Source organism: Pseudophryne corroboree, chromosome 2, assembly GCF_028390025.1.
Source record: "Pseudophryne corroboree isolate aPseCor3 chromosome 2, aPseCor3.hap2, whole genome shotgun sequence".
NCBI classification, from domain to species: Eukaryota; Metazoa; Chordata; class Amphibia; order Anura; family Myobatrachidae; genus Pseudophryne; species Pseudophryne corroboree.
This window is the reverse complement of record NC_086445.1, coordinates 1,007,521,857-1,008,089,197: the sequence shown is the minus strand read 5'-3', so window position 1 is coordinate 1,008,089,197 and position 567,341 is coordinate 1,007,521,857. Positions and strand designations below refer to the sequence as shown.

The window sequence follows — 567,341 nt, the reverse complement described above, 5'->3', positions numbered from 1 at the left end:
TTACATATTTCTGATACTACAAGTACCACAAAAAAGGGTATTATGTGGGAGTGAAAAAACTACCTGTAGTTTTTCCTGAATCAGATAAAATAAAATGAAGTGTGTGATAATGCGTGGGTTTACCCCGATAGCAAATATTGGCGTTATACCCTTTCCCGCCAGAAGTTAAGGCGCATTGGGAAACACCCCTTAGGGGTGAATAAGGCGCTCACACGCTTATCAAGTGGCGTTACCGTCTCCAGATACGGCCGCCCTCAAGGAGCCAGCTGATAGGCAGCTGGAAAAATATCCTAAAAAGTATATACACACATAAGGTGGTTATACTGCGACCAGCGATCGCCATCAGCCTGGAGATGCAGTGCTGGGTTGGCTTGGTCGGTTTCCCTGACTGAAAATATCTGATTGATATAGAGCATTTAATGGGATGCATTATATATTTATGTATGCGAGATGCACAGAGGGATATGTGCACTCTGGCATCAAAATAAGTGCGTGGTCCATATCTCCCAGAAGATGTCATGGACACGACAGTGGTCAGGTGATACATATCCCATACGACACATGGAAGTATGGCCGTATAAAGGGAAAGAGTTATTTGGGGTCGGTCCAACGTACCTGGGGGTCTCGGCAACAGCTGGAAATCCAACCTTTTTACCCCAAGTTACATCTCAGCAGAAACAGACACCGTCTTTTCAGCCTCAATCTTTCCGTTCCCATGAGGGCAAGCGGGCAAAAGGCCAGTCATATCTGCCCAGACATAGAGGAAAGGGAAGTAGACTGCAGTAGACAGCCCCTTCCCAGGAAAGGAAGCCCTCCACCGCGTCTGCCAAGTCCCCAGCATGACGCTGGGGCCGTGTAAGCGGACTCAGGTTAGGTGGGGGTGTAGTCTCAAGAGTCTCGACGCGCAGTGGGATCACTCGCAAGTTGACCCCTGGATCGTAATAGTATTATCCCAGGGGTACAGATTGGAGAGTCGAGACATCTTTTCCTCGCAGGTTCCTGAAGTCTGCGTTACCAACGGCTCCCTCCAACAGGGAGGCAGTATTGGGAAAAATTCACAAGCTGTATTTCCAGCAGGTGATAATCAAAGTACCCCTCCTACAACAAGGAAAAGGGTATTAGTCTTCCACACTATATTGTGGTACTGAAGCCAGACGGCTTGGTGAGACATAGTCTAAATCTGAAATCTTTGAACACTTACATAAAGGTTCAAATCAAGATGGAGTCACTCAGAGCAGTGATAGCGAACCGGAAAGAAGGGGACTATATGGTGTCCCTGGACATCAAGGATTACCTCCATGTCCAAATTTGCCCTTCTCAACAAGGGTACATCGGGTTCGTGATACAGAACTGTCAATATCAGTTTCAAAAGTTGCCGTTGAATTATCCACGGCACCCCGGGCCTTTACCAAGGTAATGGCCGAAAAGATGATTCTCTTCAAAGAAAAGGGCATCTTAATTATCCCTTACTTGGACGATATCCTGAAAGGGGCAAGTTCCAGAGAACAGTTGGAGGTCGGAAAAGAACTATCTAAAGTAGTTCTACGATAGCACGAGTGGATTCTAAATATTCCAAAATCGCAGCTGTTTTTCCGATGATACGTCTGCTGTTCCTAGGAATGATTCTGGGCATAGTCCAGAAAAAGGTATTTCTCCTGGAGGGGAAAGCCAGGGAGTTATCCGACCTAGTCAGAAACCTCCTAAAACCAGGCCAAGTATCAGTGCATTAATGCACAGGAGGCCTGGGAAAAATGGTGGCTTCTTACGAAGCGATTCCATTCGGCAGATCTCACGCAAAACATTTTCAGGGAGATTTGCTGGACGAATGGTCCGGATCGCATCTTCAGATGCATCAGCGTATAACCCTGTCTCCAAGGACAAGGGTGTTTTTTCTGTGGGGGCTGCAGAGTGCTCCATCTTCTAGAGGGCAGCACATTCAGCTTTCAGGACTGTGTTCTGGTGACCACAGATGCCAGCCTGAGGGGCTGGGGAGCAGTCACACAGGGAAGAAATTTCCAAGGAGGTGTGGTCAAGTCTGGAGATTTCTCTCCACATGAATATACTGGAGCTAAGGGCAAGTTACACTGCTCTGAGCCTAGGAAGACCTCTGCTTCAAAGTCAACCGGTGCTGATCCAGTAGGACATCATCATGGCAGTCGCCCACGTAAGCAGACGGGGCGGCACAAGAAGCAGGAGGGCAATGACTGCAAGGATTCTTCGCTGGGCGAAAGATCATGTGATAACACTGTCAGCAGTGTTCATTCCGGGAGTGGACGACTGGGAAGATTTCCTCAGCATGAATGAATTCCACCCGGAAAAGTGGGAACTTCATCTGGAAGTTTCCACATGATTGTAAACCATTGGGAAAGACCAAAGGTGGTTATGCTGGCGTCCCACATGAAGCGCCAGGTCTAGAGACCCTCAGGCAATAGCTGGGACGCTCTGGTAACACCGTGGGTGTACCAGTCGGTGTATGTGTTCCCTCCTCTGTTTTTCATACCCAGTGTATGGAAAATGATAGGAAGAAGAGGAGTAAGAACTATACTCGTGGCTCCGGTTTGGCCAAGAAGGACTTGGTACCCGGAACTTCAAGAGATACTAGGAAGGATCTTGATTCAGCAAGAATCATGTCTGTTCCAAGACTTACCGCAGCTGCGTTGACGCCAGGGCGGGGGAACGCCGGATCCTAAGGGAAAAAGGCATTCCGGAAGAGGTCATCCCTACCATGGTCAGAGCCAGGAAGGAGGTGACCGCACAACATTATCACCGCTTAGGTGAAAATATATGTTCCATAGTGTGAGGCCAGGAAGGCTCCACGGAAGAATTTCAACTAGGTTAATTCCTACATTTCCTGCAAACAGGAGTGTCTATGGGCCTAAAATTGGGGTCCATTAAGGTTCAAAATTTCGGCCTGTCGATTTTCTTCCAGAAAGAAAGTGGCTTCAGTTACTGAAGTCCAGAAGTTTGTTAAGGGAGTACTACAACCCCCTTCGATGTCTCCAGTGACACTGGGCGATCTCAATGTAGTTTTGGGATTCCTAAAATCACATTGGTTTAAACAACTCAAATCTGTGGATTTGTTATATCTCACATGGTAAGTGACCATGTTGTTGGTCCTGGCCTCGGCCAGGTGAGTGTCAGAATTGGCGGCTGTGTCTCACAAAGCCATATCTGATTGTCCATTCGGACAGAGCAAAGCTGCGGACTCGTCCCCAGTTTCTCCTGAAGGTGGTGTCAGCGTTTCACCTGAACCAGCTTATTGTGGTACCTGCGGTTACTAGGGACTTGGAGGACTCCAAGTTGCTGGATGTTGTCAGGGCCCTGAAAATATAGTTTCCAGGTCGGCTGGAGTCAGGAAATCTGACTTGCTGTTTATCCTGTATGTACCCAACAAGCTGGGTGCTCCTGCTTCTAAGCAGTCGATTGCTCGTTGGATTTTTAGCACAGTTCAACTTGCACATTCTGTGGCAGGCATGCCACAGCCTAAATCGGTTAAGGCCCATTCCACAAGGAAGGTGGGCTCATCTTGGGCGGCTGCCCGAGGGGTCTCGGCATTACAACTCTGCCGAGCAACTACGTAGTCGGGGGAGAACACGTTTGTAAATATCTACAAATATGATACCCTGGCAAAAGAGGACATGGAATTCTCTCATTCGGTGCTGCAGAGTCATCCGCACTCTCCCGCCCGTTTTGGGAGCTTTGGTATAATCCCCATGGTCCTTTCAGGAACCCCAGCATCCACTAGGACGATAGAGAAAATAAGAATTTACTTACCGATAATTCTATTTCTCGGAGTCCGTAGTGGATGCTGGGCGCCCATCCCAAGTGCGGATTATCTGCAATACTTGTACATAGTTATTGCTAACTAATTCGGGTTACTGTTGTAGTGAGCCATCTTTCAGAGGCTCCTCTGTTATCATACTGTTAACTGGGTTCAGATCACAGGTTGTACAGTGTGATTGGTGTGGCTGGTATGAGTCTTACCAGGGATTCAAAATCCTCCCTTATTGTGTACGCTCGTCCGGGCACAGTACCTAACTGGAGTCTGGAGGAGGGTCATAGGGGGAGGAGCCAGTGCACACCACCTGATCTGGAAAAGCTTTACTTTTTGTGCCCTGTCTCCTGCGGAGCCGCTATTCCCCATGGTCCTTTCAGGAACCCCAGCATCCACTACGGACTCCGAGAAATAGAATTATCGGTAAGTAAATTCTTATTTTCTCTATCGTCCTAAGTGGATGCTGGGGTTCCTGAAAGGACCATGGGGAATAGCGGCTCCGCAGGAGACAGGGCACAAAAGTAAAGCTTTTACAGGTCAGGTGGTGTGTACTGGCTCCTCCCCCTATGACCCTCCTCCAGACTCCAGTTAGATTTTTGTGCCCGGCCGAGAAGGGTGCAATTCTAGGTGGCTCTCATAAAGAGCTGCTTAGAGAGTTTAGCTTAGGTTTTTTATTTTACAGTGATTCCTGCTGGCAACAGGATCACTGCAACGAGGGACAGAGGGGAGAAGAAGTGAACTCACCTGCGTGCAGGATGGATTGGCTTCTTGGCTACTGGACATAAAGCTCCAGAGGGACGATCACAGGTACAGCCTGGATGGTCACCGGAGCCACGCCGCCGGCCCCCTCACAGATGCTGAAGCAAGAAGAGGTCCAGAATCGGCGGCTGAAGACTCCTCAGTCTTCTAAAGGTAGCGCACAGCACTGCAGCTGTGCGCCATTTTCCTCTCAGCACACTTCACACGGCAGTCACTGAGGGTGCAGGGCGCTGGGAGGGGGGCGCCCTGGGAGGCAAATGAAAACCTTTAAAAAGGCTAAAAATACCTCACATATAGCCCCAGAGGCTATATGGAGATATTTACCCCTGCCTAAATGTACTAAATAGCGGGAGACGAGCCCGCCGAAAAAGGGGCGGGGCCTATCTCCTCAGCACACGGCGCCATTTTCTGTCACAGCTCCGCTGGTCAGGAAGGCTCCCAGGTCTCTCCCCTGCACTGCACTACAGAAACAGGGTATAACAGAGAGGGGGGGCAAAATAAATGGCAATATATTAATATAAAAGCAGCTATAAGGGAGCACTTAATCATAAGGCTATCCCTGTCATATATAGCGTTTTTTGGTGTGTGCTGGCAGACTCTCCCTCTGTCTCCCCAAAGGGCTAGTGGGTCCTGTCTTCGTATAGAGCATTCCCTGTGTGTCTGCTGTGTGTCGGTACGTGTGTGTCGACATGTATGAGGACGTTATTGGTGTGGAGGCGGAGCAATTGCCAAATATGAGGATGTCACCTCCTAGGGGGTCGACACCAGAATGGATGCCTTTATTTGTGGAATTACGGGATAGCGTCAACTCGCTTAAGCAGTCGTTTGCCGACATGAGGCGGCCGGACACTCAATTAGTGCCTGTCCAGGCGCCTCAAACACCGTCAGGGGCTGTAAAACGCCCCTTGCCTCAGTCGGTCGACACAGACCCAGACACAGGCACTGATTCCGGTGGTGAAGGTGACGAATCAACCGTATTTTCCAGTAGGGCCACACGTTATATGATTTTGGCAATAAAGGAGATGTTACATTTAGCTGATACTACAGGTACCACTAAACAGGGTATTATGTGGGGTGTGAAAAAACTACCAGTAGTTTTTACCGAATCAGAAGAATTAAATGACGTGTGTGATGAAGCGTGGGGTGCCCCGATAAAAAACTGCTAATTTCAAAGAAGTTATTGGCTTTATACCCTTTCCCGCCAGAGGTTAGGGAGCGCTGGGAAACACCTCCTAGGGTGGACAAAGCGCTAACACGCTTATCAAAACAAGTGGCGTTACCCTCTCCTGAGACGGCCGCACTTAAAGATCCATCAGATAGGAGGATGGAAAATATCCAAAAAGGTATATACACACATGCAGGTGTTATACTACGACCAGCTATTGCGACTGCCTGGATGTGCAGTGCTGGGGTAGTTTGGTCAGAGTCCCTGATCGAAAATATTGATACCCTGGACAGGGACAATATTTTACTGTCGTTAGAACAAATAAAGGATGCATTTCTTTATATGCGTGATGCACAGAGAGATATCTGCACACTGGCATCACGGGTAAGTGCTATGTCCATTTCGGCCAGAAGAGCTTTATGGACACGACAGTGGACAGGCGATGCGTAGAGGAGTTATTTGGGGTCGGTCTATCGGATTTGGTGGCCACGGCTACGGCCGGGAAATCCACCTTTCTACCTCAAGTCACTCCCCAACAGAAAAAGGCACCGACTTTTCAACCGCAGCCCTTTCGTTCCTTTAAAAATAAGAGAGCAAAGGGCTATTCATATCTGCCACGAGGCAGAGGACGAGGGAAGAGACAGCAACAGGCAGCTCCTTCCCAGGAACAGAAGCCCTCCCCGGCTTCTACAAAAGCCTCAGCATGACGCTGGGGCTTCGCAAGCGGACTCGGGGGCGGTAGGCGGTCGTCTCAAGAATTACAGCGCGCAGTGGGCTCACTCGCAGGTAAATCCCTGGATCCTGCAGATAATATCTCAGGGGTACAGGTTGAAATTAGAGACAGAGCCACCTCGCCGTTTCCTGAAGTCTGCTTTACCAACGTCCCCCTCAGAAAGGGAGACGGTTTTGGAAGCCATTCACAAGCTGTATTCTCAGCAGGTGATAGTCAAGGTACCTCTTCTACAACAAGGGAAGGGGTATTATTCCACTCTTTTTGTGGTACCGAAGCCGGATGGCTCGGTAAGGCCTATTCTAAATCTGAAGTCCTTGAACCTGTACATAAAGAAGTTCAAGTTCAAGATGGAGTCACTCAGAGCAGTGATAGCAAACCTGGAAGAAGGGGACTTTATGGTATCCTTGGACATCAAGGATGCGTATCTCCACGTTCCAATTACCCCTCACACCAGGGGTACCTCAGGTTCGTTGTACAAAACTGTCACTATCAGTTTCATACGCTGCCGTTTGGTTTGTCCACGGCACCTCGGGTCTTTACAAAGGTAATGGCCGAGATAATATTTCTTCTTCGAAGAAAAGGCGTATTAATTATCCCATACTTGGACGATCTCCTAATAAGGGCAAGGTCCAGAGAACAGCTAGAGATGGGTTTAGCACTATCTCAAGAGGTGCTAAAGCAGCACGGATGGATTCTGAATATTCCAAAATCCCAATTAATGCCGACAACTCGTCTGCTGTTCCTGGGGATGATTCTGGACACAGTTCAGAAAAAGGTTTTTCTTCCCGAAGAAAAAGCCAAGGAGTTATCTGACCTGGTCAGGAACCTCCTAAAACCAGGAAAGGTGTCTGTACATCAATGCACAAGAGTCCTGGGAAAAAATGGTAGCTTCTTACGAAGCAATCCCTTTCGGCAGATTCCATGCAAAGGGATCTGTTGGACAAATGGTCAGGGTCGCATCTTCAGATGCACCTGCGGATAACCCTGTCGCCGAGGACAAGGGTATCCCTTCTGTGGTGGTTGCAGGAGGCTCATCTATTGGAGGGCCGCAGATTCGGCATGCAGGATTGGATCCTGGTGACCACGGATGCCAGCCTGAGAGGCTGGGGAGCAGTCACACAGGGAAGAAATTTCCAGGGAGTGTGGTCGAGCCTGAAAAAGTCTCTTCACATAAGCATTCTGGAACTAAGAGCAATCTACAATGCTCTAAGCCAGGCGGAACCTCTGCTTCAAGGAAGACCGGTGTTGATCCAGTCGGACAACATCACGGCAGTCGCCCATGTAAACAGACAGGGCGGCACAAGAAGCAGGAGGGCAATGGCAGAAGCTGCCAGGATCCTTCGCTGGGCGGAGAATCACGTGATAGCACTGTCAGCAGTATTCATCCCGGGCGTGGACAACTGGGAAGCAGACTTCCTCAGCAGACACGACCTTCACCCGGGAGAGTGGGTACTTCATCCAGAAGTTTTCCACATGCTATTAAACCGTTGGGTAAAACCAATGGTGGACATGATGGCGTCTCGCCTCAACAAAACACTGGACAGGTATTGCGCCAGGTCAAGAGATCCGCAGGCAATAGCTGTGGACGCGCTGGTAACACCTTGGGTGTACCAGTCGGTATATGTGTTTCCTCCTCTGCCTCTCATACCAAAGGTATTGAGGATTATACGGCAAAGAGGAGTAAGACTAGTGGCTCCGGATTGGCCAAGAAGGACTTGGTACCCGGAACTTCAAGAGATGGTCACGGACGATCCGTGGCCTCTACTTCTGAGAAGGGACCTGCTTCAGCAGGGTCCTTGTCTTTTTCAAGACTTACCGCGGCTGCGTTTGACGGCATGGCGTTTGAATGCCAGATCCTAAAAGGAAAAGGCATTCCAGAAGAAGTCATTCCTACCTTGATAAAGGCAAGGAAGGAAGTCACCGCGAAGCATTATCGCCGTATTTGGCGAAAATATGTTGCGTGGTGCGAGCAGCGGAGTGCTCCGATGGAGGAATTTCAACTGGGTCGTTTTCCTACATTTCCTGCAATCAGGATTGTCTATGGGTCTCAAATTGGGATCTATTAAGGTTCAAATTTCGGCCCTATCAATATTCTTCCAAAAAGAATTGGCCTCAGTCCCTGAGGTCCAGATTTTTATCAAAGGAGTACTGCATATACAGCCTCCTGTGGTGCCTAAGGTGGCACCGTGGGATCTAAATGTAGTTTTAGATTTCCTCAAATCCAATTGGTTTGAACCACTAAAGAATGTGGATTTGAAATATCTCACATGGAAAGTGACTATGTTACTGGCCCTGGCTTCGGCCGGGAGAGTATCTGAACTGGCGGCTTTGTTTTATAAAAGCCCTTATTTAATTTTCCATTCGACATAGGGCAGAGCTGCGGACGCGTCCGCATTTTCTCCCTAAGGTGGTATCAGCGTTTCACCTGAACCAGCCTATTGTAGTGCCTGCGGCTACAGACGACTTGAAGGACTCCAAGTTGTTGGACGTTGTCAGAGCCTTAAAAATATACATTTAAAGGACGGCTGGAGTCAGAAAATCTGACTCGCTGTTTATACTGTATGCACCCAACAAGTTGGGTGCACCTGCTTCTAAGCAGTCGATTGCTCGTTGGATTTGTAACAAAATTCAACTTGTACATTCTGTGGCAGGCCTGCCACAGCCTAAATCTGTTAAGGCCCATTCCGCAAGGAAGGTGGGCTCATCTTGGGCGGCTGCCCGAGGGGTCTCGGCATTACAACTCTGCCGAGCAGCTACGTGGTCAGGGGAGAACACGTTTGTAAATTTTTACAAATTTGATACCCTGGCAAAGGAGGACCTGGAGTTCTCTCATTCGGTGCTGCAGAGTCATCCGCACTCTCCCGCCCGTTTGGGAGCTTTGGTATAATCCCCATGGTCCTTTCAGGAACCCCAGCATCCACTTAGGACGATAGAGAAAATAAGAATTTACTTACCGATAATTCTATTTCTCGGAGTCCGTAGTGGATGCTGGGCGCCCATCCCAAGTGCGGATTATCTGCAATACTTGTACATAGTTATTGTTAACTAATTCGGGTTATTGTTTAGGAAGCCTTCTTTCAGAGGCTCCTCTGTTATCATACTGTTAACTGGGTTTAGATCACAAGTTGTACGGTGTGATTGGTGTGGCTGGTATGAGTCTTACCCGGGATTCAAAATCCTCCCTTATTGTGTACGCTCGTCCGGGCACAGTACCTAACTGGAGTCTGGAGGAGGGTCATAGGGGGAGGAGCCAGTACACACCACCTGACCTGTAAAAGCTTTACTTTTGTGCCCTGTCTCCTGCGGAGCCGCTATTCCCCATGGTCCTTTCAGGAACCCCAGCATCCACTACGGACTCCGAGAAATAGAATTATCGGTAAGTAAATTCTTATTATAAAGATGCTATTAGGGAGAAACACTTATATAAGGTTGTCCCTATATAAAATTATAGCGTTTTTGGTGTGTGCTGGCAAACTCTCCCTCTGTCTCTCCAAAGGGCTAGTGGGTCCTGTCCTCTATCAGAGCATTCCCTGTGTGTGTGCTGTGTGTCGGTACGTGTGTGTCGACATGTAGGAGGACGATGTTGGTGAGGAGGCGGAGCAATTGCCTGTAATGGTGATGTCATTCTCTAGGGAGTCGACAACGGAATGGATGGCTTATTTAGGGAATTACGTGATAATGTCAACACGCTGCAAGGTCGGTTGACGACATGAGACGGCCGACAAACAATTAGTACCGGTCCAGACGTCTCAAAAACACCGTCAGGGGTTTTAAAACGCCCGTTTACTTTAGTCGGTCGACACAGACACAGACAGGGACACTGAATCCAGTGTCGACGGTGAATAAACAAACGTATTCCTTATTAGGGCCACACGTTAAAGGCAATGAAGGAGGTGTTACATATTTCTGATACTACAAGTACCACAAAAGAGGGTATTATGTGGGATGTGAAAAAACTACCATAGTTTTTCCTGAATCAGATAAATTAAATAAAGTGTGTGATGATGCGTGGGTTCCCCCCGATAGAAAATTATGGGCGGTATACCCTTTCCCGCCAGAAGTTAGGGCGCGTTGGAAAACACCCCTTAGGGTGGATAAGGCGCTCACACGCTTATCAAAACAAGTGGCGGTACCGTCTATAGATAGGGCCGTCCTCAAGGACCAGCTGACGGGAGGCTGGAAAATATCATAAAAAGTATATACACACATACTGGTGTTATACTGCGACCAGCGATCGCCTCAGCCTGGATGTGCAGAGCTGGGGTGGCTTGGTCGGATTCCCTGACTAAAAATATTGATACCCTTGACAGGGACAGTATTTTATTGACTATAGAGCATTTAAAGGATGCATTTCTATATATGCGAGATGCACAGAGGGATATTTGCACTCTGGCATCAAGAGTAAGTGCGATGTCCATATCTGCCAGAAGATGTTTATGGACACGACAGTGGTCAGGTGATGCAGATTCCAAACGGCACAAAGGTGTATTGCCGTATAAAGGAGTTATTTGGGGTCGGTCCATCGGACCTGGTGGCCACGGCAACTGCTGGAAAATCCACCGTTTTTACCCTAAGTCACATCTCTGCAGAAAAAGACACCGTCTTTTCAGCCTCAATCCTTTCGTCCCTATAAGATCATATCTGCCCAGGGATAGAGGAAAGGGAAGAAGACTGCAGCAGGCAGCCCATTCCCAGGAACAGAAGCGTTCCACCGCTTCTGACAAGTTCTCAGCATGGCGCTGAGACCGTACAGGACCCCTGGATCCTACAAGTAGTATCCCAGGGGTACAGATTGGAATGTCGAGACGTTTCCCCTTCGCAGGCTCCTGAAGTCTGCTTTACCAAGGTCTCCCTCCGACAAGGAGGCAGTATGGGAAAAAATTCACAAGCTGTATTCCCAGCAGGTGATAATTAAATTACCCCTCCTACTACAAGAAAGGGGTATTATTCCACACTATATTGTGGTACTGAAGCCAGAAGGCTAGGTGAGACTTATTCTAAAAAATTTTTTGAACACTTACAAAGGTTCAAATCAAGATGGAGTCACTCAGAGCAGTGATAACGAACCAGGAAGAAGGGGACTATATAGTGTCCCGGGACATCAGGGATGCTTACCTCTATGTCCCAAATTTGCCCTTCTCACTAAGGGTACCTCAGGTTCGTGGTGCAGAACTGTCACTATCAGTTTCAGACGCTGCCGTTTGGATTGTCCACGGCACCCCGGGTCTTTACCAAGGTAATGGCCGAAATGATGATTCTTCTTCGAAGAAAAGGCGTCTTAATTATCCCTTACTTGGACGATCTCCTGATAAGGGCATAGTCCAGGGAACAGTTGGAGGTCGGAGTAGCACTATCTCGGATACTGCTACAACAGCACGGGTGGATTCTAAATATTCCAAAATCGCAGCTGATCCCGACGACACGTCTGCTGTGCCTAGGGATGATTCTGGACACAGTCCAGAAAAAGGTGTTTCTCCCGGAAGAGAAAGCCAGGGAGTTATCCGAGCTAGTCAGGAACCTCCTAAAAACAGTGCATCATTGCACAAGGGTCCTGGTAAAAATGGTGGCTTCCTACGAAGCAATTCCATTCGACAGATTTCACGCAAGAACTTTTCAGTGGGATCTGCTGGACAAATGGTCCGGATCGCATCTTCAGATGCATCAGCGGATAACCCTATATCCAAGGACAAGGGTGTCTCTCCTGTGGTGGTTATAGAGTGCTCATCTTCTAGAGGGCCGCAGATTCGGCATTCAGGATTGGATGCTGGTGACCACGGAGCCCAGCCCGAGAGGCTGGGGAGCAGTCACACAAGGAAAAAATTTCCAGGGAGTGTGATCAAGTCTGGAGACTTTTCTCCACATAAATATACTGGAGCTAAGGGTAAATTTATAATGCTCTAAGCTTAGCAAGACCTCTGCTTCAAGGTCAGCCGGTATTGATCCAGTGGGAAAAACATCACGGCAGTCGCCCACGTAAACAGACAGGGCGACACAAGAAGCAGGAGGGCAATGGCAAAAACTGCAAGGACTTTTCGCTGGGCGGAAAATCATGTGATAGCACTGTCAGCAGTGTTTCATCCCGGGAATGGAAACTGGGAAGCAGACTTCCTCAGCAGGCACGACCTCCACCCGGGAGAGTGGAAACTTCATCGGGAAGTTTTTTCCACATGATTGTAAACCGTTGGGAAATACCAAAGGTGGACATGATGGCGTCCCGTCTGAACAAAAAACGGGACAGGTATTGCGCCAGGTCAAGAGACCCTCAGGCAATAGCTGTGGACGTTCTGGTAACACCGTGGGTGTACCAGTCGTGTATGTGTTCCCTCCTCTGCTTCTCATACCTAAGGTGCTGAGAATTATAAGACGTAGAGGAGTAAGAACTATACTCATGGCTCCGGATTGGCCAAGAAGGACTTGGTACCCGGAACTTCAAGAGATGCTTACAGAGGTCTTATGGCCTCTGCCGCTAAGAAGGGACTTGCTTCAGCAAGTACCATGTCTGTTCCAAGACTTACCGCAGCTGCGTTTGTCGGCATGGCGGTGGAAAGCCGGATCCTAAGGGAAAAAGGCAGTCCGGAAGAGGTCATTCCTACCCTGGTCAAAGCCAGAAAGGAGGTGACCGCACAACATTATCACCACATGTGGCGAAAATATGGCGTGGTGTGAGGCCAGGAAGGCCCCACAAAGAAATTTCAACTCGGTCGTTTCCTGCATTTCCTGCAAACAGGAGTGTCTATGGGCCTCAAATTGGGGTCCATTAAGGTTCAAATTTCGGCCCTGTCGATTTTCTTCCAGAAAGAATTGGCTTCAGTTCCTGAAGTCCAGAAGTTTGTCAAGGGAGTATTGCATATACAACCCCCTTTTGTGCCTCCAGTGGCACTGAGGGATCTCAACGTAGTTCTGGGATTCCTCAAATCACATTGGTTTAAAACCAGTCAAATCTGTGGATTTGAAGCATCTCACATGAAAAGTGACCATGCTCTTGGCCCTGGCCTGGACCAGGCGAGTGTCAAATTGGTGGTTTTTTCTCAAAAAAGCCCATATCTGTTTGTCCATTCGGACAGGGCAGAGCTGCGGACTCGTCCCCAGTTCTCTCCCTAAGGTGGTGTCAGTGTTTCACCTGAACCAGCTTATTGGGGTGCCTTGCACCTACTAGGGACTTGGAGGACTCCAAGTTGCTGGATGTTGTCAGGGCCCTGAAAATGTGTTCCAGGACGGCTGGAGTCAGGAAAACTGACTTGCTGTTATCCTGTATGCACCCAACAAACTGGGTGCTCTTGCTTCTAAGCAGACTATTGCTAGTTGGATGTGTAATACAATTCAGCTTGCACATTCTGTGGCAGGCCTGCCACAGCCAAAATATGTAAATGCCCATTCCACAAGGAAGGTGGGCTCATCTTGGGCGGCTGCCCGAGGGGTCTCGGCTTTACAACTTTGCCGAGCAGCTACTTGGTCAGGGGCAAACACGTTTGCTAAATTCTACAAATTTGATACCCTGGCTAAGGAGGACCTGGAGTTCTCTCATTCGGTGCTGCAGAGTCATCCGCACTCTCCCGCCCGTTTGGGAGCTTTGGTATAATCCCCATGGTCCTTTCAGGAACCCCAGCATCCACTAGGACGATAGAGAAAATAAGAATTTACTTACCGATAATTCTATTTCTCGGAGTCCGTAGTGGATGCTGGGCGCCCATCCCAAGTGCGGATTATCTGCAATACTTGTACATAGTTACAAAAATCGGGTTATTATTGTTGTGAGCCATCTTTTCAGAGGCTCCGCTGTTATCATACTGTTAACTGGGTTTAGATCACAAGTTGTACGGTGTGATTGGTGTGGCTGGTATGAGTCTTACCCGGGATTCAAAATTCCTCCCTTATTGTGTACGCTCGTCCGGGCACAGTACCTAACTGGCTTGGAGGAGGGTCATAGGGGGAGGAGCCAGTGCACACCACCTGATCGGAAAGCTTTACTTTTGTGCCCTGTCTCCTGCGGAGCCGCTATTCCCCATGGTCCTTTCAGGAACCCCAGCATCCACTACGGACTCCGAGAAATAGAATTATCGGTAAGTAAATTCTTATTATCACTTCCCAGGTCATCCACTACATTCTCTGTGCCACATTTCTTTGTGTCATCCTTGACTCCCCACATCTAGTCCCTCTCTTCCAATCTCTCATCCTGGACTCTTTTGCACTTGCAACCTGGCAAATTCCCGGGTCTAAGCCCTGACCCTCGTAGTAAGCAGGGTCATGGACCCGGGATGTTTGCTTTTACACTGACCTAAATTCTGAGTTAATGCATGTTCACAAGCAAAACCCCAGGATTTTAGCGGTAGTGGAAAAAAAGAGATTTATGGTAAGAACTTATTTATTATTTATTAGCAGTTTCTTATATAGCGCAGCATATTCCGTTGCGCTTTACAATTAGAATAACAGTTATAGAACAAAACTGGGCAAAGACAGACAGACATAGAGGTAGGAAGGCCCTGCTCGCAGGTTACAATCTATGGGGAAATAGGCATTGATACACAAAGATAGATGCTACCTGTTACATAATGGTCCACCAGATTGCTAGGTTCTTAATGGGTTGTATGATATGATCACCCAGCAATGTTGGAAGACAAAATGTGAGGTTATGTGGACTGTACAGAGAGGATGTAACTGGATAGGGAAGCATTGAAGGTTATGTGGGTGGGTCTGGAATTTGGTAGGCTTGTCTGAAGAGATGAGTTTTCAGGGAACGTTTAAAGGTTTGGAGACTAGAGGAGAGTCTTATTGTGCGCGGGAGGGCATTCCACAGCGTGGGTGAAGCCCGGGTAAAGTCCTGTAATTTTGAGTGGGAACAGGTAATACATGTGGATGAGAGACACAGATCTTGTGCATAGCGGAGAGGTCTGGTTGGGAGATATTTTGAGATGAGGGAGGAGATGTATGATGGTGCAGTTTGGTTAATAGCCTTGTATGTAAGTAAAAGTATTTTATATTTAACACAGTAGAATACTGGTAACCAATGGAGGGACTGACAGCGGTCTGCAGACGAAGAACGTCTAGCGAGGAAGATTAGCCTCGCAGCTGCATTTAAAATGGATTGTAGTGGTGAGAGTCTATGTTTGGGAAGACCAGTAAGGAGACTATTACAATAATCAATGTGGGAGATGATGAGTGCATGGATTAGAGTATTGGCAGTGTCTTGTGTAAGATAAGGGCGTATTTTGGATATGTTTTTAAGGTGCATGTAACATGATTTAGAGACAGATTGAATGTGTGGACGAAGGACAGTTCAGAGTCAAGGGTGACACCTAGGCAGTGAGCTTGTTGGGTAGGGTGGATAGTTGCATTGTCAACAGTTATGGAGATATCAGGTTGGTAACTACTCTTGGCTGGTGGGAAAATAATTAAGTTTTGGAAATGTTGAGTTTGAGGTGGCGAGATGACATCCAAGATGAAATGGCAGACAGGCATCCAGTGACACAAGCCAATACAGATGGTGATAAATCTGGGGAGGATAGGTAGATTTGAGTATCATCAGCGTACAAATGATACTGAAATCCGAAGGAGCTGATTAGTTTACCAAGAGAGGAGGTATAGATTGAGAACAGCAGAGGACCTAAGACTGAGCCTTGTGGTACTCCAACTGACAGGTAGAGAAGAGGAGGTAGAATCAGAGAAGTGAACACTGAAAGAGCGATTAGATAGGTAGGATGAGAACCAAGTAAGGGCTGTGTCCTGAAAACCTAGGGATTGTAGTGTTTGTATGAGAAGAGAGTGGTCAACAGTGTCAAAAGCAGCAGAGAGATCTAGAAGAATAAGTAGAGTGTAATGGCCTTTTGATCTAGCAGTGACTAGATCGTTCACTACTTTGGTCAGTGCCGTCTGTGGATTGTTGGGCACGAAAAGCCCGACTGAAGTGGGTCCAATAAGTTGTGGGAGTTAAGAAAGTGTGTAAGGCGAGTGTAGGCAAGTCTCTCAAGTAGCTTGGAGGGACCTGATAGCTGAGAAATGGGATGGTAGTTTAAGAGTGTGTTTGGGTCAGAGTTGTGTTTTTTTAGAATGGGAGTAATTACTGCATGTTTAAACAGAGAGGGAGATTACAGATTTTAGTTAAGGTTGGGATAAGCACAGGAGACAAGGTTTTACTGACCTGTGAGGGTATAGGATCAAGAGGCGATGTAGTGGAGTAGGAGGATGAAAAGAGTGTTGATACTTCATCTTCACTTGTGGGATCAAATAAAGAGAAAGTGCCAGAGGGTTCAGGTAGGGAACTGAGCAGGTCACTGGCTGAGTTAGAGCATACCCTTTCATCTCGGATTTTATCAATCTTATCCTTGAAGTAGGAAGCAAGTTCTTGTGCACTGATAGTAGCTAGTGAGGGAGGGTAAAGAAGTGATTTAAATGTATTAAAAAGTCGCTTGGGGTTGGTGGCATGATAAGAGATGAGAGATTGGAAATATGTTTGTTTGGCAGTGTCCAGGGCCTGACGATAGGAGTGGTAGGTAGTCTTATATGTGAGAAAGTCACTTGGATTCTGAGATTTCCGCCACTGACGTTCTACTTTACGTGACAGTTTTTGCAGGTGTCTTGTTGATTTAGAGTGCCATGGTTGGCATCTAAGCCTACATGGAGTGTGATGGGTAGCTGGAGCCACTTCATCAAGGGCACTCTCTAGGATCTGGTGCAGGTGGGATACAGCAGTGTCAGGTGTGGTAAATGTAGAGATTGGTGAGATAAGTTGTTGCAGAGAAGTGGAAAGTTGTTGAAAATTTATATTGTTAGTATTTTTGCAGGTTAGAGGAGGCTTGCTTGGTTTTAGTGTCATAGAATTTAGAGTAATAGAAGAGATTATGAAGGTGATCAGAGAGAGGGAAAGGAGTGTTAATGAATTCGGAAACAACAGAGCCTGGTGAACACAAGATCAAGGCAGTGTCCCTCCGGTTGAGTAGAGGAGTCGGACCATTGGGCGAGGCCAAGAGAGGAGGTTAGAGAGAGGAGTTTGGAGGCATGAACAGACTGGACTGTCAAGAGCTATATTGAAATCGCCCATAACTTACCTTTGTTAAATCTCTTTCTGCGAAGTACACTGGGTTCCACAGGGAATAACATCAGGGTGAAGAGTTGGATCTTGATCCAAGGCACCAACAGGCTAAAAGCTTTGACTGTTCCCAAGATGCTCAGCGCTGCCTCCTCTATAACCTCACCTCCGTGCACAGGAGCTCAGTTTTGTTAACCTGTCCAATGCAGTAGCAGGTAAAAGAGACGACAACCGTTAGTAGGAACATAAACAACATTCTCACGACAGGAGTAGGTGTCAGTGGCTAATGCCATACAAACCTAAAGAAGCTAAGTGCGTCAGAGTGGACACCCTGTGGAACCCAGTGTACCTCGCAGAAAGAGATTTAACAAAGGTAAGTTCTTACCATAAATCTCCTTTTCTGCAGCGGGGTACACGGGTTCCAAAGGGAATAACATTGGGGATGTCTTAAAGCAGTTCCTCAACTGAGGGGACGCACTGTAGCGGGCACAATAACCCGGCGTCCAGAGGAAGCATCCTGGGAGGCAGAAGTATAGAAGGCATATAACCTTATGAATTTGTGCACATAGGACCACGTAGCCACCTTGCACAAATGCCAAGGGTCGCACCACGGCGGGCCGCCAAAGAAGGTCCAACAGGCCGCTTAGAATGGGATTTGATGGTAGCAGTAGCTTGAAGACCAGCCTGTACATAAGCTTGTGCAATCACCATTCCAATCCATCTGGCCAGGGCCTGCATAGTAGCAGGCCAGCCATGTTTGTGAAAACCTAAAAGTACAAAGAGAGAATCAGACTTCCTAATGAAGGCTGTCCTCTTCACATAGATACGGAGAGCCCGAACCACATTCAAAGACCGCTGTTCGGAGGACAAATCAGGAGAGATAAAGGCCAGAACCACAATCTCTTGGTTAAGGTGGAAAGAAGACACCACCCTAGGTAGATAACCAGGGCGTGTCCGAAGAACCGCCCGGTCACGGTGAAAATCAGAAAAGGTGACAGGATAAGGCACCCAAATCTGAAACCTGTCTAGTAGAGGCAATAACCAGCAGAAACAAAACCTTAAGCGTAAGCCACTTAAGGTCCGCAGACTCAAGCGGTTCAAACAGAGACTCTTGCAAGGCCTCCAGAACCACCGACAAATCCCAAGGAGTCACAGGCGGAACATAGGGAGATTGAATCCGTAAAACACCCTGAGTGAATGTATGAACATCCGGCAGAGTCGCAATTTTTCTCTAAAACCATACCGACAAGGCAGAAATATGAACCTTGATGGAGGCCAGACGAAGGCCTAAGTCAGGCCCCGTTGCAGGAAGGCCAAAAGTTTGGCCGCACTAAACTTGAAAGCGTCATGATTGTTAGATGCGCACCAAGTAAAGTAAGAATTCCAGACCCTATGATAAATCCGAGCAGAAGCCGGCTTAAGGGCCTTCAACATGGTGTGAATGACCGCCTCAGAAAATCCTTTAACCCTCAGAACTGAGGCTTCAAGAGCCACGTCGTCAAAGCCAGCTGGCCTAAATCCTGGAATATACAAGGCCCCGAACAAGGTGGTCTGGGCATTTCAGAAGTAGAAGAGGACGATCTATCGAGAAACCCTGTAGGTCTGAGAACCAATGCCGTCTGGGCCACGCTGGAGCGATCAGAAGTATTATTCCTCCTTCGTGCTTGAACTTCCTTATTACCCTGGGCAGAAGTGACGCCGTAGGGAACATGTTCGGCAGCCGAAAATTCCATGGAATTGCCAGTGCGTCCACGAACGCTGCTTGAGGATCCCTTGTACTTGCTTCCAAAGACCGGACCCTTGTGATTGTGTTGAGACGCCATCAGTCTACATCTGGTAGGCCCCACTTGTCCACTAGGAGTTGAAATACTTCTGGATGGAGGTTCCACTCTCCGGCGTGTACATCCCGACGACTGAGGAAGTCTGCTTCCCAGTTGAGGACCCCCGAAATGAACACTGCCAATAGGGCCGGCAGATGGCATTCCGCCCACTGAAAAATCCTGGACACTTCTATCATTGCCATGCGGCTTCGAGTGCCGCCTTGACGATTTATGTACACCACCGTGGTGGTGTTGTCCATCTGTACTTGAACAGGCCTGTTCTGTATGAGATGCTGGGCCAGGTTTAGAGCATTGAACACTGCCCGCAATTTCAGAAAGTTTATCGGGAGGAGAGAAGGGTCAGTGTAAGCGCCATCTACATCGGATGAGGTATCCGAAACCTGTGTGGATTGTGAGGAAGTAATGGCCTGTTTAGATTACCCCTTGGGCTAAGACGGGCGAGAGTCAAGTTTCTGCTTAGTCAGAGACTGATTTAATTGCTGTAATTGAGAAGACAGAGCATCTGCCCATGGTGGATTAACTGTAGGGACAATATGTGGTTGAAATGGCATGGGAGGTCCCACAGGGGGCGGGAGTCTAGTTACTAGCGTAGTCAGTAAATAAGATAAAGCAGCCCAAGGTGGGCCTTAATTTGCCCCCGTTGCTGCAAACTGACCAGGGAGTATAGAACCCCCAGTACCTTAACCCTCAGCTGCAATGTTTTTCTCCGAATAATCCATGGTATCTGCACTGCATGGTGCAGAATCAGCTATAGATCGACCACCCTGTTTAGCAGACATATATATCCAATTGTAAAGCGCAACGGAATTTGCTGCGCTATATAAGAAACTGTTAATAAATAAATAAATTATATGTAAGCGTAACCTTAGGGTGTAACAGTACAATATAAGCAGACAAATTACCTGACAAAAACCCCCTGTATATTGTGACTGCAAAGCAGAACACAAATAGAGGATTTAAGAGGTATGTGGTGACTGTAAAACAGAGAAAAAATAAGAATTTACTCACCGGTAATTCTATTTCTCGTAGTCCGTAGTGGATGCTGGGAACTCCGAAAGGACCATGGGGAATAGCGGGCTCCGAAGGAGGCTGGGCACTCTAGAAAGATTTATGACTACCTGGTGTGCACTGGCTCCTCCCACTATGACCCTCCTCCAAGCCTCAGTTAGGACACTGTGCCCGGACGAGCGTACACAATAAGGAAGGATTTTGAATCCCGGGTAAGACTCATACCAGCCACACCAATCACACCGTATAACTCGTGATATTATACCCAGTTAACAGTATGAAACAATTGAGCCTCTCAACAGATGGCTCAACAATAACCCGATGTAGTTAACAATAACTATGTACAAGTATTGCAGATAAACCGCACTTGGGATGGGCGCCCAGCATCCACTACGGACTACGAGAAATAGAATTACCGGTGAGTAAATTCTTATTTTCTCTGACGTCCTAGTGGATGCTGGGAACTCCGAAAGGACCATGGGGATTATACCAAAGCTCCCAAACGGGCGGGAGAGTGCGGATGACTCTGCAACACCGAATGAGAGAACTCCAGGTCCTCCTTAGCCAGGGTATCAAATTTGTAGAATTTTGCAAACGTGTTTGCCCCTGACCAAGTAGCAGCTCGGCAAAGTTGTAAAGCCGAGACCCCTCGGGCAGCCGCCCAAGATGAGCCCACTTTCCTTGTGGAATGGGCATTGACAGATTTTAGCTGTGGCAGGCCTGCCACAGAATGTGCAAGCTGAATTGTACTACAAATCCAACGAGCAATAGTCTGCTTAGAAGCAGGAGCACCCAGCTTGTTGGGTGCATATAAAATAAACAGCGAGTCAGATTTTCTGACTCCCGCTGTCCTGGAAACATATATTTTCAGGGCCCTGACAACGTCTAGCAACTTGGAGTCCTCCAAGTCCTTAGTAGCCGCAGGCACCACAATAGGCTGGTTCAGGTGAAACGCTGACACCACCTAGGGAGAAACTGGGGACGAGTCCTCAATTCTGCCCTATCCATATGGAAAATCAGATAAGGGCTTTTACATGATAAAGCCGCCAATTCTGATACTCGCCTGGCCGAAGCCAAGGCCAATAACATGACCACTTTCCACGTGAGATATTTCAGATCCACTGTCTTTAGTGGCTCAAACCAATGTGATTTTAAGAAAACTCAACACCACGTTGAGATCCCAAGGTGCCACAGGAGGCACAAATGGGGGCTGAATATGCAGCACTCCTTTTACAAATGTCTGAACTTCAGGTACTGAAGCTAGTTCTTTTTGAAAGAAAATCGACAGAGCCGAGATCTGTACCTTAATGGAACCTAATTTTAGGCCCATATTCACTCCTGCTTGCAGGAAATGCAGAAATCGACCTAGTTGAAATTCCTCTGTTGGGGCCCTTTCGGCTCACACCATGCAACATATTTCCGCCATATGCGGTGATAATGATTTGCTGTAACCTCTTTCCTGGCTTTAATAAGCGTAGGAATGACTTCTTCCGGAATGCCCTTTTCCTTTAGGATCCGGCGTTCAACCGCCATGTCGTCAAACGCAGCCGCGGTAAGTCTTGGAACAGACAGGGCCCTTGCTGTAGCAGGTCTTGTCTGAGCGGCAGAGGCCACGGGTCCTCTGAGATCATCTCTTGAAGTTCCGGGTACCACGCTCGTCTTGGCCAATCCGGAACCCCGAGAATTGTGTTTACTCCTCGCCTTCTTAATATTCTCAATACCTTTGGTATGAGAGGCAGAGGAGGGAACACATAAACTGACTGATACACCCACGATGTCACTAGAGCGTCTACAGCTATCGCCTGAGGGTCTCTTGACCTGACGCAACACCTCTCTAGTTTTTTGTTTAGGCGGGACGCCCTCATGTCCACCTGTGGACAATCCCACTGATTTACAATCATTTGTGATTTTCCGCCCATCGGAGAATTCTTGTGGCTTCTGCCATTGCCATCCTGCTTCTTGTGCCGCCCTGTCGATTCACATGGGCGACTGCCGTGATGTTGTCTGACTGGATCAGCACCGGCTGGTGTAGGAGCAGGGATTTTGCTTAACTTAGGGCATTGTACATGGCCCTTAGTTCCAGAATATTTATGTGAAGGGAAGTCTCCTGACTTGACTATAGTCCTTGGAAGTTTCTTCCCCTTGTGACTGCCCCCCAGCCTCGAAGGCTGGCATCCGTGGTCACCAGGACCCAGTCCTGTATGCCGAATCTGCGGCCCTCTAGAAGATGAGCACCGTGCAGCCACCACAGAAGAGACACCCTGGTTCTTGGAGACAGGGTTATTAAACGATGCATCTGAATATGCGATTCTGGCATGGAACCTGCCGAATGGAATTGCCTCGTAAGAAGCTACCATCTTTCCCAGGACCCGCGTGCAGTGATGCACCGATACCTGTTTTGGTTTCAGGAGGTCTCTGACTAGAGAAGACAACTCCCTGGCTTTCTCCTCCGGGAGAAACACTTTTTTCTGGACTGTGTCCAGAATCATACCCAGGAACAGTATACGTGTAGTCGGAACCAGCTGTGACTTTGGGATATTCAGAATCCAGCCGTGCTGGCGCAGCACTTCCTGAGATAGTGCTACTCCCACCAACAACTGTTCCTTGGACCGTGCCTTTATTAGGAGATCGTCCAAGTACGGGATTTTTTTAATTAAAACTCCCTTTTTTTGAAGGAGTATCATCATTTCGGCCATTACCTTGGTAAACACCCTCGGTGCCATGTACAGTCCAAACGGCCGTGTCTGGACTTGGTAATGGCAAACCTGTACCACAAATCTGAGGTACTCCTGGCGAGGATGGTAAATGGGGACAAGCAGGTAAGCATCCTTGATGTCCCGGGATACCATGTAATCCCCCTCGTCCAGGCTTGCAATAACCGCCCTGAGCGATTCCATCTTGAACTTGAATTTTTTTATGTATGTGTTCAAGGATTTTAAATATAAAATGGGTCACACCGAACCATGCGGTTTCGGTACCCCAAACCGTGTGGAATAGTAACCCCGTCCTTGTTGAAGTAGGGGCACCTTGAGTATTACCTGCTGGGAATACCGCTTATTAATCGCCTCTAGCACAGCCTCCCTGCCTGAGGGAGTTGTCGGCAAGACATATTTGAGGAAAACGGCGGGGGGGAGACATCTCGAATTCCAGCTTGTACCCCTGAAATACTACTTGAAAGAAACAGGGATCCACGTGTGAGCGAGCCCACTAATTGCTGAAATTTTTGAGACGGCCCCCCACCGTACCTGGCTACACCTGTGGAGCCCCCGCGTCATGCTGTGGACTCACAGGAAGCGGGGGAAGAATTTTGATTCTGGGAACAGGCTGACTGGTGCAGCTTTTTCCCTCTTCCCTTGTCTCTGTACAGAAAGGAAGCGCCATTTGACCCGCTTGCTTTTCTGAAGCCGAAAGGACTGTACCTGATAATACAGTGCTTTCTTAGTCTGTGAGGAAACCTGAGGTAAAAATATTTCTTCCCAGCAGTTGCTGTGGATACGAGGTCCCAGAGACCATCCCCAAATAATTCCTCACCCTTATAAGGCTCTATGCGCCTTTTAAGTCAGCATCACCTGTCCATTGACAGGTCTCTAATACCCTCCTGACAGAATGGACATTACATTCATTTTGGATGCCAGCCGGCAAAATATCCCTCTGTGCATCCCTCATATATAAGACGACGTCTTTAATATGTTCTCATATTAGCAAACTAGTATGCTTGACAGGGTCACCGACCACGCTGCAGCAGCACGATCTGCAGGTCTCAGTCTAGTACCTGAGTGTGTAAATACAGACTTCAGGATAGCCTCCTGCTTTTTATCAACAGGTACCTTCAAAGTGGCCGTTCCTAAAACAGCAGTGCCACCTTTTTTTGACAACCGTGTGAGCGCCTTATCCACCCTAGGGGATATCTCCCAGCGTAACTTATCCTCCTGGCGGGAAAGGGTACGCCATCAGTAACTTTTTAGAAATTACCAGTTTCTTAACGGGGGAACCCACGCTTTTCACACACTTCATTTATTCATCTGATGGGGGAACAAAACACTGCCTGTTTTTTCTCCCCAACCTAAAACCCATTTTTAGAGGTGCTTGGGTTAATGTCAGAAATGTATAACACATTTCTTATTGCCGGGATCAAGTCACGGATGTTCCTAGTGGATTGTGTATATGTCTCAACCTTGTCGACACTGGAGTTAGACTCCTTGTCGACATCTGTGTCTGCCATCTGAGAGAGCGGGCGTTTTTGAGCCCCTGATGGCCTTTGAGACGCCTGGGCAGGCGCGGGCTGAGAAGCCGGCTGTCCCACAGCTGTTACGTCATCCACCCTTTTATGTAAGGAGTTGACACTGTCGGTTAATACCTTTCAGCTATCCATCCACTCTGGTGTCGGCCCCACAGGGGGCGACATCACATATATCGGCCTCTGCTCCGTCACCATATAAGCCTCCTCATTCAACATGTCGACACAGCCGTACCGACACACCGCAGACACACAGGGAATGCTCTAAACGAGGACAGGACCCACAAAAGCCCTTTGGGGGGACAGAGTGAGAGTATGCCAGCACACACCAGAGCGCTATATAATGCAGGGACTAACTGAGTTATGTCCCCTAGAGCTGCTGTTTCTATATAATGTATACTGCGCCTAAATTTAGTGCCCTCCCTCTCTTTTTTAACCCTTTTCTGTAGTGTAGACTGCAGGGGAGAGCTAGGAAGCTTCCTTCCAGCGGAGCTGTGAGGGGAAAATGGCGCCAGTGTGCTGAGGGAGATAGCTCCGCCCCTTTTCCGCGGCCTATTCTCCCGCTTTTTTATGGAATCTGGCAGGGGTATTTACCTCATATATAGCCCCTGGGGCTATATATTGAGGTATTTGTGCCAGCCAAGGTGTTTTTATTGCTGCCTCAGGGCGCCCCCCCCAGCGCCCTGCACCCTCAGTGACCGGAGTGTGAAGTGTGTGAGAGGAGCAATGGCGCACAGCTGCAGTGCTGTGCGCTACCTTGGTGAAGACTGATGTCTTCATGCCGCCGATTTTCCGGACCATCTTCTTGCTTCTGGCTCTGTAAGAGGGACGGCGGCGCGGCTCCGGGACCGAACATCAAGGCTGGGCCTGCGGTCGATCCCTCTGGAGCTAATGGTGTCCAGTAGCCTAAGAAGCCCAATCCGGCTGCAAGCAGGCGAGTTCGCTTCTTCTCCCCTTAGTCCCTCGCTGCAGTGAGCCTGTTGCCAGCAGGTCTCACTGAAAATAAAAAACCTAAGTCTATCTTTCTTTCTAAGAGCTCAGGAGAGCCCCTAGTGTGCATCCAACCTCGGCCGGGCACAAAATCTAACTGAGGCTTGGAGGAGGGTCATAGTGGGAGGAGCCAGTGCACACCAGGTAGTCATAAATCTTTCTAGAGTGCCCAGCCTCCTTCGGAGCCCGCTATTCCCCATGGTCCTTTCGGAGTTCCCAGCATCCACTAGGACGTCAGAGAAATACTATAGTAGTATATCCTGTGAAACACTATATTTATGAGGACCCTGACGCACTTAGCCCCCCTCAGGGTACAGAATATAGGGATAGCAATATGTGTGGGATACACAAAATAGAGATCACACAGCAGCTATTGGCACACACTCAGTCACATATACTATGCAGAAATTATTACCATTAATAAAACTGCGCTGGACTAGCAATACTAAGTACAGTCTGTACCACTAAGTAAAGCTATATAGGCATATAGATATAACAATGCACAGTAAAGACTGGATGTATATCACAGAGTACATGTACTAAATATCCCTATAGTAATGCCATACCCCCAAACTGTCCCGATTTTGGCGGGACAGTCCCATTTTTCACGGTCTGTCCCGCTGTCCCACTCACGGGTCGCAGTGTCCTGCGGGTGGGAGGGGGGGCAGTTGGGAGATCCCCCCCTGTCACTCGCTGCTCTGAGGAGAGCAGCGGTGAACAGATGCTGTGTGCATGCGCACAGCGTATATTCACGGGACAGGGGGCATGACCAGCAGCTCTCACAGTGCTGTTTATGCCCCCATAATGATGAAAATGAGGGCGTGGCTTGAGATTGTGACACTTGCCGTGAGGCCACCCCCCTTTTTCCTTAGACCACACCCCCTAAAACGGGCGCGCGCCTTCGGCGCGTGATGGTGTCCCTCCTTCGCTGGTATCAAAGTTGGGAGGTATGGTAATGCACTTGTTCTTAACACTGTCTAAACTACATGTAGAATACTTAAGTGTCCTGTAAATGCACAGCGCTGATGATGCAGGCGGCTTTACAGAGGAGACATCACCCAGCAGTCCCAGATCAGCGCAGCTGTGTGTGTAATGGCGCCCAAACGCTGACAGGGAGTGAGGGAGACAGAAAGTTGCAGCTCCAGAGCGGGAACATTTACTGTAAATGGCACCCTGGGGCTGGGGGAGGGACTACAGGTCAGAGCCTTATCCTCTTGCTGGACTTCACCACCGGGTACTGTGGGCCTTAGTAAAACGTTTTTTAGTAAAACTGACCTGTGCCCCTGCCCTGGTGGTCTAGTGGGGTCCCTGTACCAACACAGTGCCCATGCCAGCGCGGCCGCCTCCTAATGGCCGTGCCGGATTGCGATTTCCAGCGAGTCCCGCCTGGGGGACCCTCTTACCTCCCTAGATGTGATCACGCGATCCCGGAAAGCTGCAGTGAGTGTGTGTGCCTGATCTGCCGAACCGGAGCCCTCCGCTGTAAGTACCCGGCAAACAGGGCGCGGGAGTATACAGTGCCGCTGGGGGAGGTGATGGAGCTGCAGCAGGAGATATCAGAATGATATCTAGCACTAGAGTGTCTCTGCTGCAGCTCTTGAAGTCTTCTATCTTCACTTTAAAAAGCTCTTTTCAGGGCTTGTTAGCTGCCTGCACTGCAGGCACCAACTTACAAACTGAGCTCCTGTGCACGGAGGCGGGGTTATAGAGAAGGGGCGCTGAGAATCTTGGGAACAGTCAAAGCTTTTAGCCTGTTGGTGCCTCGGATCGAGATCCAACTCTACACCCCGATGTTATTCCCTGTGGAACCCCAGTGTACCCCGCTGCAGAAAGGATTTTAGACTCATCAACTTTTAATTTCTCATTTGAATTATTGCGACTTCTACCTCTCTACAGTTCAATCCATCCTTAACTCTGCTGACCTATAGAATTCTGTTCAAAATCTGAGCTATAAAGCTTTCTGTCACTCCTCCCTACATCTGCAGCAGGGTGTAGTATGGTATGCCGGCGGTCGGGCTCCCGGCGACCAGCATACCGGCGCCGGGAGCCCGACCGCCGGCATACCGACAGCGTGGCGAGCGCAAAGGAGCCTCTTGCGGGCTCGCTACGCTCGCCATGCTGCGGGCACGGTGGCGCGCTGCTATTTGTTCTCCCTCCAGGGGGGGGTCGTTGACCCCCACGAGGGAGAATATCTGTCGGTATGCCGGGTGTCGGGATTCCGGCGCCGGTATACTGTGTGCCGGGATCCCGACATTCGGCATACTGAAGACCACCCCTGCAGCATAATCTCTGGCCATAATCCATCCCGGCTTCTCTGCTTGGCCAACTATCACTGCTTCACCTCATTTTTGATTACCTCTTTGGCCACCGAGACTTCTGCGTTTCTCACCACCGCTGGAGTGTGCACCCAGTCTGCCCATCATTCAGCCTCCACATCTTAAAGTGTGCCCTAAGAACTCTCCTTTTCATTTCCTCCTCTTCCTCTCCCTATACATGTCTAGCAAAGAGACGTCCAAACTTTTCTTGGAGGGCCATATTAAGAAAATCACATTGAACCACGAACCACAAATTTTTTATCCGCTCATAGTTTGCCTCGCAGCAACTTGGCAAGGGTTATTTGCTGATAAAATCTTATGTGCCAGACCAGAGCCCCTACCCCCCTTATGTGCCAGTACGGGTCTGTGCTTATCCTATCTCTGCAGCCTCTGACTCGCTGGGTCCTTGTGCACTCCTCTTCAGTCTGTGTCTGTACTCCGTCACATGCAACTGAGCAAGTGGCCATCGCTGGACTGCACTGCTGAGAAACATCTACACTACCTCCAGATCTCTGGTCACCTTTGTATGGACTCTGGAGGAATCACGAACGCGGCGGTGGGCCACAGTGTGGCTGTAATGTAAAAGTGACAATAAAACTATAGTCCATATGCTTTCTTATTAATGTTTTAGGCTATGTTACAGTATGTTCTAAAATTTGCCAACGTGTGGAGTTTTTCATTTCTAAACTTTTGATTATTTTTTCCAACTATTGTAATTATTTTGAATCAATTAAAAACTGTTAGGTTGAGGAAGGGAGGTAACTCAAGTTCTACTCACGGAGCAGCAAGGAAGCATGTGTGCTAGTGATGCACTGCACCCTTGTTCCCCCAACATAAATGCAATTTTTTTTATTGTACACTCGAACATCACACCAGGTACCCCGGGTGTTGTGTCTGATAGTGCTCATCACTCCTGGTGGAATTTTAACTAAAATGCACACTCAGATATTCCCAAAAAGTGGGGCAATAAAAACATTGAAGAAAAATGTATTAAAATGGATAAGCCCTATACAAACCACAGCTGTTGTATATTGTATAGTAAGGACACTCTTACAAATTGACTGTGTATAACATTACAATGAAAAGGAGCAAATAAATATTCTGCAGTGGATAGAGTTTAAATCAAATAAAGGAAATTATAGAATTACGGAAATTAGATTCCACAACATATTAAACTTCAAATACAATAACACTGTAATAAGCACAATTTTATGTTACAGTAGTTTAAATTTCCAGAATGACATGACATACTAGCTACCAGACTGTCAAAATGTCGGAACAACATAACAGTAATGTCAGTGACTGCGCCCGAACAAAGCAACACTTGAATTGCTCTGTCGGGCGCCATCTATTGGTCTCCAGCCCGCAACCCTTGCATTCCCCAAAGAGGTGAGAGGCAGATAAACCTGTGGCACCAACTATCAGTTATGGAGGAGGAAGTAAGATGGTCTGGGGCTCTTTTGCAGGACCCCGAAACAGTGACTGGAATCCTGAAACCAAAAGGACTACCTCAGCATATTGCAGCACCAAGCAAAATCCTCTAGTCTGTGCCTGTTGGTCAAAGGTTCATCCTACAGCAAGATAATGACTTAATAGCGTATACCTCCAGGCTATGTCAGAACTACTGTACATTCAACAAGGCGGTAGGCTTCATATCATGGAATGGCTGCAGAAGTAATTAATCCCATACTTGAGCTCCCACGGCTGTGTGTCCCTTGCACGTGTTGCGGCACACTGGTGTATGGGTGTAGATAACAGCAAAAACTACAATGGCTTTCTACTCATTTACATAAAATTAATTCCACCAAATATGATTGGACGGCAGCATGAGCTGGCCACCTATATTTCATCACAATGGTTTGTTTGCCCCCAGGTAAACATGTCTGCACAGATGTTATAAGAATTATCACAAATATACAGTATAAACGACAATTTAACACCACGTTTGACAGATTTAAATTAGAAAAAGGATTAGGAGAATGCCACTGTATCATTCAGTGGTGCTAAATCATGGATTATAAATCTTTGAATTAAGATCTTGGGGGATTTCGTAATACCCGCATATGACTTAATTAAAAGGGCATTCAGAGGTGTTACATTTATAACAATCACCAATATCTTCATTAGGGCTTAATCTAATCCACTGAACATTTTGTGAATTTGCTGTCACTCCAGCAGGCTGCATCCTGCATTCAACTCTAGGCACAATCTGGGTCCAGTCACTAAAATGTATCTGGAATATACTGTGTTACATACAAAAATAATAATTTTTAAAAGCTCATAAAAATGTTAATTGATAGACCATCGTCTGCAGCGTAGCCCACTCCTTGTCTGACAAGGAGACCCCACAAACATTTATTGATTTGTTTTTAAATAGACTTTATGAATGTGATGAGGATTAGTATAAGAATAGGAGAGAGGGAACTGGGCACTGGAGACAGATAAAAAAGAGAAAGATGGAAACATTGCAGAGTGAACAAATAATTTGCAAGAGATACAGAGATTGCATTGCAGCGCATGGAAGCAGATTACCATGGGGAAATAATACATTAACTGCAGCTTGCTAAACACAAATACAGAAAGCTCCTATGCCTGGTGCCTACCGTAAATATAGCGGGAATAAAAGATGTTTTATCGACAATTAGTTTCAGAGGGGGTGTTGGGCTGTTGGCTAGTTAGAGCTAGGTCTAATTGTACGAGAATGTCGTGCCAAAAATAAACCACACTGGAGAATCTGCAATCCGATGCTTTGTGTAGGGCAGTGGTTCCAAAACTGTGTGCCTAGGCACCCTGGGGTGCCTCAGGACACTAGCAAGGGTTCCTTGGATTGGTGGTCCAGGACCAATTCAAACTATCTTTGGTCAAAGTAATAGACGAAACCAGTGCTTGTGGCTGCCAATTATAAAATATCAGGACAAACAGAAGCATATATTGTCCCGCACCTCACTAAAGAAACTAAGGATGACACCAGAGGCAGAACTCTGGGAGGCAACGGAGTCACCTGCCGCCGGGCTCCTGCTCTGAAGGGGGGCACCTCTACTCCCATTCTGTGACACCATTGAATTAAGTTAATTGATAGCTGTCGCTGTCTTTTCAGTGGCCGACTTCCTCACTGGTCCCTGCACCTTACAAATCACACCCTCTTTATTATACTGAATATACACATTTTACAAGTGTCACACCCAGGATTAGAACCCACAACCTATTACACTGGAAGCAGACACCTTACTGATGGAGCTATTTGCTCCTGTATAGGAAATATGAGAATTTTAACTATATAAAGATACTTCTCTGACAATTACACGTAACTTCATATAGTTAGAATTCTCATGCTTCCACTACAGGAGAAAATAACTCCATCAGTAAAGTGTCTGCTGTTAGTGTAACAGGTTATGGGTTCTAATCCTGGGTATGACTGCTAAGAAATGTGTGATTTAAAATAAAAGACAATTAAATGTATAAATACAGTATAATTTTTTTTTTCACAACACTCCATATACACACACACACACACACACACACACACACACACACACACACACACATACTATACACGCACACATACATACAAACATATATTTATCTTAATATAGGAAAAAGGGGGGCACCAATATTTATCTTGCCTCCGGGCAACTGTGACGAACTTACGCCACTGGATGACACATAAACATAATTTACTTACTGTTTTCTAAACTTTTGGCCTAAAGGTTATGTGAAGAAATTCTGATACTCTAGGGCGCCATGATTAAAAAAAGTTTGGGAACCACTGGTGTAGGGTATGGTGACAGAGTTTGGCCAGGAGGCTGCATCTGAACAACTTTGGTCTCCTGATGTGTTCTTTTTCAGATTGTGTTCACTGTAACCTTGGCAATTTGCAGTAAATTACTTTAATACAGTGGCAAGTTCAGATATCAGAGTCATAACGAGTTTTATGGTAAGAACTTACCCTTGTTAAAACTCTATCTGCGAGGTACACTGGGCTCCACAAGTCTGGACAATGGGGTGTAGAGTAGGATCTTGATCCGAGGCAACAACAGGCTCAAAGCTTTGACTGTTCCCAGAATGCACAGCGCCGCCTCCTCTATAACCCCGCCTCCCAGCACAGGAGCTCAGTTTAGTTAACCAGCCCAATGCAGTAGCAGGAAAAGAGACGACAACGGTTAGTAGCCACATACACCATACTCTCACGACAAGAGAAGTGTCAGCGGCTAATGCCATATCAACCCAAAGAAGCTAAGTGCGTCAGGGTGGGCGCCTTGTGGAGCCCAGTGTACCTCGCAGAAAGAGTTTTAACAAGGGTAAGTTCTTACCATAAAACTCGTTTTCTGCTGCGGGGTACACTGGGCTCCACAAGTCTGGACAATGGGGATGTCCTAAAGCAGTTCCTTATGGGAGGGGATGCACTGTAGCGGGCACAAGAACCCGGCGTCCAAAGGAAGCATCCTGGGAAGCGGCAGTATCGAAGGCATAGAACCTTATGAACGTGTTCCCGGAGGACCACGTAGCCGCCTTGCACAATTGGTCAAGGGTCGCACCACGTTGGGCCGCCCAAGAAGGTCCAACAGACCGAGTAGAATGGGCCGTAATGTGAACAGGAGCTGACAGACTAGCCTTCACATAAGCATGCGCAATCACCATTCTAATCCACCTGGCCAGGGTCTGCTTGTGAGCAGGCCAGCCACGTTTGTGAAATCCAAACAAAACAAAGAGAGAATCAGACTTTCGAATAGAAGCAGTTCTCTTCACATAGATACGGAGAGCCCGTACCACATCCAAAGACCGCTCTTTGGGAGACAAATCAGGAGAAACAAAAGCTGGAACCACAATCTCCTGATTAAGGTGGAACGAAGAAACCACCTTAGGTAAATATCCGGGACGAGTCCTAAGAACCGCCCGGTCACGGTGAAAAATCAGATATGGGGAACTACAAGACAAGGCACCCAAATCCGACACTCTTCTAGCAGAGGCAATAGCCAGCAAGAACACCACCTAAAGGGAAAGCCACTTAAGGTCAGCTTGAACCAATAGGTTCAAATGGAGGCTCCTGCAACGCCCCCAAAACCACCGACAAGTCCCAAGGAGCCACAGGCGGGACATAGGGAGGTTGGATACGCAACACACCCTGAGTGAAAGTATGAACATCAGGTAAAGTCGCAATTTTTCTCTGAAACCACACCGACAAGGCAGAAATAGGAACCTTGAGGGAGGCCAGACGCAGGCCTAAATCTAGGCCCTGCTGTAGAAAAGCCAAAAGTTTGGCTGTACTAAACTTGGAAGCGTCATAATGGTTAGATGCGCACCAAACAAAGTAGGAATGCCAGACCCGATGGTAAATCGGAGCAGAGCCGGTTTCCGGGCCCGCAACATAGTTTTAATGACCTCTTCAGAAAAACCCTTAGCTCTTAAGACGGAAGCTTCAAGAGCCACGCCATCAAAGACAGCCGGGCTAGGTCCTGTTAGACACAGGGGCCCTGAACAAGGAGGTCTGGGCGTTGTGGAAGTAGAAGTGGACGCTCTGATGATAGGCCTTGCAGGTCTGAGAACCAGTGCCGTCTGGGCCACGCCTGGGCTATGAGAAGCAGATTTCCTTTTTCTTGCTTGAACTTCCGAATTACCCTGGGCAGGAGTGACACCGGAGGGAACACGTACGGCAGCCGATACCTCCACGGCACTGCCAGCGCATCCACGAATGCTGCTTGAGGATCCCTTGTCCTTACTCCGAATACCGGAACCTTGTGATTGTGTCGAGACGCCATCAGATCCACATCTGGAAGACCCCACCTTTCCACGAGGAGTTGAAACACTTCTGGATGGAGGCCCCACTCGTCGGCATGCACGACCTGATGACTGAGAAAGTCTGCTTCCCAATTCAGGACTCCCGGAATGAATATTGCCGGTAGATGGCGTTCTGCCCAACGTAGAATCCGTGAAGCTTCCTTCATTGCCAAACGGCTTCGAGTGCCGCCTTGATGATTTATGTAAGCAACTGTGGTGGCGTTGTCCGACTGTACTTGAACAGGACGGTTCTGAATCAAATGCTGGGCTAGGTTCAACGCATTGAAGACCGCTCGCAATTCTAGAATGTTGATCGAGAGGAGAGATTCCTCCTTGGTCCACCGACCCTGCAAGGAGTGCTGCTCCAGCACCGCGCCCCAACCTCTTAGACTGGCATCTGTAGTCAACAGGACCCAGTTGGATATCCAGAAGGGACGGCCTCGGCACAATTGTCGGTCCAGGAGCCACCAGAGCAGCGACAGACGGACCTCCGGAGTCAAAGAGATCATGTGAGACCTGATCCGGTGAGGCAGGCCGTCCCACTTGGCTAGAATCAGCTTCTGGAGGGGGCGAGAATGGAATTGAGCATACTCCACCATGTCGAATGCTGACACCATGAGGCCCAGCACCTGCATTGCAGAATGTATCAACACTTGCGGACAAGAAAGGAAGCAACGAATCCTGTCCTTAAGTTTCAGGACTTTCTCCTGAGACAAGAACAACCTCTGGTTGTGAGTGTCCAACAGCGCTCCCAGATGCACCATGCTCTGAGCAGGGACCATGGAGGATTTCTTCCAGATGATGAGCCACCCATGGGCTTGTAGAAACCGGACCGTCATATCCAGATAACGCAGGAGAAGATCTGGGGAATTTGCCAGGATTAACAAGTCGTCCAGATACGGCAGTATCCTGACCCCTTGACGGCGGAGTACCACCGTAATCACCGCCATAACTTTGGTGAAGACTCGCGGAGCCGTTGTTACACCAAAAGGTAACGCCCGAAACTGGTAATGGAGGTTGCCAATAGCGAACCTCAGGTATTGTTGATGTGACACTGCTATAGGAATATGCAGGTAAGCATCCTGTATGTCCAGGGAGACCATGTAGTCCCCAGGTTCCAAGGCCAGAACTATAGAGCGAAGGGTTTCCATACGTAACTTGGAAACCTTCACAAATTTGTTCAGTGCCTTGAGGTTGAGAATGGGCCGGGAGGACCCATTCGGTTTCGGGACTAGAAACAGCGGAGAATAGTACCCCCGAACCCTCTGAGCAAGAGGCACCTGTACTACGACTCCTGTATCCAGGAGGGTCTGTACCACCGAATGCAGAGTGTTTGCCTTTGTCTGGTCCGACGGGATGTCTGTCTGGCAAAATCGATGAGGGGGTCGGTTTTTGAAGGCTATGGCGTAACCTGGAGTGACGACTTCCCGTACCCAGGCATCTGAAGTGGTCTTCAACCATTCCTGGGTATACCCTAGAAGCCGGCCCCCCACCCTGGGATCCCCCAGGGGGAGGCCCACCCCATCATGCTGCAGGCTTATCGGTCTTGGCTGCTGGCTGAAGGGCAGCCCAGACTCTTTTGGGCTTCGGCTTACCAGGTTTGAAAGTGCGGGCCTGCTTATGGTACGCCTGACCTTTTGCTTTACCTGAAGGACGAAAGGGGCGAAAGGACGTGTCTTTGGCCTTCGACACAGAAGGAGCGGTATTAGGCAGACAGGCAGTTTTGGCAGTAGCCAAGTCAGCCACTATCTTATTTAAGTCCTCCCAAAACAGAATATCCCCCTTGAAAGGGAGTACCTCCAGGGTTTTTCTAGAGTCCAGATCCACAGACCAGGATCTCAGCCACAATATCCTGCGAGCCAGGACTGACGTAGTAGAGGCCTTGGCTGCTAGGATACCGGCATCAGAAGCCGCCTCTTTAATATAGCGAGAAGCTGTGACAATATATGACAAGCATTGTCTAGCATGGTCAGAGGAGATTTCAGCCTCTAACTCCAAGGCCCATGCTTCAGTAGCCTCTGCAGCCCATGTCGCTGCAATAGTGGGCCTTTGTGCAGCACCCGTGAGGGTGTAAATCGCTTTTAGACAACCCTCAACACGTTTATCCGTAGGCTCTTTTAGAGACGTGACGGTAGTGACAGGTAGAGCTGAGGAAACCACCATCCTAGCCACATGTGAGTCTACTGGAGGAGGCGTTTCCCAATTCTTAGACAGCTCTGGTGCGAGGGGATAGCGAGCCAGCATCTTCTTTTGAAGCACAAACTTCTTACCCGGGCTTTGCCAGGGTTCCTGACGTATATCCACTAGGTGGTCAGAGTGAGGTAAAAATAAGAATTTACTTACCGATAATTCTATTTCTCGTAGTCCGTAGTGGATGCTGGGGACTCCGTAAGGACCATGGGGGATAGCGGCTCCGCAGGAGACAGGGCACAAAAGTAAAAGCTTTAGGATCAGGTGGTGTGCACCGGCTCCTCCCCCTTTGACCCTCCTCCAAGCCTCAGTTAGGATACTGTGCCCGGACGAGCGTACACAATAAGGAAGGATTTTGAATCCCGGGTAAGACTCATACCAGCCACACCAATCACACTGTACAACCTGTGATCTGAACCCAGTTAACAGCATGATAACAGCGGAGCCTCTGAAAAGATGGCTCACAACAATAATAACCCGATTTTTGTAACAATAACTATGTACAAGTATTGCAGACAATCCGCACTTGGGATGGGCGCCCAGCATCCACTACGGACTACGAGAAATAGAATTATCGGTAAGTAAATTCTTATTTTCTCTGACGTCCTAAGTGGATGCTGGGGACTCCGTAAGGACCATGGGGATTATACCAAAGCTCCCAAACGGGCGGGAGAGTGCGGATGACTCTGCAGCACCGAATGAGAGAACTCCAGGTCCTCCTCAGCCAGGGTATCAAATTTGTAGAATTTTTCAAACGTGTTTGCCCCTGACCAAGTAGCAGCTCGGCAAAGTTGTAAAGCCGAGACCCCTCGGGCAGCCGCCCAAGATGAGCCCACCTTCCTTGTGGAATGGGCATTTACATATTTTGGCTGTGGCAGGCCTGCCACAGAATGTGCAAGCTGAATTGTACTACACATCCAACTAGCAATCGTCTGCTTAGAAGCAAGAGCACCCAGTTTGTTGGGTGCATACAGGATAACAGCAAGTCAGTTTTCCTGACTCCAGCCATCCTGGAAATCTATATTTTCAGGGCCCTGACAACATCTAGCAACTTGGAGTCCTCCAAGTCCCTAGTAGCCGCAGGTACCACAATAAGCTGGTTCAGGTGAAACGCTGACACCACCTTAGGGAGAAACTGGGGACGAGTCCGCAGCTCTGCCCTGTCCGAATGGACAATCAGATATGGGCTTTTGTGAGACAAAGCCGCCAATTCTGACACTCGCCTGGCCGAGGCCAGGGCCAACAGCATGGTCACTTTCCATGTGAGATATTTCAAATCCACAGATTTGAGCGGTTTAAACCAATGTGATTTGAGGAATCCCAGAACTACGTTGAGATCCCACAGTGCCACTGGAGGCACAAAAGGGGGTTGTATATGCAGTACTCCCTTGACAAACTTCTGGACTTCAGGAACTGAAGCCAATTCTTTCTGGAAGAAAATCGACAGGGCCGAAATTTGAACCTTAATGGACCCCAATTTGAGGCCCATAGACACTCCTGTTTGTAGGAAATGCAGGAATCGACCGAGTTTAAATTCCTCCGTGGGGGCCTTCCTGGCCTCACACCATGCAACATATTTTCGCCAAATGCGGTGATAATGTTGTGCGGTCACCTCCTTCCTGGCTCTGACCAGGGTAGGGATGACCTCTTCCGGAATGCCTTTTTCCCTTAGGATCCGGCGTTCAACCGCCATGCCGTCAAACGCAGCCGCGGTAAGTCTTGGAACAGACATGATCCTTGCTGAAGCAAGTCCCTTCTTAGTATCTCTAGAAGTTCCGGGTACCAAGTCCTTCTTGGCCAATCCGGAGCCACGAGTATAGTTCTTACTCCTCTCCATCTTATAATTCTCAGTACCTTGGGTATGAGAGGCAGAGGAGGGAACACATACACCGACTGGTACACCCACGGTGTTACCAGAGCGTCCCAGCTATTGCCTGAGGGTCTCTTGACCTGGCGCAATACCTGTCCAGTTTTTTGTTCATACGGGACGCCATCATGTCCACCTTTGGTCTTTCCCAACGGTTCACAATCATGTGGAAGACTTCCAGATGAAGTCCCCACTCTCCCGGGTGGAGGTCGTTCCTGCTGAGGAAGTCTGCTTCCCAGTTGTCCACTCCCGGAATGAACACCGCTGACAGTGTTATCACATGATTTTTCGCCCAGCGAAGAATCCTTGCTGCCATTGCCCTCCTGCTTCTTGTGCCGCCCTGTCTGTTTACGTGGGCGACTGCCGTGATGTTGTCCGACTGGATCAGCACCGGTTGACTTTGAAGCAGAGGTCTTCCTAGGCTCAGAGCATTGTAAATTGCCCTTAGCTCCAGTATATTTATGTGGAGAGAAGTCTCCAGACTTGACCACACTCCTTGGAAATTTCTTCCCTGTGTGACTGCTCCCCAGCCTCTCAGGCTGGCATCCGTGGTCACCAGAACCCAGTCCTGAATGCCGAATGTGCTGCCCTCTAGTAGATGAGCACTCTGCAGCCACCACAGAAGAGACACCCTTGTCCTTGGAGACAGGATTATCCGCTGATGCATCTGAAGATGCGATCCGGACCATTTGTCCAGCAGATCCCACTGAAAAATTCTTGCGTGAAATCTGCCGAATGGAATCGCTTCGTAAGAAGCCACCATTTTTCCCAGGACTCTTGTGCATTGATGCACTGACACTTGGCCTGGTTTTAGGAGGTTTCTGACTAGCTCGGATAACTCCCTGGCTTTCTCCTCCGGGAGAAACACCTTTTTCTGGACTGTGTCCAGAATCATCCCTAGGAACAGCAGACGTGTCGTCGGAATCAGCTGCGATTTTGGAATATTTAGAATCCACCCGTGCTGTCGTAGAACTACTTGAGATAGTGCTACTCCGACCTCCAACTGTTCTCTGGACCTTGCCCTTATCAGGAGATCGTCCAAGTAAGGGATAATTAAGACGCCTTTTCTTTGAAGAAGAATCATCATTTCGGCCATTACCTTGGTAAAGACCCGGGGTGCCGTGGACAATCCAAACGGCAGCGTCTGAAACTGATAGTGACAGTTCTGTACCACGAACCTGAGGTACCCTTGGTGAGAAGGGCAAATTGGGACATGGAGGTAAGCATCCTTGATGTCCAGGGACACCATATAGTCCCCTTCTTCCTGGTTCGCTATCACTGCTCTGAGTGACTCCATCTTAATTTGAACCTTTGTATGTAAGTGTTCAAAGATTTCAGATTTAGAATAGGTCTCACCGAGCCGTCTGGCTTCAGTACCACAAATAGTGTGGAATAATACCCCTTTCCTTGTTGTAGGAGGGGTACTTTGATTATCACCTGCTGGGAATACAGCTTGTGAATTGTTTCCAATACTGCCTCCCTGTCGGAGGGAGACGTTGGTAAAGCAGACTTCAGGAACCTGCGAGGGGGAGACGTCTCGAATTTCCAATCTGTACCCCTGGGATACTACTTGTAGGATCCAGGGGTCCACTTGCGAGTGAGCCCACTGCGCGCTGAAACTCTTGAGACGACCCCCCACCGCACCTGAGTCCGCTTGTACGGCCCCAGCGTCATGCTGAGGACTTGGCAGAAGCGGTGGAGGGCTTCTGTTCCTAGGAAGGGGCTGCCTGCTGCAGTCTTCTTCCCTTTCCTCTACCCCTGGGCAGATATGACTGGCATTTTGCCCGCTTGCCCTTATGGGGACGAAAGGACTGAGGCTGAAAAGACGGTGTCTTTTTCTGCTGAGATGTGACTTGGGGTAAAAAAGGTGGATTTTCCAGCTGTTGCCGTGGCCACCAGGTCCGATGGACCGACCCCAAATAACTCCTCCCCTTTATACGGCAATACTTCCATGTGCCGTTTGGAATCTGCATCACCTGACCACTGTCTTCTGGCAGATATGGACATCGCACTTACTCTTGATGCCAGAGTGCAAATATCCCTCTGTGCATCTCGCATATATAGAAATGCATCCTTTAAATGCTCTATAGTCAATAAAATACTGTCCCTGTCAAGGGTATCAATATTTTCAGTCAGGGAATCCGACCAAGCCACCGCAGCGCTGCACATCCAGGCTGAGGCGATCGCTGGTCGCAGTATAACACCAGTATGTGTGTATATACTTTTTAGGATATTTTCCAGCCTCCTATCAGCTGGCTCCTTGAGGGCGGCCGTATCTGGAGACGGTAACGCCACTTGTTTTGATAAGCATGTGAGCGCCTTATCCACCCTAAGGGGTGTTTCCCAACGCGCCCTAACTTCTGGCGGGAAAGGGTATAACGCCAATAATTTTCTATCGGGGGGAACCCACGCATCATCACACACTTTATTTAATTTATCTGATTCATGAAAAACTACAGGTAGTTTTTTCACACCCCACATAATACCCTTTTTTGTGGTACTTGTAGTATCAGACATATGTAACACCTCCTTCATTGCCCTTAACATGTAACGTGTGGCCCTAATGGAAAATACGTTTGTTTCTTCACCGTCGACACTGGAGTCAGTGTCCGTGTCTGTGTCGACCGACTGAGGTAAATGGGCGTTTTAAAGCCCCTGACGGTGTTTGAGACGCCTGGACAGGTACTAATTTGTTTGCCGGCCGTCTCATGTCGTCAACCGACCTTGCAGCGTGTTGACATTATCACGTAATTCCCTAAATAAGCCATCCATTCCGGTGTCGACTCCCTAGAGAGTGACATCACCATTACAGGCAATTGCTCCGCCTCCTCACCAACATCGTCCTCATACATGTCGACACACACGTACCGACACACAGCACACACACAGGGAATGCTCTGATAGAGGACAGGACCCCACTAGCCCTTTGGGGAGACAGAGGGAGAGTTTGCCAGCACACACCAAAACGCTATAATTATACAGGGACAACCTTATATAAGTGTTTTCCCTTATAGCATCTTAATATATAATAATATCGCCAAATAAGTGCCCCCCCTCTCTGTTTTAACCCTGTTTCTGTAGTGCAGTGCAGGGGAGAGCCTGGGAGCCTTCCTAGCAGCGGAGCTGTGTAGGAAAATGGCGCTGTGTGCTGAGGAGAATAGGCCCCGCCCCCTTTTCGGCGGGCTTCTTCTCCCGTTTTTCTGACAACCTGGCAGGGGTTAAATACATCCATATAGCCCCAGGGGCTATATGTGATGTATTTTTAGCCAGCATAGGTACTTTCATTGCTGCCCAGGGCGCCCCCCCCAGCGCCCTGCACCCTCAGTGACCGTTGGTGTGAAGTGTGCTGAGAGCAATGGCGCACAGCTGCCGTGCTGTGCGCTACCTTAAGAAGACTGGGAAGTCTTCAGCCGCCGATTTCTGGACCTCTTCTCTCTTCAGCATCTGCAAGGGGTCGGCGGCGCGGCTCCGGTGACCCATCCAGGCTGTACCTGTGATCGTCCCTCTGGAGCTAGTGTCCAGTAGCCTAAGAAGCCAATCCATCCTGCACGCAGGTGAGTTCACTTCTTCTCCCCTAAGTCCCTCGTTGCAGTGAGCCTGTTGCCAGCAGGACTCACTGAAAATAAAAAACCTAACAAAACTTTTACTCTAAGCAGCTCTTTAGGAGAGCCACCTAGATTGCACCCTTCTCGGCCGGGCACAAAAACCTAACTGAGGCTTCGAGGAGGGTCATAGGGGGAGGAGCCAGTGCACACCACCTGATCCTAAAGCTTTTACTTTTGTGCCCTGTCTCCTGCGGAGCCGCTATCCCCCATGGTCCTTACGGAGTCCCCAGCATCCACTTAGGACGTCAGAGAAACTTGTTTAATCACCTTCTGACGCTTGAACCTATCTGGTTTCTTAGGAGGAACGGATGGCTCGGGATCATCCGTAATCTGCAGAATTAACTTAATAGCCTCCAAAAGATAAGGGAACATCCACATTTGAACTACCTTCCCCATCAGCCGTATCTGAGTCAGAACCTGTGGGGTCAGTGTATGTGCTGTCTTCATCAGACGACGTGTCAGTGACAGCAGTGGATTGTGAGGAGACGAGCGCTCGCTTAGAGGACCTCTTGGACCTAGGCGAGCGTTGGTCAGACTTTTTAGTAGTCAGGGACTGGTTCAACTTCTTTAATTGAGCAGATAAATCGTCCGCCCACGGCGGGTTAGCTGCAAGGACCACATACGGTTGTACCGGCATTGGGGGTCCCATAGGGGGTGTTAGTTTATGAACTAGCGTATGCAGAAGCGTGGAAAAAGCGGCCCACGGAGGGTCAGTATGTGCCTCCGTTGCCACAGTCCCACTGGGGGGCAAGGAGCCCCCAGAACCAGAGCCCACAGCTGCTATATTCTCCCCATAGATGCCTGTGGCTTCAGCAGTGTGTTCCGCCCCAGGACCGTTACCCTCAGAAGCAGACATGATATAACTTGCAGTATGAGGTAACACAGTACAATTATTAGCAGCACTATATCCCTAAACCCAAACCCCTGCGCAGTGTAGTCAGCACCAGCAGAGATAAAGGAGAGATATAGTGACTAAATCACAGAAAAAAATACGTAATACAGTATATCTTTGTGAAAATCCTATATTAAATAACACCTGACGCACCAAGCACCTTCAGGTTATAGAAAATAGGAATAGCAAGTTGAGTGAAAGACACGAGATGGACACCACTCAGCTATCAATGCACACACAAATAGTCACAGTTTGTACAATGCAGAGGTTATTACAGACAATAATACTGCACTGGACTAGCTTACACAGCTATATAGTCAATAGATATAACACTACACAGTAAGAAACTGGATGTATATCACAGGGTAATTGTACTGTATAAACCACTGACTAAATGCACTCTTTCTTAACTAGCACTGTCTAAAAAGGCAGGTAGAATACTTAAGTGTCATGTAAAGTCACAGCGCTGACAACCAGGCGGCTTTACATAGGAGGATTTGCCCAAGCAGTCCCAGGAACAGTGAGCTGAGGGATAATGGCGCCGCAGACACTGACAGGGAGTGAGGAAAGACAGAGATGTAGCTCCAGGGCGGGAACACTTGCTGGAAATGGCGCCCTGGGGCTGGGGGAGGGGCTTCAGGTCTAAGCCTTATCCCCCTTGCTGGCAAAACCACCGGGTACTGTGGGCGATATTAAAATCGGTTTTAAGAGAAAACCTGACCTGCGCCCATGCCCTGGTGATCTAGTGGGATCGCCTGTATCCACAGTGTCCACCGCCAGCGCGCGCGGCCCGCCTCCCACTGACCGCGCCGGATGGAGATAAAGACCGGGTCCCGCGAGCGGGACCCACTTACCACCTCCCGAAGCGCGGCCACGCGATCCTGGAGAGCCCCAGCCGTGTGTGCCTAACGTGAAGTGTACAGCGCCGCTGGGGAGAGCTGGAGCTGCAGCAGAGAATGTCAGAAGACATTTACCCCTGCTGCTGCCCTTGAAGTCTTCACTTTTTACATCATAAAAAACTTTTCTTAGGGCTGCCTGGAGCAGCCCCTCTGTTAAGTGCCTGCTTACTGCAGCACCAACTGACAAACTGAGCTCCTGTGCTGGGAGGCGGGGTTATAGAGGAGGCGGCGCTGTGCATTCTGGGAACAGTCAAAGCTTTGAGCCTGTTGGTGCCTCGGATCAAGATCCTACTCTACACCCCATTGTCCAGACTTGTGGATCCCAGTGTATCCCGCAGCAGAAAAATCTTTAGCCATTTATCCTACCTTTTATTTTCTTTAGAAACTTAGCATATAATTTCATGTTGTGTGCACTGGTAGGACTAGTTCTAAAAAAAAAAAGATAGGGGGGCGTGGCCTGGCTGACAAACTGGGAAGACGTGCAGCAAACTAGCTCTCCCTAAACGGCGCTCATAAAGCCCTTTTTCCCCCTGCTCCTGTACCCCAATCCAGCCATAAAACACCTCTCAGGCTTGCCTGACCCTACTGCCGATACCTGGGGAGCCCGCGGAGTCGGGGAGCGCTTTTAAGCGCTCCTGCGGATTGCGGCCTACCTCCCCAAACGGAAGCCGGGGCCTGGAGTGGAGCGGAGGCCGGAGGAGCTCGCCCGGCGGCGCGCGCGAGCACCCTGCTGAGACCGGACCCCCTACCTGCATCCATCGGGACCTGCTCATAGGACCTGGAGAGGGACCCTTCCGCAGCGGTGAGTTCGCTCCACAGCCGGAGCCCGTCCCGTGACTGCCGCGCCAGCTACCCACATTGAGCTGCCGCTCCCCGCCCGCGGCCCCGAGACGCGGAGGCTTCACCCGCCCGGACCACCTGGCTGCTGGCTCACCTTGAGGGGGAGACGCGCTGTCCTCTCCCGCCACGCGCTGTGCGGACCTCGGGACCCGCCATACTTCCAGACACCTGTCCTGGCCGGAGAGCACTGCTACGCAGATCAGCAGGGCACACACGCTCTCTCCCTACCTCCGCACTCGTGGCTAATGAAGGGGTTTGGTCACCCCCCTGCATCTGAGGCTGGAGATTGGGACCTGGTCGAGATCCCTGCCGCCTGCCTGCGGGCTGCGGCCTAGCCCCCATCCAGAGTCCAGGGACTCTCTTTAAGCACACTGCCTGGCTGATGACAGGGCCCACCAAACCATAGGCTCCACAGCAAAACCCAAGCCAAGGGCTCCCCCCGGTGGCTAACTTGGGGTAAATTACTGGTGAAAGGGGCTAGCAGAGTGAGAAGAAATAATTCTATGCTGCTCCAGTGGGCACTTTAAAATATATAACCCCACGGATTTTCATCCCCTCCCTGAGAACCCAGGAGCCCCTCTGACACTCTCATAAGCCCCGCTGCAACCACTGAGGGGGACCCGCGGAATCGGGGAGCGCTTTTCTTAGCCCTCCTGCGGGTTGCGGCCTTCCCCTCGGTGTGTAGCCGGGACCACAATTGTGAGCCGCGCTGGGCATCTAAGCTGTGATCAGCTGGGCCCCCACATATGTTGGCCTATTATCCCTCTTCCCTACATTGGCAGTGCACCTCTACATATCAGCCCTCCATGATACTGGTGGCCGGGGGAATGGCTTGCTGAGTGCCTGCGGGTACGACCCTGGGGGTCTTTCTATGTTTATTCTCTATACTCATTTCATGATGGATCACTAACTACTCACGTTATGGCTCGGCTTTGACCTTTGACCCTCTCTATCTTCGGGACTGTCGCACACCATGCCTAAATCTAAATCCAAGTCTAAGAAAGCCACAGCAGCATCGGCGGAAATATCGTCCTTCATTTCCAAAATGAAGTCTAGTGCAGCCAAACTACCTGCCGCCCCCCCCCCCCTGACTTGGCTTCGGAATCGGAGGAAGACTCGTCTGTCCCAGACCCCTCCATGAAAGATTGCTTCGCCTCAATTTTAACGGAAATGAAGTCGCTAAAACAGGCCTTCCATTCCGAGATTCACAAAGCCATCTCCGGTCTCAAGGCGGAGATATCTGATCTCGGGGCCCGCACCAATGATGTTGAACAGAAAATCGATGAGGTCATCACCTTCCAGCAAGAGCTAGAACATTCTGTTCAAGTCATGCAAGAGGATATCTACTTGATCCAGGACCAACAGGAGGACGCTGATAACCGCGCACGACGTAATAACCTGCGCATTAAATATATCCCGGAATCGGTGGAACCAACACAACTGGAGGATTTCCTCCTCCGGTTCTTTCAACACCTCCTGCCAGACATCCCACGTGAACAATTCCTCCTAGATAGGGCTCACCGTTCCCTTCGCCAAAAACCCTCAACCTCGTCCCCTCCTCGCGACGTAGTTCTACGCTGCCACTATTTCAAAACTAAAGATAAAATCCTAATAGCTGCCCGGAACAAGGACGTTTGTCTGTTCGAATCTCACAAGCTCTTGGTGTTCCAGGATTTATCCCCTACTACTCTTAAGAGGCGCTTTGACCTGAAGGAATACACCCAAATCCTCAGGGATAATAACATACGCTACAGATGGGGTTTTCCCTTTGCCCTAATTGTACAGCTTGATGGGAAGAGAATGCTGGCACGATCCAAGGAGGAAGCTCACAGGCTCCTGTTAAGACTGAACTTATCCCCACCGGAGCCCAATAAATCATCCTCCCCACGAGAAGCACCAGATCCCCGACATTCACCGAACTCTCCCCTCCCACAGCGAGCTCCTCGACGCCTTTGGTCGACAGTCCCGGAGAAGATTCCTACAAATCAGGACCCACCATGAAAGCTCCTTTATAGATGCTCTGATGGGTTATTATATGTTCACTGATACTGTTATGCTATCTGATTTGGAGGTTTAAAAGTTCCTCCCTGAGCTGAGCTTATATAATTTAGCTTATGTTTATTCTGTTTATCGGTTCTTAACGGTGGTTCATTATGGTTGGATGTTGTTCCGACCCCCTTGGTCGCCCCCATCAGGTTTAGTTGGTGGGCCCCTTGGTGGTCGGAGCTGCGTCCCCCCGCCGAGCCACTATAGTCAAGTTTGAGCATAGGGGAGTTCCTATCTCCCTTAGATTCCCCATACGGGTGCTCAGACATACGGACCCGTACGCCGTGTACAATGGGTCGTTGGCTCAGTCAAATACACATGTTTATTTTACAGTCTTCTAGATGTTTCTTTTTATTTCTCCTGTCTCTTTCCCCTCTTCCTTCTCTTCCTTTCCCCCTTGTCCCCCTTGTCTCCCCGGGAGATCATCCCTGGACCGTCAGGTTTAATTATGATAAGCTCATACTGGTAACAATATGTCTATTAATGTAATATCCTATAATGTGAAGGGTCTCAATAGTCCCCAAAAGAGGACCAAATTATTTCTGTTCCTGAAACAGGTAAGGGGAGATCTGGTGTTCCTTCAGGAGACGCATTTTAGAGGTGTCTCCCATCCTGAACTACGCTCTAGACGCCACCCTGTCGCCATACACGCCTGCGACCGCACCCAAAAGAAAAGAGGGGTCGCCATTCTGATTCCCGCTCATTTACATTTGGAACCAGACCGAATCATTAAAGACAAACGCGGTAGGTTCCTTATTATAGTAGGCAAACTCAATAATGCTCCCATCACTATGGTCAATATTTACGCTCCCAACGTTAATCAGGCCTCGTTCTTTGCTTCCTTAGACTCTAAAATTGCCCAATGTAGGAAAGGTGACCTCTTAATAGCGGGAGACTTTAATACTATACTACACCATAATCTTGATCGATCCCACCCCCTCCCACCCTCCCAGTCACACTTAAGCGCCCGTAACTCCAGAGCCTTGCACTCGCTACTTAAAAATCATCTACTATTTGACTCCTGGAGGGTTGCCGACCCTTTAATTAAAGATTATACGTTTTTTTCCCCAGTCCACAATTTATATACTAGAATTGACATGATAATGGTCGGAAGAGACCTGACCTCTAAAATACAGAATTGCCGTATTTACCCAATAACGTGGTCCGACCACGCCCCTATTTCTTTGACTTTGTCGGGGTTGGCTCGTTCTTCCTCCCCCCCCTCTTGGTCCCTTAATGATGCCCTTCTTCAACAGCCTGAAGTGCTACAACAAACCACTCAGGCATTGACTGATTATTTCACCGAGAACCAAACACCCGGTATATCTGACATGACCCTGTGGGAGGCACATAAAGCGGTCCTTCGGGGCCACTTCATCCAGACCGCGGCCAGACTCCATAAACAGCGTTCCCAAAAAATTTTAGAGCTATCTAATCAACTTCATCAGTTGGAGGAAACCCATAAGGCCTCCCTAAAATCTGCTGATTTAGAAAAGGTACTTAAAGTCAGGGGCGAACTCAATATGCTTTTATCACACAAAACTGAACAGTGCCTTAGACGTCTTAATCAGTTATATTATGAAAAAGGAGACAAAGCAGATAAACTCCTAGCCAGAAAGTTGAGGGCTCAGATTTCTTCCAAAAATATTTTATCCATTCGCACCAAACAAGGAACTCTGACTCATGACCCTGATCGCATTTTGGATGAATTCGAAGGGTTTTACAAATCATTGTATAACTCGGAGGCGTCCTCCTCCTCATCACAGAGATTTGATGAGGGGATCGACTCCCTCCTAGATAAATGTAATCTACCATCCGTGAGTAGTTCGACAATTTCTCAGTTGAGCTCAGAGATTACTGTCGAGGAATTAGAGAATGCTCTCAAAACTCAGAAACCAGGTAAAGCCCCTGGACCTGATGGGATCTCAATTATGTACTATAAGAAATTTAAGGGGACTTTATTACCCCACCTTTGCAGGCTCTTCAATGGATTTCTAAACGGTAACCCCCTTTCTCCCCGCGCATTGGAGGCACGAATAGTTTTGATCCATAAGCCTGGGAAAGATCCTAACTCCTGTGCTAGCTACCGCCCCATTTCTTTATTAAATAACGATATTAAACTATTTGCTAAAATCCTAGCCCTAAGATTAAACCCAATTCTCCCACATCTAATACACGCTGACCAGGTGGGCTTCATCCCAGGCCGGCAGGCTAGAGACAATACACGGAGAACTATTAATCTGGTCCATCTTATTAACAAAACCAGATTGCCCTCCATCCTTCTCTCGCTTGACGCAGAGAAGGCTTTTGACAAAATACTATGGCCTTTCATGTTCGCCACTCTGCGCAGGTTCGGCCTGGGAGGAAGCCTACTTCAGGGTATTCAGGCACTATATTCCAACCCCTCTGCTAGAGTCCGGGTTAATGGCAAAGACTCTCACCTCTTTCACATCAGTAACGGTACACGCCAGGGGTGCCCCCTGTCACCACTAATTTTTGCCATGACGATCGAACCTCTGGCGTGTATGGTTAGGTCCAACCCCGACATTAAGGGAATCCCTATTGGTGGGGAGGAATTCAAATTGTCATTATTCGCTGACGACGTTCTTTTAACTCTCTCCTCTCCTAATATTTCTATCCCTAATCTATTTAAAACCCTATCATTATATTCTCACTATTCGGGATATCGCATTAATTACTCTAAATCAGAAGCCCTCCCTCTGCATCTTGACGGGAATACCAGATCTCTCCTAGCTGCTAACTTTAACTTTTCCTGGCGCACTAAGAAAATTAAGTATCTAGGCGTGTATATCACTAATTCCTACGACTCTCTATACTCGGAGAACTTCCCAGCTCTGTTTAAGTGTATAGAGTCAGACCTTCGAGCTTGGGATAAACAGATCATAGCCTGGTTCGGACGGATAGTCTCAGTAAAAATGAACATCCTCCCCAGGATTCTGTATCTGATTCAAACAATTCCCGTAAGTATCCCCCCGCGGAGGCCTTACGTCGAATGCAGAAACTCTTCGTAAAATTTATATGGTCTAATAAACCCCCTAGAATCAAGACCTCCACCCTAGTACGTGACCCATTAATGGGGGGTAGGGGATTGCCGGATATCCGTAAATACTATCATGCAACCCACCTGAGTCAGGCTCTAGCATGGTTCTCCCCAACCCCCCGCCTACCCTGGATCCAAATTGAACTCTTTGCGGCCGGGGTCTCCACTTTGGTTTCCCTCCTTACGCCAACTAAGCCACTACGGCCAATGCATACTTGTATCCCTTCAACAAAACTCACCTGCTCCCTGTGGCTTTTCTGCATTCGACATTACGGCCTGTCCACTTTTCCTTCACCCATCACATCTATTTGGGATAACCGGGATTTCCCCCCAGGCTCAACATTGCGATCCCACTCGTGGCTCCATTTGGACCCGCGCCCGGGTCTGGTGTTTGATTTTATAGATGGGTCCTCATGGCGGTCCCTTCAATCGCTGTGTGACAGATATAATATTTCCCAACCTGTGGCATATGAATACTTACAACTCCGCTCCTTTTTAAGCTCCCTTCCCAAATCCCAGGTTTTTCGCCAGCCTACCCCCTTGGAGCGTCTTTGTATTTATTCTCCTATGCGGCAGGGCATTATATCCATACTCTATGGTTTGTTACGTTCCCTGAAGGCTGTTGATCTACTCCCCCATGAAAGTAAGTGGGAACAGGACCTAGGCCCACCTCCCGATGAAGACTCCTGGGAAACCATTAGACAAAAAGTAGCCCAATCTTCAATCTCCTCCTTAGTAAAGGAAAATTCTTATAAAGTCTACACGAGATGGTATCGGGTCCCTGCGACCCTGCACAGGATTTTTCCAGGGTCCTCTCCACTATGTTGGCGTGAATGCGGCCAAACCGGAGATTTCAAACACATATGGTGGTCTTGCCCAAAAATACACATGTTCTGGACTCAGGTGGAAGCTCTCATTAGTTCTATCTTCTGTTCACGAATAACCCTGGGCCCATGGTCAGCCCTGCTGGGCCTTCCCTTACCCAATTTAGATAGCCATGCAAATAGCCTAGTACTTCAAATCTTACATGCAGCCCGCTGTGTTATAGCTAAGAATTGGAAAAAAACCATTACCCCCCGTAGGAGCATGCTAATAGCTAAAATTTGGCATATCTCCACAATGGAGAAAATTACAGCATCCCTACATGACAGATCGGACAAATATAGGAGGATATGGGAACCTTGGTTCATCTTTATTACACCCTCCACCTCAGGGGTGTGATGTAATGTGATGCGGTATGATGCATTAACCTATACCAAAAAGGTCATAATAAATATAAGAGATGCTATGCCGTCCTTGGTTGGACAGTTGACTGGGTCTGTGCCAGGGAGGTTTTGCCCTCCAAGGCACACTCCCACCCTGCTAACTTCTCTGACGATCCACCACTCTCCCATCCCCCCCTCCCTTTCCTTCTCTTTCTCCACTCTTTCTGTCTCCTCCTCAGATTATTCTTTCCTCTTACTACTTCTCCTCTTTATGTTTATCATTGTTTAAACTCAGAAAAACTGTAGTCGATATACACATTTGTCATCATTGACGCACTCCTTTGTTCTTGTTATATTGGGTTACCCCTCCACGGGATAACTTGTATGTGATTCAATATTTACTCGGAGTTGTCATCTCCTGTCTGTATTGTAACAGTTTACTCGACTTAATAAAAATATTAAATAAAAAAAAATAAAAAAAAAAAGATAAATGCCCATAACCTATCATTCTCTCTTTTCTACTGGTAAGAAGTTAGGTGTCTGGTGGAAAAAATAAAAATGTAACTTCAAAATGTAGCCTGCTATCACATCCCCCTGAATTCCTTGCAACTGTTCCATCCTTGTAAAGTATTTCTTGGGTTAAGCCTCATTAATGGCTTGATTTCGCTGCTTGAATTGTACTCTGCTGTATAAAGTGAGTCTGGAAGATGCAAAAAATATATAAGATGACTCTTCGTTGCTAGTACCATTCCAGCGGGATAATATTTTCCCAAATGATGGTAAGAAATATGTATGTATGTATGTACATGTATGTATGTATGAATGTTTATATATATAAAACCAAGGAAGAACAGGCGGCACTCCTGTATATCACACACCGGTGGTTGCAGTGTCGCACAAATGAGTCAGAAATATATATTATTCATTACACACCGGTTTAGCTTCACCGACAGTGTCACACAAATGAGTCAGACATATGTGTTATTATTTTTTATATCACACACCAGCGGTTACAGTGTTGCACAAATGAGTCAGACATATATATATTATTTATTACACACTGCGGTTTAGCTTTACCGACAGTGTCGCACAAATGAGTCAGAAATATATTACACACTGTGGTTTAGCTTCACCAACAGCATTGTACAATTCGTGTATGTGTCAGAAATGATAGTCGAACACTGCAGTTGACCTTCACCAACAACATCGCACAATATGTGTATGAGTAGGAAATAATATACTGCAGCCTGACCGGCAGTGTCACAGTACTGAAAATAAAATAAAAATTGTATAGTACACTGGGGTACAGCACAAAATTATTATTTTTTTTATATAATTATAATTTTAGGGTTTTTGTTTTTAGCTTTTATAATTTTAGTTTTACACTGGGGCGGAGCCCCTGGATGGACGGACAGATCATCCCTTTCAGATACAGCAGACAGGGCACCCCTTTTTCAGAAACAGCAGACAAAGCACCTCTTTTTCAGATACAGCAGACAGAGCACTCCTTTCTAGTAAACTGATGAGCATTTCAAGTTTAGCAGATCACTGAAAAATATCTGTAAAACTGGGCAAACACTACACAATTATCTGTCAGATAATCTGGCACATCGGGCTGATTGGAATGAACATCTGGTCATGGATGAGAGCAAATGACAATTGACCATTTGCTCTCCCAGACACTGGAAAATGGACAAAACTTGCAGTTCAGACAAATTGGTGAAACAAATATTTTACCAATTTGTCTGAACCACGGGCTTTGTCCATTTTCCAGTGTTTGGCAGTAAATGGTCGATTGTCATTTGCTCTTATACATTACCAGATGTTCGTTCCAACCAGCCAGATAACTGTATAGTGTATGGCCAGCTAAATGCATGGGCGCAGAATGGTGGATTGGGGAATCTCGAGGGGAAATCTCAGAATCTGCAAATTTTTTTTTTTTATTGCTGATGTATGGTGGCCTTTGGCTAAACACTCTGCATTGCTATACTGAGGATGCACTCAGCATGGAAGTTTTGCTGCAGTGTGTGCGGCGGGCTTTCCACTACATCATATATATATATATATATATACTAGGTGCTTCATCGCGCCCTACGGGCGCTCTTCACACCGTCGCAAGGGGCTACGCCCCCTTAACCCTTGCATGCCTTTCTGGGGTTTAATATTTGTATTATATGGAGTATTACCTGCATTCCTTTGTTAGTGGTTAAATATTGCACAATGAAAGGGCGTGCGATGGTGAAGGAGGCGCAGCCCCTTGCGACGGCGTGAACAGCACCTGCAGGGCACGATGTACAGAATGTAGCGGGTGCGGGGGGGACTGCGGATGGTGTCTGTAGATGCTGCGGGTGGAGGGGAGGCAGAAGTGGGGGTGGGGCCCGGATGGGGAAGGTTCGGGAGGTGCTGCGCGTGGGGGAGGGGCAGAGGAGTGGGGGATGCAGATGGGGGAGGGGTCCGGAGGCACTGAAGGTGGGGGAGGGGCAGGGATGCCACGGGTGGGAGAGGGGCAGGTGTGGGGATGTTGTGGATGGATGAAGGGGTCCGGAGGTGCTGTGGGATGGGAAGGGACGGGAGTGCCGGGGGTGGGGTAGGGGACCGCAGGCACCATGGGTAGGGTAGGGGCAGGTACGGGTGTTGCGGCGGATGGGAAAGGAGGTCCGGAGGTGCTGCAGGTGGTGGAGGGGCAGGTGCGGGGGTGCCATTGGTGGGGGAGGGGTGGGTGAGGGGGGGACCGCTGATGGAGGAGGGTGTCTGCAGATGCTGCGGGTGGAGGGGGGCAGGTGTGGGGGGAGACATATAAGGGGGGTGAATAGTGGAAGGGGCCTGGAGGTGCTGTGGGTGGTGAAGGGGTGGAGGAGTGGGAGCCACGGGTGGTGTAGGGGGTCTGGAGGCACAGCATGTGGGGGAGGGGTGGAGTGCCGCATGTGGTGGAGGGGAAGGTGCGGAGGTGTGGTGCATTGGGGAGAGGTCTGGAGGCGCTGCGGGTACTGTATATGCCATAAAAGGTAGTTGGAGGGTATGCAGTAACAGGGCCAGGACAGGGGTGACAGGGTCAGTACAGGGTTGACGGGGCCAGGACAGGGGTGACAGGGTCAGAACAGGGGTGACGGTGCCAGGACAGGGGTGACGGGGCCAGGACAGGGGTGACGGGGCCAGGACAGAAATGATAGGGACAGGATAAGGGTGACAGGGCCAGGATAAGGGTGAAAGGGCCAGGATAAGGGTGGCAGGGCAAGGCCAGGGGTGACAGGGACATGACAGAACACAGGGCACGGGAGAGATTGGTATTAGGGACAAAACAGTGGTGACAGACAGATGTGTCTTACCGGAGTCACTGCTGCTGGCTGCTGCTGTTCCACTCCAACCTGTTGGGATCTGCTGCTGCTGGAGACTTGGCATGGCTGACTCTCTCAGGCTGGATTCCTGCTTCCTCTGCCCGTCCGCATCCCTCCCCCCCTCCTCAGTCACACACCGCAGACCTCGCGCAGCTGCCGGGCACTGTGGTAAGGTGAGACTGGAATTGACTGGTTAGCCCCCAGGAGATGCTGCGGCTGGAGGGAGGAGGGGGTCATAGCATGCACGTGGCGCGCACCTCACGGCTTCCGGGCACTGTGGTAAGGGGAGACTGGGAGTGACTGGTTAGCTCCCAGGAGACGCTGCGGCTGGAGGGAGGAGTGGGTCAGAGCCTGCAAGCAGCTCGGATTTCTGTAGCGCTACCCGCCAGCTAAAGTGTGTGAAGGAGCTGGGTGCACCTCACTGCGGGTGGCAGTGCTGCAGCTAGCGGTGGGGTTGCTGGGGCTGGAGATAACAGAGGCAGTACGGAACCTGCACAGCGGCAGGTGCCCCACTAAACTGCAGCTAAGAAGCGTGGAGTGTGCCAGAAAGTGACGCTCCTCCGCACCAGAGAGACCCTGCTGAGTATGCCGATGTGGGGGGTCAAGCACACAGTGAGCCGGTGCCCGTCTGTCTGTATGACATACCCCTCACACACCCCCATACCTCCCAAATGTCACGATTTTCGCGGGACAGTCCCATTTTTTGGGGTCTGTCCCGCTGTCCCACCCGCGGGTCGCAGTGTCCGGCGGTGGGGGGGGGGGGGCAGTTGGAAAGCTCCTGTACTCGCTGTTCTGCTTAGCAGAGCAGCGGTGAATAGTGGAGACAGAGGGAGAGGGGGCATCAGGGGGTACGGATTAATGGGGGGGTTCCAGCAGCAGAGCCGGATTAAGGTGGGGGGGGGGGCAGGGGATACGTACCGTTGGCCCCACAGTTTTAGGGGGCCCCCCGGCTGGAGTAGGTCTGTTCCAGCTCAGAAGCTCCCCCCCCCCCGTCCTGCCAGCAACAGCGGCAGCATTTGTGCTACAGTCAGCACACGCTGCTGCATATTGGCAGGTCTGTGGTGTTGCAGGGAGGCAGCAGCCTCCCTGCTTTCTTCTCCCTGTGCGGGTGTGTAGGGGGGAGCGACCACCTCCTCTGGATTTAGCCCTAGCTGAGGGGCCAAAATCCCATCAAAAAAATAAAAATAAAAATTGAAATTTGCATAAGGGGGCGTGGCCACGCGGGCCGCGATTAGGCCACGCCCCTAACCAACAGCAGGCACAGCAATGAGATAGGGCTCCCCTGTCACAAGTGCCCTGGGTCCCCCGGACTCATAATCAGCCCCTGGGAGCATGCCAGCAGCTCACAGAGCGCTGGGCATGCTCCCTCACTGTCGAAAACGGGGCCCTCCCGTGAAGCCACGCCCCCTTTTCGCCGAGTGTGTTTCCCTCCTTCTGCCTGGATAAAGCTCCTGCAGAAAGCTGGGAGGTCTGCACCCCTGCCTGTGCCATGCCCAATGCCCATGCTATCTGCTTCTGCTCCTAGTCTCCTGTAGATTTGGCCAGATCTCTGTGACTCATTTGACTAACTCCGCCCAGTGTTGTAACTCCGCCCAGCGTTAGCAAATGAATCACAAGGTCACAGAATAGGGCTATTATATAGGAGATATATGTTTAGCAAATGTCAACACTATTTGTAACTCAACAACAATGAAATAAATAAATGAAAACATTTTTACACAAGATTGCTATATACACTGCCTTATTACATTTCTCTGCAAGAATCTGGAATGGAAAGGGTTACACAGGTAAGCTGTACAGAATTAGTTCACCTTACAACCTGTTGAGAAGGATTATATGTTATTTTTGGATAAGCAAAACATATGCTGATTTCTCTCTATCTTATTTTACAATTTTATTTTATTTTTTACCAACAAAAAAACCCACAAAATATTATGTTACTACTTAAAGTATAATTGCACAATCAATTAAAGCACTACAAACCAGGATTACTTCAGATTTAAAAATACAGCTGTCACCAAGAATTACTGCTCTCTGGCTCACTACTGCAAACAAAATGGAGACTGTTCATCAAGCTTCTCATTACTTCCACAAATGAGTTTACTTCAGTTAATTACATAATCTGCCACATCCACCCGCCTTGCTTTCATTGTTCCCTACAGGCAGTGGTTCTGCTCTTAAACCATTTGAATCTGGTGACTATTCTCGCTGGAATCATGCCATCCCATAAATGGCGGGCTGTCAGACTTGGCCTCATGTGTCCGAGTATCCAGGTAACGCACAGGTCATTTGCTGTTGGGATGATCATATCTTCCTTTGTGTACTCAGATTTACCTTTTTTTTTTGTATCATCAATATTTATTTGCAGTCACAATTGTGCATAGGCCAGTGTTTCTCAAACTGTGTGCCTTGACTCCCTGGGGTGCCTTGGGACACTTGCAGGGGTGCCTTGGATTGGTAATCCATGACCAATTCAAATTATTTATGGTTAATGTAGTAGGCAAAACCAGAGCTTGTGTCTGCCAATCATAAAATATGTGGACACACAGTGCAAATTAACCTCACTACATAATTGAACCTAATTTTTTTCTAAATTTCTCAATAAGAAACTTTTGGCCTAGGGGGTGCCGTGAAAGAACTTCTGATACTCTAAAACGCCGTGATTCAAAAAAGTTTGGGAACCACTGGCATAGGCAATAAAAGCATCCTTAAAAGTAATCACAGTGTGAGCGCAATTTTGTACGTGTCAATTAGAAAAGATAAGAACAAAGACACACAAACTAGGTGAAAAGCGAGTAGGGGGGGAGGAGGGGTCAGTCAAAGACCATAAAGGAAAGAACTGAGGGGGGGGGGGGAGGGTCAGATTAAAACAGGCCCATGGTTGGCGCTATTTGCAGCTCTTTCATTGAGATTTATCCATGCATAGGAGCGTGATCTGGGCTGAAAACTTGGAGCCGAAGGCTGGACCAAAATCTTTAAATTGGCACACGCTTATTCTCCAAGCACCTGTGTGTAGAGACGCAGTACAAGTTGATCATGCGTTGGTACCGCTGCCCAGATGTCCTAAGCAAAACGCCCATAGATGTTTCCAGTATTTGCTGGAGAAGCTCATCTGTGGGCTCTCCACTCCACATTTGGTGGGACTGTCCCACACTCCGACCCTACTGGGTCGTAGTGCTTGAGCTCCCATCTGAAATTCTTGGTGAAACAGTACTTTCAGATTCTACCTTCTGGCTTTTCCATCTGTCCTCGTTGCCCATCTCAAGTTATGAAAGGACCCTTTTGAAACATTTGAATAGCACTGCCAAAGCATTATTCCAGTCCAATGGTGATCATCCTCGCCTTCAACCATTTCAGTTTTCTAAGCTCAGTTTCTACATGGATATGGATTACCTATTTTTTTCAATGTCTGATGACTATGTGACTTTTTGAGACACTTGGTTCAGATGGCTCGACTTCGGAATCTACCTATTAAAAGTCCCATTATCCATCTCTGCCCTTACCGCCCTCCTCTCCAGCCCACCATTAGCTCTACTCTGGAAGCCCTGCTTGCTGGCAGTCATTCACTGGTACCGGGACTGAGACCTTGACGGTCACATGACCTTCACTGTTTATTTCTTTTATAGCAATGTACTCTTTTCTACTTCCCAGGACTGGTTGACAAATGTCGCCACCCACCCGGCCCCCAAGCACACATCCTCCCTTGCCTCACATGAGCCCTCTTTCCCATTTACCTCCCTTTCATATAGAAGTATTTTTGTTTCTTTTTTTATGATACTTATACATGCCATTTTCGCTAGTCAATTTATATATTTGTCTTTGTTTATGCCTATTTATGACATGTCTTTGTCTCACGTTCTGTAATATAACAATCAATAAACATTATTTGTAAATAAATAAAATAGGTTCATGGCAATAGTAAGTTTCATATCAGGAGTCAGTAAGAGGGTGTAGAAGCAGTGCAAATGGTCTGCCATAGATTGCTCCACTTCTATAACCAAGTCCGATAATCAGTGGTTTCTTTGTACTCTAACCTGGCAAACCATTCAGCGATGAACTCCTGGTACCTAGCCTGACTAGAAAGTGAACACTCTTCATATCCATGTGCATATCAAGTCTTTGGAACCAAACGGATATCGGAGGAGGGTGTAGGACTTTCCAGTAAACCGGGATCACAGCTTTCACTGCATTGATGTGTTTTGAGCAGAGATTTTTTTATACCTGTAAATGGGCAGGTTTATAAGATTAAGCCAGGAACCAGGTTCAGATGGTGTCCCCTTCCCAACCATAGCCCTTGTGATCCTGACAACCTTATCCCAGAACTCGCGAATCTTGGAGCAAACCCACCAAATATGGAAGCAGGAAACTCCCCACAGAGCCAGCAAGAGTAAGATAGGCCTGGTACCATGTTACTAAGAACACTCGGGCATCTATACCACCGGGGAAGGAATTTAACATGTCAAGTCCCAGTTCCTTCTGCCAGACTGAGTTAAAGGTAGGGAGAGAACAGAATTGTACTTTAGCCATCAGTTTATATGTCAAGGCAGCATTGCAGGAGCGGTGCATAATGTTCAAAAGGAGTGAGGGCCTGGGAGAGCGAGGTCTCTGCAATGTTTTTGTAAAAAAAAATTCACTTGTAAATAAGGCCAGATCTCCTCATCCAGTAGAATCCACTTTGTCTGAAGAATGAGGAAGGGAGACAATGTATCATTCTCCACTAGCTGATTGAGACGAATCTGACTCGAAGTAAGCCTATGTGGACACGAGAGGGGTTGTAGGCCTGGCAAAAAGTCAGGGTTAAAGAAGAGAGGAGTAAGTGGTGTAGACACTGAAGATATATGTGTGAGGGTTCTATATTTTTTTAAGCAGGACAGCGTAAGAGGGATTGTAGGGTGGGTGAGGGATGGAGAAGTCAACACCCAAGTAACAATGTAAATGGGAATAAGTAGATAACGCTCTTCAATAGCAACCCACTGTTTGGAGTCTGTACCTCTTGTCCACTCCACTATATTTCCAACATAAACCATTCCAGGAGGTACAAAATGCTCTGTCCCTGGACTTCCCTCTTAATTTATGATTTGCATCACCTGTGGTGAACTAGCTAATTGATAAGAACGGTGTTTCAACACAGGAGATGACAATCATAAATTAAGATCCAGGAACAGAGCATTTTGTCCCTCCTGGAATGGGTCATGGTGGGAGGTATGCTATACGGCTAAGGAGGATGGCATGATGGTAGGAAGCTAAAGACCACCTTGATGTTAACATCTGTAAAGCACAATGCTTAAATCTTGGTAATTTGTTATCCCAAATAAAATCCTGAACTATTTTGTGAAGGTCTTTAAAAAAGGATGGCGGAATACGTATGGGCAATGTCTGTAATGAATACAGTACCCTGGGATGAATGCTTATTTCAATTATATCAATGCGCCCCAGCCATGAAGCGTGCATAGGACCCCAGGGTCTAGTTTAATCACAGCAAAATGTTATGTACAGTATGTTCAAGGCAGAGCTGTAAAGTTCCAGTGATAACAATCTACTTCACCATTCCACGGAATACCATTCTGTACTGGCGCAGTGCAGTCTTTGCTTAAGTAGCTATGCCCCTGATTAGTAAAATGTAGTACAACCCAATGGTATGCGCTCTGCCTGCATTCTCTTGGGATGTTTGAGCTGGCTAGAGGCTAATGCATGCTTGGATGTTGACACTTGGTAAAGAGTTACAGAAAAACATCACATCACGTGGGCATGCCATCAGTAAATATGTGTATTTATTTGATCCCTTGATTTCCAAAATTGTAGTTTCTCTCTCCTGATCTGTTCAGAAACAAAGGGGCAGCCAGATGTATCCACAAATAATCAATTTTCTAAATTCCTTGAGGATCTCTGAAATGTTACAGCCTCTAATCTTATTAAAAAGACTATTTCAGCCATGCTAATATACTTTATGAATAAGCAAGGTAATATCATAACTTTAAAGACAAGGGCCCTCATTCCGAGTTGATCGGTCGCAAGGCGAATTTAGCAGAGTTACACACGCTAAGCCGCCGCCTACTGGGAGTGAATCTTAGCTTCTTAAAATTGCGACCGATGTATTCGCAATATTGCGATTACTAACTACTTAGCAGTTTCTGAGTAGCTCCAGACTTACTCTGCCTGTGCGATCATTTCAGTGCTTGTCGTTCCTGGTTGACGTCACAAACACACCCAGCGTTCGCCCAGGCACTCCCACCGTTTCCCCGGCCACTCCTGCGTTTTTTCCGGAAACGGTAGCGTTTTCAGCCACACGCCCCTGAAACGCCGTGTTTCCGCCCAGTAACACCCATTTCCTGTCAATCACATTACGATCGCCGGAGCGAAGAAAAAGCCGTGAGTAAAAATACTTTCTTCATAGTAAAGTTACTTGGCGCAGTCGCAGTGCGAACTTTGCGCATGCGTACTAAGCGGATTTTCACTGCGATGCGATGAAAAAGAACGAGCGAACAACTCGGAATGAGGGCCAATGTTATAATGTATTCAGCAGTGCCGTCACTAGACATTTTAGCGCTGTGTGCAAGAAAGAGCATTGCCCCCCCATATAAAAAAACAGGGCCAGTACGCGCCATATGTGCGCAACAAAAAATATGGGGGCGTGGCTTTATGGGGGAGGGTCGTGGCCACATAGCTCCCTTTTACATATTACGGCAGGCAGAGCTCCCTTTTACACATTGCGGCAGGTAGAGTCCCCTTTTACACAGTACGGCAGGTAGAGTCCCCTTTTACACATTAGGCAGAGTCCCCCTTTTTACACATTACGGCAGGCAGAGTCCCCTTTTTACACATTATGGCATCAGAGTCCCCCTGTTTACACATTACGTCAGGCAGAGTCCCCTTTTTACACATAACAGTAGGCACAGTCTCCCCACGTTAGGCAGACAGAATCCTCCTTTTTTTAACCATTACAGCAACAGAGTCCCCCTTTTTACACATTACGTCAGTCAGAGTCCCCCTTTTTACACATAATGGCAGGCAGAGTCCCCCATTTTTACACATTAGGCAGGCAGAATCCCCCATTTTTACACATTACAGCAGCAGAGTCCCCCTTTTTACACATTATGGCAGCAGAGTCCCATTTTTACACATTAAGGCAACAGTCCCCCTTATTACACATTATGGCAGCAAAGTCCCCCTTTTTACACATAACAGTAGGCAGAGTCCCACGTTAGGCAGGCATGGTCTCCTTTTTTTTACACATTACAGCAACAGAGTCCCCCTTTTTACATATTACGTCAGGAAGAGAGAGAGAGAGAGAGAGAGAGAGAGAGAGAAATAATTATACTTACCAGTGAGTCTCACATGCCAGGGGTGCTGACAGGGGTGGAGGGGGGCACAGGCTGTGACCCTTCCCCCTCCACCCCTGTCAGCACCCCAGGCATGTAAGAGACACACAGAGTTAGTGGAGACAGTTACTGGCCTGTCAGCTACAATATCCCGATCACTCCGCCATGGACCTGCCACAGCAAGTATCCCCTCCTCCCAGGTCTGGCTACTGCTGTAAACACCCCTCCGCCCACCCAGCAACTGCTACCGCTAAACACCCCCTCCCCTCAGGACTTGCTTCAGAGCACACACCCATCAACAGTCTAAGCTGCTCTTCTTCGGAGTGCGGGTGGCCATGGCAGCGGCAGGGGAAGTCTCCGTGCGGGTAATGCACATACTTAGCGGCTCCCCACCAGAAGGAGCAAGAGGCGCATCCTGGCTCTGTGTTTTCAGCGCGCTGCTGGAGTCACGGGAGGGGTGGGGGGGGGAGCTCCTTCTCTGCTGTGTCTAATAGAGAAGGAGCTGGGCACAACACTGTTATGATATTAGGTAGTGCTCAGCATTGCTGCTTGCGGTGGCCAAATGTGGTGGATGCTGATGGTGCTCCCACAGCGTAAATGTGCTGTGTGCAACACACCATCTGCCCACACCTAGTTACGGCCCTGGTATTCAGGTCTCCTATTTAATTGTTCATAATGAGACGCTCTATTATTTGAACCTAATATCCTTCTCTGATGGACACGCAGAGATATAAGGAGAGACTTGGAGAGAGATACAGTAGACAGAGATAAAGTTCCAACCAATCGGCTTGTAACTGTAATTTGACAGGCTGTATTTGAAAAATAACAGGAGCTGATTGGTTGGTACTTTATCTCTCTCCAAGGCTTGATACATCTTTCCCATAATGTGTTTGAAGTGTTCCTGGGTCAAGAAGTTATTTTGAACAAAGGGTCACACAAACATATATGCATGTATTTGCACACCAATCCAGCTGCTAATGATGCCCCGGGGTGAGGGTATCCTGACTGCCCAAGGTAGTTCAAGTCATTGGGAGCCAATCTGATATATAAGAATTGTTCCAGAATTCTCCGGACTCCCTGCAAACAGGTACATATACCTTCCAGCTGTCCAGCCTTCCAGCTGTCTCACCCGCGGGCCACAGTGTCCCACGGTGGGGGTGGCAGTTGTGAGGCTCCTGTGCTCATTGCTCTGCCTAGCAGAGCAGCGGTGAATAGATGGAGGGACAGGGGGCATGCCAGCAGCTCAAAGAGCGCTGGCCATGCCCCCATAGTGACGGAAAACGGGGGCGTGGTTCTCGATTGCGGCACTCCTGCGAAGCCACGCCACCCTTTTCTATAGGTCACGCTCCCTTTTCGGTCCCTCTTACACTTCTCTCAATTTTGGGAGGTATGATCATCTAAGTGAACATTCGTTATATCTCTGTTTTGTTTTATACTAAATTATTGCCTAAGAATATCTGTCTTCATAAGATTTATTTTTGTATAACCTTTTAAGAAATGCATTTTTTCATATTAAACTTCATTTAAAAAGCTTGGACTCTGCAATTCTTTTCAAAGCAGCAGCATTAGAACTGCCAGCAGGAGGTGCCTACTACAAGCAGACGCCTCCTGCTGCAGTAGTGATCCGAGCTGCATCCAAGGACGCAGCTTTGGATCACTGGACTCACCATCGGGTGGCTTGAGGCACCCATGGTGCCGTGCAAGCCGCCCATTGCAGAGGCCAGGAAATCTCTGAGCAAACATGGAGATCCCTGGCCTCTTCTCTCCCACTAAATGGTGGCGAAACACCTCCGTTTGGAGTAACGGAGGCCAACTCCACCCCCACCGCACCTCCATACGGTATTAGACTGTCAATTGCTGACAGCCTGATGCCGGACTGTGTCCTGTGTTGCAGGACCCGTTCGTGGGGCCTGTGCATGCGCAAAGCGCACCTCAGTCCACATCTGAATCAGACCCCAAGTTGTTGGTGATCAGACCCCAAGTTGTTGGTGATTATTACTCTATTGTTACTATAGAGGATATATACAGTACAAGGGAGGACAGACAGTCACTGTTACTGTTAATTCAGGAATTTGTTCAACAGTAACAATACACATATAGCAGGCAAAGCTAAAGGTGTTAGGATTCCCTGAGGATTGGACTTAATAAATACTTGTGAAAAACATCATGGATTCCATGTAAAAACTATCCTTACTGCCTGTGGTATATTTCCTTTCGTATCATAGTGATGCAAATATACTGTTGCTATTTAACATAACAGTGAGGTCCCGCCTGCCGCCTCCTCTGCGGTGAGTAATGCGCGACACCCTTCTGTCCGTTACATGGTCACCTGGTGGAGACTTAGCAAAACCTGGAAGGCTTCGCTGAATGTGGAAAGCCTTTTGCTGGCTCCCTATTGTTAGCATTGGGGAATGCACAGCTAACATCTTTAACCTAAGCTTACCGCTGTTTGGGGGTCATTCCGAGTTGTTCGCTCGTTATATTTCTCTGACGTCCTAGTGGATGCTGGGACTCCGTCAGGACCATAGGAATAGCGGCTCCGCAGGAGACAGGGCACAAAATTTAAAAGTTTGACCACTAGGTGGTGTGTACTGGCTCCTCCCCCTATGACCCTCCTCCAAGCCTCAGTTAGGTTTTTGTGCCCGTCCGAGCAGGGTGCAATCTAGGTGGCTCTCCTAAAGAGCTGCTTAGAAAAAGTTTGTTAGGTTTTTTATTTTCAGTGAGTCCTGCTGGCAACAGGCTCACTGCAACGAGGGACTTAGGGGAGAAGAAGTGAACTCACCTGCGTGCAGGATGGATTTGCTTCTTAGGCTACTGGACACTAGCTCCAGAGGGACGATCACAGGTACAGCCTGGATGGGTCACCGGAGCCGCGCCGCCGACCCCCTTGCAGATGCCGAATAGAGAAGAGGTCCAGAAACCGGCGGCAGAAGACGTCTCAGTCTTCATGAGGTAGCGCACAGCACTGCAGCTGTGCGCCATTGCTCTCCGCACACTTCACACCAGCGGTCACTGAGGGTGCAGGGCGCTGGGGGGGGCGCCCTGGGCAGCAATGTAATATACCTATTCTGGCTAAAATATATCACATATAGCCCCTGGGGCTATATGGATGTATTTAACCCCTGCCAGGTTCCAAAAAAAACGGGAGAAGAAGCCCGCCGAAAAGGGGGCGGGGCCTATTCTCCTCAGCACACAGCGCCATTTTCCTGCCCAGCTCCGCTGCGAGGAAGGCTCCCAGGACTCTCCCCTGCACTGCACTACAGAAACAGGGTAAAAACAGAGAGGGGGGGCACTTATTGGCGATATTTATAATATTTGAGCTGCTATAAAGGGAACACACTTATTAAGGTTGTCCCTATATATATATTTATAGCGCTTGGGTGTGTGCTGGCAAACTCTCCCTCTGTCTCCCCAAAGGGCTAGTGGGGTCCTGTCTTCTATCAGAGCATTCCCTGTGTGTCTGCTGTGTGTCGGTACGTGTGTGTCGACATGTATGAGGACGATGTTGGCGTGGAGGCGGAGCAATTGCCTGTAATGGTGATGTCACCCCCTAGGGAGTCGACACCAGAATGGATGGCTTTGTTTATGGAATTACGGGATAGTGTCAGCACGCTACAAAAGTCGGTTGACGACATGAGACAGCCGGCAAACCAGTTAGTACCTGTCCAGGCGTCTCAGACACCGTCAGGGGCTGTAAAACGCCCTTTACCTCAGTCGGTCGACACAGACCCAGACACTGACACTGAATCCAGTGTCGAAGGTGAAGAAACAAACGTATTTTCCAGTAGGGCCACACGTTATATGATCACGGCAATGAAGGAGGCTTTGCATATCTCTGATACTGCAAGTACCACAAAAAGGGGTATTATGTGGGGTGTGAAAAAACTACCGATAGTTTTTCCTGAATCAGAGGAACTGAATGAAGTGTGTGATGAAGCGTGGGTTACCCCAGATAGAAAACTGCTAATTTCAAAGAAGTTATTGGCATTATACCCTTTCCCGCCAGAGGTTAGGGCGCGCTGGGAAACACCTCCTAGGGTGGATAAGGCGCTCACACGCTTATCAAAGCAAGTGGCGTTACCGTCTCCTGATACGGCCGCCCTCAAGGATCCAGCTGATAGGAGGCTGGAGAATACATTAAAAAGTATATACACACATACGGGTGTTATACTGAGACCAGCAATCGCCTCAGCCTGGATGTGCAGTGCTGGCGTGGCTTGGTCGGAGTCACTGTCTGAAAATATTGATACCCTGGATAGGGACAGTATTTTACTGACTATAGAGCAGTTAAAGGATGCATTTCTTTATATGCGAGATGCACAGAGAGATATTTGCACTCTGGCATCAAGAGTAAGTGCGATGTACATATCTGCCAGAAGAAGTTTATGGACGCGCCAGTGGTCAAGTGATGCGGATTCCAAACGACATATGGAAGTATTGCCGTATAAGGGGGAGGAATTATTTGGGGTCGGTCTATCGGATCTGGTGGCCACGGCAACGGCCGGAAAATCCACCTTTTTACCCCAGGTCACCTCCCAGCAGAAAAAGCCGCAGGCTTTTCAGCCGCAGTCCTTTCGTTCCTATAAGAACAAACGAGCAAAAGGACATTCCTATTTGCCCCGAGGCAAAGGAAAGGGTAAGAGACTGCAACAAGCAGCTCCTTCCCAGGAGCAGAAGCCCTCCCCGGCTTCTACAAAGGCGTCAGCATGACGCTGGGACCTTACAAGCAGACTCAGGGGTGGTGGGGGGTCGCCTCAAACATTTCAGCGCACAGTGGGCTCACTCGCAGGTGGACCCCTGGATCCTGCAGGTAGTATCTCAGGGTTACAGGTTGGAATTCGAGAAGTCCCCTCCTCGCCGTTTCCTAAAGTCTGCTTTGCCAACGTCTCCCTCCGACAGGGCGACGGTATTGGAGGCCATTCACAAGCTGTATTCTCAGCAGGTGATAGTCAAGGTACCCCTCCTACAACAGGAGCGAATCTGGAAGAAGGGGATTTTATGGTGTCCTTGGACATCAAGGATGCTTACCTTCATGTTCCAATTTGTCCTTCACACCAAGGGTACCTCAGGTTCGTGGTCCAAAACTGTCATTATCAGTTTCAGACGCTGCTGTTTGGATTGTCCACGGCACCCCGGGTCTTTACCAAGGTAATGGCCGAAATGATGATCCTTCTTCGAAGAGAAGGCGTCTTAATTATCCCTTACTTGGACGATCTCCTGATAAGGGCAAGATCCAGAGAACAGCTGGAGGTCGGAGTAGCACTAACCCAAGTAGTGCTCCAACAACACGGGTGGATTCTGAATTTTCCAAAATCCCAACTGATCCCGACGACACGTCTGTTGTTCCTAGGGATGATTCTGGACACTGTTCAGACAAAGGTATTTCTTCCGGAGGAGAAAGCCAGGGAGTTATCCGATCTAGTCAGGAACCTCCTAAAACCAGGAAAAGTATCTGTGCATCAATGCACAAGAGTCCTGGGAAAAATGGTAGCTTCTTACGAAGCGATTCCATTCGGCAGATTCCATGCACGAACTTTTCAGTGGAATCTGCTGGACAAATGGTCCGGATCGCATCTGCAGATGCATCAGCGGATAAAATTGTCCACAAGGACAAGAGTGTCTCTGCTATGGTGGTTGCAGAGTGCTCATCTGTTAGAGGGCCGCAGATTCGGCATACAGAACTGGGTCCTAGTGACCACGGATGCCAGCCTGAGAGGCTGGGGAGCGGTCACACAGGGAAGAAACTTCCAGGGCGTGTGGTCAAGCCTGGAGACGTCTCTTCACATAAATATACTGGAGCTAAGAGCAATCTACAATGCTCTAAGCCTGGCAAAACCTCTGCTTCAGGGTCAGCCGGTGTTGATTCAGTCGGACAACATCACGGCAGTCGCCCACGTAAACAAACAGGGCGGCACAAGAAGCAGGAGGGCAATGGCAGAAGCTGCAAGGATTCTCCGCTGGGCAGAAAATCATGTGTTAGCACTGTCAGCTGTGTTCATCCCGGGAGTGGACAACTGGGAAGCAGACTTCCTCAGCAGACACGATCTGCACCCGGGAGAGTGGGGACTTCATCTAGAAGTCTTCCACATGATTGTGGTCCATTGGGAAAGACCAATGGTGGACATGATGGCGTCCCGCCTCAACAAAAAACTGGACCGGTATTGCGCCAGGTCAAGAGACCCTCAGGCAATAGCTGTAGACGCTCTGGTAACACCATGGGTGTACCAGTCAGTGTATGTGTTTCCTCCTCTGCCTCTCATACCAAAAGTACTGAGAATTATACGGCAAAGGGGAGTAAGAACGATACTCGTGGCTCCGGATTGGCCAAGAAGAACTTGGTACCCGGAACTTCAGGAGATGCTCACGGAAGATCCGTGGCCTCTACCTATAAGACGGGACCTGCTTCAGCAGGGACCGTGTCTATTCCAAGACTTACCGCGGCTGCGTTTGACGGCATGGCGGTTGAACGCCGAATCCTAAGGGAAAAAGGCATTCCGGAAGAGGTCATCCCTACCCTGGTAAAAGCCAGGAAGGAGGTGACTGCACAACATTATCACCGCATTTGGAGAAAATATGTTGCGTGGTGTGAGGACAGGAAGGCCCCGACGGAGGAATTTCAACTGGGTCGATTCCTACATTTCCTGCAAACAGGATTGTCTATGGGCCTCAAATTAGGGTCCATTAAGGTTCAAATTTCGGCCCTGTCGATTTTCTTCCAGAAAGAATTGGCTTCAGTTCCTGAAGTCCAGACTTTTGTAAAAGGAGTACTACATATACAGCCCCCGGTTGTGCCCCCAGTGGCACCGTGGGATCTTAATGTAGTTTTGGATTTTCTCAAATCCCATTGGTTTGAGCCACTCAAATCGGTGGATTTGAAATATCTTACATGGAAAGTAACCATGCTACTGGCCCTGGCTTCAGCCAGGAGAGTGTCAGAATTGGCGGCTTTATCGTATAAAAGCCCATATCTGATTTTCCATTCGGACAGGGCAGAACTGCGGACGCGTCCTCACTTTCTGCCTAAGGTGGTTTCAGCGTTTCACCTGAACCAGCCTATTGTGGTGCCTGCGGCTACTAGCGATTTGGAGGATTCCAAGTTGCTGGACGTTGTCAGAGCATTGAAAATATATATTTCAAGGACGGCTGGAGTCAGAAAATCTGACTCGCTGTTTATACTGTATGCACCCAACAAGCTGGGTGCTCCTGCTTCTAAGCAGACGATTGCTCGTTGGATTTGTAGCACAATTCAACTTGCACATTCTGTGGCAGGCCTGCCACAGCCTAAATCTGTCAAGGCCCATTCCACAAGGAAGGTGGGCTCATCTTGGGCGGCTGCCCGAGGGGTCTCGGCATTACAACTCTGCCGAGCAGCTACGTGGTCAGGGGAGAACACGTTTGTAAAATTCTACAAATTTGATACCCTGGCTAAGGAGGACCTGGAGTTCTCTCATTCGGTGCTGCAGAGTCATCCGCACTCTCCCGCCCGTTTGGGAGCTTTGGTATAATCCCCATGGTCCTGACGGAGTCCCAGCATCCACTAGGACGTCAGAGAAAATAAGATTTTACTTACCGATAAATCTATTTCTCGTAGTCCGTAGTGGATGCTGGGCGCCCATCCCAAGTGCGGATTGTCTGCAATACTTGTACATAGTTATTGTTACAAAAAAATCGGGTTGTTATTGTTGTGAGCCGTCTGTTCAGAGGCTCCTACGTTTGTCATACTGTTAACTGGGTTCAGATCACAAGTTGTACGGTGTGATTGGTGTGGCTGGTATGAGTCTTACCCGGGATTCAAAATCCTTCCTTATTGTGTACGCTCGTCCGGGCACAGTATCCTAACTGAGGCTTGGAGGAGGGTCATAGGGGGAGGAGCCAGTACACACCACCTAGTGGTCAAACTTTTAAATTTTGTGCCCTGTCTCCTGCGGAGCCGCTATTCCCCATGGTCCTGACGGAGTCCCAGCATCCACTACGGACTACGAGAAATAGATTTATCGGTAAGTAAAATCTTATTTTTTCTCGCAACGGAGCGATTAGTCGCTAATGCGCATGCGCAATATCCGCAGTGCGACTGCGCCAAGTAAATTTGCTATGCAGTTAGGAATGTTACTCACGGCATTACGAGGTTTTTTCTTCGTTCTGGTGATCGTAATGTGATTGACAGGAAGTGGGTGTTTCTGGGCGGAAACTGGCCGTTTTATGGGGGTGTGCGAAAAAACGCTACAGTTTCTGGGAAAAACGCGGGAGTGGCTGGAGAAACGGAGGAGTGTCTGGCCGAACGCTGGGAGTGTTTGTGACGTCAAACCAGAAACGAAACTGACTGAACTGATCGCAGTTGCCGAGTAAGTGTGGAGCTACTCAGAAACTGCTAAGAAGTGTCTATTCGCAATTTTGCTAATCTTTCGTTCGCAATTTTGATAAACTAAGATTCACTCCCAGTAGGCGGCGGCTTAGCGTGTGCAAAGCTGCTAAAAGCAGCTTGCGAGTGAACAACTCGGAATGAGGGCCTTTGTTCAATACAGAGCAGAGCTCATAACCCCTTTAAAGAGCGCTAAAAGGATTATGAATCATTAATAAATAGACCCATATGAATCCGGAGTAATGATGGTAGCTGAAATCATAGTGGATTACTATTGTTTGTAATTTCATAGGGTTTTACATAGGAGGTAATTCTGAGTTGATCGCAGCAGCAAGTTTGTTAGCAATTGGGCAAAACCATGGGGGTAATTCTGAGTTGATCGCAGCAGGATTTTTGTTAGCAGTTGGGCAAAACCATGGGGGTAATTCCAAGTTGATCGCAGCAGGAAATTTTTTAGCAGTTGGGCAAAACCATGTGCACTGCAGGGGAGGCAGATATAACATGTGCAGAGAGAGTTAGATTTGGGTGGGTTATTTTGTTTCTGTGCAGGGTAAATACTGCCTGCTTTATTTTTACACTGCAATTTAGATTGCAGATTGAACACACCACACCCAAATCTAATTCTGTCTGCACATGCTATATCTGCCTACCTTGCAGTGCACATGGGCCCTCATTCTGAGTTGTTCGCTCGCTAGCCGCTTTTCGCAGCAGTGCACACGCTAAGCCGCCGCCCTCTGGGAGTGAATCTTAGCTTAGCAGAATTGCGAACAAAGTATTCGCAATATTGCAAAAAGATTTTTCTTTGCAGTTTCTGAGTAGCTCGAGACTTACTCTTCCAGTGCGATCAGTTCAGTGCTTGTCGTTCCTGGTTTGACGTCACAAACACACCCAGCGTTTGCCCAGACACTCCCCCGTTTCTCCAGCCACTCCCGCGTTTTTCCCAGAAACTGTAGCGTTTTTTCACACACTCCCATAAAACGGCCTGTTTCCGCCCAGAAACACCCACTTCCTGTCAATCACACTACGATCAGCAGAACGCAGAAAAAAAAACCTCGTAATGCCGTGAGTAACATACCAAACTTCTTAGCAAATTTACTTGGCGCAGCCGCAGTGCGAACATTGCGCATGCGCAGTTAGCGGAAAATCGCACCGATGCGAAGGAAAAGAACGAGCGAACAACTCGGAATGAGGGCCATGGTTTTGCCCAACTGCTAACAAAAATCCTGCTGCGATCAACTCAGAATTACCCCCCATGTGCACTGCAGGGAGGGGGGGGGGGGGGTAGATATAACATTTGCAGAGAGAGTTAGATTTAGTTAGGTTATTTTGTTTCTGTCAGCGTCCGGAGTCTTACCGGTATGCTGGGGTCGCGGGGCTGGCTTCTCTGGCGGTGTGCGGCGGAGGTGGGCTGCTGCGCCGGGTCCGTGGGCAGCAGTGGCGGCGGTGAGGGGGTCCGCTCGTGGCAGCGGGACGCCGCTACAGCGGGTCGCTCTTGCTGAGCCGTTGCTAGGGGACCAGAGGCAGTGAGCAACGTGGCTTTGCAGAAAGGTCTGCATTACTGGGCGCCGCCATGTTGGAGACCAAGTTTTAAGCATAGTTCCTGTTTCCTGTTTCTTCCAGCCAATCCAGGGGAAGCTCTCCCTATAAAAGGGGGCTGGTTTAGGACAGGGATGCCAGTGCTTCAAGTTACAATCCTGTTGTAGGTGCTTTAGCCTGTGCTCCCAGGATCCTTGTCGTATTCTGGTTACTCCTGCTCCTGCTTGGTCGGTTCTCTGTTGCTGCTACAGTCCTGCCGTTCCTAACCTGCTACTGCTTGTGGAAGCGCTCCTGGAAAACCCGGTTCAGTAAGACTCTTTGGGCACAGTCGGCCTCGGGTCTTCTGCCTCGTCTTTCAAGCCACACTCCACAGATCTGCTTCACCAGCCACGTCTTTGTACCACCGACCACAACCTGCAGATTGTTATCTTCAATCTCATCCTCCAAACCACAGTCCACAGTCCTTGTCTCCAGCCACGTCTTTTAACCACCATCCACAGTTCCGCAGTTCATTATTCACAACCTCGTCTTTCAAGCCACAACCTGCAGTTCTTTACCCGCAACTACATTCTTTAACCATCGTGCTCCAGCCACAGTTCTCTACCTCAGCCCTGTACATAATAAATACTATTCATTGACTTTCAACCCCACCTACGTTCTTCATTGCTCCATGTCCCATGTGAAGGAACTATATCCAACCCCCTCATCTTGTTCACCCACAGCCATCTACCTCATCGGGCAAGTCTCAGCTGCCGGATCCTCAAACTTTGCTAGGCGTGACAGTTTCTGTGCAGGGTAAATACTGGCTGCTTTATTTTTACACTGCAATGTAGATTTCAGTTTGAATACACCCCACCCAAATCTAACTCTCTCTGCACATGTTACATCTGTCCCCCCTGCAGTGCACATGGGCCCTCATTCCGAGTCGTTCGCTCGGTATATTTCATCGCATCGCAGTGAAATTCCGCTTAGTACGCATGCGCATTATTCGCACTGCGACTGCGCCAAGTAATTTAACAATGAAGATAGTATTTTTACTCACGGCTTTTTCTTCGCTCCGGCGATCGTAATGTGATTGACAGGAAATGGGTGTTACTGGGCGGAAACACGGCGTTTCATGGGCGTGTGGTTAAAAACGCTACCGTTTCCGGAAAAAACGCAGGAGTGGCCGGAGAAACGGAGGAGTGTCTGGGCGAACGCTGGGTGTGTTTATGACGTCAAACCAGGAACGACAAGCACTGAACTGATCGCAGATGCCGAGTAAGTCTGAAGCTACTCTGAAACTGCTAAGTAGTTTGTAATCGCAATATTGCGAATACATCGGTCGCAATTTTAAGAAGCTAAGATTCACTCCCAGTAGGCGGCGGCTTAGCGTGTGTAACTCTGCTAAAATCGCCTTGCGAGCGATCAACTCGGAATGAGGGCCATGGTCTTGCCCAACTGCTAACAAATTTGCTGCTGCGATCAACTCAGAATTAGGCCCATAGTTAGTACATGAGGGCGAGGGAGGGACTGGGAGCTTTTCTCTGCAGTGTAACCAACAGGTCAGATAAGTCTTCTGCGGAGGGCTGGGGCAACAAATGTGTGTTTTCTTTTTATTTACTGTGGGGGCCAATGCATTTATTTTTTTCCTGTGGGTGCCATTGTGTTTTACATTTTTACTGTGGAGGCTAGTGTGTTTTATTTTGTTACTATGGGGGTCAGCGTGTTTGGGGTATTTTTTTCCTGTGGGGCCAGTGTGTTTGTTTGTTTTTCCTCTGGGGGCCAATGTATTTTATGTTTTCCTTCCAGGACCAATGTGTTTTCTTTTTCCAATCGGGCCAATGTGTTTTTTTTTCTGTGGTGGCCAATATGTGGAGTTGCAGGATGCAAAACTGGGATGTAAGGTAGTCTTGTCCTTTGAGGACACGCCTCTTACCACAAGGTACGTCCCCTTTTTTGGTGCACCACTATGCTTCTGAAAACCTGAGAGGTAGTATACATTTTTAGATATCCAGTGAGTGGGGTGCGGGGGGCTGGGTCGCATTTTGATTGTTTGCCCATTGGATCCATATTGAAACTGCGGTCATTGATATTCCTGTTTGATTCCCAGACGCTGTGGCTCATTTATCAACAAATATATATGGATATTTAAAAAAAAATAAAAATAAAAATCGTTTTTGGGGGTTGACCGCAAATATTAAGAATCACCAGAATATATGAAGGAGGGATCGCAGCAGATACTCCATTCCCTCTGGCAGCCGCATGCCCCATAGGTTTCTATAGGGATGCGATGCTGCCAGATGTATCAATATTCGTAATGCAAAGTATTCTCAATATTGTCCCTCGCAGCTACAGCCATCTTATGATACCGGTAGCCCGTTGTAGCTACAGATCGGGGCTGTAGTTCCGGCAGGGTTCCCAGGAGCCCTCCACCAGAAATAACCGCTGTGCATGGTAGTCATCATGACCGCGCATATGTAGCAGCCCCGACACCACACTTGATGCATCCAGAGATGGGCTCTTGTCCCTGCCTGTGCTGGATGATACATACACCCGATGTGATCACATTCTGCAATGCGATCCTTGGCGCTAATATTACGCCCAGATGGCACTGCAAATAATAAATGGACCCCAATATCTCCTATGACACGTCTAGAATTTATGAATGCTTATTCTCAAAGTATTCTTTTGTACAGGTCCTTCCTCGCCTGTTATATTTGAGTGATATTGTAATGTAGAGAACTCTCTGTTTCTGGAACCTCTAAACTGGCCATTGGAGTGACAGAGAAAAAAGCTGGATGAATTCCATACACATGAACAAAAGGGGAGGTTCTATGGGGGTCATTCAGAGTTGATCGCTAGCTGCCGTTGTTCGCAGCGCAGCGATCAGGCTGAAAAATGGCATTTATGCGCATGCACGACGTACGGGTATAAAGCCCATTGTTGTTTTGCACAGGTTCTAGCAAAATTTTCAGTCGCACTGACGGCCGCAAGAAGATTGACAGGAAGGGGGCATTTCTGGGTATCAACTGACCGTTTTCAGGGACTGTTTGCAAAAACGCAGGCATGTCTGAAAAAACGCAGGCGTGGCTGGGCGGGTGTATGACGTCAAATCCGGACACGAATAGGCTAAAGTGATCGCAAGCGCTGAGTAGGTTCAGAGCTACTCAGAAACTGCACAAACTGTTTTTGCAGAGCTCAGCTGCACAAGCGTTCGCACTTCTGCAAAGCTAAAATACACTCCCCTAGCACCAGGACTTATTTGTATCAATAGTAGGTATACCCCTATAATGAAATTATGTTGCCGGTAACATGAATCAAAGGGGGTGCTGCCTCAGACTGATAATCACAATGTAGCAACAAAGAAAAGGAAAGTGTCTGAATCTGGCACATAAAAGAAACACAATTCTTAAAATGTACCTTTTATTATTTCATATTAAATAAAAAGAAAATTTTAAGAACTGTGTTTCTGTTGTGCGCCAGAATCAGACAATTTCCTTTTCTTTGTTGCTACATTGTAAATTCCATACACAACAGTAAACATTCCATGCAGAGAATTGTTACAAGCAGATTATTATTATTATTGTTGATGTGTAAGTTACCACTGCGCTCTGCAGCCACTGACAATAGGTGAAAACAGGACATACATAAAACATACAATGTAGATGGAGACATGAACATAGGGTCATGAGAGAGCTTAAGACCCCCATACATCAGCAATTAATTGGGACAATTTGGCGTTTTGCTGTGTAAATAAATATGCAATGTATTGTGTTCACAGATCGCCGATTCAGACCAAAAATCGATTATGATTGTTAAATCAGGTTTTCCAAAATGTTTGATTTCATAGACCAGTTGGGTCTGTAGATTGCTAGTGTATGGGTAACAATCAGCAGATTTGCAGACCGTTTCTAATAAACCGATGAGCCTTGCAAGATTTGCAGATCTGTATTTGCTGAAAAGGATCTGCAAATCAATGAGACATATCTGTAATGTATGAGCGCAGATTGGTGCATTGGGGAATCTTTAAATCTACGAAAAAAATAAGATTTTAAAACTACCGGTGAATCTATTTCTCGTAGTCCGTAGAGCAGTGTTTCCCAACCACGGTCCTCAAGGCACACTAACAGTCCTGGTTTTAGTGATATCCAGGCTTGAACACAGGTGACTTCATTAGTACCTCAGTTATTTTGATTTAACCATCTGTGCTGAAGCCTGGATATCACTAAAACCTGCACTGTTGGTGTGCCTTGAGGACTGTGGTTGGGAATGCCTGCAGTAGAGGATGCTGGGACTCCGTAAGGACCATGGGGGGATAGACGGGCTCCACAGGAGACATGGGCACTTTAAGAAAGAACTTGACTCTGGGTGTGCACTGGCTCCTCCCTCTATGCCCCTCCTCCAGACCTCAGTTAGAGAAACTGTGCCCAGAGGAGATGGACAGTACGAGGAAAGGATTTTTGTTAATCCAAGGGCAAGATTCATACCAGCCACACCAATCACACCGTATAACTCGTGATAAACTACCCAGTTAACACTATGAAAACAACCACATAGCATCAGTCCAAGACCGATGAGCTATAACATAACCCTTATGTAAGCAATAACTATATACAAGTCTTGCAGAAGTAGTCCAGTAGTCCAGTAGTCCAGTAGTCCACCCAGCATCCTCTACGGACTACGAGAAATAGATTTACCGGTAGGTTTAAAATCTTATTTTCTCTAACGTCCTAGAGGATGCTGGGACTCTGTAAGGACCATGGGGATTATACCAACGCTCCCAAACGGGCGGATGACTCTGCAGCACCGATTGAGCAAACAGGAGGTCCTCCTCAGCCAGAGTATCAAACTTATAGAATTTTGCAAAGGTGTTTGAACCCGACCAAGTAGCAGCTCGGCACAGCTGTAGTGCCGAGACCCCTCGGGCAGCTGCCCAAGAAGAGCCCACCTTCCTAGTGGAAGGGGCCTTAACCAATTTTTGTAACGGCAATCCTGCCGTAGAATGCGCCTGCTGAATCGTGTTACAGATCCAGCGAGCAATAGTCTGCTTTGAAGCAGGGCCGCCAACTTTGTTGGCTGCATACAGGCCGACCAGTGCTTCTGTTTTACTGATCCTAGCCGTTCGGGCCACGTAAATTTTCAAAGCCCTGACCACATCAAGGGACTCGGAATCCTCCAAGTCACGTGTAGCCACCGGCACGACAATAGTTTGGTTCATATGAAAGGATGAGACCACCTTAGGCAGGAATTGAGGACGGGTCCACAATTCCGCTCTATCCATATGGAAAACCAGATAGGGGCTTTTATGTGATAAAGCAGCCAATTCCGAAACCTAGCCGAAGCCAAGGCTAACAACATGACCACCTTCCAGGTGAGATATTTCAACTCCACTGTCTTAAGTGGTTCAAACCAATGTGACTTAAGGAAACTTAACTGCACGTTAAGGTCCCAAGGCGCCACCGGAGGTACAAAAGGAGGTTGAATATTCAGCACTCCCTTCACAAAAGTCTGTACTTCAGGTAATGAGGCCAATTGCTTTTGAAAGAAAATGGATAAGGCCGAAATCTGAACTTTAATGGAGCCTAATTTTAGGTCCAAATTCACTCCAGTTTGTAGGAAGTGAAGAAAACGGCCCAGGTGGAATTCTTCCATAGGAGCATTCCTGGCCTCACACCAAGAAACATATTTTCTCCATATTCGGTGATAATGTTTAGATGTCACGTCCTTCCTAGCCTTTATTAGCGTAGGAATGACTTCATCCGGAATACCTTTTTCCGCTAGGATCCGGCGTTCAACCGTCATGCCGTCAAACGCAGCTTCGGTAAGTCTTGGAACAAACAGGGACCTTGTTGTAACAAGTCCTGCCTTAGAGGAAGAGGCCACTGATCTTCTGTGAGCATATCTTGCAGATCCGGATACCAGGTCCTTCGTGGCCAATCTGGAACAATGAGAATTGTTCTCACTCCTCTTTTTCTTATTATCCTCCACACCTTGGGCATGAGAGGAGGAGGAGGAAACACATATACCGACTGGAACACCCACGGTGTCACTAGGGCGTCCACAGCTACCGCCTGAGGGTCTCTTGACCTGGCGCAATACCTTTGTAGCTTTCTGTACAGACGGGATGCCATCATGTCTATTTGGGGTAGTCCCCACAGACTTGCAAACTGCGCGAAGACTTCCTGATGAAGTGCCCACTCTCCCGAATGCAGAGCGTGTCTGCTGAGGAAGTCTGCTTCCCAGTTGTCCATTCCCGGAATGAACACTGCTGACAGAGCGCTTACATGATTCTCCGCCCAGCGAAGAACTCTGGTGGCTCCCGCCATTGCCACTCTGCTCCTTGTGCCGCCTTGGTGGTTTACATGAGCTACTGTGGTGATGTTGTCTGACTGGATCAGAACTGGTCGATTGCGAAGTAAGATCTCCGCTTGACGTAGGGCGTTGTATATGGCCCTTAGTTCCAGGATGTTGAAGTGAAGACAAGTCCTCTTGACTTGACCAAAGTCCTTGGAAATTTCTTCCCTGTGCGACCGCTCCCCAACCTCGGAGGCTCGCGTCCGTGGTCACCAGGATCCAGTCCTGAATGCCGAACATGCGGCCCTCTAGAAGGTGAGCACTGTTTAGCCACCACAGGAGAGATACTCTGGCCCTGGGGGACAGGGTGATCCGGTGACGCAATTGCAGATACGACCAGGACCATTTGTCCCATAGGTCCCATTGGAAGGCCCTTGCCGTATGGAATGGCTTCGTATGTTGCCACCATCTTTCCCAGAACTTGAGTGCAATGATGTACTGACACTTGTTTTGGTTTCAACAAGTTCATGACTAGAGTCATGAGTTCCTGCGCTTTTCCCTTCGGAAGAAAAACCCTTTTCTGGTCTGTGTCCAGAATCATGCCCAAGAAGGGCAGACGAGTTGTAGGATTCAGCTGCGACTTTGGAATATTGAGAATCCAGCCGTGTCGTGTAACACATTCAGTGAAAGTGATACGCTGCTCAGCAACTTCTCCCGTGATCTCGCTTTTATGAGGAGATCGTCCAAGTACGGGATAATTGTGACACCCTGCTTGTGCAGTAGCACCATCATTTCCGCCATTACCTTGGTGAAAATTCTCGGGCCGTGGAAAGCCCAAACGGCAACGTCTGAAATTGGTAATGACAATCCTGTACCGCAAATCTCAGGTATGCCTGATGAGGAGGATATATGGGGACACGCAGGTATGCATCCTTTATGTCCAGAGATACCAAAAAAACTCCGCCTTCTAGGCTGGCGATGACCGCCCTGAGTGATTCCATCTTGAACTTGAACTGTTTTAAGTAAAGGTTCAGGGGTTTTAAATTTAAAATGGTCTGACCGAACCGTCCGGTTTCGGAACCACAACCCGAGTTGAGTAGTACCCCTGCCCTCTTTGGAGCAGGGGAAACCCTACCACCACTTGTTGCAGACACAATTTTTGAATCGCATGTAACACTATCTCCCTTTCCAGAGGTTGTTTTGGTAGGGACGATTTAAAAAACCGGCGAGGAGGCACTTCTTCGAATTTCAGCTTGTAACCCTGGGAAACAATTTCTATTGCCCATGGATCCATCTGTGAGTGGACCCAGACGTGGCTGAACAGTCGAAGACGTGCCCCCACAGGAGCCGACTCCCTCAGGGGAGCCCCAGCGTCATGCGGTGGATTTAGCAGAGGCCGGGGAGGACTTCTGTTCCTGGGAACTAGCTGTGTTGTGCAGCTTTTTCCCTCTGCCCTTACCTCTGGCAAGAAAGGACGAACCACGTGCTCTCTTGTTTTTATTGGAACGAAAGGACTGCATTTGATAATGAGGCGCTGTCTTAGATTGTGAGGGAATACCTTCCGTAGCCGTGGAGACGAGATCCGATAGGCCCTCTCCGAACAATTCCTCACCCTTGTAAGGCAACAACTCCATATGCCTCCTTTAGTCGGCATCACCTGTCCATTGCGTGTGCCACAGGACACGACTAGCAGAAATCGACATAGCGTTGACTCTAGAACCCAGTAGACTAACATCTCTTTGGGCATGTCTTGAGATATATATATATATATATATATATATATAGGCATACCAAAGAACCCGGCACTCACTGTGGGGAATTCCAATTGCGGGCTGCGGTGCCTTCCATAAGCCTTGAGCAGACCCAATGTAGAAATAGCAGAAATGGCGGCACTCCACAGACTTCAAGTAGATTAAAACAGCTTTTACTTTATTGCGTCCTACGCCGTTTCGGGTAACAACCCGTCTTCAGGGACAATCATATACAAATGACAGACATTTACAAACAATATATACCCCCCAAAAAACAATCAATCCATCATTTCACATCACCTGTCCACCAGTGCCGCTGACGCCCAACCCTCGTCTCCACACTATAGACGCAGGATAAAGACGTCAGGCTTAGGAGCCGAGGACAGGTGAATCAATTAAGGAGATGCTTCAATCAAGGAAAACATGAAAAACATACATATGTGTCAAACAAAAAACCTCCTACCATGTATAAAAATAAAAAATAAAGAACATATATACCTGGATTATTACAGATACCTGTATAACATTATATATCAACAATCATATTAATGAGCAGCACGGAAAAGCCCCACAGCAATATCAAATATCTAAAAACATTCATGTAAGTTATAAGAAACACTGGAGCCCCAGTGTTTCATTAAGTCCCTTGGGTGCTAAGGTGTTTAAGATGAAAATCCATCTACTCTCTCGCTGCAATAGAATTTTGTTGCGGTCTCCCCCCCTATGGGACTGTGGGACATGATCAATGATTATGGCACGTAAACTGGAAACATTATGTTTCGCCGCTAGACAATGCCGTGCTAGTGATTGGTCACTGGTTTTTTTCTCATACGCTTGCTTAATGGCACTACGATGTAGTGCCATTCTTTCACGAAATTGTCTCTGGGTCTTGCCTACATAGGCAAGACCACAGGGACACTTTAACATGTAAACCACATGTGTAGTGGTGCATGTTACACGATGCCTGATGGTGTAAGATTTGCCAGTGTGTGGATGTGAAAACACCGGACCAGTTAGCAGTGTGTTACACGTTGAACACCCAAGACAGCGGTAACAGCCCAATCTGGGTCTTAAAAAATGTGTTTGTTGTTTTTTGGTTAAAGGATATACATCAAGTTTAACGATCCTGTCAGAAATGCTTTTCCCTCTCGTATAACAAGGGAGCAGTCGAGTATCCTTTAAATTAGGCAAATCACTGTCAGTATTTACTATGGGCCACAGACTCTTAGCTCGTTTTGTGATGGAATCTGATGTAGTTGTATAGCGATTAACCCATGGAATGCAAGGGGCTGAGTTTTTAACATTACTGACTGTGGAGACTGATGGTGTCAATAAGGAGTCCCTTGACTTCTGTAATACCTTTTGTTTACTCATCATTAGTTCTTTCTTGGGATATCCCCTTTGTATAAACTTATCTATCATACAATCAAGTGCTGGTTCCACCTCCTCCTCATTGGACGTGATCCTTTTGACCCGCAAAAACTGCGAGTACGGAAGACCCCTCCTCAGAGGCAGAGGGTGGAAACTGTCATGACACAGTACTGAATTTCTGTCTGTCGGTTTGACAAAAAGTGTGGTTTTTAAATTACCATCAGAAATTGATATATCCACATCCAAAAAGTGAACCGACAATTCATCCATCACATAAGTGAATTTAATTACACTATTGGTGTCATTATGTGTGTCAATCAATTGTTGTAATGATTGGGGAGAGCCTTGCCAAAAGATCAAGAGATCGTCGATGTACCTTTTGTAAAAAAACAAAGAGGTACCTTTATGACAATCAAACAAATCACCTTCAATTAAGGACATAAATGCATTAGCGTACGATGGGGCCACCGGGGACCCCATCGCACAGCCAGCTAGCTGTAAATACAGAGAACCATTAAAGGAAAAATAATTGCGTGTAAGAACAAGCCTTAACAACTGTACAAAAAAGTCTATCGCCGGACCATGGTAGAGCGGATTATTAGTTATTAGTTCTCTAACAGCCTCTACACCTGCATCATGTGGGATACAGGTGTAGAGGCTGGTTACATCAGCACTGCACATCACTAGCCCAGTAGGAATATTTGTCAATTGACCCAAATCATTAAGTAATGCTGTAGTATCCCGTAAATGTGAAGACAAACCCTGAATGCAGGGATTTAAATAAATGTCAAGGAAGACAGATACGGGGTAGTACAGTGAATTTCTGGCTGACACAATTGGTCGGCCAGGCGGCTGTGACAGGGACTTGTGCACCTTCGGAAGTGTATAAAATAACGGGATCGTGGGACAGTCCACAGTCATAGCCTTCAATTGTGCTTCAGAGATAATACCACTGTTCATAGCTGACAATAATAAACCGTCTAGTTCTAACTTAAATTTAGCAGTTGGATCATACGTTAATGATACATAAGTACTTGCGTCACTGAGTTGTCTTCTGCATTCATTCATATAGTCCGATAGGTCTTGGACCACAATGGCACCACCCTTATCGGCACTGCGGATTATCAAATCAGTCCGTTTAGATAAATCATTCAATGCCATTAATTCAGGGCCAGTCAGATTATTGTGCCGATAAGAAGGGACGGCTGTATGGTAGTTATGTTCCATTAGCCGTGAAAACGTCCGGACCGATGAATTCCTGGTGACTGGATCAAACCTGGAACGTGGGGCCAATTTCCTTAATTTATCAGGTAATTGATTCGTCGTAGATGAATTCTCCTGCATTCCGAAGTATTCTTTCAAATGTAGTGTCCTGTTGAACTTATAGAGTTCCACTTTAGATTGAAAGGGATCTGGTCTTACTGTAGGTACAAAGGTTAACCCCTTCGAAAGGACACTAAGTTCGGAATCGGTAAGCGGTGACGATGATAGGTTGAAAACCAAATCTGTCACCGTCGAGGCTGTCGCCGTCCGTTGTTGCCTTGTATTCTGCCCCGACCTCCTCGTCCGCGGCCGGGTGTTGCATGATGTGGTAGACCGGCAGTTACCCCTAAAGGGTATGATACTGTGGTATTTTTGGCAGAGGAAGACTGATCTGATTCACTAACTGATGAGCTAGACACAGTGTTGTCATGAAATCGTCTACGTGGACGCTGTCTCCTGGCATGCTGGTGGACATCACTACTAGAGTTGGTGTTATTTAGCCATGAATAAACACGTCTTTGTTGATAATCAAGTTGAACCTTGTATAATTTTTCTTTTTTAAACTTAATAAGGTCGCGTTTATATTGGTCCATTTGGACTGTTAATTTATCCAACCAATTAGTACTGGTATCCTGAGATAGTGCAGTACGGTGTAAAGTTTCAAAAGAAATCAATTGTTCTTTAACAAGGTTCAGCTCACGAGTAGACTCCTCCACCACCAAAAGTAGCAAGTCCATAGAACATTTGTTCAGGATCGCAACCCACCGGCGACAGAAAGGTATGCTGTACCTCCCTATCGTCGGCGTGTTGCGAATCCTGAACCCTCGCGGTATTTGGTTGTTCCGATAATAGTCAGAAAGACTAATTCCATGGTAAGTAAAGTCACATTCACGCTGTTTAAGTTTTAACCATTGGCGATACAATTCCTCTGAAGTAGATACAGTTGTGTCGTCATCCAGTTTTCGTGTAATTAATATGGCTTGTGCCTCAGCATCAGAGAAACTGAACCGCTCTCGGGCATCCTGCTGGGCTAACTCCCATGCTGCATCCATATCTGAACCACCTTCAGCCATAGTGGTTAAATATCAAAATGTAGATGTCTGTAAATTCCAGGTATCACCACAGTGGTATAAAATATACGACAAACAAATGAAGAAAGAATGTATTGTCCTGAGGTATAACTTGAACTACTTCCCTAGGTGCCTTGGCTAGAAAGACAGTGTTTCCCCAAAGCAATGGGCGACAACACAAGCTTCCAAATAAGCATACCAAAGAACCCGGCACTCACTGTGGGGAATTCCAATTGCGGGCTGCGGTGCCTTCCATAAGCCTTGAGCAGACCCAATGTAGAAATAGCAGAAATGGCGGCACTCCACAGACTTCAAGTAGATTAAAACAGCATTTACTTTATTGCGTCCTACGCCGTTTCGGGTAACAACCCGTCTTCAGGGACAATCATATACAAATGACAGACATTTACAAACAATATATACCCCCCAAAAAACAATCAATCCATCATTTCACATCACCTGTCCACCAGTGCCGCTGACGCCCAACCCTCGTCTCCACACTATAATCCAGGTATATATGTTCTTTATTTTTTATTTTTATACATGGTAGGAGGTTTTTTGTTTGACACATATGTATGTTTTTCATGTTTTCCTTGATTGAAGCATCTCCTTAATTGATTCACCTGTCCTCGGCTCCTAAGCCTGACGTCTTTATCCTGCGTCTATAGTGTGGAGACGAGGGTTGGGCGTCAGCGGCACTGGTGGACAGGTGATGTGAAATGATGGATTGATTGTTTTTTGGGGGGTATATATTGTTTGTAAATGTCTGTCATTTGTATATGATTGTCCCTGAAGACGGGTTGTTACCCGAAACGGCGTAGGACGCAATAAAGTAAAAGCTGTTTTAATCTACTTGAAGTCTGTGGAGTGCCGCCATTTCTGCTATTTCTACATTGGGTCTGCTCAAGGCTTATGGAAGGCACCGCAGCCCGCAATTGGAATTCCCCACAGTGAGTGCCGGGTTCTTTGGTATGCTTATTTGGAAGCTTGTGTTGTCGCCCATTGCTTTGGGGAAACACTGTCTTTCTAGCCAAGGCACCTAGGGAAGTAGTTCAAGTTATACCTCAGGACAATACATTCTTTCTTCATTTGTTTGTCATATTTTATACCACTGTGGTGATACCTGGAATTTACAGACATCTACATTTTGATATTTAACCACTATGGCTGAAGGTGGTTCAGATATGGATGCAGCATGGGAGTTAGCCCAGCAGGATGCCCGAGAGCGGTTCAGTTTCTCTGATGCTGAGGCACAAGCCATATTAATTACACGAAAACTGGATGACGACACAACTGTATCTACTTCAGAGGAATTGTATCGCCAATGGTTAAAACTTAAACAGCGTGAATGTGACTTTACTTACCATGGAATTAGTCTTTCTGACTATTATCGGAACAACCAAATACCGCGAGGGTTCAGGATTCGCAACACGCCGACGATAGGGAGGTACAGCATACCTTTCTGTCGCCGGTGGGTTGCGATCCTGAACAAATGTTCTATGGACTTGCTACTTTTGGTGGTGGAGGAGTCTACTCGTGAGCTGAACCTTGTTAAAGAACAATTGATTTCTTTTGAAACTTTACACCGTACTGCACTATCTCAGGATACCAGTACTAATTGGTTGGATAAATTAACAGTCCAAATGGACCAATATAAACGCGACCTTATTACGTTTAAAAAAGAAAAATTATACAAGGTTCAACTTGATTATCAACAAAGACGTGTTTATTCATGGCTAAATAACACCAACTCTAGTAGTGATGTCCACCAGCATGCCAGGAGACAGCGTCCACGTAGACGATTTCATGACAACACTGTGTCTAGCTCATCAGTTAGTGAATCAGATCAGTCTTCCTCTGCCAAAAATACCACAGTATCATACCCTTTAGGGGTAACTGCCGGTCTACCACATCATGCAACACCCGGCCGCGGACGAGGAGGTCGGGGCAGAATACAAGGCAACAACGGACGGCGACAGCCTCGACGGTGACAGATTTGGTTTTCAACCTATCATCGTCACCGCTTACCGATTCCGAACTTAGTGTCCTTTCGAAGGGGTTAACCTTTGTACCTACAGTAAGACCAGATCCCTTTCAATCTAAAGTGGAACTCTATAAGTTCAACAGGACACTACATTTGAAAGAATACTTCGGAATGCAGGAGAATTCATCTACGACGAATCAATTACCTGATAAATTAAGGAAATTGGCCCCACGTTCCAGGTTTGATCCAGTCACCAGGAATTCATCGGTCCGGACGTTTTCACGGCTAATGGAACATAACTACCATACAGCCGTCCCTTCTTATCGGCACAATAATCTGACTGGCCCTGAATTAATGGCATTGAATGATTTATCTAAACGGACTGATTTGATAATCCGCAGTGCCGATAAGGGTGGTGCCATTGTGGTCCAAGACCTATCGGACTATATGAATGAATGCAGAAGACAACTCAGTGACGCAAGTACTTATGTATCATTAACGTATGATCCAACTGCTAAATTTAAGTTAGAACTAGACGGTTTATTATTGTCAGCTATGAACAGTGGTATTATCTCTGAAGCACAATTGAAGGCTATGACTGTGGACTGTCCCACGATCCCGTTATTTTATACACTTCCGAAGGTGCACAAGTCCCTGTCACAGCCGCCTGGCCGACCAATTGTGTCAGCCAGAAATTCACTGTACTACCCCGTATCTGTCTTCCTTGACATTTATTTAAATCCCTGCATTCAGGGTTTGTCTTCACATTTACGGGATACTACAGCATTACTTAATGATTTGGGTCAATTGACAAATATTCCTACTGGGCTAGTGATGTGCAGTGCTGATGTAACCAGCCTCTACACCTGTATCCCACATGATGCAGGTGTAGAGGCTGTTAGAGAACTAATAACTAATAATCCGCTCTACCATGGTCCGGCGATAGACTTTTTTGTACAGTTGTTAAGGCTTGTTCTTACACGCAATTATTTTTCCTTTAATGGTTCTCTGTATTTACAGCTAGCTGGCTGTGCAATGGGGTCCCCGGTGGCCCCATCGTACGCTAATGCATTTATGTCCTTAATTGAAGGTGATTTGTTTGATTGTCATAAAGGTACCTCTTTGTTTTTTTACAAAAGGTACATCGACGATCTCTTGATCTTTTGGCAAGGCTCTCCCCAATCATTACAACAATTGATTGACACACATAATGACACCAATAGTGTAATTAAATTCACTTATGTGATGGATGAATTGTCGGTTCACTTTTTGGATGTGGATATATCAATTTCTGATGGTAATTTAAAAACCACACTTTTTGTCAAACCGACAGACAGAAATTCAGTACTGTGTCATGACAGTTTCCACCCTCTGCCTCTGAGGAGGGGTCTTCCGTACTCGCAGTTTTTGCGGGTCAAAAGGATCACGTCCAATGAGGAGGAGGTGGAACCAGCACTTGATTGTATGATAGATAAGTTTATACAAAGGGGATATCCCAAGAAAGAACTAATGATGAGTAAACAAAAGGTATTACAGAAGTCAAGGGACTCCTTATTGACACCATCAGTCTCCACAGTCAGTAATGTTAAAAACTCAGCCCCTTGCATTCCATGGGTTAATCGCTATACAACTACATCAGATTCCATCACAAAACGAGCTAAGAGTCTGTGGCCCATAGTAAATACTGACAGTGATTTGCCTAATTTAAAGGATACTCGACTGCTCCCTTGTTATACGAGAGGGAAAAGCATTTCTGACAGGATCGTTAAACTTGATGTATATCCTTTAACCAAAAAACAACAAACACATTTTTTAAGACCCAGATTGGGCTGTTACCGCTGTCTTGGGTGTTCAACGTGTAACACACTGCTAACTGGTCCGGTGTTTTCACATCCACACACTGGCAAATCTTACACCATCAGGCATCGTGTAACATGCACCACTACACATGTGGTTTACATGTTAAAGTGTCCCTGTGGTCTTGCCTATGTAGGCAAGACCCAGAGACAATTTCGTGAAAGAATGGCACTACATCGTAGTGCCATTAAGCAAGCGTATGAGAAAAAAACCAGTGACCAATCACTAGCACGGCATTGTCTAGCGGCGAAACATAATGTTTCCAGTTTACGTGCCATAATCATTGATCATGTCCCACAGTCCCATAGGGGGGGAGACCGCAACAAAATTCTATTGCAGCGAGAGAGTAGATGGATTTTCATCTTAAACACCTTAGCACCCAAGGGACTTAATGAAACACTGGGGCTCCAGTGTTTCTTATAACTTACATGAATGTTTTTAGATATTTGATATTGCTGTGGGGCTTTTCCGTGCTGCTCATTAATATGATTGTTGATATATAATGTTATACAGGTATCTGTAATAATCCAGGTATATATGTTCTTTATTTTTTATTTTTATACATGGTAGGAGGTTTTTTGTTTGACACATATGTATGTTTTTCATGTTTTCCTTGATTGAAGCATCTCCTTAATTGATTCACCTGTCCTCGGCTCCTAAGCCTGACGTCTTTATCCTGCGTCTATAGTGTGGAGACGAGGGTTGGGCGTCAGCGGCACTGGTGGACAGGTGATGTGAAATGATGGATTGATTGTTTTTTGGGGGGTATATATTGTTTGTAAATGTCTGTCATTTGTATATGATTGTCCCTGAAGACGGGTTGTTACCCGAAACGGCGTAGGACGCAATAAAGTAAAAGCTGTTTTAATCTACTTGAAGTCTGTGGAGTGCCGCCATTTCTGCTATTTCTCTCTCTATATATATATATATATATATATATATATATATATATATATATATATATATATATATATATATATATATATATATATATATATATATATATATATATATCTCTCAACATCTTTTACATACATATATATACATACATACATACATACATACATACATACATACATACATACATACATACTAGGGACAATAACATGGTATCCTTATCTAGGGTTTCAATCTCCGCTGATAAGATATCTGTCTATGCTGCTACAGCGCTATAAACCCATGCCGACACAATCGCCGGTCTGAGTAGTGTACCAGAATGTGTGTAAATGGACTTCAAAGTACTTTTACTGCATGCTATCTGCAGGATCCCTGAGGATAGCTGTAAAGTCAGCGCTACCTTTTTTGGTAAACGTGTCAATGCCTTGTACATCCTAGGGGAAGATTCCCATCGTATCCTGGTCCCATTAGGGAAAGGATACTCCCTGAGAATTCTTTTTGGGAAGCTGCAGCTTCTTGTCTGGAGATTCCCGCTCTTTTTCTTCATGAGAGGAGGGAAATTTACCTCCGCTTTCTTCCCCTTAAACATGTGTACCCTCGTGTCAGGGACAGATGAGTCATCAGTGATAAGCAAAACATCTTTTATTACAATAACCATATATTGAATACTTTTCTGCCAGTTTGGCTGTACTTTGCATTATCGTAGTCGACACAGGAGTCAGACTCCGTGTCGATATCAGTGTCTATGATTTTGGATAGTGAGTGTTGTGAGACTCTGAAAATCTCTGTGACATAGGGACAGACATGGGTAGATTCCCTGTCTGTTCTCTAATCTTTTGTGTAATAATTCATCTTAGCCCTTAATTTCACATATCCAATCAGGCGTCGGCGTTGTCGACGGCGACACCACACACACACACACACATTTGCTCTATCTCCTCCATTGGAGAGCCTTTTACCTCAGACATGTCGACACACACGTACAGACACACCACACACTCAGGGAATGCTCTTCTGAAGACAGCTCCCCCACAAGGCCCTTTGGAGAGACAGAGAGAGAGTATGCCAGCACACACCCCAGTGCAATATGACCCAGGAAAAACACAGCAATTTAATGTTTACCCCGTAGCGCTGTTATTATTATCTGCGCCGAATTATGTGCCCCACCTCTTCTTTAAAACCCTCTCTTCTACCGTGATATAAGCAGGGGAGAGTCCGGGAGCTTCCTCTCAGCGGTGCTGTGGAGAAAATGGCGCTGGTGAGTGCTGAGGGAGAAGCCCCGCCCCCTCGGCGGCGGGCTTCAGTCCCGCTAAAAGTGTAAAATTGGCGGGGGCTCATGCATATATACAGTGTCCAGCTGTATATATGCTCTCTTTTGCCAAATAAGAGGTTTATATTGCTGCCCAGGGCGCCCCCCCCCTGCGCCCTGCACCCTTACAGTGACCGGTGTATGGGAGCAATGGCGCACAGCTGCCGTGCTATGCGTTACCTCAGTGAAGCTCACGAAGTCTTCTGCCGCCTTTTGAAGCCTTCTTTCTTCTCATACTCACCCGGCTTCTTTCTTCTGGCTCTGTGAGGAGGACGGCGGCGCGGCTCTGGGACGAACGTCCAGGGCGAACCTGTGTTCCGACTCCCTCTGGAGCTAATGGTGTCCAGTAGCCTAAGAAGCAGTGCCTTGAAACTCACAGAAGTAGGTCTGCTTCTCTCCCCTCAGTCCCTCGATGCAGGGAGTCTATTGCCAGCAGTGCTCCCTGAAAATAAAAAACCTAACAAATATACTTTCTTAGCAGGAAACTCAGGAGAGCTCCCTGCAGTGCACCCATCTGCCTCTGGGCACAGTCTCAAACTGAGGTCTGGAGGAGGGGCATAGAGGGAGGAGCCAGTGCACGCCCAGAGTCAAGTTCTTTCTTAAAGTGCCCATGTCTCCTGTGGAGCCCGTCTATCCCCCCATGGTCCTTACGGAGTCCCAGCATCCTCTAGGACGTTAGAGAAATCTCATATGCTAATTGATTTTTGAGATTGCTGATGTATGAGGGCCTTTAGGCAGTCTGCTGCGGGTTCCCAGTAGATATGGAACTACAAGTTCCAGCATCACACGTTAGCATCTCCACAACAGGTTGCCTGTAGCCTGTATTAGAAGTGTACGGGTTACGCTTAATCACAAAGCCTGTGACCTGTGTATGAGACGCCACGTGTTTAGATGAGATGCTGCCGAGTTCCCATCTGCTGTTATAGGTGTGATTTCATGTTGCCCACTTAACACAAATGACAAAGTGAAACCTGCTGCCAGAGTATTAGACTACCTTTGCTCCAGCATTCGGCGTGACTGTTATCCAGTGGGGTTATCTGTGTACCTGTACTTCATTTTGACTCCTGATTTTGAGCCTCTGCTTGTAACCCTGACTTCGGATAACTCTGACCAGTCTTTTTCCTACTGATTTTGTACCATATTTGCAAGACCACTTTAGAACCAGACTGCCTGATAATCCTTTATGAGTCGGTGTTATTAGCCTGTCACGCCGGGAACCTGAGCAGGGGGCTATGAATAAGTACAGAGCATACAGGGGCGCCGACAGTTGTGCCGAACACAGGTAACCTGAGAGGCGTGACCAATGCAGGGGGTGTGGTCAGCAAATTTTCAAAAGGGGGGAGGCGCCGGGTGAGCAGCAGTAATAGGAGCGGCTGCTGAGGTAGGTGGCGTATGCGATCGCTAACCTCTGCCCCCCCGCACGTCAAGCAGGGAGATAGGACACACTGGGGTGTGGTATTGAAGGTCGACCGCACTTAGGTCGACGGTGTCTAGGTCGACCACTATTGGTCAACAGTAACTAGGATGATAGGGATTCTAGGTCGACATGGTCTAGTTCGACAGGTCAAAAGGTCGACGTGACTTTTAAAATCTTTTTTGGTGTCGTTCCCCAATTAGTGCACCGCGTCCCCTCGCAAGGTTCGCTTCGCTCGCCATGCTTTGGGCAAGGTTACCGTTCCCAATCGTAGCCCACGTGGATCGGAAAGTATGAAAAAATAAGAATTTACTCACCGGTAATTCTATTTCTCGTAGTCCGTAGTGGATGCTGGGACTCCGTAATGACCATGGGGAATAGCGGCTCCGCAGGAGACTGGGCACAACTATAAAGAAAGCTTTAGGTCTAACTGGTGTGCACTGGCTCCTCCCACTATGACCCTCCTCCAGACTTCAGTTAGGATACTGTGCCCGATTCTGATACACGCCTGGCCGAAGCCAAGGCCAACAACATGACCACTTTCCATGTGAGATATTTCAATTCCACGGTTTTAAGTGGCTCAAACCAATGTGACTTTAGGACATCCAACACCACGTTGAGATCCCAAGGTGCCACTGGAGGCACAAAAGGGGGCTGAATATGCAGCACTCCCTTAACAAAAGTCTGAACTTCAGGTAGTGAAGCCAGTTCTCTCTGGCAGAAAATCGATAGAGCCGAAATCTGGACCTTAATGGAACCCAATTTTAGGCCCATAGTCACCCCTGACTGTAGGAAGTGCAGGAAACGGCCCAGCTGAAATTCCTCCGTTGGGGCCTTCCTGGCCTCACACCACGCAACATATTTTCGCCATATGCGGTGATAATGGTTTCTTTCCTAGCTTTAATCAGCGTAGGAATGACTTCCTCCGGAATGCCCTTTTCCTTCAGGATCCGGTGTTCAACCGCCATGCCGTCAAACGCAGCCGCGGTAAGTCTTGGAACAGACAGGGCCCCTGCTGCAGCAGGTCCTGTCTGAGCGGCAGAGGCCATGGGTCCTCTGACATCATTTCTTGAAGTTCCGGGTACCAAGCTCTTCTTGGCCAATCCGGAACAATGAGTATAGTTCTTACTCCTCTTCTCCTTATTATCCTCAGTACCTTTGGTATGAGAGGAAGAGGAGGGAACACATAAACCGACCGGTACACCCACGGTGTCACTAGAGCGTCCACAGCTATCGCCTGCGGGTATCTTTCTAGCTTTTTGTTTAGGTGGGACGCCATCATGTCCACCTGTGGCCTTTCCCAACGGTTTACAATCAGTTGGAAGACTTCTGGATGAAGTCCCCACTCTCCCGGGTGGAGGTCGTGTCTGCTGAGGAAGTCTGCTTCCCAGTTGTCCACTCCCGGAATGAATCCTTGTGGCTTCTGCCATCGCCGTCCTGCTTCTCGTGCCGCCCTGTCGGTTTACATGGGCGACCGCCGTGATGTTGCCTGACTGGATCAGTACCGGCTGGTTTTGAAGCAGGGGTTTTGCCTGACTTAGGGCATTGTAAATGGCCCTCAGCTCTAGAATATTTATGTGCAGGGAAGTCTCCTGACTTGACCATAGTCCTTGGAAGTTTCTTCCCTGTGTGACTGCCCCCCAGCCTCGAAGGCTGGCATCCGTGGTCACCAGGACCCAGTCCTGTATGCCGAATCTGCGGCCCTCTTGAAGATGAGCACTCTGCAGCCACCACAGCAGAGACACCCTGGTCCTTGGAGACAGGGTTATCAGCCGATGCATCTGAAGATGCGATCCAGACCACTTGTCCAACAGGTCCCACTGAAAGGTTCTTGCATGGAACCTGCCGAATGGAATTGCTTCGTAGGAAGCTACCATCTTTCCCAGGATCCGCGTGCAGTGATGCACCGACACCTGTTTTGGTTTTAGGAGGCCTCTGACTAGAGATGACAGCTCCTTGGCCTTCTCCTCCGGGAGAAACACTTTTTTCTGTTCTGTGTCCAGAACCATCCCCAGGAACAGTAGACGTGTCGTAGGGACCAGCTGTGACTTTGGAATATTTAGAATCCAGCCGTGCTGTTGTAGCACCTCCCGAGATAGTGCTACCCCGACCAACAACTGCTCCCTGGACCTCGCCTTTATCAGGAGATCGTCCAAGTACGGGATAATTAAAACTCCCTTCTTTCGAAGGAGTATCATCATTTCGGCCATTACCTTGGTAAAGACCCTTGGAGCCGTGGATAGACCGAACGGCAACGTCTGGAATTGGTAATGACAATCCTGTACCACAAATCTGAGGTACTCCTGGTGAGGATGGTAAATGGGGACATGCAGGTAAGCATCCTTGATGCCCAGTGATACCATGTAATCCCCCTCGTCCAGGCTTGCAATAACCGCCCTGAGCGATTCCATCTTGAACTTGAATTTTTTTATATACGTGTTCAAGGATTTCAAATTTAAAATGGGTCTCACCGAACCGTCCGGTTTTGGTACCACAAACATTGTGGAATAGTAACCCCGTCCTTGTTGAAGTAGGGGCACCTTTACTATCACCTGCTGGGAATACAGCTTGTGAATTGCCTCTAACATTGCCTCCCTGCCTGAGGGAATTGTTGGCAAGGCAGATTTGAGGAAACGGCGGGGGGGAGACGTCTCTAATTCCAGCTTGTACCCCTGAGATACTACTTGAAAAATCCAGGGATCCACCCGTGAGCGAGCCCACTGATCACTGAAATTTTTGAGACGGGCCCCCACCGTACCCGGCTCCGCCTGTGGAGCCCCAGCGTCATGCTGTGGACTTAGAGGAAGCGGGGGAGGACTTTTGCTCCTGGGAACTGGCTGTATGCTGCAGCTTTTTCCCTCTACCTCTGGGCAGAAAGGACGCGCCTTTAACCCGCTTGCCCTTATTGGGCCGAAAGGACTGTACCTGATAATACGGTGCTTTCTTTGGCTGTGAGGGAACATGGGGTAAAAATGTAGACTTCCCAGCTGTTGCTGTGGAAACGAGGTCCGAGAGACCATCCCCGAACAACTCCTCACCCTTATAAGGCAAAACTTCCATGTGCCTTTTAGAATCTGCATCTCCTGTCCACTGCCGAGTCCATAACCCTCTCCTGGCAGAAATGGACATTGCACTTATTTTAGATGCCAGCCGGCAAATATCCCTCTGTGCATCCCTCATGTATAAGAGTGCGTCTTTAATATGCTCTACGGTTAGCAATATAGTGTCCCTGTCTAGGGTGTCAATATTTTCTGACAGGGAATCTGACCACGCAGCTGCAGCACTGCACATCCATGCTGAAGCAATAGCTGGTCTCAGTATAACACCTGTGTGTGTATATATAGACTTCAGGATAGCCTCCTGCTTTCTATCAGCAGATTCCTTCAGGGCGGCCGTATCCGGAGACGGTAGTGCCACCTTCTTTGACAAGCATGTGAGTGCTTTATCCACCCTAGGGGATGTTTCCCAACGTGACCTATCCTCTGGCGGGAAAGGGTACGCCATTAGTAACCTTTTAGAGATTACCAGTTTCTTATCGGGGGAAGCCCACGCTTCTTCACACACTTAATTTAATTCCTCAGATGGAGGAAAAACTACTGGTAGTTTTTTCTCTCCAAACATAATACCCTTTTTTGTGGTACCTGGGGTAACATCAGAAATATGCAACACATTTTTCATTGCCTCAATCATATAACGTGTGGCCCTATTGGAAGATACATTAGTCTCATCGTCGTCGACACTGGAGTCAGTATCCGTGTCGGCATCTGTGTCTGCCATCTGAGGTAGCGGGCGTTTTAGAGCCCCTGATGGCTTTTGAGACGCCTGGGCAGGCACAGGCTGAGAAGCCGGCTGTCCCATATTTGGTATGTCGTCAAACCTTTTATGCAAGGAGTCGACACTGTCGCGTAATTCCTTCCACAGAACCATCCACTCAGGTGTCGACCCCGCAGGGGGTGACATCACATTTATCGGCATCTGCTCCGCCTCCACATAAGCCTCCTCATCAAACATGTCGACACAGCCGTACCGACACACCGCAAACACACAGGGAATGCTCTGACAGAGGACAGGACCCCACAAAGCCCTTTGGGGAGACAGAGAGAGAGTATGCCAGCACACACCAGAGCGCTATATAACACAGGGATCCCACTATAAATGAGTGTTTTTTCCCTTATAGCTGCTTATATATATATATATATATATATATATATATATATATAATATATATATATACTGCGCCTAAATTTAGTGCCCCCCCTCTCTTTTTTTACCCTTATGTAGCTTGACACTGCAGGGGAGAGCCAGGGAGCGTCCTTCCAGCGGAGCTGTGAGGGAAAAATGGCGCCAGTGTGCTGAGGGAGATGGCCCCGCCCCTTTTCCGGTGGACTTCTCCCGCTTTTTCTGGAATTCTGGCAGGGATATTTTTACACCTATATAGCCTTCCTGACTATATATGGTGTAGATTTGCCAGCCAAGGTGTATTATATTGCCCTCAGGGCGCCCCCCCCCCCCCCAGCGCCCTGCACCCATCAGTGACCGGAGTGTGAGGTGTGCATGAGGAGCAATGGCGCACAGCTGCAGTGCTGTGCGCTACCTTGTTGAAGACAGAAGTCTTCTGCCGCCGATTTTCCGGAACACTTCTTGCTTCTGGCTCTGTAAGGGGGCCGGCGGCGCGGCTCCGGGACCGAACGATCGAGGTCGGGTCCTGTGTTCGATCCCTCTGGAGCTAATGGTGTCCAGTAGCCTAAGAAGCCCAAACTAGCTCCAAGCAGGTAGGTTCGCTTCTTCTCCCCTTAGTCCCTCGCTGCAGTGAGTCTGTTGCCAGCAGATCTCACTGTAAAATAAAAAACCTAAAATATACTTTCTTTCTAGGAGCTCAGGAGAGCCCCTAGTGTGCATCCAGCTCAGCCGGGCACAAGATTCCAACTGATCTCTGGAGGAGGGTCATAGTGGGAGGAGCCAGTGCACACCAGTTAGACCTAAAGCTTTCTTTATAGTTGTGCCCAGTCTCCTGCGGAGCCGCTATTCCCCATGGTCCTTACGGAGTCCCAGCATCCACTTAGGACGTCAGAGAAAGTTAAAAAAAAAAGAAAAAAATATGAGAAAAACTCATGTCGACCTTTTGACCTAGAGACCCTGTTGACCTAGTTACTGTCGACCAATAGTGGTCGACCTAGACACTGTCAACCTATGTTTTGTCGACCTAGAGACCGGATACCACCTGGATGCGACCCAACCGAGACCCTGATCAGACTGGTGCCAGGACCCGGCTTATTTCCGGGTTGGTTCTGTCTGTGGTCACGTGTGCAGTGTCGGCGCTAGCAGATGAGATCATCTCTTAGCGCCAGCTTTCTTATGCTGTAAACGGGTCCTGGGTCGCATCGACCCAGCTTACCTGTTTATACTGCACAACGACCCAGGTTCTTCACAGGACCAACCCTGCAAGCTAGCCGCATTGGATTCCCAGGTCACTGTACCTGACTCTTCGTAAATAAACCCCCCAGACTCTGTCCCAGGTAGAGCCAATCCTAGATAACCGTACAGGATCCCCAATTCCTTGTGTGACTTGACACATAGGGCCCATTTATCATTGGATATTTGCGGGTAACCGCAAATATTTAGTATAGCCCGAATGTATCACAGAGGGACTGCAGCGGATATCTCCAATATCTGCTCCTATCCCTCCATTCCCTGCATCTGCAACCCTCCCCGGCAACGGCCGCCACGCATGCGCATTAGTCCCACTGCCACTCTGTGCACATCGCAGGGACGGGTTCCATATCATACAATCGCGATTCTGGATACTAAGATCAGGCCCCATAACATCAATACTTTGAGGATGAAAATAAGAAGACCAATTGATAAAAAGCTCCCCAACTCTGTATGTAACAATAGTAACAAGTATTTCATGATATTTCACAATCTACTTAATGAGCACAGAAACTAATTCTTTAGCAGGGGGAACTAAAGACCCCCATCCACTAGTGAGACTTATCTGAACTGAAAGTTGGATCTGATTTTCCCTGACCTTCTGGGCAGCTTCCTGGGAGTCCTGCGATTATGATTTGCTAATTGAGTGGGTTTTTTTTTACACCCGATATATCACAACTGATTGGGTACAATGGGGGTAATTCCAAGTTGATCGCAGCAGGAAATTTTTTAGCAGTTGGACAAAACCATGTGCACTGCAGGGGTGGCAGATATAACATGTGCAGAGAGAGTTAGATTTGGGTGGGTTATTTTGTTTCTGTGCAGGGTAAATACTGGCTGCTTTATTTTTACACTGCAATTTAGATTGCAGATTGAACACACCACACCCAAATCTAACTCTCTCTGCACATGTTATATCTGCCTCCCCTGCAGTGCACATGGTTTTGCCCAATTGCTAAAAAAGTTCCTGCTGCGATCAACTCAGAATTACCCCCAATATTTGAAATAGGAATAGCGTGCGCCAAAAATGAAGGGACGTGGCCACAGAATAAATACCAATTCACATTACACTATCATTACTCTATCACTGTTCAGAACTCAACAATCAATCCTACCCCACAAGCTCGCTGCCTAGGTGGCATACTTGACTCAGAACTGTCCTTTGCTCCACACATTCAATCTGTCTCAAGATCATGTTACATGCATCTAAAAAACATATCCAAAATACAGCCATACCTTATACAAGACACTGCTAAAACTCTAATCCACGCTCTCATTACTCCCGCATTGATTATTGCAATAGTCTTCTTACTGGTCTTACCAAAAGAGACTCTCACCACTACAATCCATTCTGAATGCAGCTGCGAGGCTAATCTTCCTCGCTAGACGTTCATCGTCTGCAGATCCACTCTGTCAGTCCCTCCATTGGTTACCGATATTCGACCGTATTCAAAATAAAATACTTTTACTCACACACAAGGCAATTAACCATACTACACCAACGTACATCACTTCGCTTATCTCAAAATATCTCCCCACCAGACCTCTTCGCTCTTCACAAGATCTGCGTCTCTCATCCACACTCATTACTCGCTCCTACTCACGATTGCAGGACTTTCATCGGGCTGCACCCACTCTGTGGAATGCCCTACCACGCACAATAAGACTCTCCCCTAGTCTCCAAACCTTCAATCGTTCCCTGAAAACTCACCTCTTCAGGCTAGCTTATCACATTCCAGAACCGCTCACTCAACCTTCATAAGCTTTCCTATCCGATTATGGGGCAAATTCAGTATGAATCGCAAGTAGCGATTCGTACGGAAGTTTTGCTGATGGGCCGCGGGCGCACGTGCAGCAGGCCCTACTGCGCGTGCACCTGCATTTTTTGCGGGGGGGTGGGTGGCACAGAAAATACGATCGCCTCTGACTGTCAGTCAGGCAGAGGCAACCGCGGGGTGGGAACGCTCCATTTTCTGGATGGAAACGGGGCGTTGCGGGGGCGTGCCAGCCCAAACGGTAGGCTGGTACGCGCGAACGGGGGTGTGCGTGGGTGCAGCGGCTGTGTGATGTCACGTGCGCCGCTGCAACAGCAAAAATGGCGCCGGGACTCCTGCTGCAGCAGCTAAGCTGTGCCGACAGGAGTCATTCTTAATTTCTGCTAACAAGCAGAAATTGCGTGCTGTTCACAATATCTGCTTGAAGCAGGAGGGGAGGTGCCGGTCAGCATGCTGGGCGGCCCCCAGCATGCGTGCTAATGGTTAGCAAATTCTGCTGATTAGCAGAATTTGCTAACCTTACTGAATTGGCCCCTATATTCCCACTGAACAGTCCGCACATATCCTCCACATATTTTCTTTCTTCACTTTCCCTTCTTTCTGACCAGGGTTCATCATTGCTGTGATGTGATATCATGCAACCCACCTAGAACCTTTGCAATCCGGTGGACAAATATGCAATAGATAATGCCTTTCCTTGTGTATCAATGCCTATTTCCCTATAGATTGTAAGCTTGCGGGCAGGGCCTTCCTACCTCTGACTGTTTATTACCCAGTTTTGTTGTATTATTGGGGTCAATTCAATGCACACACAGTTGAATAGCGCCGGGAATTAGCTCCCGGTGCTATTCAATACAGCGCCAAGTGACACTCAATTGTCGGGAAATCTTCTCTCACCCCCGGGGGGATGAGAGATGAAATCCGACAAAAGTGCTGCTGCGTGGCCGGCGCGAGGCTGATTCTGTCGGGAATCAGCATCGCGGCGGGGAGTTAAGTCGGATAATGCCCGTTCTCCCGACAAATCAACCTGTTAAGTCCGGGAGAACGGGCATTCGCAGACTTAACGAACTGAATTGAATAGCGCCGGGAGCTAATTCCCGGCGCTATTCAACTGTCGGTGAATTGAATAGACCCCATTGTGTCCAATTGTAAAGCGTAACGGAATTTGCTGCGCTATATAAGAAACTGTTCATAAATAAATAATAAATAAATTACACTGCATAGTAGTGTCCGTTATTCATATTACACCACACAGTAGTTTCCCTTATGCCACACAGTAGAGCTCCTTACACATTACGCCACAGTAGAGCCCCTTATACATGTTACGCCACACCGTAGAGCCCCTTATACACATTACACAACACAGTAATACCTCTTATACATGTCATGCTACACAATAGAGCACCTTATACACATAACACCACACAGTAGAGCACTTTATACACAGTAAACCCTCATCATTTCTCCTCCTCATTCATCATCATCATTCCTCCTCCACATTCCTGCTTCTCCTCATCATCATTCCCTCTCCTCCCCCCCCAACCAGGGTGCTGAGGTGCTGCTTACCTCTTTCTTTTTCCTCCTCATATCTCCTTCTCCACCCACTGCACTCCAGGGAGCTGTGGTGCTGCTTAGTGCTTACCTTTTTGTTTCACCCAGTCCCAGCCTGGTGGCAGTCACACTGGAGAGTCGTCTCTCTGCCTTCAGACAGAGGGGAGGCGGAGCTCACTGACACAGACGGCGCAATGCACACAGGACCCGGGTGCTGCCACTGAGATGTATAGTAATGTACATCGCAGCAGTCATTCTGAAGATTACGGCAGCCGGGACTGCCTATAGGGCATCTGCGCTCTGTGCCGCAGCACCAGTCACACCACCCTAGTTTCAGCCCTGCATTACCCTTAAAATCTTGCCTAGGGCCCCAAATTAAGGAAGACTAGCCCTGTTGCAATGAGCAACAACTGTACTTTATCTCTAAGGTTTGATATATATACTGTGTGTGTATGTATGTATGTATGTATGTATGTATGTATGTATGTATGTATGTATATATATATATATATATATATATATATATATATATAGAGAGAGAGAGGTAATTGGCTCCTATTGATGTGACTTGGCAGCATACATAGGAGCACTATTACCAATTTACATATTATGCTTCATTTGTTTATCTCTCCTGCCTTCAATCACAGGATTATGTATCACCGCTGACAGTTACAGCTGTTATGCTAAGAATAAGTTTTCCCCATGACTTTAAGATAGTAATATCAAGGGGCAAATTTATCCTGTAATAGGGATGGCCATCGACCATTGATTATCTCTAATCATCGACGGTTTAAGGCCGATGTTGAATGGTTTTTGCCATTGATGGGAGAGAACCAGATGGTATCCCCCCACGGAAGGCTTAGCATAAATGAGTTTTTTTTTTGCAAGGTGCCGGTGTCACGATCCATGCAGTTTCTCCTCCATGCCTGGGGTGGCACTCTCTGCTCTGGTGCTCAGCACTCTGCTCTGTATCTGCAGCTTGGTAATTAGCTGTTACCACAGCTGTGAGCAGCACCTGAACTCACTATATAGGCCAGCCACACAGGATCCCAGTTGCCAGTTCATCGTGTCAAGGTTGTCTCAGTTCCTGTTCTTGGTTATGCTGGTTTCTACTGCTAAAACCATCCATAGTACTACTAGGCTCCAACAGCTATCCTGTGTAGCTACAGTGCAAACCCGTTATCCTGCTACGTTGCATAGTACAGTGCTGTCCTGTGATCCTGCTACAGTGCAATCCTGTTATCCTGGTACGTTGCATACTCTACCACAGTGCTATCCTGTGATCCTGCTACAGTGCTATCCTGTGATCCTGCTACGTTGCATACGCTACCACAGTGCTATCCTGTGATCCTGCTACAGTGCAATCCTGTTAACCTGGTATGTTGCATACTCTACCACAGTGCTATCCTGTGATCCTGCTACAGTGCTATCCTGTGATCCTGCTACGTTGCATACGCTACCACAGTGCTATCCTGTGATCCTGCTACAGTGCAATCCTGTTATCCTGGTACGTTGCATACTCTACCACAGTGCTATCCTGTGATCCTGCTACAGTGCAATCCTGTTATCCTGCTACATATCATGCTCCACTACAGTGCTATCCTGTGATCCTGCTACAGTGCAATCCCGTTATCTTGCTACATTGCATACTCTACTACAGTGCTATCCTGTGATCCTGCTACAGTGCAATCCTGTTATCCTGCTATGTTGCATACTCTACTACAGTGCTATTCTGTGAACCTTCTACAGTTCTATCCTGCAATGCCGCATCCCTGCTCAAGTGCATCCAGCTACGGTGCTAACCTTCTACAGTGCAACCCTGCATTCTCTGCTCAAGTGCATCCAGCTATGGTGCTAACCTTCTACAGTGCAACCCTGCATTCTCTGCACAAGTGCATCCAGCTATGGTGCTAACCTTCTACAGTGCAACCCTGCATTCTCTGCTCAAGTGCATCCTGCTACGGTGCAAATTCTGCTACAGAACAATCCTATTACAGTGTCTGTACAGTCTACAGTGTTACAAGTGCCTTCACAGTCCACAGTGTTTCCTCAGTCCCCAGTATCACAAGTGAGTTTCCAATCCCAGCATCACAAGTGTGTTCTCTAGTATCCAGTACTGTCAAGTACTTCCCAGACTCCCAGCATTGCAAGTGCAGTTCCAGTTCTCCCTTTCCTTTTGTGTTCTCCAATCATTCCTGGTTTATTACTTATTGTTTACAGTTGTACACTGCTTTACCCTGTATAAATAAACCTGCTATTGTACCAAGAACATCAATCCCTGTGAAATATCTTTTTAAAGAGGGAATTCCAAACGGATTCTGACAGCCGGGACATGGAGCCTAGCTCCGCCCCCGCCATCCACAAAGCCCCACCACCGGGTTGTGATTGGCTCGCAAGTTATTCACTGTAATAACAGGATTTTAATACCTACCGGTAAATCCTTTTCTCCTAGTCCGTAGAGGATGCTGGGGTCCACTTCATGACCATGGGGTACAGACGGTTCTGCAGGAGCCATGGGCACTCTAAGACTTTTCAAAGGGTGTGAACTGGCTCCTCCCCCCTATGCCCCTCCTCCAGACCTCAGTTATAGGAACTGTGCCCAGGGAGACGGACATTTCGAGGAAAGGATTTACTTTAATACCAATGGTGAGAAACATACCAGCTCACACCTCAACCATGCCGCAGAACATGGCATTCAACATAACACACGCCAACAGGCATGAACCAATTACAGCAACATGCTGAAAACTAATAAAACACAACTTGTGTAACGCTAATAAACAAAACTGCAGGTAAAGTACGCACTGGGACGGGTGCCCAGCACCCTCTACGGACTAGGAGAAAAGGATTTACCGGTAGGTATTAAAATCCTGTTTTCTCATACGTCCTAGAGGATGCTGGGGTCCACTTCATGACCATGGTGTTATACCAAAGTTCCAGTACGGGCGGGAGAGTGCGGATGACCCTGCAGCACCGATTGACCGAACTTGAGGTCCTCATCGGCCAAGGTGTCAAACTTGTAGAACTTTGCAAATGTGTTTGACCCTGACCAAGTAGCTGCTCGGCAAAGTTGTAATGCCGAGACCCCCTGGGCAGCAGCCCAGGATGAGCCCACCTTCCTAGTAGAATAAGTCTTCACCGACGTCGGTAACGGCAATCCAGCCGTAGAATGAGCCTGCTGAATCGTACCTCTGATCCAGCGTGCAATAGTATGCTTGGAAGCAGGACACCCAATCTTGTTGGGAGCATACAGAACAAACAGAGCCTCTGTTTTCCGTATCCGAGCTGTTCTAGCTACATAAATCTTCAAAGCCCTAACCACATCCAGAGACTTTGACTCAGTGAATGTGTCAGTAGCCACTGGCACCACAATAGGTTGGTTTAAGTGGAAAGACGAAACCACCTTTGGAAGAAAATGTTGGCGAGTTCTCAACTCTGCCCTATCTTCATGGAAGATCAGGTAAGGGCTCTAGTGAGACAAGGCCCCCAACTCCGACATCCGCCTTGCGGATGCCAAGGCCAAAAGCATCACCACTTTCCAAGTGAGAAACTTCAACTCTATCTCCTGTAGAGGTTCAAACCAATGTGATTGAAGGAACTGCAACACCACATTAAGGTCTCATGGTGCCACTGGAGGCACAAATGGAGGCTGGATGTGCAGAACCCCTTTCACGAAGGTCTGAACTTCTGGAAGAGAGGCCAATTGTTTTTGGAAGAAAACCGATAAGGCCGAAATCTGGACCTTGACCGACCCCAATCTAAGGCCCGCATCCACACCAGCCTGCAGAAAATGGAGAAAACGTCCCAACTGAAACTCTTCCGTAGGAGCCTTCTTGGATTCACACCAAGACACATATTTTCTCCAAATACGGTGGTAATGTTCAGACGTTTCTCCTTTCCTGGCCTGAATAAGCGCGGGGATGACTTCCGTGGGAATACCCTTTCGGGCTAGGATCCGGCGCTCAACAGCCATGCCGTCAATCGTAGCCGCGGTAAGTCTTGATACACGCACGGCCCCTGCTGCAGCAGGTCCTCGCGAAGAGGAAGAGGCCGAGGATCTTCTATGAGCAACTCCTGAAGATCTGGGTACCAAGCCCTCCTTGGCTAGTCTGGGGCAATGAAGATTGCTCAAACTCTTGTTCTTCTTATTATCCTGAGAACTTTTGGGATCAGCAGAAGTGGAGGGAAGACACACCGACCGGAATACCCACTGGGCCACCAGTGCATCCACTGCTATTGCTTGAGGGTCTCTCGACCTGGAACAATATCTCTGAAGCTTCTTGTTGAGACGAGATGCCATCGTGTCTACTTGAGGAACTCCCCAGAGACTTGTCACCTCTGCGAAGACTTCTTGGTGGAGGCCCCACTCTCCTGGATGGAGATCGTGTCTGCTGAGGAAGTCTGCTTCCCAGTTGTCTAGTCCCGGAATGAAAATCGCCGACAGAGCCTTTACATGTCTTTCTGCCCAGAGGAGGATCTTTGTCACCTCTGCCATTGCCGCTCTGCTTTTCGTTCCGCCCTGCCTGTTTATGTACGCGACTGCTGTTACATTGTCCGACTGGATCTGCACGGGATGATCTTGAAGATGTACCATTTGTCGAAGGCCGTTGTAAATGGTTCTCAATTCCAGCACGTTTATGTGAAGGCAGGCCTCCTGACTTGACCATTTTCCTTGGAAGCTTTCCCCCTGAGTGACAGCTCCCCAGCCTCGGAGACTTGCATCCGTGGTTACCAGGAGCCAGTCCTGAATCCCGAACCTGCGTCCCTATTGTAGGTGAGAACTGTGTAGCCACCACAGGAGCGAAATCTTGGCTTTGGAGGACAGGATTATCTTTCGGTGCATGTGTAGGTGGGAACCCGACCACTTGTCCAACAGGTCCAACTGAAATACTCTGGCATGGAACCTGCCAAACTGTATGGCCTCATAGGCCGCCACCATTTTCTCCAACAACCGAATGCACTGATCGATCGACACACTTGTTGGCTTTAATATCTGTTTTACCATTTTCTGGATTTCCAGAGCCTTTTCCACCGGAAGAAATACTCTCTGAACTTCTGTGTCCAGGAACCTCCCGAGAAAAGACAATCTTGTCGTCGGTTCCAACTGTGACTTTGGAAAATTTATGATCCAACCGCGTTTTTGGAGTATGGACAGGGAGAGTGTGATGTTCTGTAGCAACTGCTCCCTGGATCTCGCTTTTATCAGGAGATTGTCCAGATAAGGAATTATATTGACTCCTTTTTGACGAAGGAGGACCATCATCTCTGCCATCACCTTGGTGAATACCCTCGGCGCCGTGGAGAGACCGAAAGGCAACGTCTGGAATTGGTAATGGCAATCCTGAACCGCGAATCTCAGATAAGCCTGGTGAGGAGGATAAATGGGAACATGCAGGTATGCATCCTTTATGTCTACTGACACCATATAGTCCCCCTCCTCCAGACTGGAAATCACTGCCCTCAGTGATTCCATTTTGAACTTGAACCGTTTCAAGTAGAGATTCAGATTTTTTAGGTTTAGGATCGGTCTGACCGAGCCGTCCGGCTTCAGAACTACAAAGAGGCTTGAATAGAAACTCTCCCCTTGCTGTGACAAAGGTACCAGGACTATGACCTGACCCCCACATAATTTTTGAATTGCCGCTGTTACTGCCTCTCTTTCTGGAAGAGAAGTTGGCAAGGTCGATTTGAAAAATCGGCATGGGGGAATGTCTTGAAACTCCAGCCTGTACCCCTGGGACACTATTTGTAAGACCCAAGGGTCCAGGCCAGATTGAATCCAACCCTGGCTGAATGGTTTGAGACGTGCCCCCACCCGAGCGGACTCCCGCAAGGGAGCCCCAGCCTCATGCTGTAGATTTGGCAGAAGTAGGGGTTGACTTCTGCTCCTGGGATCCTGAAGCCGCTGTGGACTTCTTTCCCTTTCCCCTTCCCCTACCAGCAAAGAAGGGGGAACCTTTTGCCTTTTTGTATTTATTGGGCCGAAAGGACTGCATGTGGGAGTGATGTCTTTTTTGCCGCTGCAGGAGCAGAAGGCAAAAAAGTCGACTTACCTGCGGTAACCGCCGAGACTAACGCATCCAGCCCATCACCAAATAAGTCTTCACCTTTATATGGAAGAGCCTCCATATTCCTTTTGGAATCTGCATCCGCGTTCCACTGGCGAATCCAGAACGCCCGCCGAGCCGATACTGCCAATGGTAGCGGCTGTTGAACCCAAGAGTCTAATATCTTTCATCGCTTCTCGCATGTATGCGGCAGCGTCTTTGATATTCCCTAACTTAAGGAGTATCTCATCTTTATCAATTATGTCAATTTCTGATGACAAGCTGTCATAATTTTTCAATAGCGAGACTCACCCATGTGCAAGCAATTGTGGGCCTGAGCAGCGTACCATTGGCCACATAAATGGATTTTAACGTAGTCTCCATTTTGCGGTCTGCCGGCTCCTTTAGTGAAGCCGTCCCAGGTGGAGGGAGAATCACCTTCTTTGTCAACCTGGACAGTGCACTATTTAACACTGGGGGTGACTCCCATTTTTTCCTGTCCTCTGCTGGGAAAGGATAAGCAATCTGAATCCTCTTGGGAACACGAAATTTATTTTCGGGATTCACCCACACCCCTTCAAAGAGTATTTAGCTCGTGGGATGGAGGGAAGGTCACCTTAGATTTCTTTTACTTTCTCCAACATTCTGCATGAGATTCAGACTTATCCAACCTCTTATTGATATGATGCATACTATCACGTATTTCTTTCACCCATGCAGGCTCTTGGTGTGCCGGCAGCGCCACCACATTACAACTCTGTGTCCCTAAAATGGTTTCCTCAGGGGAAGAACTCCCTGCCTCAGACATGTCTTACACACGTGCACAACACAGACACTCTGGTCCTTATAGGGGACAGATCCACAGTAAAATCTGTCAGAAGTACACAGTGGAGGAGCAGCCAGTTCACAACACCAGCGCCAGCATATAATGCCTGTGAACACAAAATGCCCACTGAGATGCAGCGTTTATTTTACAATGTAAATACACCTGTAAAGCACCAAATTCGCTTTGGCCCCCCTGTTCTGCACCCTGATACTTGTAGTCAGAAGTGGAGGAAGACCAGCGTTGTCTCTGCAGCTGAGAGAGAAAATGGCGCTGAGCAGTGTGCTGGCTGACTGAGGAGGAAGCTCCGCCCCCCGCAATGGCGCGACTTCTCCTCAGAGATTTTCACATAATATTTATACTGGCGGGGGTAGAGCTGTGCCTGGGCATCTTATGCCCCCTTTTAGCAAGTTTTTAAAGGTATTTTGCTGCCCAGGGCGCCCCTCCCCCCGCGCCCTGCGGTGCCTGTGTGTGTGGGCAGCAATGGCTCGCTGTTCTCCTGCCAGCCGCGCTGTACCTTAGCCCTCACTCTCTTGATTGAAGATCTATCTTCTTACACTCGCCTGTCTTCTGACTTCTGGCTCTGTGAGGGGGATGACGGCATGCTGTGGGAGTGAGCATCTAGACACGGCTAGCGTTCAGTACTCTTCAGGAGCTAATGGTGTCCTGTCAACCAGAAGCAGAGCCATGAAACTCTTTAGGAAGTTGGTTCCTACTTCTGCCCCCTCAGTCCCACGAAGCAGGGAGACTGTTGCCAGCAGTTCTCCCTGAAAATTAAAAACCTAACATAAATCTTTTCAGAGAAACTCAGTAGAGCTCCCCTGGAGTGCATCCAGTCTGCCTGGGCACATTTCTAAAACTGAGGTCTGGAGGAGGGGCATAGGGGGATGAGCAAGTTCACACCCTTTGAATAGTCTTAGGGCTGTAACACACGCGCCGGATTCTCCCGGATGGCAAAAAGCCGTACAAACTTCATCCGGCTTTTGGCCATCCGGGAGAAACCGGCAGAGTCTCTCATACACAACGGCTTTGAGCCGTGTGTGATGCTGTGAGCATGCGCAGCATTAGACACGGCTTGAAAAAAAAAAACGTGTGTGAAAGCTCCCCTTCACGCACACACACGCACACACACGCACCACTGACTGCAAAGACGGCACGGCCCCGACCCGGCAGCCGGACCTTCCAGTGGATAGTTCCGGCAGCCGGGCTGGGGTCGTGCAGTGTGTAAGGACACTACTCCTCACACTGTTCATTACAATGCCGGCAAAGCCGGCAAACGCCGGCTCGTGTGTTTTAGCCCTTAGAGTGCCCATGGCTCCTGCGGAACCGTCTATAACCCATGGTCATGAAGTGGACCCCAGCATCCTCTAGGACGTATGAGAAAACAGGATAACCTTCGAAGGTCACATATAGCATAGTTGGTGACCATCAATGGTCACTCACAGTATCACCATTCATGGCAACCACCCATTTTGAAGGGGTAAATGCAAATATTTGGTATCACCCTCATGTATCAGAGGTACTGCCTCAGATATCTCTGACAGAGCAGAAGTCTTTATAAGGGATGTGCTGCTGTCAGATTTACCAAGCTCCGGAATGCGAAGCATTCTCAAGGTTGGGCCACACAGCTATCACTTACGCCATCCAAAGATTGTGTTAGCCTATTATGGCCTATGGGCTACAGATCACAGAAAAGCACCTGCTTTCCAGAACCGTCTCCGTCAATGGCCACAAGGCATGCGTGGTCAGCAGACCGCCCATGCGCGCCTCAGTAGTTTCGATACAAGAATAAACACATCGTAGGGACGGATTCTTCCCCTCCATGTGTTCATTCATACATGCCGGTGATGTAATTTCATCCTGCAATGTGATTATGGGCGCTAATATCGCGCACAAACCGCATTGCAAATGTGATTATTGATAAATGGGCCGAAATAGAGTAGGGCCCTCTCCACCTCGTTTTTATTTGTATAACGATCCTTTCAATGCCCAGTGCTGTATAAAACGTTGGCGCTTTCTAAATAAAAATTGCTAATAACCACGACTGAGCCTTTTGCAATAGGCTGCAATGTGTAATTCATTGTCACACATATTAGAAACTTACTGGATCTAACAGCATTACAAATAAACATTGTTAGGAGCTATGGACAACTTTAAGGAACATGCAGAACTATAAATCACAGCACATCCTCACATAAGACCTCCAACAAGCTTGCACCAAAGGAATGACTTGGAATATTTTAGCGTGACTATTATTATACAGCGCACACAGCAGCCTCTGCTTTCTTCTGGACCGCGGCGTCACCGTAACCTACAGAAAAAATTAAACTTCACAGTTTCCCAGCCATCTAGGAGAACAATGGGCAAAGAACCTGCTGCAGCAACGCATTCTTTCCATTTTCAACTACAACCCCCAGAATACTCCACGGGACATGCAGGTTAATAATAAATGTATATCTCCCGTGAAGGATTCTGGGGGTTGTAGTTCATACAAGGCGCGAGCCGCTGAGAACCTAGCGAGTTCATCCGCACGTCACAATCCATTGTGTTCTATCACCATGGGGCGATGCGCTTCGCCGCCGCGCACTGATACCAACACCATGTCTCCTCAAGCCGCCTGTCTCTGTGAATAAACCTCCGTGGTCGTTGCGGTAGGCTTTAGAAAACGTCCCACGTCGGCTACAGCTCGTCTTCCGCTGTGCAGCTTGCTGTAGAGCCGTGGTTACTGTCAGGCGGAGCGGGTTTTCTGAGGGACTACTTGGCTGCGCGGAAGTTTCAAGGTGGCGCTGACGTAATAGAACAATTTGGGGGCGGAGTCTCGGGATGAGACCGTGGAACGAGCAACAGTAGAAGCAGGCCTCAAACTCCTGTGCCTGGAGGGCGCTCTCGCCATACTTCCCACACAGCCGGCATGGCCTTGCAGCCGGCACCCAGCTGCTCCAGGCAGGCGGTGGAGTCAGGTAATCCTCCCCAGTCCTGCTCCAAGGCACCCCCGGGCTCATGCAGACCCTTTCCTGGGAATTGCCCCGTATAATAAACCTGGCCGGGAGCTGGCTGACTGCTGTCACTAGTTGTGCTCTCATATATGCAATGGTGACAGCTGAAAAGTTACTGTGTGTCTGTATATGTGCAATATATATATATATATATATATATATATATATATATATATGAGAGAGAGACATATATATATATTTATCTACACACCTTTATATTATGTATATGCAGCAAAAAATGATTCATCCTATTGTGGAACTAAAAGTTCTGACATTTAGCCTCTGGGACTTGTAGTTCAACAGCTGGAGTGCAACAAGTTACCCAAGTCAGTCCCCCCCCCAGAATGCAGCTCACACAAGTTATCTTTCCTTACCTTTGTTATACTTTATTACATTGTCTTTTTGTTTAATTTCTATATGAAGAAGGGTTAATTTCTGGGATAATGTTATTATTTTAGCACTTTTGTCCCAATAGGGCTGTGTTGTACATTTGCGTTTACAGCGCAACATAAGTTTAACAGACAACAGAACTAAGCATATGGGTTGGATTTGTTCGGGAATTAATAATATGCCCCGACGGTAAAGGAGTTGGTTATTATTGCATATTGCTAATAAAAGCATTGCCTTTCTTAAGTATTAAGCTTAAACATGATGGGTAGTTGGCTACCGCTTAGTAAATAGACTCCCATGTCGGTAGGGTTGATAAGTGACTGTGTAATACTATGGGACCACAGAATGTAGACCTCTGAGGTGACTTATGGGGGCATTCAATTGGCGGCGAGGGTGCGAATTGCAGCAGCGTTTAAGCAGAAATTGCACCCTTCGGCCGGCTGAATGCCCGATCTGTTCAAAAGTGCTCGCTCCCTTATTTGGGGTAACAAATACTTTTGTGCTAGAACCAGCTGTTGAAAAACCGCTTCTGGTGCGGCGCAGAATCGGCCAGGTGAAGGATTTGCCTGCATTTGAATCCCCCCACCCCCTCTTACACACTAGACCAGTGGTTCCCAAACTTTTTTAAATCACGGCGCGCCATAGAGTATCAGAGTTTTTCTCTAACGTCCTAGAGGATGCTGGGACTCCGTAAGGACCATGGGGATAGACGGGCTCCGCAGGAAACATGGGCACTTTAAGAAAGACTTTGACTCTGGGTGTGCACTGGCTCCTCCCTCTATGCCCCTCCTCCAGACCTCAGTTTGATACTGTGTCCAGTGGAGACTGGGTGCATTTCAGAAGCTCTCCTGAGTTTCCTGTAAAAAAGCATTTTTGTTAGGTTTTTTATTTTCAGGGAGCCTGCTGGCAACAGACTCCCTGCATCGAGGGACTGAGGAGAGAGAAACAGACCCACTTCTCTGAGTTCAGGGCTCTGTTTCTTAGGCTATTGGACACCATTAGCTCCAGAGGGATCGGTACGCAGGTCTCACCCTCGCCGTCCGTCCCAGAGTCGCGCCGCCGTCCTCCTCGCAGAGCCGGAAGAAAGAAGTCGGGTGAGTATGTGAGGAAAAGACCCATCTGAGGCGGCAGAAGACACTTGGATCTTCACTGAGGTAACGCACAGCACTGCAGCTGTGCGCCATTGCTCCCCTTCACCTCACACACTCCGGTCACTGTAAGGGCGCAGGGGGGGGGGCCCGCCCGCGGCAGCAATATAAACCTCTCTTATGGCACAGATGTATATATACATGTACAGCTGGGCACTGTACATGTATAAAAAGAGACCCCGCCATATATTGAAAAAATTGAGCGGGACAGAAGCCCGCCGCCGAGGGGGCGGGGCTTCTCCCTCAGCACTCACCAGCGCCATTTTTTCTCCACAGCACCGCTGAGAGGAAGCTCCCCGGACTCTCCCCTGCTTGACACACGGTGACAGAGGGTTTTAAAGTAGAGGGGGGGGGCACATAATTGGCGCAGATACATAAAACAGTGCTGCTGGGTAAACATTAATTTACTGTGTTATTCCTGGGTCATAAAGCGCTGGGGTGTGTGCTGGCATACTCTCTCTCTCTGTCTCTCCAAAGGGCCTGGTGGGGAACCTGTCTTCAGAAAAGAGCTTCCCTGTGTATGTGTGGTGTGTCGGTACGTGTGTGTCGACATGGCTGAGGGCTCACCTAAGGAGGAGGGGGAGTTTATGAATGTTAGGTCTCTGCCGGCGGTGCCGACGCCGGACTGGATGGATATGTGGAATGTTTTAAGTGCAAATGTTAATTTATTGCACAAAAGGCTAGACAAAGCCGGAGCTGGGGCACAGTCAGGGAGTCAACCCATGCCTGTCCCTATGTCGCCGGGACCTTCGGGGTCTCAGAAGCGCCCACTATCCCAAATAGTTGACACAGATACCGACACGGATTCAGACTCCAGTGTCGTTTACGATGATACAAAATTACAGCCAAAGGTGGCTAAAGGTATTCGATATGATTATCGCAATAAAAGATGTGTTGCATATCACTGAGGAACCCCCTGTCCCTGACACGAGGGTACACATGTATAAAGGAAAGAAACCTGAGGTCTCCTTTCCCTCCTCACATGAGCTGAACGAAGTATGTGAAAAGCGTGGGAAACTCCAGACAAAAAACTGCAGATTCCCAAAAGGATCCTAACAGCGTATCCTTTTCCCGTCGCAGGACAGGATACTGTGTGAATCCTCCCCTAGGGTGGACAAGGCCTTGACGCGCTTATCAAAAAAAATAGCGCTACCATCCCAAGATACGGCTACCCTCAAGGATCCTGCTGACCGCAAGCAGGAGGTTACCCTGAAGTCCATTTACACACATTCTGGTACGTTACTCAGAACGGCTATTGCGTCGGCCTGGGTTTGTAGTGCTGTAGCAGCATGGACAGATTCCTTATCAACGGATATTGAGACTCTTGATAAGGATACCATTTTATTGACCCTAGGGCATATAAAAGATGCGGTCTTGTATATGAGGGATGCTCAAAGAGACATTAGTTTACTGGGTTCCAGGATAAACGCTATGTCTATTTCTGCTAGGCGTGTCTTATGGACCCGACAGTGGACTGGTGATGCCGACTCCAAGAGACATATTGAGTTGTTGCTTTACAAGGGTGAGGAATTGTTTGGAGAGGGACTCTCGGACCTCGTCTCCACGGCTACGGCAGGTAAATCAAATTTATTGCCTTATATTCTAAGAAAGCGCCTCATTATCAAATGCAGTCCTTTCGTTCCAATAAAAGCAAGAGAGCACGTGGATCGTCCTTTCTTGCCAGAGGTAAGGGCAGAGGGAAAAAGCTGCATAACACAGCTAGTTCCCAGGAACAGAAGTCCTCCCCGGCCTCTGCAAAATCCACCGCATGACGCTGGGGCTCCCCTGATGGAGTCAGCTCCTGTGGGGGCACATCTTCGACTGTTCAGCCACGTCTGGGTCCACTCACAGGTGGATCCATGGGCAATAGAAATATTGCCCATGGCTTGGGTTACAAGCTGAAATAAGAAGTGCCTCCTCGACGTTTTTTCAAATCTGCCCTACCGAAATAACCCCTGGAAAGGGAGATAGTGTTACATGCGATTCACAAATTGTGTCTTCTACAAGTGGTGCTAGATGTTCCCCTGCTTCAAAGAGGGCAGGGGTACTACTCAACTCTGTTTGTTTGTGGTTCCGAAACCGGACGGTTCGGTCAGACCCATTTTAAATTTAAAATCCCTGAACCTTTACTTAAAACGGTTCAAGTTCAGAATGGAATCGCTCAGGGCGGTCATCGCCAGCCTAGAAGGGGGAGATTTTTTGGTATCTCTGGACATAAAGGATGCATACCTGCATGTCCCCATATATCCTCCTCATCAGGCGTACCTGAGATTTGCGGTACAGGATTGTCATTACCAATTTCAGACGTTGCCGTTTGAGCTTTCCACGGCCCCGAGAATTTTCACCAAGGTAATGGCGGAAATGATGGCGCTCCTGCGCAAGCAGGGTGTCACAATTATCCTGTACTTGGACGATCTCCTCATAAAAGCGAGATCACGGGAGAAGTTGCTGAACAGCGTATCACTTTCACTGAATGTGTTACACGACACGGCTGGATTCTCAATATTCCAAAGTCGCAGCTGAATCCTACAACTTGTCTGCCCATCTTGGGCATGATTCTGGACACAGACCAGAAAAGGGTTTCTCTAAACGTCCTAGTGGATGCTGGGGACTCCGTCAGGACCATTGGGATTAGCGGCTCCGCAGGAGACAGGGCACAAAAATAAAGCTTTAGGATCAGGTGGTGTGCACTGGCTCCTCCCCCTATGACCCTCCTCCAAGCCTCAGTTAGGTTTTTGTGCCCGTCCGAGCAGGGTGCAATCTAGGTGGCTCTCTTAAGGAGCTGCTTAGAAAAAGTTTTAGGTTTTTTATTTTCAGTGAGTCCTGCTGGCAACAGGCTCACTGCATCGAGGGACTTAGGGGAGAGAAGTTCAACTCACCTGCGTGCAGGATGGATTGGCTTCTTAGGCTACTGGACACCATTAGCTCCAGAGGGAGTCGGAACACAGGTCTCACCCTGGGGTTCGTCCCGGTGCCGCGCCGCCGACCCCCCTTGCAGATGCTGAAGATTGAAGGTCCAGAAACCGGCGGCAGAAGGCTCTTCAGTCTTCATGAAGGTAGCGCACAGCACTGCAGCTGTGCGCCATTGTTGTCACACACTTCACACCATTAGGTCACGGAGGGTGCAGGGCGCTGCTGGGGGCGCCCTGGGCAGCAATGTATAATACTTTTTATGGCTAAAAAATACATCACATATAGCCCTTGAGGCTATATGGATGTATTTAACCCCTGCCAGATATCTCAAACTCCGGGAGAAAAGCCCGCCGGAATAGGGGGCGGGGCTTATTCTCCTCAGCACACAGCGCCATTTTCCTGCTCAGCTCCGCTGTGAGGAAGGCTCCCAGGACTCTCCCCTGCACTACAGAAACAGGGTAAAACAGAGAGGGGGGGCACTTTTTTTGGCGATATTTTATATATTTAAGCTGCTATAAGGATACAACACTTTTCTCTATCGTCCTAGTGGATGCTGGGGTTCCTGAAAGGACCATGGGGAATAGCGGCTCCGCAGGAGACAGGGCACAAAAAGTAAAGCTTTTCCAGATCAGGTGGTGTGCACTGGCTCCTCCCCCTATGACCCTCCTCCAGACTCCAGTTAGATTTTTGTGCCCGGCCGAGAAGGGTGCAATTCTAGGTGGCTCTCATAAAGAGCTGCTTAGAGAAAGTTTAGCTTAGGTTTTTTATTTTACAGTGATTCCTGCTGGCAACAGGATCACTGCAACAAGGGACAGAGGGGAGAAGAAGTGAACTCACCTGCGTGCAGGATGGATTGGCTTCTTGGCTACTGGACATCAGCTCCAGAGGGACGATCACAGGTACAGCCTGGATGGTCACCGGAGCCGCGCCGCCGGCCCCCTTGCAGATGCTGAAGTAAGAAGAGGTCCAGAATCGGCGGCTGAAGACTCCTGCAGTCTTCTAAAGGTAGCGCACAGCACTGCAGCTGTGCGCCATTTTCCTCTCAGCACACTTCACACGCAGTCACTGAGGGTGCAGGGCGCTGGGGGGGGGCGCCCTGGGAGGCAAATGTAAACCTATATAAAGGCTAAAAATACCTCACATATAGCCCCCAGAGGCTATATGGAGATATTTAACCCCTGCCTGTATTCACAAAACAGCGGGAGACGAGCCCGCCGAAAAAGGGGCGGGGCCTATCTCCTCAGCACACGGCGCCATTTCCTCTCACAGCTCCGCTGGTCAGGACGGCTCCCAGGTCTCTCCCCTGCACTGCACTACAGAAACAGGGTAAAACAGAGAGGGGGGGCAAATTTAATGGCAATATCTTGATATATATATAAAGCAGCTATAAGGGAGCACTTATTATAAGGCTATCCCTGTCATATATAGCGCTTTTTGGTGTGTGCTGGCAGACTCTCCCTCTGTCTCCCCAAAGGGCTAGTGGGTCCTGTCTTCGTTTAGAGCATTCCCTGTGTGTCTGCTGTGTGTCGGTACGTGTGTGTCGACATGTATGAGGACGATATTGGTGTGGAGGCGGAGCAATTGCCAAATATGGGGATGTCACCTCCTAGGGGGTCGACACCAGAATGGATGCCTTTATTTATGGAATTACGGGATAGTGTCAACACGCTAAAGCAGTCGTTTGACGACATGAGGCGGCCGGACAATCAATTAGTGCCTGTCCAGGCGCCTCAAACACCGTCAGGGGCTGTAAAACGCCCTTTGCCTCAGTCGGTCGACACAGACCCAGACACAGGCACTGATTCCAGTGGTGACGGTGACGAATCAACCGTATTTTCCAGTAGGGCCACACGTTATATGATTTTGGCAATGAAGGAGGCGTTACATTTAGCTGATACTACAGGTACCACTAAACAGGGTATTATGTGGGGTGTGAAAAAACTACCTATAGTTTTTCCTGAATCAGAAGAATTAAATGACGTGTGTGATGAAGCGTGGGTTGCCCCTGATAAAAAGCTGATAATTTCAAAGAAATTATTGGCATTATACCCTTTCCCGCCAGAGGTTAGGGAGCGCTGGGAAACACCTCCTAGGGTGGACAAGGCGCTAACACGCTTATCAAAACAAGTGGCGTTACCTTCTCCTGAGACGGCCGCACTTAAAGATCCATCAGATAGGAGGATGGAAAATATCCAAAAAAGTATATACACACATGCAGGTGTTATACTACGACCAGCTATAGCGACTGCCTGGATGTGCAGTGCTGGGGTAGTTTGGTCAGAGTCCCTGATTGAAAATATTGATACCCTGGACAGGGACAATATTTTACTGTCGTTAGAACAAATAAAGGATGCATTTCTTTATATGCGTGATGCACAGAGGGATATCTGCACACTGGCATCACGGGTAAGTGCTATGTCCATTTCGGCCAGAAGAGCTTTATGGACGCGACAGTGGACAGGCGATGCGGATTCAAAACGGCATATGGAAGTTTTGCCGTATAAAGGGGAGGAGTTATTTGGAGTCGGTCTATCAGATTTGGTGGCCACGGCTACAGCCGGGAAATCCACCTTTCTACCTCAAGTCACTCCCCAACAGAAAAAGGCACCGACTTTTCAACCGCAGCCCTTTCGTTCCTTTAAAAATAAGAGAGCAAAGGGCTATTCATATCTGCCACGAGGCAGAGGTCGAGGGAAGAAACAGCAACAGGCAGCTCCTTCCCAGGAACAGAAGCCCTCCCCGGCTTCTACAAAAGCCTCAGCATGACGCTGGGGCTTCTCAAGCGGACTCGGGGACGGTGGGAGGTCGTCTCAAAAATTACAGCGCGCAGTGGGCTCACTCGCAGGTAGATCCCTGGATCCTGCAGATAATATCTCAGGGGTACAGGTTGGAATTAGAGACAGATCCACCTCGACGTTTCCTGAAGTCTGCTTTACCAACGTCCCCTTCCGAAAGGGAGACGGTTTTGGAAGCCATTCACAAGCTGTACTCTCAGCAGGTGATAGTCAAGGTACCTCTTCTACAACAAGGGAAGGGGTATTATTCCACTCTATTTGTGGTACCGAAGCCGGATGGCTCGGTAAGGCCTATTCTAAATCTGAAGTCCTTGAACCTGTACATAAAGAAGTTCAAGTTCAAGATGGAGTCACTCAGAGCAGTGATAGCGAACCTGGAAGAAGGGGACTTTATGGTATCCTTGGACATCAAGGATGCGTATCTCCACGTTCCAATTTACCCCTCACACCAGGGGTACCTCAGGTTCGTTGTACAAAACTGTCACTATCAGTTTCAGACGCTGCCGTTTGGTTTGTCCACGGCACCTCGGGTCTTTACAAAGGTAATGGCCGAGATGATGATTCTTCTTCGAAGAAAAGGCGTATTAATTATCCCATACTTGGACGATCTCCTAATAAGGGCAAGGTCCAGAGAACAGCTAGAGATGGGATTAGCAATATCTCAAGAGGTGCTAAAGCAGCACGGATGGATTCTGAATATTCCAAAATCCCAATTAATGCCGACAACTCGTCTGCTGTTCCTAGGGATGATTCTGGACACGGTTCAGAAAAAGGTTTTTCTTCCCGAGGAAAAAGCCAAGGAGTTATCCGACCTGGTCAGGAATCTCCTAAAACCAGGAAAGGTGTCTGTACATCAATGCACGCATCTTCAGATGCACCTGCGGATAACCCTGTCTCCAAGGACAAGGGTATCTCTTCTGTGGTGGTTGTAGAGGGCTCATCTATTGGAGGGCCGCAGATTCGGCATACAGGATTGGATCCTGGTGACCACGGACCCCAGCCTGAGAGGCTGGGGAGCAGTCACACAAGGAAGAAACTTCCAGGGAGTGTGGTCGAGCCTGGAAAAGTCTCTTCACATAAACATTCTGGAACTAAGAGCAATCTACAATGCTCTAAGCCAGGCGGAACCTCTGCTTCAAGGAAGACCGGTGTTGATCCAGTCGGACAACATCACGGCAGTCGCCCATGTAAACAGACAGGGCGGCACAAGAAGCAGGAGTGCAATGGCAGAAGCTGCCAGGATCCTTCGCTGGGCGGAGAATCACGTGATAGCACTGTCAGCAGTGTTCATCCCGGGAGTGGACAACTGGGAAGCAGACTTCCTCAGCAGACACGATCTTCACCCGGGAGAGTGGGGACTTCATCCAGAAGTTTTCCACATGCTAATAAACCGTTGGGAAAGACCAATGGTGGACATGATGGCGTCTCGCCTCAACAAAAAACTGGACAGGTATTGCGCCAGGTCAAGAGATCCGCAGGCAATAGCTGTGGACGCGCTGGTAACACCTTGGGTGTACCAGTCGGTGTATGTGTTTCCTCCTCTGCCTCTCATACCAAAGGTATTGAGAATCATACGGCAAAGCGGAGTAAGAACGATACTAGTGGCTCCGGATTGGCCAAGAAGGTCTTGGTACCCGGAACTTCAAGAGATGGTCACGGACGATCCGTGGCCTCTACCTCTAAGACAGGACCTGCTTCAGCAGGGACCGTGTCTATTCCAAGACTTACCGCGGCTGCGTTTGACGGCATGGCGGTTGAACGCCAGATCCTAAAAGGAAAAGGCATTCCAGAAGAAGTCATTCCTACCTTGATTAAGGCAAGAAAGGAAGTCACCGCGAAGCATTATCACCGCATTTGGCGGAAATATGTTGCGTGGTGCGAGGATCGGAGTGCTCCGACGGAGGAATTTCAACTGGGTCGTTTCCTACATTTCCTGCAATCAGGATTGTCTATGGGTCTCAAATTGGGATCTATTAAGGTTCAAATTTCGGCCCTGTCAATATTCTTCCAAAAAGAATTGGCCTCAGTTCCTGAGGTCCAGACTTTTGTCAAAGGAGTACTGCATATACAGCCTCCTGTGGTGCCTCCGGTGGCACCGTGGGATCTAAATGTAGTTTTAGATTTCCTCAAATCCCATTGGTTTGAACCACTAAAAAATGTGGATTTGAAATATCTCACATGGAAAGTGACTATGTTACTGGCCCTGGCGTCCGCCAGGAGAGTATCTGAACTGGCGGCCTTATCTTATAAAAGCCCTTATTTAATTTTCCATTCGGATAGGGCAGAGCTGCGGACGCGTCCGCATTTTCTCCCTAAGGTGGTATCAGCGTTTCACCTGAACCAGCCTATTGTAGTGCCTGCGGCTACAAGCGACTTGGAGGACTCCAAGTTGTTGGACGTTGTCAGAGCTTTAAAAATATACATTTCAAGGACGGCTGGAGTCAGAAAATCTGACTCGCTGTTTATACTGTATGCACCCAACAAGTTGGGTGCGCCTGCTTCTAAGCAGTCGATTGCTCGTTGGATTTGTAACACAATTCAACTTGCACATTCTGTGGCAGGCCTGCCACAGCCTAAATCTGTTAAGGCCCATTCCACAAGGAAGGTGGGCTCATCTTGGGCGGCTGCCCGAGGGGTCTCGGCATTACAACTCTGCCGAGCAGCTACGTGGTCAGGGGAGAACACGTTTGTAAAATTCTACAAATTTGATACCCTGGCAAAGGAGGACCTGGAGTTCTCTCATTCGGTGCTGCAGAGTCATCCGCACTCTCCCGCCCGTTTGGGAGCTTTGGTATAATCCCCATGGTCCTTTCAGGAACCCCAGCATCCACTAGGACGATAGAGAAAATAAGAATTTACTTACCGATAATTCTATTTCTCGGAGTCCGTAGTGGATGCTGGGCGCCCATCCCAAGTGCGGATTATCTGCAATACTTGTACATAGTTATTGTTAACTAATTCGGGTTATTGTTTAGGGAGCCATCTTTCAGAGGCTCCTCTGTTATCATACTGTTAACTGGGTTTAGATCACAAGTTGTACGGTGTGATTGGTGTGGCTGGTATGAGTCTTACCCGGGATTCAAAATCCTCCCTTATTGTGTACGCTCGTCCGGGCACAGTACCTAACTGGAGTCTGGAGGAGGGTCATAGGGGGAGGAGCCAGTGCACACCACCTGATCTGGAAAAGCTTTACTTTTTGTGCCCTGTCTCCTGCGGAGCCGCTATTCCCCATGGTCCTTTCAGGAACCCCAGCATCCACTACGGACTCCGAGAAATAGAATTATCGGTAAGTAAATTCTTATTATATAAGGTTGTTCCCATATATATTATAACGCTTGGGTGTGTGCTGGCAAACTCTCCCTCTGTCTCCCCAAAGGGCTAGTGGGGTCCTGTCTTCAATAGAGCATTCCCTGTGTGTCTGCTGTGTGTCGGTACGTGTGTGTCGACATGTATGAGGACGATGTTGGTGTGGAGGCAGAGCAATTGCCGATAATGGTGATGTCACCCCCCAGGGAGTCGACACCGGAATGGATGGTTTTGTTTATGGAATTACGTGATAATGTCAGCACATTACAAAAATCAGTTGACGACATGAGACGGCCGGAAAACCAGTTGGTACCTGCCCAGGCGTCTCAGACACCGTCAGGGGCTGTAAAACGCCCTTTACCTCAGTCGGTCGACACAGACCCAGACACGGACACTGAATCTAGTGTCGACGGTGAAGAAACAAACGTATTTTCAAGTAGGGCCACACGTTATATGATCACGACAATGAAGGAGGCTTTGCATATCTCTGATACTGCAAGTACCACAAAAAGGGGTATTATGTGGGGGGTGAAAAAACTACCTGTATTTTTTCCTGAATCAGAGGAATTGAATGATGTATGTGATGAAGCGTGGGTTAACCCAGATAGAAAAGTGCTAATTTCAAAAAAGTTATTGGCATTATACCCTTTCCCGCCAGAGGTTAGGGCGCGCTGGGAAACACCCCCTAAGGTGGATAAGGCGCTCACACGCTTATCAAAACAAGTGGCGTTACCGTCTCCTGATACGGCCGCCCTCAAGGATCCAGCTGATAGGAGGCTGGAAACTACCCTAAAAAGTATATACACACATACTGGTGTTATACTGCGACCAGCCATCGCCTCAGCCTGGATGTGCAGTGCTGGGGTGGTCTGGTCGGATTCCCTGACTGAAAATATTGATACCCTGGACAGGGACAGTATTTTACAGACTTTAGAGCAATTAAAGGATGCTTTTCTTTATATGCGAGATGCTCAGAGGGATATTTGCACTCTGGCATCGAGAGTAAGTGCGATGTCCATATCTGCCAGAAGAAGTTTATGGACACGACAGTGGTCAGGTGATGCGGATTCCAAACGGCATATGGAAGTATTGCCGTATAAAGGGGAGGAATTATTTGGCGTCGGTCTATCGGATCTGGTGGCCACGGCAACGGCCGGGAAATCCACCTTTTTACCTCAGACCCTCTTCCAACAGAAAAAGACACCGTCTTTTCAGCCGCAGTCCTTTCGGTCCTATAAGAACAAGCGGGCAAAAGGACAGTCATATCTGCCCCGAGGCAGAGGAAAGGGTAAAAGAGGGCAGCAAGCAGCTCCTTCCCAGGAACAGAAGCCCTCCGCGGGTTCTGCAAAGCCCTCAGCATGACGCTGGGGCTTTACAAGCGGACTCAGAAACGGTGGGGGGTCGACTCAAGAATTTCAGCGCGCAGTGGGCTTGCTCACAGGTGGACCCCGGGATCCTGCAGATAATATCTCAGGGTTACAGGTTGGAATTCGAGAAGTCTCCCCCTCGCCGGTTCCTAAAGTCTGCTCTGCCAACGTCTCCCTCAGACAGGGCGACGGTATTGGAAGCCATTCACAAGCTGTATTCTCAGCAGGTGATAGTCAAGGTACCCCTCCTACAACAGGGAAAGGGGTATTATTCCACACTATTTGTGGTACCGAAGCCGGACGGCTCGGTAAGACCTATTCTAAATCTGAAATCTTTGAACCTGTACATACAAAAATTCAAGTTCAAGATGGAGTCACTCAGAGCAGTGATAGCGAATCTGGAAGAAGGGGACTTTATGGTGTCCCTGGACATCAAGGATGCTTACCTGCATGTCCCAATTTGCCCTTCACATCAAGGGTACCTCAGGTTCGTGGTGCAAAACTGTCATTATCAGTTTCAGACGCTGCCGTTTGGATTGTCCACGGCACCTCGGGTCTTTACCAAGGTAATGGCCGAAATGATGTTTCTTCTACGAAGAAAAGGCGTATTAATTATCCCTTACTTGGACGATCTCCTGATAAGGGCAAGGTCCAGAGAACAGCTGGAGGACGGAGTAGCACTAACCCAAGTAGTGCTGCAACAACACGGGTGGATTCTGAATTTCCCAAAATCTCAGTTGACCCCGACAACACGTCTGCTGTTCCTGGGAATGATTCTGGACACGGTTCAGAAAAAGGTGTTTCTTCCGGAGGAGAAAGCCAGGGAGTTATCCGAACTTGTCAGGAACCTCCTAAAACCAGGAAAAGTGTCTGTGCATCAATGCACAAGAGTCCTGGGAAAGATGGTGGCTTCTTACGAAGCAATCCCATTCGGCAGATTCCACGCACGAACTTTTCAGTGGGATCTGCTGGACAAATGGTCCGGATCGCATCTGCAGATGCATCAGCGGATAACCTTATCGCCACGGACAAGGGTGTCTCTTCTGTGGTGGTTACAGAGTGATCATCTGTTAGAAGGCCGTGGTGACCACGGATGCCAGTCTGAGAGGCTGGGGAGCGGTCACACAGGGAAGAAACTTCCAGGGAGTATGGTCAAGCCTGGAGATGTCTCTTCACATAAATATACTGGAGCTAAGAGCGATTTACAATGCTCTAAGCCTGGCAAAACCCCTGCTTCAGGGTCGGCCGGTGTTGATCCAGTCGGACAACATCACGGCAGTCGCCCACGTAAACAGACAGGGCGGCACAAGAAGCAGGAGAGCAATGGCAGAAGCTGCAAGGATTCTTCGCTGGGCAGAAGATCATGTGATAGCACTGTCAGCAGTGTTCATTCCGGGAGTGGACAACTGGGAAGCAGACTTCCTCAGCAGACACGATCTACATTTTGGAGAGTGGGGACTTCATCCAGAAGTCTTCCACATGATTGTGAACCGTTGGGAAAAACCAAAGGTGGATATGATGGCGTCTCGCCTCAACAAAAAACTGGACAGGTATTGCGCCAGGTCAAGAGACCCTCAGGCAATAGCTGTGGACGCTCTGGTAACACCGTGGGTGTTCCAGTCAGTGTATGTGTTTCCTCCTCTGCCTCTCATACCCAAAGTACTGAGAATTATACGGCAAAGGGGAGTAAGAACGATACTCGTGGCTCCGGATTGGCCAAGAAGAACTTGGTACCCGGAACTTCAGGAGATGCTCACGGAAAATCCGTGGCCTCTACCTCTAAGACGGGACCTGATTCAGCAGGGACCGTGTCTATTCCAAGACTTACCGCGGCTGCGTTTGACGGCGTGGCGGTTGAACGCCGAATTCTAAGGGAAAAAGGCATTCCGGAAGAGGTCATCCCTACACTGGTTAAAGCCAGGAAGGAGGTGACTGCACAACATTATCACCGCATTTGGAGAAAATATGTTGCGTGGTGCGAGGCCAGGAAGGCCCCCACGGAGGAATTTCAATTGGGTCGATTCCTACATTTCCTGCAAACAGGATTGTCTATGGGCCTCAAGTTGGGGTCCATTAAGGTTCAAATTTCGGCCCTGTCGATTTTCTTCCAGAAAGAATTGGCTTCAGTTCCTGAAGTCCAGACTTTTGTAAAAGGAGTACTACATATACAGCCCCCGATTGTGCCCCCAGTGGCTCCGTGGGACCTTAATGTAGTTTTGGATTTTCTCAAATCCCATTGGTTTGAGCCACTCAAATCGGCGGATTTGAAATATCTTACATGGAAAGTAACCATGCTACTGGCCCTGGCTTCAGCCAGGAGAGTGTCAGAATTGGCGGCTTTATCGTATAAAAGCCCATATCTGATTTTCCGTTCGGACAGGGCAGAACTGCGGACGCGTCCTCATTTTCTGCCTAAGGTGGTGTCAGCGTTTCACCTGAACCAGCCTATTGTGGTGCCTGCGGCTACTAGCGATTTGGAGGATTCCAAGTTGCTGGACGTTGTCCGGGCATTGAAAATATATATTTCAAGGACGGCTGGAGTCAGAAAATCTGACTCGCTGTTTATACTGTATGCACCCAACAAGCTGGGTGCTCCTGCTTCTAAGCAGACGATTGCTCGTTGGATTTGTAGCACAATTCAACTTGCACATTCTGTGGCAGGCCTGCCACAGCCTAAATCTGTCAAGGCCCATTCCACAAGGAAGGTGGGCTCATCCTGGGCGGCTGCCCGAGGGGTCTCGGCATTACAACTCTGCCGAGCAGCTACGTGGTCGGGGGAGAACACGTTTGTCAAATTCTACAAATTTGATACCCTGGCTAAAGAGGACCTGGAGTTCTCTCATTCGGTGCTGCAGAGTCATCCGCACTCTCCCGCCCGTTTGGGAGCTTTGGTATAATCCCCATGGTCCTGACGGAGTCCCCAGCATCCACTAGGACGTTTAGAGAAAATAAGATTTTACTTACCGATAAATCTATTTCTCGTAGTCCGTAGTGGATGCTGGGCGCCCATCCCAAGTGCGGATTGTCTGCAATACTTGTACATAGTTATTGTTACAAAAAAATCGGGTTGCTCTTGTTGTGAGCCGTCTGTTCAGAGGCTCCTACGTTGTCATACTGTTAACTGGGTTCAGATCACAAGTTGTACGGTGTGATTGGTGTGGCTGGTATGAGTCTTACCCGGGATTCAAAATCCTTCCTTATTGTGTACGCTCGTCCGGGCACAGTATCCTAACTGAGGCTTGGAGGAGGGTCATAGGGGGAGGAGCCAGTGCACACCACCTGATCCTAAAGCTTTATTTTTGTGCCCTGTCTCCTGCGGAGCCGCTAATCCCCATGGTCCTGACGGAGTCCCCAGCATCCACTACGGACTACGAGAAATAGATTTATCGGTAAGTAAAATCTTATTTTTTCTTCCGACGGAAAAAGCGCAGGAACTCATGACTCTAGTCATGAACCTGTTGAAACCAAAACAAGTGTCAGTACATCATTGCACTCAAGTTCTGGGAAAGATGGTGGCAACATACAAAGCCATTCCATACGGCAGATTCCATGGAAGGACTTTCCAATGGGACCTATGGGACAAATGGTCCTGGTCACATCTGCAATTGTATCAGCGGATCACCCTGTCCCCCAGGGCCAGAGTATCTCTCCTGTGGTGGCTAAACAGTGCTCACCTTCTAGAGGGCCGCAGGTTCGGCATTCAGGACTGGATCCTGGTGACCACGGACGCGAGCCTCCGAGGTTGGGGAGCAGTCACACAGGGAAGAAATTTCCAAGGACTTTGGTGAAGTCAAGAGACTTGTCTTCACATCAACATCCTGGAACTAAGGGCCATATACAACTCCCTACGTCAAGCGGAGATCTTACTTCGCAATCGACTAGTTCTGATCCAGTCAGACAACATAACCGCAGTAGCTCATGTAAACCGCCAAGGCGGCACAAGGAGCAGAGTGGCAATGGCGGAAGCCACCAGAATTCTTCGCTGGGCGGAGAATCATGTAAGCGCTCTGTCAGCAGTGTTCATTCCGGGAGTGGACAACTGGGAAGCAGACTTCCTCAGCAGACACGATCTGCATCCGGGAGAGTGGGGACTTCATCAGGAAGTCTTTGCGCAGATTGCAAGTCGGTGGGGACTACCCCAAATAGACATGATGGCATCCCGTCTCAACAAAAAGTTACAAAGGTATTGCGCCAGGTCAAGAGACCCTCAGGCGGTAGCTGTGGACGCCCTAGTGACACCGTGGGTGTTCCAGTCGGTATATGTGTTTCCTCCTCTTCCTCTCATACCCAAGGTGTTGAGGATAATAAGAAAAAGAGGAGTGAGAACAATTCTCATTGTTCCAGATTGGCCACGAAGGACCTGGTATCCGGATCTGCAAGAAATGCTCACAGAAGATCCGTGGCCTCTTCCTCTAAGGTAGGACCTGTTACAACAAGGTCCCTGTCTGTTCCAAGACTTACCGCGGCTGCGTTTGCCGGCATGGCGGTTGAACGCCGGATCCTAGCGGAAAAAGGTATTCCGGATGAGGTCATTCCTACGCTAATAAAGGCTAGGAAGGACGTGACGTCTAAACATTATCACCGAATATGGCGAAAATATGTTTCTTGGTGTGAGGCCAGGAATGCTCCTACGGAAGAATTCCATCTAGGCCGTTTTCTTCACTTCCTACAAACTGGAGTGAATTTGGGCCTAAAATTAGGCTCCATTAAAGTTCAGATTTCGGCCTTATCCATTTTCTTTCAAAAGGAATTGGCCTCTTTACCTGAAGTACAGACTTTTGTGAAGGGAGTACTGCATATTCAGCCTCCTTTTGTACCTCCGGTGGCGCCTTGGGACCTTAACGTGGTGTTAAGTTTCCTTAAGTCACATTGGTTTGAACCACTTAAAACAGTGGAGTTGAAATATCTCACCTGGAAGGTGGTCATGTTGTTAGCCTTGGCTTCGTCTAGGCGAGTTTCGGAATTGGCGGCTTTATCACATAAAAACCCCTATCTGGTTTTCCATATGGATAGAGCGGAGTTGCGGACCCGTCCTCAATTCCTACCTAAGGTGGTCTCATCCTTTCATATGAACCAACCTATTGTCGTGCCTGTGGCTACACATGACTTGGAGGATTCAGAGTCCCTTGATGTGGTCAGGGCTTTGAAAATTTACGTGGCCAGAACGGCTAGGATCAGAAAAACAGAAGCACTGTTTGTCCTGTATGCAGCCAACAAGGTTGGCGGCCCTGCTTCAAAGCAGACTATTGCTCGCTGGATCTGTAACACGATTCAGCAGGCGCATTCTACGGCAGGATTGCCGTTATCAAAATCGGTTAAGGCCCAATCCACTAGGAAGGTGGGCTCGTCTTGGGCGGCTGCCTGAGGGGTCTCGGCACTACAGCTGTGCCGAGCTGCTACTTGGTCGGGGTCAAACACCTTTGCAAAGTTCTATAAGTTCGATACCCTGGCTGAGGAGGACCTCCTGTTGGCTCATTCGGTGCTGCAGAGTCATCCGCACTCTCCCGCCCGTTTGGGAGCTTTGGTATAATCCCCATGGTCCTTACGGAGTCCCAGCATCCTCTAGGACGTTAGAGAAAATAAGATTTTAAACCTACCGGTAAATCTTTTTCTCGTAGTCCGTAGAGGATGCAGGGCGCCCGTCCCAAGTGCCGACTACTTCTGCAAGACTTGTATATAGTTATTGCTTACATAAGGGTTATGTTATAGTTTCATCAGTTTTGGGCCGATGATATGTTGTTCTTCATACTGTTAACTAGATAGTATATCACAAGTTATACGGTGTGATTGGTGTGGCTGGTATGAATCTTGCCCTTGGATTACAAAAATCCTTTTGTTGTACTGTCCGTCTCCTCTGGGCACAGTTTCTCTAACTGAGGTCTGGAGGAGGGGCATAGAGGGAGGAGCCAGTGCACACCCAGAGTCAAAGTCTTTCTTAAAGTGCCCATGTCTCCTGCGGAGCCCGTCTATCCCCATGGTCCTTACGGAATCCCAGCATCCTCTACGGACTACGAGAAAAAGATTTACCGGTAGGTTTAAAATCTTATTTTTTCACGGCACCCATTGGCCAAAAGTTTTTTATTGAGAAATTCAGAAAAAAATATATTAAATTAAGTAAATTGTGTTTATATGTCATCCTTAGGGTCAATTGTGTGGTGAGGGAAAGGATTAACTTCTGCTTGTCCACATATTTCATGACTGGCAGCCACCAGCACTGGTTTTGTCCATTACGCTGACATAAATATTATGAATTGGTACTGGACCACCAACACGAGGCACCCCTGCAAGTGTACTGAGGCACCCCAGGGAGCCATGGCACTAGACGATATGTCGCCCGTACTTGCGGTTCGGAGCAACATAGTGGGTACATCGTCTAGTGTGTACCCATGATATGCGTTCTACTGCAGGTCGAAAGCGACGTCCTCTGGAGTTATTACTAGTGATTACATGTTGCAGATATTATATATACGGTACATGTGTGTTCTATGTGTGGTTTAGTACTGTTGGAGTGTTTGCCTGAAGATGGCTACGTGTCTGTTATGTAAACAAAACAGTCAAAGTTGTTGTTGTTGCATGGCAGATTGCATAGTGTTTCAGTGAAGATGAAAGCCAAGAACCAAAAGCAAAGTTACTTGAACGGCTGCTTTATTTTGTTTCATGGGCCTAGTGTTGTCTGTGCTTATGTCAGATGCACCAGTGTTCAGTCCCATTTAATAGTTTTTTTTTTTTTTGTTTACTGTTAAATCTGTTTTGTGATGTTTTCAGCATATATGTAGAAACTTGCAAAACACTTTACCTATTCATCAAGGCATTTCTTTTTCATAAAATGTTTTGTTTGTATTACAGTTATGTACTCAGGAGCTCATTTAGAGATGGACGCAGAACGCTGCATACGCAGCCAGATCTGCGTCCATCTCCTCATTGCAGATGCATCAGAACTAAGGTTGACCCCTGGCTGCTCAGCCCGGTTGCGCTGTCAGGCGGTCGACCGCCGCTTTTTAAATCGGAGCGGCTGCATGTGACGTCACACAGCAGCCCAGAAAACAGTCCCTCCCTGTCCCCCATCGCCTCGTTTCCGCCCCACGAATTCCCGCCGATGTCAGTCACATTGTGGTCGCATCCATTGGGGATGCGACTGCAGTGTGTGCGGCTGCAGGCCGCATTAGTGGACAACTTAGAATCAGCCCCTAATAGCCTAATGCACAGGTTCTCAAACTCTGTCCTCAGGACCCCACACGGTTCAGGTTTTCCAGGTCACCTGTAGATTTTTAAAATGTGACAGGTGGTGAGTGCAGCTGCTGGGTGACATGGAAAATGTGAACCGTGTGGGGTCCTGAGGGCCGAGTTTGAGAAACACTGGCCTAATGCAAGAGATTTCACAAAAATCTCCTGAAAAAGGCTATCGGTCCAGAACGCAGTCCCCATTATTATCAATGGGGACTACGATCGGACTCCTACGTACCAAACTCCACAAAGCAGAGCTTTTTCGCAGTTTGGACCTGCTGGTTTATGCCGTACTCAGAAGATCCCTCTCCCGCAACATCAGGAAAATAATACTGCGTGCATGCGCAGTGTCCTGTTACTGCGGAGTTCTTCACAATTGTGAAAGACTCCTCCGCTCCTACCAGGAATGTAACTTGCAAGGACAGTGGTTATTGCTACCGATGTTCCTCAAGTTAACTAGTACGTAGTGGGGATTATCGTGTAAAAAATTATCTCCGCTACAGTGTACATTTAAAATAATTGCTGCATTTACAAGGGCTAATAAACGCTGACATAGCTATAGCCCCAATGCCAGCGCTAATCAGGATTTCTCTAACGTCCTAAGTGGATGCTGGGGACTCCGTAAGGATCATGGGGAATAGCGGCTCCGCAGGAGACTGGGCACATCTAAAGAAAGCTTTAGGACTATCTGGTGTGCACTGGCTCCTCCCCCTATGACCCTCCTCCAAGCCTCAGTTAGATTTCTGTGCCCGAACGAGAAGGGTGCACACTAGGGGCTCTCCTGAGCTTCTTAGTGAAAGTTTTAGTTTAGGTTTTTTATTTTCAGTGAGACCTGCTGGCAACAGGCTCACTGCATCGAGGGACTAAGGGGAGAAGAAGCGAACTCACCTGCGTGCAGAGTGGATTGGGCTTCTTAGGCTACTGGACATTAGCTCCAGAGGGACGATCACAGGCCCAGCTTGGATGGGTCCCGGAGCCGCGCCGCCGGCCCCCTTACAGAGCCAGAAGGCAGAAGAGGTCCGGAAAATCGGCGGCAGAAGACGTCCTGTCTTCAACAAGGTAGCGCACAGCACTGCAGCTGTGCGCCATTGCTCTCAGCACACTTCACACTCCGGTCACTGAGGGTGCAGGGCGCTGGGGGGGGGCGCCCTGAGACGCAATAAAAACACCTTGGATGGCAAAAAATGCATCACATATAGCTCCTGGGCTATATGGATGCATTTAACCCCTGCCAAAATACATAAAAAAACGGGAGATAGGCTCCGCCCCCTTATCGGCGGCCTTATCTCCTCAGCACACTGGCGCCATTTTCCCTCACAGCTCCGTTGGAGGGAAGCTCCCTGGCTCTCCCCTGCAGTCACTACAGAAAGGGTTAAAAAAGAGAGGGGGGCACAAATTAGGCACAGTATTAACTATACAGCAGCTATAAGGGGAAAAACACTTATATAAGGTTATCCCTGTATATATATAGCACTCTGGTGTGTGCTGGCAAACTCTCCCTCTGTCTCCCCAAAGGGCTAGTGGGGTCCTGTCCTCTATCAGAGCATTCCCTGTGTGTGTGCTGTATGTCGGTACGTTTGTGTCGACATGTATGAGGAGAAAAATGATGTGGAGACGGAGCAGATTGCCTGTAATAGTGATGTCACCCCCTAGGGGGTCGACACCTGAGTGGATGAACTGTTGGAAGGAATTACGTGACAGTGTCAGCTCTGTATAAAAGACAGTGGTTGACATGAGACAGCCGGCTACTCAGCTTGTGCCTGTCCAGACGTCTCATAGGCCGTCAGGGGCTCTAAAGCGCCCGTTACCTCAGATGGCAGATAAAGACGCCGACACGGATACTGACTCCAGTGTCGACTGTGAAGAGACAAATGTGACTTCCAGTAGGGCCACACGTTACATGATTGAGGCAATGAAAAATGTTTTACACATTTCTGATAATACGAGTACCACCAAAAAGGGGTATTATGTTCGGTGAGGAAAAACTACCTGTAGTTTTCCTGAATCTGAGAAATTAAATGAGGTGTGTGATGATGCGTGGGTTTCCCCCGATAACAACTGATAATTTCTAAAATGTTATTGGCGTTATATCCTTTCCCGCCAGAGGTTAGGGTGCGTTGGGAAACACCCCCTAGGGTGGATAAAGCGCTCACACGCTTGTAAGGGCTCTATCCTCTCCTGAGATGGCCGCCCTTAAGGATCCTGCTGATAGAAAGCAGGAGGGTATCCTAAAATGTATTTACACACATACTGGTGTTATACTGCGACCAGCAATCGCCTCAGCCTGGATGTGCAGTGCTGGGTTGGCGTGGTCGGATTCCCTGACTGAAAATATTGATACCCTAGATAGGGACAGTATATTTTTGCCTATAGAGCATTTGAAAGATGCATTTCTATATATGCGTGATGCACAGCGGAATATTTGCCGACTGGCATCAAGTCTAAGTGCGTTGTCCATTTCTACCAGTAGAGGGTTATGGACACGTCAGTGGTCAGGTGATGCGTATTCCAAACGGCATTTGGAAGTATTGCCTTATTAAGGGGAGGAGTTATTTGGGGTCGGTCTTTCAGACCTGGTGGCCACGGCAACAGCTGGGAAATCCACGTTTGTACCCCAGGTCGCCTCTCAACATGAGAAGACGCCGTATTATCAGGCGCAGTCTTTTCGTGGATAAACGGGCAAAAGGTTCCTCATTTCTGCCCCGTGACAGAGGGAGAGGAAAAAGGCTGCAGAAATCAGCCAGTTCCCAGGAACAGAAACCCTCTCCCGCCTCTGCCAAGCCCTCAGTATACGCTGGGGCTTTACAAGCAGAATCAGGCACGGTGGGGGGCCCGTCTCAATGAATTTCAGCGCGCAGTGGGCTCACTCGCAAGTAGACCCCTGGATCCTTCAGGTGATATCTCAGGGGTACAAATTAGAATTCGAGACGTCTCCCCCTCGCCGTTTCCTAAAGTCTGCTTTACCGATGTCTCCTTCTGACAGGGAGACAGTTTTGGAAGCCATTCACAAGCTGTATTCCCAGCAGGTGATAATCAAGAATACCCCTCCTGCAACAGGGAACGGGGTATTATTCCACACTGTTGTGGTACCGAAGCCAGACGGCTCGGTGAGACCGATTCTAAATCTAAAATCTTTGAACACTTACATACAGAGGTTCAAATTCAAGATTGAGTCACTCAGAGCAGTGATTGCGAACCTGGAAGAAGGGGACTACATGATGTCTCGGGACATCAAGGATGCTTACCTTCATGTCAAAATTTACCCTTCTCACCAAGGGTACCTCAGGTTTATGGTACAGAACTGTCACTATCAGTTCAGACGCTGCCGTATGGATGGTCCACGGCACCCCAGGTCTTTACCAAGGTAATGACCGAAATGATGATATTCCTTCAAAGGAAGGGAATTTTAGTTATCCCTTACTTGGACAATTCCCTGATAAGGGTAAGATCCAGGGAACAGTTGGAGGTCGGTGTAGCACTATCTCAGGTAGTGTTGCTGCAGCACGGTTGGATTCTCAATATTCCAAAATCGCAGCTGGTTCCGACGACTTGTCTTCTGTTCCTAGGGATGATCCTGGACACAGTCCAGAAAAAGGTGTTTCTCCCGGAGGAGAAAGCCAGGGAGTTATCCGAGCTAGTCAGGAACCTCCTAAAACCGAGCCAAGTCTCAGTGCATCAATGCACAAGGGTTCTGGGTAAAATGGTGGCTTCCTACGAAGCAATCCCATTCGGCAGATTCCACGCAAGAACTTTCCAGTGGGACCTGCTGGACAAATGGTCCGGGTCGCATCTTCAGATGCATCAGCGGATAACCCTGTCACCAAGGACAAGGGGTCCCTCCTGTGGTGGTTGCAGAGTGCTCATCTTCTAGAGGGCCGCAGATTCGGCATTCAGGACTGGGTCCTGGTAACCACGGATGCCAGCCTGTGAGGCTGGGGAGCAGTCACACAGGGAAGGAATATCCAGGACTTAAGGTCAAGCCTGGAGACATCACTTCACATAAATATCCTGAAGCTAAGGGACATTTACAATGCTCTAAGCTTAGCAAGACCTCTGCTTCAAGGTCAGCCGGTGTTGATCCAGTCGGACAACATCACGGCAGTCACCCACGTAAACAGACAGGGTGGCACAAGAAGCAGGAGGGCAATGGCAGAAGCTGCAAGGATTCTTCGCTGGGCGGAAAATCATGTGATAGCACTGTCGGCAGTATTCATTCCGGCAGTGGACAACTGGGAAGCAGACTTCCTCAGCACGACCTCCACCCGGGAGAGTGGGGACTTCACCCAGAAGTCTTCCACATGATTATAAACCGTTGGGAAAAACTCGACGACAGGTATTGCGCCAGGTCCAGGGACCCTCAGGCAATAGCTGTAGACGCTCTGTAACACCGTGGGTGTACCAGTCAGGGTATGTGTTCCCTCCTCTGCCTCTCATACCCAAGGTACTGAGATTGATAAGATGGAGAGGAGTAAGCACTATATTCGTGGCTCCGGATTGGCCAAGAAGGACTTGGTAACCGGAACTTCAAGAGATGCTCACGGAGGATCCGTGGCCTCTACCTCTAAGAAGGGACCTGCTCCAGCAAGGACCCTGTCTGTTCCAAGACTTACCGCGGCTGCGTTTGACGGCATGGCGGTTGAACGCCGGATCCTGAAGGAAAAAAAGGCATTCCGGATGAAGTCATCCCTATCCTGATCAAAGCCAGGAAGGATGTAACCGCAAAAACATTATCACCGCAATTGGCGAAAATATGTTGCGTGGTGCGAGGCCAGTAAGGCCCGACGGTGGAAATTCAACTGGGTCGATTCCTACATTTCCTGCAAACAGGAGTGTCTATGGGCCTGAAATTGGGGTCCATTAAGGTTCAAATTTCGGCCCTGTCAATTTTCTTCCAAAAAGAACTAGCTTCAGTCCCTGAAGTTCAGACGTTTGTAAAAGGGGTACTGCATATACAGCCTCCTTTTGTGCCTCCAGTGGCACTTTGGGATCTCAATGTAGATTTGGGTTCCAAAAGTCACATTGGTTTGAACCACTTAAATCTGTGGAGTTAAAATATCTCACATGGAAGGTGGTCATGCTGTTGGCCCTGGCCTGGGCCAGGCGCGTGTCAGAATTGGCGGCTTTATCCTGAAAAAGCCCTTATCTGATGTTCCATTCGGACAGGGCGGAATTGATGACTCGTCCTCAGTTTCTCCCTAAGGTGGTTTTCAGCGTTTCACCTGAACCAACCTATTTGTGGTGCCTGCGGCTACTAGGGACTTGGAGGACTCCAAGTTGCTAGACGTTGTCAGGGCCCTGAAAATATATGTTTCCAGGAGGGCTGGAGTCAGGAAATCTGACTCGCTGTTTATCCTGTATGCACCCAACAAGCTGGGTGCTCCTGCTTCTAAGCAGACTATTGCTCGTTGGATTTGTAGTACAATTCAGCTTGCACATTCTGTGGCAGGCCTGCCACAGCCAAAAATCTGTAAATGCCCACTGCACAAGGAAGGTGGGCTCATCTTGGGCGGCTGCCCGAGGGGTCTCGGCTTTACAACTTTGCCGAGCAGCTACTTGGTCAGGAGCAAATACGTTTGTAAAATTCTACAAAATTGATATCCTGGCTGAGGAGGACCTGGAGTTCTCTCATTTGGTGCTGCAGAGTCATCCGCACTCTCCCGCCCGTTTGGGAGCTTTGGTATAATCCCCATGGTCCTTAAGGAGTCCCCAGCATCCACTTAGGACGTTAGAGAAAATAAGAATTTACTTAGCGATAATTCTATTTCTCATAGTCCGTAGTGGATGCTGGGCGCCCATCCCAAGTGCGGATTGTCTGCAATACTTGTACATAGTTATTGTTACAAAAATCGGGTTATTATTGTTGTGAGCCATCTTTCAGAGGCTCCTCTGTTATCATGCTGTTAACTGGGTTCAGATCACAGGTTATACGGTGTGATTGGTGTGGCTGGTATGAGTCTTACCCGGGATTCAAAATCCTTCCTTATTGTGTACGCTCGTCCTGGCACAGTATCCTAACTGAGGCTTGGAGGAGGGTCATAGGGGGAGGAGCCAGTGCACACCAGATAGTCCTAAAGCTTTCTTTAGATGTGCCCAGTCTCCTGCGGAGCCACTATTCCCCATGGTCCTTACGGAGTCCCCAGCATCCACTACGGACTATGAGAAATAGAATTATCGGTAAGTAAATTCTTATTTTATGGCAGGCGAAACCAAATCCCCAATAAGTTTTTCTCCGCGATAGCTTCCTGGAAAACGTATGTCCGTGGCTTTTTGCTTACCCTATGTGTTTTGCGCAGATAATTGTATATTTTGCTGCAGGAAACAAATGGGCTCATAATTGGATAGCCCGCACTGACCATCAGGCTTTTATCGTGATAAGTTTTTTTTTGTTTGTGTGGCTAAGAGGATACCCCCCTTAGTCTCTGACACAGGTGTGAGTTCAGGTTGTTACGAGCTACTATTTTTCTCTAACGTCCTAGAGGATGCTGGGGACTCCATAAGGACCATGGGGAGAGACGGGCTCCGCAGGACACATGGGCACTTTAAGAAAGAATTTAGTTCCTGGTGTGCACTGGCTCCTCCCTCTCTGCCCCTCCTCCAGACCTCAGTTTGATTCTGTGCCCAGAGGAGCTGGGTGCTTATCAGTGAGCTCTCCTGAGTTTGCTGATAGAAAGTTTTTTGTTAGGTTTTTTATTTTCAGGGAGCTCTGCTGGCAACAGACTCCCTGCATCGTGGGACTGAGGGGAGAGAAGCAGCCCTACTCTCTGAAGCTAGGTCCTGCTACTTAGGCTACTGGACACCATTAGCTCCAGAGGGATCAGTACGCAGGATCTCACCCTCACCGTCCGTCCCAGAGCCGCGCCGCCGTCCCCCTCGCAGAGCCGGAAGACTGAAGCCGGGTGAGTATGAGAAGCAAGAAGACTTCACAGGCGGCAGAAGACTTCGTGATCTTCACTGGAGGTAACGCACAGCACTGCAGCTGTGCGCCATTACTCCACACACCTACACATACTCCGGTCACTGTTAGGGTGCAGGGCGCAGGGGGGGGGGGCGCCCTGGGCAGCATTTGGGACCTCATTCTAGCAAATAAACACATATATACAGCTGGGCACTGTATATATGTAGGAGCCCCCCCAAAGAAATAAAATTTAAGCGGGACAGAAGCCCGCCGCCGAGGGGGCGGGGCTTTTCTTTCAGCACTCACCAGCGCCATTTTTTCTCCACAGCACGCTGAGAGGAAGCTCCCCAGGCTCTCCCCTGCTGATACATGGTAGAAGAGGGTTGAAAAGAGAGGGGGGGCACATAATTAGGCGCAGAAAAGTATATTAACAGCAGCAGAGGGAGGGGCAGAGGAAAGAAGCTGCACAATACAGCTAGTTCCCAGGAACAGAAGTCCTCCCCGGCCTCTGCAAAATCCACCGCATGACGCTGGGGCTCCACTGGCGGAGTCGTTGCCAGTGGGGGCGCGTCTTCAGAATTTCAGCCACATGTGGGTTCACTCCCAGGTGGATCCCTGGGCAATAGAAATTGGGTCTCAGGGTTACAAGCTGGAATTCGAAGAGGTGCCTCCTCGCCGGTTTTTCAAATCGGCCCTACCGTCTTCCCCCCTAGAGAGGGAGATAGTGTTAAATGCAATACAAAAATTGTATCTTCAGCAGGTGGTGGTCGAGGTTCCCCTCCTTCAACAGGGAAGGGGGGTATTATTCGACCATGTTTGTGGTTCCGAAACCGGACGGTTCGGTCAGACCCATATTGAATTTAAAATCTCTGAACCTATACTTGAAGAGGTTCAAGATGGAATCGCTAAGAGCGGTCATCGCCAGCCTGGAAGGGGGGGATTTTATGGTGTCACTGGACATAAAGGATGCGTACCTTCATGTCCCCATTTATCCACCTCATCAGGCGTACCTAAGATTTGCGGTACAGGACTGTTATTACCAATTTCAGACGTTACTGTTTGGTCTCTCAACGGCTCCGAGGATTTTCACCAAGGTAATGGCGGAAATGATGGTGCTCCTGCGCAAGCAGGGTGTCACAATTATCCCGTACTTGGACGATCTCCTCCTAAAAGCGAGATCAAGAGAAAGTGTTACAACAAGGGGTGTGGCTTTGGTGGACATGGAGTAGCACACAGGCTGTGTGTCTCTCCAGCTACAATATTCTGGTATCCCATCCTGTGTCCCACCCTGGGCCTGCAAACCGCCCCAATACCTGCAGGACAGTGTGGAGGTGCCCCTGTGCTGCTCTGGGACCCGTCTGTACTCCATCCGCTGTGGCAGAGCGACTCCAGTGTGCGGGGGTCCGGGGCCTGCTGGACCACGTGAGGCGCCGCCTTCCCCGCGCTGAGCTCCTGCACCCGGCTCCCATCTGAGCGCTGCCTGCGCCGAGGTCCGCGGCTTCCCCTCTGCCGTTGCCGGGGAGATCGCTTCTCCTCCCTTGCTCTTGCCTGTGCTGGGAGCGTCTCCGAGCGGTCCGCGGCGCTGCCACGTGACCCGCTGCCGCTCTCCCCGCTCGCTCCGGCGGCCCCAGCCAGCCTGAGCTCTCCCGCACTGCCTCCTGAACTCTGCTGCTGGGGGAAGAGGTACACGGCACAGCTGTGTGTTTATAAGTGCCTGTGCCCTCCCCACAATATAGTAGCTGTCCTGCCCTGCCCTGTTCTGTTTTATATAGGGACAAAGCAACAAGTAGGCCCTCCAGGGGTTAATACTGCACCTCTCCCAATCCCTATGCGGAGCAGAGCAGGGCAGGGCAGCACTTATATTGTTCCCTACAATATAAGTGCTGCCCTGCCCTGCTCCGCATAGGGATTGGGAGAGGTGCAGTATTAACCCCTGGAGGGCCTACTTGTTGCTTTGCCTCAGCATCCCACAAGGCATATCTGGCCAAGATCCACGCTGCATGTGTCCCTCATGCTAAGGAATATCCTGTTGTGATTTATCATTCTGGGCTAGCAGAGGCGGATTATTCTGATACGCTATATGCTCACTGGACAGTTTTGATATACTACACTTACCCGCAGGCAGCGACTGGGCAATTCTGATATACTGCACTACATTATTCTTTGGCCGCCCCTGGACAGTTTGTGATATACTTTTTACTATACTTTCTTGCCATCTGCCGTCCGCTCGGCTATAATGGTCAAACCGCATCAGTCTGCCGCGGCGAAGTTAGAGAAGTTTGCCAGAAATCCTCCGACACGGTCCCAACAGGGGGGTGAGGTACGGTCGTCCTCGGCACCGCCTTCTCCGTCGGCAAGCTCCTCATTTGTGGAGGCCACCGATACTGCTTTGCAAAAGGTGCTGGATGCGGTCACGGCCAGTGAAGCCCGCTTGGCCGACAGGATCGGTCAGGTCCAGGCGGACTTATCCATTATACACCACGACATCCAGCGGGTGCGGGAGAGGGTTGGTGAAGTGGAGACGCTCATCTCCACGCTGGAAGATACGGTTACGCTTCTCGATAGACGCACTTCTGCTCTGGAGTCTCAGATGACGGAGGTACATAAAAAGATGACGGATATGGAGGGGAGATTGCGACGAAATAATGTCCGTTTCGTCGGACTTCCGGAGAAAGAGGAGGGTGCTTCCCCTGAAAAATTTCTTGAACGTTGGCTGTTGGATGCATTCGGAGCGGAGGAGTTCACCTCACACTTTGCTGTGGAGCGCGCCCATAGGGTCCCGATGCGTCCATTACCTCCAGGGGCACCTCCCCGTACGTTTATTGCCAAACTCCTTCATTATCGGGATAGAGATGTGATTCTTAAACTGGCCCGCACTAAGGGTCCTCTTAAGTGGAACGGTTCCCCAGTTTCAGTTTTTCCGGATTTTGCCGTCGACGTCCAAAAGGAAAGAGCTCAGTTTGTCCCTGTGAAACGCAGGCTGCGTGAACTGAATATCCCCTATGCCATGCTCTTTCCGTCTAAACTGCGGGTAGTTTCAGATGGAGAAACGAAATTCTTGATGACCCCTCGTGAAGCATCAGTGTGGTTGGACAGACGCTTTCCGGCACGGCGGGCGTTAGCCGCTGATTGAACTTATACATTTTGATTTCTATACTTGCAAGTATACGGTTTCTTTTATGCCTGTTATGTTATTGTTGTACTGTCTCGGAAGGGTTGTATAGTTATTTGCTATGTGCTCACGTAGGGGCTCTCTGTGGCTCTTATAGGCCTTCACTGGGAATGGGTAGCTCTGTGGAGACGGGAGACTGTTAGACGCTAATATACACTGTTCTTAGGCCTTATACTCTGTGTTTGTTTTGCCATAAAGTCTTTAAGGGGTAAACGGTTATTTAATTGGGGTGGGTGTAGTGGTTTAGGGGGGGATTGGATTTGAGATTGGGTGGGAGATTCTCCTGTCTCAAGGTCATTATATTCTTGGCCACCCTATTGGATGTAGGAATTTGGCCTTATTTGGTACTGGCGTTGTATGTTAAGGTGTTCTCTGCCTTAGCTGTTACTGTTAGTATTTAGGGTATTTTGTTGTTAGGGAACCGGGTATGCTGCTAGTTTTAGGTGGTATACGGGGTGGGGGTTGTTTTAGACTGTTACTATTGCTGTGTCTTTGTTTTTTGCTGTGCAATGTGCTTATTTCCGCTATGTCTATGTCGCAACTAACTGCGGGCGTATCTTTTTTAGTATTCACTGGGGGTGGCTGGCCGCGGGTACACTGCAATATTACAGTAATGCTTTGCCATGGCTTTGGTTAAGTTTCTGTCATGGAATGTGCGAGGGATCAATGACAAAATTAAGCGCTCCTTAGTGCTTCGACAGATCAAGCTTTATGCCTCGGATATAATTTGCCTGATGGAAACCCACTTACTGGGTACTAAGATTATGTCCCTCAAAAAACCATGGGTGGGCTGGGCTTACCATTCCATGCATACTGCAGCGTCCCGGGGAGTGTCGATCCTCATTAGGAAGTCTGTTCCCTTTGCGCTTGATTCTGTGCAAACGGATAAATGGGGTAGATCTGTATTTCTCAAGTGCAAAATTAACTCTGTCCCCCTACTATTGCTGGCTATGTATGTGCTTCCTCCATACTCGCATGAAGTCCTTAAAAAGGCATCTGCCTTTATGGCTGTATCCCCTGGGGTAGCTGTTATCTGTATGGGGGACTTCAACAACGTTTTGAACCACGAGTTGGATAGGTTGTCCACGGCATCCTCCAACCCACAGCCCAAGCGTTCCCCATTTGCAGACACTGTTTAGGAGTTGGGTCTGGTTGACCCCTGGAGATTGAAGTATCCCGATTTGATACAGTACTCCTGTTTTACAAGCTCTCACTCTTCCTTCTCTAGGATAGATTTGGCTCTTTTGTCCCGGGAGCTTTTGCCCAAGGTTCAAAATGTCAGATATGAGACTAGAGGTATTTCAGATCACTCCCCTATATCGTTACATATTGATTTGAACTGTCAGCGAGGCCAAGCAGTGTGGAAATTTAATCCCTTTTGGCTGACGCATATGGGTGAGGGATCCGACTTGGAGGCAAGCTGGTTAGAATTCTTTGTTATGCATGACGAAACCTCGGATGTGTCTCTGCTGTGGGACACTTTCAAGGCTTTTCTGAGAGGAACATTGATTAAACGGGTAGGGAGTCTTAAATCCTCCTTTAGAAAACGTGAATCTGAATTGGAGGCCCGGGTGGCTGCTTCAGAGACGACGTATGTGCGCGATGGCTTTGGACGCCTCTAGATTGGTGTGGCTCCATGCACAGGGTGAATGGAGGGAATACCTGTGGGGGAAAACCCAGCACAGACTTCTCTTCTCTTCTCGCATGTCCAATATGCTACTGGGGATAGACCAGGTTCTTATTTGGCCACTCTTGCAAGGGGTGACCGCTTCTCTCATACTGTGGTGGAGATTTTGGACTCGGCTGGGTCTGTATTGGACCGTACCCCTCAGATCGTGGCGGAATTTCTCTCATTCTATCAGGCACTCTATAGTTCCAAATTGATCTGTTCCTCACTAGAACTGTGTGACTACTTGGATGGAGTCGACTTGCCCCGTATCTCCAGTGATGCCAGGGCTCTCCTTGATGCTCCTTTGTCGTTGGAGGAGATTGAGATTGCGATCTCTGCCTCCCCCGATGGTAAGGCCCCTGGCCTTGATGGCATCCCACCAGAACTGTATAAGAAGCACACAAATTTTTTTGCCCCTCAATTGCTTGTTATTCAATAAAATTTTTGCCCAGGGCGCGCTTCCCCCGTCTATGGCGGAGGCTTTGATTATAGTGATTCCCAAGCCAGATAAAGACCCCAGGAGGGTTGAATCCTACCGTCCTATTTCCCTGTTGCCCACGGATATTAAAATTTTAGCCAAGGTTCTGTCTTCCAGACTTAGCCGGGTTATTTCCCAAATTATTCACCCTGACCAAACAGGCTTCATGCCTGTCAAATCCACTGCTGTGAATTTGAGGCGCCTGTTTACTCATTTCCAGGTTTCTCGGGGGGGAGGACTGCTCTGCCGTTATAGCCTCCTTAGATGCCGCAAAGGCCTTTGATTCGGTGGAGTGGGCCTTCCTCTGGGAGGCTATGGGTAGGTTTGGCGTGGGCCCCAACTTTATCAGTTATGTTAAATTATTGTATTTTCTGCCCATGGCCAGAGTCTCAGTGAATGGGTTTGTTTCGGACTCCTTCCCCCTATCCAGGGGAACGAGGCAGGGCTGCCCTCTGTCCCCGACTTTGTTTGCCATTGCTATTGAGCCACTGGCATGTTTGATTAGAACAACTCAAGATATTGTGGGTATTAGGGTGGGTGCAAGAGAGGACAGGATAGCGCTATACGCTGATGACCTATTGCTCTTTGTGGATGATTACGTTTCCTCCCTACCTAAACTCCTTGACTTGATAACCGACTACGGTCGCTTCTCCGGGCTCAAAATTAACTGGGATAAATCCACCATTACTCCCCTTAGAGGCCCAGCCTCGGTGGCCCCAGTGTTTCACACCCCCCTTAAATGGGTAGATTCTTTTAAGTACCTGGGTAATATTGGTATCAAATGACCCTTGTACCTATGTTTCCCTTAATGTCTTTCCGCAGATGGTGTATCTTCGTTCGAAGGTCAAGATTTGGGGGACTCTGCCCCTGACTGTTACTGGTAGGGTCAATTTGGTCAAAATGGTATACTTACCTAAACTCCTATATGTCCTCCAGCAATCCCCTATATATATATATTAACTTGTAGACATTTAGACAGATTGACGGTTTGCTCTCTTCTTTAATATGGGCCAGCAGGAGAGCGCGGTTGAGACTTGACGTTCTGTCCAGGCCGAAAGTGTTGGGAGGCTTAGCTCTCCCTATATTTCGATTTTACTATTATGCCGCGCAGTTGGCACATATATGGGAGTGGGTGAATGCCCCAGATGGTCTCACTATACACTCCCAAATGCTTTTACAGGTCTACCCTGACGGCACTCCATTACAGTTGCTTCTCTGTGGGAACCCTAACTTGTCCAAGATCCCTATAATAAAACAGGGTGTCCTTATATGGAAACAGGTACATGTTATCCTATTAGGCCAAGGTATTGACCTGGATACTCCTCTGGACAATGCCTTTGGCTTCCCAGAATTGGCTTTGCTGCAGGTTGGGGCGGTGTGGGGGAGGTGAGGGGTGACATCCCTGGGCCACCTGTATAACGATGGTATACTGAAATCCTTCTTGCTGCTTCAACAGGATTATAGTGTACCACCTTCTCATTTTTACCGATACCTGCAGCTGAGACATGCACTTAATGCACAATTTCCCGAAACTCCTCCAATGATTGCTGACTCCCCGGTCAAGTCTCTCCTGCAGTCCCTGGGAAGTGGACATCTGGTGTCCAACATTTATACAAGCATGCTTCGATCTCACTATTCTGACCCGTTGTCCCTTCTCAGGAACAAGTGGGAATCTGACTTGGGTGCCATCTCTGATGAGATCTGGGAGGGTGCTTTATGTTCTCCACGATTATCCACTACCACCACTAGATATCAACAAATCCAACTGTTTATCATACACAGAGTTTACATGACACCAGTGCGCTTGCGACATATGGGGGGTACCCACTCCTCCAGATGTTCTAAGTGCGATAGTCTGGATGCAGACTTTTGGCACATTATCTGGCTATGCCCCAAGGTAGCCGTATTCTGGTCGGGTGTTATTGACGCCCTGGTGTCAACGGGTATTCCCTTGTCGATATGCTCCCCGACGACATGTGTGTTATCTGCTGTGGAGGAGGATGCCCTGGACCCCCCTGCCAAAAGATATGTAATCAATCTGTGCGGCCTGGCCAAGGTGTGTATTGCCAGGCTTTGGCTAGCCAAAGATGCGCCCACTATGCGATCCTGGGTCTCACTTGTAAATGATACGGCCTCTCATGAGAAATATGTATACTTAGCTAGAAAAGCGGGGAAAAATATCAGGACCTTTGGGGTAGATGGCTTGAGTCTCCGCGCTCTGGGATCCAGAGTGTCTGAGCACCCGCTACTGAGGGCTCCGTGTCTGGCTGAGTGGGAAATGAGACATGCAACGGGGGGTTAGACTGGGTGTGTGGTTCTAGATCTACATCGGGTGAGCTGCCTCTCTTTGTCTATGTAGTCCCCTGGCGCCCGCGGTCGGCCATTCCTTTGCCAGTGTTGCTGCTGTGTGATCTGCTTATTGATTATGTTGTGTTGCCATAGACGACTATGTACAATATACATTGCTCTGTAAGATCCATGCTATCGTGCGATATTAATTCTAATTTATAATCTATGTCTCGGAATTTCAGCCTGCACTTGTTTTACTGTGTTAACTGAACCCTAATTGAACTGGGAGTCTGCGTATTCCCTGGGTCGGGGTTTTGTTTTGTTTGTTTGCTTTTTGTTTTTCTTGTATTTGTGTTTTAGTGAAAATCAATAAAAAAAGTATTGAATTTAAAAAAAAAAAAGAAAGTGTTACAACAACATGGCTGGATTCTCAATATCCCAAAGTCGCAGTTGGTTCCTACGACTCGTCTGCCCTTCTTGGGCATGATTCTGGACACGACCCAGAAAAGGGTTTATCTTCCGATAGAAAAAGCCCAGGAACTTATGACTCTGGTCGGGAACCTTTTGAAAACAAGACAGGTGTCCGTGCATCATTGCACTCGAGTCCTGGGAAAGATGGTGGCCTCATACGAGGCCATTCCCTTTGGCAGGTTCCATGCAAGGACTTTCCAATGGGATCTGTTGGACAAGTGGTCCGGATCACATCTACAGATGCATCGGTTGATCACCCTGTCCCCCAGGGCCAGGGTGTCACTCCTGTGGTGGCTGCAGAGTGCTCACCTTCTCGAGGGCCGCAGATTCGGCATTCAGGATTGGATCCTGGTGACCACGGACGCAAGCCTCCGCGGTTGGGGAGCAGTCACACAGGGAAGAAATTTCCAGGGTCTTTGGTCAAGTCAAGAGACTTGTCTGCACATCAACATCCTGGAACTAAGGGCCATATACAACGCCCTACGTCAAGCGGAGGCCTTACTTCGCGACCAACCAGTTCTGATCCAGTCAGACAACATCACCACAGTGGCTCATGTAAACCGCCAAGGCGGTACAAGGAGCAGAGCGGCAATGGCGGAAGCCACCAGGATTCTTCGCTGGGCGGAGAATCATGTAAGTGCACCGTCGGCAGTGTTCATTCCGGGAGTGGACAACTGGGAAGCAGACTTCCTCAGCAGACACGACCTACACCCGGGAGAGTGGGGACTTCATCCAGAAGTCTTCGCACAGATTGTGAGTCGGTGGGAACTGCCACAGATGGACATGATGGCGTCCCGCCTCAACAAAAAGCTGCAGAGGTATTGCGCCAGGTCAAGAGACCCTCAGGCAGTAGCGGTAGACGCCCTCGTGACACCGTGGGTGTTCTGGTCCGTGTATTTCCTCCTCCTCTCATACCAAAGGTGTTGTGAATAGTAAGAAGAAAAGGAGTGAGAACAATCCTCGTTGTTCCAGATTGGCCACGACGGACCTGGTATCCAGATCTGCAGGAAATGCTCACGGAAGATCCGTGGCCTCTTCCTCTAAGGCAGGACCTTTTGCAACAGGGTCCCTGTCTGTTCCAAGACTTACCGCGGCTGCGTTTGACGGCATGGCGGTTGAAAGCCGGATCCTAGCCGAAAAAGGTATTCCGGTGGAGGTTATCCCTACGCTAATAAAGGCTAGGAAGGAAGTAACAGCAAAACATTATCACCGTATATGGCGAAGATATGTTTCTTGGTGTGAGGCCAGGAATGCTCCTACGGAAGAATTCCATCTGGGCCGTTTCCTTCACTTCCTACAAACTGGAGTGGATTTGGGCCTTAAATTAGGCTAAATTAAGGTCCAGATTTCGGCCCTATCCATTTTCTTTCAAAAAGAATTGGCTTCTCTCCCAGAAGTTCAGACTTTTGTGAAGGGAGTACTGCATATTCAGCCTCTGTTTGTGCCTCCGGTGGCGCCTTGGGACCTTAATGTGGTCTTGGGCTTCCTAAAGTCACACTGGTTTGAACCACTGAAAACGGTGGAATTGAAATATCTCACTTGGAAGGTGGTCATGTTATTAGCCCTGGCTTCGGCTAGGCGAGTGTCGGAATTAGCGGCTTTATCACATAAAAGCCCCTATCTGGTTTTCCATATGGATAGAGCGGAGTTGCGGACACGTCCTCAGTTCCTGCCAAAAGTGGTTTCATCCTTTCATATGAACCAACCTATTGTGGTGCCTGTGGCTACACGGGACTTAGAGGATTCCGAGTCCCTTGATGTGGTCAGGGCTTTGAAAATTTATGTAGCCAGGACGGCTAGAGTCCGAAAAACAGAAGCACTGTTTGTTCTGTATGCAGCCAACAAGCTTGGTGGCCCTGCTTCAAAGCAGACTCTTGCTCGCTGGATCTGTAACACGATTCAGCAGGCGCATTCTACGGCAAGATTGCCGTTACCTAAATCGATCAAGGCCCATTCCACTAGGAAAGTGGGCTCTTCTTGGGCGGCTGCCCGAGGGGTCTCGGCACTACAGCTGCGTCGAACTGCTACTTGGTCGGGTACAAACACCTTTGCAAAATTCTATAAGTTTGATACCCTGGCGGAGGAGGACCTCATGTTTGCGCAATCGGTGCTGCAGAGTCATCCGCACTCTCCCGCCCGTTTGGGAGCTTTGGTATAATCCCCATGGTCCTTACGGAGTCCCCAGCATCCTCTAGGACGTTAGAGAAAATAAGATATTACTTACCGGTAAATCTATTTCTCGTAGTCCGTAGAGGATGCTGGGCGCCCGTCCCAAGTGCGGACTTCTTCTGCAATACTTTTATATAGTTATTGCTTCAATAAGGGTTACGTTATTGTTGCATCGGGCGTGAACTGATGCTATGTTATTGTCATACTGTTTACTGGATTGTTATCACAAGTTATTCGGTGTGATTGGTGTGGCTGATATGAATCTTGCCCTTGGATTAACAAAAATCCTTTCCTCGTACTGTCCATCTCCTCTGGGCACAGTTCTCTAACTGAGGTCTGGAGGAGGGGCAGAGAGGGAGGAGCCAGTGCACACCAGGAACTAAATTCTTTCTTAAAGTGCCCATGTCTCCTGCGGAGCCAGTCTCTCCCCATGGTCCTTACGGAGTCCCCAGCATCCTCTACGGACTACGAGAAATAGATTTACCGGTAAGTAAAATCTTATTTTAGATTACTGGCGGATGCAAATATCGCTGCATTTTTGACTGTCACTGAGTTTGACCCTGTAGTACACAGCTGTTTGCTTCATCTTGTCTTGTTCTCTCTGCAACTTGCATAAATCTTTAAGGGGGTGATTCTGTTGTGCCCGGTGCCCCCTGCTGGGGCTCTTTTCAAATGGGCACCCGACGGAGAAATTCAGTTGTTTCTTTGTTCGGGCACCCGTTATTAGTATATAACGCACCTGAAAACACTGGGTTTAGCCCCACAAAGTGGCTACACCCGTGTAAAGTCCTGGTTTGGGTGCCCAAACTATGGACTATTCACACACTTTTTTTCTTATCTTGCACATCCGGAGGCTGTGAGAAAAAATGTCTGCCGCAGCTGATTGGAATGACCAATCGTTGGATGCCCAACAGGGGGTGCCCATAACACCTGAATCGCCCCCCCCCCCCCCCTCTACGATGGGGAGATTCACTTCTCGGCAATGTGCTGCTGTGTTTGAGTACATCAGTGTACGTTGTGGCTAATTTTCTGTGCTCCACTGCGGGATGTGTAGGAAAACTAGTGATATTACTGGTCACACAGTATCTTTGTCCATTTGATCTGTGTGGCAGGGCCATAATCAGGGCTGTGTGTCCAGTGAGCTGCCAAAGCATCTGTATTTGGCTTGCAGGGTACCCTGAACGTCGGCATGGAGGGCTATTTGGGTTCCTGATGTCAGGCGTTGGCGTTAGAGGCACCAGCCCTGATTGCAGAAGCTCCCTGCTATGGCCTTGCCGGGAGGCCCTGGCAATTGAATCTCTCGTTACTAATAGAAAGTCATTAGAATGTGTGTGAGACTTGTATTAGATAATTAGATTGTACTGGACATAGTTTTGTTTTCGTTTTTTGTAATTTATTTTTCTCTGACGTCCTAGTGGATGCTGGGGACTCCGTCAGGACCATGGGGAATAGCGGCTCCGCAGGAGACAGGGCACAAAATTTAAAAGTTTGACCACTAGGTGGTGTGTACTGGCTCCTCCCCCTATGACCCTCCTCCAAGCCTCAGTTAGGTTTTTGTGCCCGTCCGAGCAGGGTGCAATCTAGGTGGCTCTCATAAAGAGCTGCTTAGAGTAAAAGTTTTGATAGTTTTATTATTTTCAGTGAGTCCTGCTGGCAACAGGCTCACTGCAACGAGGGACCTAGGGGAGAAGAAGTGAACTCACCTGCGTGCAGGATGGATTTGCTTCTTAGGCTACTGGACACTAGCTCCAGAGGGACGATCACAGGTACAGCCTGGATGGGTCACCGGAGCCGCGCCGCCGACCCCCTTGCAGATGCCGAAGTAAGAAGAGGTCCAGAAACCGGCGGCTGAAGGCTTTTCAGTCTTCATGAGGTAGCGCACAGCACTGCAGCTGTGCGCCATTGCGCTCAGGCACACTTCACACCGGCGGTCACTGAGGGTGCAGGGCGCTGGGGGGGGGGCGCCCTGGGCAGCAATGTTAATACCTTTCTGGCTAAAAAGAATACATCACATATAGTCCATGAGGCTATATGGATGTATTTCACCCCTGCCAGGTCTCAGAAAAACCGGGAGAAGAGCCCGCCGGAATAGGGGGCGGGGCCTATCTCCTCAGCACACAGCGCCATTTTCCTACACAGCTCCGCTGCTAGGAAGGCTCCCAGGCTCTCCCCTGCACTGCACTACAGAAACTGGGTAAAAAACAGAGAGGGGGGGCATTTTTTGGCGATATTATATATATTTAAGCAGCTATAAGGAAACAACACTTATATAAGGTTGTTCCTATATAATTATAGCGCTTTGGTGTGTGCTGGCAAACTCTCCCTCTGTCTCCCCAAAGGGCTAGTGGGGTCCTGTCTTCTATCAGAGCATTCCCTGTGTGTCTGCTGTGTGTCGGTACGTGTGTGTCGACATGTATGAGGACGATGTTGGTGTGGAGGCGGAGCAATTGCCGGTAATGGTGATGTCACCCCCTAGGGAGTCGACACCGGAATGGATGGCTTTGTTTATGGAATTACGTGATAATGTCAGCACGCTGCAAAAGTCGGTTGACGACATGAGACGACCGGCAAACCAGTTAGTACCTGTACAGGCGTCTCGAACACCGTCAGGGGCTGTAAAACGCCCTTTGCCTCAGTCGGTCGACACAGACCCAGACACGGACACCGAATCTAGTGTCGACGGTGAAGAAACGAACGTATTTTCCAGTAGGGCCACACGTTATATGATCACGGCAATGAAGGAGGCTTTGCATATCTCTGATACTGCAAGTACCACAAAAAGGGGTATTATGTGGGGTCTGAAAAAACTACCTGTAGTTTTTCCTGAATCAGAGGAATTGAATGACGTGTGTGATGAAGCGTGGGTTACCCCTGATAAAAAACTGCTAATTTCAAAGAAGTTATTGGCGTTATACCCTTTCCCGCCAGAGGTTAGGGCGCGCTGGGAAACACCCCCTAGGGTGGACAAGGCGCTCACACGTTTATCCAAACAAGTGGCGTTACCGTCTCCTGATACGGCCGCCCTCAAGGATCCAGCTGATAGGAGGCTGGAAAATACTCTAAAAAGTATATACACACATACTGGTGTTATACTGCGACCAGCAATCGCCTCAGCCTGGATGTGCAGTGCTGGGGTGGCTTGGTCGGATTCCCTGACTGAAAATATTGATACCCTGGATAGGGACAGTATTTTATTGACTATAGAGCAATTAAAGGATGCATTCCTTTATATGCGAGATGCACAGAGGGATATCTGCACTCTGGCATCAAGAGTAAGTGCGATGTCCATATCTGCCAGGAGAAGTCTATGGACACGACAGTGGTCAGGCGATGCGGATTCCAAACGGCATATGGAAGTATTGCCGTATAAAGGGGAGGAATTATTTGGGGTCGGTCTATCGGATTTGGTAGCCACGGCAACAGCCGGGAAGTCCACCTTTTTACCTCAAGTCCCCTCCCAGCAGAAAAAGACGCAGTCTTTTCAGCCGCAGTCCTTTCGTTCCTATAAGAACAAGCGAGCAAAAGGACATTCATATTTGCCCCGAGGCAAAGGAAAGGGTAAGAGACTGCAGCAAGCAGCCCCTTCCCAGGAGCAGAAGTCCTCCCCGGCTTCTGCAAAGGCCTCAGCATGACGCTGGGACCTTACAAGCGGACTCAGGGGCGGTGGGGGGTCGCCTCAAGAATTTCAGCGCACAGTGGGCTCACTCGCAGGTGGACCCCTGGATCCTGCAGGTAGTATCTCAGGGTTACAGGTTGGAATTCGAGAAGTCTCCCCCTCGCCGGTTCCTAAAATCTGCTTTGCCAACGTCTCCCTCAGACAGGGCGACGGTATTGGAAGCCATTCACAAGCTGTATTCTCAGCAGGTGATAATCAAGGTACCCCTTCTACAACAGGGAAAGGGGTATTACTCCACGCTATTTGTGGTACCGAAGCCGGGCGGCTCGGTAAGACCTATCCTAAATCTGAAATCTCTGAACCTGTACATACAAAAATTCAAGTTCAAGATGGAGTCACTCAGAGCAGTGATAGCGAATCTGGAAGAAGGGGATTTTATGGTGTCCTTGGACATCAAGGATGCTTACCTTCATGTCCCAATTTGCCCTTCACACCAAGGGTACCTCAGGTTCGTGGTACAAAACTGTCATTATCAGTTTCAGACGCTGCCGTTTGGATTGTCCACGGCACCCAGGGTCTTTACCAAGGTAATGGCCGAAATGATGATCCTTCTTCGAAGAGAAGGCGTATTAATTATCCCTTACTTGGACGATCTCCTGATAAGGGCAAGATCCAGAGAACAGCTGGAGGTCGGAGTAGCACTAACTCTAGTGCTCCAACAGCACGGGTGGATGCTGAATTTTCCAAAATCCCAACTGATCCCGACGACACGTCTGCTGTTCCTAGGGATGATTCTGGACACTGTTCAGAAAAAGGTATTTCTTCCGGAGGAGAAAGCCAGGGAGTTATCCGAACTCGTCAGGAACCTCCTAAAACCAGGGACAGTGTCTGTGCATCAATGCACAAGAGTCCTGGGAAAAATGGGGGTCTCTCTGCTATGGTGGTTGCAGAGTGCTCATCTGTTAGAGGGCCGCAGATTCGGCATACAGAACTGGGTCCTAGTGACCACGGATGCCAGCCTGAGAGGCTGGGGAGCGGTCACACAAGGAAGAAACTTCCAGGGCGTGTGGTCAAGCCTGGAAACGTCTCTTCACATAAATATACTGGAACTAAGAGCAATCTACAATGCTCTAAGCCTGGCAAAACCTCTGCTTCAGGGTCAGCCGGTGTTGATCCAGTCGGACAACATCACGGCAGTCGCCCACGTAAACAGACAGGGCGGCACAAGAAGCAGGAGGGCAATGGCAGAAGCTGCAAGGATTCTTCGCTGGGCGGAAAATCATGTGATAGCACTGTCAGCAGTGTTCATCCCGGGAGTGGACAACTGGGAAGCAGACTTCCTCAGCAGACACGATCTTCACCCGGGAGAGTGGGGACTTCATCCAGAAGTCTTCCACATGATTGTAGTCCATTGGGAAAGACCAATGGTGGACATGATGGCGTCCCGCCTCAACAAAAAACTGGACAGGTATTGCGCCAGGTCAAGAGACCCTCAGGCAATAGCTGTGGACGCTCTGGTAACACCATGGGTGTACCAGTCAGTGTATGTGTTCCCTCCTCTGCCTCTCATACCCAAGGTACTGAGAATTATACGGCAAAGGGGAGTAAGAACGATACTAGTGGCTCCGGACTGGCCAAGAAGGACTTGGTACCCGGAACTTCATGAGATGCTCACGGAAGATCCGTGGCCTCTACCTCTAAGAAGGGATCTGCTTCAGCAGGGACCGTGTCTATTCCAAGACTTACAGCGGCTGCGTTTGACGGCATGGCGGTTGAACGCCGGATCCTAAGGGAAAAAGGCATTCCGGAAGAGGTCATCCCTACCCTGGTCAAAGCCAGGAAGGAGGTGACTGCACAACATTATCACCGCATTTGGAGAAAATATGTTGCGTGGTGTGAGGCCAGGAAGGCCCCGACAGAGGAATTTCAACTGGGTCGATTCCTACATTTCCTGCAAACAGGATTATCTATGGGCCTCAAATTAGGGTCCATTAAGGTTCAAATTTCGGCCCTGTCGATTTTCTTCCAGAAAGAATTGGCTTCAGTTCCTGAAGTCCAGACTTTTGTAAAAGGAGTACTACATATACAACCCCCGGTTGTGCCCCCAGTGGCACCGTGGGATCTCAATGTAGTTTTGGATTTTCTCAAATCCCATTGGTTTGAGCCACTCAAATCGGTAGATTTGAAATATCTTACATGGAAAGTAACCATGCTACTGGCCCTGGCTTCAGCCAGGAGAGTGTCGGAATTGGCGGCTTTATCGTATAAAAGCCCATATATCTGATTTTCCATTCGGACAGGGCAGAATTGAGGACGCGTCCTCATTTTCTGCCTAAGGTGGTATCAGCGTTTCACCTGAACCAGCCTATTGTGGTGCCTGCGGTTACTAGCGATTTGGAGGATTCCAAGTTGCTGGACGTTGTCAGAGCATTGAAAATATATATTTCAAGGACGGCTGGAGTCAGAAAATCTGACTCGCTGTTTATACTGTATGCACCCAACAAGCTGGGTGCTCCTGCTTCTAAGCAGACGATTGCTCGTTGGATTTGTAGCACAATTCAACTGGCACATTCTGTGGCAGGCCTGCCACAGCCTAAATCTGTCAATGCCCACTCCACAAGGAAGGTGGGCTCATCTTGGGCGGCTGCCCGAGGGGTCTCGGCATTACAACTCTGCCGAGCAGCTACGTGGTCAGGGGAGAACACGTTTGTAAAATTCTACAAATTTGATACCCTGGCTAAGGAGGACCTGGAGTTCTCTCATTCGGTGCTGCAGAGTCATCCGCACTCTCCCGCCCGTTTGGGAGCTTTGGTATAATCCCCATGGTCCTGACGGAGTCCCCAGCATCCACTAGGACGTCAGAGAAAATAAGAATTTACTCACCGGTAATTCTATTTCTCGTAGTCCGTAGTGGATGCTGGGCGCCCATACCAAGTGCGGATTGTCTGCAATACTTGTACATAGTTATTGTTACAAAAAAATCGGGTTGTTTATTGTTGTGAGCCATCTTTTCAGAGGCTCCTACGTTATCATGCTGTTAACTGGGTTCAGATCACAAGTTGTACGGTGTGATTGGTGTGGCTGGTATGAGTCTTACCCGGGATTCAAAATCCTTCCTTATTGTGTACGCTCGTCCGGGCACAGTATCCTAACTGAGGCTTGGAGGAGGGTCATAGGGGGAGGAGCCAGTACACACCACCTAGTGGTCAAACTTTTAAATTTTGTGCCCTGTCTCCTGCGGAGCCGCTATTCCCCATGGTCCTGACGGAGTCCCCAGTATCCACTACGGACTACGAGAAATAGAATTACCGGTGAGTAAATTCTTATTTTTAATTATATTCATACGGCCAAGCCATGAAAATCTCGGCGTGAGCCACTGTGACATCTCATGCTTAATCTTTCGTAGCAAGTTGTCGTGGTTGAGGATGGTTGTTTGTTGGAGGGAAGAGGGGATTAGTATTCCCAGGTATTTGACATGTGAAGGGTGCCACTAGGAAGGAAGCTTTAAGGGCCTATGTAACCTCTGTCGGGAGGGAGATATTTAGGGCCGTGGACTTGGTAAGATTAATTCTGAAATTAGATAGTTGACTAAATTGATCAAATTCTTTCATAAGATTTGGGAGGGAGGTCGTCTGGTTTGTCAGGATCGCGAGTAGGTCATCCGCAAATAAGGCTAGGCGATGGTCTGTATGTCCGATCTGCATGCCCGAAATGTTGGAATTCTGTCTGACCGACCTTGCTAGGGCTTCCATACCCAGGACAAACAGTAGGGGAGAGAGCGGACAACCTTGACTGGTTGCGTTGGATATTTTTATGGGATCAGACAGGGTCCCATTAACTCTAATCTGTGCTGTTGGAGCCTGATACAGTGCAAGCACTTTTTGTATAAACGTGGCTCCAAGGCCAAGTTTTCGTAATATAACCTCCATAAAGGCCCAGTCCACGCGATCAAATGCCTTTTCGGCGTCAGTAGAGGGAAGCATCATCGCCCATTAGCCTGGGCATGTGCTATTAAGTCAAACACCCTAATGGTGTTGTCTCTTGCTTCTCTATCCGGAACAAAGCCCACCTGGTCAGGGTGAACAATAACCGGCAGGAGTGGGGCCAGACGGTTAGCTAGAAGTTTGGCGTAGAGCTTGACATCTACGTTTAATAATGAGATGGGTCTGTAACTAGATGGTAGGGAGGGATCCTTACCCTCCTTTGGTATCACCGTAATGTGGGCACCAAGGGATTGGCCAGAGAAGGGGTTTTCTTCCGAGACTGCGTTGCAGGCCCTCAAAAGAAGTGGAACAAGTTTCTCCTTGAATGCTTTATAATAAGTTATTGGAAAACAGTCTGGTCCTGTACTCCTGCCAGAGGGGGAGGTCCTTATGGCAGTCATCAGCTCTGTTTCTGTAAAAGGGTCCTGTAAAAATCTCTCTAGCTCTATTTTATGATTTGCGAGATCCGCAGGTGAGCGTTGTATCGTCAGGTTATACAGGTCTGTATAATATTCCTGAAATATGGCAGCTATGTCTTTGTTCTTGGCATGAAGATTCCCAGTCGAGTCCTTCAATTTTGTAAGACCTCTGTGCTCTTAATGCTCTGGCCAGTAACCTCCCTGGTTTATTTCCCCACCTATTTATGACTGCACCATCGAAATGCTTGACGAGTACCATCATCAAGAAGTATATTTAAAGAGGCACGTGCCTTTTGGAGTTCCATTAGTGTATCTTGTGCGAGAGAAGTTTTATGCATTTGTTCCAGTGTTTGTATTTTGGACAGCAGAGCCAAACGGCACTCTGACTTTTTCTTTTTAATGTATGAACCCATCTGAATGCATTTACCCCTTAACACACACTTATGGGCTTCCCAAATGGGTATCGGCGAACAGTCATCTGTAGTATTCAGCGAAATATATTCATCAATGGCTGTCTCTAGTTGGGTGCGACATTCAGGGTCTCTGAGTAACTGCTCATTAAACCGCCACTGCCACTGTGTCGGTGGCGAACTTTTTAAAGATAGCGTAAGCATAATAGGGGAATGATCAGAGCCCACAATTTGTCCAATGGAAGCGTCTAATAACATATCTAAGTGTCTGTGGCTCACGCAGAGATAGTCAATAAGTGAATACGAGTTGTGGGGATTCGAGTAGAAAGTATAATCTCTATCAGCTGGGTGGAGGAGACGCCACGAATCTACTAATTGGAAACCATGTAAGATCGACCGAAAGTGCCTAGCCTGTTTCAGTGAAGTCCTAGAGGTACCAGCTGAGGAATCAATCGCTGGTTCTAGTGTCCAGTTAAAATCCACACCCACTATCAAGCGGTGGTCTTCAGTATGCCGAATGTTGGGATCCCGGCGCACAGTATACCGGCGCCGGAATCCCGACACCCGGCATACCGACAGCTATTCTCCCTCGTGGGGGTCCACGACCCCCCTGGAGGGAGAATAAAATAGTGTGGCTGCAGCGTTGCGAGCGCAGCGTTGCGAGCGCAGCGTTGTGAGCGCAGCGAGCCCGCAAGGGGCTCCTTTGCGCTCGCCGCGCTGTCGGTATGCCGGTGGTCGGGCTCCCGGCGCCGGTATGCTGGTCGCCGGGAGCCCAAGCGCCGGCATACCGTACTACACACCTATCAAGACACCCTCTATAAATTCCTCTATGGATTTCAGACTACGTCTGAAAAACTGTATCTGGTTCTGGTTAGGGAAATAAAGATTTACAAACGTAAACACCTGTTGATCTAGTGTGGCTTTAATCATCAACCCTCTACCATCTCCTATCGTTCTTTCCGTAATATCACTGATCCTTAGATGCTTAGCAAATAAGATAGCTGTCCCTCTTGATTTTGCATTTGAATAGTTATTAAAGAAGCCTACAGGGAAATGACGGGAGCGGAGACCTGGCGAGGACCCTTTCCTGAAATGTTTCGTGTAGAAACACTACATCCGCTCTCTCTGTGTGTAAAGTGTGTAATAATCGCGACCTCTTTTCAGGGATGTTTAAACCTTTTACATTATTAGACAATATTTGTAACTTCGCCATTACTGCATAATGTGAGTGACATCATCATGTAAACATAGTTCCATTCCCCAAACGGACCCACAACTGGTGATAACATCGACAGTACCTGAAAGGAGAAGGTAAAGAAGGGGAAGACAAGGAAAACACAGGAGGAGGGCAAAAATAAGCAAACATAGGTCTGGACATGTGTAAGCGAACAGTGTAATTAGAGTAAATACACAATCCAACCTATTGATATCTTCAGATACATAGTAATAAAACAAATAGAACAACATTGGTAATATAGAACAAAAACACTCTGCATTTAGAGCCGTGGGCATCAAAAAATGACCCACAGACACAAAAATATACAGCAGAGTCGGGGTAAGAGGGGAGTAGTGAGCGTAGCATTGTTACGTAACTTCCCAAGAACTTGGAAAAATAAAAGCGGACTATATTCGAACAGCCATTTCAACAAGCAAAGGAGTACTGGTGTGATGGGGGCTAATGCAACCGAATCAGTACTCGAGACAAGTATCAAAAATATTAGAACGGATTCACAGTAGCCTGCTGTATGGCAACCAGATTCCTCTGTAGTAGTCAAGCCATGAAGGTAAAGGTCAAAAAACAAATCAGTATACAGGTAATCCTCTAAATGGCACAAACGGATATAAACAGGCATTTAAAGAAGGAGTTAGACAAGTCAGGTAACCTCACGTGACATCCCAGTCTGGCTGGATTTGGAACGTCTTCAGGTGAGGCCCGCTTTTTTCCAAGGCGCTCTCTGTGGTTTGGGAGCTGAAGGGGGTGTGAGGGGATCGAGCCAGTTCGATGGTGATCATCGGTAGACCAAGAGTCTTACAGAAGTGAGGAACGTCTTCATATTCCTGTAAGTTGAGGCAGGTACCGTCGTGTGTCACCTGGATTCTTAGTGGGAAGCCCCACCGAAACCTAATCTCCCTTTTCCGGAGGGCATCTGTGAGAGGCTTCAGTAGGCGTCTCTGGTGTAGAGTGTGCCATGATAGGTCTTGAAAAATTTGGACCTGGTGACCATTGAGATCTATGATTGACACCTGTCTAGATCTTTGCAGTATTTCTTCTTTTTCATGAAAGTAGTGTAACCGACAGATGACGTTGCGAGGTCGCTCTGAGGGGGGCCTTTTGGGCGAAGATCCCGGTGGGCCCTGTCAAACAGAATTTTGAAATCTATAGAGGCGCCCAATATTTAATTGAACATCTCTGTTAAAGCAGCTATGATGTCTTTGGGCTGCACATCCTCAGGAATGCCTCTAACTCAGAGATTATTTCGACGACCCCTGTCATCGATATCCGTGAGTGTGCGGGTAGCGTCTGTAAGAGAACGGGAATGACGAGACATCAGATCATGTAGATCAGTAATGCATTCTCTGTATTTTAACGTAGATTTCTCTAACGTCCTAGTGGATGCTGGGGACTCCGTAAGGACCATGGGGAATAGACGGGCTCCGCAGGAGACATGGGCACTTTAAGAAAATTTATATTCTGGTGTGCTCTCGCTCCTCCCTCTATGTCCTTCTCCAGACCTCAGTTTGAATGTGTGCCCGGACGAGCCTGGTGCTGTTCAGTGAGCTCTCCTGAGCTTGCTGTAAGAAAGTATTTTGGTAGGTTTTTTATTTTCAGGGACCCCTGCTGGCAACAGACTCCCTGCATCGTGGGACAGAGGGGAGAGAAGCAACCCTACTCTCTGAAGATAGGTCCTGCTTCTTAGGCTACTGGACACCATTAGCTCCAGAGGGATCGTTCACAGGATCTCACCCTCGTCGTCCGATCCCAGAGCCGCGCCGCCGTCCCCCTCACAGAGCCGGAAGACAGAAGCCGGGTGAGCATAAGAAATAAGAAGACTTCGAAATCGGCGGCAGAAGACTCCAGTCTTCACTGAGGTAGTGCACAGCACTGCAGCTGTGCGCCATTGCTCCCACACACACCTCACATACTCCGGCCACTGTAAGGATGCAGGGCGCAGGGGGGGCGCCCTGGGCAGCAATTGGGACCTCTTTGGCAAAAAGTACACATATATACAGTTGGGCACTGTATATATGTATGAGCCCCCGCCAAAAATTGTACATTGAAGCAGGACAGAAGCCCGCCGCTGAGGGGGTGGGGCTTCTACCTCAGCACTCACCAGCGCCGTTTTTTCTCCACAGCTCCGCTGAGAGGAAGCTCCCCAGGCTCTCCCCTGCAGATACACGGTAGAAGAGGGTAAAAAGAGAGGGGGGGCACATAATTAGGCGCAAAAAATCATATAAACAGCGGCTACTGGGTTAACATTAAGTTACTGTGTTTTCTCTAACGTCCTAGTGGATGCTGGGGACTCCGTCAGGACCATGGGGATTAGCGGCTCCGCAGGAGACAGGGCACAAAAATAAAGCTTTAGGATCAGGTGGTGTGCACTGGCTCCTCCCCCCATGACCCTCCTCCAAGCCTCAGTTAGGTTTTTGTGCCCGTCCGAGCAGGGTGCAATCTAGGTGGTTCTCCTAAAGAGCTGCTTAGAAAAAGTTTTTAGGTTTTTTATTTTCAGTGAGTCCTGCTGGCAACAGGCTCACTGCATCGAGGGACTTAGGGGAGAGAAGTGAACTCACCTGCGTGCAGGATGGATTGGCTTCTTAGGCTACTGGACACCATTAGCTCCAGAGGGAGTCGGAACGCAGGTCTCACCCTGGGGTTCGTCCCGGAGCCGCGCCGCCGACCCCCCTTGCAGATGCCGAAGATGGAAGAGGTCCAGAAGCAGGCGGCAGAAGACTTTTCAGTCTTCCTGAGGTAGCGCACAGCACTGCAGCTGTGCGCCATTGTTGTCAGCACACTTCACACAGCGGTCACGGAGGGTGCAGGGCGCTGGGGGGGCGCCCTGGGCAGCAATGTATAATACCTCTTTTATGGCTAAATATACATCACATATAGCCCCTGGGGGCTATATGGATGTATTTAACCCCTGCCAGGTCTCAGAAAAACGAGAGAAGAAGCCCGCCGAAAAGGGGGCGGGGCCTATTCTCCTCAGCACACAGCGCCATTTTCCCTCACAGAAATGCTGGTGGGAAGGCTCCCAGGCTCTCCCCTGCACTGCACTACAGAAACAGGGTTAAAACAGAGAGGGGGGGCACTGATTTGGCGATATGACTACATATATTAAAATGCTATAAGGGAAAAGCACTTATATAAAGATTGTCCCTGTATAATTATAGCGTTTTTGGTGTGTGCTGGCAAACTCTCCCTCTGTCTCCCCAAAGGGCTAGTGGGTCCTGTCCTCTATCAGAGCATTCCCTGTGTGTGTGCTGTGTGTCGGTACGTGTGTGTCGACATGTATGAGGACGATGTTGGGAGGCGGAGCAAATTGCCTGTAATGGTGATGTCACTCTCTAGGGAGTCGACACCGGAATAGATGGCTTATTTAAGGAATTACGTGATAATGTCAACACGCTGCAAGTCGATTGACGACATGAGACGGCCGGCAAACATATTAGTATCTGTCCAGGCGTCTAAAACACCGTCAGGGACGTTATAATGCCCATTTTACCTCAGTCGGTCGACACAGACACGGACACTGACTCCAGTGTCGACGGTGAAGAAACAAACGTATTTTCCTTTAGGGCCACACGTTACTTGTTAAGGGCAATGAAGGAGGTGTTACATATTTCTGATACTACAAGTACCACAAAAAAGGGTATTATGTGGGGTGTGGAAAAACTACCTATAGTTTTTCCTGAATCAGATAAATTAAATGAAGTGTGTGATGAGGCGCGGGGTTCCCCCGATAGAAAATTATTGGCGGTATACCCTTTCCCGCCAGAAGTTAGGGCGCGTTGGGAAACACCCCTTAGGGTGGATAAGGCGCTCACACGCTTATCAAAACAAGTGGCGGTACCGTCTCCAGATACGGCCGCCCTCAAGGAGCCAGCTGATAGGAGGCTGGAAAATATCCTAAAAAGTATATACACACATACTGGTGTTATACTGCGACCAGCGATCGCCTCAGCCTGGATGTGCAGCGCGGGGGTGGCTTGGTCGGATTCCCTGACTGAAAATATTGATACCCTTGACAGGGACAGTATTTTATTTACTATAGAGCATTTAAAAAATGCATTTCTATATATGCGAGATGCACAGAGGGATATTTGCACTCTGGCATCAAGAGTAAGTGCGATGTCCATATCTGCCAATAAGATGTTTATGGACACGACAGTGGTCAGGTGATGTAGATTCCAAACGGCACAAAGATGTATTGCCGTATAAAGGGGAGGAGTTATTTGGGGTCGGTCCATCGGACCTGGTGGCCACGGCAACTGCTGGGAAATCCACCGTTTTTACCCTAAGTCACATCTATGCAGAAAAAGACACCGTCTTTTCAGCCTCAGTCCTTTCGTCCCCATAAGCATATCTGCCCAGGGATAGAGGAAAGGGAAGAAGACTGCAGCAGGCAGCCCATTCCCAGGAACAGAAGCCTTCCACCGCTTCTGCCAAGTTCTCAGCATGACGCTGGAGCCGTACAGGACCCCTGGATCCTACAAGTAGTATCCCAGGGGTACAGATTGGAAACCCTCGCAGGTTCCTGAAGTCTGCTTTACCAACGTCTCCCTCCGACAGGGAGCCAGTATTGGAAACAATTCACAAGCTGTATTCCCAGCAGGTGATAATCAAAGTACCCCTCCTACAACAAGGAAAGGGGTATTATTCCACACTATATTGTGGTACTGAAACCAGAAGGCTCGGTGAGACCTATTCTAAATCTGAAATATTTGAACACTTACAAAGGTTCAAATCAAGATGGAGTCACTCAGAGCAGTGATAGCGAACCAGGAAGAAGGGGACTATATGGTGTCCCGGGACATCAGGGATGCTTACCTCCATGTCCCAATTTGCCCTTCTCACCAAGGGTATCTCAGGTTCGTGGTACAGAACTGTCACTATCAGTTTCAGACGCTGCCGTTTGGATTGTCCACGGCACTCCGGGTCTTTCCCAAGGTAATGCCCGAAATGATGATTCTTCTTCGAAGAAAATGGACGACCTCCTGATAAGAGCAAGGTCCAGAGAACAGTTGGAGGTCGGAGTAGCACTATCTCAAGTAGTGCTACGACAGCACGGGTGGATTCTAAATATTCCAAAACCGCAGTTGTTTCCGACACGTCTGCTGTTCCTAGGGATGATTCTGGACACAGTCCAGAAAAAGGTGTTTCTCCCGGAGGAGAAAGCCAGGGAGTTATCCGAGCTAGTCAGGAACCTCCTAAAACCAGGAAAAGTGTCAGTGCATCATTGCACAAGAGTCCTGGGAAAAATGGTGGCTTATTACGAAGCGATTCCATTCGGCAGATTCCACGCAAGAACTTTTCAGTGGTATCTGCTGGACAAATGGTCCGGATCGCATCTTCAGATGCATCGGCGGATAACCCTATCTCCAAGGACAAGGGTGTCTCTCCTGTGGTGGTTACAGAGTGCTCATCTTCTAGAGGGCCGCAGATTCGGCATTCAGGATTGGATGCTGGTGACCACGGAGGCCAGCCTGAGAGGCTGGGGAGCAGTCACACAGGGAAAAAATTTCCAGGGAGTGTGATCAAGTCTGGAGACTTTTCTCCACATAAATATACTGGAGCTAAGGGCAATTTATGATGCTCTAAGCTTAGCAAGACCTCTGCTTCAAGGTCAGCCGGTATTGATCCAGTGGGACAACATCACGGCAGTCGCCCACGTAAACAGACAGGGCGGCACAAGAAGCAGGAGGGCAATGGCAAAAACTGCAAGGATTTTTCGCTGGGCGGAAAATCATGTGATAGCACTGTCAGCAGTGTTCATTCCGGGAGTGGACAACTGGGAAGCAGACTTCCTCAGCAGGCACGACCTCCACCCGGGAGAGTGGGGACTTCATCGGGAAGTTTTCCACATGATTGTGAACCGTTGGGAAAGACCAAATGTGTACATGATGGCGTCCAGCCTGAACAAAAAACTGGACAGGTATTGCGCCAGGTCAAGAGACTTTCAGGCAATAGCTGTGGACGTTCTGGTAACACCGTGGGCGTACCAGTCGGTATATGTGTTTCCTCCTCTGCTTCTCATACCCAAGGTATTGAGAATTATAAGACGTAGAGGAGTAAGAACTGTACTCGTGGCTCCGGATTGGCCAAGAAGGACTTGGTACCCGGAACTTCAAGAGATACTCACAGAGGACTCATGACCTCTGCCGCTAAGAAGGGACTTGCTTCAGCACGTACCATGTCTGTTCCAAGACTTACCGCGGCTGCGTTTGACGGCATGGCGGTTGAACGCCGGATCCTAAGGGAAAAAGGCATTCCGGAAGAGGTCTTTCCTACCATGGTCAAAGCCAGGAAGGACGTGACCACACAACATTATCACCACATGTGGCGAAAATATGTTGCGTGGTGTGAGGCCACGAAGGCTCCACGAAGAAATTTCAACTCTGTCGATTCCTGCATTTCCTGAAAACAGGAGTGTCTATGGGCCTCAGATTGGGGTCCATTAAGGTTCAAATTTCGGCCCTGTCGATTTTCTTCCAGAAAGAATTGGCTTCAGTTCCTGAAGTCCAGAAGTTTGTCAAGGGAGTACTGCATATACAACCCCCTTTTGTGCCTCCAGTGGCACTGTGGGATCTCAACGTAGTGCTGGGATTCCTCAAATCACATTGGTTTATACCGCTCAAATCTGTGGATTTGAAATATCTCACATGGAAAGTGACCATGATGTTGGCCCTGGCCTCGGCCAGGCGAGTGTCAGAATTGGCGGCTTTGTCTCACAAAAGCCCATATCTGATTGTCCATTCGGACAGGGCAGAGCTGCGGACTCGTCCCCAGTTTCTCCCTAAGGTGGTGTCAGCGTTTCACCTGAACCAGCTTATTGTGGTACCTGCGGATACTAGGGACTTGGAGGACTCCAAGTTGCTAGATGTTGTCCGGGCCCTGAAAATATCGGTTTCCAGGACGGCTGGAGTCAGGAAAACTGACTTGCTGTTATCTTGTATGCACTCAAAAAACTGGGTGCTCTTGCTTCTAAGCAGACGATTGCTAGTTGGATGTGTAGTACAATTCAGCTTGCACATTATGTGGCAGGCCTGCCACAGCCAAAATATGTAAATGCCCATTCCACAAGGAAGGTGGGCTCATCCTGGGCGGCTGCCCGAGGGGTCTCGGCATTACAACTCTGCCGAGCAACTACGTGGTCGGGGGGAGAACACGTTTGTAAAATTCTACAAATTTGATACCCTGGCTAAAGAGGACCTGGAGTTCTCTCATTCGGTGCTGCAGAGTCATCCGCACTCTCCCGCCCGTTTGGGAGCTTTGGTATAATCCCCATGGTCCTGACTGAGTCCGCAGCATCCACTAGGACGTTAGAGAAAATAAGATTTTACTTACCGATAAATCTATTTCTCGTAGTCCGTAGTGGATGCTGGGCGCCCATCCCAAGTGCGGATTGTCTGCAATACTTGTACATAGTTATTGTTACAAAAAAATCGGGTTGTTATTGTTGTGAGCCGTCTGTTCAGAGGCTCCTACGTTGTCATACTGTTAACTGGGTTCAGATCACAAGTTGTACGGTGTGATTGGTGTGGCTGGTATGAGTCTTACCCGGGATTCAAAATCCTTCCTTATTGTGTACGCTCGTCCGGGCACAGTATCCTAACTGAGGCTTGGAGGAGGGTCATGGGGGGAGGAGCCAGTGCACACCACCTGATCCTAAAGCTTTATTTCTCTATCGTCCTAGTGGATGCTGGGGTTCCTGAAAGGACCATGGGGAATAGCGGCTTCGCAGGAGACAGGGCACAAAAGTAAAGCTTTCCGATCAGGTGGTGTGCACTGGCTCCTCCCCCTATGACCCTCCTCCAAGCCAGTTAGATTTTTGTGCCCGGCCGAGAAGGGTGCAATCTAGGTGGCTCTCCTAAAGAGCTGCTTAGAAAAGTTTAGCTTAGGTTTTTTATTTTACAGTGAGTCCTGCTGGCAACAGGATCACTGCAACGAGGGACTTAGGGGAGAAGAAGTGAACTCACCTGCGTGCAGGATGGATTGGCTTCTTGGCTACTGGACATCAGCTCCAGAGGGACGATCACAGGTACAGCCTGGATGGTCACCGGAGCCTTGCCGCCGGCCCCCTTGCAGATGCTGAAGTAAGAAGAGGTCCAGAATCGGCGGCAGAAGACTCCTCAGTCTTCTAAAGGTAGCGCACAGCACTGCAGCTGTGCGCCATTTTCCTCTCAGCACACTTCACACGGCAGTCACTGAGGGTGCAGGGCGCTGGGAGGGGGGAGCCCTGGGAGGCAAATGAATACCTATTTTGGCTAAAAATACCTCACATATAGCCTCCGGAGGCTATATGGAGATATTTAACCCCTGCCAGAATCCGTTAAGAGCGGGAGACGAGGCCGCCGAAAAAGGGACGGGGCATATCTCCTCAGCACACAGCGCCATTTTCCCTCACAGAAAGGCTGGAGGGAAGGCTCCCAGGCTCTCCCCTGCACTGCACTACAGAAACAGGGTTAAAACAGAGAGGGGGGGCACTAATTTGGCGTTAGAAATATATAAAAAAGATGCTATAAGGGAAAACACTTATATAAGGTTGTCCCTATATAATTATAGCGTTTTTGGTGTGTGCTGGTAAACTCTCCCTCTGTCTCTCCAAAGGGCTAGTGGGTCCTGTCCTCTATCAGAGCATTCCCTGTGTGTGTGCTGTGTGTCGGTACGTGTGTGTCGACATGTATGAGGACGATGTTGGTGAGGAGGCGGAGCAATTGCCTGTAATGGTGATGTCACTCTCTAGGGAGTCGACACCGGAATGGATGGCTTATTTAGGGAATTACGTGATAATGTCAACACGCTGCAAGGTCGGTTGACGACATGAGACGGCCGACAAACAATTAGTACCGGTCCAGACGTCTCAAAAACACCGTCAGGGGTTTTAAAACGCCCGTTTACTTTAGTCGGTCGACACAGACACAGACAGGGACACTGAATCCAGTGTCGACGGTGAATAAACAAACGTATTCCTTATTAGGGCCACACGTTAAAGGCAATGAAGGAGGTGTTACATATTTCTGATACTACAAGTACCACAAAAGAGGGTATTATGTGGGATGTGAAAAAACTACCGTAGTTTTTCCTGAATCAGATAAATTAAATAAAGTGTGTGATGATGCGTGGGTTCCCCCCGATAGAAAATTATGGGCGGTATACCCTTTCCCGCCAGAAGTTAGGGCGCGTTGGAAAACACCCCTTAGGGTGGATAAGGCGCTCACACGCTTATCAAAACAAGTGGCGGTACCGTCTATAGATAGGGCCGTCCTCAAGGACCAGCTGACAGGAGGCTGGAAAATATCATAAAAAGTATATACACACATACTGGTGTTATACTGCGACCAGCGATCGCCTCAGCCTGGATGTGCAGAGCTGGGGTGGCTTGGTCGGATTCCCTGACTAAAAATATTGATACCCTTGACAGGGACAGTATTTTATTGACTATAGAGCATTTAAAGGATGCATTTCTATATATGCGAGATGCACAGAGGGATATTTGCACTCTGGCATCAAGAGTAAATGCGATGTCCATATCTGCCAGAAGATTTTATGGACACGAAAGTGGTCAGGTGATGCAGATTCCAAACGGCACAAAGGTGTATTGCCGTATAAAGGAAGAGGAGTTATTTGGGGTCGGTCCATCGGACCTGGTGGCCACGGCAACTGCTGGAAAATCCGCCGTTTTTACCCTAAGTCACATCTCTGCAGAAAAAGACACCGTCTTTTCAGCCTCAGTCCTTTCGTCCCTATAAGATCATATCTGCCCAGGGATAGAGGAAAGGGAAGAAGACTGCAGCAGGCAGCCCATTCCCAGGAACAGAAGCGTTCCACCGCTTCTGACAAGTTCTCAGCATGGCGCTGAGACCGTACAGGACCCCTGGATCCTACAAGTAGTATCCCAGGGGTACAGATTGGAATGTCGAGACGTTTCCCCTTCGCAGGCTCCTGAAGTCTGTTTTACCAAGGTCTCCCTCCGACAAGGAGGCAGTATGGGAAAAAATTCACAAGCTGTATTCCCAGCAGGTGATAATTAAATTACCCCTCCTACTACAAGAAAAGGGGTATTATTCCACACTATATTGTGGTACTGAAGCCAGAAGGCTAGGTGAGACTTATTCTAAAAATTTTTTTGAACACTTACAAAGGTTCAAATCAAGATGGAGTCACTCAGAGCAGTGATAACGAACCAGGAAGAAGGGGACTATATAGTGTCCCGGGACATCAGGGATGCTTACCTCTATGTCCCAAATTTGCCCTTCTCACTAAGGGTACCTCAGGTTCGTGGTGCAGAACTGTCACTATCAGTTTCAGACGCTGCCGTTTGGATTGTCCACGGCACCCCGGGTCTTTACCAAGGTAATGGCCGAAATGATGATTCTTCTTCGAAGAAAAGGCGTCTTAATTATCCCTTACTTGGACGATCTCCTGATAAGGGCATAGTCCAGGGAACAGTTGGAGGTCGGAGTAGCACTATCTCGGATACTGCTACAACAGCACGGGTGGATTCTAAATATTCCAAAATCGCAGCTGATCCCGACGACACGTCTGCTGTGCCTAGGGATGATTCTGGACACAGTCCAGAAAAAGGTGTTTCTCCCGGAAGAGAAAGCCAGGGAGTTATCCGAGCTAGTCAGGAACCTCCTAAAAACAGTGCATCATTGCACAAGGGTCCTGGTAAAAATGGTGGCTTCCTACGAAGCAATTCCATTCGGCAGATTTCACGCAAGAACTTTTCAGTGGGATCTGCTGGACAAATGGTCCGGATCGCATCTTCAGATGCATCAGCGGATAACCCTATATCCAAGGACAAGGGTGTCTCTCCTGTGGTGGTTATAGAGTGCTCATCTTCTAGAGGGCCGCAGATTCGGCATTCAGGATTGGATGCTGGTGACCACGGAGCCCAGCCCGAGAGGCTGGGGAGCAGTCACACAAGGAAAAAATTTCCAGGGAGTGTGATCAAGTCTGGAGACTTTTCTCCACATAAATATACTGGAGCTAAGGGTAAATTTATAATGCTCTAAGCTTAGCAAGACCTCTGCTTCAAGGTCAGCCGGTATTGATCCAGTGGGAAAAACATCACGGCAGTCGCCCACGTAAACAGACAGGGCGACACAAGAAGCAGGAGGGCAATGGCAAAAACTGCAAGGACTTTTCGCTGGGCGGAAAATCATGTGATAGCACTGTCAGCAGTGTTTCATCCCGGGAATGGAAACTGGGAAGCAGACTTCCTCAGCAGGCACGACCTCCACCCGGGAGAGTGGAAACTTCATCGGGAAGTTTTTTCCACATGATTGTAAACCGTTGGGAAATACCAAAGGTGGACATGATGGCGTCCCGTCTGAACAAAAAACGGGACAGGTATTGCGCCAGGTCAAGAGACCCTCAGGCAATAGCGGTGGACGTTCTGGTAACACCGTGGGTGTACCAGTCGGTGTATGTGTTCCCTCCTCTGCTTCTCATACCTAAGGTGCTGAGAATTATAAGACGTAGAGGAGTAAGAACTATACTCATGGCTCCGGATTGGCCAAGAAGGACTTGGTACCCGGAACTTCAAGAGATGCTTACAGAGGTCTTATGGCCTCTGCCGCTAAGAAGGGACTTGCTTCAGCAAGTACCATGTCTGTTCCAAGACTTACCGCAGCTGCGTTTGTCGGCATGGCGGTGGAAAGCCGGATCCTAAGGGAAAAAGGCATTCCGGAAGAGGTCATTCCTACCCTGGTCAAAGCCAGAAAGGAGGTGACCGCACAACATTATCACCACATGTGGCGAAAATATGTTGCGTGGTGTGAGGCCAGGAAGGCCCCACAAAGAAATTTCAACTCGGTCGTTTCCTGCATTTCCTGCAAACAGGAGTGTCTATGGGCCTCAAATTGGGGTCCATTAAGGTTCAAATTTCGGCCCTGTCGATTTTCTTCCAGAAAAAATTGGCTTCAGTTCCTGAAGTCCAGAAGTTTGTCAAGGGAGTATTGCATATACAACCCCCTTTTGTGCCTCCAGTGGCACTGTGGGATCTCAACGTAGTTCTGGGATTCCTCAAATCACATTGGTTTAAAACCAGTCAAATCTGTGGATTTGAAGCATCTCACATGAAAAGTGACCATGCTCTTGGCCCTGGCCTGGACCAGGCGAGTGTCAAATTGGTGGTTTTTTCTCAAAAAAGCCCATATCTGTTTGTCCATTCGGACAGGGCAGAGCTGCGGACTCGTCCCCAGTTCTCTCCCTAAGGTGGTGTCAGTGTTTCACCTGAACCAGCTTATTGTGGTGCCTTGCACCTACTAGGGACTTGGAGGACTCCAAGTTGCTAGATGTTGTCAGGGCCCTGAAAATATGTTCCAGGACGGCTGGAGTCAGGAAAACGGACTTGCTGTTATCCTGTATGCACCCAACAAACTGGGTGCTCTTGCTTCTAAGCAGACTATTGCTAGTTGGATGTGTAATACAATTCAGCTTGCACATTCTGTGGCAGGCCTGCCACAGCCAAAATATGTAAATGCCCATTCCACAAGGAAGGTGGGCTCATCTTGGGCGGCTGCCCGAGGGGTCTCGGCTTTACAACCTTGCCGAGCAGCTACTTGGTCAGGGGCAAACACGTTTGCTAAATTCTACAAATTTGATACCCTGGCTAAGGAGGACCTGGAGTTCTCTCATTCGGTGCTGCAGAGTCATCCGCACTCTCCCGCCCGTTTGGGAGCTTTGGTATAATCCCCATGGTCCTTTCAGGAACCCCAGCATCCACTAGGACGATAGAGAAAATAAGAATTTACTTACCGATAATTCTATTTCTCGGAGTCCGTAGTGGATGCTGGGCGCCCATCCCAAGTGCGGATTATCTGCAATACTTGTACATAGTTACAAAAATCGGGTTATTATTGTTGTGAGCCATCTTTTCAGAGGCTCCGCTGTTATCATACTGTTAACTGGGTTTAGATCACAAGTTGTACGGTGTGATTGGTGTGGCTGGTATGAGTCTTACCCGGGATTCAAAATTCCTCCCTTATTGTGTACGCTCGTCCGGGCACAGTACCTAACTGGCTTGGAGGAGGGTCATAGGGGGAGGAGCCAGTGCACACCACCTGATCGGAAAGCTTTACTTTTGTGCCCTGTCTCCTGCGGAGCCGCTATTCCCCATGGTCCTTTCAGGAACCCCAGCATCCACTACGGACTCCGAGAAATAGAATTATCGGTAAGTAAATTCTTATTTTTTGTGCCCTGTCTCCTGCGGAGCCGCTAATCCCCATGGTCCTGACGGAGTCCCCAGCATCCACTACGGACTACGAGAAATAGATTTATCGGTAAGTAAAATCTTATTATTCCTGGGTTATATAGCGCTGGGGTGTGTGCTGGCATACGCTCTCTCTGTCTCTCCAAAGGGCCTTGTGGGGGAACTGTCTTCAAAAAGAGCATTCCCTGTGTGTGTGGTGTGTCGGTACGCTTGTGTCGACATGTTTGACGAGGAAGGCTATGTGGAAACAGAGCGGGAGCAAATGAATGTGGTGTCTCCGCCGACGGCACCGACACCTGATTGGATGGATATGTGGAAGGTTTTAAATTATAATGTTAATTCCTTGCATAAAAGGTTGGATAAAGCTGAAGCCTCAGGACAGTCAGGGTCTCAGCCCGTGCCTGATCCTATGTCGCAGAGGCCGTCAGGGTCTCAGAAGCGCCCACTATCCCAAATTGTTGACACAGATACCGACATGGATTCTGACTCCAGTGTCGATTACGATGATGAAAAGTTACAGCCTAAATTGGCTAAATCCATCCGTAATATGATTATAGCAATTAAGGATGTGTTGCACATCACAGAGGAAACCCCAGTCCCTGACAAGAGGGTTCATATGTATGGGGACAAAAGGCAGGTGGTGACCTTTCCCCCTTCACACGAGCTAAATGAGTTATGTGAAAAGGCTTGGGAATCTCCAGATAAAAAACTGCAGATTTCCAAACGGATGCTTATGGCGTACCCTTTCCCGCCAACACGCTTATCCAAGAGGATAGCCCTGCTGTCACAGGATACGGCCACCCTCAAAGATGCTGTGGATAGAAAGCAAGAGGGTACCCTGAAGTCCATTTATACACATTCAGGTACCTTACTGAGGCCAGCGATCGCGTCGGCCTGGGTGTGTAGTGCTGTAGCAGCATGGACAGACACCCTGTCTGAGGATCTGGATACCTTAGACAAAGATACTATATTAATGACCCTGGGGCATATAAAAGACGCTGTCCTATATATGAGAGTTGCTCAAAGAGACATTAGTCTACTGGGTTCTAGAATAAATGCTATGTCGATTTCTGCCAGAAGGGTCCTGTGGACTCGGCAATGGACAGGTGATGCCGACTCAAAAAGGCATATGGAGGTTTTACCTTACAAGGGTGAGGAATTGTTTGGGGAGGGTCTCTCGGACCTGGTCTCCACAGCTACTGCTGGAAAGTCAAATTTTTTGCCATATGTTTCCTCACAACCTAAGAAAGCACCGTATTACCAAATGCAGTCCTTTCGATCGCAAAGAGGCAAGAAAGTCCGAGGTGCGTCCTTTCTTGCCAGGGGCAGAGGAAGGAAGCTGCACAACGCAGCTAGTTCCCAGGAATAGAAGTCCTCACCGGCTTCCACTAAATCCACCGCATGACGCTGGGGCTCCTCAGGCGGAGCTAGGCCCGGTGGGGGCGTGTATCCGAAATTTCAGCCGCAAGTGGGTTCACTCCCAGTTGGACCCCTGGGCAATAGATATTGTGTCTCAGGGATACAAGCTGGAATTCGAAGAGATGTCCCCTCACCGATACCTCAAATCGGCCCTGCCAGCTTCCCCCCTCGAGGGGAAATAGTGTTAACTGCAATTCACAAATTGTATCTTCAGCAGGTGGTGGTCAAGGTTCCCCTCCTTCAACAAGGAAGGGGTTATTATTCGACCATGTTTGTAGTACCGATACCGGACGGTTCGGTCAGACCCATATTGAATTTAAAATCCCTGAACAGATACCTGAAAAGGTTCAAATTCAAGATGGAATCGCTGAGAGCGGTCATCGCGAGCCTGGAAGGGGGGGATTTTATGGTGTCTCTGGACATAAAGGATGCATACCTTCATGTCCCCATTTATCCACCTCATCAGGCGTACCTCAGATTTGTGGTACAGGATTGTCATTACCAATTTCAGACGTTGCCGTTTGGTCTCTCCACGACACTGAGAATATTTACCAAGGTAATGGCGGAAATGATGGTACTCCTGCGGAAGCAAGGGGTCACAATTATCCCATACTTGGACGATCTCCTCATAAAAGCGAGGTCAAGAGAGCAGTTGCTGATTAGCGTAGCACGCTCTCTGGAAGTGTTACGACAACACGGCTGGATTCTAAATATTCCAAAGTCGCAGTTGATTCCTACGACTAGTCTGCCTTTCCTGGGCATGATTCTGGACACAGACCAGAAAAGGGTTTATCTCCTGATGGAGAAGGCTCAGGAACTCATGACACTGGTCAGAAACCTATTAAAACCAAAACAGGTGTCGGTGCATCACGGCACGAGAGTCCTGGGAAAGATGGTGGCATCATACGAGGCCAGTCCCTTCGGCAGGTTCCATGCGAGGACATTTCAATGGGATTTACTGGACAAATGGTCCGGATCACATCTTCAGATGCATCGGTTAGTCACCCTATCCCCCAGGGCCAGGGTGTCTCTCCTGTGGTGGCTGCAGAGTGCTCACCTTCTCGAGGGCCGCAGATTCGGCATTCAGGACTGGGTCCTGGTGACCACGGATGCAAGCCTCCGAGGGTGGGGGGCAGTCACACAGGGAAAAAATTTCCAAGGTCTGTGGTCAAGTCAGGAGACTTGCCTTCACATCAACATCCTGGAACTAAGGGCCATATTCAACGCCCTACGTCAAGCGAAGACCCTGCTTCGCGACCAACCGGTTCTGATTCAGTCAGACAACATCACCGCAGTGGCTCATGTAAACCGCCAAGGCGGCACAAGGAGCAGGGTGGCGATGGTGGAAGCCACCAGAATTCTTCGCTGTGCGGAGAATCACGTAAGCGCACTGTCAGCAGTGTTCATTCCGGGAGTGGACAACTGGGAAGCAGACTTCCTCAGCAGGCACGACGTCCACCCGGGAGAGTGGGGACTTAATCAAGAAGTCTTCACGCAGATTGCAAGTCGGTGGGAACTGCCACAGGTGGACATGATGGCATCCCGCCTCAACAAAAAGCTACAGAGGTATTGCGCCAGGTCAAGAGACCCTCAGGCGATAGCTGTGGACGCACTGGTGACACCGTGGGTGTTCCAGTCGGTCTATGTGTTTCCTCCTCTTCCTCTCATACCCAAGGTGCTGAGAATCATAAGAAGAAGAGGAGTGAGAACAATACTCATTGTTCCGGATTGGCCAAGAAGGACTTTGTATCCAGATCTGCAAGAAATGCTCGCAGAGGACCCGTGGCCTCTGCCTCTAAGACAGGACTTGTTGCGACAAGGGCCCTGTCTGTTCCAAGATTTACCGCGGCTGCGTTTGACGGCATGGCGGTTGAACGCCGGATCCTAGCAGAAAAAAGCATTCCGGATGCGGTTATTCCTACGCTGATAAAGGCTAGGAAGGACGTGACGGCTCAACATTATCACCGTATATGGCGAAAATATGTTGCTTGGTGTGAGGCCAGGAATGCCCTTACGGAGGAATTCCAGCTGGGCCGGTTCCTTCACTTCCTACAGTCGGGAGTGACTTTGGGCCTGAAATTGGGTTCCATTAAGGTCCAGATTTCGGCCCTGTCCATTTTCTTTAAAAAAGAACTGGCTTCTCTGCTTGAAGTTCAGACGTTTGTAAAGGGAGTGCTGCATATTCATCCCCCTTTTGTGCCTCCAGTGGCACCTTGGGATCTTAACGTGGTGTTGAGTTTCCTGAAATCACACTAGTTTGAGCCACTTTAAAACGGTGGAGTTAAAATATCTCACGTGGAAGGTGGTCATGCTTTTAGCCTTGGCTTCGGCTAGGCGTGTGTCAGAATTAGCGGCTTTGTCACATAAATGCCCCTATCTGGTTTTCCATATGGATAGAGCAGAATTGCGGACCCGTCCACAATTTCTGCCAAAAGTGGTGTCATCTTTTCATATGAACCAACCTATTGTGGTGCCTGTGGCTACTCGTAACTTGGAGGATTCCGAGTTACTGGATGTGGTCAGGGCTTTGAAGGTTTATGTAGCCAGAACGGCTAGAGTCAGGAAAACTGAGTCGCTGTTTATCCTGTGTGCATCCAACAAGCTGGGTGCTCCTGCTTTAAAGCAAACTATTGCTCGCTGGATCTGTAACACGATTCAGCAGGCTCATTCTGCGGCTGGATTGCCGCTGCCAAAATCAGTAAAAGCCCATTCCACAAGAAAGGTGGGCTTTTCTTGGGCGGTTGCCCGAGGGGTCTCGGCATTACAGCTTTGCCGAGTGGCTACTTGGTCAGGTTCAAACACTTTTGCAAAGTTCTACAAGTTTGATACCCTGGCTGAGGAGGACCTTGAGTTTGCTCAATCGGTGCTGCAGAGTCATCCGCACTCTCCCGCCCGTTTGGGAGCTTTGGTATAATCCCCATGGTCCTCACGTAGTCCCCAGCATCCACTAGGACGTTAGAGAAAATAAGATTTTACTTACCGGTAAATCTATTTCTCGTAGTCCGTAGTGGATGCTGGGCGCCCGTCCCAAGTGCGGACTTCTTCTGCAATGCTTGTATATAGTTATTGCTTAAATAAGGGTTATGTTATAGTTGCATCAGGGTTGAACTGATGCTCTGTTGTTGTTCATACTGTTAACTGGGTAAAGTTATCACAAGTTATGCGGTGTGATTGGTGTGGCTGGTATGTATCTTGCCCTGGATTATCAAAATCCTTTCCTTGTACTGTCAGCTCTTCCGGGCACAGTTTCTCTAACTGAGGTCTGGAGGAGGGACATAGAGGGAGGAGCCAGAGCACACCAGAATATAAATTCTTTCTTAAAGTGCCCATGTCTCCTGCGGAGCCCGTCTATTCCCCATGGTCCTTATGGAGTCCCCAGCATCCACTACGGATTACGAGAAATAGATTTACCGGTAAGTAAAATCTTATTTTTTGTTGCAGCACTTGAGGCTGCAAAAGTGCAAATCAACCCTCTGGAGTTTAGCATGTGGGGTTCCCAAAGCTATTTTAATCAGGCAGTACATTCAGTTAGCTTGCACCTAATTGAATCTCCCCCCTTAAGCTAGGTACACACTATACAATTATCTGGCAGATTTAGCTGGTTGGAATGAAATTCTGGTAATGGATGAAAGCAAATGTCAATCGACCATTAGCTCCCAAACACTGTAAAATGGACAAAGTCGGTCGTTCATCCAAGTTGGTTAAAATTGTGTTTTAACCAATTTGTATGAACGGCAGGTTTTGTTAGTTTTCCAGTGTTTGGGATCAAATGGTCGATTGTCACTTGCTCTCATCCATTACCAGATCCTCATTCCAACCAGCCAGATCTGGCAGATTATCTGCCATATAATTGTATAGTGTGTACCTAGCATTACACCCTTTCAAACATACAGCACAAAACCTTGTTTTCTCTTACGTCCTAGAGGATACTGGGGTTCAGTTTAGTACCATGGGGTATAGACTGGTCCACTAGGAGCCATGGGCACTTAAAGAATTTGATAGTGCGGGCTGGCTCCTCCCTCTATGCCACTCCTACCAGACTCAATTTAGAAAATGTGTCCGGAGGAGCCGGTCACGCTTATGGAAGGGCAGGACTGGTTGGCACCAGCCTGCCTGCTTCGTGGGATGTAGAGGGGGAACGGCCCAACTTCTTGAAGGGTTAATGGTCCCGTTCCCCGCTGACAGGAAACTGAGCTCCTGAGGGAACTATTCGCAACCCCCTTCACGGCGAGCGTATATTCCCACAGCACGCTGCCACCCCTAACAGAGCCAGAAGAAAGAAGCGGTAAGTACTAAGCCGGCGTCCCGACTAGCGGGTCGCCGGTCATTATGGCGGCATGAGAGTACAGAGACGCACGGCTTCTAACCAGGGCGGAATGCGTCTCCAGACACAGTACACAGTACCCACACTGGCAAAAATACCCTTAAAACTGTTTTCGCTCAATTTTGAGCACCAGATTACCTCAGCCAGTATATAAAAAGCGGGAAGACCGCGCGCCATTGAAGGTGCGGGGGCCTTCACTATGAGAGGATCCAGCAGCTCACCAGCGCCATTTTCCACAGACTCTGACTGACAGGGATGCGCAGCTCCTCCGGAGAGACTCCAGATTGCCTCAGCGGTACCAGGGGGTCATAGCAGGGGGGGAGCGATTCTTCGTGTAATCATTCCCCTATCAGGGTACTTAGTCTGCAACCCGGCTAAGCTTGGCATTAGCGATAAGGGCGCGGTGGGGTCTGGCTCCAAATAACTGTCTCCCTGAAGGGCTCTTTGTGCTTAACCTTTTCCTGTGTGTGTGTGTGTGTGTGTGTGTGTGCTGTCACATTTACATTATGTCCGGCAAAGAGTATGTTTCATGTACAGCGGAGTGTTCTTCTTCACCAGGGGGCTTACTACTGGGTACTCGGGGCAGTGCACCTTCCCAGAATAGCGGGACTGAACTGGATTGGGTTAATTCCATTTAGGGAATGATCTCAAAGATTTCTACAAAGCTATCCCGCAATGAGAAAGAGACGCAATACTTAAGAAATACTGTGGATGAGTTATGAACAGAGACTCAGTCTCCAAACCAGCGTCTCAATCCCCTCCCATTTGTCCGCAAAAATAATCTCTGGCACATATCCTGCAGTCTGACTCTGGGTCAGGCATGGAGGAGGGGGAGGTGGGTTTGGAGGGGAAGGGGGATGCTACTCTGTCACAAGGAATAGAGGCTCTTATAGAGGCTATCAGAGATGTTCTGCAAATTCCTGATAAGGTGACAGAAGTGTGAGGAATCTTTTTTTTTTACATTAAAATAAGAAGTCCACAGTCACTTCCTGCGTCAAAGGAATTGGATACCCTGTTTGATGAACCGTGGGATAATCCTGATAAGAAATTTCAAATCTCTAAAAGGTTGCTGTCATCTTTTCCTTTTCCCCTAGAGCACAGGTTCTCAAACTTGGTCCTCAGGACCCCGCACAGTGCATGTTTTCCAGGTCTCCTCACAGAATCACAAGTGAAATAATTAGCTCCACCTGTAGACCTTTTAAAATGTGTCGGTGAGTAATTAATACACCTGTGCACCTGCTGGGTTACCTGCAAAACATGCACTGTGTTGGGGTCCTGAGGACCGAGTTTGAGAACCCCTGCCCTAGAGGATAGGAAAAAATGGGAAAATCCACTGATAGTGGACGCATCAGTCTCTAGGCTGTCACGTAAAATTGTATTGCCTGTCCCTGGTGCAGCATCCCTAAAAGAGACAACTGATTGTAAAATTGAGACTACACTCAAATCATTGTACACAGCTGCTGGGGTGGCCCAAAGACCCACTGTAGCCTGTGCGTGGCTCACAAAAGCCATTGCTAAATGGTCAGGTAACCTAATTGAGGGGTTAGATTCCTTGTCTAGGGGGGATGTTGTTTTACTCCTGCAGCATATACAGGACTCTGCGAACTTTGTGGTGGAGGCCATAAAAGAGATTGGTTTGCTTAATGCACGCAATACCGCTATGGCAGTGTCGGCACACAGGGGCTTGTGGCTACGCCAGTGGACTGATGATGTGGAAGTCCTACCATTCATAGGAGAGGCCTTGTTTGGAGACGAATTAGACAAATGCATTTCCAAAGCTACTGCGGATAAGTCTATGTATCTTCCTTCCGCAGCTTCCCCTGCCAGGAAAGCTTATTCTTCAAATGTACAGTCCTTTCGGACAGCCAAATTAAAGGGAAAATCCAGAGTTGCTTCTACGTCTTCCAGAGGTGCAAGAGGTAAACCACGCAAACCAGCAACTGCAGGTGCTCAGAAACAGAGCTCAGGCTCTTCTTCCTCAAAGCCTTCAGCATGACGGTGGACTGGGGAGCCTGGAGTGCTGTCAGGTGGGAGCCGACTAAAATTCTTCAGTCACATCTAGTCAAGTTCATGCCGGGATCCCTGGGTCATATATCTTATTTCCCAGGGATACAGACTGGAGTTCCAAGACCTCCCACCTCACAGATTCTTCAAATCAGGCTTACCAGCTTCACAAGAGGCAAGTATAACTTTACAGCAGGCCATCCAAAAACTGGTACAGACTCAAGTCATTGGTCCAGTTCCACCTCATCTGCACAAGGGATACTATTACAACTTGTTTGTAGTACCTTAACCGGACGGTTCGGTACGACCAATTCTGAACCTCAAGTCTTTGAATCCGTTTTTAAAAGTATTCAAGTTCAAGATGGAGTCTCTGAGAGCGGTGATCTCAGGTCTGGAGGAAGGGGAATTCCTTGTGTCTCTGGATATCAAGGATGCTTACCTTCATATTCCAATCTGGCCGCCTCATCAGGCTTATCTACGGTTTGCACTACAGGACTGTCGCTACCAGTTCCAGGCCCTGCCATTTGGTCTCCACGGCACCGAGGGTATTCAACAAGGTGATGGCAGAGATGATGTTTCTCCTTCGCAAGCAGGGAGTGAACATAATTCCGTACCTGGATGATCTTCTGATAAAGGCGCCGTCCAGGGAGAGGTCGCTGGACAGCATTGGCCTCTCAACCAAACTTCTCCGGGATCACGGGTGGATTCTGAACCTTCCGAAATATCACCTACAGCCAACACGGAGGCTCCCATTCCTGGGAATGATAATGGACACGGAGTCGCATAAAGTGTTTCTTCCGTTGGAAAAGGCATTTGTAATCCAGTCGATGGTTTGGGATATCCTGAAGCCAACCCGGATATCGGTGCATCTATGCATTCAACTTCTGGGAAAATGGTGGCCTCTTACGAGGCGCTTCAATACGGAAGGTTTCACGCAAGACGCTTCCAGCTCGATTTGTTGGACAAATGGTCCGGATCGCATCTTCACGTGCACCAGAGGATCCGTCTGTCACCAAAGCCAGGATCTCCGTTCTGTGGTGGCTACAGATTTCTCACCTCATCGAGGATCAGAGGTTCGGAATTCAGGACTGGATCCTGTTAACCACGGACACAAGTCTCAGAGGTTGGGGAGCGGTCACCCAGGGGGGTGCAGTTTCAAGGAAGATGGTCAAGTCAGGAAGTCACCCTTCCAATCAACATTCTGGAACTCGGGGCTATATACAATGCCATTCTGCAGGCCTCTTATCTTCAGGATCGGGCCATTCTGGTCCAGTCGGACAATGTGACGGCAGTGATGTACATAAACCGACAGGGCAGAACAAAAAGCAGAGCAGCGATTTCAGAGGTGTCCGGTATTCTCTTCTGGGCAGAATAAACGCTGTGGCGTTGTCAGTGGTCTTCATTCCGGGAGTAGACAACTGGGAAGAAAACTTCCTCAGAAGACACGACCTTCACCCGGAAGGGTTCAGGTGCTTGACACGTCGATGTGGATATCCACAAACCGACATGATGGCCTCTCATCTCAACAAGAAGCTCAAGTGGTATTGTTCCAGGTCGAGAGACCCACAGGCAGTGGCGGCAGACGCTCTGACGACTCCATGGGTCTATCAGATGGTTTACGTGTTTCCTCCACTTCCTCTGATCCCAAGAATTCTGAAAAGAATAAAAAGGAAAAAGGTTCAAGCAATACTCATTGCTCCGGACTGGCCAAGAAGGGCCTGGTACGCGGACCTTCTGGAGATGCTCCTCGAAGATCCGTGGCCTCTACCTCTAAGCGAGGATCTTCTGCAACAGGGCCCGTTCGTCTATCAGGACTTACCGCGGCTACGTTTGACGGAATGGAAGTTGAATGGCTGATTCTAGCCAGAAGAGCGATCCCTAAAAAAGTTATCCCGACTATGATCAATGCCAGGAAGGGGGTAATGTCTAAGCATTACCACCGTATTTGGGAGAAATACGCCTCTTAGTGTGACAGCAGACAATATTCTGCGGTGGAATTTCACCTGGGACGTTTCCTGCTTTTTCTGCAGGCAAGTGTGGATGTGTGCCTACGTCTGGGATCCGTAAAGGTCCAGATTTCGTCCTCGTCCATTTTCTTTCAGAAACAATTGGCTTCTATCCCTGAAGTCCAGACGTTTTTGAAAGGTGTTCTGCGCATCCAACCTCCCTTTGTGCCTCCCACTGCACCTTGGGATCTCAATTTGGTGCTGAGTTCCTCCAATCGGACTGGTTTGAACCATTGTAGGAGGTGGACGTAAAATATCTTACATGGAAGACCGTCACACTGTTGGCCTTGGCTTCAGCAAAACGTGTGTTAGAGCGTGGGGCTTTGTCTATCAAGAGCCTGTATTTAATTTTCCATGAAGACAGAGCTGAACTCGGAACTCGTCAGCAATTTCTTCCGAAAGTGGTGTCTGCGTTTAACATCAACCTATTGTGGTTACGGTTATCACCGACACTTCCGCTACTTCAAAGTCTTTGGATGTTGTGAGGGCTTTGAAGATAGATAGATAGATATATATATATATAAAAAGGACAGCTCGTCACAGGAAATCCGACTCTCTGTTCGTTCTGTATGATCCCAATAAAACTGTGTCCCCTGCTTCAAAGCAGACAATTGCACACTGGTTCAGCATGCTTATTCCACGGCAGGTTTGCCGGTTCCAAAATCTGTACAGGCCCACTCTACTAGGTCGGTGGGTTTTTCCTGGGTGGCTGCCCGGGGTGTCTCGGCCTTACAGCTCTGCCAAGCAGCTACTTGGTCTGGGTCGAACACGTTTGCTAAGTTCTGCAAGTTCGATACCTTGGCCTCTGAGGACCTTCAGTTTGGTCAATCAGTTCTGCAGGAACCTCCGCACTCTCCCACCCGGTTTGAGAGCTTTGGTACTAAATGGAACTCCAGTATCCTCTAGGACGTAAGAGAAAATAGGATTTGAATTACCTACCGGTAAATCCTTTTCTCGTAGTTCGTAGAGGATACTGGGCGCTCGCCCGGTGCTTCGTTCTTCCTGCACTGTTACTTGGTTAATTATTTTTGGTTCAGCTGTTGCTGTTCCTGTTTCAAGTTGGGTTAGCATAGCTTTCCTCTGTTTTGTGTGTGCTGGTTCGGAATCTTGCCACTATCTTTGTCTATCCTTCTCTCAAAGTATGTCCGTCTCCTCGGACACCGTTTCTAGACTGAGTCTGGTTGGAGGTGCACACAGGGAGGAGCTATCCCACACTATCAAGTTCTTAGTGCCCATGGCTCCTAGTGGACCCGTCTATACCCCATGGTAATAAATGGAACCCCAGAATCCTCTACGGACTACGAGAAAAGGATTTACCAGTAGGTAATTAAAATCCTATTTTTAGCCAGTGAACGTGCATCAACCCGGGATTTTGCTGTGTGTTGAAGTCCCGGTTCCATGACCTGTTCTTGGCAGATCTGAGCCTAAAGGGGGGTACTCACGGAGCGATATTCTAAGCAATCTGACTAGATTGCTTAGAATATCGGCATGATCGCTCCGTGTGTAGCCCCCTCGGCGATAGCGATGCGCGTCCCCGCACATCGCTATCGCTGCTGCTAGGTTGGCCTGCATGCAGGCCAATCTAGCGGGTCGCTCACTTCACCCGCTGGGTGAAATGAGCGGCCCCCCCCGTCTCCCCCCCGCACGCTCAGCACAGATCGTGCTGTGCTTAGCGGCAGGAGAGATGTGTGCTGAGCGGTTCGCTCAGCACACATCTCTCCAGCATCGGCCCGTGGGTACTGGGCTTAAGAAATACTGGCTGATAGCGAGTTGTGGGAGGGGGAATGTGAGTGGGAGCTCCTTTAGTAAGAAAAAATAATTGCCTAATATATTGCAAAACTTTAAAGGAAAATGTATTTAAATAGGAATAAAACACAAATTTGCCATTAACAAATAGCAAAGTCTGAATAATATGTGAAAGTATCACCTTTAAATACACTTCAAATTCCAGAGCAGACCGGGGCTCAGCGTGAGCGTATCCAATCAGGAGGTTTCCCGGATATTTGATGTTAATGGGGGTCTCAAACTGAGACCTGGGAAATTCCTGTGTTAGTAGACCTGGGTTGTACCTGTGTATTTCCCCGGTATGATGTCTGAAAGGGGTATTAGTCTTTTGAGTGACATCTTTATTTGGATTTGCATTTAGTACTGCAAGCTAGCTAGATGGTCATCATGGAGGCTGGCCACGGAAACCATCTGACATGTAGCAATGTGGTTCTCCGAGAAATCGCTGAATCAGAATTCTGTGCTATTCTTGAAAATTGTGAAAAAGTACAGTGTACGATTTATATTTGAAATCATGCCATTTTCTGTTTCTAACCATCTTTTTCTTTATCTTTTTAGAGCTTTATTTCTTAATGGCTCGTTTTCTCTCTAGTGGACCATGCAAAAAATCAGCGGAGGTAAGTGTTGTGTGTGAGATGCAAAATAACACGCCGAGGGGCAGCTTCAGTTAGCCACTGGATTTACTGTGCAGCCACAGCCCTGCCTGCTTTTACCCCGAGGGTGCACTTAATGCTGATATTTCCTGGCAGCGCCTAGAGCTGTAAGGACAATCTACGTTACGTGCACGCTCTGGGGTATACTGTGCTGGCTAGTTCCATAGCTCCGGGTACTTAACCCGGGAGATGTGAGTTAAAGCGCTTTGGCTGTGGGCTTTCTGCGCATGGAAATTGATAAATAATTGAATACCTCTGGGTGTTAATACCTGCAGCATCAGCCACGCAATAAGTCCCACTGCTAATTGAATCTGCCCCTAAATCTATGATTATAAATAGCAGTTATACATAGTTTAAAGTATTAATTTTTAGCTCTTGCCCTCTTACGGATTCCTGGGAACTGTATATGGAGGAGGTTTTTCACATTCTAAAATGTTGCCACTGCACTGTGCTGTGTTTTGTTAAAGCATTTTACCTTTTTCTCTAACGTCCTAGTGGATGCTGGGGACTCCGTAAGGACCATGGGGAATAGACGGGCTCCGCAGGAGACAGGGCACTTTAAGAAAGAAGTAGGACTACTGGTGTGCACTGGCTCCTCCCTCTGTGTCCCTCCTCCAGACCTCAGTTAGAATCTGTGCCCGGTCAGAGCTGGGTGCACTTTAGTGAGCTCTCCTGAGCTTGCTAATAAGAAAGTATTTTATTAGGATTTTTTTTATTTTCAGAGAGATCTGCTGGCAACAGACTCTCTGCTACGTGGGACTGAGGGGAGAGAAGCAGACCTACTAACTGCGGATGGGTCATGCTTCTTAGGCTACTGGACACCATTAGCTCCAGAGGGATCGAACACAGGAACGCACCCTTGGTCGTCCGATCCCGGAGCCGCGCCGCCGTCCCCCTCGCAGAGCCAGAAGCCGGCGTGTGAAGCAAGAAGACGTCAAAAGCGGCGGCAGAAGACTCCAGTCTTCATATGAGGTAGCGCACAGCACTGCAGCTGTGCGCCATTGCTCCCACATCAAACCCACACACTCCGGTCACTGTAGGGTGCAGGGCGCAGGAGGGGGCGCCCTGGGCAGCAATTAAGTACCTCTTGGCATAAAAGGGCATATATACAGTTGGGCACTGTATATATGCATGAGCCCCCGCCATTATTTTACACAAAATCGCGGGACAGAAGCCCGCCGCTGAGGGGGCGGGGTTTCTTCCTCAGCACTCACCAGCGCCATTTTCTCTCCACAGCTCCGCTGAGAGGAAGCTCCCCAGGCTCTCCCCTGCAGATTCACGGTAGAAAGAGGGTGAAAAGAGAGGGGGGGCACATAAATTTAGAGCAATATCAGTATATACAGCAGCTACTGGGTAAACACTAAGTTACTGTGTAATTCCTGGGTCATATAGCGCTGGGGTGTGTGCTGGCATACTCTCTCTCTGTCTCTCCAAAAGGCCTTGTGGGGGTTCTGTCCTCAAATAGAGCATCCCCTGTGTGTGTGGTGTGTCGGTACGCTTGTGTCGACATGTTTGACGAGGAAGGCTATGTGGAAGCAGAGCAGGTGCAGATGAATGTGGTGTCTCCGCCGACGGTGCCGACACCTGATTGGATGGATATGTGGAAGGTGTTAAATGATAATGTAAACTCCTTGCATAAAAGGTTGGATAAAGCTGATGCCTTGGGACAGTCAGGGTCCCAACCCATGCCTGATCCTACAGCGCAGAGGCCGTCAGGGTCTCAGAAGCGCCCACTATCCCAAATTGTTGACTCGGATATCGGCACGGATTCTGACTCCAGTGTCGATGGCGATGATGCAAAGTTGCGGCCTAAAATGGCTAAAGCCATCCGTTACATGATTATAGCAATGAAGGATGTATTGCACATCTCAGAGGAAAACCCTGTCCCTGCCAAGAGGGTTTATATGTTTGGGGAGAAAAGGCAAGAAGTAACTTTTCCCCCTTCACATGAGTTAAATGAGTTATGTGAAAAAGCTTGGGATTCTCCTGATAGGAAAATGCAGATTTCCAAACGGTTACTTATGGCGTATACTTTCCAGCCAACGGACAGGTTACGCTGGGAATCCTCCCCTAGGGTAGACAAAGCTTTGACACGCTTATCTAAGAAGGTAGCCCTGCCGTCACAGGATACGGCCGCCCTAAAAGATCCTGCGGATAGAAAGCAGGAAGGTATCCTGAAGTCCGTTTATACACATTCAGGTACCCTACTAAGGCCGGCAATTGCGTCGGCCTGAATGTGTAGTGCTGTAGCAGCATGGACAGATACTCTGTCTGAGGAGCTTGATACCTTGGACAAGGATACTATATTGCTGACCCTGGGGCATATAAAAGACGCTGTCCTATATATGAGGGATGCCCAGAGAGACATTTGCCTACTGGGCTCTAGAATAAAAGCAATGTCAATTTCTGCCAGAAGGGTCCTGTGGACTCGGCAATGGACAGGTGATGCCGACTCAAAAAAGCACATGGAGGTTTTACCTTATAAGGGTAAGGAATTGTTTGGGGACGGTCTCTCGGACCTAGTTTCCACAGCTACGGCTGTGAAGTCAAATTTTTTGCCATATATTCCCTCACAGCCTAAGAAAGCACCGTATTACCAAATGCAGTCCTTTCGATCACAAAGAGGCAAGAAAGTCAGAGGTGCGTCCTTTCTTGCCAGAGGCAGGGGTAGAGGAAAGAAGCTGCACAATACAGCTAGTTCTTAGGAACAGAAGTCCTCCCTAGCTTCCACTAAATCCACCGCATGACGCTGGGGCTCCACAGGTGGAGCCAGGAGCGGTGGGGGCGCGTCTCCGAATTTTCAGCCACCAGTGGGTTCGCTCACGGGTGGATCCCTGGGCTATACAGATTGTGTCTCAGGGATACAAGCTGGAATTCGAAGTGATGCCCCCTCACCGTTACCTCAAATCGGCCCTGCCAGCTTCCCCCATAGAAAGGGAAGTAGTGTTAGCGGCAATTCACAAATTATATCTCCAGCAGGTGGTGGTAAAGGTTCCCTTCCCTCAACAGGGAAGGGGTTACTATTCCACAATGTTTGTGGTTCCGAAACCGGACGGTTCGGTCAGACCCATATTGAATTTAAAATCCCTGAACATTTACCTGAAAAGGTTCAAGTTCAAGATGGAATCTCTCAGGGCGGTCATTGCAAGCCTGGAAGAGGGGGATTTTATGGTGTCTCTGGACATAAAGGATGCTTACCTGCATGTCCCCATTTATCCACCTCATCAGGAGTACCTCAGATTTGTGGTACAGGACTGTCATTACCAATTCCAGACGTTGCCGTTTGGTCTGTCCACGGCACCGAGAATATTTACCAAGGTAATGGCAGAAATGATGGTGCTTCTGCGAAAGCAAGGAGTTACAATTATCTCATACTTGGATGATCTCCTCATAAAGGCGAGGTCCAGAGAGCAGTTGCTGATCAGCGTAGCACATTCTCGGGAGGTGTTACAACAGCACGGCTGGATTCTGAATATTCCAAAGTCGCAGCTGATTCCTACGACGAGTCTGCCCTTCCTGGGCATGATTCTGGACACAGACCAGAAGAAGGTGTTTCTCCCGGAGGAGAAGTCCCAGGAGCTCGTGACTCTGGTCAGAGACCTCTTAAAACCAAAACAGGTGTCGGTGCATCTATGCACGCGAGTACTGGGAAAGATGGTGGCATCATACGAAGCCATTCCCTTTGGCAGTTTCCATGTGAGGACCTTTCAGTGGGATCTGTTGGACAAGTGGTCCGGATCGCATCTTCAGATGCATCGGCTGATTACCCTATCCCCCAGGGCCAGGGTGTCTCTTCTGTGGTGGCTGCAGAGTGCTCACCTTCTCGAGGGCCGCAGGTTCGGCATACAGGACTGGGTCCTGGTGACCACGGATGCAAGCCTCCAAGGGTGGGGGGCAGTCACTCAGGGAAGAAACTTCCAGGGGCTGTGGTCAAGTCAAGAGACTTGTCTGCACATCAATATCCTGGACCTAAGGGCCATATACAACGCCCTGAGTCAATCGGAGCCTCTGCTTCGCAACCAACCGGTGCTGATTCAGTCAGACAACATCACCGCAGTGGCTCATGTAAACCGCCAGGGCGGCACAAGAAGCAGGGTGGCAATGGCAGAAGCCACCAGAATTCTTCGCTGGGCGGAGAATCACGTGCAAGCACTGTCAGCAGTGTTCATTCCGGGAGTTGACAACTGGGAAGCAGACTTCCTCAGCAGGCACGACCTCCACCCGGGAGAGTGGGGACTTCATCAAGAAGTCTTCACACAGATTACAAATCGATGGGAACTGCCACAGGTGGACATGATGGCATCCCGCCTCAACAAAAAACAAAAAGCTACAAAGGTATTGCGCCAGGTCAAGAGACCCTCAGGCGATAGCTGTGAACGCACTAGTGACACCGTGTGTGTTCCAGTCGGTTTATGTGTTTCCTCCTCTACCTCTCATACCAAAGGTGCTGAGAATCATAAGAAAAAGAGGAGTGAGAACAATACTCATTGTTCCGGATTGGCCAAGAAGGGCTTGGTATCCGGAACTGCTAGAAATGCTCACAGAGGACCCATGGCCTCTGCCTCTCAGACAGGATCTGTTGCAACAAGGGCCCTGTCTGTTCCAAGACTTACCGCTGCTGCGTTTGACGGCATGGCGGTTGAACGCCGGATCCTAGCGGAAAATGGCATTCCGGATGAGGTTATTCCTACGCTGATAAAGGCTAGGAAGGACGTGACAGCAAAACATTATCACCGTATATGGCGAAAATATGTTGCTTGGTGTGAGGCCAGGAAGGCCCCTACAGAGGAATTCCAACTGGGCCGTTTCCTTCACTTCCTACAGGCGGGAGTGACTATGGGCTTAAAATTAGGGTCCATTAAGGTCCAGATTTTGGCCCTATCCATTTTCTTTCAAAAGGAACTGGCTTCTCTACCTGAAGTTCAGACGTTTGTAAAGGGAGTGCTGCATGTTCAGCCCCCTTTTGTGCCACCAGTGGCACCTTGGGATCTTAACGTGGTGTTGAGTTTCCTGAAATCTCACTGGTTTGAGCCACTTAAGACCGTGGAGTTAAAATATCTCACGTGGAAAGTGGTCATGCTATTGGCCTTAGCTTCGGCTAGGCGTGTGTCTGAATTGGCGGCTTTGTCATGTAAAAGCCCCTATCTGGTTTTCCATATGGACAGGGCAGAGTTACGGTCTCGTCCGCAATTTCTGCCGAAGGTGGTGTCATCCTTTCATTTGAACCAACCTGTTGTGGTGCCTGCGGCTACTCGTGACTTGGAGGATTCCAAGTTACTAGATGTAGTCAGGGCTTTGAAGATTTATGTAGCCGAAACGGCTGGAGTCAGGAAAACTGACTCGCTGTTTCCCTGTATGCATCCAACAAGCTGGGTGCTCCTGCTTCAAAGCAAACTTTTGCTCGCTGGATATGTAACACGATTCAGCAGGCTCATTCTGCGGCTGGATTGCCGCATCCAAAATCAGTAAAAGCCCATTCCACAAGGAAGGTGGGCTCTTCTTGGGCGGCTGCCCGAGGGATCTCGGCATTACAGCTTTGCCGAGCAGCTACTTGGTTGGGTTCAAACACCTTTGCAAAGTTCTACAAGTTTGATACCCTGGCTGAGGAGGACCTTGAGTTTGCTCATTCGGTGCTGCAGAGTCATCCGCACTCTACCGCCCGTTTGGGTGCTTTGGTATAATCCCCATTGTCCTTACGGAGTCCCCAGCATCCACTAGGACGTTAGAGAAAATAAGATTTTACTTACCGGTAAATCTATTTCTCGTAGTCCGTAGTGGATGCTGGGCGCCCGTCCCAAGTGCGGACTTCTTCTGCAATACTTGTATATAGTTATTGCTTAAATAAGGGTTATGTTATGGTTGCATCAGGTTTGTCTGATGCTCTGTTGTTGTTCATACTGTTAACTGGGTAAGTTTATCACGAGTTATACGGTGTGATTGGTGTGGCTGGTATGAGTCTTACCCTGGATTCCAAAATCCTTTCCTTGTACTGCAGCTCTTCCGGGCACAGTTTCCTTAACGGAGGTCTGGAGGAGGGGCATAGAGGGAGGAGCCAGTGCACACCAGTAGTCCTAATTCTTTCTTAAAGTGCCCTGTCTCCTGCGGAGCCCGTCTATTCCCCATGGTCCTTACGGAGTCCCCAGCATCCACTACGGACTACGAGAAATAGATTTACCGGTAAGTAAAATCTTATTTTTTCTTACGTCCTTGAGGATGCTGGGGTCCACATTAGTACCATGGGGTATAGACTGGTCCACCAGGAGCCTTGGCACTTTAAGAGTTTGAGAGTGTGGGCTGGCTCCTCCCTCTATGCCCCTACTACCATACCCAGTTAAGAACATGTGCCCGGAGGAGCCGGTCACAGCTAGGGGAGCTCTCCAGAGTTTCCCTAGAAAAGTATTAGTTAGAGTATATTATTTTACAGGGAGGTTGCTGGCAACAGCCTCCCTGCTTCTTGGGACTTAAAGGGGGGCTGGGGGGGGCGGGGGACTGGGAGTATCTGCCCTGCGGGGTCTGAGCCACTTACTCCGCTGACAGGACACTGAGCTCCTGAGGGGTCAGATCGCTTCCCGCCGCAGGGGATCGCTCACCCTAGCAGCATGCCGCCGCCCCCTTACAGAGCGAAAGAATCGGTGGCGAGTAAGACACCGACCCCCCTAGCAAGCGGGGGGTTGGTGTGAAGATGGCGGCAGCAGGGTAGGAGCACAGTATTAACTGTGCTCCAGGAGGCTCAGCAGTACATGGTGCGGCACTGAGAGGGGCGCCCTGATCCAGCGCTACACCCTACACTGGTCCCAAAGCCTGTCGGGGTCCTCGGATCTCAGCCTGCCCTCAATCCTCAGGCCAGTATAATCAGTGGAAGAGCGGGAAGACAGTGCCATTTTGGGGGCGGAGCTTCTCCTCAGAGCGGACCCAGCAGCGTTCAGCGCCATTTTCCTGCCTGCACAGCGCTGATCAGGAGAAACGGGTCCCTCCACAGCAACTCCAGCTATCTGTAAACGTTACCAGGGGGTTGTAGAATGGGGATGGGGGGGCTGCAATACGACTGTGTATCCTATTAAGGTGCACAGTCAGCGCTGACAAGGGGTCTCTATTTGGTTAGAAGCGCAGTGTGTGGGTTGGCTCCAATCTCTGTGTCTCTCTTGCCATTCTTGGGGGGAAACCTCTGTCTGCCTTCCCCTGTGTGTGTGTGTGTGGAGTCTTTGGTGGTCTCCTTTAGCTATGTCCAGGGACACGGTGTCCTATGCTGCGGAGGATATGTCCTCCCAGGATGATCCCATTCCATGTAATCAGGATAGCACACAGCAAGGGAACCTGAGTGGTTTTCCTTTATCATATCTTGGATTGCTCAGATTTCAGACAGGGTTGCAAGTAATGAATCTGCAACACAGGTATTACAGACCTCTATGGCAGTATGGCCCGATTCTGGTACCTCAGGACGCTCCGCTATATACCCCCACAAATGTGCGCTTGTTCATGTCATGCAAGATGACACGGATACCGATACGGACACCACAGACGTTGATGGGGATGTGTTGCGGGGGTCTGTCTCTCTTGCGGGTGCAATTGATGATAGAGGCTAACAGGGATGTGTTAATATTAAGGATGCCACACCTGAGCAGGTTGAGGAGGCTTTTTTCACTGAAAATAAGGAAGCCTCGCTAACCTTCCCTGCGTCAAAGGAATTAAATGCTTTATTTGAGAAAGCATGGTAAAACCCTGAGAAAAAAATTCCAGATCCCTAAAAGGGTCCATGTGGCGTTCCCTTTCCCTGAGGATAGAAATAAATGGGAAAACCCGCCAATTGTTGACGCATCTGTGTCCAGACTCTCAAAAAAGGTGGTTTTGCCTGTTCCGGGATCTACCGCTTTAAAGGAGCCGGCTGATCGTAAAATTGATAATACACTTAAATCACTGTACACCGCTTCGGGGGCCATATTACGTCCCACTATTGCTAGTGCATGGATTGCAAAAGCTACAGTAAAGTGGTCAGGCACCTTACTTGAGGATTTGGATTCGATGGATAAGGGTGATGTTGAATTGTTTTTGCGTAACATTCACGTTTCAGCAGGTTTTATGGTAGAAACCATGAAAGACCTGGGTTCCATGGCTGCGGGAATCTCTTCCATGTCTGTTTCAGCTCGTCGGGGACTGTGCTGCGCCAGTGGTCGGCTGACGCGGAATCCAGGAAGAGTGTGGAGGCCCTACCCTACACAGGTCTGGCTTTCTTTGGGGAAGCTTTGGATGCGTGGATATCCACGGCTACAGCGGGTAAGTCTCCGTTTCTTCCCTCAGCTGCACCTGCTCCGAAGAAATCCTTCTCTTCATCAGCATCACAGTCCTTTCGGCCTAACAAGCCTAGGAAGGCCAAACAGTCCAATACCTTCTTCAGGGGAGGTCGAGTTAAATCCAAGAGACCTGCTGTTACAGGTTCCCAGGAACAAAAGCCTGTTTCAGGTACGCCAAAGTCTTCCGAATGACGGTGGACCGCGCGGCCTGGAGGTGGGGCCAGTGGGAGCGAGACAGACAGTTCAGTCACGTCTGGGTGTCATCTGGCCTGGATCCCTGAGTGATAGATATTGTGTCCCAGGTATACAGGCTGGAATTTCAAAATCTCCCTCCTCACCGATTTTTCAAATCTGTCCTACAAGAGGCTGTCCAGAAGTTGGTGGAGGCACAGGTCATTGTGCCAGTTCATCATTTGCAAACCACAGGTTACTAATCGAACCTTTTCGTGTTACCGAAACCGGATGGTTTGGTCAGGCCCATTCTGAACCTAAAATCACTGAACCCCTTTCTAAGGGAGTTCAAGTTCAAAATGGAGTCTCTCCGGGCGGTGATATTAGGTTTGGAAGAGGGGGAATTCCTGATATCCCTGGATATCAAAGATGCGTACCTCCACATTCCGATTTGGCTGCCGCATCAGGCTTATCTCCGTTTCGCATTATTGGACTGTCATTTCCAGTTCCAGGCTCTGCCATTCGGCCTCTCAACAGCACTGAGGGTGTTCACCAAGCGATGGCAGAGATGATGGTTCTCCTCCGCAAACAAGGGGTAAGCATCATTCCATATCTGGACAATTTGCTGATGAAGGCATCGTCCAAGGAGAAGCTGCTGCATTCCATTGTTCTCACAACACGCCTCCTCGAGAGTCATGGTTGGATTCTGAACCTTCCAAAATCACATTTGGAACCAACCCAGAGGTGGTCTTTTCTGGGGATGATCCTCGACACAGAAGTGCAGAGGGTGTTTCTTCTGCTGGAAAAGGCGGTGGTGATGCAAACAATGGTCCGGGATGTCCTGAAGTCAGCCTGGGTGTCTGTTCATCAATGCATTCGCCTTTTGGGAAAGATGGTGGCCTCTTACGAGGCTCTCCAGTACGGGAGGTTCCATGCTCGGGCCTTCCAACTGGATCTCCTGGACAAGTGGTCAGGATCTCATCTCCACATGCACCAGAAAATTCATCTGTCGCCAAAGGCCAGCATTTCACTCCTCTGGTGGCTGCAAGTGCCTCACCGTCTGGGGGGCCACAGGTTCAGGATTCAGGACTGGGTCATTCTAACCACGGATGCGAGCCTCCGGGGCTGGGGCGCAGTCACTCAAGAGGAAACCTTCCAAGGACAGTGGTCAAGTGTGGAAGCCGGCCTTCCCATCAACCTTCTGGAACTAAGAGCAGTCTACAACGGTCTTCTTCAGGTGGCCCATCTTCTAAGAAGTCGGGCCATTTAAGTACAGTCGGACAATGTAACGACGGTGACTTACATAAACCGACAGGGCGGAACGAAGAGCAGAGCTGTAATGTCAGAGGTGACATGAATCATCCTCTGGGCAGAAAGACGAGCGTTGGCACTCTCCGCAATCTTCATTCCGGGAGTGGACAACTGGGAAGCAGACTTCCTCCGCAGACACGATCTCCATCCAGGGGAGTGGGGTCTACATCCGGAGGTGTTCAAGGAAATAACAGACTTTGGGGGTTACCCCAAATAGACATGATGGCCTCTCTTCTCAACAAGAAGCTTTGACGCTATTGTTCCAGGTCGAGGCACCCACAAGCAGTGGCAGTGGACGCCCTGGTTTCTCCGTGGGTGTTCCAGTCGGTGTACGTGTTTCCACCACTTCCATTCATTCCAAGAGTCTTAAAGCTCGTAAGTAGAACAAAAGTTCAAGCGATCCTAATTGCTCCAGACTGGCCAAGGCGGGCTTGGTACGTGGACCTTCTGAATCTCTTGCAGGAAGAGCCGAGGCCTCTTCCTCTTCGGGAGGACCTGCTGCAGCAAGGGCTATTCGCCTATCAAGACTTACCACGTCTACGTTTGACGGCATGGAAGTTGAGCGCCTGATACTTGCTTGGATGGGCATTCCGAAGAAGTTCATTCCTACCCTGATAAAGGCTAGGAAAGGGGTAATGTCTAAACATTACCATCACATTTTGGAAGAAATATGTCTCTTGGTGTGAGTCCTAGAAGATTCCTACGGTGGAGTTTCAACAGGGATGTTTTCTCCTCTTCCTGCAAGCAGGTGTGGTTATGGGTCTGAGGTTGGGATCTGTGAAGGTCCAGATTTCGGCCCTATCCATTTTCTTCCAGAAACAATTGGCTGCCCTCCCTGAGGTTCAGACTTTTTTTTGAAGGGAGTTCTGCACATTCAGCTTCCCTTTGTTCCGCCTACGGTGCCCTGGGATCTTAACGTGGTGTTGCCGTTCCTCCAGTCGGACTGGTTTGAGCCTCTACAGGAGGTTGAGGTCAAGTTTCTCACGTGGAAGGCTGTCACTTTGTTGGCCTTAGCTTCTGCAAGACGTGTGTCGGAACTGGCGGCTTTATCATGTAAAAGCCCATACTTTATCTTCCATGAAGACAAAGCTGAGCTTCGGACGCGTCAGCAGTTTCTTCCAAATGTTGTGTCGGCATTTCATATCAACCAACCTATTGTGGTGCCAGTTGCGACTGACTCCTCAATTTCATCAAAATCTATGTGAGGAGGACTGCTCGTCACAGAAAATCGGACTCTGTCCTGTATGAGCCCAAGAAAATTTGGTGTCCTGCTTCTAAGCAGACAATCTCTCGCTGGATCAGGTTCACTATTCAGCATGCGTATTATACGGCAGGCTTGCCGTGTCCTACATCTGTTAAGGCCCTTTCTACTTGTAAGGTGGATTCTTCCTGGGCGGCTGCCCGGGATATCTCTGCTTTGCAACTCTGCCGAGCAGCTACTTGGTCGGGGTCGAACACGTTCGCAAAGTTCTACAAGTTCGATACTTTGGCCTCTGAGGACCATAAGTTTGGTCAATTGGTTCTGCAGGAGCCTCCGCGCTTTCCTTCCCGTTCTGGGAGCTTTGGTACATCCCCATAGTACTAATGTGGACCCCAGCATCCTGTAGGACGTAAGAGAAAAAAACAGTACTTACCCAGAACTAAGCAGTACTGAACCACATAACTACTGCAGGATGACGAAGCGCTGGGCGTGCGCCCAGCATCCTCTACGGATTACGAGAAAAGGATTTACCGATAATTAAATTTCTCTAACGTCCTAGTGGATGCTGGGGACTCCGAAAGGACCATGGGGAATAGCGGCTCCGCAGGAGACTGGGCACAAAGTAAAAGCTTTAGGACTAGCTGGTGTGCACTGGCTCCTCCCCCTATGACCCTCCTCCAAGCCTCTGTTAAGATTTTGTGCCCGAACGAGAAGGGTGCAATCTAGGTGGCTCTCCTGAGCTGCTTAGAGTAAAAGTTTAAATAGGTTTTTTATTTTCAGTGAGACCTGCTGGCAACAGGCTCACTGCATCGAGGGACTAAGGGGAGAAGAAGCGAACTCACCTGCGTGCAGAGTGGATTGGGCTTCTTAGGCTACTGGACATTAGCTCCAGAGGGACGATCACAGGCCCAGCCATGGATGGGTCCCGGAGCCGCGCCGCCGGCCCACTTACAGATGCTGAAGCAAGAAGAGGTCCATAAATCGGCGGCAGAAGACTTTCCTGTCTTCATAAGGTAGCGCACAGCACTGCAGCTGTGCGCCATTGCTCTCAGCACACTTCACACTTCGGTCACTGAGGGTGCAGGGCGCTTGGGGGGGGGGGGGGGGCGCCCTGGGAAGCAATGAATTTACCTTATTTGTCAAAAAATACATCACATATAGCTCCTGGGCTATATGGATGTATTTAACCCCTGCCAGTTTTCCAGAAAAAAGCGGGAGAAGAGCCCGCCGTGAAGGGGGCGGGGCCTATCTCCTCAGCACACAGCGCCATTTTTCCCACACAGCTCTGCTGGTAGGAAGGCTCCCAGAATCTCCCCTGCATCCTGCAACTACAGAAACAGGGTAAAAAAGAGAGGGGGGCACTTATTTGGCAAAATAACAGATATAAGCAGCTATAAGGGATAGACACTTATTGTAAGGTTGTCCCTATACATATATAGCGCTCTGGTGTGTGCTGGCAAACTCTCCCTCTGTCTCCCCAAGGGGCTAAGTGGGTCCTGTCCTCTATCAGAGCATTCCCTGTGTGTGTGCTGGGTGTCGGTACGTGTGTGTCGACATGTATGAGGAGGAAAATGATGTGGAAGCGGAGCAATTGCCTATAATGGTGATGTCACCCCCTAGGGAGTCGACACCTGAATGGATGGCCGTAATTAAGGAATTACGTGACAGTGTTGGCACGTTACAGAAAACTGTTGACGACATGAGACAGCCGGCAGCTCAGTTAGTGCCTGTCCAGGCGTCTCAAACACCGTCAGGGGCTATTAAACGCCCGTTACCTCAGTGGGTCGACACGGGCCCAGACACAGACACTGACTCCAGTGTCGACGGTGAAGAAACAAACGTATTTTCCAGTAGGGCCACACGTTACATGATCACGGCAATGAAGGAGGTTTTGCACATCTCTGATACTGCAAGTACCACAAAAAGGGGTATTATGTGGGGTGTGAAAAAACTACCCGTAGTTTTTCCTGAATCAGATGAATTGAATGAAGCGTGGGTTACCCCCGACAAAAAACTGCTAATTTCTAAAAAATTATTGGCACTATGGCCCTCATTCCGAGTTGATCGGTCGCAAGGCGAATTTAGCAGAGTTACACACGCTAAGCCGCCGCCTACTGGGAGTGTATCTTAGCATCTTAAAATTGCGACCGATGTATTCGCAATATTGCGATCACAAACTACTTAGCAGTTTTAGAGTAGCTCCAGACTTACTCTGCCTGTGCGATCAGTTCAGTGCTTGTCGTTCCTGGTTTGACGTCACAAACACACCCAGCGTTCGCCCAACCACTCCCCCGTTTCTCCGGCCACTCCTGCGTTTTTTCCGGAAACGGTAGCGTTTTTAGCCACACGCCCATAAAACGCCGTGTTTCCGCCCAGTAACACCCATTTCCTGTCAATCACATTACGATCGCCGGAGCGATGAAAAAGCCGTGAGTAAAAATACTATCTTCATAGCAAAGATACTTGGCGCAGTCGCAGTGCGAATATTGCGCATGCGCACTAAGCGGAATTTCACTGCGATGCGATGAAAAATACCGAGCGAACGACTCGGAATGAGGGCCTATATCCCTTCCCACCAGAGGTTAGGGCTCGTTGGGAAACACCCCCTAGGGTGGATAAGGCGCTCACACGCTTATCAAAACAAGTGGCGTTACCGTCTCCAGAAACGGCCGCCCTTAAGGAGCCAGCAGATAGGAGGCTGGAAAATATCCTTAAAAGTATATACACTCATACTGGTGTTATACTGCGACCAGCAATCGCCTCAGCCTGGATGTGCAGTGCTGGGGTGGCTTGGTCGGATTCCCTGACTGAAAATATTGATACCCTGGACAGGGACAATATATTATTGACTATAGAGCATTTAAAGGATGCATTCCTATATATGCGAGATGCACAGAGAGACATTTGCACTCTGGCATCAAGAGTAAGTGCGATGTCCATTTCTGCCAGAAGAGGATTATGGACGCGACAGTGGTCAGGGGATGCGGATTCCAAACGGCATATGGAAGTATTGCCGTATAAAGGGGAGGAGTTATTTGGGGGCGGTCTATCGGACCTGGTGGCCACGGCAACGGCTGGGAAATCCACCTTTTTACCCCAAGTCACCTCGCAGCAGAAAAAGATACCGTCTTTTCAGGCTCAGTCCTTTCGTCCCCATAAGGGCAAGCGGGCAAAAGGCCACTCATATCTGCCCCGGGGCAGAGGAAGGGGAAAAAGACTGCAACAGACAGCTTCTTCCCACGAACAGAAGCCCTCCCCCGCTTCTGCCAAGTCCTCAGCATGACGCTGGGGCCTTACAAGCGGACTCAGGCACGGTGGGGGCCCGTCTCAAGAATTTCAGCGCGCAGTGGGCTCACTCGCAAGTGGACCCCTGGATCCTGCAGGTAGTATCTCAGGGGTACAAATTGGAATTCGAGACGTCTCCCCCCTCGCCGGTTCCTGAAGTCTGCTTTACCAACGTCTACCCCCGACAGGGAGGCGGTATTGGAAGCCATTCACAAGCTGTATTCCCAGCAAGTGATAATCAAGGTATCCCTCCTACAACAGGGAAAGGGGTATTACTCCACGCTGTTTGTGGTACCGAAGCCGGACGGCTCGGTGAGACCCATTTTAAATCTGAAAGCCTTGAACACTTACATAAAAAGGTTCAAGTTCAAGATGGAGTCACTCAGAGCAGTGATAGCGAACCTGGAAGAAGGGGACTACATGGTGTCTCTGGACATCAAGGATGCTTACCTCCATGTCCCAATTTGCCCTTCTCACCAAGGGTACCTCAGGTTTGTGGTACAGAACTGTCACTATCAGTTTCAGACGCTGCTGTTTGGATTGTCCACGGCACCCCGGGTCTTTACCAAGGTAATGGCCGAAATGATGATTCTTCGAAGAAAAGGCGTCTTAATTATCCCTTACTTGGACGATCTCCTGATAAGGGCACGGTCCAGAGAACAGTTAGAGGTCGGAGTAGCACTATCTCAAATAGTACTACGACAGCACGGATGGATTCTAAATATTCCAAAATCGCAGCTGATTCCGACGACACGTCTGCTGTTCCTGGGGATGATTCTGGACACAGTACAGAAAAAGGTGTTTCTCCCGGAAGAGAGAGCCAGGGAGTTATCCGACCTAGTCAGGAAACTCCTAAGACCAGGCCAGGTGTCAGTGCATCAGTGCACAAGGGTCCTGGGAAAGATGGTGGCTTCTTACGAAGCGATTCCATTCGGCAGATTCCACGCAAGAACTTTTCAGTTGGATCTGCTAGACAAATGGTCCGGATCGCATCTTCAAATGCATCAGCGGATAACCCTGTCTCCAAGGACAAGGGTGTCTCTCCTGTGGTGGTCACAGAGTGCTCATCTCCTAGAGGGCCGCAGATTCGGCATTCAGGATTGGGTCCTGGTGACCACGGATGCCAGCCTGAGAGGCTGGGGAGCAGTCACACAGGGAAAAAATTTCCAGGGCTTGTGGTCAAGCATGGAAACGTCACTTCACATAAATATCCTGGAACTAAGGGCCATTTACAATGCCCTAAGTCAGGCAAGGCCTCTGCTTCAGGGTCAGCCAGTATTGATCCAGTCGGACAACATCACGGCAGTCGCCCACGTAAACAGACAGGGCGGCACAAGAAGCAGGAGGGCAATGACGGAAGTGGCAAGGATTCTTCGCTGGGCGGAAAATCATGTGATAGCACTGTCAGCAGTGTTCATTCCGGGAGTGGACAACTGGGAAGCAGACTTCCTCAGCAGACACGATCTTCACCCGGGGGAGTGGGGACTTCACCCAGAAGTCTTCCACATGATTGTGAACCGTTGGGAAAAACCAAAGGTGGACATGATGGCGTCTCGCCTCAACAAAAAACTGGACAGATATTGCTCCAGGTCAAGGGACCCTCAGGCAATAGCTGTGGACGCTCTGGTAACACCGTGGGTGTACCGGTCAGTGTATGTGTTCCCTCCTCTTCCTCTCATACCAAAAGTACTGAGAATCATAAGAAGGAGAGGAGTAAAGACTATACTCGTGGCTCCGGATTGGCCAAGAAGGACTTGGTACCCGGAAATTCAAGAGATGCTCACGGAAGACCCGTGGCCTCTACCTCTAAGACAGGACCTGCTCCAGCACGGACCATGTCTGTTCCAAGACTTACCGCGGCTGCGTTTGACGGCATGGCGGTTGAACGCCGGATCCTGAAGGAAAAAGGCATTCCGGATGAAGTCATCCCTACCCTGATCAAAGCCAGGAAGGATGTAACCGTACAACATTATCACCGTATTTGGCGTAAATATGTTGCGTGGTGCGAGGCCAGGAAGGCCCCTACGGAGGAATTTCAACTGGGTCGATTCCTGCATGTCCTGCAAACAGGACTGTCTATGGGCCTCAAATTAGGGTCCATTAAGGTTCAAATTTCGGCCCTGTCGATATTCTTCCAAAAAGAACTAGCTTCTGTTCCTGAAGTTCAGACGTTTGTCAAGGGAGTACTGCATATACAGCCTCCTTTTGTGCCTCCAGTGGCACCTTGGGATCTCAATGTAGTGTTGGGATTCCTAAAATCACATTGGTTTGAACCACTCACCACTGTGGACTTGAAATATCTCACATGGAAAGTGGTAATGCTGTTAGCCCTGGCTTCAGCCAGGCGTGTATCAGAATTGGCGGCTTTATCCTATAAAAGCCCTTACCTAATTTTTCATACGGACAGGGCAGAATTGAGGACTCGTCCTCAATTTCTCCCTAAGGTGGTTTCAGCATTTCACTTAAACCAACCTATTGTGGTGCCTGCGGCTACTAGGGACTTGGAGGATTCCAAGTTGCTGGACGTAGTCAGGGCCCTGAAAATATGTTTCCAGGACGGCTGGAGTCAGAAAATCTGACTCGCTGTTTATCCTGTATGCACCCAACAAGCTGGGTGCTCCTGCTTCTAAGCAGACGATTGCTCGTTGGATTTGTAGTACAATTCAGCTTGCACATTCTGTGGCAGGCCTGCCACAGCCAAAATCTGTAAAAGCCCATTCCACACGGAAAGTGGGCTCATCTTGGGCGGCTGCCCGAGGGGTCTCGGCTTTACAACTTTGCCGAGCAGCTACTTGGTCAGGGGCAAACACGTTTGCTAAATTCTACAAATTTGATACCCTGGCTGAGGAGGACCTGGAGTTCTCTCATTCGGTGCTGCAGAGTCATCCGCACTCTCCCGCCCGTTTGGGAGCTTTGGTATAATCCCCATGGTCCTTTCGGAGTCCCCAGCATCCACTAGGACGTTAGAGAAAATAAGAATTTACTTACCGATAATTCTATTTCTCATAGTCCGTAGTGGATGCTGGGCGCTCATCCCAAGTGCGGATTGTCTGCATTACTTGTACATAGTTATTGTTACAAAAATCGGGTTATTGTTGTTGTGAGCCATCTTTTCAGAGGCTCCTTCTGTTATCATGCTGTTAACTGGGTTCAGATCACAAGTTGTACGGTGTGATTGGTGTGGCTGGTATGAGTCTTACCCGGGATTCAAAATCCTTCCTTATTGTGTACGCTCGTCCGGGCACAGTATCCTAACTGAGGCTTGGAGGAGGGTCATAGGGGGAGGAGCCAGTGCACACCAGCTAGTCCTAAAGCTTTTACTTTGTGCCCAGTCTCCTGCGGAGCCGCTATTCCCCATGGTCCTTTCGGAGTCCCCAGCATCCACTACGGACTATGAGAAATAGAATTATCGGTAAGTAAATTCTTATTATATAGGTAATTAAAATCCTAATTACTTGGTAAGTAATCCTTGTCAGCCGTGGCTGATGTTTCAAGCTAGTTAGCTTGGGTTGCCTTGTGTGTGAGCTGGTGTGAATCTCGACACTATCTGTGTAATTCTTCTCTCGAAGATGTCTGTCTCCTCGAGCACAGTTTCTAGACTTGGTCTGGTAGGAGGGGCATAGAGGAGCCAGCCCACACTCTCAAACTCTTAAAGTGCCAATGTCTCCTGGTGGACCCGTCTATGCCCCATTGTACTAATGTGGACCCCAGCATCCTCTACGGAACACGAGAAAAGGATTTACCGGTAGGTAATTTAAATCCTATTTCTCCTTCGTCCTAGAGGATGCTGGGGACTCCAAAAGGACCATGGGGTATAGATGGGATCTGCAGGAGACATGGGCACACTATAAGACTTTGAATGGGTGTGAACTGGCTCCTCCCTCTATGCCCTTCCTCCAGACGTCAGTTAGATTCTGTGCCCAGATGAGACTGGTCACTCTAGGGGAGCTCTACTGAGTTTCTCTAAAAAGACTTTTGTTAGCTTTATTATTTTCAGGGAGCACTGCTGGCAACAGGCTCCATGATTCGTGGGACTGAGGGGAGAGAAGCAGACCTACTTCTGTGAGACTGATAGGCTCTGCTTCTTAGGCTACTGGACACCATTAGCTCCAGAGGGTCCGATCACTTGGGTCGCCTAGCTGCTCGCTCCTGGAGCCGCGCCGCCGTCCCCCTCACAGAGCCAGAAGATCGAAGACAGGTGAGTAACCGAAGCAAAGACATCGGAAGGCGGCAGGAGACTTCAGTCTTCTTGAGGTACCGCGCAGCGGTCGCGCTGCGCGCCATTGCTCCCGCTCACACAGGCACAGCATGGGTGCAGGGGGGGGGGGGGGGGGCGGCGCGCGCTCTGGGCTGCAATAAAAAACTCTTTTAAACACTATCTGGCTATTTTAACGTGCATAGGCATTATTTGTGACCCCCGCCAGTATAATCTCAGCGGGACCGAAGCGCGCCTTGTAGGGGGCGGGGCTTCCTCCTCAGCTCTGACCAGCGCCATTTTCTCTCCACAGCTTGCTGCAGAGACGCTGCTCCTGGCCCTTACACTGCTGTCACAAGTAACAGGGTGTTGAAAACAAAGGGGGGAGGGCACTTCATTTTGGTGTTGGTTGTATTATATTACAAGCGCTGATAAGTCTGGGGCATTGTGCTTTTCAGACAGGTGTGGCGCTGGGTGTGAGCTGGCAAACTCCTTCTCTGTCTCTCTGAAAGGCCTTGCTGTGGGTCTGTCCCCTTTAGCCCAGTGTGTTTGGCGGTGTCGGTACGTGTGTGTCGACATGGCAGAAACTGAATGCTCTTCCCAGGAGGAGGTTAGTTTGAGAGCTGAGCAGAATGAAGGTGTGACTGTCGGCACCGCCGACTGCTGATTGGGTTGACATGTGGAATGTGTTGAATAGCAGTGTGGCTTTGTTACATAAGAGGTTGGACAAATCTGAGTCTCAGTACCAAGCATGTAGGCAATCCATGGGAGACGTGGTACCACACACTCAGGCCCCCTCGGGGTCCCAAATACGTTCATTTACCCAGGTAGCAGACACTGATACCGACACGGATTCTGACTCCAGTGTCTACTATAATGATGCAAAGTTGCATCCTAATGTGGCTAAGAGTATTCAGTACATGATTGTGGCTATAAAGACGTGTTGCATATTACGGAAAACCCCGCTGTCCCTGAGACGGGTCTGTATGTATAAGGGCAAAAAACCGGAGGTAACGTTTCCTCCCTCTCATGAACTGAATGCGCTTTTTGAAAAAGCCTGGGAAACGCCAGACAAAAGATGGCACAATTTACCAGGAGAATTGCTATGGCATACCCGTTTCCATCTCAGGATAGGGTTGGGTGGGAGGCAACACCCACGGTAGACAAAGCTCTAGTGCGATTGTCCAAGAAAGTGGCGCTACCGTCTCCTGAAATGGCGACCCTTAAAGATCCTGCTGATCGGAGGCAGGAAGCTACATTGAAATCTATTTATGTCACGACAGGTACACTGCTGAGGCCGGCTGTGGCTTCGGCGTGGGTGAGTAACGCGATTGAAAAGTGGGCAGATAACTTGTCATCGGATATAGACACCCTGGATCGGGATAGCGTGCTTTTGACACTGGGTCATATCAGGGACGCTGCAGTCTATCTAAAAGAGACGGCGAGAGATATTGGCCTTTTGGAATCAAGGGCCAATGCCATGGCGGTCTCGGCTAGAAGGGCGCTGTGGACTCATCAGTGGAATGGTGATGCTGATTCTAAGAAGGCTATGGAGGCTCTCCCCTACAAGGGTGGAGTTTTGTTTGGTGAAGGCCTCGCGGACCTGGTTTCTACAGCTACCGTGGGTAAGTCCTCTTTTCTGCCTTTTGCTCCTCCACAGCAAAAGAAAACGCCCTCATATCAGATGCAGTCCTTTCGGTCGCAGAAATTCCGGAAAGGACGTGGGTCATCTTTCCTTGCGGCAAGAGTTAAGGGTAGAGGAAAAAGATTGCCGGCTGTGGCAGGCTCCCAGGAGCAGAAGTCCTCCCCGGCTTCTACCAAATCCACCGCATGACGCTGGGGCTCCCCTGCAGGAGTCCGCACCGGTGGGAGCGAGTCTTCAACTCTTCAGTCAGGTCTGGGTTCTCTCGGGCCTGGATCCTTGGGTGCTGGAAATTGTGACCCAAAGATACAAGCTGGAGTTTCAAGACGTGCCTCCACGCCAATTTTTCAAATCGGCCTTGCCAGCTTCTCTTCCGGAAAGAGAGGTAGTGTGTACGGCGATACAAAAGCTGTGTCAGCAGCGAGTCATTGTCGAAAGTTCCCCCGTCACAACGGGGAGAAGGGTTTTATTCAAGCCTGTTCGTGGTCCCGAAGCCGGACGGCTCAGTCAGACCGATTCTGAATTTAAAATCCCTCAATGTGTATTTGAAAAGTTTCAAATTCAAGATGGAATCTCTCCGAGCGGTGATCTCCAGTCTGGAGGGGGGATTTTATGGTGTCAGTAGACATAAAGGATGCTTACCTACATGTCCCCATTTATCCTCCTCATCAGGCATACCTGAGGTTCACTGTGCAGGATTGTCACTACCAATTTCAGACGTTGCCGTTTGGTCTTTCCACGGCCCCGAGGATTTTCACAAAGGTAATGGCGGAAATGATGGTGCTCCTGCGCAATCAAGGGGTCACAATTATCCCGTACTTGGACAATCTCCTGATAAAGGCAAGATCACAGGAGCTGTTACTAAAAAACGTTGCGCTCTCACTGCGGGTGCCGCAACAACATGGCTGGCTCCTGAATTTGCCAAAGTCGCAGTTGATTCCGACAACTCGGTTGTCGTTTTTGGGCATGATTCTGTACACGGAACTGCAGAGGATTTTTCTCCCGTTGGAAAAAGCTCAGGAAATCCAGAACATGGTCAAGGAACTTCTGAAACCGCCAAGAGAGTCGATTCATCAATGCACTCGAGTGCTGGGGAAAATGGTGGCGGCCTACGAGGCCATTCCGTTTGGCAGGTTCCATGCAAGAACGTTTCAGTGGGACTTACTGGACAAGTGGTCAGGGTCCCATCTGCAGATGCACCGGAAAATAACTCTGTCCCCCAGGACCAGGGTTTCTCTCCTGCGGTGGCTCCAAAGTTCTCACCTTCTAGAGGGTCGCAGGTTCGGCATCCAAGATTGGATGCTGGTGACCACGGACGCGAGTCTCCGAGGTTGGGGAGCAATCACACAGGGAAAATTTTTTCAGGGAAAATGGTCAAGCCAGGAAGCTTGTCTGCACATAAACATTCTGGAATTAAGGGCCATCTACAACGGCCTGCTACAAGCGGAACATCTTCTTTGCGACCTGCCTGTCCTGATTCAGTCGAACAACATAACAGCCGTGGCGCACATAAACCGCGAGGGCAGAACAAAGAGCAGAGCGGCGATGGCGGAGGCCACCAAGATCCTTCGCTGGGCGGAAAAACATGCAGCGCCCTGTCAGCGGTCTTCATTCCAGGCGTGGACAACTGGGAAGCAGACTTCCTCAGCAGACACGATCTCCATCCAGGAGAGTGGGGTCTTCATCAAGAGGTCTTTGCAAAAGTGACAAGTCGTTGGGGACTTCCTCAAATAGACATGATGGCGTCTCGCCTCAACAAGAAGCTTCAGACATATTGTTCCAGGTCGAGGGACCCTCAAGCAGTAGCAGTGGACGCTGTGGTGACACCGTGGGTGTTTCAGTCGGTCTATGTGTTCCCTCCACTTCCACTCATCCCAAAGGTGTTAAGGATCGTGAGAAGAACAAGGGTTCAGGCGATACTCGTTGTTCCAGATTGGCCTCGGAGGGCCTGGTATCCGGATCTTCAGGAATTACTCACAGGAGATCCTTGGCCTCTTCCTCTAAGAGAGGATCTGTTACAGCAAGGACCGTGCGTGTTCCAGGACTTACCGCGGTTGCGTTTGACGGCATGGCGGTTGAACGCCAAATCCTAGCTAGGAAGGGTATTCCCGGGGAAGTCATCCCCACCCTACTGAAGGCTAGAAAGGAGGTAACGGCGAAGCATTATCACCGTATCTGGAGAAAATCTGTGTCTTGGTGTGAATCCAAGAAAGCTCCTATGGAAGAGTTTCACCTGGGGCGGTTTCTCCATTTTTTGCAAGCAGGTGTGGATGCGGGCCGGAAGTTAGGCTCCATTAAAGTGCAGGTTTCGGCCTTATCAATTTTCTTTCAAAGGGAATTGGCCTCGCTTCCTGAAGTTCAGACGTTCGTGAAAGGCGTACTACACATACAACCTCCATTTGTGCCCCCAGTGGCTCCATGGGACCTTAACGTGGTGTTACAGTTCCTTACGTCACATTGGTTTAAACCTTTACAAACGGTTGAGTTGAAATTTCTCACTTGGAAAGTGGTCATGCTATTGGTCTTGGCGTCCGCAAGGCGGGTGTCCGAATTGGCGGCTTTGTCTTACAAAAGCCCCTATCTAATCTTCCATGAGGATAGAGCGGAGTTGAGAACTCGTCAACATTTTCTACCGAAGGGGGTTTCTTCGTTTCATATGAACCAACCTATTGTGGTGCCTGTGGCTACTGAAGCCTTGGCTGATTCAAAGTCTCTTGATGTGGTCAGAGCTTTGAAAATTTATGTAGCCAGAACGGCTCGGATGAGAAAAACAGAGGCGCTGTTTGTCCTATATGCGGCCAACAAGGTTAGCGCTCCTGCTTCTAAGCAGACGATTGCACGCTGGATCTGTAATACGATTCAGCAGGCTCATTCTACGTCTGGATTGCCGTTACCGAAATCTGTGAAAGCCCATTCCACTAGGAAGGTGGGCTCTACTTGGGCGGCTGCCCGAGGGGTCTCGGCGTTACAGCTTTGCCGAGCAGCTACTTGGTCGGGTTCAAACACTTTTGCAAAGTTCTACAAGTTTGATACCCTGGCTGATGAGGACCTCATGTTTGCTCAATCGGTGCTGCAGAGTCATCCGCGCTCTCCCGCCCGTTTTGGAGCTTTGGTATAAACCCCATGGTCCTTTTGGATCCCCAGCATCCTCTAGGACGAAGGAGAAAATAGGATTTTAATACCTACCGGTAAATCCTTTTCTCTTAGTCCGTATAGGATGCTGGGCGCCCGTCCCAGTGGTGAGTCTGTCTGCAGTACTTGTATATAGTTATTGCTTAAGTTACACGAAGGTTGTGTTTGGTAAGGGTCAGGCTGTTGCTGATCTGTTTTAGTTCACACTGTTAACTGGGTTTAATTAAATGCCATGTTGTACGGTGTGGTGTGGTGTGAGCTGGTATGTATCTCACCCTTAGTTTAACAAAATCCTTTTCCTCTAAATGTTCGTCTCCTCTGGGCACAGTTCCTATAACTGAGGTCTGGAGGAGGGGCATAGAGGGAGGAGCCAGTTCACACCCATTAAAAGTCTTATAGTGTGCCCATGTTTCCTGCGGATCCCGTCTATACCCCATGGTCCTTTTGGGGTCCCCAGCATCCTCTACGGACTAAGAGAAAAGGATTTACCGGTAGGTATTAAAATCTATTTTTTGCATCCCACGTATAACACTCACTGTAGCGCATAAGTGGCAAATAGGTTTGTGCCCCCTGTAGTGCATACTAACTAATGTTCAGCGTAATCAAATGAAAAGTGTGTAAGTATTAAAACCTTTTAACCACGCTGATAAAATGCATATGAAATCATAACATTAAAAAAAATATATACAGTAGGTGAATTGCACTCCCCTTCTAGAACCAAACTTACTACGGAGGAGCTGAGGTGCTAAACCCTGGACCCTATTACTTATTAAGCATTTGCCCACTACGGTGCCTTTGGAAATCCGCAATTTCCAGGTGTGCAGTTGTCCTGCAAGTGGGAGGAGGAGGATTTTTTTCCCACATGATTAGGGTTTCCAGTTTAGCTATTTAAAGCCAGACTGATTTGACGTACATAGGTTGCATGCCTGCATGTGTTACTTTCTATGAGTACTACACACATCTGTGCCAATTGCCATGAAGCCTGTGTAGCTCATGTGCCCAGTTCTTAAACGATTAAGTCCTTGTAACCCTGTCATGAATATTACCAGAAATGTAGGTTCTGGGCTTACTGCTGGAAATGCCATTACTAGCCTATACATATACCGGGTGTAGTATGGTATTCCGGCGGCCAGCATACCGGTGCCGGCATACCGACAGCTTGGCGAGTGCAAATAAGCCCTTTGCGGGCTCGCCACGCTGCGGGCACGGTAGCGTGCCACACTATTTATTCTCCCTCCAGGGGGGCCGTGGACCCCCAAGAGGGAGATTAGTTGTCTGTATGCCGAGTTTTGGGATTCCGGCGCCGGTATACTGAGCACCGGGAACCCAACAGCCAGCATACTGAATACCACCCTATATACAATAGTACAGTATGCACAAGCAGTAAAAGCAACGTTTGTCTCCTCTCACTTCTACTGTTAGGGGTATAGGTTACACAGTGTAACTCTACACCTTCTTTCTTCTGTGAACACTGGCGCTAACTTTACTGGGAAACTCTCTTTTTAAATGGATGGTTCTGTGGCATAATTAACTGAAATGAGAAGACTGAGCACTTGTACAAGAATCAGCAGATAAGATAAATGATAGATAAATTGTTATCCCACAGTTCAGTGTTACACGTCGGTAATGCTGGCACAATGGATTCATTAAATGGAATATCTCTTGTTCTCTCCCCATAGATGCTGATTGAAGAGTTAAATGAACACAAGGTAAGTAGTTATACCCATTACGTCTCCGAAGAAGGGGCATCTCACAGCTTATAGGTTTTTTTTTGATGGTGGTGGGGGGGGGGGGGAGGGGGTGATGCTGATAGAATGAGAATTGCACAGTTTTAGAGACCATGAACTGTCCTTTGTAATATCAGTGGAAACAATCTACATGTTGTATGATATTCAGCCTTTGTCCCAGGTCTCCACTTTGTTGAAGTTTAAAATGGGAATGAGTAAAATGACTGCAGTAGTGTATGTAAAATAGGGACATATATATTTTATTTCTCCTTTATCCACTAGGGGACACTGGAAGGTCTTTATGGTGGGGTATAGATGGTGGCTAAGTGGAGCCAGCACTTTAAATTCTTTAGAATTGTGACTGGCTCCTCCCCTCTATGCCCTCCCTACAGACCAGTTTGAAAAATGTGACAGAGGGAGCCGGTCCTCTCTCTGGGTTTCTCCAGAGAAGTTTCTAAAAAGAAGCTGAGGACAGACAGACAGCCTACTGCCCCTGTCTGTCTGCTCCGTGTGAACTACCGGTGGGACTGTGGCACTGTATTCTTAAACAGCAGCCTGAGCGCCCAGCTACAGGGACATCCGTTCCAGGGATAATTCCAGTGGCGCTGCGTGCAGTGTCTGTCAGATCCCCACAGCCTGTGCCTAGCCGGCTAGCAAGACAGGAGGGTGAGTATAAACCGGAGCTCTGACTAGCAGAGGCTCTGGATCATGCAGCTTCCTGTAGGGCACTTTCTCCCAGCTGAGTACGGAGCCGTCCTATAGCCACAGCGGTACTTCAGCACCCGCCACTACTTAGTTATTTTACACTGTGCAGGTTAAAATTAGGCACGATTGGCTGGGGGCGGAGCTACGCTCCGGGCAAATAATCTTTCCTGGCTAGTAAACGTACGTCTCCTCAGCGCCATTACTGATCAGCGCCATTACACTACACAGCGCCATAACAGGCGCCTCCTGCAGCAGGGAAGCGCTCCATCAGGTGGCAGACGTTTCCTCACAAGCGGCGGACGACTGGTAGAGTGGTTACTGGGGGCACAGAGAAGGGCAATGATTAGTCACAAATATACTGTGACTGGTTCTTTCACTTGTGCTCCCCTTCTCTAAGTTTCTATTTCTCTTTATATCTGTGTGTGTGTACGTCTCTGACATTTACAGTATGACTAGCAGGGGCAATACTTCTAAAGCTTCACAGAAGCTTTATGCCTGCAAGAAGTGCTCAGCAAAATTCACACAACAGAGTGAGGGTGCTTTATACTGTGATAACTGTGAATCTGCAACCCCAGTGGAAAATCCTGCTAGTGTACAGGACCTCACTCCTTGGTGATCTCAACTGACTGGGGTCATGTCTGTTTTGTCAGCGGAACTGGCTGCTTCTCGTGAAGCGAGAAGTTTTCAGGTCCCAGGCTCCACTGCCCGAACCAGATTGGGCTCTAAATTTGGCCAGGTCAGTTGAGGGTCTAAGGAGAACCATGGGGTCGTCAAAGTCACCCACTGTTTGTGCTTCCCAGACGGTCTCCAAAAAGAGACTTCAGCTGCGAGGTACACTGGGCTCCACAGGGAATGACATTGGGGTGTAGAGTAGGATCTTGATCCGAGGCACCAACAGGCTAAAAGCTTGGACTGTTCCCAGAGTGCATAGCACTGCCGCCTCTATAAACCCGCCTCCGTGCACAGGATCTCAGTTTTGTAGTTGGTGCCATGCAGTACAGGCATACAACAGGTGGGCTGCTCCAGCAGCCCTCAGAAGAGCTTTTTTATGTGAAAAATGAAGACTTCAAGGGCTGCAGCAGAGACACTGTGAGTGTTAGATGTCAGTCAGACATCTCCTGCAGCTCCATCACCTCCCCCAGCGGCGCTATATACTCCCGCGCCCTTGTTGCCGGGTACTTACAGCGGAGGCTCCGGTTTTCTTCAGTCAGGCGCACACACCACGGCAGCTCTCCAGGATCGCGTGGTCGCACTCAGGGAGGAGGTAAGTGGGTTCCCCAGGCAGAACCCGCTGGAAATCGCGATCCGGCGCGGCCGGTGGGAGGCGGGCCGCGCGCGTTGGCGTGGACACTGTGGCAGTACAGGGACCCCACTAGACCACCAGGGCAAGGGCACAGATCTGATTCTCTCAAAAATCCATTTACTAGGGCCCACAGTACCCGGTGGTGAAGTCCAGCAAGGGGATAAGGCTCTGACCTGTAGCCCCTCCCCCAGCCCCAGGGTGCCATTTAGAGTAAATGTTCCCAACCTGGAGCTGCATATCTCTCTCTCCCTCACTCCCTGTCAGCGTTTGGGCGCCATTAGGTCAAGCTGAGTTGATCCTGGGACTGTTTTGGAAAATCCTCCTCTGTAAAGCCGCCTGCATGTCAACGCTATGCGTTTTACAGGACACTTGAGTGTTCTACATGTCTGACAGTGTTAGTTAAGAAAAAGTGCATTTAGTCAGGGTTATTTGTACAAGTACCCTGTGATATACATCCAGTCTTTACTGTGCATTGTTATCTATTGAGTGTATAGCTATACTTAGTATTACTCTGTATTGCTAGTCCAGTGCAGTTTTATTGCATATCATAATCTCTGCATTGTACAATGTGACTGTGTGTGCATATAGCTGCTGTGTCCTCCATTTCGTGTATCTCACTCAGATTGCTATCCCTATATTCTGTAACCTGAGGAGACTAAGTGAGTCAGGATTATTACTTAATATAGGTGTTTCACAAGATCTACTTATTGTGTATTTCTCTTACGTCCTAGAGGATGCTGGGGACTCCGTAAGGACCATGGGGTATAGACGGGCTCCGCAGGAGACATGGGCACTTTAAGACTTCAGATGGGTGTGAACTGGCTCCTCCCTCTATGCCCCTCCTCCAGACCTCAGTTAGATCCTGTGCCCAGAGGAGACTGGATGCACTGCAGGGGAGCTCTACTGAGTTTCTCTGAAAAGACTTTTGTTAGGTTTTTTATTTTCAGGGAGCACTGTTGGCAACAGGCTCCCTGCTTCGTGGGACTGAGGGGAGAGAAGCAGACCCACTTTCCTGGACTGATGGGCTCTGCTTCTTAGGCTACTGGACACCATTAGCTCCAGAGGGTCGGAACACAGGTGTCGTCCTTGCTGTTCAACCCAGTGCCGCGCCGCCGTCGTCCTCACAGAGCCGGAAGATAGAAGCCGGGTAAGTGTAAGAAGCAAGAAGACTTCAAAGGCGGCAGAAGACTTCAGATCTTCAGGAGGTACCGCGCAGCGGTCGCGCTGCGCGCCATTGCTCCCACAACACACACAGGCACAGCAAGGGTGCAGGGGGGGCTCCCTGGGCAGCAATTTTTACCTCAAATAAGTCTGGCAGTTATATAGATACTGCAGAGGCAGTATATAATAAATCCCCTGCCAGTTTAAAGAAAAAGAGCGGGACTGAAGCCCGCCGTCGAGGGGGCGGAGCTTGATCCTCCAGCACTAACCAGCACCATTTTCTCTTACGTCCTAGAGGATGCTGGGGACTCCGTAAGGACCATGGGGATAGACGGGCTCCGCAGGAGACATGGGCACTAAAAAGAACTTTAGGTATGGGTGTGCACTGGCTCCTCCCTCTATGCCCCTTCTCCAGACCTCAGTTTGATACTGTGCCCAGAGGAGACTGGGTGCATTACAGGGAGCTCTCCTGAGTTTCCTGAAAGAAATAAATTTTGTTAGGTTTTTTATTTTCAGTGAGCCTGCTGGCAACAGACTCCCTGCATCGAGGGACTGAGGGGAGAGAAGCAGACCTTCTTTAATGCTAGGCTCTGCTTCTTAGGCTACTGGACACCATTAGCTCCAGAGGGAACTGAACGCAGGTCTCACCCTCGCCGTTCGTCCCGAAGCCGCGCCGCCGTCCTCACAGAGCCGGAAGATAGAAGCCGGGTGAGTATGAGAAGATAGACTTCAAAGGTGGCAGAAGACTTCAGATCTTCACTGAGGTAACGTGCAGCAGTAAAGCTGCACGCCATTGCTCCCACACAACACACACACGGCAGGCACTGTAAGGGTGCAGGGCGCAGGGGGGGCGCTCTGGGCAGCAAATTAAACCTTCGATCTGGCTAAAAGATATATATACAGCTCTCCACTGTATATAAGAGATCCCCCGCCAGTTTTTTTGAATGATTTCAGCGGGACCGAAGCCCGCCGCTGAGGGGGCGGAGCATGTTCTTCAGCACTCACCAGCGCCATTTTCTCCACAGCACACCGCTGAGAGGAAGCTCCCCGGACTCTCCCCTGCTGAACACGGTGAAAGAGGGTTGAAAAGAAGGGGGGGGCACATACATAATTCGGCGCAGATATATATATATATATATATATATATATATATATATATATATATATATATATATATATATATATATATATATAAATAGCGCTATCTGGGTAAAAAAGATATATATTTTTTTTCCCCTGGGTCAAATTGGCGCTGGGTGTGTGCTGGCATACTCTCTGTCTCTCCAAAGGGCCTTGTGGGGGGAACTGTCTTCAGATAAGAGGATTCCCTGAGTGTGTGGTGTGTCGGTACGCGTGTGTCGGCATGTCTGAGATAGAAGGCTCTCCTAGAGAGGAGGTGGAGAAAATGACTGTGGTGTCTCCGTTGGCAACACCGACACCTGACTGGTTGGATATGTGGAATGTTTTAAGTGCTAATGTAGAGTCCAGGGAGTGTACAGGGTGTCAAGTCCTGCCTGCCCTTATGTCGCAGGGACCTTCGGGGTCTCAAAAGCGCCCACTATCCCAAATAGTAGACACTAATACCGACTCTGATTCTGACTCCAGTGTCGACTACGATATAATATATGATTATTGCAATAAAGGATGTGTTGCATATCACAGATGACCCCTCTATCCCTGACAAGAGGGTACACATGTTTACGGAAAAGAAACCTGAGGTAACCTTTCCCCCATCTCATGAGCTGAATGAGTTATTTGAAAAGGCTTGGGAATCTCCAGACAAGAAACTACATATTCCCAAAAGGATTCTTATGGCGTATCCTTTCCCGACTAAGGACAGGATATGGTGGGAATCCTCCCCAAGGGTGGACAAGGCGTTGACACGCTTATCCAAAAAGGTAGCACTGCCATCCTAAGATACGGCAACCCTCAGGGATCCTGCTGATCGCGAGCAGGAGGCTACTTTGAAGTCCGTTTACATCAGTGACGTGCGGTGAGGTCAATAGCTGGGGAGGCACCAAGTGAAGCCCCGTCCTCTGGGCCAGATTATAGGACAGGGGGTGGATAAAGTGGGCTCCCAGGAGCCTTCACATATTGGAGTCCACCACACTGAAGCAAATAAGGGGATTTGCCAATCTTATTGGTACGGTTGCAGGGATTGTAAGTTTTATTGGTGGGGTTGGGGGCCGTTGATTGTCAATGGTATTGATGGAGATGGGGTGCAGGGGGGCCCCTTAAACCACAATCTGGTCCAACCCCCCCTGCATTATGAATGGGATAAAAATGCAGCCTCGCCTGAGGGGGAGACCGGAGGCGGAGGAGCTGTTGCGTTACATGAGCAGCTGAGTGAGTACCAGCTGCAGCTCAAAGCAACTGGTCATAAAATGTTTCTGGGACTATGCGGAACCAACATCCCCGCACATGCAGCAGCTGACATCCTTCCTCCAGCCCATCAGTGATCCCTCTCCCATTCCATTTTTACTTTTTACAATGGTTTAATTGGGTGTCGGCAGCCCGAGTCAGAGGACACAAATAGGAGAGGGAGACTGTGGGGGGGGAGACAAAGACATGAGCTCCGTTGCAACGGCTATGTATCCCAGTACCGTAACTAGACATTTTAGTGCTATGTGTAAGAAACAGCATCGGTGCCCCCCTCATTTAAAATAGGGCCAGTGCGCACCTAAAATATAGGGGTGTGACAACAGATTAATACCAATTCATATTACGGTGCACAGTAGTCTCCATTATTCAAATTATGCAGCACAGTAGCGACACTAAACTAGGTAGAGTCCCCCTTTTTACACATTACGGCAGACAGCGTCCCTCGTTTTACACATTACGGCAGACAGCGTCCCCTTTTTACACATTACGGCAGACAGCATCCCCTTTTTACACATTACGGCAGACAGTGTCCCCCTTTTTACACATTACGGCAGACAGCGTCCCCCTTTTTACACATTACGGCAGACGCCATCCTCTTTTTACACATTATGGCAGACAGCGTCCCCTTTTTACACATTACGGCAGACAGCATCCCTTTTTACACTTTATGGCAGACAGCATCCCCTTTTTACACATTACGGCAGACAGCGTCCCTCTTTTTACACATTATGGCATACAGCGTCCCCTTTTTACACACTACGGCAGACAGCGTCCCCTTTGTACACATTACGGAAGACAGCGTCCCCCTTTTTACACATTACGGTGGACAGCATCCCACTTTTTACACATTACGGTAGACAGCGTCCCCCTTCTTACACATTACGGCAGACAGCATCCCCTTTTTACACATTACGGCAGACAGCGTCCCCCTTTTTACACATTACTGCAGACAGCGTCCCCCTTTTTACACATTGTGGCAGACAGAGCCCTTTTTTACACATTACGGCAGACAGCGTGCCCTTTTTTACACATTACGGCAGGCAGAACTTCCATTTACACAGTAGGACAGGTAGAGCCACCTTCTACAGAAACAAGACAAGAATGACAGTTAAAATAAAAATGCCCTGAAAATGACAGGGAGGGGGGGCAAGTGCCTTGGTGTCGTCCCCACCCCCCCCCACCCCATCAACCCTGACCACCCTGAATCCACCATTGCAGCTCCCTGCAACACTGTCACCCATAAGGGTTTCTGATATGGGTGCGAGCTGCCCCCTTGCCCACATTAATTTCATTCACTCTATGACCTCCTCCCCCTCACCTGCGTCCATGTTCCCCATGCAGAAGCGCTGGTGCTGCTGTGGAGCCTGCTGCTTGGGAGAGGGCAGAGGAGGAAGGGAGAGTACGCCACCCGAATCACTTGGCTCTGACCCCCGGCGGGGTAATGGAGAAGATCACAGAGCCGCTGAACTGCTGCTTCAGATCACCGCACAGCTGCACAAGGCTGTGGCCGGCGGCTTAACGTAGGAAGTCACCGAGCGGCTGCTGCTGGGGTCAGTGCCTGACCCCAGCAGCAGCCGCTCTGTGATTTCCCGTGCGGTGATCTGGAGCACAGTTGAGCGGCGCGATGATCTCCTCCGTCAGGCACCCACCACCAGCAGCACCGTCGGCGTCGGGCACCCACCACCACCAGTACCGCCGGTCACCCACCACCAGCAGCGCGGAGACAGGGGGGAATGTGGACACTGGAGAGAGAGGTGATCACAGATGCCGCCGCATGTAAGTGATTGGACTAGCGGATCCAGCGCTGGATCCGCTGTCCAATCACATCTGTCCCTGTCAACGAGGCACTTTCACAAGTGCCGCTTTCTCAACTTTTTTCAATGGGCTGTTTTACAGCCCTGTGCTTGATCCCGCCCCCCGCCTTATCCCCATTCCTGTTGTCAACGGGAGGCACTGTTATCAGTGCCTCCTAAACTATTTAAATGTATTAAAATTATTAGAATAATATAACGAAGATACTTATGACAGAATATGTGTCATAAGTATCTTCTTTGTATTATTTTAATCATTAATGACAGGGGAGGCACTGCCTCCCCTGACTGCACGTCCCTGGTTTACATACACTCCGGTACCTTACTCAGACCGGCGATAGCGTCGGCTTGGGTTTGTAGCGCTGTAGCAGCGTGGACAGATACCTTATTGGCGGAAATTGAGACCCTGGATAAGGATACCATTTTATTGACCCTGGGTCATATTAAAGATGCTGTCTTATATATGAGAGATGCTCAAAGAGACATTGGCCTACTGGGTTCTAGAGTCAACGCTATGGCGATTTCTGCTAGACGAGTCCTATGGACCCGACAATGGACGGGTGATGCCGACTCGAAGAGGCATATGGAGGTTTTACCTTACAAGAGTGAGAAATTGTTTGGGGAAGGTCTCTCGGACCTAGTTTCCACAGCTATGGCAGGTAAATCAATTTTTTTGCCTTATATTTCGTCACAGCCTAAGAAAGCGCCACATTATCAGATGCAGTCCTTTCGGTCACATAGAAACAAGAGAGTACGGGGATCGTCCTTTCTTGCCAAAGGTAAGGGCAGGGGGAAAAAGCTGCCAACCACAGCTAGTTCCCAGGAGCAGAAGTCCTCCCCGGCCTCTACAAAATCCACCGCATGACGCTGGGGCTCCGCTGAGGGAGTCCGCCCCGGTGGGGGCACGTCTTCGACTTTTCAGCCACATCTGGGTTCACATACAGGTGGATCCATGGGCAATAGAAATTGTTTCCCAGGGTTACAAGCTGGAAATCGAAGAGGTGCCTCCTCGCCGCTTTTTAAAATTGGCCCTACCAGCTTCTCCCCCAGAGAGGGGGATAGTTTTAAATGCAATTCAAAAATTGTGTCTTCAACAAGTGGTGGTCAAAGTTCCCCTGCTGCAACAAGGGAGGGGGTATTATTCAACCCTGTTTGTAGTCCCGAAATCGGACGGTTCGGTCAGACCCATTTGAAATTTAAAATCCTTAAACCAGTACTTGAAAAGGTTCAAGTTCAAGATGGAATCGCTCAGAGCGGTCATCGCCAGCCTAGAAGGGGGGGATTTTATGGTATCCCTGGACATAAAGGATGCATACCTTCATGTTCCCATATATCCACCTCATCAGGCATACCTGAGATTTGCGGTACAGGATTGTCATTACCAATTTCAGACGTTGCCGTTTGGGCTTTCCACGGCCCCGAGGATTTTCACCAAGGTAATGGCGGAAATGATGGTGCTCCTGCGCAAGCAGGGTGTCACAATTATCCCGTACTTGGACAATCTCCTCATAAAAGCGAGATCACGAGAGCAGTTGTTGAGCAGCGTATCACTTTCACTGAAGGTGTTACAACACCACGGCTGGATTCTCAATATCCCGAAGTCACAGTTGGTGCCAACGACTCGTTTGACCTTCTTAGGCATGATTCTGGATACGGACCAGAAAAGGGGTTGTCTTCCGATAGAAAAGGCCCAGGAACTAATGACTCTGGTCAGGGACCTATTGAAGCCAAAAAGGGTGTCCGTGCATCACTGCACTCGAGTCAAAGGCCCAGGAACTAATGACTCTGGTCAGGGACCTATTGAAGCCAAAAAGGGTGTCAGTGCATCACTGCACTCGAGTCCTGGGGAAGATGGTGGCATCTTACGAGGCCATTCCCTTCGGCAGGTTCCATGCTAGGACTTTCCAATGGGACCTACTGGACAAGTGGTCCGGGTCACATCTACAGATTCATCAGATGATCACCCTGTCTCCCAAGGCCAGGGTATCTCTCCTGTGGTGGCTGCAGAGTGCTCACCTTCTAGAGGGTCGCAGGTTCGGCATTCAAGACTGGATTCTGGTAACCACGGACGCGAGCCTCCGAGGTTGGGGAGCAGTCACACAGGGAAGAAACTTCCAAGGTCTCTGGTCAAGCCAGGAGGCTTGTCTTCACATCAACGAGCTGAGGGCCATATACAACGCCCTTCGTTAAGCGGAGAATTTGCTTCGCGACCTACCGGTTCTGATTCAGTCAGACAACATCACCGCAGTGGCTCATGTAAACCGCCAAGGCGGCACAAAGAGCAGAGTGGCAATAGCGGAAGCCACCAGGATTCTTCGCTGGGCGGAAAATCATGTAAGCGCACTGACAGCTGTGTTCATTCCAGGTGTGGACAACTGGGAAGCAGACTTCCTCAGCAGACACGATCTACATCCAGGAGAGTGGGGACTTCATCAGGAAGTCTTCGCACAGATTGCGAGTCAGTGGGGACTGCCCCAGATAGACATGATGGCGTGCCGCCTCAACAAAAAACTGCAGAGGTATTGCGCCAGGTCAAGAGACCCTCAGGCGGTGGCAGAGGACACCCTGGTGACACCGTGGGTGTTCCAGTCGGTCTGTGTTTCCTCCTCTTCCTCTCATCCCCAAGGTGTTGAGAATAATAAGAAAAAGAGGAGTACAGACCATTCTCATTGCTCCAGATTGGCCGCCAAGGGCCTGGTATCCGGATCTGCAGGAAATTCTCACAGACGATCCGTAGCCTCTTCCTCTAAGACAGAACCTGTTACAACAGGGGCCCTGTCTGATCCAAGACTTACTGCGGCTGCGTTTGACGGCATGGAGGTTGAACGCCGGATCCTAGCGGAAAAAGGCATTCCGGATGAGGTCATTCCTACTCTGATAAAGGCTAGGAAGTACGTGACAGCTAAACATTATCACCGTATATGGCGGAAATATGTTTCTTGGTGTGAGGCCAGGAATGCTCCTACAGAGAAATTCCATCTGGGCCGTTTCCTTCACTTCCTACAAACTGGAGTGAATTTGGGCCTAAAATTAGGCTCCATTAAGGTTCAGATTTTGGCCTTATCCATTTTCTTTCAGAAGGAATTGGCTTCTCTCCCAGAAGTACAGACTTTTGTGAAGGGAGTGCTGCATATTCAGCCTCCTTTTGTACCTCCAGTGGCACCTTTGGACCTTAACGTGGTGTTGCGGTTCCTTAAGTTTCACTGGTTTGAACCGCTTAAAACGGTGGAATTAAAATATCTCACTTGGAAAGTGGTCATGTTGTTAGCCTTGGCTTCTGCTAGGCGAGTGTCGGAGCAGCCGACAAGGTTGGTGCTCCTGCTTCGAAGCAGACTATTGCTCGCTGGATCTGTAACACGATTCAGCAGGCTCATTCTACGGCTGGATTGCCGTTACCAAAATTGATAAAGGCCCATTCCACTAGGAAGGTGGGCTCTTCTTGGGTGGCTGCCCGAGGGGTCTCGGCACTACAGCTGTGCCGAGCTGCTACTTGGTCGGGTTCAAACACCTTTGCAAATTTCTACAAGTTTGATACCCTGGCTGAGGAGGACCTCATGTTTGCTCAATCGGTGCTGCAGAGCCATCCGCGCACTCCCGCCCGGTCTGGAGCTTCGGTATAATCCCCATGGTCCTTACGGAGTCCCCAGCATCCTCTAGGACGTAAGAGAAAATAAGATTTTAAACCTGCTGGTAAATCTTTTTCTACTAGTCTGTAGAGGATGCTGGGCGCCCGTCCCAGTACGGACTATTTCTGCAAGGCTTGTATATAGTTGTTGCTTACATAAGGGTTATGTTACAGTTGAGATCAGTCTCTGGCTGATGCTGTTTTGTTCATGCTGTTAACTGGTTTAGTATATACCATGTTGTATGGTGTGTATGGTGTGGGCTGGTGTGTATCTCGCCCTTAGATTAACAAAAATCTTTTCCTCGTACTGTCCGTCTACTTTGGGCACAGTTCTATAACTGAGGTCTGGAGGAGGGGCATAGAGGGAGGAGCCAGTTCAGACCCATCTAAAGTCTGAGTGCCCATGTCTCCTGCGGAGCCCGTCTATACCCCATGGTCCTTACAGAGTCCCCAGCATCCTCTACGGACTAGGAGAAAAAGATTTACCGGTAGTTTTAAAATCTTTTTTTTTTTCCCTGTGATTCTTAGTCACGCTATACCTCTGGAACTCTGTTTGTACTACACAGGGAGTTCCTGTCAGGTGTTGTGCTGTTGATATTGTACTGGGTTGCCTTGAATTGAGCTTTCAGACATGTCTGCTACAAGAGGCGACGTAGCTGGGGCTGATCCCACATTGCGTGGTCGTGAAGCTGCAGACAGATTAGAGCAGAGGGTTCAGGTTCTGGGGGTTCCCTACCCCCCCAGTGGGACCGTTGCAACGGGGGTGCATAAAGACCCACCTTGGGCTACTTTCTCCACGTTATTGAATACGCTAGTAACTAGACTTACGCCCCCTATGGGACCTCCTGTACCGGTGCAACCGCTTATGGTCCCTGCGGTTAATCCGCCATGGGCAGATCAACTGTCCACTCCGTTACAGCAATTGAACCAGTCACTGACTAAACAGAAATATCACCCTCGCCCGCCTAAGACCAAGGGGTCCTCTAAGCGGGCTATTACTTCCTCACAATCCACCAATGTCCCAGACACCTCGTCTGATGAGAATGGCGTTTATACTGACCCCACAGACACTGTTACTGATAATTCTGATGGGGAATCCATCAGGTTAATTCTTCAAATTACAGATGACCCAGAGCCTGATACTGCCTCTAAGAAACCGGACAGATTTAAACTAGGGTGGCCAATCCCGGGATCGGCGGGATCTCTGGATTTGGGACCAAAAAATGCCAGGATTTGAATCCCGTGATTGGAGCCTTCAATTCTGGGATTCACGTGCGCATGCGCACTATTGATTCTTGACCGGGCAGCGCGCGCTGAGCACTAGCGCTCGGCTCAGGCTCAGACGCTGCCCGGCCCCGGCTGCCCTGCTGTGTGCGGCGTGACGTCAGCGATGTCACGCTGCACAGCCCCTTACCAGCCATGGCCGCTCCTTCCGCCACATCCGCCCTCCAATGCGCCTGCCTGCCAGCCCTCCTGCCCGCCATAATTTTAAAGTAAAGAGGTCTCTAAAGCAGGTGGACTGTGAGTGATACTCGCGCTGCTGCCTGCCTCTGGACCTCAGTGACCCCTCTACTCCATAGTGAGTATTATCCATCCATCCATCCATCCATCCATCCATCCCTCCCTCCCTCCCTCAAAAAAATAAAGGGAACACTAAAATAACACATCCTAGATCTGAATGAATGAAATATTATTTTTAAATACTTTGTTCTTTACATAGTTGAATGTGCTGACAACAAAATCACACAAAAATTATCAATGGAAATCAAATTTATTAACCCATGGAGGTCTGGATTTGGAGTCACCCTCAAAATTAAAGTGTAAAAACACACTACAGGCTGATCCAACTTTGATGTAATGTCCTTAAAACAAGTCAAAATGAGGCTCCGTAGTGTCTGTGGCCTCCTCGTGCCTGTATGACCTCCCTACAACGCCTGGGCATGCTCCTGATGAGGTGGCGGATGGTCTACTGAGGGATCTCCTCCCAGTACTGGACTAAAGCATCCGCCAACTCCTGGATGGTGGATGGAGCGAGACATGATGTCCCATATGTGCTCAATTGGATTCAGGTCTGGGGAACGGGCGGGCCAGTCTATAGCATCAATGCCTTCGTCTTGCAGGAACTGCTGACACATTCCAGCCACATGAGGTCTAGCACTGTCTTGCATTAGGAGGAACCCAGGGCCAACCGCACCAGCATATGGTCTCACAAGGGGTCTGAGGATCTCATCTCGGTACCTAATGGCAGACAGGCTACCTCTGGCGAGCACATGGAGGGCTGTGCGGCCCCCCAAAGAAATGCCACCCCACACCATTACTGACCCACTGCCAAACCGGTCATGCTGGCGGATGTTGCAGGCAGCAGAACGTTCTCCTTGGCGTCTCCAGACTCTGTCACATCTGTCACATGTGCTCAGTGAGAACCTGCTTTCATCTGTGAAGAGCACAGGGCTCCAGTGGCGAATTTGCCAATCTTGGTGTTCTCTGGCAAATGCCAAACGTCCTGCACGGTGTTGGGCTGTAAGCACAACCCCCACCTGTGGGCGTCGGGCCCTCATACCACCCTCATGGAGTCTGTTTCTGATCGTTTGAGTAGACATGCACATTTGTGGCTTGCTGGAGGTAATTTTGCAGGGTTCTGGCAGTGCTCCTCCTGTTCCTCCTTGCACAAAAGCGGAGGTAGCGGTCCTGCTGCTGGGTTGTTGCCCTCCTACGGCCTCCTCCACGTCCTCTGATGTACTGGCCTGTCTCCTGGTAGCGCCTCCATGCTCTGGACACTACGCTGATAGACACAGCAAACCTTCTTGCCACAGCTCGCATTGATGTGCCATCCTGGATGAGCTGCACTACCTGAGCCACTTGTGTGGGTTGTAGGGAGGTCATACAGGCACGTGGAGGCCACACACACTACTGAGCCTCATTTTGACTTGTTTTAAGGACATTACATCAAAGTTGGATCAGCCTGTAGTGTGTTTTTACACTTTACTTTTGAGGGTGACTCCAAATCCAGACCTCCATGGGTTAATACATTTGATTTCCAGTGATCATTTTTGTGTGATTTTGTTGTCAGCACATTCAACTATGTAAAGAACAAAGTATTTAATAAGAATATTTCATTCATTCAGATCTAGGATGTGTTATTTTAGTGTTCCCTTTATTTTTTTGAGCAGTGTGTGTGTATATATATATATATCTATATCTATATATAGAATTAATGCTGCAGCACTCTGAGTCTTTTAAACATCAAAGGTGTATTGGAAAAATCACATCATGATTTTTTCAGGACACCTGTGATGTTTAAACGACTCAGAGTGCTGCAGCATTCATTTATCCCATTGCTTCCATCACTTTATTCCCTGAAGCAGAGTGCCAGGCTGTATGTAATATAATATAATATATGTAATATGTAACACACATACATACATACATACATACATACATACATACATACATACATACATACATACATACATACATACATACATTCTCACACACACACAGTACGACCCCTTGAATCCCGGGATTGAGCATTTTTCAATCCCGATTCCCGGGATTGCAAAAATGGCCCGGGATTGGCCTCTGTAATTTAAACGTCAGAAAGTGGTTAAACAAGTTTTACCTCACTCTGACCATTTAGTTGACTTACGTCAGGAATCCTGGGGAAATCCAGGAAAGAAATTCACGCCTTACAAGAAGATGCTGGCTCACTATCCCCGCACGGCGGAGCTGAGTAAAAATTGTGAGACACCCCCGCCAGTGGATTCGGAAGTGGCTCGGCTGATGGTAACCTCAGCTCTGCCTATTACTACCGTCACGTCTCTGAAAGAACCGACTGATAAGCGTGTGGAGGGTTGTTTAAAGGCGATTTACACCTTAGCAGGTGCTGCGTATCGGCCCACCATTGCAGCGACTTGGGCTTCAGAGGCTATTGAAGCGTGGACTCAGGAGTTGGAAGCTGAGCTGCCTTCCAACGCTTCTGATCATGCTAGACAATGTCTTTCGTATATTGTTACAGCTTCTCATTACATTAAGGAGGCGGCTTCTGATGCCGGTATTCTGGCGGCCAAGGCTTCTACTACGTCCATTTTGGCTCACCGGATTCTCTGGTTACGGTCCTGGTCTTTAAGAAAACCCTGGAGGTACTCCCTTTTAAGGGAGACATTATTTTCGGAGAAGACCTTAACAAGGTAGTGGCTGACTTAGCCTCTGCTAAAACAGCATGTCTTCCTAGTACTGCTCCTTCGGTGCCGAAGGCTAAAAGTACTCCATTTCGCTCCTTTCGTCCTTCAGGGAAAGTGAAGGGTCAGGCGTACCCGAAACAGGCTCACACTTCCAAACCCAATAAACCCAAACTTAAACGGGTCTGGGCTGCCCGTCAGCCTGCTTCCAAAACTGACAAGCCTGTTGCATGACTGGGCGGGCTTCCCTCTGGGGGATCCCAGGGTGGGGGGCTGGCTTCTAGAGTTTACCCAGGAATGGTTTAAGACCACTTCCAATGCCTGGGTACGGGAAGTCGTCACTCGAGGTTACGCCGTATCCTTCAAGAATCGTCCCACTCATCGATTTTGCCTGACAGATGTCCCTTCGGTTCAGGTGAAGGCAAAAACTTTTCATTCGGTGGTACAGTCTCTCCTGGACACAGGAGTGGTAGTACAGGTGCCTCCGGCACAGAGAGGCAAGGGGTACTATTCACCGCTGTTCCTAGTCCCGAAACCGAATGGGTCCTCTCGGCCCATCCTCAACCTCCAAGTCCTTCAACAATTTTGTGAAGGTCTCCAAGTTTCTTATGGAAACTCTACGCTCCATTGTTCTGGCCTTGGAACCTGGGAATTATATGGTCTCCCTGGACATACAGGATGCTTACCTGCATATTCCCATTGCAATGTCGCATCAGCAGTACCTGAGGTTTGCGGTTGGCTCTTTTTGTTCTCCTTGATACTGCCAAGCCGGGTTGACCAGCCTCGGATTAAGTTTACCATTAGACAGGGTTACCTCGCAGCCTCTATTCCTTCACCGAGTTCGGTTTCAGCCTATTCCACGTGGTCGGTGGGGTCTTCTTGGGCGTCTGCTAGGGGAGTTTCTTTGACACAGTTGTGTAGAGCAGCAATTTGGTCGGGATTACATAAATTTGTCAAATTCTACAAATTTGGTACCTTTGCAGCTTTGGCTGCTCCGTTTGGCCGAACAGTACTACAGGACTCTCAGCGCTTTCCCCGCCCGGAATGGGAGCTCTGGGACGTCCCCACTGTAAAGACCTTCCAGTGTCCCCTAGTGGATGAAGGAGGAAACAGGATTTTGGTACTTACCAGTAAATCCATTTCTCCGATTTTAAAGGGAACACTGGACGCCTTCCCAGCGCTGGCCGTCTTTTTATTTTTTTTATTCCCCTCCCCTTTTGTCAGGATATGGAGTTTTCCATTTTTTATGTATGGTTAATTACCTGTTAGGTTGACTGGTGACAATTACTGTTGTTGTTTCTTTTGGTTTTCTATTTCATCTCCTGGTGTGGTATGGAAGGTAGATAGTAACTGGGTCGACAGGGTCTTTTGGTTGACATGGTCTAGGTCGACATGTGGTTTTTGGGTTTTTTGTGTCGTTTACTTCGTAGAGTGACCGGGAACCCCAATAAGTGCACTGTGTCACCTCGCATGGCTCGCTTCGCTCGACATGCTTCGGTCTAGATGCCGCTCTCTGCTCGGCACAGGTTAGTTCCCAATTGTAGTCCAAGTAGATCGTTAAGTATGAAAAGGTTAAAAAAAAGAAAAAAAATTTCACCTCCTCCTCTGTCGAGTGTTTCGAGCCGTCTCCTCTCGGGCTCCGTTTTCAAACTAGTCTGTAGGGGGGGGGGGGGGGAGTCGGTCACAATTCTAAAGAATTTAAAGTGCCGGCTCCACGTAGCCACCACCTGTACCTCACGGTAAAGACCTTCTAGTGTCCCCTGTGGAATCGGAGAAATGGATTTACCAGTAAGTACCAAAATCCTGTTTTTTTTTTTTTTTTAAATGAATTTAATAGTGAAGATGGTTTGGAAGAAATCATGTAAACTTTCATTCTTTTGCTTTTCAACTAATAGAAACTTCCAAGCAGATTTGATTGGGAAGGGAATGAACATGCCAGAACATACCAAGAAATGGTATGTATATAAATATGTACTGATGGCTTTATAACAGTTTATTGTACAGTGCTTATTTATTATATTGTGGTGCTTTTGTGTGTTTCATTGTATCCCGTGAGAATGGAAATGCTAGGGAGGAGAACTTCCTGTCTGCAGATGTATGTATGCGCCTTCACCCTGTGCTCAGGCTCTTCCATCTCTCTATAAGAGCTCACCATATCACTTCCCACTCTAACCGCCAGGATTTAGGGGGTAGTTCAGAGTTGATCGTAGCAGCAACTTTGTTAGCAGTTGGGCAAAACCATGTGCACTGCAGGGGGACCAGATATAACACGTGCAGAGAGGGTTAGGTTTGGGTGGGTTATGTTGTTTCTGTGCAAGGTAAATACTGGCTGCTTTATTTTTACACTGCAATTTAGATTTCAGTTTGAACACACCCCACCCAAATCTAACTCTCTCTGCACATGTTACATCTGTCCCCCCCCCCCCCCCCCCCCCCCTGCAGTGCACATGGTTTTGCCCAACTGCTAACAAATTTGCTGCTGCGATCAGATCTGAATTAGTCCCTTAGTCCGTGCTTCTCCCAACCATTGGACCCCCTGCTACCTATTAGATTCGCTTCAAACAGGCTCTCCGGCATATTTCTTCAAGCCTACCAGCTCTCATCCTAACCCGCCCTTTTTGGTCCTTGCACACCGAGTCATTGCTTTGTGCCTCCCATGTCTGATTGCCCCTACCTCATTTGATAGCTCACTCTTATGAGCAGGAACCTCTTCCTTCATGTACTCTTTCCTTACTTATGCCGTTCTCTCCACTCTTGCTAACTTCTCATAGTCCCGAACCGGTCTGCTGTATAGAACAACTAGGGGGCAGATTCAGCCAGAGCTACTTTTGTGGTGTTTGCATAAATAATAATTGTCTAAAATGTTAATTTTGGTTTGTAGCTTGCTATATTCTGCTCTGTTTGTGTTGTGATTTTATGCACTATGTATTCTTAAAGGGCGCTATCCAATTAGCCGCCGTGATTTTCAATGTGCAGTGGATTAGCTGGGGGCTATCCAGTTAGCCCCAATACTCTGCACTTATTGGGGATTATGCTTCATTTGCCTCAGGCACGCAAAGTTTAATCTCCGAAAACCAGCCCTCAGAGCCGCGATAACTTATGGGTCCAGGAACTTATCCTGGACCCCTTGTGTTTTCTGGGGGGGAGGGATATGACTGGATAGCCCGATAATGACCATCAGACTAAAGTTGTGATATTGGCCCTTTTATTTTCTTCCGGAAAATTGCATGGTTAAAAGGATACCCCATCTTTATCTGCATCTGCACTGTGGACCCTTTCTGGCACCATATAAATAGTTTTTTTTATTGTTAACCCAAAGGTTATACAGGTTGAGTCTCCCTTATCCAAAATGCTTGGGACCAGAAGTATTTTGGATATCTGATTTTTCCATATTTTGGATTAATTGCATACCATAATGAGACATCATGGAGATGGGACCTAAGTTTAAGCACAAAATGCATTTGTTTCATATACACCTTATACACACAGCCTGAAGGTAATTTTAGCCAATATTTTTAATAACTTTGTGCATTAAACAAAGTTTGTGTACATTGAGCCATCAGAAAACAAGTGTTTCAATATCTCACGCACTCAAAATATTCCGTATTTCGGAATCTGTATTTCGGAATATTTGAATGTGGGATACTCAACCTGTAGTAACAAAACACCCAGATTCTCCTGTTGTGTTTAAAGTAGTTAGGATTTTGTGCATGTATTTTAACGTCCTTATACGTTTACCTGTTGGGAGTCTGAAAACTCCTCCGCACCCAAGGAATAGTAACGTCACTAGTGTGTGTCCTTCAGAAGTCCAGTATTTAGGAATATAATGTATCAATGTTTGAAATTGAATGTGCAATAGTTATGGATAACCTTGATGAGTTGCAGGTGCCTCGCTTAGATGTAAGATGTACTAAAATATCTCTGTTCTAAATGGAATCGTAGTGCAGGAAGAAACTGTGCTTTGCAGTCCTCCGAAGCACCCGCTCTATAAGCGGAAACCAACATGAACCCGCTCGTCTTTCTATGTTTTACTTGGTTTTGTTTGTGGCTCTATTGTCTAGATCCTTTATCATGTAGTTCTCTAACATCCAATTGTGGAACACTGGATAGTATAGGGCAGGGCTGGCCGAACCAGTCCTCGAGATCTACCAACAGTACATGTTTTCCAGGCCTCCTGGAGATCTGTAGAATTGTCAGTTAGGAATGAATGCAGCACATCTTAATTCGTAATGACTACACCTGTGCACTAGCTAGGTGGTCTGGAAAATGTGAACTGTTTGTAGATCTTGAGGACTGGTTTGGCCAGCCCTGGTATAGGATAGTATATACTGTATAAGAAAGAGAATGTAAAGTGGCGTGGAAGTAATGATGACATATTAGGTGATTTATGTAGGGCTGAGTCCTAGGCAGAGGTCAAACCGCTCCGCTAATCCATTGGAGTTCAACTGAGAGTTCAGACCAGAGGTGGAAACCAAAGGTGGTAGATATGGAGAGTGAATGTAAAGACGAGTATGCTTCATTCTAATTAGAAAAGACTTTGAATAAGAGTTGTATGTTGGGATACAGGTAGCGGAAATTCAGTGGGGCTGTTGTGTGGAATGAAGACATGGGGGCAGATGTATTAAGCCTGGAGAAGTGATAAAGTAGTGATAAGTGCAAGGTGATAAGGCTCCAGCCAATCAGCTCTTAACTGTAATTTTTAAAAAATTGTACTGATTGGCTGGTGCGTTATCACCTTGAGCTTATCACTTCTTTATCACTTCTCCAGGTTAATACATCTGCTCCATGATTCTTGATGGCCAGCTGGGCATGGGATGTTGAGAATGAGTAGCAGCCACGGAGTATAGTTGGCTGGTCAGAATTTTAATATGGGCAACATTACTCGTGCTCTGAGTCTGAATTTATTTCTGTTTGGGCTAGTAAAGTGAACATGCTGAGTGTCCTATGTATGTGTGTATACATGTAATATAAGTTGTGTGTGTATAGATTTTGTATCATGTAAGGTAAAGAAGTAGTCCTAGATATAAAAAAAAAAAAAGAATTGAAGGCGTATACTTGGGTTTTTTTTTGTGAATTTTCATATTTTCATGTTAAAGGTAAAGCAACGATGAAAGGTTTGTAAAGGGATATTTGAGACCTATCAATGAAGAATGTAGAGGTTTTTGTGACACAAGTAAAGGATAAATGGAAATTATTTTTCCCATCCTCTCTGCTCTAAATGCAGTGTTTATTCTGTGATCAATGGGGTATAGGTGAGATTACAACCATACTTGCCTACCTGACCCTCTCCATGAGGGAGAAAATGCTCTGTTCCTGGACTTTCCTGGTAATGCATGATTGCCATCACCTGTGGTGAAACACCTTTCTTATCAATTAACTAGCTCACCACAGGTGATGGCAATCATACATTACCAGGAAAGTCCAGGAACAGAGCATTTTCTCCCTCATGGAGAGGGTCAGGTAGGCAAGTATGATTACAACCCTTGCAGGCGAGACCAACAGTTATCCAGTTGTGAATGTATTCTGAAGGTTTGCTGTCAATGTTCCATTGTAGAGTGCAAAAACTCATAGGTGTAGAAGTCCCGGATCTGATCAGGGATATGGAACAGTATAGGTTCCCAAACACAGTCCTCAAGGCACCCTAACGGTCCATGTTTTAAAAATATCCATGGCTCAGCGCAGATAGATATTAATTAAGTCACCTGTGGCCAAGCATGGATTTACTTAAAACGTGAACAGTTAGGGTGCCTTGAGGACGAGTTTGGGAACCTATACTGTTCCATACCCCTGATCAGACCCAGGACTTCATTGGAAAAGAGGTATAACACTGGAACTTTGGGGGTAAGTTAATTCTAGTTAGTGTTTTGTGGATGTAATTGTATTTCTGGTAGGTAAGTCTGATAAATACCTCCTGGCTAAGTTTTGATTCTTAGTGCTCATTTTTATATACATTGATTTTTTTTCTTTTTTTTTCTTTCATTCTACGTTTACTCCAGACTGTTATATTTTTGACTGATTTAAGAGATACAGACACCGGAATCCCGGCCGTCTGAATGCCGGCAGGGGGGTGAGCGCTAGAAAGCCCCTTGATATGTGCCCTTGGCTAATGCCGAGGGGCGGATAGATTATTCTGCACTATAGGCCTAATTCATGTTGTATGCAATGGTTGAGTATCACGCAACTGAGCGATTATCGGTAGACTGCGTATGTGTGAAGGTTCCGCTGTGATCCTGCTTGCAATTTAATGGAAAATTTACTGTTTGGAGGTGATAACAGGGAATTTTCGGTGAAGTTGTTGGGAAAATGCGGACATGTCATGGTCCTTTTCGAGGGCGTGTATCTGCCAGCGACTGCTATCTCGTACGTACAAAAGCATGGCTCCTGTGCCGCTACTGCTGTGCCCAGTTTGCATAGCCATAGACTAACTCTTAGCGCCTATGTTCCCTGTTTTTGTGTATTGGTCGCGACTGCTTATGCAGTTGTGAATGAGTGTGGGATGGGTCCGGTGGATGTCGTTTAATTTCAGGGTGACAGATTCGCTTGCTAACAATAGCAGTTATGTAGCCTAGAAAATCGCATTTGTGTGCAGACATGAATTAAGCACTACAGCATTAGGTAGAGGAGATGAACAAGTAATGGAAAGCTACAGTTGCTTTATATATGTATTTATAACATTAGCTCCTTTTTAAAATTTTTTTTTTTTTTTAGCTGACGGCTAACAATCGTATGGATCCTGAGCATTTGGTGAAGCTATGCCAACAATTAATAGCAATGCCTAAAGGCAATGTTCCAGCTAATGTCACCAAACCTCACTGTTTGCTTGGAATTGATACACGATCTACATCATGCACTAAAAAAGGTACTTATATACCCTTATACCCCTTTCACACTGAAAGGGGCACTGAACACTGTCGGCGCTGGGGCTTCAGATATACTTTACCCTTTCACACCGCGGGATGATCCCTCGTCATCACCATTCACACAGTATGCTTGGTGATTACTTCATCTCTAGCGCTCCTGAGCCTGCCAATTAGCAGCCTTTTAGGCAGAAGCCCACTGGTGATGTATGACCCCCAGGTCTGCCTTTCACACTGCAGCTGACGTGGTTTGGACCCGTGAATGGTCAGGGTCGTCGACCCTTACACACCGAGCAAGGACCCAGGTCACGTCAGCTTGCCCTAACTTAACTTGTGTTCTCGGCTAAGTGTGAAAGGGTTATCGGTGGAACAGTAATGTATTATAATGCCGTGGATCCGTCCCCATGAATCATTCCTAACTGAGGGAACCTATGAAAACATTTGATATTTTAAAGATGATTATAGTGCTCTTAAGATAATTTTAAGTAAAGCCTAATTCAATTATTAAACATTATTAATTGCAGTTGATGCTTTTTACGTTTATTCAGGTTACAAAAATGCTCAGTGGAGCCAGAAGGCATTTGTTGCACTGCAGCGTGGGAGACCCCCGGAAATGCCTTTAAAGAGGGTGGAGCCACCAAACGTTGGTATGGGATAACTTAAGTCCGTGTAGAACAGTGTGTTTCTTAGATCCATATATTTTGTCTGGTGCTTTTTGTCATTGGCTGTTATGTGCATTTTCAGTGAACGTACTTCACGGACGAGAACGAACTGGCAGTATGCGCTTCACCTCTGCGTTTCCTGTATCGATGTACCAGAAGATCAAGATGCAAAAGAGGATTCTCGGGCATCTCTCTTCCGTTTACTGTGTTGCGTTTGACCGCACAGGTCAAAGAATCATTACTGTAAGTAATCTAGAATAGTGTAAAGGGAGCTGAGATGGGGCAATAGCACAGGCTTATCAAGCTGTAACGCTGGTTGTTATGTTGGTACCACAACAGCTGTGGAAGTATAAGTTGCTTTAGCCTTAATCTGGTTGTATGTAATAAAAAAATAAAATAAAAAAAATATATATATATATAAAAAAAAATTCTGTTTCCTTATAGCATAATAAGGGTTAGGTGTCATCCTATGTAAATGAATGTATGTGGCACAAGATTGTTAATACAGAATACCAGCTAGTATCGTCTTTACACACTTAATCCCCATGTATTTTGGTTTTGATTGTAGTAGTTGATACCTTTGTTCTCGTCCAGCCTTCAAATGATTAAGGTTAAATGTAGCTCTGAAGGAATTTGTTCTCTACTTTGCTGGTGTTCAGTCCAATGACCACAGCTGTTCAGCGAGGATATGGCTGCTCACAGCTGTTTTGTATACAGCACTGTAGTGTGTAAAATGTTTAGAACCCATGTAGGCAAATTGTTTAGTTTAGGAGAATAATTAATCCCAAAAGCAAATCTGTCTTTCCCGTTCTGATTTGTGCCCTTTCCTTTTCTTCCACGTAGGGCTCAGATGACTGCTTGGTGAAGATCTGGTCTACATTTGATGGCCGGCTGCTATCTACCCTGAGAGGTCATTCGGCTGAGATCTCGGAACTTACTGTGAACTATGAGAACACCCTGGTTGCTGCTTCAAGCTGTGAAATGATCATAAGAGTGTGGTCTCTCAGGACGTGCTCACCTGTGGCCGTGCTACAGTTTCATCTTGCGCCCATTACCTCATTGCTTGTAAGCATAAAGTGGTGGCATTATCCAGAAGCAGTGCTCTTTCCTCTTGTTACTCCCCATTATGTTTGGTTTTATCTTTATCCAGACTATTAAGTTATCTTCATGTGTACCTTAACGGTTTAGTACGTCTGATGTTTGTTAGCAGTTTATTCTTTCTAATCCAGTTGTTCCTTTACTCACCATACACCAAGGACCCGCAACTGTTACTGGGTGGCAGCTGAGCACTGGAGGCTTAAAGAAAGCTATTAGTAAGAACTGCTTAGAAGCTTCAAACTTGTGCTCCATATGTATAATGTTAATGCAGCCCCTGATTGTACACCAAGGCTAAGCCTTAATATATGCGGATTATCCTAGCTGTTGAAATGTCTAGGGTGAGATGGGTCCATTAGCAGGGAAACCTCATCTTCCCGCTTTTCGGACGTAGGCACATCTCCTCCAGTTTTGGATACCGCATACATCAGTGCTAGAGGTCTTAGGCATTTCAAATTTTTAATTTCACAAAGCTTCAGACTGTTGGATGGTGACTGCAGGTTGTATGTTTAAACTCTAGTTGTCAAAACTCATTAAATTTACTTGTAATCAGTTTTCAGAGGTTTTTTTTTTTATCTCATTCATTCATAGGTTATTTATTTAGCATTTCTTTAAGATCTGCCTCAGTTTCCACTTGTCACCTCCTTCATCCAGTGGGGAACACTATAGATAGTGGTATGTGGACTCCAGCACCTGAAAATGGAAACAGTATGAACTTCGCTCCCTACCCCCAATACCCCAGTTACCTTTATCACTTGGGGGACACTGTTCAGTGCAATGGCACAAGACTCTGCCCCCCCCCCCTCCCCCCTTCATTACAGTTACATGGTGTCATTTGATATAATCGCACTATCTAATTCTGTAATACCAATGGGGTGATATATTCTAAGCCTTTTAGCGTGATACGGTGGATGGAGATAAATACCAGCCAGTCTGCTCCTACCTGTCATGTTACAGGCTGTGATTGAAAAATGACATGAGTTGACTGGTACTTTATCACTCTCCACGACTTAGTACAGAATTGGGGAACCTTTGGCACTCCAGCTGTTGTTGAACTACACATCCCAGCATGCTCTGCTACAGTTTTTCTGTTTGGCCATGCTAAAACTGTAGCAGGGTATGCTGATGTGTGGTGTTCAACAACAGCTGGAGTGCGAAAGGTTCCTCATCACTGTCTTAGTACATCTTCCCCATCATCAGAGGGATGGGGTGGGGGTGTGTGTGTGGGGGGGGGGGGGTTAATTAAAAAAAAAAAATGTTGTTGTCTGTTGGGGTGATATTCACCCAGTGCTCCTTGTTTGAGGGTGCTGACCTTAGCTCTGTATAGATTACACTCTCTCTGCTCTCTTTGCGGAGAAAGCCCCCAAAACTGTTCCTCCTCAGACATTGCCGTTTTCCATGGCTGCAGAGGAACGGACTGCAAGTACAATATGGCGCAGCATGTTACATCTGTAATTTCCTCCCTTGCACTGATAATTGAATCTGTAATATATGCCTGAGAGGAAACTCTAATAATCTAATAATGGTGTGAGCTAGTATGCGTGACTTGTGTTCTATCCGTGATGGGCCATTTCTCTCTGAGGATAGGTGTCACAGCCACCCTGTCACATTATAGGGTGAGCTTTAGTGTGTTACTTGTAGACGACTAGTGTTATACCCATGAGAGGTTGCATGACACCACAGCATGCATTGGATACGTACACTCTGTGCTTCTTTTGACAATAGTGCAAAACAGATTTACTTTGTCACTAATGCTGGGTATAGGCTGCCTGGAAGCAGGCAGACACCGAAAGGGTTACTTAAAAGTACCCGGCAGGCCTTGTCTTCCTGTCCCCTATACCTTCTCGCGTCCAGGCACGCCAGTATTTCGATTTATTAACCAAACACAATCTAAAACATGGGGGGTCAGATGTTTTAACCCTGGAGAAGTGATAAAGCAATGATAAGTGGAAGGTGATAACGCACCACCCAATCAACTCCTAACTGACATTTTTCAAACCCGTAATGATTGGCTGGTCCGTTATCACCTTCCACTTATCACTGCTTAATCACTTCTCCAGTCTCAATACATCTGCCCCTTAAGTGGTAGAAACACTACTATTACTGTTTTGTAAGTTTAATTCCAGGACTGGGGCAGTTCTTGCTGTAACTTATCCCTTATTCTGTAATGTCTGGGAAGGGAAATTCATGCAAGGCCACCTACTTAAAATGTCAGAATACGTTTACCAGTCTTGACTGTTGTCTGTCAGGCCTGTGAGGCAGATTGCCATTTTTACACTGGGCTGTGCCGCTACTGCCTGGAGATGCAGGCCTCAGTACCATAACTAGGGGTGTGTTCCCTTGCACCTGCTCTACTTCTTGTGGCTGGTGGCTCCGCACCCATGGCATGGCATAATAACATCACGTGTTCAGAGGTGTGGGTGCCACAGATCCTTGCTCCAACACAGAGGAGCCAGGGCCTCAGGGGCCAGTGGAGTCATCTCCTACTCATGTGGTAGAGATCTGGTCTTCTCCAGTCCATTTCGCCCTATATCCGCAAACCCAACCTAAGTCCAGGGTTTGGGCACAGAAAATAGTATGTTTTCTCTTCAGATCAAATACATTGTTTTGCCTTTTACTTGTGGGTAGGAACAACTATCAGTTTCATGTACTTGTTAGATGCCCAGCTGATGCTGCCAGGCTTTAAAGCATCTGTTAAACGACAAATCTAGTATATGTTTATCAGTTATCACTTTTAATGCAGCTCAAGCTTCTCCCCTGTATCCTGCCCAGGGCAGATGGCGTGTTCCTATCGAGGTCAGAGCTACTCCTCCCGAGATCTTGGGCAAGTTGCAAGCCTACCCCCAAGTCCACATGACTGGTTAGAATCCTACCTGGGAATCGCCAAGGTGGAGAGCAGTCTACAATTGTTCTGCGCGGGATGATGGAAGACTGCCTGATTCTTCCTATCCTATCTTTCAAGGAATCACTTCCCAGTCGTATTTTTTTTTTTTCTCTCTTCACAACCGGTCTACCTCACGATACCTCCAAAGCCGGGGCTTTGCAGGTGTGTGTTGGGTCCCTTCTGAGTTATTTACCCTGTTCCTCCACATCAGCGAAGCCTGTTCATATTCAAACCTCTATCTTGTAGGAAAACTAGATGGTTCCTTCCGTCACATCCTCAATCTGAAGTTCCGGTATGTTTACCTCTGGGTTACCAAGTTCAAATTGGGTGTCCCTCCGGTCCATTGTTCATTCCCTGGAACCAGGGTATTTCCTAGTGTTCCTGTACGTCAAGGACAATACGTTGCATTCCTTTATTTGGGGGGGGACACCAACGGTTCCTGCGATTTGTGGTCCTCTCGGACCACTACCAGTTTCGGGCATTGCCTTTTGGGTTGCCAACAGCTCCTTGGGTGTTCACTAAAGTGATGTCTGCTTGTCTGCGGCTCCAAATGATCCAGATAACACCTTACCTGGACGACTGTAATTTCAGACCATTTAGAAGACGCACTGTAGGCGACATCACCCTGATGTTTTGAATCCTTCAGTGCCAGAGGTGGATCATCAGCAGCAGTTAGTTCACCTGGAGGTGCCTTCTTGGACATCTGGTTCAGAAGGTTTTTCTTCCTCGGGACAAGATTCTTTCTCCAGGTGATGATTCGGTCTCTTCTTTGGTTACGGAGTGTCGATGCATCTATGCATGCAGGGTCCTAGTTAAAATGATATCCACCTTCAACATACTGGAATTTGCACAGTTCCATTCCAGGATCTTCCAGTTGTATATTCTATCCAAGTGGGATGGTTCTTATGTCCAGATCAATTCTTAACAGATTTCATTGATTCCAGAGGCTTGTCACTCCTCTGGTTGCTTTAGACATCTTACCTGGACGATGGTTGTCCCTTTCTTGTTCAGGACTGGTTTCTCTTTGCTACTGATACCAGCCTAAGGGGCTGGGGAGTGGTCACGTTAGAGACTACCTTCAAATGTTGCCAGATGGAACAGGCATCCATAAATATCTTGGAACTTTTTCCAATCTACAGGGCCTTTTGGTCCGGTACGGCATCTTCTCCAGTGCAATCTGGTCAAGGTCCGTTCTGACAACACCACTGCCATTGCCTGCATACATAATCATGGTGACACAAGGCTGGCCCTATTGGCAGTTTACGTCCCAGGGGTAGAAAATTTGGAGGCCGACTATCTCAGCCATCAACGTTGTATCCCTGCTAGTGGTCTCTTCACCCAGATGTATTCCAACAGCTAGTAGACCATTGGGCTTGCCTATCTGTAGACCTGATGGCATTGCGCTTCATTCACAAACTTCCCCTCTGCTTTTTCAGGACTCTGGACACAGGGCCCCTTTGCGTGGATCACTGTCCCTTGGACCTTTTCACTATTGTACGTCTTTAACCCAATGTCCCTTCTACATCTGGTGATTTGCAAGCTAAAACTAGATGTAGGGACAGTGATTCTAGTCACTTCCGATGTCCACGCAGGGCATGGTATGCCGATCTCAGGCACATGTCTATTACAGCCCTTTGGTGGCTTCCCCTTGCCCCCACCTGGATCTTCAGCAGCTGGCTTTGCTGGGGTGGAGCCCTCCTGAGGGCCAGAGTGTATCTGGATACGGTGGTACATACAATGCTTTTTGCTAAGAAACTGTTTTTAGATAAGGCATAGGTTCACAAACTGTGGATCTTTAAAAATGTGTCAGTGAGTAATGAATACTCCTGTTCACCTGCTAGGTGTCCTGGAAAACGTGAACTGTTTAAGGTCCTGAGGACAGAGTTTGATAACCTATGGCTAAGCCATACCACAGAGTCTGGGAAACCTACTTTGCCTGGTGTGTTTGGAAAAATTTGAAGCCTGAGATTTTCTGTATTTGTAAGAATTTGTGGGTTTTTTTTTGGTTGTAGGCGGGTTTGGATTTGGGTCTTCACTTGTTGTACCTGAAAGTTCATGTTTCTGCACTTTCTGTTTATTTTCAGGGACGCCTGGCGACTATCCTGCTATTCAGACTTTCCTCCAGGACGTTCTTCACATTCAGCCTCAGTTTGTGCCTTCAGTCGAGCCCTGTGATTTGTACTCCGGGCTCTCCAACATTCTCTTTTTTTGGGGTCTATGGATTTCAAATCGCTTACGTGGAAAATGGTTTTGTTTTAGCCATTTAATTTGCCCATCGGGTCATGGAATTAAGTGCCTTGTCTCTTAGAGCTTCACTACTTATTTCTCATGTGGACGGTGGGTTTTATGGACTACAGTCGTTTTCTTACAGAGGTGGTTTCACATTCATCTGAAGTTAAGGATTCCATCTTTTATGGGTGAAGGAGATTCCCAGACATCTCTCTGGTCCTTGTATGCATTAACGGCTCTCTGCATTTATGTGGATCGGTTTCCGGACTTTCATCATCCGTATCCCCTTTGTCCTGTATTTGTTTGTCAAGAGTTTGGCCTGCTTTCATACAGACCATTGCACAATGGATTTGGGAAGTCATCTGTTATGCTTTCACTTTGGCTATCCTCGTTCGGTTGCCACCCACTCTACCTGTTTGGTCGGGACCTTCTGAGTGGCTCAGCGTTGTGCTTCGGTGGAACAGTTTAGCCGGGTCGCCACTTGGTTTGCCTCTGTCCTTCAGATCTTTGCTAGGTGAAAACTGTCTGCCCTGGGCAGGGGTTTTGGCGGAGGAATGTCTTAAAAGTTAACTTTTTAGTGCCCAGACTCCTCTAGTACGGGTTATACCCCAAGATATCACCAGTTTCCTCCATGGCATCAGAGAAATATATTAATCTGGTAAGAACCAAAATCTTATTTTCTCTTTTAATGAAGTTTATAGGCAATATCCAGGAATATATGTACAGGTTGAGTATCCCTTATCCAAAATACTCGGGACCGGAGGTATTTTGGATATCGGATTTTTCCGTATTTTGGAATAATTGCATACCATAATGATATCATGACGATGGGACCTAAAGTCTAAGCACAGAATGCGTTTATGTTCCCTATATACCTGATACACACAGCCTGAAGGGAATTTTAGCCAATATTTTTAATAACTTTGTGCATTAAACAAAGTGTGTGTACAGTCACACACTTCATTTGTTTCATATACACCTTATACACACGGCCTGAAGTTCATTTAATATAATATTTTTAATAACTTTGTGAATTAAACAAAGTTTGTGTACATTGAGCCATCAAAAAACAAAGGTTTCACTATCTCACTCCCACGGAAAAATTCCGTATTTCGGAATATTCCGTATTTCGGAATATTTGGATATGGGATACTCAACCTGTATTCTGTATTTTCTGAAATGCTTTTTCTCCTTGTGTTTCTAGGCATCCTATATAATAAAAGGATAGCACTTCTCCCCACCTCTATGGGGGGATTTCAAGTGTTCTGCACACCGGCGGCCACTAGTTGGGGCCCAACGGAGCAGTTCAAGTGTTGCTCCATTTGGTGCTCAGAGCCGCCAGCGCTGATATTACTGTTATGATGTTCAGTCATTTTGACGGGCTGGTAACTAGTTACCTGATAATTCAGTTGTACAGTATAGTACCAATCAGAGTTACATAAATCTAAAGATTGCTATTGCCTGCTGTCTTATTTTTTTTTTTTACCACAAAATGTCTTGGCTGCACTGCGACGCACAAAGAGACTGCTGATTAATTTGATGTGCAACACTTGTATATGTGTGTGCGACTGAGTCTTCAAAAAAAGCCACGGCTGCTGCATCGTAGCACCTCATATGGATACGCAGTCACACAGATATACAAGTGTTGCATATAAAATGAATCGGCACAGTCTCCTGGTGCATCAAATTGTGACAGACACATTTTGGAGTAAAAAGAGGTGAAAGACGGCTGGTGCTAGTAGAGTCGCAGGGCATCCGGTGCGCTCAGAGGGGCGGTTTAGCCTGATAGCAGCAATAATGTATGAAGACCAATCTTTATATCACATGGAGCGTATAGGGATTGGCTAAGGCGACATTCAAATATTTAAATATAAATCTAGTTACAAGCCCATCTAATCAACAATGACAGCGCCTGCGGCTGTGCGTGCCCGGACGGAGCAACACTTGAATTGCTCTGTTGGACGCCATCTAGTGTCCGCAGTTGCTTTAAACACTATAATTCACCTCATAGATGTGAAGAGCAGAGTTAGCCTTTTATTACATACTGTAGGATATATAATGTTTCTATTATATACTGGTTATGCTCTCTCTCTGCCTGGAATGTATAGCCACTATCAAGCATCTGTTTATATTATGCTGATAATGCAGTAGGTTTCCCTTGGAGTTTTGCCTTGACATTCTCTTTTTTGGTTATTTGGGAAAAGTGTCTCCTGTGGGATTTTTGTACTTACTGTGAAATCCTTTCTTTGATTACATGGGGGACACTATTATTTTTGCTTTCGGTCATGTTGTCTGGATTATGTCTTACATGCTTTTCTGTACTTGAGCTTTGTTAGAAAATAACTTACGATATAGAGGGGTAGAGGCCAAGTTCAAACAGTTTACGTTTTAAAGTTCCAGGCCTCCTCACACCAATAGTTATACCCCAGTGGTCTAGGGTCAACCATGGAATAGTAACAAAGGATTTTATTATAAGTGCAAAATCCCACTATTGTTCTAGATCAGTGATGGGCAACAGGCGGCCTTTGTAGCCTTCACTTAACTCTCCCTACTCCTTCCTGCTTTGTCATAATTGTTGTAGATTGTAGCTCTTGTTTTAATGACACTTTTGTAGGTCAGAGGACCACCCAATGCGGCCATTGCATGAAGTTGCTTATCATGAAGTAGGGGGGTCTCACAGTTGTCTTCCTTTCTAGTTCAGCCCACTGGTCAAAGGTTCTCTGAGATACTTGGTGTCTACAGGAAGGGATGATGCTGTCTGCTTTTGGCAGTGGAATGTGGAAACCTTGAAATTCAAGTATGTATTTTTTATTTTTTTTTATTTTAACAAATTATAAAATTCCTTTTTCTTCTCTGGATCTTTGTTTAACATTTTGTTTTTTTTCTTTATTTAAATTCAGAGATCGACCTGTGAAGTTCATAGATCCTGGAGCCGAGATGCTTTGCTCCTCCTGTAGTCCCGGTAAATTAAAGTAGAGCCTAACTGCTTAGTTAGCTTGTGAATAGAATGTTTGACCATTATGTACTGGGGCATTGTGGCCTTAGACGTACCTTCTAAAACACAAGAATTACACACTATATGATCTACTTTTTTCTAAGCAGAAGGTGCTATTGAAAATTTGAACTATGGGGGTAATTCAGATTTAATCGCAGCAGCAAATTTCTTAGCAGATGGGCAAAACCATGTGCACTGCAGGTGGGGCAGATATTACATTTGCAGAGCATTTGACTTGGGTGGGTTAATTTGTGTGTCTGCAGGGTAAATACTGGCGGCTTTATTTTTACACTGCAATTTATATTTCAGTTTGAACACACCACACCCAAATCTAACTCTCTCTGCACATATTACATCTGCCCCCCCTGCAGTGCACATGGTTTTGCCCAACTGTTAACAAATTTGCGGCTGTGATCAACTCTGAAGCACGCTCCCCCACCTCTTATTTAGCCCATTATGATTATTTAGAGAATCGCACTGCTGGCATGGGATTACATGAGAAGATCGGACCAGAATGGGTGCACAAAGTCCTGACCTGTGTGCTTATGTTTTATGGTAAACTAGAGACTATCACCATTAACGCATAGATTACATTTTTATGCTGTGCCGTCAGGTGCACTAGGAAGGTAACGGACTACGGAAAGCCATTCTTTAACTCCGAGGGCTGCATGCGGTTCCAGGGGCACCAGTTGTACACTGCAAGGCTTAACATTTCCTTCTAGCAATATTTGACTTTTTTGTATGTATGTATATTGCTTCATCAAAAAATGGTATCGTACAAGTGAACCCCCCAACGTCTTATAACTTTGACAAAAATGTGTAGAAGTTATATTATTACAAACATCAAAGTAATAAATGATAGAATATGCTGTTTGCATAGGCCACGGTTTTGGCTTCTATAGTGCGCCTATGGGAATGAACAAGACTTGCAGTAGGGTTTAACTTCAGGTGAATATGATCTTTGGTGTTTAGCCAGTACAGTGGGGCAGATGTATTAACCTGGAGAAGGCATAAGAAAGTGATAAACCAGTGATAAGTGCAAGGTGATAAACGCACCAGCCAATCAGCTCCTAACTGTTAATTTACATATTGGAGCTGATTGGCTGGTGCGATTATCACCTTGCACCTGACACTGGTTTATCACTTCCTTATGCCTTCTCCAGGTTAATACATCTGCCCCAGTATTTCTAATATGTTATCACAGACCATTTCATTCAATTCATAACTCCTTCCACCCTAAATTTTACAAGTCACTCCTTACTAAATGCTTCTCACATTTGAACCTTTTCTCCCATTGTTTTGACTTATAGGTGGTATGTTTCTGGCGGTTGGTGGCAGGGACTGTACCATCAGAATGTATTACTGTGGTAATGAAACCCCTGAGAAAGTGTTGGAATTTGAAGCCCATACTGTGAGTACCCACAACAAATTCTCCATATGTATGGAACATAAATAGCATCCTTTATCCTAAATTATTATTTCCGTCCTCCTTTCTGGAGGATGCTGGATACCATGGGGTGTAGAGGGTGCTCTTCATGGAGTACACACAAATGCAAACTAAGCTTGTTTGTGGGCAGCCGTCCCCTGCCCCTACACACTGTAGTACCTGGGACTTTATGTATTATGTTTTATTGTGAGCAGTTACTTATTTGCTGTACTTTTGTGAACTCCGCTGTGAAGGGTGACCAGTTAGGAGTGCTCCATCTGTCACGCCTGCACCTGTTCTCCTGGGGGGCCAGACTCTGTCACGGAGGGACACAAGGCACAGCACTAGGATCGCAGGCACAAGGGCCGTGTGTGGCTGGAACAGCAATCAGCCCGGTCTCTCTGTGATTGGTTGGGGGTAGGAGATTCTGCCACTTGCTATGTATTTGAGGAGTTGGTTTGGCAATCCAGGAGTTTTTAGGTTTACTGGATCTGGTGGAATCTGATGTTTCTTTAGTTTCCTTGTTGAAACTTTATAAGAAAGCTGCTATTCTTTTTTTAATCAATCTCTCACTTTACTGGTTTTCTGGAAGAATGCCAAAACAGTTCAGTTCGGAATTAGTAGGATATGCTGGCGCTTGGTATCCCGGCGGTCAGGAGACCGACGCCTGGATACCTACACTACGAATGGGGCTGTTTTCCCCTACCACCTAACCACCCCCTACTGTGCATAACCCTAACCTCACATCCTAGCAGCCTGAACCTAAGCCCAGCCCCCCCCCTCCCCAAAGACTAAACCTAACCACTCCCCTTGAAGGCCTAACCTCCACTCCTGCAGCCTAACCTTAACCACCCCCCTCCTGTAGCCTAATCTTAACCGCCGCAGGGTGCAACTAACATTTCCCCCCACACCCACCCCGGCCCTAAACCTAACCGTTACGGTCAGGATTCCGACAACCGGAATTCCGAAGTCTGTCTCCTGACAATTTCGGAATTCCTGTGTCTAGTCCGACAGCCAGTATCCCGACTGCTGGTAAATTAACCATATCCCACTTTATCATATCTCTTTTCAGATGATTATTTGGGTAAGTGGGAGACTGCGACTCGAGTGGCTATCCCCATCTCTCGGTTGTTTATGGCCACTGCTATCCACATTCTTGATACAGCATTCTTGAAGGTCTGCTCTTCTTAAACATGTAAGGGAATCGTTAAGTATATCTTTGTCTCTCCAGCCTGTATTAGTGGCTGCTTAAACCGATAAAGCGGCGGAAAAATAAGCTGAGCAACTCTTCCACACTAGAATCTTGCCCTTAGGACATCATGTCTCTACATAAATTCACTATGTGGGTGATGTTGCTCTTGGCTTGTCCTAGATTTCTGCAATTCCTGTGGTGAACATATCTTAAATGCTTTGAAGAGCGGACGCAGAATTGATGCAGACTTTGCAGTCTTTACCTTGTGCTTGATCTGTTGTCTTTGGTACAGGCATTGATGCCATCATTGCTGAAACTACATTAGGTAGAAGTGCTCTCCTTCTTATGAAGCGTACCATGAAACATAGAGTAAATCTATTGGTCCTTTTGTTTCCAGTAGGATGCAAGGAGCTCCCTGCAAGGCTGCTTCACAGGTACGTGTGGGAACTATCAAGAAGCAGGGGGTCAGGATTGAGCAAGCGTGCCTACCAAAGCCTGCTGAAAAGCAGTCGGCATGCAACGGATCCCACCTGGACCAGTTTGTGGCAGGGTCCAGTCTGTTCTGCTTCCACGATCCGAGGATAGCTGCTTCCTTGGATCGGTTGGGGCATCATAGAATGAGGTTCTATCCTAGACCTCTTTGGCACTCCACCCAAGCATTTCTTGTCACCATGCTGCTTCTACAGGAGGAGACCAGATGTCTCATACTTCAAGGGTCAATATCTTCCCTACTACAGTTGGGGATTATTATTCCTTATACGCCAGATGAGGCAGGGTTGGAGTTTTACTCCCACCTGTTCTTGGTCCCAAAACCAGACTTGTTCTTTCAACCATCTTGAACCTCAAAACTCTAAATTGACATGGCCAAGTTCAACATGGAGTCATCCATTCTATGGGGCAGAACAAGTTTGTTGTTGACTTGTATTTAAAAATACTTGCATTTTCCCTATCTGAAAGTACTGTACTGCACTGTCTCCTCAGATTTGCAATGTGCAGGTATCATTACCATTCATGGTCCTGCCTTTCATTCTGGCCACAGGTGGGTATACACACAGGTCATGGCAGCACACTTGAGATTGATGATCATCCCTTACCTAGATCTCCTCATCATGGCCAACGCAGTATCTCTGCTCTGGACGCATCTGCAGCTGACCATGAAAATTATGGAATGGCATGTATGGGTGATCAACTTCCAGAAGTCCAACCTCGTCCCATTACAGTGCTTGGCCTTCATGGGTCTTCTCTTTAACACCAGGTGTCACAAGGTATTCATGCCAGAGGAGAAAATCTTGTCTGTCCAGAGGTATATTTTTATCCTGATCTCTACCCAGCGGTTGTCCATTCTGCCCTACGTGAAATTGCTGGGCAGGAAAGTTTCTTGAATCAGAGCGATTCCATACGTGCGCTTCCTTTCCTGTACCTTTCAGCTTTAACAGCTTGGCTGTTGGTTTTGTATGAATCCAAACATATAGTTATATAGAGTTATATAGAGTGTATTTACTAAAGTGCATGTTTATCGAAGTGGAGATGTTGCCACTTCTAGAAGGTGCTATATAATGTAAAATCTGGTTGTTATGGGCAACATCTCCGCTTCTATAAATCCGTACTTTCGTAAATTATAGCCTTTGTTGTTGGCCTTTGGTGTTTCAATTGTCTCATTTCTGCTGACCTGTCAACCTGCCAGTGGACCACACTGACCACAGATGTCAGTCTGCAGGGTTGGGGCATAGTGATACAGGGTCTTTGTCTCTAAGGGGTTTAGACTCATGCAGACACAAAATTTACAGTAAACCTCTTGGAGTTGAGGCCCATTCGTCTGGCTCTCCTTTAGGCACAGTTTAATCTTCCAGAAAGGCTACTCAAGACCCAGTTGGAAAATGCCACCGCTGTGGCTTGCATCAACACCAAAGCGGAACGCCCAGCTCCATGGTGATGAAAGAAATGATAAAGATCTTTTGATGGGCGTAAAGGCAGTGCCAGTGATATCAGCAGTATTCATCCCAAGTGCAGACAATTGGAAAGCAGATATTTCAAGCATGCGCAAGGTTCATCCTGGGGATTTGTGCTTTCATTAGGAGGTCTGGACCAACTTGTGGACTGATGGGGTCTTAAATCTTCTAGAAGTTGGCTTGATGGCCACTCGAAGCAATCGCAATGTGCAACTTTACAGCACTCGCGCGAGGTGTCCGAACGCAAGCCTGGTTGATGCAATGACTGTCTCCTAGAAGTTCCATTTTGTTTTATGCAATTCCACTGCTACCATGCTGAAGATGGTAAAAGTCGAGGGTGTTCCCATCGTCCAGGTGGCTCCAAACTGGCCAAAGCGGTTGTGGTACGCTGACAACCTCAGCATGGCGAATACCCATCTGACCAAATCTGCTCAGTCAGGGACAGTTATTTTCATCAGGACTTAGCTTGGTTGGCTTTGACAGCATGCCTGTTGAAGCAATGATCCTTTGAGTTAAGGGCCTGTCTGATCAGGTCATTCAGGCTGATAGAGGCCAGAAAGCCATTGTGAACAAATTAGCCATCGTGAATGGAAGGACGTCCGTACTGCTTTATTCAACCTGGTTTGGCTGCTGTCTTTCCTGTAGGGCGGCTTGAAACTATTTTCTCTGAAGGTTCTGGCTTTGGCACTTTCATTATTCTTCCAACGTAAGTTGGATGACATCCCTGAAGTTCATACCTTTTCTACAGGATGTACACCATGTCCAAAATACTTGGAAAGGGTATTTTTTGCTGGCCATTTCATCTGCGAGGCAAGTCCTTGTTTTTCATCAAGTCCTTCTATTCAGCCGAAGTTTGTCTCCCAGATTTCTTCTTATCCAAGGTACTGTGATTCTGGATTTGAGTTATGACTCCTTCTCTGCTAGCAAGGATATTCTTAGAGCCTTGTGGCTCTATATGGAGAGATCTGTATACCTTAAAATGGACAACCTTCCCTGGAGTATCCGGGTATGGTGACTAAGTCACTCCGATTTCAACAAATACAGCTTTTTATTTTGCACAGATCCTATATGGCACCGGCTCGGTTGGCCAGGTTTGGGGCCGGCACTACAGCTGCTTGCCCTAAATGTGGGGCTGTCCATTCAGGTGTTCTGGTCTGGGGTCAGGTCGATTCTGGAGCACACGGGGATGCCTGGGAGTATGTTGACCTCGAGATTCTGTATATTGGGAATGGGGGGGCCCTGCTTTGGGGTCCAGATGGGAGGGCCTTTATGCTCGTAGTATTTGCGCCCTAGCTAAAGTGTACATCGCACGGTCATGGATGGCCCCGCGCTGCCCTTCTTTAAGGCTCTGGTTAATGACACTCTCCTTAAAGACCGCTATGTATACATGAAAAACAATGCCATTTCCAAATATGAGAAAATATGGTGCCCTTGGATTACTTCTGTATACTCCTCCCCTGCTATTGCGTTATGAGAAGTACTGCGCCCCGGGGGCGGAGGGGGTTCTAGGTACATTCAAGGCCAGGTTGTGATATCTCTTATTACTCAATACTTCATATACCTCACTAATAGTATTGTAATACTGCTTCTTGATGTTTTTTCTTTTTTCTTTCTCTCCCCCCCCCCCCCCCCCTTTTTTTTTTTTTTTTTTTTCCTATGCGTTTATATGCTTTAGAAATATTTGTAGGCTATGTTATGGCCTACTAGTTGGAGTTGTACTTGGTATATAATTGGGGAGAAAATTAAAATGTATAATATTAGAGTTATGACCTGTTTACAGACACAAGAATGTTTTTGAATGGGAGGAATTGTACAGGTGATGTAATATACCTTATTTTTTTTCGAGATCATGTATGTTATAACCTGTCGCTTTGCCTGTACTGTATTATCCGATTTCCCATGTCAAATGGTATGTCTGTACTCGTGATCCTTTCTTGAATAAACAAACTCTATTTAAAAAAAAAAAATGGACAACCTCCTGGTGCTCTATGATGCGCACGAGAGGTCGACCAGCAACTGCATAGTCAGTGGCTAGATGGATCACAGTAACCATCTGACAAGCGTATATTTGGAGGGGGTCCAAATCCCACTTTGGCTGGTGGCCCATTATGCCATATCTATGAGCTCCTCTTGGGCAGTGTGACACTGTGCCGCTGTAGAGTTATTTTGCAAGGTGGCCACATGGTCCTCAATCTATACTTCTACGAAGTTCTACAAATTTAAGGTTTTTGTAGCTATAGATGCAACTTTTGTGGCTTTAAGTGCTGCGTGCAGCCTTAGCTTGGCGTACCCTTCCGTAAGAAGCATCTTTGAAATGTCCACATTGTATCCAGTGTGCACCAGATATGGTAACAGAAAGTAGGATTTTAGGTACTCGCTGTTTAATGTGTTTCTCTAAATCCATCTGGGGGAAATTGCGCTTCCTCCCTTTCTGCGATCGGTTGAGTGTTCTTAAGTGTTCTCTATCCCATATGGGCTTATTAAAGTCAAACCAGAGGTACTGCAGGATGTAGTGGAGGAAGAGACAGCCCACATACAAGTTTAGGACCTTATTCATTAAGGATTGCAATTTCTGCTAAAAAGCAATTGCTGCGATGAAATACTGTAGTTGCCGCCCAGAAATAGAGAAAAAATGCCCATTGCAGAAATTGCAAATGCATCGCAATATGCGAGCTGATCGCAAAACCATACACAATTACCTGAACATCGAAGATTTTTCCTATATGCGCCAGGCAAGTTCGTCCACAATTCTTCTGACACGACAGGCTGGAAGTGGTCATCGTTGTCGTCAGAGGCCCTCCTTAAAAACGCCTGGACACACCTGCATTCTTTTCAGACAGACCCAGAAAACGGCAAAAACACTGGCTTCCTGTCAGTCAAACAGTGGCTGCATTTTGATCACGATGTGTATGCATTTTCTGTCGCTATTATTACTTGCGCATGCGCAGTCATTCAATAATAGGCCAGATTATGATTAGCAAATTTTGCAATCCTTACTGATTAAGGTACTTAGTCTCCAGGGGTGTATCTCGGGCCCGGGTGCCCCTCGCAAAGTAATGGACAGGCCACTCACCCCATATTTGAAATATGTATGGCGCATGTGCAAAATAGGGGCATGATCTTGTGGGTAAGGGGTGTGACAACACAATATTACTCCCAATTCAATTTGTTACTCAGTAATAACCCTTATACATATTATGCCACACACTAGTGCCCTTTACACATTATGCCCCACACTAGTGCCCTTTACACATTATGCCCATGCAGTAACCCTTATCACACTGTGGAGAAATCAGCAGTGCCTGGCCCGGCCAAGGAGAGGCACCGCCCGGTGCTGCCTACCCATGGCCTGGGGGTGTAATCCAATATTGGTACCAGTGAGAAGGTATCCCAGCGCACTACATAGTAGTGGTGATTTATTAGTAGTCTATTTTGAGTTTCTTCACTGTGGTGCATTGTGATGTTGAACACCAGCGCCATCTCCTGCCTTCTGTGCAAGCCACCAGCACAGGCACTGTCACTACCAAGTGATTCCACCCCCTGTGCACCTGGTGATTGCTATCCTGGCCAATGGGTAGATAACACCAGTGTGCCCAGCACATAGCAGTAGTTTCTCCCCCCCCCAGCACATAGCCATAGTCTCCCCCCCTCTTAGCACATAGCTGTAGTCCACACCCCCTCCCAGCACATAGCTGTAGTCCACACCCCCTCCCAGCACATAGCCGTAGTAGTCATCACCCCAGCACATAGCCTTAGTCTCCCCCCTCCCTGCACACATAGCCGTAGTATTTTGCAATACCTGGTGTAATGAGCTGGGCATCACCGGGGCTGGAGGATCGCACAGTAGGCAGGAACAAGCGCTGGTGTTCGTCACTGCACCACACTACGTGAAGAACGTGAAAATAAACTACAGCTTCCAGATGCCCTTGATGCCTGGTGCTCCCGACATTGCAGTGCATTGCTGTGCTGGACACCGGCGCCTGTTCCTGCTTACTGTGTGATCATCCAGCCCAGGCAATGCCACTATTAAGTGATTCCACCCATTGACCGAGAGCGGCACTGCCGGGCGGTGCCCCCTCTTCGGCTGGCGCCCCTGGTGAGTGCCATCCTGGCCAGTGGGTAGAGAGACTCCTGCTTGTTTCTGCTACTTGAACAGCGCCCACTGCACCCCATTTTAGGTGTCCCTCAGCATGTTATAGTGCCTACTGCTCACTCATATTTGGCCTACAAAATTCTGGTTCCTATACCCATATCACCAATACTATTTCCTTTTTTGTGGACCTCTGCAGAAATTAGACTAATCATCCATTGTCTATGTTTTAACAGCGCTTTTTTTTTTTCTTTGTAGGATATAGTTGACAGTGTTCAGTTCTCTAACAACGGAGAAAGGTATGGTTGATGTAATTAAATTGATTTATTGTATAACGAATTCATAGACTTATGCTTGGGTGAGAACAATATGACAACGTTGTTCCGAAGTTTGTTTGAATTAATTTGTTTGTGTGCCGGAGATTTCAGCCCTATCTATTTCAAATTCATGTGCCGCTAGTCTGTACTCCTTTTCCCCAAGAGAATGTAGAACTAGACAGGCAGTCACAAGTGCTGCGCAGTAAGGAGATTCTGGTGCTCAGCTCAGCAGGTAAATGGACGGAACTGTGGGTGGAAGGTAAAGGCAAAACACGCAGAGTTATGTTTTTTGTTAGGGTAAAGGAGGCGTTCCTTTTCCATCAAGGTTATGGATCTGTGTATTTAAAGTTGCTATTGTTTAAATTGTAAAGGACACATCTGCGCCAGTCTTTTAGCAGCTGCGCTTTTTGTTTCAGGTTTGTCAGTGGAAGCGAAGATGGAACGGCTCGAATATGGAATTTAAAACAGCCGAAGGAGAATTGTATTATACTTCATATGGACATAAATCTGGATGACGGGTAGGGTGTATAAATTGTATCACTCAAGTGTGTGGTGTTGAGAGTACAAATGTTGTGTGTTTTTTTTTTTTTTTTTTAGGTTTCAAGTTTACGTTAGAGTAATGTTAAAGGGATTTTAAATTACAGCTACTGTCAGTACATTTTTTAACTTCTAAAACTAACCTTAATTTACCCTAGTACAGTATAGGGAAGATGCATCAAACCTTTGAAAGTGATAAAGTAATGCCGTTGCTCAAATCAGCCAATAAGCGTCTGTAATTTCAAAGACTATGCTAGGTAAATGACCGTTAGAAGCTGACTGGTTGCTCTGCATTACTACTCCACTTTATCTCTCTCCAAGGCTTGGTGTACCTCCCCCATATGTGAGAGAGCAGAAGTGATGTTGACTTACTTATTTTAAGCAGTTTTATTTAGACTTCTGCCCCGCTCATCACACGACCCTTCTTCCCACACATGGCCACTCTCGCTATTTGGAGCAAGAGACCGGGTCACTTCTCTGTGTGCTCAGCCTTTTTGGTACCAGATTTGGGCACCTGTAACTGTGCTGAGCAGAGGAGTTGGACAGTGCACATACTTGTGATATCACTCTCGGCCATTCTCCTTTTGGAGTGTAATAAAGATTTGTAAATGGCCTATTCATTGATCTACTGTTAACATGCTTCCAAATTTAGAAACGTTTGAATGCTGGAGACGCTAGTGAAGTCACAGGCTTGATAAAACTGCCACATTCTGAACTTTGCAGAGCTTGGGTTAGGTGCATGACTGATATACTTTCATTTACTGCATGTTAAATCTTTGTAGCCTTCTTTCTCTTAGATCTCAATGTAGCAGTCCCCCCGAGTATTCAGACCCTAAAGTTCTAATGATTGCTTGGAGCCTGACAGATGACTTTGTTGTGACGGCCAGCAATGGCCACCTGCTCAAGGTGTGGAATTCTCACACTGGTAAACTAATGCATGTTCTGACGGTGAGTTTGAATATTAGGTCGCTTTATCTTTTATTAATGAGCCATGCAATTGACATGTTTGGTTGCGTAGTCCAGATCTAAAATGCACTGTCCATTGTCATGTGGGCAGTGCGATCAGATACAGACTAAAAAGCTGATTACAGGAGTTTGCGCTACTGAAGCGTCACCGGGTCTGCCCCCTTGGAGCCAGCAATCTTACAGGTGGAGAAGTGGTGAAGAATAAATCCCTCCCTCACTCACTTCAGCTTTATTTTTCAGCTCATTAATGAATTACCCCCAAATGCCACTTAAGCTGCATACACACGGTGCGCTCTAACTACCGATATGGACTATATAGTCCATATCTGTAGAAAACATAGTGCATATCGCACATGTGTATACACCTTGTAATGCCGGTGCGTGGTCCCGCGGCTTTGGCATCGCAAGAAAAAATAGTGTGCAGGCAGGCCAGTATTGACTATATCGGAGGTTCATTCTTCCAGCCACAATATAGTCCATATCGGCCGTTCGCATGTGTGTGCGGCTTTAGAATGATAGACAATAGAATACCACCCAGTAACAAATTAAGATCCATATTTTATTTACAAGCGTTTACTCTGACTTCAGGTGGTGAAAGCATTCTGAAGAAATGGTAAGTTAGAGTAACCTGTGTAAAGCTCTAATTGCAATGTTTCATACTAGAAATAACATGTTTCATATAACCTGTTAGAAGTCTGTGGAATCTTGTGATTACACTAGTGCGACCATGTGCAGGATGGGACTGCCTTATAAATGGTGGCAACGTATCAGGAGCGCGCTGAGCCGGCTCTTTACAATACCCGTTGACGTTCTGGAAGTTGAATATTTCTATTCTCAGATTACACGGTTAACTTCTTTCAGACATGTGACAAGGTCATTATAGATCAGTGGTTCTCAAACTCTGTCATCAGGACCCCACACGGTTCGCGTTTTCCATGTCACCCAGCAGCTGCACTGTGTATCACCAACTGTCACATTTTAAAAATCTACAGGTGACCTGCTAAACTTGAACCGTGTGGGGTCCTGAGGACCGAGTTTGAGAACCTGTGCTATAGATGAAGCTATATGGCTGTAAAATATCTGGAATTGAAACAAAGTATATTATCTCATTGGTTTGTGCGCACATGTCCTATTTAAAACCACAAATAAAAACAAAACAAAGGAGATGGAGAACACTGACCTTATGATATTTGTCACAGGGTCACGATGATGACATTTATGTCTTGGAACCTCATCCCTCAGACTCTAGAGTGATGTTATCTGCTGGACATGATGGAAATACTTTCCTGTGGGATATTATTGATGGCACAAAATTAATGCATTCCTTCAATGCGGTAAGATCATTTAGAATGTTTTCAAGAGCCTACAAATATGGCAGCTTATTACTGTGAAGAATTTTCTTTGTGTTCTTTATGTATTGTATGTCAAACAATAAAAATAAATAATTACACAAGATTATTTAACATACTACAATAGACAATAATAAAAGTTCTGTTTTAAAATAGTGGAGAGATCAGGTATAGAGAGAAAAGCGGATAGAAGACCTCAGTCCAATATAAGACAACTAGTTCAAGTCAAAATGAACTTGAGTGTAGGGTTCCACATCCCCCATATATAAGTAGATCTTGCTGAAGGAGGCATTGGTAGTATCTTCTCGTAGAAATGGGAATTTCTCTTTCTTTCACTGGGGGACAAACAATGTTAGAAGATGCTTCTCAGTGGGGCTCCAGACTGTAGTGGCCTCTGTGAAGCATGTTTTTGTCAGACATGGGGATAGTCCCCTTGGTATGTCCCAGTCTGAGCCAGCTTGGGCCAATACCCTCTCCGCTGCTATGCTTGAGCGGTCTCAACAATTAACTCTGTCTAGTCAGAAACGTCCGTTTTCTCCGGCAGGGTCCATAGGTTATCCACAGGATAACAATGGGATATGATGGAGCGACAGCAGATTGGCACCAAACGGTCACAAGCTTTCAGTCCTCCCAGGATGCAACGGGCCCGTTGGCTCAGGCAAATCAGTTTTTTGTTTGGTGCGACAGGAGCCGGACCATGGTCACAGTGCTGCTGTTTCTTGGCAGCCCTAAGCTTTCTTATCTTATTTTTATAGTCTTACCACGTTTCTGAGTGATCTTTCCTAACAGCGTCTTATACGCATATTGGAAAGAGTCGCTCCAACAACTCTCCATCGGGTTGCAACAGCGCTTACCCATGGTACAAGTGCTGTCTCGACGGGCATCTGTGTCGGATGTAACTAGCAGGTCCAGCAGACGTTACCAGGCTGTGGCTGGAGCACGTGGAGAAGGTAAGTCATCTGTTCCACTTAGTAGGGGAGTAATGGACACAGCCGCACTGTATTGGGAGGAGACTACCAAACAGTAGCTGACGCGCCGCCACCACGGGTGCTCCAGCGCTAGGCTTTAGGGATCATAAGGCACCAGGATTAGTATGAGGCTGCAATCCCTAGGGTTGATGTCAGCGGTGGGGAGTCAGACGCTCTCCTAGTCTCCCCTCCCCCCAGTTCATGACCAGTTTCCGCCGGTCTCCCGCCATGAACTGAATGCCTCATTTCCGTCTCAGACGCTACCACGAGGGGTCTCTGTCGCAGCATAGGTGGCTGCGTCTGTATACACTAAAGCTACTGCGAGGAGATGGGGTCGCTGTACAGGCGTACGGATACCGGTGCGTCTGTATGCACTGTGCGTCTGTGTACACTAGAAGTTTCCGGAGCGGCAGTGTACACTAGTAGCCTCTGGATCCACTCAGCGTTCGCTAACGTATTGATCGATCTTGGAAGTGGGGTGAGTCTCCCTGTATCCCACTCTATTGAGTACTGGTTGCACAGCACTAAATTTTTATCTAATTTTGTTAGTATGAATAGTTAACTTTAGTGCCTATTGCATATGAGTCTGTGTACATTACTGTGGTTTTCTTCACAATGCGTCCGAATACGTTAAAGAACTGTATAGAACAGAGTTCAGTAATATGTACTCCTACATACTTTGAAATATGTTTGTATTTGATAATTTGCTCATATGACTAATAATATAACATGTGACTGACTGCTAGTGTGATTGCTGACTTTATATATGTTTGTCAGTGGTTTCTTCTGAGCTTCAATGCTGGTGCATGGGTTGGGGTCAGATTTGATATCACTTTAAATATAGTAAAGTGACTGCAGTCACAAATTGTGTAGTACACTGAAAAATGATTATTTCTCTTACGTCCTAGAGGATGCTGGGGACTCCGTAAGGACCATGGGGTATAGACTGGCTCCGCAGGAGACATGGGCACCACAAAGAACTTTAGAATGGGTGTGCACTGGCTCCTCCCTCTATGCCCCTCCTCCAGACCTCAGTCAGTTCCTGTGCCCAGAGGAGACTGGGTGCATTACAGCGAGCTCTCCTGAGTTTCTCTGAAAAAATAATTTTGTTAGGTTTTTTATTTTCAGGGAGCACTCCTGGCAACAGGCTCCCTGCATCGTGGGACTGAGGAGAGAGAAGCAGACCTACTTAACTGATAGGCTCTGCTTCTTAGGCTACTGGACACCATTAGCTCCAGAGGGAGTCGGAATGCAGGTCTCCCCTTGCCGTTCGTCCCGGAGCCGCACCGCCGTCCTCCTCACAGAGCCGGAAGACAGAATCCGGGTGAGTATAAGAAGAAAGAAGACTTCACAGACGGCAGAAGACTTCAGATCTTCCCTGAGGTAAGCGCGCAGCGGTAACGCTGCGCGCCATTGCTCCCACACACAACACACACAGCAGGCACTGATGGGCGCAGGGGGGGCGCCCTGGGCAGCAATATAAACCTCTAGGACTGGCAAATACATATATATGGGCTGCGGAGGCAGTAGATATAAAAATCCCCCGCCAGTATTATAAAGTTGAGCGGGACCGAAGCCCACCACTGGAGGGGGCGGAGCTTGAGTCCACAGCACTAGCCAGCGCCATTTTCTCCACAGAGCACTGCAGAGAAGCTGGCTCCCCAGATTCTCCCCTGCTGTACACGGTGACACAGGGCAGAAAAAAGGGGGGGGGGGGGGGCGCATGTGTAAGGCGCTGTGAGTGTATTATACAGATAATAATATATATATAAAAGCGCTATATTATCTGGGAATTTGTTTCCAGTGTCAGTTGGCGGTGGGTGTGTGCTGGCATACTCTCTCTCTGTCTCTCCAAAGGGCCTTATTGGGTAACGGTCTCCATAGAAATATATCCCTGTGTGTGTGGGGGTGTCGGTACGAGTGTGTCGACATGTCTGAAGTGGAAGGCTCATCTAAGTAGGAGGTGGAGCAGATGATTGTGATGTCTCCGGCAACGCCGACACCTGATTGGTTGGACATGTGGAATGTTTTGAATGCAAATGTGACCTTATTACATAAGAGGTTGGACAAAGCAGAGTCCAGGGAAAAAGCAGTGAGTCAATCAATGGCTTTGACTGTATCACAAGGCCCTTCAGGGTCTCAAAAACGTTCTCTATCCCAAATAGCAGACACTGATACAGACACGTATTCTGACTACAGTGTCGACTACGATGATGCAAGGTTACACCCACGGGTGGCCAAAAGTATTCCGTATATGATTATGGCAATAAAAGATGTTTTGCATATCACAGATGACCCCTCTGTCCCTGACAAGAGGGTGCGCATGTATAAGGAAAAGAAACCTGAGGTAACCTTTCCCCCATCTCACGAGCTGAACGAGTTATTTGAAAAAGCTTGGGAAACTCCAGACAAAAAACTGCAGATTCCCAAGAGTATCCTTATGGCGTATCCTTTACCTGCACAGGACAGGGTACGATGGGAATCCTCGCCCAGGGTGGACAAGGCTTTAACGCACTTGTCCAAGAAGGTGGCGCTACCGTCTCCAGACACGGCAGCCCTCAAGGATCCTGCTGATCGCAGACAGGAAACTACCTTAAAATCAATTTATACGCATACGGGTGCTTTACTCAGACCGGCAATAGCATCGTCATGGGTATGTAGCGCGGTTGCAGCTTGGACAGATACCTTGTCAGCTGAGTTGGATACCCTAGATAGGGATACCATTTTATTGACCTTAGGTCACATTAAAGACGCTGTCTTATATATGAGAGACGCTCAAAGAGACGTTGGGCTGCTAGGTTCGAGAGCCAACGCCATGGCGATTTCTGCTAGGCGAGCCCTGTGGACCCGCCGATGGACGGGTGATGCCGACTCAAAGAAGCATATGGAGGTTTTACCTTACAAGGGTGAAGTTTTGTTTGGGGAAGGTCTCGCGGACCTGGTTGCCACAGCTACCGCGGGTAAATCTACCTTTTTGCCTTTTGTTCCCCCACAGCAAAAGAAAACTCCACAATTTCAGATGCAGTCCTTTCGGTCGCATAAGTCCAGAAGAGGTCAGGGCTCATCCTTCCTCGCCAGAGGTAAGGGTAGAGGGAAAAGAACGCCTGCTTCGGCTGGTTCCCAGGAACAGAAGTCCTCCCAGCCAGGTCTGGGGTCTATCAGACGTGGATCCTTGGGCGATGGAAATTGTATCCCAAGGCTACAAACTGGAATTCGAAGAGGTGCCCCCTCGCCGATTTTTGAAGTCGGCCTTGCCAGCTTCTCCCCCAGAGAGGGCAGTAGTGTTAGCTGCAATTCAAAAGCTGTGTCAACAGCAAGTGATTATCAAGGTTACCCTAGTCCAACAGAGAAAAGGGTACTATTCAACGCTGTTCATGGTCCCGAAGCCGGATGGCTCGGTCAGACAGATTTTAAATCTAAAATCCCTAAACCAGTACTTTAAAAAGTTCAAATTCAAGATGGAATCGCTCAGTGCAGTGATCTCCAGTCTGGAAGGGGGGGATTTTATGGTGTCGCTAGACATAAAGGATGCATACCTTCATGTTCCAATATATCCTCCTCATCAGGAGTACCTGAGATTCGCTGTACAGGACTGTCATTACCAGTTTCAGACGTTGCCGTTTGGGCTTTCCACGGCCCCGAGGATTTTCACCAAGGTGAGGGCGGAGATGATGGTGCTCCTGCGCAGGCAGGGAGTCACAATTATCCCGTACTTGGACGATCTCCTGATAAAAGCGAGATCGAGAGATCAATTGCTGAAAAGCGTGTCGCTCTCCCTGAGAGTGCTACAACAGCACGTTTTGGATTCTAAATCTACCGAAGTCACAATTAATTCCAACGACTCGACTATCATTCCTAGGCATGATTCTGGACACCGGAACAGAAGAGGGTTTTTCTCCTGATGGAAAAAGCCCAGGACCTCCAGAACAGGGTCAGAGACCTGTAAAACCGAAAAGAGTGTCTGTTCATCAATGCACTCGAGTTCTGGGGAAAATGGTGGCAGCCTACGAGGCCATCCCATTTGGCAGGTTTCATGCGAGGACATTTCAGTGGGACCTTCTGGACAAGTGGTCCGGGTCCCATCTACAAATACATCAGAAAATAAGCCTGTCCCCCAGGGCCAGGGTGTCTCTCCTGTGGTGGCTGCAGAGTGCTCACCTTCTAGAGGGTCGCAGGTTCGGCATTCAGGACTGGGTTCTGGTGACCACAGACGCGAGCCTTCGAGGATGGGGAGCAGTCACGCAAGGAAGAAATTTTCAGGGACTATGGAGGAGGCTTGTCTACACATCAACATACTGGAATTAAGGGCCATATACAACGGCCTACGACAAGCGGAGAATCTTCTTCGCGACCTACCGGTTCTGATTCAATCAGACAAGGTCACAACCGTGGCTCATGTAAACCGCCAAGGCGGGAGAAGGAGCAGAGTGGCAATGGCGGAAGCAACCAGGATTCTTCGCTGGGCGGAAAATCACGTAAGCGCTCTGTTAGCAGTCTTCATTCTGGGAGTGGACAACTGGGAAGCAGACTTCCTGACAACTGGGAAGCAGACTTCCTCAGCAGACACGATCTCCATCCAGGAGAGTGGGGACTTAATCCAGAAGTTTTTGCAGAGATAACAAGTCTTTGGGGAATTCCTCAAATAGACATGATGGCGTCAACTTCGGAGGTATTTTGCCAGGTCAAGGGACCCTCAGGCAGTAGCGGTGGACTCCCTGGTGACACCATGGGTGTTTCAGTCGGTCTATGTGTTCCCTCCTCTTCCTCTCATCTCAAAAATATTGAGAATCATAAGACGAAAAAGAGTGCAGACTATACTCATTGTCCCAGATTGGCCTCGAAGGGCCTGGTACTCAGATCTTCAGGAAATGCTCACAGAAGATCCGTGGCCTCTTCCTCTCAGGGAGGACCTGTTACAGCAGGGGCCCTGCGTGTTCCAAGACTTACCGCGGTTACGTTTGACGGCATGGCGGTTTTACACCGAATCCTAGCTGGGAAAGGTATTCCGGAAGAAGTCATTCCTACGCTGATAAAGGCTAGGAAGGAGGTGACGGCGAAACATTATCACCGTATCTGGAGGAAGTATGTTTCTTGGTGTGAAGCCAAGAATGCTCCTACGGAGGTTTTCCATCTAGGACGTTTTCTCTGACGTCCTAGTGGATGCTGGGAACTCCGTAAGGACCATGGGGAATAGCGGCTCCGCAGGAGACTGGGCACAACTAAAGAAAGCTTTAAGACTACCTGGTGTGCACTGGCTCCTCCCTCTATGACCCTCCTCCAGACCTCAGTTAGAATTTTGTGCCCGGCTGAGCTGAATGCACACTAGGGGCTCTCCTGAGCTCTTAGAAAAAGAAAGTTTATTTTCGTTTTTTTATTTTCAGTGAGATCTGCTGGCAACAGACTCACTGCTACGAGGGACTAAGGGGAGAGAAGCGAACCTACCTGCTTGCAGCTAGCTTGGGCTTCTAGGCTACTGGACACCATTAGCTCCAGAGGGATCGAACACAGGCCCAGCCTCGGTCTTCCGGTCCCGGAGCCGCGCCGCCGTCCCCCTTACAGAGTCAGAAGCAAGAAGAGGGTCCTGGAAATCGGCGGCAGAAGACTTCTGTCTTCATCAAGGTAGCGCACAGCACTGCAGCTGTGCGCCATTGCTTCCCATGCACACCTCACACTCTGGTCACTGATGGGTGCAGGGCGCTGGGGGGGGGGGGGGGCGCCCTGGGCTGCAATATTGAGTACCTTGGCTGGCAAATAACACATAATATAGTCATAGAGACTATATATGTGTAAAATACCCCTGCCAGATATACATAGAAAAAAGCGGGAGAAGTCCGCCGAAATAGGGGCGGGGCTATCTACCTCAGCACACTAGCGCCATTTTCCCTCACAGCTCCGCTGGAAGGATCGCTCCCAGGCTCTCCCCTGCAGTTTCCAGACTACATAGGGTAAAAAAGAGAGGGGGGGCACTAAATTTAGGCGCAATATTGTGTTTACAAGCAGCTATTGGGAAAAATCACTCAGTTATAGTGTTAATCCCTGTGTTATATAGCGCTGTTGGTGTGTGCTGGCATACTCTCTCTCTGTCTCCCCAAAGGGCTTTGTGGGGTCCTGTCCTCAGTCAGAGCATTCCCTGTGTGTGTACGGTGTGTCGGTACGGCTGTGTCGACATGTTTGATGAGGAGGCTTATGTGGAGGCGGAGCAGGTGCCGATAAATGTGATGTCACCCCCTGCGGGGTCGACACCTGAGTGGATGGATATGTGGAAGGAATTACGCGACAGTGTCGACTCCTTACATAAAAGGTTTGACGACATAGCAGATGTGGGACAGCCTGCTTCTCAGCCTGTGCCTGCCCAGACGTCTCTAAAGCCATCGGGGACTCTAAAACGCCCGCTACCTCAGATGGCAGACACAGATGTCGACACGGATACTGACTCCAGTGTCGACGACGTTGAGACTAGTGTACATTCCAATAGAGCCACCCGTTACATGATTACGGCAATGAAAAATGTGTTGCATATTTCTGATATTACCCCAGGTACCACAAAAAAGGGTATTATGTTTGGGGAGAAAAAACTACCAGTGGTTTTTCCCCATCTGATGAATTAAATGAAGTGTGTGAAGAAGCGTGGGCTTCCCCCGATAAGAAACTGGTAATTTCTAAAAGGTTACTAATGGCGTACCCTTTCCCGCCAGAGGACAGGTCACATTGGGAGACATCCCCTAGGGTGGATAAAGCGCTCACACGTCTATCAAAAAAGGTGGCACTACCGTCTCCTGACACGGCCGCCCTAAAGGAGCCTGCAGATAGAAAGCAGGAGGCTGTCCTGAAGTCTGTATATACACACTCAGGTATTATACTGAGACCGGCTATTGCTTCAGCATGGATGTGCAGTGCTGCAGCTGCGTGGTCAGATTCCCTGTCGGAAAACATTGATACCCTAGACAGGGACACTATATTGCTAACCGTAGAGCATATTAAAGACGCTGTCTTGTACATGAGAGATGCACAGAGGGATAATTGCTCCTGCCAGGAGAGGATTGTGGACTCGGCAGTGGACAGGAGATGCAGATTCTAAAAGGCACATGGAAGTATTGCCTTACAAGGGTGAGGAGTTGTTTGGGGATGGTCTCTCGGACCTCGTTTCCACAGCGACAGCTGGGAAGTCAGCATTTTTACCCCATGTTCCCTCACAGCCAAAGAAAGCACCGTATTATCAGGTACAGTCCTTTCGGCCCCAGAAAGGCAAGCGGGTTAGAGGCGCGTCCTTTCTGCCCAGAGGCAGAGGTAGAGGGAAAAAGCTGCAACATACAGCCAGTTCCCAGGAACAAAAGTCCTCACCCGCTTCCTCTAAGTCCACCACATGACGCTGGGGCTCCACAGGCGGAGCCAGGTACGGTGGGGACCCGTCTCAAGAACTTCAGCGACCAGTGGGCTCGCTCACGGGTGGATCCCTGGATTCTACAAGTAGTATCTCAGGGGTACAAGCTGGAATTCGAGACGTCTCCCCCTCGCCGTTTCCTCAAATCTGCCTTGCCGACAGCTCCCCCGGACAGGGAGGCAGTGCTGGAGGCGATTCACAAGCTGTATTCTCAGCAGGTGATAATCAAGGTACCCCTCCTTCAACAAGGACGGGGTTACTATTCCACAATGTTTGTGGTACCGAAACCGGACGGTTCGGTGAGACCCATTTTAAATTTAAAATCCTTGAACACTTATATAAGAAGGTTCAAGTTCAAGATGGAATCGCTCAGGGCGGTGATTGCAAGCCTGGAGGAGGGGGATTCCATGGTATCACTGGACATCAAGGATGCTTACCTGCATGTCCCCATTTACCCTCCTCACCAGGAGTACCTCAGATTTGTGGTACAGGACTGTCATTACCAATTCCAGACGTTGCCGTTTGGTCTGTCCACGGCACCGAGGGTATTTACCAAGGTAATGGCCGAAATGATGATACTCCTTTGGAGAAAGGGAGTTTTAATTATCCCGTACTTGGACAATCTCCTTATAAAGGCGAGGTCCAGGGAACAGTTGTTGATCGGTGTAGCACTAGCTCGGGAAGTGCTACAACAGCACGGCTGGATCCTGAATATTCCAAAGTCGCAGCTGGTTCCTACAACGCGTCTACTGTTCCTGGGGATGGTTTTCTGGACACAGAACAGAAAAAAGTGTTTCTCCCGGAGGAGAAGGCCAAGGAGTTGTCATCTCTAGTCAGAGACCTCCTAAAATCAAAACAGGTGTCGGTGCACCACTGCACGCGAGTCCTGGGAAAGATGGTGACTTCTTACGAAGCAATTCCATTCGGAAGGTTCCATGCAAGGATCTTTCAGTGGGATCTGTTGGACAAGTGGTCCGGATCGCATCTTCAGATGCATCGGCTGATAACCCTGTCTCCAAGGACCAGGGTGTCGCTGTTGTGGTGGCTGCAGAGTGCTCATCTACTAGAGGGCCGCAGATTCGGCATACAGGACTGGGTCCTGGTGACCACGGATGCCAGCCTTCGAGGTTGGGGGGCAGTCACACAGGGAAGAAACTTCCAGGGACTATGGACAAGTCAGGAGACTTCCCTACACATAAATATTCTGGAACTAAGGGCCATTTACAATGCCCTAAGTCAGGCAAGACCCCTGCTTCAACACCAGCCGGTGCTGATCCAGTCAGACAACATCACGGCGGTCGCCCATGTAAACCGACAGGGCGGCACAAGAAGCAGGATGGCAATGGCAGAAGCCACAAGGATTCTCCGATGGGCGGAAAATCATGTGTTAGCACTGTCAGCAGTGTTCATTCCCGGAGTGGACAACTGGGAAGCAGACTTTCTCAGCAGACACGACCTCCACCCGGGAGAGTGGGGACTTCATCCAGAAGTCTTCCAAATGATTGTACACCGGTGGGAAAGGCCACAGGTGGACATGATGGCGTCCCGCCTCAACAAAAAGCTAAAAAGATATTGCGCCAGGTCAAGGTACCCTCAGGCGATAGCTGTGGACGCTCTGGTAACACCGTGGGTGTACCGGTCGGTGTATGTGTTCCCTCCTCTGCCTCTCATACCCAAGGTACTGAGACTAATAAGAAGGAGAGGAGTACGAACTATACTCATTGTTCCGGATTGGCCAAGAAGAGCTTGGTACCCAGAACTTCAAGAAATGATCTCAGAGGACCCATGGCCTCTGCCGCTCAGACAGGACCTGCTGCAGCAGGGGCCCTGTCTGTTCCAAGACTTACTGCGGCTGCGTTTGACGGCATGGCGGTTGAACGCCGGATCCTGAAGGAAAAGGGCATTCCGGAGGAAGTTATCCCTACGCTTATTAAAGCTAGGAAAGAAGTGACCGCAAACCATTATCACCGCATATGGCGGAAATATGTTGCGTGGTGTGAGGCCAGGAAGGCCCCAACGGAGGAATTTCAGCTAGGTCGATTTCTGCACTTCCTACAATCAGGGGTGACTATGGGCCTAAAATTGGGTTCCATTAAGGTCCAGATTTCGGCTCTATCGATTTTCTTCCAAAAAGAACTGGCTTCACTACCTGAATTTCAGACATTTGTTAAGGGAGTGCTGCATATTCAGCCCCCTTTTATGCCCCCAGTGGCACCTTGGGATCTCAACGTGGTGTTGGATTTCCTAAAGTCGCATTGGTTTGAACCACTTAAAACCGTGGAACTAAAATATCTCACGTGGAAAGTGGTCATGCTGTTGGCCTTGGCTTCGGCCAGGCGTGTGTCAGAATTGGCGGCTTTGTCTTGTAAAAGCCCTTATCTGATTTTCCATATGGATAGGGCGGAATTGAGGACTCGTCCCCAATTTCTCCCAAAGGTGGTTTCAGCGTTTCATTTGAACCAGCCTATTGTGGTGCCTGCGGCTACTCGTGACTTGGAGGACTCCAAGTTGCTGGACGTAGTCCGGGCCCTAAAAATCTATGTTTCCAGGACAGCTGGAGTCAGAAAGACTGACCAGCTATTTATCCTGCATGCGCCCAACAAGTTGGGTGCGCCTGCTTCAAAGCAGACTATTGCTCGCTGGATCTGTAGCACGATTCAACATGCACATTCTGCGGCTGGACTGCCGCATCCTAAATCTGTAAAAGCCCATTCCACGAGGAAGGTGGGCTCTTCTTGGGCGGCTGCCCGAGGGGTTTCGGCTTTACAACTTTGCCGAGCAGCTACTTGGTCGGGGTCAAACACATTTGCTAAATTCTACAAGTTTGATACCCTGGCTGAGGAGGACCTAGAGTTCGCTCATTCGTTGCTGCAGAGTCATCCGCACTCTCCCGCCCGTTTGGGAGCTTTGGTATAATCCCCGTGGTCCTTACGGAGTTCCCAGCATCCACTAGGACGTCAGAGAAAATAAGATTTTACTCACCGGTAAATCTATTTCTCGTAGTCCGTAGTGGATGCTGGGCGCCCGTCCCAAGTGCGGATTGTCTGCAATACTTGTGTATAGTTATTGTTTAACTAAAGGGTTATTGTTGAGCCATCTGTTGAGAGGCTCAGTTATATTTCATACTGTTAACTGGGTATAGTATCACGAGTTATACGGTGTGGCTGGTATGAGTCTTACCCGGGATTCAAAATCCTTTCCTTATTGTGTCAGCTCTTCCGGGCACAGTATCCTAACTGAGGTCTGGAGGAGGGTAATAGAGGGAGGAACCAGTGCACACCAGGTAGTCCTAAAGCTTTCTTTAGTTGTGCCCAGTCTCCTGCGGAGCTGCTATTCCCCATGGTCCATATGGAGTTCCCAGCATCCACTACGGACTACGAGAAATAGATTTACCGGTGAGTAAAATCTTATTTTCTCCACTTTCTACAGACAGGAGTGGATATGGGCCTGATGTTAGGGCCAAAATTTGTAACTTAATGGAGCCTATCTATTTTCTTTCAGAAGGAATTGGCTTCTCTCCCAGGAGTCCAGACTTTTGTAAAGGGAGTGCTGCACATCCAGCCTCCTTTTGTGCCCCAAGTGGCACCGTGGGACCTTAATGTGGTATTACGGTTCCTAAAATCTCACTGGTTTGAACCGCTTCAGTCGGTTGAATTAAAATTTCTCACTTGAAAGGTGGGCATGTTGGCCTTGGCATCTGCGAGGCGGGTGTCCGAATTGGCGGCCTTGTTTCACAAGAGCCCCTATCTGATTTTCCATGTGGATAGAGCAGAGTTGAGGACTCGTCCTCAATTTTTGCCCAAGGTGGTTTCATCGTTTCATATGAACCAACCTATTGTGGTGCCTGTGGCTACGGGTGACTTGGAGGACTCCAAGTCCCTGGATGTAGTCAGGGCCTTAAAAAAATCTATGTAGCCAGGACGGCTCGGGTTAGGAAAACAGAAGCACTGTTTGTCCTGTATGCAGCCAACAAAGTTGGCGCTCCTGCTTCGAAGCAGACTATTGCTCGCTGGATCTGTAACACGATTCAGCAGGCTCATTCTACGGCAGGATTGCCGTTACCAAATTCGGTCAAGGCCCATTCCACTAGGAAGGTGGGCTCTTCTTCGGCGGCTGCCCGAGGCGTATCGGCTTTACAGCTTTGCCGAGCAGCTACCTGGTCTGGTTCAAACACTTTTGCAAAGTTCTATAAGTTTGATACCCTGGCTGATGAGGACCTTGCGTTTGCTCAGTCGGTGCTGCAGAGTCATCCGCACTGTCCCGCCCGGTCTGGAGCTTTGGTATAAACCCCATGGTCCTTACGGAGTCCCCAGCATCCTCTAGGACGTAAGAGGAAATAAGATTTTAAACCTACAGGTAAATCTTTTTCTCCTAGTCCGTAGAGGATGCTGGGCGCCCGTCCCAGTGCGGACTATTTTCTGCAAGGCTTGTATATAGTTGTTGCTTACATAAGGGTTATGTTACAGTGGAAATCAGTCTTTGCCTGATACTGTTTGTTGCATACTGTTAACTGGTTGCGTATGTTTCATGTTATACGGTGTGGATGGTGTGGGCTGGTATGAATCTTACCCTTGGATTACCAAAATCCTTTCCTCGTACTGTCCGTATCCTCTGGGCACAGTTCTCTGACTGAGGTCTGGAGGAGGGGCATAGAGGGAGGAGCCAGTGCACACCCATTCTAAAGTTCTTTGTGGTGCCCATGTCTCCTGCGGAGCCCGTCTATACCTCATGGTCCTTACGGAGTCCCCAGCATCCTCTACGGACTAGGAGAAAAAGATTTACTGGTAGATTTAAAATCTTATTTTATCATGTCTAAGAGCGACAAAGATGACGAGGTTACATTTAAAGTAACACCAACACTCATAGCATGTTTGTCATGTAAAGTGGGATTACCCTCTCAGGATCTGGCACATGATGGGTTATGTACAAATTGTTTTGCGTTTCAGCAGATTGCAAGACAGATCCCTGTTCAGCGGCAGGTAGATCCACCTTGGGCTATGTTTGCACAAACCTTGTCCAGTATAGCTGAACGGGTAGTCCCTACAGCTTCAATCTCGGGAGTAGGATACACTATTAACACATACATGCAGCTCCCTTCTTACGGTATAGCCCCTACAGCTTCTACAAGTAAACAAGCTGATAAACAGAGGGTAAATAAATCATCAGATTCACAGGCTACACAAGATGATACATCAGATAATGATAGCTCTATATGCTCTTCTTCAGCATATGAAGAACAGGTAGAAGGTATCGGCTCAGTGTATGTAGCTGAATTAATTAGAGCAATGAAGGCTATTCTGTCCTTAGAGGATTATTTTTTTTTTTTTATTACATTTTATTTATAGGGCGCCATAAGTGTTTCGCAGCGCCGTACAAAGGACAGTACAGGGAGACAAAACTTAGCATAACAGTAAATAAATAACAAAAATGGAGTGCAGGTAACAAAGAGCAACACAGTTCTCAAAACATAATACAGCTTAGATGTAAGTAGCGAAGGAGTAATCATTGTACTACTTGGGGCTGGCGGCCATAGATAGAGATGAGCCTTTACCAGCAGGAGAGAAAGCAGGTAAAGATGGTCGCTGAGTGAAATGTGTCAAGAAGAGGGTTTAGACAAGAGGAAAGAGGGCCCTGCTCTGAAGAGCTAACAATCTAGTGGGGAGGGGCAACAGACAGATGACATGAGGTGCAAGCAAGCAGGTAGAAGCCTGATGGTGGTATGCGAGCAAAGCAGAGATGTCCAAGGCATGGGGCAGGGGGATGGAGGAGCAGCCTAAGGACTAGGTTATGCATTGGAGGGGTACGCTTTGATAAATAGGTGGGTTTTCAATGCCCGTTAGAAGCTTTGCAAGGTCGGGGAGAGTCTAATGGAGCGGGGGAACGCATTCCACTGAAGGGGTGCAGCACGGGCAAAATCCTGAACTCGTGCATGGGAAGCAGTGACCAAGGCAGAGGAGAGGCGACAGTCATCAGCCGACCGTAGTGGGCGGGAGGGAGTATGAAGGGAGAGGAGGTTGGAGATGTAGGGAGCAGTGACATTAGAGATGGCCTTGTATGTGAGGGTGAGGAGTTTGAAGAGGATTCTGTAGGGGAATGGGAGCCAGTGTAGATTTTGTTGAAGGGGAGTGGCAGAAGTGGAGCGGCGGGAGAGGAAGATGAGCCTAGCTGCAGAGTTGAGGGCAGATTGGAGGGGAGCGATGTGGGAGCAAGTGAGGCCAGTGAGGAGCACATTGCAGTAGTCACATTGCACATTCAGCAGAGCCGGTGTTAAAAACTAAGGCACCTGTGTTTAAACGTCCCAAAACAGTTAGGATAGAGTTTCCAGGATCAGATCAGCTGATGGAAATCATGGAAGAAGCTTGGGCTTCACCCAATAAAAAATACAGAATTCCCAGAAAATGGGATTCCAATTATCCTTTTCCAACTGGGGACTGTTTAAAAAGGGAAGTGCCTCCTAAAGTAGGTACGCATGTCATTCGATTAGTGCGAAAATCTATTTTGCTGTCAACATCATTAGATGTCACAGACAGGAGAGTGGATGGGTTTTTGAAAACCATATTTTCTCTGTCGGGGGCAGTCATAAGGCCAGCTATGGCTTCAGCTTGGATGGCAAAAGCAGTAGCTGAATGGGCTGAGGTACTGGAAGACGGGCTTTCCACATTTTCTAGGGAGCAAGAATCCCATATAGCTCACATGAAGCAGGCTGCAGTATTCTTGGAAGAAGCGGCAATAGATATGGGTACTATTGCTTCTAAAGCATCAGCTTTAACAGTAGCTGCTCGCAGAGCAGTTTGGTTACGTACATGGAAAGCTGATTCAGAATAAGAAAAGGTTCTGGAATCTTTGCCTTTTGCTGGGAATATTCTGTTTGGTAAGGAATTGACAGTTATTCTGGAATCAGAAGCAGAATCCAAGAAGGTCAGGTTTCCTGCCACATATAACCCCGGGCCTAAGGGTCCGGTTTTTCGGCCATTTCAGTCGCAAGGAAAAACAAAAGGAAAAAGTGATCATAAGCAGCCCCAATACAATAAGTTTGGTAAGGCAAAGAAGCATTGGGCCACCAGAGGGCCAGCTTCCAAACCAGAAGATAAACCATCAGCCTGATGGTGCGGGGCTCCGCCTGGGGGACCCCAGGGTAGGGGGCCGACTTCTTCATTTTGCACAGATATGGCAGCAGTCTACAACAGATGCCTGGGTGCAAGAAGCGGTATCTCTGGGTTATGGTTTCCCTTTCAAGAAGCAGCCTCCTCGAAGGTTCTTCTGCACCAGCCCATCTCGGGTAGAAGCGAAGCAGTTCAGCAGTGCAAGAAGCAGTTCAGAAATTGCTTCAGTCAGGAGTAATTATTCCAGTACGCCCTACACAACGGGGACAGGGTTTTTACCCCAACCTGTTTTTGGTTCAGAAGCCAAATGGGTCGTTTCGGCCCATTCTCAATCTCAAAATGCTAAACAAGTACATTTGGGTACCACGGTTCCACATGGAGACGTTACGCTCCATAGTTTTGGCCATGGAACTAGGGGATTATATGGTATCCCTAGATATACAGGATGCTTACCTACATGTTTCCTATAGCACTGTCTCATCAGTGTTATCTCAGGTTCGTGATCCTCCAGCAACATTTTCAGTTCCAGGCTTTTACCCTTTGGGTTAGCCACGACCTTCAGAGTATTTACCAAGATTATGGTGGTTATGGCATCTTATCTTCGCAAGCAAGGGATAAGAGGATTTTGGTACTTACCGATAAATCCATTTCTCTGAATCCTCTAGGGGACACTGGAGTTCCTTATACATTAGGGGTGTGAAGCTTGCAACCGGAGGTGTGGCACAATCTAAAATTAGTATTGTCTGCACAGCCGGTTCCTTCCCCTTAACATCCCTCCTCCCTCAGTTTTGAAAATGTGACTGAGAGACTAGGACATGAGACTACCGCACCTGGCGAGGAACCGAACCGTACAACAGAAAAACAGTATCCAAGAAGTTCTTTAACCGAAACTAACATTGTTTGTTGAACAATAACCCAAATACAGCAGGCGGACAGCACCCAGGTGGGCGTCCAGTGTCCCCTAGAGGATTCAGAGAAATGGATTTATCGGTAAGTACCAAAATCCTCTTCTCTTTCATCCACTAGGGGACACTGGAGTTCCTTATACATTAGGGGACGTCCCAAAGGTATCCCCGAGGGAGGGAGCGCTGTCTGTTGCCTGTAAAACCAAACGTCCGAACTTAGAATCCTCGGACGCAAAGGTGTCAAACTTGTAAAATTTCGCGAACGTGTGGGCTGAGGACCACGTCGCCGCTATGCAAAGTTGAGTCGTGGAAACACCTCTGGCAGCCGCCCAGGAGGCACACACTGATCGGGTGGTATGAGCACCCGTCTGTACCGGAACCTGTTTACCACAGAAAACATAAGCTTTCCGAATGGCAAGTCTGATCCATCTAGACAGAGACTGCTTAGAAGCCGGCCAACTCTTCTTTGGCCCATCATACAGGATAAATAAATGGTACGACCTCCTAAAGGATGACGTAATCTGTACACCCGCAACGCTCTGACAACATCCAAGAATACATTCCCATCTGCCAGACACTGGAAGATGGGACCACAATCTGCTGATTTACATGAGACCCCGAAACAACTTTAGGAAGGAAATCCGCTCTTGTACGGAGTTCCGCCCGATCCTCATGAAAAATCAAAAAAGGACTCTTACACGATAAGGCTCCTAACTCAGAAACCCGCCTAGCCGATGCCAAGGCTAGTAACAATGTTACCTTCCAAGAAAGATGTTTCAGGTCTGTTCTAGCTAACGGCTCAAAGAGTGGCGACTTCAAAAAATCTAATACCAAATTGAGATCCCACGGTGCAGTGGGAGGACGCAACGGGGGCTGTATTCTCAAAACCCCCTGTAAAAAGGTCTGAGCTTCCGGTAAAGATGCCAACCGCTGTTGAAAAAGGATAGAAAGAGCCGACACTTGAACCTTTAGAGATCCCAGGCTCAGACCTAAGTCTAGGCCGGCCTGAAGGAAAAGTAACAGTCTGGATAAGTGGAAATTTGTCGAATTCCATCCACGTTCCCGACACCCGTCGATGTCCAAATTCTGTAGTAATGTATGGCCGTGACTGCTTTTCGAGCCGCAACCATCGTAGTAATAGCCGTTCTAGGTATCCCTCTTTTCCGTAAGATCCTGGTTTCAATAGCCACGCCGTTAAACGCAGCCTGTTCAGGTCCGGATGAGGAAACGGGCCTTGAGATAGCAGGTCCACTCTCTGAGGTAACCGCCACGGATCGTCCGCTAACAATCCTTGTGGATCCGAGTACCAACTCCTGCATGGCCAATCTGGTGTGATTAGAATCGCCCACACTCTCTTTCGTTTCAACCTCTGCAGAACCCTGGGAATGAGAGGGAACGGCGGATGTAAACCTTTTCGTAACCCCAAGGAAGTGTTAATGCGTCCACTCCTTCTGCTGTTGGATCCCTTGTTCTGGACACATATCTGGGCAGCTGGTGGTTCTGCCGAGACGCCATTAGGTCCACTTGAGGAAGACCCCATCTACTCACCACCATGTTGAAAATCCGTGGATGCAGGCACCACTCTCCCGGGTGCATGTCCTGTCGACTGAGATAATCTGCTTCCCAGTTCTCCACACCTGGAATGAACACTGCCGAGAGGATGACGTTTCGCCTTTCCGCCCACAACAATATCTTTGTGGCTTCTCTTAACGCCATTCTGCTCCTCGTTCCTCCCTGACGGTTTATGTAAGCCGTCGTTGTGACATTGTCCGATTGTACCCTCACGCACTGATTCACTACTAAGTCTTCGGTGAGGAGAAGTGCATTGTAAACTGCTCTTAGCTCGAGACTGTTGATGGGTAATCTGCTCTCCCGTAACGTCCATCTACCCTGAAACTGATGGTCCTCGAAGACGGCCCCCCAACCTCTGTGGCTGGCGTCCGTTGTCAGGATCCTCCAATTCCATATCCCGAATCTCTTCCCTGCTGCGAGATTCTTGTGTAACGACCACCAAATCAAGGAGACTCGTATGTGTGGTCGCAGTCTGATCCGTCGATGAAGAAGCCAGTGTGAACCGGCTCCCTGAGCCAGGAGGTTCATCTGGAACGGTCGGGATTGAAGTCTGCAGTACTGGAGAGCTTCGAACGACGCCACCATTTTTCCGAGAAGTTGCACACAGAGTCGCAGAGACACTGACGGTGTCCCTAGTACTTGATCTACTAACTTCTGTATATCCTTGATTTTGGATTCTGGCAGAAAAATCTTTAACTGTACCGTGTCCAAGATGAGACCAAGGAATTTAATTTGTTGAGTCGGAGTGAGGTTGGATTTCTAGAAGTTTACAATCCATCCGTGTTGAATGAGAAATTGGTGAGACGTCTGAACATCTTTGATCAGCTTCTCTTGAGAGGAGGCCTTGATCAGAAGATCGTCTAGATAGGGTATTATCGTGACTCCCAACATTCTCAACCCCGCAACCATAATCGCCATTATCTTCGTGAAGATCTTTGGGGCTGATGATAGGCCGAATGGTAGAGCTCTGAATTGGTAATGATCCCTCACTGGTGCAAACCTCAGGTAAGCTTGGTGGGGAGCCCAAATTGGGATATGCAGGTATGCATCCTCTATGTCCATGGACACCATGAATTCGCTCTGTTCCGTTTTGAATTTGTATATCTTTAGAAACTGGTTTAAAACTTTTAAATTGAGTATCGGCCTGACCGTTCCGTCTGGCTTTGGCACGACAAAAAGACTGGAATTAAAAACCTGTTCCCCTCTGAGAGGCGGGAACTGTAGTAATGACCTCTGACCGCAATCATTTTTGAATGGCCGTCGGTAGTGCTTCTGCCTTCTGAGGGCATTGAGGCAGTAAAAAACTGACTGTGAGGTCTCTGTTGAAAATTCAGTTTGTACCCCTGGGAGATTGTCGTTGATCTTTGGACAAGTGACTGTCCATATGTCCCGAAAACCTTCCAGACGGGCGCCCACCAAAGGAGATCCCAGGTGGGCCGGAAGACCGTCATGCCACGGTTTTGTCAATAGGTTTATCCTGTTGTCTGGCTGCTGCCTGTGCGCGGCCTCTGCCTCCACGGACTTGTGTACCAAAACCCCGTCCTCGGCCTCGAAAGGACCGTGATCTAAATGAATGAAACGCCGGTCCCGAATTTCCTCTTCTAGCCTGTGGAACTGCTCTCGTATATGGAGTAGGCAGAAAGGTAGATTTCCTTGCTGTAGCCTGCGAAATCCACTTATCCAACTCAGCACCGAAAAGCATCTCTCCCCCAAAGGGGATGGATTCAACCGCCTTCTTGGTGTCAGAGTCGCCTTGCCAATCTCTGAGCCATAAAATCCGTCTAGCTGATATAGCCGAAGCGGAGATGCGCAAAGCTATTCTGCTAAGATCTTGGGAGGCCGGACACAAGTATGAAGCAGATTCTCGAATGTGGTCCGCCAGTTGGGTAATCTCTTCTAAGCTATTTTCCTCCTCAATAGCTTGTACAATACGCCCAGACCATGCGCCCATGGCCTTGTTGACCCAAGCACATACGATCGCAGGTCTCTGTGCTGCACCTGCTGCCATGAATATTGATTTCAAAGTGGTATCCACTTTCCGATCTGACGCATCCTTTAAAGTCGTCACATTAGGTATCGGCAATATTGTCTTCTTCGATAACCTCCCTACGGAAGCATCCACTACAGGTGGAATCTCCCACTTATCCATAATACCCTTGGGTATTTGGAAATTGAAAGCGTTTGTCCGGCTGTTTCCAAGCCTCCTCTATCTAAGATTGGAGGGATTTAGGAATGGGAAACACTGCAGAACGCGGCTTTTGTGATTCGAATAAATCGAATTCTTCTGGTTCCTTGACGTCATCCGCCTTGTAGTCTAGGATCTCTTTTACCACCTCAATCAAAGACTCAATACCCGAGATTGCCGTGTCGGCGTCCAGGGTAGATTCAATTAACTCACCTTCCTCCGTATCAGTGAGAGGATCTCCTTCCTCGTCTGTTTCCGTTATGATAGGAAGAGGTCTTTTAACAGCCTCGTGCACATTCGTTTCTGCATGTGCTCGCGGCGTTAACTTGATAAGGAATTCCTCCATAGTCTTAGCGAATCCCGCAGCCCATTCCGATTGCTGTCTGCGGGATTCCGCCATCTCCTGTGAGATTTTATTTGCCAGGTTAACCCATGACCTAGGCGGAGCACTGCTCCCAGGTGGAGCGTCCTTGTCCAAGCAGGAGTCGCACACCCCGGAGCTGCCAACCCTCGTGCTCTTCTTGTTACACTTCGTACAAACATAGCAGGTCTTAGAAGTCTTGGTTGATGCTTTAGACATGCTAATTAAACCCCGTACTAGGGTATTACGCAGCGCTTTTACCCCTTAAATTAGGAAGGGAAAGCCTGAGGGATCACGGAAGCGAAGGTATTGGAAACGGCTGGACAAACTTATTCCTTCATATGGAAAAAAATTGGAAAATGACCAACTCAAAAATAAAACCATAAAAAAAAATCTTTTTAAATAAAAATGTCACCAGCCGGTTTGCCATCCTCACAGCTCGAACTGTAAATCAGCTACGATGGTGAGGTTGTCCACGTGCTTCTCAGTATTTTCTTCAGGATCTTTTGTATAGAATTCCTTAGAAAATATAATTAGAAAATAAGTATTATACTTCAGGAGATCCTCCTATAACTCCTTTTACCAGCAGAGGGAGCTAATCCTATATCAAAGTTTCATAGGATAAACGTATAAGAGGGGGAGGGCTAATCCCCGCCCCTCAGATTGGCGCCTATATGGAAAAAGCAATATGGCCTCCATTAAAATATTTTTTATCACTTCTATTATATTAATGTAATGTCTCTCCCCCTACCAGTCTACTTGTGACTGAAGCGGGACCACTCTCACCCGGTCCCCCAGCGGCACATCATACTTGCTAGGCAGTGCTGTGTGCCCCACACTGCTTTATACAAGCAGCGCCTAGACTCCGACGGGGCGCGCTACTGGACCTGTCTTACCCGGTCTTCAGCAGCGCCTCCCCTCAGTGAAGCCGTGTCTCCCCGCCGGCGCGCGCGCACTACGGGGCCGACCTGTCTCACAGCGGCTTCTATCACTGAAATAAGAAGTCGCGGTGAGAGTGGGGGGGGGGGGGGGGATCGGAGCGCAGCAGAGCTACTAATACTGTACTACAACCAGTACTCACTGCCTATCCCTTCTGCTTCCGAGGATCTCCTGCTGAGAGATGCAGGTCCCTTCAAAAGGGATCTTTGTCTCTCAGGATACAAAAGGTCTTTGTTACCCTTTTCATTAGGGAGACGCAGCCCATTCAAAGATTCTTTCTAAGTTTTAGTCAGGAGCTTTAGTGCTCCACGTGCTGTCCCTCCAGCACAATTTTCAAAACTGGGGGAGAAGGGATGTGAAGGGGGAGGAACCAACTGTGCAGACAATACTAATTTTAGATTGTGCCACACCTCCGGTTGCAAGCTTCACACCCCTAATGTATAAGGAACTCCAGTGTCCCCTAGTGGATGAAAGAGAGAAGAATTTTTCCATACTTCGACCTTTTAATCCAGGGACAATCCCAGTGAATTGCTCTTGGGCCATCTCCAACAGACAATAACTTGTCTACAGGAGCACGGATGGCTCATAAATTGGGCAAAGTCATCTCTGATTCCGTCACAACGGATGATTCACTTGGGTGCTGTTTTGGATTCAAGTCTGCAGAAAATATTTTTATCGCGGAACAAGAAATCCAAGGTACAGTTAAGGATTCAGGAGCTGTTACACAGTCAAACAATATCAATTCATGTAGCAATGCGAATGATGGGTTTAATGGGGTCAACATTCAACATGGTGGAGTATGCACATTTCCACTCAAGACCTCTGCAGCGTCTGATTCTGGCCAGATGGAATGGAGTCCATTAGACAATAAAGAAACAGACCATAGTACTTTCAGAAAAGGTAAGAAAGTAATTAGTCTGGTGGCTGCAGACATTCCTTCTAGACAAAGGGAGACCCTTTTGGATATCAGATTGGGAGATCCTGACAATAGATGCCAGTCTTCAGGGCTGGGGAGCAGTGTCGGGAAAATTATGGTAATAGGGACAATGGACAAAAGAAGAAAGTTGCCTGCCAATAAACCTGTTGGAACTTCGGGCATATACATGGCACTGATTCAGGCAAAGGACACTGCAAGGAAAACCAGTCCAGATCCGCTCGGACAATGCGACGGCAGTAGCGTACCTCAACCATCAGGGAGGAACTCGCTGCCAAAAAGCAGTGATGGAGGTAAGTCACATACTAAAGTGGGCAGAATGCCATCTTCCAGCCTTGTCCGCAGTGTTCGTTCTGGGAGTCCTAAACTGGGAAGCGGACTTTCTCAGTCGACACACCATTCAAGCAAACGAATGGGCTCTATACCCGGAAGTATTTCAGACTCTGGTAGACAAGTGGGGTTTGCCAGAGATAGATCTCGTGGCGTCCCGTCTGAACAACAAAGTGCCAGTATAAAGGTCAAGAACAAAGGGTCCCGGAGCGATCTTTGTGTACGCCTTGTCAGTGAAATGGGACTTTCATCTGGCATATCTGTTTCCTCTGATCATCCTGCTACCCAGGGTGGTGAGGGGAATAAAACAAGCAAAGGGTGCCGTGGTTCTAATAGCTCTGGCTTGGCTCAGAAGGCATTGGTACATAGATCTGCAGAGGATGTCGATGGATGCTCCACTTCTGCTCCCTCAACGTCCAGATCTATGCAGGGTCCTTGTTATCTTAGACATCTGGATCGACTGTTATTGACGGCGTGGCTCTTGAAACCTCTATACTGAAGTCAAGAGGATTCTCACAACAGGTAATTCAAACTATGCTCAGAACAAGGAAACCCTTCTCAGCTCGCATTTATCACCGAATATGGCAGGCCTATATTCATTGGTGCAGTGAAAGAAATATAGACCCAAAATCTTTCCAAGTTTCCAGTGTCTTGGATTTCCTTCAGGCAGGAATGGATAAACGTTTGAAGGTGGCTTCCTTGAGAGTGCAAGTATCGGCATTAACTGTATGGTTCCAAAAGAAAAATGCCAATTTACAGGATGTGTGCACTTTTTTCCAGGGAATGCTGCGCATTCAACTGCCTTTTGTTCCTCCTACAGTGCCTTGGGACTTAAGTCTTGTTCTCAAAGCCCTTCAAGTTGCTCCGTTTGAACCACTTAATAAAGTGGATCTTAAATGGTTGACAGCTAAAGTTCTCTTTCTACTGACTATGGCATCAGCTAGAAGAGTGTCAGATTTAGGAGCGCTGTCATGTAAATCTCCTTTTCTGATTTTTTTTTTCCAGATAAAGCAGTTCTCAGAACTAGGTCTGGGTATCTTCCCAAGGTGGTATCTAAATTCCACTTTAATGAAGAAATTGTAGTCCCGGCTTTTCAGATATCGGGACTTTCTGCGGGAGAAGCGTCGATGGACGTAGTCCGGGAATTAAGGATCTACATGGATCGTACCAGTGCCATCAGAAAGACAGATTCTCTCTTCATTCTCTACGGATTTCCCAAGAGCGGATGGCCTGCTACTAAACAGACGCTAGCAAGTAGACATTATGCCTTGGATACTTTTGCCTCTCATGACGCTGAATTCGGGCGTAAGGTTCTCCTGTCCAATCAGGAGCATCCCCACCACTAAAAATTGCTTTGGGAAATACCATTGTTATCCTGTGGATAACCTGTGGACTCAGCCGGAGAAATATACGTTATGGTAAGAACTTACCGTTGATAACGATATTTCTCTGACGTCCTAGTGGATGCTGGGAACTCCGTAAGGACCATGGGGAATAGCGGCTCCGCAGGAGACTGGGCACAAAAAGTAAAAGCTTTAGACTAGCTGGTGTGCACTGGCTCCTCCCCCTATGACCCTCCTCCAAGCCTCAGTTAGATTTTTGTGCCCGAACGAGAAGGGTGCAAGCTAGGTGGCTCTCCTGAGCTGCTTAGAAGTAAAAGTTTAAATAGGTTTTTTTATTTTCAGTGAGTCCTGCTGGCAACAGGCTCACTGCATCGTGGGACTAAGGGGAGAAGAAGCGAACTCACCTGACTGCAGAGTGGATTGGGCTTCTTGGCTACTGGACATTAGCTCCAGAGGGACGATCACAGGTTCAGCCTGGATGGGTCCCGGAGCCGCGCCGCCGGCCCCCTTACAGAGCCAGAAGAGCGAAGAGGTCCGGAGAAATCGGCGGCAGAAGACGTTCCTGTCATCAAATAAGGTAGCGCACAGCACTGCAGCTGTGCGCCATTGCTCTCAGCACACTTCACACTCCGGTCACTGAGGGTGCAGGGCGCTGGGGGGGAGCGCCCTGAGACGCAATAAAAACGATATAAAAACCTTATATGGCTAAAAAAAATGCATCACATATAGCTCCTGGGCTATATGGATGCATTTATCCCCTGCCAGTTTCTTGAAAAAAGCGGGAGAAAAGGCCGCCGTGAAGGGGGCGGAGCCTTTCTCCTCAGCACACAAGCGCCATTTTCTTTCACAGCTCCGCTGGAAGGACGGCTCCCTGACTCTCCCCTGCAGTCCTGCACTACAGAAACAGGGTAAAACAGAGAGGGGGGCACTATTGGCAGCTAATATATAAATACAGCAGCTATAACTGGGAGTAACACTTATATAAGGTTATCCCTGTATATATATAGCGCTCTGGTGTGTGCTGGCAAACTCTCCCTCTGTCTCCCCAAAGGGCTAGTTGGGTCCTGTCCTCTATCAGAGCATTCCCTGTGTGTGTGCTGGGTGTCGGTACGATTGTGTCGACATGTATGTGGAGGAAAATGATGTGGAAGCAGAGCAATTGCCTGTGTTAGTGATGTCACCCCCTAGGGAGTCGACACCTGACTGGATGGTAGTAATTAAAGAATTACGTGACAATGTCAGCACTTTGCAAAAAACTGTTGACGACATGAGACAGCCGACAAATCAATTAGTGCCTGTTCAGGCGTCTCAGACACCGTCAGGGGCGCTAAAACGCCCGTTACCTCAGATGGTCGACACAGACCCTGACACGGATACTGAATCCAGTGTCGACGGTGACGAGACAAACGTAATGTCCAGTAGGGCCACACGTTACATGATCACGGCAATGAAGGAGGCATTGAACATTTCTGACACTACAAGTACCACAAAAAAGGGTATTATGTGGGGTGTGAAAAAACTACCAGTGGTTTTTCCTGAGTCAGATGAATTAAATGAGGTGTGTGATAAAGCGTGGGTTTCCCCCGATAAAAAACTGCTGATTTCTAATAAATTATTGGCACTATACCCTTTCCCGCCAGAGGTTAGGGCACGTTGGGAAACACCCCCTAGGGTAGATAAGGCGCTCACACGCTTATCAAAACAAGTGGCGTTACCGTCTCCTGATACGGCCGCTCTCAAGGAACCAGCTGATAGAAGGCTGGAAAATATCTTAAAAGGTATATACACACATACCGGTGTTATACTGCGACCAGCGATCGCCTCAGCCTGGATGTGCAGCGCTGGAGTGGCTTGGTCGGATTCCCTGACTGAAAATATTGATACCCTGGATAGGGACAGTATATTATTAACTATAGAGCATTTAAAGGATGCATTACTATATATGCGAGATGCACAGCGGGATATTTGCACCCTGGCATCCAGAGTAAGTGCGATGTCCATTTTTGCCAGAAGAACGTTATGGACGCGACAGTGGTCAGGTGATGCGGATTCCAAACGACATATGGAAGTATTGCCGTATAAAGGGGAGGAGTTATTTGGGGTCGGTCTATCGGACCTGGTGGCCACGGCAACGGCTGGAAAATCCACCTTTTTACCCCAGGTCACCTCTCAGCAGAAAAAGACACCGTCTTTTCAAACCCAGTCCTTTCGTCCCTATAAGGGCAAGAGGGAAAAAGGCCGCTCGTTCCTGCCCCGGGGCAGAGGAAGGGGAAAAAGACTGCACCATGCAGCCTCTTCCCAAGAGCAGAAGCCCTCCCCCGCTTCTGCCAAGTCCTCAGCATGACGCTGGGGCTCTGCAAGCAGACTCGGGCACGGTGGGGGGCCGTCTCAAGAATTTCAGCGCGCAGTGGGCTCACTCGCAAGTGGACCCCTGGATCCTGCAGGTAGTATCACAGGGGTACAAATTGGAATTCGAGACGTCTCCCCCTCGCCGGTTCCTGAAGTCTGCTCTACCAACGTCTCCCTCCGACAGGGAGGCAGTATTGGAAGCTATTCACAAGCTGTATTCCCAGCAGGTGATAATCAAGGTACCCCTCCTACAACAGGGAAAGGGGTATTATTCCACGCTGTTTGTGGTACCGAAGCCGGACGGCTCGGTGAGACCAATTTTAAATCTAAAATCTTTGAACACTTACATAAAAAGGTTCAAATTCAAGATGGAGTCACTCAGAGCAGTGATAGCGAACCTGGAAGAAGGGGACTATATGGTATCTCTAGACATCAAGGATGCTTATCTCCATGTCCCAATCTACCCTTCTCACCAAGGGTACCTCAGGTTTGTGATACAAAACTGTCATTATCAGTTTCAGACGCTGCCGTTTGGATTGTCCACGGCACCACGGGTCTTTACCAAGGTAATGGCCGAAATGATGATTCTTCTTCGAAGAAAAGGCGTATTAATTATCCCTTACTTGGACGATCTCCTGATAAGGGCAAGGTCCAGGGAACAGTTAGAGGTCGGAGTAGCACTATCTCAGGTAGTGCTACGTCGGCAAGGGTGGATTCTAAATATCCCAAAATCACAGCTGATTCCAACAACACGTCTACTGTTCCTAGGGATGATTCTGGACACAGTCCAGAAAAAGGTGTTTCTCCCGGAGGAGAAGGCCAGCGAGTTATCCGAGCTAGTCAGGAACCTCCTAAAACCAGGACAAGTGTCAGTGCATCAGTGCACGAGAGTCCTGGGAAAAATGGTGGCTTCTTACGAAGCGATTCCATTCGGAAGATTCCATGCAAGAACCTTTCAGTGGGATCTGCTGGACAAATGGTCCGGATCGCATCTTCAGATGCATCAGCGGATAACCCTATCTCCAAGGACAAGGGTATCTCTCCTGTGGTGGTTACAGAAGGCTCATCTTCTAGAGGGCCGCAGATTCGGCATTCAGGATTGGATGCTGGTAACCACGGATGCCAGCCTGAGAGGCTGGGGAGCAGTCACACAGGGAAGAAATTTCTAGGGCTTGTGGTCAAGCATGGAAACGTCTCTTCACATAAATATCCTAGAGCTAAGGGCCATTTACAATGCCCTAAGTCAAGCAAGGCCTCTGCTTCAGGGTCAATCGGTATTGATCCAGTCGGACAACATCACGGCGGTCGCACACGTAAACAGACAGGGCGGCACAAGAAGCAGGGGGGCAATGGCAGAAGCTGCAAGGATTCTCCGCTGGGCGGAAAATCATGTGATAGCACTGTCAGCAGTGTTCATTCCGGGAGTGGACAACTGGGAAGCAGACTTCCTCAGCAGACACGACCTCCACCCGGGGGAGTGGGGACTTCATCCAGAAGTCTTCCAAGTGATTGTAAACCGTTGGGAAAAACCAAAGGTGGACATGATGGCGTCCCGTCTCAACAAGAAACTGGACAGATATTGCGCCAGGTCAAGGGACCCTCAGGCAATAGCGGTGGACGCTCTGGTAACTCCGTGGGTGTTCCAGTCGGTATATGTGTTCCCTCCTCTTCCTCTCATACCAAAAGTACTGAGAATCATAAGAAGGAGAGGAGTAAGAACGATACTCGTGGCTCCGGATTGGCCAAGAAGAACTTGGTACCCGGAGCTGCAAGAGATGCTCACGGAGGACCCGTGGCCTCTACCTCTAAGGAAGGACCTGCTCCAGCAGGGACCTTGTCTGTTCCAAGACTTACCACGGCTGCGTTTGACGGCATGGCGGTTGAACGCCGGATCCTGAAGGAAAAAGGCATTCCAGATGAAGTCATCCCTACCCTGATCAAGGCCAGGAAGGATGTAACTGCAAAACATTATCATCGCATTTGGCGAAAATATGTTGCGTGGTGTGAGGCCAAGAAGGCCCCTACGGAGGAATTTCAACTGGGTCGTTTCCTACATTTCCTGCAAGCAGGATTGTCTATGGGCCTAAAATTAGGATCCATTAAGGTTCAAATTTCGGCCCTGTCGATCTTCTTCCAGAAAGAACTGGCTTCAGTGCCTGAAGTTCAGACGTTTGTCAAAGGGGTACTGCATATACAGCCTCCTTTTGTGCCTCCAGTGGCACCTTGGGATCATAATGTAGTTTTAGGGTTCCTAAAATCACATTGGTTTGAACCACTTGCCACAGTGGATTTGAAATATCTCACATGGAAAGTGGTAATGTTGTTGGCCCTGGCTTCAGCCAGGCGCGTATCAGAATTGGCGGCTTTATCCTATAAAAGCCCTTACCTGATATTTCATTCGGATAGGGCGGAATTGAGGACTCGTCCTCAATTTCTCCCTAAGGTGGTTTCAGCGTTTCACATGAATCAACCTATTGTGGTACCTGTGGCTACTAGGGACTTGGAGGACTCCAAGTTGCTGGACGTAGTCAGGGCCCTAAAAATATATGTTTCCAGGACGGCTGGAGTCAGAAAATCTGACTCGCTGTTTATACTGTATGCACCCAACAAGCTGGGTGCTCCTGCTTCTAAGCAGACGATTGCTCGTTGGATTTGTAGTACAATTCAACTTGCACATTCTGTGGCAGGCCTGCCACAGCCAAAATCTGTAAAAGCCCATTCCACAAGGAAGGTGGGCTCATCTTGGGCGGCTGCCCGAGGGGTCTCGGCTTTACAACTTTGCCGAGCAGCTACTTGGTCAGGGGCAAACACGTTTGCTAAATTCTACAAATTTGATACCCTGGCTGAGGAGGACCTGGAGTTCTCTCATTCGGTGCTGCAGAGTCATCCGCACTCTCCCGCCCGTTTGGGAGCTTTGGTATAATCCCCATGGCCCTTACGGAGTTCCCAGCATCCACTAGGATGTCAGAGAAAATAAGAATTTACTTACCGATAATTCTATTTCTCATAGTCCGTAGTGGATGCTGGGCGCCCATCCCAAGTGCGGATTGTCTGCAATACTTGTATATAGTTATTGTTACAAACAAATCGGGTTGTTTATTGTTGGAAGCCATCTTTTCAGAGGCTCCTACGGTTATCATACTGTTAACTGGGTTCAGATCACGAGTTGTACGGTGTGATTGGTGTGGCTGGTATGAGTCTTACCCGGGATTCAAGATCCTTCCTTATTATGTACGCTCGTCCGGGCACAGTATCTTAACTGAGGCTTGGAGGAGGGTCATAGGGGAAGGAGCCAGTGCACACCAGCTAGTCTAAAGCTTTTACTTTTTGTGCCCAGTCTCCTGCGGAGCCGCTATTCCCCATGGTCCTTACGGAGTTCCCAGCATCCACTACGGACTATGAGAAATAGAATTATCGGTAAGTAAATTCTTATTTTCTCCTATGTCCACAGGTTCCAAGGGTATTCCACCCTGACGCACCTGATTTGAGGTTCTTTCTACTCACTAAACCTCTTCCTTCTTGTACGGAAGGGTGTGCATGTGTGTTTTTCTCGCCTGAAAAGGGCGCTACATGATGCTCCTGCCTAAATGCTTTGGAATCCAACTAATTTGCCTGAGCCAGTGGGCGGGGATATGTGGACGGACCCGTTTCATCCTGGGAGGACTGAAAGCTTGTGATCGTTTAGTGCCAATCCGCTATCGCTCCATCATATCCCATTGTTATCCTGTGGAACCTGTGGACATAGGAGAAATACCGTTATCAACGGTAAGTTCTTACCATAACGTATATTTTTTTCACTGTCATGGTCATGAGCACTTGCTGACTACAGAGGTGTAGTGAAAATTGATGGCTAATTTTAAGAAGATGTTGACCTGTTTAGTGACTCTGCCATGCGTGTTAGAATGTGGCACAGCACCCTTTCATCTCATCATTGTCTAAAATTTAAATCATCAAACTTTAAAAAAACACACCATGTATGTTCTCTCCCATCACCATCATAGTCCCTTGGTCTGTTACTTACTCATTGCTAGGCATTAGGAAAAATACAGAAAGGGGCCCGGCTGAAAGTGAGTCTCTCTCTGATTTATACCAGTGTATGGAAGCACCATGTAGGGGTTGATACTGCACAGTTTTTACTTCTTTGTGTCTCTGTGAATGGATTGAAGTCACTGGGAACTCTGATTCACCAATTGCTAGATGGATGTTTCTGAATGTGGTGAATGTCTGCTCTTTGGCTCAGGACCCTCACCCATCTATCCAAAGTTTCAGCGCTGGTCTTCCGCTTCTGCAAGGGAGTGTGAGCGCTGCCGTAGGCGGCAACTGGCAGCACATATCTTCCCCCTTTCCCGTTGCTCCGTCCCCGAGCCCCACCGCCGCCAACCCTTAGTGTTGCTGCCTCTGCAAGGGAGTGAGAGAGCCTCTGCCAGAACTCATCTCCCCACTCCGTACCTGAGTGGTGCTGGCGTCTCCAGCCGCTTCTGTAACGGATTGTGGATCATTGCCGCAGCCACCAGCTCCCGGAACTGAAGTGTGCTCTGACCTGTCACTCTCCAAACAGCAGTGTCCTCCGCCTCTTCTGCACAGCGGCATGTAGTGTGAGGAGCCCAAGACTGTGAGGTTGGTGCGCGCAGCTAAACCGAGGATCGATTCGGGACTCACAGAATTAATCAGTGAGCGCTGCCCTTAGCTGCACATCAGTGTGTGCCGGCGGGGGTGTCAGCAGGGGGAGCGGAGATTTGGCTTGTTGATGGTGTCAGCTGGGGAGTGTATGGGTGGAGGTGAAGTGCCTGCCATTACAGTTTTGAGCTATAGAGCTCCACAATCAGTGTGTGGGGGGTTGGGGAGGGAAGCGGGGGGGGGGGGGGGGTATGGAAGATGGGGTGACTGCAGTAATGTGCCGCTGTCAGTGAGGCGGGGATGTGCCGCTGTCAGTGAGGCGGGGATGTGCCGCTGTCAGTGAGGCGGGGATGTGCCGCTGTCAGTGAGGCGGGATGTGCCGCCAGCTCCCGGACCTGAAGTGTGTCTGCACCCACTGTATGCTGTATTGTGGCCGCCCCAGGGTTATTCTCACACACACAGCCAGCTCCCAGACCTGAAGTGTCTCTGCGGCCACTGTATGCTGGATCGTTGCCCCCCCCCAGGTGACACACACACACACACACACACACACACACACACACACACACACACACTCGTGAAAAAAGGGCCTGCCTATTGTGTAAAATAGGGGGACTCTGCTGATGTGATGTGTAAAAAAAAAAGTGGGGGGGGAGACTCTGCCTGCTTAATGTGAAAAAAGGGGGACTCTGTTACTGTAATGTGTAAACAAGGGGGGACTCTGCCTGCCTAATGTGTAAAAAGGGGTACTCTGCCTGCCTAATGTGTAAAAAAAAGGGGAACTCTGCTAATGTAATGTGTAAAAAAAGATGGACTCTGCTGCCTAATGTTTAAAAGGGGGACACTGCTACTGGAATGTGTAAATAAAAAAAGGGGACTCTGCTACTGGAATGTGTAAAAAAAAAAAAAAAAAGAAGGGGACTGCTACTGTAATGTGTAAAAAAGGGGGACTCTGCTGCCATAATGTGTAAAAGGGGACTATACCTGACGTACTGTGTAAAAAGGAGCCCTGCCTAATGCAATGTGTAAAAGGGAGCTCTGTGGCCATGTCCCTTCCCCATGAAACCACACCCCTATTTCTGCTGCGGGGTACACTGGGCTCCACAAGGATTGGACAATGGGGTGTAGAATAAGATCTTGATCCGAGGCACCAACAGGCTCAAAGCTTTGACTGTTCCCAGAATGCACAGCGCCGCCTCCTATATCACCCCGCCTCCTATATCACCCCGCCTCCCCTGACAGGAGCTCAGTTTTTGTAAGTTGGTGCTGCAGTAAGCAGGCACTGAACAGAGGGGCTGCTTCAGGCAGCCCTATAAAAAGCTTTTTATGAGGTAAAAAGGGAAGACTTCAAGGGCATCAGCGGTGGTAAATGTCTTGTGACATGCACTGCTGCAGCTCCAGCTCTCCCCAGCGGCGCTGTACACTCCCGAGCCTTGGTTGCCGGGTACCTACAGCGGAGGCTCCGGTTTTCTTCACGTTAGACACACACGGCTGGGGCTCTCCAGGATCGCGTGGCCGCGCTTCGGGAGGTGGTAAGTGGTTCCCGCTTGCGGGACCCGGTCTTTATCGCGATCCGGCGCGGTCAGTGGGAGGCGGGCCGTGCGCGCTGGCGGTGGACACTGTGGATACAGGCAATCCCACTAGATCACCAGGGCATGGTTTTCTCTCTAAACCAATTCTTATATCGTCCATAGTACCCGGTGGTTTTGCCAGCAGAGGGGATAAGGCTTAGACCTGAAGCCCCTCCCCCAGCCCCAGGGCGCCATTTCTAGCAAGTGTTCCCGCCCTGGAGCTGCATATAGGTCTTTTCCTCACTCCCTGTCAGTGTCTGCGGCGCCATTATCCCTCATCTCACTGTTCCTGGGACTGCTTGGGCAAATCCTCCTATGTAAAGCCGCCTGGTTGTCAGCGCTGTGCCTTTACATGACACTGAAGTATCTACCTGCCTTTTTAGACAGTGACAGTTAAGAAAGAGTGCACTTAGTCAGGGTTTTATAGTACAATTACCCTGTGATATACATCCAGTTCTTACTGTGTACTGTTATATCTATTGTAATATAGCTGTGTAAGCTAGTCCAGTGCAGTATTATTGTCAGTAATAACCTCTGCATTGTACAAACTGTGACTTTCTGTGTGTGCATTTGATAGCTGAGTGGTGTCCATTTCGTGTCTTTCACTCAACCTGCTATCCCTATATTCCATAACCTGAGGGGGCTTGGTGCGTCAGGTGTTATCTAATATAGGATTTTCACAAATATATACTGTATTACGTATTTTTCTCTGTGATTTAGTCACCATATCTCTTCTTTATCTCTGCTAGTGCTGACTACACTGCGCAGGGGTTTGGGTTCAGAGGTATAGTGCTGCTGATAATTGTACTGTGTTAACCTCATACTGCAAGTTCTATCATGTCTGCTTCTGAGGGTAATGGTTCTGGGGCCGAACACACTGCCGGTGTTGCTGACGCCACGGGGCCATATGAGGAGAATATAGCAGCTGTGGGCTCTGGTTCTGGGGGCTCCTTGCCCCCCAGTGGGACTGTGGCAACGGAGGCACATACTGACCCACCGTGGGCCGCTTTTTCCACGCTTCTACATACGCTAGTTCATAAACTAAATCCCCCTATGGGACCCCCAATGCCAGTACAACCGTATGTGGTCCCTGCAGCTAACCCGCCGTGGGCGGACGATTTATCTGCTCAATTAAAGAAGTTGAACCAGTCCTGGACTACTAAAAAGTCTGACCAACGCTCGCCTAAGTCCAAGAGGTCCTCTAAGCGAGCGCTTATCTCCTCACAATCCACTGCTGTCACTGACACCTCGTCTGATGAAGACGGCACATATACTGACCCCTCAGGTTCTGACTCAGATACGGCTGATGGGGAGGGTAGTTTAAATGTGGATGTTCCTGATCTTTTGGAGGTTATTAAGTTAATTCTGCAGATTACGGATGATCCCGAGCCATCCGTCCCTCCTAAGAAACCAGATAGGTTCAAGCGTCAGAAGGTGGTTAAACAAGTTTTCTCTGGCTGGGTCCACAGGATTATCCACAGGATAACATTGGGATATTGTCGAGCGACAGCGAAAATGGCACCAACACGGTCACAAGCTTTCTGGCCTCCCAGGATGCATTGGGGCCTCCACTATATAGTCCCGCCCACTGACTCAGTCAGATCAGTTTTTTGCTTGGTGCGGCAGGAAGCCGCATGGTCACAGGGCTGCTGTAGAAAGCAGCCTTAAGTTTTCATTAATTTATTTTTATAGACTTACTGTTTTGGTTTTTGAGCGACTTCTCTTAGCAGCGTCTTAAACGCATATTAGAAAGAGTCACTCCAACAACTCCCCACCGGGTCGCAACAACGCTTACCTCCGTGGTACAGTGCTGTCTCGACGGGCGTCTGTGTCGGATGTTCTAGCAGGTCCAGCAGACGGGTGTGGTTCGTTTTATCGACAGTGTCTAGGTCGACAATGTTTAGGTCGACCACTATAGGTCGACAGTCACTAGGTGGACATGGATGGAAGGTCGACAGGGTTTCTAGGTCGACATGTGCTAGGTCGACAGGTCTAAAGGTCGACATGAGGATTTTTTTTTTTGGTGTCGTTTTCTTCGTAAAGTGACCGGGACCCCAAATTAGTGCACCGCGTCCCCTCGCATGGCTCGCTTCGCTCGCCATGCTTCGGGCATGGTGTCTTCGCTTCGCTCGGCACACTTTACCGTTCCAATCGTAGTCCACATGGATCGTTAAGTATGAAAAAATCCAAAAAAAATGTGAAAAACTCATGTCGACCTTTAGACCTGTCGACCTAGCACATGTCGACCTAGAAACCCTGTCGACCTTCCATCCATGTCGACCTAGTGACTGTCGACCTATAGTGGTCGACCTAAACATTGTCGACCTAGACACTGTCGATCTTCAGACCGGATCCCCCAGCAGACGTAACCAGGCTGTGGCCGGAGCATGGGGAGACGGTGAGTCTATGGACTTCCTCTTACTAGAGGGGTCAGGACACAGCTACACTGATTTGGTGGAGACTACAAACAGTGTGTTGATGCGCCGAACATCTCGAGTGCGACAGCGCTACGCTCCGGGGATCATAGGCGCCAGGACTAGGTTAAGGCCGCGATCCTGGGAGTTTAAGTCAACAGGGGGGTTTCAGACGCTCTCCTGGCCGCCCCTCCTCCGAGTTCATGGCCAGTTCCCGCGTGTCTCTCGTTTCATGAACTGAATGACCTCACTTCCGGCTCAGACGCTACCACAAGGGTACTCGGTCGCAGCTTAGACGCTGCGGTTGTGTACACTGGATATAAACCCGCCCAGACCGAGTCGCAGGCCTTTAGCGTCTGCATGCACGTGGAGTCGCTCAGCGTCCGTGTCCGTTGGTGAGCGTCCGTGTCCGATATCAGTTACCAGGAGCGGCAGTGTACACCAGTAGCGTCTGAATCCACTCAGCGTCTTACGAGCGTCTTTGCTTGGATATGGAAGTGTGGTGAGTCTCCCTGTATCCCGCTCTCTGGAGGCAGGGTATACAGTACTAAAAATTCCTTTCTACTTCTTAGTATGCATTGTTAATTTTTAGTACCTATTGCATATGAGGCCTGTATATTACTGTGTTTTCTGCATGTTATGTTGAAAAAAGAACCAGTTAGACAGAAGTACAATTTTCCTACTTATGTTTAAGTTATTATGGAGGTTGTATTCTCATTTGACAATGTCTAATGCTTTAACATGTGACTGACTGCTAGTATGCGTGCTGACTTTTCTGTGTAATGTCAGTCCTGTTCTGACCCTCAAATCAGGTGCACTGTGGTCAGATTGATTTCACCTCTATATACTGATTATAGGGTGTTTTTCAGTCACAAAATTGTGTAGTCAATATCAGATAATATGTCTGTGAGCGTCAAAAGTGATGAGTAGAATTTGTCAAGCACTCCCATAGCCCTAACATGCTTATCTTGTAAGTCAGGGGTAATTGATATGAATCAATTGGTCACTTATGAGGGTTTGTGTGCAAACTGTTTCGCTTTTCAGCGAAGTAAAAAACAGGCGTTAGTTCAACCTCCAGTAGAGCCACCATGGAATATGTTCGCAAAGACTCTGTCTTCAATAGCGGACAGGTTAGCTCCGGTAGCACCACCTCAAGGGTTAGTTACACTATGAACCCATACATGCAGCTCCCTTCCTATGGTTTGGTTCCAGTAGCTTCTACAAGCAACCAAGGGGCAGGTAAGACTAAGACAGATACGTCTGTATGGCAGACTACACAAGATGATACATCGGATGATGATGCGGAAACAATAGATTCAACTCCGTATGATGATCAGTCGCAGAGCTTTAGTTCAGAAGATGTAGCTGAACTCATTAATGCAGTGAAGGCTGTGCTTTCTCTGGAAGAACCAGCCAAGACAGCATTAAAAGCAAAAGCACCTGTATTCAAACGAACAAAGTCAGTGAAAGCTGAATTTCCAGCGTCAGATGAGTTGACGGAAATGATGGATGAGTCTTGGGCAGCGCCCAGTAAAAAGTATAAGATTCCTAAGAGATGGGATTCTTATTATCCATTTCCTGCTGGAGATTGTTCGAAGAGAGAAGTTCCTCCAAAAGTAGATGCACATGTTCTGCGACTCGTGCATAAATCTGCTTTACCACTGTCATCTACCTCTTTGAATGATGTCACAGACAGAAGGGTAGAGAGCCTATTGAAAAATATTTTCTCTTGTAGGTGCAGTGGTAAGACCTGCTATGGCTTCGGCCTGGGTAGCAAAGGCAATGGGCGAATGGATAGAGGAACTAGAGAATGACATCCCATCTCCTACTAGGGAGCAAGAGGATCGTCTTTGCTGTTTAAGACAATCTGCCCAGTATTTAGAAGAAGCAGCTATTGATGTAGGCACTGTTGCTTCTAAAGCTTCAGCCCTGGCAGTAGTCGCTCGCAGAGCAGTTTGGCTACGGACCTGGAAGGCAGATGCGGAGTCCAAGAAAGAATTGGAAGCATTGCCTTTCGTGGGTAATATATTACTTGGAAAACCTTTATCGGATATCCTAGAGTCAGAGGCTGAATCGAAAAAGGTCAGATTTCCGGCTACCTATAACCCTAAGTCCAAGGGTTTAAAATTTCGCTCATTTCGCTGGCAAAGCAAAGCGAAAGCTAAAGAGGAGCCTAAACAACCCCAGTTTAAATCCAGGGGTAGGAAACAGTGGGCTAGCAAAAAGCCAGCTTCCAAACCTGAACAGAAACCCTCAGCCTGAAAAAAACGGGCCTCCGCCTGGAGGATTCCAGGGTTGGGGGCCGACTCCTGCAATTTGCACACATATGGCAACAGTCAACAGCAGATGCCTGGGTGCAGAAGGTAGTATCTCAGGGGTATGGGTTCCCATTCAGTAGGCAGCCTCCTCAAAGATTTTTTTGCACCAGCCCGTCTCGTATAGAGTCGAAGGCCAATGCCCTGCAAGAAGCAGTCCAAAAATTACTGCAGTCAGGTGTGATTGTCCCAGTACCTCCATCACAAAAGGGACGGGGGGTATTACTCCAATCTGTTTCTAATCCAGAAACCAAATGGGTCATATCGACCAATTCTAAATCTGAAGATGTTGAACAACTACATATGGATCCCGAAGTTCCACATGCAGACGTTACGCTCCATAATGTTGGCTATGGAACCGGGAGACTATATGGTATCTCTGGATGTACGGGATGCTTACCTGCATGTGCCTATAGCACTATCACATCAGTGTTACCTCAGGTTTGCCATCCTCAAGGAACACTTCCAGTTCCAAGCTCTGCCCTTCGGGCTAGCTACAGCACCCATGGTGTTTACCAAGATCATGGTGGTTATGGCAGCTTGTCTGCGCAAGCAAGGGATAAGAATATTCCCATACCTAGACGACCTATTAATCTTAGCACAGTCGCAAGATTTACTGTTGAGCCATCTCCAACAGACGATAGTTTGTTTACAGAGACACGGGTGGCTCATAAATTGGGAGAAGTCGTCCCTGAATCCGTCACAGCGGATGGTTCATTTGGGAGCCATATTGGATTCAGACCTACAGAGAGTTCTCTTACCAGAGAAAAAAATAGTCAAGGTGCAGGTCATGGCTCAGGAAGCGTTGCAAGCCCAGACAATGTCAGTCCATGCAGCAATGCGACTGTTGGGTCTGATGGTATCAACCTTCGACATGGTGGAATATGCGCAATTCCACTCCAGACCGTTGCAGCATCTCATTTTGACCAAATGGAACGGAAATCATCAAACAATAAAGAAGCAGATGATAAAGATTCCAGTATATGTAAAAAGGTCTCTAGCATGGTGGCTACAGACAGACCATTTAAACAAGGGGAGACCCTTTTGGATAAAAAAGATGGACCGCAAGGGAAAGTCGCCTGCCGATAAATCTGTTAGAAATAAGAGCCATTTACTTGGCTCTAGTTCAGGCAAAGGACAATCTACAAGGAAGACCAGTCCAGATCCGCTCAGACAATGCGACGGCAGTAGCATACCTCAATCATCAAGGAGGAACTCACAGCAAGAGTGTGATGGAGGAAGTAACTCCCATTCTAAAATGGGCGTTACTCCATCTCCCGGCATTGTCAGCAGTATTTGTCCCGGGTGTACTAAATTGGGAAGCGGATTTTCTCAGTCGGCACACCATTCAGGAAACCGAATGGGCACTACACCCAGAAGTGTTTCAGACACTGGTGAACAGATGGGGTCTACCAGAGATAGACCTTATGGCGTCTCTTCTAAACAACAAAGTTCAGAGGTACGGATCAAGGACAAGGGACCCAGGAGCGGTCCTGGTAGACGCACTGTCAGTAGAATGGAGGTTTCAGCTGGCGTATCATTCTAATAGCTCCAGCTTGGCCAAGAAGGCATTGGTACACAGATCTGTTGAGAATGTCCGTGGAAGCACCGATACTGCTCCCTCAACGTCCAGATCTATTAATGCAGGGTCCTTGTCACAGTAATCTGGATCGCCTGTCTTTGACGGCGTGGCTGTTGAAACCTCTATCTTAGAGGCTAAAGGATTTTCAAAGCAAGTAATCCAAACCATGCTTAGATCAAGAAAGCCTTCTTCGGCCCGTGTGTATCATAGAATATGGCAAGCCTATATTCATTGGTGTTCTGGAAAAAATTACAATCCGAGATCTTTTAAAGTAGCTAGGATTTTGGATTTCCTACAGGCAGGATTGGATAAAGGGTTGAAGGTTGCCTCCTTGAGGGTGCAAGTCTCAGCGTTGACTGTATGGTTTCAGCAGAAGATTGCTGACCTACAGGATGTACGTACGTTTTTCCAAGGAGTAGTACATATTCAACCTCCATTTGTTCCTCCTGCAGCTCCCTGGGATTTGAATTTAGTTCTTAAATTTCTCCAGAGTCCTTTGTTTGAACCACTTGAGAGAACAGATCTTAAGTGGTTAACGGTTAAAGTTCTTTTTTTACTGGCAATGGCGTCAGCCAGAAGAGTGTCAGATTTAGGAGCATTATCTTGTAAGTCTCCTTTCCTAAGTTTTTTTCCAGACAGAGCAGTTCTCAGAACGAGATCTAGTTATCTTCCAAATGTGGTGTCAAAGTTTCACCTGAATGAAAAGATTGTAGTCCCAGCCTTTCAGGTATCGGGACTATCTGCGGGAGAAGCGTCGCTGGACGTGGTCCGGGCTTTAAAAATCTACATAGATCGTACTAGTGCCATCAGGAAAACAGATTCCATCTTCATCCTCTACGGATTCCATAGAAGAGGATGGCCTGCTAGTAAACAGACGCTGGCGAGATGGCTCCGAATGGCAATATCTGAAGCTTATTCTCATGCAGATCTCCCTATTCCGGCTAATGTCTCTGCACACTCTACACGTAAGGTAGGTCCTTCTTGGGCAGCACAACAGGGTGCATCAGCAGAACAGATATGTAGAGCAGCCACATGGTCTTCCATAAACACATACATCAGACATTATGCCTTGGACACTTTTGCCTCTCATGACGCAGACTTCGGGCGGAAGGTCCTCCTATGCAATCAGGAGCGTCCCCACCACTAAAATGGCTTTGGGAATCCCAATGTTATCCTGTGGATAATCCTGTGGACCCAGCCAGAGAAATGAACGTTATGGTAAGAACTTACCGTTGATAACGTGATTTCTCTTATGTCCACAGCTATCCACAGGAAACCCACCCTGACTCATCTGATTTGAGGATCTAGACAATCACTAAACCTCTTCTTCCTTGTATGGAAGGGTGTGCATATGTGTTCTTATCGCCTGTACAGGTCTCTACCTAATGTTCCTGCCTAAAATCGCTGTGGAAAGAACTGATCTGACTGAGTCAGTGGGCGGGACTATATAGTGGAGGCACCAATGCATCCTGGGAGGCCAGAAAGCTCGTGACCGTGTTGGTGCCATTTTCGCTGTCGCTCGACAATATCCCAATGTTATCCTGTGGATACCTGTGGACATAAGAGAAATCACGTGATCAACGGTAAGTTCTTACCATAACGTTCATTTACCTCACTTTGACCACCTAGTGGATATACGTCAGGAACCCTGGGAAAACCCGGGTACGAAGTTTGTGCCTCAAAAGAAGATGCTGGCTCGCTATCCCCTCGCGCCAGAGCTGTCTAAAAATTGGGAAACGCCTCCTCCAGTAGACTCACATGTGGCTAGGATGGTGGTTTCCTCAGCTCTACCTGTCACTACCGTCACGTCTCTAAAAGAGCCTACGGATAAACGTGTGGAGGGTTGTCTGAAAGCGATTTACACCCTCACGGGTGCTGCACAAAGGCCCACTATTGCAGCTACATGGGCTGCAGAGGCTATTGAAGCATGGGCCTTGGAGTTAGAAGCTGAAATCTCTTCTGACTATGCTAGACAATGCTTGTCATATATTGTCACAGCTTCTCGATATATTAAAGAGGCGGCTTCTGATGCCGGTATCCTAGCAGCCAAGGCCTCTACAACGTCAGTCCTGGCTCGCAGGATATTGTGGCTGAGATCCTGGTCTGTGGATCTGGACTCTAGAAAAACCCTGGAGGTACTCCCTTTCAAGGGAGATATTCTGTTTGGGGAGGATTTAAATAAGATAGTGGCTGACTTGGCTTCTGCCAAAATTGCCTGTCTGCCTAATACTGCTTCTTCTGTGTCGAAGGTTAAAGGTACGTCCTTTCGCCCCTTTCGTCCTTCAGGTAAAGCAAAAGGTCAGGCGTACCATAAGCAGGCCCGCACTTCCAAACCTGGTAAGCCGAAGCCCAAAAGAGCCTGGGCTGACCGTCAGCCAGCTGCCAAGACCGATAAGCCTGCCGCATGATGGGGCGGGCCTCCCCCTGGGGGATCCCTGGGTGGGGGTCCGGCTTCTAGGGTATACCCAGGAATGCTTGAAGACCACTTCAGATGCCTGGGTACGGGAAGTCGTCACTCGAGGTTACGCCATAGCCTTCAAATACCGACCCCCTCATCGATTTTGCCAGACAGACGTCCCTTTGGACCAGACAAAGGCAGAAACTCTACACTCGGTGGTACAGACCCTCCTGGATACAGGAGTCGTAGTACAGGTGCCTCTTGCTCAGTGGGGCCGGGGATACTATTCTCCGCTGTTTCTAGTCCCGAAACCGAATGGGTCCTCCCGGCCCATTCTCAACCTCAAGGCATTGAACAGGTTTGTGAAGGTCTCCAAGTTCCGTATGGAAACCCTTCGCTCTATAGTTCTGGCCTTGGAACCTGGGGACTGCATGGTCTCCCTGGACATACAGGATGCTTACCTGCATATTCCTATAGCAGTGTCGCATCAACAATACCTGAGGTTCGCTATTGGCAACCTACATTACCAGTTTCGGGCGTTACCCTTTGGTTTAACAACGGCTCCGCGAGTCTTCACCAAAGTTATGGCTGTGATAACCGTCAAGGGGTCAGGATACTGCCGTATCTGGACGACTTGTTAATCCTGGCAAAATCCCCAGATCTTCTCCTGCGTCATCTGGATATGACTGTCCGATTTCTACAAGCACACGGGTGGCTCATCCAACTGGAAGAAATCCTCCCTGGTCCCTGCTCAGAGGATTGTGCACCTGGGAGCGTTGATGGACACTCACAATCAGAGGTTGTTCTTGTCTCAGGAGAAAGTCCTGAAGATTCGGGACAGGATTCGTTGCTTCCTTTCTCGTCCGCAAGTGTCAATACATTCGGCAATGCAGGTGCTGGGCCTAATGGTATCAGCATTCGACATGGTGGAGTATGTTCAATTCCATTCTCCAGAGGCTGATTCTGGGCAAGTGGGACGGCCTGCCTCACTGGATCAGATCTCAAATGATCCTCTTGACTCCGGAGGTCCGTCTGTCGCTACACTGGTGGCTCCAGGACCAACAATTGTGCAGGGGTCGTCCCTTCTGGATATCCAACTGGGTCCTGTTGACGACAGATGCCAGTCTAAGAGGTTGGGGCGCGGTGCTGGAGCAACACTCCCTTCAGGGTCGGTGGACCAAGGAGGAATCTCTCCTCTCGATCAACATTCTGGAATTGCGGGCGGTCTTCAATGCGTTGAACCTGGCCCAGCATTTAATTCAGAACCGTCCTGTTCAAGTACAGTCTGACAACGCCACCACAGTGGCTTACATAAATCATCAAGGCGGCACTCGAAGCCGTTTGGCAATGAAGGAAGTCTCACGGATTCTACGTTGTGCGGAACGCCATCTACCGGCCATATCGGCAATAATCATTTCGGGAGTCCTGAATTGGGAAGCGGACTTTCTCAGTCGTCAGGACGTACATGCCGGCGAGTGGGGCCTCCATCCAGAAGTGTTTCAACTCCTCGTGGAAAGGTGGGGCCTTCCAGACGTGGATCTGATGGCGTCTCGACACAATCACAGGGTTACAGTCTTCGGAGCAAGGACAAGGGATCCTCAAGCAGCATTCGTGGATGCGCTGGCGGTGCCGTAGCGGTTTCGGCTGCCGTATGTGTTCCCTCCGGTGTCACTCCTGCCCAGGGTAATTCGGAAGTTCAAGCAAGAAAAAGGAAATCTGCTTCTCATAGCTCCAGCGTGGCCCAGATGGCACTGGTTCTCAGACCTGCAGGGCCTATCGTCAGAGCATCCAATTCTACTTCCACAACGCCCAGACCTCCTCGTTCAGGGCCGTTGTGTCTACCAGCACCTAGCCCGGCTATCTTTGACGGCGTGGCTCTTGAAGCTTCCGTCTTGAGGGCTAAGGGGTTTTCTGAAGGGGTCATTAAAACTATGTTGCGGGCCCGGAAACCATCTTCTGCTCGGATTTATCATAGGGTCTGGCATTCCTACTTTGTTTGGTGCGCATCTAACAATTATGACGCTTCCAAGTTTAGTATAACCAAACTTTTGGCTTTTCTGCAGCAAGGCCTAGATTTAGGCCTGCGTCTGGCCTCCCTTAAGGTTCCTATTTCTGCCTTGGTGTGGTTTCAGAGAAAAATTGCGACTTTACCTGATGTTCATACTTTCACTCAGGGTGTGTTGCGTATCCAACCTCCCTATGTCCCGCCTGTGGCTCCTTGGGACTTGTCGGTGGTTTTGGAGGCGTTGCAGGAGTTTCCATTTGAACCTCTTGGTTCAGCTGACCTTAAGTGGCTTTCCCTTAAGGTAGTGTTCTTGCTGGCTATTGCCTCTGCTAGAAGAGTGTCGGATCTGGGTGCCTTGTCTTGTAGTTCCCCATATCTGATTTTTCACTGTGAACGGACGGTTCTTAGGACTCGTCCCGGATATTTACCTAAGGTGGTGTCTTCGTTCCACCTTAATCAGGAGATTGTCGTTCCGGCCTTTGTGTCTCCTGATTTGTCTCCCAAAGAGCGGTCTTTGGATGTGGTACGGGCTCTCCGTATCTATGTGAAGAGAACTGCTTTTATTCGAAAATTTGATTCTCTTTGTTTTGTTTGGATTTCACAAACGTGGCTGGCCTGCTCACAAGCAGACCCTGGCCAGATGGATTAGAATGGTGATTGCACATGCTTATGTGAGGGCTGGTCTGTCAGCTCCTGCTCACATTACGGCCCATTCTACTCGGTCTGTTGGACCTTCTTGGGCGGCCCAACGTGGTGCGACCCTTGACCAATTGTGCAAGGCGGCTACGTGGTCCTCAGGGAACACGTTCATAAGGTTCTATGCCTTCGATACTGCCGCTTCCTTTGGACGCCGGATTCTTGTACCCGCTACAGTGCGTCCCCTCCCATAAGGAACTGCTTTAGGACATCCCCATTGTCCAATCCTTGTGGAGCCCAGTGTACCCCGCAGCAGAAAATGAGTTTTGTTTTAAGAACTTACCTTTGTTAAAACTTTTTCTGCAAGGTACACTGGGCTCCACAAGGCGCCCACCCTGACGCACTTAGCTTCTTTGGGTTGGTCTGGCATTAGCCGCTGACACGTCTCCTGTCGTGAGAATGCGGTGTTGTGGCTACTAACCGTTGTCGTCTCTTTTCCTGCTACTGCATTGGGCTGGTTAACTAAAAACTGAGCTCCTGTGCTGGGAGGCGGGGTGATATAGGAGGCGTCGCTGTGCATTCTGGGAACAGTCAAAGCTTTGAGCCTGTTGGTGCCTCGGATCAAGATCCTATTCTACACCCCATTGTCCAATCCTTGTGGAGCCCAGTGTACCTCGCAGAAAGAGTTTTAACAAAGGTAAGTTCTTACCATAAAACTTGTTGTTTTTGGCATGCGCATTGACCCTGTTTTGTATATGGGGGGGGCGCCGATGCTGTTTCTTGCACACAGTGCTAAAATGTCTACTTACGACACTGTACCAATGAGTCAACTTTTGTCATTTTGTAAGGACAGTCTGTAAAATGGCAGTTAGCTGCTGATTGGTTGGCATTTTATCTCTATCCATGGTACAATACATTTCCCCCTCCCCACTCCGCTTTATCTGTACAGTAAAGATAGAAAACTCAGCTGTTTTCAGTGTTTGGAATTGGCCTATTTGTTAATTAGAGCAAAGGGGGTTCATTTACTATTTGTATAAAACTACTAGTTTGGTACCTCCTTCTATATCGTACACCTGGAGCTTTCATACTTTTCATTGTTTGTTCTCGCATGTTTTTCTCTCATATGAAAGCATCATATTTGGTGTGTCCAATGATGATGATTTATTATTATTATTTAGTGTTTTTTTGTTTTGTTTTGTTTTTGAGTCGGTAATTTGTTAGAAAGTAATCTTGTTCTCTGGCCTCCTTTTCCCCATAAGATTCATGGACAGGGCCACGGTGCCATATTGGATAGTAAGCTGTCTTCTGATGGCCAGAGCATTGCAGCGACAGACTCGCATGGACACCTGTTGTTTTTTGGCTTTGGCCACTGTGAATCGTATGAGAAGGTAAGTGCTACCTAAGACCCTTACGTATATGATGCTTGTGTAAAAATTGTTTATTGCTTTTTCCCCAAAGAGTTCAATACGTACGAATGTAAATTTGTTGGAGTAAAATTGTAAAACCTGCTGTCAAAGCATAAGTAACTACACTCTGCTCCCAATACTTCACACTGGCTGCTTTACACTGTTACTGCCACACTTCACCTTCCTAAATGTAACCATTGTTAATTCCCCGTACTGCAGATGTTAAGGGAGCATGTCTTTTCTCTTACGTCCTAGAGGATGCTGGGGACTCCGTAAGGACCATGGGGTATAGACGGGCTCCGCAGGAGACATGTGCACCTATAAAGAACTTTTAGTATGGTTGTGCACTGGCTCCTCCCTCACTGGTACGTGCGTGTCGGCATGTCTGAAGCGGAAGGCTTATCAAAGGAGGAGGTGGAGGAGATGAGTGGTGTGTCCCCGTCGGTAGTGCCGACTCAGGAATCGATGGATATGTGGCATATGTTAAATGCAAGTGTAGCATCATTGCATAAGAGGCTAGACAAATCAGAATCCAGGGAGACATCAGGGGGTCAATCCACGGATTGGACAGACTCACAGGGCCCGTCAGGGTCTCAAAAGCGTCCCTTGTCACAAATTGTGGACACAGATACCGACAAGGACTCTGATTCCAGTGTCGACTATGATGATGCTAGATTGCACCCTTGGTGGCAAAAACTATTCAGTATATGATTGTTGCAATAAAAGATGTTTTGCATATCACAGACGACCCCTCTGTTCCCGACACGAGGGTGCGCATGTATAAGGAAAAGAAACCTGTGGTAAACTTTCCTCCATCTCATGAACTAAATGAGTTATTTGAAAAAGCTTGGGAATCTCCAGATAAGAGACTGCAGATTCCCAAAAGGGTTCTTATGGCGTACCCTTTCCCTACACAGGACAGGGCACGTTGGGAATCCTCTCCCATAGTGGACAAGGCTCTAACACGCCTGTCCAAGAAGGTGGCGCTGCCGTCTCCAGATACAGCGGCCCTCAAGGACCCTGCGGACCGCAGGCAGGAGACTACATTAAAGTCTATTTATACACATACTGGTACTTTACTTAGACCGGCAATTGCGTCGGCATAGGTATGTAGTGCAGTTGCAGCTTGGACAGATACCCTTTCAGCTGACCTTGATACCCTAGATAGGGATACTATTTTGCTAACTTTAGCACATATTAAAGACGCAGTCTTATTTATGAGAGACGCTCAAAGATGCATTGGATTGTTGGGTTCCAGAGCCAATGCCATGGCTATTTCAGCGAGACGATCCTTATGGACCCGCCAATGGACGGGTGATACGGATTCAAAAAAGCATATGGAGGTTTTACCCTATAAGGGTGATGTGGTGTTTGGGGATGGGCTCGCGGACCTGGTTTCCACAGCTACCGCAGGTAAATTTACCTTTTGTACCCCAACAGCAAAAGAAAACTCCACAGTATCAGATGCAGTCCTTTCGGTCGCTAAAGCCCAGAAGAGGTCGGGGCTCCTCCTTCCTTGCCAGAGGTAAGGGTAGAGGGAAAAGAACACCTGCCGCGGCGGGTTCCCAGGAACAGAATTCCTCCCCGGCTTCTACAAAATCAACCACATGACGCTGGGGCTCCCCTGCGGGAGTCCGCACCGGTGGGGGCACGCCTTCGACTCTTCAGCCAGGTCTGGGTTTGGTCAGACGTAGATCCTTGGGCGATGGAGAGTTTCCCAAGGCTACAAGCTGGAATTCGAAGTTTCCCAAGGCTACAAGCTGGAATTCGAAGAGGTGCCCCCACGCCGATTTTTCAAGTTGGCCTTACCAGCTTCTACCCCAGAGCGGGAAGTAGTGTTAGCTGCAATTCAAACGCTGTATCAACAGCAAGTGATTATCGGGGTTCCCCTGAGCCAACAGGGAAAAGGGTACTATTCGACCCTCTTTGTGGTCCCGAAGCCGGATGGTTCGGTCAGGCCCATTTTAAATCTAAAATCCCTAAATCTGTACTTGAAACGTTTCAAATTCAAGATGGAATCACTCCGAGCTGTAATAGCCAGCCTGGAAGGGGGGGATTTTATGGTGTCACTGGACATAAAGGATGCTTACCTTCATGTCCCCATATATCCCGCTCATCAGGAGTACCTGAGATTCGCGGTACAGGATTGTCATTTCCAGTTTCAGACGTTGCCGTTTGGGCTTTCAACGGCCCCGAGGAATTTCACCAAGATAATGGCGGAAATGATGGTGATCCTGCGCAGGCAAGGAGTCACAATTATCCCATACTTGGACGATCTCCTGATAAAGGCGAGATCAAAAGATCAATTACTGTAGAACGTGTCACTCTCTCTGAGAGTGCTCCAGCAATCACGGTTGGTTCCAACAACTCGACTATCGTTCCTAGGCATGATACTAGACACGGACAGCAGTCACGGGGGGTCCCGCCAGTCGAGGAAGGGGGTCCCATGTGTAAACATGGGACCCCTTTCAGTGTGTGGATCGGGTTTCGCGTTTTATTATTTTGCCAAGTACGTGGATTACAAGCAGAAGAGGACAGATCTACACAGGATTTTTGTGAGTATAATTTTATTTACAGGTAACCCGTGGATTCTACTGATGAAGAGGACCGAGCCTCGTGTCAACATAGGTAAGTATGTGTGTTGGTGTGCATGTATGTAATAAAGTTATACTATCACGGTGTCTGTGTACTGTTTTTATTTGGGTATTTTTTTTGCAGTAGAACTACAGGTACCAGCGAGCCCGTTTCCCCCCGCATGCTGGTACTTGTGGTTCTCCAAGTACCAGCTTGCGGGGGAGGCTTGCTGGGACTTGTAGTTCTGCTACAAAGAACAATATTCTTTATTTTGACACTTGGCTATCAGCCTCCCATCCGCCGCCCTTGGATAGGGGGGAACAGCCTCGGGCTTCACCCCTGGCCCTTGGGTGGCTGGAGGGGGGGGGGGGACCCCTTGATTTAAGGGGTCCCCACTCCTCCAGGGTACCCCGGCCAGGGGTGACTAGTTGGGGATTTAATGCCACGGCCGCAGGGACCGGTATAAAAGTGTCCCCCGGCTGTGGCATTATCTCTAGCTAGTGGAGCCCGGTGCTGGTGTGAAAAATACAGGGGACCCCTACGTCTTTTGTCCCACGTATTTTTTTGCACCAGGACCAGACGCAGAGCCCGGTGCTGGTTGTTAAAATACGGGGGATCCCCTGTCATTCCCCCCCCGTATTTTTACAACCAGGACCGGTTCAAAGAGCCCGAGGCTGGTTATGCTTAGGAGGGGGGACCCCGCGCATTTTTTTTTCAGGGTTTTTTAAACACTTCTGTGCCGTCCATGATGTCGAATCCAGGACGCACACTATAGTCAATTGGTCCGTTTTTCGACAGCGGGACTGTCGAATCCGTGTTTTATTGAATATGTCGAATTCGGGTACCGGCGGGAGGGTGTCTGACTGTCGAATTAAAAAACGGTCGAATTCCAGCCGAAATTCAACCGCAATTGCATATACCCCATAGTCCTTAACTCAAAAGATAGCGTCCTTCCATTGGCAATCCAGCTACCATACAAAAACTGTACTTGTACATATTTCCACTTTCGAACTTTAATTGCCCCTACTGTGTTATGTTTGATCAATAATTCAGAGGTTCCCAAACGCGGTCCTCAAGGCACCCCAACAGTCCAGGTTTTAGGTTACCATGGCTCAGCACAGATGGTTAAATCAAATTGACTAATGTGCTAATTAAGTCACCTGCGGCCAAGCATGGATGCATTTAAAACCAGAACCGTTGGGGTGCCTTGAGGACCGCGCTTGGGAACCTCTGCAATAATTGCAATAAGTGGACTTACAATACATTATTTTATTCTAGATTCCAGAGCAGATGTTCTTCCACACGGACTACAGACCACTAGCTTATGATGCAAAACGGTTTGTCCTTGATGAGCAAACCCAACAGGCTCCCCACCTGATGCCACCACCATTTTTGGTAGATGTTGATGGAAATCCTCATCCAACTAAATATCAGCGTCTGGTGCCCGGGAGAGAGAAGTGTACAGAAGAACAGTTGGTTCCTCAGCTAGCATATATGGAGACACGTAGGAATCTTTCATATAGAAGCTATTTTCTGGCTTCATACAATATTGTGTTTTGCCTCATCCATGTTCGTTTAATAGTACAGCCCACATAAAAAAAGTGTTTGATTACCTGAGTGACCACTCTAAATTTCACATCTAGGAATGGGACTAAAGATTTCAGTCTGCCAAGGAAAAATAAAATTTGGGGTGGGGACTGGTAGAGAAATAGGTCTGGTTTCTTGTACCTTACCAGTGCACTAAAAATAGGTAATTTAAATATTATTCTTCTAGTGGTTGAGTAACCGCTGACTATTACCCCACATCTTAATCTGCTAGTTCTCCTGTGTATTATGCCATAGAGTTAAGGGTTCTGGCATAAAGACAAATGTTATTTGGATTTGAAACCTGCTGTAAATTGGCACAAAGCCCCCATGTGCAGTAATTGTTGTGGTGGGGAGGAAGAGGTCAGTGCTGGTTCTACCAGGTTTGGGGGTTGGTTTCTTTTTTATGGGTTGGGTCAGCATTCATTGGGCGCTATTTAACTCTATTAACCCCCCTTCCACACCCGTTCTGTTTCTGTTAACGGGCAGCTAAACCTGATTACTACGGGCGCGGTAACAGGGATCACTTTAGAAAGGAGATTAGGCGTGATATATCATTTGAATAGCGCCCATTATGTGTGATTCAGGCAGTTTCTTGTTTTGGCAGTAGTTTTGGTACAGATGGTGGTTTGCCATTTTGAAGACAGGAGACTGAGCACTGGTGGAAGGAAGACCCCATTGTGTTCCCTATAAACCATCTACCTCCTTTCAGTCAAGGGTAGTGACAGTGTCTGAAGGGGCTGTTTCAGACTGAGAAAGTACCTCAGCTCCTTGGTGTTAGCAGAAAGGGGGCTATTAATGAGTATAGAGGTTATAAACATGTGGGGGTTATTGCCTATATAAGTGTCATTGCCTGTCCATTTCATTGAGAAGTATTAGGCCCAGATGGATGTGTGCATCTCTTCAGTAATACTACAGTAGGACTTCCTCTGGAGTACAGAAGAAAATTCTTGCCTGTGTCAGTAGTGGTGTCTGCAAATTTCCCGTTTGCATGAATGAGGAGGACACGGGGTGGGACCTTTGACCTTGACTTTCGGCTGTGGTGGTTAATGATCACTCTAAATTTGATATGAAAAATATTAACTATCTTCTCTTTACTTTAAAAGCTGATGGTGATATAGTGGAGCAGGTGATTAGCCAGCAAGCAAACCTTGATCAGCAGCAGCGCCAGGAGCCAAGCATTCTGGATGGGATGATCAGAAATTTACAAGATCAGAATCCTCCGCTACGGTCGCCCGTAGTAGATGCAAGAAGAGGTCTGTAAAAATGGTTTTCTTTCAGCCTTTTTACATAAAAATGTCTTTCTGCGCATGCAGTCTGCAATGGCTGATCAATAGGAGGACGCACACACGACATTATACAGTGACGTGCATTCACAGCTTCTCTAAATGTGTTGCTTCTTAGACAACGCTAAGTAGTTTGCAACCGCAGTTGCATGATGATTGTCGGATAGTGCTGCTCATTCACCAATCAGAGTGCAAGAGTGGGAGGGGTTCTGTTAAATCTCCCCCCTCTAGCTGACAGGCACCGGGACAGGCGCATGCACATAAAGCCCTGGCTTCTACGGACTGCAGCAGCCAGTAGAAACCAGTTAGGCAAGGCTGGCCCCCCAGCATCCTCAGTCACCCACAGTCTCCCTGGTCACCCGGAGTCTCCCTGGTCACCCGGAGTCTCCCTGGTCACCCGGAGTCTCCCTGGTCACCCGGAGTCTCCCTGGTCACCCGGAGTCTCCCTGGTCACCCGGAGTCTCCCTGGTCACCCACAGTCTCCCTGGTCACCCACAGTCTCCCTGGTCACCCACAGTCTCCCTGGTCACCCACAGTCTCCCTGTACCCCTGTTGGTACTGTTGTGTGGCCATGCCCCTTCCTTGTGAGACCACGCCTCTTTGAAAATTTGATCCCATCAAGGGGAGCTAAATTCTAAATTTGCTTACCGAAAAAATTAAGCTCGGGCCGGCACTGCGGTTAGGGCATGCCAAGAGGCAGGGCAGGTATTGGTTTCTTATAGGACGCCAGCTCTATGCTAATTGTAGCCCGTTCTGACAGTCTCAGAGGGAGGAAACCCCTCCCAATGGGACTGCCTGTCCTGCCAATAGGAAATCACTGCCAGGCAGAGTATAGCCAGTGCAGGCTCACTGACATGAGCTGACGTGGTGGATTTTACTGGACTGCAGCCCATAGGTAAAATCTGCCACTGATCAGTTACCTTATATACTGTGAGAAATACAGTAAGTGATGTCACACTCGCTCTTTTCAGCTATAAAAATGGCACTTCTCAGACTTCTGAGCTATATTGGGTTACACATTTGTTATGCTGTATTGCTTTGCTCAGAAAACATTTGTATGCACTTATTTCTGAGTATAAGCGTTCCAGTATGATGGGATGAATATTCCCCATTCACTACAGTGTATCTGCTGGGGAGGTTGCGGCTTCTGAAATATAAATACTAGGGCTACTCTAGCTGCAAACCTGCCAATGTCCAATGCACCATTGTGACATCACCCTCATTTCTATTACGACCTAGAGGATACTGGGGTCCACATTAGTACCATGGGGTATAGACTGGTCCACTAGGAGCCCTGGGCACTTAAATAAATCAATAGTGTGTGCTGGCTCCTCCCTCTATGCCCCTGCTACCAGACTCTGTTTAGAAAATGTGCCCGGAGGAGCCGATCACAGCTAGGGAAGCTCCTGAAGAGTTTTCTGCATTTATTTTCAGGCACTGCTGGGTGGCACCAGCCTGCCTGCTTCGGGGGATTTAGGGGAGAGAACGGCCCAACTTCCTACAGAGTTAATAGTCCCGTTTCTCCGCTGACAGGACACTGAGCTCCTGAGGGAGTCATTCGCAAGCCCCACCACGGCGAGCGTACCCTCGCGCAGCATGCCGCTATCCCTAACAGAGCCAGAAGAAAGAAGTGGTGAGTAGAACGCTGGCGTCCCGGTTAGCGGGTCGCCGGCGGGAATGGCGGCATGAGGGTAGGAGCGCAGCGCTGACATACAGGCTGCGCTCTGGTAGGCTCAGAAGGACATGCGGTCAGTGTGTCCCGCTGTGAGGCAGGCGCACTGAGCCACCAATGATTACCCACACTGGCTACATAGCTTAACAGGGGTTCTAACCCTCTGTTAAGCAAACAAGACCTCAGGCCAGGATAAAAAAAAACGGTGAGCCGTGCACCATTATGGGAGCGGGGCTTCACTATGAGTGGATCCAGCAGCTCACCAGCGCCATGTTCCCTCTGCAGCTTAAACTGGAAGGCATCACAGGGAAGCGCAGCTCCTCCACAAAAGACTCCACGTCTCCTCAGCGGTACCAGGGGGTCTTAGAAGGGGGAGGGGGGTGAGAGTTGTAGAATACTAAGCCCTATTAAGGGACTTAGGGTGGCGACCCAGCTAATTTTTACTTGTCTACAAGGGTGTGGTGTGGTTGGCTCCATTTTCTGTGTCCCCCTGCGGCTCTGTGTGGGATAAACTGTGTGTTCACCTTCTATCTGTGGGTGTGTGTGTGCCTTCACATTACCATGTCCAGGGACTGTGTTTCCTGCACAACAGTGTGTGTCCTCCCCCGGAGACTCACTACCCCGTTCTCAGGATAGTGCACATTCACAGGCTAGTGGGGCGGAACCCCCATGGTTAGATTCCATTAAGGGGATGATATCTAATGTTCCTACTAAATTATCCCATACTGAGAATGGGCTGCAATAATTAACACAGACTATGGCTGATCTGATGAATAGAGATTCAGTCCCCTGCCATTTGACCACAAAACCATACTCTGGCCCAGCTCATGCAGGCTGATACTGATGACGATACATCACGCACAGAGGAAGGTGAAGTGGGTGGGGGCGGGGGAGTGGGGAGTGCAGGGGGTGCAGACCTGTCACAGGGAATCCAGGCCCTAATAGAAGCTATTAGAGGTGTCCTGCACATTCCTGACAAGGTGGCGGAGGTAGAGGAGGAATCTTATTTTAATGTAAAAAAGAAATCCTCAGCTACTTTTCCAGAATCAAAGGATTTGAATGCTCTGTTTGAAGAAACTTGGGCTAATCCTGATAAAAAGTTTCAGATCCCTAAACTGTTGATTGTCTTTTCCCTTTCCTCTGGAAGATAGAAAGAAATGGGAAAACTCGCAGATTGTGGATGCATCGGTATCTAGGTTGTCACGTAAGATAGTCTTACCTGTTCCTGGGGCAGCATCCTTAACCACTTGCTTGGCATGGTCTCTGTGCTCTGTCTGACCTGGTCGCACAGGATGCGACCAGTCAGAGAGTGTTAGCAGCGGCAGGGAATAGAAACTGCTGCTGCTGTCAGAATGACCGGAAGGTCCCTCTGCCTCCCTGCACTCTCCCCCACTGATTGCTGTGCTGCTGATCGGTCAGCACGGCAGGTTCCCCCCCCCCCCCCCTCCAGCAGCTGCAGACAATGGCAGTGTAAATTAACCCTCCCAAGCCACCTCCAACCCCCCCCCCCCCCCCGTATACCTGGAGGCTGTCCCGGCTTTCAAAATGAAAGCCCTGATGGTCATGATATTCCCGATCGATGTTTGGAAAAGAAAAAAAATATTTCTCATACGTCCTAGAGGATGCTGGGGATGCTTCAGGAACCATGGGGTATAGACGGGATCTGCAGGAGACCTGGGCACACTATAAGACTTTGAATGGGTGTAAACTGGCTCCTCCCTCTATGCCCCTCCTCCAGACTCCAGTTAGATTCTGTGCCCAGCGAGACTGGATGCACACTGAGGAGCTCTCCTGAGTTTCTCAGAAAAAGACTCTAGGTTTATTATTTTCAGGGAGGCCTGCTGGCTACAGGCTCCCTGCATCGTGGGAGTGAGGAGAGAGAAGCAGACCTACTTCTTAAGAGTTCAAGGGCTCTGCTTCTTAGGCTACTGGGCGCTATTAGCTCCAGAGGGTTCGATCACTACGGTACGCCTAACTGCTTGTTCCGGAGCCGCACCATCACCCTCCTCACAGAGCCAGAAGATTGAAGCCGGGTGAGTATGAGAAGATCTGAAGACTTCAGTGACGGCAGAAGACAGCGTTTGAGGTACAGCGTAGCGGTCGCGCTGCGGGCAATGCTCCCACACTGATCACGGCACTGCAGGGCGCAGGGGGAGCGCCCTGGGCACCATGGGGGGCCTCAAACAGCACTGGCATAGAGTATAACAGTGCCCAGGCACTTGTTAAGGGACCCCCGCCAGTATAAAGAATTTTGAGCGGGACTGAAGCGCGCCATGTAGTGGGCGGGGCTTAGCTGCATAGCTCTCACCAGCGCCATTTTTCTCTTCACAGAAAGCTGCAGAGATGCTGGCCCTGACCTCCACACGGCTGTTCAAGTAACAGGGTGTAAAATGGGAGGGGGGGGGGGACACTAAGGGCCTTGTGGGGGAACTGTCCTCAGATAAGAGGGTTCCCTGAGTGTGTGGTGTGTCGGTACATGTGTGTCGACCTGTTTGAGGTAGAAGGCTTTTCGAGGGAGGAGGAGGAGCAAATGAATGTGGTGTCGCCGTCGACGGCGCCGACACCTGACTGGATGGATATGTGGAATGTTTTAAGTGCCAATGTAAATTTATTGCACAAAAGATTGGATAAAGCTGAAGCTAGGGAACAGTCAGGGAGTTAACCCATGCCTGTACCTATGTCGCAGGGACCTTCGGGGTCCCAAAAGCGCCCACTATCCCAAATAGTTTACACGGATACCGACACTAATTCTGACTCCAATGTTGAATATGATGATGCAAAATTACAGCCAAAGGTGGCTAAATGTATTCGATATATGATTATTGCAATCAAAGATGTTTTGCATATCACAGAGGAACCCCCTGTCCCTGACACACGGGTACACATGTATAAGGGATAGAAAACTGAGATAAATTTTCCCCCCTCACATGAGCTGAACGAGTTATGTGAAAAAGCTTGGGAACCTCCAGACAAGAAACTGCAGATTCCCAAAAGGATTCTTATGGCGTATCCATTCCCGCCAACGGACCGGATACGGTGGGAATCATACCCTAGGGTGGACAAAGCTTTTACACGCTTATCCAAAAAGGTAGCGCTGCCTTCCCAAGATACGGCTACCCTCAGGGATCCTGCTGATCGCAAGCACCCTGAAGTCCATTTATACACATTCAGGTACCTTACTCAGACCGTCTATTGCGTCGGCATGGGTGTGTAGTGCTGTAGCAGCATGGACAGATACCTTATCAGCGGAAATTGATACCCTGGATAAGGATACCATCCTATTGACCTAGGACATATAAAAGATGCTGTCTTATATATGAGAGATGCACAAAGAGACATTGGTCTATTGGGTTCTAGAATCAACGCTATGTCGATCTCGGCTAGAAGAGTCCTTAGGACCCGACAATGGACAGGTGATGCCGACTCAAAAAGGCATATGGAGGTTTTACCTTGCAAGGGTGAGGAATTGGGGAAGGTCTCTCGGACCTTGTCTCCACTGCTACCGCAGGCAAATCTAATTTTTACCTTATATTCCCTCACAACCTAAAAAAGCACTGCATTATCAAATGCAGTCCTTTCGATCAAATAGAAACAAGAAAGGCCGTGGATCGTCCTTTCTTGCCAGAGGTAAGGGCAGAGGGAAAAAGCTGCACAACACAGCTAGTTCCCAGGAACAGAAGTCCTCCCCGGCCTCTGCAAAATCCACCGCATGACGCTGGGGCTCCACTAAGGGAGTCCGCCCCAGTGGGGGCACGTCTTCGAATTTTCAGCCACATCTGTGCCCACTCACAGGTGGATCCCTGGGCAATAGAAATTGTTTCCCTAGGTTACAAACTGGAATTCGAAGAGGTGCCTCCTCGCCGGTTTTTCAAATCGGCTCTGCCAACGTCTCCTCAAGAACGGGAGATAGTGTTAAATGCAATTGACAAATTGTAGCTTCAACAGGGCAGGTGATATTACTTAACCCTGTTTGTGGTCCCGAAACCGGACGGTTCGGTCAGACCCATTTTAAATTTAAAATCCCTGAACCTATACTTGAAAAGGTTCAAATTCAAGATGGAATCGCTCAGGGCGGTCATCGCCAGCCTGGAAGGGGGAGATTTTATGGTATCTCTGGACATAAAGGATGCATACCTTCATGTTCCCATATATCCACCTCATCAGGCGTACCTGAGATTTGCGGTACAGGATTGTCATTACCAATTTCAGACGTTGCCGTTTGGGCTTTCCATGGCCCGGAGAATTTTCACCAAGGTAATGGTGGAAATTATGGTGCTCCTGCGCAAGCAAGGTGTCACAATTATCCCGTACTTGGACGATCTCCTCATAAAAGCGAGATCAAGAGAACAATTACTGAACAGCGTGTCACTTTCACTGAAGGTGTTAAAGCAACACGGCTGTATTCTCAATATCCCGAAGTCGCAGCTGGTTCCTACGACTCGTCTACCCTTCTTGGGCATGATTCTGGATACGGACCAGAAAAGGGTGTATCTGCCGATAGAAAAGGCTCAAGAACTCGTGACTTTGGTCAGGAACCTATTGAAACCAAAACAGGTGTCAGTGCATCACTGTACGCGAGTCCTGGGATAGGTGGTGGCATCTTACGAGGCCATTCCATTCGGCAGGTTCCATGCACGGACCTTCCAATGGGACCTACTGGACAAATGGTACGGGTCGCATCTACAAATGCATCGGTTGATCACCCTGTCCCCCAGGGCCAGGGTGTCTCTCCTGTGGTGGCTGCAGAGTGCTCACCTTCTAGAGGTCCGCAGATTCGGCATTCAGGACTGGGTCCTGGTGACCACGGACGCGAGCCTCCGAGGTTGGGGTGCAGTCACACAAGGAAGGAACTCAGGAGACTTGTCTTCACATCAACGTCCTGGAGCTAAGGGCCATATTCAACGCCCTTAGTCAAGCGGAGACTTTGCTTCGCGACTTACCAGTTCTGATCCAGTCAGACAACATCACCGCAGTAGCTCATGTAAACCGCCAGGGCGGCACAAAGAGCAGAGTGGCAATGGCGCAAGCCACAAAGATTCTACGCTGGGCGGAAAACCATGTAAGCGCCCTATCAGCAGTGTTCATTCCGGGTGTGGACAACTGGGAAGCAGACTTCCTCAGCAGGCACGACCTGCATCCGGGAGAGTGGGGACTTCATCAGGAAGTCTTCACACAGATTGCAAGCCAGTGGGGCCTGACCCAGATAGACATGATGGCGTCCCGCCTAAACAAAAAACTGCATAGGTATTGCGCCAGGTCAAGAGACCCTCAGGCGGTAGCGGTGGACGCACTAGTGACACCGTGGGTGTTGAGAATAATAAGAAAAGGAGGAGTTCGGACAATTCTCATTGTTCCAGATTGGCCACGAAGGGCCTGGTACCCGGAATTGCAGGAGATGCTCACAGAAGATCCGTGGCCTCTTCCTCTAAGACAGGACCTGTTGCAACAGGGGCCCTGTCTGTTCCAAGACTTACCGCGGCTGCGTTTGACGGCATGGCGGTTGAACGCCGGATCCTAGCGGAAAAGGGCATTCCGGATGAGGTCATTCCTACTCTGATAAAGGCTAGGAAGGACGTGACAGCTAAACGTTATCACCGTATATGGCGTAAATATGTTGCTTGGTTTGAGGCCAGGTATGCACCTACGGAAGAATTCCATCTGGGCTGTTTCCTTCACTTTCTACAAACTGGAGTGAATTTGGGCCTAAAATTAGGCTCCATTAAGGTTCAGATTTCGGCATTATCCATTTTCTTTCAAAAAGAATTGGCTTCACTACCAGAAATACAAACTTTTGTAAAGGGAGTGCTTCATATTCAGCCTCCTTTTGTACCTCCGGTGGCGCCTTGGGACCTTTAACGTGGTTTTGAGTTTCCTTAAGTCGCACTGGTTTGAACCACTTCAGACAGTAGAGTTAAAATATCTCACTTGGAAGGTGGTCATGTTGTTGGCCTTAGCTTCGGCTAGGCGAGTGTCAGAATTGGCGGCTTTGTCTCACAAAATCCCCTATCTAGTTTTCCATATGGATAGGGCGGAATTTCGGACCCGTCCTCAATTCTTGCCTAAGGTGGTGTCATCCTTTCATATGAACCAACTTATTGTGGTGCCGGTGGCTATACGAGACTTGGAGGATTCCGAGTTTCTGGATGTAGTCAGGGCTTTGAAAATTTACGTGGCCAGGACGGTCAAAGTCAGAAAAACTGAAGCGCTGTTTATCCTGTATGCAGCCAACAAGGTTGGCACTCCTGCTTCAAAGCAGACTATTGCTCGCTGGATCTGTACCACGATTCAGCAGGCGCATACGACGGCTAGATTGCCGTTACCTAAATCAGTTAAGGCCCATTCCACTAGGAAAGTGGGCTCTTCTTGGGCGGCTGCACGAGGGGTCTCGGCACTACAGCTGTGCCGAGCGGCTACTTCGTCAGGGGCAAACACGTTTGCAAAATTCTACAAATTTGATACCCTGGCTGAGGAGGACCTCCTGTTTGCTCAATCGGTGCTGCAGAGTCATCCGCACTCTCCCGCCCGTTTGGGAGCTTTGGTATAATCCCCATCGTCCTTACGGAGTCCCCAGCATCCTCTAGGACGTAAGAGAAAATAAGATTTTAAACCTACCGGTAAATCTTTTTCTCGTAGTCCGTAGAGGATGCTGGGCGCCCGTCCCAAGTGCGGACTACTTCTGCAAGACTTGTATATAGTTTTGCTTACATAAGGGTTATGTTATGGTTGCTTTCAGTTTCCGACTGAAGCTATGTTGAATTTCATACTGTTAACTGGTTAGTTTATCACAAGTTGTACGGTGTGATTGGTGTGGGCTGGTATGAATCTTGCCATTGGTTTAACAAAAATCCTTTCCTTGTACTGTCCGTCTCCTCTGGGCACAGTTTCTCTAACTGAGGTCTGGAGGAGGGGCATAGAGGGAGGAGCCAGTGCACACCCAAATCCTAAAGTCTTTCTTAAAGTGCCCATGTCTCCTGCGAAGCCCGTCTATCCCCATGGTCCTTATGGAGTCCCCAGCATCCACTACGGACGTATGTATATGTGTCATTATCTCAGTAGGGAAACCAAAAATGTGTGACTTTGAATTTTGGATAAGGGATACTCAACCTGTATTGCTGCTGGGGTGGCCCAGAGACCCATTGTGCATGGATCACGAAGGCCATTGCTAAGTAGTCAGGTAACCTAATTGACAGATTAGATTCCTTACCCAGGGAGGAGATAATTTTACTCCTACTGCATATTCAGGACTCTGCTACCTTTATGGTGGAGGCCTAAAAGGAAATTGGTTTGCTCAATGCACACACCACAGAGCACGCAGAGGCTTGTGGTTACGCAAATAGACTGCGGATTCCAGGAAAGGCGTGAAAAGCCTACCATTCACAGGTGAGGTCCTTTTTGAAGATGAACTGGATACGTGGATGTCCAAGGCTACGGCGGGTAAGTCTCCGTACCTTCCCTTCCGCAGCACCCCCAGCTAGGCAAACCTACTCTGCTCCAACTCTGCAGTCCTTTCAGAGAACGAAATTCAAAGGTTCTTCTACTGCCTTCAAAGTTAATAGAGGTAAACCCAGATAACCAGCAGCTGCAGGTTCTCGGGAACAGACCTCCGGTTCTGCTTCCTCAAAGCCTTCAGCATGACGGTGGACCGCACTGCCTGGGAGACAGGCAGGTGGGAGCCCGGTTACGTTACTCCAGTCAAATTTGGGCAACATCATGCCAGGATTCCTGGGTCAAAGACCTTATCGCCCAGGGATACAGACTGGAGTTCCAGGAACTCCCACCTCACAGATTCTTCAAATCGGGCACACCAGCTTCTCCAGAAGCAGGTCTGATTTTGCAGGCAGAAATCCAGAAGCTGGTACAATCTCAGGTCATTGTCCCAGTTCCACTTCACCTACAAAACAAAGGTTATTACTCCAACCTGTTTGTGGTACCGAAAACGGATGGTTCGGTAATGCCCATTTTAAAGTCACTGAACCCGTACTTAAGGTGGTTCAAGTTCAGGATGGAGTCTCTGAGAGCGGTGATCTCAGGTCTGGAGGAGGGAGAATTTCTGGTGTCTCTGGAAATCAAGGATGCATACCTTCATATCCCGATTTTGCCGCCTCATCAGGCTTGCCTACGATTTGCATTACAGGACTGTAACTTTCAAGGCACCGATTGTGTTCACCAAGGTAATGGCAGAGATGACGTTTCTTCTCCGCAAGCAGGGAGTGAACATAATACCATACCTGGATGACCTGCTGATCAAAGCACCATCTAGGGAAAGGTTGTTGGACATCATTGCCCTCTCAACCTGACTACTCCAAGATCACTGGTGGATTCTGAACCTGCCAAAATCCCACCTGGAACCGACACGGAGGCTTTTCCGTTCCTGGGGATGATACTGGATTCGGAGGCACAGAAGGTATTCTTTCCATAGGAAAAGGCCATGGTAATCCAATCGATGGTGCGGTATGGTTTAAAGCCAACCCAGATATTGGTGCATCTATGCATTCACCTTCTGGGGAAGATGGTTGCCTTTTACGAGGCTCTGCAGTACGGAAGGTTTCATGCAAAGACCCTTCCAGCTGGATCTGTTGGACAAATGGCTCGGATCGCATCTTCACATGCACCAGAGGATACGTTTGTCGCCAAAAGCCAGGATTTCTCTTCTATGGTGGCTTCAGACTTCTCACCTGACCGAGTGTTGAAGGTTCAGAATTCAGAATTGGATTCTGCTAACCACAGACGCAAACCTCAGAGGTTGGGGAGCAGTCACCCAGGGGGAACAGTTCCAAGGAAAATGGTCAAGTCTGGAAACCATTCTTCTGATCAACGTTCTGGAACTAAGGGCCAAATGCAACGCACTTCTACAGGCATCGCATCTTCTTCAAGATCAAGCCATACAAGTTCAGTCGGATAATGTGACGGCGGTAACGTACATAAACCGACAGCGCGGAACGAAGAGCAGAGCAGCAATGTCAGAGGTAACGAGAATTCTCCTCTGGCCAGAAAGTCACGCAGTGGCGCTGTCTGTAATCTTCATTCCGTGAGTTGACAACTGGGAAGTGAACTTCCTCAGCAGACACGACCTCCACCCAGGAGAGTGGGGACTTCACCTGCAGGTGTTCGAGTCCTTGTCACGTATGTGGGGGACTCCACAAATAGACATGATGGCCTCTCGTCTCAACAAGAAGCTCAAACGGTATTGTTCCAGGTCGAGGGACCCACAAGCATTGCCGGTGGATGCTCTGGTGACTTCATGGTTTACGTGTTTCCACCTCTTCCATTGATCCCAAGAAGTCTCAAAAGAATAAAAAGGGAAAAATTTCAAACAATTCTCATTGATCCTGACTGGTACGCGTATCTACTGGAGATGCTCCTAGAAGACCCTTGGCCTCTGCCTCTTCGCGAGGATCTTCTACAACAGGGGCCTTTTGTCTATCAAGACTTACCACGGCTTCGTTTGACGGCATGAAGGTTGAGCGTCAAATTCTAGCCCAGAAGGGGATCCCGGACATGGTTATTCCAACCCTGATCCAAGCCAGGAAAGGGGTATCGTCTAAACACTACCACCGTATTTGGAAAAACTACACACATTTCCTACAGTGGAACTTAACCTGGGCCGTTTCCTCCTTTTTCTACAGTCAGGTGTGGATGTGGGCCTACTTTTGGGCTCCTTGAAAGTCCAGATTTCAGCCTTATCCATTTTCTTCCAGAAACAATTGGCTACCCTCCCTGAGGCTCAGACGTTCTTGAAGGGTGTTCTGCACATCCAACCGCCCTTTGTGCCTCCCACGGCACCTTGGGATCTCAACGTGGTGGTGCAGTTTCTACAATCAGAATGGTTTGAGCCTTTACAGGAGTTTGACGTTAAATTTGTTATATGGAAGACTGTTACACTGTTGGCCTTAGCTTCAGCAAGGGGCGTATCGGAACTGGGGGCGTTGTCTCACAAGAGCCTCTATTTGATTTTTCATGAAGATAGAGCTGAACTCGGAACGCGTCAGCAATTTCTTCCTAAGGTGGTGTCTGCGTTTCATATCAACCAACCTATTGTGGTTCCGGTGCTCACAGACACCTCGGCTACCTCATAGTCCTTGGATGTTGTGATGGCTTTTAAAATCTATGTGAAACGGACAGCCCGTCACAGAAAATATGACTTGCTGTTTGTGCTCTATGATCCCAAGAAAATTGGTTGTCCTGCTTCAAAGCAGTCTCTTGCTCGCTGGATCAGGTGTACTATTCAGCAGGTTACGGCAGGATTGCCAGTTCCTAAAGTAAAGGCCCACTCTACTAGATCGGTGGGTTCTTCCTGGGCGGCTGCCCGGGGTGTGTCTGCTTTGCAACACAGGGTCGAACACGTTCTACAAGTTCAATACTTTGGCCGCTCAGGACCTTCAGTTTGGTCAATCAGTTCTGCAGGAACCTCAGCACTCTCCCACCCGATTTGGGAGCTTTGGTACATCCCCATGGTACTAATGTGGACCCCAGTATCCTCTAGGACGCAAGAGAAAATAGGATTTTAATTACCTACCGGTAAATCCTTTTCTCGTAGTCCGTAGAGGATACTGGGCGCCCACCCAGTGCTTCGTGTTATTTGCACTGTTACTTGGTTAAGTATTGTTGTTGGTTCAGCTGTTGCTGCAGCTGTTCAGGTTTGGTTAGCTTGGCTTTCCTCTTGTTTGTGTGTGCTGTTCGGATCTTGCCACTGTTTCTGTTACATCCTTCCTCAGGATATGTCAGTCTCCTCAGGCACAGTTTCTAGACCGAGTCTGGTAGGAGGGGCATAGAGGGAGGAGCCAGTGCACACTTGATTTCTTAAAGTGCCCAAGGATTCTAGTGGACCCATCTATACCCCATGGTACTAATGTGGACCCCAGTATCCTCTACGGACTACGAGAAAAGGATTTACCGGTAGGTAATTAAAATCCTATTTTTATACTAGCTGTACATTGTAGTAAGGCAGTCCCTCTGGCTGTGTCTTCAATGCTGGAAGTTACAAAACTGAATGACAGAACCACTTTAAATGATGCCACAAAATTTAAGCTCTAATGTCCACTATAATTTAAACCAGTTAATAGTACTAAAAGATATTTGTACTGGACACCTTTACTGTACTGGTCTTCATTAATATATACTGTATGTGCTTCGTGTTTTTAGATGTCTTATCTCCAAATATCGGCCTGAGGCGCAGTGGACAGGTTGAGGGTGTTCGCCAAATGCATTCGAATGCACCTCGCAGTCAAATTGCTACTGAGCAGGACCTCCTTGCCTGCAAACGCAGAGTTGTCGTGCCAGAGATACCGAACAGTATATTAAGGTACAGTTTATTTGGATGAAGTTGTCAGACTTAAATGGTGATTCTGTTAATGTACTGCATTAACCTAAACTGGACCAAGAAATGCAATGGTTTTAGATTTTCTTCAAATTCCAATCGGTACCATAAAGGGATTAAACCTCTGTCCAGGTACTGAACTCAGGGCTAGGTGCTCTCAGTTGTCTCATCTGGCTCCTCCTCATTTCATCTTTAGTCCATGTAAGACTAGGCCCTGCCTTATTCCACCTGTTTGCTGCGGAAGTGATGTGATTCTGCCAAAAGTTATGGTTTTTTGGACTACCCTATTTGCATACCTCCCAACATGACCCATTCTAGGAGGGACACAGTGTTCTGCTCCTGGACTTTTCTCTTAATGTATGATTGCTGGCGCCTGTGCTGAAACCTCTTATCAATGAACTAATTCAGCACAGGTGATGGCAATCATACATTAAGAGATGTCCAGGAGCAGAGTATTGTGTCCCTCCTGGAGAGGGTCATGTTGGGAGGTATGTATTTGTAAGTTTCTCTGACGTCCTAGTGGATGCTGGGGACTCCGTAAGGACCATGGGGAATAGCGGCTCCGCAGGAGACTGGGCACAGCTAAGAAAGATTTAGGACTACCTGGTGTGCACTGGCTCCTCCCACTATGACCCTCCTCCAGACCTCAGTTAGAATCCTGTGCCCGGCTGAGCTGGATGCACACTAGGGGCTCTCCTGAGCTCCTAGAGAGAAAGTATATTTTAGTTTTTTTATTTTACAGTGAGATCTGCTGGCAACAGACTCACTGCAGCGAGGGACTAACGGGAGAAGAAGCGAACCTACCTAACTGGTGGTAGCTTGGGCTTCTTAGGCTACAGGACACCATTAGCTCCAGAGGGATCGACCGCATGGAACCGGCCATTGATGTTCGGTCCTGGAGCCGCGCCGCCGGCCTCCTTACAGAGCCAGAAGCAAGAAGAATCCGGAAAATCGGCGGCAGAAGACATCAGTCTTCACCAAGGTAGCGCACAGCACTGCAGCTGTGCGCCATTGCTCCTCATACACACTTCACACTCCGGTCACTGAGGGTGCAGGGCGCTGGGGGGGGGGGGGGGGGCGCCCTGAGAAGCAATAAAAACACCTTGGCTGGCAAATATATCACAATATATAGCCCCAGAGGCTATATATGTGATAAATACCCCTGCCAGAATCCATAAAAAAGCGGGAGAAAAGTCCGCCGAAAAAGGGGCGGAGCTATCTCCCTCAGCACACTGGCGCCATTTCTCCCTCACAGCTCCGCTGGAAGGAAGCTCCCTGGCTCTCCCCTGCAGTCTACACTACAGAAAAGGGTAAAAAAGAGAGGGGGGGCACTAAATTTAGGCGCAATATACATATAGCAGCTATAAGGGGATATAATTTAGTTAATCCCTGATTTATATAGCGCTCTGGTGTGTGCTGGCATACTCTCTCTGTCTCCCCAAAGGGCTTTGTGGGGTCCTGTCTTCTGTCAGAGCATTCCCTGTGTGTGTGCGGTGTGTCGGTACGGCTGTGTCGACATGTTTGATGAGGAGACTTATGTGGAGGAGGAGCAGGTGCCTGTAAATGTGTTGTCACCCCCCGCGGGGCAGACACCTGAGTGGATGGACTTGTGGAAGGAATTACGCGAAAGTGTCGACTCCTTACATAAAAAATTTGACGACATGCCAAATGCGGGGCAGCTGGCTTCTCAGCCCGTGCCTGCCCAGACGTCTCAAAAGTCATCAGGGGCTCTAAAACGCCCGCTACTTCAGATGGCAGACACAAATGTCGACACGGATACTGATACCAGTGTCGACGACGAAGAGACTAATGTAATGTCCAATAGGGCCACTCGTTATATGATTGAGGCAATGAAAAATGTTTTACACATTTCTGAGGTGACCCCAGGTACCACAAAAAAGGGTATTATGTTTGGGGAGAAAAAACTACCAGTAGTTTTTCCCCCTTCTGAAGAATTAAATGAAGCGTGTGAACTAGCGTGGGCTTCCCCCGATAAAAAATTGGTAATTTCAAAAAAATTACTAATGGCGTACCCTTTCCCGCCAGAGGATAGGTCACGTTGGGAAACACCCCCTAGGGTGGATAAAGCATTTACGCGCTTAGCAAAAAAGGTGGCACTGCCGTCCCAGGATACGGCCGCCCTAAAGGAACCTGCTGACAGAAAGCAGGAGGCTCTCCAGAAAGCTATATATACACACTGGTATTATACTGAGACCAGCTATTGCCTCAGCATGGATGTGCAGTGCTGCAGCTGCATGGTCAGACTCCCTGTCAGAAAACATTGACACCCTAGACAGGGACACTATATTGCTAAACGTAGAGCATATTAAAGACGCTGTCTTCTACATAAGAGATGCACAGAGGGATATTTGCCGGCTGGCATCTAAAATAAGTGCACTGTCCATTTCTGCCAGGAGAGGGTTATGGACCCGGCAGTGGACAGGTGATGCAGATTCTAAAAGGCACATGGAAGTTTTGCCTTATAAGGGTGAGGAGCTGTTCGGGGATGGTCTTTCGGACTTAGTGTCCACAGCAACAGCTGGGAAATCAGCATTTTTGCCACATGTCCCCTCACAACCAAAGAGAGCACCGTATTATCAGGTGCAGTCCTTTCGCCCCCAAAAGAGCAGACGCGGTAGAGGCGCGTCCTTTCTGCCCAGAGGCAGAGGTAGGGGAAAAAATCTGCAGCATACAGCCACTTCCCAGGAACAAAAGTCCTCCCCCGCTTCTTCTGCTAAGTCCGCCGCATGACGCTGGGGCTCAACAGGCAGAGCCAGGTACGGTGGGGGCCATCTCAAAAACTTCAGCAATCAGTGTGCTCGCTCACAGGTAGATCCCTGGATCCTTCAAGTGGTATCTCAGGGGTACAGGCTGGAATACGAGACACCCCCCCCCCCCCCCCGCCGTTTCCTCAAATCTGCCTTACCAACGACTCCTTCAGAAAGGGAGGCTGTGTTAGAGGCAATTCACAAGCTGTATTCCCAGCAGGTGATAGTCAAGGTGCCCCTACTTCAACAAGGACGGGGTTACTATTCCACAATGTTTGTGGTACCGAAACCGGACGGTTCGGTGAGACCCATTTTAAATTTAAAATCCTTGAACACATATTTAAGAAAATTCAAGTTCAAGATGAATCGCTCAGGGCGGTTATTGCAAGCCTGGACGAGGGAGATTACATGGTATCTCTGGACATCAATGATGCTTACCTGCATGTCCCCATTTACCATCCTCACCAGGAGTACCTCAGATTTGTGGTACAGGATTGTCATTACCAATTCCAGACGTTGCCGTACGGCCTGTCCACGGCACCGAGGGTCTTTACCAAGGTAATGGCCGAAATGATGATACTCCTTCTGAAAAAGGGAGTTTTAATTATCCCATACTTGGACGATCTCCTGATAAGGGCGAGGTCCAGAGAGCAGTTGTTGGTAGGCGTAGCATTATCTCAGGAGGTGCTACACCAGCACGGTTGGATTCTGAATATTCCAAAGTCTCAGCTGGTTCCGGCGACACGTCTACTGTTCCTGGGGATGATTCTGGACACAGTCCAGAAAAAAGTGTTTCTCCCAGAGGAGAAAGCCAAGGAGCTGTCATCTCTAGTCAGAGGCCTCCTGAAACCAAAACAGGTGTCGGTGCATCATTGCACGCGAGTCCTGGGAAAGATGGTAGCTTCCTACGAAGCGATTCCATTCGGCAGGTTCCATGCCAGAACCTTTCAGTGGGACCTGTTGGACCAATGGTCCGGATCGCATCTTCAAATGCATCGGTTGATAACCCTGTCTCCAAGGACCAGGGTGTCTCTGCTGTGGTGGCTGCAGAGTGCTCATCTCAGAGAGGGCCGCAGATTCGGCATACAGGACTGGGTCCTGGTGACCACGGATGCCAGCCTTCGGGGCTGGGGAGCAGTCACACGGGGAAGAAACTTCTAAGGACTTTGGTCAAGTCAGGAGACTTCCCTACACATAAATGTTCTGGAACTGAGGGCCATTTACAATGCCCTAAGTCAGGCAAAGCCCCTGCTTCAAAACCAGCCGGTTCTGATCCAGTCAGACAACATCACGGCAGTCGCCCATGTAAATCGACAGGGCGGCACAAGAAGCAGGACGGCGATGGCAGAAGCCACAAGGATTCTCCGATGGGCGGAAAATCACGTGTTAGCACTGTCAGCAGTGTTCATTCCGGGAGTGGACAACTGGGAAGCAGACTTCCTCAGCAGGCACGACATCCACCCGGGAGAGTGGGGACTTCATCCAGAAGTCTTCCAACTGATTGTAAACGTTGGGAAAGGCCACAGGTGGACATGATGGCGTCCCGCTTAAACAAAAAGCTAGAAAAATATTGCGCCAGGTCAAGAGACCCTCAGGCGATAGCTGTGGACGCTCTAGTGACACCGTGGGTGTACCGGTCGGTTTATGTGTTCCCTCCTCTTCCTCTCATACCCAAGGTACTGAGGATAATAAGGAAAAGAGGAGTAAGAACTATTCTCATTGTTCCAGATTGGCCAAGAAGGTCTTGGTACCCGGAACTTCAAGAATTAATCTCAGAGGACCCATGGCCTCTGCCGCTCAGACAGGACCTGCTGCTGCAGGGGCCCTGTCTGTTCCAAGACTTACCGCGGCTGCGTTTGACGGCATGGCGGTTGAACACCGGATCCTCAAAGAAAAGGGTATTCCGGAGGAAGTCATTCCTACGCTCATTAAAGCTAGAAAAGATGTAACCGTACAACATTATCACCGCATATGGCGAAAATATGTTGCGTGGTGTGAGGCCAGGAAGGCCCCAACGGAGGAATTCCAGCTAGGTCGATTTCTGCACTTCCTACAGTCAGGGGTGACTATGGGCCTAAAACTGGGTTCCATTAAGGTCCAGATTTCGGCTCTGTCGATTTTCTTCCAAAGGGAACTGGCTTCACTGCCTGAAGTTCAGACATTTGTCAAGGGAGTGCTGCATATTCAGCCTCCTTTTGTGCCTCCAGTGGCACCGTGGGACCTCAACGTGGTGTTGGGTTTCCTAAAGTCACTTTGGTTTGAGCCACTCAAAACCGTGGATTTAAAATATCTCACGTGGAAAGTGGTCATGCTTTTGGCCTTGGCTTCGGCAAGGCGTGTGTCAGAATTGGCGGCTTTGTCATGTAAAAGCCCCTATTTGATTTTCCATATGGATAGGGCAGAATTGAGGACTCGTCCCCAGTTTCTTCCTAAGGTGGTAACAGCTTTTCACTTGAACCAACCTATCGTGGTGCCTGCGGCTACTAGGGACTTGGAGGACTCCAAGTTACTGGACGTAGTCAGGGCCTTGAAAATTTATGTTTCCAGGACGGCTGGAGTCAGGAAGACTGACTCGCTATTTATCCTGTATGCACCCAACAAGATGGGTGCTCCTGCTTCAAAGCAGACTATTGCTCGCTGGATTTGTAGCACAATTCAGCTTGCGCATTCTGTGGCTGGCCTGCCGCAGCCTAAATCTGTAAAAGCCCATTCCACGAGGAAAGTGGGCTCTTCTTGGGCGGCTGCCCGAGGGGTCTCGGCTCTACAACTTTGCCGAGCTGCTACTTGGTCAGGGGCAAACACGTTTGCAAAATTCTACAAATTTGATACCCTGGCTGAGGAGGACCTTGAGTTCTCTCATTCGGTGCTGCAGAGTCATCCGCACTCTCCCACCCGTTTGGGAGCTTTGGTATAATCCCCATGGTCCTTACGGAGTCCCCAGCATCCACTAGGACGTCAGAGAAAATAAGATTTTACTCACCGGTAAATCTATTTCTCGTAGTCCGTAGTGGATGCTGGGCGCCCGTCCCAAGTGTGGACTGTCTGCAATACTTTTATATAGTTATTGTTAACTACAAGGGTTATTGTTGAGCCATCTTTTGAGAGGCTCTGTTATATTCATACTGTTAACTGGGTAAATTATCACGAGTTATACGGTGTGATTGGTGTGGCTGGTATGAGTCTTACCCGGGATTCAAAATCCTTCCTTATTGTGTCAGCTCTTCCGGGCACAGTATCCTTACTGAGGTCTGGAGGAGGGTCATAGTGGGAGGAGCCAGTGCACACCAGGTAGTCCTAAATCTTTCTTAGCTGTGCCCAGTCTCCTGCGGAGCCGCTATTCCCCATGGTCCTTATGGAGTCCCCAGCATCCACTACGGACTACGAGAAATAGATTTACCGGTGAGTAAAATCTTATTTTTTCTGTCAGCCAGTGGTCTGACACTGGGGACAGTGGGTATAGCCAGGCGTTCAGTCAGGGCACCAAGGAGTTAAACTTGTGGAGTGCAGCCTGGTAAGACCCTCCTCCCCTATACCCAGCCTGCTTCAGGCCAGTCGTTTTTTTCCTTGGTGCTCAGGAAAGGGGCACTTTTTTATTTTAATTTTTTTTTATTTTGAAGTAGCATGGCTTTCAGCCCTGATAACTTTTATTTTTACTTTTTAATTTTTTTTATTTTTACTTCAGGCAGCGGTTAGCGCTACCGCTGCCCGCTTCACCGCTCTGCTCTGCAGCCGGGTCCCGGTCTCAACGGCCAGCCGCCCAAGCTCCTCCCAGGCATCAGGAGCAGCCGTACCAGATGGAGGTGACAGGTAACGGTCTCCCGCTCTGCGAGCACCGCTGGGGAGAGGCAGCTCCAGCGGTTCCTGGCAGTGGCACTGGGTCCTCTCTCCAGCTACCATTAGGCCACCAAGGACATTACATAGCAGGAATGGTTCTTGTGGAGGCTCCAGGGGATGTAGGGATATCCCTTAACTCCGCCCCCAGCTCTGTTGCTCAGTACTTTAGTAAGACAGCAGCTTTTGGGCGCTCTCTCCTCCCTCATCCTTCACCCTTCCCATCCCTACAGACTCAGCGGCTATTTTAGAAGCACAACGTTAAGCATTTCTGTGATGGAGAGTTTGTGCAGGTCCAATCCACTGCTACAAACTCTTGAGAATAGAGCCAAACCTGCCTCCCTTAAACCAGCACTGCACCAGGAGTCAGGTTGCATAGTCCATATCTCATCTGGTGTAGGTATTGGACAGGTGATGCCAGTTTACTCTCTATTTTCTATTACACACTGCTAGAGGTATTGTAGTGTACTAAGTTAGTGATATAGTATCACTGTTTACCTGAACAGTTGCTACTACTGTGGTGGGCTCACAGCTGCAGTACCAGACCCACTTATTTCTTTATTTGTGGCTCTCTAGTCCAGTGTTATATAGCCCACGCTGGGCTCTGCGACCGTTGCTCTGCCGAAGTTCCTGGCATTTCCTCTGCGGAGGGTCCTACTTCGTCGGAGCCGGCTTGGGCTACCTCTTTGGCCTTGGCTGTGAAGGAATTGACTTCCCAGCTAGCAGCTAACAAAGCTCCGCAGGTCGCAGTTTCCATGGTAAGTGCAGAACTTCCCCTTCCACAGACACAGCAGCCACAATACCAACAAAGGGTTTGTCTCAATCTGTCCAGGGCTTGGTGCAGGTTTCCTCTAATCTGCAACAAGCCTTGGGGTCTTCATGGAAGCGCAGAAGCAAATCCTCGTCAGCGCTACCCCTTGTACTGTCAGAGGATTCCCAATCAGAGGAATTTTCTGACGAAGGGAAAGATCCTCAGGATTCGGAAGCTGAAGAATCTCCCACTTTAGAAGATCACATGAGCTTAGCTAGGGTGGAAGCCTTAGTCAAGACGGTTAGGGAAATACTACAGATCAAGGATGCCGATGTTCTACCCGATGCACAGACGCCTCTTTTTAAAAAGAAAAAGAAGGATCCATCTGCTTTTCCCACTTCCACGCAGTTGGAGGACCTTTTTAAGGAACTTGGTCTCATCCATATAAAAAGTTTTTAGTGACCAAACGTAATTCCTCCTTTTATCCCATGCCGGAATCGAACCGTAAAAGTGGGAAATTTCGCCACCTGTGGATGCGCATGTGGCCCGCCTGGTTAAGTCTTCCACCTTTCCTATACCAGATGTAACGTCTCTAAAAGAACCCACAGACAGGAAACTGGAACAGTTCTTGAAGTCCATCTACGCCAATGCTGGAGCGGCTCTCAGGCCTGTTATAGCTTCAGCCTGGGTTTCTTTGGCTATTGGCAGTTGGTTGGATGTCTTGACGAAGGGTCTATGGTCAAACATGCGACGCGCTGACCTCCTCAAATATGTTGGCAATATTAGGGAGGCTAACACTTTCTTAGGAGAAGCAGTGCTGGATGCCGGCACGTTTTCTTCCAAGATTTCTGTTTCATCGGTAGCCACTAGACGTGCCCTTTGGTTACGCTCTTGGCGCGCGGATGAAAATTCTGAAAAGGCATTAGAGTCCCTACCCTATTCAGGGGAGGTACTCTTTAGCGAGGAGCTGAACAAAATTGTAGCCACAGTGGCAGCTTCCAAGACTGCTTTTCTGCCCTCCGCTGCACCAAAATCTAAATCTCCTACCTTTCGTTACTTTCGGCCGCAAGGTAAGGCCCAAGGACAGCCGTCTTCCCGTTTCCAAACTCCCTCTGCTAAACCTGCAAAGTCAAAGGGACGCCAAGCCTGGTCTGGAAACCGCCAGGCTCCCAAGCCGGACGAAAAGACTACAGCATGACTGCATGGTCTCCCCCCTGGAGTCCTCCAGGGTGGGCGGTCGTCTCCTTCGCTTCGCCGAGGTCTGGGAACAGACTACTTCAGACGCCTGGATTACAGGCATCGTATCCAAAGGTTACGCACTCACGTTCATGAACAGGCCCCCCAGACGTTTCTTTCCCACAGGTCTGCCTTCAGACCTCGGCAAGGCTACAGCACTCCAGCACAGTTCAATCCCTGCTATCACGGGAGGTCATTGTCCCGGTTTCAACGCTGTACAGGTTTTTATTCAAATCTATGCCTCGTTCCAAAGCCAGATGGTTCCTTTTGTCTTATACTCAATTTACAAACCCTCAACCGGTTTCTCAGAGTCCCGAGGTTTCGCATGGAATCCCTCAGATCCATCATAGAGGCCTTGGAACAGGGAGACTTTATGGCCTCTTTAGACGTCCAGGATGCATATCTGCACTTCCCGATACGGGAAAGTCACCAGAAATTTCTCAGTTTTTACAATTCAGCAACATCATTACCAGTTCCAGGCATTGCCATTCGGTCACTCCACAGCACCGCGAGTGTTCACCAAGGTGATGGCAGTAATGACTGCTCAGTTGTGGTTGCAGGGAATCCGCATCCTCCCTTACCTGGATGATCTCCTTCTGATGGCACAATCTCAGGCCAGTCTTCAGAATCACATTCGCACCACTCTGACGATTTTGCGGTCACACGGCTGGCTGATCAATGAGCATGATTCATTTGGGAGCACTATTGGATTCTCAGGCACAGAGAATCTTTCTCCCGGACGACAAGCGGAGAGCCATACAGGAGGTGATTCGAACTTTCCTAGCTCAACGGACTGTCTCAATTCACTTTTGCATGCGACTTCTGGGAAAGATGTTCTCTTGCTTCGAAATGGTGGAGTTTGCACAGTTTCACTCCAGGCCATTGCAACTGGAACTCCTGCGAAACTGGGATCACTCCCCGATACATCACAAATCTCAGAGGATCAGCCTCTCCAGGGACACCCGTTTATCACTCCTGTGGTGGCTTCACACATTCCACATGACCAAGGATCGCACCTTCTGCATTCTCGACTGGATCATCCTCATTACAGATGCCAGTCTACAGGGATGGGGCGCTGTGGTGGAAGATTGTTCCTTTCAGGGTCGATGAACATGTCAAGAGAGCAAGCTCTCCATCAATGTCCTGGAGCTGCGAGCAGTCTTCAGAACACTATCTCAAGCGGGAACATCATTAAATCACCGTCCCCTGAAAATCCAGTCGGACAATGCAACCGCTGTGGCATACATTAACCACCAAGGCGGCACTCGCAGTCTGACAGCCATGAAGGAGGTCAGCCACATAAACAGGGCTGGCCAGCCTCCAAGCAGAGTTGCGGTCCGGCAGGGTTACCTGTTGGCTAGGAAGCCAGTTCCGGCATCGGTTACGGCCCATTCCACTAGATCAGTTGGCACTTTCTGGGCGGCCCGCCGTGAGGCTTCAGCAGAGCAACTCTGCAGAGCAGCAACTTCGTCTTCAGCTCATACCTTTCTTCGGTTCTATAGGTTTTACACCTTCGCCTCGGCTGATGCAGCCTTTGGGCGTCGGGTCCTTGGTGCAGCTCGGGAGTGTTTCCCACCTGCAACGGGACAGCTTTGGGACGTCCCACTGTCCCCAGTGTCAGACCATTGGCTGACAGAAAAAAGGAGATTTTAGTCTTACCTGTTAAATCCTTTTTTCTGAAGCCATGGTTGACACTGGGCGCCCATTCTTCCGCTCCTCGCAACATTGTTTCTCGACATGTTCCCCTATTTATATATCGGGGTTGTATGGGTGTGGGTTCTCTTATTCTTCCTTCCTTTCCTGTTCCTGGCTTGTATAGTAAATAAACTGACTGGCCTGAGGCAGGCTGGGTATAGAGGATGAGGGGCTTCCCAGACTGCACTCCACAAGTTTAACTCCTTGGTGCCCTGACTGAACACCTGGCTATGCCCACTGTTCCCAGTATCACCCATGGCTTCAGAAAAAAGGATTTAACAGGTAAGACAAAAATCTCCCTTTTCTTGAGTAGCAGTTGGCCCTGTGGGACTGTCCCTTGTTTTGTTCCTAGTCCTCTCTGCTTTTTACAAAGCAGGAGGTTGTGTTGTACGGCCTTCTTTCTGTTCTCACCCCATACCTATTCTTATCCCGAAAGTTCACTAAATACACACACACAACAGCTATTTGGGCTCATGTAGTTATGCCTTTAAGCCTTTTTTCTCCTTATGTCCTAGAGGATGCTGGGGACACTTCACAGTTAATTTGGTGCTGTTTTCATAATAATAAAAGCGCTAACAGGTCTGAGGCATTGTATAAAACATTTCAGTACCGGGATAGGCGCTGGATTGTGAGCTGGCAAACTCCCTCTGTGTTTCTCTGACAGGCTTTACTGTGGGTCTGTCCCCTATATGCCCAGTGGGTTTGTGGTGTCTGTACACGTGTGTCGGCATGTCTGAGGCTGAGTGCTCTTCCCAGGAGAAGACTGGATTAGGGAAAGAAACGACTGTGGGAGTGACCCTGTCGGCACCGCCGACGCCTGATTAGGTAAATGTTTTGAGTGCTTTGAATGTGAATGTGGCTCTATTACATTAGAGATTGGATAAATCTGAGTCTCAGACCCAGGCATGGAAGAAATCTGTGGAGGATGTGTTGTCACAAGTTCAGAACCCCTCGGGGTCACAAAAGCGTTCTTTTACCGAGATACAGATACCGACACGGACTCTGACTCCAGTGTCGACTACAGTGATGCCAGATTAAATCCCAAACTGGCTAAAAGCATTCAGTACATGATTGTGGCGATAAAAGACGTGTTGCATATCACGGAGGACCCTGCTGTTCCTGATACAAGGGTCTGTATGTTTAAAATAAGAATTTACTCACCGGTAATTCTATTTCTCATAGTCCGTAGTGGATGCTGGGGACTCCGTAAGGACCATGGGGATTAGCGGCTCCGCAGGAGACTGGGCACAACTATAAAGAAAGCTTTTAGACTACTGGTGTGCACTGGCTCCTCCCACTAAGACCCTCCTCCAGACTTCAGTTAGGATACTGTGCCCGGAAGAGCTGACACAAGAAGGAAGGATTTTGAATCCCGGGTAAGACTCATACCAGCCACACCAATCACACCGTATAACTCGTGATACAATACCCAGTTAACAGTATGATAACAACTGAGCCTCTCAACAGATGGCTCAACAATAACCCTATAGTTAAGCAATAACTATACACAAGTATTGCAGACAATCCGCACTTGGGATGGGCGCCCAGCATCCACTACAGACTATGAGAAATAGAATTACCGGTGAGTAAATTCTTATTTTCTCTAACGTCCTAAGTGGATGCTGGGGACTCCGTAAGGACCATGGGGATTATGCCAAAGCTCCCAAACGGGCGGGAGAGTGCGGATGACTCTGCAGCACCGAATGAGCAAACTCAAGGTCCTCCTCAGCCAGGGTGTCAAACTTGTAGAATTTAGCAAACGTGTTTGACCCCGACCAAGTAGCTGCTCGGCAAAGTTAAAGAGCCGAGACCCCTCAGGCAGCCGCCCAAGAAAAGCCCACCTTCCTCGTGGAATGGGCTTTTACTGATTTAGGATGCGGCAGTCCAGCCACAGAATGTGCCAGCTGAATCGTACTACAGATCCAGCGCGCAATCGTCTGCTTTGAAGCAGGTGCACCCAACTTGTTGGGCGCATACAGGATAAAGAGCGAGTCAGTCTTTCTGACTCCAGCTGTCCTGGAAACATAGATTTTCAGGGCCCTGACTACATCCAACAACTTGGAAGCCTCCAAGTCATCTGTAGCCGCAGGCACCACGATAGGTTGGTTCAGATGAAAAGCTGATACCACTTTGGGGAGAAACTGGGGACGAGTCCTCAATTCTGCCCTATCCATATGGAAAATCAGATAAGGGCTTTTACATGACAAAGCCGCCAATTCTGATACACGCCTGGCCGAAGCCAAGGCCAACAACATGACCACTTTCCACGTGAGATATTTCAAATCCACGGTTTTCAGTGGCTCAAACCAATGTGACTTTAGGAAATCCAACACCACGTTGAGATCCCAAGGTGCCACTGGAGGCACAAAAGGGGGCTGAATATGCAGCACTCCCTTAACAAAAGTCTTAACTTCAGGTAGTGAAGCCAGTTCTCTCTGGAAGAAAATCGATAGAGCCGAAATCTTGACCTTAATGTAACCCAATTTAAGGCCCATAGTCACCCCTGACTGTAGGAAGTGCAGGAAACGGCCCAGCTGAAATTCCTCCGTTGGGGCCTTCCTGGCCTCACACCACGCAACATATTTTCGCCATATGCGGTGATAATGGTTTGCGGTTACTTCTTTCCTAGCTTTAATCAGCGTAGGAATGACTTCCTCCGGAATGCCCTTTTCCTTCAGGATCCGGTGTTCAACCGCCATGCCGTCAAACGCAGCCGCGGTAAGTCTTGGAACAGACAGGGCCCCTGCAGCAGCAGGTCTTGTCTGAGCGGTAGAGGCCATGGGTCCTCTGAGATCATTTCTTGAAGTTCCGGGTACCAAGCTCTTCTTGGCCAATCCGGAACAATGAGTATAGTTCTTACTCCTCTTCTCCTTATTATCCTCAGTACCTTTGGTATGAGAGGAAGAGGAGGGAACACATAAACCGATCGGTACACCCACGGTGTTACTAGAGCGTCCGCAGCTATCGCCTGCGGGTCTCTCGACCTGGCGCAATATTTTTCTAGCTTTTTGTTGAGGCGGGACGCCATCATGTCCACCTGTGGCTTTTTCCACCGGTTTACAATCATTTGAAAGACTTCTGGATGAAGTCCCCACTCTCCCGGGTGGAGGTCGTGCCTGCTGAGGAAGTCTGCTTCCCAGTTGTCCACTCCCGGAATGAACACTGCTGACAGTGCTAACACGTGATTTTCCGCCCATCGGAGAATCCTTGTGGCTTCTGCCATTGCCGTCCTGCTTCTCGTGCCGCCCTGTCGATTTACATGGGCGACCGCCGTGATGTTGTCTGACTGGATCAGTACCGGCTGGTTTTGAAGCAGGGGTTTTGCCTGACTTAGGGCATTGTAAATGGCCCTCAGTTCCAGAATATTTATGTGCAGGGAAGTCTCCTGACTTGACCATAGTCCTTGGAAGTTTCTTCCCTGTGTGACTGCTCCCCAGCCTCGAAGGCTGGCATCCGTGGTCACCAGGACCCAGTCCTGTATGCCGAATCTGCGGCCCTCTTGAAGATGAGCACTCTGCAGCCACCACAGCAGAGACACCCTTGTCCTCGGAGACAGGGTTATCAGACGATGCATCTGAAGATGCGATCCGGACCACTTGTCCAACAGGTCCCACTGAAAGGTTCTTGCATGAAACCTGCCGAATGGAATTGCTTCGTAGGAAGCTACCATTTTTCCCAGGATCCGCGTGCAGTGATGCACCGACACCTGTTTTGGCTTTAGGAGGCCTCTGACTAGAGATGACAGCTCCTTGGCCTTCTCCTCCGGGAGAAACACTTTTCTCTGTTCTGTGTCCAGAACCATCCCTAGGAACAGCAGACGTGTCGTAGGGACCAGCTGTGACTTTGGAATGTTTAGAATCCAGCCGTGCTGTTGTAGCACTTCCCGAGATAGTGCTACCCCTACCAACAACTGCTCTCTGGACCTCGCCTTTATCAGGAGATCGTCCAAGTACGGGATAATTAAAACTCCCTTCTTTCGAAGGAGTATCATCATTTCGGCCATTACCTTGGTAAAGACCCTCGGAGCCGTGGAGAGACCGAACGGCAACGTCTGGAATTGGTAATGACAATCTTGTACCACAAATCTGAGGTACTCCTGGTGAGGATGATAAATGGGGACATGTAGGTAAGCATCCTTGATGTCCAGTGATACCATGTAATCCCCCTCGTCCAGGCTTGCAATAACCGCCCTGAGCGATTCCATCTTGAACTTGAATTTTTTTATATATGTGTTCAAGGATTTCAAATTTAAAATGGGTCTCACCGAACCGTCCGGTTTCGGTACCACAAACATTGTGGAATAGTAACCCCTTCCTTGTTGAAGTAGGGGCACCTTCACTATCACACTTGTTGTGAATACAGCTTGTGAATTGCCTGTAACACTGCCTCCCTGCCTGAGGGAATGGTTGGCAAGGCAGATTTGAGGAAACGGCGGGGGGGAGACGTCTCGAATTCCAGCTTGTACCCCTGAGATACTACTTGAAGGATCCAGGGATCCACCCGTGAGCGAGCCCACTGATCGCTGAAGTTTTTGAGACGGGCCCCCACCGTACCTGGCTCCGCCTGTTAAGCCCCAGCGTCATGCTGTGGACTTAGAGGAAGCGGGGGAGGACTTTTGCTCCTGGGAACTGGCTGTATGCTGCAGCTTCTTTCCCCTACCTCTGCCTCTAGGCAGAAAGGACGCGCCTTTAACCCGCTTGCCCCTATTGGGCCGAAAGGACTGTACCTGATAATACGGTGCTTTCTTTGGTTGTGAGGGAACACGGGGTAAAAATGTAGACTTCCCAGCTGTTGCTGTGGAAACGAGGTCCGAGAGACAATCCCCGAACAACTCCTCACCCTTATAAGGCAGAACTTCCATGTGTCGTTTGGAATCTGCATCTCCTGTCCACTGCCGAGTCCATAACCCTCTCCTGGCAGAAATGGACATTGCACTAATTTTGGATGCCAGCCGGCAAATATCCCTCTGTGCATCCCTCATGTATAAAAGTGCGTCTTTTATATGCTCTACGTTTAGCAATATAGTGTCCCTGTCTAGGGTATCTATATTTTCTGACAGGGAATCTGACCACGCAGCAGCAGCACTGCACATCCAGGCTGAAGCAATAGCCGGTCTCAGTAGAACACCTGTGTGTGTATATATAGATTTCAGGATAGCCTCCTGCTTTCTATCAGCAGATTCCTTCAGGGCGGCCGGAGACGGTAGTGCCACCTTCTTTGACAAGCGTGTGAGCGCTTTATCCACCCTACTGGATGTTTCCCAGCGTGACCTATCCTCTGGCGGGAAAGGGTACGCCATTAGTAACCTCTTAGAAATTACCAGCTTTTTATCAGGGGAAGCCCACGCTTCTTCACACACTTCATTTAACTCTGCAGATGGAGGAAAAGCTACTGGTCGTTTTTTCTCTCCAAACATTATACCCTTTTTTGTGGTACCGGGGGTAACATCAGAAATGTGCAACACATTTTTCATTGCCTCAATCATGTAACGTGTGGCCCTACTGGAAGTTACATTAGTCTCATCGTCGTCGACACTGGAGTCAGTATCCGTGTCGACATCTGTGTCTGCCATCTGAGGTAGCGGGCGTTTTAGAGCCCCTGATGGCTTTTGAGACGCCTGGGCAGGCACAGGCTGAGAAGCCGGCTGTCCCACAATAGGTATGTCGTCAAACCTTTTATGCAAGGAGTCGACACTGTCGCGTAATTCCTTCCACAGCACCATCCACTCAGGTGTCGACCCCGCAGGGGGTGACATCACATTTACAGGCATATGCTCCGCCTCCACATAAGCCTCCTCATCAAACATGTCGACACAGCCGTACCGACACACCGCAAACACACAGGGAATGCTCTGACAGAGGACAGGCCCCCACAAAGCCCTTTGGGGAGACAGACAGAGAGAGAGTATGCCAGCACACACCAGAGCGCTATATAACACAGGGATCTCACTATCAATGAGTGTTTTCCCTTATAGCTGCTTTTTTATATATATCTATATATATATATTATCTATACTGCGCCTAAATTTAGTGCCCCCCCTCTCTTTTTTGCCCTTCTGTAGTGTTCAGACTGCAGGGGAGAGCCAGGGAGCTTCCTTCCAGCGGAACTGTGAGGGAAAAATGTTGCCAGTGTGCTGAGGGAGAAGCCCCGCCCCCTTTTCGGCGGACTTTCTCCCGCTTTTTCTGGAATACTGGCAGGGGTAATTTTACATCTATATAGCCTCTAGGACTATATATGATGTATATTTGCCAGCCAAGGTGTCATATATTGCCCTCAGGGCGCCCCCCCCCCAGCGCCCTGCACCCATCAGTGACCGGAGTGTGAGGTGTACATGAGGAGCAATGCGCTGTGCGCTACCTTGGTGAAGACCGAAGTCTTCTGCCGCCGATTTTCTGGACCTCTTCGTGCTTCTGGCTCTGTAAGGGGGACGGCGGCGCGGCTCCGGGAACGAACACCAAGGTCGGGTCCTGCGGTCGATCCCTCTGGAGCTAATGGTGTCCAGTAGCCTAAGAAGCCCAAACTACCACCTTTTAGGTAGGTTCGCTTCTTCTCCCCTTAGTCCCTCGCTGCAGTGAGTCTGTTGCCAGCAGATCTCACTGTAAAATAAAAAACCTAAATATACTTTCTTTCTAGGTGCTCAGGAGAGCCCCTAGTGTGCATCCAGCTCAGCCGGGCACAAGAATCTAACTGAAGTCTGGAGGAGGGTCTTAGTGGGAGGAGCCAGTGCACACCAGTAGTCTAAAAGCTTTCTTTATAGTTGTGCCCAGTCTCCTGCGGAGCCGCTAATCCCCATGGTCCTTACGGAGTCCCCAGCATCCACTTAGGACGTTGGAGAAAGGAAAGAAACCTGAGGTAACGTTTCCCCTCTCTCATGAACTGAACGCTCTTTTTGAAAAGGTTTGGGAAAATCCTGACAAGAAGTTTCAGATTCCCAAGAGAATTACGGTGGCATATCCGTTCCCCTCTGGGGATAGGGAAAAGTGGGAGTCACTCCCCACTGTGGACAAAGCTCTGTCACGGCTGTCCAAAATGGTGGCGCTTCCGTCTCCTGACACGGCAGCCCTAAAAGAACCTGCGGATCGTAAGCAGGAACATACATTGAAATCCATTTATGTCACTACGGGTACGCTACTCAGACCTGCCGTTGCTTCGGTGTGGGTAAGTAGCGGCGTGGGTAAGTAGCGCTATTGAAAAGTGGGCAGATAACTTGTCATCTGAGTTAGATACCCTGGATAGGGATAACATTCTTTTGACTCTGGGTCATATCAGGGATGCTGCAGCCTACCTTAAGGAAGCTGCGAGGGACATTGGCCTTTTGGGATCAAGAGCCAATGCTATGGCTGTCTCAGCTAGGAGAACATTGTGGATTCATCAATGGAATGGTGATGCTGACTCTAAGAAAGCTATGGAGTCTCTGCCGTATAAAGGTGGTGTCTTGTTTGGTGACGGACTCGCTGACCTGGTATCTACGGCTACCGCGGGTAAGTCATCCTTTTTACCTTATGTTCCTGCACAACAAAAGAAAACGCACCACTATCAGATGCAGTCCTTTCGGCCCAATAAGTAAAAAAAAAAAAAGGACGAGGGTATTCCTTCCTTGCTTCTAGAGGAAGAGGAAAGGGAAAAAGGTCACCGGCTGTGGCAGGTTCCCAAGAGCAGAAGTCCTCTCTGGCTTCTACCAAATCCACCGCATGACGCTAGGATTCCTCTGCGGGAGTCCGCACCAGTGGGGGCACGTCTCCGACTCTTCAGTCATTACTGGGTTCGTTCGACCCTAGACCCATGGGTATTAGAAATAGTGTCCCATGGGTACAAACTGGAATTTCAAGACATGCCCCCTCGACGATTTTTCAAATCAGCCTTACCAGTTTCTCTTCCGGACAGGGAGGTGGTATGCGGTGCTATACAAAAAAATTCAAATTCAAGATGGAGTCTCTCCGAGCAGTGATCTCCAGTCTGGAAGAAGGGGATTTTATGGTGTCGGTCGACGTAAAGGATGCCTACTTACACGTCCCCATATTTCTCTGACGTCATAAGTGGATGCTGGGGACTCCGTCAGGACCATGGGGAATAGCGGCTCCGCAGGAGACAGGGCACAAAATTAAAAGTTTGACCACTAGGTGGTGTGCACTGGCTCCTCCCCCTATGACCCTCCTCCAAGCCTCAGTTAGATTTTTGTGCCCGGCCGAGAAGGGTGCAATCTAGGTGGCTCTCCTAAAGAGTTGCTTAGAATAAAAGTTTGTTAGGTTTTTTTATTTTCAGTGAGTCCTGCTGGCAACAGGCTCACTGCAACGCGGGACTAAGGGGAGAAGAAGCGAACTCACCTGCGTGCAGGATGGATTGGGCTTCTTAGGCTACTGGACACTAGCTCCAGAGGGACGATCACAGGTACAGCCTGGATGGGTCACCGGAGCCGCGCCGCCGTCCCCCTTACAGATGCTGAAGTGAGAAGAGGTCCAGAAATCGGCGGCTGAAGACTTTCCAGTCTTCTTAAGGTAGCGCACAGCACTGCAGCTGTGCGCCATTGCTCTCAGCACACTTCACACCGCGGTCACTGAGGGTGCAGGGCGCTGGGGGGGGGCGCCCTGTGCAGCAATGAGATTACCTATACTGGCTAAAAATACATCACATATAGCCCCTGGGCTATATGGATGTATTTAACCCCTGCCAGGATTTCAGAAAAACCCGGGAGAAGAGCCCGCCGAAAAGGGGGCGGGGCCTATCTCCTCAGCACACAGCGCCATTTTTCCCACACAGCTCCGCTGGTAGGAAGGCTCCCAAGCTCTCCCCTGCACTGCACTACAGAAACAGGGTAAAATCAGAGAGGGGGGGCACTTATTTGGCGATATTCATAATATTTAAGCTGCTATAAGGGTAACACACTTATTTAAGGTTGTCCCTATATATTTATAGCGCTTGGGTGTGTGCTGGCAAACTCTCCCTCTGTCTCCCCAAAGGGCTAGTGGGGTCCTGTCTTCTATCAGAGCATTCCCTGTGTGTCTGCTGTGTGTCGGTACGTGTGTGTCGACATGTATGAGGACGATGTTGGTGTGGAGGCGGAGCAATTGCCTGTAGTGGTGATGTCACCCCCTAGGGAGTCGACACCGGAATGGATGGCTTTGTTTATGGAATTACGTGATAATGTCAGCACGCTGCAGAAGTCGGTTGACGACATGAGACGGCCGGCAAACCAATTAGTACCTGTCCAGGCGTCTCAGACACCGTCAGGGGCTTTAAAACGCCCATTACCTCAGTCGGTCGATACGGACACCGACACGGACACTGACTCCAGTGTCGACGGTGAAGAAATAAACGTATTTTCCAGTAGGGCCACTCGTTACATGATCACGGCAATGAAGGAGGCTTTACATATTTCTGATACTGCAAGTACCACAAAAAGGGGTATTATGTGGGGTGTGAAAAAACTACCTGTAGTTTTTCCTGAATCAGATGAATTGAATGAAGTGTGTGATGAAGCGTGGGTTAACCCCGATAAAAAAACTGCTAATTTCAAAGAAGTTATTGGCATTATACCCTTTCCCGCCAGAGGTTAGGGCGCGCTGGGAAACACCCCCTAGGGTAGATAAGGCGCTCACACGCTTATCAAAACAAGTGGCGTTACCGTCCCCAGAAACGGCCGCCCTCAAAGACCCAGCTGATAGGAGGCTGGAAAATACCCTAAAAAGTATATACACACATACTGGTGTTATACTGCGACCAGCTATCGCATCAGCATGGATGTGCAGTGCTGGGGTGGCTTGGTCGGAGTCACTGACTGAAAATATTGATACCCTGGATAGGGACAGTATTTTATTGACTATAGAGCATTTAAAGGATGCATTCCTTTATATGCGAGATGCACAGAGGGATATTTGCACTCTGGCATCAAGAGTAAGTGCGCTGTCCATCTCTGCCAGAAGAAGTTTATGGACGCGACAGTGGTCAGGTGATGCGGATTCCAAGCGGCATATGGAAGTATTGCCGTATAAAGGGGAGGAGTTATTTGGGGTCGGTCTATCGGACTTGGTGGCCACGGCAACAGCCGGAAAATCCACCTTTTTACCTCAGGTTACCTCCCAGCAGAAAAAGACACCGTCTTTTCAGCCGCAGCCTTTTCGTTCCCATAAGAACAAGCGGGCAAAAGGGCATTCATATCTGCCCCGAGGCAAAGGAAAGGGTAAGAGACTGCAGCAAGCAGCTCCCTCTCAGGAGCAGAAGCCCTCCCCCGCTTCTACAAAGTCCTCAGCATGACGCTGGGGCCTTACAAGCGGACTCAGGTGCGGTGGGGGGTCGCCTCAAGAATTTCAGCGCGCAGTGGGCTCACTCGCAAGTGGACCCCTGGATCCTGCAGGTAGTATCTCAGGGTTACAGGTTGGAATTCGAGACGTCTCCCCCTCGCCGGTTCCTGAAGTCTGCTTTACCAACGTCTCCCTCCGACAGGGAGACGGTATTGGAAGCCATTCACAAGCTGTATTCTCAGCAGGTGATAGTCAAGGTACCCCTTCTACAACAAGGAAAGGGGTATTATTCCACGCTGTTTGTGGTACCGAAGCCGGACGGCTCGGTAAGACCTATTCTAAATCTGAAGGCTTTGAACATGTACATACAAAAGTTCAAGTTCAAGATGGAGTCACTCAGAGCAGTGATAGCGAATCTGGAAGAAGGGGACTTTATGGTGTCCTTGGACATCAAGGATGTTTACCTCCATGTCCCAATTTGCCCTTCACACCAAGGGTACCTCAGGTTCGTGGTACAAAACTGTCATTATCAGTTTCAGACGCTGCCGTTTGGATTGTCCACGGCACCCCGGGTCTTTACCAAGGTAATGGCCGAAATGATGATTCTTCTTCGAAGAAAAGGCGTATTAATTATCCCTTACTTGGACGATCTCCTGATAAGGGCAAGATCCAGAGAACAGTTAGAGGCCGGTGTAGCACTAACCCAAGTAGTGCTGCAACAGCACGGGTGGATTCTACATTTTCCAAAATCCCAGCTAAGCCCGACGACACGTCTGCTGTTCCTAGGGATGATTCTGGACACTGTTCAGAAAAAGGTGTTTCTTCCGGAGGAGAAAGCCAGGGAGTTATCCGAACTTGTCAGGAACCTCCTAAAACCAGGAAAAGTGTCTGTGCATCATTGCACAAGAGTCCTGGGAAAAATGGTGGCTTCTTACGAAGCGATTCCATTCGGCAGATTCCACGCACAAATTTTTCAGTGGGATCTGCTGGACAAATGGTCCGGATCGCATCTGCAGATGCATCAGCGGATAACCTTGTCTCCGAGGACAAGGGTGTCTCTTCTGTGGTGGTTGCAGAGTGCTCATCTGTTAGAGGGCCGCAGATTCGGAATACAGGACTGGGTCCTGGTGACCACAGATGCCAGTCTGAGAGGCTGGGGAGCAGTCACACAGGGAAGAAACTTCCAGGGCGTGTGGTCAAGCCTGGAGACGTCTCTTCACATAAATATACTGGAGCTAAGAGCGATCTACAATGCTCTAAGCCTGGCAAAACCTCTGCTTCAGGGTCAGCCGGTGTTAATCCAGTCGGACAACATTACGGCAGTCGCCCACGTAAACAGACAGGGCGGCACAAGAAGCAGGGGGGCAATGGCAGAAGCTGCGAGGATTCTTCGCTGGGCGGAAAATCATGTGATAGCACTGTCAGCAGTGTTCATTCCGGGAGTGGACAACTGGGAAGCAGACTTCCTCAGCAGACACGACCTTCACCCGGGAGAGTGGGGACTTCATCCAGAAGTCTTCCACATGCTTACGATCCGTTGGGAAAAACCAATGGTGGACATGATGGCGTCACGCCTCAACAAAAAACTGGACAGGTATTGCGCCAGGTCAAGAGATCCTCAGGCAATAGCTGTGGACGCACTGGTAACACCATGGGTGTTCCGGTCAGTGTATGTGTTCCCTCCTCTGCCTCTCATACCCAAGGTACTGAGAATTATACGGCAAAGGGGAGTAAGAACGATACTCGTGGCTCCGGATTGGCCAAGAAGGACTTGGTACCCGGAACTTCAGGAGATGCTCACGGAAGATCCGTGGCCCCTACCTCTAAGAAGGGACCTGCTTCAGCAGGGTCCTTGTCTATTCCAAGACTTACCGTGGCTGCGTTTGACGGCATGGCGGTTGAACGCCGGATCCTGAAGGAAAAAGGCATTCCGGAAGAAGTCATTCCTACCCTGATTAAAGCCAGGAAGGAAGTGACCGCACAGCATTATCACCGCATTTGGAGAAAATATGTTGCGTGGTGTGAGGCCAGGAGGGCCCCGACGGAGGAATTTCAACTCGGTCGATTCCTACATTTCCTGCAAACAGGATTGTCTATGGGCCTCAAATTGGGGTCCATTAAGGTTCAAATATCGGCCCTGTCGATTTTCTTCCAGAAAGAATTGGCTTCAGTTCCTGAAGTCCAAACTTTTGTCAAAGGAGTACTACATATACAGCCCCCGGTTGTGCCTCCAGTGGCACCGTGGGATCTCAATGTAGTTTTGGAATTCCTCAAATCCCATTGGTTTGAGCCACTTAAATCGGTGGATTTGAAATATCTTACATGGAAAGTGACCATGCTACTGGCCCTGGCTTCGGCCAGGAGAGTGTCAGAGTTGGCGGCTTTATCGTACAAAAGCCCATATCTGATTTTCCATTCGGACAGGGCAGAACTGCGGACGCGTCCTCAGTTTCTCCCTAAGGTGGTATCAGCGTTTCACCTGAACCAACCTATTGTGGTGCCTGCGGCTTCTAGCTGCTTGGAGGACTCCAAGTTGTTGGACGTTGTCAGAGCCTTAAAAATATATATTTCAAGGACGGCTGGAGTCAGAAAGTCTGACTCGCTGTTTATACTGTATGCACCCAACAAGCTGGGTGCTCCTGCGTCTAAGCAGACGATTGCTCGTTGGATTTGTAGCACAATTCAACTTGCGCATTCTGTGGCAGGCCTGCCACAGCCAAAATCTGTAAATGCCCACTCCACAAGGAAGGTGGGCTCATCTTGGGCGGCTGCCCGAGGGGTCTCGGCATTACAACTCTGCCGAGCAGCTACGTGGTCAGGGGAGAACACGTTTGTAAAATTCTACAAATTTGATACCCTGGCTAAGGAGGACCTGGAGTTCTCTCATTCGGTGCTGCAGAGTCATCTGCACTCTCCCGCCCGTTTGGGAGCTTTGGTATAATCCCCATGGTCCTGACGGAGTCCCCAGCATCCACTTAGGACGTCAGAGAAAATAAGAATTTACTTACCGATAATTCTATTTCTCGTAGTCCGTAGTGGATGCTGGGCGCCCATCCCAAGTGCGGATTGTCTGCAATACTTGTACATAGTTATTGTTACAAAAATCGGGTTATTATTGTTGGAAGCCATCGTTTCAGAGGCTCCTCTGTTATCATGCTGTTAACTGGGTTCAGATCACAAGTTGTACAGGGTGATTGGTGTGGCTGACGGAGTCCCCAGCATCCACTACGGACTACGAGAAATAGAATTATCGGTAAGTAAATTCTTATTATCCTCCACATCAGGCTTACCTGAGGTTTGCCGTTCAGGATGGTCATTACCAATTTCAGACGTTGCCGTTTGGTCTGTCCATGGCTCCGAGGGTTTTCACCAAAATTATGGCGGAAATGATGGTTCTCCTGAGCAAGCAAGGAGTCACAATTATCCTGTACTTGGACAATCTCCTGATAAAAGTGAGGTCCAAGGAACAATTACTGCAGAGCGTGACGCTCTCCCTGACAATTCTGCAACAACATGGTTATCTCCTAAACTTGCCAAAATCACAGTTGGTTCCGACGACAAGACTGTCGTTCTTGGGTATGATTCTGGACACATACTTACAAAGAATTTTTCTTCCAGTGGAAAAGGCTCTGGAAATTCAAAACCTGGTCAAACAGATTCTGAAGCCAGCAAGAGTGTCGATTCATCAATGCACTCGGTTGCTAGGAAAGATGGTGGCGGCCTACGAGGCCATTCAGTTTGGCAGATTCCATGCCAGAGTGTTTCAGTGGGACCTGTTGGACAAATGGTCCGGATCCCATCTGCACATGCACCGACAGATAATCCTGTCTTCCAAAACCAGAATCTCGCTCCTGTGGTGGCTGCACAGCTCTCACCTCCTAGAGGGACGCAGATTCAGGATCCAGGACTGGATCCTGGTGACCACGGATGCGAGTCTCCGAGGCTGGGGTGCAGTCACACAGGAGGAAAATTTCCAGGGAAAATGGTCAAGCCAGGAAGCTTGTCTACACATAAACATTCTGGAGTTAAGGGCCATTTACAACGGCCTTCTACAAGCGGAACATCTTTGCGAGCTGCCCGTCTTGATTAAGTCGGACAACATAACAGCAGTGGCGTACGTAAACCGTCAGGGCGGAACGGAGAGTAGAGCGGCAATGGCAGAAGCCACAAAAGTTTTCCGCTGGGCGGCAAGTCATGTAAGCGCTCTGTTAGCGGTCTTCATTCCGGGTGTAGACAACTGGGAAGCAGACTTCCTCAGCAGACACGATCTCCATCCAGGAGAGTGAGGTCTTCATCAAGAGTTCTTTGCAGAAGTGACAAGTCGTTGGGTAATTCCTCAAATAGACATGATGGCGTCTCGCCTCAACAAGAAACTTCCGAGATATTGTTCCAGGTCGAGGGACCCTCAAGCTATAGCAGTGGACACCCTAGTGACACCGTGGGTGTTTCAGTCGGTATATGTGTTCCCTCCGATTCCACTCATTCCAAAAGTGATAAAGATCATAAGAAGAACAAGGGCTCAGGCAATCCTCATTGTTCCAGACTGGCCAAGGAGGTCTTGGTATCCAGATCTTCAGGAATTGCTCATAGGCGATCCCTGGCCTCTTCCTCTACGAGAGGATCTGTTGCAGCAAGGGCCGTGCGTGTACCAAGACTTACCGCGGCTACTGCACGCTGGATCTGTAATACGATTCGGCAAGCTCATTCTACTGCTGGTTTGCCGTTACCGTAATCTGTGAAGGCCCATTCTACCAGAAAGGTGGGCTCATCCTGGGCGGCTGCCCGGGGTGTCTCGGCATTACAGCTTTGCCAAGCAGCTACTTGGTCGGGTTCAAACACTTTTGCAAAGTTTTACAAGTTTGATACCCTGGCTAAGGAAGACCTCTTGTTTGGTCAATCGGTGCTGCAGAGTCATCTGCACTCCCGCGCCCGTTCTTGAGCTTGGTATAAACCCCATGGTTCTTGAAGTGTCCCCAGCATCCTCTAGGACGTAAGGAGAAAATAGGGTTTTAATACCTACCGGTAAATTCTTTTCTCTTAGTCCGTAGAGGATGCTGGGCGCCCGTCCCAGTGCGTACTGTATCTGCAGTCATTGGTTATGGTTACACACGTGTTGTGTTGCGGTTATAGTCAGCCTGTTGCTGTCATTATTCATGCCGTTGCATACGTTGGGTTGAATGCCATGTTGTACGGCATGTTTGAGGTGTGAGCTGGTATGTGTCTCACCTTAGTTTAAATCAAAATAAATCCTTTTTCCTTGAAATGTCCATCTCTCTGGGCACAGTTCCTATAACTGGGGTCTGGAGGAGGGTCATAGAGGGAGGAGCCAGTTCACACCCCTTTTAAAGTCTTAATGTGCCCATGTCTCCTGCGGATCCCGTCTATACCCCATGGTTCTTGAAGTGTCCCCAGCATCCTCTACGGACTAAGAGAAAAGGATTTACCGGTAGGTATTTAAATCTTATTTTTCTTTTCCTACACTTCAGTTATAGTTACAGGACAGTGGTTTATATTGCAAGCTCAACATGCTGTTTGTTTATGCTCCCCTTGCCGTTTGCTTATGCGCTCCCCTTGCCGTTTGCTTATGCGCTCCCCTTGCCGTTTGCTTATGCGCTCCCCTTGCCGTTTGCTTATGCGCTCCCCTTGCCGTTTGCTTATGCGCTCCCCTTGCCGTTTGCTTATGCGCTCCCCTTGCAGTTTGCTTATGCTCCCCATGCCATTTGCTTATGCTCCCCATGCCGTTTGCTTATGCTCCCCATGCTGTTTGCTTATGCTCCCCTTGCCGTTTGCTTACGCTCCCCTTGCCGTTTGCTTATGCTCCCCTTGCCGTTTGCTTGCGCTCCCCTTGCCGTTTGCTTATGCTCCCCTTGCCGTTTGTTTACCTGTCTTTCCCATATTTGCTAGAGATACGTCTAGGTGCACTTTTCTCCTGTCGCACTCCAGATAATATACTTTAAGATTAATTAGGTTATGTCATAATTGTCCCTAGTGTATGGCGCACACAAAAAAAGCATAATTATCTTTTATTTACAAAGAGCAGACATATATTATGTACAATGCAGGCCTATTACGCCGTGTCGTATGTTGAGTGCATTATATCACAAACAAATGACAGAAGATAAAGCTGACCCTGTACAAATAACTTTAACATCTAAGAGGTGTTGGGAACGTGATCTATAAGGTAGTTGAATAACAGATCTAAGTGTTGGTGGGGGAATGTTTGTAGCTACTGTTAGGCAGCAGTATTAGTCAACAACAACAAAAATCAGCCATTGGCCAGTGGTATCCTCTGTACAATTACAGGTGGTATGTCGCGTTTAGAATGGAGAGTTGGTGCAATGCGTAGGTATGAAACACGAATCAGTCACTGCAGAAATCTTTAATCAGTTGCTATCCAGCCCAACTGTCCTTCACCATATATATTAGCAATGCATCCTTCCTTTTCTGGTTCTAGAAAAGGCTTTGCTTTTGTGCTTGTAGTGACTTGTATAGTCTGTTTTCCTTTAGTGTCATGCACACTACTCTATAGAGAGACTGCACAATTGTTCCTCATGGTGGGTGCCAGCAGAGATCACAAATTGAATTATTTGATGGCAGCAGCAGTGACGGGGGTCTAGCAGCTGATCCAGTACAGTGTCAGATTAACATTTAAACAACCCTGTCCTTGTGATGACGCACCTTGGCACTACCATTTCTCCACTACCTTCACATATTTGTAATGATTTTATATTTTTTGAAAAGAGCAAGTGGCAGGTAGGACACTGAGCTTATATTCAGTGCAGTCACTATTAATTGCTGTTGATTGTTACCATTTCCAAAAAAATAGTTTGTCTGTATTTATCTCACCCCTGCTGCAGGAAGGAGGAGATTTTTAAAGTTGTGAGAGGTGAAGAGGAGAAATCGTTTTATGAAAAGCATAAGGAGACTCTGTGTCATTTTCCGCGGGATGTAAGTAATTGTTTCCGGAGCAATGCACTCTACATATACTGTATAAGTGACTTCCTGACCAGGCTTCCAGAGAAAAAAAAACACAAAACTAGTTAGGCATTTATATAATGTGTGAAACCTTTTTCTCTCTGCATGTACAATGTTGAACTGTGATCCCATAACAGGCTAGCTAGCAATTTATTCCAGGAATTGGTTCTTACATTTTGGTGCTTTACAGATATGTTCTCATACTGTGCATCTTTGCTGCAGTCATGCCAAACAGCCCCTCTTGGCATGCTAGGTCCCGCGAGACTCTGTTAGCTTCGGGCAACTTTTTTTTTCTGAGGATGCACTGTATATATAATGCGACGGAGTCTCTGAATCTGCATGCAAACTGTTATGATGCAGCAGCCATGGCTTTTTTCCATACCAAGTTCCTTTTGTGCTTCATATGCAGTTTCCGTCACACACAATAATAGGATTTTAATTACCAACCGGTAAAATCCTTTTCTCGTAGTCTATAGGGGATACTTGGAATCCATTTAGTGATAGACAGGTCCACTAGAAGCCATGGGCACTATAGAAGTTTGATTAGGTGTGATGGCTCCTCGCTCTATATCTTTCCTACCAGACTCAGTCTTGGAAACTGTGTCCAAGGAGACGGACATTCTTTGAGAGAAGGATATAGAAAAGGAAAGTGGTGAGATTTCGAACCAGCACAACTATAACAAGAGGAAAGCCATGCTAACCAAAACTTGTAAACAGCAACATCTGAACCAAACAACATTACTTAACCAAGTAACCATGCAGGAAGAACAAAGCATCGGGCTGGCGCCCAGTATCCCCTACGGGCTTTGAGAAAAGGATTTACCGGTAGTAATTAAAATCCTATTTTCTCTGACGTCCTAGTGGATGCTGGGTACTCCGTAAGGACCATGGGGAATAGACGGGCTCCGCAGGAGACTGGGCACTCTTTAAAGGAACATTAGGTACTACATCTGGTGTGCACTGGCTCCTCCCTCTATGCCCCTCCTCCAGACCTCAGTTAGAATCTGTGCCCGGCCAGAGCTGGATGCACTTAGTGGGCTCTCCTGAGCTCACTATAAAGAAAGTATTTGTTAGGTTTTTTATTTTTCAGTGAGATCTGCTGGCAACAGACTCACTGCTACGTGGGACTTAGGGGAGAGAAGCAAACCTACCTGCTTGCAGCTAGCTTGTGCTTCTAAGGCTACTGGACACCATTAGCTCCAGAGGGATCGAACACAGGGCCCGACCTCGATCGTCCGTTCCCGGAGCCGCGCCGTCCCCCCCCCTTGCAGAGCCAGAAGACGGAAGATACCGGAAAAAATCGGCGGCTGAAGACTCCGGTCTTCAATAAGGTAGCGTACAGCACTGCAGCTGTGCGCCATTGCTCCCACAGCACACCACACGCTCCGGTCACTGGTGGGTGCAGGGCGCTGGGGGGGGCGCCCTGGGCTGCAATTAGTATACCTTAATGGCAAACTGCACATAATACAGTTCTAAACTGTATATGTGCCTAATCCCCCGCTATACTTTTCATTAAAAAAGCGGGAGAAGCCCGCCGCTGAAGGGGCGGGGCTATCTTCCTCAGCACAGCCAGCGCCATTTTCTCGTCACAGCTCCGCTGGAAGGACGTTCCCCAGGCTCTCCCCTGCAGTATACACTACAGAAAGGGTAAAAAAGAGAGAAGGGGGCACATAAATTTAGGCGCAAATTGTGATATAAGCAGCTATTTGGGGGAAAATTCACTTGTATATAGTGTATATCCCTCTGTTATATAGCGCTCTGGTGTGTGCTGGCATACTCTCTCTCTGTCTCCCCAAAGGACTTTGTGGGGTCCTGTCCTCAGTCAGAGCATTCCCTGTGTGTGTGTGTGTGCGGTGTGTCGGTACGGCTGTGTCGACATGTTTGATGAGGACGCTTACGTGGAGGCGGAGCAGGTGCCGATAAGTGTGATGTCGCCCCCTGCGGGGCCGACACCTGAGTGGATGGATATGTGGAAGGTATTAACCGACAGTGTCAACTCCTTGCATAAAAGGTTGGATGACGCTGCTTTGGGACAGCCGGCATCTCAGCCCGCGCCTGCCCAGATGGCAGACACAGATGTCGACACGGAGTCTGACTCCAGGGTCGACGAGGATGAGACAAATGTACAATCCACTAGGGCCATCCGATGCATGATTACGGCAATGAAAAATGTGTTGCACATTTCTGACATTAACCCGGTTACCACAAAAAAGGGTATTATGTTTGGGGAGAAAAAGCAGCCAGTGACTTTTCCCCCATCTGATGAGTTAAATGAACTGTGTGAAGAAGTGTGGGGTTCCCCAGATAAGAAACTAGTGATTTCTAAGCGGTTACTAATGGCGTACCCTTTCCTGCCAACGGATAGGTTACGCTGGGAGACATCCCCTAAGGTGGACAAGGCGCTCACACGCTTATCAAAAAAGGTGGCACTGCCTTCTCAGGATACGGCCGCCTTAAAGGAGCCTGCAGATAGAAAGCAGGAGGCTATCCTGAAGTCTGTGTATACACACTCAGGTACTATACAGAGACCTGCTATTGCTTTAGCATGGATGTGTAGTGCTGCAGCAGCGTGGTCTGATTCCCTGTCTGATAACATTGATTCACTTGACAGGGACACTATATTGCTAACCATAGAGCATATTAAAGACGTAGTCTTATATATGAGGGATGCACAGAGGGACATTTGCCGGCTGGCATCTAGAATTAATGCAATGTCCATTTCTGCCAGGAGAGTATTATGGACTCGGCAGTGGACAGGTGATGCTGATTCTAAAAGGCACATGGAAATTTTGCCTTATAAGGGTGAGGAATTGTTTGGGGACGGTCTCTCGGACCTCGTATCCACAGCAACAGCTAGGAAGTCGACTTTTTTACCTCAGGTTCCCTCACAGCCTAAGAAAGCACTGTATTATCAAGTACAGTCCTTTCGGCCTCAGAAAGGCAAGCGGGTTAGAGGCGCGTCCTTTCTACCCAGGGGTAGAGGGAAAAAGCTGCACCAGACAGCCTGTTCCCAGGAACAAAAATCCTCCCCTGCTTCCACTAAGTCCACCGCATGACGCTGGGGCTCCACAGGTGGAGCCAGGTGCGTTGGGGGCCCGTCTCCGGAACTTCAGCGACCAGTGGGTTCGCGCACAGGTGGATCTCTGGGTTCTGCAAGTGGTATCTCAGGGATACAAGCTGGAGTTCGAGATGTCTCCCCCTCGCCGTTACCTCAAATCAGCCTTGCCAGCTACTCCCCAGGACAGGGAGGTAGTACTGGCGGCAATTCACAAGCTGTACCTCCAGCAGGTGATAATCAAAGTTCCCCTCCTTCAACAGGGACGGGGTTACTATTCCACAATGTTTGTGGTACCGAAACCAGACGGTTCGGTGAGACCCATTCTAAATTTGAAATCCTTGAACACTTATATAAGGAAGTTCAAGTTCAAAATGGAATCGCTCAGGGCGGTTATTGCAAGCCTGGAAGAGGGGGATTATATGGTATCACTGGACATCAAGGATGCTTACCTACATGTCCCCATTTACCCACCTCACCAGGTGTACCTCCGTTTTGTGGTACAGGACTGCCATTACCAATTCCAGATGTTGCCGTTTGGTCTGTCCACGGCACCGAGGGTATTTACCAAAGTAATGGCCGAAATGATGATACTCCTTCGAAAGAAGGGAGTTATAATTATCCCGTACTTGGACGATCTCCTTATAAAGGCGAGGTCCATGGAGAAGTTGTTGGTCGGAGTAGCACTATCTCAGGAAGTGCTGCAACAGCACGGCTGGATTCTGAATATCCCAAAGTCGCAGCTGGTTCCTACGACGCGTCTGCTGTTCTTGGGTATGATTCTGGACACAGAACAGAAGAAGGTGTTTCTCCCGGAGGAGAAGGCCAAGGAGTTGTCATCTCTGGTCAGAGACCTCCTGAAACCAAAACAGGTGTCGGTGCATCACTGCACGCGAGTCCTGGGAAAGATGGTAGCTTCTTACGAAGCGATTCCCTTCGGCAGGTTCCATGCAAGGATCTTCCAGTGGGATCTGTTAGACAAGTTGTCCGGATCGCATCTTCAGATGCATCGGCTGATCACCCTGTCCCCGAGGGCCAGGGTGTCTCTGCTGTGGTGGCTGCAGAGTGCTCATCTTCTCGAGGGCCGCAGATTCGGCATACAGGACTGGGTCCTGGTGACCACGGATGTAAGCCTCCGAGGTTGGGGGGCAGTCACTCAGGGAAGAAACTTCCAAGGACAATGGTCGAGTCAGGAGGCTTCCCTACACATAAATATTCTGGAACTAAGGGCCATTTACAATGCCCTAAGTCAAGCAAAACCCCTGCTTCAAAACAAGCCGGTGCTGATTCAGTCAGACAACATCACGGCGGTCGCCCATGTAAACCGACAGGGCGGCACAAGAAGCAGGATGGCGATGGCAGAAGCCACAAGGATTCTCCGATGGGCGGAAAATCACGTGATAGCACTGTCAGCAGTGTTCATTCCGGGAGTGGACAACTGGGAAGCAGACTTCCTCAGCAGGCACGACCTCCACCCGGGAGAGTGGGGACTTCATCCAGAAGTCTTCCAGCTGATTGTAAATCGTTGGGAAAGGCCACAGGTGGACATGATGGCGTCCCGCCTCAACAAAAAGCTAAAAAGATATTGCGCCAGGTCAAGGGACCCTCAGGCGATAGCTGTGGACGCGCTAGTGACACCGTGGGTGTACCAATCGGTTTATGTGTTCCCTCCTCATCCTCTCATACCAAAGGTACTGAGGATAATAAGAAAGAGAGGAGTAAGAACTATACTCATCGTTCCGGATTGGCCAAGAAGGACTTGGTACCCGGAACTACAAGAAATTAACTCAGAGGACCCTTGGCCTCTGCCGCTCCGACAGGACCTGCTTCAGCAGGGGCCCTGTCTGTTCCAAGACTTACCGCAGCTGCGTTTGACAGCATGGCGGTTGAACGCCGGATCCTGATGGAAAAGGGCATTCCGGTTGAAGTCATTCCTACGCTGATAAAAGCTAGGAAGGATGTGACAGCAAAACATTATCACCGCATATGGCGAAAATGTTTTTTGGTGTGAGGCTATGAAGGCCCCAACAGAAGAATTTCAGCTGGGTCGATTTCTGCACTTCCTACAGTCAGGAGTGACTATGGGCCTAAAATTGGGATCCATTAAAGTCCAGATTTCGGCCCTGTCTATTTTCTTTCAAAAAGAACTGGCTTCACTGCCTGAAGTACAGACGTTTGTTAAGGGAGTGCTGCATATTCAGCCCCCTTTTGTGCCTCCAGTGGCACGTTGGGATCTCAACGTTGTGTTGGATTTCCTAAAATCACATTGGTTTGAGCCACTTCAGACCGTGGAGTTGAAATATCTCACGTGGAAAGTGGTCATGCTTTTGGCCTTGGCTTCGGCTAGGCGTGTGTCAGAATTGGCGGCTTTGTCATGTAAAAGCCCCTATCTGATCTTCCATATGGACAGGGCAGAATTGAGGACTCGTCCCCAATTTCTCCCTAAGGTGGTATCAGCGTTTCATTTGAACCAACCTATTGTGGTGCCTGCGGCTACTCGGGACTTGGAGGCTTCCAAGTTGCTGGATGTAGTCCGGGCCCTGAAAATCTATGTTTCTAGGACGGCTAGAGTCAGAAAAACTGACTCGTTGTTTATCCTGCATGCACCCAACAAGCTGGGTGCTCCTGCTTCTAAGCAGACTATTGCTCGCTGGATCTGTAGCACGATTCAACTTGCACATTCTGCGGCTGGACTGCCGCATCCTAAATCAGTTAAAGCCCATTCCACGAGGAAGGTGGGCTCTACTTGGGCGGCTGCCCGAGGGGTCTCGGCTTTACAACTTTGCCGAGCTGCTACCTGGTCGGGATCAAACACGTTTGCAAAATTCTACAAGTTTGATACCCTGGCTGAGGAGAACCTTGAGTTTGCTCATTCGGTGCTGCAGAGTCATCCGCACTCTCCCGCCCGTTTGGGAGCTTTGGTATAATCCCCATGGTCCTTACGGAGTACCCAGCATCCACTAGGACGTCAGAGAAAATAAGATTTTACTCACCGGTAAATCTATTTCTCGTAGTCCGTAGTGGATGCTGGGAGCCCGTCCCAAGTGCGGACTTCTGCAATACTTGTATATAGTTTTCTCTAACGTCCTAGTGGATGCTGGGAACTCCGTAAGGACCATGGGGAATAGCGGGCTCCGAAGGAGGCTGGGCACTCTAGAAAGATTTATGACTACCTGGTGTGCACTGGCTCCTCCCACTATGACCCTCCTCCAAGCCTCCGTTAGATCTTGTGCCCGGCCGAGGTTGGATGCACACTAGGGGCTCTCCTGAGCCCTTAGAAAGAAAGTATAGATTTAGGTTTTTTATTTTCAGTGAGACCTGCTGGCAACAGGCTCACTGCAGCGAGGGACTAAGGGGAGAAGAAGCGAACTCGCCTGCTTGCAGCCGGATTGGGCTTCTTAGGCTACTGGACACCATTAGCTCCAGAGGGATCGACCGCAGGCCCAGTCCTTGGTGTTCGGTCCCGGAGCCGCGCCGCCGTCCCCCTTACAGAGCCAGAAGCAAGAAGAGGTCCGGAAAAACGGCGGCAGAAGACATCAGTCTTCACCAAGGTAGCGCACAGCACTGCAGCTGTGCGCCATTGCTCCTCATGCACACCACACACTCCGGTCACTGATGGGTGCAGGGCGCTGGGGGGGGGGGGGGGGCGCCCTGAGCAGCAATATAAACACCTTGGCTGGCAAAAATACATCACATATAACCCCCAGGGCTATATGGATGTATATTAACCCCTGCCAGATTCCATAAAAATGCGGGAGAAAAGTCCGCGAAAAAGGGGCGGAGCCAATCTTCTCAGCACACTGGCGCCATTTTTCCCTCACAGCTCCGTTGGAGGGAAGCTCCCTGGCTCTCCCCTGCAGTCTACACTACAGAACAGGGTTAAAACAGAGAGGGGGGGCACTAAATTTAGGCGCAGTATAAATTATATAAAAGCAGCTATAGGGGACATAACTCAGTTAGTCCCTGCATTATATAGCGCTCTGGTGTGTGCTGGCATACTCTCACTCTGTCCCCCCAAAGGGCTTTTGTGGGTCCTGTCCTCATTGGAGCATTCCTTGTGTGTGTGCGGTGTGTCGGTACGGCTGTGTCGACATGTTTGATGAGGAGACTTATGTGGAGGCGGAGCAGTTGCCGATAAATGAGGTGTCGCCCCTGTGGGCCGACACCAGAGTGGATGGATAGGTGGAAGGTATTAACCGACAGTGTCAACTCCTTACATAAAAGGCTGGATGACGTAACAGCTATGGGACAGCCGGCTTCTCAGCCCGCGCCTGCCCAGACGTCTCAAAGGCCATCAACGCTCCCTCAGATGGCAGACACAGATGTCGACACGGAGTCTGACTCCAGTGTCGACGAGGTTGAGACATATACACAATCCACTAGGAACATCCGTTACATGATCGCGGCAATATAAAATGTGTTACACATTTCTGACATTAACCCAAGTACCACTAAAAACAAAGGGTTTTATGTGTGGGGAGAAAAAGCAGGCAGTGTTTTGTTCCCCCATCAAATGAGTGAATGAAGTGTGAAAAAGCGTGGGTTTCCCCGATAAGAAACTGGTAATTTCTAACAAGTTACTGATGGCGTACCCTTTCCCGCCAGAGGATAAGTTACGCTGGTAGATATCCCCTAGGGTGGATAAGGCGCTCACACGTTTGTCAAGGTGGCACTGCCGTCTTAGGATACGGCCACTTTGAAGGTACCTGCTGATAAATAGCAGGAGGCTATCCTGAAGTCTGTAATTACACACTCAGGTACTAGACTGAGACCTGCAGACTGCTGCAGCGTGGTCTGTACCCCTTTCAAACAGGGATACTATTTTGCGAACATAAGACGTCGTCTTATATATGAGGGATGCACAGAGGAATATTTTGCCGGCTGGCATCCTGAATTATTGCAATGTCCATTCTGTCAGGAGGGTATTGGAGACCCGACACTGGACAGGTGATGCTGACTTTAAAAGGCACATAGAGCCTTATAAGGGTGAGGAATTGGTTGGGGATGGTCTCTGTGACCTCGTATCCACAGCAACAGCTGGGATGAAAATATTTTACCTCAGGTTTCCTCACAGCCTAAGAAACGCACTGTATTATCAGGTACAATCCTTTCGGCTTCAAAAAAGTAGGCGGGTCAAACGAGGGAAGAGGGAAAATGCTGCACCAGCAGCCAGTCCCCAGAATCAAAATTCTTCCCCTGCTTCCTCTGAGTCCACCGCATGACGCGGGGGCTCCACAGGCGTAGCCAGGTACGGTGGAGGGCCGCCTCAAAAATTTCAGCGATCAGTGGGCTCGCTCACAGGTGGATCCCTGGATCCTTCAAGTAGTATCTCAGGGGTACAAGCTGGAAGTCGAGGCGTCTTCCCCCCCCCCCGCCGTTTACTCAAATCTGCCTTGCCGACAACTCCCTTAGGCAGGGAGGCTGTGCTAGAGGCAATTCACAAGCTGTATTCCCAGCAGGTGATAGTCAAGGTGCCCCTACTTCAACAAGGACGGGGTTACCATTCCACACTGTTTGTGGTACCGAAACCAGCCGGTTCGGTGAGACCCATTTTAAATTTGAAATCCTTGAACACTTACATAACAAAGTTCAAGATGGAATCGCTCAGGGCGGTTATTGCAAGCCTGGACGAGGAGGATTACATGGTATCCCTGGACATCAAGGATGCTTACCTGCATGTCCCTATTTACCTTCCTCACCAGGAGTACCTCAGATTGTGGTACAGGATTGCCATTACCAATTCCAGACACTACCGTTTGGACTGTCCACGGCACCGAGGGTGTTTACCAAGGTAATGGCAGAAATGATGATACTCCTTCAAAAAAAAAGGGAGTTTTTATTTATCCCATACTTGGATGATCTCCTTATAAAGGCAAGGTCCAGGGAGCAGTAACTGGTCGGAGTAGCACTATCTCAGGAGGTGCTACAACAGCATGGCTGGATTCTGAACATTCCAAAGTCACAGCTGGTTCCTTCCACTCGCTTACTGTTCCTGGGGATGATTTTGGACACAGAACAGAAAAAAGTGTTTCTCCCGCAGGAGAAAGCCAAGGAGCGGTCATCTCTAGTCAGAGGCCTCCTGAAACCAAAAAGGGTATCGGTGCATCGTTGCACACGAGTCCTGGGGAAAATGGTGGCTTCATACGAAGCAATTCCATTCGGCAGGTTCCATGCGAGGACCTTCCCGTGAGACCTCTTAGATAAGTGGTCGGGATCGCATCTTCAAATGCATCAAATGATAACCCTGTCTCCAAGGACCAGGGTGTCTCTACTGTGGTGGATGCAGGGTGCTCATCTTCTAGAGGGCCGCAGTTTCGGCATACAGGACTGGGTCCTGGTGACCACGGATGCCAGCCTTCAAGGGTGGGGAGCAGTCACACAGGGAAGAAACTTCCAGGGCCTATGGTCAAGTCAGGAGACTTCCCTACATATAAATTCTGGAACTGAGGGCCATTTACAATGCCCTAAGTCAGGCAAGACCCCTGCTTCAAAACCAGCCGGTACTGATACAGTCAGACAACATCACGGCAGTCGCCCATGTGACCCGACAGGGCGGCACAAGAAGCAGGATGGCAATTTGCAGAAGCCACAAGAATTCTCCGATGGGCGGAAAATCACGTACTAGCACTGTCAGCAGTGTTCATTCCGGGAGTGGACAACTGGGAAGCAGACTTCCTCAGCAGACACGACCTACACCCGGGAGAGTGGGGACTTCATCCAGAAGTCTTCCTGCTGTTGGTAAACCGTTGGGAAAGGCCACAGGTGGACATGATGGCGTCCCGCCTCAACAAAAAGCTAAGAGATATTGCGCCAGGTCAAGGGACCCTCAGGCGATAGCTGTGGACGCTCTAGTGACACCGTGGGTGTACCAGTCGATTTATGTGTTCCCTACTCTGCCTCTCATACCAAAGGTACTGAGAATAATAAGATGGCGAGGAGTAAGAACGATACTCGTGGTTCCGGATTGGCCAAGAAGGGCTTGGTACCCGGAACTTCAGGAAATGATATCAGAGGACCCATGGCCTCTGCCGCTCAGACAGGACCTGCTTCAGCAGGGGCCCTGTCTGTTCCAAGACTTACCGCGGCTGCGTTTGACGGCATGGCGATTGAGCGCCGGATCCTGAAGGAAAAGGGTATTCCGGAAGAAGTCATTCCTGCGCTTATTAAAGCCAGGAAAGATGTTACGGCAAAGCATTATAACCGCATGTGGCGGGAATATGTTGCATGGTGCGAGGCCAAAAAGGCCCCAACAGAGGAATTTCCACTAGGTCGATTTTCTACATTTCCTGCAAGCAGGAGTGAATATGGGCCTAAGTCTAGGCTCCATTAAAGTACAGATCTCGGCTCTGTCGATTTTCTTTCAAAAATAATTCGCTTCAGTACCTGAAGTTCAGGCATTGTGAAAGGAGTGCTGCATATTCAGCCCCCGTTTGTGCCCCCTGTGGCACCTTGGGATCTCAACGTGGTGTTGAGTTTTCTTAAAATCACATTGGTTTGAGCCACTAAAAACCGTGGATCTAAAATATCTCACGTGGAAAGTGGTCATGTTATTGGCCTTGGCTTCAGCCAGGCGAGTGTCAGAATTGGCGGCTTTATCATGTAAAAGCCCTTATCTGATTTTCCATATGGATAGGGCAGAATTGAGGACTCGTCCCCAATTTCTTCCTAAGGTGGTGTCAGCGTTTCACCTGAACCAGCCTATTGTGGTGCCGGCGGCTACTAGTGAATTGGAGGACTCCAAGTTGCTAGACGTTGTCAGGGCCCTGAAAATATATGTTTCCAGGACGGCTGGAGTCAGAAACTCTGACTCGCTGTTTATCCTGTATGCACCCAACAAGCTGGGTGCTCCTGCTTCTAAGCAGTCTATTGCTCGCTGGATTTGTGGTACAATTCAGCTTGCACATTCTGTGGCAGGCATACCACAGCCAAAATTTGTAAATGCCCATTCCACAAGGAAGGTGGGCTCATCTTGGGCGGCTGCCCGAGGGGTCTCGGCTTTACAACTTTGCCGAGCAGCTACTTGGTCAGGGGCAAACACGTTTGCAAAATTCTACAAATTTGATACCCTGGCTGAGGAGGACCTGGAGTTCTCTCATTCGGTGCTACAGAGTCATCCGCACTCTCCCGCCCGTTTGGGAGCTTTGGCATAATCCCCATGGTCCTTACGGAGTTCCCAGCATCCACTAGGACGTTAGAGAAAATAAGAATTTACTCACCGGTAATTCTATTTCTCGTAGTCCGTAGTGGATGCTGGGCGCCCATCCCAAGTGCGGATTGTCTGCAATACAGGTTGAGTCTCCCTTATCCAAAATGCTCGGGACCAGAGGTATTTTGGATATCGGATTTTTCCGTATTTTGGAATAATTGCATACCATAATGAGATATCATGGTGATGGGACCTAAATCTAAGCACAGAATGCATTTATGTTACCTATACACCATATACACACAGCCTGAAGGTAATTTTAGCCAATATTTTTTATAACTTTGTGCATTAAACAAAGTGTGTCTGCATTCACACAATTCATTTATGTTTCATATACACCTTATGCACACAGCCTGAAGGTCATTTAATACTATATTTTTAATAACTTTGTGTATTAAACAAAGTTTGTGTACATTGAGCCATCAAAAAACAAAGGTTTCACTATCTCACTCAAAAAAGTCCGTATTTCGGAATATTCCGTATTTCGGAATATTTGGATATGGGATACTCAACCTGTACTTGTAAATAGTTATTCTTAACTAAAGGGTTATTGTTGAGCCATCTGTTGAGAGGCTCAGTTGTTTTCATACTGTCAAACTGGATATAGTATCACGAGTTGTACGGTGTGATTGGTGTGGCTGGTATGAGTCTTACCCGGGATTCAAAATCCTTCCTTATTATGTCTGCTCGTCCGGGCACAGTGTCCTAACTGAGGCTTGGAGGAGGGTCATAGTGGGAGGAGCCAGTGCACACCAGGTAGTCATAAATCTTTCTAGAGTGCCCAGCCTCCTTCGGAGCCCGCTATTCCCCATGGTCCTTACGGAGTTCCCAGCATCCACTACGGACTACGAGAAATAGAATTACCGGTGAGTAAATTCTTATTATTGCTTAACTATAGGGTTTTTTGTTCTGAGCCATCTGTTTAATGAGGCTCAGTTGTTTTTTCATACTGTTAACTGGGTATAGTTATCACGAGTTGTACGGTGTGGCTGGTATGAGTCTTACCCTGGATTCCAAATCCTTTCCTAGTAATGTCAGCTCTTCCGGGCACAGTTTCCCTAACTGAGGTCTGGAGGAGGGGCATAGAGGGAGGAGCCAGTGCACACCAGATGTAGTACCTAATCTTTCTTTAAAGGGTGCCCAGTCTCCTGCGGAGCCCGTCTATTCTCCATGGTCCTTACGGAGTACCCAGCATCCACTACGGACTACGAGAAATAGATTTACCGGTGAGTAAAATCTTATTTTGTCTGACGTCCTAGTGGATGCTGGGAACTCCGTAAGGACCATGGGGAATAGACGGGCTCCGCAGGAGACTGGGCACTCTAAGAAAGAATTAGGACTACTGGTGTGCACTGGCTCCTCCCTCTATGCCCCTCCTCCAGACCTCAGTTAGAATCTGTGCCCGGCTCGAGCTGGTTGCACACTAGGGGCTCTCCTGAGCTTCTAGTAAAGAAAGTATTTATTAGGTTTTTTATTTTCAGTGAGATCTGCTGGCAACAGACTCACTGCTACGAGGGACTTAGGGGAGAGATGCGAACCTACCTGCTTGCAGCTAGCTTGGGCTTCTAGGCTACTGGACACCATTAGCTCCAGAGTGATCGAACACAGGCCCAGCCTCGGTCGTCCGGTCCCGGAGCCGCGCCGCCGTCCCCCTCGCAGAGCCAGAAGCCAGAAGAACGTCCTGGAAATCGGCGGCTGAAGACTCCGGTCTTCATTAAGGTAGCGCACAGCACTGCAGCTGTGCGCCATTGCTCCCTATGCACACCACATACTCCGGTCACTGATGGGTGCAGGGCGCGGGGGGGGGGCGCGGTGCCCTGGGCTGCAATTAGAGTACCTTAAAATGGCAAAACAACACATAATATAGTCTAATAAACTATATATGTGTAAAAATCCCCTGCCATAATATTAATAAAAGAGCGGGAGAAGCCTGCCGAAAAAGGGGTGGGGCTATCTCCCTCAGCACACTGGCGCCATTTCCTCTTCACAGCTCCGCTGGAAGACAGCTCCCCAGGCTCTCCCCTGCAGTTTCCAGGCTCAATAGGGTAAAAAAGAGAGGGGGGCACTAAATTTAGGCGCAAAACTGTATATTATAGCTGCTATAGGGAAAATCACTTTGTGTAGTGTAAATCCCTGTTTATATAGCGCTGTGGTGTGTGCTGGCATACTCTCTCTCTGTCTCCCCAAAGGACTTTGTGGGGTCCTGTCCTCAGTCAGAGCATTCCCTGTGTGTGTGCGGTGTGTCGGTACGGCTGTGTCGACATGTTTGATGAGGAGGCTTATGTGGAGGCGGAGCAGGTGCCGATAAATGTGATGTCACCCCCTGCGGGGTCGACACCAGAGTGGATGGATATGTGGAAGGTATTAACCGACAGTGTCAACTCCTTACATAAAAGGTTCGATGACATAACAGCTGTGGGACAGCCGGCTTCTCAGCCAGTGCCTGCCCAGGCGTCGCAAAGACCATCAGGGGCTCAAAAACGCCCGCTACCTCAGATGGCAGACACAGATGTCGACACGGAGTCTGACTCCAGTGTCGACGACGACGAGACTAATGTACATTCCACTAGGGCCATCCGTTGCATGATTACGGCAATGAAAAATGTGTTGCACATTTCTGACATTAACCCAGGTACCACTAAAAAGGGTATTATGTTTGGGGAGAAAAAGCAACCAGTGGTTTTTCCCCCTTCAGATGAGTTAAATGAATTGTGTGAAGAAGCGTGGGCTTCCCCTGATAAAAAAACTAGTGATTTCTAAAAAGTTACTAATGGCGTACCCTTTCCCGCCAGAGGACAGGGTACGTTGGGAGACATCCCCGAGGGTGGATAAAGCGCTCACACGCTTGTCAAAAAAGGTGGCACTACCGTCTGAGGATACGGCCGCCTTAAAGGAGCCTGCAGATAGAAAGCAGGAGGCTATCCTGAAGTCTGTATATACACACTCAGGTACTATACTGAGACCTGCTATTGCTTCAGGATGGATGTGCAGTGCTGCAGCAGCAAGGTCTGAATCCCTGTCTGATAACATTGATTCCCTTGACAGGGACACATATTGCTAACCATAGAGCATATTAAAGACGTAGTCTTATACATGAGAGATGCACCACCTTAGAAAGAAATGACTGACTAGTCCTGAGTTCAGCTCTGTCCTCTTGGAAAATTAAGTAGGGGCTCATGTGAGACAATGCCCCCAGCTCTGACACACGTCTTGCTGAAGCCAAGGCCAACAGTGTGACTGTCTTCCACGTAAGGTACTTTACGTCTACCTCCTGTAACGGTTCAAATCAGTCCGATTGAAGGAACTGCAGTACCAGATTGAGATCCCAAGGTGCCGTAGGAGGCGCAAAGGGAGGCTGCAAGTGCAGAACACCTTTTAAGAACGTCTGGACCTCATGGAGAGAGGCCAGTTGTTTCTGAAAGAAAATAGACATGGCCAAAATCTGAACTTTAATGGAGCCTAGGCGTAGGCCCATGTCAACTCCCGACTGCAAAAAAAGCAGGTAACGTCGGAGATGAAATTCCACCGCGGAATGTTGTCTGCTCTCACACTGAGACACATTTCTTCCAAATACGATGCTAATGTTTAGACGTCACCCCCTTTCTAGCTTGGATCATAGTCAGGATGACCTTGTCAGGAATCCCTTTCCTGGCTAGAATTAACCGTTCAACTTCCATGCCGTTAAAGGTAGCTGTGGTACGTCTTGATAGACGAATGGGCCCTGATGCAGAAGACCCTCTCGAAGAGGCAGAGGCCACGGATCTTTGATTAGTATCTTGAGAAGAGCAGTATATCAGGACCTTCGTGGCCAGTCCGGAGCAATGAGGATTGCTTTAACCTTTTCATATTTTTATTCTTTTTAGAATTCTTGGGATCAGAGGAATGGGAGGAAACAAGTACACCAGCTGGTAAACCCCACCTCCGAGTGGAGGTCCCATATCCCCGGGTGCAGATCATGTCTGCTGAGGAAGTCTGCTTCCCAGTTGTCTACTCCCGTAATGAAGATCGCCGACAACGCCACGGTGTGTTCTTCCGCCCAGAGGAGAATTCTTGACACCTCTGACATTGCGGCTCTGCTTTCCATTCCGCCATGTTGCTTTATGTACGTCACTGCCGTCACATTGTCCGACTGGACCTGAATGGCCTGATTCTCAAGTAGAGATGATGCCTGCAGAAGGGCGTTGTAGATAGCCCTGAGTTCCAGGATGTTTATTGGAAGGACGACTTCTTGACTTGACCATCTTCCCTGAAACTGTACCCCCTGGGTGACTGCTCCCCAACCTCTGAGGCTTGTGTCCGTGGTTAGCAGAATCCAGTTCTGAATCCCGAACCTCTGACCCTCGACTAGGTGAGAAGACTGTAGCCACCACAGGAGGAAGATCCTGGCTTTTGGTGATAGATGAATTCTCTAGTGCATGTGAAGATGTGATCCGGACCATTTGTCCAACAGATCTAGCTGGAAGGGCCTCGCATGAAACCTTCCGTACTGAATTGCTTTGAAGGAAGTCACCTTTTCCCCCAGAAGGCGTATGCAGAGATGCACTGAGATTCGGGTCGGCTTCAAGACGGCCCGAACCATCGACTGGATTACCATTGCTTTTCCAAGGGAATGAATACTTTCTGAGACTCTGTGTTCAGTTTCATTCCCAGGAATTGAAGCCTCTGCGTTGGTTCTAGGTGAGATTTTGGCAGGTTCAGAATCCATCCATGATCCAGGAGTAGTCTGCTTGAGAGGGCAATGTTCTCCAACAGCTGTTTACTGGACGGTGCCTTTATCAGAAGATCGTCCAAGTACAGAACTATGTTCACTCCCTGTCTGTGGAGCAACATCATCATATCTGCCATCACTTTGGTGAACACCCTCGGTGCCGTGAAGAGACTAAATGGCAGGGCCTGAAACTGGTAGTGTCAGTCCTGCAGTGCAAACCATAGATAAGCCTGATGAGGCGGCCAGATCGGAATGTAAAGGTACGCTTCCTTGACATCCAGAGACGCTAGGAATTCCCCCTCCTCCAGTCTGGAGATTATCGCTCTCAACGACTCCATCTTGAAGTTGAACGCTTGTAAGTATGGGTTCAGTGACTGGAGGTTCAGAATCTGTCTTACTAATCCGTCCGGTTTCAGTACTACAAACAAGCTGGTAACTGGGACAATGACCTGGATCTGTAACAGTTTTTGAATGGTGTCGTGTAAGTTTATGCTCTCCTTGTGTGAAATTGGTAAGCCTGATTTATAGAATCTGTGAGGTGGGAGTTCCTGAAATCCCAGTCTGTAGTCCTGGGATATAAGGTCTATGACACAGGGATCCTGGCACAATCCCATCCAGATGTGACTGAAGAATTTTAGCTGGGTTCCCACCTTCATGTCTTCCAGGCATTGTGGTCCACCGTCATTCGGAAGGTTTTGAGGTAGCAGAGCTGGAGCTCTGTTCCTGTGAACCAGCAGTCGCTGATCTGCGTGGTTTACCTATAGCACCTCTGGTGGCGGTAGAAAAGCCTCTGGCCTTGCACCTAAGTTTGGCAGTCCGAAAGGTCTGTAGATTAGGTCCTGGGTAGGCCTTCCTTGCTGTCGTGGGCTGCAGAAGGTAGGTATGTGGACTTAACCGCATTAACTCGGGAGATCCATTTATCGAGTTCATCTCCAAATAAGGCCTTTCCTGTGAAAGGTAGGCCTTCCACTCCTTTCCTGGAGTCCACGTCAGCAGTCCACTGACGTAGCCATAATCCCCTACGTGCCGACAATATATAGCTGCAATGCGTGCATTAAGCAAACCTATTTCTTTTATAGCTTCCACCATAAAAGTAGCAGAGTTTTGTATATATTGCAGGAGCAAAATAGTTTCCTCTTGGGGTAAGGTGTCTAACCCCTCAAGTAAATTACCTGACCATTTCGCAATAGCTCTTGTAATCCACCCACATGCTATACTGGGTCTCTGGGCCACCCTTGCAGCAGTGTACAAAGATTTGAGTGTAGTCTCAATCTTGTGATCAGCTGCATCTTTTAGGGAGGCTGCACCAGGCATAAGTAGTACAATATTACGTGAGAGCCTGGAGACTGATGCCTCCACTATTGGTTGATTTTCCCATTTTTTCCTATCAGGAGGAAAAGGAAAAGATAACAACCACTTGGAAATTTGAAATTTCATATCTGGATTAACCCATGGTTCTTCAAACAGGGTATTTTGTTCCTTTGACACAGGAAAAGTGACTGAGGAGTTTTCTTAATATTAGAGTAAGATTCCTCACACTCCTCTGTCACCTTATCAGGGATATTTAGAACTTCTCTGATAGCATCTGAGAGCCTCTACACCCTTGTGACAGAGTACCCTCCCCTATCTCTGTGTTCACCTCACCTTCCTGCATTTCTGACCCTTGATCATCAGGGTCAGAATGCAGTATATGGGCCAAGGTACGTTTTTGGTAGCGGACTGACACGCAGGTGTGGCTACTGAGTCCTTTTTTATACACTCATCCATAGACTGCCTTAAGTATTGCGTCTCTTTCTCATTACAAGATAATTTTGTAGAAATGGTGAAAATCATTCCCCTAATGGAGTCCAGCCATGCTGGTTCTGCCCCACTATCCTGGGAAGGGACACTGCACTGAGTACACACTAGTGAACCCCCTGGACAAGAGGAACACTGTGCTTTACATGAAACATACTCTTTGCCTGACATACTGCAGTAGTGACAGCACACACACAGGAAAAGGTTAACAGCACAATTAACCCACAAAGAGCCCTTCCAAAGAGACTGTACAGAGAGGGTATGGAACCAGCACACGGCGCCTTTATCGCTAATGCTAAGCTTAGCCGGGTCGCAGATTAAGTACCTAGAATAGGTACTTAGTACACTAGTAATCGCTCCCCCTCCCCCCCTGCAATGATCCCTTGGCATCGCTGAGGTAAACTGGAGGCTGTCCGGAGGAGCACTGCGTCAGCGTCTGTCTGTGTCAGCTGCAGTGGAGAAAATGGCACTGGTGAGCTGCTGGGTCCGCTCAAAGTGAAGCCCCGCCCATTCAATGGCACACTGTCTTCCCGCTCTTCTTTATACTGGCTTATGTGTCTGTGCATAAAATGGAGACAGACTCTTTATTATATCAAACACTAAAGTTGGGAAGACCTTGGGAAACAGAGATCTCTATATGATCACTTTCGACATCAGTTTCAAGAAACATAGCTATAAGGGAGCAACCAAAACATTCAACTTTAAAAAAGCTAACTTCAATATGCTAAGACAGGCGCTAAACAGCATTGACTGGGAAGAGTTGTTTCATGGCAGGGACACTTCGGAAATGTGGGATGCTTTAAAAGGGTTGCTTGAAAGCAATATTCACAAATTCATTCCAATAAGCAGTAAACGCAGGACTACTAAACACAAACCAATGTCTCTTAATAAGAAGGTCAAAGAAGCAATGGCTAAAAAGAGGCATGCTTTCAAAACATTTGAATCTAATTGAGGGGAGGAGTCATTCCGGTATTACAAGAAATGCAATAAAAGACGCAAAAAAGTAATAAGAGCAGCTAAAATTGCAAACGAAAAGCAAATCGCTATAGAGAGTAAAACCAATCCTAAAAAGTTTTTATAAATATATAAACAGTAAAAGGTTTGAGAAGAACGTGGGCCCATTAAAAGATGAATTGGGAGCTTTGACCAATGATGACAAATTAAAAGCGGAAATATTGATCAAATTTTTTTCCTCAGTATCCACCAGGGAGGATGTGCAGGTGATAGTAGTGCTTAACAACATTGAAGGTAATGACTTTTGGCTAAATACTTGTTTATTTTGCTTAGTCTGTCCAGGACTACTTCCTCACTTAAAGATTAATAAATCAACAGGCCCAGACTGTTTTCATCCAAGGGTTATTATGGAGCTTAGGACACAGCTAGCAAAACCCCTATATTTTCATTAGTCCAATTAGATCAGGCATGGTACCAAAGGATTGGTGCATAGCTGAGGTAGTGCCTTTATTTAAAAAGGGAACTAAAAATAATCCTGGAAACTATAGTCCAGTTAGTTTAACCTCTATAGTGGGTAAAATATTAGAAGGCATTTTGAAGGATAGCATGGAGGATCATCTACAGGCAACTAAGTTTATTAGCAAAAGTCAGCATGGGTTTGTAAGGAACAGATCATGTCAAACCAACTTAATTAGCTTCTACGAGGAAGTGAGCGAGAATCTTGACCAGGGAAAAGCAGTGGGCGTGGTTTACTTAGATTTTGCGAAAGCCTTCGACACAGTGCCTCATAGGAGACTGGTCCACAAATTAAGGGAACTTGTTCCTAGGAAATTCTATTTGTACATGGATAGGTAATTGGCTGGATAACGGGGTGCAACGAGTAGTGGTCAATGGGATGTTCTCCAGCTGGGCACCAGTAGTCAGCAGAATACCACAAGGGTCCATTCTTGGCCCACTGCTTTTGACTATATTTATCAATGATCTAGGAATAGGCCTGGAAAGCCGAGTGTCAATCTTTGCAGACGATACTAAACTGAAAGGTAATTGAATTCAGAAACTGATGTGGAGTCTCTACAGAATGACTTAGTTAAATTGGAAATCTGGACGTCTAAATGGAAAATGAGGTTCAATATAGAAAAATGCAAAACACACTTGAATCCTACACTCTAGATGGAGAAAATATAGGTGTAACTATGGTGGAAAAAGATTTGGGGCTGCTGAGATAATAGGCTTAATAACAATACACAATGTCAAACTGCAGCAGAGAAGGCAAGTAAAGTGCTTGCGTGCATTAAACCAGGCATTGAGACAAGGGACGAGGATGTAATCATGCCGTTGTACATATCATTGGTACGTCCGCACCTGGAATATTGTGTTTAGTTCTGGGCACCATATTATAAAAAAGATATCAGGGAACTAGAAAAAGTTCAAAGGCGAGCTACTAAATTGATTAAAGGGTTAGAGCCGCTGGAATATGAGGAGAGGCTTGCTAGGCTATATATGTATACACTAGAAAAGAGGAGACTCAGAGAAGACATTATTAATATCTTCAAATATGTGAAGGGTCATTACAAGGAGTTAGCAGCGCATTTGTTTATTAAAAGAACTCTGCATAGGGCACGTGGGCACTCACTGAGGCTAGAAGAGAGAAAATTCCATACACAACGTAGGAAAGGGTTCTTCACGGTAAGAGCAATAAAGATTTGGAACTCACTGCCGGAGAAGGTAATAATGGCAGACTCTGTAAATGCATTTAGAAATGGATTGGACAAATTTCTAATTGGAAAACTTATCCAGGGCTTTAGCATTTAGCATATTGACATTAAAATTATCTGGGAGTGGTAGGAATCATTGCTGTCAATCGGTACTAAACCATTAATTCAGCAGGCACACTATAATATGAACAGATTAACGCAGAATACAGGTTGAACCCAATGGGCATTTTGCCTCTTTTCAACCTCACTGACTATGTAACTGTATGGCTGTGGTGCCAGTCTGGGTACTGTGTACACAGTGTACTAAGTCAGGAGACTCAGTCCGCCCTGCGTAGAAGACATGCGGCTCCGTACCCTCATGCTGCCGTGATGGCCGGCAACCCGCTAACCGGGACGCCGGCTCAGTACTCACCACTCTTCTTTCTTCTGTCTCTGTTAGGGGTGGCGGCGTGCTGCGGGAACGTACGTTTGCCGTGGTGGGGCTTGCAAATAGTTCTCTCAGGAGCTACCGTCCGGTCAGCGGGAAATGGGACCATTAACCCTGAGAGAGGTTGGCCCGTTACACCCCCCCCCACCCTCCCAAAGTCCCACGAAGCAGGCAGGCTGGTGCCATCCTGTCCTGCCTGAAAATAACAAACTTTTTAAAATAAATGCAGAAAACTCTTCAGGAGCTTCCAGCAACGTGACCGGCTCCTCCAGGCACATTTTCTAAACGGAGTCTGGTAGGAGGGGCATAGAGGGAGGAGCCAGCACACATTATCAAACTTCTATGGTGCCCATGGCTCCTAGTGGACCAGTCTATACCCCATGGTACTAAATGGATTCCCAGTATCCCCTAGGATGTAAGAGAAATACAGTTGTCACATATCAACTTAATCAGCACAGTCCGTGGTGGGTCCTAGTCACAATGTTTCTGCAGCGGGGTACACTTGTATTCCACAGGGAATAACATCGGGGTGTAGAGTAGGATCTTGATCCGAGGCACCAACAGGCTAAAAACTTTGACTGTTTCCAAGATGCTCAGCCTGCCTCCTCTATAACCCCGCCTCCGTGTACAGGAGCTCAGTTTGTAAGTCAGTGCCTGCAGTGCAGGCAGCTAACAGGCAGGGCTGCTCAAGCAGCCTTAAGAAGAGCTATTTTAAAGAAGATAGAAGACTTCAAGGGCTGCAGCAGAGGCACTCTAGTGCTAGATATCATTCTGATATTTCCTGCTGCAGCTCCATCACCTCCCCCAGCTATACTGTATACCCCCACGTCCCTGGTTGCCAGATACTTACAGCGGAGGCTCCGGTTCTTCACCCAGGGCGCACACACTAACCGAAGTTCTCCGGGATCGCGTTACCGCACTCAGGGAGGAGGTAAGAGGGTCCCCCAGTCGGGACCCGCTGGAAATGGCGATCCAGCGCAGCCATTAGTAGTCGGGCCAAGCGTGCTGGCGTGGACACTGTGGCCGTACAAGGACCCCACTAGACCACCAGGGCAAGGGCACAGGTCGGATTAGGCTATAATCCATTTTATTACGGCCCGCAGCACCCGGTGGTGAAGTCCAGTAAGGGGATAAGGCTCTGGCCTGTAGCCCCTCCCCCAGCCCCTGGGCGCCATTTAGAGTAAATGTTCCCATCCTGGAGCTGCATCTCTCGGTCTCCCTCACTCTCTGTCAGCGTTTGGGAGCCATTGCACACAGCTGCGCTGATTCTGGGACTGCTGGGTGATGCCTCCTCTGTAAAGCCGCCTGCATCATCAGTGCTGTGCATTTATAGGACACTTAAGTATTCTACATGTCGTTTAGACAGTGTTAGTTAAGAACAAGTGCATACTTCAGGGTTTTTTAGTACAAGTACCCTGTGATATTCATCCAGTTTTTACTGTGCATTGATATATCTGTTTATATACATAGCTTTACTCACTAATAGTATTGCTAGTCCAGTGCAGTTTTATTGTTTGTCATAATTCCTGCATTGTACATGTGACTGTGTGTGTGTGCATATAGCTGCTTGGTGATCTCTACTCCGTGTATCTCACTCCTACTGCTATCCCTATATTCTGTAACCTGATGTGGTTCCGTGCGTCAGGGTTATTAGACAATATAGGTATTTCACAGGATGTATGTATTTTGTATTTTTCTCTGTGTTTTTCAGTCACATTTCTCTAACGTCCTAGTGGATGCTGGGAACTCCGTAAGGACCATGGGGAATAGCGGGCTCCGAAGGAGGCTGGGCACTCTAGAAAGATCTTAGACTACCTGGTGTGCACTGGCTCCTCCCACTATGACCCTCCTCCAAGCCTCAGTTAGATTTCGTGCCCGGCCGAGGTTGGATGCACACTAGGGGCTCTCCTGAGCTCTTAGAAAGTTATAGTCTTAGAATTTATTTTCAGTGAGACCTGCTGGCAACAGGCTCACTGCAGCGAGGGACTAAGGGGAGAAGAAACGAACTCGCCTGCTTGCAGCCGGATTGGGCTTCTTAGGCTACTGGACACCATTAGCTCCAGAGGGATCGACCGCAGGCCCAGCCTTGATGTTCGGTCCCGGAGCCGCGCCGCCGTCCCCCTTACAGAGCCAGAAGCAAGAAGATGGTCCGGAAAATCGGCGGCATGAAGACATCCTGTCTTCACCAAGGTAGCGCACAGCACTGCAGCTGTGCGCCATTGCTCCTCATACACACTTCACACTCCGGTCACTGAGGGTGCAGGGCGCTGGGGGGGGGTGCCCTGAGGCAGCAATAAAAACACCTTGGCTGGCTAAAATACCTCAATATATAGCCCCTGGGGCTATATATGAGGTAAATACCCCTGCCAGAATCCCATAAAAAGCGGGAGAATAGGCCGCGAAAAAGGGGCGGAGCCTATCTCCTCAGCACACTGGCGCCATTTTTCCCTCACAGCTCGGCTGGAAGGAAGCTCCCTGGCTCTTCCCTGCAATTCTACAGTACAGTAAGAGTGAAAAGAGAGGGGGGGCATTAAAATTGGCACTGTATACAGTATATTATATAAAAAGCAGCTATTAGGGACATAACTCAGTTAGTCCCTGTATATATATAGCGCTCTGGTGTGTGCTGGCATACTCTTACTCTGTCCCCCCAAAGGGCTTTTGTGGGTCCTGTCCTCTATTTGAGCATTCCCTGTGTGTGTGGAGTGTGTCGGTACGGCTGTGTCGACATGTTTGAGGAGGATAATGATGTGGAGGGGGAGCAGATGCCTTTAGCAGGGATGTCACCCCCTGGGGGTCAGACACCTGAGTGGATGGTATTATGGCAGGAAATGAGTGCACGTATAGACTCCTTACATAAAAAATTTGACGACATGCCGACTGTGGGACAGCCGAGTCTTCAGCTCGTGCCTGTCCAGGTGTCTCAAAAGTCATCAGGGGCTCTGAAACGCCCGTTATCTCAGGTGGCACAAGTAGATGTCGACACGGATACTGACACCAGTGTCGACGACGATGAGTCAAATTTAATGCCCGTTAAGGCCATTCACTGCATGATTGAGGCAATGAAAGAGGTGTTAAATATTTCTGATTTACATCCAGGTACCACAAAAAAGGGTATTATGTTTGGGGAGAAAAAACTACCTGTAGTTTTTCCCCCGTCAGATGAATTAAATGAAGTGTGTGAAGAAGCGTGGGCTTCCCCTGATAAGAAATTGGTAATTCCTAAGAAGCTACTAATGGCGTTCCCTTTCCCGCCAGAGGATAGGTTACGTTGGGAAACACCCCCGAGGGTGGATAAAGCGCTCACACGTTTGTCTAAAAAGGTGGCACTACCGTCCCAGGATACGGCCGCCCTTAAGGAACCTGCTGATAGAAAGCAGGAGGCGATCCTGAAGTCTGTATATACACACTCAGGCATTATACTCAGACCAGCTATTGCGTCAGCATGGATGTGCAGTGCTGCCGCTGCGTGGTCAGATAAACTGTCAGAAAATATTGACACGTTAGACAGAGACACGATCCTGCTAACAATTGACCATATAAAAGACTCAGTCTTATACATGAGAGATGCACAGAGGGAAATCTGCCGGCTGGCATCTAAAATAAGTGCATTATCTATCTCTGCTAGGAGATGCTTATGGACTCGCCAGTGGACTGGAGATGCAGATTCCAAAAGGCACATGGAAGTCTTGCCTTATAAGGGGGAGGAATTATTTGGGGATGGTCTCTCCGACCTAGTTTCCACAGCAACGTCTGGGAAGTCAGCATTTTTACCCCATGTCCCCTCACAGCCTAAGAAGGCGCCATTTTATCAGGTTCAGTCCTTTCGGTCCCAGAAAAACAAGCGGGGAAAAGGAGGGTCTTTTCTGTCAAGAGGCAGAGGCAGGGGAAAAAGGCTGCAGCAAACAGCAGGTTCCCAGCAACAAAAGTCCTCCCCCGCTTCCTCTTCCAAGTCCGCCGCATGACGGTGGGGCTTCACAGGCGGAGCCAGGTACGGTGGGGGCCCGCCTCAGGAATTTCAGCGATCAGTGGGCCCGCTCACAGGTGGATCCCTGGATCCTTCAAATAGTATCTCAGGGATACAGGCTGGAATTCGAGGCGACTCCACCCCGCCGTTTCCTAAAATCCGCCTTGCCGATTGCTCCCTCAGACAGGGAGGCGGTGCTAGCAGCGATTCACAAGCTGTATTCCCAGCAGGTGATAATCAAGGTACCCCTACTTCAACAAGGCCGGGGTTACTATTCCACACTATTTGTGGTGCCGAAACCGGACGGTTCGGTGAGACCCATTTTAAATTTGAAATCCTTGAACACATACATAAAAAAATTCAAGTTCAAGATTGAATCGCTCAGGGCGGTTATTGCAAGCCTGGACGAGGGGGATTACATGGTATCCCTGGACATCAAGGATGCTTACCTGCATGTCCCCATTTACAATTCTCACCAGGAGTACCTCAGATTTGTGGTACAGGACTGCCATTACCAGTTCCAGACGCTGCCGTTTGGACTCTCCACGGCACCGAGGGTATTTACCAAGGTTATGGCGGAAATGATGATACTCCTTCGAAAAAAGGGAGTTTTAATTATCCCATACTTGGACGATCTCCTAATAAAGGCACGATCCAAGGAACAGTTGTTAGTGGGAGTAGCACTATCTCAGGAAGTGCTGAGCCAGCACGGCTGGATTCTGAATATCCCAAAGTCACAGCTGGTCCCCACGACACGTCTAATGTTCCTGGGAATGATTCTGGACACGGCCCAGAAAAAAGTGTTTCTCCCGGAGGAGAAAGCCAGGGAGTTGTCTTCTCTAGTCAGAGACCTCCTAAAACCAAAACCGGTATCGGTGCATCACTGCACGCGGGTCCTGGGAAAGATGGTAGCTTCTTACGAAGCAATTCCATTCGGCAGGTTCCATGCCAGGATGTTTCAGTGGGACCTGTTGGACAAGTGGTCCGGATCGCATCTTCAGATGCATCGTTTAATAACCCTGTCTCCACGAACCAGGGTGTCTCTTCTGTGGTGGCTGCACAGTGCTCATCTTCTGGAGGGCCGCAGATTCGGCATACAGGACTGGGTCCTGGTGACCACGGATGCCAGCCTACGAGGCTGGGGGGCAGTCACAAAGGGAAGAAATTTCCAAGGACTATGGTCAAGTCAGGAGACTGCCCTTCACATAAATATTCTGGAACTGAGGGCCATTTACAATGCCCTAAGTCAAGCAAAATCCCTGCTCCTACACCAGCCGGTGCTGATCCAGTCAGACAACATCACGGCAGTCGCCCATGTGAATCGACAGGGCGGCACAAGAAGCAGGACGGCGATGGCAGAAGCCACAAAAATTCTCAGATGGGCAGAGAATCATGTACTAGCACTGTCAGCAGTGTTCATCCCGGGAGTGGACAACTGGGAAGCAGACTTTCTCAGCAGGCACGACCTCCACCCGGGAGAGTGGGGACTTCATCCAGAAGTCTTCCAAATGATTGTAAATCAATGGGGTCGTCCACAGGTGGACATGATGGCGTCCCGCCTAAACAAAAAACTAGAGAAGTATTGCGCCAGGTCAAGAGACCCTCAGGCGATAGCTGTGGATGCTCTAGTGACACCGTGGGTGTACCGGTCAGTTTGTGTTCCCGCCTCTACCTCTCATACCAAAGGTATTGAGAATAATAAGAAAGCGAGGAGTAAACACAATTCTCGTGGTTCCGGATTGGCCGAGAAGAGCGTGGTACCCGGAACTTCAAGAGATGATCTCAGAGGACCCATGGCCTCTGCCGCTCAGACAGGACCTGCTGCAGCAGGGCCCCTGTCTGTTCCAAGACTTACCGCGGCTGCGTTTGACGGCATGGCGGTTGAACGCCGGATCCTGAAGGAAAAGGGCATTCCGGAGGAAGTCATTCCTACGCTTATTAAAGCCAGGAAAGATGTTACGGCAAAGCATTATCACCGCATATGGCGGAAATATGTTGCATGGTGCGAGGCCAAAAAGGCCCCAACAGAGGAATTTCAACTAGGTCGATTTCTGCATTTCCTGCAAGCAGGAGTGAATATGGGCCTAAAACTGGGCTCCATTAAGGTACAGATCTCGGCTCTGTCGATTTTCTTTCAAAAAGAACTAGCTTCAGTACCTGAAGTTCAGACATTTGTGAAAGGAGTGCTGCATATTCAGCCCCCATTTGTGCCTCCAGTGGCACCTTGGGATCTCAACGTGATGTTGAGTTTCTTAAAATCACATTGGTTTGAGCCACTAAAAACCGTGGATCTGAAATATCTCACGTGGAAAGTGGTCATGTTATTGGCCTTGGCTTCAGCCAGGCGAGTGTCAGAGTTGGCGGCTTTATCATGTAAAAGCCCTTATCTGATTTTCCATATGGATAGGGCAGAATTGAGGACTCGTCCCCAGTTTCTCCCTAAGGTGGTGTCAGCGTTTCACCTGAACCAGCCTATTGTGGTGCCTGCGGCTACTAAGGATTTGGAGGACTCCAAGTTGCTAGACATTGTCAGGGCCCTGAAAATATATGTTTCCAGGACGGCTGGAGTCAGAAAATCTGACTCGCTGTTTATCCTGTATGCACCCAACAAGCTGGGTGCTCCTGCTTCTAAGCAGACTATTGCTCGTTGGATTTGTAGTACAATTCAGCTTGCACATACTGTGGCAGGCCTGCCACAGCCAAAATCTGTCAATGCCCATTCCACAAGGAAGGTGGGCTCATCTTGGGCGGCTGCCCGAGGGGTCTCGGCTTTACAACTTTGCCGAGCAGCTACTTGGTCAGGGGCAAACACGTTTGCAAAATTCTACAAATTTGATACCCTGGCTGAGGAGGACCTGGAGTTCTCTCATTCGGTGCTGCAGAGTCATCCGCACTCTCCCGCCCGTTTGGGAGCTTTGGTATAATCCCCATGGTCCTTACGGAGTTCCCAGCATCCACTAGGACGTTAGAGAAAATAAGAATTTACTCACCGGTAATTCTATTTCTCATAGTCCGTAGTGGATGCTGGGCGCCCATCCCAAGTGCGGATTGTCTGCAATACTTGTACATAGTTATTGTTACAAAAATCGGGTTATTATTGTTGTGAGCCATCTTTTCAGAGGCTCCTCTGTTATCATGCTGTTAACTGGGTTCAGATCACAGGTTGTACGGTGTGATTGGTGTGGCTGGTATGAGTCTTACCCGGGATTCAAAATCCTTCCTTATTGTGTACGCTCGTCCGGGCACAGTACCTAACTGAGGCTTGGAGGAGGGTCATAGTGGGAGGAGCCAGTGCACACCAGGTAGTCTAAGATCTTTCTAGAGTGCCCAGCCTCCTTCGGAGCCCGCTATTCCCCATGGTCCTTACGGAGTTCCCAGCATCCACTACGGACTACGAGAAATAGAATTACCGGTGAGTAAATTCTTATTTCTCTAACGTCCTAGTGGATGCTGGGGACTCCGTCAGGACCATGGGGATTAGCGGCTCCGCAGGAGACAGGGCACAAAAATAAAGCTTTAGGATCAGGTGGTGTGCACTGGCTCCTCCCCCTATGACCCTCCTCCAAGCCCCAGTTAGGTTTTTGTGCCCGTCCGAGCAGGGTGCAATCTAGGTGGCTCTCCTAAAGAGCTGCTTAGAAAAAGTTTTTAGGTTTTTTATTTTCAGTGAGTCCTGCTGGCAACAGGCTCACTGCATCGAGGGACTTAGGGGAGAGAAGTCAACTCACCTGCGTGCAGGATGGATTGGCTTCTTAGGCTACTGGACACCATTAGCTCCAGAGGGATCGAACACAGGCCCAGCCATGGAGTCCGGTCCCGGAGCCGCGCCGCCGACCCCCCTTGCAGATGCCGAAGATGGAAGAGGTCCAGAAGCAGGCGGCAGAAGACTTTTCAGTCTTCCTGAGGTAGCGCACAGCACTGCAGCTGTGCGCCATTGTTGTCAGCACACTTCACACAGCGGTCACGGAGGGTGCAGGGCGCTGGGGGGGCGCCCTGGGCAGCAATGTATAATACCTTTTTATGGCTAAAAAATACATCACATATAGCCCTTGAGGCTATATGGATGTATTTAACCCCTGCCAGATCTCACAAACTCCGGAGAAGAGCCCGCCGAAATAGGGGGCGGGGCTTATTCTCCTCAGCACACAGCGCCATTTTCCTGCTCAGCTCCGCTGTGAGGAAGGCTCCCAGGACTCTCCCCTGCACTGCACTACAGAAACAGGGTAAAACAGAGAGGGGGGGCACTTTTTTTGGCGATATTACTATATTTAAGCTGCTATAAGGATACAACACTTATATAGGGTTGTTCCCATATATATTATAGCGCTTGGGTGTGTGCTGGCAAACTCTCCCTCTGTCTCCCCAAAGGGCTAGTGGGGTCCTGTCTTCAATAGAGCATTCCCTGTGTGTCTGCTGTGTGTCGGTACGTGTGTGTCGACATGTATGAGGACGATGTTGGGTGGAGGCAGAGCAATTGCCGGTAATGGTGATGTCACCCCCCAGGGAGTCGACACCGGAATGGATGGCTTTGTTTATGGAATTACGTGATAATGTCAGCACATTACAAAAATCAGTTGACGACATGAGACGGCTGGAAAACCAGTTAGTACCTGCCCAGGCGTCTCAGACACCGTCAGGGGCTGTAAAACGCCCTTTACCTCAGTCGGTCGACACAGACCCAGACACGGACACTGAATCTAGTGTCGACGGTGAAGAAACAAACGTATTTTCCAGTAGGGCCACACGTTATATGATCACGGCAATGAAGGAGGCTTTGCATATCTCTGATACTACAAGTACCACTAAAAGGGGTATTATGTGGGGGGTGAAAAAACTACCTGTAGTTTTTCCTGAATCAGAGGAATTGAATGATGTATGTGATGAAGCGTGGGTTAACCCAGATAGAAAAGTGCTAATTTCAAAAAAGTTATTGGCATTATACCCTTTCCCGCCAGAGGTTAGGGCGCGCTGGGAAACACCCCCTAAGGTGGATAAGGCGCTCACACGCTTATCAAAACAAGTGGCGTTACCGTCTCCTGAGACGGCCGCCCTCATGGATCCAGCTGATAGGAGGCTGGAAACTACCCTAAAAAGTATATACACACATACTGGTGTTATACTGCGACCAGCCATCGCCTCAGCCTGGATGTGCAGTGCTGGGGTGGTCTGGTCGGATTCCCTGACTGAAAATATTGATACCCTGGATAGGGACAGTATTTTACAGACTTTAGAGCAATTAAAGGATGCTTTTCTTTATATGCGAGATGCTCAGAGGGATATTTGCACTCTGGCATCGAGAGTAAGTGCGATGTCCATATCTGCCAGAAGAAGTTTATGGACACGACAGTGGTCAGGTGATGCGGATTCAAAACGGCATATGGAAGTATTGCCGTATAAAGGGGAGGAATTATTTGGCGTCGGTCTATCGGATTTGGTGGCCACGGCAACTGCCGGGAAATCCACCTTTTTACCTCAGACCCCCTCCCAACAGAAAAAGACACCGTCTTTTCAGCCGCAGTCCTTTCGGTCCTATAAGAAGCGGGCAAAAGGACAGTCATATCTGCCCCGAGGCAGAGGAAAGGGTAAGAGAGGGCAGCAAGCAGCTCCTTCCCAGGAACAGAAGCCCTCCGCTGGTTCTGCAAAGCCCTCAGCATGACGCTGGGGCTTTACAAGCGGACTCAGGAACGGTGGGGGGTCGACTCAAGAATTTCAGCGCGCAGTGGGCTTGCTCACAGGTGGACCCCTGGATCCTGCAGGTAGTATCTCAGGGTTACAGGTTGGAATTCGAGAAGTCTCCCCCTCGCCGGTTCCTAAAGTCTGCTTTGCCAACGTCTCCCTCAGACAGGGCGACGGTATTGGAAGCCATTCACAAGCTGTTTTCTCAGCAGGTGATAGTCAAGGTACCCCTCCTACAACAGGAAAAGGGGTATTACTCCACGCTATTTGTGGTACCGGAGCCGGACGGCTCGGTAAGACCTATTCTAAATCTGAAATCTTTGAACCTGTACATACAAAAATTCAAGTTCAAGATGGAATCACTCAGAGCAGTGATAGCGAATCTGGAAGAAGGGGACTTTATGGTGTCCCTGGACATAAAAGATGCTTACCTGCATGTCCCAATTTGCCCTTTACATCAAGGGTACCTCAGGTTCGTGGTGCAAAACTGTCATTATCAGTTTCAGACGCTGCCGTTTGGATTGTCCACGGCACCTCGGGTCTTTACCAAGGTAATGGCCGAAATGATGATTCTTCTGCGAAGAAGAGGCGTATTAATTATCCCTTACTTGGACGATCTCCTGATAAGGGCAAGGTCCAGAGAACAGCTGGAGGACGGAGTAGCACTAACCCAAGTAGTGCTGCAACAACACGGGTGGATTCTGAATTTTCCAAAATCTCAGTTGACCCCGACAACACGTCTGCTGTTCCTGGGAATGATTCTGGACACGGTTCAGAAAAAGGTGTTTCTTCCGGAGGAGAAAGCCAAGGAGTTATCCGAACTTGTCAGGAACCTCCTAAAACCAGGAAAAGTGTCTGTGCATCAATGCACAAGAGTCCTGGGAAAGATGGTGGCTTCTTACGAAGCAATCCCATTCGGCAGATTCCACGCACAAACTTTTCAGTGGGATCTGCTGGACAAATGGTCCGGATCGCATCTGCAGATGCATCAGCGGATAACCTTATCGCCACGGACAAGGGTGTCTCTTCTGTGGTGGTTGCAGAGTGCTCATCTGTTAGAAGGCCGCAGATTCGGCATACAGGACTGGGTCCTGGTGACCACGGATGCCAGTCTGAGAGGCTGGGGAGCGGTCACACAGGGAAAAAACTTCCAGGGAGTATGGTCAAGCCTAGAGATGTCTCTTCACATAAATATACTGGAGCTAAGAGCGATTTACAATGCTCTAAGCCTAGCAAAACCCCTGCTTCAGGGTCAGCCGGTGTTGATCCAGTCGGACAACATCACGGCAGTCGCCCACGTAAACAGACAGGGCGGCACAAGAAGCAGGAGAGCAATGGCAGAAGCTGCAAGGATTCTTCGCTGGGCGGAAGATCATGTGATAGCACTGTCAGCAGTGTTCATTCCGGGAGTGGACAACTGGGAAGCAGACTTCCTCAGCAGACACGATCTACACCCGGGAGAGTGGGGACTTCATCCAGAAGTCTTCCACATGATTGTGAACCGTTGGGAAAAACCAAAGGTGGATATGATGGCGTCTCGCCTCAACAAAAAACTGGACAGGTATTGCGCCAGGTCAAGAGACCCTCAGGCAATAGCTGTGGACGCTCTGGTAACACCGTGGGTGTTCCAGTCAGTGTATATGTTTCCTCCTCTGCCTCTCATACCCAAAGTACTGAGAATTATACGGCAAAGGGGAGTAAGAACGATACTCGTGGCTCCGGATTGGCCAAGAAGAACTTGGTACCCGGAACTTCAGGAGATGCTCACGGAAAATCCGTGGCCTCTACCTCTAAGACGGGACCTGATTCAGCAGGGACCGTGTCTATTCCAAGACTTACCGCGGCTGCGTTTGACGGCGTGGCGGTTGAACGCCGAATTCTAAGGGAAAAAGGCACGGAGGAATTTCAATTGGGTCGATTCCTACATTTCCTGCAAACAGGATTGTCTATGGGCCTCAAGTTGGGGTCCATTAAGGTTCAAATTTCGGCCCTGTCGATTTTCTTCCAGAAAGAATTGGCTTCAGTTCCTGAAGTCCAGACTTTTGTAAAAGGAGTACTACATATACAGCCCCCGGTTGTGCCCCCAGTGGCTCCGTGGGACCTTAATGTAGTTTTGGATTTTCTCAAATCCCATTGGTTTGAGCCACTCAAATCGGCGGATTTGAAATATCTTACATGGAAAGTAACCATGCTACTGGCCCTGGCTTCAGCCAGGAGAGTGTCAGAATTGGCGGCTTTATCGTATAAAAGCCCATATCTGATTTTCCATTCGGACAGGGCAGAACTGCGGACGCGTCCTCATTTTCTGCCTAAGGTGGTGTCAGCGTTTCACCTGAACCAGCCTATTGTGGTGCCTGCGGCTACTAGCGATTTGGAAGTTTCCAAGTTGCTGGACGTTGTCAGGGCATTGAAAATATATATTTCAAGGACGGCTGGAGTCAGAAAATCTGACTCGCTGTTTATACTGTATGCACCCAACAAGCTGGGTGCTCCTGCTTCTAAGCAGACGATTGCTCGTTGTATTTGTAGCACAATTCAACTTGCACATTCTGTGGCAGGCCTGCCACAGCCTAAATCTGTCAAGGCCCATTCCACAAGGAAGGTGGGCTCATCCTGGGCGGCTGCCCGAGGGGTCTCGGCATTACAACTCTGCCGAGCAGCTACGTGGTCGGGGGAGAACACGTTTGTAAAATTCTACAAATTTGATACCCTGGCTAAAGAGGACCTGGAGTTCTCTCATTCGGTGCTGCAGAGTCATCCGCACTCTCCCGCCCGTTTGGGAGCTTTGGTATAATCCCCATGGTCCTGACGGAGTCCCCAGCATCCACTAGGACGTTAGAGAAAATAAGATTTTACTTACCGATAAATCTATTTCTCGTAGTCCGTAGTGGATGCTGGGCGCCCATCCCAAGTGCGGATTGTCTGCAATACTTGTACATAGTTATTGTTACAAAAACATCGGGTTGTTCTTGTTGTGAGCCGTCTGTTCAGAGGCTCCTACGTTGTCATACTGTTAACTGGGTTCAGATCACAAGTTGTACGGTGTGATTGGTGTGGCTGGTATGAGTCTTACCCGGGATTCAAAATCCTTCCTTATTGTGTACGCTCGTCCGGGCACAGTATCCTAACTGAGGCTTGGAGGAGGGTCATAGGGGGAGGAGCCAGTGCACACCACCTGATCCTAAAGCTTTATTTTTGTGCCCTGTCTCCTGCGGAGCCGCTAATCCCCATGGTCCTGACGGAGTCCCCAGCATCCACTACGGACTACGAGAAATAGATTTATCGGTAAGTAAAATCTTATTTTTTACCTCAGAAATCCTCTGTTTGTGCTGTCACACTGCACGGGGGTTTGTGTTAGGTATTCTATCTCCTGATATTGTACTGTGTCGCCCGTAGTTTACGCTTTTATATTATGTCAGCTACAGGGGGCGATGGGTCTGGGGCTGATTCTGCCGTGCGCGGTTATGATGTCCCAGATGCATTTGAGGATAGCATGGCTGCGGAGGGTTCAGATTTTGGGGGTTCTGTACCCCCCAGTCAGTTTGTAACAATGGGGGCACATCAGTGCCCGCCTTGGACTGCCTTTTCTCATTTTCTCTAACGTCCTAGTGGATGATGGGGACTCCGTAAGGACCATGGGGATAGACGGGCTCCGCAGAAGACATGGGCACTTTAAGAAAGAATTTAGGTTCTGCTGTGCACTGGCTTCTCCCTCTATGCCCCTCCTCCAGACCTCAGTTTGATACTGTGCCCAGACAAGCTGAGTGCTTTTCAGTGAGCTCTCCTGAGTTCGCTGAGAGAAAGTATTTTGTTAGTTTTTTTATTTTCAGGGAGATGCTGGCAACAGACTCCCTGCATCGTGGGACAGAGGTGAGAGAAGCAGCCCTACTCTCTGAAGCTAGGTCCTGCTTCTTGGGCTACTGGACACCATTAGCTCCAGAGGGATCGTACGCAGGATCTCACCCTCGCCGTCCGATCCCAGAGCCGCGCCGCCGTCCCCCTCGCATAGCTGGAAGACGGAAGCCAGGTGAGTATGAGAAGCAAGAAGACTTCAAATCGGCGGCAGAAGACTCCGTTCTTCGCTGAGGTAACGCACAGCACTGCAGCTGTGCGCCATTGCTCCCCTCACACCTCACATACTCCGGTCACTGTAAGGGTGCAGGGCGCAGGGGGGGGTGCCCTGGGCAGCATTTGGATCCTCTTTTTGGCAAAAGTAAACATATATACAGTTGGGCACTGTATATGTGTATGAGCCCCCGCCAAGAAAATGCATATTTAAGCGGGACAGAAGCCCGCCGTCGAGGGGGCGGGGCTTCTTCCTCAGCACTCACCAGCACCATTTTTTCTCCACAGCTCCGCTGAGAGGAAGCTCCCCAGGCTCTCCCCTGCAGATTCACGGTAGAAGAGGGTAAAAAGAAAGGGGGGGCACATAAATTAGGCGCAAAACACAATATAAACAGCAGCTACTGGGTTAACATTAAGTTACTGTCTTATTCCTGGGTTATAGCGCTGGGGTGTGTGCTGGCATACTCTCTCTCTGTCTCTCCAAAGGGCCTTGTGGGGGAACTGTCTTCAAAAAGGGCATTCCCTGTGTGTGTGGTGTGTCGGTACGCTTGTGTCGACATGTCTGATGAGGAAAGCTATGTGGAAGCAGAGCGGGAGCAAGTGAATGTGGTGTCTCCGCCGACGGCGCCGACACCTGATTGGATGGATATGTGGAAGGTTTTAAATGATAATGTTAATTCCTTGCATAAGAGGTTAGATAAAGCTGAAGCCTCAGGACAGTCAGGGTCCCAACCAGTGCCTGATCCTATGTCACAGAGGCCGTCAGGGTCTCAGAAGCGCCCACTATCCCAAATTGTTGACACAGATACCGACATGGATTCTGACTCCATTGTCGATGATGATGATGCAAAGTTACAGCCAAAGTTGGCTAAATCACTCGGATATATGATTATAGCAATTAAGGATGTTTTGCACATCACAGAGGAAACCCCTGTCCCTGACACAAAGGTTTATATGTATAAGGGAAAGAAACCTGAGGTAACTTTTCCCCCCTCACACAAACTGAATGAGTTATGTGAAAAAGCTTGGGAGTCTCCAGATAAAAAAATGCAGATTTCCAAACGGATTCTTATGGCGTATCCTTTCCCGCCAACGGACAGGTTACGATGGGAATCCTCCCCTAGGGTGGACAAAGCTTTAACACGCTTATCCAAAAAGGTAGCCCTGCCGTCCCAGGATACGGCTACCCTCAAGGATGCTGCTGATCGCAAACAGGAGGGTACCCTGAAGTCCATTTATACACATTCAGGTACCTTGCTCAGACCGGCAATCGCGTCGGCCTGGGTCTGTAGTGCAGTAGCGGCATGGACTGATACCTTATCAGAGGAGTTGGATACCCTAGATAGGGATACTGTTTTATTGACCCTGGGGCATATTAAAGACGCTGTCCTTTATATGAGAGATGCTCAGAGACATTAGTCTACTGGGTTCTAGAATAAATGCTATGTCAATTTCTGCCAGAAGGGTCCTGTGGACTCGGCAATGGACAGGTGATGCCGACTCAAAAAGGCATATGGAGGTTTTACCTTATAAGGGTGAGGAATTGTTTGGGGAGGGTCTCTCGGACCTGGTCTCCACAGCTACTGCTGGAAAGTCAAATTTTTTGCCATATGTTTCCTCACAGTCTAAGAGAGCACCGTATTATCAAATGCAGTCCTTTCGATCACAGAAAAACAAAGTCCAAGGTGCGTCCTTTCTTGCCAGAGGCAGGGTCAGAGGAAAGAAGCTGCACAACGCAGCTAGCTCCCAGGAACAGAAGTCCTCCCCGGCCTCTACAAAATCCGCCACATGACGCTGGGGCTCCACAAGCGGGGCTAGGCCCGGTGGGGGCGCGTCTTCGAAATTTCAGCCACAAGTGGGTTCACTCCCAGTTGGATCCCTGGGCAATAGAGATTGTGTCTCAGGGATACAAGCTGGAATTTGCGGAAATGCCACCTCACCGATACCTCAAATCGGCCCTGCCAGCTTCCCCCCACGAGTGGGAAATAGTGTTAACTGCAATTCACAAATTGTATCTTCTACAGCTGGTGGTCCAGGTTCCCCTCCTTCAACAAGGAAGGGGTTATTATTCGACCATGTTTGTAGTCCCGAAACCGGACGGTTCGGTCAGACCCATATTGAATTTAAAATCCCTGAACATATACCTGAAAAGGTTCAAGTTCAAGATGGAATCGCTGAGAGCGGTCATCGCAAGCCTGGAAGGGGGGGATTTTATGGTGTCTCTGGACATAAAGGATGCATACCTTCATGTCCCCATTTATCCACCTCATCAGGCGTACCTCAGATTTGTGGTACAGGATTGTCATTACCAATTTCAGACGTTGCCGTTTGGTCTCTCCACGGCACCGAGAATATTTACCAAGGTAATGGCGGAAATGATGGAACTCTTGCGGAAGCAAGGAGTCACAATTATCCCATACTTGGACGATCTCCTCCATAAAAGCGAGATCAAGAGAGCAGTTGCTGATCAGCGTAGCACTTTCTCTGGAAGTGTTACGGCAACATGGCTGGATTCTAAATATTCCAAAGTCGCACTTGGTTCCTACGACTCGTCTGCCTTTCCTGGGCATGATTCTAGACACAGACCAGAAAAGGGTTTATCTCCCGATGGAGAAAGCTCAGGAACTCATGACACTGGTCAGGAACCTATTAAAACCAAAACAGGTGTCAGTGCATCACTGCACTCGGGTCCTTGGAAAGATGGTGGCATCATACGAGGCCATTCCCTTCGGCAGGTTCCATGCGAGGACCTTTCAATGGGACTTACTGGACAAGTGGTCCGGATCACATCTTCAGATGCATCAGTTAATCACCCTATCCCCCAGCGCCAGGGTGTCACTCCCGTGGTGGCTACAGAGCGCTCACCTTTTCGAGGGCCGCAGATTCGGCATTCAGGACTGGGTCCTGGTGACCACGTAAGCAAGCCTCCGAGGTTGGGGTGCAGTTACACAGGGAAGAAATTTCCAAGGCCTGTGGTCAAGTCAAGAGACTTGCCTTCACATCAACATCCTGGAACTAAGGGCCATATACAACGCCCTACGTCAAGCGGAGACCCTGCTTCGCGACCAGCCGGTTCTGATTCAGTCAGACAACATCACCGCAGTAGCTCATGTAAACAGTCAAGGCGGCACAAGGAGCAGAGTGGCGATGGCGGAAGCCACCAAGATTCTTCGCTGGGCGGAGAATCACTTAAGCGCACTGTCAGCAGTGTTCATCCCGGGAGTGGACAACTGGGAAGCAGACTTCCTCAGCAGACACGACCTACACCCGGGAGAGTGGGGACTTCATCAGGAAGTCTTCGCACAGATTACAAGTCGGTGGGAACTGCCACAGGTGGACATGATGGCATCCCGCCTCAACAAGTCCCCAGATCTGCAAGAAATGATCACAGAGGACCCGTGGCCTCTTCCTCTAAGACAGGACTTGTTGCAACAGGGGCCCTGTCTGTTCCAAGACTTACCGCGGCTGCGTTTGACGGCATGGCGGTTGAACGCCGGATCCTAGCAGAGAAAGGCATTCCGGATGAGGTCATTCCTACGCTGATAAAGGCTAGGAAGGACGTGACAGCTCAACATTATCACCGTATATGGCGAAAATATGTTGCTTGGTGTGAGGCCAGGAATGCTACTACGGAGGAATTCCAGCTGGGCCGTTTCCTTCACTTCCTACAGTCCGGAGTGAATTTGGGCCTAAAATTGGGTTCCATTAAGGTCCAGATTTCGGCCCTATCCATTTTCTTTCAAAAAGAGTTGGCTTCTCTGCCTGAAGTTCAGACGTTTGTAAAGGGAGTGCTGCATATTCAGCCCCCTTTTGTGCCTCCAGTGGCACCTTGGGATCTTAACGTGGTGTTGAGTTTCCTGAAATCCCACTGGTTTGAACCACTCAAAACGGTGGAGTTGAAATATCTCACGTGGAAGGTGGTCATGCTATTAGCCTTGGCTTCGGCTAGGCGTGTGTCAGAGTTGGCGGCTTTGTCACATAAAAGCCCCTATCTGGTTTTCCATGCGGATAGAGCAGAATTGCGGACCCGTCCACAATTCCTACCGAAAGTGGTTTCATCCTTTCATATAAACCAACCTATTGTGGTGCCTGTGGCTACTACTGACTTGGAGGATTCCTAGTTACTTGATGTGGTCAGGGCTTTGAAGGTTTATGTAGCCAGAACGGCTAGGGTCAGGAAAACAGAGTCTTTGTTTATCCTGTATGCTTCCAACAAGCTTGGTGCTCCTGCTTCAAAGCAAACTATTGCTCGCTGGATCTGTAACACGATTCAGCAGGCTCATTCTGCGGCTGGATTGCCGCTGCCAAAATCAGTTAAGGGCCATTCCACTAGGAAGGTGGGCTCTTCTTGGGCGGCTGCCCGAGAGGTCTCTGCATTACAGCTTTGCCGAGCGGCTACTTGGTCAGGTTCAAACACTTTTGCAAAGTTCTACAAGTTTGATACCCTGGCTGAGGAGGACCTTGTGTTTGCTCAATCGGTGCTGCAGAGTCATCCGCACTCTCCCGCCCGTTTGGGAGCTTTGGTATAATCCCCATGGTCCTTACGGAGTCCCCAGCATCCACTAGGACGTTAGAGAAAATAGGATTTTACTTACCGGTAAATCTATTTCTCGTAGTCCGTAGTGGATGCTGGGCGCCCGTCCCAAGTGCGGACTTCTTCTGCAATACTTGTATATAGTTATTGCTTCAATAAGGGTTAAGTTATGGTTGCATCAGGGTTGGACCTGATGCTCTGTTTTTTGTCATACTGTTAACTGGTTGTGATCACATGTTATGCGGTGTGATTGGTGTGGCTGGTATGTATCTTGCCCTGGCTTACCAAAATCCTTTCCTTGTACTGTCATCTCTTCTGGGCACAGTTTCTCTAACTGAGGTCTGGAGGAGGGGCATAGAGGGAGGAGCCAGTGCACACCAGAACCTAAATTCTTTCTTAAAGTGCCCATGTCTCCTGCAGAGCCCGTCTATCCCCATGGTCCTTACGGAGTCCCCAGCATCCACTACGGACTACGAGAAATAGATTTACCGGTAAGTAAAATCCTATTTACTGACTACGCTGGTAACTAGACTTGCGCCCCTTATATGGTCCCTGCGGTTAATCCGCCATGGACAGATGCTCTGTCCACTCAGTTACAGCACTTGAATAACTGTTTGGATAAACGTATTCCTGACCCTCGCCCGCCTAAGACTAAACCCAGGAAGTTCTCTAAGCGGGCTGTTACTTCCTCTCAATCCACGCATGTTCCGGATACCTCTTCCGATGAAGATGGCGTGTATACTGACCCCACAGACTCTGATCATTACTTTTCTGATGGGGAATCTGTTTCACAGGTGGATGTTCCTGATCCCTTAGAGGCTATCAGGCTCATTCTTCAGATTGATGATCCTGAGCCTGCTACTACATCTAAGAAACCGGACAGGTTCAAACGTCAGAAGGTTACTCAATTAGTTTTACCTCATTCTGACTACTTGGTTGACATACGTCAGGAATCCTGGGAGAACCCAGTAAAGAAATTCACCCCGCACAAGAAGGTGCTAGCCCGCTAGGCCCTTGCGGCAGAATTGAGTAAAAATTGGGAAACGCCACTGCCGGTGGACTCGCAAATCGCTCGGCTGGTGGTGTCATCTGCTCTGCCTGTCACTACCGTCACTTCTCTCAAGGAGCCGACGGATAAGCGTGTGGAGGGCTGATTAAAAGCTATCTTTACACTTGCAGGGGCTGCGCATAGGCCCACCATTGCGGCTACTTGGGCCACAGAAGCTATTGAGGTGTATGCTCAGGAAATGGAGGCTGATTTTCCATCCAATTTTTCTGAACATGCCTGACAATGTCATGGCATCTCATTACATTAAAGAAGCCACTTCAAACGCAGGTGTTCTGGCGGCCAAGGCTGCTACGACATCCATTTTGGCTCGCCGTATTCTCTGGTTACGGTCCTGGTCGGTGGACTTGGACTCTTAAGAAAACCCTGGAGGTGCTCCCGTTTAAAGGAAACATCCTCTTTGGTGAGGATCTCAACAAGATTGTCGCTGACTTTGGCGTCTGCTAAGACTGCATGTCTACCTAGTACTACTCCTTCGGCACCGAAGGCTAAGAGGTACCTACTTTCGTTCCTTTCGCCCTCCGGGTAAAGCAAAGGGTCTGGCGTACCTGAAACAGTCTCGCACTTCCAAAACCACTAAGCCTGGGCTGCCAGTCAGCCTGCTTTTAAATCTGACAAGCATGCGGAATGACGGGGCGGGCCTCCCCCTGGGGGATCCCATGGGTGGGAGGCAGACTTCTACAGTTCACCCAGGTATGGTTGAAGACCACTTCAGACGCTTGGGTGCGGGAAGTCGTCACTCACGGATACGCTATATCCTTCAAGACACGTCCCCCTCCTTGCTGTTGCCTGACTGACATCCCTTCGGATCAAGTGAAGGCAACAACTCTCCGTTTAGTGGTACAATCCCTCCTGGACACCGGAGTGGTAGTGCCCGTGCCTCTGTCTCAGAGGGGCAGGGGGTACTATTCAACGCTGTTCCTAGTCCCCAAACCGAAGGGTTCTTCCCGGCCCATTCTCAACCTCAAATCTTTGAACAATTTTGTGAGGGTCTCCAAGTTTCGTATGGAGATCCTTCGCTCTATTGACCTGGCTCTGGAACCAGGGGACTATATGGTATCCCTGGATATATAGGGTGCTTACCTGCATATCCCTATTGCCATGTCACATCAGCAATACCTGCGGTTTGCTATTGGCAATCTCCATTACCAATTCCGGGCTTTACCGTTTGGTCTGACCACGGTTCTGCAAATTTTCACCAAGGTCATGGCAGTTATGACGGCTTCACTCCGCTGTCGCGGCATACGGATCCTGCCATATCTGGACAACTGGCTGATCCTGGCCAATTCCCCAGAAGTTCTCCTCTTTCATTTGGATCTGACGGTCCAGTTTCTGCAAGCCCACGGGTGGCTCATCAACTGGAAGAAATCATCCCTGGTCCCTGCCCAGAGCATGGTGCATCTGGGAGTGTTGTTGGCCACACACAACCAGTGGTTGTTTTTGTCACAGGAGAAAGTGCTGAAGCTTCAGGACAAGATACGTTGCTTCCTCTCTCGTCCGCGTTTGTCGATACACTCGGCGATGCAAGTACTAGGCCTCGTGGTGTCGGCTTTCGACATGGTGGAGTATGCTCAATTTCATTCCCGCCCTCTGCAGTAACGGATTCTTCCCAAGTGGGACAGCCTGCCTCAAAAGATCAGGTCTCAAATGATCTCCTTGTCTCCGGAGGTCCGTCTGTCACTGACCTGGTGGCTGCAGGACCAACGATTGAGCAGGGGTCGTCCCTTCTGGATCTCCAACTGGGTCCTTCTTACGACGGATGCCAGTCTGAGAGGTTGGGGTGCGGTGTTGGAGCAACTCTCTCTTCAGGGTCGGTGGACCAGGGAGGAGTCTCTCCTCCCGATAAATATTCTGGAATTGCGGGCAGTGTTCAATGCTCTGAAACTGGTCCAGCATCTGGTACTGAACAGACCTGTTCAAGTACAGTCTGACAACGCCACCACGGTGGCATACAGAAGTCATCAAGGCGGCACTCGAAGCCGCATGGCAATGATGGAAGTGTGAAAGATTCTTCAATGGGCGAACGCCATCTGCCAGCCAAATTAGCAGTGTTCATTCCGGGGGTCATCAACTGGGAAGCGGATTTACTCAGTCGTCAGGACGTGCACTCCGGAGAGTGGAGACTTCATCCAGAAGTATTTAAACTCCCAAGTGTACAAGTGGGGCCTACCAGATGTAGACCTGATGGCGTCTCGACACAATCACAAGGTTCCGGTCTTCAGAGCAAGAACAAGGGATCCTCAAGCGGTGTTCGTGGACGCACTGGCAATTCCATGGAACTTTCGGCTGCCGTACATGTTCCCTCTGGTGTCACTCCTGCCCAGAGTAGTGAGGCAGTTCAAGCAAGGAGGAGGAATCCTTATTCAAATAGCTCCAGCATGGCCTAGACGGCATTGGTTCTAAGACCTACAGGGTCTCTCGCTAGAGCGTCCTCTGCTACTTCCACAACGACCAGACCTCCTCGTTCAGGGCCCTTGTGTTTACCAGGATTTGGCCCGACTGGCTTTGACGGCGTGGCTCTTGAAGCTTCCGTACTGATGGCCAAAGGATTCTCTGAGGCGGTTATTCAAACTATGTTGAAGGCCCGTAAGCCGGCTTCTGCTCGGATTTACCATAGGGTCTGGAATTCTTACTTTGCTTGGTGCGCATCTAACAATCATGATGTTTACATGTTTAGAACGGACAAACTTTTGTCCTTCCTACAACAGGGCTTGGACTTGGGCCTTCAGCTGGCCTCCCTCAAGGTTCATATTTCTTCCTTGTCGGTATGGTTTCAGAGAAAAATTGCGACTCTGTTCATACATTCACTCAGGGTGTTTTACGGATTCAACCTCCCTATGTCCCACCTGTGGCTCCTTGGGACTTGTCGGTGGTTCTGGAGGCTTTGCAAGAGTCTCCGTTTGAACCTCTTGAAGTGGCTTTCCCTCAAGGTCTTGTTTCTGCTGGCTATTGAATCTGCTAGACTGGTATCAGATTTGTCTTGTAGGTCCCCCTATCTGATTTTTCATAGTCACCGGGCGGTTCTTTGGACGCGCCCTGGTTATCTACATAAGGTGGTATCTTCTTTCCACCTTTACCAGGAGATTGTGGTTCTGGCCTTTGTCTCTTCGGATTTGTCCTCCAAAGAGCGGTCTTTGGATATGGTACGAGCTCTCTGTATCTATGTGAAGAGGACAGCCTCCGTTAGGAAGTCCAATTCTCTCTTTGTACTGTTTGGTTTTCACAAATGTGGCTGGCCTGCTAACAAGCAGACCTTGGCCAAATGGCTTAGAATGGTGATTGCACATGCTTATGTACAGGCTGGCCTTGCAGCTCCTGCTGCCATAAAAGCCCATTCTACTCTGTCTGTTGGACCTTCTTGGGCGGCCCGCCGTGGTGTGACCCTTGAACAATTGTGCAAGGCGGCTACGTGGTTCTCAGTGAACACGTTCATAAGGTTCTATGCCTTCGATACTTCCGCCTCCCAGGATGCTTCCTTTGGACGCCAGGTACTTGTGCCCGCTACAGTGCATCCCCTCTCATGAAGAACTGCTTTAGGAAATTCCCGATGTTATTCCCTGTGGAATACCAGTGTACCCCGCTGCAGAAAAGGAGATTTATGATAAGAACTTAAACTTGTTAAATCTCTTTCTGCGAGGTACACTGGATTCCACAGGGCGCCCACCCTGACGCACTGAGCTTCTTTGGGTTGGTATGGCATTAGCCGCTGCTACCTTCTCCTGTTGTGAGAATGTGGTGTCTGTGGCTACTAACTGTTGTTGTCTTTTACCTGCTACTGGTCCTTGGACTGGTTGACAAAACTGAGCTCCTGTGTACGGAGACGGGGTTTTAGAGGAGGCGGCGCTGAGCATCTTGGGAACAGTCGAAGCTTTTAGCCAGTTGGTGCCTCGGATCAAGATCCTACTCTACACCCTGATGTTATTCCCGGTGGAATCCAGTGTACCTTGCAGAAAGATTTAACAAAGGTAAGTTCTTACCATAAATCTCCTTTTTTTGTCTAAGACGCATTTTCTTTTAGTGGCATTGCACGGGACCTGTCGGCTCACTCACGGCAGGCATGTCCAGCTACATGGCGTATTGAGGCTAGATGTCTGAGGTAGCTTGGTACCAGATTTTTAAAGAACTAGATTGAGGCGGGGAATTCAATTGTGCTTGAAAAATTTTCGGGTGAATAAAACTGGCTTTACTTCAATTTTTTGCCTGATTATTTTTTACAGGTGTGAACATATAGGATCCGGGATAAATTCCCAGATTCATGTGTTTTCGTAGTTGCGATCACAAAATGGGTTATTTACCTGGGACTTTCTTCACCTGCCTCCGGGCAGGTGAAAAACTGCCTGATAATGCTGACTTTCAAGGCTAATTGGGTAGCCCCCAGGGGAGTCATTTAGCTGTGTTTAATTATAGCGGCTAATTAAATCCCCCCCCAAAAAAATTTTTTTCCCCACATTATAATGCTTATCTGGCTGTGCTGGTGGCATGTGTAGGGTTTTGTGACCTGTAATACGGTTTCCCTAATTCTAAGCAGAATTTATTTCCTTTTCAGGATATATCTGTCGGATACACATCATCTGAGCATGACCCACAAGAAGACCGTGGAGTGGAAATGTTCCTTAACCTTTCCTGTGAGGAAAGAGAAAATAGTATGTCTTCTACACATGAGGACGAGGTATAAATAACTGAAATAAATACTAAGGGGGCTATTTACTAAGCCTTTGATGGAGCTAAAGTCCCAGCCAATCTGCTCCTAACTGCCATGTCACAGGCTGGGTTTAAATAATGACAGGAGCTCATTGGCTGGTACTTTATCTTCATCAAAGGCTTAGTAAATAGACCCCTCTGACTGTGCAGCGCGTTCGCATTAAAATTTATGACAGTCACTGCCCAAATCTGCCGGAAGGTGCAGTCGAATAGCTTTTCTTTAATTGTTTAAACTTTTATATCCTGGGTGGTGATATTCTTACATTAAGGGTGAAGGTGTTATCAAATCTCGGAGATAGAGAAATTACCTATTTTGATCTCTCCCTAAGCCTTGAAGGTTTTCTCTTTGCAGACTGAATATGAAGCTGAAAACTCAGTAGCTCTCCTTACCGAGTTTATTCTTACTGAGGATATTCTATCGGAGGATGAAGAGTGGAGAAATACCATAAGGTAAGACCGCCATTATTCATATTTACATTATGTCAGAAAGCCATCACGTAAGGCTTGTATTTGTGCATATGGTGTACTTTTGATGATGGCTAAACAATTGAGCCTGTCCTCCTGTCCTTTTCGCTTGTTGATACAGTGACTCGTCCAGTGAGTCCTCTGACCAGACTGATGAGGAGCCTGTGTCTAAACGGCGCAGACCTAAAAAGTGGGTGAGCAGCACAGATGACGAGGAGGAGAGCACAGCAGAGGAGAATTCTGCTGCTGAAAAGTCCACGCCATCAAGAAAGAGTCAGCTGACACCCAGGGATCAAAAAGAAGTATGATGAATGATCAGACTTGTTATTGTACCTTCTGGGCAGAAATAACAAATCCTATTGCTATTAACGCACCTATTTTATTGTTTATAGGCTGCAAGAGGTTCTGAGGTGGTCTCTCTAAGTGGGGAGATGTCTCCTGACTGGCGCCCATCAGTCTGGATCACGAATACAACTCCTCATCGATCTCCTTTTGTTCCGCAGATGGGAGATGAAGTGAGTTACTTAAAAGTTATGAACTATTTAACTTTCTCCGTCATCCACTAGGGGACACTGGAGGACCTTTACAGTGGGGTATAGATGTTGGTCCAGTGGGAGCCTGGCACTTTAAATTGTTTAGAATAGTGACTGGCTTTCCCACCCTTCTATGCAGCCCCCCACCCCACAGAGCAGTTTGAAAAATGTGCCCGAGGAAGCCGATCCTGTCTCTGGGCTTCTTCAGAGATTTATTTTTATTTTTTTTTGTACTATGTAAGAAGACTGAGACAGACCGACAGGCAGCCTACTGCCCCTGTCTGTCTGCGCTGCGGCTGCTGATGGTGGGACTCTGGCACAGCTTTCTTTGACGAAATTTCTTTGGGGAATAGCGGCTCCGCAGGAGACTGGGCACAAAAGTAAAAGCTTTCTGACTAGCTGGTGTGCACTGGCTCCTCCCCCTATGACCCTCCTCCAAGCCTCAGTTAGGATACTGTGCCCGGACGAGCGTACATAATAAGGAAGGATCTTGAATCCCGGGTAAGACTCATACCAGCCACACCAATCACACCGTACAACTTGTGATCTGAACCCAGTTAACAGTATGATAAACGTAGGAGCCTCTGAAAAGATGGCTCACAACAATAAACAACCCGATTTTTGTAACAATAACTATATACAAGTATTGCAGACAATCCGCACTTGGGATGGGCGCCCAGCATCCACTACGGACTACGAGAAATAGAATTATCGGTAAGTAAATTCTTATTTTCTCTGACGTCCTAGTGGATGCTGGGAACTCCGTAAGGACCATGGGGATTATACCAAAGCTCCCAAACGGGCGGGAGAGTGCGGATGACTCTGCAGCACCGAATGAGAGAACTCCAGGTCCTCCTCAGCCAGGGTATCAAATTTGTAAAATTTAGCAAACGTGTTTGCCCCTGACCAAGTAGCTGCTCGGCAAAGTTGTAAAGCCGAGACCCCTCGGGCAGCCGCCCAAGATGAGCCCACTTTCCTTGTGGAATGGGCTTTTACAGATTTTGGCTGTGGCAGGCCTGCCACAGAATGTGCAAGCTGAATTGTACTACAAATCCAACGAGCAATCGTCTGCTTAGAAGCAGGAGCACCCAGCTTGTTGGGTGCATACAGGATAAACAGCGAGTCAGATTTTCTGACTCCAGCCGTCCTGGAAACATATATTTTCAGGGCCCTGACTACGTCCAGCAACTTGGAGTCCTCCAAGTCCCTAGTAGCCGCAGGCACCACAATAGGCTGGTTCATGTGAAACGCTGAAACCACCTTAGGGAGAAATTGAGGGCGAGTCCTCAGTTCTGCCCTGTCTGAATGAAAAATTAGGTAAGGGCTTTTATATGACAAAGCCGCCAATTCTGAGACCTGCCTGGCTGAAGCCAGGGCTAACAGCATGACCACTTTCCATGTGAGATATTTCAATTCCACAGTGGTGAGTGGTTCAAACCAATGTGATTTTAGGAGACTCAACACTACATTGAGATCCCAAGGTGCCACTGGAGGCACAAAAGGAGGCTGTATATGCAGTACCCCTTTGACAAACGTCTGAACTTCAGGCACTGAAGCCAGTTCTATTTGGAAGAAGATCGACAGGGCCGAAATTTGAACCTTAATGGACCCTAATTTTAGGCCCATAGATAGTCCTGTTTGCAGGAAATGCAGGAAACGACCCAGTTGAAATTCCTCTGTAGGGGCCTTCTTGGCCTCACACCACGCAACATATTTTCGCCAAATGCGGTGATAATGTTTTGCGGTTACATCCTTCCTGGCCTTGACCAGGGTAGGGATGACTTCATCTGGAATGCCTTTTTCCTTCAGGATCCGGCGTTCAACCTCCATGCCGTCAAACGCAGCCGCGGTAAGTCTTGGAACAGACAAGGTCCCTGCTGGAGCAGGTCCTTCCTTAGAGGTAGAGGCCACGGGTCCTCTGTGAGCATCTCTTGAAGTTCCGGGTACCAAGTCCTTCTTGGCCAATCCGGAGCCACGAGTATAGTTCTTACTCCTCTCCGTCTTATAATTCTCAATACCTTGGGTATGAGAGGCAGAGGAGGGAACACATACACTGACTGGTACACCCACGGTGTTACCAGAGCGTCCACAGCTATTGCCTGAGGGTCCCTTGACCTGGCGCAATACCGGTCTAGTTTTTTGTTGAGGCGGGACGCCATCATGTCCACCTTTTGGTTTTTCCCAACGGTTTACAATCATGTGGAAGACTTCTGGATGAAGTCCCCACTCTCCCGGGTGGAGGTCGTGTCTGCTGAGGAAGTCTGCTTCCCAGTTGTCCACTCCCGGAATGAACACTGCTGACAGTGCTATCACATGATTTTCCGCCCAGCGAAGAATCCTTGCAGCTTCTGCCATTGCCCTCCTGCTTCTTGTGCCGCCCTGTCTGTTTACGTGGGCGACTGCCGTGATGTTGTCCGATTGGATCAATACCGACTGACCCTGAAGCAGAGGCCTTGCTTGGCTTAGGGCATTGTAAATTGCCCTTAGTTCCAGGATATTTATGTGAAGAGACGTTTCCATGCTTGACCACAAGCCCTGGAAATTTTTTCCCTGTGTGACTGCTCCCCAGCCTCTCAGGCTGGCATCCGTGGTCACCAGAATCCAGTCCTGAATGCCGAATCTGCGGCCCTCTAGAAGATGAGCGCTCTGCAACCACCACAGGAGAGACACCCTTGTCCTTGGAGATAGGGTTATCCGCTGATGCATCTGAAGATGCGATCCGGACCAATTGTCCAGCAGATCCCACTGAAAAGTTCTTGCATGGAATCTTCCGAATGGAATCGCTTCGTAAGAAGCCACCATCTTTCCCAGGACCCTTGTGCATTGATGCACTGACACTTGTCCTGGTTTCAGGAGGTTCCTGACTAGCTCGGATAACTCCCTGGCCTTCTCCTCCGGGAGAAACACCTTTTTCTGGACTGTGTCCAGAATCATCCCTAGGAACAGTAGACGTGTTGTTGGAATCAGCTGCGATTTTGGAATATTTAGAATCCACCCGTTCTGACGTAGCACCACCTGAGATAGTGCTACTCCGACCTCTAACTGTTCCCTGGATCTTGCCCTTATCAGGAGATCGTCCAAGTAAGGGATAATTAAGACGCCTTTTCTTCGAAGAAGAATCATCATTTCGGCCATTACCTTGGTAAAGACCCGTGGTGCCGTGGACAATCCAAACGGCAGCGTCTGAAACTGATAATGACAGTTCTGTACCACAAACCTGAGGTACCCTTGGTGAGAAGGGTAGATTGGGACATGGAGATAAGCATCTTTGATGTCCAGAGACACCATATAGTCCCCTTCTTCCAGGTTCGCTATCACTGCTCTGAGTGATTCCATCTTGAATTTGAACCTTTTTATGTAAGTGTTCAATGATTTCAGATTTAAAATCGGTCTCACCGAGCCGTCCGGCTTCGGTACCACAAACAGCGTGGAATAATACCCCTTTCCCTGTTGTAGGAGGGGTACCTTGATTATCACCTGCTGGGAATACAGCTTGTGAATAGCTTCCAATACTGCCTCCCTGTCGGAGGGAGACGTTGGTAGAGCAGACTTCAGGAACCGGCGAGGGGGAGACGTCTCGAATTCCAATTTGTACCCCTGTGATACTACCTGCAGGATCCAGGGGTCCACTTGCGAGTGAGCCCACTGCGCGCTGAAATTCTTGAGACGGCCCCCCACCGTGCCTGAGTCCGCTTGTAAAGCCCCAGCGTCATGCTGAAGACTTGGCAGAAGCGGGGGAGGGCTTCTGATCCTGGGAAGAGGCTGCCTGCTGCAGTCATTTTCCCCTTCCTCTGCCCCGGGGCAGAAATGAGTGGCCTTTTGCCCGCTTGCCCTTATGGGGACGAAAGGACTGAGTTTGAAAAGACGGTGTCTTTTTCTGCTGAGAGGTGACCTGGGGTAAAAAGGTGGATTTCCCATCCGTCGCCGTGGCCACCAGGTCTGACAGACCGACCCCAAATAACTCCTCCCCTTTATACGGCAAAACTTCCATATGCCGTTTGGAATCCGCATCACCTGACCACTGTCGTGTCCATAAACTTCTTCTGGCAGAAATGGACAACGCACTTACTCTTGATGCCAGGGTGCAAATATCCCTCTGTGCATCTCGCATATATAGTAATGCATCCTTTAAATGCTCTATAGTCAATAATATACTGTCCCTATCCAGGGTATCAATATTTTCAGTCAGGGAATCCGACCAAGCCACTCCAGCGCTGCACATCCAGGCTGAGGCGATTGCTGGTCGTAGTATAACACCAGTATGTGTGTATATACCTTTTAGGATATTTTCCAGCTTTCTATCAGCTGGTTCCTTGAGGGCTGCCGTATCAGGAGACGGTAACGCCACTTGTTTTGATAAGCGTGTGAGCGCCTTATCTACCCTAGGGGGTGTTTCCCAACGCGCCCTAACCTCTGGCGGGAAAGGGTAGAATGCCAATAATTTATTAGAAATCAGCAGTTTTTTATCGGGGGAAACCCACGCTTTGTCACACGCCTCATTTAATTCATCTGATTCAGGAAAAACTATGGGTAGTTTTTTCACACCCCACATAATACCCCTTTTTGTGGTACTTGTAGTATCAGAAATGTTCAAAGCCTCCTTCATTGCCGTGATCATGTAACGTGTGGCCCTACTGGACATTACGTTTGTCTCGTCACCGTCGACACTGGAGTCAGTATCCGTGTCTGGGTCTGTGTCGACCATCTGAGGTAACGGGCGCTTTAGAGCCCCTGACGGTGTTTGAGACGCCTGGACAGGCACTAACTGATTTGCCGGCTGTCTCATGTCGTCAACAGTTTTTTGCAAAGTGCTGACACTGTCACGTAATTCCTTCCATACTACCATCCAGTCAGGTGTCGACTCCCTAGGGGGTGACATCACTATTACAGGCAATTGCTCCGCCTCCACATCATTTTCCTCCTCATACATGTCGACACAATCGTACCGACACACAGCACACACACAGGGAATGCTCTGATAGAGGACAGGACCCCACGAGCCCTTTGGGGAGACAGAGGGAGAGTTTGCCAGCACACACCAGAGCGCTATATATATGCAGGGATAACCTTATATAAGTGTTTCTCCCTTCTATAGCTGCTGTATATGTATTTTCTGCCAATTAGTGCCCCCCCTCTCTTGTTTTACCCTGATTCTGTAGCAGGACTGCAGGGGAGAGTCAGGGAGCCGTCCTTCCAGCGGAGCTGTGAGGGAAAATGGCGCTTGTGTGCTGAGGAGATAGGCTCCGCCCCCTTTTCGGCGGCCTTTTCTCCCGCTTTTTTTAGGAAAACTGGCAGGGGTTAAATGCATCCATATAGCCCAGGAGCTATATGTGATGCATTTCTTTAGCCATATAAGGTTTAAAACATGTTTTATTCTCTGACGTCCTAGTGGATGCTGGGAACTCCGTAAGGACCATGGGGATTAGCGGCTCCGCAGGAGACTGGGCACAAAAGTAAAAGCTTTCTGACTAGCTGGTGTGCACTGGCTCCTCCCCCTATGACCCTCCTCCAAGCCTCAGTTAGATTTTTGTGCCCAGCCGAGAAGGGTGCATGCTAGGTAGCTCTCCAGAGCTGCTTAGAGTAAAAGTTTTAAATAGGTTTTTTTATTTTCAGTGAGACCTGCTGGCAACAGGCTCACTGCATCGTGGGACTAAGGGGAGAAGAAGCGAACTCACCTGCATGCAGAGTGGATTGGGCTTCTTGGCTACTGGACATTAGCTCCAGAGGGACGATCACAGGTTCAGCCTGGATGGGTCCCGGAGCCGCGCCGCCGGCCCCCTTACAGAGCCAGAAGAGCGAAGAGGTCCGGAAAAATCGGCGGCAGAAGACGTTCCTGTCTTCAATAAGGTAGCGCACAGCACTGCAGCTGTGCGCCATTGCTCTCAGCACACTTCACACTCCGGTCACTGAGGGTGCAGGGCGCTGGGGGGGAGCGCCCTGAGACGCAATAAAACATGTTTTAAACCTTATATGGCTAAAGAAATGCATCACATATAGCTCCTGGGCTATATGGATGCATTTAACCCCTGCCAGTTTTCCTAAAAAAAGCGGGAGAAAAGGCAGCCGAAAAGGGGGCGAAGCCTATCTCCTCAGCACACAAGCGCCATTTTCCCTCACAGCTCCGCTGGAAGGACGGCTCCCTGACTCTCCCCTGCAGTCCTGCTACAGAATCAGGGTAAAACAAGAGAGGGGGGGCACTAATTGGCAGAAAATACATATACAGCAGCTATAGAAGGGAGAAACACTTATATAAGGTTATCCCTGCATATTTATAGCGCTCTGGTGTGTGCTGGCAAACTCTCCCTCTGTCTCCCCAAAGGGCTCGTGGGGTCCTGTCCTCCATCAGAGCATTCCCTGTGTGTGTGCTGTGTGTCGGTACGATTGTGTCGACATGTATGAGGAGGAAAATGATGTGGAGGCGGAGCAATTGCCTGTAATAGTGATGTCACCCCCTAGGGAGTCGACACCTGACTGGATGGTAGTATGGAAGGAATTACGTGACAGTGTCAGCACTTTGCAAAAAACTGTTGACGACATGAGACAGCCGGCAAATCAGTTAGTGCCTGTCCAGGCGTCTCAAACACCGTCAGGGGCTCTAAAGCGCCCGTTACCTCAGATGGTCGACACAGACCCAGACACGGATACTGACTCCAGTGTCGACGGTGACGAGACAAACGTAATGTCCAGTAGGGCCACACGTTACATGATCACGGCAATGAAGGAGGCTTTGAACATTTCTGATACTACAAGTACCACAAAAAGGGGTATTATGTGGGGTGTGAAAAAACTACCCATAGTTTTTCCTGAATCAGATGAATTAAATGAGGTGTGTGACAAAGCGTGGGTTTCCCCCGATAAAAAACTGCTGATTTCTAATAAATTATTGGCATTCTACCCTTTCCCGCCAGAGGTTAGGGCGCGTTGGGAAACACCCCCTAGGGTAGATAAGGCGCTCACACGCTTATCAAAACAAGTGGCGTTACCGTCTCCTGATACGGCCGCCCTCAAGGAACCAGCTGATAGAAAGCTGGAAAATATCCTAAAAGGTATATACACACATACTGGTGTTATACTACGACCAGCAATCGCCTCAGCCTGGATGTGCAGCGCTGGAGTGGCTTGGTCGGATTCCCTGACTGAAAATATTGATACCCTGGATAGGGACAGTATATTATTGACTATAGAGCATTTAAAGGATGCATTACTATATATGCGAGATGCACAGAGGGATATTTGCACCCTGGCATCAAGAGTAAGTGCGTTGTCCATTTCTGCCAGAAGAAGTTTATGGACACGACAGTGGTCAGGTGATGCGGATTCCAAACGGCATATGGAAGTTTTGCCGTATAAAGGGGAGGAGTTATTTGGGGTCGGTCTGTCAGACCTGGTGGCCACGGCGACGGCTGGGAAATCCACCTTTTTACCCCAGGTCACCTCTCAGCAGAAAAAGACACCGTCTTTTCAAACTCAGTCCTTTCGTCCCCATAAGGGCAAGCGGGCAAAAGGCCACTCATTTCTGCCCCGGGGCAGAGGAAGGGGAAAAAGACTGCAGCAGGCAGCCTCTTCCCAGGATCAGAAGCCCTCCCCCGCTTCTGCCAAGTCTTCAGCATGACGCTGGGGCTTTACAAGCGGACTCAGGCACGGTGGGGGCCCGTCTCAAAAATTTCAACGCGCAGTGGGCTCACTCGCAAGTGGACCCCTGGATCCTGCAGGTAGTATCACAGGGGTACAAATTGGAATTCGAGACGTCTCCCCCTCGCCGGTTCCTGAAGTCTGCTCTACCAACGTCTCCCTCCGACAGGGAGGCAGTATTGGAAGCTATTCACAAGCTGTATTCCCAGCAGGTGATAATCAAGGTACCCCTCCTACAACAGGGAAAGGGGTATTATTCCACGCTGTTTGTGGTACCGAAGCCGGACGGCTCGGTGAGACCGATTTTAAATCTGAAATCATTGAACACTTACATAAAAAGGTTCAAATTCAAGATGGAATCACTCAGAGCAGTGATAGCGAACCTGGAAGAAGGGGACTATATGGTGTCTCTGGACATCAAAGATGCTTATCTCCATGTCCCAATCTACCCTTCTCACCAAGGGTACCTCAGGTTTGTGGTACAGAACTGTCATTATCAGTTTCAGACGCTGCCGTTTGGATTGTCCACGGCACCACGGGTCTTTACCAAGGTAATGGCCGAAATGATGATTCTTCTTCGAAGAAAAGGCGTCTTAATTATCCCTTACTTGGACGATCTCCTGATAAGGGCAAGATCCAGGGAACAGTTAGAGGTCGGAGTAGCACTATCTCAGGTGGTGCTACGTCAGCACGGGTGGATTCTAAATATTCCAAAATCGCAGCTGATTCCAACAACACGTCTACTGTTCCTAGGGATGATTCTGGACACAGTCCAGAAAAAGGTGTTTCTCCCGGAGGAGAAGGCCAGGGAGTTATCCGAGCTAGTCAGGAACCTCCTGAAACCAGGACAAGTGTTAGTGCATCAATGCACAAGGGTCCTGGGAAAGATGGTGGCTTCTTACGAAGCGATTCCATTCGGAAGATTCCATGCAAGAACTTTTCAGTGGGATCTGCTGGACAAATGGTCCGGATCGCATCTTCAGATGCATCAGCGGATAACCCTATCTCCAAGGACAAGGGTGTCTCTCCTGTGGTGGTTGCAGAGTGCTCATCTTCTAGAGGGCCGCAGATTCGGCATTCAGGACTGGATTCTGGTGACCACGGATGCCAGCCTGAGAGGCTGGGGAGCAGTCACACAGGGAAGAAATTTCCAGGGCTTGTGGTCAAGCATGGAAACGTCTCTTCACATAAATATCCTGGAACTAAGGGCAATTTACAATGCCCTAAGCCAAGCAAGGCCTCTGCTTCAGGGTCAGTCGGTATTGATCCAATCGGACAACATCACGGCAGTCGCCCACGTAAACAGACAGGGCGGCACAAGAAGCAGGAGGGCAATGGCAGAAGCTGCAAGGATTCTTCGCTGGGCGGAAAATCATGTGATAGCACTGTCAGCAGTGTTCATTCCGGGAGTGGACAACTGGGAAGCAGACTTCCTCAGCAGACACGACCTCCACCCGGGAGAGTGGAGACTTCATCCAGAAGTCTTCCACATGATTGTAAACCGTTGGGAAAAACCAAAGGTGGTCATGATGGCGTCCCGCCTCAACAAAAAACTAGACAGGTATTGCGCCAGGTCAAGGGACCCTCAGGCAATAGCTGTGGACGCTCTGGTAACACCGTGGGTGTACCAGTCAGTGTATGTGTTCCCTCCTCTGCCTCTCATACCCAAGGTATTGAGAATTATAAGACGGAGAGGAGTAAGAACTATACTCGTGGCTCCGGATTGGCCAAGAAGGACTTGGTACCCGGAACTTCAAGAGATGCTCACAGAGGACCCGTGGCCTCTACCTCTAAGGAAGGACCTGCTCCAGCAGGGACCTTGTCTGTTCCAAGACTTACCGCGGCTGCGTTTGACGGCATGGAGGTTGAACGCCGGATCCTGAAGGAAAAAGGCATTCCAGATGAAGTCATCCCTACCCTGGTCAAGGCCAGGAAGGATGTAACCGCAAAACATTATCACCGCATTTGGCGAAAATATGTTGCGTGGTGTGAGGCCAAGAAGGCCCCTACAGAGGAATTTCAACTGGGTCGTTTCCTGCATTTCCTGCAAACAGGACTATCTATGGGCCTAAAATTAGGGTCCATTAAGGTTCAAATTTCGGCCCTGTCGATCTTCTTCCAAAAAGAACTGGCTTCAGTGCCTGAAGTTCAGACGTTTGTCAAAGGGGTACTGCATATACAGCCTCTTTTTGTGTCTCCAGTGGCACCTTGGGATCTCAATGTAGTGTTGAGTCTCCTAAAATCACATTGGTTTGAACCACTCACCACTGTGGAATTGAAATATCTCACATGGAAAGTGGTCATGCTGTTAGCCCTGGCTTCAGCCAGACGTGTCTCAGAATTGGCGGCTTTGTCATATAAAAAACCTTACCTAATTTTTCATTCAGACAGGGCAGAACTGAGGACTCGCCCTCAATTTCTCCCTAAGGTGGTTTCAGCGTTTCACATGAACCAGCCTATTGTGGTGCCTGCGGCTACTAGGGACTTGGAGGACTCCAAGTTGCTGGACGTAGTCAGGGCCCTGAAAATATGTTTCCAGGACGGCTGGAGTCAGAAAATCTGACTCGCTGTTTATCCTGTATGCACCCAACAAGCTGGGTGCTCCTGCTTCTAAGCAGACGATTGCTCGTTGGATTTGTAGTACAATTCAGCTTGCACATTCTGTGGCAGTGGGACAAAAGAAGAGAGAGACTCTTTGTTGGGGCACTCTTAGTCAAAAAATTGTTAGACACTAAAACTTAAGTTTTAATAGATATAATAAAAATCTAGTGACTCAAAAATGAAAATTGTGAACAAATATATTCATGCATATTATTCATGCATATCGCTCAATGCTTCTATCGTAGGAATAAATATGAAAATTGCCTGGGTGAAAATTATTTGTAGTTGATATTTTAGCTGGGACAGGTCTGTCTATAATTTGAGACAGGATATAGTTATGGTCCCCCAGGAATACTACCTATGTTCAGTTTTTAAATATTGTACAATTTCTTAAAAGAGAAAGATTAAAGGCAATGTGATCTTTAAATGTTGCCTTAAGGGGTCCTTAAACACCTGCTGCTCTATATTTAGGCAGTGGTGTTACCGGGAAGGCTTTTACTTGATTAAACAGTGTATTGTTCGACTCTGTGCAATGAGTAGGAGTCTGAAAACACGATATAGGGATAAAGGCATTTACATACTCAGCAGTAATACAGTAATGCAGTTGATAGAGATTTGAAAAAGCAATATTATAAATTTTGCATGGAGATATATTACTGACCAGAAGCACTTTGGTAGTCATACTCTCTCATTCAGCAGATTACGGCCATACTCCACAGGATACGCCTGATCTCGTCCGATCTTGGAAGCAAATCTGTGGTAGGCCTGGTCAGTAACTGTGTGGGGGACCAACAGCGAACACCAGGTGCAGTAAACAACCCAGCTGAACAGCAGAAGTAAGACATACCCCCTTCTTCCTTCTTTTTTTCATTTGCTTTTCTTTCTCTTATTTGTATTTTGAATGTGAGAATTTTACTGTATTATTACAAAATATACCGTACAAAAAAATCCCTTTTTTTTTTTTTTAATATATCTCCATGCAAAATTTATAATATTGCTTTTTCAAATCTCTATCAACTGCATTACTGTATTACTGCTGAGTATGTAAATGCCTTTATCCCTATATCGTGTTTTCAGACTCCTACTCATTGCACAGAGTCGAACAATACACTGTTTAATCAAGTAAAAGCCTTCCCGGTAACACCACTGCCTAAATATAGAGCAGCAGGTGTTTAAGGACCCCTTAAGGCAACATTTAAAGATCACATTGCCTTTAATCTTTCTCTTTTAAGAAATTGTACAATATTTAAAAACTGAACATAGGTAGTATTCCTGGGGGACCATAACTATATCCTGTCTCAAATTATAGACAGACCTGTCCCAGCTAAAATATCAACTACAAATAATTTTCACCCAGGCAATTTTCATATTTATTCCTACGATAGAAGCATTGAGCGATATGCATGAATAATATGCATGAATATATTTGTTCACAATTTTCATTTTTGAGTCACTAGATTTTTATTATATCTATTAAAAGTTAAGTTTTAGTGTCTAACAATTTTTTGACTAAGAGTGCCCCAACAAAGAGTCTCTCTCTTCTTTTGTCCCATTGCTTTAACCTATTGACTCTGGGAGCACCACCGACGAGTGATCAGCACTTATAGTGCATACAAGTATTCTAAAGTCGGTTACAGATAAAGACCTGTCGTTGGTCAATATCTGCACAAGCAACCTGTTGCGGAACTACCCTTTTGTAGATTAATCACATTCTGTGGCAGGCCTGCCACAGCCAAAATCTGTAAAAGCCCATTCCACAAGGAAAGTGGGCTCATCTTGGGCGGCTGCCCGAGGGGCCTCGGCTTTACAACTTTGCCGAGCAGCTACTTGGTCAGGGGCAAACACGTTTGCTAAATTTTACAAATTTGATACCCTGGCTGAGGAGGACCTGGAGTTCTCTCATTCGGTGCTGCAGAGTCATCCGCACTCTCCCGCCCGTTTGGGAGCTTTGGTATAATCCCCATGGTCCTTACGGAGTTCCCAGCATCCACTAGGACGTCAGAGAAAATAAGAATTTACTTACCGATAATTCTATTTCTCGTAGTCCGTAGTGGATGCTGGGCGCCCATCCCAAGTGCGGATTGTCTGCAATACTTGTACATAGTTATTGTTACAAAAATCGGGTTGTTTATTGTTGTGAGCCATCTTTTCAGAGGCTCCTACGTTTATCATACTGTTAACTGGGTTCAGATCACAAGTTGTACGGTGTGATTGGTGTGGCTGGTATGAGTCTTACCCGGGATTCAAGATCCTTCCTTATTATGTACGCTCGTCCGGGCACAGTATCCTAACTGAGGCTTGGAGGAGGGTCATAGGGGGAGGAGCCAGTGCACACCAGCTAGTCAGAAAGCTTTTACTTTTGTGCCCAGTCTCCTGCGGAGCCGCTAATCCCCATGGTCCTTACGGAGTTCCCAGCATCCACTACGGACTACGAGAAATAGAATTATCGGTAAGTAAATTCTTATTTTTTTTGTACTATGTAAGAAGACTGAGACAGACCGACAGGCAGCCTACTGCCCCTGTCTGTCTGCGCTGCGGCTGCTGATGGTGGGACTCTGGCACAGCTTTCTTTAGTCTGCAGCCTGAGCTCCCGGCTACAAGGCCATCAGTCCTGGAGGTAATTCCTAGGAGCTGCTTGCAGCGTCCTGCAATGTACTCACAGCCTGTGCCCAGCCGTTTCAGCTTGGCAGGGGGTGAGTATAGCCCGGAGCTCTGACTAGCAGAGTCTCCGGGAGCAGTTCTTTCTCTGACGTCCTAGTGGATGCTGGGAACTCCGTAAGGACCATGGGGAATAGACGGGCTCCGCAGGAGACTGGGCACTCTAAAAGAAAGATTAGGTACTATCTGGTGTGCACTGGCTCCTCCCTCTATGCCCCTCCTCCAGACTTCAGTTAGATTTCTGTGCCCGGCCGAGCTGGATGCACACTAGGGGCTCTCCTGAGCTCCTAGAAAGAAAGTATATTTTAGGTTTTTTATTTTACAGTGAGACCTGCTGGCAACAGGCTCACTGCAACGAGGGACTAAGGGGAGAAGAAGCGAACCTACCTGCTTGCAGCTAGCTTGGGCTTCTTAGGCTACTGGACACCATTAGCTCTAGAGGGATCGACCGCAGGACCCGTCCTTGGTGTTCGTTCCTGGAGCCGCGCCGCCGTCCCCCTTACAGAGCCAGAAGCATGAAGATGGTCCGAAAAATCGGCGGCAGAAGACTTCAGTCTTCACCAAGGTAGCGCACAGCACTGCAGCTGTGCGCCATTGCTCCTCATGTACACCTCACACTCCGGTCACTGATGGGTGCAGGGCGCTTGGGGGGGGCGCCCTGAGGGCAATAAAAACACCTTGGCTGGCAAAATAATCACAATATATAGCCCCAGAGGCTATATATGTGATAAATACCCCTGCCAGAATCCATAAAAAAGCGGGAGAAAAGTCCGCGAAAAAGGGGCGGAGCTATCTCCCTCAGCACACTGGCGCCATTTTCTCTTCACAATGCAGCTGGAAGACAGCTCCCCAGGCTCTCCCCTGTAGTTTTCAGGCTCAAAGGGTTAAAAAGAGAGGGGGGGCACAAAATTTAGGTGCAATATTGTATATACAAGCAGCTATTGGGGAAAATTCACTCAGTTATAGTGTTAATCCCCACATTATATAGCGCTCTGATGTGTGCTGGCATACTCTCTCTGTCTCCCCAAAGGACTTTGTGGGGTCCTGTCCTCAGTCAGAGCATTCTCTGTGTGTGTGTGGTGTGTCGGTACGGCTGTGTCGACATGTTTTGATGAGGAGGCTTATGTGGTGACGGAGCAGATGCCGATAAATGTGATGTCGCCCCCTGTGGGGCCAACACCAGAGTGGATGGATAGGTGGAAGGTATTAACCGACAGTGTCAACTCCTTACATAAAAGGCTGGATGACGTAACAGCTATGGGACAGCCGGCTTTTCAGCCCGCGCCTGCCCAGGCGTCTCAAAGGCCATCAGGGGCTCAAAAACGCCCGCTCCCTCAGATGGCAGACACAGATGTCGACACGGAGTCTGACTCCAGTGTCGACGAGGTTGAGACATATACACAATCCACAAGGAACATCCGTGACTTGATCCCGGCAATAAAAAATGTGTTACACATTTCTGACATTAACCCAAGTACCACTAAAAAAGGGTTTTATGTTTGGGGAGAAAAAGCAGGCAGTGTTTTGTTCCCCCATCAGATGAGTGAATGAAGTGTGTGAAAAAGCGTGGGTTCCCCCGATAAGAAACTGGTAATTTCTAAAAAGTTACTGTTGGTGTACCCTTTCCCGCCAGAGGATAAGTTACGCTGGGAGATATCCCCTAGGGTGGATAAGGCGCTCACACGTTTGTCAAAAAAGGTGGCACTGCCGTCTTAGGATACGGCCACTTTGAAGATACGTGTTGATAAAAAGCAGGAGGCTATCCTGAAGTCTGTATTTACACATTTAGGTACTAGACAGAGACCTGCAGATATTGCTGCTGCAGCGTGGTCTGTGACCCTGTCAAACAGCGATACTAGTTTGCTAACATAAGAGCATATTAAAGACGTTGTCTTATATATGAAAGATGCACAGAGGGATATTTTACCGGCTGGCATATAGAATTAATGTAATGTCCATTCTGTCAGGAGGGTATTAGAGACCCGACACTGGACAGGTGATGCTGACTTTAAAAGGCACATAGATCTGCCTTATAAGGGTGAGGAATTGTTTGGGGATGGTCTCTGGGACCTCGTATCCACAGCAACAGCTGGGAAGAAATTTTTTTACCTCAGGTTTCCTCACAGCCTAAGAAAGCACTGTATTATCAGGTACAGTCCTTTCGGCTTCAGAAAAGCAAGCGGGTCAAAGGCGCTTCCTCTCTGCACAGAGACAAGGGAAGAGGGAAAAAGCTGCTCCAGTCAGCCAGTTCCCAGAATCAAAATTCTTCCCCCGCTTCCTCTGAGCCCACCGCATGATGCGGGGGCTCCACAGGCGTAGCCAAGTACGGTGGGGGGCCGCCTCAAAAATTTCAGCGATCAGTGGGCTCGCTCACAGGATCCCTGGATCCTTCAAGTAGTATCTCAGGGGTACAAGCTGGAATTCGAGATGTCTCCCCCCCGCTGTTTTCCTCAAATCTGCCTTGCCGACAACTCCCTCGGGCAGGGAGGCTGTGCTAGAGGCAATTCACAAGCTGTATTCCTAGCAGGTGATAGTCAAGGTGCCCCTACTTCAACAAGGAGGGGGTTACTATTCCACACTGTTTGTGGTACCGAAACCGGACGGTTCGGTGAGACCCATTTTAAATTTGAAATCCTTGAACACATATATAAAAAAATTCAAGTTCAAGATGGAATCGCTCAGGGCGGTTATTGCAAGCCTGGACGAGGGGGATTACATGGTATCCCTGGACATCAAGGATGCTTACCTGCATGTCCCCATTTACCATCCTCACCAGGAGTACCTCAGGTTTGCTGTACAGGATTGCCATTACCAATTCCAGACACTGCCGTTTGGACTGTCCACGGCACCGAGGGTGTTTACCAAGGTAATGGCAGAAATGATGATACTCCTTCGAAAAAAGGGAGTTTTAATTATCCCGTACTTGGACGTTCTCCTTATAAGGGCGAGGTCCAAGGAGCAGTTGTTGGTCGGAGTAGCACTATCTCGGGAAGTGCTACAACAGCACGGATGGATTCTAAACATTCCACAGCTGGTTTCTTCCACACGCCTACTGTTCCTGGGAATGGTTCTGGACACAGAACAGAAAAAAAGTGTTTCTCCCGCAGGAGAAAGCCAAGGAGCTGTCATCTCTAGTCAGAGACCTCCTAAAACCAATACAGGTATCGGTGCATCACTGCACACGAATCCTCGGAAAAATGGTAGCTCCATACGAAGCAATTCCATTCGGCAGGTTCCATGCAAGAACCTTTCAGTGGGACCTGCTGGACAAGTGGTCGGGATCGCATCTTAAGATGCATCGGCTGATAACCCTGTCTCCAAGGACCAGGGTGTCTCTGCTGTGGTGGCTGCAGAGTGCTCATCTTCTAGAGGGCCGCAGATTCGGCATACATGACTGGGTCCTGGTGACCACGGATGCCAGCCTTCGAGGCTGGGGGGCAGTCACACAGGGAAGAAATTTCTAAGGACTTTGGTCAAGTCAGGAGTCGTCCCTACACATAAATATTCTGGAACTGAGGGCCATTTACAATGCCCTAAGTCAGGCAAGGCCCCTGCTTCAAAACCAGCCGGTACTGATCCAATCAGACAACATCACGGCAGTCGCCCATGTAAACCGACAGGGCGGCACAAGAAGCAGGATGGCGATGGCAGAAGCCGCAAGGATTCTCCGATGGGCGGAAAATCACATAATAGCACTGTCGGCAGTGTTCATTCCGGGAGTGGACAACAGGGAAGCAGACTTCCTCAGCAGACACGACCTACACCGGGGAGAGTGGGGACTTCATCCAGAAGTCTTCCTACTGTTGGTAAACCGTTGGGAAAGGCCACAGGTGGACATGATGGCGTCCCGCCTCAACAAAAAGCTTAAGAGATATTGCGCCAGGTCAAGGGACCCTCAGGCGATAGCTGTGGACGCTCTAGTGACACCATGGGTGTACCAGTCGGTTTATGTGTTCCCTCCTCTGCCTCTCATACCAAAGGTACTGAGAATAATAAGAAGGCGAGGAGTAAGAACGATACTCGTGGTTCCGGATTGGCCAAGAAGAGCTTGGTACCCAGAACTTCAAGAAATGAAATCAGAGGACCCATGGCCTCTACCGCTCAGACAGGATCTGCTACAGCAGGGGCCCTGTCTGTTCCAAGACTTACCGCGGCTGCGTTTGACGGCATGGTGATTGAATTCCGGATCCTAAAGGAAAAGGGCATTCCGGAGGAAGTCATTCCTACGCTGATAAAAGCTAGGAAAGAAGTAACCGCAAACCATTATCACCGTATTTGGCGAAAATATGTTGCGTGATGTTAGGCCAGGAAGGCCCCTACTGAGGAATTTCAGCTGGGTCGTTTTCTGCACTTCCTACAGTCGGGAGTGACTATGGGCCTAAAATTGGGTTCCATTAAGGTCCAGATTTCGGCTCTGTCGATTTTCTTCCAGAAAAAACTGGCTTCACTGCCTGAAGTTCAGACATTTGTAAAGGGAGTGCTACATGTTCAGCTCCCTTTTGTGCCTCCTGTGGCACCTTGGGATTTCAACGTGGTGTTGAGTTCCCTGAAATCACATTGGTTTGAGCCACTTAAAACTGTGGATTTGAAATATCTCACGTGGAAAAGTGGTCATGTTATTGGCCTTGGCTTCGGCCAGGCGTGTGTCAGAATTGGCGGCTTTGTCATGTAAAAGCCCTTATCTGATTTTCCATATGGATAGGGCAGAATTGAGGACTCGTCCCCAGTTTCTCCCTAAGGTGGTATCAGCTTTTCACTTGAACCAACCTATTGTAGTGCCTGCGGCTACTAGGGACTTGGAAGATTCCAAGTTACTGGACGTAGTCAGGGCCTTGAAAATTTATGTTTCCAGGACGGCTGGAGTCAGGAAAACTGACTCGCTTTTTATCCTGTATGCACCCAACAAACTGGGTGCTCCTGCTTCTAAGCAGACTATTGCTCGCTGGATTTGTAGCACAATTCTGCTGGCGCATTCTGCGGCTGGATTGCCGCATCCTAAATCAGTAAAAGCCCATTCCACAAGGAAGGTGGGCTCATCTTGGGCGGCTGCCTGAGGGGTCTCCGCTTTACAAATTTGCCGAGCTGCAATTTGGTCAGGGGCAAACACGTTTGCTAAATTTTACAAATTTGATACCCTGGCTGAGGAGGACCTGGAGTTCTCTCATTCGGTGCTGCAGAGTCATCCGCACTCTCCCGCCCGTTTGGGAGCTTTGGTGTAATCCCCATGGTCCTTACGGAGTTCCCAGCATCCACTAGGACGTCAGAGAAAATAAGATTTTACTCACCGGTAATTCTATTTCTCGTAGTCCGTAGTGGATGCTGGGCGCCCATCCCAAGTGCGGATTGTCTGCAATACTTGTATATAGTTATTGCCTAACTAAAGGGTTATTGTTGAGCCATCTGTTGAGAGGCTCAGTTATATTTCATACTTTTAACTGGGTATAATATCACGAGTTGTACGGTGTGATTGGTGTGGCTGGTATGAGTCTTACCCGGGATTCAATATCCTTTCCTTATTGTGTCAGCTCTTCCTGGCACAGTATCCTAACTTGAGGTCTGGAGGAGGGTCATAGTGGGAGGAGCCAGTGCACACCAGATAGTACCTAATCTTTCTTATAGAGTGCCCAGTCTCCTGCGGAGCCCGTCTATTCCCTATGGTCCTTACGGAGTTCCCAGCATCCACTACGGACTACGAGAAATAGATTTACCGGTGAGTAAAATATTATTTTTTGGAGGGCACCCTCCCCAGCGCTAGTACAGCGTCCAGCTAGACGCGGCGGTACTACAGCGCACGCCGCTGCACGGTAAATCTTCTTGTGCAGATTTAGAATTGGCGCGTGGAGCATATGGGCGGAGCTACGCTTCGGGCGGCTTCTCCTTCCCGATGTTGCAGCGCCATTTCAGGCTGTCGTCCTGTCCACGAGTCGGTGGCCATCTTTTCACTCACCACGCAGGGACATCTGGTAGCGTGAGTTACGGGGGAAATCGAGAAGGGGCGTAAATTTAAATATAAACAGAGTCTCCTGTTGTAGTTGCAGCATTCTGTAGCTATTATAGGGCAGTTGTGACTGGCCTTCTCCTGTATGCTCTCCCTTCTCTAAAGATCTTTTCTGTTTATATTGCGTGTGTTAGTGCGTTGTCTGACTTTGACAGGATGACGGGCAGGAGCACTTCTTCAAAAGCTTCACAGAAGCTATATGCCTGTAAGAAGTGCTCCGCTAAACTCACACAACAGACTGAAGGTTCCTTGTACTGTGATTCATGTGAGTCAGCGAACCCAGTGGAGAGTCCTGTCACTATACAGGACCCCACTCCTACTTGGTTAGCTCAGCTGACTGGGGTTATGGCTGATCTTTCTGCGGAACTAGCTGCTTCTCGTAAAGATAGAGAAGCCTCCAGGTCCCAGGTTTCACTACCTGAACCAGATTGGGCACAGAGTTTAGCCAGATTAGTAGAGCGGTTAAGGAAAACTATGGGGGCGTCTAAATCCCCGACTTTCCTTTCTACGCAGACGGTCTCAAAAAAGAGACAATTGGCCGTTGTATTGCAGTCTGATGACTCAGACGCTGAAGATTTACGTCCTTTAGAGGAGGGAGAGGTTGAACTGGTCTCGGACACTGAATTTATTGAGGACGACGCAGGATACTACTTCGACCTACCTTGGTGGGTCTTTGGGTTAATAAGGCTATAGAGGCCTGGGCAGAACAATTAGCGACAGGTTTACAAGTGGGTCTCTCTACAGATCAATTGATTACACTGGCAGAACATATCAGAGAATCTGCTGTTTATTTAGGTGAAGCTTCCAAGGATGACGGAACTATTGTATCCAAGATATCTGCATTATCTATTTCGGCACGCCGGGCGCTCTTGCTTAGGCATTGGCAAGCGGATGCTGAATCCAAGAATTGTGTTGAAGCAATACCGTTTAATGGTGAGTTCCTATTTGGTCAAGAACTGGATACCCTGATCTCCAAAGCCACTGGTGGTAAGTCAACCTATCTTCCCTCTACAGCTCCAACTCCCAGGAAGACTTATTCTGGTAGGTCCTTTCGAGTCCCATCAAAGTTCAGAGGACATGGCAGAGGAGGAAACACTTCTTTTAAAGGTAACAGAGGCCGAGGTCGTGCAGCACCGCAGTTGCCTTACAATAGGACCCTAATCCTGCCGCTAAACCCACAGCATGACTGGCTACCCTCCCTACTGGGGGATCCCAGGGTGGCAGCTCGTTGACTGAATTTCAAACAGGTTTGGTCAGAGACCTGCACGGATGCCTGGGTAAGAGATATCATAAGCCACGGTTACAGACTAGATTTCCAGTTCAAGCCGCCTCAGAGATTTTTTACAACAGGTTTACCAGTTTCACAAGAACGTCAAGATTTCCTTCTCCAGGTGATACAAAGACTTCTAGAGATAGGAGTCATTGTACCAGTCCCTCTCCACCAACAAAAACGGGGATTTTATTCCAGTTTATTTGTGGTACCGAAGCTGGACTGCTCGGTGAGGCCCATTCAGAAAAGGATTAAGATCCTTCAAATTCAGAGAGTATACAAATTCAAGATGGAGTCCCTGCGCTGTGTGATTAACTGTCTAGAGGCAGGGGATTTTCTTGTGTCAATAGACATCAAGGACGCTTATCTCCATATACCAATTTGGCCTCCGCATCAGAGTTTTCTCAGGTTTGCGGTAAAAGATTTACATTTTCAATTCCAAGCCTTGCCTTTCGGTCTTTCTTCAGCACCTCGAGTCTTTACAAAGGTCATGTCAGTAATGATGGCACAATTACGATCTCAAGGGGTGAATATTGTTCCTTACTTGGACAATCTACTCCTAAGGGCCCTGTCAGAAGAGAAATTGATAAACGACTTGAGCATAGCCCAAGCCTTTCTCGTGAGACACGATTGGATCATCAATATCCAAAAATCTCACTTGCAACCGACACCGGCTTCAGTTCCTAGGTATGATCATGGACACTGTGCAGCAGAGGGTTTTTCTTCCTCAGGAGAAGATTCAGTCCGTTCAGGAATAGGTTTGTCGGGTCCTTCAGCAACGCAGTGTGTCCCGGCCTCTTCAACTAGATCTCCTTTCTCAGTGGTCAGGTTTGCATCTTTTCATGCATCAGGTAGTTCAGCTACGACCCAGGACTCGTCTGTCACTGCTTTGGTGACTGAACACGACAAATCTGTCCAAGGGGAGAACCTTGGTTGTCACAGATTGGGTACTCCTAACAACCGATGCCAGTCTCCGCGGATGGGGAGCAATGACTCTGGATTTCCAATTCCTGGGCATTTGGACTCCACAAGAGCGGACTCTGCCTATCAATATATTGGGACTTAGAGTGGTCTACAATGCTTTCCTATTGGGATTTCATCTCCTAGATGGTCGTGCAATATGCGTGCAGTCGGACAATACCACAGCAGTGGCATACATAAATCGTCAGGGTGGAACCCGCAGCAGGGCAGCTATGAAGGAGGTAACCAAGATCCTGTTATGGGCCGAAAGGTATGCAGTAGCAATATCGGCAGTGTTCATACCAGGAGTGGAAAATTGGAAAGCCGATTTACTTAAGTTGTCAGGATATGCATCCGGGCGAATGGGAATTGCATCCTCAAGTTTTTCAGCAGCTGGTAAATCTTGGCGTCCAGAAGGAACCACAAACTTCCTCGGTATTGCTCTCGCACCAGTGTCCCCTTTGGAATCGGAGAAATGGATTTACCGGTAAGTACCAAAATCCCATTTTTTTATTTTCAGTATTCATTTAGAAAGTAGTAATTTTAACAGGTTACGAAAAAAATGGGAATTGTTTAATTGTGGCATTTATGGCTCAAATGGGCTTTTTGGTCTTCTCCTCGATGGCTGATTTGAGCCCAGACCTGGATCATTCCTGTCATCTGTTAATGATTTCTATACATGGAATGACGTATGTATTACAGTTGAAGGAATCCTTATTGCTGTATTTATAGGTTGTCTACTTCCGGCAAGGCCACGAAGCATACATTAATGCTGTCAGACGCAGCAACCTCCATATCTTGAAATCCTTGAAGGAGCCATGGAAAAAATGTGTGCTTAGGGTAAGGCCATCTTTATTTTACACTACGGAGTTGCTGATGTATATTGATATTTGTATTTACAGATAGTATTTTAATTTGGCTTTGAGAGATCTACATGATTTGTTTTTGACCAGGACCAAGAATTGGTGAAAATCGTCGGGATCAGATATGAAATTGGGCCGCCCACTTTGTGCTGTCTTAAGCTGTCCTTGATTGACCATGTTACTGGAAAGGTTACGGATCAGTGCTTCACCTTCAAGTATGCTTGTTTATCTCTGCTTTAATCCAATGACCTGTTTATTACTGAAGCATAGCTAAAAGGCTCTCCTAACCACAAAGTATGTTTGATTAAGCCCCCCTATTAAAGCAGGACGGCATATACTAGTCACAGATTTGTTATTTCTGAGTTACCTTCAGGTTGTGTCCATCTTTGATTTGCCTGGTTTGTTAGTTTTTCCCCAACTCAATCCGTGCCCCCAGTGTCTTAAGCATGCTCTATGCCCACAACCGTGGGAGCGACACGGTGGGGGGTATTCAATTGTTTGAAAAGTCAGTTGGGTGTCTGTTTTTTCATATCTAATAGACAGGGAAAAAAAGACACCCAACCGACTTTTCAAACATTTGGATTCCCCCCTGTATGTGTGATGGAGCTTAGACATGTCACCAATTAATTACATGCCAGTAAAAGAACTTCTGATGAATGTGTGTGCGCCATGGTATTGCGTTCATTTACACATTTTTGGTATCCTAAAATCTGCTTCTTTGAATCCATCTTTGGGATACTGCTACCTTTGGTACAGAGCTGCCAGTAGTTTGTACGAATGTCCCACAAAAATTCTCCTTCCAACACATCTGACATGTTCTCAGAAATGTACTTTATCTGCACTTCACGAGTTAATGATCATGCTACTTCTTTATGAATCGGCCCATTATAAAATTAGCCCCATCTTAAGCAGTCATCCTTTCCGTTCCTGTGTCACAAAGCTCCACATGGGTCTAATTTTCTTTATTTTGGAAGAAGACACATGACCATCAAATAGCTGAATTCTAGATCTTACTTGTCCTGGTCTTTGTCAGTTCCAACATATTCTCTGCTTTGTGATGGTTCATAAAGCTGATCAGAGTTCTGGAGTATTACTGGTGGTGGTATGGTGTGAGTTACTGCAGGTTGTAGGAAGATGTAATATTGAGATCTCCCTGTTTGTTAGCAATGTAATGCCTACCTAGCTTTGGGAGCCTGGGGTCTGTCTATAACCCTTCGTTCTGTGACCAGTCAATGTTGGGGTGTCTGTTACTTGCATGTTGGGTTGCTAGATAGTGTTACTTTACTGAAAGTTTAAGAGATTTTGGTGAAGGTCTATAAAACCTTCTAAAGAAGTCAAGTGGACGTTGCCCATGAAGACCACTCAACTTCTAGCTATTTTTTTTTTGATCAAGTACCGTCTCTAAAATGATAACTAGAGTGCGGGGTTTCTATGGGCAACTTCTGTACCCTTCCTTTGTAGATCGTTTTATACACCTCCCCCTTTAAGTACTTAAACTAAAGAAAACGTTTGACACTATGTCAAAGAAAGTCATGTTATTAATATTATATATTTGTGCTATAATGTTTTCTGTATCCGAGTGTGAGTTTCTGTCTCCAGCTATCACGACATGCCGGACGTAATAGACTTCCTGGTTTTGAGACAGTTTTATGATCGTGCCTGTCGCACAAACTGGCAAGCTGGTAAGTTCCCCCGTTGTCTGCGGATATATTGAAGTCAGACATTTGCTCAATTTTCTACTGTCTGTTATGAGTAAAGTCCATTTGCTATGGGTTTGCATGGTATGCAGTTAATTTACCGGCTGTCGTGATACCGGCGGTCTGGAGACCGATGCCGGAATCCCAACAGCCGGCGAAATGCCGCCTGTTGGAATCCCGACCAAAGCTCCTAGTTTCCACTTGGGTGGTGGTCCACTCCACTACCCGAGGGTGAATATAAGTGTTACAAGCTAAGCTCGCCACCGTGCCCAAAGCGTGGCGAGCGGACTTGCTGCACTTGCCACCGGGATTCCGGAGTATGTCTCTTGACCACCAGTATTGCATACCGGACCTGTTTGCACAGTTAATACATTAATATACTGTTTATACAGTATTTACCTGTGGACTAGTTTCCATAAATGTTCTTCATTGTGTTTACATTTTCTCTATAAAGTAATTCTCATTTTGGCATGGTTTTGATCTGCCTGGGCCAATCCCTATGCTTCCTTTTGTGCAATTGTTTTTATCCATTTCCACAAGTTTTTAAAGATCTAAAATGTCTCTACATCCTAAATTCAGATGAGTTCTAAGAAATACATTTGTGGTTTTATTTAAACTTGTGTGCAAGTGTGTTCCGCTGTTTCCAAGCTAGCAGTGATTAATGCTGTGTTTTGTCCTACACTCCATTTCCAGGTGACAAGATCCGCTCTATTATAGATGATGCCTGGTGGTTTGGAACCGTTGTGCAACAAGAACCATACCAAGCGGATTATCCGGACAGCCTGTTCCAGTGTTACACTGTGAAGTAAGTAACCTACGTTTCTCTCTCCTTATGTTCATTTTACTAGAAACTGTCCATATCTTACCAAGACTACCACTTGCTTCCACAGGTGGGATAATGCAGAGATTGAACGGTTGAGTCCTTGGGATATGGAAGCCATTCCTGTTGATAGTATGTCATCTTTCTAAAATACTTCATTTATGTAGCTCATATAGATTAATGCCCCTTAGCAGGTAACTATTTCTAAGCATAGTTTCTCAGGTGAAAACAGTTTTACATCTCCTATTAATTTCTTTACCCAACATTAGAGACAGAACCTTTAGTTTAGTGTCTTGATTGTCATGCTGGTCTTCTGTTCTGTTTTACAGTAAGTGTATTTTTCTAGTGAGTCACTACTTGCCCTGTTCCTAGACTTTTTATTTTGTCATACAATTACACTAATGAGTACACTAATGTAAGCCAGCATCCCTTGTGCAGTAATGTGAATTCATTATTCTTTTCCCACCTTGTCAGTGGTTCCACCTGTAGAACCCGGATCCAGCGTCTCCATAACACTGGAGGAGCAGGATAATTTGCACTATCGTCCCCAGGAGGGAGAATGGGGGAATGGGGATCAAGACAGTGAATGTGAACGAATTATTTGTGGCATTGATCAGCTTCTTAATTTAGGTAAGAAATTCAATTAGTTTTAAACGCTGCAATAAACCTACTGTGCTAAATGGAGTCTACTTTTTGTTTGGGGCAGGGCCGTTTCTTGGGGCAGGCGAGCAGTGCAACCGCACTGGTCGCCCGTCGCGGCACTAACTGTGGCTCCCTGCGTCCCCCTCCTATTTCTCCCCGAGTAACCCGCTCGGGGGGCGGAGTTTCACGGAATGACGCGGTGCGTCGTTACGTCACGACTCAACCACGTCACTCCGCGAAACCCCCCCCCCCCTGCCTCCCCCCCGAGCGGAGTACAGAGGGGGATCCAAGTTAGGAAGAGGGAAAGGCCGGCGCGAGGAGCGACTGGTGAGGCGGGCCGAAGAGCGGTAATCGCCTCTGTAAGTATTCTCTCTCTCTCTCTCTCTCTCTCTCTCTCAATGTGTAAAATGGGGACACCTGCCGTAATGTGTGAAATGGGGACTCTTGCCTGCCGTAGTGTGGGGATTTAATGTATCAAGGGCATTGCGGTGTGTGGCATAATATGGTGCAGGGGGCAATACTGTGTGGGGCTTAATATGGTGGAATTTTTTTTTCCTGTGGTGGTCGTGATCTGTTGGAGCCGGGTCAAAAATTGGATTGTGAGGTAGTTTTTTCAGAGGAGGCCACACCCATTTAGATGAGGCCACTAATCCCTTGCCGGGTGCGCGCGCAAGTTTGTTTGTTTTTCATCTAGGGGGGGGGGGGGGGGGATTTTTTATGTCATTGGGGGGGGCACATTTTTTAAATCTCGCACTGGGAGGCCAAATTGGCTAGAAACAGCCCTGGTTTGGGGTTATGGTTTTTATGGCTGAATTTTATACTTTTCACAATTATAGCACAGATTGAAAAGTGGTTGCTACTTAAACACGGTGTTATGATGGTTATTATAAATCAGGGGTAGGGGTTCTTTTTTCTACCTATGGCCATTTGGATATTAAATCCTTCGGGGGCCATACAAAAATGATAAACTTAAAAATTTGCCTGCCCCAGTACATATGCCCCCAGTCAGTAGTTATGCCCCTGAGTAGTTGTGCTCCCTGGTAGCGCCGCTTACACACACACACAACTCACCAGCCCCGCTCCTGCTTCCAGATCTTGCTGACCTCCGTCTGGCTGCCCGCTCCTCGGATCTATGGGAGAGACGTCATGACGTCTCTCCCATAGTGCCGCACACTGCCTGAGCCGGAAGCAGGAGCTCGAGAGTGAGCTCCAGCTGCCGCTGAGGGAAAGTGCGCCCGCTGGTAACACAATCTGTGGGTGCCTGGCATCTCCTTCCTGGGTTAGGTGAGCCGCGGTACGGGTGAAGAGGCTGTGCAGGCCTTATACGGGCCGCGGGCCGGATGTTCCCCACCCCTGCTATAAATGCTTGCACTTTTGATCCGGTGAAGTTGGGTTGAGAAGGGTAATCCAGAAAGTAAAGACAATTTTGGATGTAAAAATAAATAAATACTTTTTTCTTTTTCATCCACTAGGGGTCACTGGAGTACTCTTGGGATATGGACGTGCGTAGCAGGGAAGGCACATTTAAATATTTAAATGTGTAACCCTCCCCTTCCCTCCTCCATACTCCCAGGATCCTCAGTGTTTTTTATGTGCCTCAGGGAAGCATATCATGGGCTCACGAGCCCGATTTTGATTTTACTTTTTAATTTATTTTTCTCTACAGTCAATCCCTTCCCCACTTACTAAGAAGTGTGGGTCCGGAATTGCACTACCTCCAGCCGCTGCTGACACGTGAGCGCTTGTAGGAAAAGCACGGCCGTGTCAGCCAGGCAGCATACCATCCCTTCCCCACTTAAAGAGAAGTGAGGGTCCGTGATTGAGCGGCCATCTCCTCCACATGAGACTCCAGAGAACGCTGGGTGGAGGTGATTTTAGAGGAGTCATTTTTTCTAACGGGCGCTTCCGGAGCTGCTGCCGCCAGGAGAGTGATGCATACGGTAGCTTCTACAGCTACCGCAAGGTCAGTGGTACCGCACGCTCCCAGCAAGCACAGGTGCAGGGAGCGTGGTCTTTGGAGGATTCTGCCGCTGCCCGCCCGCTCGATACCCGCTGGCCGCCCGCTCGATACCCGCTGGCCGCCCGCTCGATACCCGCTGGCCGCCCGCTCGATACCCGCTGGCCGCCCGCTCGATACCTGCTGGCCGCCCGCTCGATACCCGCTGGCCGCCCGCTCGATACCCGCTGGCCGCCCGCTCGATACCCGCTGGCCGCCCGCTCGATACCCGCTGGCCGCCCGCTCGATACCCGCTGGCCGCCCGACTCCCTAATCACCGCAGATGAAATCCTTCCTCAACCGCGCTGGCGCCCGAGGTCACTGGCCGCCAATGCTCGGCCCGCTGGCCGCCAATGAAGCCCCGACAGGCCGGACGCCGTTCTATATACAGCGGTCGCACACTGATCAGTGCGCTCCCGCTGGCAATTTCTCAGCCCAGCCGCAGACAGCCAGGCTGCCGCCGCTGGGCTTCTGTTCCGTTCCCCACTGCTCTCCGGCTCCCTGATAGCTGTGATCAGCGGGAGAGGAGGGAGCACTGCACAGGGGGAGATTGCAGGAGACAAGGGGGGAGGATTATACTCGGCACAACAAGGAATCTCGTTATGAGATAGACACAGAGTTTATTACATGTACTTTTTCATGTAATATATGTAATAGGAGGAATATATTACGTATGGGTATATTGCGTATATATGTTGTAATATATAATGTATGCAATGTATACAGGATCTGTTGTGATTAACATTACTGTAATTTAATTTTTTTTTTCTTCTCTCTCTCTTATGCTTGAGATATGGTGTAAGCACTAAGCACATGGCTGGCCACCATTTTAACTCAACTTCCTGTTTCTTTGTCCCGGAAGTTTCGACGGTCCTACAACACTTCCCCACTAGAGGAGCCGGGGTGGTGTTAGGTATTTGGTCACACATTAGTGTGTGTCAGCTGCAATACTCTTCGAGGTTTGGAACATTTTACTTAACATAAGAGAATCCACATGCAGTGGGAATACCAGTCTGCATACGGACATCTACCCTGATCCTATTTTGGCGGCTACATCTAAGGTAAATGTTCCCTGTAAAGCGTGGCGAAATGGGTGTGCGCTATATAAATAATTAATACATAAACAGTAACCATCGCATGCTACCAGTTCAGCTGTGTTGCAGTCAGATAATTCAATGCCAGACCTTATACTTCTCACACGGCCACGAGTCACATAGGGAATATTCCTAGCCAGCCAGTCATAACCTCATCAGTCCAGCGCAAGGTGCTGAATTTTAAGGACACTATGGAACCTTTTTCTATCCTGGCGTTTTTATTGGTTAGAACACAGCGAGAACCCGTGCGGGTCTGGGTTTTTCATTGTTATAATTCTATTATTAAGCTTTATACCAGAGTCTATGATGGCATTTCTTGGTGTCAAGCCTTTCTAGACCCACCTAAATCTAATCTTACTGACCCGTCAGAGTGGACATTCATGCTCTGCTAAAGGCAAGGTATATGCTTTTAGTTGGGGTTTGGGTTACCGGCGTGATAGTGGCATATGCAACGTAGTTGGTAGCCACATCTAGACTCAGAACAGTTTCTAAGGTTTCTTACTCACGATCAGCTGAGGAGTTACACATGACTGCTATACATGTCAGCCAGGTTAGTTCTCTGAGGTCGGCGTCAAGCTTGTTGTTAACGTAGACTTGGCCTACACAGGGGCAGAGTCCGTATAAACATTACTGACGCATCAATATGTTATTTACTCCTAATTAGGAAGATTAAGTTCTCACGCTTCGGAGTGAAGGTCCGTTTACGGCCATTGCCACACCAGTTCTTACACTACACTTTCGAGGCAGTCCTACAACTCACTACAACGTGGTTGAGGACGTGGTTTTCAATAAACCACTAACTGTCGTTCGGACAAGATTGCTGACAAGCCGGCATGGCGCGCTGTTAATGGTCTCGTTTCTTCTTTTGGGTTAGCAAATCTTCTGAAGTTTTATGGTCGGCTGTGGCCTAGTCCACTGTCCACTTTATTATTTGGTCGTTATTACGGAAATCCACAGATCGGTGGATGCACAATTTAGTCGTCAAAACACAGAGTTCCATTGTCTACCACCTTTGCGGTGGTTGGTCAAGACAAGATTCTTAATAAGCCTCGCTGTGTCAGAGGACACACAGGCAATTCTGTAGACCGATGCTCAGTCTCTCGTACATTCAAGGTTATTACTCTCTTTTTGCAGTACCACAGCCGGACGGCTCGGTCATAATCCATATTGATCCTAAACAGGCTCAATCAGTACGTACTTACTACTTATTTAAGATGGAATTCATGCAGTCAGTGATTGCAGGTTTACAACCTCAGACCTCGGATTCTCACTGAAGCTCAAGGATGTGTACTTCACTTTTTAGCCACTACATCAGGCATACTTAAACGGTTGCAGGACAACAAAACCATTATTACTTTCAAACACTACTGTTTGGCCTCTCTCAGCGCCTCGGGTAGTCACAAGGGTGATGTCTGTGATAATCGTTGTTCTCAGATCCCGGATAGTGATAATGGTTCTGTACTTAGATGACCTGCTCATCAAAGCTCCGGCTCAACAACTGCTCCTTCAAAATACATTACTAACGTACAATGTGCTAGTACAGCAAGTTTGCATTGACAACTTTCCAAATCAAGCCGGGTTTCGTGTCAAAGAATTCAATCCCTAAGAAACAAATAGCACAGAGTATTAGTTCTCTACTACATTTTAGACTCCATCCACAGGAAGTCTTGGTGCACTTGTGCATGTGACTGTTAGGGAACATAGGGCCGTCTTTACAAGTACTCTACTTCGTAAGTGGCATTTACTATCTCTTACAATTATTCTTCTCGCACAGTGATCAGACCTTTGGCTACCGATTCGGTAAATAGTGCGCTTATATCTAAGGGCCAGAGTATCTCTATTCTCGTTGCACCACATAAGCTATCTCACCGCGGGGAGATTGGTCCGAGTCTGGACTTATCTAATTCAATTGCCGGATGCAAGTCTCAGAGTTTGGGGGGCTGGTAATCCTACTTAGTCTTTCACACCTGGAAGGATTACTGACAATAAATGTCCTGGAACTCAAGTCAATGTACAATACACGGTGACAGGAAGTTCACATGCTCCAGTCTCAGGTGATTCACGTCCAGTCAGCATCGCGATGGCAGTCACATAAATCACCACACAAGCTGCGGGAAAGGTTTGCACCCTAATTTGTGACGAGCCTCCTCATGTGAAATTGTCGGCAGAGTTTCATTCCAGAAGTCGACTACTCAAGTACAGTTTCTCATTCTTCAGGATTTTCATCCACAGGGATGGCCATAAACTCAGAGATGTTGTAGATATTAGTCCAGAGGTGCAGTTACCCACAAATAGATCTAATGGCTTCTTGACAACATCATCAAACAACTAGATCTAAGGGCTTCTCGACAACATCAACAAACACTCGATAGATGTTCACATAAAACAATCCAAAGGCACTGCCAGTGGATGATCTCACCATAGCGTGGCACATACGGGTATCTTTTCCACTGTTTAAACCGATTCTTTGCTGGAGAATGCGGATCAAACGACAGTCCACACCAGTCATGCTAGTGGTACCTTATGGGCTTTACAAGCGGGGTTTCGGTTTTCCGCGGTTTACTCTCAGCCCATCTAGGGTCGCTGCGCTATGGCCAGACCAAATACAACAGGGTCAGTTCCTTTAACCTGTTGGACAGGGTGGCAGTGAAAACCGTCTCTCTCTCAAGTCAAGAGGGCATTTCAAAATCGGTATTGCCACCCATGTTAAGCTCTAGAAAACCAGTTACAGCAGCTCATTGTCAGTATTTGGCAAGCTTGTATAGGCTGGTGTGAAGTTCAGAAGTGGCTGATTTCCTTCAGGGTTTCTCGTCTTTTGCTGTTGTTAAAGACTAGGTTAGAGGACTACATTTACCTAAATTAAGATGCAGTTTACTTTCAAAGGTATTTGGTTTTTGCCAACAGTTTACTCTTTTCTGCAAGGTATTGTTCCTCCATTTACACCGCCTACAGCGCCATGAAATTTCAATCTGTTGTTAAAATTTCGCACAGTTCTAATTATGAACCCTTACAACACGGGATTGTTGAATTTCTACCTTAGGAAACAGTATTTTGCCTAGCCGTAGCTTCAGCAAGGAGTGTTTCACAATTGGGTGCCTTGTTTTGCAAGCCACCGTCTTTAAGATTTCATGATTCTAGAGCGGAATTTTTGCAACTTCCGTTTTTCTTACCTTTAGTTAGTATCTTCCAATCGTAGTTCAGGTATTATCTGAACGTACAGGAACTCCACCTACTTTGCATGTGGTACGCGCACTACGCGTTTATGTAAGCCGAACAACAACAGTTCGTAAAACGCAGGCATTGTTGTTTCTCTAAGAGGAAGGCAAGATGTGTTGGACAGCTTCCAAGCAGACCTTGGCCAGATGGAGTAAGCTGACCATACGTCAGGCTTATCTTTATGCTAGGCTACAACAGCCTACATCAGTTCAGTTTACTCCACAGGTTCTGTGGGAACTTCATCGGTAGCAAGTCGTGGAGCTTCTACGATACCGTACGGCTACATGGTCATCAGTGCACAGGTTGTGCGCTTTTACAAGTTTGATACATTGGCGGCATCAGCTTCTAGCTTTGCCCGTCTAGTGTTACAGGTGCCAAACGGCTCTCCCGCCCAAGGGGGAAACTTTGGTACGTCCCAAGAGTACTTCAGTGACCCCTAGTGGATGAAAAAGAAAATAGGATTTTGGTACTTACCAGGTAAATCCTTTTCTTTGAATCCATAGGGGGCACTGGACGCCCACCCAGAGCAGTTTTTCACTAGCTTGTGGTAAGTTCAGGAAACCTTATGGTAACACGTTATAACCATCTAATTCTGATGTTATAGAGATTTTCCATTATCGTGTCAACTTTCTAGTTGTCCGTTATGTTAGGTGTCAACTTTAGTGTTGACCGTTATATTATAATGTTATATGTAATTCTCCATTGTTCACCTCTCTGTCGCTCCTATTCGGCTCAGTAAAAAACACTGAGGATCCTGGGAGTATGGAGGATGGAAGGGGAGGGTTACACATTTAAATATTTAAATGTGCCTTCCCTGCTACGCACGTCCATATCCCAAGAGTACTCCAGTGCCCCCTATGGATTCAAAGAAAAGGATTTACCTGGTAAGTACCAAAATCCTATTTTTTTTTAGCTTTTATCAAAGAGTACCTTTTGTCTATTTTTCTACATAATCTCCTCCTTCATTTTAGCATATCATATCTGTCCACAAACTTCAGAATCCCCTTTATGTAATCTGCTACTTGCAGTCTATTGAACCAGTTACTGACTGCAAGCTTCAACTCCTCATCACTTCCAAAACGTTTTCTGCCCAGAAATTTTTTGAACTTTAGTGAAAAGGTGAAAGTCTCTTGGCGCAAAATTTGGACTATTCGATGAATGATCTAAAACCTCCCTCTCAAAACAGTGACAAATGATGAGCATCCCAGTCAATCTTTTTCATGCATGATAGTTGGTCCATTCCTGAACATTTTATACCGCTTTCTTACATCAACATACTCCTATAATTTATGATTAGTTTCTGTGTGTTCAGGAATTGAATAAGAATCCTCAATTCACTATCTGAGTGACTTTTGTCAAGTACATTTTAACAATGAACAATAACATTTACAAAAACAACGATAACAGCGCAGCACCCAGAGAGCACTTAGAAAACAGGTTAGGGAGAACGCCAACCATGAATTGGGGAGGGTGAATGGTCTGCTTGTTGCGGGAATGAGCAAATGATCTTCACTCTCTGGATTACCTTCATAGAATGAGGAACGTCAGAGCAGTACATATATTAGTACCTCTAGTGGTCATTGTTTTCTTTTCCTCCTATTTTGTCAGTAGCTGCCTCTGTAAGACTGGGCACATAGGCGTTATCTCCTACAGAGGCGCGATGGGTTATATTAAACTGCTAACAAATTAATGTTGCCCATAGATCCCCTATGTCATTTTTATTCATGAATGACTATCCTAATCAGCAAGTATCCAAAGCTCATCTTTAATTCTCACACACACACACACACACACACACACACACACACACACACACACACACACACACACACACACACACACTCGCGCACACACACTTGCTCGCACACTATCTTGGTTTAAGTTCTGTTATAAATATATGCCGCCTGTTTTATGTCACAGATTTTGCTGCCCCCTTTTCTGCTCCTGTTGATTTAAATGCCTACCCAGACTACTGCAAGGTGGTTCCTTACCCTACAGATCTTGGCACAGTCCGAATGAGGCTTGTGAACCGTTTTTACCGGTAAGAGGTGTTTCCACGCTGACTCTTGTTTCCTTTAAACCTAATCTTTATGTAATGGCGACAGTCTTTTCCAATAAACAAATAAATGTTGTTAAAATCACATTACAGTAAAGGTTGAGCTACGTGTTCCTCTAAATTGGAAGTGGTTCTATGTGCCCACCTAGTTTGATGGTTGTGCCTAGGTTCATGTTTCTGTGCGGTTTGTTTATTGCAGGAGGGTCTCTGCCCTGGTCTGGGAAGTGAGATATATTGAGCAGAATGCACGGTCCTTCAATGAACCAGATAGCAGTATTGCCCAATCTGCAAAGAGAATCTCAGAGTTGCTGATAAAATTCATAATGTGAGATTTGTTCTCTTCTGTATACGGTAGTAGTATTTGCTTAGTGAGTACTGTGCTATAGAAATATTCTTCATTTGTCATGTTCAGTATTAAGTAATCTTACACTGCTTGTGATTATATTATTTTTCATCTGCATTATCTGTCCTGTATTGTACAGCATTTGTATTTCCAAATACCAGGACAGTCTAATGTGTGTGTATATACGCACTATTTCATAGAGTTTACATATTGAGTGAAGTAAAGTAAAGAAAGTTCCTCCAATCTGTACCTTCTGTTGCAGGAACAGCCGCTGTACCAGTATTACGGAGTTGTGTAGTGCTGCTGAGGAGCAGGACACGTGCGCCAGACAGGTATGGTCTCCGAATCTCCATGAGGATAGGGTGGAATCCTAAACTGTGTAAATTGAACCTTGATTTGTTTGTACTAGCCTTAAAGAAACATTTCTACCCCCTCCATAACCTAAGTGAGATAGTTATAGGGGGTGTAGTGTGCTGAACTTTGGTCTGTACCCTATCAGTAAGGAAGATGGGTCAGCCTTACTGGGTATTATCTGTGACACAGAGTAATGCAGCAGCCTTTTTAATCAGACACTTGTGTGTTTGCGATGATGCCTACAGCGAATGAGTAGTGTGCAGTCCAGACTAGTCATATCTATGTCTATGCATAATGCAATGCAATGTCTGCACTGTAACCTTGCATGTTTATTTTTCATCCACTAGGGGACACTGGAGTCCTATACAGTAGGGGTGTGAAGCTTGCAACCGGAGGTGTGGCACAATCTAAAATTAGCATTGTCTGCACAGCCGGTTCTTCCCCCTTCCCCCTTCACATCCCTCCTCCCTCAGTTTAGAAAATTGTGCAGAGGAGGTACAAGCACAGAAGGGAGCTCCTGCTCCATGAAGTTTTATGTATGTATGTATGTATGTATTTATTTATTTTAGTCATTTATGACTGGCCCAATGCCTCCTTACTAAAGGGAGGGTGCAGGTTTTAAAAGACAAAACTGTAAATGCCCAATCCCACCTAAATGAAAGGGGGTGCAGGCTTTACCAGAAGAGAAAGCTGCGTCCCCCTAATAAAAGGAGGACAAGGTTCAGGATTGAGAGACAAGGATTCCTACTAGAGGGGTCTGCATCTCTCAAGGCACAACTGTGAGTACTGGTTGTTTTAAGACCTAGGATTACAAGTAGCATTAGGTTTTTGGTTTTTTTATTTTTATTATTTTCCTATGGGGCTTTATTGGGCTTTGCTAGCATAGAGGCCGCTATATTTGATCACTAATCAGATCCCCACAGCGGCGCGCCGGACAGCGGTCTATGTGGGGCAGGCCGATATCCCCTGTCAGCAGGTGCCGCTACGGGACCTGGGGAGAGGAGGAGGAGAGCGGTCCTGGCGCGCGCCGACCAGCGGAGACAGAGTAGTTCTGCAGCGCACATACAGGGCGGTCAGTAACAGCAAGTTAGGCTCCCTTCAGCAGAAGACACGGCCATACAGCCAAAATTTTTAATTGGCGGCGATCTTAAAATTCATGCAGGCACCAGAAAAACTGAGGAGCATGGAGTGCACCTCCCCCTATTATAGATTAATAGTAAGACAGCTGGTGAAATGTTATAATGACTGAAGAATATAATATGATTATGATTTATTTTCAAAGGAACTCTATTACAAAGAGCCTACAGAAAATACGAGGAAGCAAGTGAAGCCAACTCTAACACCGTAGCTCACTTACAGTTGGGTGTGAGGAATTTGCAAGTCGGCTGGTGTAAAGACAAAAGAAATTATTTTTTTTTTGTTTTATTTTTTCTTCTCTACAATATAGAGATATTTCCAGCCAGGCAAGTCAATACCTTTTGCTTCCGTCATCTATCAGAGTCTTTCTCTTCCTAGTTTAAAGGGTGAAAGCGCTGCGACACAGTCTGGTAAGGGGTTTAGTCAACATGTCTAAAACACCAACCAAGACCTATTATGTTTGCATGTAACGGGAAGAGCACGCGGGTGACAGCTCCGAGGTGTGCGATTCCTGATTAGACAAGGACGTTCCACCTGGGAGCAGTGCTCCGACTAGGTCATGGAAGAATAAGATAGAATCTCCAATGAGATGGCGGAATCCTGCACGCAACAATCAGGGCTGCAGGATTCTCAAAGACGATGGAAGACGTTCTCATCAGGTTAACGCCGCCCGCACAAGCAGTAACGAATGTGTGCAAGGCAGTTAAAAGGCCTCATCCTCTTGTACCGGAAGCAGAGGAGGAAAGGGTTCTTCTCATTGATTCAGAGGAAGGTGAGTTCATTGAATCTAAACTAGATGCCGATTTTCCAGAAGAGGACACGGCAATCTCGGGTCTTGATTCTTTAAGCGAAGCGGTGAAGGAGATCCTAAACTTTAAGGTAGCAGAAGTAAAGGAGCCAGAAGAATTCGAATTGTTCGAATCCCAAATGCCGCGTTCAGCAGCGTTTCCCATTCCTAAATCCCTCCAATCTCAAATGGAGGAGACTGACAAACATTTTCAATTTTTGAACAGTGTTTCAAGTAACTTATTTCCCTACCTAAGGGTGTAATGGATAAGTGCGAGACTCCACCGGTAGTGGATGTTTCCCTAGGAAGGTTGTCAAAGACGACAATCTTACCATTACCTAATGTAACGACTTTGAGGTTGACACAGCCTTTAAGTCAATTTTTGTACCAGAAACAGAGACCTACGGTCATCTGCGCTTGGGTTAACAAGGCCAGGGGAACATGGTCTGGACGTATTGTACAGGCTATTGAGGGGGAAAATGGCTTGAAAGAAGTTACCCAACTGGCGGAACACATTCGAGAATCAGCTTCATACTTGCGTCAAGCCTCTAAGGATATTCGCAGGCTAACATTGCACATCTCTGCATCAGCCATATCGGCTAGACGTACAGAGAATGGCGGGGAGACTCTGACACCAAGAGGGCGGTAGAATCCATCCCCTTTGGGGGTGAGATGCTTTTTGGTCCAGAGTTGGACAAGTGGATTTCGCAAGCTACAGCAGGGACGTCCTCTTTTCTGCCTACTCCTTATACAAGAGCCACTCCACAGGTTAGGAGAGGTTATTCAGGACCAGCGTTTAATTCATTTAGATCGCTGTCCTTGCAAGCCTGAGGAAGAGGTTTCGGTACACAAGTACGTGGGGGCAGAGGTAGAGGCCGCTCACAGGCAGCAGCCAGAAAGCATGATAAACCTGCTGACAAGACCGTGGGAGGACGGTCTCCTGGCTCACCTGGGATCCCCCTTGGTGGAGCACGTCTGGAAGGTTTTCGGGACATCTGGGCCAACACTGCACCAGAACCTTGGATAAACGACCTAATCTCCCAGGGGTACAAACTGGATTTTCCACAGAGGCCTAACAGTCAGTTTTTTTTTTTACAATGGGATTTTCTCGGCGCCCTCAGAAAGCAAAAGCACTACGGCCAGCAATTCAAAAATTGCTATGGTCAGAGGTCATTATTGCGGTTCCCGCCTCTGAGAGGAACGGGTCTCTATTCCAATCTTTTTGTCGTGCCAAAGCCAGACGGGACGGTCAGGTCGATATTGTATTTCAAAGTTTTAAACCGGTTTCTAAGGGTCTACAGATTAAAGATGGAACCAATCCAGTGCAGGCTTAGAACAAGGCGAGTTCAGGGTATCCATGGACATAAAGGATGCATATCCTGCATATCCCAATCTGGGCCCCTCACCATGCTTACATAAGGTTCGCACTGGTGACTGGTCACTACCAATTCAGGGCCGTGCCGTTCAGTCTATCATCGGCCCCAAGAATCTTTACGAAGATCATGGCAATCATGATTGCAGAATCTAGACTATTGAGGGTCACGATTAGACCTTATCTAGACGATATACTAATCAAGGCATCCTCTCGGGAACAGTTGATCAAGGATGTTCAGACATCTCATCAATTTCTCATTCAACATGGGTGGATTGTGAATTTCCAGAAATCCAACCTCATGCCTACTCAACAGATTCAATTCCTCGGTCTCATCTTGGACACTGTACAATTGAGCGTATTCCTACCAGAGAACAAGGTCCAGGACCTACAGAGATTAGTGGCTCAGGTACTGAGGTCACAAACGGTTTCTCTATACCTCTGTGTGCAACTTCTCGGGATGATGGTGGCGTCTGTCGAAGCTCTCCAGTACGGCAGACTTCATTCCCGACCATTATAGATGAACCTCATTGCTCAGGGAGCGGGGTCACACTGGCTTCTACATCGAAGAATGCGACTTCCACCGCACATACGAACCTCCTTACTTTGGTGTTCGTTGCACAGGAATCTCGCAGCAGGCAAGAGATTCGGCATTTGGGATTGGAGGATCCTGACAACAGACGCCTGTCTCAGAGGTTGGGGTGCCGTCTCAGAGGTTGGGGTGCCGTCTTAGAGAACGCTACTGGAGAGCAGCCTACCTATAAACATTCTCAAACTAAGAGCAGTTTACAATGCAATTTTCTTAGCCGAAGACCTAGTCATGGGTCAACACATAAAGATGCAGTCGGACAATGTCACGACGACGGCGTACATAAACCGTCAAGGAGGAACAAGGTGCAGGGTGGCGTTAAAGGAAGCCACACAGATATAGTTGTGAGCCGAAAGGCGAAACATCATCCTCTCGGCAGTGTTCATTCCAGGTGTGGAGAACTAGGAAGCAGATTATCTGTCACAAGGACATGCATCCGGGAGAGTGGTGCCTACATCCACGGATTTTTTTACATGGTGGTGAGGAGATGGGGTCTACCTCATGTCAATCTAATGGCGTCTCGGCAATACAATCAGCTGCCCAGATATGTGTCCAGGACAAGAGATCCAGCAGCAGATGGAGTGGACGCATTAATGCTTCCTTGGTGTTACAGGAACGTTTTACATTTTTCCACCTTTCCAACTCATACCCAGGTTTCTGAAAAGGTTAAAATGAGAGCGAGTGTGGGCGGTTCTAACCGCACCAGATTGGCCCTGCAGGAGCTGGTACTCAGACCTGCGAGGGTTACTAGCGGAAGATCCTTGACGGTTACCTCAGAGAGAGGACCTGCGATCTCAGGGACCATTCCAACACCCAGACCTGAACAGGTTGCGTTTAACAGCGTGGCTATTGAAACCATGGACTGGTGTCAAGAACGTGGGTGGAATTCGATGATCTTTCACTTATCCAGACTTCTACTTTTCCTTTCGGCCGGTCTGGAGGTAGGACTGAGGCTGGGCTCTCTGAAGGCTCAAGTTTCGGTTCTCTCCATCCTATTTCAACGGCCGTTGGCATCCTTGCCAGAGGTTCAAACCTTTTTTACAGGGGGTTCGGAGGACCAACCTCCTTTTTCGTACTCCCACTGCGCCTTGGGACGTAAATTTGATGTCGGAATTTTTGTGATCACCAACTTTTGAGCCGTTGGCAAGAACATACCTGAAATATCTCTCTTGGACGGTCACAATAATGCTTGTCTTGGCTTCGGCCAGGCGGGTTTCTGGGTTGGGAGCCTTATCGTGTAAGAGTCCCTTTTTAATTTTTCATGAGGATAGGGCAGAACTCCATACAAGAGCAGATTTCCTTCCTAAGGTTGTTTCAGGGTTTCACGTAAACCAGCCAATTGTGGTACCATCTTTCCAGGATCTCGCAGATGGGGACGTGTCCTTGGATGTTGTCCGAGCTTTACGGGTATACGTACAGGTTACGTCGTCTTTCAGAAAGTCGGACCTTTTGTTTGTTTTAAGGATGGGCCAACGAAGGGTTGGCCAGCATCTAAGCAGTATTTGTCTAGATGGATTAGACTTGCCATTCGGCAAGCTTATATTTCCTGTGGAAAACAGGTTCTGGTTCAGACGGGTGCTCATACCACCCGATCAGTGGGTGCCTCAGGGGCGGCTGCCAGAGGTGCTTCCACTACTCAACTTTGCAGAGCGGCGACGTGGTCCTCAGCCCACACGTTCGCAAAATTTTACAGGTTTGATACTTTTGCGTCCAGAGACTCTAAGTTCGGACATTTAGTTTTGCAGGCCACCGACAGCACTCCCTCCCTGGGGGATAACTTTGGGACATCCCCTACTGTATAGGACTCCAGTGTCCCCTAGTGGATGAAAGAGAAAAGAGGATTTTGGTACTTACCGATAAATTCATTTCTCTGAATCCTCTAGGGGACACTGGACGCCCGCCTCGGTGCTGTCAACCTGCTGCGTTCAAACTTCCTGTTCAAAAAGTTTGTACAAACAGCGATAGTTTTTCAGTTAAGAGTTTCTTGGATGCTGTTTGGTAGGTTGTACGGTTCGGTTCCTCACCATGTGCTATAGTGTCATGTCCTATTCTCTCGGTCAAATTTTCCAAACTGAGGGAGGAGGGATGTGAAGGGGGAGGAGCCGGCTGTGCAGACAATGCTAATTATAGATTGTGCCACACCTACGGTTGCAAGCGTCACACCCCTACTGTATAGGACTCCAGTGTCCCCTAGAGGATTCGGAGAAATGGATTTATCGGTAAGTACCAAAATCCTCTTTCTCTAACGTCCTAAGTGGATGCTGGGGACTCCGTAAGGACCATGGGGAATAGCGGCTCCGCAGGAGACTGGGCACATCTAAAGAAAGCTTTAGTACTACCTGGTGTGCACTGGCTCCTCCCCCCATGACCCTCCTCCAAGCCTCAGTTAGATCTTTGTGCCCGAACGAGAAGGGTGCACACTAGGGGCTCTCCTGAGCTTCTTAGTGAAAGTTTTAGTTTAGGTTTTTTATTTTCAGTGAGACCTGCTGGCAACAGGCTCACTGCATCGAGGGACTAAGGGGAGAAGAAGCGAACTCACCTGCGTGCAGAGTGGATTGGGCTTCTTAGGCTACTGGACATTAGCTCCAGAGGGACGATCACAGGCCCAGCCATGGATGGGTCCCAGAGCCGCGCCGCCAACCCCCTTACAGAGCCAGAAGACAGAAGAGGTCCGGAAAATTGGCGGCAGAAGACATCCTGTCTTCACCAAGGTAGCGCACAGCACTGCAGCTGTGCGCCATTGCTCCTCAGCACACTTCGGTCACTGAGGGTGCAGGGCGCTAGGGGGGGGCGCCCTGAGCAGCAATAAAAACACCTTGGCTGGCGAAAATACATCACATATAGCCCCCAGGGCTATATGGATTAATTTTAACCCCTGCCAGAATCCATAAAAAAGCAGGAGAAAAGTCAGCGAAAAAGGGGCGGAGCCTATCTCCTCAGCACACTGGCGCCATTTTCCCTCACAGCTCCGTTGGAGGGAAGCTCCCCTGGCTCTCCCCTGCAGTCACTACACTACAGAAAGGGTTAAAAAAGAGAGGGGGGCACTAATTAGGCGCAGTATTAACAATACAGCAGCTATAAGGGGAAAAACACTTATATAAGGTTATCCCTGTATATATATAGCGCTTTGGTGTGTGCTGGCAAACTCTCCCTCTGTCTCCCCAAAGGGCTAGTGGGGTCCTGTCCTCTATCAGAGCATTCCCTGTGTGTGTGCTGTATGTCGGTACGTTTGTGTCGACATGTATGAGGAGAAAAATGATGTGGAGACGGAGCAGATTGCCTGTAATAGTGATGTCACCCCCTAGGGGGTCGACACCTGAGTGGATGAACTGTTGGAAGGAATTACGTGACAGTGTCAGCTCTGTATAAAAGACAGTGGTTGACATGAGACAGCCGGCTACTCAGCTTGTGCCTGTCCAGACGTCTCATAGGCCGTCAGGGGCTCTAAAGCGCCCGTTACCTCAGATGGCAGATATAGACGCCGACACGGATACTGACTCCAGTGTCGACGGTGAAGAGACGAATGTGACTTCCAGTAGGGCCACACGTTACATGATTGAGGCAATGAAAAATGTTTTACACATTTCTGATAATACGAGTACCACCAAAAAGGGGTATTATGTTCGGTGAGGAAAAACTACCTGTAGTTTTCCTGAATCTGAGAAATTAAATGAGGTGTGTGATGATGCGTGGTTTTCCCCCGATAACAACTGATAATTTCTAAAATGTTATTGGCATTATATCCTTTCCCGCCAGAGGTTAGGGTGCGTTGGAAACACCCCCTAGGGTGGATAAAGCGCTCACACGCTTGTAAGGGCTCTACCCTCTCCTGAGATGGCCGCCCTTAAGGATCCTGCTGATAGAAAGCAGGAGGGTATCCTAAAATGTATTTACACACATACTGGTGTTATACTGCGACCAGCAATCGCCTCAGCCTGGATGTGCAGTGCTGGGTTGGCGTGGTCGGATTCCCTGACTGAAATATTGATACCCTAGATAGGGACAGTATATTTTTGCCTATAGAGCATTTAAAAGATGCATTTCTATATATGCGTGGTGCACAGCGGAATATTTGCCGACTGGCATCAAGTCTAAGTGCGTTGTCCATTTCTACCAGTAGAGGGTTATGGACACGTCAGTGGTCAGGTGATGCGTATTCCAAACGGCATTTGGAAGTATTGCCTTAATAAGGGGAGGAGTTATTTGGGGTCGGTCTTTCAGACCTGGTGGCCACGGCAACAGCTGGGAAATCCACGTTTGTACCCCAGGTCGCCTCTCAACATGAGAAGACGCCGTATTATCAGGCGCAGTCTTTTCGTGGACAAGCGGGCAAAATGTTCCTCTTTTCTGCCCCGTGACAGAGGGAGAGGAAAAAGGCTGCAGAAATCAGCCAGTTCCCAGGAACAGAAACCCTCTCCCGCCTCTGCCAAGCCCTCAGTATGACGCTGGGGCTTTACAAGCAGAATCAGGCACGGTGGGGGGCCCGTCTCAATGAATTTCAGCGCGCAGTGGGCTCACTCGCAAGTAGACCCCTGGATCCTTCAGGTGATATCTCAGGGGTACAAATTAGAATTCGAGACGTCTCCCCCTCGCCGTTTTCCTAAAGTCGGCTTTGCCGATGTCTCCTTCTGACAGGGAGACAGTTTTGGAAGCCATTCACAAGCTGTATTCCCAGCAGGTGATAATCAAGGTACCCCTCCTGCAACAGGGAACGGGGTATTATTCCACACTGTTGTGGTACCGAAGCCGGACGGCTCGGTGAGACCGATTCTAAATCTAAAATCTTTGAACACTTACATACAGAGGTTCAAATTCAAGATTGTCACTCAGAGCAGTGATTGCGAACCTGGAAGAAGGGGACTACATGATGTCTCGGGACATCAAGGATGCTTACCTTCATGTCAAAATTTACCCTTCTCACCAAGGGTACCTCAGGTTTATGGTACAGAACTGTCACTATCAGTTCAGACGCTGCCGTATGGATGGTCCACGGCACCCCGGGTCTTTACCAAGGTAATGGCCGAAATGATGATATTCCTTCGAAGGAAGGGAATTTTAGTTATCCCTTACTTGGACGATTCCCTGATAAGGGTAAGATCCAGGGAACAGTTGGAGGTCGGTGTAGCACTATCTCAGGTAGTGTTGCGGCAGCACGATTGGATTCTCAATATTCCAAAATCGCAGCTGGTTCCGACGACTTGTCTTCTGTTCCTAGGGATGATCCTGGACACAGTCCAGAAAAAGGTGTTTCTCCCGGAGGGGAAAGCCAGGGAGTTATCCGAGCTAGTCAGGAACCTCCTAAAACCGAGCCAAGTCTCAGTGCATCAATGCACAAGGGTTCTGGGTAAAATGGTGGCTTCCTACGAAGCAATCCTATTCGGCAGATTCCACGCAAGAACTTTCCAGTGGGACCTGCTGGACAAATGGTCCGGGTCGCATCTTCAGATGCATCAGCGGATAACCCTGTCACCAAGGACAAGGGTGTCCCTCCTGTGGTGGTTGCAGAGTGCTCATCTTCTAGAGGGCCGCAGATTCGGCATTCAGGACTGGGTCCTGGTGACCACGGATGCCAGCCTGCGAGGCTGGGGAGCAGTCACACAGGGAAGAAATATCCAGGGCTTATGGTCAAGCCTGGAGACATCACTTCACATAAATATCCTGAAGCTAAGGGCCATTTACAATGCTCTAAGCTTAGCAAGACCTCTGCTTCAAGGTCAGCCGGTGTTGATCCAGTCGGACAACATCACGGCAGTCACCCACGTAAACAGACAGGGTGGCACAAGAAGCAGGAGGGCAGTGGCAGAAGCTGCAAGGATTCTTCGCTGGGCGGAAAATCATGTGATAGCACTGTCAGCAGTATTCATTCCGGGAGTGGACAACTGGGAAGCAGACTTCCTCAGCACGACCTCCACCCGGGAGAGTGGGGACTTCCCCCAGAAGTCTTCCACATGATTATAAACCGTTGGGAAAAACTCGACAGGTATTGCGCCAGGTCAAGGGACCCTCAGGCAATAGCTGTAGACGCTCTGGTAACACCGTGGGTGTACCAGTCAGTGTATGTGTTCCCTCCTCTGCCTCTCATACCCAAGGTACTGAGATTGATAAGATGGAGAGGAGTAAGCACTATATTCGTGGCTCCGGATTGGCCAAGAATGACTTGGTAACCGGAACTTCAAGAGATGCTCACGGAGGATCCGTGGCCTCTACCTCTAAGAAGGGACCTGCTCCAACAAGGACCCTGTATGTTCCAAGACTTACCGCGGCTGCGTTTGACGGCATGGCGGTTGAACGCCGGATCCTGAAGGAAAAAAGGCATTCCGGATGAAGTCATCCCTATCCTGATCAAAGCCAGGAAGGATGTAACCGCAAAACATTATCACCGCATTTGGCGAAAATATGTTGCGTGGTGCGAGGCCAGTAAGGCCCGACGGAGAAAATTCAACTGGGTCGATTCCTACATTTCCTGCAAACAGGAGTGTTTATGGGCCTGAAATTGGGGTCCATTAAGGTTCAAATTTCGGCCCTGTCAATTTTCTTCCAAAAAGAACTAGCTTCAGTCCCTGAAGTTCAGACGTTTGTAAAAGGGGTACTGCATATACAGCCTCCTTTTGTGCCTCCAGTGGCACTTTGGGATCTCAATGTAGTTTTTTGGGTTCCAAAAGTCACATTGGTTTGAACCACTTAAATCTGTGGAGTTAAAATATCTCACATGGAAAGTGGTCATGCTGTTGGCCCTGGCCTGGGCCAGGCGCGTGTCAGAATTGGCGGCTTTATCCTGTAAAAGCCCTTATCTGATTTTCCATTCGGACAGGGCGGAATTGAGGACTCGTCCTCAGTTTCTCCCTAAGGTGGTTTCAGCGTTTCACCTGAACCAACCTATTGTGGTGCCTGCGGCTACTAGGGACTTGGAGGACTCCAAGTTGCTAGACGTTGTCAGGGCCCTGAAAATATGTTTCTTTATCATCCACTAGGGGTCACTGGAGTACTCTTGGGATATGGACGGGCGTAGCCGAACAAAGGCACTGAATATTCAAATTTAGGACTCTCCCCCCCTCCATATCCCCAAGTACCTCAGTGTACTTTGCCAGTGTTTTTTCGGTGCTCACAGATGAACATCGGCTTGTGGGAATGAGCCCACATTTCAGAAGATTTTTTTTCTTTTTCTTTTTAATTTTTACACTTCCCGTCCCAGTTTCTGAAAAACATGGGTCCGGGATGGTGCCGCTGCAAGGCAGCGTATGGCGTGTCGGTCCTCACAAAGAGCACCCTCACAGCCACAGGCGCTATAAGACAGCGCATGGCGTGTCGGTCCTCACAAAGAGCACCCTCACAGCCACAGGCAGCCACTGTCTCCTGCAAACTGAACGGAGCTTACAGGAAGAAGCTCCGTCACAGCCAGGATGAGACAGAGAGCTGAAAGGAAGCCTGAAACTGAGCTCAGCCAAGATGTGAAGCTGGAGGCTGAAACAGAGCTTGCAGAGAGAAGCCCAGTGACAGCCAACATGTGAAGCTGGAGGCTGAAACGGAGCTTGCAGAGAGAAGCCCCGTCACAGCCAGGAGAAAAGCCGTCACATGGAACAAGGTATGTTAGGGCGGTCAGCTCACGCTGCCGCCCTGCTGTGTGTAAAGTGTGCTGGAGCCGCCGCTGAAGCCGCCGCTGAGGGTCCCACTGAACTACGCGCAGAGCGGCCGCACGTCACTCAGACGCCGGCCGCTCTCACAGCGCTGATTGCCCGGCACCACTACAGAGGCGCCGCCGAGACAGGGGAAGGGCTCCGTGTGATAACAAAGCCGCCCGCTCTGCCAGGAACACCGCACGCCGCTGATGCCGGACACAGGACTGTGTACTGTTGTAGGAAGGCGCTGCCCGCTCTTCCGGACGGTCCCGGCTATATACAGCGCTCTCCTGCTCCCTGCACTCGATCCCCGGACGCTATATACAGCGCTCTCCTGCTCCCTGCACCCGATCCCCGTACGTTGCGGGTAACATGGGGATGCAGGGGGGGGGGAGGGGAAGTAATGGCCATCGCAGCAGCAAAAGGCTGCATGGGTTACTAAATAGGCTGCTCAGCTACCTCACAAGCAGCGCAGCGTTTTAAACAGTGTCATGGGTTATAACACTGTAGACTATGTATATTATATATGTTTCAGCACATTTTTATATAGATGATATATAATGAAGCTTTTTGCTGGCATGATATCAGTATGACCTGTGATTATATGTTTAAGCACATTTGATATATATAATATATATATGAGGCTTTGGCTGGCAATAGGCTATCACTGGCATAGCCTATTGCAGGTTTAACCATATTTTCTGTTAAGGCTGTAAGATAATAGCACTGCAGGCAGTGTTCATATTAATGAAGGCTAACTAAATGCATGTATTTTACTGTATCCTACACCTGTGTTATCACTGTATAATAGGCTATTAAGCCTATAATAACTGTATAATAGGCTGTTCAGCCTATATTAACACTGCAGCAGGTAACCTGTACTGTGATTTTCTGTGAAAGCATGGCATGAGGGCCATTTTAATCATTGCTGTTTTTCCAGCTTATAATTCCAGAACATTCCGCCCATACACCTCTACTCCACAAGGAGGCGCAGTGGTGTTAGTGGGAATTTTTAGTTCAGGATTATTCTAGAACATTCCTGCCCTACATCTTTAAGCCACCAGAAGGCGCAGGGGTGTTGGTAGGAATTTGGTTCGGGTTTCATGCCCATGTGAACTGCTTTTCACATAAAGAACATTTTAGTTTCCTAATAAATATGCTGTTCAGCAATAACATATATATATAGATATATATGCCATATAATAACTTTATTAAGTCGTGCAAGTGTCTGTTTGTTGCCTATTATGATGTCTGTCTACATAGCGGATAAGGCTCTAGTGCAGACTAAAATTGTTAACATTGGCAATTCAAATTAAAACAGCGGTAATCGGAGTCTCGGAATGACTCCGCCAGCGCTAACAAAAGACAGTCTTTCCAAAGGGCCAATTTTCCTTTGGGTACCAGAGTGTTTATTTCACTGGTCTTATAATTTAATGCACGATTCTATGTCAAATCTCACACAGATAACTACGAGTGAGAAGGGTACATTAGTCCAGCACGCAGATAGTGCGGGGTTTTGGACAACCATACATAATCGTTTCCAAAAGGACGCGATCCGCCATTGGTATATGCGTTTCTGTCAAACATTATAAAAACCCCATTGGGTCACTAGAATCTATGTATGAAACCATGCCGATCACTGTTAAAAGAAGCTGCAGAGTATATCTGTAAAGCTTCTGCTAACGCCGGTTATTTTCATGGTCGCTAGTTAAGCGCGACAAGGCCAGAGCTTGTTTGCTCCTACATTTGATATACTTGTAACGGCATTTTATCCCTTTAGGATATTCAGCCATTAGCGCATACAGTATACTTGTAACGGCGTTTTATACCTTTATACGAAACAGTCACGCTTTGTAACGACATGACGTTACAGTCAGCAAGCCAGTGGTTTGATGACCTCTTTTACAATTGTGGAAGCGCGTCTTTTCATGTTACATTTGCGAGGTTTCAGGACTTCAACTCATATATGTCTCAGCTATTTACAGCTTAGAGTACAAAACTGCTTCTGTCGAACGGTTTGGCAGGTTGTCATTTAGTCTTTGCTGGGTTATAAACCAGGCAATAGTACGCCAACACAGTCAGAGTTACTTATTCTCCTCTGTTTGGGCAAAACCAAACAGCTCCGTTGCAATATCAATCAGCAAGTCATTTACTACAGTTAGAAAATGGATTTTCTGCAGTTAGTTTTTGCTTATTGGAGCCACAAAATTGTATAATTGCATTTGATCTTCACAATGCGTATTTACCCAGTCCGGTTTCTTCATCACAGGTTCTAGCGTTTGCAAATCGCCACAACCATTAACCATTTCATTTCTACCATTGCTTATCGCTCCCGGTATTTACCAAAGTGATGTTGGGATGATAGCTCATCTCACATAAAAACTATGTATCAACAAAGTTCCTCTAGCTTGCGCTACTAAGGTATACTGCGGTAGCAGATCAAGTTCGAAAACAATCGCATCTAAGTCTGTCTAAACGATGTCAATTCCTAGGTAACATTATGAATACGGTAAATCAAATACTTTTACCTACTACACCAGCAAGAACAAAAGTACACGCACACTAGCGGTACATTGGTGTATTCATCTATTAAGAATAAAGATGTGTTTTCAATTTAGTTCGCCACCCTTCACTCGCGTACCCACAGAGGGACAAGGGTGCATATACTCTGGACGACAGTCACAGAGAGTCAGGATTTGTAGTTAAAATCAACGCAAAGGTTCTAAAACACGACAGATTGCTGTCGATAAATGTCCTAGAACTCTGTGCATTTTACAATGCAATAAATGATTCACTTTCAGTCTGACCAGGGATAGACTCTGGTTTCTCTTCAGAACGAATAAATCTTTCGCTTTTTACTAAAGATTTTCGTGGAGAGAAACAACCGTGAGTTTCATGTAATTTTGTTTTTTCATGCCTGGCTCACGCTGGCCTTAAGCAGTCAAACGAAGCAACGGCAGTTGCATACACAACAACCAGTGAGAACCAAGAAGCCGCATGGCAATGCGGCAGGTAACTCAAATCTTCAATGGCTCAGAACGCCATTATGTGAAAATGTCAAGAGATCAATCCGTGAGTGGACATCTGTTAGACAGATGATCTCACCCGTCAGCATTTGGATCTTCAAAACTGGACATTAAATCCAGAGGTGTTTCATATCTGAGTCCACAGAAGGAGGTTACCCTCAAGTATACATGATGGCATCTCGCCACAATTACAAAAGCTCAGTATGTGTACAAAACAGATCACAAGGGCAGTGGCGGTGAAGTCTCTCACATTCATGGGGTCATTCAGCATCGTGTATCTCGCTCCGCCATTTTCCGTTTCTCTCTCCGTTGCCAAAACGGATCAGAAGACAGTTCGTCACAGTCATACTGGTGGTATCTCATGGATTTCGTAGAAGTTTGCTTCTCGAATTTTCAAGGAATACTTGCACACGATCTTGGCCCGCTCATAATACGTCCAACCTGTTACATCAGGGAACGTTCTTTTACCCATACTTATCTATATACTTATTATCTATGTACCGCAGCTGCGGTTGACGGGGTGAGGGTTCAGACCGCCCTCTTAAAAAATAGAGCATTACAGTATCGGTTATACCAACCATGTTACGAAATAGTAAGCCGCTTAAGGCAGCTCATTATTAAAAAAATTTAGTGTGTTTACATAGGTTGTAAACCTCGGAAGTTTCCAACATCATACTTCAAGTTACCCGTATTCTGTTAAACAGGGTGGGATGGAAAACTGCGTTCATCTGCACTAAGTGTGCAGGTATCTGTGTGGTAAACGTATTTTCAAAGACGTTTGCCTCTATTTGCGTCTGTAAACATCTTTCTACAAGGTGTCACCAAAGTTCAGACTCTATTTATCCCACCTACAGCGCCAGGCGATTTGAGGTTGGGTTCAGATTTATTACAGTTTTCATATTTTGGAACCCTTTCAACAAATGGGAATTAAGTTTCATATTTTTTGAACCCTTACAACAAATGAGAATTAAGTTTCTCACTTTGGAAAACATTTTTCTTCTAGCCTTGTCGTCGGCAAGGGTGCTTCGGCAAGGGTTTTGTTTTCATATTTGGGTGCCTTGTATTCCAAGCCACCGTATTTGAGTTTCTCATGACAAAGCAGATCTTCGGACGAAATCCGCTTTCGTATTCTTCACATCAATATACCAATAGTGGTTCCTGTGGGGACAGCACATTCTAGAATTCTGAATGTGGTACACGCATTACGCGTTTATATATGTACCGAACGTCTACAGTACGTGATATGAATACGTTGTTTGTTCTATATGATACTGCGAACTGGGGTTAGCCAGTTTCTCAGCAGACATTATCCAGTTGGATAATAATGACTACAAGTCAGGCTTACTTTAAGGCTAAGTTACAATCGCCTACGTCAGTAATAGTTCATCCCACAGGTTCTGTGGGAATGTCAGACCCAGCGGGTCGTGGAGCGTCTACGACGCGGCTACATAGCCTTCAGTGCACCACGTTTGTGCACTTTTACACGTTATGAATGGTGGCGCCGTCAGCATCTAGCTTTGGCTGCCTACTGTTACAAGTATCAAACAGCTCTCCCGCCCACGAGGGAAGCTTTGGTACGTCCCAAGAGTACTCCAGTGACCCCTAGTGGATGATAAAGAAAATAGGATTTTGGTACTTACCAGGTAAATCCTTTTCTTTGAATCCATAGGGGGCACTGGACGCCCACCCAGAGCAGTTTTACCTGGGTTGTTTTAAGCTCAAGGGAGCTTAGGGTAACAAGTTTACTTCATTGATATTAAGCTCAGAGGAGCTTATAATAACACATTTTCACCGATTGGTTCAAATTATAAAGTTCTATCGGTTATGGGGTCAACTGTTTAGTTGACAGTAAGGTTATGGGTCAACATTGTTGTTGTCCGTTATGTTATGGTTATGGTGTCAACTGTGTAGTTGACAATAAGGTTATAGGTCAACTTTGTTGTTGTCCGTTATGTTATAGGTATTCTCCATTGTCAACCTCTCTATATCCTGTTCGCTCAGTAAAAAACACTGGCAAAGTACACTGAGGTACTTGGGGATATGGAGGGGGGGAGAGTCCTAAATTTGAATATTCAGTGCCTTTGTTCGGCTACGCCCGTCCATATCCCAAGAGTACTCCAGTGCCCCCTATGGATTCAAAGAAAAGGATTTACCTGGTAAGTACCAAAATCCTATTTTCCAGGACGGCTGGAGTCAGAAAATCTGACTCGCTGTTTATCCTGTATGCACCCAACAAGCTGGGTGCTCCTGCTTCTAAGCAGACTATTGCTCGTTGGATTTGTAGTACAATTCAGCTTGCACATTCTGTGGCAGGCCTGCCACAGCCAAAAATCTGTAAATGCCCACTCTACAAGGAAGGTGGGCTCATCTTGGGCGGCTGCCCGAGGGGTCTCGGCTTTACAACTTTGCCGAGCAGCTACTTGGTCAGGAGCAAATACGTTTGTAAAATTCTACAAAATTGATACCCTGGCTGAGGAGGACCTGGAGTTCTCTCAATTGGTGCTGCAGAGTCATCCGCACTCTCCCGCCCGTTTGGGAGCTTTGGTATAATCCCCATGGTCCTTACGGAGTCCCCAGCATCCACTTAGGACGTTAGAGAAAATAAGAATTTACTTACCGATAATTCTATTTCTCGTAGTCCGTAGTGGATGCTGGGCGCCCATCCCAAGTGCGGATTGTCTGCAATACTGGTACATAGTTATTGTTACCAAAAAATCGGGTTATTGCTGTAGTGAGCCATCTTTTCAGAGGCTCCTCTGTTATCATGCTGTTAACTGGGTTCAGATCACAAGTTGTACGGTGTGATTGGTGTGGCTGGTAAGAGTCTTACCCGGGATTCAAAATCCTTCCTTATTATGTACGCTCGTCCGGGCACAGTATCCTAACTGAGGCTTGGAGGAGGGTCATGGGGGGAGGAGCCAGTGCACACCAGGTAGTACTAAAGCTTTCTTTAGATGTGCCCAGTCTCCTGCGGAGCCGCTATTCCCCATGGTCCTTACGGAGTCCCCAGCATCCACTACGGACTACGAGAAATAGAATTATCGGTAAGTAAATTCTTATTTTTTCTAGCAAGTATTGCCACCACTTGAAAGGGAAATCAGGATTACATTAATGTCTATTAATGATCCTGCACTCTGATATACACCTGTACTGAAAGTATAGTCTTCTCCCCTTCACATATCTTTTTCCTTGTCTTTTCCTTTACCTCATGTCCTCTTCAGGGGTGGTTGAGATGGTGTGTAACTGTTCAGGAGGGTCTCCATGTGTGTCATGTCAATAGGAAGTGCATGAGTATCTGGAGGTCTTATCCACTTTAACTGTTATTCACGCAGCGGATTGTACATTACTTTTATGGTGATACTTTGGTTACCACTTAATCAGCCTATAACGACTGTGTCCTTTTTATTGCAACAGAGACGGAATAATGCAAATAGCTGGAAGAAAAGTTGCATGAAGTTGGTTGACTTCATTATAGAATGTGAAGACTCTGAGCCGTTCAGGGAGCCTGTTGACCTGGACCAGTACCCTGTAAGTCTACTTCTTATTCCAGTGCTTTTTTTTTTTTTTAAACTGCAGCACTTCGGCTATTGTCATGAGAGCAGGTATTCATTCATATGCAAGTGGCTGTAACAGTTGTAGCGTGGTAGCTGACAGATTGCGTGGCTTCTCCATGCCACTCCCCACAAGCCCATGTGATGTGGTCTATGGCCCAGTATATTCAGTCCCCAAAAATCTGCCACTGATCCCTGTTTAAAATAATTGCATAATGAACTTGCTTGGCTTCTGATTACAGATAAATATACCACCCAGTTAGCTCTACTGTGAATATAAGGGAAAGGTGGAGAGGACTCCCAAATTCACTGTGAAATACATGATACTTGCATCCAAAGTGTATATTATAGAGACTGTATACAACGAGCTATGATGTATTAGTTATTCACAACGTTAATAAAAATGTGAAGCTCTGACCTCAGGAACTGCCCCGTTGGGATATGTCTCTGAACCTCTGCTAACCGGGAGGGTACAGATGGCATGATCTGGGAAATGAGTCCTTGTGAAGTAAGACTGGTCATCCTACATGAAAGCTATAGAGGCAGTTTAGTTGTGGGCAATTTCAAACGAGTTAGAACAGCCTTGCTAGAATAGCAAGGCCCAACTACAGTGGAAACAGTGCAAAGATTGGTGCCCCATAGGGGAGACCATCCAGATGAGCCATGGGTGGTTATGACCAGACAGCTGAATTATAATTAGGACTTCTATACCATGGTTTAATCAAATCTGTATTTTGGAGATTCTTTCTCATCTGGTTAGTGGCCACTGAGATAATGAATAGATAGCTTTTAGAATTGCTTAATGTGAAATTACAGAAGATATAAAAAATAAAAAAAAACAAGAAAACAAACAAGTCCTTTTCTCAAAAGCCAGTGGTGATCATACCAGCCTTTCGGTTACCCCTGTTTATATTAATTGACTGTGACACTTTTTTTTTTCTCCGGCAGGGTCCACAAGTTATCCACAGGATAACATTGGGATATGAGGTAGCGACAGCGGATTGGCACCAAACGATCAAAGCTTTCGGCCTCCCAGCATGGAAGGGGGCCCGTCCCTATATCCCTGGCTCAGGCAAATCAGTTTTTTTGTTTGGTGCGGCAGGAGCGCGGAACATGGTCAATGGGCTGCTGGTTTTTAGTAGCCGTAAGCTTTTTTTGTTTTATTTTTATGGTCTTACAATTTTTTTTTATTTTTCTTTTGAGGGATCTTTCTAAAAAGCGTCATATACGTACCTTGGAGAGAGTTGCTCCAACAACTCCCCGTCGGGTTGCGACAACGCTTACCCACGTGTACAGTGCTGTTTCGGCGGGTGTCTGTGTAGGATGTACTAGCAAGTCCAGCAGACGTTACCATGCTGTGGCTGGAGCACAGGGGTAAGGTAAGGCATCGGTACCGCTTAGTAGGGGAAACGCGAGACACAGCCGCACTGTTTCGGGATGGTGACTACTGAACAGTCGCTGACACGGCTGCCACCTCGGGTGCACCGGCGCTTGGCCTCAGGGGTTATAGGCTCCAGGGGTAGTATGAAGTCACGATCCCTAGGATTGATGTCAGCAGTGGGGAGTAAGACGCTCCCTTGGTTGCCCCTCCCCCCGGTTCATGACCAGTTTCCTCCAAGTTTCCCGCCATGAACTGAGTTCCTGCTTCCATCTGAGACGCTGTGTATCTAAAAGGATCCAGTCGCAGCATAGGCGGCTGTGGAGTGTTCACTTGGGCGTCTGTGTTCACTGTAGGTTCACCGGGCGATTGTGTACACTAATAGCATCTGGATCCACTCAGCGTTCATTAACGTATTGATCGATCCTGGAAGCGGGGTGAGGTCTCCCTGTATCCCACTCTCCTGAGCTGGGTGATACAGCACTAAGTCTCTATCTGTCTTTCTCATACGTCCTAGAGGATGCTGGGGACACTTCAAGAACCATGGGATATAGACGGGATCCGCAGGAGACATGGGAACTTTAAGACTTTGAAGGGGTGTGAACTGGCTCCTCCCTCTACGCCCCTCCTCCAGACTCCAGTTTAGAATCTGTGCCCAGGCTGACTGGATGCACAACTGAGGAGCTCTACTGAGTTTCTCGGAAAAGACTTTGTTAGGTTTTTTATTTTCAGGGAGTCTGCTGGCAACAGTCTCCCTGCATCGTGGGACTTAGGGGAGAGAAGTCAGACCTACTTCTAGGGAGTTTAAAGGCTCTGCTTCTTGGCTACAGGACACCATTAGCTCCTGAGGGATTGGAACACTAGGTACGCCTAGGGGTTCACTCCCAGAGCCTGCCGTCACCCCCCTTGCAGAGCCAGAAGACAGGTGAGTAGAAGAAGATAGACTTCAGTGACTGCTTTCTGAGGTACCGCACAGCTATCGCGCTGTGCGCCATTCTCCCACACACAGCGGCGGTGCGGAGGGGGGGGGGCGCCTGGACAGCATTATAAACCTCTTTTCAGGCTGTCAGACTGTAATTGAAGTGCCTGGCCACTAAATTCGTACCCCCGCCGGCATTTATCTTAAAAAGAGCGGGCTGAAGCGCGCCATGTAGGGGGCGGGGCTTAGCCCTCACAGCTCAAATCAGCGCCATTTTCTCTCCAGAGCATGCAGAGACGCTTGTCCTTCCTCACCACTGCTATAACAAGTAACAGGGTGCAAAACGGGGGGCACAGCATATTTGGTGCAATATTAAGTGTTTATAAAGCGCTGCAGGGTCTGAGGCATTATATTTATAACGTTTCAGAACCGGGACAGGTGCTGGTTTGTGAGCTGGCAAACTCACTCTGTGTTTCTCTGACAGGCTTTACTGTGGGTCTGTCCCACTTTTGGCCCAGTGTGTCTGTGGGTGTCGGTACAGGTGTGTCGGCATGTCTGAGGCGGAGTGCTCTTCCCAGGAGGAGACTGTTGGGGGCAGAAACGGCTGTGGGGGTGACCCTGTCGGCACCGCCGACTCCTGACTGGGTAAATGTGTTGAATGCTAATGTGGCTCTTATTAATAAGAGATTAGATAAATCTGAGTCTCAGAACCAGGTATGGAAAATATCTGTGGAGGATGTGTTATCACAGGTACAGACCCCCTCGAGGTCACATAAACGTTTGTTTGCGCAGTTAGCAGACACAGATACCGACACAGACACTGACTAGTGATACCAGATTAGACCCAAAATTGGCAAAGAGCATTCAGTACATGATTGTGGCAATAAAAGATGTGTTGCATATCTCCGAGGACCCTGCTGTTCCTGATACTAGGGTCTCTATGTATAAGGGAAAGAAACCTGAGGTAACGTTTACTCCCTCTCATGAACTGAATGCCCTCTTTGAAAAAATGTGGGAAAATCCTGACAAAGTTTCTGATTCCCAAAAGGATTCAAATGGCATATCCGTTCCCCTCTGGGGATAGAGAAAAGTGGGCGTCACCTCCCGTTGTAGACAAGGCGCTCTCACGTTTGTCTAAAAAGGTGGTTTTACGGTCTCCTGACACGGCAGCCCTTAAGGATCCTGCGGATTGTAGGCAGGAAAATACGCTGAAATTTATTTACGTCACCACAGGTACACTACTCAGACCAGGTATTTCATCTGCGTGGGTGAGTAGTGCTATCGAAAAATGGGCAGATAACTTGTCATCTGATATAGATACCCCGGACAGGGATACCATCCTTTTAACGCTGGGTTATATCAGGGACGCTGCAGCCTACCTAAAGGAGGCAGAGATTTAGTCTTCTTGGGATCAAGGGCCAATGCCATGGCAGTCTCAGCTAGGAGGGCATTTTGGATTCATCAATGGAATGCTGATGCTGACTCTAAGAAAGCTATGGAACTCTACCGTATAAAGGTGGTGTATTGTTTGGTGAAGGTCTCACTGAACTGGTATCTACGGCTACCGCGGGTAAGTCGTCATTTTTGCCTTATGTTCCTCCACAACAAAAGAAAGCGTACCACTTGCAGATGAAGTCCTTTCGGCCGAATAAATACAAAAAATGCAGAGGTTATTCCTTCCTTGCTAATAGAGGAAGCGGAAAAGGTAAAAGATCTCCGGCCGTGGCAGGTTCTCAGGAGCAGAAGTCCTACCCGGCTTCTGCCAAATCCACCGCATGAAGCTGGGGCTCCTCTGCGGGAATCCACACCGGTGGGGGCACGTCTCAAGCTTTTCAGTCAATTCTGGGCTCGTTCGGCCCTAGACCCGTGGATTTTAGAAATAGTGTCCCAAACTGGAGCTTCAAGACGTTCCCCCTCAACGTTTTTCAAATCAGCCTTACCAGCTTCTCTTCCGAACAGGGAGGTAGTATGCGATGCGATACAAAAGTTGTGTCTAAATCAAGTCATTGTCAGGGTTCCCCCGGCACAACAGGGAGAAGACTTTTATTCAAGCCTGTTTGTGGTCCCGAAGCCGAACGGCTCAGTCAGACCAATTCTGAACCTAAAGTCCCTCAATCATTACCTGAGAGAATTCAAATTCAAGATGGAATCTCTCCGAGCAGTGATCTCCAGTCTCGAGGAAGGGGATTTCATGGTGTCGGTCGACATAAAGGATGCCTACTTACACATCCCCATGTATCCGCCACATCAGGCTTACCTAAGGTTTGCTACTCAGGATTGTCATTACCAATTTCAGACGTTGCCATTTGGTCTGTCCACGGCTCCGAGGATTTTCACCAAGGTAATGGCGGAAATTATGGTCCTCCTTCGCAGGCAAGGAGTCGCGATTATCCCGTACCTGGACGATCTCCTGATAAAGGCGAGATCCAAAGACAAGCTGGAACAGGACATTGCGCTCTCCCTGATAGTGCTGCAACAACTTGGTTGGCTCCTAAACCTGCCGAAGTCACAGTTGAATCCGACGAAGCGGCTGTTGTTTTTGGGAATGGTTCTGGACACAGAATTACAGAGAGTTTTTCTTCCAGAAGAGAAGGCTCTGGAAATTCAGAGTTTGGTAATACAAATTCTGAAACCAGCGAGAATATCAATTCATCAATGCACTCGGTTGCTGGGGAAGATGTGGCGGTCTACGAGGCCATTCATTTTGGCAGGATCCATGCCAGAGTGTTTCAGTGGGACCTATTGGACGAGTGGTCTGGATCCCATCTGCACATGCACCGGAAAATAGTCTTGTCCTCCAAGACCAGAATCTCACTCCTGTGGTGGCTGCACAGCTCTCACCACCTAGAGGGATGCAGGTTCGGGATCCAGGACTGGATCCTAGTGACCACGGATGCGAGTCTCCGAGGCTGGGGAGCAGTCACACAGGGGGAAACCTTCCAGGGAAAATGGTCAAGCCAGGAAGTTTACACACAAACGTTCTGGAGTTAAATGCCATTTGCAACGGCCTTCTTCAAGCGGAACATCTTCTTCACAATCTGCCTGTCCTGATACAGTCGGACAATATAACAGCAGTGGCACACATAAACCGCCATGGCGGAACAAAGAGCAGGGCGGCAATGGCAGAGGCCACAAAAGTTCTCCGCTGGGCGGAAAGACATACAAGCGCTCTGTCAGCAGTCTTCATTCCGGGAGTGGACAACTGGGAAGCAGACTTCCTCAGCAGACACGATCTCCATCCAGGAGAGTGGAGTCTTCATCAAGAGGTTTTCGCAGAAGTGACAAGTCTTTGGGAAATTCCTCAAATAGACATGATGGCGTTGAGCATTAACAAGAAACTTCAGAGATATTGTTCCAGGTCGAGGGACCCTCGAGCAATAGCGGTGGACGCGCTGGTAACACCATGGGTGTTTCAGTCGGTGTACGTGTTTCCTCCGCTTCCACTCATTCCAAAGGTGCTAAAGATCATAAGAAGAACAAAGGTTCAAGTGATCCTCATTGCTGCAGACTGGCCAAGGAGGGCTTGGTATCCAGATCTTCAGGAATTACTCATAAGAGATCCCTGGCCTCTTCCTCTTCGAGAGGATATGTTACAACAGGGGCCGTGCGTGTACCACGACTTAACGCGGCTACGTTTGACGGCTTGGCGGTTGAACGCTGGATCCTAGCCCGAAAGGGTATTCCCAATGAAGTTATTCCCACACTTCTTCAGGCTAGGAAAAGGAGTGACGTCTAAACATTATCACCGTATTTGGAGGAAATAGGTGTCTTGATGTGAATCCAAGTAGGCTCCTATGGAAGAATTTCAGCTAGGGAGTTTTCTCCATTTCCTGCAAGCAGGTGTGGATGCGGGCCTAAAGTTAGGCTCGATTTAAAGTGCAAATTTCGGCCTTATCGATTTTCTTTCAAAAACAATTGTCCTCCTTTCCGGAAGTTCATACCTTCGTGAAAGGAGTTTTGCACATCCAACCTTCCTTAGTGCCCCCAGTGGCACCGTGGGATCTTAATGTGGTGTTGCATTTTCTTAAATCACATTGGTTTGAACCTTTACAGAAGGTTGAGTTGAAATTTCTCACGTGGAAAGTGGTCATGATGTTGGCCTTGGCATCTGCAAGGCGGGTGTCTGAGTTGGCGGCTTTGTCTCACAAGAGTCCTTATTTAATCTTCCATGTAGATAGAGCAGAGTTGAGGACTCGTCAGCAATTTCTGCCGAAGATGGTTTAATCGTTCCACATGAACCAGCCTATTGTGGTGCCATTGGCTACTGATGCCTTCGCGGAGTCAAAATCCCTCGATGTTGTCAGGGCCTTGAAAATTTATGTCACCAGAACGGCTCAGGTTAGGAAAACGGAGGCTCTGTTTATCCTGTATGCTGCCAACAAGATTGGAACGCCTGCTTCCAAGCAGACTATTGCGCGCTGGATCTGTAATACGATTCAGCAGGCTCATTCTACGGCTGGATTGCCGTTACCGAAATCAGTAAAGGCCCACTCTACCAGGAAAGTGGGCTCCACCTGGGCGGCTGCTCGCGGAGTCTCTGCATTACAACTCTGCCGAGCAGCTACTTGGTCAGGTTCAAACACTTTTGCTAAATTTTACAAGTTTGATACCCTGGCTGATGAGGACCTCATGTTTGGTAAATCGGTGCTGCAGAGTCATCCACACTCTCCCGCCTGTTCTAGATCTTTGGTATAAACCCCATGGTTCTTGAAGCGTCCCCAGCATCCTCTAGGACGTATGAGAAAATAGGATTTTAATACCTACCGGTAAATCCTTTTCTCTTAGTCCGTAGAGGATGCTGGGCGCCTTCCCAGTGCGGACTCTATCTGCAGTTATTAGTAATGTTTACACACGGGTTGTGTTATGTTGTAGTCAGCCTGTTGCTGACGTTGTTCATGCCGTTGACTGGAGTTTGTTTAATGCCAGGTTGTACGGCGTGTTTGAGGTGTGTGCTGGTATGTGTCCCACCTTAGTTACCTATAAATCCTTTCCTCGAAATGTCCATCTCCCTGGGCACAGTTCCTATAACTGGAGTCTAGAGGAGGGGCATAGAGGGAGGAGCCAGTTCACACCCATTCAAAGTCTTAAAGTGCCCATGTCTCCTGCGGATCCCGTCTATATCCCATGGTTCTTGAAGTGTCCCCAGCATCCTCTATGGACTAAGAGAAAAGGATTTACTGGTAGGTATTAAAATCCTATTTTTGAGTTCAAATAGTTGGATAAGTGCCTGATGCATATGAGTCTGTAAAACTATCACTGATGTTTCTTTCGCTGTGCGTCTGAATACGTTTAAACTCCTATATAAGGTAATGCAGTGATATGTTTCTCCTACATACTTGAAATGTATCTGTAGTTGATTATGTACTCATTGCTTATTATACTAATGTATAATCTGTGACTGATTGCTAGTGTGATTGCTGACTTTACGAATAATTCTGTCAGTTTTCTGTGTATTCCGATCCTCAATGCTGGTGCAAAGCAGGGAGGGATTGGATTGTATGTCACTTTAACAAAATTTAAAGTGATTGCAGTCACAAATTGTGTAGTAACACTGTACAGGTATGTGATTTATTCATCATGTCTAAGAGAAGCAAGGGTGAGGAGGATACACTCTCCACAGCGGCACCAACACTCATTTCATGTTTGTCTTGCAAAGCTGGCTTAACCTCTCAGGGTCTGGTTCAAAATGGTTTATGTGTAAATTGTTTTAGCTTTCGCCAAAGCCTCTTAAATAATTCGAGGCAGGCACAGGTTCAAGTTGAACCCCCATGGGCTACTTTTGCACAGACATTATCTAGTATAGCTGAGCGGATAATGCCAGCACCAAATGTTAAGAATAAAATAGTCAAAAGCGCGATTCTTGAAAAAACGACCGGTAGAATTAAAACCAAAGGTTTTCATCGGTGTGGGTCGTGCATTGTATGCACTTCCCATACAAAACAGGCAACAAAAATTGAAGAATACACTTTAAGTGCTACAAAAGTGGTGTTCAAAATCAATTAATTTATGACTTGTAACAGTACGAATTGCATATACCTCATTGAGTGTAATTGCGGACTCCAATTCATAGGAAAAACCTCCCGTAAATTAAGAGAACGCTGGTCAGAGCACCTTAGAAATATCAAGAAGGGATTTATTAATCACTCCGTCTAATAATTTCCTCCTTAAACATCATTGCTCTATTAGTAATATTAAAAGCATTATAGGAATTAAAAAAGTAGATGGAAACTGGCGCACTAACGGGGTTGAAACCTTTTTAGCTAAGGCAGAAATGAGGTCTATTTATGAGTTAGAAACATTAGATCCTTTAGGTCTGAATACAGATTTTGAGTTAAAATGGTTTTTAGAATGTTTAGATTGAATGATGTTTCTCCTCCGTATCCTCATTTTTTATGGGAATTTTTTATATAAAAACTTGTTTAGGGTTTTTTAATATATGTATATATGTATTTTAAATATTGTATTTTATCTATTGAAAAGAAATGAGGATTCTATTGATTCAGAATAGGAAAGTCATAGTGGCCAATATGGCTAACGTTATGAGTTATGTTTTTAAACATTACTATGTTTTAAATATTATTTCAGTTGATGTATAGGAGATTTTTATGTATTTGGCTGAGCTTTGTGATTAATGCGTTCCATCTCGGTTATGTGGAACGCAAAATGCGGCCGCTTCCGATAGACTGTTATGTCACCATGGAAATCAAATATACAACTATGAAGTGTGAGGCCCGCTACGTCACTTTCGACGGAAATGGAAGTGACGTTGTTATGAACACTCCAACGCGATGTCACTTCCGGCGGATCCGGAAGTGACACGCTTGACAATTGCTCAGTCACCATGGAAATTAAATACACATTATGAAGCGCGAGGACCGCAACGTCACTTCCGACGGAAACGGAGGTGACGTTGACATGAACACCTGAGGGAAGAGCAATGGGGTTTCCAGTGCGATGTCATTTACGGCGGATCCGGAAGTGACACGCTCGATAATTGCTATAGAGGTTTGGAAAATAGCCCAACTAGCAAGTTCCATTGAGGCTATGTCACTTCCGGCGGAACCGGAAGTGACGCTGTGCGTTCCAGCAATGGAACGCCTAGCGGGAAAAGAGCCGGGTTTTTGTTTATAAAAAGGTTTTTAAAAGGTTAAAATATGAGTAGAGTAAGTGTAAATTACAAGAGGTATTACTGGGAATCTATATAATTATATGATATAGACAGGAAACGCTGTATTGGCTTAAAGGAATGTAGACACACCTCCAGCTACAGGAAGTAGGTATGTCTTATGTGAATCATTATAAATATCTGGTCCTTCAGATTTTCATTACACCTTGAAAAAGACCTGAATTGAGGTTGAAACGCGTTGGTGTTGGACTGCTAGTGCTACCTGGGACCCGAAGGAGGTACAGCTTAGTAGGGGGAGCTTCTGTTTAATAAAACCCCTACATGCTTTGCTTTGTGCCTTCCCTAGGTGGTCATATTTGGTATGCATGTCTTTGGCATTCTGAATATCTTTTTAATTAATAAAAGTTGATGGTATACACTATGGTCTCTCCACCTATTATGTTTTGCATAAATTAACCCAAAAGAGGTTGATAACAACAAAGGTAGAATAGTGACTGTGTGGATGCTTCATCTGAACTGAAAGAACCAGAAAAAGTTATTGAGAGAGAGAAGTGACCTTTATCATCGATCGTCCTAGTGGATGCTGGGAACTCCGTAAGGACCATGGGGAATAGCGGGCTCCGAAGGAGACTGGGCACTCTAAGAAAGAATTAGGACTACCTGGTGTGCACTGGCTCCTCCCTCTATGCCCCTCCTCCAGACCTCAGTTAGAATCTGTGCCCGGCTCGAGCTGGATGCACACTAGGGGCTCTCCTGAGCTTCTAGAAAAGAAAGTATATTTAGGTTTTCTCTATCGTCCTAAGTGGATGCTGGGGTTCCTGAAAGGACCATGGGGAATAGCGGCTCCGCAGGAGACAGGGCACAAAAAAGTAAAGCTTTACTAGGTCAGGTGGTGTGCACTGGCTCCTCCCCCTATGACCCTCCTCCAGACTCTAGTTAGATTTTGTGCCCGAACGAGAAGGGTGCAATCTAGGTGGCTCTCCTAAAGAGCTGCTTAGAGAAAGTTTAGTTTAGGTTTTTTTTCTTTACAGTGAGTCCTGCTGGCAACAGGATCACTGCAACGTGGGACTTAGGGGGAAAGTAGTAAACTCACCTGCATGCAGAGTGGATTTGCTGCTTGGCTACTGGACACCATTAGCTCCAGAGGGATCGAACACAGGCCCAGCCGTGGAGTCCGGTCCCGGAGCCGCGCCGCCGACCCCCTTGCAGATGCTGAAGCGTGAAGAGGTCCGGAAAACGGCGGCTGAAGACTCCTCAGTCTTCATAAGGTAGCGCACAGCACTGCAGCTGTGCGCCATTTTCCTCTCAGCACACTTCACTGGGCAGTCACTGAGGGTGCAGAGCGCTGGGGGGGGGCGCTCTGAGAGGCAAATATAAACCTTATACAAGGCTAAAAATACCTCACATATAGCCCATAGGGGCTATATGGAGATATTTAACCCCTGCCTGACTGGAAAAATAGCGGGAGAAGAACCCGCCGAAAAAGGGGCGGGGCCTATCTCCTCAGCACACGGCGCCATTTTCTGTCACAGCTCCGCTGGTCAGAACGGCTCCCAGGTCTCTCCCCTGCACTGCACTACAGAAACAGGGTAAAACAGAGAGGGGGGGCACATTAATGGCTATATATATATATATTAAAGCAGCTATAAGGGAGCACTTAATATAAGGATATCCCTTGTATATATAGCGCTTTGTGGTGTGTGCTGGCAGACTCTCCCTCTGTCTCCCCAAAAGGGCTAGTGGGTCCTGTCTTCATTAGAGCATTCCCTGTGAGTTTGCGGTGTGTGTCGGTACGTGGTGTCGACATGTATGAGGACGATATTGGTGTGGAGGCGGAGCAATTGCCAAATATGCAGATGTCACCCCCCAGGGGGTCGACACCAGAATGGATGCCTTTATTTGTGGAATTACGTGATGGTTTATCTTCCCTTAAACAGTCAGTTGAGGACATGAGGCGGCCGGACAATCAATTAATGCCTGTCCAGGCGCCTCAAACACCGTCAGGGGCTGTAAAACGCCCTTTGCCTCAGTCGGTCGACACAGACCCAGACACGGGCACTGATTCCAGTGACGACGGTAGAAATTCAAACGTATTTTCCAGTAGGGCCACACGTTATATGATTTTGGCAATGAAGGAGACGTTACATTTAGCTGATACTACAGATACCGTAAAACAGGGTATTATGTATGGTGTAAAAAAACTATAAACAGTTTTTCCTGAATCAGAAGAATTAAATGACGTGTGTGATGAAGCGTGGGTTGCTCCTGATAAAAAGTTGATAATTTCAAAAAAGTTATTGGCATTATACCCTTTCCCGCCAGAGGTTAGGGCGCGCTGGGAAACACCCCCTAAGGTGGACAAGGCGCTCACACGCTTATCCAAACAAGTGGCGTTACCCTCTCCTGAGACGGCCGCACTTAAGGATCCATCAGATAGAAAGATGGAAGTTATTCAAAAGAATATATACACACATGCAGGTGTTATACTACGACCAGCTATAGCAACTGCCTGGATGTGCAGTGCTGGAGTAGTTTGGTCAGAATCCCTGATTGAAAATATTGATACCCTAGATAGGGACAATGTTTTACTGTCGTTAGAAAAAATAAAGGATGCATTTATCTATATGCGTGATGCACAGAGGGATATTTGCACACTGGCATCTCGGGTGAGTGCTATGTCCATTTCAGCCAGAAGAGCCTTATGGACACGACAGTGGACAGGCGATGCGGATTCAAAACGTCACATGGAGGTTTTGCCGTATAAAGGGGAGGAGTTATTTGGAGTTGGTCTATCAGACTTGGTGGCCACGGCTACTGCCGGGAAATCCACTTTTTTACCTCAAGTCACTCCCCAACAGAGAAAGGCACCGACCTTTCAACCGCAGCCTTTTCGCTCCTACAAAAATAAGAGAGCAAAGGGCTTGTCGTACCTGCCACGAGGCAGAGGAAGAGGGAAGAGACACCAACAGGCAGCTCCTTCCCAGGAACAGAAGCCCTCCCCGGCTCCTGCAAAAACCTCAGCATGACGCTGGGGCCTCTCAAGCGGACTCGGGGACAGTGGGGGGCCGTCTCAAAAATTACAGCGCGCAGTGGGCTCACTCGCAGGTAGACCCCTGGATCCTGCAGATAATATCTCAGGGGTACAGGTTGGAATTAGAGACGGATCCTCCTCATCGTTTCCTGAAGTCTGCCTTACCAACCGTCTCTTCCGAAAGGGAGAGGGTGTTGGAAGCCATTCACAAGCTGTACGCTCAGCAGGTGATAGTCAAAGTACCCCTATTACAACAAGGAAAGGGGTATTATTCCACTCTATTTGTGGTACCGAAGCCGGATGGCTCGGTAAGGCCTATTCTAAATCTGAAGTCCTTGAACCTCTACATAAAAAAGTTCAAGTTCAAGATGGAGTCACTCAGAGCAGTGATAGCGAACCTGGAAGAAGGGGACTTTATGGTATCCTTGGACATCAAGGATGCGTATCTACACGTTCCGATTTACCCCGCACACCAGGGGTACCTCAGGTTCATTGTTCAAAACTGTCACTATCAGTTTCAGACGCTGCCGTTCGGATTGTCCACGGCGCCTCGGGTCTTTACCAAGGTAATGGCCGAGATGATGATTCTTCTTCGAAGAAAAGGCGTATTAGTTATCCCATACTTGGACGATCTCCTAATAAGGGCAAGGTCCAGAGAACAGCTGGAGACAGCTTTAGCACTATCTCAAGAGGTGCTAAGACAACACGGGTGGATTCTGAATATTCCAAAATCCCATTTAATCCCGACAACTCGTCTGCTGTTCCTAGGAATGATTCTGGACACGGTTCAGAAAAAGGTTTTCCTTCCAGAGGAAAAAGCCAAGGAGTTATCCGATCTGGTCAGGAACCTCCTAAAACCAGGAAAAGTGTCAGTACATCAATGCACAAGAGTCCTGGGAAAAATGGTGGCTTCTTACGAAGCAATTCCATTCGGCAGATTCCATGCAAGAATATTCCAAAGGGATCTGTTGGACAAATGGTCAGGGTCGCATCTGCAGATGCACCTGCGAATAACCCTGTCACCAAAGACAAGGGTGTCACTTCTGTGGTGGTTGCAGAAGGCTCACCTATTAGAAGGCCGCAGATTCGGCATTCAGGATTGGATCCTGGTGACCACGGACGCCAGCCTGAGAGGCTGGGGAGCAGTCACACAAGGAAGAAACTTCCAGGGAGTATGGACGAGTCTGGAAAAGTCTCTTCACATAAACATTCTGGAACTAAGAGCAATCTACAATGCTCTAAGCCAGGCGGAACTTCTCCTGCAAGGAAAGCCGGTGTTGATTCAGTCGGACAACATCACGGCGGTCGCCCATGTAAACAGGCAGGGCGGCACAAGAAGCAGGAGTGCAATGGCAGAAGCTGCCAAGATTCTTCGCTGGGCGGAGAATCACGTGATAGCACTGTCAGCAGTGTTCATCCCGGGCGTGGACAACTGGGAAGCAGACTTCCTCAGCAGACACGATCTTCATCCGGGAGAGTGGGGTCTACATCCAGAAGTCTTCAACATGTTAATAGACCGTTGGGAAAGACCAATTGTAGACATGATGGCGTCTCGCCTCAACAAGAAACTGGACAAATATTGCGCCAGGTCAAGAGATCCACAGGCAATAGCTGTGGACGCACTGGTAACTCCTTGGGTGTACCAGTCAGTGTATGTGTTTCCTCCTCTGCCGCTCATACCAAAGGTATTGAAGATCATACGGCAAAGAAGAGTAAGAACAATACTAGTGGTTCCGGATTGGCCGAGAAGGACTTGGTATCCGGAACTTCAAGAGATGCTCACGGACGAACCGTGGCCTCTACCTCTGAGAAGGGACCTGCTACAGCAGGGTCCCTGTCTTTTTCAAGACTTACCGCGGCTGCGTTTGACGGCATGGCGGTTGAACGCCAGATCCTAAAAGGGAAAGGCATTCCAGAAGAAGTCATTCCTACCTTGATTAAGGCACGGAAGGAAGTCACCGTGAAACATTATCACCGCATTTGGCGAAAATATGTAGCGTGGTGCGAGGATCGGAGGGTTCCGACGGAGGAATTCCAACTGGGTCGTTTCCTACATTTCCTGCAATCAGGATTATCTATGGGTCTCAAATTGGGATCCATTAAGGTTCAAATTTCGGCCCTGTCAATATTCTTCCAAAAAGAATTGGCCTCTGTCCCTGAGGTCCAGACTTTTGTCAAGGGAGTACTGCATATACAGCCTCCTGTGGTGCCTCCGGTGGCACCGTGGGATCTAAATGTAGTTTTAGATTTCCTCAAATCCCATTGGTTTGAACCATTGAAAAAGGTGGATTTGAAATATCTCACATTGAAAGTGACTATGTTACTAGCCCTGGCCTCTGCCAGGAGAGTATCTGAATTGGCGGCTTTATCTTATAAAAGTCCTTATCTAATCTTCCATTCGGATAGGGCAGAACTGCGGACTCGTCCGCATTTTCTCCCTAAAGTGGTATCAGCATTTCATCTGAACCAACCTATTGTGGTGCCTGCGGCCACTAGCGACTTGGAGGACTCCAAGTTGTTGGACGTTGTCAGAGCCTTAAAAATATACATTGCAAGGACGGCTGGAGTCAGAAAATCTGACTCGCTGTTTATATTGTATGCACCCAACAAGTTGGGCGCACCTGCTTCTAAGCAGTCGATTGCTCGTTGGATTTGTAACACAATTCAACTTGCACATTCTGTGGCAGGCCTGCCACAGCCTAAAACTGTAAAAGCCCACTCCACAAGGAAGGTGGGCTCATCTTGGGCGGCTGCCCGAGGGGTCTCGGCATTACAACTCTGCCGAGCAGCTACGTGGTCGGGGGAGAACACGTTTGTAAAATTTTACAAATTTGATACCCTGGCAAAGGAGGACCTGGAGTTCTCTCATTCGGTGCTGCAGAGTCATCCGCACTCTCCCGCCCGTTTGGGAGCTTTGGTATAATCCCCATGGTCCTTTCAGGAACCCCAGCATCCACTTAGGACGATAGAGAAAATAAGAATTTACTTACCGATAATTCTATTTCTCGGAGTCCGTAGTGGATGCTGGGCGCCCATCCCAAGTGCGGATTATCTGCAATACTTGTACATAGTTATTGTTAACTAATTCGGGTTATTGTTAAGGAGCCATCTTTAAGAGGCCCTTTCTGTTGTCATACTGTTAACTGGGTTTAGATCACAAGTTGTACGGTGTGATTGGTGTGGCTGGTATGAGTCTTACCCGGGATTCAAAATGCCTCCCTTATTGTGTATGCTCGTCCGGGCACGGTACCTAACTGGAGTCTGGAGGAGGGTCATAGGGGGAGGAGCCAGTGCACACCACCTGACCTAGTAAAGCTTTACTTTTTTGTGCCCTGTCTCCTGCGGAGCCGCTATTCCCCATGGTCCTTTCAGGAACCCCAGCATCCACTACGGACTCCGAGAAATAGAATTATCGGTAAGTAAATTCTTATTTTTTTATTTTCAGTGAGATCTGCTGGAAACAGACTCACTGCTACGAGGGACTTAGGGGAGAGAAGCGAACCTACCTGCTTGCAGCTAGCTTGGGCTTCTAGGCTACTGGACACCATTAGCTCCTGGACACCATTAGCTCCAGAGGGATCGAACACAGGCCCAGCCTCGGTCGTCCGGTCCCGGAGCCGCGCCGCCGTCCCCCTTGCAGAGCCAGAAGCAAGAAGAACGTCCAGGAAATCGGCGGATGAAGACCCCAGTCTTCATTAAGGTAGCGCACAGCACTGCAGCTGTGCGCCATTGCTCCCCATGCACACCTCACATTCCGGTCACTGATGGGTGCAGGGCGCTGGGGGGGGGGGGGCGGGGGCGCCCGCGCCCTGGGCTGCAATAAGATTACCTTACATTGGCAAAAAATACACATAATATAGTCATTAAGACTATATGTGTGTAAAATCCCCTGCCATATATCCATAAAAAAAAGCGGGAGAAGTCCGCCGCGGGGCTATCTCCCTCAGCACACGGGCGCCATTTCCTCTCACAGCTCCGCTGGAAGGACGCTCCCCAGGCTCTCCCCTGCAGTTTCCAGGCTCAATAGGGTAAAAAAGAGAGGGGGGGGGGCACTAAATTTAGGCGCAAATACTATATATATATATATATATATATATATATATATATATATATATATATATATAAATTAGTAACATAATCAGATGCGCTCAGTCAGAATGAAACAGTCTTAAGCCTATGTAGCTTAAAAACACTTCTCTAATCAAAAGAGAGTGAAAGCACCAGTGTCCTTTTTTTTTCAATAGAACCGCAGCTCCCCCGCCGTCATAAATAACCCGGAATTCCACGGGAAGGCAGATATCTAAAAAGAGAGACAGGGGGGGCGCTTCATAGTGCAAAATCAATTTTTAATTATAAAAGCACACTGCTACTGCAGTTTAAAACACAGCGATATATGCCCGTACCAGAACAAACTCCGCTGTGGGCTTAATACCACATGATATATAACACACAAGTGCCCCCGGCAATTTCTCCAAACCTCCGGCAGATCTCCTGAGACAGGACCTCAGCCCCGTGCCGCTGGACCGCTGGATACAGCCGCCGCACGTCGGGACACCGTCACCCGTCGATAACCACCGAGGCAGGAGGGGGCACGACCACACACGTCAGCAAGCCACGCCCCTACGCGTTTCGTCACAGACTTCGTCAGAGGGCTGGCTTGCTGAACGTCGGACATTACCTTTTAAAACAGTTCTCACCAATCAGCTACTTCCAATGATTAAAATACACACAGTGCACGCACCATAGACCGTCCATGTCTGGAAACAAGTGTCTTTCATTAAGTTAATTAAAATTAAAACAATTAACTGGCTGGTAGTTTAAACAATTATTTTTATTATTAACATACTGCAGTTAGCTTTTAAAAAGTGCTATCCTGCTTATTGCAGTTTAATCGATCCTTTGAGGGTAAATAGTAATTTAGTTATATGAGCGGTAATTGTGAATAACAAGATGATTAATCAACAATTAAGATTGACATTCGCCAGTCTAGTGTGGGAGCACTTTACAAAAGATTTCACAGAAACAAAATGAGCCACTTCTACTACAATGTTTCATTTTAGTCCTAAGCATATTAAGATGAAATATTTAACAGCATTAAATCAGCACTTTATGTAACCCTTATTTACTTTATAAAGGGCCACACATATAAAAGATATAAATGACATAAATGGCAACAGGTATAAGGGACATACTAATTGACATTTCTACATATAGTAACTTCCTATAAATGATTGCACACGAGTAACATGCTGAACATTCTGCTCAGCTAGTATTTAATTAAGATTGACCGGTCACTATATTTTCAAAAAAAAAAAATTAATTAACAAAAGATTACCAAAGTCAGAGGCGGTATTGATATGGGGGACACTCAGACTACAGGATTTTTCCAAACCTCATATTCACCGTTCCTCAATAAATGGTGTCAATTCATAATTTTCGTTTAACCCTTTTGGTATCAAGGTATTTAGTGTTATTATCCAAAAGGTTTCCCTTTTAATCAGTTTTTTGTCACGACTGCCTCCTCTTTGGTCTTGCATCACTTGTTCAATTCCCTTGAATTTCAATCCCTTTGGGTCACTGTTGTGATGTTTATGAAAGTGTCTCGGCACGCTATGGTTCATTACCCCATTTTTAATATTCCGCAGATGCTCGAGGACCCTGATTTTTAAAGGTCTTTTGGTCTTCCCTATATATTTAAGCCCACATGGGCACATCAGCATGTAGATAATATAGCATGAATTGCAATTAATAAAAGAATTAATCAGATGTTGTTCATTTGATATATTACCTTCAAAATATTTTGCACCTTTTAATCCCTGTGGGCATATTTTACATGATCCGCATGGATAAAATCCTTTTATATTTCCAAGTATTAACTTATTACTTGGTATGCGATCATTTGACACCTTTTGTAAACAGCTCTTTGAAATCATACTTTTTATTGTCTTAGCTCTCCTATAGACAATAGTGGGCTTAGTGGGAAGATTTTTACCTAATATCGGATCCATTTGCAATATGTGCCAATTTTTCCGTAAAATCTTCTCTACTGTCTTATTCGCATCATTAAATTGCGTACTAAAGGGGCATAATAGTTTTGAATCATCCTCCCCCCATTTCTTTTTTTCCTTATATTGAAGCAATTCTTCCCTCTCCTTATTTCTAGCTGTACGTTTTGCTCTTTCTACTAGGCTGGTGGGATAACCCCTGTCATGGAATCTATTGCTATAAATGGTAGATTGTTCTTCATATTTTTCTATTCTAGAGCAATTCCTTCTCAGTCGTGTAAATTGTGAAAGAGGTATATTTTCTTTCCATCTACCCAGATGACAGCTATCAAAATGCAAATAGCTATTGCTGTCAACCTTTTTAAAGTGTGTTGATGTTTCCACTACTCCAGTATAGACTGATTGTGATGAGTCAAGTACCAAATCAAGGAATTCTATTCGCTCCCCACCTATAGTATATGTGAATTTGAGATTAAATTCATTTATGTTGATTTTACTCATAAAATTTTCAAATTCAACTTCATTACTATCCCAAATAATTAGGATATCATCAATATATCTCTTAAAAATAACAAGATGTTCTTTCATATCTCCAATCAGTGTTTCACTTTCCCACTGGCCCATGTAAAGGTTAGCTAGACTTGGGGCACAAATACTGCCCATCGCAGTCCCGCACAGTTGTATAAACCACTCATCTAGGAAGGTAAAGTAATTATGTTTCAACACAAATTCCAAACAATTACACAGGAAGTTGATCATATGTTCAGTCATTTCAGGATCATTGATCAGGGTTTGTCTTACAGCTTCTACTCCCTTTTTATGGGGGATAGCTGTATACAAAGATTGTACATCAATTGAGCACCACAAGTACTTTTTTTGCCACTCTATACCTCTGACTAATTGCAAAACTTGAGTGGAATCCTGAACATAAGATTCTAATTTTACCACATATTTTTTCAAAAATATTTCTATATATTCAGAGAGTCTAGACGTCAGTGATCCAATTCCACTAATAATGGGGCGACCTGGGGGATGAGACAGATTTTTATGAATCTTAGGGATATGGTAAAATGTTGCCACTCTTGGGTTCTTGTTAAGCAGATAATTATATTCCTCTAAGTTGATACTGCCATTCTTTAGACCTTCAGTTAGTAGTACTTCAAGTTCTTCTAGGAAGACATTTGTAGGATCCTTTTCAAGTTTAGAATAAGAAACTTTATCTAATAAAAGGTTATATGCCTCTTTTTCATAGTACTCTCGATCCATAACCACTACCCCCCCCCCCTTTATCAGCATTTTTAATGATTAAATTTTTATTATCAGCCAGTCCTTTCAATGCTTCAAATTCCTTTTTTGTTAGGTTTTTATTTTTCAGGGAGCAAGGGATTTTGTCTATGTCGTTCTTCACTATTTTAGAGAATAATTCTATATAGGGACCCTTTGATTCAACAGGATAATAGGTAGATTTTGATTTTAAACCAGATAATGAGCTTGTGCTCAAATTCTTATTTTCCCAGTTCCTAATGGGTGCATCTGATTTTCTCAGAAAATGGCGTTTAAGCGTCAAATTTCTCATGTAAAGGTCTAAATCTATATACAAATTAAATTTATTTGGACCACAGGAGGGGGCATAATTCAGGCCTTTTTTCAAAACAACCTTTTCCACAGATGTCAGGGTAGTACTTGAGATGTTAAAAATGCCCTCATCCATATTTTCAGCTACAGGTTTCTCACCTTTGCCTCTCTTCTTGGTAGCTCTTCTACCTCTTTTTCTGCCCATCTTCTTTTCACTCCTCCTGGGGAGCCTGGCAACTCTTTTAATGTCTGGTGTCCCAGCCTGTCTTTCCATTGGTTTCCTTGTTCTAAAAAAACCTCTCTATCATTAGTTCCATACGAATTAAGTCTCTCAAACCTATTCCTATGTACAAAACCTCTTGGTCTCTCAGTGGCAACATATTTACCAGTACGTTTGGGATATTCCCATTGGTTCCCGTAGTTTGAATTTTTCCGTTCCCGCCACTGTCTATCCCTCTCTCTACCCTCCCATTGCTGGGGGCGACTATTTTGCCAACGTCTTGGTTGATCCCTTCTGGAGTCATATCTAACCCTTTGGGAAAATTGTTCTCTTTGTATAACATTAATTTTTTTATTTCTATTCATGCTTCTTTCCTGATGCCATGTTCGTACCTGATTTTTAAGGTAATCTTCCTTATCCCTCTGGAATTTTTTTACTTTTGTATCCATTACCTTCTCTTCAATATTTTTAACTTTAGTATCTATGATTTTTTTATTTTTAATAAATACCTCTGTATCTTTTATACCCTGCAATTTAATATCCAGCTGTTCTAAATCTTTACCTCTTTTAGAATTTTTTTCTTTTCAAAGACCAATAGCCTCATTAGCTCCATTGAGCATTCATCTAAAATCCTGAACCATTCTTTCAAAAATTGGGGATTTTCTTGGCCCATGGTGGGATTTTTTGTTAATCTTAAACCCCTCGGTATTCTCCCATGTTTAATATAATTTTCAAGGCCCATCACATCCCACCACGTTTTTGTCTCTTTAATGAGTAATTTCTCTAATGTGTAATACACCTCATCATTCTCAACGCCCGTCTCCGTCAAGTTTTGACTAGGTTCTTTTACAGAATCCTCAAAAATTCTTGCACATTCTTGTGTACGTTTAGATCTATACTCAGAACTTCTGAACATTATTAAAACAAACAAGATTTTTGATAGCACACAATTAAAAATAAAAATAAAAAAAGGTGAGGAAAAATAAATACAGCCTCCTACAGTAATCAGCCAGAAAGACTTCTCCAGATGGTAAGTGCTTTTGTCAAGTAGCTACAACACCTGTGCTGCAACCTGATTAATTTGGAATTCAGTTGGTACATACATAAATTAGTAACATAATCAGATGCGCTCAGTCAGAATGAAACAGTCTTAAGCCTATGTAGCTTAAAAACACTTCTCTAATCAAAAGAGAGTGAAAGCACCAGTGTCCTTTTTTTTCAATAGAACCGCAGCTCCCCCGCCGTCATAAATAACCCGGAATTCCACGGGAAGGCAGATATCTAAAAAGAGAGACAGGGGGGGCGCTTCATAGTGCAAAATCAATTTTTAATTATAAAAGCACACTGCTACTGCAGTTTAAAACACAGCGATATATGCCCGTACCAGAACAAACTCCGCTGTGGGCTTAATACCACATGATATATAACACACAAGTGCCCCCGGCAATTTCTCCAAACCTCCGGCAGATCTCCTGAGACAGGACCTCAGCCCCGTGCCGCTGGACCGCTGGATACAGCCGCCGCACGTCGGGACACCGTCACCCGTCGATAACCACCGAGGCAGGAGGGGGCACGACCACACACGTCAGCAAGCCACGCCCCTACGCGTTTCGTCACAGACTTCGTCAGAGGGCTGGCTTGCTGAACGTCGGACATTACCTTTTAAAACAGTTCTCACCAATCAGCTACTTCCAATGATTAAAATACACACAGTGCACGCACCATAGACCGTCCATGTCTGGAAACAAGTGTCTTTCATTAAGTTAATTAAAATTAAAACAATTAACTGGCTGGTAGTTATATATGTTATATGTTATATATGTTATATATCATGTGGTATTAAGCCCACAGCGGAGTTTGTTCTGGTACGGGCATATATCGCTGTGTTTTAAACTGCAGTAGCAGTGTGCTTTTATAATTAAAAATTGATTTTGCACTATGAAGCGCCCCCCCTGTCTCTCTTTTTAGATATATATATATATATATATATATATATATATATATATATAGCTGCTATAGGGTAAAATCACTCATTATAGTGTACATCCCTGTGATTTATAGCGCTGTGGTGTGTGCTGGCATACTCTCTCTCTGTCTCCCCAAAGGACTTTGTGGGGTCCTGTCCTCAGTCAGAGCATTCCCTGTGTGTGTGCGGAGTGTCGGTACGGCTGTGTCGACATGTTTGATGAGGAGGCTTTATGTGGAGGCGGAGCAGGTGCCGATAAATGTGATGTCACCCCCTGCGGGGTCGACACCTAAGTGGATGGATATGTTGAAGGAATTACGTGACAGTGTCAACTCCTTACATAAGAGGTTTGATGACATAGCAGATGTGGGACAGCCGGCTTCTCAGTCCGTGCCTGCCCAGGCGTCTCAAAAGCCATCAGGGGCTCAAAAACGCCCGCTACCTCAGATGGCAGACACAGATGTCGACACGGATACTGACTCCAGTGTCGACTATGATGAGACTAGTGTACATTCCAATAGGGCCATCCGTTACATGATTACGGCAATAAAAAATGTGTTGCACATTTCTGACATTAACCCTGGTACCACAAAAAAGGGTATTATGTTTGGGGAGCAAAAGCAACCTGTGGTTTTTCCCCCTTCTGAAGAGTTAAATGAAGTGTGTGATGAAGCGTGGGTTTACCCCGATAAGAAACTGGTAATTTCCAAAAAGTTACTAAGGGCGTACCCTTTCCCGCCAGAGGATAGGATACGTTGGGAGACATCCCCTAGGGTGGATAAAGCGCTCACACGCTTGTCAAAGAAGGTGGCACTACCGTCTCCGGATACGGCCGCCCTAAAGGAGCCTGCGGATAGAAGCAGGAGGCTATCCTGAAGTCTGTATATACACACACTCAGGTATTATACTGAGACCGGCTATTGCTTCAGCATGGATGTGCAGTTCTGCAGCTGCGTGGTCAGATTCCCTGTCTGATAACATTGATACCCTTGACAGGGACACTATATTGCTAACTGTAGAGCATATTAAAGACGTAGTCTTATACATGAGAGATGCACAGAGGGATATTTGCCAACTGGCATCTAGAATAAATGCAATGTCCATTTCTGCCAGGAGAGTATTATGGACTCGGCAGTGGACAGGTGATGCGGATTCTAAAAGGCACATGGAGGTTTTGCCTTACAAGGGTGAGGAATTGTTTGGGGATGGTCTCTCGGACCTCGTTTCCACAGCGACGGCTGGGAAGTCGACATTTTTACCCCATGTTCCCTCACAGCCAAAGAAAGCACCGTATTATCAGGTACAGTCCTTTCGGCCCCAGAAAGGCAAGCAGGTTAAAGGCGCGTCCTTTCTGCCCAGAGGTAGGGGGAAAAAGCTGCACCAAACAGCAAGTTCCCAGGAACAAAAGTCCTCTCCCGCTTCCTCTAAGTCCACCGCATGACGCTGGGGCTCCACAGGTGGAGCCAGGTGCGGTGGGGGCCCGTCTCCGGAACTTCAGCGACCAGTGGGTTCGCTCACGGGTGGATCCCTGGATTCTACAAGTGGTATCTCAGGGGTACAAGCTGGAATTCGAGACGTCTCCCCCTGGCCGTTTCCTCAAATCAGCCTTGCCAACTACTCCCCAGACGGGGAGACGGTGCTGGAGGCGATTCACAAGCTGTACTCCCAGCAGGTGATAACCAAAGTACCCCTCCTTCAACAGGGACGGGGTTTCTATTCCACAATGTTTGTGGTACCGAAACCGGATGGTTCGGTGAGACCCATTTTAAATTTGAAATCCTTGAACACTTATATAAGAAGGTTCAAGTTCAAAATGGAATCGCTCAGGGCGGTTATTGCAAGCCTGGACGAAGGGGATTACATGGTATCACTGGACATCAAGGATGCTTATCTGCATATCCCCATTTACCCTCCTCACCAGGAGTACCTCAGATTTGTGGTACAGGACTGTCATTACCAATTCCAGACGTTGCCGTTTGGTCTGTCCACGGCACCGAGGGTATTTACCAAGGTAATGACCGAAATGATGATACTCCTTCGAAAAAAGGGAGTTATAATTATCCCGTACTTGGACGATCTCCTTATAAAGGCGAGGTCCAGGGAACAGTTGTTGATTGGAGTAGCACTAGCTCGGGAAGTGCTACAACAGCACGGCTGGATCCTGAATATTCCAAAGTCGCAGCTGGTTCCTACAACGCGTCTACTGTTCCTGGGGATGGTTCTGGACACAGAACAGAAAAAGGTGTTTCTCCCGGAGGAGAAGGCCAAGGAGTTGTCATCTCTAGTCAGAGACTTCCTAAAACCAAAACAGGTGTCGGTGCACCACTGCACGCGAGTCCTGGGAAAGATGGTAGCTTCTTACGAAGCAATTCCATTCGGAAGGTTTCATGCAAGGATCTTTCAGTGGGATCTGTTGGACAAGTGGTCCGGATCGCATCTTCAGATGTATCGGCTGATAACCCTGTCTCCAAGGACCAGGGTGTCGCTGTTGTGGTGGCTGCAGAGTGCTCATCTTCTAGAGGGCCGCAGATTCGGCATACAGGACTGGGTCCTGGTGACCACAGATGCCAGCCTTCGAGGTTGGGGGGCAGTCACACAGGGAAGAAACTTCCAAGGACTATGGACGAGTCAGGAGACTTCCCTACACATAAATATTCTGGAACTAAGGGCCATTTACAATGCCCTAAGTCTGGCAAGACCCCTGCTTCAACACCAGCCGGTGCTGATCCAGTCAGACAACATCACGGCGGTCGCCCATGTAAACCGTCAGGGCGGCACAAGAAGCAGGATGGCGATGGCAGAAGCCACAAGGATTCTCCGATGGGCGGAAAATCATGTGTTAGCACTGTCAGCAGTGTTCATTCCGGGAGTGGACAACTGGGAAGCAGACTTCCTCAGCAGGCACGACCTCCACCCGGGAGAGTGGGGACTTCATCCAGAAGTCTTCCAAATGATTGTACACCGTTGGGAAAGGCCACAGGTGGACATGATGGCGTCCCGCCTCAACAAAAAGCTAAAAAGATATTGCGCCAGGTCAAGGGACCCTCAGGCGATAGCTGTGGACGCTCTAGTGACACCGTGGGTGTACCAGTCGGTTTATGTGTTCCCTCCTCTGCCTCTCATACCCAAGGTACTGAGAATAATAAGAAGGAGAGGAGTAATGGAGTAATTACTATACTTGTGGTTCCGGATTGGCCAAGAAGAGCTTGGTACCCAGAACTTCAAGAAATGATCTCAGAGGACCCATGGCCTCTGCCTCTCAGACAGGACCTGCTGCAGCAGGGGCCCTGTCTGTTCCAAGACTTACCGCGGCTGCGTTTGACGGCATGGCGGTTGAGCACCGGATCCTAAAAGAAAAGGGCATTCCAGAGGAAGTCATTCCTACGCTGATAAAAGCTAGGAAAGATGTGACCGTAAGACATTATCACCGCATATGGCGAAAATATGTTGCTTGGTGTGAGGCCAGGAAGGCTCCAACGGAGGAATTTCAGCTCGGTCGATTTCTGCACTTCCTACAGTCAGGAGTGACTATGGGCCTAAAATTGGGTTCCATTAAGGTCCAGATCTCGGCTCTGTCGATTTTCTTCCAAAAAGAACTGGCTTCACTGCCTGAAGTTCAGACTTTTGTTAAAGGAGTGCTGCATATTCAGCCCCCTTTTGTGCCTCCAGTGGCACCGTGGGATCTCAACGTGGTGTTGGATTTCCTAAGGTCGCATTGGTTTGAGCCACTTAAAACCGTGGAGCTAAAATACCTCACGTGGAAAGTGGTCATGCTGTTGGCCTTGGCGTCGGCCAGGCGTGTATCAAAATTGGCGGCTTTGTCATGTAAAAGCCCTTATCTGGTTTTTCATATGGATAGGGCAGAATTGAGGACTCGTTCCCAATTCCTTCCTAAGGTGGTTTCAGCTTTTCATGTGAACCAACCTATTGTGGTGCCTGCGGCTACTCGGGACTTGGAGGATTCCAAGTTACTGGACGTAGTCAGGGCCCTGAAAATATGTTTCCAGGACGGCTGGAGTCAGGAAAACTGACTCCCTATTTATCCTGTATGCACCCAACAAGCTGAGTGCTCCTGCTTCTAAGCAGACGATTGCTCGCAGGATCTGTAGCCCGATTCAACTTGCACATTCTGTAGCATCCTAAATCTGTAAAAGCCCATTCCAATAGGAAAGTGGGCTCTTCTTGGGCGGCTGCCCGAGGGGTCTCGGCTTTACAACTTTGCCGAGCTGCTACTTGGTCGGGTTCAAACACATTTGCAAAATTCTACAAGTTTGATACCCTGGCTGAGGAGGACCTTGAGTTTGCTCATTCGGTGCTGCAGAGTCATCCGCACTCTCCCGCCCGTTTGGGAGCTTTGGTATAATCCCCATGGTCCTTATGGAGTACCCAGCATCCACTAGGACGTCAGAGAAAATAAGAATTTACTCACCGGTAATTCTATTTCTCGTAGTCCGTAGTGGATGCTGGGCGCCCATCCCAAGTGCGGATTGTCTGCAATACTTGTATATAGTTATTGCCTAACTAAAGGGTTATTGTTCTGAGCCATCTGTTCGTGAGGCTCAGTTGTTGTTCATACTGTTAACTGGATATAGTACCACGAGTTGTACGGTGTGATTGGTGTGGCTGGTATGAGTCTTACCCGGGATTCCAAATCCCTTCCTTATTGTGTCAGCTCTTCCGGGCACAGTTTCCCTAACTGAGGTCTGGAGGAGGGGCATAGAGGGAGGAGCCAGTGCACACCAGGTAGTCCTAATTCTTTCTTTAGAGTGCCCAGTCTCCTTCGGAGCCCGCTATTCCCCATGGTCCTTACGGAGTTCCCAGCATCCACTACGGACTACGAGAAATAGAATTACCGGTGAGTAAATTCTTATTTTTCCTATTGGAACTATATATTTATTAATTGATTATACTTATTGTTGGACATTTTCTAAGGTACCTCTAGAAAAGTGTGCAGGAATCCTTCTTTCCATCTTCACAGTCTACACGTTTCAGATGAGGACTCGACGGAGGTGTGGACTCATCGCACTCCAGGTCTGCATACAAAGACGAGGAGGAAGGCCTCAGCTCTGTGGATATACCTGAGCTAATTAGTGCTATGAAAGTCATATCATTAGAGGAGGCAGCAGAGCCTTTATTAAAATCTAAGGCACCTGTGTTTAAACATCCCAAAACAGTTAGGACTGAGATTCCTTGGTCAGAACAGCTGACGGAAGTTATGCAAGAGTCCTGGGTTATGCCCAGTAAGAAGTTTAGAATTCCAAAGAAGTGGAATTCCTATTATCTTCTTCCTGCTGGGGACTGTTTAAAATGGGAGGTGGCTCCCAAAGTAGATACACATGCCATTCGATTGGTGCGAATTATCTACATTACCTCTGCCTTCAACATCATTAAATGATGTCACGGATAGGAAAATAGATGGTTTTCTAAAAACCATTTTCTCTCTGTCTGGGGCAATCATAAGATCAGCCATGGCTTCAGCCTGGATGGCGAAAGCAGTGGCAGCCTGGGCTGATGCATTGGAGGATCTTTCAATGGCATCTAGAGCGCAAAAATCCCATATTGCACATATCAAACAGGAGGCTATTTTTATGGAAGAAGCCGCTTTGGATAAGGGTACATTTGCCTCTCAGTCATCAGCCTCAGCAGTAGCAGCTCGCACAGCGTTTTGGCTACGTACATGGAGTCTTTGCCCTTTACTAGATATATTCTTTTTGTTAGAGAATGAAACAGCATTTTGGAGTAAGAAACAGATTCCAAGAAAGTAAAGTTTCCTTCCACACACAAATCCAAGCCTAGATTTCCAGCTTTTCGGCCCATTCGGACTCAAGGAAAAGCAAAAGGAAAGGGTTATGGCAAACAGTCTCAATCTGACAAGTCTGGTAAGACTAAAAAGCATTGGGCTACCAGAGGACCGGCGTCCAAATCAGAAGATAAGCCATCAGCCTGATGGTGTGGGCCTCCCCACCTGGGGGACCCCAGGGTGGGAGGCAGACTTCAGTTTGCACAGATCTGGCAGCAGTCTGCCACAGATGCCTGGGTGTAAGTAGCTGTATCTCACGGTTATGCATTTGCTTTCAAGATGCACTTTCCTCAAAGGTCTTTTTGTACCAACCCGTCTTCAGTGGAATCGAAGACCAGGGCTATGGAAGAGACAGTTCAGAAGTTGCTTCAGTGAGGAGTGATAATTCCAAATACTCCTGCGCAACAAGGACAGGGTTTTTACTCCAAACTGTTTCTAGTCCTAAAGTCAAATGGGTCGTACCGGCCCATACTCAATCTCAAAGTGCTGATCAAGTACATTTAGGTGCCTCTGTTTCATATGGAGACTTTACGTTCCACTATTTTGGCCATGGAGCCGGAGGATTTGATGGTATCCCTGGATATCCAGGATGCTTACTTACATGTTCCTATAGCACTGTCCCATCAGCGCTATCTCAGGTTTGCTATCTTCCAGCATAATTTTAAGTTTCAGGCCTACCATTTGGACTGGCCACAGGTCCCAGAGTATTCACCAAAATTATGGTGGTAATGGCATCTTCTCTCCGTCAGCAGGGGATAAGGATTTTTCCATACCTCGACGATTTATTACTCCTGGCACAATCTCAGGAATTGCTTCAGTGTCCTCTGCATCAGACAATAACTTGTTTACAGAGACACGGTTGGCTCATAAATTGGGCAAAGTTGTCCCTGGTTCCCACACAATGGATGACTCATTTGGGGGCTGTGCTGGATTCAGGTCTTCAGAGAGTAATTCAGCCTCTGAACAGAATATCCAAAATTCAGTCAAGGATTCAGGAGCTGCTACACAGTCAAGGGGTATCCATTCACGCCGCAATGCGTGTGATGGGGTTGATTGTGTTGACATTCGACATGGTGGAGTATGCTCAGTTCCACCTAAGGCCTCTGCAACTTCTTATTTTTTACAAATGGAATGGTTTTCATCACACAATAAAAATGCAGACTATGGTCCTTCCTCTGGAAGTAAGGAGGTCATTAGCCTGGTGGTTGCAGACATCTCATCTGGACAAAGGGAGACCCTTTTGGATATCAGATTGGGAAATTCTGACAACGGATGCCAGTCTTCAGGGCTGGGGAGCGGAGTCGGGAAGGAGTTATTTCCAGGGTGCAGTGGACCAATGAAGAAAGTTTCCTGCCAATAAATATATTGGAACTTCGGGCCATATATATGGCACTTATTCAGGCAAAGTACATCCTTCATGGGAAACCAGTTCAAATCCGCTCGGACAATGCAACGGCAGTAGCGTACCTCAACCATCAGGGAGGAACTCGCAGCCAGAATGCAATGAAGGAGGTAAGTCGCACGTTAAAGTGGGCAGAACTTCATCATCCAGCGTTGTCCGCAGTGTTCATTCCGGGAGTCCTAAACTGGGAAAAAGATTTTTTCAGTCGACACACCCTTCATGCAAACGAATGGGCTTTACACCCAGAAGTCTTCAAAATTCTGATAGACAAATGGGGGTTACCGGAGATAGATCTCATGGCGTCACGTCAGAACAACAAAGTTCCCGCGTATGGGTCAAGAACAAAGGATCCCAAAGCTATCTTTGTGGATGCCCTGTCAGTGATATGGGACTTTCGTCTGGCCTATTTGTTTCCACCAATCGCCTTGTTACCCAGGGTGATGCGAAAGGCGAAACGAGGAAGGGGCGCCGTGTTAATAATAGCCACAGCTTGGCCCAGAAGACATTGGTACACAGATCTGCAGAGTCTGTCGATGGATGCTCCATTCCTACTACCTCAAGGTCCAGATCTACTGTCTCAGGGTCCTTGCTATCACAAGCACCTGGATCGACTGTCTTTGACAACGTGACTCTTGAGACTTCCATCCAGAAAGAAAGAGGATTTTCACAACAGGTAATTCAAACAGTGCTCAGAGCAAGGAAACCTTCCTCAGCTCGCATTTATCACCGAATATGGCTAGCATATATTCAATGGTGCAGTGGCCGGAAAATTGACCCTAGGTCTTTCAGAGTTTCCAGAGTCCTAGCATTTCTTCAGGCAGGTATGGACAAAGGTCTACGGGTGGCTTCCTTGAGAGTGCAAGTATCCGCATTGACTGTATATTCTTTTTTTACCAGAAAAAAATTGCTAACCTACAGAACGTGGGCACTTTTTTTCCAGGGAATGCTGCACATTCAACCTCCTTTTGTTCCTCCTACAGTGCCTTGTGACTTAAGTTTAGTCCTTAAGGCCCTTCAGGTTGCCCCATTTGAACTACTAAAACAAGTGGATCTTAAATGTTTGACTGCTAAAGTTCTCTTTCTACTGGCTATTGCTTCAGCTAGAAGAGTTTCAGATTTAGGCTCTTTATGTCGCCCACCTTTTCTGTTTTTTTTTTTTTTTTTATCCAGATAGAGCAGTTCTCAGAACTAAATCTGGGTATCTTCCTAAGGTTATGTCTAAATTCCACCTTAACGAAGAAATCATAGTCCCGGCCTTCCAGGGCCCGGACCTTTCTACGGGAGATGCATCGCTGTACGTAGTCCGTGACTTAAGGATCTACGTGGATTGTACCAGTGTCATCAGAAAAACAGACACACTCTTCGTTCTCTACGGATTTCACAAGAGAGGATGGCAGGCTGATAAGCAGACACTGGCGAGGTGGCATCGGATGACTATCTCAGTAGCATATTCTGAAGCTGATCTCCCTGTAATGGCTATTGTCTCTGCTCACTCTACTAGTAAGGTAGGTCCATCATGGGGGCCCAACATGGTGCTTCAGCAGAACAGATATGTAAGGCAGCCACATGGTCTTCCATTAACACATTCATTAGATATTATGCCTTTGATACATTTGCTTCTCAGGACGCTTATTTCAGGCGAAGGATTCTCCTGTCCAATCAGGAACCGTCCCCACCACTAAATTGCTTTGGGACATCCCAATGTTATCCTGTGGATAACCTGTGGACCCTGCCTGAGAAATAATCGTTATGGTAGACCTACCGTTGATAACGCTATTTCTCCTAAGTCCACAGGGATCCCACCCTGACACACCTGATTTGAGGATCCTTTCACTCACTAAACTCTTCCTCCTTGTACGTAAGGGTGAGCATGTGTCTTCTTCTCGCCTGATTAGGGCTCTCTATGATGCTCCTGCCTTGAGCTTTGGAAAAACAACTGATTAGCCTGAGCCAGGAGGCGGGGATATAGGGACGGTCCCGTTGCATGCTGGGAGGCCGAAAGCTTTGATCGTTTGGTGCCAAGCTGCTGTCGCTACCTCATATCCCAGTGTTATCCTGTGGATTTGGAAGAACTAGCGTCATCAACAGTAAGTCTGCCATAACGATTATTTTTCTTTTTCCGTAGGATTACGAGATCATTATAAAAACACCTATGGATTTTGGGACCATAAAGGAAAAATTGTCAGCCAGGAATTACAGAAGTCCCCTGGAATTGTGTGAGGATATGAGATTAGTTTTCTCCAATGCCAGGCTATACACGCCAAATAAAAAATCACGGGTAAGATATTTTTTACACTAGGACTCCATATAGTGGTCATGCTCACATCTAACTGTATTGGCTTGTGCTCATTGAAGAAACCTTGGTGGAAAATATACTGAAGGGACAAAAGTCATGGTATAGATGCCTAGTATTGTGTTAGGACCACCTGTAGCCCAGCGAAATGCATTGATTCCACAAGTGGACAGAAGACCTCTGGAGAGATGTTGACCTATGCCGTCTGGAGAGCTTACCATGGCTCCCTGATATTTGTAGGGGCAGGATCTTGGGAGCGAATGGACTTCTCCACTATATCCCATCAATGCTCAACTGGGTTAATGTCAGACGAATGTAGTGGCCACACCATTCATTGGAACTCCCCAGAATGCTCCTTGAACCAAATTTGGACAACTTGGGACCGATGACGCAGTGCATTATCCTGCTTGGAAGATTCCATCATTGAGGAGGTACATGAAGTCCACGAAGGGCTGCAAATGGTCACCAAGCACTGCAACGTAGCAGTTACCAGTGAACAACTTGTTCAGACAGACCAGCGGAATCAACCCATGCCACATGGACAACCCCCACACTATTATGGGACCACCACCAGCCTGCGCTGTGTCCAGTGTTGTAGTGTTAACAGGGGTACTCTGGTGGATCTTTTGCTACTATATACCATAGAAACATAAGAATGCTGCACTGACCTGTTGGCTATGGCTCTGGTACCTCCTGCATTGAATGTGCATGGTAGTGCCTTCAATGAGGTATTCCTGGTACACATGTGACACTGTAGAGCGAGGAATGTTGAATGTCCACAAAACTTCAGAAATGGAATGTCCCATCCATTGGGCACCCACTATCATGCCTCATTCGAACGCCAAAAATTTACGTTGTGTTGCCGTGAGCAGCCTAGCCGGTGTTCAAACTGACTCACGATATGTCAGATTATACTGATGCAGGTCTGGGCATTTCCAAGTTGCCACAGTACGGTGGCGCCAACTACCAATATCTTAACGTACTTCTATCCCATGACTTTTGGCGCTGCAGTGTATAAATGTGGCGATTCTGAGTGTAAGACCTTAACTATACAATAAAAGGGTGTCCATAAACCTTTACCAACACGTTACAACCTTCTTTCGCTTACGTCCTAGAGGATGCTGGGGTCCACATTAGTACCATGGGGTATAGACGGGTCCCTTGGGAGCCATGGACATTTTAAGAGTTTAATAGTGTGGGCTGGCTCCTCCCTCTATGCCCCTCCTACCAGACTCGGTTTAGAAAATGTGCCCGGAGGAGCCGGTCACAGCTAGGAGAGCTCCATAGGAGTTTTTCTAGTTTTATTATTTTAAATAGAGTTAGGCACAGGGAGGCTGCTGGCAACAGCCTCCCTGCTCATGGGACTTAGGGAAGGAGTAGTGTCCAACCCTCTGAGGTTAATGGCCACTATCTCCGCTGACAGGACACTGAGCTCCTGAGGGTGATGATCGCTAGCCCCCGAGGCGGCCGCTCACTCCCGCAGCATGCCGCCACCCCCTAACAGAGCCAGAAGACGTCGTTGGTGAGTAGATTACCGGCAGCCCGACAAGCGGGGAGCCGGTGTGAATGGCGGCATCAGGGTAGGAGCGCAGCGTTAAGGCTGCGCTCCAGAGGGCTCAGCGGTACTACGGTGCGTCGCTGTGAGGGGCGCCCTGGGCCAGCGCAACACCCTTAAAACTGGTCACTGGGCTATCAAGGAATGTGTTCTACTGCCAGCTGTGTCATTTACCTCAGGCGAGTATAATCATAAAGTGCGAGAAGACGTGCCATGACAGAGGGCGGAGCTTCTCCTCAGAGCGTATCCAGCAGCTCACTAGCGCCATTTTCTCTTTGCAGATCAGCACACAGAGACACTGACAGGAGTGCTGACCCTCCACATATATCCAGCTATCCTGTGCGGTACCAGGGGGTTATAGCAGGGGGGGAGAGAGTGTTATTCACAATTTTAACTGTGTGGTCTATTAAGGTTGCACAGTCAGCGCCAGGCTTTTATGATATAACTGCATACTGGGGCGCTGTGTGGGTGCTGGCTCCATTAACACTGTGTCTCTCTGAAGGTACTTGGGGGAAACTGTCTGACATTTTCCTTTGTGTGTACATTTTAATAATATTAATAATAATAATAATAATTTTATTTATATAGCGCTCTTTCTCCAATAGGATTCATTACCATGTCCAGGGACTCTGTGTCTTGTGCTGCAGAGTATGTATCTTCCCCAGAGGAATCCATTCCATGTACTCAGGAATGTAATACCATGTCTCAGCCTTCTGAATCCGAACCGTTGTGGGTGGCTTCACTTAAGGGAATGATATCCCAGATTTCATTTAGGATAACTCATAATGAGACTGAAAATCTGTAGAGGTTTTGTCTGGTTCTGTTCCCATAGCCTCCTCAAACTCCCCTGGTATATGCCCAAGGAAGCGTGCTCTTGCCCAAATTATGCAAGTCGACACGGATACCGACTCTGATTACGGGAGACGGTGAGGGGGATATGCGGGGTGGTGGAGCATCCCTTGCAAAGGGGGTGCAGCTCATGATTGAGGCCATTAGGGATGTGTTACACATTACTGAAAAAGCACCTGAGCAGGTCGAGGAGGCTTACTTTACAGACAATAAGAAAGCCTCCCTGAATTTTCCTGCGTCTAAGGAATTGAACGCATTATTTGAAAAATCCTGGGGAAACCCGGAGGAAAAATATTCCAGATCCCAAAGAGGGTTCTGGTTGCTTTTCCCTTTCCTTAGGAGGATAGGAAAAGTGGAAAAGCCCCCCCCCCCCCCCCCTATAGTAGACAGTTCTGTATCTAGACTGTCTAGAAAGGTGGTTTTACCGGTCCCTGGGTTTACCGCTTAGAAAGAACCGGCAGACCGCAAAATTGAGACTACACTCAAATCCATATACACTGCTTCAGGCGTGGCGTTAAAGCCCACTATTGCCTGTGCATGGATTTCTAAAGCCATAGTAAAGTGGTCTGACATAACTAGAAGAATTAGATTCTATGGATAGAAGTGACATTGAAATGGTTTTACGTAAAATACAGGATTTTGCAGGTTTCATGGTGGAGGCCATGAAGGACCTGGGTCATCTGACTGCAAGGATATCTTCCATGGCTGTCTCGGCACGCAGGGGACTCTGGCCGCGCCAATGGTCTGCAGACTCGGAATCCAAGATAAGTGTGGAGAACCTCCCCTTCGCTGGTCAGGCTCTCTTTGGGGAAGCTTTGGATGCATGGATCTCCACGGCAACCGCGGGTAAGTCAACCTTTCTTCCCTCAGCCACTCAGACACCAAAGAAATCTTTTTATGCATCTATAATGCAGTCCTTTCGGACCGCAAAGGTTAAGAAGTCCAAAGTCCCTACCACTTTCTTCAGAGGTGGTCGGAGAAAATCCAGAAAACCTGCACCTGCAGGTTCCCAGGAACAGAAGCCTGGCGCTCTTTCCTCAAAATCTTCAGCATGACGATGGACCTCTCAGCCTGGAGAGCGGGCAGGTGGGAGCGAGACTCAGACTTTTCAGTACAGGCTGGAATTTCAAGAGCTCCCACCTTGCAGATTCTTCAAATCAGGCTTACCAGCTTTGCTGACCGAAAGGGCTATCCTACAGGAAGCCATTCAAAAATTGGAAAGGGCAAATGTCATTGTTCCGGTTCCACCTCATCTGTAAAGCAAGGGTTACTATTCAAACCTATTTGTGGTACCGAAACCGGATGGTTCGGTCAGACCAATTTTGAACCTGAAGTCGTTAAACCCTTGTTTGAGGGAATTCAAGTTCAAAATGGAGTCTCTGAGAGCAGTGAATGGCAGAGATGATGATGCTACTCCGTAGACTGAGAGTGAACATAATTCCATATCTGGACGATCTGCTGATAAAGGCGTCGTCCAGGGAGAGGTTGTTTCAGTCCATTGCTCTCACGACTCGACTGCTCAGGGATCATGGATGGATTCTCAATCTTCCAAATTCACATTTGGAGCCGACAAGGAGATTGTCTTTCCTGGGGATGATTCTCGACACGGAAGTGCAGAGGGTGTTTCTACCAGTGGAGAAGGCGTTGGTGATACAAACAATGGTCCGGGATGTCTTGAAGCCTGCCCAGGTATCAGTTCATCAATACATTCGCCTTCTGGGGAAGATGGTTGCCTCCTACGAGGCTCTGCAGTATGGAAGATTTCATGCGCGGTCCTTCCAACTGGATCTTTTAGACAAGTGGTTGGGATCTCACCTGCACATACACCAGAGTATACGGCTGTCGCCGGAAGCCAGGATTTCACTCCTACGGTGGCTACAAATGCCTCACCTTCTCGAAGGCTGCAGGTTCGGGATTCAGAACTGGATCCTTCTAACCACGGATGCAAGTCTCAGAGTTTGGGGCGCTGTCACCCAAGGGGATAAACCTTCCAAGGAAGGTGGTCAAGTCTGGAATCCATTCTTTTATAAACATTCTGGAACTAAGGGACGTCTACAACTGTCTTCTACAAGCGGCACATCTTCTACAAGATCAAGCCATTCAGGTGCAGTCGGACAATGTAACGACGATGGCATACATAAACCGACAGTGCGGAACGAAGAGTAGGGCTGCAATGTCGGAGGTAACAAGGATCTTCCCTTGGTCAGAAAAGCACGCAGTGGCGCTGTCAGCAATCTTCATTCCGGGAGTGGACAACTGGGAAGCGGACTTCCTCAGCAGACACGATCTCCATCCGGAAGAGTGGGTCCTCCATCCGGAGGTGTTCACGGAGGTAACAAACTTTGGGGTGTACCTCAGATAGACTTGATGGCCTCCCGCCTTAACAATAAGCTTCGGAGGTACTGTTCCAGGTTGCGGGATCCACAGGCAGTGGCGGTGGACGCCCTGGTAACTCCATGGGTGTTCAAGTCCGTGTACCCTCCACTTCCACTCATCCCAAGAATTCTAAAACTCGTAACAAAAGCAAGAGTTCAGGCGATCCTCACTGCTCTGGACTTGCCAAGAAGAGCGTGGTACGCAGATCTTCTGGAGTTACTGCTGGAAGACCCGAGGCCTCTTCCTCTTTGAGAGGACCTTCTGCAACAGGGGCCGTTCGCTTATCAAGACTTAACACGGCTACATTTGACGGCAGATCTTAGTTCGGAAGGGCATTCCGGACAAGGTTATTCCTACCCTGATACAGGCTAGGAAAGGAGTAACGCCAAAACATTACCATCGGATTTGGAAAAGTACGTGTCTTGGTGTAAATCCAAGAAGTTTCCTATGGTGGAGTTTCAACTTGGACGGTATCTCCTCTTTCTGCAAGCAGGGGTGGATGTGGTCTTGCGCCTGGGCTCCATAAAAGTCCAGCTTTCGGTCTTGTCCATCTTCTTCCAGAAACAATTGGCTGCCCTCCCTGAGGTTCAGACTTTCTTGAAAGGGGTTCCTCACATCCAACCTCCCTTTGTGCCTCCTACGGGACCTTGGGATCTTAACGTGGTGCTGCAGTTCCTGCAATCGGATTGGTTCGTGCCTTTACAGGAGGTTGAGGTCAAGTTTCTCACTTGGAAGGCTGTCACTTTGTTGGCATTGGCATCTGCTAGACGTGTGTCAGAATTGGGGGCTTTGTCCTGTAAAAGCCCCTACTTAATTTTCCATGAGGATAGAGCTGAGCTCAGGACGCGTCAGCAGTTTCTTCCAAAGGTTGTGTCGGCTTTTCATATCAACCAGCCTATTGTGGTGTCAGTGGCTACTGACTCCTCAAAGTCCTTGGATGTTGTGAGGGCTTTGAAGATATAATGTGAAGAGGACTGCGCGTCACATGAAGTCGGACGCTCTGTTTGTCATTTATGATCCCAACAAGATTGGGTGTCCTGCTTCTAAGCAGACAAGTTCTCGCTGGATCAGGTTTACTATTCAGCATGCTTATTCTACGGCAGGTTTGCTGTGTCCGAAATCCATTAAGGCCCACTCTACTCTTAAAGTGGGTTCTTCCTGGGCAGCTCGGGGTGTCTCGGGTTTACAGCTTTGCCGAGCAGCTACTTGGTCAGGGTCGAACACGTTTGCTAATTCTACAAGTTCGATACTTTGGCCTCTGAGGACCTAAAGTTTGGTCAATCGGTTCTGCAGGAGCCTCCGCGCTCTCGCTACCAGACTGGGAGCTTTGGTACATCCGCATGGTACTAATGTGGACCCCAGCATCCTCTAGGACGTAAGAGAAAATAGGATTTTAATTACCTACCGGTAAATCCTTTTCTCGTAGTCCATAGAGGATGCTGGGCGCCCGCCCAGCGCTTCGTTTTCCTGCAGTAGTTGCTTAGTTCGGTACTGCCTTGTTACTTGGTTAAGTACTGCATTATTACCTTAAGTACTGTTGTTCAGCTGTTGCTGAAGTTATTCAGGCAAGTTAGCCTGGTTTACCTTGTTATGTGTGAGATGGTATGAATCTCACCACTATCTGTGTATTTCCTTTTCTCGAAGTTTGTCCGTCTCCTCGGGCACAGTTTCTAGACTGAGTCTGGTAGGAGGGGCATAGAGAAAGGAGCCAGCCCACACTATTAAACTCTTAAAGTGCCCATGGCTCCCAAGGGACCTGTCTATACCCCATGGTACTAATGTGGACCCCAGCATCCTCTATGGACTACGAGAAAAGGATTTACCGGTAGGTAATGAAAATCCTATTTTTATTTTTTTTATTTTTTTAAACTCTAGTTTATTCCATGGGAAGCACAATTTCTCCATCTGTACTTTTCTTCCTTGTTTATATGGAAAGTGGAGTACATCCAAGGCCCTGCCTGAAGGAGTACCTTGGGCAAAGGGTTTTTTTTTTCCCACCATCTGTATATTTCTCTAAGAACTGTCCTGCTTTGTGCCCAGTCTGGCGTAGATTCCCTGTGCTCTCTGCTCCTCCCATAGCAGCCTTGTGGAGTCTTCCCTGAGCCTCTCAACCAGGTCCATTCTCGTAGCAATGCATGATGAGCTGGCTTGGGCTCAAGGTCAGTAAGGGGCCTAGTACAGGTTTCCTCTGCCTTGGAGTTGGCAACTTCCCCCACATCTAGAACTTTGAAGCAATGGCGGTTCTCTAGACTGAAAGATACTGACTCTAGGTTTTCCTCCCAGGGTTAACAGACTGTTGATTGTGGAATATTCAGGACAATGCCATCCAGCAAACACTGGAGGTAAGGGACTGTGAGGTATATGAGGTTCTAGACAGCTTGCTCATTAAGAGGAAACAGAGACTGATCTTTCTTTCACCTCTTCTGCTCAACTGGAAGACCTACATAGTAAACTGTGGTCATAGATATAAAAGGGTCTATTTACTAAGCCTTGATGGAGATAAACTAGACCGAGATAAAGGACCAGCCAATCCGCTTGTAACTGCCATGTTACAGGCTGGGTTTGAAAAATGACAGGAGCTGGTTGGCTGGTACTTAATCTCCGTCCACTTTATATCTATCCAAAGCTTAGTAAATAGACCCCATAGTCTCATACAAGTTGCAGGCCCTATATCCTCTCCCTAGTATATGGTGAACCGCTGGGTAGTTGCCATTTATAAGATACCACCCTTCCTGTTCTGAATATTTCTGTCTTATGATCAGAGAAACTGAGGCCACCATTATATGGCATCAGTGACTTTCCTTGAACCCTGCTTAATTTCTCTTACTTTTGGTAAGTCAGTGGAGAGGTGATTTGGGCAATTGGCATTGCATCTGGATTTCGACTTGAGATCTCTGGTGAAGAATGCCCATGAGGCCACTGAATTGCTCTGGTATGGAAATTGAGCTTCTTGGGGCTAGTATGCTGCACACTTTTGGATATGGGACGTGGACGCAGAGTGTAAGTGGGCTCTGGGTTTTCTTACACACTTTGTGGATGTATTGTTAGCTCCAGGACTGGGTAGGATTCTTTCTCAGGCCACAGGATTTACGAGTTACTAACTCACCTTTAATGAGTCTATATTGAAGGGACCTAGGTTCAGCTGCTTTTGTGTCTACGATAAGGCTGTCAGAAAATCAGGGCTCTGTTCTTTGCTCCGTGAGTCCTCAAACACTTTAATAAACAGCATGACTGGTTCTTTCATCTGTATCTTTTTGTTCACTAACAGGGTTGCTCTTTTCTCCATCTCCATTCACTGAATGTTCAGGTGTGTCTGTGTGGACAGGTGCAAGATAGAGCCCTTGATGTCAGTCATTAACATCCTGTTTTTTCCATCCTGGTTTGCCATCCTGTGCCAAATTAAAGTTTCAGACCCTGCTGTTGGAGCTGGAAACAGCGACAAGTGTGTTCACAAATATCATACACGTCAGCGGTGGTCAAGCTGCATACGGTTCTTTCTCCCTCTGCATGTGGCTCGGTCGGCTCCCTGCTCCCACCGCCAGGCACGCTGATTATCGTTTCTAAGGGTCCGGGCCCGTGAGCCAATTAGAGCTCGTAGACCAGCAGCTAAGGCTCCTGATTGGCTGCCAGACCGCGAGCTTTGATTGGCTCACAGACCGGTGCCTGATTGGAGATATACACCGCCGCCGGAGACTGAGGGGCAGGAGAAGCGCACGCTGTCTCTCCTCCCCTCACACACCACACGGCAGACTAGGCAGAGCAGCAGCACTGGGGAAGTAGGATGTACCTGGTGCTGGGGGGGCATATGTGCACCTGGCACTGGGGGGGGGGGCATGTGTGCACCAGGCACTGGGGGAGGGGGCGCATGTGTGCAGCTGGCACTGGGGGGGCGGCATGTGTGCACCTGGCACTGAAGGGGGGGGCATGTGTGTATGTGGCACGGGGGGGGGGGGGCATGTGTGTATCTGGTGGGGGTGGCATGTGTGTATCTGGTGGGGGTGGCATGTGTGTATGTGGCACTGGGGGGGGGCATGTGTGTATTTGGCACGGGGGGGGGGTCATGTGTGTATCTGGCACGGGGGGGCCGGCATGTGTGTATCTGGCACGGGGGGCGGCATGTGTGTATCTGGCACTGGTGGGGGGCATGTGTGTATCTGGCACTGGGTGGGAGGGGGGGCGGCGTGTGTATCTGGCACTATGAAGGCACCCGTTTTTTGGCGCGCACAATACCACTGACAGATTTTTTATTTTTTTTCTACTTGTAACACTGCAGCATTATTTGTAAGTAGCACTGTACAGGGGCATTATATGTATGTGCCATGTACAACGTGACTAAAAACGGTTGTGATACAAGGTCATACTCACAAAAACGTCATTGAAAGGTGTGCGCACAAAAATCGGGTGTGGCTTTGTGACAGCTAGGCCACGCCCCCATTTTTTCCCGTGCGCATAATAATGGCTCTTTCACTTGACTACAGATCTTTTCTGGCTCTTTGCCTCTGACTGGTTGGCCACCCCTGATGTATGTGATGTGATGCCCTTCTCAGATCCAGGGTGGTAAGTCACCCACTGCCTGAATGGTCTACCACTCATGAGCTCCCTGGCCTTGCTCCAGGCAAAATCTTAGAATCTCAAGGTTAGATAATTACATAAAATACTCCCTGACACTTTTTTTGATGAGCTTTTTGGGGCTTATGTGCCACACCTGACAGCAGAGGGTGTTTTTGCCAGAGGACAAAAACCCTATCTCTGCGTGGACTTGTGTAGCCCTGGTTACATTGCAGATATGTATCGGTTGTATGAAGGTCCTAGGAAAGGTTTGCCACATTGATGCAGTGACAATTGCTCATTTTTATTAAGTGTACCAGATTGAACTAATATCAAAATGGTAGAGGTTTCCCCGTATTAGAAGATTACCCGGTGGTCTCCTCTGTTGCTTCTCACCCTACTGGTTGCTTAGATTATTGCCTTATTAGTAGTTGCCAGTTCGTCATTTGGTACTGGTCGACTGGGGACAAGATGCCAGCCTTCAAGGTTAGGGACCATTGTTCTTCAGCTCTGTGTTTTGGACTGTGGTCGTCCAAGGTAGTGAACTCAGCAGTTTTTCTTATACTTTGCTTAGAAGACCATCAGTCTTGCTAGGTTAGACCATCAAGATTCAGTTGGCCACTTTACTAAATCACTTTCCTAAATGCACTAAAAAGGTCGTGGGCATGAGAGACTAGTAAGATCAAGCAACTAGTTACATTACTGCGGGTTAGCAGTTATCCTTATTAGTCACAACTTTCAGCCTAGTGAATGGTGCCTCCAGTAGTGAATCTTCTAGCAGATTGTGGACAGGTGGGATTGGCCAAATGTCAACACGATGGCCGCTTAGTTGAACCACAAGTAGTGTTTGTTTCCGGAAATTTTTCCGGAAATAGGAAATTAAGGCCTTTTTGGTAGACACAATGTTGGTACCTTGGAGCTTCATCTGATCTTCTGGTTCCTTCCTGTAGCAATGGTCCTGTGAGTGCTTCAAAAAGATGAGGCTTTGGGTGCATGTTAAACCTGTCTGCTCAAGATGGCATGTGGTTCAGTGGAATTTTTTTGTGGCTACTAGGAAATTTTGGACTGACCGCAATAAAAGAAACAACCTAGGCACGTGCCTAGTGGGAAATTTTTCACTGGCTGGTCTTCTATCTTTACTATGAATTTCATGTTTTACTTTAGCTCGCATAAACATTTATTCCTTATGCACTAATTTGTATTTCCTCTTCAGGGTCCATAGGGATCCACAGGGATTACCATGGGGTGTAGGTGGTTGGAGAGGACCAGGCAACAAACAGTTAAAGCTTTGAAGTCCCAGGATGCCTCGGTCCCTTCTCCCCTATACCCCTATATTTAGCTATAAACTACAGTTATGCATCACTTTTTTTTTTTTGGTCTTTTTTTTTATTTTTATTATTATATGAAAGGATTTTCATGAGAGGTCCTAATGACTTAGGATTTTCATGTGGGGTCCTTTTTTATAACTTATTAATTAAACATCAAGACTTTTGTTTAGCGCACACATTTCTCTACTAAAAGTCTATTTAATGTAGCGTATTTGTGATTTTCACATATGGCTATGCCGGGTCTGTTAGCTTGTGTTATGGTGACGTCTCATTGCGACTTACCTGTAGCAGACAAGTCACCACAGCAATCTTTTTATACACCTTTGTGTTTCCCAGGAACTTGCAGTTGCTAAAGATGCTGTTTTTTCCTAGATCTACAGTATGGTCTTACGACTTTCAGCATTTATGGAAGAAAAGATGAAAAATATCCTCTCTGACTATAACGCTGCCCAGAAATCCAAAGAGAGAGATGAAGGACCCAGTACTACGAGTAGAGCAGGCGCAAAGGGCCGCCCGCGTACCAAGGAACAGCTTCGGTAAGTGTTGTATTTCATTTGTTGCATTCCACGACACACTGGGGTGGTAGTCTTTGCCAATAGGAGTTGACTATAGTTTCAATACACTGGTATGACACTAGTTACCTTTTCAGCTTGGTGTCTCTTGGAAGTGGTGTCCTGTTTTCTTCATATTCATAGGGCTCATCCCCTTGTTGGATGACCTGTTTTCAGCAGTTAACATTTGTCCCTAGGACACTGTCCAATAATTAACGTGGACCATAACTAAATATTTGTTCTTAGGGCCGGATTCAAATGCCCCTCTATACCTTGCGATCGCCAACAGCTGTTCTAATGTTTCTGCCAAGGAGCGCAACAAATTAATTTCAGCGGGGATAACGAGCTGAAATGCGCGTTGAGACCCATTTGGGTCTTTTCATGCTCGCGATCATTACTTTAGTCGGGTTTAGGTGCTTTGCACACCTAAACCTGAGTGTAATGGGTATGATACGTGGGGGCATTTTGAATATCGCCCTGTGACCTCCCGTCACTTTAGACAGGAGATTGGGGGTGCGATAACACCCCTTAGTATTTATGTAATTTTGTAATCAAGGGAAAAATGTTAACAAAAAATATATATATTTCTCATACGTCCTCATGCTGGGGTAACCATAAGAACCAGGGGGTATAGACGGGATCCGCAAGAGACATGGGCACTTTAAGACTTTGGGTGTGAACTGGCTCCTCCCTCTATGCCCCTCCTCCAGACCCCAGTTTTAGAATTGTGCCCAGGCAGACTGGATGCACACTGAGGAGCTCTACAGAGTTTCTTAGGAAAAAACTTTTGTTAGGTTTTTTATTTTCAGTGAGATCTGCTGGCAACAGTCTCCCTGCTTCGAGGGACTAAGGGGAGAGAAGTTAGACCTACTTCTAGTGAGTTCAAAGGCTCTGCTTCTGGCTATAGGACACCATTAGCTCCTGAGGGTTTGATCGCTAGGTACGCCTAGATGCTCGCTCCTAGAGCTGGCCGTCACCCACCTTACAGAGCCAGAAATCAGAAGACAGGTGAGTAGAAGAACATAGAAGACTTCAGTGACTGCTTTCTGAGGTACCACACAGCGATCGCGCTGCGCACCATGCTCCCACACACAGCGACACTACAGGGTGCGTGGGGGCGCGCCCTGGGCAGCATTTAAACCTCTAAAAGGGACTGGCAAGAGGGGGACATAAGTGCCTAGGCACTGTCCTAACCCCCGCCGGTATAAATATATATTTGAAAAAAGCGGGACTGAAGCGCGCCATTACGGGGGTGGAGCTTTGTCCTCGCAGCTCACGGAGCTCAGCGCCATTTTCCTCTCCACAAGGCTGCAGAAACGCTGGTCCTTCCTCACACTTCTGACTAAGTGTCAGGGTGACAAACAAGGGGGGGGGGAGAGGGCGGGAGGTACAGGAATATTGGTGCAGTATATATTTGTTATAAAAGTGCTGCAGGTCTGGGGCATTTTTTTTAGTGTTCCAGAACCGGTGATTAGGCGCTGGGTTGTGAGCTGGCAAAACTCCCTCTGTGTCTCTCTGACAGGCTTTGCTGTGGGTCTTTCCCCTATATGCCCAGTGTGTTGTGGTGTTTGGAACACGTGTGTCGGCATGTCTGAGGCTGTATTAGGGACACAAACGGCTGTGGGAGTGACCCTGTCGGCACCGCCAACTCCATATTGGGTAAATGTGTTGAATGCCTTGAATGCTAATGTGGCTCGTATTAATAAGGGATTAGATAAGTCTGATTCTCAGAACAAGGCATGGAAGAAATCTGTGGAGGGTGCATTATTACAGGTACAGACCCCTTCGGGGTCACAAAAACGTCCGTTTGCCCAGTTGGCAGACACAGATACCGACACAGACACTGACTCCAGTGTCGACTTTAGTGATTCCAGATTGGATCCTAAATTAGCAAAGAGTATTAAGTACATGATTGTGGCGGTAAAAGACGTATTACATATTTCTGAGGACCCTGCTGTTCCTGATACAAGGGTTTGTATGTATAAAGAAAAGAAACCTGTGGTAACATTTCCTCCCTCTAATGAGCTGAACACTCTTTTTGAAAAGGTTTGGGAAAGCCCTGACAAGAAGTTTCAGATTCCCAAGAGGATTCAGGTAGCGTATCCGTTTCCCTCTGGGGATAGGGAAAAGTGGGAGTCACCACCCATTGTGGACAAGGTCCTATCCCGCTTGTTTAAAAAGGTGGCTCTCCCGTCCCCTAATACGGCAGCCCTTAAGGACCCTGCGGATCGCAAGCAGAAAAATACTTTAAAATCCATTTCTCCTTCATCCACTAGGGGCCACTGGAGTGCAGATACAATGGGGAGATAGTAGGCAGTAACTGGGAGCTGGCACTTTAAATTTATAACCATGTGATTAGCTCCTCCCCTACTATGTCTCCCCTCCATGCCAGTCTTATTTTAGTGCCCAAGGGAGCTGGTTCACTTGGGTCTTCTCTGAAGAATTTTTTTTTTTTTTTATTATTATTTTTTATTATTTTTTTATTGTTCTTTCTTACACTCACAGACTGGCAGCTCTGCCACTGTCAGTCTGCACCGCGGGAGGCTGCCGGCGGGGTCCCATCGCAGCTGCGTGCGGCTCGGGATGGGCCCCGGCTGAAGGAGACGCTGAGCTCTCCGGAGCTGGCCGGACACCACTGCATGCGGCGTTTGTCGGGGCCGCTCCGTCGGCAGAAGATTCCGGCAGCGGTGAGTATGGGTGGCCGGACACCGCTGCGTGCGGCGCATGTCGGGGCCGCTCCGTCGGCAGAACATTCCGGCAGCAGTATGAGTGGCCGGACACCGCTGCGTGCGGCGCGTGTCGAGGCCACTCCATCAGGACTGCAAACGGTGAGTACAAATCTCTCCCCTCCTCACTGTAGTGGCTTATCACATTAAAAGCCGATAACAGCTACCGACAGAGGCCCGAGTTCAAGTCTCTCCCTGAGCCAGTTTTTACACTGCAGAAGCGCCCTTACTATTTTAAATTTGGCGGCATTGAGGGCAGCACTCCCCGCTCCCCAGCTGCGGCTCGCGGACACAGTGCGCTCCCCGCTTAGTTTGAAAGCGAGTTAATTTTAAATAAGGCGCAATAACAGTGGGGGGGGGGGGGGGGGCGGAGCTAACTCCCGCTCTGTATAGCGGGCTTAGAGCTCCCCGGACACGGCTCGCATGGCCAGCGGGGGATGCAGGACGCTCCCCGCTCCGTTTGAATACAGCGGGTTAGTTTAAAATAAAGGGGGTGGAGCTAACTCCCGCTCTGATAGCGGGCTCAGCGCGCCGCGGCTCGCATGGCCGGCTGGGGATACACGCTCCCCGCTTCGTTTGACTACAGATAACGGGGGGCGGAGCTATCTCCCGCTCTGTCTAGCGGGTTCAGCGCTCCCCGGCTGCAGCACGCATTGCCGTCGGGGGAGGCAGGGCAATCACAGCTACATTTACTAGAGAAGTAGCTGCTGTAATAGCGTATCTACTGACTTGCAGTCCATTTATCCTGGGTTCAGATCCTCGGTTATCATCAGGAGCTGTGGCTCAGCTCATTAATACACCAGTATGCATGGTCTTCTTTATAGAGAGCCATTATGGCTTAGTGGCCTATTAGCATAGCATATTAAGCTGAGGAACACACTGTATGTGTGTATATGGTTATATATATGTGTGTGTATATAGATATAGATATATATATTGGTGTTGCGATATTGCTGTTGCGATACCATATATAGTGGATGGAACTACACATCCAGGTACAGACCTGGGTTCATATTTCCATCCACCTTGCCACATAACATTTCCCCCCGGCTTTTATCACTGGCTGACCGCCATTTTGGGAAACCAGCGGAGCCTCAGAGAAACATATATTGCACCTTTTCTTCCTAATTAGCAGTACACTACATACAGGGCGGGTGTTGCCTTCCCTTTATTATTCCTTTGTTTCACTTGTAATTTGGGAAAAGTGTGTGGCATCAGACAAATAGCGCTGTGGCTCAGTACGTTAGTAGCGGGGACATCTGAACACAGAGACCAGGGTTTGAATCCCAACAAAAACCTACTTTAAAGCTCCTATAGCCTAGTGGCTCAGACTCCTGTCCCGCAGCGCAGCACTTCCGTTTCAAGTCTCCGCTGCTTCAGAATGTTGATTTGAAACGTGTCTGTCACTGCACATTACATAGGGCTACGCTTCTTTAACCCACCTTTTCTCTTTTCGTTTTACTGAACGTATCAACCAGGACAGTCAGTGAAATTCCTGTTAGGTGTGGATTGTGCGGTGGAACCATCTGCTTAGCCCTCAACGCAGCTACAGCACGCTCCTGTTTGAAAAGCTCAGCTTATGCAGGTAATGTCGCTGTTAACCAGAGACCTTGTACGTCATTTCTCCTCTCCAGGTTTCTAAAGGGAGCTTGCTAACCTCCATGTTACACGACTCTGCGGATGAGAGGCCTCTCTTGGAGGAGGCGAGAGATGTCCAGGATTCTGGTGATGTCTGCTTTCGGTGGAGTCGTAACCAGTGTCTCAGGGTATCGAGGCGCATTGTACAGCAGTTCATCTGGTACTGCAGGTAAAGGAGTCGGACACTTCACGTACCTCTGAGTTCGGCGCCAATGAAGAAATGATAGCTACTTGTCCAGTTTCGGATGAGCTGGATATGCTCCGGTAGGCGGCCTGGAGACATCTAAAATTTCAGGTATCAAACAATGTTTGTTTTCCTATCCTTTCCCCGCAGATAGCAGGAAACGATATCAGACCTCTCCAAAGGTATACCCCTCAATGTATCGCCGGCCCAAGAAGCTGCCGTTTCCAGGGGCAACCTTGCTGAGGGAGCCATCTGAGATAAATATGCGGCAGCAGGGATTCTACCTTGTCCGGAGCAGGTAGGTTGTGGAACAATTGTCCTCTAGGTTACCGGATGGTTTGCATCAGGTTCAACTGATTCCTTGGGCAGATCAGAGTCACGGTTCTGCTTTATATTCTTTTGAAGTCTCCAAGGACGTCTGTATACTCGGAGCCTGCATTTCCACTTGGGCCGTCTTAACCCTACGACCTTTGGGGCTGCGACAGTGATAGGCGGATATTGAATCCTAAGAGCAGCAGGTTCATTATGGGCCTGGTCGGGTAGGATCTTCCTGTTTGGATCTTTCAGACCTTTGGGGGTAAGTCCACTTTTCTTTTCCCTACTGCTGCTCCAGCTCCAAGACGGACCTATACCGGTCTTTCCTTTAGATCTCTCCGTGCCCTTTCCAGGTGTTGAGTCCTTGACGGGCGGTATATCCGTCACCAAGGGATCTCAAAGTAAGAGGCCGAGGCAGAGGTTCGGCATCCTCAAATCAGTCTGATTGTAGGTCCTCCAACACACCCACCGCAGGTCAGACCTCCCTCCCACCTGGGAGATCCCAGGGTAGGCGCATGTCTGTGGTTTTTCTGGGAGGCCTGGGTATGTTTGGGTTAGGTCTCGCATCACGGGCGGTTACATACTCGATTTTGGAGTCCGACCGCCTCAGGGGTCCCTCACCACGGGTCTGCCGGTTTACGACGACAAGAAAGTCGTACTGCAGGCGACGTTCCAGATGCTTCTGACCGCAAGGGTGCGGTTCCCTGTTTTTCGCACATCATTGAAATTGGGGCATTTTGTGAGGCCTTTGTTTTCTTTTTTTCCCTGTGCCGAAGCCAGATAGCTCGGCCAAGCCTATTCTGACCTTAGAATCCCTTCAGTCTGTGATTGCTAGTTTGAAGAAAAAGGGGTTTTTGGCATCCTTAGTCATCAGGGATGCCTGTTACTGGTTTCCATTGGGCTTCCTCATCGGGCTTCTCTCCGATTCGTGGTACAGGATACTCAGCTTCCCCTGTCGGACCTTTCCGCTCGGTCTCTCTTCCGCTCCCACCTTGTTCATGAAGGTCACAGGTTAGCACTACTTCATAGGCAGGGAGTGACGTTTGTTCCCTAACTGGACAATCTACTGCTGGGAACCCACTCTAGATTAGGTTGCTTCTGAATATCAGGAGGATCCAGGATCTTCTGATTCAGCACGGGTCCTATTTATGCTCTTCGTACTGTGTTTCTGTGTTTAGGGAGGGTTCTCAACTCGGTCCGTCAGAGGATTTTGCCTTCCTCGGGACCAGTTCCCCTCTCTCTTCAGCCAAAGGACGGCGCTGGGAGAGGTCACCTACATTCTCCACTGAACAGAGGACGACAATCTTCATTCCAGGTCTAGCCGCCAGGTCTGGCTCCCAGGTGAGTGGACATTCCCCGGAGTTTTGTCAGCTGGTCCGCTGTTGGTGGGGAACTCGGAACGACCTCATGGCGTTCCGACTGACTCTTCAACCCTTTTACTACTCTCGGGCGGCGTGAGCTCTGCCGGCAGCAGCTGAGGATGCTCTCACGGCTCCTTGGAGCTTCTGTTTAGTCTATCTGTCCTCCTTTTCTGTTTCTTCCTCATTTTCTGCAACACACAAAGTGAGAATGCGCGCTAGTCCTCCCGGTGACTCCACTTTGGCTGCACATGACTTGGAGATCCTCCCTACACCTGTTGTCAGTAGAAGAGCCTTGGCTCCTACCTCTGCGGGAATGTCTACTTCAACAGGGTCCTTTTCGTGGTTCAGTCTTACACAGGTTTCGATTAACGGTGTGGCTGTTCACGATACCTTCTCAGAAGGACGGATTTCCCTAATTCGGTTATACCTACTGGGCCCCGATATCGTAAGTCTGTTACCTCGTCTCACTGTTGCCACTTTTGGAAACTTTATGTGGCCTGGTGTGGGTGACGAGGGTCTTTCCCTTCGGGTTTTCATTTAACCGCTTTGGTTTCTCCGGGGTGTTTTCTCTGCTGTGCTTCAACTAGGTTGACCTGAATTTCAGTTCTCTGCTCTTTCGGTTTTCTTCCAAAGGAGATTAGCCTGACTGCTGGAAGTTCGGGCTCTTTTGCAGGGAGTACTCTATCGGCAACCCCTCTTTTTCAAATAAGGTTACGGCTGAGCTTCATACTCCGCTGTCCTTTTCTTCCAGGGGTGATGTCCGCTTTTCATATAAATCTGACCTTTCTGTACGATGCTCCCGTCCTAGATGGCCAGGGTCCTAGCAGACGTGGGGCTGTTGGATACGTCTGATCATTAGACTGCCTTATTTGGCGGTTGCTCAAGATCCTCCGTTTTCCATTTCGGCGCACTCCACGCGCTCTGGGGTACCTTCGGGGGCGGCCGTCCACGGGGTTTCCATGAATACTTCATGTTGCGATGCCGCTTATTTGGGACATCATACGTTTATCACGTTTGACGGATTTGACATTTTTGCGGCCTCTGTGTCACAGGTTGGCCGAGCGGTTTTGCAGGACTCATCGCTTTCCCTCCCGTCTTGGGAGCTCTGGGACGTCCCCATTGTATCTGCACTCCAGTGGCCCCTAGTGGATGAAGGAGAAATCAGGATTTTGGTACTTACCGATAAATCCCTTTCTCTGATTCCACAGGGGCCACTGGACGCCCTCCCAGCGCTGTTTACTCCTTCTACACTTATCGGGTTGCATGTCACTGTGTGACTGTGCGTTTTGTTCCTATTACCCTATCACTCTGTTTCCTTGGTATTATCTTGTTTTAGCTGGCTTAGCGAACCTCCTCTACTTTGACGTTGGTCTTTTCCAGCTCTCCTAGGGCACAGTTTTAACTAGACTGGCATGGAGGGGAGACACAGTAGGGGAGGAGCTAGTCACATGGTTATAAATTTAAAGTGCCAGCTCCCAGTTACTGCCTACTATCTCCCCATTGTATCTGCACTCCAGTGGCCCCTGTGGAATCGGAGAAAGGGATTTATCGGTAAGTACCAAAATCCTGATTTATGCCACCACGGGTATGCTGCTCAGACCAGCCATAGCATCTGCGTGGGTGAGTAGTGCTATCGAAAAGTGGGCAGATAACTTGTCATCTGAGATAGATACCCTAGATAGAGAGAGCGTCCTTTTGACACTGGGTCATATCAGGGACGCAGCGGCCTACCTATAGGAAACAGCGAGAGATATTGGCCTTTTGGGATCAAAAGCCAATGCCATGGCAGTCTCAGCTAGGCGAGCATTGTGGATCCATCAATGGAATGCTGATGCTGACTCCAGGAAAAATATGGAATCTCTGCCATATAAAGGTGGTGTCTTGTTTGGTGATGGTCTCGCAGATTTGGTATCTACGGCCACCGCGGGTAAGTCATCATTTTTGCCTTACGTTCCTTCACAACAAAAGAAAACACACCACTATCAGATGCAGTCCTTTCGGCCCAATAAATACAGGAAGGGGCGAGGTTTTTCCTTCCTTGCTACTAGAGGAAGGGGAAGGGGTAAAAGATCACCGGCCTCAGCAGGTTCCCAGGAGCAGAAGTCCTCTCCGCTTCTGCAAAATCCACCGCATGACACTGGGGCTCCTCTGCGGGAGTCCGCACTGGTGGGGGCACGTCTCAAACTCTTCAGTCAGTTCTGGGTTCGTTCAGACCTGGACCCATCGGTTTTAGAAATAGAGTTGCATGGGTACAAACTGGAGTTTCAAGACGTTCCCCCTCGCCGATTTTTCAAATCGGCCTTACCAGCTTCTCTTCCAGACAGGGAGGTAGTATGCGGCACAATACAAAAGTTGTGTCAAAATCAGGTCATTATCAACGTTCCCCTGTCACAACAGGGGGAAGGCTTTTATTCAAGCCTGCTCGTGGTCCCGAAGCCGGATGGCTCAGTCAGACCAATCCTGAACCTAAAATCCCTCAATTTCTACCTGAGAAGATTCAAATTCAAGATGGAGTCTCTCCGAGCAGTGATCTCCAGCCTGGAGGAAGGGGATTTTATGGTGTCGGTGGACATAAAGGATGCCTACTTACATGCTCTCATTTATCCTCCGCATCAGGCTTACCTGAGGTTTGCTATTCAGGATTGTCATTACCAATTTCAGACGTTGCCATTTGGTTTGTCCACGGCTCCAAGGATTTTCATCAAAGTGATGGCGGAGATGATGGTTCTCCTTCGCAAACAAGGAGTCACGATTATCCCGTACTTGGACGATCTGCTGATAAAGGCGAGATCCAGGGGCCGACTGGTGCAGAACATTACACTCGCCATGGCAGTTCTGCAACAACACGGTTGGCTTCTAAACTTGCCAAAATCACAGTTGATTCCGACGACACGACTGTCGTTTTTAGGAATGATTCTGGACACAGAATTACAGAGTGTGTTTCTTCCAGTGGAAAAGGCTCTGGAAATTCAGAACCTGGTCAGACAAATTCTGAAACCAGCAAGTGTGTCAGTTCATCAATGCACTCGTTTACTGGGGAAGATGGTGGCGGCCTACGAGGCCATTCAGTTTGGCAGGTTCCATGCCAGGGTGTTTCAGTGGGACCTGTTGGACAAGTGGTCCGGATCCCACCTGCACATGCACCGGAAAATAGTTCTGTCTTCCAAGACCAGAATTTCACTCCTGTGGTGGCTGCACAGCTCTCACCTCCTAGAGGGGCGCAGGTTCGGGATCCGGGACTGGATCCTAGTAACCACGGATGCGAGTCTCCGGGGTTGGGGGGGCAGGCATACAGGGGAAAACTTCGAGGGAAGATGGTCAAGCCTGGAAACTTGTTTACACATAATCGTTCTGGAGTTAAGAGCCATTTACAACTGCCTTCTTCAAGCGGAACATCTGCTTCGCAATCTGCCCGTACTGATCCAGTCGGACAATATAACAGTAGTAGCGTACATAAACTGACAAGGCGGAACAAAAAGCAGAGCAGCGATGGCGGAGGCCACAAGGGTTCTCCGCTGGGCGGAAAGACATACAAGCGCTCTGTCAGCAGTCTTCATTCCAGGAGTGGACAACTGGGAAGCAGACTTCCTCAGCAGACACGATCTCCATCCAGGAGAGTGGGGACTTCATCAAGAGGTCTTTGCAGAAGTGACAAGTCTTTGGGGAATTCCTCAAGTAGACATGATGGCGTCTCGTCTCAACAAAAAGCTTCAAAGATATTGTTACAGGTCGAGGGATCCTCAAGCAATAGCAGTGGACGCCCTGGTGACACCATGGGTGTTTCAGTCTGTGTATGTATTCCCTCCGCTTCCGCTCATTTCAAAAGTACTAAGGATCTTAAGAAGAACAAAGGTTCGGGCGATCCTCATTGTTCCAGACTGGCCAAGGAGGGCTTGGTATCCGGATCTTCAGGAATTATTCATAGAAGATCCCTGGCCTCTTCCTCTACGAGAAGATCTGTTACTACAAGGGCCGTGCGTGTATCAAGACTTACCGCGGCTACGTTTGACGGCTTGGCGGTTGAACGCCAGATCTTAACCCGAAAGGGTATTCCCAGTGAAGTCATTCCCACACTTCTGCAGGCTAGAAAGGGAGTAACGTCTAAACATTACCACCGGATTTGGAGAAAATGTGTCTTGGTGTGAATCCAAGAAGGCTCCTACGGAAGTTTCAGTTGGGACGTTTTCTCCATATTCCACAGGCAGGTGTGGATGCGGGGTTGAAGTTGGGCTCAATTAAAGTGCAAATTACGGCCTTATCGGTTTTCTTTCAAAAACAATTGGCCTCCCTTCCCCCCAGTGGCACCATGGGATCTTAACGTGGTGTTGCAGTTCCTTCAATCACATTGGTTTGAGCCTTTACAAAAGGTGGAATTGAAATTCGTCACTTGGAAATTGGCCATGCTGTTGGCCTTGGCATCCGCAAGGCGGGTATCGTAGTTAGCTGCTTTGTCTCACAAGAGCCCTTATTTGATCTTCCATGAAGATAGAGCAAAGTTGAGGACTCGTCAGCAATTTCTGCCGAAGGTGGTTTCGTCGTTCCACATGAACCAACCTATTGTGGTACCAGTGGCTACTGATGCCTTGGAGTCGAAATCTCTCGATGTGGTCAGAGCTTTAAAAATTTATGTCACCAGGACTGCACGGATTAGGAAAACGGAGGCTCTGTTTGTCCTGTATGACCCCAACAAGATTGGGAATCCTGCTTCCAAGCAGACTATTGCTTGCTGGATCTGTTCTACGATTCAGCAGGCTCATTCTACGGCTGGATTGCCGTTACCGAAATCGGTGAAGGCCCATTCTACCAGGAAGGTGGGCGCGTCCTGGGTCTCGGCCTTACAACTATGCCGAGCAGCTACTTGGTCAGGTTCGAACACTTTTGCAAAGTTTTAGAAGTTCGATACCCTGGCTGAGGAGGACCTCATGTTTGGTCAATCGGTGCTGCAGAGTCATCCGCACTCTCCCGCCCGTTCTAGAGCTTTGGTATAACTCCATGGTTCTTATGGTTACCCCAGCATCCTCTAGGACGTATGAGAAAATAGGATTTTAATACCTACCGGTAAATCCTTTTCTCTTAGTCCGTAGAGGATGCTGGGCGCCCATCCCAGTGCGTACTGTATCTGCAGTTATTAGTTCTGGTTATACACAGTTTGTGTTACGTTATAGTCAGCCTGTTGCTGGCATTGTTCAGGCCGTAGGCTGGAGTTCTGTTGAATGCCATGTTGTACGGCATGTTTGAGGTGTGAGCAGGTATGAATCTCACCTTAGTTTAACAATAATTTCTTTCCTCGAAATGTCAGTCTCCCTGGGCACAGTTCCTATAACTGGGGTCTGGAGGAGGGGCATAGAGGGAGGAGCCAGTTCACACCCATTCAAAGTCTTAAAGTGCCCATGTCTCCTGCGGATCCCGTCTATACCCCCTGGTTCTTATGGTTACCCCAGCATCCTCTATGGACTAAGAGAAAAGAATTTACCGGTAGGTATTAAAATCCTATTTTTTTTTCTTTTACTTGGTAACAGCATTTGTTACAAGATTACCAAAATAAAAGGCACGTAACATTAATTTGGTGTCAACAAGAGTGTAAGGTACAAGGTCTTTATATCGCCTACTTCCAGAGTAGATTGCAGCTCCTGGTCACCAGGGGGCGCATACAGCATTAATGCATAGAGTATAGAGATTAATGCAAGATATATACCGGTGTAACATAACAAAGACAGATCTCAGTGTTCTCCATATAACAGGTTCTCATTGGTGTTTTTGCCAATTTGCAAAATGTGCTCACATTTTTACTACAAATCACATAATCCAGATACCATTTTATTCAGCATATTATTCTTGCTCTCAAACTTTACATAGTTTTTGTTTTTTACCAGTGATAGTAAGTAATGCCGAAGAGCTTACCATTCAGTAGTATTGACATTTTCCTTTGTCAAGAGACTATGGGAGATGATCAATCATACTGCATTGTCATCATTTTTTAACAAAGCATTACCTTCATGGTATGGCCTGTTCTGGAGAGAATTAAGAATAAGATACAGCAGGATGGCTGATAACTCCTTACAGTTCCTGAGAGCCTGCACACCAAAACGCTCTCTGGAATTCTATGCCTATAATACAGTGTTTTGGGAAAATGGTTTTTCAGATGGAACCTTAATCCAGTTTCCATGTGTATTAAGTGCTGTTGTGTTTTACTGGGGTCCACAGGAGCTTGGATGTATGCTGATCTGGAGACCTTTAGATACTGATGCAAGCAAGATGACAAACTACTGATGTGCCCTCATACAGCTTTGCTGCAGTCGCGCCAAACAGTCCATCTTGGCACACTAGGTCCTGAGAGACTTTTGTTAGCGTCAGGCATCTTTTTTGCCGAAAATGCGTCTTAGTTGCAACGCGATGTGACTGGGATGCACTGTGCTGATTAATATGCAACACTTGTTTATCTGTGTGCGCCGGAGTCTCTGAATCTGTATATGAAGTGCTACGATGCAGTGGCTGCAGCTTTTTTCCATGTTAAGTTCCTTTGTGTTTCATATACGGACTCAGTCGCACCCAATATACAAATGTCACATAAAATTAATGGTCAGTCTCTGTTGTGTCCTAGACTCATCACGTTGCATGTAGGACACATTTTCGGCAAAAAAGACGCCCGACGCTTGCAGAGTTGCATGGGACTTCTCTGCTCACTAGCAACAGGCAAATGCCGCTGCCTGGCGTATTGAGGCTAGATGTATGAGGACACATCTGTATAGGACATCCTTTTACCAAGTCATTTGTTATTTGTTTTTCAGCACAATATCCGGCAATGTCAAAGAAACAAGAGCCTCTCCCACTGGCAGAATGAACGGTTCTCGGCTAGAGTTGTCTTCATCGCAGTCTACCTCACAGGGAGTGGCTTCTGTTGCCGGCAAGCTCAGCCTAACCAGCTCCTCCGCAACACACTCACAAGGACCAAGATCTGCCACTGCTCCCACGAGGATTGCTAAATCGCACACACCAACTGCAGGGCGTGACCACTCTCCAAATGGTTCTATGTTATCAGGTGATCTTTGCCACTTTACCTGTATGTCTTCCACCGACACAGGGACTGGAGTGCTAGTCTTCCAGGCCTCGCTGGGTATTAGTATACGTTCAGAATGTTGAAAGACTATGGGGCAGATGTATTAAGCCTGGAGAAGGCATAAAGAAGTGATAAAGCAGTGGTAAGTGCAAGGTGATAATGCACCAGCCAATCAGCTCCAATATGTAAATTGATAGTTATGAGCTGATGGGCTGGTGCATTATAGACTTGCACGTATCACAGCTTTATCACTTCTTTATGCCTTCTCCATGCTTAATACCTCTGCCCCTATGATTTTTATTTTGAGGTATCGCCCGCATAGGCTAGTTCTTGGTAGTCGTTCAGAAGAACAGATCAAAATTAGGTTTATAAAGCAATCTTCCAAGACCGCAGATGGAATAGCCTTTAAAGCAGGTTATTGTGATGGCTTTATGAAATTGTAATGGAAGCATTGTTGTGTTTGTAACACTGTTTACTTGTCTGTCCCCTGACTTCATAGAAGGTGAAAGCAACTCTACCTCTGTTAGCCTGGCTTCTGGACATTCCTCTGGCTCGTCACCATCTTCTAGCTCAAATTCTGAAACCAATGACAGGACTGATTCAGGCCCTATTTCTCGCAGGGTTAATGGTTTAAGGAGGAAACCATCTAATGGTAGACCACCAAGATCTTCTAGTTCAAAGCAAGGTACGTAGTTTTAATGTAACGCCTTCTCACATTATCTTAAGTGGTCTCATCCTTTCATCTCTGGGGCTTCCAGGTTGCAGTTTACATGTCACTTGTTTTTAATTTCCTGCAATTTTCATCTTTTAAAAATGGTGCAAGCACTTTCCACGGTGAGCGAGATCTCTAACTGACCAGAAACTCTGTGGAATAAAACCATCTTGTAGAATTGTTTGTTGTGCTTTAATGAGCGCGTCAATTCCTGCTGGTGTTTTCAGACAGGCCCAGATTTATCAAGCCTTGGAGAGTGATAAATTGCACGGTGATAAAGTACCAACCAGCTCCTTAGGAGCTGATTGGCTTGGTACTTTATCACCGTGCAATTTATCACTCACCAAGGTTTTATAAATCTGGGCCTTAAATGGGTTGAGCAACTGATGCAGAGCTCGGATTTATTTTCTACCCTACTTTATTTTCTACCGGATTTATTTTCTACCTACTTAGGAGTGAAAAGTTATTTTGTCTTTCATTTCATGGGGGACACTTGAGAATCTGGGTATACAAGGTGACACATGGAGCTTGGGTGTGTGTCCCCTCCCCCCCCCCCCCCCCCCCCCCAAAAAAAAAAAAAAAAATGATGCCTGTCAGGCTTCTTCCCCTCTATACCACCGTTGACCAACAGTACCCTAGTTTAAGCGCCATTGGATATGGGATTTTTTTTCCCCTATGTTTGGCAGCTCTTTCCTAGCATTGGGAAGGGGGGGGGGGGCTTTTCCTACTTCTTGCACCAGCAGTCCACATCTACTACACCACAAAGGTGTCAGGTGTGCAAAACATGCTCTAAGTTTCATACGGAGCAGAGAGAAAACATGTTAGGGCATGGTCTACACCACTCAAGGCGGGGCTTCTCTCCGGGGCGCTGAGGAACCCATCTCCGACAAGAGGGCACCCACTAAAGTTAACCTTGCTACAGTACAATTTGGAAGCAGGGGACAAATTCTATGGGCCTGATTCAATTCAACTCTATGTTAAGAGTGCCGGGAAGGAGATCCTGGAGCTATTCAATTGGCTGTGCTGTTAAGCCCACCTAAAGGATTTCTACTCGCACCCCTCCTGCGGTGCGAGCAGAAATCAGACTAAACTAGTGCCGCAATGCTGTTTTCTTCCTTTAGTGAGGCGCAATCCACATCGCTGCAGGCACTTTAGTCGTGAGAATCGGCATTCTCCAACTTAACACCCTGCTTAAGGCGTGATAACTGGCATCTCTTGACTAGCAATGAGGACAATTGAATGGCTCCATGACCTTCTTTCTTTTATTGACCTTATGTTGTATTGAATTGAGCTCTATATAGCAGTTTGTTTGCTTGTAAGAGAGACAAAGGGAGCTGCTATCCTTGCACAGCACCTTCTCAGCGTACATCCGGTATTTGAAAATCCTGCCCAAAATCCTGAGCCACGAGCAGCTGTTCCAGACAACCGCGTCATAGAGCAGCTGTTTACTTACTGTGCTAATGTCAGGGAAAGGGTAACACTTCTATTAGTCAACCTGCAAAAGGGCCAGTTGTAGCAAAAATCCCAGGTGTTAGATTAGACCAGGGTATTCTTGGTGAGACTTGCAAGGCAGGAGTCCAACGTCCGCACTCAGTCTGGGGCTTCACAATGGGATGCAGTCATATGGTCAACACCACAATGTTGACATGGGATGTCCTGACATTCTTATGATGTTAGGCTGCAGGACCCACAGGGTTAGGGCCAATGTACTCACTTGAATGCTGCTCTATCGGAACAAACGGTCACATGACCACTGGGACCCGTGTTTTAACTTTACACACAACTGGCTGCAAACTGATTGTTCGGCTCTTCCTGCTGTTAGTGCGGCAGAAGCATTGGCTACCTCTGATGTAAACATGTCTAGTCATGTGCCATTGCCTACTTCAACCAGTGATTCTGCCTGGATTTGCGGTTTGTCTCTTTCTGTTGAGGTTTTAGTCAATGTATCTTCGTCCCTACAACAGATCTTAGAACCCGCTTCCACATCTCAAAAGCATTGACATCCAGGAGACTTCCAAGTGGAAGACTAGTACACCTGATTTGGATCCTTACTTATCCTCCATTGTTTCAATAAAGTTTGGTGTTATACCTGCAGTGCAAACCTTGCTAGAAGGATTCCTGCACATACACCCTTCTTTTGTTCCTCCTGTGGTTCCTTGGGATCTGAATTTTGTTCTCAAGGCCCTATAGCACAAGCTTACTGAACCTTTGGAAATTTGGAAACAGTAGACATGAAACTACTTACCTGGAAGCCCGTTTCTCTACTTGCTATATTTTCTGCTCGGAACCCTGTGCAGTTGATCACCTTTCTTTGTTTTCCATGCTGTCTTGAGGAAGCCCTTGTTTCAACCAGTACTTTTTTCCCATATAAACCAAGACATGGTTGTTCCTGCCATACCTCAGGAACTACATGCAGACGAAGAGAACTTCCTCCTGACTTTGGGTGGAGGTGCATCAAACATTGGACAGAGAAAAGTATCAACTGATCAGCCGCTGTCATTTTTCAAACACAACATGCAAAATGGCAGTTAGAAGCGGATTGGTACTTTTCTCTAACGTCCTAAGTGGATGCTGGGACTCCGTAAGGACCATGGGGAATAGCGGCTCCGCAGGAGACAGGGCACAAAATAAAAGCTTGAGATATCAGGTGGTGTGCACTGGCTCCTCCCCCTATGACCCTCCTCCAAGCCAGTTAGATTTTTGTGCCCGGCCGAGAAGGGTGCAAACTAGGTAGCTCTCCAGAGCTGCTTAGAATAAAAGTTTAGTTAGGTTTTTTTATTTTCAGTGAGTCCTGCTGGCAACAGGCTCACTGCATCGTGGGACTAAGGGGAGAAGAAGCGAACTCACCTGAGTGCAGAGTGGATTGGGCTTCTTAGGCTACTGGACGTTAGCTCCAGAGGGACGATCACAGGTTCAGCCTGGATGGGTCACCGGAGCCGCGCCGCCGTCCCCCTTACAGAGCCAGAAGAGACGAAGGTCCGGTGAAAGCGGCGGCAGAAGACATCCTGTCTTCAAGACTAAGGTAGCGCACAGCACCGCAGCTGTGCGCCATTGCTCTCAGCACACTTCACACTCCGGTCACTGAGGGTGCAGTGCGCTGGGGGGGAGCGCCCTGAGACGCAATATAACACACATATACCTTAGCTGGCAAAAGGAATACATCACATATAGCTCCAGGGCTATATGGATGTATTTTTTCCCCTGCCATTTTACACAAAAAAGCGTGAGTTAAGGACGTCGTGAAGGGGCGGGGCCTATCTCCTCAGCACACTGGCGCCATTATTCCCTCACAGCTCCGCTGGAAGGACGGCTCCCTGATTCTCCCCTGCAGTACTGCATCTGATTCAGGGTAAAAAAGAGAAGGGGGGGCATTTTGGCAGCAAATAACTAGATTAACAGCAGCTATAAGGGATTAACACTTATATAAGGTTATCCCTGTATATATATATAGCGCTGGGTGTGTGCTGGCAGACTCTCCCTCTGTCTCTCCAAAGGGCTAAGTGGGGTCCTGTCCTCTATCAGAGCATTCCCGGTGTGTGTGCTGTGTGTCGGTACGCGTGTGTCGACATGTATGAGGAGGAAAATGAGGTGGAGGCGGAGCAGTTGCCTGTGTTAGTGATGTCACCCCCTAGGGAGTCGACACCTGACTGGATGATTGTGTTTAAGCAATTAAGTGATAATGTCAGCAATTTACAAAAAACTGTTGACGACATGAGAAAGCCGGCAAATCAATTAGTGCCTGTTCAGGCGTCTCAGACACCCTCAGGGGCCCTAAAACGGCCGCTACCTCAGTGGGTCGACACGGATCCAGATACAGATACTGAATCTAGTGTCGACGGTGACGAGACAAACGTAATGTCCAGTAGGGCCACACGTTACATGATCACGGCAATGAAAGAGGCATTGAACCTTTCTGACACTACAAATACCTCAAAGGCGGGTATTATGTGGGGTGTGAAAAAACTGCCAATAGTTTTTCCTGAGTCTGAGGAAATAAATGAGGTGTGTGATAAAGCGTGGGTTTCCCCCGATAAAAAACAGCTAATTTCTAATAAGTTATTAGCACTATACCCTTTCCCGCCAGAGGTTAGGGCACGGTGGGAAACACCCCCTAGGGTAGATAAGGCGCTCACACGTTTATCTAAACAAGTAGCGTTACCGTCCCCTGATACGGCCACCCTCAAAGAACCAGCTGATAGGAGGCTGGAAAATATCCTGAAAAGTATATACACACATACTGGTGTTATACTGCGACCAGCAATCGCATCAGCCTGGATGTGCAGTGCTGGAGTCGCATGGGCGGATTCCCTGACTGAGAATATTGATACCCTGGATAGGGACAATATTCTGTTAACTATAGAACATTTAAAGGATGCATTGCTATATATGCGTGATGCGCAGAGGGATATTTGTACCCTGGCATCAAGAGTAAGCGCAATGTCCATCTCTGCCAGAAGAGCATTATGGACCAGACAGTGGTCAGGGGACGCAGATTCCAAACGGCACATGGAAGTATTGCCGTATAAGGGGGAGGAGTTATTTGGGGCTGGTCTAACAGACCTGGTGGCCACGGCAACGGCTGGAAAATCCACCTTTTTACCCCAGGTTACTTCACATCAACAGAAAAAGACACAGTCTTTTCAAACTCAGTCCTTTCGTTCCCATAAGTACAAGCGAGCAAAAGGTCACTCTTTTCTGCCCAAGGGCAGAGGAAGAGGAAAAAGGCAGCACCATGCAGCCGCTTCCCAGGAGCAGAAGCCCTCCCCTGCTTCTGCCAAGTCTTCAGCATGACGCTGGGGCTTTACAAGCAGACTCAGACACGGTGGGGGCCCGTCTCAAGTATTTCAACGCGCAGTGGGCTCACTCGCAAGTGGATCCCTGGATTCTACAGGTAGTATCACAGGGGTACAAACTGGAATTCGAGGCGTTTCCTCCTCATCGGTTCCTGAAGTCTGCTTTACCAAAGTCTCCCTCCGACAGGGAGGCAGTTCTGGAAGCCATTCACAAGCTGTACTCCCAGCAGGTGATAATCAAGGTACCCCTCTTACAACAGGGGAAGGGGTATTATTCCACACTATTTGTGGTACCGAAGCCGGACGGCTCGGTGAGACCAATATTAAATCTAAAATCTTTGAACACTTACATAAAAAGGTTCAAATTCAAGATGGAGTCACTCAGAGCGGTGATAGCGAACCTGGAAGAGGGGGACTATATGGTGTCGCTGGACATCAAGGATGCTGATCTCCACGTCCCAATATATCCTTCTCACCAAGGGTACCTCAGGTTTGTAGTACAAAACTGTCATTATCAGTTTCAGACGCTGCCGTTTGGATTGTCCACGGCGCCTCGGGTCTTTACCAAGGTAATGGCCGAAATGATGATTCTTCTACGAAGAAAAGGCATCTTAATTATCCCTTACTTGGACGATCTCCTGATAAGGGCAAGAACCAAGGAACAGTTAGAAGTCGGAGTGGCACTATCTCAGGTAGTGCTAAGTCAGCACGGATGGATTCTAAATATTCCAAAATCGCAGCTGATTCCAACGACACGTCTACTGTTCTTAGGAATGATTCTGGACACAGTCCAGAAGAAGGTGTTTCTCCCGGAGGAGAAGGCCAGGGAGTTATCCGAGCTAGTCAGGAACCTCCTAAAACCAGGACAGGTCTCAGTGCATCAGTGCACAAGGGTCCTGGGAAAAATGGTGGCTTCTTACGAAGCGATTCCATTTGGAAGATTCCATGCAAGAACTTTTCAGTGGGATCTACTGGGAAAATGGTCCGGATCGCATCTTCAGATGCATCAACGGATAACCCTGTCGCCAAGGACAAGGGTGTCTCTCCTGTGGTGGCTTCAGAGGGCTCATCTACTAGAGGGCCGCAGATTTGGCATTCAGGATTGGATCCTGGTAACCACGGATGCCAGCCTGAGAGGCTGGGGAGCAGTCACACAGGGAAGGAATTTCCAGGGCTTGTGGTCAAGCATGGAAACATCTCTTCATATAAACATTCTAGAACTAAGGGCCATTTACAATGCCTTAATTCAAGCAAAACCTCTGCTTCAGGGTCAGGCGGTGTTGATCCAGTCGGACAACATCACGTCAGTCGCCCACATAAACAGACAGGGCGGCACGAGAAGCAGGAGGGCAATGGCAGAAACTGCAAGGATTCTTCGCTGGGCGGAAAATCATGTGATAGCACTGTCAGCAGTGTTCATTCCGGGAGTGGACAACTGGGAAGCAGACTTCCTCAGCAGACACGACCTTCACCCGGGAGAGTGGGGACTTCACCCAGAAGTCTTCCACCAAATTGTAAACCGTTGGGAAAGACCAAAGGTGGACATGATGGCGTCACGTCTAAACAAAAAACTGGACAGATATTGCGCCAGGTCAAGGGACCCTCAGGCAATAGCAGTGGACGCTCTGGTAACGCCGTGGGTGTACCAGTCAGTGTATGTATTCCCTCCTCTGCCCCTCATACCGAAAGTATTGAGAATCATAAGAAGGAGAGGAGTAAGAACTATACTCGTGGTTCCGGATTGGCCAAGAAGGTCTTGGTACCCGGAACTTCAAGAGATGCTCACGGACGAACCGTGGCCTCTACCTCTAAGACAGGACCTGCTACTGCAGGGGCCTTGTCTGTTCCAAGACTTACCGCGGCTGCGTTTGACGGCATGGCGGTTGAACGCCGGATCCTGAAGGACAAGGGCATTCCAGAAGAAGTCATCCCTACTCTGGTAAAAGCCAGAAAGGAAGTAACCGCAAAACATTATCACCGCATTTGGCGTAAATATGTTGCGTGGTGTGAGGCCAAGAAGGCCCCTACACAGGAATTTCAACTGGGTCGTTTCTTGCATTTCCTGCAAACAGGACTGTCTATGGGCCTAAAATTAGGGTCCATTAAGGTTCAAATTTCGGCCCTGTCGATATTCTTCCAGAAAGAACTGGCTTCAGTACCTGAAGTTCAGACATTTGTGAAAGGGGTGCTGCACATACAGCCTCCTTTTGTGCCTCCAGTGGCACCTTGGGATCTCAATGTTGTGTTGAGATTTCTAAAATCACACTGGTTTGAACCATTGTCTACGGTAGATTTAAAATATCTCACGTGGAAGGTGTCGATGCTGTTGGCCTTGGCTTCAGCTAGGCGTGTGTCAGAATTGGCGGCTTTATCATGTAAAAGCCCTTACCTAAATTTTCATTCTGACAGGGCGGAATTGAGGACTCGTCCTCAATTTCTACCTAAGGTGGTTTCTGCATTTCACATGAACCAACCTATTGTGGTACCTGCGGCTACTAGGGACTTGGAGGACTCTAAGTTGCTGGACGTTGTCAGGGCCTTGAAAATATATGTTTCCAGGACGGCTGGAGTCAGGAAAACTGACTCGCTGTTTATCCTGTATGCACCCAACAAGCTGGGTGCTCCTGCTTCAAAGCAGACGATTGCTCGTTGGATTTGTAGTACAATTCAGCTTGCACATTCCGTGGCAGGATTGCCACAGCCAAAATCAGTAAAAGTCCATTCCACAAGGAAAGTGGGCTCATCTTGGGCGGCTGCCCGAGGGGTCTCGGCTTTACAACTTTGCCGAGCAGCTACTTGGTCAGGGGCAAACACGTTTGCTAAATTCTACAAATTTGATACCCTGGCTGAGGAGGACCTGGAGTTCTCTCATTCGGTGCTGCAGAGTCATCCGCACTCTCCCGCCCGTTTGGGAGCTTTGGTATAATCCCCATGGTCCTTACGGAGTCCCAGCATCCACTTAGGACGTTAGAGAAAATAAGATTTTACTTACCGATAAATCTATTTCTCGTAGTCCGTAGTGGATGCTGGGCGCCCATCCCTAGTGCGGATTGTCTGCAATACTTGTATATAGTTATTGTTACAAAAAATTCGGGTTATTATTGTTGAGCCATCCTTTCAGAGGCTCCTTTAAATTTATCATACTGTTAACTAGGTTCAGATCACGAGTTGTACGGTGTGATTGGTGTGGCTGGTATGAGTCTTACCCGGGATTCAATATCCTTCCTTATTATGTACGCTCGTCCGGGCACAGTATCCTAACTGGCTTGGAGGAGGGTCATAGGGGGAGGAGCCAGTGCACACCACCTGATATCTCAAGCTTTTATTTTGTGCCCTGTCTCCTGCGGAGCCGCTATTCCCCATGGTCCTTACGGAGTCCCAGCATCCACTACGGACTACGAGAAATAGATTTATCAGTAAGTAAAATCTTATTTATCTCTCTCCATGGTTTGACGCGTCTCTCCCCTGTGGATGTTGTTAGGGCTCTAAAAAACTGTTCAATGGAGCTATGAGGTATGTTTTGATGACCCCTTTGTTCAGTTATTTCCAAAAGAGTTGCTAAAAGACTTGCCAACTGGCAATTTAAACAGTCAGGCTGTTTCTTCAAAGAGCCCAGATTCCTTGTGACACCTCACATACATACCCCCAGTGTCCCCTCATGGAATTCTGAGAATTAATTTACATTTCTCTGACGTCCTAGTGGATGCTGGGAACTCCGTAAGGACCATGGGGAATAGACGGGCTCCGCAGGAGACTGGGCACTCTATAAGAAAGATTTGGTACTATCTGGTGTGCACTGGCTCCTCCCTCTATGCCCCTCCTCCAGACCTCAGTTAGATTTCTGTGCCCGGCTGAGCTGGATGCACACTAGGGGCTCTCCTGAGCTCCTAGAAAGAAAGTTTAATTTAGGTTTTTTATTTTACAGTGAGACCTGCTGGCAACAGGCTCACTGCAACGAGGGACTAAGGGGAGAAGAAGCGAACCTACCTGCTTGCAGCTAGCTTGGGCTTCTTAGGCTACTGGACACCATTAGCTCCAGAGGGATCGACCGCAGGACCCGTCCTTGGTGTTCGTTCCCGGAGCCGCGCCGCCGTCCCCCTTACAGAGCCAGAAGCATGAAGATGGTCCGGAAAATCGGCGGCAGAAGACTTCAGTCTTCACCAAGGTAGCGCACAGCACTGCAGCTGTGTGCCATTGCTCCTCATTACACACTTCACACTCCGGTCACTGAGGGTGCAGGGCGCTGGGGGGGGGGGGGGCGGGGCGCCCTGAGCAGCAATAAAAACACCTTGGCTGGCAAAATAACCACAATATATAGCCCCAGAGGCTATACATGTGGTAATTACCCCTGCCAGAATACAGAAAAAAGCGGGAGAAAAGTCAGCCGAAAAAGGGGCGGAGCCATCTCCCTCGGCACACTGGCGCCATTTTTCCCTCACAGTTCCGCTGGAAGGAAGCTCCCTGACTCTCCCCTGCAGTCTACACTACAGAAAGGGTAAAAAAGAGAGGGGGGCACTAAATTTAGGCGCAGTTTAATACTATAAGCAGCTATAAAGGGTCATAATTCAGTTAGTCCCTGCATTATTATAGCGCTCTGGTGTGTGCTGGCATACTCTCTCTCTGTCTCCCCAAAGGGCTTTTGTGGGGTCCTGTCTCCTTTAAGAGCATTCCCTGTGTGTGTGCGGTGTGTCTGTACGGCTGTGTCGACATGTTTGATGAGGAGACTTATGTGGAGGCGGAGCAGATGCCTGTAAATGTGATGTCACCCCCTGCGGGGCAGACACCTGAGTGGATGGATTTATGGAAGGAATTACGTGCAAGTGTCGACTCCTTACATAAAAAATTTGACGACATGCCAAATGCGGGACAGCCGGCTTCTCAGCTCGTGCCTGCCCAGACGACTCAAAGGCCATCAGGGGCTCTAAAGCGCCCGCTACCTCAGATGGCAGACACAGATGTCGACACGGATACTGATACCAGTGTCGACGACGATGAGTCAAAATTTAATGTCCACTAGGGCCATTCGTTGCATGATTGAGGCAATGAAAGAGGTATTACACCTTTCTGATATAAACCCAGGTACCTCAAAAAAGGGTATTATGTTTGGGGAGAAAAAACTACCTATAGTTTTTCCCCCATCTGAAGAATTAAATGAAGTGTGTGAAGAAGCGTGGGCTTTCCCCGATAAAAAAATTGGTGATTTCAAAAAAATTACTAATGGCGTTCCCTTTCTCGCCAGAGGATAGGTCACGTTGGGAAACTCCCCCTAGGGTGGATAAAGCGCTCACACGTTTGTCTAAAAAGGTGGCACTACCGTCTCCGGATACGGCCGCCCTAAAGTAACCTGCTGATAGAAAGCAGGAGGCTATCCTATAGTCTATATATACACACACTGGTGTTATACTGAGACCAGCTATTGCTTCAGCGTGGATGTGCAGTGCTGCTGCTGCTTGGTCAGATTCCCTGTCGGAAAATATTGACACCCTAGACAGGGACACTATATTGCTAACGGTAGAGCATATAAAAGACTCAGTCTTGTACATGAGAGATGCACAGAGGGAGATCTGCCGGCTGGCATCTAGAATAAGTGCATTGTCCATTTCTGCTAGGAGAGGCTTATGGACTCGGCAGTGGACAGGAGATGCAGATTCTAAAAGGCACATGGAAGTTTTGCCTTATAAGGGTGAGGAGTTATTCGGGGATGGTCTTTCAGACCTTGTTTCCACAGCTACAGCTGGGAAGTCAGCATTTTTGCCCCATGTCCCCTCACAGCCTAAGAAAGCGCCGTATTACCAGGTACAGTCCTTTCGACCCCAGAAAAACAGGCGGGGAAAAGGCGGGTCCTTTCTGTCTAGAGGCAGAGGAAGGGGGAAAAAGCTGCAACACACAGCAGGTTCCCAGGACCAAAAGTCCTCCCCCGCTTCTTCCAAATCCGCCGCATGACGGTGGGGCTCCACAGGCGGAGCCAGGTACGGTGGGGGGGCCGCCTCAAAAATTTCAGCGATCAGTGGGTTCGCTCACGGGTGGATCCCTGGATCCTTCAAGTAGTATCTCGGGGGTACAAGCTGGAATTCGAGGCGCCTCCCCCCCGCAGTTTCCTCAAATCGGCCTTACCGACAACTCCCTCGGGCAGGGAGGCTGTGCTAGAGGCCATTCACAAGCTGTATTCCCAGCAGGTGATAGTCAAGGTACCCCTACTTCAACAAGGACGGGGTTACTATTCCACACTGTTTGTGGTACCGAAACCGGACGGTTCGGTGAGACCCATTTTAAATTTGAAATCCTTGAACACATGCATAAAAAAAATTCAAGTTCAAGATGGAATCGCTCAGGGCGGTTATAGCAAGCCTGGACGAGGGGGATTACATGGTATCCCTGGACATCAAGGATGCTTACCTGCATGTCCCCATTTACCTTCCTCACCAGGAGTACCTCAGATTTGTGGTACAGGATTGCCATTACCAATTCCAGACACTACCGTTTGGACTGTCCACGGCACCGAGGGTGTTTACCAAGGTAATGGCAGAAATGATGGTACTCCTTCGAAAAAAGGGAGTTTTAATTATCCCGTACTTGGACAATCTCCTTATAAAGGCGAGGTCCAGGGAGCAGTTACTGGTCGGAGTAGCACTATTTCGGGATGTGCCCCAACAGCATGGCTGGATTCTAAACATTCCAAAATCACAACTGGTTCCTTCCACACGCTTACTGTTCCTGGGGATGATTCTGGACACAGAACAGAAAAAAGTGTTTCTCCCGCAGGAGAAAGCCAAGGAGCTGTCATCTCTAGTCAGAGACCTCCTAAAACCAAAACGGGTATCGGTGCATCACTGCACACGAGTCCTGGGAAAAATGGTGGCTTCATACGAAGCAATTCCATTCGGCAGGTTCCATGCAAGGACCTTCCAGTGGGACCTCTTGGACAAGTGGTCGGGATCGCATCTTCAGATGCATCAACTGATAACCCTGTCTCCAAGGACCAGGGTGTCTCTACTGTGGTGGCTGCAGAGTGCTCATCTTCTAGAGGGCCGCAGATTCGGCATACAGGACTGGGTCCTGGTGACCACGGATGCCAGCCTTCGAGGCTGGGGAGCAGTCACACAGGGAAGAAACTTCCAAGGACTATGGTCAAGTCAGGAGACTTCCCTGCACATAAATATTCTGGAACTAAGGGCCATTTACAATGCCCTAAGTCAGGCAAAACCCCTGCTTCAAAACCAGCCGGTACTGATCCAGTCAGATCACGGCAGTCGCCCATGTAAACCGACAGGGCGGCACAAGAAGCAGGATGGCGATGGCAGAAGACACAAGGATTCTCCGATAGGCGGAAAATCACATAATAGCACTGTCGGCAGTGTTCATTCCGGGAGTGGACAACTGGGAAGTAGACTTCCTCAGCAGACACGACCTACACCCGGGAGAGTGGGGACTTCATCCAGAAGTCTTCCTACTGTTGGTAAACCATTGGGAAAGGCCACAGGTGGACATGATGGCGTCCCACCTCAACAAAAAGCTAAAGAGATATTGCGCCAGGTCAAGGGACCCTCAGGCGATAGCTGTGGACGCGCTAGTGACACCGTGGGTGTACCAGTCGGTTTATGTGTTCCCTCCTCTGCCTCTCATACCAAAGGTATTGAGAATAATAAGAAGGCGGGGAGTAAGAACGATACTCGTGGTTCCGGATTGGCCAAGAAGAGCTTGGTACCCAGAACTTCAAGAAATGATATCAGAGGACCCATGGCCTCTACCGCTCAGACAGGATCTGCTACAGCAGGGGCCCTGTCTGTTCCAAGACTTACCGCGGCTGCGTTTGACGGCTTGGCGGTTGAATTCCGGACCCTAAAGGAAAAGGGCATTCCGGAGGAAGTCATTCCTACGCTCATAAAAGCCAGGAAAGAAGTAACCACAAACCATTATCACCGTATTTGGCGGAAATATGTTGCGTGGTGTGAGGCCAGGAAGGCCCCAACAGAGGAATTTCAGCTGGGTCGTTTTCTGCACTTCCTACAGTCAGGAGTGACTATGGGCCTAAAATTGGGTTCCATTAAGGTCCAGATTTCGGCTCTGTCGATTTTCTACCAGAAAGAACTGGCTTCACTGCCTGAAGTTCAGACTTTTGTAAAGGGAGTGCTTCATATTCAGCCCCCTTTCGTGCCTCCTGTGGCACCTTGGGATCTCAATGTGGTGTTGAGTTTCCTAAAATCACATTGGTTTGAACCACTTAAAACTGTGGATCTGAAATATCTCACGTGGAAAGTGGTCATGTTATTGGCCTTGGCTTCGGCCAGGCGTGTGTCAGAATTGGCGGCTTTGTCATGTAAAAGCCCTTATCTGATTTTTCATATGGATAGGGCAGAATTGAGGACTCGTCCCCAGTTTCTCCCTAAGGTGGTATCAGCTTTTCACTTGAACCAACCTATTGTGGTGCCTGCGGCTACTAGGGACTTGGAGGATTCCAAGTTACTGGACGTAGTCAGGGCCTTGAAAATTTATGTTTCCAGGACGGCTGGAGTCAGGAAAACTGACTCGCTTTTTATCCTGTATGCACCCAACAAAATAGGTGCTCCTGCTTCTAAGCAGACTATTGCTCGCTGGATTTGTAGCACAATTCAGCTGGCGCATTCTGCGGCTGGATTACCGCATCCAAAATCAGTAAAAGCCCATTCCACGAGGAAAGTGGGCTCATCTTGGGCGGCTGCCCGAGGAGTCTCGGCTTTACAACTTTGCCGAGCTGCAACTTGGTCAGGGGCAAACACGTTTGCTAAATTCTACAAATTTGATACCCTGGCTGAGGAGGACCTTGAGTTCTCTCATTCGGTGCTGCAGAGTCATCCGCACTCTCCCGCCAGTTTGGGAGCTTTGGTATAATCCCCATGGTCCTTACGGAATTCCCAGCATCCACTAGGATGCTGGGCGCCCATCCCAAGTGCGGATTGTCTGCAATACTTGTATATAGTTATTGACTAACTAAAGGGTTATTGTTGAGCCATCTGTTCGAGAGGCTCAGTTGTATTTCATACTGTTAACTGGGTATAGTATCACGAGTTATACGGTGTGATTGGTGTGGCTGGTATGAGTCTTACCCGGGATTTAACATCCTTCCTTATTGTGTCAGCTCTTCCGGGCACAGTATCCTAACTGAGGTCTGGAGGAGGGGCATAGAGGGAGGAGCCAGTGCACACCAGATAGTACCAAATCTTTCTTATAGAGTGCCCAGTCTCCTGCGGAGCCCGTCTATTCCCCATGGTCCTTACGGAGTTCCCAGCATCCACTACGGACTACGAGAAATAGATTTACCGGTGAGTAAAATCTTATTTTTTAATGGAAAGGGTATAATTCCTCTTCTTAGAAGTCATGTAAATTACTCATTACTTGCTTATACTACAGTTTTGTTACTGAGTTTTAAATCCTCTCTGTTTGCATACAGCATCTCAGGACAAGAACCAAAGGAGAACTACGTCTAGTAAAAGGAAAGTATTAAGTTATTCTGATGACTCTGGTCCTGTAGATAACGGAAATTCTCATCAGGGAACGCGGAAGAAAATGCTCCGGAAGTGTGCTGCTCTGGCAGCCAACAAGATCAAATGTATTTCTGATAGTGCCTCCACCTCAGACAGCGACTGCAGTGCGAGCAAAAATACTAGAACACTGCCCCCACGGACTGCTGCTGCAAAAGCCAAGAAACGGCTCTTGGATGGCAGTGAGGAGGAGAATGGTTTAAGTGATAGCGATCAAGAGCTTGAAACTAAACAGACTACTAAGACTTCACAAAAGACCTCAAAGACTTGTCCAAAGTCCGCCCGTGTTGCACGGAAACTAAAAAGTGATTCTAGCACCTATAGTTCAGATGACGGCATAAAACTCTCCTCTCCAAAACTGTCTGCTGATGAGTCTGTGAGCAAGAATGTAGATCACATGAATGGTGAAAGCCACAGCACAGATGACCAGTCTGTATCCAGCTCTTCAGACCCTCGTCCAGCCACCACTGCCAAAAAATATCTTGAGGAATCTGACTGCGGGACATCCTCCTCCAAAAGTAGCATTACAGTATTAAAAAACAAACAGAGCGAACTCAGGAACAAACGGTCACCGGAATGTAGAGTCGTCCTAACAAACGTTTGCCCGACAGGCACTGAAGAATTTTTTCGCAAGTCTTGTGGGACTAAAAGGACGGCTCCACCCGCTCGCAGGAGAATCCCCGATACAGATTCGGATTCAGATTCTGAAACTCGGGACAGAACGCGACGAAAGAGGATTGTGACCTCAGCTATGTCTCCACCGGCTAGAAAAACAAAAGTATTAAGTGACTCTTCAAATTCAGGAAGTGAATATGACAATTGTAAGTTCTCAAGTTCTGGTGAGGATTCTTCAAAAAACATGAATCGAGCTTCATGCTCAGATTCGGAGTCCTCCCTCTCTGACAGTAGTATTAATGTTCACAGCAAAATTAATGGAAAAAATCCAGTTCTAAAATCTAAAGCCCGTGACCACAAGAGGAAGCGAGCAGAAAGCAGTTGTGACGATGACTGGGATAAGCTAGACACTGGAAAACGAGAGAAATTAACCCGCCGATCCAAGATCTGTACAAGAAACCGGGGTAAAAGGACTGTGAGATACATTGATGATGACGAAACCCCGGCTCAGAGTGACGGAGACTTGAATCCTTCCGCTTTGTCAAAGCGGTTTCTACGGAACTGAGAGATGCACGGAACATCATGTTTGTTCAAATTCAGGGAATATACGTCTATTTTTTTTTTTTTTTACAGAAATAAGAACATCTATGAATGTGGTTAAAAGCAGACTGTACTTATTTGACTTCTTATTAAAGCATTTATAGCACAGATGCCAAAGTGTGCCTGAATTGGTGCTGATGACATCTGAAGGCAAAGATTGTTTGTTTATATTGTACAACCCGTAATTTAGAGGTTTTGTGCAGTGGGAACTTACTACCTAGACCCTCGTTTTACTGCTAGATTTATCCGCCATTGAACACTTATTTTGCACATTTTGTTTAACGTTTACAAATTTCTAAAGTTTTTGTATTTTTCTTTTTCTTCAAATTACTTCTTTATTTTGTGAATTGCAGAAAAAGTGGTAAAAACCCCCCAACTTATTGTTCTTTTTTTTTTTTTCTTCCTCAAAACTTGATCACAGGTTTATTCCCAAAGTACACAGTAGTGCCATTCATTTATTTTCCATCTACAGTAACGATATCTTCCCTCGTGAATTGAAGTTCTTTGTGCACACAGCCTGCTTATTTTGTAATTATATTTGAAAGTTCAACTTGATTATTTTAATATCGGTTTTCATGTTCGCTTTCAGCAAGTACATTTGTAAGTTCTACGTTAATGATGGTGAAGGCACCTGATAGGTTCAGCTGCATTCATTGTAGCTCATGTAGAAAGCCTTTTGGCGCAGTCTCATGGGTTTAGGCGAGCTCATCGACCACTGACCATAGAAGCATTATAGCTATACACTTTATATAGAGATGTTATACGTCTTCCATTGATGGCAAAGGACGCCAGAGCCCAATAGCGACTTTAGTTCATTTAAATCCAGCAGCCCACGAGTTTGTTCAGGCGAGAACTTAGGGTTCCAAGCCATCTGTTACTTTTGCCTCCGACAGGTATTCTTGTTTCGGTATGGAATAAAAACAGTTTCTGCACGAGTCTCCTTGTTAATGCAGGGAGAGCGATTCAGACTAACTCATACTGTAGGTGCAATCCTTACAAAGAGCTTATAGCAACACCCGTGCCATTTACCCTCGTTGTAAAGGGATGTGGCGTGTTTGGTGCTCATGTTAAATGAAAACACATGTCTTATGTTTTAATAGGTGTGTGTGTACAGTAGTATGTGTTCCGTAGTTTCTTCTCCTTTTCATGTAAGATCAAAATTTGGATTAACGTTTTGCACTGTTTACAGTTTGCTTCACATCTGTGTGTGGGAGCGTAAAATGCTAGAAATAGGGGGGAGTTTATCAATTTATTTTTTTGACAGCTAATTCATATCTAAAAGTATTTTCTGCTACAGATTAAAGATTAAGTGCAATTTAAAAGTCCTTGTTTCATTTTGTATTAAATTAAAAAAAAAAATCAGTCTATATTTGTATAGGAATCTGTGGATGCTTAAAGAAAAAGCATCAGTCACTGTTTTGGTGTATCTTGGATGTTAGAAGCATCCAGTGTTCTATATGATCCAGGCTTGTGATTTTACTAACCAATCACAGTGACTGCTGCAGGTCTCACTAACCAATCACAGTGACTGCTGCATGTCTCACTAACCAATCACAGTGACTGCTGCAGGTCTCACTAACCAATCACAGTGCATTCATTTCTACAGTGTCTAGAACAGGCCTGGCCAACCTGTGGCGCTCCAGCTGTTGTAAAACTACAAGTCCCAGTATGCCCTGCAACAGTTTTGCTATTAGGAATGCTGAAACTGTGGCATGGCATGCTGGAATGTTTCACAACAGCTGGAGAGACGCAGGTTGGCCAGGCCTGGTCTAGAATAAAGGAATCTGCCAATTTGGTTTGCTGGGCGTTTCATTGATCGCCTCACCCGAACCATATAATAGTGAGGGAGACGACCTGATCCCTACATTCCCTACTTACTCAGGCTGAAATACTTCTGGGATGTAACTCAAATTGCTCAATTAATGACCAAAGAATGAAGCATTTGAAAATATATAAATACACATATATACGATGGGGTATAGATGGGGTCCAAAGGAGCCAGTGCACTTTCAATTTCTTCAACTGGGTGTGCTGGCTCCTCCCATCTATGCCCCCTCCCACAGGCAGTTTAGGAAAAAGTGCCCTCAGGAGAGGATGCACATCTCTGCAGCTCCAGGGCGTTTTCTTCAATTTCATTTAAAATGTTTATTTTTTTCGGTATGCTGCCTGGGCAACAGCATACCTGCGCCGTGGGAGATAGGGGGGAGACGGTCGCCAGCCTTACGAGGTGCAGAGCCGCTTCCTCGCTGCAGGACCACCATCCTGAGGGGTGGTTGTTCAGCGGGGCACTGCGCCTTGGCTGCCGCAGCACGCCGCACACCCCTAACGCTGCCTGAAGGTGACATCGGTGGTGAGTACAAACTGGGGGTCCCGCTAGGGGGTCCCCCGGTTCAAAGTGTGGCTGACCACGGGCGTGGCGTACGGTACCCTCCTTGGGGGGTCTCGCTAGGATCCCCTGTGTGTAAACTGGCACAAAACTGCTTGACTAACCCTTAAGTTATGGTTTAAGCTGATTAGGAGACTTTGCCAGTATAAAAAATAGCGCTCTGGCGCCATTGGAGGGGGCGGAGCTTCCTCGGAGTGGGACCTGGGGCGTTTTGGCGCCTTCCTCTGCTAAATGCAGCCATAACAGCACACACAGCGCTTCCTGCCTAACGAGACACGCTGAAAAACTGGTACATGGTGTAGCAAAGGGGGTGAGCCGCTTGTGTACACTATCCTGATTCTATTTAGGACTGCATTTGTTAGTGTTCACTGTGCAGAGCTGACAGTCTCACTGGGGCAGTGCAGCTCAGGGTGTGCTGGTATTATCTCTCTCTGTCTCCTCTCACATACAGTAGGGCAGGCTTGCATTGTAACTGTCTGTGTGTATATTATTATACTTACTGTGAAATATGGGTAAACACAAACTGCAGTGTATATCACACTAGATTCTCTCCATTAATAATAATAATATATCTTTATTGTCATTAACAAACACCAAGGGATGTCAACGAAAAAAATCAAGCAAAACCATATCACATAACATAAACGTGCAGCAAGTTACATTTCAAGGCCTAAGATTAAAACATTTTAACAATTTAGCATGCGTACTGTGCTCGGAAAGAAGCTATTATGCAGCCTCTTTGTGCGTGAGTAGACAGCCCTAAAGCGTCTATTTGATGGCAATCTTGAAAAGATTGGGTAGTTTGGATGACTAGGGTCCCCCAAAATGGCCATAGATTTCTTAAGGATCCTCTTTTCATATATCTCATAAAATAAGAATTTACTCACCGGTAATTCTATTTCTCGTAGTCCATGCTGGGAACTCCGTAAGGACCATGGGGAATAGCGGGCTCCGAAGAAGACTGTGCACTCTAAGAAAGAATTAGGACTACCTGGTGTGCACTGGCTCCTCCCTCTATGCCCCTCCTCCAGACCTCAGTTAGGGAAACTGTGCCCGGAAGAGCTGACACAATAAGGAAAGGATTTGGAATCCCGGGTAAGACTCATACCAGCCACACCAATCACACCGTACAACTCGTGATACTATACCCAGTGAACAGTATGAACAACAACTGAGCCTCTCGAATAGATGGCTTCAAACAATAACCCTTTAGTTAGGCAATAACTATATACAAGTATTGCAGACAATCCGCACTTGGGATGGGCGCCCAGCATCCACTACGGACTACGAGAAATAGAATTACCGGTGAGTAAATTCTTTTTTTCTTTGACGTCCTAGTGGATGCTGGGAACTCCGTAAGGACCATGGGGATTATACCAAAGCTCCCAAACGGGCGGGAGAGTGCGGATGACTCTGCAGCACCGAATGAGCAAACTCAAGGTCCTCCTCAGCCAGGGTATCAAACTTGTAGAATTTTGCAAACGTGTTTGAACCCGACTAAGTAGCAGCTCGGCAAAGTTGTAAAGCCGAGACCCCTCGGGCAGCCGCCCAAGAAGAGCCCACCTTCCTCGTGGAATGGGCTTTTACAGATTTAGGATGCAGCAGTCCAGCCGCCAAATGTGCACGTTGAATCGTGCTACAGATCCAGCGAGCAATAGACTGCTTTGAAGCAGGAGCACCCAGCTTGTTGGGTGCATACAGGATAAATAGCGAGTCAGTTTTTCTGACTCTAGCCGTCCTGGAAACATATATTTTCAGGGCCCTGACTACGTCCAGCAACTTGGAATCCTCCAAGTCCCGAGTAGCCGCAGGCACCACAATAGGTTGGTTCACATGAAAAGCTGATACCACCTTAGGAAGGAATTGGGAACGAGTCCTCAATTCCGCCCTATCCATATGAAAATCAGATAAGGGCTTTTACATGACAAAGCCGCCAATTCTGATACACGCCTGGCCGACGCCAAGGCCAACAGCATGACCACCTTCCACGTGAGGTACTTTATCTCCACGGTTTTAAGTGGCTCAAACCAATGCGACTTTAGGAAATCCCAACACCACGTTGAGATCCCAAGGTGCCACTGGGGGCACAAAAGGGGGCTGAATATGCAGCACTCCCTTTACAAAAGTCTGAACTTCAGGCAGTGAAGCAAGTTCTTTTTGGAAGAAAATCGACAGAGCCGAAATCTGGACCTTAATGGAACCCAATTTTAGGCCCATAGTCACCCCTGACTGTAGGAAGTGCAGAAATCGACCTAGCTGAAATTCCTCCGTTGGGGCCTTCCTGGCCTCACACCAAGCAACATATTTCCGCCATATGCGGTGATAATGTTTTGCGGTCACATCTTTCCTAGCTTTAATCAGTGTAGGAATGACTTCCTCCGGAATGCCCTTTTCTTTTAGGATCCGGTGTTCAACCGCCATGCCGTCAAACGCAGCCGCGGTAAGTCTTGGAACAGACAGGGCCCCTGCTGCAGCAGGTCCTGTCTGAGCGGCAGAGGCCATGGGTCCTCTGAGATCATTTCTTGAAGTTCTGGGTACCAAGCTCTTCTTGGCCAATCCGGAACCAAGAGTATAGTTCTTACTCCTCTCCTTCTTATTATTCTCAGTACCTTGGGTATGAGAGGCAGAGGAGGGAACACATAAACCGACTGGTACACCCACGGTGTCACTAGAGCGTCCACAGCTATCGCCTGAGGGTCCCTTGACCTGGCGCAATATCTTTTTAGTTTTTTGTTGAGGCGGGACGCCATCATGTCCACCTGTGGCCTTTCCCAACGGTTTACAATCATTTTGAAGACTTCTGGATGAAGTCCCCACTCTCCCGGGTGAAGGTCGTGTCTGCTGAGGAAGTCTGCTTCCCAGTTGTCCACTCCTGGAATGAACACTGCTGACAGTGCTATCACGTGATTTTCCGCCCATCGGAGAATCCTTGTGGCTTCTGCCATCGCCAACCTGCTACTTGTGCCGCCCTGTCGGTTTACATGGGCTACCGCCGTGATGTTGTCGGACTGGATCAGCACCGGCTGGTGTTGAAGCAGGGGTCTTGCCTGACTTAGGGCATTGTAAATGGCCCTTTGTTCCAGAATATTTATGTGTAGGAAAGTCTCCTGGCTTGACCATAGTCCTTGGAAGTTTCTTCCCTGTGTGACTGCCCCCCAGCCTCGAAGGCTGGCATCCGTGGTCACCAGGACCCAGTCCTGTATGCCAAATCTGCGGCCCTCTAGAAGATGAGCACTCTGCTGCCACCACAGCAGAGACACCCTGGTCCTTGGAGACAGGGTTATCAGCCGATGCATCTGAAGATGCGATCCGGACCACTTGTCCAACAGATCCCACTGAAAGATCCTTGCATGGAACCTGCCAAATGGAATTGCTTCGTAGGAAGCTACCATCTTTCCCAGGACTCACGTGCAGTGATGCACCGACACCTGTTTTGGTTTCAGGAGGTCTCTGACTAGAGATGACAACTCCTTGGCTTTCTCCTCCGGGAGAAATACTTTTTTCTGGTCTGTGTCCAGAACCATCCCCAGGAACAGTAGACGCGTTGTAGGAACCAGCTGCGACTTTGGAATATTCAGAATCCAGCCATGCTGTTGTAGCACTTCCCGAGATAGTGCTACGCCGACCATCAACTGCTCCCTGGACCTCGCCTTTATAAGGAGATCGTCCAAGTACGGGATAATTAAAACTCCCTTTTTCCGAAGGAGTATCATCATTTCGGCCATTACCTTGGTAAATACCCTCGGTGCCGTGGACAGACCAAACGGCAACGTCTGGAATTGGTAATGACAGTCCTGTACCACAAATCTGAGGTACTCCTGGTGAGGAGGGTAAATGGGGACTTGCAGGTAAGCATCCTTGATGTCCAGTGATACCATGTAATCCCCTTCGTCCAGGCTTGCAATAACCGCCCTGAGCGATTCCATTTTGAACTTGAACCTTCTTATATAAGTGTTCAAGGATTTCAAATTTAAAATGGGTCTCACCGAACCGTCCGGTTTCGGTACCACAAACATTGTGGAATAGTAACCCCGTCCTTGTTGAAGGAGGGGTACCTTGATTATCACCTGCTGAGAATACAGCTTGTGAATCGCCTCCAGCACTGCCTCCCTGTCTGGGGGAGCTGTTGGCAAGGCTGATTTGAGGAAACGGCGAGGGGGAGACGTCTCGAATTCCAGCTTGTACCCCTGAGATACCACTTGTAGAATCCAGGGATCCACCCGTGAGCGAGCCCACTGGTCGCTGAAGTTCCGGAGACGGGCCCCCACCGCACCTGGCTCCGCCTGTGGAGCCCCAGCGACATGCGGTGGATTTAGAGGAAGCGGGAGAGGACTTTTGTTCTTGGGAAGTGGCTGTATGGTGCAGCTTTTTCCCTCTACCTCTGCCTCTGGGCAGAAAGGACGCGCCTTTAACCCGCTTGCCTTTCTGGGGCCGAAAGGACTGTACCTGATAATACGGTGCTTTCTTTGGCTGTGAGGGAACATGGGGTAAAAATGTCGACTTCCCAGCTGTTGCTGTGGAAACGAGGTCCGAGAGACCGTCCCCAAACAATTCCTCACCTTTGTAAGGCAAAACCTCCATGTGCCTTTTAGAATCTGCATCACCTGTCCACTGCCGAGTCCACAATCCTCTCCTGGCAGAAATGGACATTGCATTAATTCTAGATGCCAGCCGGCAAATATCCCTCTGTGCATCTCTCATGTATAAGACTGCGTCTTTAATATGCTCTATAGTTAGCAATATAGTGTCCCAGTCGAGGGTATCAATGTTATCAGACAGGGAATCTGACCACGCAGCAGCAGCACTGCACATCCATGCTGAAGCAATAGCCGGTCTCAGTATAGTACCTGAGTGTGTATATACAGACTTCAGGATAGCCGCCTGCTTTCTATCCGCAGGCTCCTTTAAGGCGGCCGTATCCTGAGACGGTAGTGCCACCTTCTTTGACAAGCGTGTGAGCGCTTTATCCACCCTAGGGGATGTCTCCCAACGTATCCTGTCCTCTGGCGGGAAAGGGTACGCCATTAGCAACTTAATTTCTTATCGGGGGAAGCCCACGCTTCTTCACACACTTCATTCAACTCATCAGATGGGGGAAAAACCACTGGTTGCTTTTTCTCCCCAAACATAATACCCTTTTTTGTGGTACCTGGGTTAATGTCAGAAATGTGCAACACATTTTTCATTGCCGTAATCATGTAACGGGTGGCTCTGTTGGAATGTACACTAGTCTCATCGTCGTCGACACTGGAGTCAGTATCCGTGTCGACATCTGTGTCAGCCATCTGAGGTAGTGGGCGTTTTTGAGCCCCTGATGGCTTTTTAGACGCCTGGGCAGGCTCGGGGTGAGAAGCCGGCTGTCCCACATCTGCTATGTCGTCAAACCTTTTATGTAAGGAGTTGACACTGTCGCGTAATTAATTCCACATATCCATCCACTCAGGTGTCGACCCCGCAGGGGGTGACATCACATTTATCGGCACCTGCTCCGCCTCCACATAAGCCTCCTCATCAAACATGTCGACACAGCCGTACCGACACACCGCACACACACAGGGAATGCTCTGACTGAGGACAGGACCCCACAAAGTCCTTTGGGGAGACAGAGAGAGAGTATGCCAGCACACACCACAGCGCTATATAATGCAGGGAGTTACACTACACAAGTTATTTACCCTATAGCCGCTATATATATAGTATTTGCGCCTAAATTTAGTGCCCCCCCTCTCTTTTTTATCCTATTGAGTCTGGAAACTGCAGGGGAGAGCCTGGGGAGCGTCCTTCCAGCGGAGCTGTGAGAGGAAATGGCGCCAGTGTGCTGAGGGAGATAGCCCCGCCCCTCTTTCGGCGGACTTCTCCCGCTTTTATAATAATAATGTGGCAGGGGTATTTTACACATATATAGCTTCTTAGGCTATATTATGTGTGATTAGCCACTTTAAGGTACTCTAATTGCTGCCCAGGGCGCCCCCCCCCCCCAGCGCCCTGCACCCATCAGTGACCGGAGTATGTGGTGTGCACAGGGAGCAATGGTGCACAGCTGCAGTGCTGTGCGCTACCTTAATGAAGACCGGAGTCTTCAGCCGCCGATTTCCGTGAAGATCTTCATGCTTCTGGCTCTGCAAGGGGGACGGCGGCGCGGCTCCGGGACCGGACGACCGAGGCTGGGCCTGTGTTCGATCCCTCTGGAGCTAATGGTGTCCAGTAGCCTAGAAGCCCAAGCTAGCTGCAAGCAGGTAGGTTCGCTTCTCTCCCCTAAGTCCCTCGTTGCAGTGAGTCTGTTGCCAGCAGATCTCACTGAAAATAAAAAACCTAATACATACTTTCTTTACTAGAAGCTCAGGAGAGCCCCTAGTGTGCAACCAGCTCGAGCCGTGCACAGATTCTAACTAACTGAGGTCTGGAGAAGGGGCATAGAGGGAGGAGCCAGTGCACACCAGGTAGTCCTAATTCTTTCTTAGAGTGCCCAGTCTCCTTCGGAGCCCGCTATTCCCCATGGTCCTTACGGAGTTCCCAGCATCCACTAGGACGTCAGAGAAATACTGGGCAACCTGACACCAATTGCTCTACCCGCTGTCCTAACCTAATCTAATGATTCTGTCTCCTGTGAATTATGCAGTCAATCTTCACAACTCAGTGAAGGGGCTGGGGGAGAGGTTCCAGAGCCCCACTGGTTAGGGTCTCTTATGACTATGATATCAGATATGTCATTCCAGCTCACTGCTAATGTGCAGAAAACTCGGCTACTACAACAAGCTGTAGCAGATTTAGCTGCTAGGGCAGATGCACAGCCCACCCATGCAGGTCCTCAGAAGCGTGGTTTACCTGCTCTGTTATCTGATACGGGTGATGATGGGGATGACCCGGATCCCGTTAGTGATCCTGGATCCCGATTCTGCCCAGGGTTTTGAACCCCTCATTTTGGCTGTAAGGGATGTGTGACAGCTCCCTCTAGAGGACACTGCGTCACAGCAGTTGTTTTTCTTTGTACAAAACAAGCCCAATGTCACTTTACCTGATTCTCCAGAATTAGATGACTTATTCAAACAGGCCTGGAATCCAGACAAGAAATTCCAAGTGTCCAAAATGTTTTTGCGCACTTTCCCATTTTCTCCTGAAGGTAGAAAATTCTGTGAGGAACCCTCGGGGGTGTATGTCTCCGTCTCTTGCCTGTCAAAAAAGGCGGTGCTGCCTGCCCCGGGCTCCTTTACCATGAAGGATCCTGGGGATAGGAAGATTGAGACTACCCTATAGTCTCTATACATGGCAGCCGGTATATCACAAAGACCGGTCATTGCGGGTTGCTGGATGACCCATGCTATTTATTCTTGGGCTGTTCATATTCAGGGGGCCTCTCGGGGGATATGCCCTTAGTTACTATGGTAACCTCTTGAAACACATTCAGTACACTACCCATCTTCTCTGTGATTTCCTCAAGGAGATGAGGAATATTAATGCTTGGACTTATGCCATGGCAGTGTTGGCACGCAGGGCCTTGTGGTTGCGTCAGTGGATTGCGGTCCTAAAATCTAAATGTAGTGTAGAATCCCTCCCCTTTTCTGCCCTCTGGGGCCCCGCCAGTGAGACGCTCCTATGCAGGGCCGTTGGTACAGTCCTTTTGGTCTCACAGATTTTGATCTAAGGCCAGAGGTGCCTCCAACGCGGCTAGAGGCACCAGAGGTAAGTCCAGAAAACCTGCAAGTACCAGTTCTCAGGAACAGTCCACCGGTTCTGCTTCCACTAAGGCCTCAGCATGACGTTGCCCACCCACCCCGAGGGGATCTCGAGGTGGGAGCTCGACTGCGTCTGGGAGACTTCCTGCCAGGATACCTGGGTCAGGGAGCTGTTTCTCAGGGCTACAAGCTGGAGTTCGACAGTACTCCCCCCACAATGATTTTTCAAATCAAGCTTACCAGCTTTGGAGGCTATGCAGGTTATGTTGCAACAGGCTATCCGAAAATTGGTCCAGTCCCACATCATTCTTCCAGTACCACTACCGCAATGCGGCAAGGGGTTTTATTGAAACCTGTTTGTGGTGCCGAAACCGGGCGGTTCGGTCAGGCCCATTTTGAATCTGAAATCCTTGAACCCTTATTTGAGGGTGTTCAAGTTCAGAATGGAATCCCTGATAGCAGTGATTGCAGGTCTGGAAGTATGGGAATTAGGCGTCCTTGATATCCAAGGAGACCATATCTCCATATTCCGATTTGGCCGCCTCCTCAGGCGTACCTGCGATTTGCCCTGCTGGATGATTACTTCCAATTCTAAGCTCTGCCCTTCGGCCTGATGATGTTTCAACTCCGGGTCCAGGGGGTCAATGTGGTCCCTTATCTGGACGATCTTTTGATAAAGGCATGATCCAGGGGGCTTTTGTTGCTCCATATCGACCGCACCATCCATCTTCTGTCAGGCTACGGATGCATCCTCAACTTACAGAAGTCCCACCTGGAACCAACTCAGAGACTCCAGTTCCTGGGAATGTTGCTGGATACTGTGGCCCAGAAGGTGTTTCTACCAGAGGACAAGGCAAAAACACTTCAGGAAATGGTCCGCATGGTGCTCCGACCTACTTGAGTGTCCGTACATCTTTGTATATGATTGTTGGGAAAGATGGTCGCCTCATATGAGGCGATCCAGTATGGGAGGTTCCATGCCAGAACATTTCAGTTGGATCTCCTGAGCAAGTGGTCCGGATCACATCTGCAGATGCATCAGCTGATTCGGCTGTCACCTGAGGCCAGGATTTCCCTCCTGTGGTTGCTACATTCCTCCAATATCCTGGAAGGCCGGAGTTTTGGGACTCAGGATTGGACCCTCCTCACGATGGATGCAAGTCTATGGGGATGGGGAGCTGTCACCCAGGGTGTGCAGTTCCAGGGCAGGTGGTCAGCCCTCGAAGCCCTCCTTCACATCAACATTCTGGAACTTCGGGCGATCTCTAACGCTCTGCTCAAGGATCATGCGATCCAGGCACAGTTGGACAAAGCCACGGCAGTGGCGTATATCAATCAACAAGGAGGGACAAAAAGCAGAGCCTGCATGCGAGATGTGTCAAAGATACTCCTCTGGGCAGAAAGAAATGCAAGAGCCATGTCAGCAATCTTCATTCCGGGTGTGGACAACTGGGAGGCGGACTTCCTCAGTCGTTATGATCTCCACCCGGGGGAGTGGGGGCTCCACATCTGGTGTTCCAGCAAATCATCAGTGGGGTTGCCCACAGATAGACATGATGGCTTCTCATCTCAACAAGAAACTTCCCTGGTATTGCTCGCGGACCAGGGACCCTCAGTTGAGGGCAATGGACGCACTGGCGTCGCCTTGGCCGTACCGGCTGGTCTGCCTATTTCCTCCGATCCCATTGCTCCCAAGAATGCTGAAACGAATCAGGAATCAAGGTGTCCAGGCAATTCTAATTGCCCCGTATTGGCCTCGGAGGGCGTGTTACGCGAATCTCCTGGACATGTCCATCGAAGACCCTTGGCCTCTACCACTCAGAAGAGATCTTCTGCAGCAATGACCGTTCGTCTACCCGGACTTACGGCGACTTCATTTTACGGCATGGAGTGGAACATCCTAGCTCACAAGGGCCTTTCCAAGAAGGTTATTGCAACCATGGTCCAGGCCAGGAAACTTGTGACGTCAAAACATTATCATATCTGGAGGAGATATGTCATTTGGTGCGAGGAATGCTTGTATCTGCCTGCAGGGTTTCATTTGGGATGTTTCCTGCAGGCTGATGTGGATAAGGGGTTTCGTCTGGGTTCCATTAAGGTTCAGATTTCAGCTCTTTCCATTTTCTTTCAGATGAAATTGGCAGTGTTGCCAAAAGTTCAGACCTTCTTGCAAGGGGTACTCCACACACAACCTCCCTTTGTGCCGTCTACAGCACTTTAGGATTTGGATGTAGTGTTGCTTTCTACAGTCCTCCCGGTTTGAACCTCTGATGGTAGAAGACAAGTACCTCATGTGGCAGATGGTGATGTTACTGGCCCTGGCTTCTGTTCAACGTGTTTCAAAATTGGGGGCCTTATCGTGTAAAAGTCCCTACTTGGTCTTTTACGAGGACAGAGCGGAGGTCCGGACTAGACAGCAGTTCCTGCTGAAAGTTGTCTCCGTGTTCCATCTGAATCGACCGATTGTGGTTCCGTCCAGTTCTGACGCTTCTGCTCCTCCGAAGGCATTGAATGCTGTGCGTGCCTTGAAGATATATGTCAAGCATACAACTCGGGTCAGAAAGAATGATTTCTTGTTCGTCCTCTGATGCGCAGGAGAAGGGTTGCCCTGCTTCAAAGCAGTCCATTGCTCGTTGGCTTAGGCTTACTATCCAACAGGCCTATGTGTTGGCAGCCTTACCTGTTCCTAAGTCTCTAAAGGCCCACTCGACTAGATAAGTGGGCTCTTCCTGTGCGGCTGCCCGTGGAGTCACTATGCCGAGCTGCTACCTGGTCGGGGAAGAACACTTTTGTGAAGTTCTACAAATTTGATACCCTGGCCAAAGAGGATACCCAGTTTGGGCAGGCGGTGCTACAGCAGTCTCCGCATGTTCCCGCCAGTTCTGGAAGCTCTGGGATGTCCCCATGGTACTAGTTTCCCCCAGTATCCCTTATGGATGCTAGAGAAAATTACATATCCCTCATTAGTTGTAAACGCATTAAGTGCAGTGGCAGAGTATTACTGGATCTAGGCTATGGGATGGTTGGAATACATTTACAATTATTTGAATCCCCCCCCCCCCCCACTATATTTCTCCAAAAGTGCTGATGTGACTTAATGTTGGGGATATACAGGAAGACAGACTCCACGAATGTGTCCAAGCGCTCATGTGATGCATCAGACGCATGCCTAGGACAGCAAAAAGAGTCCTGAAACAGACAAATAGCTCAAGGCTTATACCCGGGTTGGGGGGAGGGAGGAGAGGCTGTTCTGGAAAATGTGCTCATCTCCGCGTCACCTCTCCCTATGCTGTGAAAGGGTTCCAGGTCGCATCAACCCGGCAACCTGTGAATTCTGCACTTGACCTGGTATTCAACCCTGCTTTATTCCTGGGTTGAATTACCGGGTCAGGCGACCTGGGAATTCAACCATGCCCCTTTCACACCGTATATCAACCCGGCAATATACCGGGTCGATACCGGGTTATCTGTGTGGTGTGAAAGGGGTTTGATTTAAGCAGCTCAGCTTCGTTCTGTATAACAGCCATTTTTTTAATGGTATGCTGTAACATTAGCTGTACTATATGTCTGTAAAATCCTACAATACCTAGCTAAACATCTGCACCCATGCCTGCAATACACACACCCAGTTTTCCCAGGACACAGTCACAATAAAATATATTTCTGTATGACAATGTAGAAGAGGAAAAGCACTTTCCAGAGGAGTTTGCCAGAGACTGTGCCTTTCAGTAGTTACCTTGCCCAATCAACTAGCATTGATCTAAAGTAACAGGTGCCACTCCCTAATGCCTTAGGGATTCTTTTATTCTATGGTGCCAGCAGGTTTCCTCTGCGTTTTACAGCAATTAATAGTACAACTGAACATGTGTATATAGGTTAACATTAACAAAACAATACAACCACAGGCACGGTGGAGATTGAGGGGATGGCACAATGAGCGCTCCCTATAAGTCACCTCAACAGCTGTAATGAAGCAAATACTCTGTGCCGTGAAAAGAACGTGGATTGGTACGGGGCAGTGGGCACTGCATTATACATTATCAGAGCAGCCGATGGGGGACTGGAAGAGACGTACTGGGGATGGATAGTGCTAGGAGAAGATCTCAAGGGAATGGGGCTCTACCCGTGAGGGCTTCAGTCTAAAGAGAGAACCTGTGGCGAGCCCGCAAGGGGCTTCACTGCGCTGACATTCTAGCGGCTGGGATCCTGGCGTCTGTATGCTGACCTTCGGTATCGCATACCCAACGTCTCTTGCTGAAATTAGCAAATGGTAGTTTAAACATTTCCTGCGTGAGTGCTGTGCTGATCCGCCTGGAACTATGTGCACCACCATCGAAGTTACATCAGTCCAACATCGCCTGCTCGAGTAAATCCTAGCTTGCGCAGTTACAACTGTGATGCTTTCACTAAGCCTGGCCACTGTAGCAGCTGTAAGAGAGAACCCAGCCGCAAGCACCTATGACTACCAGTACATGGCCACAGTATGGCCTCTTTGTGTGGATTGTTTTGGTTACCGCTCAGTCTCCACCCAGAGTCACATGCTTCCCACTGGTCTTCTTGTATTATTGTGATTTAGTATGGAACAGTTAAAGCATGTGCAGTAAGGGTTCCCGCGTATAGTCAGGCAACAGCAAAACATCTGCCTGCTGCAGAAAAATCTGCATTACGTACAATGCTGAATCAGGCCAAAAATAGCTGTCTGCTGCTTGCCAGGAGTGGTAAGAATTAATTCACCACTTCATCAGGCCAGTCTTAGCAGATGCGTGCAGTGGAGCCGGTCCTGGCCGAGGGAGAGCCAGTCTTGGTAGGTTTGGAATTTCATCCCAAATCACAGCCTCCATTATGTTAATAGGACTTTCTGCAGCGGGGTACACTGGTATTCCACAGGGAATAACATTGGGGTGTAGAGTTGGATCTTGATCCGAGGCACCAACAGGCTAAAGCTTTGACTGTTCTCAGGATGCACTGCACCGCCTCCTCTATATCCCCGCCTCCAGGCACTGGAGCTCAGTTTGTAAGTTGGTGCCTGAAGTGCAGGCAGCTAACAGGGAGGGCTGCGCTAGGCAGCCCTGAAAAGAGCTTTTCTGACAAGAAAGAAGACATCAAGGGCCGCAGCATAGGCACTTGGTGCTATATGTCATACTGACATCGTGCTGCGGCTCCCTCACCTCCCCCAGCGGCGCTGTATACTCCCGCGCCCTGGTTGCCAGGTACTTACAGCGGAGGCGCTCCGGTCTCATCAGGCACACATACCGCCTCTGCTCTCCTGGATCGCGTGGCCGCACGATAGGGAGGAGGTAAGAGGGTCCCCCAGACGGGACCCACCAAAATCGCGATCCGGTCGCTGGCTCTGGAGACGGACTGCGCTGCTGGCGTGGACACTGTGGCCGTGCAGGGACCCCACTATATCCACCAGGGCAAGGAGCACAGGTTCGATTTACTAAAATCCGTTTAGTGCAGGCTCCATAGTACCCGGTGGTGAAGTCTAGCAGAGGGAATAAGGCTCTGACCTGTAGCCCGTCCCCCAGGCGCCATCTACAGCAGATGTTCCTGCCCTGGAGCTGCATCTCTCTCTCTCACTTCCTGTCAGCGTTTGGGCGCCATTACACAGAGCTGCGCTGTTTCTGGGACTGCTGGGCACTGTAAAGCTGCCTGCCTCATCAGCGCTCCTCTGTAAAGCTGCCTGCCTCATCAGCGCTGTGCATTTACAGGACACAAGTATTCTACATGTCTTTAGACAGTGTTAGTTAAGAACAAGTGCATAACTACAGGGATATTTAGTACAAGTACCCTGTGATATACATCCAGTATCTACTGTGCATTGTTATATCTGTATACGTACATAGCTTTACTTAGTATTGCTAGTCCAGTGCAGTTTTATTGTTTGTAATAATTTCTGCATTGTATATGTGACTGTGTGTGCCAATAGCTGCTGTGTGGTTCCTATTCCGTGTATCTCACACATATTGTTATCCCTATATTCTGTACCCTGGGACTAAGTGCATCAGGGTCCCCCCTCTCTCTCTCTCTCTCTCGCTCATTTATTTATATATATATATATATATATATATATATATATATATATATATATATATACACACACACATACAGTGGGGCAAAAAAGTATTTGGTCAGCCACCGATTGTGCAAGTTGACCCACTTAAAAAGATGAGAGGTCTGTAATTTCCATTTTTGTCGGGTACTGTGTCTGGCTATATTGTACTGTTACGCCCTAGAGCTACATTATCCAATAATGCCTGCTTCAGGGGGCAGGAGATCTGTGGTTGATCCTGTGTCATGCAGTGCTGACGCCGCGGATTTATCTGAGGAAGATAATCCGGCTGAGGGTCCAGGTATTGGGGGTTCTGTACCTCTCGGTCAGCCTACAGCACAGGTGCCACTCCAAGACCCACCATGGGCTGCTTTTTTACATTTTATGGATTATGTTAGTAGCGAGACTTGCGCCTCCTGTGGGACCTCCTGTGCCTGTACAATCACATATTGTCCCTGTTGTAAATCCACAATGGGTGGATTCTCTGTCGACTCCGTTACAGCAGTTAAATCAGTCTTTGGTTAAACAAAAGTTTGACCCTCGCCCTCCTAGCACCAAAGAGTCATCTAAGCGGGCCATTTCTTCCTCACAATCCATGCATGTTTCGGATACTTCATCCAATGAAGATGGCTTATATACTGGCCCATCAGACACTGATGCGGATGCTTCTGATGAGGAATCTACAACACAGGTGGATATTCCTGACCTCTTGGAGGCTATCAAACTGATTCTTCAGATCAATGATGAAACTGAACCTCCAGATACGTCTAAGAAACCTGATAAGTTCAAACGTCAGAAGGTTACTAAATTAGTTTTGCCACATTCTGACCATTTAGTTGACATACGTCAGGATCCTGGGAGTCTCCAGGAAAGAAATTCTCCCTGTCTAAAAAGATGCTAGCTCGTTATCCCCTCGCTGCAGAGTTAAGTAAAAATTGGGAAACGCCAGCTCCGGTGCACTCACATGTTGCACGTCTGGTGGTGTCTTCTACTCTGCCTGTCACTACCGTCACCTCCCTGAAGGAACCGACGGATAAGCGTGTGGAGGGTTGCTTGAAGTCTATTTATACTGTTACGTGTGCTGTGCAAAGACCTACTATAGCGGCTTCTTGGTCTGCAAAAGCTATTGAAGCCTGGGTTCCAGAAGTTGAAGCAGAGCGATCTTCTAATTTTTCTGATAATGCCAGACATTGTCTTTCATATATTACCACAGCCTCTCATTACATACAGGAGGCTGTCTCTGATGCCGGTGTGCTGGCAGCTAAAGCGTCTACTATGTCCATTCTGGCTAACCGGATTCTGAGGTTGTGGTCCTGGTCTGTGGATCTGGACTCTAAAAAGACCTTGGAGGTGATCCTTTTTAAGGGAAACATCCTATTTGGGGAAGATCTGAACAAGATTGTTGCTGACTTAGCATCTGCTAAAACTGCATGTCCACCGAGTACTAATCCTTCGGCTCTGAAGGCTAAAAGTACCACCTTTCGTTCCTTTCGACCTCCAAGTGAAGCAAAGGGTCAGGCATATCCGAAACAGGCTCGCACTTCCAAAACCTCTAAGCCCAAACCTAAACGTTCCTGGGCTGCCCGTCAGCCTGCTTCCAAACCAGACAAGCCTGCTGCATGATGGGGCGGGCCTTCTCCTGGGGGACCCCAGGGTGGGAGGCCGACTTTTGCGGTTCGCCCAGGTATGGTTACAGACCACTTCAGATGCCTGGGTGAGGAAAGTCGTCACTCACGGATACGCCGTCTCTTTCAAGAAACGTCCCCCTTGCCTGGTTTTGCTTGACAAATATCCCTTCGGATCCGTTGAAAGCAAAAAAAACTACATTTGGTGGTACATTCCCTCCTGGACACAGGAGTGATAGTGTCGGTGCCTCTGGTTCAGAGAGGCAGTGGGTACTATTCAACGCTGTTCTTAGTTCCGAAACCGAATGGATCCTCACGGCCCATTCTCATCCTCAAGTCTTTGAATAAAATTGTGAAGGTATCCATATTCCGTATGGAAAATCTCTTCGCTCTATTGTTCTGGCCTTGGAGCCTAAGGACTATATGGTATCCCTGGACATACAGGATGCTTACCTACATATACCTATTGCCATGTCGCATCAGCAATATTTGCGGTTTGCTATTGGCAACCCATTATCAATTCCAGGCCTTGCCTTTTGGACTGACCACAGATCCGCGAATCTTCACCAAGGTCATGACGGCCCTTCTCAGCCATCATGGTATCAGGATCCTGCCATATCTGGGCGACTTGTTGATCCTGGTGAACTCCCCAGAAGTTCTCCTCCGTCATCTGGAGCGGACGGTCCAATTCCTTCAAGCCCACGGGTGGCTCATCAACTGGAAAAAAAATCCTCGATGGTTCCTGCTCAAAGCATGGTACACATGGGAGCGTTACTGGACACACACAACCAACAGTTGTTCTCATCTCCGGAGAAGGTCATGAAACTTCAGGACAGGATACGATGCTTCCTCTCTCGCTCTTGTGTGTCGATACACTCGGCGATGCAAGTACTAGACCTCATGGTGTCTGCTTTTGACATGGTAGAGTACGCTCAATTTCATTCTCGCCCTCTGCAGCGGTTAATCCTTTCCAAGTGGGACGGCCTGCCTCACCGGATCAGGTCTCGCATGATTTCCTTGACTCCAGACGGTCATCTGTCTCTGAGCTGGTGGCTCCAGGACCAACGATTGAGCAGGGGTCATCCCTTCTGGATCTCCAACTGGGTCCTCCTAACAACAGATGCCAGTCAGCGGGGTTGGGGTGCGGTGTTGGAGAAATACTCTCTTCAGGGTCGGCAGACCAGGGAGGAATCTCTCCTTCCGATAAACATTCTGGAGTTGCGGGCAGTGTTCAATGCTCTGAAACTGGCCCTGCCTCTGGTACAGAACAGGCCTGTTCAAGTACAGTCGGGCAATGCCACCACGGTGGCGTACATAAATTATGTAGGCACTCGAAGCCGCATGGCAATGATGGAAGTGTGAAAGATTCTCCTATGGGCGGCACGCCATCTGACAGCCATATCAGCAGTGTTCATTCCGGTAGTCCTCAACTGGAAGCGGTCTTCCTCAATCATCAGGACGTACACGCTAGAGCAGGCTTTCCCAACCACGGTCCTCAAGGCACACGAACAGTGCAGGTTTTAGTGATATCCAGGCTTCAGCCCAGGTGACTTAATTAATAGCTCACTTATTTTTATTTAACCATCTGTGCTGCAGCCTGGATATCACTAAAACCTGCACTGTTGGTGTGCCTTGAGGACCGTGGTTGGGAAAGCCTGCGCTAGAGAGTGGAGCCTTCATCCGGAAGTCTTTTAACTCCTAGTGGAGAAGTGGGGCCTACCAGATGTAGACCTGATGGCATCCCAACACAATCACAAGGGTCCGGTCTTCGGAGCAAGGACAAGGGATCCTCCAGCAGTGCTCGTGGACGCACTGGTAATTCCATGGAACTTTCGGCTGCCATACGTGTTCCCTCCAGTGTCACTCCTGCCCAGGGCAATAAGGAAGTTCAAGCAAGAAAGAGGATTACTACTTCTAACTGGGCCAGACAGCACTGGTTCTCAGACCTACAGGGACTCTCGATAGAGCGTCCTCTTCTACTTCCGCAACACCCAGACCTCCTTGTTCAGGGCCCTTGTGTCTACCAGGATCTGGCCCGACTGGCTTTGGCAGCATGGCTCTTGTAGCTTCAGATCTGAGGGCCAAAGGATTACTATGTTGAAAGCCTGTAAGCTGGCTTCGGCTCGGATTTATTATAGGGTCTGGAATTCTTACTTTGCCTGGCATGCGGCTAAGAATTATAATGCGAACAAGTTCATTACTGCCAAACTTTTGGCCTTTCTGCAACAGGGCCTGGACTTAGCCCTTCGTCTGGCCTCCCTCAAGGTTCATATTTCAGCTTTGTCGGTATGGTTTCAGAGAAAAATTGTGACTCTGCCTGATCATACTTTCACTCAGGGTGTTTTACAGATTCAACCTCCCTATTTTCCTCCTGTAGCTCCTTTGGATTTGTCTGTTGTTATGGATGCCCTAGAAGAACCTCTTGAGTCTGTGGACCTTAAATGGCTTACCCTTAGGGTGGGATTCAAATGATATATCACGCCCAATTTCCTTTCTAAAATGATCTCCGTTATTGCGCCCATAGTGATCAAGTTTAGCTGTGTAAAGGGTTGGGTGCCTCCCTACTCTGGGGGGTGGTGAGCTGAAATAATGATACCATGCTCCTGAGGGCAGAAATAGAACAGGTGCGTAGAAGGGTGAAAAGAATTGAATCCCGCCCTATAGGTCTTATTTTTGCTGGCTATTGCCTCTGCTATAGAAGGGTTTCAGACTTGTGTACCTTATACTGTGGGTCATCCTTTCTGATTTTTCACCGTGACCGTGCAGTTCTTAGAACTTGCCCTGGTTATCTGCCTAACCAGGAGATTGTGGTTCCGGCCTTTATCTCTCCTGGTTTGTCCTCCAAAGAGCGGTCTTTGGATGTGGTACGGGCTCTTCGTATATATGTGAAGCGACCCGCCTCTCTTAGGAGATCTGATTCTCTCTCTGTCCTTTTTGGTTTTCGCAAACGTGGCTGGCCTGCGAATAAGCAGACCTTGGCCATATGGATTAAAATGGTGATTGCACAAGCTTATGTACAGGCTGGATTTCCAGCTCCTGCTACTATCATTCTACTCTGTCTGTTAGACCTTCTTGGGCAACCTGCCGTGGTGCGTCCATAGAACAATTGTGCAAGGCGGCTACGTGGTCCTCAGTGAACACGTTCATCAGGTTCTATGCCTTTGATATTTCCACCTCCCAGGATGCTTCCTTTGGACGCCGGGTTCTTGTGCCCACTACAGTGCGTCCCCTCCCATAAGGAACTGCTTTAGGACACCCCCGATGTTATTCCCTGTGGAATACCAGTGTACCCCGCTCCATAAAAGGAGAGTTATGGTAAGACTTACCATTGTTAAATCTCTTTCTGCGAGGTACTCTGGATTCCACAAGGCGCCCACCCTGCCGCATTTAGCTTCTTTGGGTTTGTATGGCATTAGCCGCTGGTACCTTCTCCTGTTGTGAGAATGTGGTTACCTGTGGCTGCTACCTGCTGTCGTCTCTTACCTGCTACTGCATTGTACTGGTTAACAGAACTGAGCTCCAGTACTTGGAGGTGGAGAAGTGCATCCTCGGTGCACTCAAAGCTTTAGCCTGTTGGTGCCTCTGCTCAACTCTACACCCTCATGTTATTCCCTGTGAAATCCAGTGTACCTCGCAGAAAGAGATTTAACGATGTTAAGTCTTACCATAAATCTCCTTTTTTCCACTCTAATAAATCTAATTCTATAAATGTGTTCTTCATTTACTGGTTGTTTGTACACCATAATAGTGCAAGATGCCCGGTCTCACTGAGATGTTCAGAGAGCTACCATCTTTTTCTTTGTGACTCGGTTACATTGTAGCTGCAGCAGAACACCTCATGGTGTACTAGAGCTGCTAGGCTGCAACTTTAGTGGCACAGGAATTGGTTTTACCAACATACAAAGGTAGCAGATGAAGAACAACGGAACTCTGCGTGAGGCAAAACTGCGGCCACTGCATCAAAGCATCTTCTATACAGCTTCTGACTCCACACACACATGTACAAACGTTGCATACCCCATCGATCAGTGCAAGATAGTTATATTGTTTTACCAATCCCAGTTTTATTCATGCAAATAAGATATGCATTCGGGGGGTCATTCCGAGTTGTTCGCTCGCAAGGTGATTTTAGCAGAGTTACACACGCTAAGCCTCCGCCTACTGGGAGTGAATCTTAGCTTCTTAAAATTGCGAACGATGTATTCGCAATATTGCGATTACAAACTACTTAGCAGTTTCAGAGTAGCATCAGACTTACTCGGCATCTGCGATCAGTTCAGTGCTTGTCGTTCCTGGTTTGACGTCACAAACAGACCCAGCGTTCGCCCAGACACTCCCCCGTTTCTCCAGCCACTCCCGCGTTTTTTCCGGAAACGGTAGCGTTTTTATCCACACGCCCATAAAACGCCGTGTTTCCGCCCAGTAACACCCATTTCCTGTCAATCACATTACGATCGCCGGAGCGAAGAAAAAGCCGTGAGTAAAAAAACTATCTTCATACCAAAAATACTTGGCGCAGTCGCAGTGCGAACATTGCGCATGCGTACTAAGCAGAAAAACGCGATGCGAAGAAAAATACCGAGCGAACGACTCGGAATGGCCCCCTCTGTGCAAGAAAGATGTTTGGTGCAATCAAGGAGTAAATTTATTAAGATGGGATGTTGCCCATAGCAACCAGTCCAATTATAGCTAAAATCTTCTAGAAGGTGCTAGATGCATGAGAAGTAGATTCCGATTGGTTGCTATGGGCAACATCCCATCTTAAATAGAACTCCTATCTTAGTAAACTTGCCCCCAAGTCGCTAGTACCTGGCACCCTGAGAGGGGCTACGTGGCGTGACAGGACCAGGGGGTGATAGACGGAGTAAGTGGGTGCAGCAGTATGAAAGGACTCCTCTGTAAGTACAAACAACTGCAATGGGAAATGCCTGACCTGTAGTGTAACAGCTTCACTAGCCTACTTACCTGCTGACCTCAGGCTCGGCTACATCGCTACCTATAGGCAGCCAGCAGCTCTCAGGTACTTCTGCAGAAGGGGAGGATGTAAGGGACAGGCAAGTGAAATTGCAGTGCAAGAGGAAAATCGGGTTGTGAGTGTGCAGTGGAAAAGTAGATGGTTGTGGTATACGATGCTTGAAGTGTGACTTACTGGCACTAGGACCGTGTGTCTGCTCAGTGCCGGTCGAGAAGCTGTAGCATCGTTCGGTTTGGCTTTAGTCGCGAGGTAACGCAGCTGGAGGACTGTTATAGTGGCAGCATTTAGTATTTGGTGTCAACTGTGAGCCAATCCGGAGGGGGGGGGGGGGTGATCTGATAGTGGCTTGCTGCACAATAGAACCCTCCACCCACTTGCAGAGTCCCTGGGTGTTGTAGTTTTCCTTGCAAGGAAATGACCACTCGGCAAGCATGGTATTCACTTAGCACTGCAGCCTGACCGCAGCTGGCCCATGCAACAGTGAGGGTGAGACACCATTTGCAGTGCAAGTAGTCTGCTCCTAGGCTGAGAGATGAAGGGCAGAGGGTGAGATAGGGAAAGGTGGAGGTGATAAGAGAGGAAAGTAGGGAGTAATAGATGCAGGGGCTGAGAGAGTAAATGGGGAGTGAAAGATGCAGGAGGTGAGAGATGTAGGGGGTAAAAGATACAGGCCCTGAGAGGATAGCAGGGAGTAAGATACAGGGGCGTAAGATGGAGGTGGTGAGAGGGTAGTGGGGAGCGAGGGTAACGGTAAGATAGGCATGGGCTGGGAGGGTAGTGGGTGAAAGATACAGGGGTTGGGAGCCTAGCAGAGTGTAATGCAGGGGCTGGGTGGGAAGCAGGCGCTGAGGGTAGCGGGCAGTGAGAGATGCAGGGAGTGAGAGGGTAGCAGGGCTGAGAGGGTTACAGGGAGTGAAAGGTAAGCGGAGACTAAAAGATACAGGGGCAGAGAGGGAAGCAGGTAAGGAGAAGAAAGCAGAGGGTGAGGGGTGGAGGGAGTAGGAGGTGCAGAGGGTGAGAGGGAAGCAGGTAAGAAGAAGGAAGCAGGTGTGAGAGGGATGGAGGGAGTAGGAGGTGCAGAGGTTGAGAGGGAGCAGGTAAGGAGAAGGAAGCAGGGGTGAGAGGGATGGAGGGAGTAGGAGGTGCAGAGGGTGAGAGGGAAGCAGGTACGGAGGAGCAAGCAAGGCGCGAGAGAAATGGAGCGAGTAGGTAAGGAGAAGGAAGCAGGGGGTGAGAGGGATGGAGGGAGTAGGAGGTGCACAGGGTGAGAGGGAAGCAGGTAAGGAGAAGGAAGCAGGGGGTGAGAGGGAGTAGGAGGTGCAGAGGGTGAGAGGGAAGCGGGTAAGGGGAAGGAAGCAGGGGTGAGAGGAATGGAGGGAGTAGGTAAGAAGGAAGCAGGTGCTGAGAGAGGAATGGAGGGAGTAGGAGGTGCAGAGGGTGAGAGGGAAGCAGGTAAGAAGAAGGAAGCAGGGGGTGAGAGGGATGGAGGGAGTAGGAGGTGCAGAGGGTGAGAGGGAAGCCGGTACGGAGGAGCAAACAGGGCGTGAGAGATGGAAGGGAGTAGGTAAGGAGAAGGAAGCAGAGGGTGAGAGGGAAGCAGGTAAGGACAAGGAAGCAGGAGATGAGAGGGATGGAGGGAGTAGGAGGTGCAGAGGGTGAGAGGGATGGATGGAGTAGGAGGTGCAGAGGGTGAGAGGGAAGCAGGGGGTGAGAGGGATGGAGGGAGTAGGTAAGGAGAAGAAAGCAGGTGCTGAGAGGGATAGAGGGAGTAGGAGGTGCAGGGGGTGAGAGGGATGGAGGGAGCAGGTAAAGAGAAGGGAGTAGGAGGTGCAGAGGGTGAGAGGGAGCAGGTGAAGAGAAGGAAGCAAGGGGTGAGAGATGGAGGGAGTAGGATGTGCAGAGGGTGAGAGAAAAGTGGGGAGTAAAATACAGGTGGTGAGAGGTTAGCAGAGAATGAGAAGACCAGGAGGTGACATAAGGATGGAGGGAATAAGAGGTGCAGGAGATGAGAGGGAAGCTGGGACTAAGTTGCAGGGGCAGAGAGGGAAGCAGGTAAGGAGAAAGAAGCCGGGGGTGAGAGAGGGATGAAGGGAGTGAGAGATACAGGGGTGATTAAAAGAAAGAAACGTGTTGAGTATATGGGGAGTGATACCTGGAATGAAGATAGTGGCATATGAAGAGTGACAGACAATGGAACAGGTAAGGGACACATGGAAAACAAGAGAGAGGAGAACAGACATGGGACATGTACTAAGCAGTGATAAAAGTGGAAAATTGCCCATGGCAACCAATCAGCATTGATGTAACATTTATAATTTGCATACTATAAATGTATACAGAGCAGCTGATTGGTTGTCATGGGCAAATTCTCCACTGACTCATTTCTCCACTTTAATCACTGCTTAGTACATGTCCCCCACAGTCTAGAGACATTAGCGATGCATACTGTAAGAGCATGTGACACATTGAGGATAGATGGCTGAGGAAATAAGCTGCGGCCAGGGGCGTAGCCAGAATGCTGTTGGCCCCATAGCAACATTTTGAAGGGGCCCCTGTCCCAATGCTTCTAGAGAGACACCTCTCCACAGCAGTTGTTAATTGTATGCCCCCGGAATGGATCCCTAGTTAATTTTATGCCCCATAATAGACCCCCTAGTTCATTTTCTGAACCATAGTAGTGCCCTAGTTTGCATTATGTCACATTGTAGAGCTGCCAGTACACATTATGCAACACAGTGCCCCAATCACATTATAACTAGAGATGAGCGGATTCGGTTCTCCGAGAACCGAACTCCACGTGGTTTACACGGGTCCGAGGCAGCCTCGGTTCTTCCTGCCTGACTCTGAAAACCCGAACGAGGCAAAATGTCATCATCCCGCTGTCGGATTCTCACGAGATTCGGATTCCATAGAATCCGAATCTCGTGAGAATCCGACAGCGGGATGATGACATTTTGCCTCGTTCGGGTTTTCCGAGTCAGGCAGGAAGAACCGAGGCTGCCTCGGACCCGTGTAAACCACGTGGAGTTCGGTTCTCGGAGAACCGAATCTGCTCATCTCTAGTTATAATGTGATTCCATAGAATCCGAATCTCGTGAGAATCCGACAGCGGGGTGATGACATTTTGCCTCGTTCGGGTTTTCCGAGTCAGGCAGGAAGAACCGAGGCTGCCTCGGACCCGTGTAAACCACGTGGAGTTCGGTTCTCGGAGAACCGAATCCGCTCATCTCTAGTTATAATGTGATTGGGGCACTGTGTTGCATAATGTGTACTGGCAGCTCTACAATGTGACATAATGCAAACTAGGGCACTACTATGGTTCAGAAATCCCTCTCACCCCCTGCTTCCCTCTCACCCTCGTCGCCGCCATTTTCACTCGTGCATTGTAGAGAGAGCGAGAGGACGTGGCTACGTTCTCCGAGTGGAAAGCTCAATATCGGTGCTTAGTATCAGTGCTGAATTGTGACCAGTATACTACAGTACAATAGTCCAGTGCTGCATCTCGCTGCTCAGTGTCAGTTCTAGTATCCTCATCAGTGCTCAGTATCACTGCTCATTGTCTTGTGCTACATTGTGTGGTGACCAGTATACTACAGTACATTACTAAAAGTCCAGTGTCTTGTGCTGCATCTTGCTGCTGTAGGGTGCTGTGGTAGTATCCTGTCACTGTGCATAGGTCATCATTCCAGTCACAGTGGTATCTGGTATCTATCTAGTGGTATCTAATTCCAGACATTACTGCCGTCTAATTGCAGATATCTTACTGGCATATAATTTCACACCTTAAAAAATGGAGAACAAAAATTTGGAGGGTAAAATAAGGAAAGATCAAGATCCACTTCCACCTAGTGCTGAAGCTGCTGCCACTAGTCATGGCAGAGACGATTCAATGCCATCAACGTCGTCTGCCAAGGCCGATGCCCAATGTCATAGTAGAGAGCATGTAAAATCCAAAAAACTAAAGTTAGTAAAATGACCCAAAAATCTAAATTTAAAGCGTCTGAGAAGCGTAAACTTGCCAATATGCCATTTACGACACAGAGTGGCAAGGAACGGCTGAGGCCCTTGCCTATGTTCATGGCTAGTAGTTCAGCTTCACATGAGGATGGAAGCACTCATCCTCTCGCTAGAAAAATGAAAAGACTTAAGCTGGCAAAAGCACAGCAAAGAACTGTGCGTTCTTCTAAATCACAAATACCCAAGGAGAGTCCAATTGTGTCGGTTGCGATATCTGACCTTCCCAACACTGGATGGGAAGAGGTGGCTCCTTCCACCATTTGCACGCCCCCTGCAAGTGCTGGAAGGAGCACCCACAGTCCAGTTCCTGATATTCAAATTGAAGATGTCACTGTTGAAGTACACCAGGATGAGGATATGGGTGTTGCTGGCGCTGAGGAGGAAATTGAGGATTCTGATGGTGAGGTGGTTTGTTTAAGTCAGGCACGCGGGGAGACACCTGTTGTCCATGGGATGAATAAGGCCACTGACATGCCTGGTCAAAATACAAAAAAAAAAAATCACCTCCGGTGTGGAATTATTTCAGCAGAAATGCAGACAACTGGTGTCAAGCCGTGTGTTGCCTTTGTCAAGCTGTAATAAGTAGGGGTAAGAACGTTAACCACCTAGGAACATCCTCCCTTATACATCACCTGGAGCGCATTCATCAGAAGTCATTGACAAGTTCAAAAACTTTGGGTGACAGCGGAAGCAGTCCACTGGCAACTGAATCCCTTCTTCCTCTTGTACCCAAGCTCCTGCAAACCACACCACCAACTCCCTCAATGTCAATTTCCTCCTTAGACAGGAACGCCAATAGTCCTGCAGGCTATGTCACTGGCAAGTCTGACGAGTCCTCTCCTAACTGGGATTCCTCCGATGGATCCTTGAGTGTAACGCCTACTGCTGGTGGCGCTGCTGTTGTTGCTGCTGGGAGTCGATCGTCATCCCAGAGGGGAATTCGGAATACCACTTGTACTACTTCCAGTAAGCAATTGACTGTCCAACAGTCCTTTGCGAGGAAGATGAAATATCACAGCAGTCATCCTGTTGCAAAGCAGATAACTCAGGCCTTGACAACTATGTTGGTGTTAGAAGTGCATCCGGTATCCGCTGTTAGTTCACAGGGACTTAGAGAATTGCTTGAGGTAGTGTCCCGGGTACCAAATACCATCTAGGTTCCACTTCTCTAGGCAGGCGATACCGAGAATGTACACAGACATCAGAAAAAGAGTCACCAGTGTCCTAAAAAAATGCAGTTGTAGCCACTGCCCACTTAACCACGGACATGTGGACAAGTGAAGCAGGGCAAACTAAGGACTATATGACTGTGACATCCCACTGGGTAGATGTATTGCCTCCTGCAGCAACAACAGCGGCACCAGTAGCAGCATCTCGCAAACGCCAACTTGTTCCTAAGCAGGCTACGCTTTGTATCACCACTTTCCATAAGAGGCACACAGCTGACAACCTCTTACGGAAACTGAAGAACATCATCACAGATTGGCTTTCCCCAATTGGACTCTCCTGGGGATTTGTGACATCGAACAACACCACCAATATTGTGCGTGCATTACATGTGGGCAAATTCCAGCACGTCCCAGGTTTTGCACATACAATGAATTTGGCGGTGCAGAATTTTTTCAAAACGACAGGGGCGTGCAGGAGATGCTGTCGGTGGCCCGAAGAATTGCAGGCCACATTCACCATTCAGCCACCGCGTGCCGAAGACTGGAGCACCAGCAAACACTCTTGAACATGCCCTGCCATCAGCTGAAGCAAGAGGTGGTAACGAGGTGGAATTCAACCCTCTATATCAGATGTTCTCAAACTTGGTCCTCGTGGGCCCACACAGTGCATGTTTTGCAGGTAACCCAGCAGGTGCACAGGTGTATTAATTACTCACTGACACATTTTAAAAGGTCCACAGGTGGAGCTAATTATTTCACTTGTGATTCTGTGAGGAGCCCTGCAAAACATGCACTGTGTGGGCCCCCGAGGACCGAGTTTGAGAACCTCTGCTCTATATGCTTCAGAGGATGGAGGAGCAGCAAAAGGCCATTCAAGCCTATACATCTGCCTACGATATAGGCAAAGGAGGGGGAATGCACCTGACTCAGGCCCTCATTCCGAGTTGTTCGCTCGCAAGCTGCTTTTAGCAGCTTTGCACACGCTAAGCCGCCGCCTACTGGGAGTGAATCTTAGCTTATCAAAATTGCGAACAAAAGATTAGCAAAATTGCGAATAGACACTTCTTTTTTGTTTTTTAAATACTGTTTATTGAAATTTTTGTCAGAGTACAATAGACAATGAACAGTTGGATGGGGGAGGGGAAGACATAAGGAAAAAGGGAGGGAGGGGAGAGGGAGTGGGGTACAGCAATGCAAACATATGATATCAAATATGCGAGTTAGGATGGAAGCCAAGTAACCGAGCGAAGAATATTAAAGTAATTATATCAAAAACTGTATGTCAACAGGGGGGGGGGGGGGGCATTTATAATATGCCAACCATGGGGACCAGATATCAGTAAAGGCTGATGAACTGCTTTCAACCACACTAGAGAGGAATTCCAAATGGTAAGTGTCCCAGACGGCAGCAACCACAGCCGCGATGAATGGAATTGTGTGCGACTTCCAGTGGAAAGCTATTTTACATTTCAATGCGGTCGTGATATGCCAGATGAGCTTTTGTGAAGATTTCGGTGTTCTGGGGATGGGTCTCGGGAAAAGAAAGAAAGACGGGGAAGAGGGCATGTCCACTCCAGTGATTCGCAAAATCAATCTCCGGATGGCCTTCCAGAGTGATGCTATCCTGGGACAGTCCCAAAATATATGGAACAAGGTACCCTCCAGCCCGCAACCCCTCCAACACCTAGCGAATAGACACTTCTTAGCAGTTTCTGAGTAGCTCCACACTTACTCGGCATCTGCGATCAGTTCAGTGCTTGTCGTTCCTGGTTTGATGTCACAAACACACCCAGCGTTCGCCCAGACACTCCTCCGTTTCTCCAGCCACTCCCGCGTTTTTCCCAGAAACGGTAGCGTTTTTTCACACACTCCCATAAAACGGCCAGTTTCCGCCCAGAAACACCCACTTCCTGTCAATCACACTCCGATCACCAGAACGAAGAAAAAACCTCGTAATGCCGTGAGTAAAATACCTAACTGCATAGCAAATTTACTTGGCGCAGTCGCACTGCGGCCATTGCGCATGCGCATTAGCGACTAATTGCTCCGTTGCGAAAGAAAAATAACGAGCGAACAACTCGGAATGACCCCCTCAAGTGCAGTGGAGAATGATTTCAATGTTGTGCAAGGTTCTCCAACCCTTTGAACTTGCCACACGTGAAGTCAGTTCAGACACTGCCAGCCTAAGTCAGGTCATTCCCCTCATCAGGCTTTTGCAGAAGCAGCTGGAGAGATTGAAGGAGGAGCTAAAACGGAGCGATTCCGCTAGGCATGTGGGACTTATGGATGGAGCCCTTCATTCGCTTAACCAGGATTCACGGGTGGTCAATCTGTTGAAATCAGAGCACTACATTTTGGCCACCGTGCTCGATCGTAGGTTTAAAGCCTACGTTGTATCTCTTTCCGGCAGGCACAAGTGTGCAGATGTTCAAAGACCTGCTGGTGAGACACTTGTCAAGTCAAGCGGAACGTGACCCACCAACAGCTCCTCCTTCATTTTCTACCACCACTGGAGCTGCCAGGAAAAGGATAAAATTTCCAAAACCACCCGCTGGTGGTGTTGCAGGGCAGTCAGGAGCAAGTGCTGACATCTGGTCCGGACTGAAGGACCTGCCAACGATTACTGACATGTCGTCTACTGTCACTGCATATGATTCTGCCACCATTGAAAGAATGGTGGAGGATTATATGAGTGACAGCATCACTGTAGGCATGTCAGACAGTCCAGTATACTGGCAGGAAAAAGAGGCAATTTGGAGGCCCTTGCACAAACTGGCTTTATTTTACCTAAGTTGCCCCCCCCTCCACTGTGTACTCTGAACAAGTGTTTAGTGCAGCCGGTCACCTTGTCAGCGATCGGGGATGTACACACTGAAAGGGGTGAGGAATCGGACGATGAGGAGGAGGTGGACATCTTGCCTCTGTAAAGCCAGTTTGTGCAAGGAGAGATTGATTGCTTCTTTTTTGGTGGGGGCCCAAACCAACCAATCATTTTAGCCACAGTCGTGTGGCAGACCCTGTCGCTGAAATGATGGGTTTGTTAAAGTGTGCATGTCCTGTTTATACAACATAAGGGTAGGTGGGAGGGCCCAAGGACAATTCCATCTTGCACCTCTTTCTTTTTTTTATTTATCTTTGCATCATGTGCTGTTTGGGGACTATTTTTTTAAGTGCCATCCTGTCTGACACTGCAGTGCCACTCCTAGATGGGCCAGATGTTTGTGCCGCCCACTTGGGTCGCTTAGCTTAGTCATCCAGCGACCTTGGTGCAAATTTTAGGACTAAAAATAATATTGTGAGGTGTGATGTGTTCAGCATAAACTGGAAATGAGTGGAAATTATGGTTATTGAGGTTAATAATACTATAGGATCACATTTACCCCCAAATTCTATGATTTAAGCTGTTTTTGAGGGTTTTTTGAAAAAAATAAAAACCACCCGAATCCAAAACGTACCCGAATCCAACAAAAATTCTTAAGGCAGGTTTTACCAAAACGCGTGCGAATCTAAAACACGACTGCAGAACCGAATCCAAAACCAAAACACAAAACCCGAAAAATGCCCGCTGCACATCTCTAATTATAACACACACTGTTCCCAATTCATATTATGCCACATTATTGTCCCCAGTTCATATTATGCCACACTATAGTGCCTCTACTTCATATTGTGCCAAATTACAGTGCACCAGTTCATATCACGTAACATTATAATGCCCTCCAGTTCATGTTATTCCAAATTACAATGAGCAAGTGCAGGGGCATAACGAGATATATTATAGGCCACAAGGCACAAAATTGTAAGGGCCCCTATGTATCTTCAAATGTGGAAAAATCTATATAACACATGTATCTGTGACAGGAAAGGTGGTCCCTCTCAGCTCTGGGCCCCATAGCAGCTGCACTCCCTGCACCTATGGTAGCTACACCCTTGTATATAACACATGGAACTGTGACAGGGAAGGTGGCCCCTCTCAGCTCTGGAGCCCAAAGCAGCTGCACTCCCTGCACCTATGGTAGCTACACCCTGTATATAACACATGTAACTGTGACAGGGAAGGTGGCCCCTCTCAGCTCTGGACCCCATAGCAGCTGCACTCCCTGCACCTATGGTAGCTACACCCTTGTATATAACACATGTAACTGAAAGGGAAGGTGGCCCATCTCAGCTCTGGGCCCCATAGCAGCTGCACTCCCTGCACCTATGGTAGCTACACCCTTGTATATAACACATGTAACTGTGACAGGGAAGGTGGCCCCTCTCAGCTCTTGGCCTCATAGCAGCTGCACTCCCTGCACCTATGGTAGCTACACCCCTGTATATAACATATGTAACTGTGACAGGGAAGGTGGCCCCTCTCAGCTCTGGGCCCCATAGCAGCTACACTCCTTGCACCTATAGTAGCTACGTCCTTGTATATAACACATGTAACTGTGACAGGGAAGGTGGCCCCTCTCAGCTCAGGGCCCCATAGCAACTGCACTCCCTGCACCTAAGGGAGTGCAGGGAGTGCTCCCTGCACCTAAGTCCTTGCCTGCAGCTGCTTCTACCAGGTAAGGAGGGGAGGGGAGGGGGAAGAGACCTTGGCCTGGGTAATTATTACCCTCTCTCAGCGCCGCTGACGATATCCTCAGAGTGACCTGCCCAGTGGCGGAACTACCGCCAGTGCGTTGCACTGGGGCCCGCCACTGTCTAGGGGCCCAAAGCAGTGCGGCATGTAATGAGTCACACTGACTCATTACATGCCGCTGTGGGCAACCGCCGCCCGCAGCACACAGCCGCCGCCGAGGACAGGAGAGGAGTAGCGGCTACGGGGGTGAAGGAGGAGGGAGCCGCAGCAGCGCACTGTAATTGGTAGAGGCGCTGCTGCTGCTGTCCCTTTCCTTCCCCATAGGCTGTCCACCGCTGTGAATGCTGGGAAGCGCTTCCCAGCATTCACAGCGGCGGAGGACAGCCAATGGGGAAGGAAAGGGACAGCAGCAGCAGCGCCTCCACCAATAACACAGCGCTGCTGCGGCTCCCTCCTCCACCTTCTCTCCTGCCCGGGATCATCATCTCCCAGAAGCTGCACGAGGAGCCTGAGCCAGCGGAGACTGTAAGTATAATTCTTTCTTTCTATTCTGTCTGCCGTTATGTGTAAAAAGGGGGTCGCTGTCTGCCGTTATGTGTAAAAAGGGGGTCGCTGTCTGCCGTTATGTGTAAAAAGGGGGTCGACGTCTGCCGTTATGTGTAAAAAGGGGGACGCTGTCTGCCGTAATGTGTAAAAAGGGGGACGCTGTCTGCCGTAATGTGTAAAAAGGGGACGCTGTCTGCCGTAATGTGTAAAAAGGGGGCGCTGTCTGCCGTACTGTGTAAAAAGAGGACGCTGTCTGCCGTAATGTGTAAAAAATGGGACACTGTCTGCCGTAATGTGTAAAAAGGGGGACGCTGTCTGCCATTATGTGTAAAAAGGGGACGCTGTCTGCCGTAATGTGTAAAAAGGGGACGCTGTCTGCCGTAATGTGTAAAAAGGGGACGCTGTCTGCCGTACTGTGTAAAAAGAAGACGCTGTCTGCCGTAATGTGTAAAAAATGGGACACTGTCTCCCGTACTGTGTAAAAAGAGGACGCTGTCTGCCGTAATGTGTAAAAAATGGCACGCTGTATCCCGTAATGTGTAAAAAGGGGGACGCTGTCTGCCATTATGTGTAAAAAGAGGACGCTGTCTGACGTAATGTGTAAAAAATGGGACGCTGTCTGCCGTAATGTGTAAAAAGGGGACGCTGTGGTACTATTTTGTGGCCACACCCCTTCCCCACAAAGCCATGCCCCTATATTATTTTGGCGCGCCTGCGGCGCGCATTGCCCCTGCTTTACATGGCGGTGTGGGGGGGGGGCTCCATTGCCGTTTCTTGCACACAGTGGCCCTCATTCCGAGTCGTTCGCTCTGTATTTTTCATCGCATCGCAGTGAAAATTCGCTTAGTACGCATGCGCAATATTCGCACTGCGACTGCGCCAAGTAATTTCACGAAGAAGATAGTATTTTTACTCACGGCTTTTTCATTGCTCCGGCGATCGTAGTGTGATTGACAGGAAATGGGTGTTACTGGGCGGAAACACAGCGTTTTAGGGGCGTGTGGATGAAAACGCTACCGTTTCCGGAAAAAACGCAGGCGTGGCCGGAGAAACGGGGGAGTGTCTGGGCGAACGCTGGGTGTGTTTGTGACGTCAAACCAGGAACGACAAGCACTGAACTGATCGCAGATGCCGAGTAAGTCTGAAGCTACTCTGAAACTGCTAAGAAGTTTGTTATCGCAATATTGCGAATACATCGTTCGCAATTTTAAGAAGCTAAGATTCACTCCCAGTAGGCGGCGGCTTAGCGTGTGTAACTCTGCTAAAATCGCCTTGCGACCGATCAACTCGGAATGAGGGCCAGTGACGGCACTGTTGCTAGGTATCCATTTCTCTGGCCCTGAGCAGGTCCCCCTCACCAGATCCTCTCCAGGGGTGAGGGGGTGGACTTGGATGGGATGGTGGGGCCCAAAGCATTTTGTCGCACCTGGACCCACCGCTCGCTAGTTCCGCCACTGGACCTGCCTGTGATAGGCGATGTCGTTAACGTCCCGCGGTAGTGAGCATTGTTAACTATATAGTGCTGGACGCTATTGCTAACAATGGGGGTAATTCCGAGTTGATCGCAGCAGGAACTTTGTTAGCAGTTGGGCAAAACCATGTGCACTGCAGGAGAGGCAGATATAACATGTGCAGAGAGAGTTAGATTTGGTTGGGTTATTTTGTTTCTGTGCAGGGTAAATACTGGCTGCTTTATTTTTACACTGCAATTTAGATTGCAGATTGAACTCACCACACCCAAATCTATCTCTCTCTGCACAAGTTATATCTGCCCACCCTGCAGTGCACATGGTTTTGCCCAACTGCTAAGAAAGTTCCTGCTGCGATCAACTCGGAATTACCCCCAATATCTTTATCGCCCATTTTGTTTAAAATATTGTCTAGTTTGTACGCTCCTTAACACATTAGTGGTACTGGCAGTATTTAATCTTTTAATAACATCACCAACACAAGTTAGTTGCCCCTGGGCTCCCCCAAACTTTAATCCAACCCCGAGTAACGTCAAGAGTGTGAATATCAGCGCGCCGTGCAGAAAATGACATGAAACAGCGTTGTAACTTGGTATGATCCGCAGCTGTGAGTGTGTGGTCCCTTGTCTCCATCTGGTGGCCACTTCTGATCATTGAAGATAAAATCCGCATCTGCCGTTGTATGATCGTGCGTCTCCCTCTAGTGGGCGGTACTAAGAATTGCATGGATATCATGAATCTGAAACTGTTTTGGTGTGATTTTTTTTTAAGCTTCCTCTATAGGCCTCTACTAATCATTGCAGTGCTACAATCTGGATCTGTGCTTGAGTGTCTCCTTAGCTCCCTCTGGTGACTGCTGTTGAATATTGCCAACGTAAACTTGAACCGTGCTTGTGCGGTTCTGTGGCTCCCCCAGGTGGTCTGCGCTGATCATTCCCAATAAAATCTTGCGGCAGTTGTTTTCTTAGTCTTTGGCTCCCTCTAGTGGCCGCTGCGGATTATGACAATACATTTAGAAAATATCCTTGTCTTGATTCTTTGGCTCCCTCTAGCGGCCGCCGATGGTCATTGACGCTATAATTTGTAGCCGTTCTTGTGTAGGATCTTTGGCTACCTCTGGCGGCCGCCGCCGATCATTGCCAATAACCACACAAGTACGGCTGCAGAGTGTATTTGGCTCCCTCTGGCGGCCACCACTGATCACTGCCGATAACCACACAAGCCCGGCTGCAGAGTGTATTTGGCTCCCTCTGGCGGCCGCCGCTGATCACTGCCGATAACCACACAAGCCCGGCTGCAGAGTGTATTTGGCTCCCTCTGGCGGCCGCCGCTGATCACTGCCGATAACCACACAAGCACGGCTGCAGAGTGTATTTGGCTCCCTCTGGCGGCCGCCGCTGGCTCTCTCCGTCCCTCCACTCAGTGGCAGTGCGGCCTGCTGTCTGTGTCATGCTGCTCGGCACTGGCTTGGGTTGATCAGGGAGCCGGTGCTTCCTGCTGCAGAGAGACGGCTGAAATCTACAGACGGTACCGCAGAGATGGCCACGTTCTTCGGGGAGGTTGTGTCTGGTTTCTCCCGGGCTGTGGATGATGATGATGAGGAGGAAGATGAAGATGAAGAAGAGGAGGAGGAGGACAGGGAGATCAGGAGGGAGTTAGAGAAGAAAAGGTAATGATGTGTATGTTATGCAGCAGCTGCAGCCACATCTAGGGGCTACATTGTTACTACCAGCACAAGGATTGCTCCAGTATACAGTATATCCTATCAGTGAAAAGTATAATTCTATTATAATATATAGTACTATATTATTCTTTATACTACTGTTCCTCGCTTCCTCCAGGATCACTTTGCTTCTGAGCCCCCAGCCAGGGATACTGTATTCAGCAAACCGCATAGTACTACTACCACCATCGTCCCCTGTGCGCTGAATTTGCTGAGTAGTTTCTGTTTGCTTTTGAAATTCCCCATTTTAATAACCAGGAACTTCTTAAACTTGGAGGATAGATGGTGAGCATTGCACCTAACAGGTAGGGGGTGCTACTAGGCAGTGCCAGATTAAGGTCCACATAGGCCTGGAGCTGAAATTTACAAAGGGCCTATTATATGGGGCCACCGAGGGTGTGACTAGAGATGTGGGGAAGGGGGGCAAGACCAGTAGCACCCATTACTGTACTCACAGCTGCATTACTCATATGGTGGCCAATCCTGGGATCGGCAGTATCCTGGGATTTTGGCCTAAAATGGGGCTTACAATCCCGGTATTTGGGCCAAAGCTTTTTTTTTTTTTTTTAATGCCAGGCAGCGTCTGAGCCAATTCAGCACACGGCTCAGATGCTGCTCGGCTTCCCCTGCCCCCGGCAGTGCGGCTGTGTGCACTGCGCAGCGTGACATGGTGGTAGAGGTCACGCTGTGCAGCACAGCATAAACCTCGCCGCCGGGCTGGAATGCCCGAACCCGCCCATACTCACCGCCTGCTGGAGCCGCCGCCTGCTGCCCGAACCTGCCGATAGTACAGCCACCTGCCACACGGACCAGCCAACAACACCGCCGACATCTGGACCTGAGGAGGGTATTTTTTGTCACGTTTTTTTAACCCTAGTTAGTCCCGAGTATTAGGACCACCAGCATTATATAAACCATATAAACTGTAAATAATATCGTGTTTTTAATTTTTATGCTTTATAACCTAATAAATTGGAGTATACCAGAATTTAAAAGTAAACTGCATATGTGATATACATATACACAAACACACACAGTACACACAAGTGGTCGAAGTGGGGATATGGAAAAGTCAAGGATGCAATTATGCGCGCGCCTTCGCTCCAGAAAAGGGGGCGTGTCCAGTGTAGTAGAACCCCTTATACTATCTAGTACTGGTGCCCCTTTCACCTTATAGCACACGGTACGAGCCAAAACTCACATTATAGTACACGGTACGAGCCGAAATTCACATTACAGCACACGGTACGAGCCGAAATTCACATTACAGCACACGGTACGAGCCGAAATTCACATTATAGCACACGGTACGAGCCGAAATTCACACTACAGCACACGGTACGAGCCAACATTCACATTACAGCACACGGTACGAGCCGAAATTTACATTACAGCACACGGTACGAGCCGAAATTCACATTACAGCACACGGTACAAGCCGAAATTCACATTACAGCACACGGTACAAGCCGAAATTCACATTACAGCACACGGTACGAGCCGAAATTCACATTACAGCACACGGTACGAGCAGAAATTCACATTATAGAACTCTGAATAAGCCGAAATTCACATTATAGCACACAGTAGTGCACCTAATACACATTGCACCAGGTAGAACCTCCTGAACACACTGCAACAGGCAGAGCACGTTATACACATTGCACCAGGCAGAGAGCACTGAGGCACACTGCACCAGGTAGAGAGCACTGAGGCACACTGCACCAGGTAAAGAGCACTGAGGCACACTGCACCAGGTAGAGAGCACTGAGGCACACTGCACCAGGTAGAGAGCACTGAGGCACACTGCACCAGGTAGAGAGCACTGAGGCACACTGCACCAGGTAGAGAGCACTGAGGCACACTGCACCAGGTAGAGAGCACTGAGGCACACTGCACCAGGTAGAGAGCACTGAGGCACACCGCACCAGGTAGAGAGCACTGAGGCACACCGCACCAGGTAGAGAGCACTGAGGCACACCGCACCAGGTAGAGAGCACTGAGGCACACCGCACCAGGTAGAGAGCACTGAGGCACACCGCACCAGGTAGAGAGCACTGAGGCACACCGCACCAGGTAGAGAGCACTGAGGCACACCGCACTAGGTAGAGAGCACTGAGGCACACCGCACCAGGTAGAGAGCACTGAGGCACACCGCACCAGGTAGAGAGCACTGAGGCACACCGCACCAGGTAGAGAGCACTGGGAGGAAGGGGAGGACAGGCACAGGGCAGATGCAGAGCAGCACTCACCGTTGCGGAGGAGGACGCTGAGCCGGATCAGCAGGGCCAGTCTCTTGATGCTGACGGCGGAGCCCAGGTCAGCGCGCAGCGCCATGGTGAGGGGGAATCAAACCATGCTGGAGGACTGGCAGGAGACACCGCAGGATCTGATTGGCTGCTCCTCCCCGCTGCATGCTGACCCTGTCTCCGCCTTCAGCTGAGAGCTATCAGCGCGGCGGGAGGAAGAGTAACAGTGCTGCAGGGGAGAAGTGACAGCGCGGCGGAGGGAGAAGGCAGTCTTTTGGTGATTAGCAGTGCACATTCTGTCACTCATAAAAGGGGCAGGGCGCAGCTCCCTGCGAAAGAAGCTTAACATGAACACTTTCATTTAATTAAAAAATATACCACTCCATTTCGACCACTGGTACACACTATATACACACCCACCACCACCACATTCGTCCACATATACACAAAAACACCCACCCACCACCACATATACACATACAGTACACACTACAGACTCACAAAGTACACCCACCACCACCATATATACACATGCAGTACACACTACAGACTCACAAAGTACACCCACCACCACCATATATACACAAACATACACACCCACCACCACATATACACATACAGTACACACTACAGACACACAAAGTACACCCACCACCACATATACACACTACACACACCCACACAGAAAGTACACACACACCTCCACCACCATATATACACACTAAACACACACACAGAACCCACTACACTGACTACACACACCCCCATCACTATATATATATATATATATATATATATATATATATTTCTCTAACGGCCTAGTGGATGCTGGGGACTCCGTCAGGACCATGGGGAATAGCGGCTCCGCAGGAGACAGGGCACAAAAGCAAGCTTTTAGGATCAGGTGGTGTGTACTGGCTCCTCCCCCTATGACCCTCCTCCAAGCCTCAGTTAGGTTTTTGTGCCCGGCCGAGCAGGGTGCAATCTAGGTGGCTCTCCTAAAGAGCTGCTTAGAAAAAGTTTTTAGGTTTTTTATTTTCAGTGAGTCCTGCTGGCAACAGGCTCACTGCATCGAGGGACTTAGGGGAGAGATTTTCAACTCACCTGCGTGCAGGATGGATTGGATTCTTAGGCTACTGGACATAGCTCCAGAGGGAGTCGGAACACAGGGCTCGCCCTGGGGTTCGTCCCGGAGCCGCGCCGCCGACCCCCCTTGCAGACGCTGAAGATGAAGAGGTCCGGAACCAGGCGGCAGAAGACTCTCAGTCTTCATCAGGTAGCGCACAGCACACAGCGGTCACGGAGGGTGCAGGGCGCTGGGGGGGGGCGCCCTGGGCAGCAATGTATAATACCTGTATGGCGAAAAATACATCACATATAGCCCTTGAGGCTATATGGATGTATTTAACCCCTGCCAGATATCTAAAACTCCGGAGAAGAAGCCCGCCGAAAAGGGGGCGGGGCCTATTCTCCTCAGCACACAGCGCCATTTTCCCTCACAGAAAGGCTGGTGGGAAGGCTCCCATGCTCTCCCCTGCACTGCACTACAGAAACAGGGTTAAAACAGAGAGGGGGGGCACTGATTTGGCGATATGTATATATATTAAAATGCTATAAGGGAGGAACACTTATATAAAGGTTGTCCCTGGATAATTATAGCGTTTTGGTGTGTGCTGGCAAACTCTCCCTCTGTCTCCCCAAAGGGCTAGTGGGTCCTGTCCTCTATCAGAGCATTCCCTATGTGTGTGCTGTATGTCGGTACGTGTGTGTCGACATGTATGAGGAAAATATTGGTGAGGAGGCGGAGCAAATTGCCTGTAATGGTGATGTCACTCTCTAGGGAGTCGACACCGGAATGGATGGCTTATTTATGGAAATTACGTGACAATGTCAACACGCTGCAAGCCGGTTGACGACATGAGAGGGCCGGCGAACAAATTAGTATCTGTCCAGGCGTCTCAAACACCGTCAGGGGCTGTAAAATGCCCATTTACCTCAGTCGGTCGACACAGACCCAGACACGGACACTGATTTCAGTGTCGACGGTGAAGAAACAAACGTATTTTCTTTTAGGGCCACACGTTAAGGGCAATGAAGGAGGTGTTACATATTTCTGATACTCCAAGTACCACAAAAAAGGGTATTATGTGTGAGGTGAAAAAACTACCTGTAGTTTTTCCTGAATCAGATAAATTAAATGAAGTGTGTGATGATGCGTGGGTTTCCCCCGATAGAAAATTATTGGCGGTATACCCTTTCCTGCCAGAAGTTAAGGCGCGGTGGGAAACACCCCTCAGGGTGGATAAGGCGCTCACACGCTTATCAGAACAAGTGGCGGTACCATCTACGGATAGGGCCGTACTTAAGGAGCCAGCTGATAGGAGGCTGAAAAATATCCTAAAAAGTATACACACACATGCTGGTGTTATACTGCGACCAGCGATCGCCTCAGCCTGGATGTGCAGAGCTGAGGTGGCTTGGTCGGATTCCCTGACTAAAAATATTGATACCTTTGACAGGGACAGTATTTTATTGACTATAGAGCATTTAAAGGATGCATTTCTATATATGCGAGATGCGCAGAGGGATATTTGCACTCTGGCATCAAGAGTAAATGCGATGTCCATATCTGCAAGAAGATGTTTATGGACACGACAGTGGTCAGGTGATGCAGATTCCAAACGGCACAAAGATGTATTGCCGTATAAAGGGGAGGAGTTATTTGGGGTCGGTCCATGGGACCTGGTGGCCAGGGCAACTGCTGGAAAATCCACCGTTTTTTACCCTAAGTCACATCTCTGCAGAAAAAGACACCGTCTTTTCAGCCTCAGTCCTTTCGTCCCTATAAGAGTCATATCTGCCCAGGGATAGAGGAAAGGGAAGAAGACTGCAGCAGGCAGCCCATTCCCAGGAACAGAAGCCCTCCACCGCTTCTACCAAGTTCTCAGCATGACGCTGGGACCGTACAGGACCCCTGGATCCTACAAGTAGTATCCAAGGGGTACAGATTGGAATGTCGAGAGGTTTCCCCCCTCGCAGGTTCCTGTAGTCTGCTGTACCAATGTCTCCCTCCGACAGGGAGGCAGTATTGAAAACAATTCACAAGCTGTATTCCCAGCAGGTGATAATAAATTTACCCCTCCGACAACAAGGAAAGGGGTATTACTCCACACTATATGGTGGTACTGAAGGCTAGGTGAGACCTATTCTAAATCTGAAAAATTTGAACACTTACAAGGGTTCAAATCCAGATGGAGTCACTCAGAGCAGTGATAGCAAAGAACAAGGGGACTATATGGTGTCCCGGGACATCAGGGATGCTTACCTCCATGTCCCAAAATTTGCCTTTTCTCACCAAGGGTACCTCAGGTTCGTGGTACAGAACTGTCACTATCAGTTTCAAGACGATGCCGTTGGATTGTCCAAGGCACCCCGGGTCCTTACCAAGGTAATGACCGAAAGGAGGATTCGTCTTCAAAGAAAATGGACGACCTCCTGATAAGAACAAGGTCCAGAGAACAGTTGGAGGTCGGAGTAGCACTATCTCAAGTAGTTCTACGACCGCACGGGTGGATTCTAAATATTCCAAAACCGCAGTTGTTCCGACGACACGTCTGCTGGTCCTAGGGATGATTCTGGACACAGTCCAGAAAAAGGTGTTTCTCCCAGAGGAGAAAGCCAGGGAGTTATCCGAGCTAATCGGGATCCTCCTAAAACCAGGAAAAGTGTCAGTGCATCATTGCACAAGAGTCCTGGTAAAAATGGTGGCTTATTACGAAGCGCTTCCATTCGGCAGATTTCACGCAAGAACTCTTCAGTGGGAGCTGCTGGACAAATGGTCCGGATCGCATCTTCAGATGCATCAGCGGATAACCCTATATCCAAGGACAAGGGTGTCTCTCCTGTGGTGATTACAGAGTGCTCATCTTCTAGAGGGCCGCAGATTCGGCATTCAGGATTGGATGCTCGTGACCACGGAGGCCAGCCTGAGAGGCTGGGGAGCAGTCACACAAGGAGTGTGATCAAGTCTGGAGAATTCTCTCCACATAAATATACTGGAGCTAAGAGCAAATTTATAATGCTCTAAGCTTAGCAAGACCTCTGCTTCAAGGTCAGCCGGTATTGATCCAGTGGGATAACATCACGGCAGTCGCCCACGTAAACAGAAAGGGCGGCACAAGAAGCAGGAGGGCAGTGGCAAAACTGCAAGGATTTTTCGCTAGGCGGAAAATCATGTGATAGCACTGTCAGCAGTGTTCATTCCGGGAGTGGACGACTGGGAAGCAGACTTCCTCAGCAGGCACGACCTCCACCCGGGAGAGTGGGAACTTCATCGGGAAGTTTTCCGCATGATTGTGAACCGTTGGGAAAGACCAAAGGTGGACATGATGGCGTCCCGCCCGAACAAAAAAATGGGACAGGTTTTGCGCCAGGTCACGAGACCTTCAGGCGATAGCTGTGGACGTCCTGGTAACACCGTGGGTGTAACAGTCGGTGTATGTGTTCCCTTCTCTGCTTCTCATAACCAAGGTATTGAGAATTATAAGACATAGAGGAGTAAGAACTATACTCGTGGCTCCGGATTGGCCAAGAGGGACTTGGTAACCGGAACTTCAAGAGATGCTCACAGAGGACTAATGGCCTCGGGAGCTAAGAAGGGATTTGCTTTCAGCAAGTACCATGTCTGTTCCAAGAGGAACCGTGGCATCGGCCTTTAAGAAAGGACCTGCTCCAGCAGGGACCTTGTCTGTTCCAAGACTTACCGCGACTGCGTTTGACGGCATGGCGGTTTGAACGCCGGATCCTAAGGGAAAAGGCATTCCGGAAGAGGTCATACCTACCCTGGTCAAAGCCAGGAAGGAGGTGACCGCACAACGTTATCACCACATGTGGTAAAAATATGTTGCGTGGGTGAGGCCAGGAAGGCCCCACGAAAAAATTTCAACTAGGTCGATTTCTGCACTTCCTGCAAACAGGAGTGTCTATGAGCCTCAAATTGGGGTCCATTAAGGTTCAAGTTTCGGCCCTATAGATTTTCTTCCAGAAAAAATTGGCTTCAGTTCCTGAAGTCCAGACGTTTGTCAAGGGAGTATTGCATATACAGCCCTTGTGTGCCTCCAGTGGCACCGTGGGATCTCAACGTAGTGTTGGGATTCCTCAAATCATATTGGTTTGAACCACTCAAATCTGTGGATTTGAAATATCTCACATGGAAAGTGACCATGCTGTTGGCCCTGGCCTCGGCCAGGCGATTGTCAAAATTGGCGGCTTTGTCTTACAAAAGCCCATATTTGATTTTCCATTCGGACAGGGCAGAACTGCGGACTCGTCCCCAGTTTCTTCCTAAGGTGGTGTCAGCGTTTCACCTGAAACAACCTATTGTGGTGCCTGCGGCTACTAGGGACTTGGAGGACTCCAAGTTGCTAGACGTTGTCAGGGCCCTGAAAATATATATATATATATATATATATATATATATATATATATATATATATATATATATATATATATATATAATTCCAGGACGGCTGGAGTCAGAAAGTCTGACTTGCTGTTTATATTGTAGGCACCCAAAAAGCTGGGTGCTCCTGCTTCTAAGCAGACTATTGCTCGTTGGATTTGTAGTACAATTCAGCTTGCACATTCTGTGGCAGGCCTGCCACAGCCAAAATCTGTAAATGCCCATTCCACAAGGAAGGTGGGCTCATCTTGGGCGGCTGCCCGAGGGGTCTCGGCTTTACAACTTTGCCGAGCAGCTACTTGGTCAGGGGCAAACACGTTTGCTAAATTCTACAAATTTGATACCCTGGCTGAGGAGGACCTGGAGTTCTCTCATTCGGTGCTGCAGAGTCATCCGCACTCTCCCGCCCGTTTGGGAGCTTTGGTATAATCCCCATGGTCCTGACGGAGTCCCCAGCATCCACTAGGACGTTAGAGAAAATAAGATTTTACTTACCGATAAATCTATTTCTCATAGTCCGTAGTGGATGCTGGGCGCCCATCCCAAGTGCGGATTGTCTGCATTACTTGTACATAGTTATTGTTACAAAAAAATCGGGTTATTATTGTTGTGAGCCATCTTTTTTAGAGGCTACTTCATTGTTATCATACTGTTAACTGGGTTCAAATCACAAGTTGTACGGTGTGATTGGTGTGGCTGGTATGAGTCTTACCCGGGATTCAAGATCCTTCCTTATTGTGTACGCTCGTCCGGGCACAGTACCTAACTGAGGCTTGGAGGAGGGTCATGGGGGGAGGAGCCAGTACACACCATGTGATCCTAAAAGCTTGCTTTTGTGCCCTGTCTCCTGCGGAGCCGCTATTCCCCATGGTCCTGACGGAGTCCCCAGCATCCACTACGGACTATGAGAAATAGATTTATCGGTAAGTAAAATCTTATTATATATATATATATACACACACACACAAAGTACACACACACACACACCCACCACATATACACACACACATTCACTACACACATCACACAAACTGTATACACCTATTAATCAAGAAGCCCTCACTGCACTTGCCAGGCTTCCTGCAGCAGCAGCTCCCCGTGGCCCGTGCAGTCTGGGGGCGGAGCTTGCACCTGTGAGTGACAGAGTCCCGGAGAAGGAGAGACTGGAGAGGGAGGGGCGGCCAGCACACTGCCTGCACGGCTCCGTGGCAGGTGAGATCGATGGAGCTGTAGAAGGGGGCATGGGAGAGAGGAGGCCGCTGGCAGTATGTGACAGGAAAAAGTTTTTTTCCTGTCAATGCTGTCAGTTTGCTGTGGGCCTATTTTCAATGGGGGGCCTGGAGCTGCAGCTCCATCTGCCCCATTGTTAATCCGGCCCTGCTACTAGGCAATACTAAAAAAAATTGGGACAAATGCTGTTCCTGTACATTAGACACAGTCGGTAGCGATGCAGTGAGCTGTATACAGTTCCCAGTATATGCTAGCTGCACAGTACAACTTCTCTTGTTGCTTGTGTTAGATGTGGTTTTAACAGTAAATTTACTGCAACGTCATGCTCTGTACGCTGGAGGCCATCCTCCGAATCCGCGCAGCACCACTTCCCTTATCAAATGCAGGTATACTTAAATGATAGAATACACAGTATCAATAATAAATGAAGACCTTTTAGTTGGCCGGACATGAGAACCTCATACCGCGTTATAGTATCAGGTTCTGCAACCAGTGGACTGAGATTATCTGTAGTTTTTGTCTTTCTCCAGTGAATTATGTGTTGGGGTTAATAGTCTGACATCTCGTGTTCTCATTACAGGGAAGTGACTCTCACCTGGAACGCTGAAACCAGCGCCGCTATTGAAAACGCTGCAGACCATAGACTTCCCTGCACCAGCCTAATCCTAGCTGTTGGTGACAATGCCACAGGTGCGTTGATTGTAATCCTATAGTGCAGTGGTTCTCAACTAAAAAATCTCCCAGTAACCCTACAGGTCATGTTTTCAGGATTTCTGTTTGGCAACAGGTGGGAGAATTACTGATTAAGCAATATATACTTGCGTGATTAACAAAATCCAGAAAACATGACTTGTTGGGGTTCTTGAGGATTGGAGCTGAGAACCACTGCTGTAATGCTGCATTCTACAAGTGCACACAGTGCTGTGCAATTGCCTGTGAACTGCATTGTGTGGAAGTAGTCACCAACGTTATTGTGTATCCTGTCTCCAGGGTTTGTTTCGTCTTATATACTGAGCTCTGGAAGTTGGGAGGTGTCTGGTTATATGACATTGTGGAATGAGATGTGTCGGGACTGCACACCCAGAAACGACCACACAGCGTCCCCGTCATCCTGCGTCTTCTACCGATCAATCACAGATCCCACGGTGAGTATGGACCAGTGCAGATTGGGGTGTGTGTATATATATAGCTCTGTTGCATAAGGTACAGAGAATACACCAGCCGTGTTTTTTTAAGTTGAAGCAAGTACAGGGTCTGTTGTTTTGGTAGCAGAATTGATGAATCCTACTCTTTAAGCAGCAAAGTCCCTTTGCATAGAATTTCAACTCATTGTAATTTCTGACCTTACAGTGTCGCTTGGTAGAGAATGGGCCCCTCCGCCCTTACTGCGAGCATGGTGGCGCTCTTAGCTTGCGGCAATCGTCCTGGCCTATTAGCAGCGGTGGACAAACAATGGTAGTTGCTCAGTCATTCCTGGAGATAATTATGTATCAGGTGCTGGAAAGGGGGAGGGGTCACAAACAGACAGAGAGAGGGGGGGGGGGGGGGGGGGGGGGGGTTGCAAATCCCACCCCTACATTTTCCTTCAGCACACTAAAAATGATCTGTAACCATACCTGAACCTATCTGGTAATAGAAATTCAGAGAATTAGTCACACATGTTTGCAAACACATGTTTAAGCTGCTGAGCCACTTCAAGGCTTCTCCGATATCAGCAGTCCTAACACTACATGATAGCAGTGCCCACTTAGAGCCCACATAGAGCCATGTAATTTGTCACAGTAGGCCTCATGATAAAGGCTATTCCTAAAACACATCCAGACAGAGAGCTAACTTACCCAGGAGCCACCCCCAGGATCTCCCATTGGCACTACAAGGAACAGCATGCCTTCCAAATACTGCTCCCATTCAATGCCTCTCGCACACAAGCAGACAAACAATGGTAGTTGCTCGGTCATTCCTGGAGATAATTATGTATCAGGTGCTATTAGCAGCGGTGTAAAACATTTGGCATAGTCTTGTTGATGCCACGCGGGTGCCTGATGAAAACTATTATTGAAAAAGTATTTTTATTGACCTGACCTCCAATTGTAAAGCTCTACGGAATATGCTGGCGCTATACAAGTAAATGATGATAATCTCTGTTTAGAGGTGTGCTGTAAGGTGTATCCTATTCTGCTCTCTAGTTTGGCACGTGTAGCTCCCAGATTAGCGTGTTGGGTGTCAGGCCTACAGAAAGCGCACCTGTATGTGTACACTGAGGTGTTACTGGTCTGTACAGATAAGTCTACACCTTCTGAATGTGTCTTTCTGGTATCTAGGGGGGGCCGCTAGGTGATGCGGGTAACACTGGAGCGACGGGGGTTCGTTCCGACATAGAAACGAATCCCCGTCAACCCGAATTGCCCGTACACACTCGGGCAATTTTAATGAAGGATGGAATGACCATGTTCCGTCCTTCATTAACATAACGCATGATGCTAGCGACGGACGCTTGGTTTGGTGTGCAGCATGTCAAACCAAGCGATCTTTCGCATGTGACCGCAGGAGCGCGCAATCCTCGGTACACACTGCGCAATGTAAGCGATATGTTGTGCGACATTGTGTACACTGACCACGTAATAGGGAGAGTCTGAATGATCTGAGTGTTGTTCGGTCCATTTGTCTGAGAGTATCAGATCTGAGTGTGAATAAGTCTTATGTGCGCTGGAGAGAGCGTCGTCCATTATCGGGGTACATTGACGTTTGGGAAATGCTGCAGAGGGGTCTGCTCTGGTGGACGTCTGATTTATCAAGCTTAGGTTATAGCGGTGGCTCCCAAACTCTGTCCTCAAGGCACCGGAACAGTACTGGTATTAAGGATATCCATGCTTTAGCACAGGTGACTTAATAAGTACCTCAGTCATTTTGATTATATCATATGTGCACAACCATGGATATCCTTAAAACCTGGACCGTTGGGGTGCCTTAAGACTGACTGTGGGAAACTCTGATTTTATAGAAATATGTAAAATAAATCAAATCAAAGCCTAATGACATTATTTATGTTAGAAAGCATTAAACATGGTTGGTCAAGGTTTCTAATACATGATGAAACATTTTTTTTTTCATTAAAACATTAAAGCAAAAAATACAACAACAACCTGACTTAAACAAAAAACAACACTTTTTTTTTTCCCCTCCAACCCTGCCAGTAATCTTGGGGCACAACCATCCAAGTGGTCTGTGCACCGGGAGAGGTGGCAAATCCTGAAACAGGGCAGCAGCTCTCTGGCCGGCACCATCGGTGGGAAGATGTAAGCATGTAGGAATGGGCCCTATACATTGGGCAATAACACTGAACGATATGAACGAGAACTCGTTCATATCGTTTAGTGTGTAGGCACCAATGATGAACGATGCGCAGCCCCGCACTTGTTCATCGTTGGTGCCAAGTCGCTTATACGTGCAGGCCAATATGGACAATCTCGTCCATATTATCATTACTATGGGGCCGGGTGACGGGGGGGGGGGGGGGGGGGAGTGAAGAAACTTCACTCCCCGTCTCCCCCTGCCGCCGGGTCGGCCATATGTGTAGGGGCCTATAAGGGGAGAGACGTGCCCGGTAGGCTGGGGGAAGTAGCAGGCTGCTCGGTTCTCGGCTCTACAGCAGGAAGTTAGGCCAAAAGTACATGGCGCCATCTTAGGTACGGTGATAACCTGGAATGGCGACATGGATGGGGTTAGATAATTCAGGCTGAGCATAGTACAGAGGAATCAGACCATTGGGTGAGGCTGAGAGGCGGTTACCGGGATATCTGACCATGTCAACCACATACAAGCCCTATATACCTGAAGGTTAAGGCCCCAAGTGAGACCTGTTCCTCACAGTATATAACAATAAACTGTAAATGATAAAAATGTCTAATACAATCACCTCAGTAATTCACTACAAATTAACAAATAAAATGCATGTTTTCTTAGGGATTGGTGAGTGTCCTCTTGCGTTGTGTATTATATACTGTGTATATATTAGTTGGTATATTTACTGTAACAAATGAAAGGAAGGCCGATGCAATATTTCCGAGTTCCGGCCAGTTCCTGCAGCTGTCCTACTTCCATTCCTGGTACGATTGCCCTGCTGTAATACTCTGTGCTGTGTCCCTCCCATACAGCATTATGGATAATGCCAGTGACTGTGTCCGCTTGTGTTGCAGGTGATGCTGTGTCAGTGTAAGTGTTACGTGGCCGAGGACCAGCAGTTCCAGTGGTGTGAGAAGGTGAGCGCCAGCAGCTTACACAGTGCTGTATGTCGTGTCCTCCGTCATGGTATATACATAAGGTGCCACACAGGGCGATCCGTATAACTTCCAGCATAGGGCGGCCCGTATCCCAGTCACAATAGTATGAGTACGTAGCCTGATAGATAACATGGGAGTGCACACACAAGTACAGATCACACACACAACACACACAGCGCTCCATGTGAGGGATACAGAATGTACTGACATGAGGGCTGTGTTCTGAAGCTGTGATAACCCGTTTCCCCCATTACCTGTGATGTTAGTAGCTGTCACAGCTTCGTCTGATGCATGAAGAGAGTTTCCGCAGACAGGCATGTGTTATTTTACGCTCTCCACAGTTACGTATAATTTCTCTTACGTTCTAGAGGATACTGGAGTCCACATTAGTACCATGGGGTATAGATGTGTCCACTAGGAGCCTTGGGCACTTTAAGAAATTAATAGTGTGCTGCTTCCTCCATCTATGCCCCTCCTACCAGACTCCGTTTAGAAAATGTGCCCGGAGGAGGCGGTCACGCTTGGAAGCTCCTGAAGAGTTTTCTGCATTTATTTTCTATTTTTTTATTTTCAGGCAGGTCTGGTTGGCACCAGCCTGCCTGCTTCGTGGGACTTAGGGGGGAAAACGGCCCAACATCCCGTTCCCCGCTGACAGGACACTGAGCTCCTGAGGGTCCTATTCACATTCCCCACCACGGCGAGCATACAGACCCGCAGCACGCCGTCACCCCTAACAGAGCCAGAAGTTAGAAGAGTGGTGAGTAGGTAGCCGTCATCCCGGGTTAGCGAGTCGCCGGCTGTAATGGTGGCACAAGGGGTAGGAGCGCAGCGCTGATGAGCAGGCTGCGGCTCTCGGCTTCAGAGGAATACAGGGTGCTGTGTGTTCCACTGTGAGGGGCGAGCTGAAGCCACAACATATACCCACACTGGCAGCTATTCTACAGGGGTTTTAACGCACTATAGAACAGAAATTACCTCAGCCAGTATAATAAAAACCGGGAAGACCGCGTGCCATTACGGGGGCGGGGCTTCACTATGAGCAGATCCAGCAGCTCACCAGCGCCATTTTCCCTCTACAGACTGCAGAGCTGCGAGACTCTGACACGCAGACTGTCAGAGACTTGCAGCTCCTCCACAAGGACTCCACATTACCTCAGCGGTACCAAGGGGTCATAGCGGGTGGGAGCAGGGTTAGAATACTAGTACCCTATTAAGGGTATTTAGTCTGCGACCCAGCTAAGCTCAGCTCTAGCAAGAAGTGCGCTGTGTGGCTGGCTCCATCATACTCCGTGTTCCCCTAGAAGGGCTCTGTGTGGCTGGCTCCATCATACTCTGTGTTCCCCTAGAAGGGCTCTGTGTGGCTGGCTCCATCATACTCTGTGTTCCCCTAGAAGGGCTCTGTGTGGCTGGCTCCATCATACTCTGTGTTCCCCTAGAAGTGCTCTGTGTGGCCGGCTCCATCATACTCTGTGTTCCCCTAGAAGTGCTCTGTGTGGGTTAACTGAGCTTATCTTTTCTCCTGTGTGTGTGTGTATACTTTCACATTACAATGGCAGGCAAGGAGTGTGTTTCATGCAATGCAGAGTGTTTTCTTCTCCAGGGGGATCACTACAATGTACTCGGGGTAGTGCACATTCTCTGACTAGTGAATCCGAACCAGTATGGTTTGATTCTCTAAAAGGGATGATCTCGGATATTTCTAATAAATTGTCCCATACTGAGAAAAAGACGCAATAGTTAAGACTGTCTATGGATGACCTGCTGAACAGAGATTCAGGTCCCATGCCAGCGTCTCATACCTCTGCCATTTGTCCACTAAAGCGTACACTGGCCCACATATTGCAGGCTGACACTGATGATGATGATGATGATGATGTGTCAGACAAGAGGGTGAGGTGGACTTAGGTGGGGTGGAAGCAGCCCTGTCACAGGGAATACAGGCCCTGATAGAAGCAATTAGAGAGGTCCTGCACATCAAAGATGACACAGTGACAGGAGAAGATGAGGAATATTTTAATGTGAAAAATAAATCCTCTGTTACTTTTCCTGCATCTCGGGAATTAAATTCCCTGTTTGAAGAAACTTGGGTTAATCCTGACAAGTTTCAGATCCCTAAAAGACTAATTATGTCCTTCCCTTTTCCTCTGGAGGATAGGAAAAAATGGGAAAGCCCACCAATTGTTGATGTATCGGTACCTAGATTATCACACAAGATAGTCTTGCCGGTCCGGGGGTGGCCTCCTTAAAAGACGCGGATGACTTCAAGATTGAGACCACTCTCAAATCTATGTACACAGCTGTGGGAGTAGCCAGAGGCCTACTATAGCTTGTGCATGGATTACAAGAGCCATTGAGAAATGGTCAGGTAATCTAATAGAAGGTTTAAATTCCTTACCCAAGGGGGAGATTCTTTTACTCTTGCACTATATTCATGACTCTGCAGATTTTATGGTTGAGGCCATAAAAGAGATAGGCTTGCTAAATTCACGCACCACAGCCATGGCTGTGTCAGCACGCAGAGGCTTATGGCTACGTCAGTGGACTGCGGATTTCAGAAAAGGTGTGGAAAGCCTACCATTCACAGGCGAGGCCCTGTTTGGAGATGAACTGGATACGTGGATATCCAAGGCTACGGCGGGTAAGTCTACATACCTTCCTTCCGCAGCTCCTCCACCTATGAAGACCTACTCGGCTAGTACTCTGCAGTCCTTTCGGACAGCGAAATTTAAAAATAAGGCCAAGAGTTCTTCTACAACCTTCAATGGTTATAGAGGTAAACCCAAGAAACCGGCAACTGCAGGTTCACAGGAACAGCACTTAGGTTCTGCATCCTCTAAGCCTTCAGCATGACTGTGGACTGCACTGCCTGGAAGACAGGCAGGTGGGAGCCCGTTTAAGAGACTTCAGTCACGTCTGGGCGACATCATGCCAGGATTCCTGGGTCATAGACCTTATCACCCAGGGTTACAGACTTGAGTTTCAAGAATTCCCTCCTCACAGATTCTTCAAATCAGGCTTACCAGCTTCTCAAGGGGCAGGTGTAATTTTACAGGACGCAATCCAAAAACTGGTACAGACTCGGGTCATTGTTCCAGTTCCATCTCAGATGCAGAACAAAGGTTATTATTCCAACCTGTTTGTGGTACCGAAACCGGACGGTTCGGTGAGACCCATTTTAAACCTCAAGTCATTGAACCCATATTTACGGTTGTTCAGATTCAAGATGGAGTCTCTGAGAGCAGTGATCTCAGGTCTGGAGGAAGGGGAATCAAGGATGCGTACCTTCATATTCCAATCTGGCCGCCTCATCGGGCTTATCTAAGGTTTGCATTACAGGACTGTCACTACCAGTTCCAGGCACTACCATTTGGCCTCTCCACGGCACCGAGGGTGTTCACCAAGGTAATGGCAGAAATTATGTTTCTCCTCCGCAAACAGGGAGTGAACATAATTCCGTACCTGGATGACCTGTTGATCAAGGCACCATCCAGGGAGAGGTTGTTGGACAACATTGCCCTCGCAACTCGACTACTCCGGCATCACGGGTGGATTCTAAACCTACCAAAATCTCACCTGGAACCAACACGGAGGCTTCCGTCCCTGGGGATGATACAGGATACGGAGGCATAGAAGGTATTCCTTCCATTGGAAAAGGCATTGGTAATCCAGTCGATGGTGCGGGATGTCTTGAAACCAACCCGGATATCTGTGCATCTCTGCATTCGCCTTCTGGGGAAGATAGTAGGCGCCTACGAGGCGCTACAGTACGGAAGGTTTCATGCAAGGCCCTTCCAGCTGGATCTGTTGGACAAATGGTCCGGATCACATCTCCACATGCACCAGAAGATACGTCTGTCGCCAAGAGCTAGGATCTCTCTTCTGTGGTGGCTATAGACTTCTCACCTGACCAAGGGCCGAAGGTTCGGGATTCAAAATTGGATTCTGCTAACCACAGACGCAAGCCTCAGAGGTTGGGGAACAGTGCCAAGGAAAATGGTCAAGTCAGGAAGCCATTCTTCCGATCAACATTCTGGAACTAAGGGCCATATACAATGCCCTTCTACGGGCATCACATCTTCTTCAAGATCAAGCCATTCATGTTCAGTCGGACAATGTGACGGCAGTAACATACATAAACCGACAAGGCGGAACGAAGAGCAGAGCAGCAATGTCAGAGGTGAAAAGGATTCTCCTCTGGGCAGAAAGGCACGCGGTGGCATTGTTGGCAATCTTCATTCTGGGAGTAGACAACTGGGAAGCCGACTTCCTCAGCAGACACGACCTCCACCCAGGAGAGTGGTGCTTGACACGTCTGTGGGGCATTCCACAAATCGACATGATGGCCTCGTGTCTAAACAAGAAGCTCCAGCGGTATTGTTCCAGGTCGAGGGACCCACAGGCAGTGGCGGTGGATGCTCTGGCGTCCCCATGGACCTACCAAATGGTGTATGTGTTTCCAGCACTTCCATTGATCCAAAAATTTTTCAAAAGAATAAAAAGGGAAAGGGTACAAGCAATTCTCATTTCTCCGGACTGGCCAAGAGGGGCTTGGTACGCAGATCTACTGGACATGCTCCTGGAGGATCCGTGGCCTCTACCTCTTCAAGAGGATCTCCTGCAACAAGGGCCGTTCGTCTGCCAAGACTTACCACGACTACGTTTGACGACATGGAAGTTGAGCGTCAAATTCGAGCCCGGAAGGGCATCCAGGATAAGGTTATTCCTACTTTGATCCAAGCCAGAAAAGGGGTAACGTCTAAGCATTACCACCATATTTGGAAGAAATATGTTTCTTGGTGTGAGAACAGGAAATTTCCTACGGTGGAATTTCAACTGGGACGTTTTCTGCATTTTCTGCAGTCAGGTATGGATGTGGGCCTACGCCTGGGCTCCATAAAAGTCCAGATTTCGGCCTTGTCCATTTTCTTCCAGAAACAATTGGCTTCCCTCCCTGAGGTTCAGACGTTCTTGAAGGGTGTTCTGCACATCCAACCGCCCTTTGTGCCTCCCACGGCACCTTGGGTTCTCAATGTGGTGGTGCAGTTCCTCCAATCAGAATGGTTTGAGCCCTTACGGGAGGTGGACGTAAAATTTCTTACGTGAAAGACTGCTACACTGTTGGCCCTGGCTTCGGCCAGGCGGGTGTCGGAACTAGGGGCATTATCTCACAACAGCCCCTATTTGATTTTTCATGAGGATCGAGCTGAACTCGGAACTCGTCAGCAATTTCTTCCAAAGGTGGTGTCTGCGTTTCATATAAACCATCCTATTGTGAGGGCTTTGAAGATTTATGTGAAACGGACAGCTCGTCACAGAAAGTCGGACTCTCTGTTTGTTCTCTATGATCCCAATAAAATTGGGTGTCCTGTTTAAAAGCAGTCTATTGCACGCTGGATCAGACTTACTATCCAGCATGCTTACTCTATGGCAGGTTTGCCAGTTCCAAGATCTTTACAGGCCCACTCTACTAGGTCAGTGGGTTCTTCATGGGTGACTGCCCAGGATGTCTCGGCTTTAGGGCTGTAACACACTACCCGGTTTTCCTCGGATGGCAAAAAGCCGGACAAACTTTGTCCGGCTTTTTGCCATCCGGCAGAGTCTTTCACACACAATGGCTTTGAGCCGTGTGTAATGCTGTGCGCATGTGCAGCAGCAGACACGGCTTGAAAAAAACCCGTTGTGTGTGAAAGCTCCCCTTCGCACACATTCGTCAAAGACAGCACGGCCCCGGCCCTTCCAGTGGATATTTCTGGCTGCCACCCGGCGGCCGGGGCCGTGCCGTGTGAAAGGACACATTGCACTGCATGTGTCTCTGCAGCACGGCAGCGGTAAAAAGCTGGGCGGGATTTTGCCGGGCGGCGTGAGCCGGCGTGTGTGTTTCAGCCCTTACTCGGGTTCGAACACGTTTGCTAAGTTCTACAAGTTCGATACTTTGGCCGCTGAGGACCTTCAATTTAGTCATTCAGTTCTGCAGGAACCTCCGCACTCTCCCACCCGGTTTGGGAGCTTTGGTACATCCCCATGGTACTAATGTGGACCATGAATCTGTATCCTTTAGGACGTAAGAGAAAATAGGATTTTAATTACCTACCGGTAAATCCTTTTCTCGTAGTCCGTAGAGGATGCTGGGCGCCCGCCCGGTGCTTCGTGTTTCCTGCACAGTTTGGTTAGCATGGCTTTCCTTTTGGTTTGTGTGTGCTGGTTCAAATATCGCCACTGGCCTTTCAATCCTTCTCTCAAGGTATGTCCGTCTCCTCGGGCACAGTTTCTAGGCTGAGTCTGGTAGGAGGGGCATAGAGGGAAGAGCCAGCGCACACTATTGATTTCATAAAGTGCCCAAGACTCCTAGTGGACCTGTCTATACCCCATGGTACTAATGTGGACCCCAGTATCCTCTACGGACTACGAGGAAAGGATTTACCGGTAGGTAATTAAAATCCTTTTATTTCTTACACGTGCTGTGTGTAAGAGAGGTGACCTACCGGCTATCATTACAGCGCAGTTACCTCCACTTATCACCATTCCAGGATGGCATCCTGACCAGTAACAATCCTCCTTGGAGAAGGAAAGTACAGTGCACCCAGCTGCCAGGACCAGTATGGAGGAGGAGGCAGGCTGTTATGGGTCAATGGGTCGACACTCAAAAGGCTCTTTTCATGTGTTGACCGTTTGAACCTGTTGATCTTTTGACCATGAAATGCAGGTTGACCATTTGGTGTCAACCTATTGACTGTCGACCTATTAGCCAAATACTGAGGCAGGAGGGTTTGGTGCTTACACTGGGGGTAGAGTTACCGGTGGGCTCAGTATGTTACATCCCTGCTGCACCCAGTAACTTCTTCTGGCTGTGATCTGTAGGGACACCCCAGGATCGGAGGACAGACACCCGGGGACCTCCACAAGTGACATCCCAGTTTTGGAACTGGAACAGTGATGGGAGCTCTGGGACACCCCGGATGGGAGCTCTGAGACACCCCGGATGGGAACTCTGGGACACCCCGGGACTGTGTACTGCTACTGACCTCTCTGCCAGACAGCAAGTGTATGACCACTGTAGACATAAATATCGTGGACAATGGGTTTAGTCCCAGTAACAAAACCATAAAATTCAAGTCTTTTTCCTCTGACGCCCGCATAGAGCTGGACTGGGTGACCCAGCTATAACCTCAAGCAAGACCCAGGCACCTCTTGGATATATGCCACCAGTAACATGGTCGCCACCAGTCCCAGCAACATTTTTGGATCCTGATGCATTTACCATCTGCTTTTACATTTAAAGACTTAAGTGGTCTATTTACTAAGCCTTAGATGGAAATAAAGTAAATGGAGATAAAGTACAAGCTAATCAGCTTCCAACTGTCATTCCGCAGGCTGTGTTTGAAAAATGATAGGAGCCGATTGGCTGGTACTTTATCTCCATTGAAGGCTTAGTAAATAGACCCCTTAGCAAAACCGTTACACGGTTCCATTCAGCATACATCTATAGCCTGCCA

General features: G+C 48.2%; 2 protein-coding genes and 1 non-coding gene across 4 annotated transcripts in view; all 3 read left to right on the top strand.

Moving 5' to 3' along the window:
- Positions 1 to 108,242: 108,242 nt before the first annotated feature.
- BRWD1 (bromodomain and WD repeat domain containing 1) lies at positions 108,243 to 511,745 on the top strand. 2 transcript variants are annotated; one of them, XM_063956583.1, is made up of 39 exons: positions 108,250 to 108,553; positions 179,838 to 179,896; positions 204,837 to 204,866; positions 221,945 to 222,004; positions 226,758 to 226,908; positions 227,455 to 227,553; positions 227,651 to 227,811; positions 228,412 to 228,633; positions 236,473 to 236,573; positions 236,677 to 236,738; positions 238,082 to 238,182; positions 245,687 to 245,727; positions 246,162 to 246,263; positions 247,080 to 247,230; positions 248,448 to 248,582; positions 293,765 to 293,893; positions 297,764 to 297,989; positions 299,176 to 299,325; positions 312,170 to 312,329; positions 339,721 to 339,811; positions 384,552 to 384,674; positions 385,059 to 385,156; positions 385,293 to 385,473; positions 385,564 to 385,686; positions 407,556 to 407,663; positions 407,777 to 407,901; positions 409,286 to 409,368; positions 410,077 to 410,188; positions 410,274 to 410,335; positions 410,678 to 410,833; positions 419,072 to 419,192; positions 419,407 to 419,532; positions 419,813 to 419,882; positions 437,846 to 437,959; positions 469,530 to 469,682; positions 480,726 to 480,889; positions 493,917 to 494,167; positions 494,685 to 494,870; positions 509,118 to 511,745. In XM_063956583.1, the coding sequence occupies exons 1-39, from the start codon at positions 108,505 to 108,507 to the stop codon at positions 510,386 to 510,388; spliced, it is 5,907 nt and encodes a 1,968-aa protein (XP_063812653.1). In that variant the 5' UTR covers positions 108,250 to 108,504; the 3' UTR covers positions 510,389 to 511,745. The 2 variants fall into 2 exon arrangements, with proteins under 2 accessions (XP_063812654.1, XP_063812653.1); XM_063956584.1 differs by lacking the exons at positions 480,726 to 480,889; positions 493,917 to 494,167; positions 494,685 to 494,870; positions 509,118 to 511,745 and adding an exon at positions 476,761 to 476,842 and having other exon boundaries at positions 108,243 to 108,553.
- On the top strand, positions 434,220 to 434,339 carry LOC135054132 (U5 spliceosomal RNA). The gene has a single exon (XR_010243380.1). It is a non-coding gene; the product is annotated as a U5 spliceosomal RNA (small nuclear RNA).
- A 34,519-nt stretch (positions 511,746 to 546,264) lies between the features above and the next one.
- Positions 546,265 to 567,341, top strand: part of PSMG1 (proteasome assembly chaperone 1) — a 25,838-nt gene continuing 4,761 nt past the window's right edge. Inside the window, exons 1-4 of the mRNA XM_063956576.1 lie at positions 546,265 to 546,574; positions 556,149 to 556,258; positions 556,559 to 556,713; positions 559,765 to 559,827. Of these exons, the coding sequence (XP_063812646.1) occupies positions 546,444 to 546,574; positions 556,149 to 556,258; positions 556,559 to 556,713; positions 559,765 to 559,827 (459 nt within the window). The 5' untranslated portion in view covers positions 546,265 to 546,443. The remainder of the gene's footprint in view (positions 546,575 to 556,148; positions 556,259 to 556,558; positions 556,714 to 559,764; positions 559,828 to 567,341) is intronic.

Excerpts from the sequence above, each read along its gene's own strand:
- BRWD1 (XM_063956583.1), top strand. The coding sequence starts at position 108,505 with ATGGCCTTGCAGCCGGCACCCAGCTGCTCCAGGCAGGCGGTGGAGTCA. Across the intron at positions 407,902-409,285 it reads GATCAGTGCTTCACCTTCAA|CTATCACGACATGCCGGACG; the intron begins GTATGCTTGTTT and ends TTCTGTCTCCAG. Across the intron at positions 409,369-410,076 it reads TCGCACAAACTGGCAAGCTG|GTGACAAGATCCGCTCTATT; the intron begins GTAAGTTCCCCC and ends CTCCATTTCCAG.